This window comes from Coloeus monedula, assembly GCF_965178545.1.
Source record: "Coloeus monedula genome assembly, chromosome: 3".
NCBI lineage: Eukaryota > Metazoa > Chordata > Aves > Passeriformes > Corvidae > Coloeus > Coloeus monedula.
Genome location: NC_138783.1, coordinates 13384304 through 13961019, shown reverse-complemented (window position 1 = coordinate 13961019; position 576716 = coordinate 13384304). Strand labels below are relative to the sequence as shown.

Here is a 576716-nt window from a genome sequence, read left to right as displayed (position 1 = left end):
GGGTTCTGTTTTATATTCAACTTGATTTCATGCTCTAATAACATTGCTGATTTATTTCTTCCATTAAGTAATCCTTTTGACTCTCTATAATAATTAAATTGTAAGTTGTTTTCCAGAAGAGATGAAATTGAAGTTATGCTGCAGAAAGGAGTAGAAAAAACCCAGGTCGTTATACATGTATATCAAGACACTTTCTTTTACCACAGACACTTTCTTTTAAAGTGAAGAATTAAGACATTCAGCAGCTGTATTTGCAGAGATAAACAAATTTATCAGACATCAAGTCTCTATGCTAGCTTTATTTATAAGACATTAATAAATCTTCTTTTCATCCTCAGTCACATGCTTATCATCTGATGATGCTTCTTTGTGGTGCTCTACTGAGATATTTAAAAAAGATTCTCCCAAGAAGTTTTACAGCTTGCTCACCAAATGTACACATCTTCATACTTATATACCCTGATAACTTCGTAATTGATTTAATGACACATTGCAAAACAGCACTTCAGATTTGAGAATAAAAAGTAACTACATGGCCATTCAACAACACTCACTTTCTGTTTAAACATGGTGCAACTCTGAATTCTGATTCTATCTTAAGAGAATAGCACACATCCAAATTTCTTCCCTGCAAGTGGTTTGCCAGAAATTAAATATCTGTCTTCCTTTCCTGTCCTCCAGTTTCTGAATTGTATATATTTATGAAGTTTCACACATTCTAGTTTCTTAATCTGAGCAAATTTTCTGATGTTTCCAAGATGCACTGATTCCTGTGAAAACTTTCAAGTCTGTAACCAAGTTAGTGATAATCTTGAACTGGCTTCCCTCATGCCTTTCTGAAGTTAAATCCCTTACCACTGAAGAACTTGTCTCCTCTTGAACAGCTTTCCACCGAGATTTACAACAGCCATTCCTTTTACTGTCTAATAATGGTGACCTATGAAACATCCTAACTCAAGCTACTTTCATAGAGAAAAAGTTATCCCATGATTTCCTAAATGAAACCTGAAGGGAAACATAGAAAGATGTTGAAAATGACATTATTGTTAAAACTCCAGTTGCAGTTGAAGGCTCAGAAAAAGAATCAATACACAAAGACACAAGTGAGGACATTAAAAAAATTGTGTTCTCTCTCTCTCTAAAAAACTTCCTTGTATTTTTTACTCTTAACCCTAATATCAAATGCTATCCAATATCTCCATCTCTTCTTTCTTTCCTAGTGTAACACTGTCTACCCCAGGTAGTAGCAAACTAGCAAGAAAAAAATTAAATGAAACCAGAGGGATTTTTAGACTTATTGTACAACAATCATTCTGGAGATGGCAGGCTGTATTCCTCTGATCCTTATGGTTTCCAGACTAATGTAAATACAGAATATGAACAGGTATATGTATGCATAAGGCAGTGACAAGAAGTTCAAAATTAGCATTTGGATATTTATGCAAACCTAGTGTTTATCAGAATATATAAATTCTTTTGGCCCCGCTATGCACTGTGTGTCCTGTTTCCTAGAAAGGTGTCATATGTCCTACATGGAAAAGGCATATTCCCCAAATCAGGAGGATGCTTCTGAGCAATCTTAGACCAAGAAGTTCCTTTAAGAAAGCTGAAAGCAGGAGGGGGGACTGTGGGTAAAGATCCTGCAGCACATGCAGAGACCAGGAGCTGCTTCAGAAGTACAGGCAGCAGCATATAGAAAAGTCCCAATCACCATGACAAATAAAAGTATTTTTAGAGAATTTTATGGAATACATTTACAGCTGTAACAGCTGTGGAAAGTTTCTGTTTTAAGAGTAAGCATATTAAAATATCCACTGTACATAATGGGTAGGAGGTCAATTTTGTTATTAATCTATTTTAAACCTATTGCACTCATCAAATTTCAGAAGTTACTTTATTCCTTTGTTTTTCTTAAAAAATCTAGCTATCACTTTCAAAGTCCTCTAGAGTTCTAAGTTAAAGGAAGAGGTAGCAGCTGCACACCCCATTAGGCTCACAGTGGGAGGAGAATGAGACAGAACAGAATCATCCTCTTTTACACCTTTTCTTATCTTCTTAGCTTTTCTCTTTTATTCTTCTTATCTGTTGTCCTTTCCTTTTGAAAACAGAATTCAGTTCTCCTAGAGCTGGACCAGTCAGCCATTCACTTCAAATATAATATTCAGTGGAGGAGAAAAAGCATTTTGTCCTATTATGGTGGTAATGAACCCACCTTTTTTCCATTAATTATGTGGAAATGCACAAGCATGTCAAAATCCCAATGGTCTCTAGAAGCCAAAGGAAAAACACCCCACTACTTTCCCATATGCATTACTTTACATAACAGTGTTCTGCACAGTAGACATGAACTTAGATCTATACTCTTGCCTACATCCCTGCCCCAAATTGTGAAGGATCCCTCTAAATTTCTGTTTTTCAGCATGTCTCACTCTTAACCCTGTATCACTGAATGTTAATCTACAGTCAAGGACAAATTCTGCCTGACTGCAGAGTTTTCTTGCTTTTTTTATTCCTTTTTTTTTTTTTTTAATAATTATTTATACTCTCTTCTTCTCTCTCTTTTTGTTCTCTCTCTTTGGAATAAGAGATGCAGTGCTACTTGCAAGAAGACTTTAAACTTTCCATTGCCCTGACATGAGCATATTCTGGACAATTAACAATATCCCATCAAATCTGATGGTATCAGAAGCAATTTATATTTTAAACAAAATAAAAGAAAAATAAAATTTCTCATCCTGCTCAGTGTAGCAAGAGTTCAGCTGAGACTGAGGCCAGTAAGATGTAAGGAGCTATCAGTAACTGAGGACAAAGGCAAAAAATCCTGACAGTGCTAATACTGAAATCCATGGAGCATAGCATCCTATGTCATCAATATCACACACAGTTATGGTCCCCAAATTAAAAATGGGGAAAAAAGAGGTGGGAAAGAGCAACAAAATGGAGAGACAAATTTCCCCTCTTTCAAACTGAAGGAGGGGAAATTTAGGTTAGATATTAGGAAAAAATATTTCCTGTGAGGCACTGGAACAGATTTCTCCAAGAAACTGTGAATGTCTGTCTCGGGGTGATTTCTCACAATAGTGTATTCCCTGATCTCAGGCAGCTTTAGGCCCAGAAATGGTTGCTGTATCTTTGAGGTGGGTCCAGGGGAGGGGGTAGCCTTGGGCTCGTTGGCATGCTTTTCCAAAGCCTCACTGCCCAGGTGTCCAGGGTGCAGTGCGGTCTGGGTTTTGCTTGGCTAGTTTGGTTTTGTTAGCCCAGGCAAGAAGTCTTTCCCTTCCCTGGCCTAGGAGGAGCTGCAGCAGCAATCCTTCGCCAATTTTTCGAGGTGAACTGGACAGCTTATTTGGTCCCAGTGCAGAGAAAACCCCCTGTGGGAGAGGGGTCGGTCGGGACCAGCAGGAAAGGGGCCACTCTGTCTTGGCCCCAAACCTGGGGAAAGCCAAGCCTGGGAGAGAAAGCACACCAAGCCCACCTGCTTCATCTGCTGTGGAGAGGAGGACAATGCCAGAGTCACCAGGTTTTCATCTGTTTGCCTGAACTGCTGTGTGTGATATGCAGAAAAAACTCCATTACTGGAATAAGTAGTAAAGTAGGTATGTTCATTCCAGCGCTGGGACACATGGGGGATAGTTCCTCCAAAGCCATGCGTGCCGACAGCTGCATTCAGCTTGGTATGTATCAGGTTACAAGTTCCATATTCATTAAGTTTCCCAATATGCCTATATATATATTCATTACCTAGCCCCACCTCACCTCGTATTACAATGATCCCATGTTGGGGTTTTAGGAGTTTCCCTTCTGTTTTCTTTTTCTGTTAAAGAATTTTCCCCATACATGTTGCCAGGGGGACAAATTACTGCGTGCTTAAGAAAAACAAAAGACCTGGCCACAGAGGGAGGGGTCCATCTGGCTACTCTCTTTCACCTGGGCTTGTGAGCAGTTGAGTTACCGGTGTTTGGACAGAGAGAGAGGCTGGAAGGAATTCGTCAGCACTGCAGGCTTCTGCTTTTTTGGCTGCCTTCCATCTACCAGAGAAACCCCAGGATTCCCAAGCCTGTCTTCCCTCCGCCGCTGGGAGCCGGGCTGTGGCCGCCCTGCCCCCACCGTTGCTTCAAGCCTTCGCTACTCTGTAGCCCCGCACGCGCTGCTTGCCCAGACCTCCGGGGGTTCCCCCTGCAGCTCCGGAGTTCGATCCATCTCATCTGCCACCCAGGATTTGTGCTCATCCCTGCTGTTCCAGCCTGCTGTTCCTGAGGGTCCTGCCGGACACCAGGATCGGCTGCCCAGGGGTTTGTGAAGCCTTTGTTCCTTCCCTTCCCGGGATCCCAGGCCGCCAGTGCCGCGTGCTCCCCGAGCTCGCTCCGGAGCGCCCCCTGCAGCCGCGGGGGAACCATCGCACCTGCCCTGCTCACCGGGGGCCGCCAGCGCCCCTGCCGGCTGCGAGCGGAACTGCACCCGAGGGGAGAGGGCCCGACAGCCGAGAAGGCTGGGACTGGGTTTGTGGTTCTGTTTGCTGTTACTGCCATAGTTATTGTTGCTTGTTTGCCTTGTTATACACATATATATATAATAGTAAAGAACTGTTATTCCTATTCCTCATAACTTTGCCTGAAAGCCCCTTAATCTCAAAATTACAATAATTCGGAGGGAAGGGAGTTACAGTTTTTTTCTTCCATTTCAAGGGAGACTCCTGCCTTCCTTGGCAGACACCTATCTTTCAAACCAAGACAGCCCAAAAGTCATTTACATCCGCATTGCGCTTGCGCAGTGTTGTCTGGTGGTCATGGGCAGGGGTCACTGAGATAGGGTAAGGGTCTTCCTCAGATGAAGTAAAGGGTCTTCCTCATTCTGAACTTTTCACCTTGCCTCCCTGCACATGCTCTTTATGTCCCTGGCCCAAGTCCAAACTTCAAGGCTGGTTTAAGTTAATTTTAGGTTGAAAACAGGATCTTTGGTCAAGATTCCTTCCCTTTATCAATAGCCTTATATCTTCTCATCCTGCTTTGGTAGACACAATAAGTGTTGAGCAAGCTGTATGCATTGCTTTTAACAAACAACTTCTTGGGAAATGATTTAACCTCTGCTTCCCCATCCCCCTGATTCATGTGAAGCTCCTATTTGTTTGGGTTTTTTTGTTTTGTTTTTGTTTGGGTTTTTTTCCTGAGAGAAGACCCCGCTATCTTCTACCGTGTGGCGTGAGACGGTATTTTTGCCCTGGCATTTTAGGTTTTTGTTCCAGTGTGTGTGTGTGGGGGGTAGGGTCTGGCAGTTTAATATCTAGCATTTATTTACCTTTTTTTCCTGTGCCTTGCGGGCATTCTGTTAATAAACCGTTGGGTTTTTTCTTTTTACTTTCATCCATTAGTATTCAATTCGTATTGGTGGAAAGGGATTGTTGGAACCCTCTTAGAGGAGATGACTCATTCCAGAGTGCTTTCTCCTAAATTTGTCTCTAAACTGAGACAATGCCCCATCCCTGGAAATATTCAAGGCCAGTTTGGATGGAGCTCTGAGCAACCTGGTCTAGTGGAAGGTGTCCCTGTTGAGAGCAAAGATGTGTGCTAACGTCTTTACAAGCATTCAATGGGTGAAGGTATGGGTGTTACATCTTTGCAATGGGTCTTAATGTCTCTACTAACTTTGGGCAGCAGGTTGGGTGCAGAGCCCAGACAGCTTGGCTCTTGAAAGACACGTGCCTGAACTTCTGAACTTTGGGGTAAAATAACAGGTTCAAGGGGGGAATAGGTGGTTTGGGAAGGCTGTGCCTTCCCAGTACCTCAGCCAATGTGGAAAGGAAGAGGGCAACATGCAGCTGAGAGTTCAGGATAAAAGGAGGCTGTGCCCTCTGAAACCTTGAGAGAGAAAATCCTGCGGGCGTGTGCCCTGGTGGACTCTCTCCCTTTATCAGAATAAAGTTGAAGGAGTCCTCTGTCTCCTTTATGGACACTGGCTTTTCATAGTGTGATTTTCCATACGCTGTCCAGGGCAGGGGGTTGGAACTGGATAACCTTTAAGGTCCCTTCTAACTCAAACCATTCCATGATTGTAGGATTCTATAAATAATAGTTTCTCTATTCAGAAAGGACTAGACAAAATACATTCTATCAGCTTTAGAGGAAAAAAAAAGCAATTATGAAAAAAATTAACAGATGCCTACAGCATCATGACCAAAATACACAAATTTAAAGATGTTTATTCCTTGTTTTTCATAAGACAGAAAGGGAAAATCATGATACTACCACAGTCACAGTCAGCAATTCAAAGTCATAAGAAGGAATTACATTCTCCACATAAAATGTGATTAAATAGTGAAATTGACAAGAGACCAAAAGTATAAATGAATTCGCAAGAAGATAAGTTCATGCAAGAGATATCAATTCCCAGCCACTAAATACAGTGAATTGATGTAGTTGGTGGCTAATAAAGCCATTAGTCTGCCTGTGTCTGGAAGCTGAAGGGGGGAGGGCTTCTCTGCTTTACTCTATGCTTTGCCTAGAATCTGCTACTGGCTATTGCTGGGGACAAGCCATTTGGCTGGATGGACAGTGATATCCCTCACTGTGGAAATTCAAAGCTTAAAAGGAAAACTATACTTGCAGAAGTACTTCATTTTCAAAACCACTGTGGAATAATTTTACAACAAATTATTTGTAAAAATAAATAGGTATGATTGTTCATCTAAACAACAGTGTTTAGATGGTCAGTATAGTATATTTCAATATACTAAATGCAGAACAAACATATGTTGTACTCCACTATAACAGCCATACTAACAAAACAACAAATTTTAACCTTTTGGGAAACTACATTCTAATATATTGGTTTACAAATCAGATTACAAAACTGAAAATAATTTGACACCAAATGGTAATATCTTACACTAATCTTTAGCCCCAAAACTTCAAAATGATTATTCAAATGAAGAGAGACTATCATCAGTCCCACATCTTGGGCTGAGTTTGCCTGCTAAGATTTTGCTTATCTCCTTCAGCCAATGAGAATTCAATTTCTGAAAGTTAATAAATAAATAAATAAATATTAAAAATATACTTTGAGTGAATTAGGTTAGGGACTGGCAATTGCAGCATCCACCTACACCATTTCCTTTGCATTTCCACAATAGCCAACACTTGTGTTTTTCTGAAAACAATGTTGGAAAACGAACTGCAGAATTGGAATATCATAATTTGCTTCAATCCTTTAAGCTGGTTTTTTTGTAAATGTTACCTATCTCTAATGTTAATTTTCTTAGTACAGTGGATTGATTATTTTGATGACTAAAATGTAATGCAAAATGGTTTTGAACCTAAATATCAGTTTTTGCTCAAAGCAAATCTTACTTTGCCTAATAGCAACTGCTGAAGTTGTACATCAGACATCTTACTCATCTTACTAACTGGATGGGCAATGTCAGATTCATGTGATGTTCATCATCACAGCATATGACCTTTCCATCATTGGGGAAGACCATTATGAACATAATAAAGTCTGCACATGCACCTTTGGGAGAGCACAGAGGACTCTAAGAAGCTAAAAGACAGCTGACCCCACCTACTGAGATTCATGGGTGGAAAGGATGGGACGGAGGTCAAGGCTCCAATTCTCATTACCAAGACTTCAGTCACCCCTATTTATTTTCTTGCTTGTAATCCAGATATGACCTGCTGAAGACCCCAAGGTGCTCTGAGCTCCTAATCATTTCATCTGGCACACCGAGTAGTGCTCATGTACTGATAAAAGCCATGTTACCTCTGTATGCCTTGATGGTCCTTGTTGCCCGAACATAAGAAACATTGAGATTGCAAAATTCTAGGTTATTTCATAGGTCTGCCTGAAGAAAACATTTTTGGCTTGCTGCTGATAGTGCAAAGAAATCTATGCCCAAATAGGTAGAAGGTCATTCAAACTGGTGGAAAAACACATCAAACATCACAGTCTTCCTGGAAAATGAATGCTTTTTCTCTATTCACCTCTAGTCCTGGTGATATGTATCTTCACACATATACATACAATCAAGTGGTCATACCAGTCAATCAGCATCTGCCTTTAAAGTATCAAAATGCTCAAGCCATACAGGAAGGAAATATTGAATAATAATGGCTTATAAGTATTGCCAGAAATAATTCCTTGTTTGTGTCTTGTGCGTATGATGTTGTTACTTTCTTTGCTTTGCTTTCCTTCTTTTACAAATCGCTTTCACAGTGACATCCTTTTCTAGTCAAATTTCATCACACCATGTCATGTCAAATCAGGGACACAGAGGTTAACCATGAGCTACAGTAGTTCTGGGTGGTATTTATTATCTTCTTTCATAACTTACATTCAAGACACGTAGCAAAAGTCTGGGAATAGGGAAATATTTGGAAAAGTAAGGTCTTCTGCTTTTAAAGAAGCCAGAATTTCACTGTGTTTGGCAAGAAATAATTACTAGAACCATAAAATAGACTCTGATAAAGATAACTCAGTTGTTACATGGTAAGAGCGTAAATAATAGAAAGCAAATTTTAGCGGCAATAAATAGTATCTCATATCTTCTTGTCCTGCACCTTTCTCAGTTGCCTTCAAGTACTTCCAAATCCATAAACCAAGATAAATAATTAAATAAAGCTCCGAATTCATGTAAAGGAAGATGATGTGGATTTGCCTTAATGTGTAAACTACTCACCACCCACTACCTTGCAATGTAGCTCTACTAAAGTAAATTTTATCTGTTTTAGAATAAAAATCTGAATAAAGCCTGAGCACCATGGAAGTAAGAAAGTATGTCATGCTGTTATACTGTCTCCTAATCTTGAATGTCTTCTGATGTGTCTTCCTCTTTTAACTTTGTACTGAACCTAACTTTGCTTGTCACCTAGTTTAAGCCGTCTTGTCCACAGAAGAATATAACAGTTATAAAGCCTTCCTTCAGCAAGAGAGTCAATCAGCAGGAGGTTTTAAAGCTTTTTAACTAATAAAAAAAAAAATCACAGAGGTTTTTAAAAGAATAACTTAATAACAAATACGTAAATATGTCTCTATATATTTGAGATATCTGAAAGTGATTCTTCTGACTCAGTACTGAAATACAGCACAGAACAGTTTGAGGAAGGAGGGACAAAAATATTTTGCCTAAAAACATGTTTTGTAACACAAGCAGAAAGAGAGCAGAATAGTGCCTTTCTGAAATATAATGATTTGGGGAAAAAAATAGTGGTACTCTTAACACCGAATGAAAAATAACCTGACCTACAATCAAAGGACATCAGAGTGTGCAGCTTGTAGAATTACAAAAATAAGAGTGTTGAAAATAAAGACAGGGTATTACACAAAGGTTAAAAAGTAAAGTGCCAATTATATAGAATTATTTTTCCCTTTTTTGGTTTTTTTTAGGCTTTCTTGAGAACTAAAATGTACAGAAGAAACAGGATTTTTTACTTTAATCTGAAACAGAAAACCTAAAAGTATTTTGGTGTGCTTGGGCTCACATGGGCACACTACCACATACCAAAATATTAATAAGGCATCTAATGAGCAAGATTCCAGCTGCTACTCCCTTTTGGCACAGCTTGGCCAAGGCAGCATATAACTCACAGATATCTCTTTCCATTTAACCAGGCACGTTTGGAGCTGCCAGCGACATTTACAAAACATTCAGTGAACTAAAACTTACCAGGGACTGCAGGGGAATTTCTGCTCTGGCATCTGGAGCACCTGGAGGACCTTTTCTCCCTTCTTCTTCCCTGTTGTCTGCAGGACTGTTTCTTTCCCATATTCTCACTCCTCTCTCTGGTTGCTGTGCCAGCAGTTTTCCCTCCTTCTTAAATCTGTTATCCCAGAGGAGCTACCACCATTGCTGATGGGCTTGGCCTTAGCTTCTGTTGGCATTGGCTTTCCTTGACTCCCGTGGCATGTTTTGGTCACTTGGGATATGCATTTTAACAAATTATAATTTAATTAACATGAACTGTAGCAATAATACATGAGAACTTAATCTTGGAACTGTGTTCTGAAATAAATATTTTTCCCTTGAGGTTTATGATGGGAACAATATTTTCATTTACCTGAAGGGTGAGATGAAACATCCCAAACATTCTGTAAGAAAAGTGACTTTTCTTTCTCTTTCCTGAATACACAGGCTTTTTTCATCACCAGTACCTTAGAAACAGGGGAACAAGACATTGACCAAGATGCTCCATGAGAGGAGCAAACAAGTTAGTGACTTTTGCCCATTTTAGAAGTTTCATGAAAGAAGGATTAATTACAACAGTTCTGAAGAGTTATGTCTCACAGAACATAAAAGCTATCTTGAAATTATGCATATTAAAGATTCTAAGTACTTCTAATCATGTTCTAAAAAATAGCAGAATGAAAATAACGAAAGTGAGTAGATGTGCTCCTCACTGCATGAAAGTTCAGAGTAGCTATAATGGAATAAAAATCATTTAACTCCTGCTATATGAGTTTTATTGAGTACTGATGATTTTTCTCTCTTTTTCACTTGAAGATAATTCACTGCATCAACTTTTCAGATGAAAAAGAAAATGGAAATTAGCAATGGAAGATTTTCAGATCAGTATGAAAAAATATTTTTGCATATACCACCCCTTATTTCAAAGGAATTTCTCATTTTTTCCATCAGTAAATTGCAAACATCTTATGGAAATTTGCTGTCTTCAAAATTAAGTAAATAATCCTAAATTATTTTCTGAGCAAGCACTTACCAAACTTTAATATTTAGTTAGGCTGACAAGTACATACTCACCAGTTTGACTGTTTACTCACAGATTAGCAGGTGTGCGTGTAAAAGATATACAAGATGCTCAGAGTCTCTCCGATTAAAAACCAATATACAACACTGAAACAGAAAAAATAAACAGCAAGGAGAAACTAAAAGGACAGCTTTAGCCCCTTGCTGCTCCAAGTGAATAAACTAAACCTTTGCATACACTTTTCAGACATTTTTCCCTCAGATTTTACTGTAGTCTAGGTTCTATATAGTTATCTACTGTTCCAAATTAAAACAAAACAAAACAAACAAACAAAATACAGCCAAGTCATGCTCAAATTTCACACATTTTGCAGTTTAATCCCTATCTTAGGATTCTTACATACATAATTGTACAGATGTCACCTTCTGAATTCAGTAAGTGTCTTTCTTAGAGAGTATTGTTTTTCTAAACATGAGTTTGAGTCAAATGTCAAATGGTCAGGATTCAAGCAAAATTATTCCCAACAAATCACATGGCCATTGGTCCTGAACAAAACCCGACTTAAGAGACAGGATTAAAAAAAAAAAAAAAGCACACATCATATGCACATGTTCATCTTTTGAAGAATTGGTGGGTTTCTAACCTCCAAGTGGAACATTTCTCAGGATTTTTTTTTTTTTTTTCCCAGAAAGGCACAGTGTCATGTTAAGGAATAACTATGGTGATAGCTGTAGAAATAGAACACAAAAAATACAGTGATTTAAGCTCAGACTGTATTTAAGTGGCTAACTGAAATAAGAGAAGTTACCTGCTTCCAAGATCCTTGACGATATTTTTATATATAAGTGTTATTCCATGGGGGAAAAAAAAAAGTCTATGCAGATTTTCAAGTTGATCATGGTAGACTGAAAACATCGATGTTTTAAAAGCTGTTGTCAGCAGCTTTTGACACAGGTATGCACCTAATATCTGTACTTTGACCACTTAAATTTCTCAATAGGAATGCCATTTTTCTATGTGTTTTGAAAACTCACCATTATTAATCTTTTAATAAAAGCTTTTGGTAATAATTTTTAACATTTCACATTCATCTTAAAGTTCACCCAAGGCTGTGAAGAGGTGATGAACACAGCATAAGACAAATATTTCCCGTTTCAAACACTTTTTGGTGTGTCTTTCATTAACACTAAAAGAAAGATAATACTGGCATTATTGCAGAGTACTTTTTGCACATTCTTTAGCACTTATGTGCCATAATAAGTTTACTGGCTCATCCACCATAATTTCATATGACTGAGGATATTGTTCTATTTCCATGGATAACATAGCTCAGTGTATTTGTCACCTCACTTGAAATCGCTGCCTAAGGAAGCCGATGATCTCTTTGAAACCTCCGTTTTCAAGTTAACTCTGGTAATGGGGTTCATTACTCAACTGAATTGCTGCTGCTATGTGTGGAGGTTTCCTTTGATTCACACTCCTGTTTCCTGCTGGGATCTTTGCTGGACAGAATTCCTGGCAGTGCTCTCTCACTGGTGATGATAGTTCTCCAAGGCAGATACTTGAGAGCAACTTGGGCAAAACCATAGATATTGAGAAACAAAGAAAGGAAAGAGTATTTCTCCAACTATTTTTATATTTAGAATCCAAATCAGTGCCAGTCAAAGAATATTCACAGCACCGACTTATTTAAATAATATTATTGGATAAATTTTGGAAGCCTAAAAGCTGCAGGCACAATCAACAAAGTAGCAGCTGAAGGAAGTGAGAGAGTGAGGTATCATCTTGACATACTGAAAAAAACGCTGCAACAGGACATGCTTGAGCAGAGAAAGAGATCACTCTTCCAGTATTCATAAAAAGCTTACGAAAAGTTATATCTGGGGCCCCCAACATAAGAAGAATGTGGCCCTCTTGGGGTCCAGAGGAGAGCCATGAAGATGATCAGCGAGCTGGAGCACCTCTCTATGATGCCAGGCTGAGAGAGTTGGAGTTTTCTGCCTGGAGAAGAGAAAGCTCTGGGAAGACCTTACAGGAGCCTTCTAGTACCTAAATTAGCATTAGAAGAAAGTTGAAGAGAGACTTCTTACAAGGACATGTAGTGACAGGACAAGAGGAAATGGCTTTGAACTGAAAGAGGGTAGATTTAGATTATGTATCAGGAACACTATGAGAGTGGTGAGGCATTGGAACACATTTAATCCAACAGAGAACACTGTTAGTAGAGCCTGTTGGTTTCACCAAATAATTTTTGAAGCATACGAAAGTATAGTATGAACACATTCACTGTGATAGTTACATTTCCATTGCATTTATCTGCTGAAATCAGCCAAGTTGGAATCATCAGAAAAGGATGTGGGATTGCTGGTTGGCAGCCACCTGAACATGAGCCAGCATGTGTGCCCAGGTGGCCAAGAAGGCCAATAGCACCTGGCCTATGAGTGATGAGCTCATCATTATGAGTGATAGTGTGGCCAGCAGCACCAGGGCAGTGATTGTCCCTGTGTACTGGGGGAGGCCACAGCTCAAATCCTGTGTCCAGTTCTGGGCCCCTCAAGACAGTAAGGACATTGAGGTGCTGGAGCATGTCCACAGAAGTGCAACAGAGCTGGGGAAGGGTCTGGAGCACAAGTCTGATGAGGAGCAGCTGAGGGAGCTGGGGGTATTAAAGCCCTTTCCAGGGAGGCTCAGGGGAGACCTGTTCACTCTCTACAACTGCCCGAAAGGAGGGTGTAGCCAGGTGGGGAATGGTCTCTGATCCCAGGTAACAAGTATGCAGATGAGAGAAAACAGCCTAAAGTTGCACCAGGGGAGGTTCAGATGGGATATTTGGAAAAATTTCTTCACCAAAAGGGTTGCCAAGCTTTGGAACAGGCTACTCAGGGAAGTGGTTGCATCGCAATTTGTGGAGGTATTTAAAAGGCATGTAGATGTAGTGCTTAAGGACATGGTTTAGTGGTGGACTTGGCAATGATTGGGTTAATGGTTGGATTTGACGATCCTAGGGGTCTTTTCCAATCTAAATGATTCCATGTTTCTATGACCCTATGATTCTAAGGCAGAACCTTTGGAGGATTCAACACAATTTAAGATTAAAACAAAAGCCAACAAAATTCTGCTACATATTCTCCATCCTCTTTGCCTGAAAAAGTAACAGGTAACATCAGGTCCTTAAAACCTTACTCTGTAAGGTTTACAACCTTACTTCTCCCACAATTGCTTAAAGAGTTAGGCAACAAAATACCGCTGAGATTTTCTGCAAACAGGCACATCTTGTCTTTGTTTCTTGCTAAACCAAATTCATTTCTATCACTGCCTTCTTTCTTTTCCAATTCAGCACTTTGATAAGGAACCAGACCTGATATAGAACCTGCCTTTTGCAGAGTATCACTAAATTCAGCCCTTGGAGCACTTTCACAGTGCAGTTTCTAGCCAAGGTGCTGGTAAGGGAGAAGGGACAGTGTGGAGTGATTCCAGCCTGCTTAGCAGCTCACCCATTCCCAATTAGCTATGGACAGTGTAAGTACTACAAGGCTTCTCATCTGCCTTGTATTAGTTTTTCACAGGGAAAGAATTATTGCTGCTGCTATTGCAACTTTATAACCCTTGCAATTGCTACTATTATTTCTATGGAAGAAAATAACAAAACATTAGTTATTCCAGATAGAAAGGGAGTACACGCATTGAAGGTCAAGGGAAATCTAACTTTTATCACCATACAATAAAATTGCTTTTCCTTTTACTTTTTCAACTATCAGATTGAGAGAAGAAAAAAAAAAATTAAAACAAATAAAATTTTATTTACGTGTTCTGTACTTTTTTTAAAAACAAAGATTAGCTATATTGGGGGGGAGTTGTTTAGTTTTTATTTTATTTTAGACATTTCAGTTTGGAGAAAATATATCAAATGAAAAATAAGGTGATATTTCAGCATCAGCTGGGGAGGTAGACTATATTTGCTTTTATCTAGTAATGTGGGGCTTCTGGTGTTCATCCAGATTTAGAAGCTCAGATGTGTTATCTCCACTTTTGGACAAAATATGATACCACATATTTCTTGTTCTGGGGGTTCACCAAACCACAGGCTACAGGGGATTTCAGCATAAGCCTTGTGTAAATCATAGAATCATAGAATTGTCTGGGTTGGAAGGAACTTTAAAGACCACTCTGTTCCAACCCCCTGCTGTGGGGGGTTGGAACCTTCCACTAGCCCAGGTTGCTCAGAAATCCATCCAAACTGGCCTTGAACACTTCCAGGGATGGGGCAGCCACAGCTTCTCTGGACAACCTCATCCAGTGCCTGACCACCCTTACAGTAAAGAATTTCATCCTAACATCTAGCCTAAACCCACTGTCTTTCAGTTTGAAGCCATTCCCCCTTGTCCTGTCACTTCAGGCTCTTACAAATAGTCTCTCTCCATCTTTCCTGTGGACTCCCTTTAGGTACTGGAAGGCCACAATAACGTCACCCTGAAGCTTCTCTTCCTCGGGCTGAACAATTCCAATTCTCTCAGCCTTTCCTCATAGCAGAGGCACTCCATCCCTCTGATCAAATCTTGTTCAAACAAAGTTTTCAATATAACAATAAATGCAGCAGAGAGTCCTACCAGAGTAGGAACCTTCCTAGAACTTGTATAACACTGCTCACTTCACCCAGCAAAATTACTTTTTTAGTGCCCTCATTGCCAAAAGAGAATACAAGTCCATTATTGCTGACTAAAGGCAACAGACAGCAGTAGAAATTCTCAATGTGTCACTTTAATCCATTTTGAAGAGTAGGCCAGTGGGCTTCCACAAGTAACTTCCTAATGCAGGGTAAAATTTAGTCATCACAGTATGTGTTGTAAATCCAGCTGTATGTTGTCATGTAGATCCTCCATGTCCAAGGGTAAGCAGCAACCACAAGTAACTTGGGAAAATGCTCTGGTCAATGATAGAAAACACTAATGGCTTATTCAGAACAAAACCTGTAAATTCTCAGTCAGTTAAAACTTTCATTTTTCATCAGAGAAACTACTTGTCAGGATAAAATGCATTTGTTCTTATCCACATTTTTTTAGTTTATCTTTGACTGACAGCATCCTCAGAGATTTGTAGTTAGAAAACAGTTTGAATTTAAAAGGCAGTAAGTATTGCTTTTATATTTCTTGAAACTAGTAGATATTACAATGATTATTCAACAGTATAAAACACATTTGGTACAACATCCAGCAGTACAATATCATTTTAAGAACTGTTTCATGGGAAAAAAATTCCAAATTCCTCATCCTGAGCGACAGAACATGAAAAAATTGAAGATACACTTAAAAATCCATGGTAATTTAAATTGAAAAACTCTCAAATGACACTTTGCTTAAGCTTTAGTTCTCAAAATTGACTTTTTATGTGGGTCTATCGTTAACAGTAAACATTTCTCTTTGTGAAGACAACATTCATGTTCCTGGTTGAAGCATGGCAATACACCAAAACACTTTCTTGTTGCAGATGGAGTGACACACTTCACTTTTAAGAGAGAAGTAGCAATATGTTTATTGATATAAAATGGTAATTTAACAAAGTTGATAGTAAATGTGACAGTGGTTTAAGAAGATTCAAGGGCAAGGTACACTCAATTATTTACTGCATAGAGGATCTCAACTTTGTGTATAATTTAGGAAAAGGAAAAAAACCAAACCAGTACTTACCATGCATACAAGTCATCCTATCAAGCACTCATGTTAATTAGTTTATTTTCTGGTCCTATCACACTGATGTGGTGAAAAAATAGAGTCAAAGGCAAAATGTGGAACAGCGACTATGAAAGCTTATCAGGAACACTGGATAGTTTGAGCTTCATAGTCAGCTTCTCATACCATCCCTTCTGCCCCAGCAATATATTCTTTCCCAGTCTGCCTTCTAAAGAAGAAGAGACTAAGAGATGACTGCTGTGAGATTTCTCCTATTACGTTGTTAGGAAAAATTCCTTCTGGAATTCACAGGAAGTTATAATATACACAATTCCTCCAGCATCCAGCACTTTTCAGCATGAATCAAAATCTGTAAAGCAACATGCAGAAATGCTGGAACAGCTTTCATTACAGGTACTCCTGGATTGCAAAAGCAGTGTAGTGCCTTTGCTGCCCACCTCTGCTATACTTCTCATCTCACAGAAAAGTCAGTTGTGCACTTACATGCTATACAACCTTACATGCTCACTAGAAGATTTTGTGTGTATACACACAATTTTTACTGAATAGGACTTTTGCTGCTGTTACGAACTGGTTTAAACACCGAAGACCAAAGGAAACTAAGCCTCTGTTAGAGGCTATAGAACCAAAAAAATATACCCAAAAAATATGATTAAAACCAAAGGAAGTTAGATGTTGATGCCAAAACAACATGATGTATTTTATTTAATAGTAAAAGAGGCAAAGAGAAAGCGAGAAAGCGAGAAAGCAAGAAAGCAAGAAAGAAAAAAAGAAGGAAGTGTGCCCAAGGGGTGGGGGGATAGGGATAGAGTGACAGGGGTTAGGTAGAAATTTATCATCCTTCCAGGGGTCCCTACAACGTCTTGTTGCTTCCCTCCGTCTATCTTTTCTGGGTGGTGAGGGTCCCCCACCACCTGCCACCGCAGCAAAGTATCAAATCCAGAGGATTAATACATGTTTGGGCCATGCGGGAGCGCCCACATGCCTCTCTTGGGGAGGGCAAGTTTGACACTGTCCCCTGCAACACTGTGGATCTGCTGCATCGTGTTGCAGTGCTTGGGGGGGACTTTGATGGGCCATGACACACCCTCTGCTGTGGACAAGCTTTTCCCGGGGTGAAGGGCCCCACAGCTGGGCTCCTCTGCACAGTGGAGGATGGGCATTTATTGCCTCTGACCAGAGGTTTATTACCACACACCCAAAACCTCTCCTCCCCTCACCCTTTGGTGTGAGGGTCTGTTTGAGCCTGGCAGCTGACAGCCCCCGGGCTGCGGTCTCCACTCCGGAGGTGCTAAGCTTGATCCCTCTGTGAATGTATTCATCAACGAGTAGTGGAGGGCTGTTAGGGAGTGAAAGAGTTCATGCCTCAAACACTGATATAAAAGAGTTTTGCCCGTTGTAATGAAAACTGTATAAAGAAACTACAACCGAAGAAGCCTCCCTGAAGGTACCTGACTGGAACTTTGGACTGTAAATTAAGCTGCCTGGATAATGCTATTGTTCAATCATTCCAGCCTAGGGAAAAACAAACAAGGCTGAAAAAGAAGAATGCATCCACAAGAAAGCCAAAACCAGCAAAGATTCTTCCCTAGCTGAGTTTGGGGTGTCCCCCCAGAGTCATTTCTGAAGCCTTGCACCACAGGACTGTCTGTGATACAACAAATCAAGAGTCTGTTGCAAGAGACAATGGCAAACTCCCGCCTCCCAGGGAGGGGCCTGGGCTTTCCTACCTCACCTGAGTGTACATTAACCCATTGAATTCTATGCTTTCAGGGGGACCTTCTCCACCAAGAAGACCAGCTGGAGAAGATCAATGGAGCATCATTGGGATCCACAGAGTGGTGATAGTTTCCTTATTCTGTCCCTGTCACTCTCTTTCTTCCCCCCCCATCTTCTACTTCTTTCTTTATTCCTCTCTCTCTCTCTCTTATTTACAGCCAAATAAAACCCATACTATTGTCACTGGCATATGGTCTCATTTGCACCTTAATTCAGGCAGAGGCATTTCTAAGAACTTTAATAAGTGGATCATGACAAGGGCCCCATTCAGGGTTTTGGTGGTTTTCTCTGCAGCTTTTGTGCAGTTTTGCTATAACAGGCAAAGGTCCTTCATGAAAATGTTTAAACCACAAATTATAATATTCAGTCTCCGACAGCTGCCTTGAATGGCCTGCAAGTACATTCAGACACATGCTGCCTGTGGCTAATATGTAGAACTGGAGCATATTTCTAAAACTAAATCAGCATGGGAGGTTAGAGAGTTATTTATCTTAGTTTACTTCGTTCTTTTTTTTTTTCCTGGTAATAATAATGTTGATAATCAGAGAAAGCACTAGAACAGTTTTCAGCTGATAGATACAGTTCAAAGGTGAAATGTGCCAGTTTATTTGGGTGTGCTCAAAAAAAAAAAAAAAAAAAAAAAGCCCAGTTAACATAACACAAAGTGTAAGTGTTAACACCAGGAAAATATGACATGGACTACCACATCCAGATTTATTCTGAAATTCTTTAAATGTTTCAGACTTGGTTGCTTGGGGATTTTTGCTTTCTTTTACAACAACTTGTACAATTTTATCATTGCTATGATGAAAATCTTGTATTTGGATTTCACTATGATTTACTCCTATCTCATTTTTCTGCTCTTTACTTTTTGCACCCTTAGAAGAGGGTTTAGGTATTTCTCTTGAGTCATTACAAAAATTCTTGTTTTGCTGAAATCCTTAAAATGGGATTTTATTTAGTATAAAAGAAATACTGGTTTCTATTGATATTAACCAAAAGTTACTTTACAAAATCAAAATTATATCCATCTGGGTAGAACACTTTTTTCCCCTGAAAATACAGTTTTCAGTAAGAGGAAAAAAGACCCAAAATACTATTGGTGATACCATAGAATCCCATGTACTCAGAAATTCCTTTGCTTCTCCATTCCTGTTTAACCTGTCCCTCTCCCTACCAAACATGATAGTGCTTCTAAAACATAGATTAGATATTAAAAATTTTAATTTCAGGTTCATCCTGAAATCTCTATATGAAATATGGTGGATATATAGCTTTAGAACACAATGAAAATATATTTGAAATTCTTCCTTCTGAGTAACACTTTTTTATCAGTGTTCTGCATTCACCTTGTATCTCCTAAAATTGAGCTCAAGCATGAAAATTCAGACACAGAAGAATTTCATTAGAGCCTTGTTGAAAGAAATCTCCCCATTAATCACAGGATCATAAGACCATCATTTGTCAGTCAGTGACTCAAATCCATCTCAGAAGTTAATCTGAATCAATGCAAGCTTCTATTTTTCTGATCCAGGCACAAAAGGGTTGCTGCTCTCAGTCCAGATTTTAGTGGGCAGGTGTCCACACCACAGAATTTATATTTTATAAGTGAAACAGGTTATTGATGTATTCGGAAGTGTTTATGTCCCTTAATGACACACTGTAGGAAGCATTCTCAAGTGATGCTCATGTTGTACTCAGCTGATTATTTTAATAATGGCTCCTCATAGCAACAGCTGGAAAAAATGTAGAGGGAAGAGAGAGAAAGGGAAGATGGTAATTTCAGGTTTGAGAGCCTATCAATTATAGGACTTTTCATAAATACCTGAACTGGAAAAATCATCCATACCCATTTTGACTACTGGAATATTTATTATATATTCTTATAGACTGAGGCCACACAGCCCAATAAAAGGACTTTGACCTTCATATTTCTGAATAAGAAGTGCACTCTAGTCTGAAAGAGCAAGAAAGTTCAAGATCTCGTGCTGGGAGGATAGGAGCAGGTTGATGTTCCCATCCTTAAGTCCACCCCAAACACCATCTACTCTTCATCACTAAACCTGCGGTCAGTACCTGACAAAAGGAAAATGCAGACAGGTAGAGAAATGATGAACTTCAAATAAGAAAAAAAAGCAAAAAAGAAAATAATGCACTGATCAAGTCATAAGAGTGGCTGCTGACCTTCCTTCTCTTCTGTAAAATGGTTATTACTGAACAGATGGAGCAAAATAACCCACATGGGCATTATGGGGAGGTTACAGTCATTCTCCAGACCGCACAATTATTTGAAATAAAAATAGATAAAATTTTAAATGAGTTATTAGAGCAAAGACATGTGGAATTATAACCCAGATAATGAAAAGAATAAAATTTTTTTTAATTCAACATGCAAAAAAGACAAGCTAAATATTTAATACATAACTTGATGATTCATCAATTACAGAGAGCTTAGAATGAAACCCTGATGTTTATTTCCTTCCCCTCCCTCTTCTATTAAATAATTACTTTGCAAAATTATGGGAAGATACGAAAAGGCTGTATTATGGACACAATAACTATTTATTCCTGCAAATGTACCTCATTCAGTTACCAGTTGGTTGTAAGCAATATCCTTATTATTAGGAAAAAACCTTACCTTGGAGAAGATTTAGCCCTCTCTTTTTTAATCTTCAATAGCGTAAGACAATAAAACTCTGCGCTCCAGTAGCATGCGTGTACATAATGGAAATTCTCTGCTGGAAAAAAAACCAGGAACTTTTTCAGACCTCTCAGATGGTTTTCTTCCAGAGGGGAAATGAGCTGAAAACAAGACACTCCAATATCCGTAACAGAGGGATGCATCACAGAAGCGTTAAGACTGTAAATGTGGGTCTGGAAGGAGGGGCAGCAAGGGTTTAAATCTGACAAATTCTTACAAATCTAATAAATTCCAATAGAGAACACAAGACAGCATCTTGCTAAGAGCTTGACCCTCCAAGTCACACACTACTGTGCCTGCTGTAAATTTTAAATGTACATCATATTTTACAGTAAAAATACTGGAACTGCCACTCATGGAAATGAGATAATGATTTCTATTTCTCATTGTACCATTAAAATCCTCTTCTTTTTTGCTTTTCTGTCAATAATTTTTGCTTGTCAGTGTACTGATATCTGTAAAAATTGCCTTTTTTTTCCTGATTGTTCCCTTTAGCTCCCCTACAGAGATATCCACTTAAAAATCCTCACTATTCTAGGCACTGAGTCAAGTTTTCAATTTTTCATTAATCACAAGGGATATAGATATGACTTTCTTTGGTTCTATGCCATTTCAGTCTCCCACAACAGAAAAACTCCAGTAAAATATAGATTTCATCATTTTATACCTAAAAAACTTTCTCATTTGTCAGTCTCAAATCTCCCAGTTCACCTCTTCTCTTTCTTTTTTTCTTCTTCCAAAGCAATTGCATTTTGCTTCATTAGTTATAGCTGTCCAGAATTCTTTGCTAGCTACATTCTTTATTCATCAGCTTTACACATTTAAGTGTGGGATAACAAATAACTTTTTAGGTTCAGATACAAGAATTTGTTTTGAATTTTAAAGAGCTGTTAATTTTCTACTTCCAAATGAAAGCACATTCATTTCTTCAGAAAGGTTATTCTTCTTTCCCAATACAGCTAAGGAACGCCATTAACAAGACCACAAAACTTTACATTGAATAGAATTTTGATTTGTTTCATCACTCAGTCTTGCTCTTCGTTTTTGATGATGCCTGCTTTTGACTTCTTGACTGTATTTAATTCCTTCCCATTAATGACACACACTTGTCTCTTATGCCTCTTTGTAAAGATCAGTTATTGATCCACATTAATGTAACTGATGTATCTCTCCCCATCTATTAGCCATGCATTTTCAAGCATGTAATTTAACTGAATTCTTTCCTCCTGTTACAGTTTCTGTCATCCATTTCTGACAAGCACTCTACTTGTTTTTATTCCTTATCTTGTGCTTCATTTTATCAACCTTCCCCCCTCCCCAGCTCTGCACTCATTTTGTAGTAGTCATTGTTATTAGCTGTACTAAGAGGCACTCAGTGACCATAGGTGGTTCTTGTTTTGTTCTAAGAAAATCGCTCAAGAAATATATTAAACACTTACAAAAGTAACAAACTCGTGTGCTGGCACTGAACAGATCCAAAAATACTATAAAAATTGTAATTATACGTGAAGTTTCTACAGCTGTATACTTCACATGCAAGGTACCCATTATCACATCCTCCTGAAAAGCAAGCTGTACCATTTCTGATAGAATCAACTGCTCTGCTCCAAGGGCAGGACTATTTAACACCAATTGTGTACCCCTGAATCATGTGGGAACTGAACAAACCTTTGACTTGGCCAAGGTATACTAAAGACCAAGTCCCTGTTGTGAACACCAGCAGGTCTTTCATAATCTAGTCCATGACATGGAAGTCACTGCTCTGGCAGAACTGACAATAGTGATAGATAAATATACCAGTCACATGCTCTTTCTAGTTAAATTCTGTCACCAAAAATATGCCTCTTCACACCATATGGGCTATGAGAATTTACTTAAGCCAATTACAGAGGCATTGTAACCCACTGGCCGACTGAAATTTTTAATCTGACTTTTGTTTATCTTAGACATTTTAGGCAAAGGTAGACATCACTTACAGTTTATTCTCCAGAGCTAGCTCAATCTTAATCATTAAGTAGATATAAACCCCCTTCATATAATTTCAGTATCTGAAAAATCTGGTGATATTTCTAAGAAGAACAGAAACAAGAATATGGAAGATTCACAATGTCTCTGAGTAATCTGTTTCAGTGGTTGCTTGCCCTCATTGCCAGCAGTTTTCACTGTCTTTCCAGTTTGGAGTTTGGTAACTTAAACTTCCAGCTGTTGGATCTTGTTACGTCTTTGCTTGGCAGACTAGAAAGACCACTATTATCAAGTAAAAGCACCATGCCCTACGCAGTCAATTCCTCATTTGCAAGCAGTAATTCAACATCATTTTCATATGCAGATTAATAACTCTATGAGAAAGGCAGGTAGGAATACACTCAGAACATTCAAGTTGTGTCAATCTTTTTCACAATAATACTGAATTAATAGCTATGTTATTATTTAGGTTATTATTTCATAAATTGCAATCTATTCATATCCCACAGCTAAGCAGCATGTAAAAACACCAGGCGGCAAAAATCTGTATTTTTTCCAATTAAAATACATAAATATGCACAAAAGCTGTAAGAATACTAACATGCAGGGCTCTACTTTCAATGGCTCACTATTAGTCAAATTATTCTCAGGTACTTTTTTATCTCTCTAGGAATCCTCATTTTATACTTTCCAATGAGCAAATCTCAATTTTTACAGTACTGTTTTCCTGAATTAAGTCTTTTTTGTTTGGAAATTCTTCCTTTAGCAGTCAGCATAGGAAGGAAACCAGAACCCATTTACACAGTAAGGCAAGTTAAAATCCATCAGTAATTTTTTCTCTGTCCCATAAATTTTGGTCTGGCAAGATGAATGAGTAGGACCTGAACATATAGCCCTAGACATTTAAAATTAAAATGGAGTTACAAGTTGTAATGACCGTGTTCTCAATACATTTACTTAGACATAATAATAGAAGTTGCCAAATCTGGTGGGCTTCACTCTTACCACAGCTGGGCTGACTCCAGGCTACAGTGCTTCCAGGTTTCCAGATGGATCCCAAGCTCAACAATTGTTGGCATCTGGACATAAGTAAGGCCAGGTTGGATGGCGCTTGGACCAACCTGGTTTAGTGCAAGGTGCCCCTGCCCATGACAAAGAGATGATCTTTAACACCCCTTCCAACGCAGGCCATTCTATGATTCCATTCCATGAGCCCCAGAAGCTGCAGCCCTACACGCATTGCTGACAGAGACTCACCCACACACAGAGTTGGGCCAGGACTTTCCAGGTCCCAACAGCTAATCCTGTCCATGCTTTTGCCCCTAGAGGCACCCAGATGCTTTCACAGCCAGAGTCAGACCTAGAGACCTGCTCAACATCTTGCTCCTGGGTCATTTCTACTCACCAACTTACTTGCCTTGATTGTTACCCTTGCTCACACACATGCGCACAGACTTACACTCATTCCAGTCCCTGGCACTATGGACACATGGGCCCTCCACCCCATGCTCTGACTCTAGTTGCTGCACACAGATACCCCTGCACACCAAGAAGAGGGACCTTCTACCTGGGGAAAAAAATTTTTAAGGGGGACAGACAGGTGATCACATGCAGGACAAGGCCAGACAAGAGTACAGACCAAACTATTTACACGAGATGATCTCTTCTAATCCCTTAATCCCTCTTGTTTTCTCACTCCCGCTCCTCTCAAAATCACCCAAACACCTCCCTTTTCCTATCATTTATTCCTGCCCTAAACACCCTGTAAATCCTGTGTATTCTCAAACTGCTTTTCCCCTGCATCCTACAATGTGTCCCACCCCAGAGCAGCAACTCCTCTTAGCGTGAAAGACGATTTGCAAAACTGCTGCCTATGACACCCTGTGATGCGTTTCATGGCTGGACACTGAGGTTGATGGCTCAGCTGAGGCAGCACTCATACGGGTCTGGACAAGCTGGTTGTTCTTAGGAGTTGCAGGTTTGTGTTCCCATCTGTCCCTGTGAATTCCAGACAGGTCCTGATGGGCTGGTGGTCCCTGTAATGGCCTGGGTGCAGCCCAGCAGGCATTACTTGGCCTTCAGGTCTTCCTACTGTCTTTCCAAGCTCCTTTATGGGTGTAGAGATGCTCTTCAGTATATAATTGAACAGTAGCGTGACACATAATTTTTCAGCACAAAAGCTGTGGAGCAGCACCAGACAAGGACACAAAGAAAGAGGGGAGAAAAGAAAAGAGAATACTGGGAGAAGACCAGGAACAAATTTTTAAAAAGCAGAACTGCTTATGAAAGTGTTGGAAATCAAATGGAAGAACAAAAAGCCTTAGAAGTTATTCCAAGCAGTATCTTGAAAGACCAACAATGCTTCCAATACTAACCATAGATACAGAAGATGAGCCCTCATTTCCTGCTGGAATCTCGAGGATGTCAACAAGAAAGATTAACAGTAGGGTTTTGTTTCCCTTACTGCTCTGTATTCCCCCATTGTTGCTGCTCAAAGCCACCTCTGCAGCAATCACCACAGAGCCAGCAGAAAACAAACTTTGTACTCATCAGTGAGCTGATTTCTCACAGCAGCATCACTGAATTTCAAGAGTGCTGTATATGCCCACAACCAACAGTTAACTGCCAAGTTAATATTGTCCCAGCACCTGGCTATTGCTGGGTGACAACACTGTGGGCTTCTCTCTGCGTGTATGAGGAAGTCACTTAGGTTTGTAGAAAAAACCTTCTCCATCAACTGGCCACTTAAGCTTAAAAACCTTTGAATTTTTTCCAATGACACATCACAAAATTCAACCCTTAACCAAGAACAGTAACACCAACCCAGCCATGGAACAAGACCCCAGTGGAGAAGCAGATGCTGAAAAGACCAAACAAGTAATTTCCCCAACAGCTGACTGTGCTGAGACTGACTTGAACATGACATTTACAGGATAATGAAGCAAAAGTAATTTCCAGAATATTCACATCCCAGAACCTGTTTCACATGACAACTAGAGATGTCAGATAGACTTTACAAAAACCCCTCATCATCTATTCTAAAAGGAAGGATACTTTCTGATGGGTTAATTAATTAGTGGCAACAAGGAACCTTTCATGTAATCATGGAAACATTATTTAAAGTAATAAATTGCAGGTTCCCTGAAGCAACATAAAATCAATGACTTTACAAGAAATTGTTAAAACTATGGTGATGCTTTAAGAAAATATGACGGTTGCGATGTTAAAGCCATTGTATTTTCATACATTTTATGATTTAGAGATATTTTATGTTACTGGGTTAGATCTATTTTCTTAATAACCAGTGTCTGCATTACTGGATAATAGGGATAGAAATACACTTTTTGTGGATAAACCTCTGAATTAATTAGGAAACCTGATCAAGTGGCTAGTAGAAATTCAAAGTGTGATGGAATGAGAATTATTCCTCAGGATACTTATAGGCAACATCATCCACAATGCGTGCTTTTTTCAAAAGTGATGACAGTTTGTGTCCTCCTAGATTGAGATTTTCCTGTCCTCAGCATGGGATAAAGCCAGAGTTTGGAGTGTGGGTAGCAAAAGATCAGAGTCATGACTATTTTGCTTTACCTCCAAGACTGTCTGTCTTATACGCTGTGTATAGATTCTCAAGATTTATTTTTTATATTTTAATGAGATGTATGCAGTATCAGAAAGGGTTTTTTTTGCTAAGAATCTTACTGAGGGGTGGAGGGTGGAAGGAGTTTTACACAAATTGTAACATTTCTTAAGAGAAAAAGTTCCCCATAAACCATGTAGCGGGTTGAGTTCGAAACCGGGCAGAAACACCAATTAAATGTAGTGGTTTTGGTTCAAAATATTCATTACTTACTCATTTTCTTTCTGTGCGATAAGAATTAGGAGAAAAGCAAAGCAGGCACAAACCTTAAACAGTTGCAGTACAATGAAAGAGTTTTATTACTAATAGAATTAAAAGTAAAGAGACAATAACAAAACAAAATTAAAGCAAATCCCCCCCCCCCCCCCCAGCCAGCACTTCTCTCCTTTTATCTAGCTCACACAAGGGATAACAGAACATGGGATGTTAGTCAGTGTTCCAGTTCTTGAAAAGTCTCTCTCTTATGCTTAAGGGAAAAAAGGGTTTTTCCTTCAGTTGCACGTGGTTCCCAAACTGCCACCAACAGCAGATCCGCCCGGAAACAAACAATCTGCTGTGTGTAGAACATCTCTCCCATGAAAAATCTCACAGTTCCTTCACACTGCAAAACATGGGCCATCACATGGGGTTATTCATCTTTTTAAGGATAAGTTCTTTTGGCCTGCACACAAAGGCTCTTCTTCGCCACAAGTCTCTAGCAGCCTCTTACTACTATATAGCCTGGCATTGGCATTATTCACAATCTTCACAGGCACACGAAGATACTCCATCCCCCCATGTTCTTCAAATGGATTAAAGAGACAAACAGTTTGTGGTATTACAGTTTCTTACCACGGCATGCAAGAAGGTTTCTTTTAAGCTGCCCGCCAGAATCGCGGCACCGCCCTCTTTTCTCCCAGTCGCCATTTCCAGCTCCGTCCCATGTGACTCACTTCTCTTTCTCTCTGAGTCTGACACCGCCATGCTGAAGAGTGTTCTTGTTCGGCCTTTACGGTGGGGAAAAGCCTCGCTCCCTTTGTGCTGCTGGCTGCGTGGTGTCCTCTTCAGTTCAGCACGAAGTGTGCTGGCTGCAGACAGGAGGCTCTGCCGGCTCCCGTTGACTCCGCCGGCTCCGCATGGAGAGGAGAGGGACCCGCCGGTCCCCAGAAGCCGCGCTGGATGGGCTTAGCTGTGAGCAGTCCATGGCTGGGTTTAGCTGCCTGTGGCTCTGAGGCAGTCCCCCCCAGCCACCCAGGGTCCGTGCCACAGCGTTGGGAAAGGGGGAAAGGGGCAGCGGCCCCGGCCCGGCCCGGCGGGGCCGGGAGGCTCCGGAGCCCCCACCTCCCAGCAGGCGAGCTCCGACCAAAAGGGGAAGTCCCGCCTTTCTGTGCGGTTTAAATATGTAAATTGTGAGAAGCGCAATTGGTCTTAAAGACTGTCCATCAACTCAGGGTCAACCCAATACAAACCATAATCATAATCTTCTGGGAAAAAAACAGTCATACTGATCCTCCAAGCAAGGTGTACATCAAATTTAATGAATTTTCATATGAATTTCACTGATATATGAAAGCATTCCAAGAGTAACCACTGTCATGACAAATTTCACTTTGCTTATTGATCTTTCACTATGATCGAGTAGTTTTTTTCTCTCATCTATATGAACCTAGAGTAGGTTCCCACAGTCACCTAGAAAATACTTATCAAAACTAAGTCTCACTTCAGTATAAATTAACACTGACCTATATGAGATAACTATTTTTGCTACCCAGTTCACCAAGGATTTCACCGATTACTTTGAGTAAGGGAGAAATTTTACCTTCAGTTTCTGGGTTGATTTTTTCCCCACATTTTAAAAATTAAATTCCTTTGAAAATGTAGCCAGGTCACCACCTAAAGTTAACCCTTATTCTTTGTAGTTCCATCCACTGAAGGAGGGCAAATGTCATTAGCTCTGTTCTCCTGTTATTTCTCCCCACTAGCTTATAATTTATTCTCGATGGTAATTATGGATAAATAAAATCTACTGCTGATAATTAAACATATGCATCTCTTTAAAGACTGAGCCAGAGGTCACAACAATTGTCAATAGTTACACAAACATTATCAGTATTAATTTAGCCTTAAGTGCTAAAGCATCACTTAATATGTAAACTGAAGCAGTTTTTACACATAAATTAACCAGTAGGAGGTTTACCCTTTGGTGTTGCATAACTAGGAGGAGGAAATTCCTGCTGTGGCATCCTCTAGAAAACTATTATTTTCACAGAGAATTATTGATAGAGCAGCCAAAAAATTGTCTTTCATATTTAAGGATGATACAAATTGTAACAAATACACATGAATGACAAACAAAATGGAGTCAGCATGCTATCTAAAAATAAAAGTAAATGCCTAGGAAAAAACTGACCAAGTTTAAATTAATTATTGAAGTGCTTTAGACACTGTCCTGGAAAAGAAAACAATTATGCAGGACACCACGATACGTGGATACCATAATGTACCACCTTACAACAACCAGGTTAGGACACATTAAAAGGCTACACTCTGTCATTACTATGATCAATAAAAATACATTTCCCATGCTGACCATTAGGTTAAATAGGAGGTAGAGAAAATTCCATTAATTACTGCGGTGTTTTGGAATCTTATATGGCCAGGCAGATTTTAATCTATCCTAGAAAAAGTCAAATTTGCTTAAGAAGAAATTAATACACAAATTTAATCCTTTACTAGAGGCAAAAATAAACTTCTATAAAGCCAAAATTCATGACGCTTTTTTTTAGAATATCCCTGTCTTGGTAAAACAAAGTAGCTAACAAATAGTGTAGGATATTCTCTTGGGTAATGTTTTCCCAAAGCTTACTCCAAACATATCTTTTTCTCATTTACATAATTTATGTAGCTACACCAAGAAACACTTTATTAAAGCAAGCATTAATCTACCTCATTTCCACATTGAGCCACCTCAGAACTACCTTATCAAAATTCCTGTCGTGTAAAAAGCTCAACCAATATCTGATTAAATAGATTACATAGATCTGATCACACAACCCACACAAAGTCCAATTTGCCACTGTAACATTTTGCTTAACTTTGTAACCATCTACCCAATTAGCAAATACTTTGTTTTCTGAAGTATATCATACTACTCCCACAACTGTACCACTACCATTTTTTATTTCATCAACAAATAATTATTATAATATGCCTCTAAGAATTTTTTTGTTCTCAGAGATTACATTCCTTTGTACTTGCTCAACTCCAAGTGCTTAACATGGATTGTTAATCCTCAAAATCCTCATCTTGCAATAATAACTCAAGGTATAGTACCTGCCTGTTTTAGTTTGGGGTTTTGGTTTGGGCTTTTTTTTTTTTTGTACTGGCTGAAATGTACTGTTTGAACTGTACCTTGGTTTTACCACTTGTCCTAATTGGAGGATTTGTCCAAAAGCACAAGACAAAATCTCTCTAACATCTTGAATGCACTACATATTCCAGCACAAAGCAGTGACCTTGTCAAGGGGAGTCATGAAAGCTCTAACACAAACAGAACAGTATAAAGCAGTGGGACTGAGCGTACCCTCAGGATGCTTGCAGATGACACTGAGCTCTGTGACACAGCCACACTCTGGAGGGAAGGGATGGATCCAAAGGGACCTGGACAGGCTGGACCTGGACAGGCCTGTACAAAACTCATGAGGTCCAACAAGGCAAAGTGATGCACCCAGGTCAGGGCAATGCCAAGCACAAATACAGGCTGGATGGAGAAGGGATCGAGAACAGCCCTGAGCAGAAGGACTTGGCAGGGTTGGTGGATTGGAAGCTCAACATGACCCAACTATGCCCACTGCCAGCCCTGGAAAGTCAAACTTACCCCAGGCTGCATCCAAAGTCCCATGGGCAATAGTGGAGGGAGGGGATTCTGCCCCTTTACTCTACTCTAGTGAGACCCACTGTCATGGGTTAGCAACTATAGTCCCGGAAGTGATGTTCTTGCAAAGGGGTGCTTACAGCTTCCTCTGTGACCTGACAGAACCTATCAGCTGGCCAGTTTGAATATGGACAATTCTTTAAGCCACTTGAAATTATAACCGCCTCTGTGATACACACTTAAGAATAGGAAACACCGAGGCAGAGCCACTCTGTCTCATTTCCAGTGCTGGGACAGGTGGCTGTGGGCCCCGTGTGGGGGCCAGCGGGCCCAGCCCAGGCCCTGCTCGGGCTGGGCCAGGCCATGGCCATCCTGGAGCTGATGGGCCCTGTTCCACCTGCAGACCCCCCCCCCCCCAGCCCTGCTGTGGGCAGATGGCCGGCCCCCCCCCTCCACTGTGGCCAAGATTCAGCTAGAGCTGCACTGCTGTTCGGCAGAGGTCATGTGACCAACAGCGATAAGCCACATTCCAGCTAGGCCTAGGTGAGTGTTGGGGTGTTAAGAGATCTAGTATTTTTCTGTTAAAGGAATTTTCCCCCATTCTGTTACTAAGACGATAAATCGCTGGGTGCTTAAGAGAAGACAAAAGGGCCTGGCCACTCTTTTGTTTCACCTGGGTGTGGGTTCAGTTCGCTCTCAGCATCCGGAGAGAGAAGCTGGAGAGAAAGGACCTGCTGGTTCCTTTTTTCGGTCGTTTTTCTTTCTGCTGGAAACAACGCTGGGATCCCAAAGCCGCTTTTCCCTGCCCTGCTGGAGGCCGGGCTGTGGCCGCCCTGCCCCGCTGCTGCTTCGAGCTTTCGCTGCATTGTAGCCGTGCTCGCCCTGCCTGCCTGGACCTCCGGGGGGGTTCCCCTTTTGGATACATCTCGTCTGCCACTCGGGATTTGTGCTCGTCCCTGCCGCTCCAGCCTGCCGCTCCAGCCTGCCGTTCCAGCTTGCTGTTTCCGAGAGTCCGGGATCGGCTGCCCAGAGGTTTGTGAAGCCTTTGTCCCTTCCCTTCCCGGGATCCCAGGGCACCAGTGCCGCGTGCTCCCCGAGCTCGCTCCGGAGCGCCCCCTGCAGCCGCGGGGGAACCATCGCACCTGCCCTGCTCACCGGGAGCCGCCAGCGCCCCTGCCGGCTGCGAGCGGAACTGCACCCGAGGGGAAAGGGCCCGACAGCCGAGAAGGCTGGGACTGGGTTTGTGTGTGCTGTTACTGTCATAGTTGTTGTTGTTTTGTTTGACTGGTTATATGTTTATCTTTATATATATATATCTAGAGAGAGAGAGAGAGAGAGGGAGAGAGAGAGTAAAGAACTGTTATTCCTATTTCCCACATCTCTGCCTAAAGGCCCTTGATTTCAAAATTATAATAACTCAGAGGGAAAGGGGTTATATCTGCCACTTCAAGGGAGGCTTCTGCCTTCCTTAGCAGACACCTGTCTTTCAAAACCAAGACAGTGAGATTAACCCTTTTACTGCTATGAAGAGCTGAAAACCTGAGGGAAGAGAAAGAGGAGATGCTTAAAGCTGAAATTCTGTTGTAAAGCTATGATATATCAGAGTACCCGGTGTAATTTCATGAAGGCGGGGGGGTGGAGCATTCAACTTGTACTTGTGAGCAAAAGCACCTGCGCTGAGATAGGCAGATGCTGACGCAGCTGTAATTTCATGAGGAGTTTGAACAGGGAGAGATGGAAGCGATGAGGACTTTTGCTCCAAATGGGAAAGGAGAAAATCTCAGTTCCTAGAGATGCTCCCAGAGATAGTCCTAAAGATGAAGATGAGGAAGACCCTTTGCTCCCAGGGAAGGAGAAGGGCCTCTGTTCTTAGAGATGAAATGCGCCCAGAGATGGGTCAAGAGAACTTTTGTTTTTGAACGGCTCAACCTTAAAATTGTACCCCAAAAAACTTCAAGAGTGGACCCTCGAAAGCAGTTGTGGGAAAAGCTGCAAGTTGGGGGAAGGGACTTACATGCGAGCAGAGAGACTCCTCTTCCTAAATGAACTGAACAAAGTTATTTGGAAGTGGGCAGCTGTCTCATTGTGATAATGTGTTCATAGCATGGGCAAGAGAGACTCCTCTTCCTAAATGGACTGAACAAGGTTATTACGGAAGTGGTAAACAGACTGAACATCTCAAGGGTTGTCTTTTTACATTGTCACTTGGAGAAGGGAGGAAGGTGGGGGGAGTAGAAGAGTTCTGAACGTGTGGTATGATTTTTTTTTTTCCCTCTTTTAGGTCTGTTAATAAAACTCTTTATATTCTTTCAAGATTGGTGCCTGTTTTGTGTTTCTCCTAATTCTTATCTCACAGAAGGTAAACGGTAATGAGGATTTTGGGCCAAACCACTATACTAAATTGGTGTTTCTGCCCAGTTACAAACCCAACTCGCTACACCCACCTGGAGTACTTGTGCCAGTTCTGGGGTTCCCAACATAAAAAGGATGTGAACTTGTTGAGTAAGTCCAAAAGAGGGCACAAAAATGATCAGAGGACTGGAGCACCTCTCCTATGAGAACAGGCTGAGAGAGTTGGGACTGTTCAGCCTGGAGAAGGGAAGGCTCCACAGAGAGACATGAAAACACAGAATAATCCTGAGTTGGAAGGGACCCAAAGGAATCATTGAAATCCAACTCCTGGCCCTTCATAGGATACTCCAACAATCACACCATGTTCCTGAGAGAGTTGTCTAAAAACTTTGTGAGCTCTGGAAGATTTGAGGCTGGGACCATTTCCCTGGGGTGCCTGTTCCAGTGCCAAACCACCCTCTACGTGAAGAAACTTTTCCTGATATCCAACCTAAACCTCCCCTGATACAACTTCAGGCCATTCCATTGGGTCCTGTCACTGGCCACCACAGAGCAGAGATCAGCGTCTGCTCCTCCTCTTCCCCTCACAAGGAAGCTGTAACTGCAATGATGACTCCCCTTAGGCTCCTCTGCTCCAGGCTGAACAGAGCTGGATCCAACTAAATCCAGTTTATAATATTCAGATTATAGCCTAGAGGTTTACACAAGAGTAGAATCAAGCATAACGCCATCCTGGTGAAAGTTTTCACCCACAGGAGCTGGGAATTGTCAGTCATAGCTGCAATTTTGGGAGTGGGGGACAGGTGAGGTGCAGGCTCAAAGCGGACTTGGGCAGAAAGCACACGAACAGTGAAGTGGTTCCATTAAAGCACTATAATACACGTATACCAGCCATCGCTGTCGGTGTGCTGCCTCCCCTACACCAACATCTGTGTGTTATCTGTTTCCAACCCCTGGCTTCCCATTAACAACATATCTCCAAAGTACCTTGAAATTATGCACAGCAGCGGTTTTGCTATTGCTGGTCCAAGTGCAGGAATCATGTTAGCCAAATGCAGCTGTTTTTAAAATATGTTGAAAGATGCTAAACTCAAATATGCTCAAGAACAAGATCTTCTCTCCTTGCTTTTATTATTTTTATCATGTCCAAGTTCTTTATTATTATTGGCTAAACTGTGTCCTTCCAGAATTCATTTCATACATCTGGAAAACTTGTCTTTGAAGCAGGTGAAATTCATGACCTTTTTCTGGTGTCCAGCAGCAGTTCCTGTTTCACCATGGACCTATACCCCCTCAAATTCTTCTTGTCCTTCTTTAAGAGATGAAATATTGCTAACAAACAACAAAATCTTTCCTGTAAACAGCTTCTTTTAACTACTCAGTCCCATTTTGATGAAGTGTATTTTGTAACAGGTTTGGCTTTCCTGAAACTCTCTGTACAGACTCGGGTGGTTTTTAATCAAATTGGCATGGGATATGAAAACTCTTTTAAGACATTTATAAACTAATCAGTATGTAATAACCAAAGCCATATCAATTTATTAAAAAAAAACCCCCTGTATGTGAGCTAACATCTAACACCACAGTGCAACCGCAAAGGGGAGGAGTGGAAGTGTTCTCAGCCACATGAATACAAAAGTAAAATTCAATAAAAATAATTAGCTTTTCTTCCTTTTCCTAACTGGTTGCCAAAAAACTCATCCCATCTCTGCAGAGACCTTGGCATGGATCCTGTATAAAATCCAAGCATTCAATTTTCAGTTAGGTAGCTCAAAAAGCTTTTCTTTGTGTTGCATTATTCAGCAGGTAATTGATTTGAGCTTATTTACATTTTTTGTTCTGGAGTGCAACTGGTGAACTCTCTGTGTTAGTGTTTTCACAGATGAAAACTAAAGACAAATCTCCATTCATTTCTGAATTATCCTTGAACACATTTGAGCTTTAAAATTTGGTTTGATGTTCAAATCCATATGATGAAAGATCCAAGTAGCTAGATCTGTTAAAACAGAAAATGATGGAGAAGAAATTGTGTGTAACAAGACATGTATCACACCATTCAAAGCAAAGGCGGTGTTGAGGGGAGCCATTTAATTTCAGTGGCACAGAAAATGAAAATTGTTCCTGCATGTGACTTTTTAAGGTGGGTGGCAGACAACATTAGTGCCAGGCAGGGGAGGGCTTTAGAGTTTGAGCAAGCCAAAAAACTGCTCATGGAAAAGGTTCACCACATCCTGAACCTGTGAATCTCTGCTACAGCATCAGCACTTTAGCTAGTTTTCTACTATTCTGTGGTCACTTAAAGTTTTAAAGATAAGTTAAAAATATGCATATGGTCTCATCACAGAATACCCTGGTGACTGGGAGGTATGCTAATTATTCAGGGACAGAATAGTCTGCATCTATACCCACCCCACGAGGAGCGAAGTCCTTGTGCACAGCATGGGAATGAGAACATGTACATGAAGCAAAGAGTCTATGTGCATGACATACTGCCACATTGTAAGATAATACCACAAGCTAATGAGGTTCATCATGAAGTCATGCAAAACTACCAGAGGACTTACAGAAATAATTTTAGAGTAAATCTTGTGCAGAAGGGGAAGTAAACAGAAGAGAATATCCAAAATGTTGCATGTCATATTTTAAAATCAGTGCAGTAAGACGAGTACTCAGAAAGCGTTGATGTAGTTCTCCTTTCTAGCAACTCTTGGTACTCCATACCTCCATGTCACTTTTTATCTTATCACCTTTGAGTAACACATTTTTTCATCTTCTTCCTTCCTACAAGCATCCCACAATGCCACCACCACCTGTTCTGAGTATGCAAAATCTTTTATTCCTGACACCACTCTCTTCCTTTGAAGGCATCTGCTAGGAGAAGACAGCTCCTGCTTGGTAATACTTGTAGGAACAAAGACCAGTGATGTCTTTGCACAGTATTTCACTGAGTCTTTATATCCTTTTCTTACTGCATCACTAAATTATTCTCTTGTCTTTTTCCTTTGTCATACTCTTTTAACTAAACAACTTCTACATTCAGTAACACAGCTTAACATAAGCATGACTTTAAAATAGTCTTGAAAACACCATGACTGACCCAATCATTCAGATGCTTCTCCCAAAAATATTCCTAAAGAAAATTGTCTAGCAGTTGGTGGAAAAAATGTGTGAATGTATACATATATATGTATACATAAAGATACGTATATAAAAGCGACATCTTTAGAACAAGTATTTTTTACATTCTTATACACAAAATACCAAACATATAAAACAGCACAACATCAATTCAAATTCCCTGTTGTGTTGCTGGAGTTCCGACAAAGCAGTGTGATTGCACTGCAAGAAGCTGACACATCCTACTGTCAGATCTGAGCACTGGAGCATCCTTCCTTCCATCATTCAAAAAACAATGTTGCAAATCTTTCTTTTGGGGTGAGTTGGAGCACTAGACCCAGATATGGATGGAGTTTGCTTTTGTTTGTATTCACAAGGCTGACCAGTTATATCCTTTTGCTTCCTCTCCTCTCCCTTCCCTGCCCACCCCACAGCCCCTGCTCAATTAATAAGGAGTTTACGTTAGTTTCATGCTGAAAAATAAAGCTCTCTACTCACCCTTTCAACAAAACACAAATGCACCCCCCAGATCATATTTTTGGGGGAAATCCTCTTCCCCTGGGAAGGGGAAAAAAAATCCATGTATCTTCCTAGGACATTTAAAAAACGAGAAATAACAGGCAGAGGGTGGGGTGGAGGGAGCATGGAACATAGCTCCTAATGAATTAAACAGCAGATGATAGTATCCCACACTGAGTCATGATATATGCAGTAGTAGTCATCCCTGTAGTACAGAAATTCACTAGGAAAAATGTTGCAGTGGGGATACTGCAACATGCATATATCAAACCAGGAGTCCCGTGGAAAGGAAATATATATGGACAGACAGATTCTTGATAGATGTTTCAGAGATGTTTATTTCGCCAGCCGCATGGCCGGGGCTCTGCCCAGGAACTGTTCCAGTCACCGGACCAAGGGTCCTTCTGCCCGCGCAGGGAACACAAACCAACCAATGGGAACGAGGCTGAGCAGGGGCAGGGAAACCCCGTGTCCGTCCCCTCAGGGCCCCTCTCCCAGGGCTCCATGGCAGGGGAGGAGACCCCAATAGAAAAACATTTGGAAAGTGGAAAAAACAGTGGGAAATCAGGATGAAACAATAGGGATGCCAGTCTAGCACACCAAGTTTGGTATAACATTACTCACATGAATAACCTTTATTAAAGATGCAGATCATTCTGTTCACAATCTGTTCATGTAGACTAAGAAATAAATAAGCCTAGGTAAGTGTAATATTGTAATTACATATCTGTCAATCAAAGAGTAAACAAATACAGTGTCAATAGCATTTCTCTACCATTCTTTTATATTTTCTATTTTTTCTAAACATACTATTTTCGTTACAAAGAGATTAAAAGGGATTCCTCACACAAGGCACTCAAAGAAGATGGTAGGAGTTGCACTTTAACTCCAAATACCTATTGGCATAAGAAGAGAAAACCTATTAGAAGTTTATTACTATCAGAGATTTCTGATTTCCCCTAATAGCTGTGTCTAATAATGTTAACAACTACCTAGAAAGATGCATACACTATTTTATGTGGCATAGTTGCAATAATTAATCTGTAACAATTTATCTGTCCTTCTCATTGGATGGCATTCATAAATTCTATAGAGATTGCTAGAGGACCAGTACTGACTAAACAATAAAATTATCAACATGCCTCTCAGGAATATACCTGTCTTATTATTGCATTAGTAGCTTGATTTTTCCTGGAACTGAAACCTTTTCTGAGGCAAAACACAGCTCTAGTAGGAGGTACAGATGTGTAAAACCTTCATGAGGATGATCCAGCTACCTTAAACCTTGACAGGCTATCACTGTAATAGCCAAAACTAATGTGGAAGTCTTGAATATTACTTGCCAGCATGGATTTATGACTTAGGCTTTCACACTTCCTCAATCCCTCAATCCCTTTGCCTTAGAAGCCAGAGGGATATCATTGCTGTGTTGCACTAGTTTTTACACTACTGAATGTATGTCTTATGCAGAGACTAAACCAGCTTGTTCATCTCCTATTCCCAATTTTCCTTACAATGGACTGTACATAGGTTTAATCCTATGTTTCCTCTCTAAGCCACTCCACCACCAGAACGTCACAATAATGGCACATCTTTTTGGTTATGACCACAACACAAAGACAGGGTCAAAGTTCATGTATTCAGCCTTTGCAGATTTGGCATAAAACAACTTCACATTTCTTAAGTGCATCTCTGTACTGTCCAATTAATATTTTACAAAAAAAGGCAAAATCCAAAATAATTAATAATGTTGATCCTTAAAAAATGGTGTAGAAATGCAATCCTACATCTTAGGTGTTTACCCTTCAGCCAGTAAAAAATGGTGTTGAAGTACAATCCTACAGCTCAGGTGTTTACACTTCAAACAGTAATATTTAGTGCTTTTTCCTTTTAAGTGCATCTAAAATGAAAAAGATTGTATAATAGACTGTACTGCATAGTTTCATTTTATTTTCCATAAGAATAAATTACAATAGCTTAGCTATAGTAAAACACATAGTAGCTAGGGGATTTTTAAATTAGTTTCTTGTACTTGCATACTTATAGTTTCTCAATTTGTTTAGTTTAAATAATTTTAATGCTGTGCTCAGCACATACAGAAAGCTATTAACCATAGGAGTAAATATTTGGAAGCTGAGGTTTTAAAAATTGCATCAACATTATTATTCTACTTAATAATAGATTTTTCATTGTAATTTAAAAGGCAGTTTATCTTGCAGTTAAAGTGATAAAATGAAACCATATAAAATAAATAGCCTTTTTACAAACCACTGATTTAATACATTTAGAGATCATTGTGAACTAGCTTTATGATTCAATTTTTGTATTGTATTTTTTTTTTAATCTGAATGCCTATGTATACATAGGCATGCAGATTATAAATATGGATGCAGAGATATGTGTCGATAATTTATTTGGGTTGCATTGCCATGCTGTGTAGGTTGGTGTTTTCATCATGCTGTATTTTAACTACTAGGAATAGTTTGATAGGGTTACAGATTCCCAGATCTCTACAGATTAGGCAAAAGTAGTGCAGTTCTAGTAAAAGAGGAGAACCTAAGATTAAAAAAACTCACTTATAAAGTGAACTGATTTGCCAAATGATTTTCCAGACTTTCTTTCCTAAGCCAAAACTTTGCTTGAGTTTGCAAGATGGGGCATCTGCATATGCATGAGCTTTCTACCATTCTACTTCCAGCAGAGGGTCAAACACAGTGGGAGCCTCATGGCTGAAAACCAAAGTGTATATGTATATATAATTTATGCACATCCTTCATAGAGCTGGTTCTTCCGCTGTAAGGGCTGCAGGAAGAAAGGTGAGGAAAAAGAATGGGACGATCTCTTACCTTACCAAGCACACATTTGAAAATACAACAGATGAAAAGTAATTTCTACACTAGGATAGAAATCAGTGGGCTGGCCTAGTCTGAGGGCAAAGAGTCCTTGTTTGTTCTCTCTGCTGTTGACTGTTGTTTTCCATTCACCAAGGCTCCTTTAGCAGCTTTTGTCCCAACACACTGTTTTAAATCACTCTAACTACCCTGTTTTGTTTCAACAGATCATATCTAAAGAGGAGCTATCTTTATACATTCATCTCTACTGGCAGTAATAAGATTAATTTTATAGAGAATTTTTCAAACTTTTCAAAACTTAAATGATCACATGTATGAGCTAATTCCTCTGGGTTTCTTGAGACTGATTCTCTCCTCTGAGCCTTAAAATAGTCAAATGTTGCTTTCTTTTTGGTGGGAATAAAGTTTTGTATCTAATACTGTTTTATGAGAGTTCATATCATAAAAGTAACATCTCTCAGGATGAGATAAATTAACTGATGATATCCACTGAGATTAGCTCAGTTGGTCAGATCACAGTGCTAATAACACCAAGATTGAGGTTCAATCCCTGCATGGGCCATTTACTTAAGATTTGGACTTGATGATCCTTATGGGTCCTTTCCAACTCAGAATATTCCGTGAAATCTGTGAAATCAAGTATTGTCCCCATCAAAACCATGCCAAAGTGAATTCAAGGCCAGGTTGGATGGAGCTCTGAGCTACCTGATCTAGCGGAAGGGGTGTCCCTGCAATGTCAGGGCAGCTGGGACTAAATCATCTTTAAGGCCCCTTCCAACCCAGGACATTCTATGGTTCTATGATTCTATGCTGAACTCTTGAGCCTGAAGCAGTGATGGCCTACAAACCAACATATTTTTCGTTAGCTACAGAAACAGCCTGACACTCCACATCCACCACTTGTCCTTGTGCCCACTAGGAACCCCACACTCCTACAAGTGTGCCCATAGAATCGCTTCCAGATCAAATAAAACAAAAATTTTAAAAATGCATTTCACTACTTCAGGTTATTCTGCAGCCTTACAGGTATGTGTCTACAATGTATCAGCAACATGTCAGTAAAACGCTTCAAGGAAAGCACTGCAAAGCTGAACTGCAAGTCAAAGAACGTGTGCTATCTTAAACAGAGTTGGTTTCAGCAATGTCAAACCTCAAACTTCTGTTGAACATCGCACTGATTCCATTTATCCAGAAAAATTTGATTTCAGTTTATATCTTCCTTACCTCACTTGGCTGTCAAGAGTATATTTAATAACTTTAAATCCAATGGAAACTTGTATTTGGCAAAATTAAGAAACATCAATAAGTGTTGAAACGACAAAGCACTGGATCTTGTTGGCAAAAAGAAAAAAAATAAAGAAAATTAAATTTTAGTTGAAAGATTGTGTTAATATAACTATACAATTTACTCACCTTTGAGAAAATGCAGAAAGCTGGCGCTAATTCACCGAAGGTTCACTAAACACCATTATAAGGTGTTCAAAGATTTAATGAACAGGAGGAGTCTGGATGAAATCCACTGCAAAATGAGTGAAATAATACTGTTTGAGTAACTGGCATTGACCCTGAATTACCTTTAACTCACATTTTATTGTCAGTACAGCAGTTTATCCTGCAGACTAAGGAATACTGAAACATCCAAAATTTGAAAGCAGGTAACTTCTTTGTACTGAGCAAAAGAGAAATAAAGTCTCTGAGATGGATAAGAGCACTTTCCAGCAGACAACCAAAAGCACAGTCAGTCATTTTCCAGTCCTGTATTTCTATTCCAAAAACATGTAAAAACCTTTCACATCTAACTAACCGATGCCCCAGCACTGTTGCCTGCTATATTATATGAACACAGATCTTTTTTATACAGATTATCACCACAATTTGTCAGGCAGGCTGAGCCATTTTTGGAAGTTGTACTACACAGCTTAATACTACTATCCCCACTAGTGTTCCCATGTCTGGGTCTGAGACACTGTGTTTTGTAACCTTTTTTCACAAAGGGAAAAGCTGCATTTGCTGTTTTGAACTGTGGTACAAAAGTCATGTCTGCAAATAGAGAAGGGTTATCATTTTGCCAACACTTGCATCTGGCAAATTTCAGTGTTGTATGCAGCCCTTTTGTTTGGCTGACATAAAATCCCCAGAATTTAAGACATGTAAAACCAGACAGTGATGACCACTGGCTTAGAATCTTAAGACTGAATCCCATTGATCTTAATAAGACTTGCACAGTTTTGATAATTCAAGTGATAATTGACTTTTACATTGCTATTGAAGAAGTCAGTTTCATGAAAATATTCTTTTACCTGCTAAACCAGTAAAATGTATGGTAAGCATGGCATAATATAAGGAGTTGGTGTCCTTGAAAATATTTTGTGAGTTTCTGGAATCTGAATGGACTACTCCTTAAGAAAGGACCTATTTCCGTATATTTTACACTGCATTTGACTGAAACAGTAGCCATTTATTCAAAACCTATTTGTTTTTCTGGTTATTAATGCTCTTTATGGAGGAAACGTAGGCTACACAAGGCTTTTAATTTCTTAATCTGACTGTGAGTCTTAAATAAAGAAGCAATTAAGTCTGCAGCACAGACTGATGTATTTCCTCACAAAAAACAAACTCACCAAAAAACCCCAGCACCACCAGCAAAAAGCCTCCAAAAACCAAGAAAAAAACCCACCAAAAGCATTCTGAAAAAAAAAAAAAAGTGCTTCTAAAACACTGAAAAATCAAGACTTACACACTGAGATGAACTGAAGTTCCAAATTCATCTTCTGGGATCTCAACATTTGTTGTCCACCTGCAGACATAGTTTTGATAATTGTTTCCAGAAATAAATTACATAAGAATTTAAAATGTATAGAAAAAGCCCTGTGCCGCAAATAAAAGCTTTGATAGTAATATATGGTAAGATCATTCTCCAAAGCCCATTCTAGCATCTGTAGTTTACTTCATTTTGAGATGTATGCTTAGACAGCAAACAACCCTTCAGGCAGCTTCACATCCTTCTGTTTACATACTGAGTATTTACTGAGCTAAGGCTTGCACAGAGGAGTTGGGTGTGTAGCTTAAGAGAAAGAAAAAAACAGAGGATGGATTATTTTTCCGAGTCTGTCCTTGAAGATGACTTGCTCCAGTTACACCCTAGGTAAGCAATTTTATTAAAACTGTATTTTATTTTAAAAACGCTACTTTATTACATACAGTGAACAGGAACCATTTTAACTGGACACACCTGTCATCCTGCATTTGTATTTCAATAGGTTGAGTTAGTACTCAAAATTTTATGGAACTCTCTGGAAGCACTATTACTGCTAATCGCTCCTTTTTTTTCCTGCAATTTGTTAAGAGTTAAAGGATATGCAGATGTTAGAGGATTAAAAGTAATTGCCCAGCTTCTCCAATGTTGTACAGCATTCTTAAAAAGTGATTCAGGTGTAATATTGACGGAAGTTAATTTAAGACCATAATGTGCTGTGTTATATTCAAATGAGAGAATATATTTGGTGGTTTTTTTTAGTAATTTCACATGATTTTAACAGAGTAGGAGCTAGTTAATAATAACTATGTTAAGCTTTTTTAACACATTGTCGCCAATTTCTGTATTCAAGTTGTCATATAAACTTTTTAAAGTATAACCATATCTCATCATTGTAAAATGTGAACAGTGCAGAAACACTTTTTAAAATATTTAAGAGACTTCTTTCTTGCTAGCAAGGAGCATAGAGGAAAAATTGTTCTTCATTTTATAGAGACATTGAGTTGGAAAGGTTATCAGATAAAATATGCAAAACAATTAATGCAAAACTAATACTAATTCTGAATAAAGAAAAAAATTCTCAAGAGCCTGCAGTACATTGTGAAGTATGTAATATATTTTCTTCTTACAGAGTAAGATAAAGATTTCGAGAAAAAAGAAGGTGATAGGAAGGTGCATTTGCTTAATTGTGTCTTGCTTACATATGATAACCATCAACCTTCTGTAAGACTTGGTCAAAAATGGCTCAGAAACCCATTCAGAAAGATATTCCTGAAAGTAAATTCTGGAAAGTAACTAACTGGAAACTCTCTAGTGCCTGATGCAATAGAGAATTAAATCCGTCACAGTCCTCTGCAGTAACACATGCATTAAGAAAATTGTATTTAGTCTTCTTCTCTCCTACAAAATCTGAACAGTGATGTCCAAAAAAATTTTCAAATAATCATTCATATGACTGTATGTGAGGTGGAGAAACAAGACAGGCACCACTCAGAACTTGAGCATTCTAAAGAGATGCGTCAGCACAAGAAAATCTACCAAGAAGTCATGCAAGCTGTATGCTACACACAGGGCAAACTTAAAAGGCTTTGAAAACAAACTTTCTCACCATAAAGTATCTTTCCAACCTGTCTCCAAGATTCTCTCACCACTTAGGCATTAATTCAGAGCCATTGTCTTCCTTTATACTTTGGTAGGTGTATTGTTGCCTCTGATCCAATCCATGAATTCTGATATAGCAGAAATGAAAGACATTTTAGTTAAATAATTTCTTATGATTTTGACATGAAATGCAAAGTGTTTTAACTATGAAAAGGCAGCATATAGCACTCCACAAGGAGGAAATTCTTTGTTCATACTAATTTCAATACTGCCTATTTAGACTAATGAGTAACTCCCCTTTCAAGCTCTCTCAGGAGAAATGCTTTATTACAAAAAAGATAAAACTTCTTGGTCACACTGACTTCTATAGTTCACAGCCCCTTTGCCACAACAGACCACAGACTGCCACTTCAGTAAGAAAGAGACAGATCCTGAACTTTATCTTGCTTCTAATGTAAAAAAGGAGTGAGATCCCAGTACCTTCCTGTATAGGATTCATTTTTGTTCCAGCTCTTCCAGAACTGAAGATCACTTCTATCATTTGCACAGATTTCACAAAAAATCTCCAGCACTAACTTGAGTATCACATATTGCTCTGTTCTCTCTGCTCACTCAGGCTTAAGATACCCATTCTGCTGAAGCAGAATTCTTAAATATTCATCTCAGATGCTCCATTTAAAAAGAAAGTGGAGTTAAGTAAAGGAAAAAAAAAATAGGAAACATCTCACCTCATCCATTTTCTCCCTATCAAAAAGTCTGAGATCACTCCAGAGTACCGAAGTCTTCATTTTCTAACACTCCTGCTGTTATCACCCCATAAAATAAAGTGGCATTTGAAGTAACATCTAACGCCATCTACATGGCAACAGTAAAGAAGAATGGAGCACTTTTTCCCTCAGAAGTGTTCCAAGACCCCCATTACGGGTGCAGCCTTCCCTCATAAGATCCACTGAAACTGAGGATTCCTACACCCTGATTAACTAAAGCTGTTAAGCTCTCTTAATGCAAGATCTTACACTGAGGCAGGTGCAGCACATGCATTTCCCAGGCATTTTAGGACATGAAAAAGACAGATTTTTTCATCAAGTCAACCACACCAAGAGTAAATCTTTCATGTTTGAACAAGAAAACTGGAAGAGTGACTAGAAGACAAAGCCGGCGGCCGGCGGCAGAGTCGTGCAGGGGTGTGGGTTGCTGTCGGCTCCTCCGTCATCGAGGAACAGCTGGTGTGGCGACGGGCTGCTCACTGAAACGGGACAGACGGACAGGGAGGTGGGGGGTAGGCAGGGAACAGGTAGCTCTGCAGGGAGATGAACCCTCCAGGCGCTCCCTCCTCACCAAGAAACCAGAAACGGCGGAGGAAAACTATGGCGCAGTTGACTGCGTTTATGTGCTAAGACTCTTCCCATAACTCAGCTCTTTTAGGAAGACTGTTGGTCAGATGGGTGCAATTTTCCCGGGCTTGGGGGCCTGCCTGCCTCCAAGGGGGGTCGCTTGCAGCCGAGCTGGGGAAATTTCTTCCCTGACCGGCTGTGAGGTGAAGTCTCCCCGGGGACAGAGCCTCCGTTTTCTCTGAGCTGCCCCCGCACGTGGCACGTGTTAAAGCTCCCTGCACGTGTACAGCCCCAACAGTAATTTTTCACCCCATGTCAGAAAATGGATTTACAACTCATGTTGAAGCATAAATAAAAATTAAGTTGGCTTCTCACATACTACAAAAGGGCATGATCAAGTACTGAAAATAAAAACTGTCATAGGTTAGCAAGCATAGTCCCGTAAGGGACGTCCTTGCTAAGGGGTGCTTACAGTTTCCTCTGGGAACTGATAGAACCTATCAGCTGGCCAGTTTGAATATGGACAATTCTCTAAGCCACTTAAAGTTGTGAACACCTCTGTGATCCACATTTAAGAATAGGCAAACTCCCCCTCCAAGCTCTCTCTCGTTTCCGGCGCTGGGACAGGCGGCTGCGGGCCCCGTGTGGGGGCCAGCGGGCCCGGCCAGGCCCTGCTTGGGCCAGGCCGGGCCGGGCCACGGCCATCCTGGAGCCATGGACCTGTTCCAGCCATGGAACCCCCCCCACTGCCTTGCCGTGGGCAGCCGGAGCGGCTCGGCTCTCCCCCCTCTCCACTGCGATAAGGAAAATTCAACATTCCAGCTGCAAAGCTGCAAGGCCGAGGTGAGATTAACTCTTTTACTGCTGTGAAGAGCTGAAAACCTGAGGGAAGAGAGAGAGGAGATGCTTAAAGCTGAAATTCTGTTGTGAAGCTATGATATATCAGAGTATCCTGTTGTAATTTCATGAAGATATGGGGGGTGGAGTGTTCAACTCGTAAGCAAAAGCACCTGCGCCGAGATAGGCAGATGCTGACACAGCTGTAATTTCATGAGAAGTTTGGACAGGGAGAGATGAACCAGATGAGGACTTTTGCTCTAAACGGGAAAGGAGAAAACCTCAGTCCTTAGAGATGAACCAGATGAGGACTTTTGCTCCAAACGGGAAAGGAGAAAACCTCAGTACCTAGAGATGCTCCCAGAGATAGTCTTAACGATGAAGATGATGAAGACCCTTTGCTCCCAGGGAAGGAGAAGGGCCTCTGTTTTTGTTTCTGAATGGCTCAACCTTAAAATTATACCCCAAGAAACTTCAAGAGTGGACCCTCGAAAGCAGTTGCGGGAAAAGCTGCAAGTCGGGGGAAGGGACTCACACGCAGGCAGAGAGACTCCTCTTCCTAAATGGACTGAACAGTATTTGGAAGTGGGCGGCTGTCTCGTTGTGATAATGTTTTCATAGCATGAGCAAGAAGAGACTTCTCTTTCTAAATGGACTGAACAAGGTTATTATGGCAGTGGCAAACAGACTGAACATCTTAAGGGTTGTTTTTTCACATTGTCAGTGGGAGAAGGGAGGAAGGTGGGGGGAGAAGGAGAGTTCTGAAGGTGGTATAATTTTTTTTCTTCCCTCTTTTAGAGTTGTTAATAAACTTCTTTATATTCTTTCAAGTTTGGTGCCTGCTTTGCATTTCTCCTAATTCTTATCTCACAGCAGATAAACAGTAATGAGTATTTTGGACCAAACCACTACACTAAATTGGTGTTTCCGCCCGGTTGCAAACCGAACCCGCGACAAAACCTGAGTGCTAAGGGGAAGTCTGAAGACCTGACACCCAGGGTGCTGAGGAAAACTTAGCCCAGGAAAGGTCACATGCACTGTGACAGTCACTGAGTCATTAGGAACAAATCGGGTCTGAAGCCACAGGAATAACCTAAGTAACTCAAAAGCAGCAGGGAAAGGGAGACCAAACCTTCCAGGTTTGGCAGATAATAAAACGGGAGATCTAGATAAAACAGCTTTGAAATGGCAGCGAATGTGTTCACACTTTCAGAAAAGAAGGTGGAGTGCCTCTATGTCTCTGCAGAGGTTAAGTATCATACCACATTTATAGTAAAGATTTTGTATCACGGTTATTTGCTACCGGCACTCTGGCAACTGTACGGTAGGGAATAAACATTCTGTAAAGTGTCTTAAATTCTTTCCCAAACTCCACAAAATGTGCGTGGTACATACAGCACAGTACAGCACAAAAGTCTAAATGCATTTTCAATGTGCTGTCTATAAAATTAGTAATATTTTTTTTTTAAATAGTAGTAACAAGAGGAGCTTACCTACATTGCCACATGAAATAAACTTACACCATAAGAATATTTATCTTTCTAAATATTATTATGAAGGGAGGTAATAGACATTCCCGACTTAAGGACAGAAATGAAGACACAATATGCAGAAAAAATTCACTTACATTAAAATAATCTTCATTATATTCTATTTTGAAAATGAACGCTTATGCATTAATTAGCCTAATAATTAAACTATGATATCTGGATCACTTCCACCAGACTTTACATCATAATCTGAAGCACTGGAACAAAGTTGAGTAATAAATGCATTTTCAAAGTTACATCATTAAGAAACAATAATAATTGATTCTTTAGGAAAATAGAATATAATATTTGAAGAGCCCAAATATACATAAAAATCATTTTAATGTTGTTTAAACATTTAAATCCAATATAGCTAAGATAATCTAAATTGTACCAAAAATTGCATTTCAGAGATACTCAGAGCAGATTTCTTCTTATGACTGTGAAGAGTATTTTCTTAAACTTAATTTTTGAAAAAGTATTTTCAGATACCCAAAAGGACACCAATTTTTTTTTAATGTTTTCTTGCATCTAAGATGAGAAGCCAGCAAGTGGAGTATTGCTGCCAATACCCTGTTCTGAAAATCTTCACCAGTATGGAAGGTTCACTTCTCATGTGCAGACATTTAATCCAAGGACCCTTCTTTTCCGGTGAATGCATTTAAGTAAAAATACTATTGCCAGTCTTTGCTATCCTGAAGGGAATACAGATCAAGTTTTATTGGGATCATGAGTGACAATAAGATGATGATGAAGTTCACTTGTCTTATATTTTTTTAAGGGATGTATCAACTTCCTCCTAATATACTCCATAATGCTTGTCTTTAGACTTAACTGTCTGTATCAAAAGCAGTATTACCAAGGGAGATTATTACTTATTTCATGCTTGCTGACTGACAAACATCTGTTTTCTGGAGAAGCTAACATTGACTAAGGTTCATTTTGTTGTTCAATGTAAGTTACATGCTGCTTCTGTTCAAAAAAGCAAAATTCACGCATGCAAAAGTTTGCAGATGAGGTCCACCAGAAATACCCTTTTAGGCAAATAAGTGATAATTATTTGGGTATTCATAAACCCATATCACAAATCCAGATACTGCTTTAATGGCTGAAGAATTGAGGTCGCAGGAAAAAAAGTCAATAAAGCACTGATTTCACAATGAAGTCTTTCTCTCAATTTGTTGTCATTCTGAAGCCCAGAGTTTAAGCATACCTTCCTCATTTGAACATACACTTTACTATGAATTACACATGCACACAAAAGAAAAACTCTGTTCAGGAGCTACACCCTCTCCTTAAAAAGTGCAAGATTTCTGCCCATAAAAGTTTGTGGCCCACAATCAAGAAATTACCAACTGAATAGTCTGATGCACAACCAAAGTGACTATAAAAATTAATAAAAATAATTTTTTCTTAAAATTTCAAATAGTATTTCGGCAAAGCTTTTAACACAAATTAAAATGTTCCATATCCATAATGGTTTGAATGAATGTAAATAATTTATGTTTTTGTGGAGTTCAAAAAATTCTAGAAAGAAAAAAAAAATCATACCTTCCTTTCAGAGGATTTCCTTTAATGTGTGGGGTTTTTTTAGCTAATTTCTAGTTCCCAACAACCTGTAATGAAAAGTCCTACTTTTTTTTTCTATGACACTTCCATAAGTTACTTCTATAAGTTAAATCCCTGAAATGGGATGAGAGGAGAAAGAAAATGCAGTAAAATCGAAAATCATCAGACTGTCTACTGACTACTGCACATATCATGTCAACAGCATTATACTTAACTGTCCCTACCAGTAAAGAATATATTAAATAATCTTGGGAAATTAAAATCTGAGAATTTCTGAATTAATCTACTTGATGTTTTTGAATTGTAAATTTTACATGCAAAAATGTGGCCTTTCAAAAATAATTTTTAAATACATTAAAACATTTTAATGTTATCTTGCATTGGATTATGCTCAAAGATATTATAAGGATCAAATCAATATAGCTGAGAATTTTTCTTCTTTAAGTTCTCTCAGTTACCTTGAATACACTCCTTTAAAAGTGATATTTACTAACATTATTTTTTATCAGACTATTTATTTATAAGGGAAAATTGGTGTGCAAGAAGAAGATACAAAATTATCCAAAAGCATGCTTTGAGGAAAAAGCCCTGAACAGCCAGGACTGTGTCTGCCACAATGCTCTCTTCTCACTGCTGTAACTCTTATGAAAACATCTAGGTGAAAACACAAGCCCTGATTTTTTAATTTCATATATTGCACCCATCAGGTGGGATATCCCTGGGTGCTGTTTGCCTGGCCAGGGCTGACAGGGTCTCTCAGCCCCTTCCCCAGTGGTATTCTCAGGGCTGGAGCTCAGACATGCTGGACAGTGGGCCACGGGCCACCTGGAAAATCTGGCTTAGCCCCATTCAGGGCCAGAGCAGCCCAGACATGTCCTCGTCCCTAGCAGTGGCAAAAATCTAGGCCAGAACATAAAAGAGAAAAATGAGTAATGTAAGAATCATCAGCCAACTGAGAACATTTCATGTTAACATCACAATTATGAAGAACTTTCTGGGAGAACGAAACAAATGTCTTTTAGGTGTGTCAGCACCAATCCCAACTTGAACTATCCTAGAATACAGTTTAAATTTTGCAGTAATTATACCTGTATGGAGAAAGAAGTTATTTTGCCTTTGGAGCCCTTTTACACAACCTCCCCCTACTCTTTATAACTGCTGCATATTTGTTTGAACACCATCAGTGCTATTCATGCTTGGCATTTATATTATACTATGCTTGGTGTTTATTTTTTATTTTTTTTTCCACATAAAGTTCCCAAAGCTCTCGTTCATAAAGAGAACTTATAACCATTCCTCTCCCAGATGGATCTGATTTGTTACTGAAACATTTGGGTAGCAAATCACACACATCTGTGTGTACCTATACATTGACATATCATCATATATATATGATTATACATATGCGTATTTTATTCAGCTCCATCTATATGTGCAATTAGCTATGGTTAGGCAACACATACATACATTTCTCTGTGTGTGTTTGTGTATCTATATAGAAACACAAAAACATTGACATTTTCTTACCTTGTGAAGTCACAGTCTGAAACATTGATAAAAGGCAAATACACAGTTGTGGGCGTTGTCTACAAAAACTCCCTCTTTTTCAGGAAGTATTCAGGCAACAGGCTAGAGGTGTCTTCTCCCAGAGATAACTGTCTCGAAGCAATGTAATAGCAATGCAAACCAACTGTCAACCCAAAATGTCCTCTGCCCCAAGAAATCACTTGGAAAGAAACAAATGTAAAATTCCCTTCTCCAGATGAGATTCATCCAATTCTGAGGATTAAATACACTGTTTTACATTTCCTCTCAGGTCAGCAGAAAATCAAGGAATGGCTTAATTAAGCTGTGACACCAAACACTGAGAAAAAGTTGAGTTCACTTCAGTCACATACCAATAAATTCTGCACCTTTTTAGCCTGATGGCTGTCAGAGACTGAAATATTATATTTTATGACTTAAACATTTTCTTAAAGGACTTTTAAAACTGTATTACAAAAGCTGAAGAGAAGACTACCACACCCTGTATGGGGCCCTGACTGTGGCCTTACACCTCTCGCTGATGAAGATAAGATAAACTAACATCTCAGGGCTGGGGACATTCACTGAGCACAAGCTTAACACCTCCAAGATGAGGACCACAGCCCTAGGGCTATCAGCTGCCAGGCTCGAACAGACCCTCCCACCAAGAGGTGGAGGGAGGAGAGGCTTTGGGTATCTTGAAAAAGCCTCTGCAGTGACTGCCCATCCTCCAACTGTGCAGAGCCCAGCTGAGGGGTCCTCACCGGGAGGGGGAAGCTTATCCACAGCAGGAGGGGGTGACATGGCCCATCACAGGGGCCCCCCTCGAAGGGGTCCCCAGACCCTGCACCAGAGATGATGCAACAGACCCTCAGTGCTGCAAGGGACAGTGTGTCAAGCTGGCCCCTGCAAGACAGGCACGTGGGCGTTCCCACCTGGCCTGAAGTGTATATTAATCCACGGAATTCTGCACTCTTTGGCATGTGGCGGCATGTGGTGGCGTGTGGCAGCGTGTGGTGTGCAGCAGCATGTAGCAGCATGGCCATGGCGGCGACAGGGACCCTCACCACCAGCAGACCGGATGGAGGGGAGCAACAAGACATGGTTGGGACCCTCAGATGGGTGATTTGCTTCCACCTAACCCCTGTCACCTCTCCCTGTTCCCCAACCCCCCACGCACACTTCTTTTTCTTTCTCTCTTTCTTTTCTCTTCCCTTCTCTTTGCCTCTTTTACTATTAAATAAAATACATCCATTTTTTTGGCAACAACATCTAACCTCATTTGATTTTAATCTCATTTCTGGGGATATTTTGAACCTTCTAAGTTCTTTCTGGTTTATGCTCAGACACTTAGCTTGCTTTGCTTTTCTGGGTCTAAACTGGATCGTAACAATGGCATAGATTTCTGATGGACACCAAAAGTTTCAGGGTGTTTTTGAATTTTTATCACTTTATGAATTGAAGATGGGCATTGAACCAGACATGAGAACTTGTTTTGATGAAAACTCCTCAATAACTCCAGGAAGAAGAAAGGCTGAAACCATACAATTTCATGACCACTACTGCACCATTCACATGACCACTCATTAATGAGCCAAGTTAGTAGATTCTTGTACTCCTAATCTGAGAAACTCTTGCCACTGTCCAATTTTTAAACTTAGTACTTAAAACAGCTTGTCCTACAACACTTTGCATAATTAATTTTGTGACAATTACATACAGGAATCAAGGAAGTTAATGTTTTTTGATTACAGGATTTGATTAATGCTTACGCTATTTTATTTTAATAGCTATCAAACATTATTCTTCTTCAAAACTCAGAGAATTTAGGTACAGAGCTAAAGTTATAACAGAGAAAAAAACAACAATCCTTCATCCTCTCTGTCATACTTGTGATTGAATATCTTTTGTGCAAAGGCTCTCATTGCAAGTACAAATTGCTTGGGGTTGAAATCTGCCATGCAAGGCTGGTGGTCGAAATGAATCCTTAAGCATTCACAAGTAACAAGACCTTTGCTATCACCAAAGAAGTTGCAAGTGTTCAAACATGTATTTCCCTGAGCTGCTGAGAAACACAACCCTCTGAGAAGTTAAATGTTCTTAAGTCAGTGTCTTTGTCTTTCTGACAACATTAATAAATTAGTGTTGGCATTCGTGCTGTAGGACATAATCATCTTTGGCGTGATGACTGGTTGTTCTAGACCGCCATTTGTCAAAGAATTGCAAGAGCATCAAAATTCTCTCACCCCACCCAAGTACAATCATGCTCTTTCATTTGAGACAAGAATACAGCTTAATCCTAGATCTTGTATTTAACTAGGCTTCCCTTGTCTGACAGAAAGATGCTTAAGAAATGCCATCTCACACTTTTTTGCTACCAGGGCTTTTTCATTGTGTTTAGGATGTTGCTAGTGTCTTTTTGTTATTGTTGCTTTATACATGCATATGTAAAACAATCCAAAAATTTTGGCCAGTCAGACCCACATACTCTGGAGGTTTCTCACCAGTATTTCTTGGATTTCCAATACTAATATTTTCAGCCCAATTACAACCCTTACCACAGGTGTTTGGATGATGTTTTCCTGATAAAAAAATACAAGATAAAAGAGTATGGTATAAAAACACACAGAAATTTAATTCAGAAAGTAATAGCCCTTCTTAGAAATGGCTGTTCCCAGATCTTCCTTTGCCTCCTACCAACCAAGATTAGTCTTATTTTTTTTCCAGGTAAGAGTTTTAAGAGCAATTCTTGAATCCCTTCAGACAAACACTGCCCCTACCCCCTTCCCCCTTCCATCTGCCTGTGAGCAGCATGTAGGATGTGCCATGCTGGTCGTTATTCATGGCAGTGGAGGTGGGTGCTGGTCTCTGCTGTTGCATTCCCTGAATCTCCAACACATCACTGAGGCAGCTTAGTCTGCCCATGTCTCTCCTCCACATTTAGTAGGAAGGTGTTTGATCTCTGTATCACTGAGCTTAGGAAAACTAAGTTTTGTCACTGCACTGCTAAGCTTTCAGGCAGTTCTGGAGATATTTAAATTATGCCTGCCATTGTATCTCAGCAAGTAAAAGTACCAACAGATCCTCAACTAAAATATACTCTGCCTATTCACAAAAGGAAAATGCACTGGGGGAATATGGCATTTGGGAATAAGGCAACTGACAGAAGCAGCACCTCAGTTTATTGGTCTGCTTTTGTCTCAGGCAAGAAATAATTAGTCTCACTTAAATAAGGTTAATTTAACATTATCAGTCAAATCACATCAGCATTTTGAAGACCACAATCTGTGGTATCCTGAAAAGAGGAGAAAATAGTTTTTCTATTTATATATTCTAAATATCAACCCAATTGAATGCTGTCATTTTAGCAAGATGTCCTACTTATATTTTCTTCCTGAAATGAGGTTAGATCAAGGGAACTCCTCATCTTAGGGCAGCAATGAAGATAACAAGCCAAGAATGGAATACAATTTGAAAGCAGAAATTTCAGGCTTATGTCTTTGGGGACATAATTGATAAGGGAAATAAATTTAGATAGCTCTCAGTAACCATGTTATGCAGTCACAGTCTTTCACATATGTTAACTTATACACGAAGGTTTTCTAAACAGTTATTGCATAAGGAATCACACAAAGTTCTCAAGTCTTAATTTGAAACCATTTGTACTATGTGGGGACAAGATGAAATTTATAAACAAAAGATTTGACCCAGATATATAAACTCTCATTTCAACATTCACTAGACAAAAATTGATCTCTGAAGATACCATTTCTCCCTTTTTGTTTCTGTACATGTGAAATCTATTTGGCACAGACAGGACAATTACTGCACATTCATTTTCTTTTTCCTCTAAGTGGAGATACTGGAATTACTTTCACATTGAAGAGGAAAAACTCCTCTTTTACTGTCACTATGCTTCAAATTATTTTAATTGCTTTTGTTATTTGTTAGTTGTTTCAATCAAAACATCCAGCTTCACTTCTGTAAACTAAGAAGCTTGCAGTCATGTAACTTGGGTTAGTAACGTAAGTATAAATAAGTATATTCATCCATATTTGCATAAAATAGGTCTATAGGTCTTTTTTTTTTTACTATAATTACTTACTAGTTTAAACAGAATTTAAGATGCCCTGATTTCTTATATTTGTATGGTAATAACTGCTTTGATAATACCAAACAGATTATTTATAAGCCTAGTGAATCTGAATGTGAAAGCATTCATTTCTTCACAAGGCACAGTCATTATCGCTAATCAAAATTGGTACTGGAAATACTTCAAAATGCACAAAAATACTTTCCTGACATTTTAAGCCTATCAAAGGAACACCTTAGCTTCACAATTTGTAGATAAAACTTCCTTCCTGTGATTTTTATTTAGAAATTGTCTATTGAAGGATTGTATCAAATTGCTTCCCAAAAAAAGCAATTAATGTAGTATCAACTTTTTCTCCCTAATGTGAAATAAAACATGCAGCTTTAGAGAAAAAAAAAAATTCTAGCATTAATACTTCACTCACTTTTGAGTATTTCTCATAAGTTCCTTTGTGCTCAATTTTATATAGTAGATTCATACAATCACAGAATAATTTAGGTTGGAAAAGACCCTTAAAATCATTAAGTCCAACCATTAATGCAGCACAGCCATGTTCTCCACTAAAACATGTTCTTAAGTGCGACATCTACAGGTCTTTTAAATCCCTCCAGGAATGATGGCTCCACCACCTCCCTGAGCAGCTCCAGTGCATTATAACTTTCCAGTGAAGAAATGTTTTCTGATATCCCATCTAAACCTCCCCTGGGGCAAACTGAGGCTATTTTTTCTCATCTTAGTACTTGTACCCTGGGAGAGGAGACTGAACTCTCCCTGGCTACACCTTCCTTTCAGGGAGTTGTAGAGAGCAATAAGGTCCCTCCTGCATCTCCCTTTCTCCAGACTAAACACCCCCAGCTCCTCATCAGACTTGTGCTCGAGATCCTTCCCCAGCTCCACTGCCCTTCTATGGATGGGTTCCAGCACATCAATGTCTTTCTATCCTAAAACTTATCACAGGATTTGCGGTGCAGCCTCATGGTTGCCCAGTACAGGGTCTGGCAAGCCACAATGCAGGTGGCCGGCCTTCTTCGCCACTCGGGCACATTCTGACTCATGTGCAGCTGCTGACAACCATTACCCCCATGTCCTTTTTCCCAGGGCAGCTTTGCAGCCATTCTGTCCCCACCCCATAGCACTGCCTGGGGTTGTTGGCAGGTTGTTGTCCTGATCCAGGTGCAGGACCCGACCATTGGCCTTGTTGAACCTCAGACCACTGGCCTCAGACTATTGATCCAGCCTGTCCTGATCCCTGTGTAGAGCCTTCCTGCCCTCCAGCAGATCAACACTCCCACTCAACCTGGTGTCATCTACAACTGACTGAGGGTGCACTTGATCCCTTCATCCAAATCACTGATAAAGATATGAAACAGGCTTGTCCCCAGTATTGAGCACTGAAGACCCCACTTGTGACGGGCAGCCAACTGGAACTATCTCCCTTCACCACCACTCTCTGGGCACAGCCATCCAGACTGTTTTTAACTTAGTGAAGAGTACATCTGTCCAGGCCATGAGCAGCCAGTTTCTCCAGGAGAATGCTGTGGGAAATGGTGTCAAAGGCTTTATTACAGTACAGGTAAGACAACATCCTCATAATTTCCTTAATTTACTAAGCAGGTCGCCTTCTCATAGAAGGCCATTGGGTTGGTCAGGCAGGACCTGCCTTTCACAAGCAGTGCTGGCTGGGTCTGATCCTCTGGTTGTCCTGCACATACTTTCACTGAAGATGGTCTATCTGCCCCATGATCTTCCCCAGCACAGAGGTCAGGCTGACAACCCTGTAGTTCCCCAAAATTCTTTCCAGCTCTTCTTGTAGGTGGGCTTGCCATTTACTACCCTCCAGTCTTGTAGGACTTCCTGGTTAGCCAGGACTGCTGGTAGGTGATTGAAGGTGGCTCAGTGAGCTCTTCTGTCAGCTCCCTCAGAATCCTTGGTTGGATCCCACCCATTCCCTGGAGCTTGTGTGTCTCTAAGTGGTGTAGCAGGTCACTGACCTTTTTCCCTTTACAGGGCTTCATTCTGCTCCCCATCCCTGTCTGCTCCTGGGGCAGGATACTCAGGGAATAACCAGTTTTACTATTAAAGGCTGAGATAAAGGAGATGTTAAGAATCTCAGAACTTCTCCCATCCTTTTTCACTATGTTTCCCCCATGACCAATAAAAGATGGAAATCCTTAACCCTCCCTTTGTGGTTAATGCATTTTTTTATTGTATTTTATGGCAGTAGTCAAATTAAGTTCTACCTGAGCTTAGGGTCTTCAAATTGTGCTCTTTCCTGCATACTCTCCGATATCATTGCAGTCCTCTTGAGTTGCCTGCCCCTTATTCCAGAGGTCTTAACATTTTTTTTCTGTTGAGTTCCAGCTGTGAGAAATGAGACAACTCTTAAAAAGATTAATTTATTGAAAACAGAAAAATTGAAAAGTTACAGAAATCAGAAAAATATAAAAATTTGGGATCCTATGGCTCAGTAGATGGTATGCCCCAGGAGCGCAGGGATTTGAGATCTTCTGGCTGAGACAGCACTAGACCTCAAGTAGAGAAAAAGAACTTGCAGTGCTGGGCTGACTTTAAAAAAATTACTAAAAGCCCCTTAAAAGGGGTAAGGCTTTTAATGCCCAGCACCGATGTCTCCCACAGCTAGTCTGGAGAGAGCAAGAGGGGAAGAGAGACGAGAAGAGGGAGGGGAAGAGAAAAAAGAGCCCACCTCTCGGCTTCGTCCTTTTTATAGTTTTTGCTCTGCCCCCAGTCCGCCCACAGCCCGCCCCTTTGGTCCAAGGCGATTGGTGCTTTCCCTTTGATGGATCATCTCCGTCCACCAATGGCTCATCGTTGTCAAGGGGGGGGGGGTGGTATCAGTTAGAGATAAGGGAATACAATACTTTCATTAAAATTCAGGTGTTCAGGTTGCCATGGGACTTGCCTGCAGAGTAATGGCCGTGGCTAAAAACAGCTCCTGGCTATTAAGACTGGGTGGGGTTTTGGCCTTGGAATGCAAGTGAAACACCTACAAAAAGTATTAAAATACATCCAACACACCTCAAAACACTTGTAAAAGTATACAGTAAACACAGGAAAGGTAACTCTTATGGTGTACCAGTAGTTTGAAGCTTGAAAAGGGGCAAGTTTGTGATTTTTAACTGGGAAAATTTTAACTGGGAAGGGTGCAACTCTATTATAAACTTTAAACAAATGGAAACACTGATAATGGAACTGGATTTTTGTACCTGGGCTGATGGGTTAATTGTAACATTCAATTTAAAAATAATTAACTCAAAATTAATTACTTAAAGCACTTAATATGCAAAGACCAAGCACAAATAGGGATTTCATGTATGATACAGCCAAAGCTCTCTGTGCATCTGGCTCCCCTTTTGGCACATGGGAATTGCCATTTCCTGAGCCTATAAGATTTCCTTCCTGAAGAATGTAATAATACTCTTAATATCATAATGATTAGGAAGTGGTGGTAGGAGTAGAAAGAATTTTAAGAGACAGATACCATTACCTCTTATTTCAGATTTCTGTTTTTTGATTCTGAAGGCAAAATTAGGAAGTTATTTTAAAAACATGGATGTTTTACTTACCACTCTCTGTCTTCTAGTTGACTTCCTGTGCCAGATGAAGCATTATTAGTCAAATATTAAAGGATTGTATGTTGCACCTGAAGTTCATACATCTGAGTTATTAAATTAGAAGGAATAAAAACATTTAACAAGAGTTGAAAAAACAGATCTGTTAAGAATTCCTGCCTCCATTTGTGAAGTGGATAGGTCCTGGTTTTACTTGTTCAGTAAACTGGTATGTGAAGTAATTTTTACCTAAGCTTGTCATACCACCACAATAATCAATACTGCTCAATCACCAATACCACAAGTGAAATTGCAGTGTAAGCGCCAGCATCAAGGAACATGCACCAACCTCAGTCTGTGTGAATAGAGCAGATGCTCAGCAGTGCATATAAGAGTAACAAAAACCTCCCAACATCTGTGAAGCCCAGAAGCCTACATACTGCCTCTTAGTCTTTTCTTGGTTTTCAGAAAAATCTACATTACCATGCTTCTTCAGGTTAGAGTTGATTAGGGTTTGGGTTTTTTTTCTGGTAATTTTTTTTGCACTTTGAAATAATCCTTTAAGAGAACCATCTAGTTGACCACTAAAGATCACATACAGAAGACTTGCAAATAACATCAGTTTGAAAACTCATAACTGAAGTACATATGCTGAAAATTCCTTTTGTATGAGTATCTTGGTTTGAAAGACAGGTGTCTTCTAAGGAAGGCAGGGGCCTCCCGTGGCATGGCAGATGCGACCCCCCTTCCCTCTGAGTTATTATAATTTTGAAATCAAGGGGCTTTTAGGCAAAGATATGGGAAATACAAATAACAGTTCTTTACTATTATATATATGTGTGTGTATAACAAGTCAAACAAACAACAATAACTCTGGCAGTAACAGCAAACAATCACAAACCCAGTCCCAGCCTTCTTGGCTATCAGGCCCTTTCCCCTCGGGTGCAGTTCTACTTGCAGCCGGCAGGGGCGCTGGCGGCTCCCGGTGAGCAGGGCAGGTGCGATGGTTCCCCCGCGGCTGCAGGGGGCGCTCCGGAGCGAGCTCGGGGAGCACGCAGCACTGGTGGCCTGGGATCCCGGGAAGGGATGGGACAAAGGCTTCACAAACCCCTGGGCAGCTGATCCCAGTGTCCAGCCGGACCCTCAGGAACAGCAGGCTGGAACGGCAGGCTGGAATGGCAGGGACGAGCACAAAGCCCGGGTGGCAGACGAGATGTATCCAAAGGGGGTACCCCCCTGGAGGTCTGGGCAGGCAGGGTGAGCATGGCTACAACGTCACGAAGGCTCAAAGTAACGGCAGGGCAGGGCGCCCATGGCCCAGCTCCCAGTGGGGCAGGGAAGGCGGGCTTGGGATCCTGGGGTTTCTCTGGCAGAAGGAAAAGCAGCCGACGAAACAGCCTCCCTCTCCGTCCAAATGCCGGGGACTGACTGTCCACACACCCACGTGAAACAAAAGAGTAGCCAGATGCCCTCATCCCCATAGCCAGCTCTTTTGTTTTCCTTAAGCACTCAGTAATTTGCCCCCCTGGAAACACATACGGGGAAAATTCCTTTAACAGAAAAAAAACCCCAGAAGAATTCCTAAAACCCCAACAATGAGTAAGTGTAACACATGGATGTTTTCATACAAAATGAAAGGATCCCATCTCCTGTTACAGCAACTGCTGTAAGTCACTAAACCTCCATTTGTCTTCAAACGGACTCTGAAGTCACAGTATACCCTAAGTAGATTCCTTCAAAGGATTAAGTTCTTGGAATTTACTGAACAGGTTAACAGAATCATAGGATATAAACATATTCGCCAAAAAAATTCTATTTCTTTATCAGGTACAATGTGGCATATTTAAGTACTTGCTTGCATACAACCTAAAAGAGCAATTTTCAGCTACTATCTCGGGCCATAAGAGATAAACTACTTTTTGTGAAGTCTAGTGTGCGTGCTCAGAGATTGGAAAGAGCTGCAATAAGAGAGCTGCTACCTGTTTTAGGTAGTGTGGGAGACAGAGGAGTAGAAACTCCTGCAATTAAAGGAGGCTTTGATTTACAACCCTGGAAGAGACTAGGTCTGGCTTAATTGACAGAGATTTGTGGACTTTAAGCAAAAGGATTACAAACTTGTGTTCCTATCATTATAAGTAAAATAGTACACTGGGTGTTTTGGTGAAGGGTTTTAAAATATAATAGTGTGATTTTATATAGTTTAAGTTAAGAATGTAGATGGTATAAGAGAGACATCTGTGTGTACGTGACATGAGAAGTTATTGGTCAAGACATAGCTGCATTGCAGTGAGAAGTGCCACAGGTGATAGGTCATTAATCTAAAACAAAGTGTCGTTTTAAGTATCTATTGGATTAGAAAGTTATAAATTACGATGTAACCCTAAATCTTGTGACTAGTTGCCATTACTCAGAGGTGTTGTAACGCCTCGACTGATGCGTTTGTTATTTTAAACAATAAATTTGTGTAGTTGCATAGTCCCATCCCTTAAAGTTATTTTCCTCCAACACGTGAAGCGCGGAAAATGGACAAGGTAGAAAACCAAAATAATAGGGAGTCTTCTGTAGCTGATCAGTTCAGGAAAGAAAACCAGAAAATTTTGATTTGTATTATATTTTCAAAGGAAGTTGAAAGGAAATGACAATATTGCAATGTCATCATTGTTCTAGGAGGGAAAAACAAAAAACAACTCTTGAATCCAAGTAGAGTCTCTATTTTTTTCACTCACACAAATAAAAATGTGTGTTTCTACTAAACTAATAAAATAATAGTATAAAAATGTTTTTATTTACTGAAACTCATCAGTTTGCTATAAATGGTGTGAAGGTGTTTTATGATTTTTTTCTCTTTTTTTTAACAAATGTTTGCTTTCTTTAAGCATTAAGGGCTTCTGTGGTTTAGAATTCCACCCATGTTACTATCACTTGTATCAAGTCAGGATATATATATATAGCAAGCAATGCCTCATTATAACTCTGTTTCTGGATGATTTATTAATGGCTGCCATAAATGTGACAGAAATACATTAAGGATTTTTTTTTTTACTTGAATTTGAGAAGTAGAAATCAGAGACAAGCTTTAGAAACTGCTCACACTTTACAAATCTAAGTCTTTTTTGCAGACGGACTCATGTGTTCCTAAGGTACTGGTTTCAATGAAAGCTAAACCACTTTTCCCATTCAGAGTAAGTTTTAGAAACTGAAGGAAATCTACTGAGGCTTAAATATGAAAATTAAATCCAGGTTTTGTGGAGACATGTAATTATGCATCTATAGATTTCATGTTATTCCTTTATATAATTGTAAGTGCTTGCACATTTCAAGAGCTTTGAATTGATTAAAGTATATAACCCTAAGGACCTTAGCCAAAACTGAATATAAGAGATATATATGAATATAAGATATTTGTGATGTATGCAATATTTAACTTAGGATTTCATTTTGATATGTGTAATATTATATTGTATCATATGGAATTTCCCATACTGAAACCAGAAAGTTTTGATGAATTCCAAATTAGGCAGCTACATTCTATTGGTCATTATTACTTAAAAAAATCAAACAAAATCAAAGAAGCAAGGAAACACCACTTTCTTGCTGGTCAGACAACAGAATACTAGAAAAGAGCCATCCAAGAGCTGCAGTACTGGCAACTGGCTGCTGTCTTACACGCTGTGTATACACTTAACCACACAGTGTCTCCTAGACTGTCATTAGCACACACTCCTTGCAACATTAGGAATTAATTGGATGCTAAGCATTTTCATTATTAATAAATTCATAGTCCGTTACATCCATTAGGTTGTAGTAATACAATTTTTCCTAGCTTTTTTGTCTAGCTACTTGTACCTATCAAATATTCAAGTTAGGCATTTCAGCATAATGACTACCAGTCACATACGCCAGTTTAATTAGAACTCATTAAGCGATTGCTAACTAATTTCAAAACCAGTGACAGACAAGGATGGGGAGAAACAATACATTCAACCAGTTTCTGCAATTATTAGCAAGTAGAAATAATTTAAAGGAAGAAAAATACTCCTGCATATATGAAAATGACAATACTTTCCAGATTTAGGAGGTGTCCTCAAGTTCAAAACCAGAAAAGGGTATCCTCTCTTTAATGGTAAACCATGTTAAAGCATTTAAATGACATACAAAATGCATACGGAAATTCAGGTACCTAAAACGGATTGAGAACATTTCTTATCTTCAGTGTTTCCTTTTGTTTTCTTGGGTATCTATCCATCTATCCATCCTGATGGTGCAATTTGCCAGCACTTCTAATCCACTGTGTATGTAAAGCTGGAACCAGTAATCAATGTCTGTTCAAGATTCAGATGCATAAAGGGACCTTTAGGGAATGGAGAAGTGGTTGCTATATTTTATAAGGTGGCCACATTATTGTCACCTCTGACCTTTATATGAAATAGTCTGAAGAAGGAAAAAGCTACTTCCTATGTTTTCCTTTCACTGCAACCTCTCATTTTGACCTTTCAGCAGTCCTGTCATAGTAGGAGGATCCAGGGAAGACTAAGCTAAGGACATAACTGTTGGGGTTTTAGTTTAGTCTTAGGGTTTTTTTTCTGTTAAAGGAATTTTCTCCCATATGCATGTTGCTAGGGGACAAATAGCTGTACTTAAGAAAGACAAAAAGGGGGGTGGGGCGGGCCTGGCTACTCCTTTGTCTACACCTGGGTGTGGGGTCAGTTCGCTCTGAGCGTCCGGAGAGAGAAGCTGCAGAGAAAGGAGCTGCTGTTTCTTTCTTTTTGGCCGTTCTTTCTTCCTGCTGGAAACAACGCCGGGATCCCAAAGCCGCTTTCCCTGCTCTGCTGGAGGCCGAGCTGTGGCTGCCCTGCCCCACTGCTGCTGCTTCGAGCTTTCGCTACGCTGTAGCCCTGCTCGCCCTGCCTGCCTGGGCATCCGTGGGGTTGTCCCATCTGGATACATCTCGTCTGCCACCCGGGATTTGTGCTCGTCTCCGCCGCTCCAGCCTGCCACTCCAGCCTGCCGTTCCAGCCTGCTGTTCCTGAGAGTCCGGGATCGGTTGCCCAGCGGTTTGTGAAGCCTTTGTTCCTTCCCTTCCCGGGATCCCAGGGCACCAGGGCCGCGTGCTCCCCGAGCTCGCTCTGGAGCGCCCCCTGCAGCCGCGGGGGAACCATCGCACCTGCCCTGCTCACCGGGAGCCGCCAGCGCCCCTGCCGGCTGCGAGCGGAACTGCACCCGAGGGGAAAGGGCCTGATAGCCGAGAAGGCTGGGACTGGGTTTGTGTGTGCTGTTACTGTCATAGTTGTTGTTGTTTTGTTGGACTGGTTATATACATACATATATATATATATATATATATATAGTAAAGAACTGTTATTCCTATTTCTCACATCTTTGCCTAAAGGCCCTTGATTTCAAAATATAATAACTTGGAGGGAAAAGGGGTTATATCTGCCACTTCAAGGGGGGCTTCTGCCTTCCTTAGCAGACACCTGTCTTTCAAAACCAAGACAGTAACCTATACCATTTGTTTAAATAAGCAGCAAGAACAATCCATTAACAAAATTAGACAGCAAGCACAATAAAGGAGAGCACAGTATCACAGACCTGTAATAGATTTTGTTTCCTATTTGGCAGGATTATGTTCTGTCTTTGGCCCAAGGCTGCTGAGGCACATAGAATTACAGACACAGGAAGCAGAGGCCTACTCATCATGGGACTTCTTTCTTGATTTATCCTTTCTGAGGACCTCAGCTTCAATAGAGAAGCTAAATTATCATTTGTCAATTTCAATCAAGGCTGTAATTTAGAGCTTAGATTCAGGAGACGTGAAGTCCTAACTCTTAAACTCTTACTATAATGCACTTGCTATAAATTAAATACATGTAAGTCCTAAGCCTTATCACAGTGAGTTGTTTCTGGAGACACTGAAAAACAGGTATGTCCTCAGCAACCTGCTCTAGATGACCATGCTTGAAGAGCAGAGCTGGGCTAGACAATCTCCAGCTGTCCTGACAAAAATCAAACACTCTGAATTTACTTACTGCTTCTTAGAGCAAGGAAAAAGTTTCAGCAACCCCAATAAAATCAGTGCACAATCACCCATCCCTGCCCTTTCTACTTGAAACACAAAATGCAGGATGAGCTGAACCAGTGACTATTGCATGAATGAGAATTTGGCAAATTTCTCCTCCATTTTATGACTTGGTTTAGTTGACAAGGTGTTGTTTGGTCAGTGACTGGATTCAATGATTTTGCAGGTCTTTTCCAATCTTAATGATTCTATGATCCTGTGAATGTGAGGCATATTTCCCAAAGCATCTGAGCAATGGAAGCTCATAACTTCTTAGAGCAAGAACAGAGAGAAGGGAGAGAACTCCACTCTGCTACGAAATCAACCCTTCTTATTTATGCTGTTGTAATTACAGTGAGAATAGCAGTGCACTAACTTCCCTGTTACTGGGAATCTGTCCATTGCCTAACTGGTTGTTGGAGGTTGGGATTTTTCCTTTTTTTTCTCCTTTTCTTTCTCTCAGGGAGTTTTCTCCTATTTGTTGCCTAACAGATGGGAATGACTGATACTTAAGAGACAAAGGAGGTGGCTAGGAGGAGGAGGAGGAGGGGGAGGGGGAAGGGTGTAGTTGGCTACCCTCTTAGCTGGGGGCCTTTCTCTTGGGAGGTGAAGAGATATTGCGAGATTTTGGCTGGGGACGGTCACGTGGCCTGGGCTCAGCTCCTTGCTCTCTCTCATTCTTGGGACCAAAGGGGAACGGTCGAGTGGCTGCTACCGTGGGAAGAATTTGCTTCCACCATGGAGTCCAGCCCTTTACTGCTTCTCCTACCATGGGTGAGCCTTTGCTTGTAAGAGCAGCCATTGAACTGGGATGTTATTAACACCTAATCTCACTGGAAAGGACCCTTACCATCTACTCAGGTACCTCTGGGAAACCCCAATCCCCTCCCCCGCTCCGAGGGAGTGTGTCCTGGCTGTTTGAAGGAGCCTGGCTGCCGCTGCACAGCCCTACTGTTTATTCCGCTGCTGCGTAGGATTTTTTGCTACACTTTAACCCAGCACCCCGTCCCTGCCTGGACACCTCACAGCTCCTGCTACGGCTGCGGAGTTTCTGCTACATTTTCTTTGCCACCCCAGGTGTGCTCGCATCTGCTATTCCAGCCACTGCTGTGAGGTTCCCGCTACAGCCCATTTCGCCATCCAGAGGGGCACTGGGATCAGCTGCCCTGCGGGTTTGTAAAGGAAGCCCCTTCCGCCGGCTGTGCCGCCATTACCCCAGTGCAGAGAAACAGCCGAGCTCATGGCACAGCGCCCCCTGCAGGTGTGGGGGAACCATCGCACCCGCCCTGCCCGGCCAGGAGCCACCAGCGCCCCTGCCGGCTGTGAGCAGAACTGCACCGAGGGGGAAAGGGCCTGACAGCCGAGAGAGGCTGGCACTGGGTCTCTGGTTTTTGTTTGTTGCTGCTGCCGTTGTTTGTTTATCTCACTATACATATATGTATATATATATATATATATATATATATATATATACTAGTAAAGAACTGTTATTCCTTTTCCTGTATCTTTGCCTGAAAGCCCATAATTTCAAAGTTATAATAATTTGGAAGGAAGGTGATCACATTTTCCATTCCAAGGGAGGTTCCTGCCTTCCTTGGCAGACACCTGTCCTTTAAACCAGGACACTGGTATCTGTATTAAATACTACCTCAATTCATCAGATACACCACAGTGATTCTGGCAGAATCTAGAGCTAAGGCAAAGGAGAACCACTGGGTCTGGGTTTAGAATATAAAACCTCTGAGTGTTTCACACTTGGGTCAGATTTTACTTCTAATCCAGATTTCAAATGTGATATGAATGTTAATATTAGTGGGCAAAGCATATTTTTCTCTGATCCACATTTAATTGAATCATGTAAGCCATAAGCAAATGACAGGTGCTTTTATCACATTTTATAGAATCATAGAATGGCCTGGGTTGGAAAGTGCTTAAAGATCATCTAGTTCCAACCCCTGTGCAGTGGGCAGGGACACCTTCCACTAGACCAGGTTGCTCAGAGTTTCATCCAACCTGGCCTTGATCACTTCCAGGGATTGGGCATCCACAACTTCTCTGGGAAACCTGCGCCAGTGGCTTATCACCCTCACATCAAAGATTTTTCCTAATCTCTAATCTAAACCTATTCTTGATCAGTTTGAAGCCATTCCCCCTTGTCCTGTCACTGCAGGCGCTTGTAAATAGTCTCTCTCCATCTTTCTTTTAGGCTCCCTTCAGGTACTGGAAGGTCACAATTAGGTAACCCCGAAGCCTTCTCTTTTCCATGCTGAACAATTCGAGTTCTCTCAGCTTTTCTATTTTATTTTTTCCTCTCATTTGAGACCCACTCTCAGAAGATCAAACCTCACACCACTAACCTTCCTAGTTAGTAATCCTGGTAGCACAGAAGCATGAAAATAATCTGTGATTCTCAGGTCTGCAGGCAGTGAATATTTGTGAACACACGAAACCAGAACTCACCTTGTAGAGACCCCTGTATGACAAACTGCCTCAGATCAGAAGCAGGCTGTGCTAATTACTTTCTATGACCTCTGCACACTTTAGTTCTGACTAAGCCCCATTTTAAGGGTGCTGCTATGGAAAGACATGCCCATAGTATATTTTTAGTGCCATGTAACAAGTCTCATGTATTAAGAATTAAGAAAAGATCAGCTTTCTGCTTACAGTCTTCTTAGGATCAAAATGTACAAGTGTGATTCAGATTTTGTACATCATTAAAAATACCCAACTGTCTAGAATTCCTTTTAATAACAACTACAGCATAAAAGATAGTAGTCTAGTCTCCCAATATGATTTTTTAGCTTGTATTCCTCACCTGTATGTCTTTATGTACAAAACCCTTACATTTCTTTGACTGCTCTCCTTTCACTAAATTAGGATTCTTCGCAGAGGGTCTTGGGAAGAATAATATTCCTTGCTTAAATAATTCTAAGATTCATAAATAATTATTATAAAATCAGATTTGCACAATGAATACATTATAGACCAAAAATTATCATCATGCAATATATCAGCCTATGCATTTGGGAAGTTAGCATTGTACTCCATACAGTATAGAACAGATCATGATGTAAAAGTGAAATTATGGTATTGATGGGAGAAGTCTACAGACACTGGAAGAACTGTGACTTAACCCTGGAAATATTTTTTCTGATTATTTCTCAGAAAGGAGATTCCATTCACTCTAAAATTAAACATACATTTCAGTTGACTTCAGTGCTAAGAGTATCAAGTGCTAATAAACAAATGAATATATCACCTGTCTTTTTAGCTCAGAATCTTCTTTTTTCTTAGCTTTAGAAAAAAACTGATTGGATTTGAACACAGAAGCACAACTCACTGCAATGTATCATGTACCTTTTGTTGCACAGAAACAGCACCACACACTCAATTTCCCATTTTTATGAGATACAAGAACACACACATTGTTGAAAACAAAACATTCCTGTGCCAGATAATGTATGACACTATGAAACATACCTAAATTCAGCTACCCAAATAGGTTTTTTGAATGAGAGAGTCTGGATAGAGTTGGGCACCCAAAGCAGTTGAGACACAAGTGAATATAGGCTAAAATAACAGAATAAATTAGTCAGAATAAAGCACTGTAAAACTACTGATAGCAAAGAGAATATGAACACCAGATGTATCAAGGCTGAATTCCTGTGTGACTTGAATTGTCTTATGCTTAGCCATAAATTCTGAATGCCTTCCTGGCTCTTCACTAAACTGAATAGACTCAGATTTTGTTATCAATTCTTAATATAGAAATGACAAAGCTTTGTGATACCTGTTTTAAGAATTATTTAATCCATTAAATAAAACACCAAAAAGTTAGTAAAGTCTACTAGTCTGACTATGGAGTACATAAGTCTTTGAATGCCTTTCCAAATACAACTTTTAACAGGAGGCTTTATGGTTGATGTATGTTCCTGTTAGCACATAGTTTTGATATGTTCTACAGTAATATTCATGAAAATACTTAAGGATTTTTAAAATAGGAATAGGTCATTATTCTGGTTTGGAAAATCACCCATTTCATCTCTTCTTTATCACCTATTGTTTTTTTAAAATTGGTATCAAATACTCTGATTTCTGTTAAGATTCCAGATGCTTATAACTCATGAAGCTTGTGTAGTGCTAACATACTTTAATAACATGTTACATTAAAATGTGAAATCTAAACATTTTATGTGTCCATACATCAGTGTGATCACTATATAATAGCGCTTTATCAATGTACTATTGATTAACAGAAAGCAAGATAAGAAATGTGATGCTAATAATAAAGGATAGTTTATTTCTTTATGCAGCTTACAATGGAGCAGAAACTTGCTTTGATGATTTTAAGACAAGCTTGCCTCTCCAGGAGGACACAATGCAGTAGTATCAGTCCCACAAGTAACTCGAACTAAACCCCTGTCCTTCTTATTGTCCTGGTTGACATGTGAACACAACACCAGAATTCCAGCTTCATTTATAGTAAAGCATGCAAAGAATAGTAACAAAAGGTGTGCAACATGTTAAAAGTGACACGCAGAAGCACCAAGGTGAGTTGGAACACTCCCTGCATTAGGCAAAATCCAATAGAATGGCTTCATTAAATCCAAATAGACACATGGAAACACATGCACACACATGCAGGTACGGATGTCTGCATAAGCCCACCTTGGGCAGAAATCATTCTGATCAGTGAATCTCATCTTTCGTCACAGACAGTCATTTACTGTGACTAGACTGCAGTCTAAGAGGAACCTGTGTAATTTGTATTTTTGGTCTTCCCTACAGTCTCTTTCTTAGGATTATGTAGTATTTTCCTTAAGAAAGGACAGCAAGGTGGTTTCTGTCAGGTACTCATGCTTTGTGATTCATCATTCTTTTAAGGTGAGGTTAGTACAGAAACTCTGGCAGTTGTTAGTGAGAAGGGGGATTTGGGGCTTGTGATACAGATTGACCAGGTTCTCCATGTTACCTGTGAGACAGAAAGTATTCGGAGGAAAAAAAAAGAAACAAAACCATCCATACATTTTTCTTTATATAAATCTGCTTTGAACATCTGGAAATTTCACCTTTTAAGGACTTCAGGTCAGAGTAGTTCCTTGAGACCCTGTGTTCATCAGAAGTTTGCATGACAACTAAGGAAGATGGAAGTAGTGCAGAGAAAATGAGTCACTATTTTAGAACTGTTACATCTCTGGTACATTCTATAGCATACTGATAATTCACCAGTCAAAAGAAAGCTTCATCCTTGTTGAAAGTATCAAAATCTGTATCAGAGATACGTGTGGTGTAAGAAGGATTATGACTATTTATGATGAAATTCTTTGGTCCCTTATATTAAACTTGGTTTGGGCAAAACCCACTGGCTATCATTTTTCCTCCCATTAGCTTTCAGAACCATAGCCATATCCAACATTCAAACCCATGCATTTCCTATTAAGTGAATGAAGTGAAACTGGCATTATTAGTAGATGAGCAGCAATGTTTCCTAATTTGTTCACCCCTCCTAGCTAAGATGTGACATTGTCCTCACCCCACAACATGCATAAATCTGCTGCTCCAGAATATCCTCGTATGTGGATGCTGGAAACAATTGAAGTAATCTGAAAATAAGGAAAATCAAAGAGGGGAGGGCATGGGGGGAAGAGGGGGGGAATGGGGTATGTTTTATATGATTGAAAATATGATTCATGGGTAAACTCTGCAAATAAATTAAAACACATTTCATTCATTCATAAATCTCCCTGTTACAAAATACAATTATGACCCCATCTTGCCTCTTGAATCTACTGTTGTAATTCTTTGAAGTGTCTTTGTATAATGATGGGTTTTCAGTTTGGTGTGGTTGCAAACATGCTGAATTGAGTTTCTGTCAAGAGATCAAAAGAATGACTTCACTTTAGTACTGAGCTACCTGAGTATTGGTTTCAGAAGAAACACTGAAATGGGGGGGGGGAAGGGATAATTTTAGAAAGAATAAGAGAAACTAGGTTAAAAAAACCAGCCTGGTTACTCCTTGATATTTGGAAAAGCCAAAGTCTCTTCCTGACTTTTTAAGCATGCAGTTAGAAGAATAATGAAATTGATAATGCTACTTTTCTGTCCAATCAGAAACAAAATTAATTTTTGATTTTTTTTCCACTCTCCATATAACACTAGAAACTAATTCCATATAACATAAGAAATGAAGCTCATTTTTTCCTATCCAATGAACATGTAAAACATGAGGCTCAAGAATATCTAGGCTGACACATGCAGGTGTTCGTTAAAATTTCTCAGGTACTCAAAATCCCTTGTCTTCTCTGTTTTTGTCTTTATTCTACTCATTACCTACTGATTTTTCTTTTTTTTTTTTTTTTCTAAACACTTTTACACCAGTTTAAAAAGCACATAGCTGACCTGTTTCATATTTGCAACCACTATATTTCAAGAAATACACACAGGGTTAAAATAGTTTTACTTTTAATAATTCAGTCTTTCTAGATCTGTGTTCTCTCCATTTATCTGCAAGTTTTTGCAACAAAGTAGAATGAAAGTCTTCTAAAATGTTAAGCTTGCAACTGTTGTTAATCCTCCTGATTTTATTTTCATCCAGGCATACACTTTAAAACCAGCAGAACATGTACATGAAGAAGAAACTCCCACGTATTACTCAGTATTCACTGTTCAGGCTTCAGATTTGCACTCAGAACAAACCACAGTATGGTATCATGAAGTCAAATGTAACTACATGGATAAGAAAGTAAAATTGGATTTGTACCCTAACTGAAAGTCGGCATGGTACAACAAGAATATCATTCTGTATATTTGCCGAATTTGACAATTTAGAAAAAGTGTATTAATTTCAACATGTTCATGTGCATATATATTTTATATAAAAATACTTTAAAAATTATACAATTTGAAAAAAGATTGTTTTATTTCAGAAAATTCCCCAAGCCTGGTGATAATGCTTTTTACAGAAATGTTGCTGTTATTGTAGGGAGAGGAATACATTTCAAACTTTCTGAAATGGTGCAGAACACAGAAGTACTCCATTACCTTCCTGCAAGGTATTCCATGATCAGCTCTGGTCAGTGAGAGGCACTTCCCATAGTTCTGGCTTCTGGAGTATCGGCTTCCAAATTGGCTCATAAATCACCTCCTGAGGACACTCTTAGTATAGTTCAGACAAGGTGCTGGAGTGTGAGGCAGTCATTAAAATTGAATCTGTTTCCCAGAGAACTGGTATATAGAGCACCAGACACTATTCAGAGTTTTCTTTTATCATGAAATCACTCTACTTACATTAAAGTAAAAGCTCGAGGTTTTGTTTACAGTATCCAAAACCAGAAAACTGACATATGGTTATCTACACTGTAGCTGAAAAAGCAAAAAAGGCTGTGCTAGATTTACTCTACATTCAATGTGTAGTGTCTAAGCCTGCACTTACTTGACTTCCTGTAGAAGGCTTTCCTGACACACTGTTTGTCATAAACTGTTCTGCCAAAAAAATCCCATCCATTCATCATCAATAGCATTTACTTTGTGGATACACTAGCTTTTGCAGTTAACTTCCTTTTAGTATTTTGTATAGGGTTTAGACTGATTTAATCTTTCCCCCACTTCAAATAAAATAAATTGTAAAAAACCAAACTCACTGAGGAAATAATCTCATCTTTCTTGAACATATACATTAAACAAATTCCTTGGTGATGCAAATGTTTATCAGATCAAGTGTCATCTCCTGTACCCAACTGAACTCATGCAGCTGCTTTCAGCAGCACAATCACAAGTCTCTCATCATTCCCTATATAGAGGGTGAAGCAAACCTCCTGTGGGGGTGATATTTCACATTGCTCTGTATGTTAACAAATGTACTGGTAAAAAATTCTCCAAGGGTAAAAGGTATCTAGTTCAAACCCCTGAGAGGAAATTTTAACCACTTGAAAATGACAGCAGTTTGGGGATTGTCACAGAAATCCACTATCGAGAGGTACTGCAAGAGATGTTTTGAAGTCAATCACTTAAATATACTGAAGATTTCATAACAAAAGTAATTCAGATTACTAAGATGGGAAAACTTCTAAAAAAGGTCAATATTGTCCAGGTTTTGCCCTCCACAACCCAAGAAATTTGTTAAAAGAACATTTTTCTATTGTCCATCATTTTATTCTGATTTGCACTGATGGCAACATTCTTTCTGGAGGTGTGAAATATCTTTTTCTTTTCTGATATTGGAACTGTAGTGATAGGACAGGAAGTAATGAGTACAAATTGAAAGAGGGTAAATTTATATTAGATATTAGGAAGAATTTCTTTACTGTGAGGGTGGTGAGGCACTGGAACGGGTTGCTCAGAGAAGCTGTGGGTGCCCCATCCCTGGAGCTGTTCAAAGCCAGGTTGCATAAGGCCTTGAGCAACCTGATCTAGTGGAAAGTGTCCCTGCCCAACAAAACAAGCTGATCTTTAAGGTCCATTCCAGCCCTTTAACACTCTTTGCTTCTGTGATAACTTTCTGTATGAGAAGTATAGTTATATTCATATACATGCATATATACACATTTCTATCATGCAGATGGGGAAAAACAGAGTGAAAAAGTGGAGAAAATTCTGAGTTGCCATGGTTATATTTAGATCATATTCATCACAATTCATCACATCTAGGATCACAGAATCATAGAATGATTTATGTTGGAAGGGACCTCAAAGATCATCTCATTCCAACCCCCCTGCCATGGACAGGGACACCTTCCACCAGACCAGGCTGCTCGGAGTTTCATCCAACCTGGCCTTGATCACTTCCAGGGATGGGTCAGCCACAGCTTTTCTGGACAGCCTGTGCCAGGGCCTTATCACCCTCACAGAAAAGAATTTTTTCCTAACATCTAATCTAAACCTACTTTCTTTCAGTGTGAAGCCATTCCCCCTTGTCCTGTCACTGCATGCCCCTGTAAATAGTCTCTCTCCTTCTTTCCTGTTGGCTCCCTTCAGGTACTGAAAGGCCACAATTACATCACCCCAAAGCCTTCTCTTTTCCAGGCTGAACAATCTCAATTCTCTCAGCCTTTCCTCATGGCAGAGCTGCTCCATCCCTCTGATCACCTTGGTGGCCTCCTCTGGGCTGGCTCCAGCAGGTCCCTGTCCTTCCTGTGCTGGGACCCCAGAGCTGGATGCAGCACTGCAGGTGGGGTCTCAGCAGAGAGGGACAGAGGGGCAGAATCTACACCCTGGAAACCTTGGAAGAACCAAAGAAGTGACAGTTGTAATGAACAGACAATACCATGTATACTCTGTGGATGAGACATTAATCTTTCCAGAGATACTGTGTCTTACGGGTGCTTTGGACATTGTGCCATCAGTCTTTGCATGGCTTTGAGTTATGCTGATGCCACAGAAACAACAAACTTGGCGGGATTATTTCTGCTTACAAAAAAATGCTTAATTGCTCTTTCTGCAGATTTTCACTGCTGATGTATGCTTGAATTTTCAACACCAACACATAATCTCAAGTTAAAAAAAAAAAAAGTGTAGTTATGAGAACCTACATCACAGTAAAAGTTCTGTATAAAAACTGTTCTTTCATCCTAAAATGAACTATTCCTTCACCTATATGAAAGGAACACTACAACAATGGTACAAATAGCAAGAAATAAATATTTTTGTTCCCCAAACATAAAACTTTTTCTGTTTAGCAAACCTTGCAGGTTCATTCGTGTGCTGCTTGGTGGCTTTTGTCATCCAGTGGCCACCGTTGAAAACAAGGCTGGATTTTTATAAATTTCAACATGATTTGGGCACCTTGGGTACAATTTGCAACATTTTAATGCATGATGTGAATTATTTCTCTTTACATTTATTTATTGTCTGACATGGAAATTATGTTGCTATAAAACAAATACAAAAAAAGGCTTTTCAAAAATAATAGGTGCATGTGAACTCATTGAGAGGTCAAGGCTGTGTTTGTTATACATATGAAGTGTGGGAATGTCAATAGTTTTTCACATAACAATATCAGTATTACTACATGCATATAGTTCTGATTTTTTTTAAATTCTAGAACTCACAATTAAAAGTTACAGGTGAGTTTTCATCAGCTGCTGTGAAAATGTGTATGAATTACATCTTACCACAAGACTTTTAGAGTTTTATTCTAGCAAATAGTATTTCATAGTAGATTTTAATACATCTATGGAGGATTTATTTATGTTATTGATATATTATAAAACAAGTGTCAGAAAAAAGCCATCCTTTTTTAAGTAGTTATAATAGTACAAGATCCTATGGACTTGTAGGAACCAGAGCAGACAGTACCTGGGTTACCTACCTGACATTCTGCCTGCAGAAGACCCATCCTGCATAGGATGTAAAATGAGGTCAGAATTTAAATTAAAAGGCCCCCCCTCAAGAAAGCCATCCCATTCTGAAGTTGTGACATTTATGTGCTTAAAGTCTATAGTCCTGTCAGTGAAGGAAGCTACCTAAAGAAGAAAAGAACAGCATTATCATCAGAACTTATGATACTCATTAAGTCTTTTGATGAGCATAGGTGAATTTAATTGCTCTTCAGAGCCTGGAAGATAAATCGTAAAACCTGCATACAAAATTAACAAGATCACCTCAAGAAACTGGTGGCTCCTCATTGACATCCCTGACAATAAAATGGTCTTCATGCATCACCTGGGGATTCATCACTTTTGAGTAACACATTTACCATCTGTCCTCATCCTAAACTACTTCTGATTTCGTAAGCATTCTTGGGTAAATAACTCTCCTGTTTCCCGAGATAAGTGAACAGATTCACTGCACCATTTTTCTAACACAGAACTAGTAAAAGTAGTGTCTTGGGGTGATTTTGTGATAATACCGTATTCCCCTACTGTCTGCTTTATGCCCAGAAATGGGTCCCGTAGCTTTAAGCTGGGTCTGGGAGAGGGGGGAGAGAAGACAAGCAAAATTCCTCGGCTTGGTGTGAGCTCACTTCCCCTGTGTTGCTTAGCTCTGCTTGCAGCAGGTCAGAGTACATTCCTGCTTTTAGCTAGCTGCTTTTTTGTTAGCTGGGGAAAGAAGTTTCTCCGGGACTGCAGTAGCATTTCTCCAGTGACTTTTGTGGCTTCTTCTGAAGTGTTCAGCTTAGCTGTGATCCGAGAACCAGATCACTGGACACCACGGACTGGTGGGGACCCCGTATCCTGGCCTCGGATCTCGGGAGCCAGCTACAGACAGAACTCTAAATCCACCAGCTTTCTCTGCAGTGAGGAAGTTTAACAGTTATTCCTCTTTTCCCTGTGCCCTCCAGGCACTCAGTTTGTTAAATAAACAGGTTTTTTCACTTTCATCTAAGAAATTCCTTTCTTATTGGTGGGGGATGATGTCTTCCTTAGAGGAGCGTTTTCCTCCTAAACTTGTCTCAAAGTAAGACAAGTAGTCAGCTACAAATTGCTTAGATTCATAGACAAGTTCTTCAGTTTGCTGTATGAAATCAAATGAGATACCACTAGTTTCTTAATCTGCTTAGATAAAGTGTTATTCAGCTCTATCTCCAGTTTTCGTCCATTTCTGAGGTACTTATTCCTTGTCTGACATCCTCTCTTACAATCTTCAGCTCCAATCATCTGAATGGCTGAACACCTAACATCTCTAAGCAGAAAGCAATAGCCAGTGCAAAGGATGTGAGTTTAACTTAATAAGGAACCTCATGAAAACTTGGAATTTTTTAAATAAAACATTTTTTTTAAATAAATTTTTTTTTTAAAATAAAGGGAAGCTAGAGAAAAAAGCCCAAATGTTATAATGATTTGCCCTGTTTCTTCAACTTTCCGAGAAACCCAGGCTGAATGGAGCTCTGAGCAACCTGGTGTAGTGAAAGGTGTCCCTGTTTACAGCATGGGGGGACTCTAGATAATCTCCAAGATCCCTTCCAAAATAAATCATTATTTTATTCTATGATTCCTAGATTCTGAAGTTTTCACAGTATCTTGACAGAAGGTCAGAGCCCCTCCTTACTGCTCTTCAATTCTGATAAAGGCATCTTGCCTGAGAAACTTCACCGCTTAAATCTCTTGGTGGCCATTTACATCCTGCTTTTAATGCAAGGGTTTTCCATCATAAAAAGCTCCAGTGAAATTGCTGGCAAATAACATGACTGTCCTGCCAGCAAACCTCTCTGCCTCCCAAGGTGAAATTACTTAGATGAGATAGGAAGGACATAACCTGCTGGAGCAAGTCCAGAGGAGGCCACCAAACTTATCAGAGGGATGAAGCTCCTCTCCAATGAGGAAAGGCTGAGAGAATTGGGATTGTTCAGCCTGGAAAAGAGAAATTTTGCACTGACCTGTTTGGGGCCTTCCAGTTCCTGAAGGGGGACCACATGAAAGATGGAGGGAGACTATTTACAAGGGCCTGCAGTGACAGGACAAGGGGGAATGGCTTCACACTGAAAGAAAGTAGGTTTAGATTAAATGTTAGGAAAAAATTTTTTCCTGTGAGGGTGATAAGGCCCTGGCACAGGTTTCCCAGAAAAGCTGTGGCTGACCCGTCCCTGGAAGTGATCAAGGCCAGGTTGGATGAAACTCTGAGCAGCCTGGTCTAGTGGAAGGTATCCCTGTCCATGGCAGGTGATTGGAATGAGATGATCTTTAAGATCCCTTCCAACCCAGGCCATTCTTTGGTAACTTTTGATGGCTTTCAAAAAGATTCATTCATAAACCCAAGTGTGTTTCTAAGTGTTAAGTCACAACAACAAAACCTCTGCCCTGAAATACAGATTACAGATTGTTAAGAAAAGTGATTGAGGTGTTCAGTATTTCTGAAAGGAGATACAAAGGTGAGGTTTCAATGAAATATGAACAAAATGTTGGAAATTCCTTCTGTTTCAAACAACGTCTCTTGGAATGCCATGCACTGTTCTTTAACAAATACAAGGCCTACAGTTTCAACACAGGCAAAGTTACAATAGTGGGGTGCTGTATTGCAGAAAAAAATACTCTGGGATCTTTTCAGATGACAAAGGGAATTAGCCAAGCACTTACACATCACAACAGAGTACCCTGGAGAAAGACAAGAAAGAACTACTAAGTAAAGCTTAAAACAGGAAAGGAGTGCATTACCATTGTTGAATTCCCTCTCTTACAGAGTATAACTACAATCCATGTTTCTCCTCAGATGGAAGGAATTACACCCATTCAGAATAGAGGAAGTTATCTTGCACAAATAAGCCTATAGAAAAATAAATGTCATTGTGTTGCACTGTCAATACATAATGACATTGCCTTATCAGCTGTGGAGAAATCTATTTTAGAACCAGTATTTCACCAAAGCACAATATAAGTAGTAAACCCATCCAAGCAAGCTTTTAGTGGTTCTATATTTTGAAGAGAGAAATGTTCTTACTCTAAACTAGTTAGATCTGTAAACTGTGCACAGAATTAATTTTATGCCAGTAAATTACTGGTTTTAACAGGTTATACAAGGCACAGATCCATATAATTGCTCTTCACTTGAAATATGCTCTCATTCAATCTGAGGAAATGAAGTTAGCTGAAGGTGCAGCTGGGGGTGAGGAGGAGCACATCTTATCTGTGCAATGACTTGTTCTTTACAGGTGGTTGGTTCAAAAATTAGCAGATTTTTTTTCTGCAGTAATAAATTCTAATATTTGAAGAGAGCGAGAACAGATGGATTGCCAGTTCATTGCCACTTGCCACAGCACTATGAAGATTTAATCTTTATGATGAGCAATTTGCTCTTTACATAAGCACTATGCTAGCATTCCAGTATTATGTCTCATCAGCCCATTTTAAAGTAGACTGGTTTCCCAGACATTTTAATATAGAGTTGGGTTCTATTTTTCTTGATATTACATACAGATTGCTCTAAGACATTTTAGCCCTCCATAAACTATGTGTCACTCATTGAGTAAGTACTAAAATCCCAGAACAGCAATACTATTATTTGAAATGCATGTTTAGGTACAGAGATCTTATTCAAAGAGACTAAAAGCTCCCTATCTTTTAGGCACGATTTACTCATTTTTATTTTGCAGAAATAAAAAATATAATGATCTATCTTTAAAGCCGTAACTTCTGTTGGTTTAATGAGAAAGGTTTCATACTATAGCTCAAGGAGCTTCTCCTGCTAAAATCTACTGGTAGACAGGTGAACACATCTGTCTACAGCCAAAGTAATATTTTATCATTGCCTATAATATGTTCCAATGTATGGCCCCTTACCCTAAAAGGGCCAGAAACATGCAAAGGGGAAACTTCCATGGCTCAGGGGCATTGAAAACTCTGAATCTCATCCAGCTGCCTTCTGAATTCCTTAAATCTTTCTAGTCCGACTTTCTAAAATCTTTGCAGTCTGATTTTCTAAAAATCTTAACAGCAGTGCTTTTTTTTGTATGTGGATTTTTTTTTTCTCAGGGTCAATTGAGCAAACAATTTTCACTACAATTAGAGCTACAGTCTAAATATTGGTATTCCATTATCTGGCTTTTCATACACAGCAAAGGCTATGGGGATTTTCTCAGGTAAAAATTAAAAAAATATTTTCTTTTAAAATAGACGAAGTACAGAAGAACTCTGTTTTTTGCCTAAATAAATGCTGCCTTAACATTCTCAGGTAGGTGATTGGTAAAACTATACCTGCGAACAAGCTCCTCAAGGAGGCATGTTATGTCACCTGGATAGAGCTACACTTTAAAGCCACTGAAAAGGCACAGGGAGAGAACTGTGTGGTGATCTAATTTATAATTGAAATCTGGATAGAAAAAATCCCCTAACCCTACACTATTTTGTGTTCCTTTTCTTCTTATTTTCTTGCTCAAGGTTTCCTTCAGGAATGCATGATTAGTGTAAATAGTTACAAGCCCAGTAGAGGGTGCTGAAGAATATCCAGCATAGTTTTAGTTTTTGTGAGAGCAATAAAATGTAACCCTTGTTTTTGCATTGCAAATGGCAGCTTCTTTTTAGCCTGTACATCAATTCTTACAAATTCAACTCACGGACTAAACGCAAACAACCTATTTGCACACCTGTCTCCTTGCTCAGCTCTCATTTTTCACCTGCTCTTCTTATAAAGCCTTTCAAATGGTCACACCAAACTGTGAGTGCAAGGACCACCTCCTGGTGCACCCTAAGCATGTGAAACAAGCTGGAAAGAAGCACAAAGTGAAAATCTTTTCTATTTCTACAAGGTCAAACCATCCTCTGAGCATTTAGGAGGAAGAAAGAAGCACAGATTTGGGTAATTTTACAAATGTGCTTTTGGTTACTTTATGCCCGTATCAATCCATAGATAATAGAAGAATATGAGAAAATGAAATAATTTCTTGCTTAAATAAGTTCAAAGGGAACTAAAAGGACATAAACCATTTTCAAACTACTAAAATAAGCTATTTTTCAGTACAGTAAAATCTTTATATACTGAGGGTTTTGTCTGAAATCACAAATATTTTCAATGGAAAAACAGCTAATAGAAAGAATTGTCATAATGTTATTAGCTAGAACTGCCAAAAAAGCTGCAATATGTTGACTGTGCATAGAAAAATGGTGCTCATTGTAAGAAATAAATTTGATCTATTTTGATAACAGAGAAATTTTGTTTTCAGTGATTACTTCTGGTGTGGTCTTGAAAATTAATAGAGGAATATGATGTCTCTTGAATTCTCCTCAGCTTGTAAAAATACAGAAAATAAATCTGAGGCAAATCTGCTCTTCTAAGCACAAACTTACCAGGAAGACTTTTAGGGTATGCCATGTGTATTTTGCACACAAATTTAAAGTGTCATTCTGACTGAGTATCCTGGTATAAATCCAGGGCTCAGAACTGTCTTCGTCAAATGATCAGATTTTTGATGGCAAATCTTTGAAAAGTAAGAACTTGTTTGATTTTAGCCTGGTTTAGAAATACCAGCAACTAACGATGTTTAGGGAAAATATGTGCCTGTATCTCTACAAAAAAATGTCAGATTTTGCTGCTCAGTGACATTTTCCACTATGAATTTTTGCTATTATTGAGTGGCATGCAATATTCAGAAGTTCATTTGATTCCCATTTCAAAGGACTCTTTTCAAGCCCAGTTATGGAATTCTCTTTGATTTGGCAGCTCAGTAGCTGTTGAACTTTGACATTTGTACAAGCAGCATTCGGATGGAGGTAAAAATACCTTTTTCTCCCTTATAGAAAAGCAGATAAGAAAAAACGTGAACAACTTCAATGCCTCTTGCATATCAAGATAAACTATGCAAAATAGTAAACATAAACATTTTAAAAACCTGTGAAGAATGAAACAGGAAAGATGTGTCCGGAGTAGAACTAATCCCTTTTTCAAATATCCACAAGAGGATCTTCTAAAGAAAATATGGCCAATTACTTCAATTAACTCAGGTATTAAAATCTTAAAAAATTATCAGATTATCCAAATACTCAAGTCTTGGTGTGTTAACACAAGTTAAAACAATAACAACACTCTTGGCTTTTGCAGGGGCATTCTGTCAGATGGAAGATGACTGATGCAGGACTCAGATTTTGACCTTTCAGCTTTTAAGTAATTTTTTCTTGTAATCAATATATACAAGATTATGCCCCAAAATCTATGGACTATCAACAGTACAAAGGACAGAAAAGAGAGAAACTGCAAATTACAAATACACAGCTCTCAGAGAAACCCAAAATAGGCAAAAAGGTGAGAAAATGGTATCTGAAAAAGATCAAGGTATATAACAAACTCACTTTCTAATTCAACCTAATAATTATCCTCAGTAGGATATGATCATTGGCGCAATGCTTCAAGATCTGTATTGATCCTTATTACTGGAAATCTATCATTTTGCTAATGTCCACTTAGCATGTACCTATACCCAACTCATTTTATAGTTAATTTTTAAATGAAATCATAAAAGCTGGTGTGCTTGACAGTCAACAACATGATCTGTATCTGATCTGACATCAATACTATTACACTAATTTTTCTTTAATTCAGATTTATGAAAATGTTGGGGGATTTATACCCTGTCCTTTTGTACATAAAATTGTTCTTAAGTTCTTTATTCTTAGAACTTGTGAATAAATGACAAAAGAAAGTGTGTAGCACTGGGCATATCTTTTGAGTTTCCATCAACAGCTTAAATTTCTCTCATATTTGAAAGTAACTTGATACTTTGGAGTGAAGCTATGAAATCCCAGTACTTCTTATTAGAAAAATAAATTTCAGAAGATACATATCCACTATCGTGTATCTTGCATAAAGAGAAAATGCAATTAGCAAAGAACAGTCCTATGTAGACTCAGTTTTCATCTTAACAAAAAAACCATATGATATAAAATTATTTTTCTCTGAAAATCAAGGGTAAAGAAATGGGTAGGGGACAATTTTTCCTGATCTTTCACATTCTATTTTGACCAACTCTTAAGAGACATAATCTATATAATTTCTTTTTGTCATCAAAGAGAAATTTGACTTTTTTTCCTGGAAGATATCATGGTTGGAAGGAAAAGTGAATTGGGACAGTAAACCTATAGGTTGTCAGAAAAAATGATCTCAACAGACTCCTGCCACTGCAAAACTAATGACACCTAATTTTTTTTTTTTTTTTTTTTTTTCTGATTAGAACATGATTATTTGATTCAGGACCCACCCTTTACATTCATCTTTTGAAGAACTGAATTCCAGGGACCAACATTTCATGTAAGTTTTGTGCATGAAATATACTGGTTTTCAGACAAACAAAAGCAAAGTTGGTTACCAAAAATTTTTTTAAATATGTGAAACAACTCCACAAAAAACTTTATTCCCTAGAAAATATAAAATATAATCTAAGGTATTAGAAATATGAAAATTATGCAAAATAAGAAAAGTTTATTATGGTTCCAAATTTGTTAATCAAAAGTAAAATGTTCAGAATGCATATCTTTAACACTGCAGCTGTCTGTAAAACATCTGTCTTAGGTACATCAATTCTCCAACTTTGAATCCTCAAAATCCAGAAAAACAAAGTCTTAAAAATAAGTCGTATTATTTTAAAGTGCTATGTTTAAAATAGTATTTTGCCACCACACTTATTGTGCTGTGTTGGGATTTTTTGAGTATTTATTTGAAGCAGGAGGAGACTTTTACTTCATCATTCATTTGAGATATTGATTGAGAAATTCATCTCGATAGTAATGAAAATCATGAAGGATGATGCACCTGTCTGTATTTTGAAAAATAAAGTCCCATATCTGAGGTAGCTACTCTGCTTGTACAGGTTCTTATGCAAATAACAGAAAGAAATAGGCATTGTGAGTGTGCAAGACACTCGAACTATACCCTCAACCCACAAAATACCAATTTATTCTCATCAATGTAAAGGGGAAAAAATAGCAGCTCAGATATAAGTGTTGTAAGATAAATTAGCTGGATCTCAGTTCATGTCTCCATGTTATCACATATTCATGTGTTCATGTGTTATCACTCACTTTTCAGTTCTGTAAGGATGGGAAACTCCAGAGGAGTCTACAGTTCTCAGTCTCTATGTGGTTTTATTCTACTCAGTTCTGTACCATTCCTATAAGAACAATTTTTAATTTTTGTGGTAAGTAGTAATATTTTTTCCCCATCATCCCATCAGTCCACTGCATTCGAGATCTGTTAAAAACAGAAATCCAAGATACAGTAACTGCGTCTCAATGTAAAACAAATAGAAATTCATAGGAGCAACTAGGCTTTGTATATGTTTACAAATCAAAAATACACAAGGTGACAATCAGGAGGTATTGGAAGTTCCTGTGTTTTTCCAGAGCTGTAATGTTTCTGGGATTATTATGGAATTGTTCACAGGAATGGAGCACTGCAATAGATAGGCACCGACTTTCCAGGAAAGACAGAAAGGGGAGACCATAGTCAGCTACAGTAAAGAGGCAAAAGATTGGATGAAAGTTTAGGCTGAGGCTGGAAGGAAGGCCAAAAAAGAATGGATGTGCTGGTGGATGTCACCTATAGAAAACTTAGTCAGGAAGAGAAAGTGAAAAAACAAACTTCTTTAAAATATTGGAAGTCACTCTTACAGTCCTCAGTTCTCACAGGTGAAATTAACATCTCAGAATTTTCTGGAAGGAATTATAGCATAATACAAATAATTTTAATTTCTAGAGTGTTTTTAGGACAATTTCTTCCTGCAGCTACTAGAGGAGATGCTCTGCAGGACCTGCTATTCACAAATAATGAAGCAGTCAATAATCAATGGCAGGCTTGTCTGTTATGACCATGAGATGATAGAGTTTAAAAATACAGAAGTAAGACAAGTAGCAAAGTAAAGACCCTGGTTTTGCAGATGCTGGACTTTGGCTTGTTCAGTGATCTGATTCAGAAGGATAAAGAAATCAGCACAAAATTTGAGATCAAGTGTATCTGCTGCTGAATGAAGCAGGTAACAGACAGAGAAGATGGAAAAGGTTGAGACACTCAATACGTCAGTCATTTTCATCAGGGTCTGCTCTCAGGTCTCCCAGGTCCCTGGTATGGCATAACTTAAGGAAAAGAGGTACTACCCACTGCAGAAAAGAATCAAGGACTGCTGAAGTAAATTTTCATACACATATCTGGAGTTCCAGGAAGAATATATCTGAGAGTGCTGAGCTGTCACTGACTTTGAGGCAATTCTGTCATCTCTGACACACTCCAGTGACTGTTCATGATGATGATAACTAGAGAAAAGTTACACTCTGAGGAAGGATGTTCAAGAAAGCTACAGGCCAGGCCTCGTTCCTGGGAAGACTATGGAGCAGATCACCACGGAAGCCACCAGTGCCAGACATACAAGCAGAGAGAATGACTGATCAAAGTCACCATTTCTAAGGGCAACTAGCATTTTGAGCTTTAATCTCAATGCAAACCCACATTTGTCATGCAAGTTAACTAAGCCACTTTTCAGTTTCTCACTTTCTTTTTCTGTTTATCAGATTACTCAGGACCCATTGGTGTTTTAAACTGACCTGATTAGTGCTGATAATATGATCTGGCCCTTCAAGAAGGGATCTCAAAACTCTCTCCAGCTTCCTTATCTGAAGGTATATGTCCTTGAGGCACCTTCTGTCTCTTACATTAAATAATGACCTTTATAGAGTTCTGTAATTTGTGGACTTCATTGGTTTAGCACATCTCTTGCTAAAATGTCATTTTAAATTAGTATGTGCACTGTAAGAGCAGCCTCAAATCATTAAGAAATTAATATTCAAAATAATTTCAAAGTTGATAGGAGGTGGTACTCTTGGGTTATAATTTCCTACTCCAGCCAAATGTACGTTGGCATTATAAAAACAGACGGTTTCAAATTTCTGGGGGTCATTTCAGACGCAAGACCTTTCCCAAGCACCCAACAATTTTATACTGGGTAGTTGTTCAAGATCTGTCACTTGACTTTGAAGCACTGCAGTCATACACAAGTTTTCCCTTAGACACTTGAGAAGAGTGGGTAGTCATCAGAAAAATTTGGTCCATGTCTGCTTTCACCATGGGTAAGTTTAACATGTGTTTTTTCTGACAAGACTTATGTTGAGGTTCCTGTGAGATGCAATTGCACATCAGCTCCTCCCCTTAAAACAAAAAGGTTCTGCTTTTTCAAAACCAGGTGGGTTGAATCTTGACTGGTCCTGCCTAGAAAGAAACAGTACTGTAATCTCAGTTAAACATTGATTTCTTTCTTCCCAGGAGCACTGTGCTATCCACAACCTGCTATCGCTTTTCCCTCATGGTAAGGAAATTGTTTATGATACCAATTACATGACACAGATGACATATCAACATTCGTCTCATTTGTCTTCTGTTCCAGGTCAGCAAGAATTGCAACTTGAAAACAAAGACATAGCAACTTGAAAAGAGTTTAGGGAGATGTTTTGGTTTTTTTTTCAAAATGAAAATATCTCATAAAATTCAAGTCCAGTGAATCAGAAAGTGTTGTGATGAATGAGTTGACATGGGACATTCATGACTGCTATGCTGTATTTTTGTGGTGGGACTGCTCAAACAGTGCTGTGCAATGAAATGGAATTTACCCACTGCCTTCAGTACTTACAATTGCTAGACACAACAAAGTAAATAAGGAAGAGTGGCAGCTGTCAATTAATTCTGATTTATTTTCAATAATTTTTATTTTCATACTTAATTAGTTTTATAATTCCCTTAATATGCTTGAAAATTACATTTCTCTTTTCAGCCATGCTTAAATAAAATCTGAACCTTTTTTCTCTTGAAAGCTACACTCCCTTATTTCTAGTGGATGAGAAGCAAATTTGGCTTTTATGACACACTCCTCCACTTTCCTGAGCAATAAATCTACTTGTTTAGTCACACAACCAAGAACTTGTATTTCATTTTTGTAACATAGGTAGACAACTGAGCTAAATTTCTTGTTTTTCAAGTATGACTTTACCTTCTGCACATGAATTATTAGTTTCCAAACATATTTCATTTCTTAGTGTTCTCCTCCAAAGTCTGAATAATGCTGGATCATTCTCTTTAGCACCAACTGAATTTGTTGAGAAGAGATTAGTCAGTCATTAAGAGCCAATTGCAGAATAAATTTTGAGTTATTTTGTACTGGGTCTTATATATGTATTGCCTGGGGTGAAAAATTACTAATATATGAAAATAGAGATATAATTTAATACATATAAACATATACAAAGAATCCAGAGAAGGCCACCAAATTGATTAGAGGGATGAAGCTCCTGTCCTATGAGGAAAGGCTGAGAGAATTGGAATTGCTCAGCCTAGAAATGCAAAGACTCCAGGGTGACCTAATAGCTACCTTCTAGTACCTGAGGGGAGACCACAAGAAAGATGAAGAGAGACTTTACAAGGGCCTGGAGTGACAGGACAGGGGCAAATGAGTTCAAATTCAAAGTGAGTAGGTCCAGATATTAGGAAGAAATTCTTTACTTGTGAGGGTGGTGAGACACTGGAACAGATTTCCCAGAGAAGCTGTGGCTGCCCCATCCCTGGAAGTGTTCAAGGCCAGGCTGGATGGGGCTCTGAGCAACCTGGTCCAGTGGAAGGTGCCCCTGCCCATGGCAGGGGGTTGGAACGAGCTGATCTTTAAGATCCCTTCTGACCCAAACCATTCTATGATGTAGTTAAATAACAATGTGAGTTTAAATTTTGATTTAAACTAATGCCCTGTATTCATAATGCTGTAACCCTACAATCAGTTCAGGAGTTCTCCCATTACTTCTAACTTCAAGATTTACCTCTAGCATTGTTTACTGAGGCACAAAGAAGTGAAACATTAGTGACAGTCTTCAGAAAAAACGCTATGTATAGCCTGTCATCAGAATGTGCTGGAGATATGGACACATTCTACCCATTTCATCTTCACTGGGATAGACTAAAAGTAAAAAAAAAAAATTAACCTTGCTTGCTAGTTACAAACACACATGGAGAGCAGACGTTTCCTTTGTATTCCCTGTAGCAATTTTTCTAGGAGTGCAAAAATCCAAGTTGGTTAGTAACAGAGGAAACAAAAAATTCCACCAAGCTTTACCAGATTATAAAACATACAAAAAGATAGTGAAAATCATGGCAAAAATAGACAACCACAAGAAATACTAGTGAAGTGTAATACACTCATAATATGAGTGGAATTTAGGATACTTAGAAAATGTTCTTGTTGCAGTAACTACAATTAGAGCACTAAGGATTGGTAGGTTAGCCTGAAATTACTCTGTCTAAGCAGGGGAAGAAAATTTCTCTGCAAGAAGAATTAGAGATTTCTTAAACCACAATGATTCTTTAGATTTCAAATAGCTTCACAATTTTTTCTTAGCATGCTGAATCATCACATCTCATTAAATTTCAAGCAAATCTCAGTAACCTGCTAGCAACTCGTGAAAAGAACATACTCCCTCTGGCCATGCCCTGAACAGAATTCCAACAACTGTTGGACCAGTGGAAACACATTTTTGCTGTCTGTGAAGCAAAGCACAAATCACACTCACCACTAGTTCAGAGCCAGCATAAATACCTATCATATCCTGTTCTTTCTGCTACATGGTGATCAGAAAAACACATTCACTTCAGTCACTTTTGTAAGGTATTTGCAGTCACTGAACATCTTCCTGTACTGCCCCATACTTCCCTGGAAGAATAGTGAGGTGAGGATCAGAGATAGGTATATGAGTAGATTTCTTTACAGTTCAGTAACCAGAAACCACCAGAAGTGGTAGGATGGTCAGATAGACTGCACATATCTACTCATCACATTGGTTATTTATGGCTGGGAAACACCAGATCTTCATTCATTCATGCCCGATCTCCAGTGCTGAATAAAAAGCTGTTCAACTATGCTCTGTAGTCAGACTTCAGTTGATGATTCCATTCACTGCTTATCAAGGGAGAGTCCAGATCCTGCTGAGGAAACAGGCAAACTAAACCCATACATCACCTTTTGTTCTGAGCACAGGACAGCTGCTTCTTAGACATAGACAGAATTTACAGGTCAGTGGTACTGGGGTCGGTTCCTTTCTTACATTAATAGGAACTCTCTGAGCCTTATCTAGTCTAAGCAGTCCCAGATCTCTCAGCCTTTCCTCCTATGAGAGATGCTCCAGTCCCTTAATCTTCTTAGCCCCTTTCTGTATTCCGTCCAGCGCATCCATCTCTTCCTTGTAGTATGGAGCTCAGAACTGAACGTGGTATTTCAGGTGGGAACCACTATAAGCTTAAAAAAACCTTAGTGTTTTTTAATATTGGAAAGTTGGACATTTTAACCCAGTGAAGGATATTCTACACTTCATATTGCAATACTTGCTTCCAGCATCACTGCAAAACAAGAATTTTGAGACTTTTGTTCTTACACACAAACTAATTGGATTGAAACATACTGATTGAGACTTAGAGCAGTCAAAGAGAACACTGCCACTGACTTAGTTGGGAATGGGATACAGCTGACGAGGCAAATAAGAACAGTAAAAAGAAAGGAGGAAAATCAATCTGATTTGTACATCTTTATTATACTTACAAGAGATCACACATGTAAAACTTGAGAGGCCTTAAAGGTCATTCCTAGTTCTGACTTCCCAACCATGTTGTCCCCTACCATCCTCTCCACTGCTATCAACTGCTTTAGTACACACAGGCCACTCCCATCCTGTGCCTTTACACTGAACCAAATGGACTCCACTGACCCAAATATTGCCAGGTAACAATAGTTCTGGTAGCCATAATGCTTATTTAAATAATAACATTGACTCAGTTTGTGATTTAACTAATTTTCCATCTGAGGATGGAACAGAGATGCACCAGAGCGTATCTGATTACTCAAGTCAAACAGCGAGGCTAAAGAGGCAAAGCACAGCAGGACTGAATCTGCTGCTGTCAGAATTTGTTTACGCTGTCTGATGATTCAGTCAATGTGGCACTCACAGAGTTCAGGTCACAATTCAAATATATACAAGTAAAACAGTGTAGGTTTAATTCACTCAAGCACATCTGTCATACCATCACATTTCTGCTGCTCTTATGGCCTCCTTAGGCCAGTGTGAAACTTTTGAATGATTCTGTAAATAATTGCTTAGAACCTGAGCTAGACATTTTATTTGCTGGGTACTTTCAAACATAATTAGGGATCACAACTGGCTAGAGTTAGCCAAAAGCTCAAGCATATCCACAGAGGAAAAGGCAGATTTAATGACCCCTTAATGGTCTCCTTCACCAGCTATCTACATCACTATATCAAACTGTGACAAAAAAAAAATAGACAAATGAAGCCCCCATCCCTATTTAATCCACTAATATGTAAGCATTCCCATTCTTTAGAAGGGATTTTTGTGCTTGTATGACTTGGTGCACTGAAGAGGATGGTATTGAAAATTTCACTTCTGTTGTCATTTATTCCAATCACAGTAGGAATGGTGATGAAATTTCAAATTCAGTTCAGCATTGTGTGCCTGAATATTCACAGGAGACCTGATGTTTTAGAAATCTTAACTTTCTTTTTTCCAGTTATTTTTCTAGGGAAACAGGGTCATGAATTTGAAGCAACTATGATCCCCTCAGTCTGCAACAGTCACTCAAGTGTTCAGGGGCTTTAAAGCAGTAATAGAAACTGAAGGATATGAAGCAGGGAGCTGTCAACGATTTGATGATCATCGAGTTTTGTCCCTCCTTTACTTACAAAAATTACACATTTCTCTATATGGGTTTCATAATTAGGGATTTTGAAGACCCTGTATCAGTCATCATTTTTTATGTAGTCCAATTATCATATCATACACATTCCTTTACATTCAATTAATACCTTATGCACTGTTCAACAACCCCAGAAAGTAACAGATTTCCATGTTAAATAAACTGGCAAACTGACTCTGGAGTCTTGTAGACTCAGGAAACCCCCATCCATGGTAAACTCTTCCCATACCCCATGTTTACAACTTCACATGGTCCTGGAAAAGCATAAGCAAAAGAACTTACAGAGAGTACTCAGCCACCTCAGTAGTTCAGGCAGCAACACAGAGGCTAGATTTTTGGTTTTGATCCCTGAGGTAAGTACATGGTGTCTATGAAACTATGAACACATTTGAATGCCTGGATTTGCACCTCTATCATGGTGCAAAACAAGATCAAGATCACAAACATTGTGTTTTACGCTCAGTGACAAATCTCTTTCATCGAAGCTCTGGAACAAAATGAAAGCGCACAACACTTCTGGTAAGATTTGTGAGCAACAGAAAACAGCTGGTTTGTTTTCATAGACAAACTATTTGAAATAAAGTCTGCCTAAGCACAGCTAAGTTATGCTATGACAGAATATGAAGGAAAATATTCAATAATATTAAGAATATTAAGAATATTAAGAAATCCTGTCTCTGGAGGTCCAACTGGACATATAAGTCAGCAAGTTTATAGTGAGAAGCTGTGGTTAAAAAATGAAGATGGGAGTGCTTAGATGTACATTTAAGAATAATAAGAAAAATAAAGTGATTTAATCTCACAGGTGGGACACCATGAAGTTTATGATTTTAAGAATCAAACAGACAAAATGACAACACAGGCAACACAACACAACAACCTCTTCAGGAAGAAAGTGAACTTCAGACAACAGACTTCAGCTTTTACTGAGAACAAGAATGGATGGCCAGAAATGGTGATTAGGCAATATAAAATTCAGTCTTAATAATGCTGGGTATTTGATGTGGCAAGTCATCAGGAAGAGGTGGTCCTGCTCCTATGGATACTTTCAGATTAAGTCTGATACACTTTTATGAGCTCCTTACAGCACATTCCATTGAACTCTCCTGCTCCCAAGCATATAAAAGTTGTTCCATGCCTTTATACCAGCATTCCTTTATAGCTAAGATACAGAAAACAGTACAATAGCCTTTATCCAGATCGAAGAACAAATAGATGAGTCTCTGGCTGTCTGATTAAATCCTGATCTATCAAGCAAGGCTAGTTTGGTATTCATGAAGCACTTAGCACCTTGCATATTTGAAGTCTGGGAAAATATTCCACAACACTGAGTCATTAATTGTACACTGTGTTGGCTACAGAGGAAAATATTAAAAACAATATACTGTTTTCCCCTAGAAGAATTATATGTTACAGGAAATCCCTCCACTATATATACCTTCCCTCTTAAAATGGATTTTAGCTGTGGTTTGACTTGTTTATTCCAAAGGTTCAGTAATCATACATTTTGATTGCTATAATTTACATACATTTAAGCACTAGCTAACTCTCCAGGAGAAAAATTGCACCAACTCATCTTGAAGAAACTTTGTGTTTTTCTAAATCACAGATGTACCGGCATACAGAGCAACACCATAAAAAACACAGAAAAGAGCTCACTCCTCATCCACATTACAAAGCACAATAGGAAATGTATCCTTTTCTTTCCCCCCAGATAAAATATAAAACCACTTAAAAAAATTCAGAAATTACCAGGTTTATCCTGCACTTTCTTCCATTCCTTAAATGTATCTTTTTCCTATTTATTCTACTACTTTTGGATATATTTAGTCACCATTTAGCAAACCAGCCTAATGTCACCAAATCTGTAGCTCAGTCAGTGGCCTCAGCTGGTAAAGCACCTTCACAAAAAGCTGCTCTAAGATGTCAGACAGGCAGGTATCTTTTAATTTTAAAAAGGGGAACAACTCAATGAGGTGGAAACGAGTAAATTTTCATATCTAATAATTCCGTTACTCGCTGTAGGAAATCAGGGACCTGAGACACAAAATGAAGGAGGATTCCAACAGAATTGCAACCTTTGTCTATCTTGCAGGGATGGATAGATGAGAACACACTTAGGATACATGAGAAGAACAGCAAAGAAAACTAGATCTAAAACTGGGTGATGAAAGACACCCAGTTACAGGTAGAAGCAATATAAGCCACAAAATAAACCTACAGTATTTAAAAGGGAAAGAATGCAAAGGCATATCCTGGTCAACCACTACTGTAAAGAATGGTAAAAAATGACAGAAATTTAAGTTATATTTAAATTGAATGAGCTACAAGATGAGTAATTCATGTAATAATATTTGTAAACAAAAAGAGAGGGTCTTTTAGTAAAAATTTCAAAACACAAGTAGAACTCTCCACTTCTCTGCCTTAGTGGTGAACCAAAAAATATCCACATGACCTGTGTAGAAAGATAGAAACCCTGTTGAACAATGTACAACTGGGATAATTGTGGTGTAATTGAGTACTAAAGAGAAGGCTACTGGAAAAATAATACAACCTACAAGATAGGAGATGAACTGGAAAGAAATGTTGAGTACTTAGGTGAATAAACTTGAAGTGCTTATGGTACTATATTCATTCCTTCAGAATTTTGTGATTTTAGGGAAGAGAACACTTTTCAATTACTATCTATGTAACAAAAGCAATGACCAAAGCAAAGGAAAGAACTGGCTGACTGCAGTAAAGAGCTTGTATAGACTGAAATGTTTTTAAAGCTGGGATGTGATATTAATTCTGACCCATGTAAAGGGGCTGTTTGAAGGATTTTAGGCACCACAGTTTGACAAAATTTTAAGGGCTCTGGAAAGAAGTCCACTTGAAAAAAAGAGTAGGCATTTGAAGGCAAAGATAGTTTATGGCTGCAGGACCTGAAGCTTCATAATGGAAACACCCTTCCTAAATTCCAAGCAGAGACTAGACAAGGAGGGAGCAAATGCCTTTTGTACTGGAAGCCTGAGGAAACAGATCCCAGAAGACAACAGGGTGATGTGAGAAACAGGACATCCTTCTGAAATTGCCTCATCTATCCAAGTCCTGCAGCTCGCTATTCAACAAGGACCTGTGAGCAGAACTCTTCCAAGCAGAATCTAGTCAATTTGGTTTCATGGCTATGATGAATTCTCTGATCTTATAGAACTTTTGCACTTCACATGAATCAGTCTTAGTCCTTACAATAGAACCTTAGTGAACGATTGTTAAAGCTGTTATTGAAAAGAACTATTTCTAGGGTTCAGATCACCCTAAAAATCTTTTGGAGAGGATTTTTAGCTTATTTGTAATTATTACTACCCCTTATGCACAAGTGCATTAAATGTAAATGTCAGACAAAAAAACCCTAAATCTGAAGACAGTTAAAGGACTAGCATTCCTGCACCTGAAAGCTGAGTATGGGAAGATGATAAATATTTTAATTCTTGGTTGGTCTCTTTACTGAACTGATTCTACGTATTTCTCAACTGTGCTTGATTTTCTTTGAATTTTTGTGAGTCTTGTGTATGTCGTACTGACAGCATCTGAGCATTAACAGCACTAAAGAGAAACCTCAATATAGAAACCGATTGAGGAGGTCCTTATAAAAAAATATATATTTAAGACAATTTTTTTATTATATGCCCTAATTTGAAGCAACTGACATTGTCAGAAATAGAGCAAAATACAGGGAATACCGTAGCAATTTTAAAATTATCATCCAGATCTTGGAAAAACAGTCTTCATTGGCTTAACAAAGAGAACTGGTTACCCAGTAACCAGTAAGTGAGAAACTACAACGAGAAGAAATAGAAAAGTGTTTTAAGGTTCACAGGAAAATAGATCAAATTTTCTGGTTTATTTACTTTGCCTTTTTACTGAAGCTAGGCAGAATGCTTCACAGTAAAAAAAATAGGTTACTTCATTAGTCTACTAAAAATTCTGTGATAAAATAACACAAAAATATTTGCAACTCATTAATTCATGGAAGTGTTAATTACTGCTTTATTGAGCATAAATCTATTTAAATTGCTCTATTTCCTAAGAAACACATCTAGGCCAACACTTCCAAGTAAAATACTATCGAAGCAATGAAACATTGCTTAACTTTTGTTCTGTTTTTTCAATTTTACCCACACCTATAAAATTCAACACTCAAAATGCAACTAAGCAAAGAATAAAAGTCAGAGCTGAAAATATATTTTGAGAGCTATAACACAAACCTTTAAATATTTGCATAAAGGATTATGTATACAAGCTGTCCCTGGAGGGTATACTGTGAATTCAGAAATTACTTTCAATGTCTTCTGCATTCTGTAGGATATTAGATTTCACATAAAACAGCAGTTTTGCTAGGCTTGAAAACTTTACATTAACATTTCTTCATTTTTTATGTGTTTTATGAACGGCAGCAAAGAAAAAACAAACAGCAAAAACAACATAAAAAGTATTGAACAATCATTAAACAACTGAGAAAGATTGAGTGTAGACTATTTTCAAACAACGGTTTACTATTTCTCTTCTTAATATGTCTTGTTTTTACTTCAGGTTTAAGAATTAATAATGGGCTTAATCAAAATCTTCAACAATTCAACACAATTAGTGAGACCATACTATGAGAAAAATGAATTAGTTATAAAATTAGACTACGCAAAGGGTAAAAGTAAAACAAAATTGAAATTCACTTCTCTTTTAGGTGTTCTTAGAATGATGACAAAATTCTCCACTGTCACCACTCAACATTTATGGACTTTGTATGTTTAAATCAATTAAGAAAAATTTTCAACTCCTCACAGCTTGTTTCCCAGGCACTAAAACCACTACTCTTTACCTTTGACTACTTTTACTATTCAATAACCATGAACAATAATATTAATTAAAAATCATTCGAAGTCTGTAGGTTCTAATGTCACTTGTAGCAAGATTTTATCTGTATAGAAACCGAGCCGACTGTCATTTTCCAGGAGCAAGAACAATGCAATCCAAATATATAAAATGCACATTGAAAAAATTATTTGAAAAATCTAAGGTGAAATTTATATCCATGAATTTTATTCCATCTAATTGTTCATGATTTCCCTCCCCGCTTAATGTACACCAGTTTAAGACACAAACTTATTCCTGATGGATATTTTGGTATTCCGAAGAATTACCACATCATTAAAGAGCCAAACCTGAACACATGCAGGCTTTATTCTTTTACATATAAATCAGATTGGCAATACATGTATGAAGTTGGAATTCTGTGTATCAAGTTCAGCTCTGTCTCTTAATCCTTTAAGACAAAAAAGAAAGGCTATAAAAATTACTTGCTTCATTTAAATAGATGGAAGGCAAACGTGCATAAAGCAAAATACACTATTTAGAGGATCTAGAAAGCTTAGTATAAAAAGATCTCAGCAGTCATGGAAGACAAAGGTAAATCAAAAAGGAAAAAAAAAGGACAAGTATACAAGATCCTGAAAGGCAAAATATATCTAAATATAACAGTTTTAGTACAACATTCTACTTCTCAGTAAAGGAGAATGCAATATTCAGAGAACTCTTCCTTTGAAACCAATGTCAAAAAGAGCTAGATATGAAGTAAAGAAACTCCACTTTTTTTTCCTCCTGCGACACACCATAACAAACAGAATCCTCAGGACTCTAACAGTTAATAGGAATTGTTTGCCTTTCCAGGTCCTATTCTGAAAAGGTGACCAAACCCTCTGGGTTGTACTGGTTTATGTTATTCTTTGCCTCAGTGCTCCCCAGGACAAATCATTCTGTTTAGCCTTGATGTGCATACCTAGGTCCAATTAAGTTTTCTTACCTTATACACAGAGAACCTTGACTTGAACAACGTGGTTTTCACATGATTTTGTTCTCCCAGAACATCCTGCTACCTTTGGTAGCTGCATGATTAGGGATCATTGACCTTGAAATGCTCCTTGGCCTGCAGCTTGGTTCCTTTCAAGGATTTTAGCTGATTCCTGGTGCTCCATAAGGCCCCTCTTGTTCATGAAGTTAAATAGCTTTCAGAAGGTGGCCTGCTGGTTTTCCAGTACCTTAGAATCATAACTGATTTTTGCTTGAAGTTTTTTTCTTCAGTATCTCTGTGACCTATGAACATCACAGAAATGACATACCTATTTCAAAACTGAAATACAAGCACTCCAAAATCTCATCTTAACTTGAATTTTATACCTGTAAAACACAAATCAGTCTAAAACAAGTACAAAACATATTAAAAGATGAAATACAGTATTTTTAACAGATGGAAAATGATCTTTATGTATTTTCTTTAAGAAGTAACAGTTCTCTTGGGTTTTTTTCAGCTTAACACACCTTCAGAGCACTGCAGGGCTTTAGAAGAGGTTAGTATTTTCAAAATTTTCCTCCAGATAATGATCAATGCTTCATTAACTGAAAAGATTAAGCTACACATCCCATCAATGATTACTTATTTGACAATGACCAATTAATCAGGAATCAGCTCAATGCCATTAATTGACATTGGAAATTCTCTGCTTCTATAGCAATGTTAAACATCAATCTAATTAAAAACTAAAATGTGGGTATGTTTACAAAAGAATCCTCCCTATCCTCATTAGATACACCATTAGATACATCTAATCACACCATACTCTAGTTATACTAGTGGAATGCTAGAACTGAAAAATAGATTTGAAAAATATTCGAAGGCACACTAAATAATCTTTTTATTTAAGAGTGGAGGCATCAACTTCTTCTTCAAGATAACGTCTATGCAGTCCAGGGGACATGCCTCTGTGTTTCCCACTGATTCATGTTAACTAGATTGGAAAGCTGTGTCCCTTGCTCCCTTGTTCAAACTTCCGTTTCAACTAATACAGGGTCACAATGTCTATTAAGCGTATGGAAAATTCTCTCGACCATCTGAAATTATTCAGTGACCTCCATGACATTCAGCTAATCAACACGGCACTTTAATTTCTGTGTAATCTTCATTAATTACAGAGGTCAGTCTTTCTGCTGAAATGACCAAGGTACAGTTTCTTGTGTCTTCAAGAACAAATTCAATCAGAGACAACAGTGACAATACAGACTTCTATATGCAAATACTACAAAATCAAAAGAAACAAAAAACAATTAACAAACTTTCCTGTGTTTAGCTGACAGGGAAAGAAAAATGCAAGCTCTGTCTTTAAAAGTGTATTTTATTAGTGTGTTAGGTGCTTAGCATAAACTTCAGTTCTTTCTTTTTTGTTGTTTTGGGGGGGTGTATGTTTTTTTACGTATCTCATAGCATCGGTATAGTTGAAACAATCAAAGTCAAGGCAATACCTTCCTGCTTTGCACATTCCTGTACAGACTTTAATAAATGGTATGCATATCCCAGTGACACCCACAAGACAAGAAACTGAGAAGACATGCCCAAGAAGTGGAAAAAAAGGAAAAGACTGTGTTTCTGAGCAGTGGTGTTAGAACCACTTTCTCGAAATCCCTCAAGACCTGTGACTTCCACCCTACTAAAATATTTTCAGGTGATTAACCCACTTCTCTGTGTGGTCTCCTGCCCACTAATACTTTGCCAAGGAAAAATCTCATAATACTGAGGAAATGACAGAGACCTAAGAAACCAGTGATACTGGAGAAAGCAGCTGGAGAAAGCACAGCTTAGAAACCCTTCTGCAGACACAATTACTAAATACCATATATGTGGTTCCAACCTGCAAAACCCCCAATGCGTAGAAAAAATTTTCCCAGAAGTACAAAATGAATTTCTCCCAGTGGTGCAGCCAAGAGATACTGTACAGTTTGATTGACCATGTGCACAACACCACAGTTACCACAATGGGTAGAGGTTTGCAGTGTACTTCTGGGAATGTTAACATTGGAGGAATGTGGAGATGCTCCCGTCACGCAATACATGCTCATGCATCTGTTTCAATCTGTTGAAAACCACCACACATATCGCTTCTATGTAGAGTCACAGAATCATTTAGGTTAGAAAAGACTTCTAAGATCAAGTCCAATAGTTAACCCAGCGCTGACAAGTTTAAGGTCTTAATCCAATGATGTTTTGGTTAACAATCCCTAGTGCTCTACCTTTTCTCCCTCTGGGGAAATGCTAGGGATGCAGCCAGTTCTGCTTTTTTTCCCCTTCAGAGAATAGTTAGCAAAAAATTAAAACTCAAGGTATACTTCAGCCTTTTCTGCCCTTATATAGGGGAAAGTGTGTGCTTATAGCTGAAGAGGTAAACAAAAATATTAATCTGCTAACTTAAAAGAGACTTTATCTTCAGTATCAAAACCAAAATTCACATATGGGCTATAAAATTTGTAATAAAACTCCCAGCAGAATCAACATGCTCAAAGCAAATCAATTGTTTTTCGTTAGTGTAGCTACAGCTGTGAAATCAGGCCAAGACACAGAGGAAGGGATGAGATAAGAACACTTTTTGAGATGCTTTTTTAGATTATCCCTATATTTCTTTAGGATTCTCCTTAACTGCTGGAAGAGGATGCTCAGAGAAACCAGCATTGTCACATGATCTTGACTGCCCTCATCTTGATTTCAGCTCTTCCAAAACACTGTATAAATGCAGGAGAGGGAAGAGGACAGACAGGGTATTACTATGCCTTATTCTTGACTGGAACAATCTGTATAATGAATCTGCCCAAGCACCTGCTATGTGAAACAAGCATGTAAAAATCTTTCTTTCATGATTTATGGCATTTCAGCTGTCTGCTTTTTCACTTATCTTCAACAATCTGACACATTTGCTTGGAATTTATTATTTGTTTCCATTTTGCAATAGTTATTTAGTAGTCTACAGAATACAAATAAACCAGGGGAGATTTGAGGTTCACTGGTAAACAGGAAAGTATATGCATGAAGATGTTAAAATCAGCATGGACTGCACAATCACAAGAGACATTCACAGACTGACTGGCAGCCAGAAAGAATTGAAGCATTTTTTTCCAAATTTCTTATTAGGGTAACACTTTAAATTTTTGGTAATTGGAATCCAGGAATGTACAAAGAATAAACCAAACCCAAACTGCAGAGGTACAACCTGGGAAGTGCCATATCTAACTCTTGCAACACACAAAAAGAGTCAGTTCTTTCACTGAGTCAAAAAGTGCCTCTGCGTCCCCTTGGGGTGGATCCCACTCAGCCCGGTCAGCTCCGGACGCAGTCGGCTGCAGGGGCCAGCCTCCAGACTCCGGGAGACCAGAGGTCTGGCTCGTGGGTCCTTCCACAGGACCGCTGAGATGGAGGCAGTCTGGGTTAAATCTGGAAGTTTATAGAGCCCTTGGAGATGAGATCCCACCCCCCAGCAATGCCCAGCTCTGAGCGAGCTCAGAAGGCACTTGCAGGAGGTTTTATGGGAGAGTGGTAACAAGGGAGGGATCAAAGGAACAACCAATCATAGGAGGGAAGGGTATGGCGAACAGAATGGAAGGCGCATCAAGGGGACCAACCGTGGGAAAGGAAGGGAGGGACCTTTTTCCCTTGGCCAATCACACGATGCCTCTGCCAGAACTTTCTAGAAGCCTGGGAGGGGTACCAGCACAATTGGCAAGGGCCAGGGAGGAGACAAAGGAGGGAAATAGGGTAATTGACATAGAACTGGGAGGATACAAACTGGGTAAATGCAAAAGTACAAAACTCGAGGGGAGACCCGGACTGAACCAAACTATAACATACTCCCACAAAAAAGCAGGAATCTGCTGTCTACTTAAGTTGTTGGATATTTGTTTCCAAAGATTTATCCTTAAATCTTCTAGTATTTAAAAAAAAAAAAAAAGTTTGCAATTAAATAATACTTTCAGTGTCTTTTGTTCTTTAATTGTTGGTTAGAAAATGGTAAGTAATATTATTCGGGTCCATGCTACACTTCAATTTCATACTGTACATCACTATTCTCATAAATTATGATACCTTATAAGCAAATATTTTTAAGTGTCAGCTAGAACCTCATGTTGAGCTTTGAGCTGAGCTTTGAGCAAACTTCAAAACTGAAGCTGGACATGGAAATACAATCCTTGGAATTCCAAAGGCCTATAATTGTGTATTATGTTTATTCAAGCACTATACTATTTTTTATGAATTATAAAACCAAGAGGCAAGTTCCTTATATGTCACATTTCATTTGTAGAATTGTAGCTATTTATATGCTCATTTTCTTTTTTTATGTGTAGTTACTTGTATCTTACATGTTGAAAAATATACCTATTAGAGAAGAGGTTCATATTTGATTGATCAAAATGAATAGAAATAAAATACAGAAAAGGTCACCACATGTCATATTTGAATAGTCTGGGCAAACTGCACCTGTAATTGAACCAGAGAACCTCCCAGAAACCCAGTCATCCCATAACTTAAACTTAAGGCAGACACAGGCTGTTGGTGATCATGGAAGAGTGTTGCTAGGAATCTGAAACCTACAGAGTCTGGTTCATGTCACTGCTGTAACTATTCCCACCACACTAAGCTTCAAAACACATTTCATGTGCATTTGACATCATGACATTTCTAATTCCTCTCCTAAATATTTGGGCAATTTCAAAGTAACTTTGCGAATGATAACAGAGAAAAGCATCTAATTAAGAAAAACATGTACTCTGTAAACCAAATTGAGTTGACCCCGGAGGGCAGAACAAAACTTTGCTCCCAGTAGATTTTATTCAAATAATTTCATCCTTCTTGCATGCTTTGATCAGCAATATGATAAAAATAGTTATTAAATTATCATCAGTCACTGCATACCAAGCATTCATTTTACAAGCAATGGTGGAGAAGAATAGTAATTACAAAGCAAGCGTATCAGACCATCTGCAAAGTTGTGCAGATGGATTTCTTACAGTAGTAGAGAAAACATACTTATTTATACTTAGCTATTTTTAAGTACTCGAAAAGGAAAGGCACTCCATTAATACTTACCAGCATGAATGCTGACCCAAAAGGATTAATAAATATTAAGTTTTCCTTCTGGCACTTGTACAACCACACTGATTCCAAATATCATGTCCTAATCCACTAGCTTCACTGTTTCTGATCCTGTATAATGCTCTGTAGGCTTAACAACCTTTAACATTTCACAGTTAACATCTTGAAAATTAATGGGAAGAGCAGAGTGAAGCAGGATGCGAGCTAACATCAACAAAAGAATATTTAATTTGCAAATCAGAGCAAAGTGGCACTGCTCCATTTTCAAATATTTTTAGCCCTCAGTATTTAATATATTACAAAAGTGATTTACCCTATATTTTAAATACAGACTATCTTTAATAATATATACTTTTGTAGGACACTTTTATATAAATAGGATCACATGCAGCCTTACCTAATTCAGAATGAGAAATGAACAGTTATACTAAGTCATAAACTGGAATCAGACCAGCTTCTCTGTAATATTGCTATAAATAATACCATCAGGCCCAATATTTCTCTAGTTTTCAGCTGAAAAGCAGAACGGTGCAGGAAGAAATACAATATTCTTCAATATAAACATTCATGGTAATTTTTTTTTTCTTGACAGAAGTCAGAAACACCTGTTTGATACATTTGTAAAGACACAAAGAGTAAAGACATATTGTCATTTAAATCAACTATTAAAATTCTTGCACTGAGATAGCAACAAGGTACCTCATTGTATCACCCCTGCCCATATTTCTAGGGAATTTGACAGGAGTGGTTACTCAAGCCCATCATGCTCAGCAGAGGATGCAAGATCTGTTGTGACTTAGGATGTACAAACATAACGAATAACGAAAGAACATTTTGAGAAAAGCTGTGTGTTCTACCATTCTTATTTATGGTAGGCATTGCTTTATGTCTTGAGGGTTCAAAAGAAATTCCGAAGTATTATTTGTACTTAAAGCAGTATTCCAAACACACGCTGGCCCACAGCGCTCCAGGGTTTGACTGACAGGAAGTATAAAACTCTCAGCCCAGGATCAATGCAAGGATAAATGAACTCGCTGTACCAAATTTAATATTATGGAATGGGCCTGTGCCTGTGACCTTTCCTTCCTCAGAAGTTCCCACACAGTACAAGACTGTAGCTGAATACTCCTGAGTGCAGGGCACAGGGGAACACACACGAGCCGTATCTCAGCACCACAACTGCCACTTGCTACATTACCCCAGTTCCTGAAGCAGACAAAGCTTTTATTGCACTCGGGCTCCAGCTACTGAACCAAGAACAGCCAAAGCCTCCTTCCGTTCCTTTTACTTTCGGAAGAAAGACATTAGTAAATCAGTTTGTGTTCTCATTCCTCCATGCCAGAAGGGAATTCAGATACACTGTCTACACAGTAAGCAGCCTTCAGTGACCAGATAGCCTTGCTCTGGTGGAACCATGCCTGATTTATTTTCAAAGTTACGTATCAATTTAGTGATGGGGTCTTCTTATTTTAATGTTCTTTTTCAAGCAGGTTATTTCACATGTCTTCTCCAAAAGCAATTTATTTTACTCTTTCATCCCCAGTAAGCAAAAGGTCTTTATTTGAGGTTACCATGATTTTGTACTTATTACTAAACATACATTTGTGAGGTTTAGATGTATTGCCTGTAACAGCATCACAGTGTGATGTAAATTAAGTTCAAGAGTCTTCTTGTGAGAAAGAAATTGAAAATATACAGCAGCACTGTTGTCCCCCTCAGTATTATCTGAAACTGTGGTAAGTCACTCTACATCATCATCCAGATCACTAATAAACATAGGGCAAAACAGAACCAAAGAAAGGCCATCACAGAACTTTGCTTGATATACTCTTTCAGTCAGAGAGTACTCCAAATTAATTTTTTATGTAATATTTTTCTCATCTTTCATGAGTTTTAAAACAGAGTATTCATGCTGAACTCTGCATATGTAGCATGTATTGGGGATGGGGTTGTTTTGTTTTCAAAGCTTACAGATGGCCTGAAACACGACCTTCGTCAACAGATTCTATTTTCTGATGTTATTCTCACTATGTTTTTGGACTAAAGTTCAGTTTTGTGATTGTTTCTTCTGGTAATTTACTGGATATTTAAGAGAACAATTTATAACAACGTATTTTCTATCCTTTCTTTTCTATGTAGAAAAAGACTTCCCTTCCACCCGCCATTTGGTATTTTATTTATCCTTTGCAAAAAAGTCTTGAACACATTGCCAACACCTTTGAGATTTCACAAGTTTGTTAAATGTCTGGGAATGATATTCAACAGGCTCATCCAATTTACAAACCTCTAGCTCACCTAAGCATTTTCTAAATCCTTTTTATTTTTAGTTCAGCTTGGCTTATTGCCAGCATTTGTTCTAATAGGCACCAATAGTAACCTCATTAGTGAAGATCAGAGAAGAACAGCATTAAACACATCAGCCTTCCCCCTCCCATTATCCATGAGCAGAAGTCACATTCTGCACTCCCACACACTGGCAGTGCCTAATGCTTTGTGATTAATCATCTTACTACTGACGTGCTTTTGGAGCAAATGTGTTGTTTACTTGAGTATGGTTCCTAAATCCATTCTGTGATTTGATCTTCCAAATGTTGACCTTGAAATTACAGAAATCAGCAAAGGAGAAGAAAGGGATGACTCACTGTTCCTCATTTACCTTTCTCTTGATAACTTTCTTTCACATGTAAACAATGAATAGAATTTTAGCAGTGAGATCCCCAATCCTTTTGGCTTAGAGGGATATACTCACCTGCTGAAAACAGTTTTTATACCTTTGCTGTGCTGAAATACATCAATATTTGGTGGCCATTTATTTGTAGAGAGCAGTGACACTGTGGAACAGGGAAGTGGCAGATCCCTCATGAGTTAACACATCTCAAGGAATGCTGAACACTAAACTTGATCAGAGTCAACACTGACGAAGCAAATTTTTGAGGATACAAATTTAAATTAGCCTTTTTGGTGGAAAGAGAGGAATAGTTCTGAGTTTATATTATCAATTGCCTGCAGAGTCACTTCTGACACCCATTCTTTTACAGCATTTTTGTTGCTTTGGGCACAACCGTTGTGTCTAACGAATTATCACAATTCCCTTCACCCACTATTTATCACAGATCTCCTCTGCCTGAGCACTAGAATTAGGCCTCTACTGCCAATCTGACACAGTCTAGCAGTCATGCCAGATACTCTGATAACACATTTTGCACCTTCCTCATTTGCCTGCATTGGCCACAGAGGAGCGCTCTTCATAAAATCCTGGAACAGTCTGCTTGGGACTTATATGCATGGCACCACAGCTGGTTATTACCCTAATTATCTGCATGACCCTATGCTCGCTCACACTCCTCTAACTGTCCTTTCCAGAAACCTTTGGTCTGCAGACAGTCTATAAAGGTCTGTTCCTTTCATACCATTATTCCTCTCGAGCACCAGAAGCTACGTATGCCTCCTAAAAAGTACAGATTTTTATTCCAAACCTCCACGCTTGACTCTGTTTAGTCTCTTTATATACAAATCCTGGGAGGCTGAGCACAACACACAAACCATGGTGCAGTTTAGGTGGGAGTGCTGGATTGGAATTCTCTGCAACACAGGGTGAGACATGGAACCTTCTGCAACAGTGGCTGGAGGAGACAGAAAAACAGCCTGTTATGAACTTGTTCCCAGAATGGCTCAAATTAGTACAGTGCTAATGAGGTACCATCCCTGGGATACATTCCGAATAACACTCATGACAAATATGGGTAGATCAAGTACATTTATAATACAACAACTCATTTACAGCAGTACAGCTTTGCAGACTGCACAATGACTCTTAAGGTGTATTTGCTTGGAGGCAAAGACAAGGTTAGACTTTACCGTGAGCATTTTTTCTCTTAGTAAGTTATAACCCAAAGCTTTTCACAATTTTCCTGTATAGCTAGATCTGATTGTTAAAGCTTTAAATTTCAGAATATCTGGAAGAATTCATTAAAATGATTAATATTCGGAAACAATGGGATTGTTAATTCAACTGCTCTGTTGGAGGTCACAGTTACATACAATTTCTGTTTATATTAAGACAACCACCTACTATAACCTTATTGTTTCATTAACACTTAATGATTAATGACATTTTCTTACAGGAAAGACCAACCATTTAAAATGTATGTTGCCAATGTATTACTGTTTCTTGCTTACAGTGCTCCAGTATTCTAATTTAGAAACAAACCCCCATGAATTAAGCAAGCATTCACACAGCATTGACAGCAGAGTCAATCTCAAAACCTCATTTCCCTCCCCCCCAAATCTTCAATAAACTCTTGCAAAACATATATATAGATATATATATATATATATGTATGTATGTATTTGTGCATAGGTAGATGCTAGCATTTTGTTATGAAATAGGAAGGGGAAAACATACAAAAATTCTTTCAGATATTGTCCAGGTCTTTCAATCTTTTTAGTATCTGTATAATTGGTGGATTGTAGTATTAACTGTCCTTAACTCATCAACGTATCTGACTATTTACCTTGTTTTTGCAGTTGACCTAAAACCCTCCACCCCTCTCAGCCTCAAACTTAACATTTTTACTGAATTACCACTTTTTAGAGGAGTATGATGTGTGCAGTATACAAAGCTTTTTCAGAAAAGTTTTCTAAAGATATAACCATGACATGCATCAAAGGTTCAAACTGGCCATTGATGGGATGCTGCATACAACAATGTTGTTTTAAATCATCTTCTTCCATTTTGTCACTCTCAAATTTTTAAAAATTTCCAGACATTGAAAAGTATCCACTAAAAACTACCTAAAAATCAAAAATCTTGAATAGCATTAATTACATTAAATATCACATTTATTTCTTATGCACAGCGAGAATTGCAGAAAAGTCCTACTCCTGGTAATGGAGATACATTGCTGACTGGCTCAGACTCAACTACAAGAGTAGCAGATATTTGCAACATCAAACCCACACATTTCTCTTAGTCAGCAGACAGCTATTCTTTCAGATAATACTGGTACCAGCCTTTCTGAGTCATCTCAATGCTATTCACGTGCCATTTCCTTTGCCTAGAGCACAGTGTAGGAAAAATGCCAGTACGTAAGGAAACAAATCTGTCCATTACAAGGCTGAATCTCACAGAATGCTAAAGTGGCAACACTTTCCACTTGGTTTCAGTTTGGGAAAGATAAGGTAATATGGTGTCATTGTCAGAAAAAAAACCCCACCAATGGTTTGGCTTTGCTTATTTTCACATTTAATTTCGAGTTGTTAAAAAAGTAGAAATTAATCCCTTATTTTCTTGACAAGGTGTAATATCTCTTACAAAAATGTTTTTCTCTTCAGTATCATTATGTCTTATTGTAGAATCATCATCATTGAACTATAGAATGTCCTGGGTTGGAAGGGTCCTTAAAGACCATCTCGTTCCAACCGCCTGCAATGGACAGGGATACCTTTCACTAGACCAGGTTGCTCAGAGTCCCATCCACCCTGTCCTTGAACATTTCTAGGGATGGGGCATCCACAGCTTCTCTCGGAAGCCTGTGCCAGGGCCTGAATACTCTCACAGTAAAGAACTTTCCCATAATAGATAATCTAAACCAACTCTCTGTAAAGAAGATTTGTACCAGTTTGAAGCCATTCCCCCTTGTCCTTGTCATTTCAAGCCCTTGTAAACAGACTTCCTCCATCTTTCCTGTAGGCCCCCTTCAGGTACTGGAAGGCCCCAATTAGGTCACCCCAAAGGTTCCTTTTTCAAGGTGTAACAATCCCAGTTCTCTCAGCCTTTCCTAATAGGAGAGGTGCTCCATCCCTCTAATTAATTTGGTGGCTTTCTGTCTCCCCACTCCAAGAGTTCCATGTCCTTCCTGTGCTGGGACCCCAGAGCTTGACAGCATACTTTGTTGGAGTTCAGAAAACATGAAAAGAACTCTGTATTTATTATTTTTAACTCTAGTTAGAGGATACTGTCATCATGATAATACTGCCTGCAGTTTGAGCTATTGTACTTGCACCAGAATCTGCAGCCTTTAGCCTTTAATCCAGTTCCCATGTGTGGTACTCTACACTTCTGCATTATGCAAGGGAAATATCTAAGAGCCCTCTTTATACAGTAACTGCTCATGCACACTAAAAATGAGGCTCTACTAAAACAGCTCAACAATCAAAACTTTTACACACCTACTGTTTAATCAATACATCAGCATCAGAGAATGCTGATGCAGTGAACAAGCCATTTGCAATTTTATTAAGTGACAAGTGCCTTTGGCTACATGTTTGAAGGTATATTTTTCTGTCCATTTCACTTTTAAGTATTTGCTTAAATGATCTAAGGGAGGGCTTCTCTTCAAACATTTTTACAAGACTGAAATTATATACTAGGTTTTTGTAGATTAATAAAGTATAGCTTTATGAAAAATAAAATTTATTGCGTGCATGACAACAGCTACTCTTCAAGTTTTTATTATTCTAATATATCACCCATAAGATACACCTTGCTGGACAAAGGAATGTAACCATTAATGTTCACAGAAATTATGCAGAGCAGGTTTAATATTTTATATCCTAAGGATTTTACAATTTGATCATAAATGGAATTTGGAACATAGATATTATTTAGAAACTCAAGATTGGTTTGTGGTTTCTTTAAATATTTTCACCCAAGTACTCAATTTAAAATAAATTAAGCCATAAAACCACACAGAAGAATAGTGCAGTTTTGAATATCAGCAAATAAAAGTTGACTATGTTCTATAAAACAACAGTTGAACTCCTTGCTCTGGCTATATTCTTATTCAATAATTTTGTCATAAATCATCCCCTGCTACATGTGCTTGGCAAAAGGCATTACTTGGCTCTAGCAGCTGTATTTCTCATCCTTTTGAGTCATAGGAACTTCTGGAGTTTATTTCAACAAACTGTGATAATGCAAGCACATTTCATAGGTAAAATCTCTTCTGGAACAAACCAGTGGGAAAAGAAGATGACTCAGAGGGATGATATTTAATTAGTATTATCTATGGTAATAAGCCATTCCAGGACTAAGCTAGTCATGACAAAGAAAACAGCCTCTCAATCTTAACAAGACTTCAGAGTTTAGCTTTAAATAGTGATTTATCACTGCAAGTTTTGACAAATGCAAATGCAGTGCTGCAAGTATATCCTGAGCTGTCCATATAATTCACAGATTTAAATACAATGAATTATTTAATCCACTACTGCCTAGTAAATGGATAATATTATCTTATTACAATCTGCCTGTGCACTGTTTTATATCTACAAACTAGGGCAACTGCAATTACCTAGATAGTAGGTAGACACAGGATTATTTACTGCTGTTCTGAAAAAGGAATGGTTGGAACTACTTTTCTGTCAAATACATTTTTAGCATCTATATAGAGCAGTTTGCCATATTTAAAGTACACTGGAATCCATTAAGTCCATATCTGCTTTTAAGAGAGGAGGGGAGGAAAAAATTCCAGTCAAGATCAGCGCAGAAGTTTTACGTCACTTCATCACCAGGCCTGTAAGAAAGACCTAGTGACGGGAACTGTTTTCAATTGATATCTACAATCTAAACTATATGTCAGCTGCATGGCACTGGTAAAGTTTTAAGGTGAAGGTGGGGGATCAGGTCTTTTACTTTCTACTGTTCATATCAAGTCCACAGAATTACGTTCGTTTCATGATTATGACTGCACTATATAAACCACTTCCTTCTTTTACATTACTGAATGTAAGACGTAAAGAGTAATCAAAGCTTTCAAAGTTAGAAAACCAAAGTGTTTGCTAACTATCAAGTTCTTATCTCTAAAGGAAATTGTCATGAGAGAAGCACAGAATTGTCAGCTTTCTTTTCCCACTGCAGCTGTATCCAGCCAGGCTGATACTCCAGACTACTCGTACAGTCAAGGAATAGACACAACCTCATCTATTCCTCCAACTCAGAGAAAAAAGGAATGTCCAGACTGTGCAGCACTTACTGCCTGGATGTCTCAGGCTACCCAGGCCAAAAGAAACGCTTCCATCCCTTTAATGTAATGCCATGCTGAAGCATGCAAAAAACATGCAAAACCAGTATACAAAATCTACCCCAAATCCATTTGTGGAATTAAGTTTTCATTCCCAAGGGCTTTGACTGTAAATTGTTAGAAGTAAATAGAGCTAAAAGAATTTCTGAAAAGAACCAGTCAGAAGCATATTAAAACATTGCAGAATAATTTATGTGTAGCAACTGTAATGATGTGATATATCATTTGTGAATATAACAATTTTTTTTCATTAGCTTTTTAGAGTTAATTTCAGCAAATGAATTCATATTTAAAGCTCACTGTACTGTACAAAATTGAGCCCTACATCTATGAAGAATATTTGACAACAGTAAAAGAGTTTCTGGGTTTAGTTGACATTTTATGGCTTAAGGTGAAAGAATTAAACAAATGGGAGTTATGCTTGTTTGACATTTTAGATACCCTTCAGTTTATATGCTAAAGCTGTCCTAATTTTTCAGCAACAGAACTGTGCTAGTCTAAATGGTGCTCTCAGAACTGCCAGCCTCTGAGTGGCTTTAGAGCATAGCCACAGTTTTGAATTTTGGGTAGCTATGTTCTTGCTTACATTGTCTGATTTTAATTAGAAAACAGTAATGGGAATATTTTCAGCTGAATACAAACTTCATTGACAATTTTGCTGAAATTAAAGTAACTGATAGTTCCAAATGTGAAACAAAAATAAGGAACCTGGAGTGATTATCTTCTGAAGTAGCTCAATCTGCACAGCACATTTCGTTGAGCCTTTTGCCTGACAAGGCAAATACTTTCTAAAGAATACAAGAAATCACAGGAGCCTTTAGCAAAAACCAAAATTCAACTCAAAAGCATAAATATGTTTTACCTTTAATTTTCCAATAGATTTAAACTGTGTCCTTCTAGACTAGAAGAATACATGCTGATAGGATAAATTAATAGAAAGTAGCACAATAAATGCATTGAATTTGAAAATGTCTAGATTGAACCCTTGAATGTGACACACCTCTTGTGTTGCAACAATATGTAAACAAGCATGTATTAAATGGAGTTTAATTTAATTTCTCCAGGTGGCCATTTTCCAATAATAAAGCAGAAATAATTATTGTTCCTCTATTTTACCATGACTCATGGCATCGCATTAGAAAATAGTCGGAACAAAAGAGATTTTTGAGAATTTGGTAGTGAAATGGGTACTGCAATCTAGTGCAAATGATATACTGAAACACAGACTTAAAAGAAATATAAAGATTTTAGTTATACGCTAGCTGTGTTGAAATTAGTTAGAGTAGGAAGGAATTCAGGCCCAGCTAGAGTTAATTAAAATAGTTAAGAGAGCTGGACCCGAAACGGTTTTCAAGATGTTAGTAGTTGATTACTGAATAATTGATGATCTGTCATTTGTATGTTTGCTTAGCTGTGCCCAGAATGAGGAACAGAAACATTGATAAGTTGGTCTAGGGAACAAGGACAATTACCAATTTCCTCCCTTTATGGGAACTTGTTCAAAAGTCACACAAGAAGAAACTTAGAGGTCACTAAAGTAATTAGGATTGTTAAAGTTCGGAAAGGCGAAAAGGTCAAAATGAGGAAGATGAGTTACTTCATCTTTTTAAGACCACTGACCCAATTCAAGACCACCAATTCAATTCAGAACACACACTATGCATGCTTAATGACATTTAGGCTCATTTCCATACGAAGCGGAGAATGGGAGGTGTTAATGTTATGAATATGCATTTGTATTTTGGATAGTCATAATTTTTTGTAAATAAAAAGCTGTGTGTTTGCTTGGATCGGGGCCCTGCATCTTAGGGAGCTATCCAATGCAGTGCCTGGCACCAAATAAAACATACACTTTCTAAGTCTAAACTGTTAGAGAGTTTTTGTCTGTCTCAGTTGAATATCGATATTAGATCAATATTCATATTTTGGTGAATCAACACCACAAAAATCCTAAGAAGTCCAAATCTGTAGAAAGCAAACGCTAAGACAGCTTCCTGATTCTCTGAAACACTTTTCCTAAGATTTCCTGAACTAAAAACTCTAATCATACTTGAAGAATGTTCATGGTATAGGGATTTCAGTTACACACAGATGCGTCTGACTCAAACACAGCCAAATTCAAACCATTATGGAATAAATGCTTCAAATTATATATTTTATCATGATCATTTTTACTTAAATTACAGCCAAGAAGACTAATGAAAATCTTGATTCTGAAGGTTGCAATGGGAAAGCTCACCTCAGAGAAAAGAAAGAGCATACTGCTAATATAGCATGTAGTGCATCCTGAGCTATCCATTTTAAAACCCTGGAAGAATTATTGTGGCAAACATCTTACCTAAAGTGACAGGATGTTTTTTTTGATTGTTTTTCTGTGTGGATTTGTTGGCTTTTTTTTCATTCTTTTAAAGAGACATACTTTGGTGGAAAGAGACTCCTCAGTTAAACTGCAGTTGCCTACTCTAAATTTGTTGAGCTTAATGAGAGTAAACACAAAGTCTGTTCTACCCTTGGCACCATCAATCAAAGTGTTGGGTCATATCGCATCTAAAGCATCTTGATTGAGAATTCTTTTCCTGCTTACTTACTAAGATGTGCAATGCATGTTAATGCACCCGTGGATGAGGAAAAATAGTGTGATAAACTATGATTTATTTTTCCTGAGATCAACAAAATATCAAAAACTGTGACAAATAAGAGATCTAGTGGGACTAAGAAACATTTTATTAGAAAATCAAAGACCTGTTTACCCTGTCTTCTATAACTTATCACGCTTTTCTCTCTAGACTTCACATCTTTGCAAAGCAACTTCAGAGGTCTAAAAAATGTTTGTAAATTGGTCCATTGAAGCTGAAATTGCACTTACACCACATGTGAGGTTATTTCAGAATCAAGAGAAGTGAGTGCAAATGAAAAATTATTGAGTTGAAAAGCTTCTTTTTCCTTAGAGAAAATCAACTATCAGAAATACCTTTTACTTATATAGCACCTTTATGCGCAGCTATATAAGCAATAGGATTTTTTTATGTATCTTCAATAGTATTCTGGGGTGCATCAGGAATGGCATTGCCAGCAAGTAAGGGAGTGATCCTGCCCCTCTCTTCAGCCCCAGTGAGGCACATCTGGAGTGCTGTGTCCAGTTTTGGGCTCCTCAGGACAAGAGTAGCATGGAACTCTTGGAGCAGCTCCAGTGGAGGTTACAGAGATGATGAAAGGATGGAGCATCTCTCTTATGAGGAAAGGCTGAGGGAGCTGGGGCTGTTCAGCCTTGAGAAGAGATGACTGAGAGGGGACCTCATCCATGTCTGTCAGTGTCTGCAGGGAGGGGTCAGAGCATGGACCAGGTTCTGCTCAGTGCTGCCCAACAATGGCACAAGAGGCAATGGGAGAAACTGATGCACAGAAAATTCCACCTGAACATGAGGAAGAAAGAAATTCACTGTGCAGTGACCGAGCACTGGAACAGATCACCCAGAGAGGGTGTGCAGTCTCCCTCACTGGAGACATTCCGGAACTATCTGGACGCAATCCTGTGCCATGTGCTCTGGTATGACACTGCTTGAGCAGGGAGGTGGGACCAAGATGATCCACTGTGATCTCTTCCAACCTGACCCATTCAGGGATTCTGTGAATTTGGATTTTATTTATACAGCTATCATATCACTCAGTAGAGATATTTAATATTATGGAAACTGAAAAAGCATCAACATGATTCGGTGGACGTGAATGCAGTGTGAATGCAAGAGCTGAAGACATTCCCCAAAGAGGAAAATCTAGCAAGAATTCAATTATGATTATTAAACATAAGAACTTACTCAATGTACTGGATAGATTTTTTTCCCACTCTAGTAGAAAGCCACACATATTGAAAAATAGTAGTAAAAAAGATAGAATTCTCTGGCCCCCAAAATTTGGGCGATTATATTTTCTTTGTCAGAATGCTGACTGTACTAGACTGGACAACATGACACCATTACTTCCCTGACATGCAGATATTTGTTGTCGTAAGTAAAAGACAGTTATTTGGGATCTTGACTGAACTCCTGTGGAACTCACGTTACCTGTGTGTCTTTTAAAGATATAGTTGTGTGACAGAAAAAGTAAAAATCATAGACATTTTCCTTTTTCAAACTGCAATAAGGAAAGGCATAAAAATTAGCTGTCTCTATCTTAAATTACAAAACCATCAAGAGTGTTGTCTCCTACAAAAAGGCTTGAAATTATTACTGATATTCCCAAAATAATTTATTTTAATTGATGGGAAAAAAATGGCCGGACCCATAAAATATATTTTTTCTCTCAAAACAGCACAGTATTTGAGCAAGGAGAATGACTAATACTGTATTGTGAGGGTGCAGAATTATTCAAATTAAATGTACCATTTTTGAGCTATTAGCCTAGAAAATAAATCCAAGAAATAATCATGTGTAATTTCTGAAAAGACAGTGCAGAACTAATTAGCATGAAAAACTGTATGCAGGTTCTTCTCTCTCACTTTACTCCACAGATAACATTGATTTCTACAAAGCAACTTCTGAAATAATACTTTTTTTTTAAGACGTAAATGAACCTTCTCCTGAGAACATCGTATTATTATATGTTAAATTAGTTATGCATTTTGAATTTGTAAGATGTCAGAAACTACATCCACGTATTTTCAGTGATCAAGCTACCAAAATGAGTCTATTTAAATTGAGTTTTTCTTCAGACCACCTTGTTTTCCATACTGCTGTTACTTTCCACATTGCTGTATTATCAGACTGTAATTTTATAAGCATGGTCACACCCATTAATCGTGCACAGCTACAGAATTTTGAGTGGCCAGGTTAGGTTACAGGTATGCATCAGTGCCACAGGACATGCTCAGAAGCCTTGAAGCACAACAAAATATGTCTTTGCCCATGGTTTGAGCACAAATAAAAGTAATATGGACTACCACTGTAAAGTTCTGAGAAGCCTAATTGGAGACAGTTCAGTAGCTGTAAAAGTATTTACATCTATTCTTTTCAGAAATAAACTGGACATCACAGAATATCCTGATTTTTCATCTCTTATGTACTTATGGCCATGGCCAGATTTTTTTTTTAAAGTTTGTGAATAAAGCCCCTCTCCCCTTTACCAATCAATTAATATTCTGCACTGTTAGCATCTCATTTCTTAAATAATTCCATTTTTTCCTGCCCAAGTTCTGTTGATATAGAAACATAGACTCAAACACACTGTTTCCACTCAGCATAAATACAGCTATCCAGAAAATAGATAAAAACACATATCTTAATACAAATGAGAAACCAGCATACTGTGTATCTGCACTGGTTGACTGTAAAGTATTATGTAAAGGGAATATTCCTGCAGTATTACACAGCTAATATGTTTTAACTGTATTTCTAAACTGTGTTACGTCCCTATTTTTCTCCAAAGTCTTCTGGGGGAAGCATTAGCATTATTTTTCTAGCACGCTTTAAAGTTTCAGTTCCAGACAGTAAGACAAAACCAAAGACAAATTTATTATTTAAAAAATATTCATCCTAGACTACAACAGTAAAAGCCACACTTATATATCTGAAACAAACCATTTAGGACCTGAAAAGGAGTGCAAGCACACAAGAACACGAGTAGATTCTTCCCCAAAAACAGAGCAGAAAAAACATAATGCTCAGAACATAAGATTTTCTCCCATTAACTGAATGACTGAACATATTGTTGCAGAGGAAAATCTTCATTCTCTGCTAGGCTAAAAACCTGCAATACAAGATAATGCAGTTTCAAGATTCCGCCTAATGCCTATTAAAACCCATCGAAATGAGACACCTCTGTAGCTTTTAGCACAGCTGATAAAGTACATGACCTGTTTCAGGCCACACAACAGCCTGACAAAATGGGAGAGTTTGCCAGAGTTCTGCCTCCGTGCACTAACATATGAAGCGACCTATTAAAAGCTAATCATGAAGACTAAGGCCAATGAAATATTCATTATCACTTAAAAATACGCATTCAGTCATAAAAAATCATTATACTACAATTCATTGGTTTTTATATTTCAAAAACCGTACTTACAAGTTCTGCCATTGAAAACACAGAACCAACACAGCACTAATTACAAGCCTCAGAAATGCCCATGGGAAGCAATTTCAGATTTTCCCAAAGACAAAAGGATAAGAATATGCATCTCAGTAACATTATCCAAATTAATGTGGAAAGACTTCTACAATCTGACAGAAAAAAAATGAAAGAGCATTTTCAGAAATTTCAACTACAAGAGCCAAACAATTACTCTGCTATCTGGTTTATATCTCCCAAAGTAATTTTCTTTCAATTGACAGTAAAAGCAAACTTAATGCAAATGTATTTACATCCAGCTCTTAGCCATGTACGGAATCTGAAATTCAAATACAGTGCAAAGAATTTTTCTGCTGAAAAATACACAGAAAATAAATTAAGACACTTTTAGGTATGTGAATATATTTTACCATAATCATTGGTGTTGGTTTCTAAAACTAGCAGCATAGTTTTACCCCAGTAGGTTTGCTTTGCTTTGCTATCAATAATATACAGTACTCTAGCTTCTCCCTGAAAGATCTGCACTCATATCTCTATATTTTCACAATACTACAGAGTGAAGGATTTTTCTTGTTACTTACTATGTTAGAAAAGAAATTCAAGGTTCAACACCAGCTATGCTCAATAAAAGAGTCAGACTCCTTAACAAGCTGTTGGAACAGCAGTTTTATCTCATCAGCTTCTACTCAGAATTCCCAGAAGCTTAAGAGGAAATCTGAATTTCTCACATAGAGTCATAAAGTCAAAGGTTAGAAGTTATTAAATTTAATCTGGGTAGCACTCTAGTCTCTTACGAGAAGGAAAACGTGTGTGGTTCTAAAGTAGGACTATTCCATGGAAACCTTGCATTGGTTCACACATACCTTTGACATTGCTTTCTCTTTACAGGTTATTTTATTTGCTACATCAGTTCACCATCACTTTGTTTATTCTAAATTTTTCTTCTTGAAACTCTATTTAAGTTCATGTATTTAAAAATGAGGTGCAAGAGCTTTGGAAGAAAAGAAAAACCTTCCCAAAACACTCCTCATTTTAAAAGGTTATAATTTTCCATTCTTTTATCTCATTTTAGTTTCATGTGCATAAATGCAGCCTGTGAGTTGCTTAATAAAGGATCTTGTGAAGCTGGATTACAGTATGCTACACCTGCTTACAGCAGTTATACCAGACAAGAGTTGTAAGAGCAGAGTGTGCTCAGAATTAGAAGCATTTACTGTTGGAATATATGGAAAATAGCAAGTTATGCATGATGCCATTTGGGTCAGCTCATTTTCAGCAGAGCTCTTGCAAGTTACAGTAGAGTATGTTTGCATGCTTAACTAAGTGCATTAACATTTTGTGTTAGATTGGGAACACACATTTGAACCAAACATCTCTTATCACCTCTCACATGGCCTTGGTTTGCATTGCAGAATAGTCTCAGAGGACAAAATTGCATCCCTTTTGAATTAAGGTAAACTGACATTGTACTTCAGAAGGACTTAAATCTTCAGCTGCTGTTGACAGGACCAGGGCAGAGACAGGCTGAGGTAAATCCCTTGAAACATGCATAAATACATAAATATGCAAATTTTGGGTCTTTAACTCCTCCAGATGCAGCAGAAGGTCTGAGGACATTTCCACTTCTGATGCTGATGAAGGAACCTCAGGTTTGCAGTTACAGGAATCAGGTGATGAATGCTCTGCTCAGCAACAGAGGGGCTCTGTCCCCAGCCAGGCAGAGGAAAGGGAAAGCTAGGCTTACTGGACTGTATGGAACAGATTTCCTGGCACATCAGACCCATGGGAGAATAATGCTTTGGTGGACACTGGTGCACAGTGCTACTTAATGCTATCAGGGTCCATGGGAGCACAACCAGCTGGATTTCTGGAGTGACAGGGGATCCCAGCTGGTGAAGTGACCCTAACAGGGAACAAGGGGCAGAAGTCCCCTACTATGGACCAGCCCAGATTTTCTGGGTGTCCTTGTCAGAGACTACCTCAGAAGAGGACACCTCAAGGACCTAAAAATGTGCCAGGGGTATACTTTTGCTGTAGACATCATGAAGATTAGACAGCTGTTTACCTTTCCCAGCCTCTCAGATGATCTGTCTGTAGTGGGCTTGCTGCATGCCAAGGAACAGCAGGTGCCAGTTGCTACCATGATGGTGCACCAGTGGCAATGCTGCACAATCCAAGTGCCTCTGGTTCCCCTCCATGAGCTTATTCATCAATGGAGAATGAAGAAGTCATCACACTTTAACAGTCCCATACAGCCACTGCAAAAGTCTGATGGAGAGTGCAGACTTCCAGTAAACTATTGTAACCTGCACAAACCACTTTACACAGAGTGCAGCCATACTGGACATGTTAGAACTCAAGTACAAACTGGAGTTAAAGGCAGGTGAGTGATATGCCACACCTGGATGTGATCAGTGCTGCTTTCTCTATTTCTTTGGCAGACTGTGGGCCACAGTTTGCTTCCATGCAGAGGGTTGCCCATTACCTGGAATTGGTTGTCCCACAAGTGTAAGTACAGTCCTGCCATTTGCCATGGATTGATATAGACTTCAGTGGAAGAGGGTGAAGCTGCCCAACACTGATGAAAAAAATAATGTGGGACAACACAATGAAAGAAGTGTTTGAGAAAGGATTATTTGGACCCCACCTGCAGTGCTGCATCCAGCTCTGGGGTCCCAGCACAGGAAGGACATGGACCTGTTGGAGCCAGCTCAGAGGAGGCCACCAAGACGATAAGAGGGGTGGAGCAGCTCTGCTATGAGGAAAGCCTGAGAGAATTGAGATTGCTCAGCCAGGAAAAGCGAAAGCTTTGGGGTGACCTAATTGTGGCCTTCCAGTACCTGAAGGGAGCCAACAGGTAAAACACAGAGTGGTTCCGGTTGCCTCAGAAGTACTTATTACCAAAGTACAGCTCTTCTTGGCACCACAAATATCCCTGCTGTCCTGAATGATCAAATGAAGGATCCCTCTACACATCCTGCAGCTGACACTACATAGATCACAGTTGCATGAACATGCTGAAGCAAACATCACATGCGTTCTGTGATGGAGGTGGCTTCTGGATGTTCAGAAACCTACCCTGTAACCTGTATTGCCACCCAAAATAACCTGAACTTTGAAAAACAAGTTTTATGATGACAAAACACCCCAAAAAGAACTAGATTGGACAATATGAGCCAATTATGAAACTACTTTGTAGGCATCCAGGCCAAGAAACACATTCATTGACTGGGAATATCACATTCCCTGTCATGCACCAGCCACCAGGAAGACAGAACAAGGCAATGTATTATTAAAAATTATACTGTAAGCAATGAGTGCTGACACATTTAAGCACTGTGATGCACATTAACTAGAAGTCACATGTCTAGCAAACACTAGAGGATCTTCTTGCCCAAATGAAAACCCTGCATACTGTGGAAGGAACTACGGGTCCCATGGCACCTAAACGGAACTGGATCAGAAACTGTGGGTTATGCCTTCTTTGGGAAAAGGCAGAGACCTTCAAGGGATAGATTTTTTCCCAAGGACACAGGTGTATTTTCTGGTTAATTCAGGCAGATGTAGTAATCTAATGTGTACCTTCAGGATGCCTAACCTTAGAGGAAAAATAACCCCTGATTTGAGTTTCCATCATAGCTGTACTCCACTGGAAAGCACCACATCAAGAGCCAGTAAAAGCAAAACCAGTAAAAAGACAAGCCTTGTAAGGAACCAAACAGCACTGATCCAACCTGACTTGGCTTCTGCACCCAACAATTCAACACAACATCATGTCTCCTCTCTCAAATCACCACAACAGACAGACCCCACATCATAGATTACTTTCTTCCCCATCCCACTGGAGTTTTTGGGCAGTGGCAGCATGAACAAGAGACTGGTGACTGCTTCATTGCTGTCTCGTTCAACCCACAGTAGCTACTTGTTTGGTTTGTGGGGTTTTTTTCAAGACAGATTCCTGATATCTTCATTTAGAGTTTATCTTGACAGAGGATGCTGGAAGGATTTTTCTTTGTTCTGGAAATCATGATTTTGGCCAAAGGGAAAGTGGTACGTATTTAAATATGTGTTATTTTGTGCATTTACCCTTTAGTGCTAATTTACTTTCAAGTCTCACATATATTTACATCCATATATAATTTTCATGTAATCAAACAGGTTTTGGTTCTTATAGCTCACATCTTCCTTTCTGAATTTAACCAATGAGAATAAAAGTCAGATATAAAAGTCTGTATGCTACCAATACCACTGAAACCTAATTTAATCTTAAATTCCCCTGTAAACATCTGTTCCTAATAAAACATCCACCCTTTAAGCAATTGTAAGATTACCAGGGAGCAAATAAACATCTAAATAATCTTTATTTCATTTTGCCTCCCACTGGAGGTCTCTGGGACATATATTTCCTTCTCTCTTTCTCATTGTTTCTACCCCCTTCTTTCTCTTCCAAATTAGTTCTATCCTGAATGTATGCCTCAAAAAAATGAACTGCTTGCCTGAAAATATGCCCTAACTTCAAAAGTTGACCAAAGTTATAACAGTTTTTCCTGTAAGCCTGCATCAAGCAACCCTGTAATTAATCATCTCTTTCCTTGAGGGCTGCTGTCACTCAGGATAAATCAGAGAATATGTTTTCTTCTTGTTAAAGCAAACATTTAATTTTCTCCTTATGAAAAAACCTCTAACACTTGAGATTCCTTCTTTCTTATGAAAGGAAACATTTGGACTCTCCATTAGTTTGGGAGTCCAAATTAAGGACTCTGAAGGCACCATATTTTCACTTTCATAGCTGAACTTCCCTGAATAACTTTTGTTTTGCTAAATTGATATTTAAAAGTCTGGTTTTTAGTAAGTACGTATTCCTATGATAATACAGCTTTTTAGAAGACTAATTTTTGTAGGGGAAAATTGCCATGGGACAGGAAATATTTGGACATTCTTTTGCTTTTTCTCAGAACAAAAGTTGAAACATTTTTCCATGATGGAGAAGATTTTTCTCTCCCCACAAAGCTTTTGCCCTGGCTCTTGAAACCTGACCCATCTTCTGCAAGGATGAAAGCTTCCCTGGTTTTGAGGATAGTTAGCATTTGCTGGACCCCAAGCATTGAAAGGGCTACTGGATTTACCAGCATGTCTCCAAGCTAGTTGGGAGAATCTGACTGGGAGAAAATTAGTTTGGTTACCTATAAACAATTCTCTTTTCTTGAAGCAGTTTGAACCTTATTCTTTCAGGAGATCTGCTGACTTTTACTGTGTAATTGGTTCTGACTTGAACAGAGAACAGACATACGGACTAAACTTCAGCCAAATTAAAGTAGACTAATCCATTATCCTGGAGATGCAGCAGGAGTTGCAGATTCACGTGTGGTAAGATTTTTCCAATGGGGTTTTAAAAGAAGAATCAGGTAATGCAAAAAGTGTAACACATAAAATTCAAAAGAATTTTGTAAAACCACAACAAACTGATGCCAAGAGAAGCCTAAAAGAGCCTATGTCAAATAGAAATGATAACCCTATCACATTACCCCAGGGAAATGTCCTACATACTTAATCTGCTAGTCTTTGATAGCACACTGACACCCTATTCCAATACCAAGGAGAAATGAAATCACTTGCGAGTCTCACCCTAAACTTCAGTTTCCCACATCTTACATCCATCTCACAGTTGTCCTGGTGAGGACACACCTCAAAGCACAAGTTTGTCAAAGACTGAAATGTCACAAGTGCACTGACAGAAATATATGGAGAAATGAGCACACACCTATGATGGTTTTAGGCCAGAACTATAACACATAGGCCTGAGAAGCCTTATGTGCTCACTCAGCAGCACATCTGGAGAAAAGGAGGCTCAGGGGGGACCTTATCACTCTCTACAACTGCCTGAAGGGAGACTGTAGCCAGGTGGTTGTTGGTCTCTTCTCCCAGGCAACCAGCGACAGAACCAGAGGAAATGGCCTCAGGCTGCACCAGGGGACATTCAGGTTGGACATCAGGAAGAATTTCCTCCTGGTTGTCAAGCATTGGAATGGGTTGCCCAAGGAAGCAGTGGAGTCACCATCTCTGGTTCAAGAAATGACTGGACATGGTAATCAGTACTCTGGTCTGGTTGACAGGGTGGTGATCGGTCACAGGTTGGATTTGATGATCTTGGAAGTATTTTCTGAGATTCTTTCAGCGCAGCCTGGTGCTATCTATATTTACATAATTCTGTCTCAAAGAAGGAACTTCCTGCATTTATTAGAATTTTCACTCCTGAGAAGAACATACCCCTTAAGAAAAGACGTGTCAACACACTAGGAAGACAAAGCAGAGAAAACAGTGTGTTTTCTTTTCAGTACAGGATTTGGAGCTTCATGGATCAATGAAAGGGGCTGCATGGCACAGCAGCTACAACTGGAAGTAACCTGGAAAATCCCTTCCATGTCATCCCGGCCCAATTAGACTTCAAATTGGTAGGCAGCTCTCAGAGTAGACTTGTCAATAGGCAAAGAATAGTGGCGATACTAAATATCCAGTATTATCTCAAACTACAGATGTTTGGCTTCTGATATTGAACAAACAAGAAAAATAGGGAAAGTCTTGAACAAATAAATATCCCCAATTTTTACACTAATCTTTAGGAATGAATTCAGTAATACATATGATTTATATTCTGTCGTGGTTTAGCACAGCTTGGGTTTTAGTTAAGGAGGAATCCACCAGCCACAGAAGTGATTCTTTTGCAAGGGGATGCTTACAGCTTCATCCAGACCCAAGAGAACCAATCAACTGGCTAGTTTGAATATTGTAAACTCCGTCAAGCCACTTAAGAAGCTTGACACGCCTCTATGAATACCACATTTAAGTATGAACAAATGCCGGGAAAGCTCTCTTGCTTCCGGCCTTTGGACATGTAACTGGGCCCTGCCCACGCGGCCAGGCCAGCCCCCCCCAGTGCAGCTGAAATTAATCTGAGGCCACCACCTGGCAGATAAGTGAATTCTAGCTGCAAGGCCCAGGTGAGATTAACTCTTTTAGTGCTGTAAGATTCCTCGGAACAGATGAAGCCTGCAGACATTAAACCTGTCCCAACTAAGAGGAAAAGGAAAGGTGAAGGCATGTGAAGAAAATGCCATAGAGACACCAAAGTCAGTGAAGAAGGAAGAGCTGGAACCCCGAGAGAGGAGAAAGAGGAGACGCCTCAGAAGCTGAAATTCTTTTGTAAGGCTATGGTAACGGACTATGAGACCTCAGAGTAACCCCTTTGTAATTTAGTGAAAATCATGGGGAGATGGAGCCTTCAAATGGCAACCATGAGCAAAGGCACATGTGCTGAAACAAGCAAATGTTGAAGTAGCTGTGATCTGGTGAGAAGCTTGAACAGAGAGAGATGAAAGTGATGAAGACCCTTGCTCCCAAGGGAAGATGACGTTCCCAGAGATGAAGATGATCCTGGAGATAGATGAAGAGAACCTTTGCTTCTGAACAGCTCATCCTTAAAATGGCACCCCGTTAGCTAAAGATTGGACCCTTGAAAACAATTGTGGGGAAAGCTGTAAGTCGAGGGAAGGGACTTTCACATGTGAGCAGAGAACCATCCCGGGCAGCAGTCTTGCTGTAGCATTGAAGCTGCAAGAGAACTGTTTCTTGTGGAGATGTCTCCATGGTGTCAGCAAACAAGAATCCTCTCCCTAAGTGAACTGATGAAAGACTAGTATAGAGGTGATAAACTGACTGGAAAAATCCCAAGTTTTGTCTCTTTACGTTGTCAGTGGGAGAAGGGAGGAGAGGTGGGGGGAGGAGAAGTGTTCTGAAGGTTTATTTTAGTTTTTTTTTTCTTTTAGTTCAGTTAATAAACTTCTTTATATTCTTTAAAGTTTTGTGCCTGCTTTGCTTTCTCCTAATTCTTATCTCACAGAAGGAAAGTAAGTAATGGATTTCAAACTAAACCACTACACATTCCATAGTCCCTATTTATGTAACAAAGATTAGTCAGCAAGATCTGTTCACAATAAAGTGACTTGTTATTCTCTATTTCATGTTTATTTTGCCAGATGATCAGAAAACATTAAATGCAGGTAATTCAACTTTGGTTCCCAGAATTTTAAATTCTCACCATAGCCTTGATCAGCCCTCCTAAGTTATAAAAATCACATCTGTTTTCAATTTAGGATTTTGCAAGAAAAAACACAGTATGAAGCACAGAAATTTTCAGTCTAATAATTCACCCTTAAATTACCACATTTTACTAAACAAAGATCTATGTACAGTAATGTTCCATTTATTTGCTATAACCAAGAAAAAACAGATCATTAAACCAAGAATTCCTGGGGCAAGATACTAACAAAAGATTGTGTGGCTCTTTTGAAGAAATAGCTCTTCTTCTACAATCAACAGTTATATTAACATATGTTCAACTTCAATCCAAGTAATTGCAGCATAAGCAACAAAACTACTTCCATACTTAAATCAGACCTGCGTATGTAGTTATATATTCAGTTGTGTAAACATCTAAACCAGGACTCTGTTAAAATTCAATTTTCTATTTCTTAGTTTGAGTTACTTGGGGTTTATGTTTGTTTTTGCTGTGTTTTGATTTTTTTTTACAAGAGTTCTGCTTTTATTTTATCACTCAAAAGCACTTGGTTTCACCAGGGATTAGTTTTCCTCCCCAAACACCAGTCAGGAAAGACCCAAGCAACTGCACATACTTCTCCCCCTCTCTCCAGCACAGAGAAGCTCAGGGCACGGTTTGTGAAAAGCCCAGATCTTTCTACCTGTTGAAATGTTTTAGAGGAATTACCTGTTGGGGTGGCTCAGCCTGCTCTCGGGCTGAAACCACCAAATGTCAGTCAAACCAGGGCCACCCACTGGGTGGATTTCCCCACCCAGGACAGTGGATCGGAAGGCAGACCAGAAGAGATCACTGCGGTCTAGGTTACCTCCCCCTGGGTGGCTCCCAATCTTAAGTTACCTCCCCCTGTTCCAGAAAGTTCTCCCTTTTGTAGTTATTAATTGGTTCCCTGTTATGACTCCTGCCTCCCTGTTTTCCCCATCTGTTCTGAAAAATTGTATCCTCCCCTCTGCTTGTACCCCATTGGTTGTTTTCCCTTTCCCTGCCTTACTCCACCCCCCATAAAGGGGGCCAGCCCGCGTCTCCTCGGGGTTTTTGCTGGTCCCTGGTCCCTCCTGCAGATAAACCTGTTGGAACTCACACCAGAAGCCCCTCCCGCCTTCTTTGCCTCCGGGCTAACGCGAGCCTGATACCGGCTGCCCGACGTGCTTCCTCTGAGGAGGAGCCAGCGCACGCATCCATCCCACGCCGATTCCACTGAGCCGTCCAGCGAGGACGCTGTGGAGGCTAACGCTGCGTCCCCTCTGCCCGAGGGCACGCCGGGGCTTGTGATTACAAGCCCCCCGGTTGCGTTAATTACCCTCCTCAATCAGTTTAGTTGGACCTCAAATGTTGCACAGTAAAAAGCTGCTGCATGCTTAGCAGCTGAATGCATTTGAGTCACTGCGGAGAAAGACCACACAGATACTATGCTGAAAATAAAATGCACCTGTTCAGAGTGCTCCTACATGGTAACTTTGCTCTTATCCACAGAGGGAGTCATAGATTTCCTAAGAACCTGACAATTACACTGCCTGGACCAGCCACCAGTGGCATGTCAACAACAACAGTCCTACTGCAGCTATCAAGTGTCATGATAACAGCAAATTATGGTGAAGTGAGGAAAAACAGTAAGGGACTACTGCAGGCTGTAAAGGTTCTTAAAAGAAGTGCAAATATTATCAGTGATTAAAATTACTCTCAATTAAGGGAATATATTTTCTATACAACATGAATAACTATTCTACTATATTCTAATTATCACAGAATCATAGAATGGTGTGGGTTTGAAGGGACCTTAAAGATCAACTAGTTCCAAGTCCCTGCCATTGGATGAGGTTGTTCAGAGCTCGCTCCAACCTGGACTTGAACATTTCCAGGGATGGGGCAGCCACAATTTCTCTGGGCAACCTGTGCCAGGGCCTCAATACTCTCACAGGAAATAACTTTTTCCTGATACATAATCTAAGCTTTCTTTCTGTCAGTTTGAAGCCATTCCCCCTTGTCCTGTCACTGCAGGCCCTTGTAAATAATCTTGTTCCATCTTTCTTGTGAGCTCCCTTCAGGTACTGAAAGGCCACAATTACATCACCCCAAAGCCTTCCCTTCTCCAGGCTGAACAATCCCACTTTTCTCAGCCTTTCCTCATGCTCCATCCCTCTGATCACCTTGGTGGCCTCCTCTGGGCTGGCTCCAACAGGTCCCTGTCCTTCCTGTGCTGGGACCCCAGAGCTGGATGCAGCACTGCAGGTGGGGTCTCAGCAGAGCGGGGCAGAGGGGCAGAATCTCCTCCCTACCCTGCTGCCCATGGGGCTTTGGATGCAGCCCAGCATACAGGGAGAAAATTTAGGAGACCAATATGGCTAAAGCAGGAAATTCATAACAGACACGTGGCATAAAAAAATGCTATTATGCAGACGGAATTCAGGCTCCCAGTGTACATTCCTGGCTGATATCCAGCCTCTCATGAACAGGCTTTATATCAGAAATAATAAATTTTATACATCACAAAAGATCACTAGTAAATATGTATTATACATTTTCAGTAAATCAAAGCAACTATTTTGTTTTCAAATCTCTGACTGAGATGTGTTGGGAGAGTTTGCATGACTAGAAAGCTGTGATGGACAGACCTCAGCTCCACAGGAGAGAAGGGCTAGGGAGACCAGGGAAGGGAGTTACCGTCTGTGCACAAGAGCAGTATGGATTCAGGGAGCTTTTCAATAGGGTGGGACACAATCTTGTTGAAAGCTGATGGGTTAGGATCAGGTAAGTTATAGAGGGTGACATCCTGGTGAAAATCTGCCACAGACTCCCTGATCAAGGTGAGGTAGCAGGTAAAACCTGTAAAGAGCTTGAGGAAATCTCTGTGTCACAGACCCTTGTTCACACAAGAAGCTTTGACCTTCCTAATATTTGCTGGGAATGCCACATGACAGGACACAAGAAGTCATGAAGGAGGATGTCAGTGGGTAACTGTCACATCTCAGGGATACACGATCTGGATGAAAAAGCCAAAGAGGATACAAACCTCGATCTGCTACTCACTAAACAAGAAAGAAACAAGTAGGGCATGTGGCAATCAGTGGTAATCTTGGTAGTACCGTAGCAACCCGTGGCTAAAGGCACATAGCAGAACACAAAACCTTGACTTCAAGAGAACAGATATCACTTTACTGAGAGAGTGGGGAAATAGGATCCATGTGCAGCTTCAAACAGCAAAAGAACTCAAGAAAGCTGGCTAATCTTTGAAGACCTCCAAGCACAAGGGACAGTTCCTCCTCATGCTGGAGAAATCAAGGAGAAAATTTAGGACACCAATATGGCTAAAGCAGGAAATTCATGACAGACACGTGCCATAAAAAAATGCTATTATGCAGATGGAATTCAAGAATACCACTCAGACATTTAGTGAACCGGTTAGCAAAATTAAAACTCTTCTGGAGCTGAGATTCCCAATGCACATTAAGGGCCACAAGAAGTGCATCTACTGCTACAGAAGTATTAAAAGTCTGAGCAAGGAAAGTGTGAGCCCATTGCCATGTGGGGCAAATGATTTAGTACGAGACAGATTAAGGAATAGGGACTTTATGCATTTTTTGCCTCAGTCCTCAACAGTAAGGTCTCATAAGCCTCTATGTTTAGTGAAAGTTTAGGGAAGGAAAGTACCAGGAATGGATGGGAATTGACTCAGGGATCATTTGAGAAATCTTGGCCTGTAGCAACCCATGGATTCAGATGAGCCATGTTCAAGCATGTTGAAGATCACCGCTGCCCTCACGAAGTGACTCTATCTTCTTTCAAAGGCTGTGGACATTAGGGAAGACCCTGATCTAGTGATATAAAGCTAAGTGATAGTGATGCAAATAATTCTGCTTCCAAACTGTTCTATTTGGTGAAGTGAGGGCAAGGTCTCCATAATCACCTAAGGAAGTCTGGCCTTTTGCAGATGTTGGAACACAAGAACACATTAAGACTGACAAAACCAGTGAAATAACCATTATTGTAGGAATTGTATCTTCTGTTTACCGTAGTGGCAACTGAGAAAATCAGGACAATAAAACAAATGCTAATACAGTGTTTTAAAATTCCTATGGCATTTAATGAGGTTTTTTACAGTTGAAGCAAAAGCTCTTAGTCTTGAACTAGTCTTCCACATCTAATTCACTATTAATTTTCAATTTAAACATAAGCAGCTTGTGTATCAATAATGCAATGAAAAATGGAAGTGACAAGCTGCTATTAATGGAATTTACAGGCCTAAAAAAATAATGACAAATTAATCCGGTCTCTTCTACAGACCATACATTTCCAGATTCACAGCTGAAGAATCCCACTTGGTTTCCATAAATGAAATATTAATATTTAGAATAAGACTCTAAACTTAGATGTAAGTGTGCATTTAAGTTTACAGTATTCACATTTCAGAGATTGAACTAATAAATGCAGCTTTAAAGGAAAATTATTGATAGAAATACTTTCAGTGCTACCTTGCAAATGGAAGGTTTAAGGTAAATTTTATGGAACTGGAAAGAGGCAGAAGTTGACTGTAAAATATCTCACTGTAGGGTATTTAAACATTTCAAGAAAGAAAGTTTCTCTCTTTCCCAGAGCTAAATGTAGAAGGCTGACTTTTAGAAAGGTTAATAACACCCAATGGCATGCCTTTATCCTTATATATAAAATATGAGGATGACCAATTGTGATGGAAAGAACAAACATCGGCAGCCATCCTTTAAGGACACAGGCCCTTCAGGACTCTCCCACCACTGTGACGAGATCTGCTTTTAAATCTGTCTCAAAGGAAAACTGACAAGGTGCACACATGCCAATGTGTGTTACAAATACTGGCAAAGGCACTGAGTGTTAAGAGAAGCTGCTGACAAATTAATCTCATTTGATAACCGTAGGTTTTTTGAGGTGATGGAGCTGGTACTTTCCTGCACTAATCACCTTAAAGGTCTCAAGATACTTACTTATATCCTTAAGTTCATGTTCTCTCAAGAATTATTCTTCCACTAGCTGACATCCTTCTACCTCCTTTCTGAAACCTTTAAGTAAATGAGGTTTTATGGATTTCATATTACAGCATCACATTTTATCACAAATCACAGCCCACGGAAGTTCCACAGTATATAACAGTATAAAAGGCATCAGAGATTTCACCAAGTTTTCTTTTAACTTCACTCTTCTCATTTAGTCTTCTACTCTGCTAAACAAGGGAGTGGAGACACTTTGAGGTAACCAAATAGCGCAGAACTTAGCACTCTATTCATACACCATCTGTTTTAATCAATCTTAGAATGTAAAACACAGGCTAAATGACAGCCAAAAAAAAAAAAAAAATTAGATTAATTATTTGCTAGAGAGTTTCCACAAAACAGTCTTGTTATACTCTACTGTCGTAAATCAAAACACCTCCAGCTTATATCTGTTATATGTAAACAGCAACTGCAATACAAGTAGCAATAATTACTCCTACAACAGGATGGGTTTCTTTCCTCCTAAAAATTGCCTGGATTCTAGATTTAGTCAAAATGCTGCTCTAAAGCAAGGATAGTCCTGACCCAGCATTTCAAAATGACCCAGCATGTTCATATCATCAACAGGACATGCACCACATATTTCAGAGAACAGAAGGATGACAATATCTTTGAACTGATAACCAGGCTGAAGACTGGACATGCCTGGACCTCACACTGGTGACAGGTTTGTATGAAAGAATTTATAGCCAAAGGTGACAATGTACTCCACCCACAAGGAAAAAATAACAAAGAAATCCTTCTTAACTACTTCCAGTTTGTAGGCATTTAACTTGGCCTTGCCTTTTAAGGAAAAGGAGGTGTACTAAACAAAATTTAATACAAACAAGCTGAATTTATTTGGTTTATTTGTCCTCCTCTACTGGTGATATATGCAAGACCACAGGCTAGCTCAAAGTGCCCTAACTCTCATTATTATGTCCTTCTTTAAAACAGGGAACAGGGTCTCAGGGTCTCTCTCTCTCAATTTCAAAGATCAGCTGCTCACTAAACAGAAGTGCTTAGGTGCTTTGGCTCTCCCCCTTGACAAATTTTCTTTCCAAAAATCTGGAGCAGGACTATAAACTTAGAGCTGCTCTCACCCATGTTTTCTATAAAAAGATAAGCTGGAATAAAATGAAAGCTGGAAGTCTCATGTCTGTATCTGTCTAATTTGGTGTCATAATTCTTTCTACATGTATCTTTGCTGCTGCCACTTCCTGATGTGCACCCTTTACTTACTTTGGAAAACTGTCCCTCTATCACTATTGTCAATACTGAAGAAAACAAGATCACTGACAAACAAATAAAAAATTAACACCATGTCTCTGATTGCGTTGTGTTTTTAAGTTTTGTGATTAAAAGAACTATTTTACCACAGTCTTAAAACACTGTAGCATCTTGTTAAATACTTTGAAAAGAAAAAATGCTCTTCTATTTGTAGTACATATCAACCAATTAGAAAATCTATGTTCTTGGAGTGGATGTATTTTTTTTTTAATGTGATGTGATGTGATTTCAGGTTCCAATTTCTTAGGTGACATAATACTTCATAATCTCCAGAGATTATGAGCAGGCATGCTTTAAAAAGCAGAACTGTAGGTACAAAAATGCTGTTAGTGAGGATCTTCTTGTTATTTTTCTAAGCCTGTGAGAGACTTTTCTCTCTCACAGAAGAGGTAGCAGGGAATGTAAACAACCAAGCCACCTGCAACCTTGGAAAGTCTTGTTTATGGTATAGTAGAAAATATTTTGACAATGGATGTTTTAGGATTTTGGCCAATCACCCCCAAGGGGTGGCTGGTCCTTTGTCCAATTAGACTATGAAGAAAAAAGTCTATAAAAGAGTTTGTAAAATAATTAAATAAATCAATCTTGCTGCACAATTCCTGCCTGCTGGATCTTCTCCTCCTCCTCCTCCCTATGGCTGCGGGACACGGTGATATACCCTAGGGCCCAGGCCTGCGGTAATACAGAACCACTACAGATTTTTAATGACTATTTAGTTTTGAAAAGGTAGACTGGACCATAGCCATTATTGCTGGTTCTGCTATCAATGTGCTCTGACACACTCTTACACAATTTTTAAAGTCTTGTTTCCTCACTTTCCAATTTGCAAAAATTAGTCTTTTAGTATTTAGCTTCTTCATATGGTGGTATGAAAATTAATAAGTGTTTGACAAGCTATTGCTATTTTTGTTGTGCTCCTTTACAGCCTAGTGCCCACAAGAACTATCAGGAACATGTATTTGCTCACCATTGCTATTTACCATAGGGAAAATATATTATTGGCAAGCACAGATGTCACTCTGAGGCACAGGTGATACGAAAAATTTAGTGGCAGTCATTACAGCTGTCATAGGACACAAAATATCTTCCTATCAATTCATTAAATGACACAGGATTAGTCTGATATATTATTCACTTACCAAACAAATTTGATCGGTAAAATCTCAATTTCTCAATAATTTTTATGCAGACACGCCCTTGTGGTCATGTAGAATTTTCTGCAAGACAGCAGTGGAGGCAAGCATCCTTAAGTATACACAATTTCCTCATCTGAAGCTACATGCAAGAAATGCTTACATTTCTCACAGTATATCTGTGTATCTTGATTTTTCAGCTGAGAAATACAAGGTCTTAAGGAAGGAAATTTGTGGTTAGGATCTTGAGGTCTGAGCTGCTCCAGCAGTTCCCAAATATCAGTTCTCTTCACTGCAGAACTATAAACCCCTTTTTCCCCTGCAAAGGTTGAAGACAAGTAATTTTCAAAGTAGCCATATCATTTACTTTTTCTGCTTCAGTAGAAGTGCACTGCTACCTGGCGGGTTTGGGGATTTGTTTGCTTGTGTTTAACACTAAAATTGAATATATTTAAACTGAATCATTTATCCTTTTGTTTTTCTTCTATGACCAAAAATAGGAACTGCACATGCAGTGCAAGGGAAGCTCTGTTTCCAGTCTCATTTCTAACCTATGACATTTCCCCAATTACTGTTTCAATTAAATATGGTGTACTCAAGTTGGGCATTCAAATAAATGGAATATAATGAAATGCTGGGTTACTCATTATGTTAACCTCATTAGAATGAGGTTAATGTAGTGATAAATAGATTGAGCTGTCTTTAACTGATGACAAACTAAAAATGGAGCACTAAAGAACTCCCACCACTAATTTAAATAATAACCCAATTTCCATTTTCTAATGAATTTAATATGATATGAATGCTGTATCTTGCTTTCAGTTAACTGTATTTCTCTTAACTAATTTTAAATACAATTAGATGTTTTCTTATCATCAGGTGAATGCAGTTATGTTTACCTTTTATCTAATCATTTAACGTAATCATGTTCTGTATAAACTACACAGTGAGTCAATTCTCTAAAATAAGGAGGTTTATTATTCACAGCTTCACTCATAAACAGAAGAGAAACCTGTAATTCTGATCAACAAGGACTAGAAAAGGGAAAAGACTCTTGTCATCAAGAGACAATTGTGTTCATGATGAAATCCATGTATGTTCTTCTAAATCCAGTGATAAATACCTCAGTTCAATAATAAGATGCACTAAAACACTGCATGGCACTAACAAGAAAACAGATGGAGTTCTTCTATGGAGCCAGGGATGCAGACTGCTAGAGGCAGACCACTCTTTCCTTAAGGTAAATTCCCCAAGTAGATACCTTCTAGTATGGAATACATTTGACCATCAGTGTTCAGTGGATTACTCCCATTGCATTCTTCTTGCACAACATCAGTAGTTTTGGTCTTCGCTGTTTATTTATTAATTTTTATACATTTTCCTGCATCTAGTTCTATAAAGATCTGTTCCTGTTTATAGTGTGAGATGGTTAAGTGCGCCAAAGCAAATAAGGAAATAAACATCTATTGCATGTGATTAGAAAGCTTGTTTGGAAGATTTGTAGAAGATCAGAAGATTTGTGGAAGTGAGGTAACCCTTAGATATACGAATAAATAGTTACTAATCACCAACAAAGCTGCAATGTAAGGATATAAAGATGTTCTCTTTTCTCCTCAAACTTATGTAGATCAGCTTGGTGCTATGACAACTCCCCTGCTTGTGCAAGGCTTGTCTTCACATTTTGAGTTGGCCCCAAGATGCCACTTGCAGCACTCCAAGTGGCAAGGTCAGATGTCCTAATTATTAATTCCATTAAATCCTATCAAGTTCACTCGAGAGAACTGGATCCTTGCCAGTAATGCCATCTGCAACTTCAGCCCCATAAGTTCCCAAAGTAAAAGCAGACTTGGACTGAGTCTACATCATCAATCAAAAGGCATTATTTTTCATTTTGAAATCACTATAGCCCTTACATTTAAAGGCCAAATCTGAGACTGAGAACACTTGATTCTGCCACTTATGTGCATGAACAACAAAAATCCAAACTCCTTCATAGGTCTAAAGTTTTCTTTAAAGATTTCTGAAGTATGAATTGGGGAAAAGAAAAGGGATAACAACAACAAAAGAAAGCTACTATAATTAAATGTTTCTATTAAACACTATAAATGGCAAATTTAAAAACCATATAGCCACAGGTGTATCTATTTAACTGAAATGACAGAAATCCTCATTTTCAGAATTTTGCATACTAATCCCAGAGTTGAGATATCAAATTGCTACATAAAAAAAGACAGTCTTAAATTCACTGCAAAGACTAAATCATTTGATATCAATCTGCACAGAATTGGAACATTGGAAAATAATTAAATGGCTGACAATGTAAATTTAATCAGTGTCAGTTAAGCGGCCCCATGGCAAAGGAGTCTTCAAAATCCAATCGGATGTAGTGTCTGACCCACAAGGATTTAATTGATTAGTCATGGTTAAGACTGACTTGACAATTCTGAATATAGCCACAGATGATCATGTTTTTCTGTTTGGTAAATTTCAGAGAGATTAAGAGGTTTTATCAGGACCATAAAAACCAAACCCAAACCCAGACCAATCCACAAATTCTTCACCTGTGGTGCTGGTTGCAGAGGAAGTTACAGTTTTGAGACAAGTTTAGGGGGAGACGTCGTGTAATGAACGTCTCCTGGTAAGAAGGCAGGTTTCAGCACTCCCTCCCCCACCAATACAAAAGGAATTTCTTGGATGAAAGTGAAAAAACCTATTTCTTTAGCAAGCAGAGTGCCCGCAAGGCACAGGAAACAAATGAGTAATGTTAGATATTAAACCTCCTCGATGCAGAGAAAGGTGGTGGATTCAAAGTTCTTTTCTGTAGCTGGCTTGGCCCCTCCCGAGTTCCGAGGCCAGGATGCAGTGTCCCTGCAGCCTCCCTGCCAGTCCACAGGGTCCGATGATCTGGTTCTCGGATTGCAGCTAAGCTGAACAGTTCCAGAAGAAAAAGAAGAAGTTCCGGAGGATTTCAGTGTGCTAGTATGGGAACATTTCTTGCCTCAGCTAACAGGCTGGCTAAAAGCACGAAGGTGCTCCCTCAGTTCTGCAGCGGTGAGAACACGGGGGAGCGTGTGTGAGTCCTTGAATACAAACTGCACTGAAGAATTCACTCGGCTTCTCTCCCTCCTCTCCTGGACCCAGTTTAAAGCTGGGGGACCCATTTCTGGGCAATAAGCAGTCAATGGAAATACAGCATTATCATAAAATCACTCGAAGACAGTGGCTAAACAAGAATAAGGTTATCTTGTCTTATCAGAGGAAACAAAGGACTCCTGCTGGAGTCAGTGGGAAGAATTATACACTTGTTTTCCCCAATGATAAAAAACAGTGATAGTATTAGAGCTTGGTTAATAATTCTACTAGCCTTGCATTTGCTACATGTATATAACTCATGAAAATAAAGTCTGCATGGCTTCAAATGCCAGGAAAGTAATCATTTTCATAGTTGGACACATTTTTTTGATGTCTGAACATTTCCATGAAGCCTGTGCACCAAATCTGAACTGCTGAGTGCATGATGCACTTGCTCTTTTATGCCAGATCTGATTTTAAGCCTCCATAAAAGTGCTACCACATACTTCATGGAACAGCAAAATACATTAGCAACAGCAACTAAAAGGGCTAAGTGCTATTTATATCTGACTTCTGTTCCCGATCGATAAGATAGTTGCCAGAAAACAGCAAGAGTAGTCTAAATACAAGTGTTATAGCTGTATATATGTGTGGCACTTATAAAGGATTTTACTGTTATGATGTTTCTAAACCATAATAATAGTAACTGATGATTCCATATTACAGTGAAGGAGTTATTTTCCTGGCCTCAGGTAGTATATTATGTGTAGGAGTTGAAGTGTGCTGAAGAGGAGGAGGAAAAAAATACCTAGCTCTATATATCCATAAGGAAGAAGTTTTCCTATTTATCCACTGATAAAGAGTGACCACAAATTACAGCAGAAATTCTTCACTGATATACAAAACATGCTCTTAGCTGACACTGAGAAATTCTGCATGTAAATATAAGACCTGAAACTTTGTTGCTTTTAATTATCATTCTGTTTTCCTGTATTATTTTGGAGGACAGGAGTAGTTCTTGTGTTCGTTTTTTATGATAAAATGATCTTGATAATTCTGCATGACCATGGAATGCTCATATATTGACAAAGTAAAAATTCTCATCTAGCCTCTAATAATCTGACCACAGAGCTTCACAGAGATTAGAGTTTGGATGTTTTCTCCCTATCATTTCTTCAAGTTCCCATGTAAACCCCAAATTGTATCTTTCTCTGAATCCTTGTTTTCAATTATCGAAATTTTAATTAGCCAGACTGAATAATTCTAATTATAATGATTCATTGAAAATGAGTTATCAAATGGTCTTATGCCCCTGAAGGGCAAAACAGGATGTCACACTCAAGAGCCACAGAAATGAATACTGCAACTGTACTTCTCTGACTGCACCAATTGTAGTCAGAGAGGTAAGTTTTCAATTTTGGTTCAGTTATAGATTCATAAAGGCTGGAAAAGACCTCCAAGATCGAGTGCAATCATTGAACACCACCACTATGGCAACTAAACCATAGCACTAAGGGCCATGCCAAGTAATTTCTTGAGCCCTTCCAGGGGTGCCGAATCTGACACTTCCCTGGCCAGCCTGTTCCAGTGCTTAACCACCTTTTTCAGTGAAGGAATTCTTCCTAATATCCAATCTAAACCTCCCTGGCACAAGAGAATGTAGCAATAAACCACATTTATATAACAACAGATATAAGACTTGAAGAAGAACATAGAAGCACAAGAGCCCCTCTCCTACCAAATGCTATAGAATTTGGACTGCTGCCCCAAATTTTATTCATTTGTAAGTTCACCCCCTAACATAAAACAGGGTTTGTGTCTGGGCCTAAGGGAGTACTTACATACACAGGTAATGGTACATACCATCCTCAGCAAAAATTCCTAATTCCACTTGTCAGTAATAACTAACAGAACAAAATACTGGTCATTCCTTAAATTACTAACTGTAATTTAAGCAATAACACTATAATAAACACACTCATTAATATCTACCTGGCTTCCACAATTCTCATTCCAGCATCCTTACAAAACTGTTACTCAACTGAGGAACCTCAAAGTCACACAAAAAATTTCTGTAAAATCTACACATTCCTTTCTCAGAGATGTCATACTCTAACAAAGAAATTTAAACTCCTCTCTAATTTTTCCAACCCCATTATTAAAACCTGAAAGTCAATTAAATTAGAACTATTAAAAATTTCTCATTTAACGTTCCCCTTATTTGACTTTCTTTTCTCAAATTCTCTGTAACACCATTTTTATAGGATTCCTGCTATTCACAGAAATTTAAGTACCTGAAAGATACTCCTGCTTCATAACTTCACTTTACTCCTTTCCTACAATGCTTCTGAACAACCAAAGTAGTACATTTTGTAGTGATGAATCAGAATAAGAGTGACCTGTACAATGGCCTTGGTCTCATAGAATCTGTCCTCAGAGCCAGGTGACAGACTACCCTCCTGGGCACATGGAAACCTGAAGAGAAAGGCCACTACATAGAGAGTAGAAATTTGAAAAGAGAGTTAAAATAAATGTTGCTATGCTGGATTATATGGTCTTTACTCACATAATGGCTTTAAAAATCTAAATTCCAGTCTTTTTTAGAAGCTGGGATAAATATGGAACGTTTTTTTTAAGCACCTGATTCTACTTAGCACTGCATTAAAATCAAAATACAAAACCAGAATAGCCAGTCATTCTACACTAAAATGCACATATTTCATATTCATATTCTTCCTTGAATAGAGATAAAACAGTCTGGCAAATAACTAAGAGACATCAAATTTAATTACATCTGAATTATTTTGAAGTAAAATTTCTACACTTAATGGATTCATTTAGGCTAACCAAGGGGGGGGCGGATTTTCAGGGACTGCTGAAGAACTGGTTATGCTAGTTGGAACAAGCTTGTGTGACTTCAGAGATACAATCATTGTAGAAAGTGCATAACTTTGTGTAAACAGGATTGATAAAATCCCCTCAAGTAGCTGTAGACCAGTAATTTCCCCTTGGAAGACTTTACTCAAGGACAATACAATTATCAAAACTGCTTGCAGCTATGCACAGCCCCAGCCCAAACACTCTGAAAGAGAGGGTTTGGAAGAACCCAAGGTAATAGCATTGATATTTCACTTTTCCAGTGCTAGTACTTCGTGCACTTTTTGGGTCTTCCATTGATTTTCAGACTGTAAAGGAGGCACACCTCACTACAGGTGCAACTTATCCTTTCTGACCATCCCTCAGTTAGGAGGAAACCAGCACTTCACAGACCTTGCTGTCTGTACAGTGAACTGCCCAACACCATCTGCACCTTGGACAGCCAAGCGTTGACATTCCTGACACCTAATCTGGGCTGCTACGGTAAATAGTTGTCCATAGTCCTGTTATTAAAAATAGATATCCACTTAACTTTCTGCCATTTGGATAGCCAAATAAATTTTTCCACCTGGGGAAACAAATGTTCCAATATGAATTTGTCAGAGAATGATGGGTGGAAAATCCTCATGATACTATTTTCTGCTTCTGGAAACAGATCTTTAACACTATACTAATACACCATGTCATTTTTAGGAAAGAAGAAATGTTTGCAATTAATCACTGGTGATGAGACTATATGAATTATTATTTGGACAGACCTCATTAGGTAGGTACCACACAGAAATTGTACTACTTCTACATAAATATTTACATGAGTTTTTGCAACTCTTTCCTAATTCTGGCTGATGAGAAAGTTATGTTTATAGCCCTTCTGTTGTTTTCCTGCTTTCCAAACTGCATATTCCCTCTATCACAGCTATGGTATCTGTTTAGTCTTCAAATTGCATAGGGCTTTTTACATGCTCACTGATGAATATGGGCATGAATCACCAGATCTCAGCTTGTTAAGAACTTCCTACAAAAAGGTTGTAATTACTAAAACTAATGTTTTTGAAATTCTTGCTAGGTGAAACCAACATTAAAATACTGAACATTTTGGGGGACACAATTCTAACACTGTTTAGAACACTGATTGTCATTAAAAATCCCCAGCTGATAAACTGAAACTTCTCATCACCGTACCTTTCTGGATTCTCAGGAAAAAACATCTGTCATGTTCTTAATGCTGCTATTATCTCTAATGTGAAAGCAATTAATATTTGTATCTTTCTATCTTCATCCTCAGAGAACAGCCTAGTGAGGTGAAAGAACTGCACTGGCACCGATTTAGGAATATCTGCTCTATCTCCCAAATGTATCAATACATTTCTCCTTTCACACATTTCCTAAGAAAACAGTAGGTTCAGTTAAAAGCCCTCCAGGCTCTTCAGCCTTGTTTCTAGGTAACTCTTAAAAAAAGGAAAAGTACTGCAGTGTGACAGTTATGTCAATGAGAGTAAATTAATGCAATACAGCCGTATGAGTCAGGAGCAATTGCGTTGTTTGCAAAGGTTTGAGGGCACTGTTTGCCTCTATAACTCCAAATGTCAAAGAAAGAGTACACTGGGGCACAGAAGTACTGCAAGAATTAGTCATAATTAAAGAAATTTATTCAATTATCATTTGGAATCGCCCAAATAAGTCTTGATCCTCAGGTGTTATTTCAAATATTCGGTTTGTACTTGAAGTAGCTGTTCTTAAAGCCCATTCATTCCATCCCCTTACAACACAACTCCTTAATTAAAATTAGTTCAGGTTGTATACACTCTTACATTTATGCTGGAATTCTGAAACAACCATTAAAGAAAATGAATTCTGGTCCATTCTGCATCTGAAATAGCTTATATAAACACATACTAGCAAATTTGAGGAGTATTTTCAGATTGTTCTTAATCAAAAGCAGTAGCACACTTAACATGCCCATTCTCTATGCCAAGACAGTAATCAGGGGCTACCCCACCAGATTTACACCTGATGTGAAGGGTAGTTTTCCAGAAATTAGAAGAAAAAAAAAAAAATTAAAAAATTGAAAACATCCCTGCAGCTGTAAAAGAAGGGAAAGCAAATCCAGAGTTTTCCTTCTTTTTAGTTCTAGCCTAACCACACAGCTGCCAGAATCAATCTTTTGGAAGACTTGGTTCTAGAAAACCTGATTATGCACATTTCAAATAAAACAATGTATTTTACTCAAGCACTAGGGCTTCTGAGTACACACCACAATCGGAATGAAGATGCTGAAGAAGGTTGGTGGCTGAAGAAACAGAAGGATAAGCAGAGTGTTTTCCAGGTACTTATAGTCAGATGGTTCTGCTGGAAGTGACCAGAGGTGAATCATTTTCTTACCTGTATCTGGACATAGGTCAGTTAATAGTGTTTGGATCTGAACACGCAATTCTTGTTTTCAGTGGAGGACAGTGAACCAAGCCTTCCTGAAAGGGTGTTGTTTTGTTTTTTCATATATATGTATGTCTTAAAATTATAAGACTTGTAAAATCTAGCTACCTATCCTCACAAAGTTGTAACATCAACAAACAAATTTAACTTTTTTTTCTAAGTTTATTGCTCTCACTTTTTGGGATGCCAAATACTTTAGGAGTTCATAAAGATAAACTCATCACAGGGCCACTTCTTAAAGTGGATTTGTTCAATCAAACCTAATTTCAAAGACATCTTTTATTTTATTTTATTCATACTCTTGCATAACTTCTTGAAGAGGGCTAACTTTTACCATCTAATTTACTGAGTAATACTCAAGATGCTGCATTTAACCCTCCTCATATTTTAATATATTTTCATATCATTTATTCCTCAACATCAAAATCTTTGTCAGAAGATGAGAGAACAGTACGTTTTCTCTTTTCTTTTTAACATATTGAAACATGAAATTCTTGCAATAAAAATAACATTTTATATTGGCAGTGGTTTTCAGGGCATATATTCAGCACATTCTCTTTTTTTTTTCAATGTAAAGCCCATAATCATAAATCATCTACATTCCACACAGAGCAGATTTATCACTTTGATTCCAGGCTCAAAGAAAAAAACCAAAATAAAAGTGAGAGTATGGCTTTGATTGTCTCTTATAACTGATGATTTTTGTTTGTTTGTTTATTTCAATAAAATAGCACTCATTCACACATTTTTAAAATTCCAATTAATGTATATGACTCAGCTAAGAAACTTACAGACTGAATTACGCTTAACTTCATGATAATAACCCCAGATTACACAGCAATTCTTAACGATTGACAGGATACTGTCAAAAATGTAAATACAGAACTGAATTATCTGCCTGACCAAGTGACCCTCTGTGTTGGAGTGACTACATCAATAAGAGAAGAGGTACCGATGGCATGTATCTGGAATTCTGTAATGACTGTGAGATAGCTCCCACAACATTTTTACCTCTAAATTTGAGAAGTATGGGTTTGATGGGTGGAGTGATAGATGTGTAAGGAATTGACAGGATGAGCAAGTGCAGAGTGCATCAAGCCAATGGCTTGATGTCCCAGTGGAAACCATGAGCATTGTCCCTAAAGGGTCACTACTGGGGTTTTCCATTGTTATACAAGCCCTTGGTACTATCAAATTATGTATCTCTAGCCACCAAGTCACCATCGTGATTGCCAGTATTTAACTTTTGAGTCAGTAGCTGAATCCATCTGTGGGCTTTTGTACCACCTTTCTTGGATGGCCAAAGCCTCATCCTCCTACCTAAACCCATTAGGGTTTATATAATTTTTACCTGAGGGGCCTGAAGAAACTTTTCAGTTCTTTTTTATTTAAATACATCCAAAACTATGCTCCTGCATACTGAAAATTCTATTTTGCTTCATATTTTGGCTCTTGTTATCTTGGCCTTGAAGGATAGCACATTTAATAACTTTGAAGCAGCAGGATATCAGAAATACCAGCATTAGAAATATTTAAATTACACATTTGATATGCAATTCTTCACTTCCCATCAAATGTTTTCAAGCTTTTGTTGCCTACTTCAGCAAACAGGGTTATTCTAGTCACATTTTGAGGTGTTTTCTTTGATGTGCAAATAAATGAAAAAGTTCAGATAAGAAAATCCAATATATTTTGTGTACTTCATGTCAGCAAATCAAATAGATGAAGTGAGCTTATTTTGTACTGAAGGCAGAAAATGTCAGAAGGCATATTTAAAATTAAATGTAGTAATTGCAGGAAAATGTGTGTTAATACACTATTATAATAACAACAGGAGACCACAGATGAAAGGGTAGAAATAAATTTAAAATATTTCTGCTTGTTATAACCAAGCACAGCACAGCAAAGCAATATACTTTTTATAGGTGAAGAACTGCTAGCCATACTTTAAGCAATCTCATGTTTTTCTTGAGATTTTAGGTACTAAAAAAAATGGAGCAATTCTGTCTAACTCACAATGTCTGTAAAGATAATGATGTCCACTTACAATGATTAATTAGTAGAAGACTTGCACTTTATGCAGCCTAAATTAGCTTAAAAATAAAAATTTATGACCTATAAAAGTTACTTTTTTTGTCTACGGTTCATCTATTCAGTTGGGCTATATTTAAATTACAGAAACTCCTTACAGATATTCTTGGTTCCCAACAAGGTCACAAAATTGCTGTGGAGATGAAGAAGTGCCAAAAACCAGGTGGGTAAACCATAGAAACAGCATGCCAGAATCATGCGATCCTGCTTCTGAGATCCAGTAACTTCTGGAAAGTTACTCTGCTATTTGTTTAAGCAGGTTTGTGAAATGAGCAGTTTAAAAACAAAAGCCTCAGCACCACAGGTAATGTTTTCCCTTATAACCTTTTCAGGCTGCAGGATTGAGCTCAGCTTGGATCCTGTAGTATTCTTGAGAAGGCTGTACAATCTCTATAAAGCCATCCATCCAAATCCTGAGAAGAACTGGGAATCGTGTTCTGGTGTTTCTCCAATCCACCCTCTTAATAGTGTCAACATCATGCACCACTTTTTTTGTCCTTTTCCTTTTCACTTTTGAAGCTGATGATAGGAAGCAGCACAACTACACAGAAGGTTGAAGCACGCACATGTCCTGCAGCTGTGTGTGCCCACAGTCCCAGAAAAAGGTGCATGTTTGAAACCCACTCCACTTGGGGAAGGGGGTGCCTGGAAATGCAAGGATTAGTTGCAAAAGGATATTTTGAATATGTAAAAATTATTAATGGTTTAGAAGTCTTTAGTATTCTGTTTCATCTGTTGTATTAGTCATATTGATCCCAAATGTGTATTTCACTGATTGCTGACTAATTATGTATCATTAATAAATCACTAAATTAATTAAACTCCTTTGATCCTGATTTGGTTAAGCTATATTAGCCCATGACAGGTGCCAGCTCAGCAAATGTAGAAGCAATTCCTAGAAATCAGAATTCATGCCAGTAAATTTCATTTTCTCCTTGTGTTCATTTGTATGCAGTCAGAGCTTGAATGTGCAGCTGCCACAGGAGACCAACTACTTAATTTAGTGTCCTGGCCATTCTCCAGTTGTACAGAATTTCTAAAGGGAAAAAAGCTTTCCTTTCTGGTTCTTAAATATAAAAAGAATTAAAGATAACACAGTACAGCATAATTTTAAACAAAATAAGGTTAAATAAACCTTTTTTGCAACTGCTCCAAGACAGTTCCCTGAATTATAATTTGCCTGAATTTTCCAACAAGGTGAGACACAGACAAGTATTCTGCTATATTCTGAATATTAGGTGAAAGATATCACAGATCAGATAGTGTAAATTAGAAATCCTGACTACACCAAAAAACCCCCAGATAAATGTATTTCCACAAGTGTCTCACACAGGACTTCCATACAGCTACAGTGAAGCCGTACAGTTCTACTCCTGCATATGTGGAGGTTTCTCAGACTCCACTGCCTTGAGTCTTACTGTAATTAAACAGTTGCTGTTTAGAAAAATTATCTGGATTTTTCTCCTCACTGCTGAGATGAGAAAGTGATTAAAAAACTTGTATAAGGGGAAATTGACATTGATCCATTGGATTTATATTTTTGTAAAATTTCATACAAGCTCATAGCTCTTATTGTGATTCTACATAGATTTAAGTAGAATGTCTATTTGCAACATTTAGGAGCAGAAACAGAAACATCAATTTCCCAGAAAACATTAGGTCTCTATCTATATTCCTTCAGGCATAGAAGCAACTTGTCAAAGATGTAAAAATCAACATCTGTCTCACAAAGTTGCATGGAGGACCCTGAAGATAAAACGTCCTAAATAATGCTCAAGACAAATGATTTTTCACACGATTACTGATCTGAATTTCCTGTATTTACCCTTAGATGGCAGTTAATCAAAACTTTTATAGAAAGGGGGAAAAAAAAGCAGGAAGAAGAAAGCTAGAATCTAACTGCAAAAAATGTAGTTTAAGCTTTTTAAAACTAAACCCAAAATTGCTTCCCAAAATAAAGTATATTAAAAGCTGTCCATAAAAATCAGTCAAAATATGACAAAGATTTTATACCATCAGCTGGGTTGAATAACTTATCTTCTTTTCATCCCTTAGACTGAAATTGCATTTTCTGACTCTCCTAGATGTCCTGAGGGGTTGTTTTATCTAATGGGCCTTATAGTGCTCATTTAGTTCTTCCAGAGCTTCTGCTTTAGGAAAGAAAAATGCCAGAAAAAATGCCAGAGGCTTGCTAATTTTTCTCTAGACTGGAATCGGTGGTACTTCAAAGTCGCCAGGCATGTTTATATTGCTCTTGGCAAACAGCAGTGATCCAGAGTGTGGAGCAGCTTCCAGAGGTTCAATACTTATAGCTGTATATCTCTCTCCTGGCCTTACTCAGAGGGTCATAAAATACCTTCAGTTGGAAGGGCATTGAGAGCATTGTCCAAACCCTTCTTGAACTCTGTCAGGCTCAGTGCTGTGACCACTTCCCTGGGGAGTCTGTTCCACTGCCCAGCCATCCTCTGGGTGAAGAACCTTTTCCTGATATCCAGCCTAAATCTTCCCTGACACAGCTTCAGGCCATTCCCTCAAGACCTGTTGCTGTATTGAGATTAACATTTCCCCCCAAATTTTTGGTATGAAACAACATTAACTTAATCTACTGATAGACCAATTTTTAATGGGAACACAACAGTTAAAAGGAAGCTTTAAGATGTTTTAAATACTTCAAAATCAGAGAGATAGGATCTGTCAGGACTACATGTGACAAAAACATAGGAGGTACACTCAGAAATGTTAAGGACATAAGAGAAGTTGTCTTTACTCCAGTTCAAGATTCCCAATGCATTCATTGAGGAAGGCAGAGAAGAGGAACTAGATCAATTTCCAGTCCTTTCATAAGGAAAATAAATTCTTAAATCAAATGAATAAATTAGATGTGGAATAACAGCACTCACACAGGAGGTCTGAAGGAACTCACATGGCAGTTGTAAGAACACAGACTAAGGTGTGTAAGCTGTTGCTGTGCCAGGAGACCACCAGGCTTGCCAGGGTAACCTTTGGCAACCAAAAGAGATTTTCAGGGTATTCCAGGAACTACTGGCTGATGCGTCTGATTTGCATCTCAAGATGGATATCAAGACGGAGAGTCTACAGGAAAACATAGAGTCACTGAGCCTGAACATAAACAGACTGTTTGGAAGGATACAATCTGGCTTTCTGTGAAGAAAAATCCTGGCCCAGCAGCCTGACAGAGTTTTTGAAGGGGATTAATAACCATATCCAGCAGACATAACATATCTGAATTTTCAAGACACTTTTAACAAGGTTTCTCAACACAAATTGCTACAGAAATGGAACTGCCATATGAATGGGAACACTTTCATAAAATAAAAAGCTTATTAAGACAGAGAAAAAGAAAAGGAAGAGCTTAATGCTCCCTTCTCGGGACAAAGAAGAGCAAGTCCTGTGGCCCTCCAGGCATCAGAGCTGTGATGGACTCATTTTATTTACCTTTCATGACAGAAAAGGAAGTTCACTGTCAGATCTCCAAGTCTGCTGACAATAGTAAGCTTTTTTGAGTTAGACAGATGCCACAACAGTGGTGAGTACGTCACAGAGCTGAGTGTGTGAGCATCAGATGGCAGATGAGCTTCAGGGTAAACAGGTGTTTGTAAACAAAAGGCAAAAATGATCTGAAGCATCTGCAGACAGCTCTAGATCCTGGAGTCACCACCAGCAGTTCCCTGAAATCTTTCAGTCAGGGTATAGTGACAGGCAAAAAAGCCAACAACCCTTTGGGCATCACGAGAAAGGATACAGGGAAAACAAAACAGAAGGCCATATTGCAAGCAGTTCTGATATCCATGTCAAAATGCAGCTTGAGCAGCTACCTCATGAAGAAAAGCTAGAAAGGTCTGTAACCTTTCATTTCAAAGACCACAAAGATGAAGGGGATATGATCATTTCTCAAAATCATGAGCATGCTGTATAGTGCAAATGCAAAATTGTTACAACCAAGTCCTGCAAGACTGGAAGTAAAGAGTACTTAATACCAGATTTAAGAAGTATTACACAGCAGGCTTCGAACTTCTGGGAATTTCTTCTGTCAGGTTGCTAAATTAGCCTCTGACTGTGGGTTCAAAAGGAGTTTGGACAAATTCAAGGACCACAGATTCATTAATGGATATTAATGACAAGTTTCATCTAGAAGGCCTGGGTCTGCTGTTGTTAGATAGGGAACACTGATTTGAGTTATTGGTCTTGGCATTAAACATTAAGTTACTACTCAAAACCCAAAAAAGCATTTAAATTATTTAAATTCCTAGGTATAAGACCAAGTAGCTTGATGGCTAAAAATGCCTACTCAGCAGTCTTGGGCAAGTAAAAAAAACATCAAATGATTTATAGGATTCTTACCTTTAGGGACTGAATGGGAACTAAAAAACAGGAAAAAAACCCCAAACTACTTTATAACAAAACCAGGCCAATCCATGGAAGTGAATAAATATAGTTTGTTCAAAGAGTTTGTGGGCATGTGTCAAGCTGACAAAATTTTAACACATGCTCCTTTCAGCATGGTAAACACATCCCACTTCCTTACAAAAAGCTGGCAATTGTTGCATGGTTGTTTCTAGGGTTTTTTTGGTTTTTTTTAGAGTGGCAATACTTTTATAAATGTAATAGTTTATATTGCTCTCTTTCTCATGTGCTACCATTTTACTCAAGACATGTGTGCTTGATGTTCTCAGGCTTTTCCTATTTGCTTGCCAAAGACCCAGTAGTCTCCTTCTAAACCCAGGCTGTTGTTAGACCTCTGTTTTGTTCCTTCACTATGTGACATACCTAAAAATATTTTTCCCATAGGAATGAAAACAACAAAACCAAATGTAGTCTTAAAAGCAAGTCTGTATGTCAAGAAGTCAAAAAATAATCAGGCAGCTGATAGCTGGAGTAACTGTCACCACTCTTGACCACTTCCACCATCCTTAAACACCTTTCAATGATAAAAATTTTCAAATTCTCTTTGTATATTAAATTACCAAAGAAATCTTAAGTGACAATGATACTAGCAAAGATTCTTCAGAATGAAATTAGTTATTTAACTATAATCTAAATACTGATGTGGAATCTATATGAAGATTAATGTTTTTCTATCAAGTCATTCACCTGTGGCTTCCTCTCCTTTTGCACAGACATTTTATTTCTGAATTGCTAAGGCTAATCAACTTTCCTTTGATACTTTCAAGTTCTCAGAAGCTCTTCCTTTTTCCACTGACTGGAAAATGTATTAGCCATAATAAAGAAAGCCATTTTTTCCCTATCATTAGGAGGAGTGAAAAAACCAGTACACAACTGATTGTCTGTGGTCAGCATTAAATAAAAACTTGTGCCAGTGATGAAGATCACCAATACTCATTTATGGCTTGTAAATAATCAGCTCTCAAAAGCAAGCAAGTAAAACCAGCAAAGTTTCTTTAGGATGCAACATGCATCACACCTATAAAAGTTATATATATATATTACTCATATATATAATCTCATCTGCCTACTTTCATTGTTTTTCATCTCTTGTTTTTCTTTATGGGAATAAGTTCTTCAGAAAAGGTCAGATATGTAAAGCATGAGAAAAATACAGAGATCACCACCTAGGTGCTTTTGAAAATTCTTGCACATCCAGCAAAACAAGATGTCATTAAGTCAGTTGAACATCCTTAACTCTCCCAATCTCAGGGACAACTGCTGCAAAGTTGCAGAGAAGCATCTGCAACAACATTGTTCAGCAGATAAAACTCAGATGAACATAAAATGGCAACAGAACTGTCCAATACTTTTGTGAAATACTTTCTGACTCAACATCAGGGACAGGAAGACTAAGAACAGAGGTGAGTTACTAATTCTGTTACTGCTATGTATATAGTGTCTTTGCAGTGAAAAAATTGGTTTGAATAGTGCCTTGGAAACCAAGTAGGAATCTCTGAAACTATTGCCACAAGGTGTAGGATTTAGCCAAAATGCTAGTTAAAGCCCTTCAGGAAGCAGAAGGCTAACACATCTCTGGCCAGGTACATAAAGTGAATTTATTCACAGTGCTTTTTTCATAACTTTTCCATTTTCCATTCAGACATAAGGGAAAGAGAAGGCATAAGGGAAATGTTAATTAGCAGCCTGTAATGGCTTGTAAACCACAATAAATAAGGAGATTTAATTATAATTATTTTTAATATAACATTACTCTTATCTGCAAATATTTAAAAATGAAACCCTCAATGGGATGAAAGATTTGATAATGTTATATTTTTATATGAAATGTTTCTAGTATCTCCAGACCCATATTTTGCCATAGTCAGAGGCAAATATGCCACCATATAAGCATAGAATGAAGGGAACAGAAGGATGCAGCTTTTTTTGCCTTATGTGTGCCTGTCTCCATTTTTCCTCTCTGTTCCAGCATTAGGAAATGCTATAAATGAAGTCAAAACAATGTATGTCACAAGAGATGAGAGATTTAGCTGTCTCCAATGATGCATCTGACAGCTCTTATTACTGCAGAAAAGGACATGGAGCTAGGCAATGGAATCTCACAAGGGACTCCAACTGGTGAAGAAAACTTTTCACACTTTGAACTGTAGATCCACATGGGAAAACTTTAAAAGTTCAGGATGCAAGTTTTCTAAAACTTTCACTTCTTTTTAATGTTCCTCCATAATTAAAGATCATGTAAGGGAAATGAGTTTCGGTACCTGACTGAAAGTTTTGATGTAGAAATTACATAGATATCCTAAGACACATTTTTCGAAGACATATTTCTATTTAGACCTGTCACATTCTTTCCTGGTGCAAAGAAAACTAGCACACGGGTAACCAAAATTAGGCTTTCAGAAAAATTTGAGGCTGTTCCAGGGGAGGTTTAGGTTTCCTACCAGGAAAGGTTCTTCTCTCAGAGGGTGGTTGGGCACTGGAACAGGCTCCCCAGGGAAATGGTCACAGCCCCAAACCTGACAGAGCTCTAGAAGTGTTCGGACAATGTTTTCAGGCACAGGGTGGGATTCTTGGGGTGTTCTGTGAAGGGCCAGGAGCTGGACTTCTATGATTCTTGTGGGTCCCTTCCAACTCTTGATATCCTATGATTCTGAGATTTCAGAATAAGGAAATAAATTATGACCCAATAATGCATTAATAAGTAAATGCCTACCAAAATATTATTTGTGTATTGAAAAACCCTTTTGGCCTTCAGCCATTACAGACTATCAAACTGTGTGTGTATCCTCTGAAATGTGGACAAGCAAAAAAAAAATTAAATACACAAGTAAGACAAAAATGAAGATTTCATATAAAAGGAAAGGACTACAGTCTTATACTTTCAATTAACCTGTACCCTATTGAGCAAAAAGAATTTTTAAAATCAATCCAGGGACCTATTTCACCAGCTTGAGAGCATTAGAAAAGCTTTTTTTTTCAAAAGAAGGCATTGCAGAAGGTGTTCCCAACATCCATGGCAGTTCTTAACATCAAAAATCAACTTCAGGAACTCCTTAATCTTCAGAGGTCTGAATCCAAGCACTGGAGCAAGACTTCAAATTATCACCATCTGATTGGTGTTTAGTCACACACAGTTTGTAAAATGCTTTAGTGAAGTCTGATGAACATAAACCACAACAAGCAACTCATTAGCATTTCACTCTATATTCAAAACTTATTGTGTGCAGCCATGCAAGCACTTAAACAGGTTAGCTAAAAAATAAGTATACACTTAAGGTACACATAAAACAAATTTTAGTACATCCTCTCATAAATAAAAACTTGGAGATTATCTTATTTGTGGTCTTATTTATGGTGGTGTTGAAGTACACTGAAAGAAATTTTCTATTTTAGAAAATCCAAGCACAAGAAGCAGCTGCCTTTCCTTAAAAAAAAAACAAACAAACCCCACACAACAAACAAGAAAAACCTAAACACACTACTACAACAAAGACGACTTCTAGAAAAGATTAAATACAACACTTGGAAATCTCAGTGACTAAAACCTGGGAGCCCAGACTGTCACAGTCCAGTTGGTGCTGGTCTTGTTTTTAAGCACAATTCAACGAAGCAGCCACCACTTACAGTTTCAGTAGAAATGAGTTATTATGAATACACAGTTTAGCAGTAATTACTGAACTTGAAGTCAGACTCATCTCTAAGTTCCCACCTTCTGCTTTTACTCACGTACTTACCATTCCTTCCATGCTAAAGATCTCCATTCTATTCCACATCATTTCACCAGAAAGAAATCTTTTTGCTTTGCCAAGTTTTCTCTGTCCATGTGACTAAGTTCAACATCATTTTTTAGCAACTCTCATATGACAGGATACCAGGGCTTGTTTTTTTACGTCTTCATATGTAGATTTACATTTATACATGTAAAAGTATCTGATATATTACATAGTGCCCTTATTAAGAGTAGGATATAGGTGTTATCTTACTGTAGTAAGCAAATACATGGATTGTATGTTCCATATTAACAGACTGATGATGAAAGAACCTTTTCCTTCTGGTGCAGCTTCAACTAAAAACTTTATCTTTCACTATTTCCTAGTAACATTTTGGCAAGCTGAAACAAAACTCTCAATGCATTTGACTTCTCTTGATGAATGAAAATCTAAAGCCAACTACTATGTTGAAGCACAATTGCTCATAATAATTAAGAAACCCCTTTGGGAACAGAAAAAAAAAAAAAGAGAAAAGTAATTCTGATTTTTACCTGAAAGTGCACTTCACAATGAAGTCTGTCATGCTTCAAGTGTTGAGTTTTGGTGAGTTTTTTGACAGCACATTAGTGATGACACAATCTAACAAATATAGACTGTCCACTGCTGCTAGTAATTTTTAGCAGTCATCCTTTTATATAAAAAGTAGGTCAGACTGACCCATTAAATTCTGCTAGGAGGTTTTTGGAGGAAAGATGTAGAACACCAGTGCAAAATTGCACATTAATATATTCTATAGTTCAGTCATATTAGTTGTGTACAGGCAACAGAACAATCTTTGATGGAAAAAGTCTTAACTGTATTTAAAATACAGATGAAAGAAAAAAACCCTATGGAAGTTTGAGCCTGTTACCAATCTTTCTAGAAAATTTCACTGAATAGAAGACTAACCACAACTTGCAGAGTGACACATAGACTCACATACTGAATATAGATTAATCCTTAAAATATTTCTATCCTTGGAAAGCTTAACGACCAGTTTCAAACCAATTTAGTCAGAAAAGTGCCAGGTGAAAAGATAACATCATTTTGCTTTTAGCCTACAAAAACGACATGTATGCAACAGGTAGCATTATAGTTAACATTAGTGTTTACAATGACATACTGTTCTTTACAGATGTTTATAGTTACTTATTCCTGGTACATGTACGTTAAAAGAATGTGGTAGTCAAAGCATTATCCAGCATTTGAGGATAAAAACTAATCATAGAATCATAGAATGATTTGGACTGAAAGGAACCTTAAAGCTCATCCATTCCACACCCTCCTACCACAGGTAGGGACAGCTTCCACTAGACCAGGCTGCTCCAATTCCCATCCAACCTGGCCTTGAACACTTCCAGGGATGAGGCAGCCACAGCTTCTCTGGGCAACCTGTGCCAGTGCTGCACCACCCTCACAGTAAAGAATTTTTTCCTAATATCTGATCTAAACCTATTCTCAGTTTGAGACCATTCCCTCAACACTGCCATTTGGAGACAGAGAAAAGCAGACATATTAAATGTACATTTAATATGAAAACAAAATCCAAAACGAACCCAACAAAATAATTTTTCTGCTCTCTGAAGATTTCAAGGATCTATATGTACATGAAGAAATACAAGCTGCACAGTACATCATGCTATTTCAATATATATTGAGTATCTTATTTTCAGTGAAATTTAACCCATGCCTGTTTTCAAGGGCAAGCACTGGCATTTGCATGGCCATATTTCTTTACTTTAATACATAAATCTCATCAGAAAAGAGGTTTGGTTCTTTTTGGTATTAAGTACCAAAGTACCCTCAAAAAATGAGGTACCAATTTTCCAGATTTTTCTAATCCAAGTAAATGTATGGAAACAATTCCAATAAGGGTTTTAATAATTGTCTTGGCATAATTTCCTTGCTCTGAACCTTGGGAGTGTGTTCTGCTGCCGTATCCACCACCTACACAAATGTACTCTTCAGCTCTTTATCCACATTAACAATATTTTAAAGAAAATTGTGCTTACATAAGACTTCTGTATTTATTACATTAACCATGTGATACTTTTATTATCATTTGCAAGAAAGAATTCCATAAGCTCTTTCCCAGTTTTGAATATGCAACTTGTAATCACAAGGTGAAGTCTGTAGCTTCCATTTTAAAAGAAAATGGCTTTAGAAACAATGAGTACAGAACATATGTAACTACTTCTCTTCCTGCATTGATTATTTAGGGCAAAATTAATACAAAGAATAAATTAAATGCATATATATATATATAAAGCACATGGCACTGCCATGACTGGCTTTTATAATGTTAAATTTTATTATGTTTCAGTGATGAACATTTTGTTTCCTGGAACAGATTTTAGAAGTCTTCTTATCCTTACCAAAACATCTGTATGACATTCATTTTTCAAGACATACACTATGGTTCCAGTGTTTTGTGTTCAGTTGTAGGATGAAAGTCAGAAAATAGACTCTTTACGGCACATTCATCCCAAGTAATCTCTAGGATATAGATAATTATTGGAACTACATGAAAGTAATCAGTCTTCAAGTAATTATTTACACTTAAATTACATGTGACATTAAAACATTGGCAACACCAGATAGATTCTCTAAAACCTCATTTATCTCAATGCAGTTTGGTGTACTGTTTTGGTTTTTTCCCCAGTTCAATTGTTTGAACTAGTGGTTGGTTTTAAAAAGCAGAAAGCCTCCTTATTGAAAAAAGGAAGACCCTATTTTAAAAATTTGTTATAATTTACACATTTTTTTGAGGGTGAATACTCACAATTATGATTTTTCCTCTTTTTCAACTAATGATAAATCTTCCTGAAGAGTGATGAAAAATAAAATTTTGAAGTTTAGAATCCACGTAAGATATACTATCCCCCTACACAGAGTGTTTCTTTATGGTTTAACACTGTGTTTAATTCTTTAAAGGAGATTAATCTATGGTACAGGGTGGATTTTCTTTCACGTCATAAGGCGGGCACTATTTCACAGATATAAATGTTACCCATTATGCAATATTTAAGTAATATTTTTGCTGCCAGGTGCAAGATTCAGCTTTAAGACTTTTTTCTGCCATTCCAAATTTTTAGGGAGGGTGATTTCAGAACATTATACATCCAAAATATTTACTGCAAGGGCATATAATAGCAGAGGCTCTCCTTAGGAAACAAAGATCACATTGTGCTAAGTTAAACCCAATCTTATTAATCATAAATAAGAAAGCTAGAGGTGGCACCTGATCCACGAATGTTGCTAAAGAAACTTTAACTAACATTTACAGGGGTGGAAAGATTCCCATTGCACACTAGTCTGAGATTAAAAATGCATTAACTGAGTGCTTAGTTCTGGAGCAACAACACTGAATGTATCTGGGTATTTCCAGACTCGAGTCAGGCTTCCCAAAGACAGCTCACTTGGCCCTAAAATTCTGATGTAGAACACCCAGAAGAGAGCTACTGAGATTATAATATGAAATGTGATTCCTGTGAAACAGTTTCAGCCACTAAAAATGGCATCTTAAAAATTTAAAACCATTTTGCTTCCGTCAAAGCTTTTTTCTGTTATTGAAACAAAGGCATTCAACTATTTAACTGATATTAATTTCGCATTTCCTGCCCTATTGACTAATTGATCAACGACAAAGTGTTATCTTAGTAGCATTATGATGGGCTATGATTTAGGCCTGTTCTTCAGTCGATTATTCTGTTTTTCTAGGCTTTGAATTCATTTAAATACAGCTAAAATATTTAGGTTTTAAGAATTTGGAAACAAAGTTTTCTCAAATCTGTAACCAAGATCCCATTTTTCAGATGAAGCATTTATCATGACCAACCATCAGGTGATCAGGATTCAGCAATGTAATGTTAAGGTTGCCTAATGTAAATAAAGTATTTAGTTTAAGGTCGAAACAGATTTTCATCGGCCATGTGATTTAGCCAGCACTTAAAAGATCAATAAGAAGAGTAGGAACAAAGACCCTGCACTTGGTTCCATATCCCGAGTGAAAACTTCAATGAAAAAATAACCATTTTTGCAAATTCCTGAAAACATGACATTGTTTTTCAGTATAATGAACTCTGTTATATTCCAACAGGTTTTTTAGGTGCACAGACTTCCAACCATACAAGGGAAGGACGTAACAAAGGCAAAATCATATAGTGCACAAGTCAGTTCTAGTCCTAGATCTACACTACAAGTCTCTGAACAAAAATAACTGAAAACCACTCTATAAATATGCTGAGATATTATCAATATCAAAGAAAGAAAGAAAGAAAAAACAAGAAAAGAAAAATCAGATCCTAAAAGAAAAAAATCCCTGTTTGGTGTATGTCACCAGTCTCTATATGCCCCACCAGTTGAGGAATATATCAGTTATGTTCTACTTCCCAGACTGAGGGAAAAACATTGGTGTTCATTTTAGAAGGTATTTCATTGATTTAAAACCTTACTGGCAGAGCACCATGTAATAGTTAAATTCTTTTTACTGTAAGTCCAGATTGGTGAAATTTGTTCCAAGCAATTCTTATTCCCCTATCTAAGCACTTTCTGTAATAATACAAAGCAGCAGGGAACCTATGGAAAGGAAATAAATTCAACATCAACAGAAATACAGCCATGGGAATGTATTATGGAATCATCTTTGGGATATCAATAAAAAGTAAATGCTGTCATAACATCTGCTGCATGTTTTATGTCTCAGCCAGAAGTGGCCCCTCCAACCAAACAAGCAAGCTGAAACTAAGCATGTATTGTCTGTGCATCTTATTTTCCAACTGTCACCTGCTCTCTTGTTTAAATGGATGTTAACAGGGAAAAAATGCTTTGTATTGTCATTTGTTTGACTGAACAGTTTATTATGCCATGTTTTCACTGTACACTATCGATCAGACAGCTTCCTAGAATCAACAGATACAAACCCACAGAACATTTTAAAACTGGAAGGTGTCTCTGTAGATCACCTAGTCCAGTCCTCTGCTCAGAGAACATGGACATGGGGCAGGGTGCCCGGGACAAGGGCCAGGCAGATTATAAGCATGTCCATTGACAAAAATATCTCTTAGGGCAGCCTGTTCAACACCTTTTGTTACACAAGCACTCTCCCTCTTCCCCTCTTATAAGCCCTGAATACACCTCAGTTTGCTGAATGTAGGCTGGAAAATAGCAGAGTATGTGTAATCTTGTATTAAGCTTTTGAGAATTTAGGAGAAATTAATGAAGCAGATGTGCAATAAAATGCAGGAGGCCATATGAAATCCATCAGTGTTATGGATAATGGTGGGAAAATTGATGGTATACATCAAATTTGCAATGTCCTGCAAATGAGGAGCAACTTTAAACCAGTTTAACAAGCTGGCATTTTTGACATACTTCAGAATAGTATAGAGCAGCTGAAGTGCTTATATAGCTTTAAAGAAAAGCTTGAATGGATAAAGAAAAATTAATTTTGCTATCATTGCCTGCATCACTGCCTATATTAGCTGTCTGCTGCAGCTCCTGAAGAGCTGGTGTCAGTGTTGCTGCATTGAGTTTGCTGCAGCACAGCTGAAACACAGAATTGTTTTTTGTGTAAGAATGTGCCAGTTTGGTCCTGAGCACTCACAGAAACCCCCTGTAAAATACAGTATGTCCTCATGGTCCACAGGTTGCTTGGCCACCCCAGTGGATTGCTTGCATGCCTCCTGTTAGATGCCACATTGCTCGGTAATATTTATACCTTCTTTCTTAACTTTACTAGATCAGTACATTTTGAAAGCAATAACCAATCAATCAGTGCTACATAAAAAAAAAAGATTTTACCTCAAACCTGAGGTAAAATTTTATAATCCCTTGTTGTCTCATTATGCTTCGATAGCTGTTCCTCAGATTGTCTGCAATATTTGAATGACCAGTTGCAAGGGTTCAAAGGCTGATAACATGAATTTTTTCATTTACTTCATATTCATTATTTCAATGTCCTCCAGAGAACAAATGCTGAAAGAATTTTAGCAAACTTTAAATTATTGCTGTTAGCTACAAATGATCATCAGTGTGAAGGGCTGGTTTCTGAGAAGCAAGTCAAGGGATGGTCCAACTGTTGACTAACAGCTGTTACATGACTACATATATTCAACTACCTAATTTAAACTATATGAGTTAATAAAACCTAGTAGAATACTTACTGGAGATGCTTTTCTCATAGTAGCCAGTATATGGGCCTTTGATTATGTCGCGGGTTCGGTTTGCAACCGGGCAGAAACACCAATTTAGTGTAGTGGTTTGGTCCAAAATACTCATTACTGTTTATCTGCTGTGAGATAAGAATTAGGAGAAATGCAAAGCAGGCACCAAACTTGAAAGAATATAAAGAAGTTTATTAACAACTCTAAAAGAGGGAAGGAAAAAGAATTATTCTTCTGCTCTTTTCTGGAAAATGAGGGGACAGAAAGGCATGAAAATAAGGACAAAGTCAGAAATGTTCCATGGAAATCCGGAGTTTTAATAAATTGTTTATTTGAAACCCAAACCAACAATATATTTGACCTGTTATCTGCTCAATACAGCTATCTAGCAAATAAAAATGTGAGTTTATATTTTTAACTACTTGGAAAAGTCAGATTTCCATGAGGCTCTCTGTTTAACAACATGGTGGATTAATGTTAGTGCAAACAAAAGCATTCACTGGTGTGTAATTGAGCATGAGGTTTTCATGAAGATTTGCAGCCCAGAGAAACTCACTGTGGGATCCCAAACAGCATTTGAGTGGGATTGTAACAACTGTAAAGATTTTATCATAATAATTAAAGCAAGGTATAGGCAAGGTTGAACTCTGTTCAAGCGTGTACAGAAACTATTGTTCCTGTGGCTCAGATAAAATGTGCAATTTGACTTAGGTAATTGTTTACATGACTCAGAATAAAGCAAGCAGAATGCTGCAATAATACCTGCATTGATTATTGTTTTGGGAGTCCTGATCTGGGTAAGATAATACTTCTCTTATGCCCATGTTACCCAGAGGATGAAATACCCATATATGAATAAAAAGAAAGAAAGGCCTGATCAGTCTCTTACAGAAGCTGTTCTGTAACCTTATGCTGCAGTACCATATATCAGGTTTTATAAGGTTTTCTTTTCATGTGCTGTTCTTCCTCTACTGCATGCAGTATGTTAGCTCTGTCATGGATGAAACTTTGATAAATAATATTGTACTGAACTTACAGCACAAGTCAAAAAGTGTTCAGTAAACGGAGTTCTTCCTTCTTGCCTTGATGTTTTCCTAGTTATAAAGGTTTTGCTAGTTACTTTTATATTATTTTCCTTTACTTGTTACCTATGTTCAATAACACATTGTCATCAGCCAGATCAAGAGGTAACTCTGTAAAGGGTATGCCTGAAAACTGGTAGCTGCATAGCAGAATCTGAAATCCAGACAACAATCTCACATATATTAAGGAGCAGCTTTTTTTGCAAAAATGGGTAATTTTCAATGTGTTAGTCAGATTTTAGATGGCTTTCCAGGTAACTTTTGAGTTCTGGTGAAGTCTTGGAGACAGTTGTCTCCTTTCTGTGTGAGGGTAGTGTTTCTAGTCTCAGTGTGCTACTGCTTGTGGGTGTGGCAATTTCAGACTGGAAAAGAACCAGTGAACTGTAATTCTTTCTAACTCTTCACTTAGGAAAACCATTTCTCATTTGTTTATGCAACCTTGATGATACTGAATATTTTCATTGGATTCCTGTGACACCCTTGTACTTGGGAATATATTTTCAAACTATCAATAGATACTAACAAAACCTGACATCTTATACATCAATTTCAAAGTGGTTATATCGACCATTTCCTGGATGCTATTTTGGACATTTCATTCTTTCTACTTGGAAGCCTTTACACTGGAATACTGAAAGCACTTATATCTGAATCCCAAAGTTTTGCATGACTTACTGTCCCCTATAGTATCAAGTTATAGCCAAGCAGGATTTTTGTCAGTTCGTCCTGTTTTATTTCTAGCTTTCTTTACGACATTGTGTATTGTTTGAAATGCTGTGTGAGAAGTAACTTCCACAGGCATGTGTTTGGATACTCATTGGAAGCAGCAACATGGCTGAGTCCTGTAGATTAGAGTTCACAGAATGACAGAATGGCTGAGGTGGGAAGGGAGATTCATCTGGCAGCTCAATTAGGACCACCATGTCAAGGCCATGTCTAGATATCTTTTAAGTAACTCAAAAGTGAGAGACTCTGCAACCTCCCTGAGTGATTTGATCCAGGTTTCAGTCACCCTCGCAGTAAAAAAAAAAAAGCGTTTCTTTATGTTCAGGTGGAAGCTCCTTTCAGTTTGACCATTGCCTCTAGTCCTGTCACTGGGATCCACTGAGAAGAGACAGGGGCTCTTATTTTTTCCACCCTCCCTACAGATAATTGTGTCCACAGCATTTATTTCCCCAGGCTGAAAAGTTTCAGCCTTTCCCCACAGGAGAGATGTTCTAGTCCATTAGTCTTCTGAATGCTGGACTCTCTCCAGGTTGTCCATGTCTCCCTTGCAGTTGCGAGCCTAGAACTTGACCCAGCAGCCATGATGTGGCCTTGCCACCAGTGGTGAGTAGGGGAAGAATTACATCACCTGGTGTCCCCTTGACCTGCTGTCAACACTCCTCCTAATGCAGCCCAGGACATCGTTAACCTTGTTCGCTACATGGGCACGTTGCTGGTCAGTGCTCAGCTTGGTGCCCACCAGGACTCCCAAGGCAAAGCCACTTTCCAGCTGGGTTACCAATGTCTATACACTGGTGTCTGGGGTTGTTCTTCCCCAGAGGAAGGACTTTGCACTTGCCCTTTTCGAACTTCCTGAGTTTCCTGTTGGCCCATTTCTCCAGCCTGGCAAGGCCTCTGGAAGCCAGCACAACCATCTGGTGTATCAGCCATTCAAAGTGGGAATTGAGAAGATGGAAATAATTTTAGAACCTGAAGGGAAAACACAAAATATCATCCTATAAATCTGTTTGCTATCACAGCAGCTCATCTGAGTGCTTTGGATAGACCAAGCTCAGCAAGAAATGGGTCAACTCTTTTAAGTATAGGTATCCAAATCCTTTACTCCTAAATTAATCACTTATTTTCAAAAATTACAAAACACAGCTGAAATGATATCTGAAATTTGCTGGTTTAAAACAGCAGCGAAAGAACTGCTTTGACTTATGTATTTGTAAATAGTTTTAGGAAGTTTTGAAGCCCCAGAATGGAAGCAAAAAAAAAATCTGTCTGCTCATACTTAAGTCACAGAATTGTATTTGTGGGCAATTATTACAGATTGTAAACACAATTTGAACTCTGATTTTATTTTTTTTATTCTGATAATTATTTACATAGCACTGTAATATGTATGGATCTTTAAAATAATTTCAGTGGAGGAAGATAGGGAAGAAGTGGAAAGTTCTTCAACTTACAGGTAACCTCTAAAGCTCAAAGAATAGAAGTAAGTTCAATAAAGAACAGATGCAGGATGAATGTTAATACTGAAGTGTTTGTTGTAACAGATGGATTTTGAAGAGAGCAGGGAGTGTGGGGCTACTGGCACATATTCTTTGGCAGGCAATTTGGAATTAAGGCCTTTATGCTTTCTGGCCAGTACGAGATAGTCCAGGGACATTTACATGAATAAAAACATTGTTTTCTTTTCTGATTTATCCTAGTTTGTCAAGGGATAAAAAAAACCCCAAAAACATAATCCCTGTGATTTGAGGTCTGAGAACATAAATTACTTATAGAAGAGACAGGAAAGACAGCAAAATAGCCTGGCCATGTATTTACTCTTCAAGAACACAATTGCTGTATCAGTGAAGGAACTCTTGCTGATCATAAGAAACACTGGATTGAGTCAAATAACTGATGTGGTGCCCTGTATGTAAAATACTCATTTCCTGTTCAGATACAAGTACAAAGGATTGGTGGAAACAACTGTATATTGAAATTAAAAACTAAAGTTCTTTGAGCTCCCCCTAAGGATGATTTACAGGTTTGATCATGAGAGTAAAGAGTAACAAAATTTAACTTAATTAACTCTACAAATACACAGAAGTTGAAAAGACCAGGCTTTTTTATCTTGGATGCATTAGTCTGTTGGATATTTAATTAACAAGACTGTTCGGAGAGCAAGGTTTGATATACTTAGGAAAAGATTTTGACAGTGAGGTTTCATAAATTCAGGATTTTTTTCTGTTATTACAGATATTAAAAGTCTAATTTTTTAAAAACTTCATGCAGACCAATTTAAATATCTAGTTATGTAAAACTGACCCAGCCACTGTAAAAGTGCAGTAAGATATTTATTTCTTGTAAATAAGGAGCTTGTCTGCACAAAAGACTCTAAAGCTCACTATCTCTGAAACAAAGAGAAATTTTGTGCAATGTAAGAGTTAGAACGAAGTAAATGCAATTGAAATTCTGAGCTTACTGATCTAAAGGCAGTGAATACTAAATCTCTTTATGAATCATATTGTAATATAGTTTTGCCTCACTTCAAACAACCTTAGCTTTGTCCTTAGAGATATGCCATACACACTTTACTTTTTAGTATGACTACTACCCTGTTACTCATGGTAGTGCAGTATCTGACAATCTACTGCTGGGGTTGCTTCTTACCATTTGCAAAAATTGACTTTGTGTCTACAGCACTGACTTGTGCCGATTTCTCTCCTTTTCTTTGCTAATCAGAGAGTGAGCATGCAGTTAGAAATGGGAAAGATGGGACCTCAGGCGATACAGTCCTTTGAAATTTATCTTTTTTTTCAGGGAAAAGTACCTTCTTCCTCAGGCCTTTGTTGGAGGCATTGTCAGTCACTGTGAAAGCTTTCCTCTCGTATGCCTGGTCAGAATGAAGAGAAAGAGCTTATTGCTTGTTGCTCTTGTTCACCTAATCAGAATGCTGTAAGGAATTTTTACTCTGTCTCTTAGGGCTTCTGCTGTTTGCTCTAGGCAATCCCAGGCTCTGTGTGGGAATTGAGCAGCAGGTTTTTCCATTAGACTTTTGTGGTTACAGAATATTGCCAAAAATAGCAAGGCATGTGTGTTATGTACTCTCCTTGATGCACAGAAGGACGGTGATGCACTGAAATCCTTGCAGCTACGATTTGCCAGCTTTCTTTCTCCTATTAAACTGAGGAATCCTGGAAAGACTGATGACTTCTGTTTTCACTCAGTTGAACTCTGTGACACCTCGAAACTCTTTCTCTCCTGTGGTGTTCCAGCCAGGCTGGCATACAGCTGTCACCGTGTCCTAGGCAAGACAGAACACCGCTAGTTTTCTTTTTCATCGGCTACCTGCAGATGAATGGGTGTTTTCTTGGATTACCTGAGCTTTGGGAGCTCAGAATCAATATATTCTGCAAGAGCAACCACACTGTATCTTGATTTTTCTCATCAAGAAAGTTGAATGCAGGGCCAGAAAATCTATATTATGTCTAAAGTTCTGCACACTTTACAATGCAATATTGATATAAATGATGCATGGCAATAGATTTCCTGGGCAGACCTGCTAATGGTGGTGGACAAGACGTATAGATGACATTAAATGGGTAACAGAATTACAAAATGAACATAAATTATTGCATTCACTAAAGAAATCCAATTAAAATGCATCGTGCAATAACAGTCAGTTCTAATAGCTGGAATTATCTCCTGTTTGAAGAAAAACTTGCAATTTTGGTACTATATTATACATAAGTCCTACTCTGGATATTAACAGAATACTTTTTGTATTCTGAAAGGAAAATACACAATACTTTGATTAGTTGTCGGTGCAATGGTAGAAGAGTCTCTGATTAAGTATTTATTTTTTCTCTTAGAAGATCAACTTCTTAAGGGACCTGCAACTTCTTTCTAAAAATTATTTCTAACTGAAGTTTGATATGTAACCTAATAGACTAAGAGCATGTATAATACATTATGCTTCTATGAAAAAAATAGAAGAAAAAATAAGAGTATTTCTGCTTTATGTTCATCTTTGCCTTCAAGTAAATACCTTACAACATCAATTTAAAAATTGCTTTGTCTAATAGTTTTTAACAGTTTTGTTGCACATGGCAAATTTGGGGTTTATTTTTGAAGCGTGGAGAGGGAAGGCAATAATTTAACTGAGGAAATTCATAGTCACTTTTAAAATCATAATTCTCTGCAATTTATAAATGTGGCGTTTCCTGACAGAGTGTGAAAATACATTCTAACAGGGAGTCAAATAGCTCTGGTTAATAATTTATACACACAAATAATATTTTGTACATATTATATATGCTTTGCATATAGTTTGTATATAAATATATAGAGTTGAAATGATGAACGAACTGAAGGATTTCCGCATGTGTGTATAGAAGTATGTGTACACATATTGTAATATAAACATGTGCACACTTAAGCCAAGATATAGAAAAACGACATTTTTTAAAATGGATTTTGGTAGAAATTGGCTTGAAACAGTAGCATAGAAAATATTTCAGACACAGTGCTTGTCTGAGGATGTAAATATACGAGCATTCATTTTGTAAATGCTAGAGCTTTGTATTTCCATATGATGATTATTCTCATTGGAAGAGCATTCTAAATTGCTGTTCATAAAATGAATAGACAGTCCTGACTCAGCCCCTCTGCTGTATGTTTTGCTAGACAGTAGGTTGAATATAGCCTGTTTAACCCTCAACCAATTCACTTTGCTTACTACATTAAAAATGTTTTATTTCAGGATATTTTTTTGGTCATTTATTGCTTTGTCCTTTAGTGTTGTACATTGAATGAAAACAATTCTAATACTTGTACACAGTTGTCCTAATCACATAACTTAGTTATCGTGTGTGTGGATTTTGAAATATTTAATGGCCTTAAAATCTCTAGGATACAATATGGAGAGGAGCATCAGTTTGAAAGTAATTTAACTACTGACTCTGAAAGGGGTGATGGATTTGTTTTCTTTTCTGCTTGCAAAGCTGTGTTTTAAACCACCATGATGTCTTTTGAAGGAGGCAGCATAGTGGACCTTAAGCTATGAAGGAGGTTTCTGGAATGCATTGCTGGCACTGGTGTTGGAGAAGCCCATGAGGGAAGACGACCTGCTAGAGCTGGTATTAAAAACAGACTGCTTGAGGATGTGGGAGTTGGGAACACTCTTGGTCATGAGATGGTGGAATTCAGGATCTTGAAGAACAGTAGCAAGGGAAATCATGCCTGATGAACCCGAGAGGTTTCTGTGATGAGGTGACTGACTTGTGGATGAGGAGAGAACTGTGGATGTTGCTGATTTCAGCTGTCTCACATCACATCATATTTGAAAAACTGATGCAGAGTGGGCTTAATGGGCACTGAAGTGGAACTGAAATTTCTGGGCTGAAAGGATTGTGATCAGTGGCAAAGCCCAGTCCCTGGCAGTTCCCTTCAGGGTTCAGTGCTGGGCCTAATATTTCTTAATACACGCCATACTAAGCCATATGACAGGACAGAGTGCACCCTCAACAAGCTTTGTAGATAACCCCAACTGGGCTGACGGACCAAAGAGATGGTTGATGGGTGGAAGGGAATGTTGTGAAATTCAACAGGAAACATCGAGTCCTGCACTTGGGGAGGAATAACCGGGTGCACAAATACAGGCGGAGGATAGACAGGCTGGAAAGCAATTTGAATTAGAAGGTATGGGAGGGGCATGGGGTGATGGTGGTGACATCCTGGGTGAGGCCATGAGCAACCACTGCACCTGCATGGCAAAGAAGGCTATTGTCATTCTTGAAAATGCTCACAGATTTACTGGCTGTAGTCCTGGGCACCTTGCCTTGTCCACCAGCTCTCTGAGTCAAAGACTGGACTAGGCAAGCCCCAGAGATGCTCCTAACCCGAGCAATTTTGTGAAGCCTCTTAAATCTGCAGGCTATGAGCTCAATTTTGACACTAAGCACGTCCTTAAATGCTTTCTGATAACTAGAGCCTTGTTGCTGTGCTTTCTGTGTCAAGGATGGAACTATAATTTTTTTCTTTTTTTTGGAAGTTTCTTCGGAGGAAAGATACATTCACATCTATAAGTTTGCAGATGTTGTAGTAATGGTATCCCTCCAAGTACTTTAAATACAATGGGGATTTGTGTTCTATTTTCTAGAAAGTTTTGTCTTACTGCATCATGTCAACATAGATATCAAGTACTTGAAGGAACAATCTAGTGTGAATTATTACCATATGTAATTTGAAGATATCATAGTAATTATGTCATTGTTGTACTGTATTATTATTTTTGTCTTTGAGTATTTCAAAATAATTTAATCAATAACACTAATTATAAAGGTTCACTTCTATTTGTGTTGCAATTGTGCTTAATAATCTGTGGTATGCATTTCACTACTGTTTCTATGATGAATATTTTTTGTGTAATCAGGGGTAAACCATGTATTGCTGCTTTGTGTCAGTTAGCTTTCCCGTTACATTTTCTAGGAAGGGGAGTGCAAGTTTTTTTTCCTTTTGTTTATCAGAGCGAGAGATTAAGCAATTCTATGTTTCCTAGTTGAGCTCTGTGAAATAGCAAAACTCCCAGGGTGGAATATTGAAGCACAAGGTGCAGAATTACTGGAAAATGAGTTATCAAATGTGAACTTAGAGACGAAATGGTTGCTACATCTGTGTAAGTACATAGTAGTGGCATAGCTGCTGAAGGCATTAAAGTGCTCATTACTTTGGCCAAATATTTTTAAAGTGCTGTCATCCTGTACACAGAAGAACTGAGCCCCACTCAATGTGATAGTGCTCTGTATTTCTATTCATGGTCTTTCACAAAGGAATAATAGCCACAAAATGCAGGGGCAGGCAGTCTCTGGGAAAGGTAATAAGAGCTGCATGTTTTCCAGGCTCTGTGGAAGGAGATATTTTACGAGGAAATTCTCACTTGTTTTTTCCAGCTTTACATAATTTTTAATGTTCAAAGGGTAGTAGATGGAGGAGGAACAGAAAGATTCTCAGTGCTAAATCAGACAGCTGTAAAGCCTGTGTCTTCCAAAAAGTTGTATATAATTAGTACTTGTCATTCATTGTGAGGAACAGTAATTAGTTACTGTGTATAGAAGCACAAAGAAAAAACATGTGGTATACTTTTTAAATTTTAGAGCGAGAGAAACTTCGAGCACAATCTAAACTACCCCTTGATTAATGATAATAATGGTAGCCTGGAAGATATTTACACCTTTATTTTAGAGATCAGTGAGACAAAAACCTAATAGCAAATATTTCCCAGGTGCTTCACTAACATCACAACTTCGTTCAATTTATTTTGACTAAATTCCAGAAATCAGCAGCAGAAGTTTTCAGCTAACTAGTATATTTTCAAACAGAGGTTTGTTTCTTTAATTAAAGATAATAGGCAGATACATTCATCTTCTTTGTTATGTCCTAGTTGTTAAGGTCTTTATCTGTATATATGAATATTGCATGCATAAATGAACATTTTCAGTAGGTGTTCAGTAATAAGCATTTTAACTCTAAATTGAGATAACATACAAGCCTTCACAAAGTAATTTTAAATGGTCCTTTAAAGAATTAACTGAGTGATGGTCTTACTAATTAGTCACCAATAAAACCAGTGACTGTCTGCCTGTCAGTATTCCCTAATTAGTCTCCTTTGAAATACTAAATGTGAACTAAATAAAAATTCCCAGGCACTATAAAATATGTTTCAAGAAATACTTTATGTTCTAATCTCCTGTAAGTACTGAAAGAGAGATGGTTTTTGAAGACGGGTGGTTTGAGTTGTGTATGGACACACATGAATTTTGAAATTTTTGATAGGGTGTTGTACATGATATTGTAAAACTTCTGTTCCCTGTGGGCACTGTGTTCGGGGTAGGTTTAAGATGGAGGAGCTATAGTGAATGTAATCAAAGGTCTAGAAAATATGTTACCTTTGATGTTGATCAGAAATGTTAGTCTTGAGGAGAATAGATAGAACATCCCACAGCAAAGTCCAGAGCTGGGCTGACAGGACACAACCACATCACTTAGGAATTGAGAATCCAAGTGGGATGAGCAAATCAGATAGATAGAGGTGTGCTCTCTTTCCCAGTAAAGACTTCTGGTTTAGTTACAACCACCATTCAAGGAAAGAGAACATTTATTTGATCTCACCCTTATGAGCATCATCTTCTTATCATTACTTAGCCTTCCACAGACATATCTGTGTCTTACATATTATGGAATGCTCCATGGCTACATTTCTCTTATTTGATGATATAAAACCACTTTGAGTTACATAGATTAAGTTTTTGGGGATGCATGTGTGTAGTATAAATTGAAATTAATAGTCTTTAATTTTGAAAGACGTTTACAAACTTTTAGATTGTGTTGCAGCTTCAGATGTGTTCAAAAGAAAGAAAGAGACAAAGATTTAGAAATTGAAGGGAAGAAAATAAAAGAAAAAATAACATAAGCACTGCCATTTTGATCATATGCAACAATTTATGCTTTGGATTATAATTGTAACATATAACCTTAATTTGGAATAACACTGAAATAATGCAGAAAATATGCTGCCCCGTATTTCTCAAGGATTAGTGTGGATATCAACATTTCCTGCAGACAGCAGATAATTTAAAACTGTTGACAGCTAGAGGTAATATTGTGTAAGGTAGAAATGCAGTGGTATGAGGAATGGTGTTGCTACATAAAACCCATGTTTACTGTTTAAACTATTAGTGCTTTAACATGTCACTGAAAGGTCAGTCTTTAAGAGTAATGGAGAAGCTATTGGAATGAAGGCTGGGAAATAAATTGAAAAGGATGTACTGTGAGTTCATTCCAGCTCTACTTTTTTCATTGATGATGATAAAGTAGGGTTTTTTTATGTTATTTTCATTGTTTTGTTTTGTTTTGTTTCAGATTTCGGGGTGTAGGGGTGATTCGGAGGGGTGGGGCACGTGTACGGTTTTATTCATTTGGTTGGTTTGGGTTTTGTTTTTACTTTTTTATAATTGTCCTAGTTTTGGTGGCAGTACAATTAATTTTCCTCCTAGTAGTTGGCTGGCTTGGATTTAATATGAGAATGATGCACACTGATTATGTGATTGTTGACAAGTGGTGCTTACCTAAGTCAAGGACTTTTCAGTGTCTCACGCTCTGCCAGGGAGCAGGTGCACAAGGAGCTGGGAGAGAGCACAGCCAGGGCTGCTGACCCAAACTGGCCAAAGTGACATTCCATAACACAGAACACCATGCTCAGGATATAAACTGGGAGAAGCTATCCTGGAAGGTGCAGTCACTACCTAGGAATAGGATGGGTATTAGTCAGTGGATGGTGAGCAACTGTGTTGTGCATCACTTGTCTTTATTGGGTTTTATTCCTATTTATTATCTCTATTTTCATTGCTACTATTATTTTTATGACTATTACTATTATTACTATTGTTATTACTATTATTGCTACCATTACTGGTACTACTATTATTACAACAAAACCTAATAATAATATTAACAATAATTCAATTAAAACTGTTCTTTTCTCAAGCCACGGGTTTTGCCTTTACAGTTCTCCTCCCCATTCCATCAGGAAGGTGTTGGAAGCAAGTAACTGTGTAGTACTTAGTTGCTGGCTGGGCTTAAAACACAGCAATGGTAAGTATGAATTAAGCATTTTCTAGATGTGTAATAGTCTCCAAAACCACTGGTGAGTTTTGGGATTCTTATCTGTGCTTACACGATTTTAATCAACATTTTCCTGCATTTTATAATTTGATTCATTAAAGAAACCAAACTCACTGTAAGAACAGTTGTATTCTTCTTCAGCCAACAGGGAAGATCTCAGGTAACACCTGCTGAGTGGGTGTTCCCAGTGCACGTCAATACCAGGGTTAAGGAATCTGCCCTTGAACAGGTGCTCAGCATGAAGATGTGTTCTTCTACTTAAGATTTCTTTCCTAGTATATATTTATATACTGTTATCTCCCCTCCCCTTCCCCCCCACATGAGTAGTTCTGATCTACTCATTGATTTTTCTCCTGCTCATTAAGGTCAGTTATTTTTGACACTATTACATGAGTTTTCAGTTTTTCCACCAGATCTGTGTGTGCTTTTTATTGACCAAACAGAACCTACATCTTCATGGCTGTTGCTGATGTGGAGTGTCTGGCTTGTCAGCTTTAAGTAATTTGCATCAATGTCTCCAGAGATGTGTTATGGACACCTTTGCATGAAAGCTTGAAAACAGAATCACAGAATCACACAAAATAGTTAGGGTTGCAATGGAGCTTTGGAGATGATCCAGTCCAACACCCTGCCAAAGCAGGGTCACCTGGAGCAGGTGACACAGGAACACATCCAGGCCGGTTTGGAATATCTCCAGAGAGGGAGACTCTATGCCCACTCCAGGCAGCTGTTCCAGTGCTCTGCCACCCTCAGTGGAAAGCAGTTCTTCCTCATGTTCAGTGGAACTTCTTGTGTTTTACTTTTTGGTGTGCTTCTTACGAAAAGGTGCAAGAAGTACAAGTTTCCAAATTATTTATCAGTTTATAGTTTAGCAATTAAAAGAAGGCCATTATATCGGTAAGATGAATGTCATGGAATAGGTGGATCTAGTGTCTAGCTCTCCCAAATGGTGAAGCTAGGTTATCTGGAAGAAACAGAGCCTCTTATATTACCAGGAAACTGCAGTTTAAAATAGCATTTAGGGGGAGACAAGTCAATGAAATTTATCTTTTCTAAAGTTATCCAGGAAGTCTCCTCCTATCACAGCTACAAAAAATTGCACTTTTTTTCAGAATTCTCAAACTTCAGACCTCTCTGTTCTTCAGAAACTAACAACAACAAAAAAGCCTATTTACAATTAATCAAAAATTCTATAAGCAACAACTAACAAGTAATACATTAAAACAGTGAAATGTGTAATCTATGCAACAGATTCAGAATTTAAGTAACCAAGAAACTGCTCATCAGTAAAAAAACCCTCTATCATAAAATAATGTTTGAAAAGTTATATTCAAAAATTCACTTCTAAACATATATATTCATACAAAAAACCCTTACCTCCAACTACAGAGTGGAAACAAAAGCTCTTTGAGAACACAGAAAACAGGTCACTCCTACTATCACGCCTGCCATTACTTTTTTGACAGGTCATTGATGACTTTGTCAATATTACTTGTGACAAAACATTTATTTTTTAAATTTCAAATATTTAAGGATAGGACTATGTCTTCCAGAGTTGCAGCTTACCTGAACTGTGTCTATAAAGCAGGTTTGGTCTGTCAAGAGACTGTGATACTAATGCAATTCAAGTAGCCCTTCTTTTGCTATAAGTAAAAACAACTTATGTTCCCCAGGAGCCAATGGGACAGCCCAAAAAACCTGGAGACACTATGCACTGGGCTTGTTTCCTTCAAATTCCTTTTCTCTCCAACACTTCAAAACATTTGGAGGAAAACCACAAAACACAGTGCTCTTGGTGTAAGGCTGCAAAGGATGGTAGGAGAATTTTCACCTGTCCTCTTCTGATTGGAAAGTCTGAATAGTATCCCTACTTCAATGCAAGAGGGACTTGAATGCAAAATAATTGCTCCATTTTATAGCATTACAGGCATTTCCAGACTTAAAGAGGCAGTCGCTTCTACTCAGGACTGTAAAACTCATAGTCAGTATTATCACTGTGGCATCGCATACATGAGACAGGACTATCTCAGCTACTTTACTAAATCACAAGATCAAAACATTCCCGAAATGCATGCAAAAAACCCAGGTAAAGAACAAGTCTTAAAAGGAAAAGGGGAAACCATTGTGCAGTACAAAAATAAATGCATTTCTATTGATGCCTTTTCCTGGTCTTAAAATCAAGAGTCAAACACGGTTAGAAGGGGAAAAGGGATTTTACCTTGGTATTTATTTTAAGGATCCTTAGGTGCACTACGTCCAGGTTGAATGCACCTCAAGGCACACCGCAATGCACACCCCCAAAAGATCTGGTATAACACTATAGGTTTTACTAATCAGCATATCTATCAAAAATTCCCCAATGAGAGGCTCAACTGAGCCCCCCTCCCCAAGGAACCTTCCCCTGGATGGTTCTATCTTGGTTTACAGAATGTGTTCTGGAGAGGACCTTGGGGTCTGGGGCACACTGATCCCTATGAAGTGTCTAAAATGTTTAGTCTCTCAGCTTGACAAACAAGTCCAAGAATGTAGGCAAAAAGCACTAGGAATACAGAAGTTGTAAAAAGGTATAACAGGGGTGTAAAAGAAATGGCAAAAAATCTTCATGGCATCACTATAAAAAGAGGTCTCTAATCATTCCAGTGTCTGTGCCAGTGCAACGCGGTTATTTTTACTGCATATCTTAAGAAGCATAAATACAATAGGCCTGAAATTTACTCACCCTGGAGGCCACATCTGGAGTGCTGTGTCCATTCTGGGCTATTCAGGACAAGAGAGACATGGAGCTCCTGGGGTGGGTCCAGTGGGGGTTACAGAGATGATGAAGGGATGGAGCATCTCTTTTATGAGGAAAGGCTGAGGGAGTTGGGGCTGTTCAGCCTTGAGAAGAGATGACTGAGAGGGGACCTCATCCATGTCTGTCAGTGTCTGCAGGGAGCAGGGCAAAGGATGGACCAGGCTCTGCTCAGTGGTGCCCAGCAGTAGGACAAGGGGCAAGGGGCAGAAATGGATGCACAGGAAGTTTCTCCTGAACATGAGGAAGAACTTCCCTGTGCAGTGACCACTCACTGGAACAGACTACCCAGAGAGGGTGTGTAGTCTCCCTCACTGGAGTTGTTCCCGAACTATCTGGACACAATCCTGTGCCATGTGCTCTGCTTGAGCAGAGAGGTGGGACCAGATGATTCACTGTGGTCTCTTCCAACCATTCTGGGATTTTGTGACTCTGTTTATTTAAAATTCTAGCTCAGGCCTAGGTCATGAGATTTTTTTTTTTTTAAATTTCAAGCAAAAAGGCACCATTTCTGTTTTCCTGCAAATTTCCAACTCCAGTGGCATACTAAAGGTGTAAGATTAAAAAGTAGTCTTTATAAAGGGCCAAACAAAAATTACTAGCCATATATCTTGTTTGATCAATTCTACTATTTGGGCAGAATTCCTCTTACATAACTTGCCTATGTTTAAAAAACTATCTAAACCCAGAATGAATCACCTTCAGTTGAAGTTTTCTCTTACTCTCCACTGATCCCGCAGAGCCTCCAGATTAGTCAATCTGGAAACATATACTTGAAAATACATCATGTAACTGAAATGTATCATGCTCTTTTCTCCTCCCAGGAAGGCAGCTCAGAAATACATACTTCAAGCAAACTCACAACCTGCAAAGGACAATTTTACTGCAATATAAATAAAAAAAAATTTTGCTACCCTCAGTTTTTCTTGTGCTTATTAATTTTTAGTCAGTCTTTCAAAAGACATGGAAAAGTGTACAGGCATATACTTACATTTTATTTTTATAAAACATACACTGTCATTCTTCAGCTGCTGTAGCAAATACAGGGGAAGTGAAAACAGCTTATCTCAAATTAATAAAAAATCAACTTCTCTCTCTAAGACAATTCTTACCCCCTCAGTAAATATACTTGTGTAACTAAAAGCCACTTTCTTGTCACAGGACTGATTATGCCTCTGAAAATTCTGAAACATGTAGTAAGTTTCAGTCTGATGTAGGAGACCACTTAGCTTTAGGTATGTCTCCAAGACACACTGCTCTCAAGCACAGTAGCTGATATTTGGAATGCACTCCTTTACTGAAGAAAGGTTGCTGGAATTCATCCACTCAAACTAAACACTGACATGACCACATGCTTCTTACATGACCACTGAATACCACTGTTGATCAAAGACTGAGAATACATTAAAAACCAGTTCTGCTATGAAAATGTAGGTAGGTCAATGCCTCTCTAGAGAAATACTCAAGATCAATAAAAAGTTAAGTAGAGGAAGAATGAAGCAATAGATCTGTCTAATACGAAAAAAAAAAGTAAATGGTACCATGTATTAACACATTATCTTAGAAAAGTAGTGCTCAGTTTTGCTAATGTGTGTTTTTACTAATCCGAATTGCCAAGCAGAATTCCTGCCCAATCAGAATTCCTGCCCACTGATCACTTCTGCCATATAGTCAGAACAAAGATGTTATGTTCTGGAAAACAGATCTTCCCTGGCCTTTCAAATACTCGAATTTAGCAGTATGTTTGAAACAGTCTCCTCGGCTTTTCCCCATCCCCCCAAATAATATGAGCACTCATATGCATAACTCACTGGGAAATGTTTCTGATCTAACAGTGGATCTAAGGATGGGTATTTGGTATTTATGCTTTCTCTAATCAATGAAGATAATTAGGATGGGTTCTGGAATCCCACCCTACAAAAGGTTACCCTCATTCCCAAGGATCACTGAACTCAGCAGGGGCCGCTGAGACACAACTTCAGCACCATAAAACACTCTTAGTTCTTGAACATATTTAAAACAGACCCTGAAGCTTCTTACATATGGGTACGTTTGGTATGCTGCCCTAAAAGGCCAGCCACAACCTGAGGTATAAACAGTGTGAGATTCTTTCCCCATTTAAAAATTTACAAAATTTGCCTTTTATGTTAAAACCTGTCAGCAGTAAAGTTGCACGTCCTACTCAGATGAAAGAGCAGCATTTTTTCATTGCCACAACAGCTCCTCTTTGAACACTTCAAGACACATTAATAGAACAAGAAATTAGGTGACTGCTTAGCTACCAAATAGCTTTTTCAAACAGGAAGCTGAAGGTAAGAAACATCCTCCTTAGGAGGACAGGGGGGGCAGGGATGGGACCAGCAGTGAGGAAAAACAAAGTCTGGCTGAATCCTTCTGAGCTTTGTTAGTGGTCCAGGTGATGCTAATCTGCCTAAGTTTCCTCATTAGAAGAGCCAGGAAGCTCGAACACAACCTGCCTGTGGATCAGCACTTGGCATAAAAGCTGACAGGGATTAGATTGAAAAGCAATACTGAGAGCCCACAATTACATCACTATGAGCATATCTTAAAGTAAACGTGGCAACAACAGTCACAGGCAAGGCAGATTACATAAAAACCATGCTATTTTATAAAAATGTCTCAAATATTTTCATTTAAAGGTTATGTATGCCTCCAATGAAAGGTGATTCTACAACAGTCAGGAGGGTGCATTTCAATCACTTGTTAGTCAGACCACTTCTGTTGTTCAATAGTGCATCCCTTGACAGGCAGCTCCCCCAACTCTCTTACATAACAGCCACAGACACTCTCATCTAATCACTACCATAAAAGGGGAAAATGACAGGAGACTGAAAAAACCAGAATATTTTTGTTTTCTTCCATGTATATCAAAGGACTGAATAATTTAGTCCATTTCATGGTCATGTCCCATTCCTGCAAGATTTCTATAACCAGAAAGCTCAGGACATTCAGTGATTTCTTTTTAAAATTCTTTTCTACAGTTTCACTTTAACATGCTGTTGTACTTCTCTGAACATTGAGGGAGTAAGCATTTTAAGACTGACATTTATTTAAAGAGAACAAGCATCAAAATCTCTCAGAGCACAATGGTTTTAGTCCTCGCCAAATTAGGCAAGGGTGCTTACAAATGTATTTGTGGTGAGCATTTCCAGGATTGCTACACTTCCATCAGAAATTTTTGTGTGATTAGTTTTCATCAATCTCACAGAATCAAAGGTCAGGTTGGAAGAGACCACTGTGGATCATCTTGGTCCCACCTTCCTGCTCAAGCAGGGTCATCCCAGAGCACATGGTAACAGGCTTTTGTCCAGATGGTTCTGGAACGTCTCCAGTGAGTGAGACTGCACACCCTCTCTAGGCAATCTGTTCCAATGTGTATCACTGAACAGTAAAGAAGTTCTTTCTCATGTTTAGGTGGAACTTCCTGTGCATCCATTTCTGCCCAGGGCCTCTTGTCCCATTGTTGGGCATCACTGAGCAGAGCCTGGTCCATGCTCTGACCCCTCCCTGCAGACACTGACAGACATGGATGAGGTCCCCTCTCAGTTGTCTCTTCCTGAGGCTGAATAGGCCCAGCTCCCTCAGCCTTTCCTGAAAAGAGAGATGCTCCAGTCCCATCATCATTTCTGTAACCTCCACAGGACCTGCTCCAGAAGCTCCATGCCTCTCTTGTCCTGAGGAACCCAGACCTCAACAGGCTGCAATCTCTCTGCTGTCTTTGATTCCCAGTTGCCTTCCTAGACACAGACTCTCACCTGTCAAAGATGCACAATGTCTCCACAACCACACCATCTTCACTCCTTGGGCACATAACTGTCCAAAGATCTCTCTTCGAAACATTTTAGAGATAGGCATCAATAAAAGCAAATAAGCACAGAAATTGGCAGTAAATCCTAAAAAAACTTTACGTCAAAAGACCTGCAAAAATACAAATGTATTTCCCTGCCTCAGCTTACATACCAATTCTGATCATCCAGTGCAATTCATGTAAGTTGGAGCCTTGGACCCTGGGCAAAGGTCACTCTATAAAGCACTAGACCTCTTTTCTAATAAGAGAGTTTAGGTAGTCTTTATAGGCACAACAATGAAGAGAATTAAAAGGATACCAAAAGGATAGATTAGCACACAACTACATTGCCAATATCAAAAGAAGTGTCACAAGTCACAGTGCTCAGCAGCAGCTGTCCAGAGATTAAGCAATGTATTCTGACCACTAGCACCAGCTGAAATCTGTCAGTAATGCCCACTGTAACTGTTACCTACATTATGCAAAGTATGACAAAGATAGAATGCATATACACCTAACCACATCTTATTTTCCCTTTAAAAAATGGCCGTGAATCTTTCCAGCTGACCTGTCAAAATTCAGGAAAATATGTATACAGACATCACAGCTTCTTGCCTAGGGATACACTGCTTGATTTTCAAGTTCAGGCCTGAAATGTTACCTCTGCAGGAACTAGACCCATCTTTTTCTCCAAAGGATATTTCTTTTGAATAGACAGTTAAAATTAGACTATCCCCTATCGTTAGCTCTATGCCAGGTACAAGATTTTGTTCTGACACCTCCTGTAAGTTTAGCTCAGTATGAAAACAGAAGACAGACGTGGCAGAAAACAAACTGCAAAGTCAAAATGCAGTTTGCAGTCTGACACCCAGACACAGAACCCCTAACACCAGGAAAGATTCGGTACACAAACACTTTCCCCAGGCTGTTACAATAACACTACAAACCAAAAGGTTTATGCAATGCTTTCTTCAGCTGACATTTAAAGCACTGTCTCATTTAATTTATCCTGCCCCCTCTGTACTTATCCTCCTCAGAAGAATGTTTGGGTGGCTCAGAATTGTGAGGACTCAACAACCCTTGTACAGAGGCAGAACCATACAAAATTTTATTTCCAAGGTTTACTGTATATAATTAAGGCTTTAAAATATGTGGCCAGCACAAAAGCTAGGCAAGCAGCTGACTTTGACATACAGAGTAAGTGCTTAAATATGTAAAAGCACATTCTGCATATTCACACAATCTATAATATTTCAAGCCCTTATCCAATACTAACTAATTTTATCTATGTCACCAACACTGAATGTGAATCAGTAAGATAGGATATTTCCAAACATGCTTAACTATTCTGTGAAGGAATGCGAGGGCTAGGCTTGTATACCACCATTTCAAACTGTTAACAGAAGTAATCCCCCCTTCTCTGTACAAAATCTGAACCACATTCAGGCTCTCCTGTAGGTAGCAAGTCAAGTGCTAGTCAAACATTTCCTGCTCCAGTACTTGATTATAGACCTGAAGTGTGAAATACTGTAAACTTCCAGTAACTAGACTGAAATAAGAATGTTCCTCAAGGTACACTTTTATGTGCCACTTTTATGCTATCTTTGTTGGCAGTGGCCTAACTCCAGCAGACAGGATTTAAAAATCAAAATGCAGATTTCTCCTGATCTTGAACAGATGAACTTCTCAGTAACATCAATGGTGATAGTATCTGTACAGTCTTCAGCATCAAGCTCTTCAGCAGCAGCACATATAATTGCATATTTCCTGAGAAGTCAAACATTTTTCCTTCAACCTATCCCATGCTTGAACTTTTCTTTAGAATCCTTTTGACAATTACTGTGAAGATTCTAGAGTGTAGGGGGTAAGGGAGATGGGGTTTATGTATTTTATTATTTTTCCAACTGTCTTTTTCATAATTGCACATCATTGCTCATTTTATTTCAATAGCATTTGAAGAGTTTTAATTTCTTTTAAAATATACTAGATACTGAAAAATTATTTTTAGTGCTATGGGTTTACCTTCCAGCGCCTGTGCTATGATGAATTATACATACAACTAATCACAGTGTTCACAATACAACTAGTTTTCCAAACTGAGTACTGGGAGGGACTCATTTTATTGCCAAAATAAGATTATTTCTTCTTTATTCAAACTGCTGAAGTGCAATAAAAAATATGGAAATAAACCATAAAATGCAGTTTTCATTTTGTTAGGATTTATTTTTGCTGGAAGGTTGGGGGAATGGGGACACCCATGACTTTTTCCACAAATGTCAGTGTCAAATTGAAGCATTGTCACCAAAAATGACTCTGCTTTTAATTCTGTGCCACCAACCAAAGTGCTTTGACTTAATAAGTGTATTCTCTGCATTGCATTATGAATTGTGGTACTAGTCTCAGGAGCCCAAGGCAAACAACACAATGCACAATAGTTTTTTTTTACCTACTAAAAGCTGTTTTCAGCAGTATGGATATAATAGGTAATGTCAGTCTTCAGTAAGCAATACATTTTGGAAATGTATTTAGGTGGCATAAGTAAGTTCAGAGTGAAGGTAAACAACTGCAGATATCCCACATTGCTTTGTTATCCTAGAAACCTGGGAAAAATGCTTTATGATTTTGGTTGAGAGCACTGGTCTTGACAGCTCTGCATGTTTCTCCCCTAAAACACACATGATAAAAGTCACAAATAAATGCTTTCGCTTCAGCAGCTCCTGGATTTTTGTCATTTTCACAAGCATAATACTTATAACTGTCAAATTTTTACTCTTCATCTGGCTGAGCACTGAATTCAGTCCCAGAAATTAAGCAGATTCACCTGTATCAGAAATGTCTACAAGAGCAGCTTATCTTGCATAAAGACAGGCTGTCTAGAAGCTCCAAGAATCTCCTAAAAGAGGGATAACCCTGGGAACGATCATAAGTCCCTCTCACTTTCCTATAGATAGCAGTGACGACTGCTTAGGGTTGCTGCCTAAGGGCAAAATCTACACACAACCTAATTCAATCCTTGTAATTTACACTTTCAGTCCTTCATCAGTAAAAAGCTACCAGCAACTGTCTGATTTAAGTCATAGAGATACCACTGAAGTTCAAAGACACTCTGAGGGTTATGATTCAGCGTTTAATACAAACCTGACCTTGGAAGTAATGGTAAGAATTTCCATTAATATCTATGGGAGTTACATATGCATGCCATGGAGACCATGAGCCTCTAAATGCTTTTAATGCATGATTTAGAATCCCCTTAAACAAGTAACATGGTATTTTAGGGCCTAATTCCTCTCGCCTCATCCAGCCAAAACTCACATGAGGAAGAAAGGTCTGGATCCATAAAGCATACTGAATTAAAGCCTATAAAAGAAACCAATTGCTTACCAGAGGGATTAAATTCAGATATGGTTCCATAGGGAAAATAAAATGCTTCTTTGCAAAAATTCACTGCCAATAGGAGCTAAAATTCCCTTTAGAGATAGGCACACTTTGCTTGAAGTATTTCTAACAGACAGTGAGGGAGTCATGAAACTTAATGATTTCTTTCCTTTTCATATGTCAGCCTCTTCCCTCCTCCCCAGCTTTTCTCACTGTACTTTTTATTCTTTGAGACAGAGAACACAAACACACACAAAGTATTAGACAGGTCTATTCTTTGATTTTCATCCTTTTTATAATCTGCTCCTCTTCCCCACAAAAGTTCTTGTCAACAAACATGATTTTCTCTATAATACAGTTCTATTTTGCAGCCAAATGTTTGACAAAATGAGAGAAGCACCACCACTATGTTACATTTTCACTGTATTAGTATGTGATGGGCCAGTATCACATACTGCAACATACAGTTGTGAAGGTATCTGAAAGACTGCAATTTTTCCTCACAAAACAGAAAAATTATAAACACTTATATTTTGGTTTTAAAAGTAAAAAAAAAAAAAACAACCTCCAAAATTTATGAGAAAGCTTTAATTTTCCTGCAAATAATGTTCAACTATCATTTCAGGAGAAAAAGTTTTACTATCAAGTAAAGTTTTATAATTGGGCACTTTTATGTCAACCATTAGTATTTTACCTGTTGTCTCTCTTTTGTTCTTTTCAAACACACCTGAGTTAAAAGAAGACCTAATTCACTTTCTCTTAGAAGTGGTACATTTTCACCATCTTTCAACATGTTTTGGCCTTCAATACTACATTTGAAGGTCCTAGAAATATCTTTATCCTTTACAACATACCCTGAATGATTCATTTCCATAGAATCATATTGCCAACACCTATTTTTGTTATACATACAGCACAAGAAGCTCTTTTCATTACATGCCACCAATTAATGAAATTGATTCATTTTTAAATATATTCATCATTGCACCCATAATTAATGGAAGTCATGATGTTGGAATAAAAAAGAAAAAAGAAGCTTTTTTAAAGAGGTCCAATAGAAATATTCAAGACTAAGAAAATATTTCTATTCTTCTCATCCCCTCTTTAGGCAAAATGACACAGATGGCATAAACAATATTCAAATCATTATCTACAAAATAGATCCAGCTCTCTGCACTAGCAAAGATCAATAAAGCAAGAGGTTTGTATGCTACAAACTTAATCAAGACTTTTCCCATGGATTCATACTGGTGCTTCCCTCAGTCTTTCACAGCTCAGCCCTATGCCCTTCCATGCTGGGATAAATTTGGGCAATTGTGGGCAGGTACCTCATTGATATCTGTGTATTCTGATTTTTTGGTCAAACACCATGTTCCCATCAGCCAGCCACCATCTCCTAGGCAGGACTCAGCTGGAAATTGCTGTTCTGCAAGTTAAATCCTTATTTTCAATTCCCTCCAAGATTTTCTTAACTGTGTGGTTCTCAAGGCTTCTAGTAAATTTGGTTCAAACTGAACTGTGATTTCAAGAACAGTTGATGAGCAGAACACACAGTTGGGTGCATATATATATATATGTGTGTGTGTGTGTGTGTACATCTGTATTCATCTCATCTCTTAGCACACGGAAGTAGAACTTAAATTGACTGCAGAGTATTCATTAAAACTATGCTTAGGTAAATAAACTTGGTAATCTCTTTGGATAATATTTTCCTTAAGTCACATCTTCAAAACCCACACATGCACTCAGGTGTCAGTGTCTCAAAGTGTCTCCATGCAGCACTTCACGGAAGCAAAATATCCAAGAACAAAATAACTATTTCTACAGGGGGAAAAAAAAAAAAAAGAAAAAAAAGAAAAAAGTTCCCCGGATATTTTAAAATATTAACTTTTTTTCCTGAGAAAATTTACAAGCTGGTGATAACTATATCAAACCTCAAAAATATCAGAGAAGATAGCTGAGGCAGCACTAAAGTTGATTCTTTTTTTTTTCATGGGAACTGCATCTTCAGATACAATTTTCAACCACCACCCATGTGAGACAAGATAGCATTTGCACATATGCATAACTCATGATCATGGCAAAGAAAAGCAAATATCTGTAGCTTTGCTTCACCTAGTCAGCCCTGTGAATTACTCTTTATATCGTCCCCATTTTCCCCAGATGATCATTCCAAAGAGCCACTAAAATGCAAATTTTACTTGTCCTTTAGCTTTAACATCAGACAGAACAATGAAGTAATGAGTACATGCTATTTACTCTCAAATATAAGATATATTCCAACTGCATTTCTCATTATTTTCCAAACTGCAGTAATTCCTGAATGAATACAGCCCATACCATCTCTGGATAGACTCAAACGGATTCAAGAGGAAAGGGAAGCATTCTAGATGGCATATGATGTTCCATCCACTCAATGCCTAAAGGGTTGGCACCACCTATCCCTTTCTGTAAAGAAAGTCTTGGAAAACCTTACAGCGCTAATTAAGTCAGCATTATCCTCAGGATTTCCTCAGTGGGAAAAAGCATTTCCATCTCAAATTTCAGCTGCTTGGAACACCATTCTTTTAAACAACGTTCTATTCAAGTAGCTAATGCTTCTCCAGAAGCTGTGGATGCCTTATTCCTGGAAGTGTTCAAAGCCAGGCTGGATGGGGCTTGGGAGCAACCTGATCTAGTGAAACGTGTCTGCCAGTAATACTTAGAAGTCAACAAGCAGCACAAAAAATGGAAGAGGACAAAACCATATCAGTATTCAGGAAGAAAAAAGAAAGGTATGTTTTCATTACCCTTCCACACTGAAGGACTGATATACTCAGATTTTGCCCAACACCTACGCTCTAAGGAGCCACAGAAATTTATGAACCTGACAGAAATTATGTATCTCAAAATCCTTCAAAGCAACTAGTAAATACTAACTGGAGAATCTGATGATTCAAAGGCTGATGATCAGGATAAGAAAAACAAACAAAAAACCCCCAAACATTGCTGAGATCATACAGAGAAGCCAGAAAGTTCCAAATTGGAAACAATCTTCAAATGAACATGTTTCTTTATACAATGTTGCTAATATAAAAGCATGTTCCACATAAGCTTTCTGTGGTACATTTATCATTCCTTTAGAGGCACACCAAATTGGTAAGTGGCTGTTATACTCTTAGGAACAATAACCTGGAACAAAATTGCATATTTCATCCAGAAAAATGTCATTAATAACAAATGGAGGCTTATTGCAAAACGGTATTTAGCACTTTTTGTAACTGGGTCTTTTATTCGATCTATCACAGCAGAAGGTTGGCAGTGAATTGTCTGCAATCACTGTGAGCTCCCAACAAAGCCAAAACCCTGCAGCTGACTCTTTGAGCTACTTGATGTACAGGAGTTACCTTTCCAGAACTTAGAATGCTTACTTTGTGTATTAATTTGTAATCAGTGGACACTAAGACATAGCTATTGTCACTTTTCCTGAAGGCTCTACTAGGAGGAAAAAGCCTTTAGTGTCTCTGCTGCAGATCACTCTGTACAATTATTCCGTGGCAGCTGAAACTATTCCAGTAAATACAAACCACATCCCCATCCCTGCCAGCAGCACACACCTGTGGCGCTACATTAGCCAACTGCTAGTTCCACCAGTGTATCCAAGTCCTCCACAGGGCCATTATCAATCCATCATCTCCTACTCTGTGTACTGGGGATTGCCCATGTACAATTGCACTTGACCTTGTTGGAGCTCCTGAGGCTCACATGGGACCATTTCTCAAGCATGTTAAGATCCTGCTGGATGGAATCCCTTCCCTCCGGGGTAACCATCAAGCCACTTAACTTCATGTCATTTGAAAATTGGGTGAGTTTTCAACCTAATTGTCCATGTCCCCAAAAATGTTCACAAAAGTAGAGTCCCTTCAGACTAAGGGAATGATGTCTTTAGACATAAATGAAGAAATTTCTGGGGAGGGAAGAGCAGCAGGCCAGGAGAGAGAATGTCAGAATACGCTATAAAAACAAAAAATGGAATATGCAGTGAGCATGGCTGATCAGAAAATTAGGCTGTTGGGATTAATGGCTGAATTCCTAGGGCTGCTGGCCATCCTACTGCATCTTTCCTGGTAGTTGTGGGCTTGTCTCCAGGTTGTGATCATCCCTAACATTTGCTCCATGGAAAGAGGTAAAAGGCTCAAATCAGAGACATCTGCTGCAATCATTGAGTACTCTGTTTGCTAAATCCAACAAGAGGAAGAGCCTGTAATAGCTCAGCTGTTCTCTTTCTGTCATAATTAGGAAATAGAATTTGATTTCATGGAAGAAGAAAACAAGGGCAGTGTGAGACAACAAAATGTAAGGCTCCAATAAGAGCTAAGTTGAGGAAGTTTTGGTTTCTTTTTTCTACAGAACAGGTTACATGGTGGGAAACAAGCATGTCAACATGTCTGAATTTAATTTTTTGAGAAAAGGCAAATTTGAATTGGTGTGTTTACCTCTGACCTGAGAAGTTGATGGTACTTTTGGTTTTATTTTACCTAAATTCAGTTATCTATGAACCTCCTTCACTATGTGATTATGACAGAAAACAACCTACATCCTCCAATTTGGAACCAATATTTTTCCCCCCTTTCAGGTGTATTCTGTCATTCTAAAAATGAAAAAAAAAATGCTGAAACAGGTCTTCAGTGTAGTATCATATATAAAATAAAAAGAAATAAAGTATTCAGCCATGATAAAATTCCAAAACAAGTTTATGAAAGAAACTTGCAGACTTGAATTGTTTGAATGATATTTCTTTTATACCAAGAGCCTTATTGGTAGCATGCACAAATAGGATTTTACGAGGGTGTTCCTCCATCACTTTTCTTCAAAAGTTGAAAACATTTTCCTGTTCTTTTTGTCTGTTTGAATGTTTTTTCCTTCTGTGTCTTAACACTCATACAGAACTTTAAATAGAAACAGGTCTATTCTTCTAAATTTACCTAATGGGAAGCATGGTATTAATTAAAACACAGGAACAATCAGTTGTCAGGGGATGGGAGAGAACTCAAGCACACATATAAACACTTGAAACTCAGTTTTTCTGTTGGGAGCAAGATAAGAGTTCTCAACCTTAACCTGGGAGAAAGGACATGCTGTTCCTCCAGATGTTCAATTAAGCATCACACAATGAGGCAGGAAAATTAGATAGAAGGTGATCTCTCTCTAAGCGAATGAGAACAGATGATGAGACCTTTGCTTCTCTTGATAGAATGAAAGAAATCCTACGGGATGCTTTTAAAAAGTTTTTACGAATTTCCATGTGCTCCGGATTACAGAAGCAAAAATAAACATACAGTCAAGAAAAAAAAAAACACCACAGCTGACCTTTTAGTACAGAAAGGTCTTAACACGCCAGTTCCTTTCGGGGCTGAACTATTGAGTAGGTCATTAAAACATCTAGGTTAAAATAATTCCTATGACCAAAAGACACTGTTTCCCATGTTGGGGAGGAGGAAAAGTTGTAAAAGTATTGAAAACTCTCAAGCCCAGATGATTTCAGTGAGACTGGTCTCTGAAGAGCATCCACAGATACTTTAAGAATGCAAACAAAACCATATCCACTTTCGAAAACAACTGTGGTCTCATTATTAGAAAAAGAAAACACCCCAAATCCTACACCAAGACAAACAAAAAACCAAAAATCAACCCCCCCCAACTATACTAAACAAAATAAAACAAAAAATTTCATCATTATAGCCGTTAATGTCATTCTGAGAACAGAAAACAAGAGCAATAGATGCCAAAACCATGTGTCTTGTAATTGCATCTTAAGTTCCCTAGGAACTCCAAACGAACAACAAAACATCTATGGAAAATATTACTCTGGATTGTCGTGAACCGTCCACTGCAGCTTTGTGGCGCCGGAGCCCGAGGCGCTGCAACCTTCCTAAAAGTGTCTCCTTAGCAAAGCTGCTCGGCAGGACCACCACACACTCACACACGTGTACACGCACACACACGGATAGCTCCTTAAAATGGGTTGACGGCAAAGAGGCAGGAAGGGTCTCCATATGGGGTTCCACGGGAGGAGGTTTATTGCAACCACATCCATAAACGGTTCCAGGAACGAAGACAAAGAACAATGGCGGGTCCAGGCCCATATACAGGAGCAGAGGGAGCATCAGAGACCAATGATCTGAGAGCACGGGGGCGGTACAAAGGCGGGACTAGGGCATGGAAGCCAATAGGAAAACTCTGTGGGAGTGGCGATGGGACAAAGGCCAATGGGGAGAACGTGGAGTGGAGAACCTTCTAGGGCAGGAACATGTAAGGTAACAAGGGGCAGAGAGGCCAATGAGGCCAACCAGGAGAGCAAAACTGGGCTACATTAACATAGCAGGGCAAAGCATCCTGGGAGAAATCTCTTTTGCCACCCAAACCTGGGGAGGAATCTCTGATACTAGGGACTGTCTCTTTGTCCCTTTTTCTGTAGGCTTACTGGCCACTACACTGGATGGTAATTAGACACCTGACAGACTTCAGCTGAAACCTAGTCTTCTTCAGCAAATAAAAAAGAATCATTAAAAACTAAAAGATAAGACATCAGGAAATGGCACAACCTTCTCAGTTTTAATTTTTTAAAACTGAATTTGCAGGATTTCTCCTCACTTTCCCTGTGAACCAGGAATAAAGTGGTTTTTAGACACTATTGCAATAAATTAAATGTCCATTACCCACACCCACTGGGAGGGAATGTCACACTCAAAATCTCAATCTGGGTAAAAGTGAGCACACTACATATGTGGAGTCAAGAATTTATTATCGGCCTAGTTAATGTTTAGACTTTAAGTTGGGCCAAATAATCTAATACAGAAAATTTGCAATTATTAAAAATGTTATATGTATACTTATGTATGACTATATTTAAAAAGACATTCCTAGTCCTTTCTTCCTATGGCACACCCATGTTCCCAAAGCCTGTGTGGGTCCGATGGTGTTCCCCAAGCAGAGACCTGGGGACTGTCATGGGCACATTAACGTCCTCAGCTCTCTCTGGGACAGGTGGAATTCTGGTGGTGGCATCCTTCCCTTGCCAGAGACAGTTCAGATTTCTTTGCATATATGTTTGCATACTATGGCCTTTTCCCTTCTCCCAGGGAAGAGGTGAAAGCTTCCCCACAGCCACCAACATTGCTGGAGCTATCAGCCCATCCCTAGTGGCATTTGGAGAGCTGGACTAAGACAGTCTGGGTAATGGGAACCCAGTTCAGCCCCTCTCAGGGCAAGGTCAGCCCAATCACCCCTGGGACCCAGCACAGCCCAATTCCTGTCCCAACAGCATTTACATGTAAACACGATTTTGCTCTTTCTGGTTACACATAGCTACCTACTTTAGTAGATTTATTCTCCAGCTGTTCTCCAGCATCATTCATCTGCTAAAGAGATTGGCACCTTTTGGAATTTGTGCTTCTAGACATGGCTATCTGGGGAACTATAATTCATATTTCACTCCCTGAACTCATTTCAGTGCCTGCTTGCCAGACTTTTAAGGTTACTTAGGATTATCCATCTCTCACTTTCACCCAGTTCAGTAAGAGTCTTAATCGGGATAAGACTCATTTGCTTCAATAGGATTTAGTGCTTAAATTAGGCAGATGCTTAAGACTCTAATTCAGCAAGGTGTTAATCATTGCAGCCTGCCTGTCAAAACAGTAACCCCAATGGGAACAGTGATTTAACACTTATTTAAACTCTTAAATATATATTTAATTTAATTTTTTTTTATTTTAATACCGTGAAGAATATAAAGGAACATAAGAACATGCTTAAACTCACATACTGCATGCTTTGATGCATGGATTTCATATTCTTTGAAATACCACATTAACAAGTTAGGAGAAGGATTTACAAAGTCTTCTATGTTTTTTTTCCGGATAGTCTTACCAGGAAATCTATTATACATATATATAGAAGCTCCAGTTAAAGGGGAAAAAAACCCTAGATTTTTTATTAGTAATAGAAGAGTTATTTCATTAGCATTTTGGCATAGAATATGAGCCCTTTACGTTGTTATGAAGGTGTTCATAAAATAGGTGAAAATGAAAACTTGGAAAGGCTATAAAATGTTATTACCATGATGAACTTACTTGAATAGAGATGAAAGTCAGCTCAAAGTTATCAAAACTTTGAATAACTGCAGAACTATACAAATGCCTATCTTTAATTAAAGTGTCTATATGGGGAGAAAAGTTACTGTTCAATCAGTATTTATCAGCCCTCATGATTAAAGTTTTAAAATTTTTTCTTCCTTGAAATACTTTTCTTTTAGTGTTACTATGTGGGGAAAAGGACTGATCAACAGGCTTCTGGGCATCCATTCTTCCTTCTGCCTTGTTTGTTGGTATGAATGCTCAGCTCAATATCAGACCGAAACATATCACTGACACCACCGCATGTAAACTCCAGGTCCAGTAAGCTTGTTTATAAAATTTATTAATTATCTGTTTATGAGATAACATAGAATCATTCCAACATAGGAAAAGGGTACAGGAGTATTCTTACTCATGTTTTACATGCCTTTCTGAATAGTGACTTGAGCATTTTCCTAAATGGAGATAATCTCCCAAACTAGACGTGAGGCCAGAAGGACTTGCTTCAGTAAATGAGCCCTTGCAGTCTAACAAGCCTAACAAGGTAAGAGTCACTGAAAGTAACAATATAATGATTTGGAATCCAATAACCAGAGAGTTTCTTTACTTATTTAGAGATACTGCCACGTTGGGATCAAGGAGTACAAAGTAGCTACTTTTGAAGTAAACAAGATACAAGGCTGGAACAGTCTCTGGGGCACCTTAGTTAAGGAGTAAGTAAGATCTTTGTTCAGCGAAACTTTCTTTTATACTTTCTTTTTTTTTACCTAACTTTATTAAGAATGTTGAGCAGCACATGTTCTGCAGTAGCAAAGTTTGGGGTTTTTTTCCGTTCGCATCTTACAAAAAATATGACTGAAGATACAATGTGAAAATAAGGACTACTTTTCAAAGTAAACTAAGCAGGAATTTACACAAATTAGCTTTTTGACAAGAAAATGATCAGAAGTGAAACAACGAAGGTAAACTCTCTCCTTAATGCCAGGTCTGAAGATGTGTATTTACTGTAATAACACAAGTATATGTCAGAATACAGCATGACAGCAATAGTACCTATTACCTTGCACCGTGGAATTACCATGCTTTCCAATAAAATCCCTGCTGAGATGCCGTACCTCACGAGTATTTAGACTTGTATCAACTACTTTCTTAAGGACAAAAAAAGGCAGAGATTCCTTGCCTTGTAAAACCATGTGCAATTTAAAACTTAAAAAGTAGCCAGTTCACAGATTTTTTAACTTGAATCCCAAAGAATAAGAATGAATGGATGGAGACGTACAAAAAAAAGTGCAGAATTTCATCTTGTGAAAACTGAGCTCTTAATAAGCAGACTTTTTTTAATAGTCATTTTTTTGAGGCATGTGTAAGCAATATCGAGCACAATGGGGTGTGCAATACAGCTTCCCAAGCCTCCATGCACTAATAGAGCACAGGCAAATCACAATAAAGTTACTTGGTTTTGACTCCTTCAAAGACTTAAATTAAAGCAGCAAGTTTGAAACTACCACCTTAAACACAAGAGCTAAGGCAAGAATTCTTCCAAATTAATTTACTTCTCAGTTTTTATTGAAAAAGAATGCTGAATCCTGTCAGGAGAAGCCCAAATTTATTTTTGTTTATGCATCCCAATGAATACTGACAGGTATAATTCATAGTCAGTTTGTAATTTATGCCTCAACCTGTAGAGAGTGGTCAATTTAGAGTTTTAATATTAAGTCAGCAAAGCAGGAGATATAGTATATATTTTCAAGTATGTGCAGATGTTTTATTTATTTGATACTTAACCAATAAATTGCACAAGTAGCAAACACATGAATGGATGGAGACATACAGAAAAATACAGAATATCTTCTTGTGAAAACTGGGCTCTTAGTAAGCAGAGCTTTTTTAATCATTTTTTTTTGTGGCATGTGTAAGCAATATCTAACACAATTCATTCTTAGTCTTTGGGAATACACACATTTGCAACTCACCTCTGTCAAAATCAAAGTAGAGAGTGGAAGGACTAAAGGCATGATCAGTGGTTTTCTTCAGCGTTCCATTTTATCTGCAGATGCAGCACTGCAATAAATCATCCCATTTACAACCAAGATGATCCCAAAAACCTATGCCTGAATTATTCTGAGAAGTTAGCACTGTGGTGTCAATGGCCCAGAATAATTTGGAAGTAACTACTGTTCACTTTTCCTTTAGGTTAGTGCAATTTTATCTTATTTTCACTTAATTTTCTGAAAAATGTTAAAATAGCCCCATTAACATTAAATTTCTGAATTTTAAACAGCAAAGGTATAGAATTTTTTTCATGTTTATGTCATCTCTAATTTTGTTTTGAAACCACATGAAAATTTCTTGTACTTTGAACATTTTACATTGGCATCCTGTAATTTTACTGAAATAATATACCTCCTATTCAGGTACAAGCTTTTAGTCCATTTCCTTTAAGAATGATTAACAGAGGTCTGGGGTTCAGTCACTGCACACTTCCAGAAGAAATCTATTTCTCTCTGTCCTGCTTTGAGTCCAAACCTAGTTGTGCTGACTTATTTATTTTCAGCCTTGGTAGGTATTTAATTATCACTACTTTTAATTGAACAAACTATTGCTTATCAAAAAAGAGGTTGAGGGAAGAGGAAAGGAAGAGAGAAGAAGACATCTAAAATTTTATCTTCTCCACAGAGCCAAAATACATCATGCCCTCCTTTAAATGGGACTGTGGTAGCAAGCCTGTCTATGGTACATGACTTGTCTTCCTTAATCGGCATTCCTCAGTTTGACACTAATGTATCCTAACAAGGAGAGCCAGAAGTTGTGTAAAAATAAAGAGAGATTTGGCAAAGAGCTGAAGTTGTCAATAAAATCTCATAAGTAACTCAAGGCCACTGTGTCAAATAACTCACTTCAGCTTGTGTAGAACTGCAAATTGACATGGAGAAGACAAACTGTTTTTCAGAGCCCCATCTCTGTCTGCTGTAAGACAGATTCCAGGCAGTTTTCAAATTGGGTGTTTTGAAATCTAAACACCGAAGTATCACATTTCCATCACCTCTATCATTTCTGCCTGTGGGCAAAGTAAATTGAAGGCTTCCAAGAAATGCTTCATTCAAAGTTAACACGAGTATGTTTTGTGCCACATAAACAGGACTTGGAAAGGTGTATCTGCTACACCACTATGAAACATAAATGAGTGAGACAGATTAAAAATATAGAAAAGGGATACTGAATGTCAGGGAGAAAACAACATGAAAAACATACAAGTGGTAGAAATTTCAGTATTATATTACTTTCAATTACACAATAACAAAAGAGGCTCCGTCTGGAACTTGGCTATAGTTGTTCACAAGGTAGACTTGGATATAACATAATTTAGATTAGATTTAACATAAGAAAGAAACTGGTTACTTGAAATAAACTACAGATAGAGGAAAGAACGAGATAAGGTAAAAGCTGAAAAATAAAAACTTTAGCATAGAGTAACCCAGAAAACTTGTGTATAAACTGAGTAAAGCCGCTCAGTATATGAATTAATTATGTTAAAGTCAAAACTATTTACAAGGATACAGACTCTATAAAATTAGCATTATTAAGAGTAATTTCTAGAAGTCATTCTGGTCATTATGGCCATATGGAAAGTTTAGACCTTAAAAACAATCAGAGTGTTATTACTGCAGTGACATTCCTGTCCATACTTCTTTAGTCTAAACAACTGTATATGTGTGATATATATGTCATGATTTTTTAGATTGAATCTTTATATTTAAGCTATGGAAAGGTGCACAGCTCCTAAAAGGTGCTGGGTGAATGAGTAGGGAATGGGGGTTCACACCAATATACTGTTGATCTTCCCATTGAAAATTCTGCTGTATCTATTGACAACTTCAAACACAGAAAAAAACCTGAAAATACCTGAGGAAAAAAAAAGGAGAGTTTTGCATGATACACGTTAAAAGTGACAAGCCCAGGCTGTCACTAGTCCATTAAAAAGCAACATCATCCACATTTGACAGGAAAAAGTACTTTATCTCTGTGCCTTATATATGAAAACGTTACTGGATTCAGGTACTTGGGACCTCCTGAGGCATTTGGTGCAGTTAATAGCAGCTGTTTCATTGAAACAAGCATCTTGGAATTTAAAAAAAATCCCACCATATTATAACAAGTATTTGTAGCTATTTTGCAACATAATAAGAAATGGAGCAATAAAAACAAGGATGGTTTTAAATACAAAAATAATTTATAAAGACATATTTTAAATAATCTGTGTTATTTTTCTTTCTGAAAAGCTGTTATTTCTAATTACAGAAAGAAAAAACCCCAACAAAACCAATCTGCTCTCATCTTGGAAAAAGAAACCAAACCAAACCAAACACACAGCTAAAAAAGGCTATTCAAAGTAATTTTTTTGCTTATTATTTTACATATAGTTTTTTTTTATGTTTTCCAAAATGTCTAGTGGTTAAAAAAGAAAAAAAAATTATATTATAAGCGATCTTTAATTTTATGCTCTGTTTGTACTATTCAGCCCAGATCCTCTAATACGTGTAAGTTGTTGGGACATGCTTTATTACAGAGAAAGGTATATTAGCAAAACCTATTAACCTAATATTTTTGAACAATGAATAGATATTCTTTTATATTGTGCCCTTGATAAAGTCAAAAGACAAAAGGTAAAACACTCATCAAATAAATAATTAATTAGAAACTAGCCACCAAGTTCTTAGAGTAGAGGGCTGATATATGTATATTTATGGTGACTTTATAAGTGCATTGAAACTGAAAGCATCTCTGGAAACTCTTGAACTTAAAATATGAGTTTATGTATTTAACAAAGTGATGGAGAACTTTAAGACACATAGCTGGAGACACTTGGCTTAGAGTTATTTGCATATGTGTGTATTTTCCTTATAACATACTTTTCATTCTAGTATTTTTCTTTCTGGAAGACTAAATTAGCCTGTTAAAAAAAGGTGTAAAGCAAGTCATGGAAAACGTCTTTTCTGCATTATTTTATTTCAATGACATTTGAATATACCATTAGGAAAATGGAATAGAAAATCTAGACTGCAGACAGCATTTGCAGTGAATTTCAGACTATACATTAAATACCTAGAAAGATCTTAAACTAAACCCAGAGAGGAAAACTTTGCCATTAAACTGCTGTATAAACATAAATTTTCATTAAATCTTCCACATACTGCAGATTAAAATTTATAGAAGTTCATTAATAGCTTGTAAACACTTAGACTGTGCCAAAATGTTGCTCTGTGACCTCTGTGATGTGACTACTGATCAGGAGTTTTAAGTGAGAGCAAAGAGAAGAATCATATAATTGTATAAAGAGAGGACATGCTTGTGTTTATATATGCAATCAGAGTTTCTCAAGTCTTTCTTCCTGATGAACTGCTACTCAGCTGAGGGAAAAAAAATGTAGACCCAAAAGGAGGTTGTATAGACAGCATGGATTGCTTGCTGGAGCAAGTACACAGCAGGGCCAAATAATACTTGATAAGACAGAAATCCACAAAAAGTTTCAAACCAAAGAAAGGAAGTTACTGAGTTACATGAATAAAACTTAAACATAAGACAACTGCAAATTTTTTTTTTAAAGAGTCCACAACACAATTATGAAACCTAGAAATCTAATTGAGGATACAATCCTGTCAACATGCATTATGAATGAATATCAATACATGTTTTCTCTTCTTGTATTCTTGGAGGATTCATTTCTGTCCATAAGATCTAAACAATTTTGTTAAAAAACCCCATCTGCCTCCATATGTGCTAAAACACTGATTTCTCTTTATGGAACTCTCTGCCTAAAGAGAAAATAGTTTGATATTTCAGAATTCAAGTTGCATTCAAGAAAATTAACTGTATCTCAGCCCAAACTAGGGCAAGAGGGTCCAATTCAAAATCTTTTAAAAACTGCATGTATAAGACTTCAGAAGATATTAGTAAGATATCCGGTATTTCATATGTAGATGACAATAAAGCCCTGCTGTCTTAGAAAGATCATTGATCATTGATTGAGCAGCATAATAATAAAAAGTGTTTAGTTTTTGTACATTAACAGACACACACAAAAATTATCAATCTTAAATAAGAGCATACAACACAAACAAAACAGTTCTTGATTAAAAAAAAAGAAAAAAAAAGGACTAATTATAACTCTAAGAGTAATCACTCATTACTTTAGCACTACTAGGTTAGTCCTAAAAAGAACTACTATGATTTTATGGAGCTTCCATTTCCCTAAACTCTCCATTAAAAAAACAGTAACTTAGTAACCAGCTCAGCTCAGCACTTACTATCACACAATAATATGTGGGAATTTTACAACACTGAAGCTTTGGTTCAGCAGTCAACCTTGTTTCAGCAGAGAATACACACCTAGAGGTAATAAATGTAGTTGATTATTCTGAACTATCAAACAGTGTTTGATTTGTGTGCAGATTCAGAGATTAATATTAACCACTGCATCTTGAAAAATTCCTCTGAAAATCTCAGGGTTACACTGCTGATTCAATCACCTTTCAAAATGTCTTTATATTTCAGTTCACTATTTTGTTCTGAAAGCTTCCTAAGTCAGAAGCAGCCTGTGGGTGTGCCTGTTACAAAAATATTTTAGTAAACAGGAGGCAAGGGTCAGTCAATTAAATTTAAGAGCAGCAGGAATAAACAGCTGCTCATAAAAGCAGCTAGAGCATTCTTCGGCTCAAGCACTGGACTATCAGATCCAAAGAGGTAGTGGAGGGGCAAGCATAACACAAAAATAAGTTAGGTTATTTAACAGTTTTAATGGCATTATTATTAATGAAGAATTTCTGTACTAATTTGGGCTGTGTTCATATGCCTGGCCTAGTAACAATTGCCATATTGTGATTAGGTCTTATCATTTTTTGTTAGGTTAACAATAAAGTCTTGGTACTCCTTCTCCTGCATATGGTGTTCTCTTTCTTCTCTGTAATAACAACTTGAAACTTTGTACATCTCAGTTTATTTTATTGAACTATAGTCCAAAAGATCAAATAAACTGCATGTACAATTGTTTGAAGTTCTGTGCATAGACATCAGAAAAGCTGGCAAACCAAAGTTGCAGTCCTGTTAGATGTGATGACAGGCAAAAACATTATAAAAACAAACTGTGTCGTATCTAGTGAAGTGAGGAAAAAAAAAAAAAAAGACGAGATTAAATTATCTGCCTTGAAAGCATGTAATAAAATACAACTATAAGTTCCTAGTCCTTGTCCAGAGCTGTTGTTGCCTCCTAGTACTTTAAGATGATAGAGTCAAAATGTGACTTGTTTCTCACCTGTATCTTTTATCTTTTAATCCTTATTAAATATATTAACTGGCCTTTTTGGACACAAGGCCAGTTTAAGAAAGTTTTTGCTTCATTACCATTATACCTAGTTTGTCATATGTAACAGCCTGAAAGACCCCAATTATGTTTTCCACAATCAAAACCCAGAAGGACTAAGTTAGGTATGAAATTTGGGGCGCAAGGAGCACAAGGCCTTTATTAAGACTTGCAAAAGTGTAACCCTTTTGAGGCAGTCAGCTGGATCTAGTTTGGCTTTGGTAGGACTGTGTCAGCACACACCAGCAGCCTGATCATCAGCTTAGGGCACAAACCAGACCTCTTTACCCTGCATGTTTACATGTCTTTTCAAGGGCTGACATCAAAAATGAGGATGGAGGAAAGCCTTGCCTTCAAACAGGCTGAAAACAAGCACCTGGAACACTGATTTTGCAGGGCTCCAGCTTTAAATGTACCCAGTGTGAAGAGGAGCAATCATCCGAAATGCCCAACACATTGGGAAACAACCGTTTCAGTTCCAGCATGTGCTGTTCGGAGCAGTCACGTCAGAGGCCGGATCCTTCCTACTTACAGGATATGTGGAGCCATTAACAACCACCTTCCCTGCAATGTGAGCAAAGGCAAAGAACTTACCCAGGTACTCTCTAGAGTTCCTGCAGCAGCTGTGCTGAAGAAATGGGTTAGAAGAGAAGGAACTTCTGTTGATTAAGCTGTAGCTCAGAGAGAGTTGGAGGTGGACAATCCTGCTCCCAACTAAATCTAGAGTCATCTTATCCATACAAAGGGAGATCAATCTAATGGCTGCGGCATCTCATCATCCTCTCTTTGTTAACACATGAAATTACACTCCAAGTGAACAAGCACTAATTTGGATCACAGAAGAAGAGGTTATTTTCTAACTGGAAGAAGTGAGAAGAAAAATGAACCCACAACTTCCTGCTTAAGGGACACTCTCTTTCCAGCTGCTCACTGTCCAACTTTTCCTTCTGCCTCCCCGCTTCACTTTTTTCCTGCTTCATTTTCTTACATAAACACAGTATGCATGGAACAGAAATTCTTTTGTATCTCTGGCTAGCATTTTGTATACAATGAATTGCTATTTAAGCCATCAAGAATGTCATTAGGATAATAACTAACTAGGCGGTGAAAACTTTTCTTCTCCCTCTATTCAGCCTCCCCTCCCTCTCCCCATCCCATGCTGCTGCACAAGTGAAGGATGTTAATTATCTTCAACAAAAGGTAAAAATCCTTCTAGTGAATTTTAAAAAATCCTATATGCCTTTAAATTAGCATGCTATGTTAACTCTTGCATACTAGTAAATTAATTTTAGCTTAGCAAATGTAGCAGACCTAGCTCAAAATACGTGTACATAGAAGTCTTAGGCAAAACCTGCACTGAGAGACAGACCTATATATAAGCCATCAATTAATATAAAGCACCAGCTGTGGGTGCTCTTCATTTTCTGCACCAGCTTTGTTGCTCCAAGTGTGAGAGGAAGCTCAGACAGACTGCAGTATTTGGGAATGGGTTATACCTGTACAAACACAGGCCTACTGAAGTTAAGTGGAAGGTGTAAGAGAAAACCTGCACAGTGAATGAGTATTAACAGTGAAGATTGTCCATCATCCTATTACTGTGGACTAAAGCACAACAGAAAGCCTACTTCTAGACACCTTAAATGGGGACTGACTTGGGTTCCATCACAAAAACAAAGCTTTGGTAAAATTACCAGTGGAATCAATTTACTTTCCTTTGCTCTCTGTGGGTTCCACAGTATATCTGACATAGTCTTTCTACTTTTGGGTTTAACTGTAGGTGGTAAAATCTGTGATGGCTATTTAACCATACCAGGGACTGACTTAACTCAATTTACTTATATCATATTAGGTCTTTTAACAACCTATCTGGGATTTGTCATATTCCTATTTTCATTCCCATGCAACACTGAAAACCTTAGCACAGATGGTTCATCTTTATAATACTGTAATTTAATGTGTATTATCTCAGATGTTTTGGCAGTTCTGGATGGTCTGAGGAGGTTTTCTGGCAAAATAAGTCAAGTTGGTACAATATTGTGATGGAAAGGAAGAAAATATGATGTTTATTTCTGATATATTTTGTAGCAAGTGATGAATCAATCTTAATTCATGTGCAGGTATATATTTACCTCACTAAGAAAATTAAACTGCTAAGAAAAATAGCAAAGCAAACAATCCATATCTATCTGCCTGTATCTAACAAGCTGTAAACCTTTGCTTTGAGAAAATGCTACCACTTCATACTATGGCAGAGTAACACATAGTGGAGCACAAAAATGAGGAAGAGAAGCTGTGTGTACAGGCTGTGTGTAAGCCATCTACATCCATCCCAACTCAGATCTAATAAAACCTTAAATTATACTGCTATTATGTTTTGAGCCTAATAAAAATAACTGATGAAATCAAGATGTATAGTATATCTTTACAAGCTGAAATTTCTTTAAAAGTCAAGTATTATTCCTTGCAGTTCTAAATGCAGCACCATGTGATGGCATTTTGTGTACAGTGGCTCAAAGGGAGTAAGGAGAAGAGACTGAAGCTGTCATGGTGAATTTCTAGATTTTAACATATTTGTGGTTACAGATGCTAGCACCCAGACAAGAGACTGACAACCTCATGTTCACAGACTCCTTGTAAGAGGCAAATAAACAGTGACCAATTTGGCTATAAGGAAAACACAGGACAGAAATCAGCTTTAACATGAGTTGGAACTAATTTTTAGAATATCTTATATTACTAAATACAATGGATTTTTTTTGGCTGCAGGAAGGCTTCTAGAAAATCCCAGCCTGGTCTCAACTAATTTGAAGTGATATGAGTGAGACTTAACAAAAGGAAGTGTTCAAAGGTCCCCAAATTAGCCATTCATAAAATAGAGTCCTGGTTTTTTTTTATTGTAGTAAAGTTTTTTGAGATGCATGCATTATATGGTCATTCCACAAACACGTCTATTAAGAGCCGAATAAATGGAAATCAGTTTAAAAAGTAATCAACTGTATTCCAACAGATAAGTTTGTTCAAACATTCAAATTGAGTAACACTCTACAAAGCCTGCCAGTCCACCCAGTCCATTTCCAGTCGATCTGCCCAAGAGGGCACTTCTGGCTCAGGGATTAATTGCTAAGAAAAAGCCAAAATCTTCTAAAGATGGATATACTTGATTGTCCAGCATGTTGTTATCACCTGCCTGCTTGCTCCGCTAAATGAGTGAAGTAAACCACAAAAATTCTAACACAACCTGTCTGCCTGACACATTTTTGAAATTGAAGCAATGGAGTCATAACCACAAGTACAGGAAGAACAGGAGGTCATGCCATAGGCTCCTTGGTCAATAGATCCATAAGTGGTCCAAAGAAAAGGTCTGTTCACAGAGAAAGGAACAGGAAAACACAGTATGCTTCTCATGTTTGTCCTTTTTCATGATTCAAGCTTGACAGAGAAAAATTTACATAGTGGAATAAATGTTCAATTACATAAAATTGAGCTTAATCCATCCTTAAAGCTACTCTAAAAAAAAAAAATCCATAAAGAGAAAATATGCAGGGAATATAATTTGTCTGGACTATGCAAAAATTCCACCTCAGCAGAGCTTTGCAGCACACATAGGTGCTATGCAGTTGTCAGAAAAATTAGTGAAATAGAGCCTGAGAGGAAGGCAATGAATTGTTTGCAGAAAAGAAAAGTTTGGGGTTTGTGCTCAGCATTATAGGAATAGGTGCATGTTACGCAGGCCAGAATGCTGAAGGTGTTAACAACACCCGAACATACTTACTTACCTCTGGGAAAGCACAAAGCTGCAGGCACCAGCCAGCTGCAAAGTAGTCACACCACACCTGCATTTGTTTAACCCCTTGAGAGTTGTAGTGCTGCCCTCAAAAGGCCTAGTAAAGAAAAAAAGTCCTAGAAGAGGTCATTCTGCTGTTTCAGATAGCAAAGAATTTTAAGATAGGTTAGCTAGGATAAGTTAATGTTTCTTTTGTTGTCTGTTAAGCTACTCAAGCACCTCAGGGAAATTTGGTTGATGTGGTATAGGAAGATACTGTTTATATTCTCTGAACAATACATTAATTCATGGCTGCCCTTTTACATTGAAGTTGCTGCCAACTCTTCAGAGGAATATGTCTCAACAGGCAGCATAATGTGTTTATACAGCAGAGGTTTGGGAAGCTAAGCACAGGCATTCAGTTTCTCAATTTGATAAAGGATTCGTAATTCTTTTGGGTGAAGTTAACAACATCACAATTATTGACAATAGTTCTAATTTGTCTTGATTGCCACTTAAATATCTTACACAGGACATATTCTCTTCTCAGGATTTGGCTATTGCTCTCGTGCTCAGATGGTGGTACCGACTCAGGTGTTAAATGTGTGCTCAGTAACAGGTGTATTGCAAGAGCTGAATGCTCCAATATGTTCAAACACAAACACACTCACACTCCATGAATCAGCAGGAGAAGGATTTCTCACAAAACACAGCAAAACCCACTTTTAATCTAAGCTGTAAATCTGGCAAACAGTTTATGCTTGTTCTTATATTTATTGAGAATGGTCTTACTGAAATCAGTAAGATAAATGGATCCATAAATCTTTAGCACAAAATAGCCAAGGAGAGGAAAAGAAACATTACACTTTCCTGTCAATTGATTTGCTCAATCCAAGCAACTGTCACCCAAAATGGGAATCAGACCCTCCGATCCCTAATCCAGTGCTACAGCCTTTCTCATTGCTCTCTCACCTAAAACAAATTACAAACTACAAGGACCTTATTTCCCAAGAATCTCATATAAAATAAAACCAATCTGCAAAAAGTATGATCAGTCTACTTATGGCACTGTATTTTTCTCAGCTGAGAATCATGCTTAACCTGAAACACCAATCAATATCTTATTGCTTAACATGTTGGCAATGAGCACTTACCTAATTCCCCTCTCTAAAACCCCTTTTTTTTTTTTTGTTTCCTTCTAAACCTTTAACCTGATCTGAGAATAAATTACTTTATTTCTGAAATTTCTCTCTAAACCTCCAGGCTCTGGGAACTCTGACTGGACTTAGAACTCCCCCCACTTTATCCACAACCCAAAACTCATATCAACCTCCCAGCACCATTAAAGCCTGTTCCCACCACAGCTGCACTCACACACCAGGTGGATCCTGGCTTGATTTTGGCCTTGCATAACCTCTGTAGGATCACTGGGGCTGAGGCTGCCTCACCTACTCCTCCTCCTTGTCCTGGCTGTCTTGTTCCTGGGATAAGGAGGGTGGGAGACACCATAGCTGCCAAACCCTCCCAGACCCCACATGGGTCCCCCAACGCTCCAGTGTCAGGGAGTTGCCAGACATCATGGCACCTTGACACTGGTTATATTTCAACAACATCAGAGAAATCTAATACTAGCTTCTAGTTGCTTCATGGGTTTTATGGGTATTTTTAGTTAATGGAGTTAACAGCAAATCCATCAGTAATTGATGGAGTGGCTTTTATGCCTCTACATTACTGCTTCCTTCTTATGCCCATATCCAGCAGAGAGTGGTATCTTCAGAAGTCCTAGACTGATGCTGGAATCAAACTCTCAGAAATCAATCAAACACTTTCTTTGGTCAAATATGCATCATGTTTAGGTCCCCATCCATCAGCATAACACAAAAAATATGGATCCTGCAGTGTAAGACAAGACCATGGATCCTTCAGCTAGCAGAAAGATGTTTCAGCTTTGGGAGTTTATGTTGACCTGAAAAAAACAAGTGACCATTTGCATGGCAGTGATAATAATATCTGAGTATTATATCACCAGATTATATCACCAAAAACAAGTGGTTTTTGTCTGTTTTCCTGTATGCAAAATCATATTTCGATTTGAAACAAAAATCATATTTTGCAGAGTAAATGCCTTTAATTTTTCAAAAGATTCTACTTTCTACTGAGTATATACTTTACAGAAAGAAGGGTAGAAAAAAATGCTGCAGATGGGCATGGCATGAATTCCAAGAAGGGCAGAACCATTACTTCAGTGCAATAATTGACACATCCCATTATGGAATGGCCTCATTACAAAAGTTGTCTATAATTAAAAGCTTTGCATAGGAAACTTCTAAAATACTTCACCACTTTTATTCTGTGCTACTTATCACACAGTAGTTTGAATTTCAGTGCAAGTGCCTTGTCAATTACATTTGCAGTACACCGTGTGAAAGTGTCATTACTTTCTCCAAATTCTTTTTTTCTTAAAGATATCTGGGACTTATAAATCAATTTGAAACAATTCTTAAAAAAATCCTAATGTTTATTTCTGAAGGTTTTGGAAAATGTATAGCAGTACATGGTAACTTCTATTTCTTGTGATTAGAGATTATTTAGGCCTTTAAGTACAAGTTGATGATGAAGTTTTATTTCCATGATCTATGACAAAAATAAGTGTCAATGTAAAATTTATTCATCATGTTGTGGTCTATGACAATGAAACTCCTTTTTAGATTTTAAAGTAATAAGATTATCATTTCTCACTCCCTAGTTTAGTCTTAAAAGATGGCATTTGCTTAGAAAAAGCTTTTCTTTTTAATTCAAAAATTTTTTTTTTCTCCTTATCATCAGATTGCCTGAAAGAATTCTACAAATTTGTGCTTGACCTGATCACTCTCGGGCCAGATGTGATTCATTCTGCTTTCTCAGCAACACCACTGACATTGCTTTGTACTAGCACTGACTGTGGATGGGTTTCATTGCATTGTTTAACCAGACAAAGATAGTTTTATCTTTTTGCAACATAAAGGATTTTTACAGAAACTAAAGTCTGACACAGTTTAGAGGTTTAGGTTTTTCTAGAAAGTATTTAATAAATCAAAGAAGAAGTTTTGACCATATCCCCCCAAAAAAGCATTTTCCATATAGAAATGAGCTTACAAATACAGCTTGTTTTTCAGGATCTGCTAGGGCTCAAATGAGAAGTTTAGTCCTCTTTTGTCAAGAATCAAAGTGTCACACTTTTTTTCATTTTGTTTAGGTTTTCTTGGTGCAGTGCTATCTGTATCTAATTTAGGAATGACATGGATAAACAAATTGTCCTTATCAAGGTACCTGAATATAATTTTAAGTATTTTATCTTGTATTTGGAGTAATGTCTGAAACATGTGAAAGCATGATATATTTTGACAAGGTTAAATTTTAAAAATTTGCATCAGTTTCTGAAGATGTCATACATTAACTTTTTATTAGCAGCAATTTGCAATAATTGTATTAATACTCACCTGTAAATTAAAGGGGAAACCTCTCTTGTGGCCAGCACACTGAACCAATTGGCTCAAGAGATCTGAACTAAGTTTGTGCATCATTTGAGGACATCTGGGGGTTTTTATGACCAAGAAACATGATTTTATGAAAAACTTTTAGAGACAAGCTGCTGTTAACAGGACACTGAAGCAGTTCCCTCATGCTCAGTTTTTCAATAGAAAGAGACATTTTTGCTAATTGTTAATGCTGCCACTGACACTTAGGGAAGCACAGGCCTAAGACATCTGCAGTGGCAGAGCTTAAGGATCTGTGGAAGGAAGAAGATGCAGCTGAGAAGATTTTGTTGGGTGAAAAAACATATTTCTCCTATATACTGCCCCCCATTCTTAGGCTGATGTGGTTTTTTGGAGCTTAGGTTGCACTCAGAAAACTGATTCTTAGGCATGAACACAAAATCTAGAAAGTTTCTCCTGTGTTACTTCAATTTATTGGTGATAAAATGCATGCCACAGACATCCCTCTGCCATTTCAGGGAAGTGGCTGAGCTACATTCTCTGGGCTGTGCTTTGCCCATCTTCCATCTTAGTGGAATAAAAACCAGCACTGCAGTAAAAGCCCATTTCATTGCAGGCTACGACAAACCTGTTTTCACCAGCTCCGGGTGGTGCTGACACAGTTACAAGACTTTTGGAAGGTTCTAGGTTTGGCAAAATAAGGTGGCTTCTGTCAATAATATATTTTTCTCTGGCATAAACGAAATACCTCTAAAATGTCACACTTGCATTGTTTGCAAAAAAATATTATCTATCAGCACATTATCTATTGGGGATGATCATAATGGGCCTCAAGCTCAGCTGGAGACTCAGGATGCTAACAATAGATGTATTTTGACAGAAAAGAGAATAATAAATTGCAGGTCTGTGTGAGTACTTCTATAATGGGGGTAAAATAAAGGGTATGTTTCTTTTTGGAAATGAGACTCCTAATGAATCAGACATCTTGACAGAAAGACACTTAGCAAAAATAAATGTAACTACAACACTTCATTAAAGTAAAATTATCTTTACTATTAATATACAAATGGTGAAGAGTGACAAATAATTGATATACTTTAAGCCATACTTTCAATGTCTTTCATAAATACAAAACCAGCATCTGCGATATTACTTCTTTTTACAGTATAGAGATATATATATATACACAGCATTTCATAGGGACATAAGATTCTGAAACAATAAACAAACTAGCTCCAGTGGTAGCTAACTTATCAATATATAATTCAGGTGGCAGATATCTCAAGTGGGCTGTTGACAACGTGTGGAATAACAAAAACAATATATGGTATGCTTTAGCTCATACTGTACACAGCATACAAATACGTACCGAGTGCTCATTGTAGCAGGAAAGCTTTTTTCCCCCTCTCCTTTTAAAACCTTGTCTAAGTAGTTTGAAATTCTTAGTGACAACTCTACACCATGAGCAATAAAATTATCTTCTGGGGCTATCTGACTCCTTTATATATTTGTCACTGATCTGTAGAGACTCTGAGGGTTTGTCTTGCCTTCCTCCAACCCTACATTTTACATCTGAAAAACCACAGCCTAATTACATGGGAGAGTTAAAGGATGTGGCAGGGTTAATGTCCCCTCTCCTCTGGTTTTCAGAGCTCTCGTTACCCTGCCTTTTGTCAGTGCCCTTCAGCAGCCTCTCTGCTTCAGTTGCTGCCCATTTCCCTTGTCAATGCTAAGGAGAGATGCTCCCAGCCCTCTCCTGGCTCACTCTTTGGCACCTGTTCTTTCTGGCAGTTGCTTTCCTGAGCTCTGTCGGCACTGCATCTGGCCACCTCGCCCGCTCCCGATCTCACCTGTGACTTAAAAGCTGCCAATACAAATTTGGCAATAAATATTTATTTCATTTCTCTGGGCTAAAAATGGCCAATATTCAAGTTTGAAAGTCAAACATTATGAGGCTTTCAACGCCTCTTAAGAGAAAAGATAGACTGGTAAACTGAGAATTCTCAGAACCTGACCCAAAGCCAAATTTTTAAGGCTTATTTTGTCTCAAGTCCAAGTAAATTCATATAAGAACACATTTATATGTGCAGTGGAAATACTGAAGATCACTTAAAACTTACAGAACTGCTGTAAAGTGGACAGGGTACTTCAGGAACTCATACGAAAAAATCTGAAAAAGGGGTGAAAAGTTTTTAAAAATATTTATTTAATCATGGTAGCTTTTCACCTATCGGAAAGATTATCTGAAGCTAAACAAAGAGATTTAAGAAGGGGCATTATTTACTTAGAATGTTTTCATCTTCACCTAAAGAAGTATCACAATCACAATGACTTACTTTAAGAGATGTTTTATTTCTAGACATATAGTAATGTATGGGATAAGGCTGTATTCAGATATTCTATCACCATTTCCTGATCAGTGAAAACTCCTGATAGAAAAACCTCTTCTGTGCAAAATGTCAGCAGGAGTCTGGCAAGACATTTAAGTTCCACTTACACCTGGAAATCTGATTCACAGAAGCAACTCGATCAGCTGAGGACGTGCAGAGCCTCGCTGAGATGGATGGATAAAATCCAGGTCCTGCTGGAGTCAGTTTGTGTCTTAAAGACCGGTGAGGCCTGGATTCCACTGTGACTCTTTGTGCAGCACTCTCAGCCACCCTCCATAGATCAATTTGTAAGAGATCTTGAGCTTTCTCAGTAAATAGTCTTTTTGGAGGTCCTTTAATCAGGAGTGAATATCATCCAACAGACACAACTATTCTACAAAGATGGTGAGCCTGCAAATGACTGCAAAATGAACATTCACTCCAGTTTTACTCCAGAGGTAAAATGGTGGGAAGATGCTCCACATCATCTTTCAGATTTGAGGAAAGACTTTAATGTTTTAGGTCTAAGCACTTAAAAATAGAACTAAGGAGACTTTCTATCTGACTCTTCAACTTGAGAAATTGGTCAAAACACCCCTACATATCCACTACATGCTCCATCTATTTGAAACTTTTCAGCAGTAATACACCCACCATGACCCTCATTGCAATTGTGATCTCAATAGATTTTTGCAAATTTTGTGTTTCAAGTATTTATGTGACTTGAAAATAATATCTTCAGTTTAATTTAGATGCGTATTTGAGAATATTTGAGCAGAAAAGTATGTGACAGTAAAGCTTTCAATTATTTTAAACAGGCTTTGTGGACAAATTATTGAAGATTTTTCTTTAATAAAGCAGAGTGGCATGCTATCAAAAGGCACAAATACATTTCCATTATCTGGTCTAGGAAACAGAAAAAATGGCATGATGATTATACTACAGTTTGATGATTGGCACTTAAATAAATAATCAAACTAATTACCATCATAAAAAGAAAGCCACTTTTTTTTGGATGAACATCGATGCAGAGGCTGAAGACAGCAGCTGGAATTTACTACACCAGGGACTGATGTCAAACAGCCTTTTTAGATGACGGCCACGGTGTAGCTACGTTGTATATATCTATGAAGAGATAGAAAGTAGGCCCAATCCTGCAAGTTCTGTTATGAAAGTACATCCATCTTCCTGCTCACATCCACCCCACTAATGTCAGTGTGGAGCCATATAAGGGGTGGGTTCAACCACACAAAATTTCTTGCAAGATTGAGGCCTGAATAAATTAATTTTTGTCACATTAGGCATTAGCATCACCAGAATAGTAAATATTTCTGCAACCACAAAAAAATCTTAGAAGTCAAAAAAAGGCAAATAAACAAATAAAACCAGGAAAAACCTCTCCAGGGTACATCTGATTACTAAATTGCAAAATATTAATTCAAACTTTGTTATTATTGTGGTAAATCAGAACTCAGGTTTACTAAAATAAAAAAAAACCAAGCAAACAAGGAGCTTTAAGTAATTTTACTTAACTGTACTCCTTTTTTTTTGTTGTTGTTGAAAAATAGATTGTCACTGCCACATTTTGTATCAGTACTAATTTCCCTCCCACCTTGGTCCCTGGAGTATGTTAGCATAACAATTCAGATTACTTTTACAAATAGTTATATTTTGTCAACTCTTCTGACATTTCATACTAACACTTAAAATTACTTTTAGACAGTAAAAGTGACATTTATACAGGTATCTGTTGGTTTTTTTTGTGTGTTTTTTTTTTTTTAATCTAGAATAGGAAAAGAAAATAAACTAATGTTGTTATTCCAGTTCTACACATATCTTACAAATTACTATGCGCTGTCCTTCATTTGGAAATATTTGGAACTATTTTGAAATATCAGTGTTTTTCAGCATTCTTTCATAGTGGGAGTTTGGTTTTCTCCTGTACAGCACGGAGTCAAAGCACAAGAGACAACCTATTAAACCACAGACCAAAAAGGTGTGCTTGTACAGTCCATCAGAAATTTAGAGCTGTTTTATTCTCAGCCCTCACACAGCTCAACTGCCAAGAGACATAACAGCAAGAAGAAATTAAATACTCCTGGAAACAGCTTTTGATTTGCAATCCAGTATAGTGGGAAATGCTTTTGTATCCAATATTGAAATAATACTGCAATATATTTTGCTTATAAAAGAGTAGCACAGGTGTATTAGTAATGAATGTGCTAACAAGACCTCTTAAATCTTCTAATCCCTTCAAAGTGTAATTAGAGGCCGTATCAGGGGAAAAAAAAAGAAAAAAAATCTCACCAATATAGAGCTGTTAGGCCATCATTTTTTTTGTGTAAGTCCTACTAAGAAGTAGTAAAATTTGAAATGCATCTGCAATTGAGCCTAGACACTGTTAATTCTGCAACATTGTATAGGCACCTTCTTGCAGAAATGATCAAGCTGGCTTCAGAAAAAACACCATCTGCCTAGGGAAGACTGAATATGCATGGCACCACCCAAATTTGTGATTGCAGGTAGAGGAGGAAACAATGTCTACCACCTTCATCATCATCCCGGTAAAAATATTGTGTGAGAGGATGTTCAAGCCACACCAATCACATTATTCTCAACTGCTGGAGTTGTCCACATCCCTTCTTACATTTTGATAGAAGAAGAAAGTCCAGCTGCAAATACATACTTTGTAGAAAGAATATATATCCATATATATAAATGAGACAACTGTTGTCCTAATTATAGGTTAGGAGCAGTCCGTCCTGCTTGCTGTGTACATAGAAAGAATCAGGACAAAAATCTGATAGACAAGCAGCTATTTGGTATTACTGCCTGCTCAGTATGAGGGAGGAACATTGAAAGCTCATAAAGGAATGTCTTCATCTTCCCTTTACCCAGAATTAGTGCCTCACCATTTACAGAAACTTCTTTCCAGCAATTTTCAATTATTATCTTCCATGGTCTTTCATCCCACATCGCTATCCCCTCTTACCCATTTTTTTCATTTTGGTACCAGTTTTGTGGGAACTTGGCCTCCTATCCTAGCCACACCAGCATTATGCCTCTGTCCTCAACTCCTTGGTTCACTGTAGGTATTTCCCAAAGTGAGGAAAAGCCGTAAAAAACTCATAAAATAACTTGGTTTTGAAAAATAAGCTCAGCTCTTTCAAACGCATTTAAACATGGGTTAACAAGAAGGTTACTGTGACATTTTCCTCAAATTTAAGGAGACCCTTTTACATTTCACTTTCAGTTCTACTGAAAAAATGTCAACTAGTACAAAGACTTCAAATATTATCAAAATTCAGATATAGCAGGGAGAAAACACAATTTGTTGAGTAAAACTACACTTAAACCTCAGGCATGACTTAGATGTAGAAAATTCACAACATACTCTACCATTTACTCCCGACAAGTAGAATTTTCCAGTTTAGTTTTCTATATGGTTTATCTACTTCTTTCAAAGCAAGGCTTTGAAGAGTTTGATTGGTGTGGATACACTGTGCTGGAATGGAAACAAACTATATTGCTCCAGTTAGTGGCACCATTAAATCAACCATTCATTCATACGAATGAATTTCGGATCAAATAAATCCGTAAAATTTCCTGGCGGGTCATGTTGATCAGAATAGTAAAGAGGAATATCTTAAAGAAAGCTTGACATGAAAAAAAAAATCAGTTGAATATAAGGTTGCATTAGTTCATAATTTAAAATTGTTCCTAACTGCTTAGACAAAGTCCCCTTTCCATCTGTTCTTACACTGTACTTTTTACGACAAAAGGTATGAAATCACAAAGGAAAAAGTCCTGCTTCAAAAAGGCCAAGTTTAATATTTTATGTACTGATTTGGGGAGAAAATGTATTCACTAAACCACAGTTTTATCCCTTAGCTAAATCATTTGAACTTAGACAAAAATGAATACCCTGTATGTATAATATGTTGGGACAAATATTGTAAATTTTCATTTGAAGTGAAGATTATGATTTAAAAACAGTTTTCTTTTTACACCTTGGCTGCATTTTAGTTCACATGTAACCTCCAAAACTTTCATACAGAAAACCTGAAGCACTGAAAATCCCAAAGCCTTTCAGAGTCACACTCATGTGGTTAGGATGAGGCCAGTAGACTGTTGTGAAATATTTAGCCAATTTTATTTGAGTTTGTGTATGGTCATTACCAGCTATTTTTTTTATCGAAGAACCCAGGAGAAACTGCAGTGGGACATGGCTCTGTGTTGATGAGTATCTCTTTTTTTTTGTTCGCCTCAAGTGATAATCACAGCTGGAATGACTATTGAGTGTCAGCCAGAACTAAGGTCTTAAACATTATACTGAGAGTGGTTTAGTTGTTTTTTTTTAAAGGCAACCTAAAATTTCATTTTATAATAAATGGAAATAAATACATTATCATATGGCACTTTAGGCATGTAGCTTGCACTGTAAGATCTGGAGAGGCCTGATGTGTTGTTTGTGGTTAGGGGTGCTTTAGAATTTTTCTTCTAAATAGACACACTTTGTCATATAATAAATTACAGTTCTTATTCTGCAGATTTTTCAAATTTATACCATGGGACTTGGTGTCAGAAAAACTACATACTAAAGCCATTAACAACAAAAAATATATAGAAAAGAACTGTAGACAGGAACTGTTTCATCATATGTACACATGTACTAACTATTCCAAGCTTAAGTTTCCCAAGAAATTAAGGTCAGCTGTAAAGTTTTGGTCACGGGATTACTTCAATCCAAATGCATTATCCAGACAGCTGTAGTTTATCTTATTATGCTTTGCTATCATCTTCTTTTGACTGGATGATGTCATTAGCAACTTTGATTTCTATGGTTTCTGGATTTAAAGCTTCTTTGCCATTTTCCTCCTTTAGTGGCAGCTTCCTATGAGAAAAAAGAGGAATCATGGTAATACAAAAATCAAACAATCTGTAATTTCAGTCTATAACATATGTACATTTTATACAGGTCATAGTGTAAAATAATAATTTTTTGAAAATAATGTGTAATTACTTTATTATGAGCACTGAGGTTCTTTACTTTTAAAGCAATTCATATTAAGTCTTTCCATTTCTGTAAGGCCACAAAAATCACATGACAAGAACATTGGTGCTGCCTGAAATGCAGTTCTTCAATTAGACAAAAGAAAAAATTAAATGTCAAATTACTTGACCCAAGACAGTACAGAGGTATGTGTTGCCTAGGATATTGTGAAACTCTTACAGTCAAGCTTTTTGCTAAATCTCAATAAAACTCTTTATGTCTTTTCTAAATGTAAATTCAATCGTATACAAAAGAACACAGCTATTATTGGAGATTATGCCAAGACATAGGTAAAGAACCTCTTATAGTGCAAGGAGGTAATGGAAGTTATTATTTAAAAAGTTCTACAATTTAGTTTTCATGGATCACACAATGTAGTTTCATTAATAACTTACAGCTCTTCTAAGACTTTGTGAAAACTCCAGAGATTTGGCAAAAGAGTCCCCACCCTCTTGAATGTGATCTCATTGAAAAAGGTCTTGAAAATCATTGATTCCCTACTGCCAGTAATTAGCTGTCAAAAAATATAGCTGTCAAAAAGATGTATGGTTTACTGAGATGTTCCTGTAATAATGTCTCCTGGGCATAATAGCTCTTAATCGTGATTCCAGTTTGGGTTTGCTTTCTGGTTTTTAACTAGGGAATAGTATGCATATGCCTTTTTTATTCATAATAACTGTTAAATGTTTCAGTAAATTTCCGCTTTGATTGCTTTGATGTCCCAAAGAGCAATACAGAGCTCAAAACCTATCTGAGGAATCTCTTAGGAATGTCTTATTACAAGACAGTGTTTAATAACAGCAAATAAAACAAAACAGTACCTGATTTCCCCGTCTTATGAAATTTGTCTGAAATGAACTAAGAAAGATGCTGTTTATCCAGTGGTTAAACAATGAGCACAGCCTGTACCTGAGAGAAATCAAAGACTAACTTATTCTATTACAGTAAAATACATGGGATATATTATCAGATGTCTGGCTCTGAGCACAGAGGGAGGTCTCTACTAATTGTCTGTTTCTCATAACACATCCAAAGGAAACAGATTTCAGCCCACAGCAAGATGCCTGAAAGAATGGAAACGACAGAATCAACACACATCTATTTTTAATAGAAGGTAAAACACTGGGGCAGAGGAAGAGCAGCCCATGACATGCATTTCAGGTAAGCAGGCATGTGTGTCAAAGATCTGATTAGGCAAAGTACTTAAACAAGTACTAAGAAAAAAGTACCTAATGTAACTTAGTTTAAAGAAAAGCAGAGTAGTTTTTCAAAAGATGGTGCTGGAAAGAAGGAAATACTTAGTCAAAGTCAAAACTCAGGAATTGACAGACTATACTGTGTGGAAATTTAAAGAAATTGGTTTAAGTGGATTAAGACCATGTTACAAAATATTTGAAACAGGAAGATTTACTTGAACTCTGTTGAAGTATACTGGACATAATTGAAATCCATGTTGATGTAAACAGTGAGATAAAATTAGCCTTGCTTTGCATGCAAGCAAGGAAAAACAACTCAACAAAAGCTACACGCAAGTAAAATGTTTTACTCATCAAAACTTTCCCCATCACAAAGTCCATGCACTGTTCTTGAACCTTATTGTATTTAAAAACTTGTGGTTTTATTTTTTTTTTTAATAGGGTATGAGTTATGAGTGCAGTTATCACTAGCCTATTCTTTTTCACTATGACAACATTTTTGTTATTTTGGATTTTTTGTTTCCATTTGCTTTAAATACATATTTAATCTCTATTAATAGATTCAATCATTTTCCTCTCTCAATTAACTAATTCAAGTTTAGGTGTTCTAATTATACCAATTTTTCTATGCCAAACTTTTCTTTAGCTACATCTATAAGAAAGAATTTTTCATTTTTTAGCTGGGCAGACTAATCATTTCAAATGTTTATTCATTTTATAACAAAAAGTTTTTTTAAAAATTCCAACAAAAACCCAACAAAAAGTTCTTTCGCTTTAATCAGATATTGGCTGCTATCAATCATTAATAATATTGGCTCCTTTCAATCATTAATAATACTGACTTCCTCTAGCACAGCATGTGGCCTAACATCAACAGTCTGCTGATGTTACCCATACAAAACTTTAACTAAAATATTTACTTTCTTATGTTATAGGAAAATGACTCCTAGCTTTTTTGATACTGGAATTCACCCAACTGCATTAATAGTAAGAAAAACTTAACCAATACTAGAAACACATTAATGTCAGACTAGGATCATAATTACAGTACCACATTGCATGTGGTATTTTAATTACAAAAGTGTAATATGATATGCACAGCTTAAATTGATTTCCTGCCAGCATGATTAAAACTTGTTGATTTGCAGGTAGAAGTGCTTTGAGCTAATATGTCACACGTGGATTCCAAACATGTCTTTGACAAGGATCATCTGATATAAGGTAAAAAATAGTTTGCCAAATAATATACTGAGCAATATAATAAAGAATATTGTTGTAAGAGGAAGTAATCTCTTCACTAATTAGTTCCCACAACTTCTTAAATTGCATTTGAAGTTCTGAGTGTAATTTGCTATTATTCAAAATAATTCAATTAATTATTAAAAATATTTCATCTAATTTAACCTCAAGGCTTATCTTGTATACCTTTAAGACAGCCAGAATTAGTCATAATGAATCGCACCTTGTTTCATTGCCTTCCTGAAATGTCCTTGAAACTTTTCTTTCCTGCAAGCTAAGCTCTTCCCTCCAAGATCCCTGCTGGTCATCCTCACCCTGCCCAGCATGTGCCTTTCTGGCTGTTGTTGACGATATATTTTTGTGTTATTCCTACTGAGAGACTGACTTCTACTCTACGGCATCTTCCCTTTGTGCATCTCACTCATACTTTATATTGCTTCTCTGTTTCCTTGGCTATGACCTGTGTCTGAGTCAAAGGTCTTTCCATATTCCCCTGGTTCCAGTGGCCCTTCAGGTGTCCTGATTGCACCAACTCTTTTCATTTTTAGTTTTCCAAGTGACACTGTCCCAAATCCTTAGCTGACTTCTGTACAGCTGTGCCTTGGACTGCTGCTGCCTTTTATGGTTGTGAGGGAAGAAATTACCAAGAAGGAAACTGTCATCATTATTAATATCTCTTAGCAGTCCTATTTTTCCAAGGACATAATGCGCATCAAATCCTTACCAGCTGTTCCTATGAATTAGCTTTTTGGGGTTTTTTTGCTGGTGGTTTTCTTTTTTTCTCTCATGACAGTGGGGACTGATTCTTTCCCCTCCCCTAAGACAATAATATATTTTTTATTTTAACTTTCTCATATTTCACTCCTGTCAGCTGTTCTAATGATTGTGACAAGCAGAAAGAAGTGAACTGGATCTTTCCTGGTACCATGTTCCCTGCTAGATGCATCTCATTTGCAAGATCCAGTGCTACAAATAGTCTTAAATCTTGAACAAACATGGACCTGGTGCTTTACCCACTAAAATATCCAAGGCTTGCAGGACTTGTACAATATTTACAACTACATTCCCCTGACTCTTCAGATAACTGTGGGCTCTGCACTGTGCCCCTGATTATAAATTCTAATATGAAGAGCAAACATATCAGTAGTCACTCAACAGATTCCATAATTATTTAATTAACACAAGTTCAAACTCTTTGTGCACAGCTTCTTCAAAGAACTATACAACTTTATGTGCATCTACTTAACATGCTCCCTATTTACTACAAATATCAATGGCAGCCACTAGCAAATCTTTCTTTTAATTAAAGGTTCTGGCTTTTACAGTTTTACATAATGGCAAAAAAGGAAATTTCTTCGTATTTTCAGGAAAGAAAAAGGCTGTTTCACAAAAACACCCTCTCCTTTTAAAGAACAACTATGATTTAATCAAATTATCAACAGATGAATTTCTATATTTACTACATAATCGTCTTCATAGACTTAACAGCTTGAAGATGTCATGAGGTAGGAGATTTTCACAATACATGAAAAGTTCTGGGCTCAAAGCAAAGAAAACTTAGAGGTTTCTTTAGTAATTTCATCCCTGGGCACAAGGCTGGTCCCATTATTCAGAAGGCAGCCAGAGTCTGTGAGCATAGCTGAGAACTGCGGTGCTTTCTGTACTGAGACAAGGTTGCAGGGACAGGAAGTGGGCATGAGGAAACAGAGCAGAGGCTGACCTTCAGCATGATTAATCCAATTACACTATGTGGACTTAATACTGAGCTATGCTCTCAGTTAAATGTATGAAAGCAGGAAGAGGCCACTCCAGTGAGGAGCTGGGTTTCTGAAGCACAGGATTCTTGTGCCCCATCTTCAGGATGTGTGTGAGGATGAGTGCGATACTCAATCTAAGGTAATTCCTGAGAATTAGGAGATTGTCTCCAGAGAGTAATTAATAATTGCTGGGTAGGTGGTAAAGATCAGGGGCAACCAAATGAAAAAAATCCTTGTACTGCTGTGCTCAGCCAGTGTATGCGAAGTACCACAATTTAGATTGATTATTGTAGAAACCAAACCAATCAAACCAACCCTACACTCACACACTGCACTGCCACAGCAGACCACTCTGGTGATGCTGTGTATCTCCCCGCAGAGTGTGGGAAGTCCAGTCTGTCCACACAGCCAAGAGCAGCTTCTGTGAAATGCCAGAGAGTATCAGGCTACTTACTCTGGTTCTGTGAGGGGAGTTGTCTCATTTGGCTCATTTACTGGACTCCCATCTTCATGGTTGGTAATTCTTTCATCCTCTGTTCTCATTTCCACTATCGGCTCTTTTGATCCATCTTTCCTAAAAATTATAAAAGAGGTTTAGTCTCTTACCATCACATTAACTACATATATTACACATAACGAATTACTAAGATCCCTTCTCTCAAAAGTTGGCAAAGAAAAGGCAGAACTAATTATCAGTGACTAACACCACCAAGACACATTTAACAGCGTGTTCCCAATTCCTTGAAGTCTTCAAAGCATCCTGTATCCATGGTTACTTCCCTAACTCTGTAAACATGATGAATTAGCATCTCAAAAGAGCATTTTGTTTATGACTAATAATAAGACGACAGCTTCTTCATGGGGATAGATGTAAACTTCCCTAACCTAGTATAATAACAATAGGACTTGATGCCTAGTTGTACTTGAAGTTTTCTGGCAGCGTTAAAGAGCCATAATGTGAATATATACACCACAAAAGTGTGCTTTAATCTCCTGAGATTGTGACAACCCCAGCTGCCATTCATGAAAAAAGCCCTTGTGTGGTAAAATGCGAAACCCTTCTGCTTTTACAGGTAGAAAAAACTGTTCCTATGTCATATTTCCCCCATTTTAGGAACAACTGCTAGTCTCTCACAAGTAAGTAAATGAATAAACGTTGTGCTAATTAGACAATGAATTATAAGGGAGATGGAGCAGTGAGTATTGTCATTATGATTTTGTTGGTAACCACAGAATCATAGAATAGTTTTGGTTGGAAGGGACTTTTATAGGTCGTGTAGTTCAATGCCCCTGCAATTAGCAGGGACATCTTCAAGAAAATCAGGTTTATCAGAGCTTCATTCAACCTGACCTTGAGTGTTCCCAGTAATGGGATGTCTACTACCCCTCTGGGCAACCTGCTCCAGTGTTTCACCATTGTCACTGTAAAATAGATTTTCCTCATGTCCAGTCTAAATCTACCCTCTTTCAGTTCAAAACCATCACTCGTTGTCTTTGTAAAAAGTCTGTCCCCATCTTTTTCCTAAACTCCTTTTCCAAAGGATGCAGAAAAGTCTCCCTAGAGCCTTTGCTTCTCCAGGCTAAGCAGCCCAAATTATCTAAGCCTGACTTCACAGAGAGGTGCTCCATCCTTCTGATCATCTTTGTGTCCTCCTCTGGACTCGCTCCAACAAGTCCATGTCTTTACCAAGGACTGCTGAGCTGGATGCAGCACTCCAGGTGAGGTCTCACTGTAGTAGACGGGCAGAATCTCCTCTCCTGAGCTTCTGGTAATGCTGCTTTTGATGTAACCTGGGACACCTTTGGCTTTCTGGGATATGAGCACTCATTGTTGGCTCATGTCCAGCTTTTCATGAACCAAGTCCTTCTCTGCAGGGATGCTCTCAGGAATGGGGACATGATATGGAAATAACACAGAAGTATTAGCAATACATACTAATTAGCAATAGTTACTAAAAGTATGAATTAACTTGCATACAGCTTTACTCTCAAAAGGCAGATCAAAGGATACCCAAGATATATGTATGTATTTCCATAAAGAAAAACTCTTTTGATACAAATATTTTATTCCTATATCCTGGAACTGCATCAGCTGCATTTACAAACAAAGGGTAACTGAGTTACAGATAAACAATCACTTTTATATTTAAAAGATTTTTTTTTCTGAACTGGGATGTTGTAGGAAGCCACCAGACTGCTATGGGCCACATCAAAGACCTGGATAAATTCTTCTCTAATTCATATCTCACATTTTCATACTGTTTCTTCAAGATAATGGATAAAACAGGCTTTTGCAATAGGAAGTATCAGGAAAACTCTACTGTCCTCTGATAGGTATCCTTAATGAAAGTCTCTGTAGGTTAATAAGAATGTCACCCACATAGAAATTGTGTGGAGGAGAATTAATGGGTAAAAGTCTAAAAGACTTCTGTCTATTAAAAAAGCCCCAAGCTGCATGTGCTTATTTATCTCTGTGGGTGACATTTAAGATACACAAATGGATACAAAGCTCATTTTGGTAAATGATGCACTTAACTTTCATAGCTACCTTCTATCTGCGAAAAGATTAGGGATCTAAGTTGGACTGGTGGATGGGTTGGTAAGTTCTGCTTAGTTTGTTGATACATCTACAGTCTTACAAACAGTATTGCATGACAAAAAGCTTGAAAAAGATGTTATTTGTGACCAGCATTCATGCATATTTACATGTATAAGGTACAAACTGTGTAACATTTCAAATTCTAAAGAAGGGAAAGTGATTTGTAGGAAATCCATCGTGTCATGGGTGTCTGTGTGTATGTTACATGCATTGTATCATCAGCATTCATTACATATAAAACATCATTGTTTAATATATGCATTTATATCTTACAATCAAAATGTAACCAAGAACCATATCATAAACCACCCAAAAATCCAGAATGCAAACTGAAATATTTAAAACTGGGAAATGTCAGTGTATTTTTGGGAATATCAGTTAACATGATATAAATTTAAATTTGACTCTTCAAGTCTGTCCTAGAAGTTTAGTCTGACAGTTTATTAATGCAGAGAACAGGCTAAAATAAGAACTGCCCCAAATATTTTAAGGTCTGACTGACTGAAGACCACTCTGACAAGGAAAGAAATATGATTAAATAACATAGTTGTTCTTGCAAAGAAGTGCAGTAGAAGAATTAATATGAAGAGACCAGCTCAACGCTTTTTTGGGACAGCATGGAATAGCATTTGGTTATAAGATGTTGATAACAAGGTATAAATTGCTGTCAAGTGACATTTGCAACTTTATCTCCCTAAGGTCTTCCCATTCAGGAGGGTCTGTACACCAATTTATAGTTGGCCACTCCTTGAACAGGAAACTTAAAGCATAAACTGAAGTGCTGTGCTCAATAGGAAAGGACAGCTGAGTCAGAGTCAGAAGTTTCACATATTGATTCTATTGATCTGGACAGGCTGGCTTCACACGATGGAAAAAATACTGCTAGTCTTTCTCTCACTGTCAGGTGTGGAGAATTAGGAAACAGCTATTTTATGGCATTACTTCTATTTAGAAGCAGTATTTGATATAAATTCTCTGTGTTCTCTCACAACTGGTTTTGTTCTGTGGAGCTGTTTCTGAAAGGGAACCTCTTTTAGAAGAACCCAGCCCAACCCATGTAGTCAAGTTACATAAGACACAGCCTGAAACCAAATAGCCAGAGTTAAACCCCCAAGAGACACTTACACTGCAACTACTGGCAATGGAGACACCTGCTCAGCTATGAATAATGAGGGCTGCAAGATTTAGTGTGCTCTACATCCATCTGAAGATGGATGGGATCTAGGAAGCTGCAGAACAATGAACTGTAAGGCCTGACTGTTGGGAGAGGCGCATAGGAATTGGGCCAGTAAATGTTATTTAAACCACACACAGACAGCATTCTCACAAATATTACAATGTATGTGTAAGTTGGCTACCAGATGAACAGGATGAGGAAATTATGCCTTTTTTCTAGTAAAAAAAATGGAACTGTTTAAAATGAAAGATCATAAGTAATCTTTTCTCCAGTTTACCTACTGAAAACTCAGTAAATGTTAGGTCTCTAAAGTGTGATCATTTTATGTAATCAGTACTTGAACTGTTTTGCCAGAGATCTCACTATCCACTCTAATAATTTAAGAGACCATATTTTCACATCAATGATCAGCTCATTCAATTTGTGTGATGGAGTAGCCACTACAGAATATCTTTGTGAGAATCAGTATTGTTTATTTCCCACTCATGTTTAGCAATCATTGACTGTTGCTATGAAGAACAATCACACTCACCACCGTTTCACCCACAATCCAACTCAGCACTCCTATTAAAAAAAAAAAATCAACAAGACCTTTCATTCCTCATGTCTACAGACAAGAATCAAGATTTCCCATCAAGTGCTATACCTGAGAAGGAAAACTCTCTCACAGATTTTCTATAACACCGTGTCCTTCACTCCTAGATTTACTGGTACTGTCACAACCATAGGCTGAGTTTTTGGGTGTTAGCAGCTCAAAGAGGGATTTGCAGAAATGGATTTACAATGACCTTATACCTGTTTCTCATGAACCAAATATGTGTCTGTAACTATTTCTGAATTACAATTGATTTCCTTTGCATCAAGCTGGACAAAGAGGTCATCCTAAACTGAGCTACAGTGCATTCCTTTTTTGTGTCTCAATTTTTCTTTTAAAGGCAATAAACAACCTACACACTTCAGAGCAACACTTTTTCAAGTAGTAGAAGCATTTTATTAATTCCCTTTGCAACACCACAAAATGGCCATAAAGTTAATGTAAGTTGGACAGCCAACTTTTTCTTTTAAGGATGTTTCCAACACAGGTGATTAATACTCACAAGTAAGCAGCTTTTCCTTCTTCCAGTTCTTTACTTTTTCCACTTGAACCACTCTTTTTCCCGCAGATCCTCCTGGTGATGCACATGAGCAGTCCACATTGTCGTACAAAGAAGCAGCTAACATCAGTCACAACCAGGATTAACAAAAGGGCTGCCACTCCCAGGCCAATGACAGCACCAAGTCCAAGACCATTAAAAAGAGTGTCTTGAAGGAAAGAAAATTAACACTTATTAATAACATTAATCCTAAAATAGCATTTTCTAAGACGTTGGTCAGGAGACTTAAGAATGTTTAGGAATGAACCATTCAGAAATTACTGGAAATAACCAGTCCTGATGATTAAGCATATATAGTACCTCATTAAAATAATAATTAAAAAAATACATAATATTTTCCCATTGCCAAAATTCTAATAAGTCCACAGAACACAAATGGCATTATTTAATAAAAATAATATCACATTTTAACATTCCATGACTAAGAGTATCAATAAGCAGCATAAGGAAAACATTTAAAATGTTCAACATGAACATTGATATAAGTTGTCATTTTCTACATTTCAAATACAACTAATTAGTAGTGGTGCTAAGCAGAACTACTGAAAGGTTTAAGAGACTGTGAAAACAGTATTTATTCTTGTAATTTTCTGATGTAGAGTGAAAAACAATTCAATCTGTTTAATCTGCAAACAGTTGCACACACTTAGTCTTAAATAATTTAATATGTCTAGAACTCTAAAATGGAGAAGTAAATACTTTTTTGGAAAGAAGGGGAACATTTTACTTCTTAAGCAATTTAATATGGGGGAAAATATGCGTATCATCAAATGATTATAGGATTAGGACCTCATCTTGTTTAGTCTGGTACCTGAAAATGCAATCATACACTTCAAAATAAACCTATTCCACACCTGATTTTGCCTTCTGTGTTTGAATTATGAAAGCTGATGTTTAGCTAATTTTACTTCATTACAAATCTTGGGAAAAATATTTTAATGTTTTGCCTTGGTTGATATTCCCATGAGAGCAATGCTACAAACCCTTTTGGACAGTGTGATTCCCAGGAGTCCGTGAACTCAGATGACGCTAATACAGGAGAGGACTTGTATCTGATCAAGAACTAGGGGAATAAAGCCATCTCAGTAAAGGCCCATGCACCCAGCTAATTCAAGAAGATGCCAAACCAGCTCAGAAATTGGCCAGTGACAATTGCCTTGTATGAGACTGGGCTGAGCAAACCCCAGGGAGTGGAACTGGGCATGTTTGCCCATGGGTGTTGCACATCAGCATTGCTTCCCTGGCACTCCCATGCCCTGGAGTGATGCCTGAGTCAGCATCACTCACTGGGACATTTCCATCTGCAGCTCTGCCTGTTGCCAAAGTAAGAGTGAGATTATTCTGACCGGAGATTGCTTGAATCCTGTTGTAACAAACACCGAACCATTACATAATGTAAGATAATATAAATAATTTAATTGGGTTATGGATATCATCTTCCTCTTCTTTCTCTTCCGACCCCCCATAAACACCACAGATTGTTTTCAAATTAAGCATAGCATTTAAGCTTTCATATTTCTGCTTAACTAATTTTAATGATATCTTTACCATTTCAAATATAATTTGAAAGGTTTTCTAAATCAATAAATATATATTCTTAGTCTAGTCTTTGTTTAGAACTCCAAAATGGAAAAATAAAAACTTTTTTGAAAAGAAGGGGAACATTTTACTTCTTAAGCAATCGATTTCATTGTCTATTGTATGGGTCGTCTATTGTTATGGGTTGATAGAAATGTTCTTCAAAATGTTATTATGCAATAAGCTAGAATTCAATGTATATATTCACATGGATGGATAAGCAGAAAACCAGACATTATTTCAAAGTTATTTTCCTTTGTTCAAAAAGACTTAAAAATCACTACATAAATTATAAAAGCAATGGTGCAGCAATGAAATGATGTATCATTTATGCATTGCCCCATCAGCAATGTTGGCAGTTGATGTTTTAAATTAATTTCCTTTTTTAAACATTTCCTACTTAAATATTATAATTTCTGATACGTCTTCCAAAACTTTCTTTATTCCTATATCCACCCACCTATTTGGTGACTTCCTTCGTAACCTTCAGGGATTTTTTGTTTACCAGTCTGAACTGTCAGGAAGATGTAAGTAGATATTTAATTCCAGTTTGTTAAAAAGCTCATATATTTCAACTGATATAATACCAGTAAATTCTATAGTCAGTTTTAGAGACTTAGTACAGTGAATCTCTGTACTTTCTCAACCACCAAACAGAATGTGAAGGAGAAAAATTAGGGTAATTTAATCCATATTTTAAAAGCAATTCAGGGTTTTTTCTCAGGTTTAGTTTTAGGACTTTTTTCTTAATGCACTGTTAAGAAGTCTTTACTACGAAGAAATACATTTTTCACTGCTGTGAACAGCACTTTCAGTGTCCTTGGAACACTGTGAAGTGGCAAGGTTCCCATTCTAAGTGATTCAGTGACAGAAATGTCTACACAGTACTTTCACCTGCAAGTGAAGGAAATGTTTACAGTCACAATATTGCTCCTCTGTATAATATTTGCCATAGTTACAGGGGAGACTCTGTTTTTCAGTTTTAATCTTCTTGGTGTGGGTGAGACATCTGAGACATAAGTATTTGACTGTTGCATATTTCTTCATCTCTTCAGGTTGATGATTTCCTTTACATTCAGCATTCCCCATCCTTACTACTGCTCTCCCCGTCCCAAGTCATATTTTTCCTACTTGAAACCCTTTTGTTTCTGCAGGTTTCTGTTTCATAAGTCTGATTTCCTAAAATTGTCAACACTTTTCCAACGTTTCTCTCCTTTATCCCCCACACCCCAAAAACTGACAGGAGCGTGGCCAAATCCAGTGGTGGGGTGAGGAGCATGGTGGCGATCAGCCTTCTCATCTGCCTGAGGATCTTATGTACTTCTGAAAGCAGGTAGAAACTGGGCTGCCTTGTGTTTTAAATCTGTGTTATGGTTTATCTTTAATCTTAATGAAAACATATAAAATTATTTTTTAGAAGTTCATCTGTGGCTTAATTCTGTTCTTTCTTAGATTACTTTGATTTTGTACTTGACTATCTGCTCCCACAAAAGTCAGTTGTAAAACTAATCCCAACTACTGTTAAAGCAGATTAAGACCTCTCCTGACTGGTTTCATAAAACATATACTAATATATACAATTTCAAAACAATGGGAATTTTTTTCTTTATATGTTATGACATTAAAAAAAGTTCTAATTCTGTGACTGGATGAAATATTAATGTCATAGTACAAACAGCCTTCCCACCAACTTTGAAAAGCAATTTGTTATCAAAAAATTGTTGCATTAAATATTATTATTATCATTATTGTTATTGTTATTTTTATTGTTATATTACAGAAGCTATTTTAAATATTTGGGGTTTTTAGTTTCCCGGTATGTACCAAACAGACTCAAAATAGTAGTTCTACTTTGTGCTCAAAATAACGAAGTATTTATGCATTATACACCTTTTTATTTTCCTAGTTGAAAACAAACTTATTTTAAATCATAAAAATTCAATGTTAATGTGAGAGAATCGGTTCTTAGAAATTTTTTGAAAATGTTTATTGTATACCTGACTTAGTCATCTAACTACAGAGGGCCATTTAAAACTGCTTGATTAAAAAAAAAAAAGGAAATTGTAAATTCTATAGTTCTGAATGAGTTTTAATTAGAATTTGTCAAAAATATGCAAAATTTAAAATGATATGGTTTTGTTATACAGAATGTGGCATAAATAATGTAATACCTTGCCATGATGATGAAGGAAACTGACAACTTGAAAGACACTTTTTTCATCCGCTTCTTCAAATAAGTGCTCCTCAATGAATACTTACGGAAATTAAAAAACTTTCAGAAATGAAAAAAATTAGCTAAAAAAAAGCCCGAAGCAAGTTTCTACAAATGTCATTGAAAGTTTTGGCAATTTTCAAGTTCTCTCTTATTGAATAAGTTATGTTTCTAACAATTTCTAATAAGATAATTGAACATCTTTGGAGAAATCATTATTTGATAAGAAAGAGGAATGAAGAGCTTTGGGAAGTAAACCAGAATTTTCCAGTGCAAAGAATTAAATGAAAAGAGAAATTTTCTGGACTCTCAAATATAAGTTCAGACTAAATTCCTTTAAGGGTTCTGCACCAGATCCTCTAAGGGAAGCAGATCAAAAGGGAGAATCACCATCTATGCATGTATACAGAAACAGAGAATGGTTTGGGTTGGAAGGGACCTTAAAGCTCATCCAGTTCCAAATCCCCTGCCATGGGCAGGGACACCTTCCACTAGACCAGGTTGCTCAGAGCTTCATCCAACCTGGCCTTGAACACTTCCAGGGACAGGGCATCCAGAGCTTCCCTGGGCAACCTGTGCTATTGTACAGGTACACTTTATACATGGCAAACTAAAGCTTTTGTTTCTGCACAGGAACCAAACATGCAACATTGATATATTTGGACTGATGTTACATGAACGTATGTCCTTTGAGGTGACAGAATTTCTCTGTGCTCTTACAGAATCACATCACATATATTCAATTACTGGTACAATAAAATAGTAATTGCAAGCTTTATGACAAGTACTCTACGTGAGCTGGGGGGTTGGATAAGGTGATGTCCAGATGTCCCTTTCAGACCTTCAGTGATATTAAGTTTTGTTGGGACAAAAAAGCAAGTTATCACCTTCCTGTGCATTATTCCCTTCCCTCCTCCTTAGCAGGCATGGATTGAAGTTAAGATGAAAGACAGATAAATATCCAAAGCTACCTTTTACAGTAGCTTTGAGTTTTTAAGGAAAAAAAGCAATGGTATAAAATACTTTCCTAGCTTATAGGGTAACACCTGGCTGCTACATATGCATGGCACAGAGTTATGATACATATTTCTCCTTTCTTTCAAGTCAGTCAGAAGATAAAGTAAACTGCTCTCGAGCTAAAGTAAAAAAAGTGAAAATTATGAACTAGAGGGTGAAATTGAAAAAACCTGCACTGGGTCATGGCAGGAAAAAACCCATTCTTGTTTACCATGTTGAACTGCACTTTTGTATTGACCCTTAAAAGTGTGCCCAACCATGATGGTTATTTCTGCACTGCCTCTGAATATTGTCTTTGATTTTATATCTGATCTGGAACTTTTCCTAGACTCAAAGGCTTACAAAATGCATATACTTATACAATACCTCTAAAAAGACAGAAAATATAGGTCTTAAAATTATGTATCCATTGATGAGCACCAAATAAATCATAATGCAGTACCAAAAAATTAAACAGCTGTATGAGATTTTTACCAGTTAACAGTAAAACAGTTGCAGGCCATGACCATTGCTAGAACAAGTTCTACCAAGCTTAAGATCTGGAGAGAGAAAAAAACCCAAACATATTCATATCTGAAAAATAAGCATATCATGAGCAAAACTACAAAGGCAAATCCCAAAGAATTTACTAGAAGTATTACAGAATTCCAGACAAGAAACATATAACTACAGCACAAGGCCATCACAGATACAAAAATATATGAAATGTGTATAGAATACTTTAAGGTGAGTGTCACAGGCAGGGTATTGTGAATAACCAAAGGATGGTTTTTCATTATATCTGATATCTGTATTTCACTGTCCTTAAATGCTTTGCATTTCCTTCATTGAAAATGGATGCATCTAAATTGTGGGACTTGCACAACTTTGCCACTGCATGCTAAAGTATCTTCCTCTCTCATTTTCCAACAGGAAATGTCCAAGAGGGGTTTAAAAGAGCTGTTGTATGCTCCAGCTTCTTTGCTGTGACTGATCAGGATGCAAGGACTGTGGGACACCTGTCAAATGAAGAAGGAACTCTGTTTTGAGTAGCATGTTAAGGTAGCACATACTCAGCGTTTTTACAGAAATTAGAAGAGAAACTTTATCTTTGCTTTGCACAAGAGCTTGCCATTGCTGAACTCCTCTTCTTTACTGAGATAAAAATCATGGCAGGGAAAAAGAAGTGAGGAACCAATGATCCCTCCTCCCTACCCAAAGAAGCTCCAATACTTTGGCTGCCACATCCAGATCTGCATGACCTGTTTTTAGCAATTTACATCAATAAAACTTGGCTTGTGAGCCAGGTAAGTGCCCAGAAGCATCATGTCTTCCTTCAAATGAAATAAACAAATCACTACATTTGCACAATCAACTTGCAAGAAATCATTAGGATTCTATGCAACATTTAATGGGGGACTGTTTGATGCGAAAGGGAATGTGACAGTAAGGAGCATTCTTTTCTATCCCATTCCTTAATACAAAAAGATGCTAACAAAGCTATAATCGATATTAACTGTAATGCTTTTTCTTCCTCAGTGATTTTTCCTATAACTCTCTGCTAGGACAGATACTGCTGAAGGGCAGTGGACAAACACATGGATGTGTGCTCTGCGCTGCATGACTGAGTAATGTGTGACACTCAACTTTGAAAAATAAGGAGACAGTACTACTGGCTTCCTCTAACTTTCTTCCACTTGTAAGTGACAGATCTTCATTGTCTCCCATCTCAGATGAAATCTGAGCCAGAGTGAGTCAGGGGAGCCTGTGGTGCCATTGGGACTAACAGTTATACAGATTTAGCTACTGAAATAAGTGCATCTAAAATGTACTTTTCTGAGGCTTATCTAAGTGAAGGAGTTTTTCTTCATTATGGCTGAGATTGTCTTGCCAACAAGTTTTCTGAAATGGATTTTTTCCTTTAAATTTTACAGGAAAATGTCTTGTATTATGACCCTCTCAGGATACTGAGTAATTAGGCCTTGAGTTCTTATTTACTCTAATGGCCCTATACAACATTTTTCATAGGAGGGTGTCTCAATAGACATACATGCAATAGCTAAAGAAAAGAAATGTAATGTAAATAGCAGCTTGAGTGTTTCTGGCAACAGTGTCTTGTCTGTGGCCATTGAGGAATAACAAGGGGAAGGAAAGAAAAAAAAGCTTTCTTTACTAGATAAAGCATGCTGTGTTGTGGAAATGTTCTCTGGAGTTGTTATTTACTATATTTTTAAGCAAAGTTTTTTTAAAAAGATTCCTTGCATAATCAAACTATCCCTAAGCAGACTTTAGTAGCATTTCTAATACAACTAAAGAGTTATCAGGTTACAGCTACAGCCTCTTTTTTCATGTATTTACTCAGACACCATAGTAAAGGGTATTTTTTTAGCATTGCTTCCTTCTATGGGAAGCCCCAGAAAAATGCAGGCAGAGACACCCCAGTCCTCCTGTGCCTTGAGAGGGAAAGGCTGCACTGTGGCATTCATGGCATCAGCACTGTACCCAGGTTTTCAATAGACTTGGGGAAACAAGTTTCTTTGTCCTGGTTTCCTCCACTCAAACTGACAGCAGATTTACTGAACATGTCTCTTGGAGGAGTTTCTAAGAACCTCTGCAGATTAATTAAGATTGATGTGAGTATCGAGAACATACACTTATGTGTGGTTTCAGTACTACTATTGCATAAAAGGATAAATTATTTTAATTGCTTCATTTAGGAGAATTCAAAATCATGCTGTGCACATACAACAGAGACATGAGAAATTTTTGCATCTTTATAGTGGATGACAGCTCTAAGCAGAGTACTGTAGCCAGCAGATCTGAAAAAGAGTCAAACTATCCTGGAATTGTATTTAAATTGAGAAAGTATTTCAGGTTTGACTGCACTTTCTTTAAGACATGTAAATTTAAACACAAAAGTTTTGAGAACTAATACTTGGAAACATTTTAAATATATAATTATTTTATAGCATTAGCTACAAAAAGAGCAGTTTAATATTAGAAGTGCTGCCAGTGTATGGTGCATGTTTTTACTTGAAAATGTTAGACTGCTACAACTGCAACTTCCACCAGAGTCCTGCTTGGTAGGGTATATCTTTTCCCAGTATTAAAACATCTGCCTTTGGGGATACAACTTCCATCAGGCAGATTAAATCACAATGGATCAAGCTCAGGCTGCATATTTATACAGACATTGCATATACTTGCTCCATTAGTGCAGTAGCATGGCAGCCACCTAATATGAACCAAACTTAAAATTCAGGAATTCTAATTTCATTGACTTTGATGTTTGTGGTGGGGGGGTGGTTTGTGTGTTTTGTTTTTATTTTTGGTTTTGGTTTGTTTTTTTTTCTTTTTTTTAATATTCACTATTGGATAAAACACTGTAAAAAAAAATAGATACAATGCTAAAAAATCTCTTCAGATACAAAATACATCATGTAGATAGTACAAGTAAAAAAGAGCATTTATCAGCAATAAAGAAAATACAGATAGAATTGCTTTAAGTCAGTTTTCTTTATTACAAAAAATGAAGACAGAAGTTGCATGAGCAAAAATGAACTTTGAACAACAGATGAAAGACACACATAGTTACATACATTTCTTGACATTGTGTTTGGAAAGGCGCTGAGGGACATCACAGTTACACCATGCACACATTCTTCAGGGAAAAAGCAGAGATGACAACAAGTACTGCATGCATGAAAAAAATCAGAGGAGCAAAATGGTAGCGAATTATGAACAAGATAAAAATAAGCAATGTTTCACAAATTAAAATTAACTACTTTAAATCCAGATTTTTTTTTCTTGCCTTTCACACTGTTTTTGAAAACAGAAACTTACAGATGTTGCAGTGTATCCAATATTTTTCACAGAATTAGTTTTTAGTACATTGCATGTATTTTCATTTGTAATTCTGTTGGAAACATACATTGAGAAAGATTTACTTTGCTTCTATTACACTTATGTATTAATGCATTTAATACATGCATTAAAATTAAAATGTTATGTAAATAAAATATGCACTGGAAATTGCCTCTACAAAAATGTTAAACATGTAAAATAAATATACAGAACCGTTAATAAGAGTATTATACAACATAATGGCACTATGGTGGCAAGAACTACTACCATTTCTTGGAACTTCAGAACCTATAGTAAATGAACAAAAATGGATTTTCCTATCTCAGTTTCTTGCTCTAGTTGTAAAATATCTAAACTTAGCATAGCTCTCAAGTGTACAGCTTACGTGCAGCTACTGTTTCTAAGCAGGAAAAGTTGATTGATCTCTACACTTGATATTTGATGCCATCAGCTTTATATTAAGATGTCATTGACATTAAAGGGAAAAGGTGACTTTCCATCACTTTTACATTATGTCTGATAAATATGTAGCGATGGAAAACTGAACATTCCTTATATGCCTGAAGAAAACGTATGGATGAAGTAAATGTGATAAGCATAAATGAACCCTAAATGTAGCAAAGATTTCAGTGATGCTATTATAGACCTCAGAAGCTACATTTCTCTCTATAATATTCAACTTGCTTTCTAAAAGTAATATTTTCTTTCTCCTTTGCTCCTAAAATTCCTGAAAAAATTAACAATCAGAAATCATCAGCATACTGGACAATAGGTAGAGAACTGGCAACTACTAGCACAATCACAAATTGTATATGAACTTCCATTATGTCTTAAAAAAGCCCCACCCTGTTTTTTCAGGCTTAATTAGTTTAACTTCACGTTTGCATATACATTTGAGTGGTGCCTATGCAGGTTTCCATGATGGAAAGAGAGTACATGGTAATACCCTGAAAACTGACTGAGTATTGGTCATAAGGTTACGTGTGCAATTAAATCACCACATCTGTTTATCTTTTAAATAACTATTGTTCACATGCATATCATATTTTTTGCATCAGTGCTTGGCCTTATACTTTCACAAGAAAATTAAATGGAATGTATTTTTGTTATTTGGTAATAGTATGTTTTGTACACTTCATAAAACCACTCAGAAGTTATATTTTATTCACAATGTATACAATATACATGTCTATTTCTGGGCAGTATTTTTCCTATTTAGAGAGACAGCAATTTATATTCTAATAACCCTACAGCAGTAAATAAAGGATTGCATTTGAAGATGCATTATGTAAATACTTTGATTTGTGAACAATTTGTAAATGTTAGGAACTTCTCAAAACTCTGGAAAGAAGAAAAACAACATATAAAATCTGATTAGGAAAGAAGCCAGCCTTAGACTCTAAAGGTTGTAAATCAGAACATTTTAAAAATACTGTTCCTTAGAGATATACTGCTGTATCACAGAATAATCATTACCCTTTTTAAGTTTCTGTGCCACCAATTTGGATTTAAGGCATAAGTTCAGCACAGAATATTTTAGGACTTCATTCTTACAGACAGTTTAATATTAGCATTTCAAAATATGTGACAATGTTAAAAAAATGGTAACATTTTACACTGTCAGTCATAAGACCTAAAATCCCTTTTACAATTACAACATTTAAAGGAACAAATTTACTTATCTAACATTTAAATACTAATGTCAGCAGTATATTGAATTCAATTTGTGAAGACATATTTATCATTTTAATAGAGTTTAAATTACAATTTTAAGCTGTTCAGTCTATACCTATGAATTATAATTTAATTTGAAAATGTCTTTGTTCATTTTTTCCTCGTTGTCTGTAAGAAACTAAGATTTCAAAATCTTCTGTATATTCCCACAGATTGTCCAAAATACTGTAAAATAATCTAACACATTGTTTTTAAAGATACAATTAGAGAACACTCATAAAGAGAACTACAAACAAAGCTGTGTTAGTTATTCGTCTGAGGAGATATATGACAACCCAAGGACATTAATCTCTTCCACTTTTTCTTTCTCATTACAGAGGTTTTGGGTCACTGCCCAGAACTGCCTGGCTCTGCAGTCACATAATCCCTATAATATTGGCTTAACTCGTCCTCTTTGGAATTTGATGGGAAGAGGAGGGCCAAAAGAAAAGGATCACATTCAAAGTACTTGATAACCTCAAAATACAAAGCACAGAATAATTTAAATTGGAGCAGACCTAAAGTTTCTCTCAGTTAACAGAGGAAATTTATGTAGTTTCCAGCTGAAGCTACTATCAGTTGGAAAAAAAGATAAGTGATCCAAATTTGTCTCTTTATCCCACTGGCATTGTGACACAGGATAAAAGCCAACTTGCCATTTATAATGTATATTTAGCTTCTAAAATTTCTCAAGGCTTTTCATTATCTCCTTCACTGTATGTTTGGAGAATTCACAGTTGATCAGTCTCTGCGCCCTAATTCCTATCTTGTCTTCTTATATACTTATCTGCAGTGTTAGAATGACTTGATAAGATAATAAATTTTTAGCTCATAAAGAGCTCTTTAAATGTCTAACCAGAGCAGAAAAATTATATGGGAATTTTCATTTTTCTGCTTTAATGCATACCTGCAGTAGTGTCTTGTCTTGCTTTACTAAAAAAAGTAAGAAGAGTGACGAGTATATGGAAGGTGAAAATATGTTAGACAACATTTAGCAGAATACCATTAAGGTTTAAAATTTTAGAAAATTAGGAAAATGCTACAAAATAAGGAAATACTGGGATCAGACCATCTGTACAACCTTATAAGACCCTGTTCTATTTTTCAGTTTATGAGACAAGTTACTCAAGACTCTTTAATCGAAGGGCAGGTGCTCATTAGGTTTGATTGGATCTACAATTTGGTTTTCTTTACTGTTCTGAACAGCAACTGTGTGTCACAAGAGAAGATTCTGTTCCCTCATGTGCATGCAGTGCCTGTCTTACAATGGAACCAGAATGCAAAAGGGATGTGACTGCAAAGAGGAGCCCCTAGAAGGAATTTGCTACTGCCCTGGACCAAAAGGGAACCCCAGTGTTTGTGCACAACTGAGCTCCTGCAGACTGAGAAAGATCTCCCAGCAGCAGTTTGTAGTGTGCTTGTGCTGTGGGTTTCTTTCCCCCTTAGCATCTACTACAGCATCTACTTACTAAATATTAGCCAGACATCAGTTCTCTGATGGTAAGAAGAGATATCCTTGCAGTTCTTTCTGTTTTGTTACCACAGAAAGCAGTAGTGACAATAGTGACAACAACAAACATTTTCACTACCTGGATTTTCAAAATGGTCAGAGAAAAAAAATAAAATCTCTTGCAAAAGTTCCTGCCCAAGGTGATCCTTTCACTAAAAATACATTTAGCATTAGCAACAGCACTTGTCTGAGTTATACTCAATTGAAAATATGTTTTCAGATCTAAAAGGTTTTGGTTACTTACATGTAGCTGGTAATTCCAAACCCACTGTAACATAGTTAAAATTAAATTTTCATTGAAAATATTATCCAGCCTTCATTAGTTACTGCCTCTTGGTTCAATAAGCACTTAATAATTTAAAAAATAAATAGTTTATATTGGAAGAATAACACCTATACAACTACATTACAAAGTCAACACATATATTCACATTGTTTGTGCATGGGAAAATGGGCTTTCACCTGACTGACCTTAAATAGGAATCCAAAGTTTCAACTCCTATGAAATGAGAAGAGAAAATGTCTTTCTTTACCACACTATGCCAGGCACTTGTCAATGTAATTAATTTCAAAGTAATGTCATGGCATTAAGATAAAGTGACAGAACATAGTGGCAAGGGCCATGGAGGGAAGAGTGTCTCGACTTTACACAGTGAGAGATTTTCTGCAGATCACAATGAAACCAATGTTTTTTATATAGTAATCTTTTTCATTCCAGATACTTCATTACGCTAAATATGTGAATTATTTAAAAAAGTATTTCTGACCATAAATTAGTCTGTAGACTTGCACACATGCATTCTGAAGACAGCTTACTTGTGACATAGTCCAGTTTTCTAAAATGACTGTTATCTGGTTTAGATGAGGACAGGTTTTATTAATGATGTTCTAAAGTAAAGACTTCCAAAAATATTTTGAAACTGGGAAAAATCATCATAATCAATATTTCTTAGAAATAAGAAAGTGCTTTAACGGAGTGAAGATATACAGATACTTAAATTTGACCAATTAAATTCCAAGTTGTAAGATGATTTTTTTAAATGCCAAAAGGTATGAACTATAAGGAGGAAAAAAATCAACATGTACAGTTGATATAAATTTGTTATATTTAGTAACAATTTGAAGGGAATTGTCTTAAAATAAATATTTAATTCTACCTTAGCTTTAAAGTGCATTGCTTTCTTGGGTTATTGGGTATGCAACAGAGAAATGAACCATAATCTTAGAAAACTACATACATTTTAAAATCAAATATATGCAATAAAATATCTACATGAACTCTTACTAAATAATTTTTTTTTTTCTGAGGTTTTGTACATACTGCTGCAGAGCTCATAAGCCATGCTTTCAATGGGTAAAATAGGAAAAAATGCTTTTTCCATTTTTACTACAGGTCAAAATTGAACCCCTGGAGCTTCCAAGTCCAACAGATGCCAGGAAATGAAATGTGGCACCTTTGCAGTTACAAGAAGTGACTTTGGTGGGCAGGGACCTATTTTATGTCCTGAGGCATGGCAGTGGAGAGGCACAGAAAAAGTATTCGAAATGAAACACTACCAACTAAAACAATTAATAAATAATTAGCTAGGGAAGACATGCTTGTTAAAATCCATTAGAAAGTACAAAACATGTCTATATCACAGAAGCATAGAATGGCCTGGGTTGGAAGAGGCGTAAAAGATCATCCAACCCTCTGCTGTGGAGAGGGACACCTCCCACTAGACCAGGTTTCTCAGAGCTCCATCCAGCCTGGACTTGAACATTTTTTATTAAGCATAAAGTTTTAAGTACCTTGTGTCAGGAATCAGTGCAAGGAGAACCCTTTGGAAAGGATTAATACACAATGAAAATACTCTCCTGAAAGATGAATTGATATTTTCCAGGTATACCTGGAAAGTCATGTGACTGACAATGATAAGGTCTCTGCATGAATTTCTTATAATCGAAATCTAGTTGAGAAAATAGAATCAAATCACATCGATCAAATTCAGTAAGTCAGATTCTCCATGTTCTGCCAGACTGGATTGTCAAGCATCATCTGTTGAATTTGTCTCACCAGGTTTCCAAAAAGCCAGATGAAGAATTTTGCACACACAGACTGAAGTAATTATGCTATTTAGAATCTTGACTAGGAATGGAAACTTTGGAAGAACTATAGAAAAGTACAAATTTTTTACAGTCTGTGTTTATTTTGCTGCAAATAAAAAGTTAAGAGAGATAGGAAGAATACATTCTGCTTGCCTTATCAACAGTATAAAAACATGCACCAGAAACTTATGACTACAGTAAGAGAGAAAACAGCAGCACTCAGCTGCAGGGATTGGCCTCCATTTTCACGTCTAGTAGCTTCACAGCATCTATCTGTGTGGGTAAGAATTGTTATAGAAAATCAAGAGTGTGAAAAAGAAGTAAATTTTAGAAAAAAAAAAGTGGAAAAGTTGAGAAAACATGAAAAAGAAAGTATCGAAAGGAAAAAAAAGTGACAGTGGGAAAGAAAAAAAGAGAAAAAAAAGAAATTTACATTGTGCCAAAGACAGTCACTTGAAAGATATTACTCCAGCAGATACATCAAATTGTGATTAAAGCATAGATGGAATGGTAACCATTGAAGTACCCTGACCAAATCTATATGATATGGTACTCAAACTGTGGAAAGGGTGTACCTCCATAGCAGCAATGTGGTCTTCTACAGCAGTCAAAGTGGCAAACTGTTTGGGCTAATTTTAAAACAATTTCTTTAAGTGCTTAACCTGAAGCATGTTTCTTGCTTCCCCTTGAGACAATTCAGACAAGCCCATTATAAATACAATTTTTTTTGTGACTTTTGGTTGGAGGTACTTGGACTCACAAAACTGCCGTGCAACGCCTATCAGAAATAGTGACTGTTGACTAAAGCAAGGAGAAACAGCAGCCCATAGGCTGAAAGGAGAAACTAGAACTGTGTCAATAATTACACAAAAAGAAGGTTCCAATCATACACAAGAAGAGACAAGCTTGTTTATCTGTTTCTCTTTGCTAATGGCTTCATCTTGTTCCTGAATTATTGTAGGAGTTCACAATGGGCTGTGAAAACTGGCTTCAATAATATGGACACAGGTCCAATCAAAATATGAATGACCCATGCAATTAGCACATGCAGCTGGGTAATTAGATATTGACTTTAATACTGGTGTGGGAACAAAGTAGCTTCTTAGACATTCATGTCCTCACAGTATGTCTGGTTACAATTACAAAGTTTGAATATATTTTTTCCACAAATATTTATATTGAAGGTTCACTTTTTGGCAAATAATACAGTCAAGTTTATGCATTATGTAGTGTATTGACTAGATTTTTTTTCCAGCTACAGTGACACAAGAATTATATTTATAGTGACTAATATCAGTGTTTAATACTTTGAAAGAGACTTCAAAATAAATTAAAATGTAGAAAACCTTGTGCAGTATAAGCAATAACCTTGTTTAAATCTTTACTTTAAAACTGATTTAAGAAATTCTAATGGAAGCAGATGAAAACTATAAAGCTAAATACAGTCTTGTATGCATAATATTTAACCAATGCATTATCTTCTTATCACACAAATGACCCTGTTCTTGCCCAAATACACTTGTAATAACTATCACACGTAGATAACTATCAAGTAGAAAAGGCAGCAATATAAATAAACTAATAACAATTATGGACATTATTCCATTCTCGCCCATATTTCTACTGTGGTGTTTTCAATGATACATATTGTGTTCAAGCTGTTCAAAATTCACAACCAGTTCTTTTTCTTAGGAACTAATAATTTGGTCCATATACTCATAGAAAGAAACCCACAAACCCTGAGCACATTAAACTTCCACATTTACTTTAATAATTCAGCTTTTAAATATTTTTAGAGAATATATCTAAGCATTTCATCTTTTAATTGGCATTCAGGGTTGTTTTAATTATAAAGCATCACAATGCTAGCAGTTACCTACAACAAATAATAAGGATTAGAGTACTATACTTGTAAAGTGTGGCCTTGCACTTCAAAATTCAACATCTATAGTGATTTGCTTTTTTCCTCACAGCATTCAAAAAGATAAGCAAACTAAAATTCATATGATAAAAAAAATTTAATTCCTTTTGAAGCAGAAATTCTGAGAATAGAGAATAATTCCTTGGTTGCTGCTTTTCTGCTACGCAGTGGTAGTTACTGTCTGTGATAGCTGTACCGTAAGAATTAGATTTTATAAAAAATAGTGTACTTTTTTCCTATTAACATCTTTGATGGTACAGATAGAGCAAGCCTTTTTGCCTCTCTCTCTGCTTCATATCAAATAAGTTCTATCAATTTTAGTGAGAGATTTCTATCCCTTTTCATGTAATAACTTTGGTCTTGGCAGGGAATGGAGCAAAACGCTGGTTTTAGCCTAGAGCAAGAACACGCCCTATCTCTTTCAACGATGATCATCTCCGGGATTTGATGAGAAATAGCTCTTATTCAGCAAATTCTAGTATTGGTTTACAAAACAAAACCAAATAGGTTTTTTGTGGGGGCTGTTTTCTTTCTGAAGTTTTAGATATTAATCTGATTGGTGTGATTCCTACCAACTTCTGTTCTCAGAGCAGGAGATCTCAAAGATACATTTCATCTCTCTATTCTCTTCAGAAAATAACGTAACAAAATTATTCTTCCATCACAGCAATACCAGTTGAAGAATTTACACTTTTAGCTCAGGATTATGATCTGAACAAAAAGTCAGACAAAAGCCTTCATTTTCAAGTTCTGATTTTGGAATTATAATATCCTTCAGCCTATTAGAAAATGAGTTAGGTAACTTCACAAGGATAATGCTGCAGCTCTTCCTTGCCTTGGGAATATGATCAGAGCTCCAAGGAGACTGGCATCCCACAGGCTTTCCTTTTTGACTCCTGTATTTTGTTCTTCATTTTAGATTTAGCTAAAACCTTAACTAGTCAGATCTATAGAGACAGACTGAGAAATCCTGTAATGCACGAAGTCATACTGATGCCTTTTCCTGGTCTTAAAATCAAGAGTCATACACAGTGAGAAGGGGAAAAGGGATTTTACCTTGGTATTTACTTTAAGGATCCTTAGGTGCACACGTCCAGGTCATATGCATCAAGATGCACCCCACCCCAGTGTGTGCTTGTGTGTGTCTGTGTTCCCCCCAACCTCGGGTATAACACTATAGGTTTTACTAATCAGCATATCTATCAAAGATTCCCCAATGAGAGGCTCAAGTGAGCCCCCCTCCCCAAGGAACCTTCCCCTGGATGGTTCTATCTTGGTTTACAGAATGTGTTCTGGAGAGGACCTTGGGGTCTGGGGCACACTGATCCCTAACTATGAAGTGTCTAAAATGTTTAGTCTCTTAGCTTGACAAATGAGTCCAAGAATGTAGGCAAAAAGCACTAGGAATACAGAAGTTGTAAAAAGGTATAACAGGGGTGTAAAAGAAAAGGCAAAAATCTTCATGGCATCAATACAAGAGAGATACTAATTATTGACTTAAAATTTCAGATCTGTGGAATGGAAATTTTACCTGTGAAAATCTTTCAAACTTCTTCTGTGTTTTTCTTTTGTGGTTTAAATTTACTGCTGCTCTCCAGGCTGGTGTAAGGATCAAGGGTCACAAAGTTTCAACTACTCTTTTCCAAATCATTCCAGGATTTAGAAGTGTGTGAGGGTTTAATATAATATTTTGCCTACTGTGCTACAGATAATTTTACTTCTATTGTCAGGTAACACTTTATAAAAAATTACAGGAATGTTTTAATTTTGAAGCCTCCATTCTCTGACAAATTTAGTGAAATTGTCAACCATACTAAAAAGTTATTAGAAGCCACAAACTGATGGATGTCTGTGTATGCACACACACACACAGAGACACACACACACAGAGAAAGAGTGTAATCACAAACCACAGACTTAAAATCAGGACAAGCATGAAAAATTCTGCATTTTTTTTCATGGACATTTAAACAGGCAATTTGTAAGCCACAAGTAATGACATTTGGTTCTGGCTCAAGTACCTACTGGCAGCCTTTCTAGCTTTTTCTGTGGAAAGAGAATATAGAAGACTGAAAGTCCCCGCAATTCTCCTAATTTAACTTTTAATGAAACCCAAATATATATACACATACCTGAAGCAATGATAAGATCTACTTTTATTTTTCATTCACATCCAGACCACTGCAGATCCTGTTGTATTTTTGTAAAAAACTACTGATAAAAATCATGCTTGACATGGTGATTATCATCTTTTCTAGTGGTGGTGATGAGAGAAAATACTATGTATTATTGTGCCTCTTTTGCCTTCCACTATATGATTTAAAGTGTGGTGATACACATGCTTGGAAAAAAAAGATAAATGAGATGTTCAAGGGATTAAAACATTTCCAGGCATGGAAATAAAAAATTACTCTTACAGTTCATGCAGTATTGGAAACAAAAAAACCCCCTCAAACAACCAATATCACAAAGTGAGAAAAATGGATCTAAGAGGTTCTTGTTATCCCCGAATGTTTTTCCCATTTTCCCACTATTGCACCAAGTTATTAACTTCTAGTGAAGAAGAAAAAAAACTGTGATAAAACAGAAGTTGTAACCATTTTTAATATATCTACTGCCCTTTCTAAGTAACAACACTGCTGGATAAAAGCCTTTGGAAGATGGCACCTGCATAAATCTGCTGCTAATTTCTGAAAATATATTTAACACTTTCAGAAAGTATCTTTTTTAGCACCTTCATCCATCTTCTTTTAAGATTTAGTATCAACCTGTACGTGTGTTTTTAGGTTGCAACAGTAATGGTTCAGAATGACAACAGATTTGGACACTTTTTGTAGCAGCTGTGGGGTACAAAGACAGGATCCCTGTCTTCTCCCTGTAGAGAAAGAGTGAAAGGGCCCATACACATGGGTTGTAGAGTCAGCTCTGGGAGCTAATGGACTTGGCTGTTTGGGGTTTTTATGGTTGCAGAGGTTAGTCCATGCTCTCCTAACATGGATAAAGAGCTAAAGCATACAGTTCCTTTGAGAATCCCACAGGACTAGAAGCTTAAAAGTACAGAGAAGCCAGAAGAAAATTTTCTAAAATATTACAAATCAGCACTAAAAGTGTGATAAATACTTAACTCAGAGGCAAACACACTGAGGTTAGTATTGTACCTGCCTGCAAGTATTTCCAACTGACATCCCTAGTGAGATTTTGGAACACATAAACTACTACATTTAAGATTGTGTCACTTTTTCTTCAAGCATGATTCTAAAATACATGTTCATATGCCTAAGTGAAATGTGAAATACAAATATAGAATTGTGACCACAAAAAATAACTCCAAAAAGTAGGAAAGAAAATGGTGTGTGTTTATATATGTAGAGATATAATATCCACTAATATACATATATATATGTATATGCATACATGAATAAATTAATACATACAGTTATTTAAAGCAAAATGTTTTAAGAAGGTTTGCTGGGTATTTCTTGAAGTCAGTGCAAGTTTCCATTGATAAACCCTTCAGAAAACCAGGAAACTTTCATTAAAAGGATTACAAATTCTGAGGAACTAATCACAAATGTGGGTGACTCAGTGAATGGACACTGTGTTACAGGCCTAGGAGCAGACAATATGAAATAAAGTAGGTCTACAGTTGAAGGCTGCTGAGGCCAACCATGTGAAAATTTAAAGGAATGTCTGTCTCATTTATTCACTTCCCTGATGCCAGAGAGCAATTTGCAGTCTCAAGCTCTTTCCCAGACCTGAGTATTGTATTATCATGGACTATGACTTGCAGCCAGGAGATGGTACTTGCATGCCTTCCTAGGAAGCAGAAGCTGTGGATTCAGTGCCCACAGGAGTTGTGTATTCACACAAGTAGAGTTTTGGCTTCCAATTCCTGTCTCCAGGGATTACTACTTCTGCCTGATATTCAGTGGCTTTTGAAAGCACAAGCAAGCTCCTTCTGCAGCATTTAGAAGCAAAGTTTTATTTCTTGTGACAACTCCTATTTCCCTGCTAAGCACCCACTGAAGGACAACCAACATATCCTTGCCTCCATCTCCCTTCAGTTCTCTGATTTATTGCGCTAGCTTGCACACACGTCACCAGGATATTATATTATATGTAGCTAACCAACAAGATACTTAGGGAATTCCAAAATTCTCTTTGGAAAAGTAATATTTATGAGACTGCATACATAGGGTCTACAGATTTATTTCTGTTTAAATTTAGAGCCAGAGATAAACACTCAGTTCAGCTGAAGTGCCAGAGATTTAGGCAAACACAGATGAAAACTTTCAGGAGTCTTAGAGGCTTTTCTAATAATTACAATAATAATATGAAAGGAAACCTCAGTTACTGTAGCTACTACGTGAGCACAGGACAAATCATGCAGGTTTCATTCAAAAGTCTATCTAGTTTCATTCTTGTTGCCTATGGTCTTTTTCAAAGTCATCTGTAGATGCCTAGCTGTTAATACCAAAGCCTCAAACAAATAGTGCCTCATCAGAGTTAACTGACAGCAGAAATAATATTTCTGCTCAAACTTAAGCATTTTATACACAAGATCTATGAAGTTTTAATAGATTATATTCATATTTTTGCAGCATTATGTATATTTGTATATAATATTATATTGTGATAATAATATTATGCAATTTCAAAACAAGATAATCATGCTGACTCATGAATATGAACATTAGTGTTCCACTGATTCTAAGTGTCTTTTGACATACTTTTAAAAATTGCCTACAGAATGTCCTTATGATGGGAATTTCACACTCTTTTTCAGGCTTTGAAAAAACAGTTGTCAAGGAAACTAATTAGTTCCACAATCATAATTGCAGTAATGATTCATACAAAGAAGACTTGAAGCTAAATAATGTAACAGACTTCTTACAACTGCTTAGAGGTTACAGGAGAGCAGTGAAAGCAAAAAGCCCCTAAGTAACCATAAAACTGTTTTTAGAGAGAAAATGTTCTATCTTTCTTCTGAAATTAAATTAACTAGGCTACTTTTTACTTGAATGTCTAGACACCACCTATGTTATAGTTTACAGGGGAAAATTAAGTTTCTCTCTTACAGCAGGAGCGGCAATAAGATGGAAGAGTTTATATAATTATGACAGGCTAAAGTTAGATTGCATTGCAAAAGAAGTAAGATTGCTGTTTCAAATATACAAAATTGAAAAATGGCTTATCCCTTCCCTAAGTGAGTTTTTACTTCTTTTTCTACCAGACAAATATTTTCATTTCCTTGGGACAATAAGTTTCCCTACATTTCTTTTTCTCTTTTCTTTTCTTTTCAGTCATGGGAAATTTTATTTCTGAATGATGGCAATCACAAGGCCCTGCCTGTTTAAAAACAAGGACACAGAACCTATTGAGACCCTGAATTTCAATCAAGATGCAAATCAACTTTACTTCAATTCAAGTGCATAAAACAAATATTTGTACTAGAACTAGATCTGAGTCTGTGAATGAATTACAAATGTGTTTGCTATAAATAAAAAGTAGCGATATTCAATATTAAAAATACTGCTATGGAATACTGAAAAATGTTGCAAAGATCTTGAGATAACTTTCCTGAAAATATATTTGAAGAAAACTCACATTAGACAAGAAAAAAAATAGCCAGTTATTTCAAAATTTTTTGGCGGCACACTAGTCCATGACTCATTCCAGCTCATTGGCACTGTACCAATGCTAGATCGATGCTAGTCAGGTGTTCATACTGAAATACAGGTACTGATATGGTTTACATTTTAATATATTTGCCATTATATTTATTTGGCAAGTTTTTTGTTGATTCTAATACTCTAACAGTTTGAAAAATGGGAGTCAGAAAATACTATGTTAGAGGATTTAGAACCTGATTTTTCAAGTGGTAATGATGACACTGAACTAATTTGGAAATTAAAGATAGCAGCTCATAATTTCAATTAAAAGTTTGAAATCTCTTCCTCATACCATTTGCTTTATAAAAATTAAAATTACCCATAATACTTCAGAAATTACCTTATTTTAGGTTTATTGTTAACTAAGGAATATAACATTTTTCCATCAAAATAAAGCCTTATCTTAGGAAGCATTAAAACTCATACACTCACTCAACTAAAATGAAGCTTTTCTTACATGGAATTTCAAACCTTCCTATTTACACACTTAAAAATACGAACAAAGTTTCTATACGTTTCAAATTTTGTAAATCAACCTTACAGAAGACTGTTTGGTCACCATGTTAGAATGAATCATTCAGACGGTGTCTAAACAAGACTATTTGAAGACTTAACCTCATCAGACACTAAAATAAATGCCTTTATTACATGTGTAGCTCAAAGCCCATGTAGAGATGGGACTGAAATTAAGAATTCTAGCAAATAACTGGCTGAACCAGACAACAGGCAGTACAAGGCAACTTAAAAAGCAGGTGTATCTTAAATACTCTATTTCTTGTTAAGTGCCATCAACAGGGTTGAAGAACCAATGTTTCTTCTATACTTAAAAATTACTTTATTACTAAGAGAAAAGGGTCCCATTACAAGGAGACAGGGTCCCATTTAAGTTTCCTGAATCAAATTTTTTGCTGATAATAAAGTCTGGGGTCTCATGGTTTTTTCAGTTCAAGACTTCAGCTACCTTATGCTCAACTACACACAGTGTACTATGAGTTGGAAATAATTCATGGGGAGAAAACATGATGAAAATAACTTACCTGTAATAATGTTGGGCTTTGGTGGCATGCTGAATTCATACAATGTTGGTTCAGAATAACCCAGTCTGTTGGCAGCTGTGATTTGTACTTCATAACCCATGGTCCACTGAAGATGCTCTAAGATGATGTGGTCTCTACTACCCTGTACTTTTTTCTCTAGCCACTGGTCTTCCTTATCTTTCTGTAAAGATGAAAATATTTGTTTCAATTCTCCCAAACTCTTGTACTATATGTCTAAACGCTGTATCTACATGATGCACAAAAATATGGAGTTTCCTTTACCGAAGTTATAAATATTGAAATAATCTAATTTTGGAGTTCTGAGTACTCAGGTTTTTTACAGTTTTGACCACTCCTTATCATGTTTTTACAATGTGGATTTAGAGAATTTTGTGGTCAATCCTTTTAAACTTTCTGGCTTCAATTTATTCTTTGCTCGAATACTGATTTTTATCTTATAGAACAGCATTATATTTTATATTTACATTTTATTATATTTATATCATAAAACACTAAGAATAAATTATGTAAGAAATTTATTTTATACAGACATTTCAATTACATTTTGATCAGTGTTCATTCAAAGAAATTTGCCATTAAACCCAGTCTTAAATTGTTCATGAGTCCAGCTGTGCTTATATCATACATCAGTTATTTAATGAAAATATACACTAATTGTAGCAATATAGGAACATTTTGAAAACCTGGTTGTATGCAAGAATATAAACATCATTGAGAAAGTATGAAGTACTATGCCTACACCTGTGAGTGGATATATGCAAATCTTTAAGACAGCGTTCTAGACAAAAAATGATTCTCATAATTTCTCATAGTTCAGGTAATTAAGACATCTATACAAAAGGAACAAATGAGAACTTAGGTTGCAAACACAATTCTGGCATTTCATAAATCTGAAGTTCTTACCTTTGCAATTGCTCCTTTGAGTGCAAAATGCATTTAATTATTTTTTATATAAGTAGAAATGGCACAATTACTAATAGGTAGAAGGATAAAACAATATATACCGTCACACAACAAAGTCATCTTGATCAAAGGACAACCAATAACACCCAGTAAGAACCCATGCAGTCCTATTCTTACGAGACACTGAGGTACAATAACATGGTAAAAAATATGTCTTGAGAGACAAATCCTGGCCATCCAACCCATACAGCAACACAGACCCAATCAGTGGGTATAAATCATACAGGAGAATTTAAAGCCAAACAAATTTACACTACTTGGAAGTACAGCTGCAAACTACTCAGCAGCTTGTATTTAGGCTCTTTGCTGAAGCATCTTGTGCTTTGCTGATACAGGTCTCAGAGAAAATAGCGTCTAATTTAGAGAGTTCAGGGACCAATCATGCTCCTTATGACTTACTTCTTTTTTGTCCCCAGTCTTCAGAAAATAGAAGACAGACTAACCTCCCTGATGTGCACTGCTGCAGTAATTTATTTGTTATTAGCTCTGAGGATTGACGATTTTTCTGTACTGACTTCACCTTTTCATAAACTTTCCCGCTTTTTCTGCATTAGCATTCATATTGTCACATGATAGTTCTGAGAATGATTAAAATCCAACAAAACTTGTTTTCAGGAGCATTTGCATCCAGGTGAAAGTTCCTACTTGGTGCAGTGATAGACTAATGAAAAACATCAGAATGGTAGATCCATTACAAATCATGAAAAAAACTAAATGCACTGGAGTAAAAACAGTTTGTTCATCATACAGTGAAAATGGTATTTCCTGTAAAGGATATTTTCCCATATTGTGATGGATACTTTCTATTGCAATCACTGTCAGAGACTGAAATATTATAGTTTATGACTTAAACATTTTCTTAAAGGACTTTTAAAACTGTATTACAAAAGCAGCAAAGAAGACTACCAAACCCTGAATGGGGCCCTGAGTGAGGCCTTACACTGCTCACTGATGAAGATAAGATAAAGTAACAACTCAGGGATGGAGACATTCACTGAGCACAAGCTTAACACCTCCAAGGTGGAGACCACAGCCCCAGGGCTATCAGCTGCCAGGCTAAAACAGACCCTTGCACCAAAGGGTGAGGGGAGGAGAGGCTCTGGTCAGAGGCGCAGTGACTGCCCATCCTCCACTGTGCAGAGGAGCCCAGCTGAGGGGTCCTCACCAGGGGAGGGAAGCTTATCCACCGCAGAAGGGGGTGACATGGCCCATCACAGGGGCCCCCCTCAAAGGGGTCCTCACACCCTGAACCAGAGATAATGCAACAGATCCTCAGTGTTGCAAGGAACAGTGTCAAAGCCGGCCCCTGCAAGGGGAGACACGTGGGCGTTCCCACCTGGCCCGCAGCGTATATTAATCCACAAGATTCTGTACTCTGTGATGTGTGGCGGCGTGGCCACACCACCAGCAGACCAGATGGAGAGGAGCAACGAGACGTCGTTGGGACCCTCGGATGGGTGATTTGCTTCCACCTAACCTCTGTCACCTCTCCCTGTTCCCCCACACCCCCCCCACCCCCCCCCCACCCCCCCCACTTCTTTTTTCCATTTCTTTCTCTCTTTCTTTTCCCTTCTCTTTGCCTCCTTTACTGTTAAATAAAATACATCCATTTTTTGGAATCAACATCTAACCTTGTTTGGTTTTAATCTTGTTTCTGGGAATATTTTGAACCTTCTAACTTCCTTCCAGTTTATGCACAGAGACTTAGCTTGCTTTGCTTTTCTGAGTTTAAACCGGATCGTAACAATCACCTGACTTCGCCCTGAGTGAATCCACTTACATTGTCACTATACTACACTCCTTTTACAAATTATCTTTTTGCATAGCACTGCTGAAATAGAAGGAGCTAATACTGATTGCAACATGTATATGAAAATACTCGTTAGTGACATTAGGAATAGCAGTGATACATAGCACCGTATTTTAATTGCTGTTTAAATTGGTGAGGTATGGGAGGAGTTAGAAAAAATACAGATAGATTCCAAAGAATATCAACATGAGAGGAATCAGAAGTTCCCTACATGATCTCAGTATTGTGCACAGACACCATGTGAATATACTGGGGAATTCCAAAGGGCTTCAGAAATACAGAACGACAAAAAATATACTGAATTGGAAACTAAAGATTCAGACTAATACAGTTCCTGCAGGTGAAAAAGAAAGTATTGTAAACAGATATATGACTATATTTTTAAAACAAACTGCAAAAATCTATGTGATGAATAGAATGAGCTTAGGACTTGGAAGGAAAACTGTACATTTCTGTATGAGGCTGAACTTCTGCAGACAGAACAAGTGAAAAGGTGGATGTTCCATAATTTGGTCAGATGAAAAATAATGAATGAGCTGGAATTTAACAGGATGCCTGCATACTCTATGCCAGAGATACCATAATTTAGTTGAAACTGAAGCCAACTGTGTGAATTGAGCTAAATGAAATAAAGTCCAAGCATGAGTGCAAAGACAGAAAGCATTTTATGAAGAGTGACAAACACAAGTTAGGAGGAAGAGGAATAAAGTATCTGGAAAGCAAGGTGTGTTCTAAAGACAAACAGACGAAATCTTCCGAGTACTGTCTGCTTACGGCTTCTTATAGAAGGAAAAAAAAAAAAAAGAAAAAAAAAGAAAAAAAAAAGAACTTCAATGTCCTTCATCATAGCTGTTATTTCAGCTATATTCCATTTTCAAGTACTTTCTCCTACGCAGAGCTCAGTAATGTGTCCACATTTGGTTTACTGTAAGTGTAGAAATGGAAAAAGAGGGATGAGAAGACAAATCATGGGTCTGCCAGGTAAATCTTCCCACAAATCTCCCTGTTTAATATAAGACCCTTTAAATGGTAGCTTAAGGAGCAGAAGAGAGAACCATCATAGATCACTTTGTACCTTATTAGGTTCTTCTGTCATTAATACTTAAAATTTATAGAAAGCTCTCCATATGCAGAGCGTTCTACAACAAAAGGAATGAAGCTTCTAAATTACAAATGGTAGTTTAATTTGGAGGTGAGTTAATAGTAATACCGTCAGTAATCATTAGTATCAAGCAACAAATGCCCACTTACAGAAACTGTGATGGGATCTGCAACCTCAGAGATTAAACTGTTCCTTTATTTACATCTTCTTTTGTTTTATACTATGCAGAAATACTCCTTTACAATTCTGGGGATTTTACTGCCCACTTCCATTACTCTTAAGCCTTATATTAACACCAAAAAAAATCAACCACAAAATCCTCACATCATTATATCTTAAATGTGTATATATTGGCTTTATATAGTTTTGGCTTCATATTTTTTCATACTATAAGCATCAGCTAAATTTATTTAAGAAGAACCTAAGAGCTAGGTTTATAAAACAGCTGTAACTTAACTACCTAAATACCCTGACCAAAAAAATCCAAAACCACCCCCTCCACCCAAACAAACAAAACCACAAAAACAACCAAAAACTAAAAAGAGCAGTGTAAAACTCCAGTCCACCTTGACTTGGCTGCTTCTCAAAATTGAGGGCACACCTGACAACAGTGGAAGTAAAACCCATCCACTGTTTAGGCATCAGTTTACTAGTCTAGAAAATAACATGTTTCACTTTAATGGTTGGTCATCCTACATTGTATCCAAAATCACATTCTCTGGGATCTCATAAAAAGTGAGAAAAAGTGATTAACCCCTGTTGAGCTTTTGATGGGATACCCTCCCTTTTTTGGACTAGGGTGAAAGAGCAGAAGAGGCTGCTGTCCTGCTAAGTTCTTTATTTCATAGTCTCCCAGTTTTCTGAAGGCAGAGTTCAAAGGGGTTACATATTAAGGCCAAGCAGTAACAGCAGCAGCAGCAGCAGCAGCAGCAGCAGCAGCAGCAGGCAAACAGCTAGTAGAAAACAGCTTCTTCTTCTCTAAACTTATAGAAGTGTGGATTGTATTTGTTAATTGACCAATAAGATTAACACATGATTCTAGTTTTTCTTTTCTTAACCTATCCTGGTCTAATTCTAACAGTCGTAAGACTTACACAAGTGTTACATAGGTATTACACAGATTCGCATATATAGTTTCTATCAGCTCGTACTGTTTATGTGAACACTCTATCTGAAAAATGTGAACAGTATAGTTCTATCTATGTTTTATCTAAAGTAAAGAAATTCTGTGAAAAGGTAACACTGTAGCAGTAAAAACTGTGTTTAAGATTTCTTTGCTGAAGCTTTTCAATGTTTAAAGCACTTAGCATATATTTCTACTAAAAGTTAAAAATCTATATTTCTATTTACTTTGGTGTGACTTCATGTACCTCAGCTTACCCAAAGGTTTTAATTCAACCCCTGTGCTTTGGCTTTCCTCTGGGCCTGGGTCCAGAGGTGATCTCACTCCAACAAACCCCCTTCAACTCTTCCCTTATTCTCTATCCTCTCTAAATTGTTGAGCTTAAAGCTCAGCTCAAACAGACTTATTATGGTGGTCCCTGTGATAAAAAAACGGACAGGAGATACCACACTGCCTTGAAAGCTGGCAGGAAAAAATATCAAGAAATCCTCACAGAAGAAAATCTGATAGTTTAAAGCAGTGATTTCACAAGAATTAATTACACTAGGTTGCAGATTTCTAGGTCAGGTTAATATGGGTAATAAAGTTCAGGGGCAAATACTGAACCAAGCACACAACAGCTGATAATGTACATGGTTTTAAAAAGCACAGAAAGTCCAAGGATCTGGCAGGTAGACTGAAACCTATACGTGCAAAAGCATTTACCTGTTTCTTGGTAGATATTTGAGAGAGGGAGCAAATGAGAAATTATCTCCTTAAAAATATTCTATATTTATAAAGTTTGTTGTAGAACCCACCATAAAGCAACAAAATTAACATGTCCTCCATCAACACAGATGATGGAAGAGCGAATGTGCTTCAGAGCAAAACACATAAACTATCAAACTCTTGTCTGCCAAAATTCAGAGCAATAACAGTAACCCTGTCACAGGTCAAAAACAGGTGAGCAACTATCAGGTCTGTAAAAACCAGTCACTTTAGTCAATTTTTCTTGCTTCTACCAAAAGGTTTATAATCATAAAAGAGTGTTATTTTTATTATTCTGTTTTAATTCCAAATATTTACTAAAATTTTTCCTGCCAGGGAAAAACAAAAACAACCCTCCATTCCTCCACCACTCTCTTTTTTTTTCTAGCTTACTGTTGGTATTCTGTGACCTGGAAGTATAGAAATGCTAAGACACCTGTTCAGAACCTTCTTTTTAATCATTATGAAGTAAGTTTAAGCAGTGTCAAACCTTTCCAAAGGCTGCTTTGTAGCCTGCCTTTCTATTGTCTGTTTCTGCCTGGTCAGCTGCCTGCCCTGAGCTGCTGTGACAGCCTCTTCCCTGTATCCTAAATGCTCCTTCCTCCTGGTCCTCTCTATCTCCTCAACTCTCCCCTCCCAGTTTCAATTTATTACTCTGGTACTTGGCAAATACCCCATCAAATAACAGCCATTTGCAAATTCAGTACACATTTCCATAATTTACATGGATAAAAGCTTCACATCTGTTGTGAAACACCAGCACGTCATCATGTGTGCCCCAAACAACTCTGGAAGCACCAAAAGCGGGAAGAACAAAAGGGGGGCTTGAGTTGGCCCCCATCAAAAAAAATATACTTCCTATGAGAACTGTGGTCAGGTGGTCATCTCTGGCATCAGACAGGATGCTTCCCTAGAAAATTCCCATCACTGCTCTTTTCAGCTGGTTACTGGGGAACAATTTTCCCTTGTTTTACTCTCTCCCTTCCTATTCTTTCCTAAGGTAACTCTGAAGCCAACGTATATCATCAGCCTCAGACTCCATCAACAAAGCTTTGTCAGGCTGTCTCGACTTTCTTAGTGCAACAGCGTGAAAAAAAATTGAGGCTGCTACTCATAAAAATTGCACAGTACCTAATTCTCTGGAATACAAAAGAAAATGTCAAGCTGCTTATTATCTGATTGTAGCCAGTAATTCCTGCCCTTAATATGAAGAAACTGATGATAGGAAAGGAATATTCAACAGAATGAAATACATTATTTCCAGAAAAAATAACTTACCAATTGCCCTCAATCAGGCTGCAACATTGCTTTAATATCTTAAAGGCTGTCTTTCCCCCAGTTTTAAAAAATAAATCTGTATAAAACTTAAACATGGGCAAGTTGACTTTTTGAAAAAAAAGCCACTGATGTATTGGTTGTTGTCAAATATGCTCTTCAAAAATGCAAGCAAATACATTGGTCCAGGTGCTAATAATGAGGCTGGCAAGACTTACAGGAAAGCTAATTAACATGACCAGTGGGGAAGATAGAAGATAAGCAGTCAACAAATAATTATGAACTTTAAATAGCATTCATTCTTTCTGACTAAAACACCATAAAATTATTCTGCTTCTTTAGTTGTAGGAAGGCCTTTAATTTAGTCAAATTGCTTTTTCAGTTGAAAGATTATGGAGTTAAGGATTCAGGGTCCAAGTAAAAGCTATCTTCTTCAGCAACCTTTTAAGTTTCCAGTTCCTGCTTAAACTGCACACTTACCTTCCAACACCACACGCGAAAAGTCATCTTTTATGCTATAATATTGTACCTTAGTCAAAACCATAGATCAAAATCAGATTTCCAAAAATTTTTGGGATAGAACCAAAAAAATTCAGCTTATTTTAATCATAAAACCAGATAAAATTCCATATGCTGCATGAATGTATTATTTCTGAGCAGCTTATTTTGTACTCAGTGGTAAATACTTAGAGGCGTTGTAACCTAACTAGGAAGTTCAATCCTGCAAAACTGCATTTTTAACTTGTCTTGTGTATTTTACTACCCTTGTCTTCTTTGCAATTTTTTTTTTTTTTTACGTCAACTGTATTCACTAGACAGAAAGTCATTTAAGAAGGTCAGTTAAGATTTAGGGACCAGTGATAGCAGAATAACTTCTGGTCATTCCCTCAGACTACTCTTAAGAGTGCTACCAAATATTTCTCAATTACTTTGGAGCTACTAATCTTCTTTGGTTATATCTAGCACAGGAGAGTAATTTTACATACCAGGTTTAGCACACAGATAATCCCTGGACTATAGTCAAAAAGTTACATTATAGCAAACATCAGGAAATGTGACAAAAAACTATTACAAGGAACTGTCTTTTCCTCTTTGGTAACATTCCAACAGGTTCTACAGTTAATTTCTCAAAAATTGCTTTTTCTGTGAATAAATACTGTCCTCACTACCTTCCATTTAACATTCCTAGATATCCAATGTTACATTCCCGATTTTTGACACTCCTAATGGACATGAAATTCTTCTCTGGTAAGATGTCTTTTTTACTGGGTCTAGTCAGATAAAAGTTCTACAATTTTCCTGAAAGAACAGGAGGAAATTTTCTAAAAAAATGCACACTTTGGAATTAAACTCATCACTTTTGCCAGCTCTGCAGCTACTTCTTCAACCCAATGATTCCTAAACACAGTACATCAGGAAATGTATTTTAGCTACATTACTACTAATAATATATAAAAAAACCCCACACAACATTTCTTTTTTCAAAAAAATTATACATTGTAGAAAAGCCTGTTTTCTAAACTTGCCAGATTTGATGAGAGAACACCAAAACAGAGCTGTCTAGATGACAGAATGAGAAAAAACTCTGCCTGATGGCTGTCTAACAACAGATATATACTTTGAAACTCATGAAATTCCCAACAATGTGCTGATTATTTGGCTTTTGTAAGATGAGACTTGGAATTCAGGCAGATAGATGATATGAAACATGATCAGCTAATTAATGTCATTTACAATTAATATGGAGCACAGCACTATAGCTTTCTATCAATACAGGTGCATTTACAATAGATTACAAATTTGCTGTTTAAACAACCTTTAAGTATGTAACTTTAATGTTTGCTAATTTACTGTGTTTTTAAAAGCTGGACACAAATGTCCCACTTTTACTATGCAACAGACAAAAGAATATAGGTGTCTTGATAGGAGGAATTTTCAGTTATACCTTTAGGAATAGCAGAGTGCTTTTTTTTTTTTTTTCAATTTTTATTTTATAATCTGGCATCTACAACCTAGTCACAAAAGTAAACATACTATATATTTTTTAAAAAATTATTTTCTGGAACACAATCCACTTTGGTAAATTTCATATAATAGCAACAATTTTCTCTGCATTAAAATCAGATATTAACAAGCATAATTCACTTATTTCGATTAACTGAAATACTTACACTTCTGTATTTGACAATATATTCCAGTATGGGGGCCCCTCCATCATCTTGTTTAGTTATGCTAAGTTTAAAACTCTTGCCACTCTCTGGTTGTCCATGGATTGAAGGGGGGCTTGGCTCCCCTGGACAAGGAAAAACACAGTACATAATAATAATTCAGCAGTGAGATAAATCTTAAATTACAGCTGGGAACTTGTCCATAATCATTTTAATCAAAATCTTAAAATCAATATGATTCATCCAGGCACTACAAAACAGCCTTAATAAGAGTGTTAAATATTGTGCTTGAAATTGTTCTAATATAGATTCCTCATACAAGGAAACAAAATTATGTGAAGTATGAAAGAAATAATTCATTTCTTTGAGACCTTCTGACTTCTGACAGTTTAAAATGTAATTTCCTTCCAAAATAATTTAGTCATCAATTCAGCAAGGCTGGTAAACTGCTACTTACACTGAAATTTAAAAGACACTCTCTTACAGGTAAGCATCCATAACTTTAGCATAACTTTAATCCCATGTGAGATTTCTAAATTGCGAAACAGTTTTTAAAGTAAATTCACTCTCCAATAAATGTGCCACATCAAATTAAATAAAAATTGTCTAAGAATAACTTCGTCTTAGAGAAGTCAATATCAAGAGTAAATGTAGAGAATATTATTTCCAAAACTAAAACCAAGTGTCTTAGCTGTAATGAGAAGATAAAGGTAGTCTTAATCATACAACTAAAATATTAATAGCCACTTTAAGACCCTTTCGTAGTCAAAAATTCACAGATTATCTTTTCTATGTGAAATGCCTATTATATTTTTTTAAAAGAGATCCTAAATTAACATATACTGAAGTGCCTTATCTTCAAAATATCTGTAAATGTGCATTCACCCAGAGAGGTACAGTTCCTTTAAAAATAATTGTATTATTTGTGTTTATCACTTATAAAATAAGGATAAACTTACTTAGATCTCAACATAAAATTTATCTAGCTTTCTATCAGATAACATATAAGTATATATAATGTCTGTCAGTTTCTGATATTCTTCTATCAGGTATATGGATAGGAGTAATAAGAAATTTTTTTTATCTGTCCTGGAATGTATTTAGAATGTCTACATGCTCCAATGAAAAAGAAATGTGAAAGCTGCCAAGTTACTGTTTTGGGACAGAAGAAATGTATAGTGTAATACAATATAACATAACATCATATCATATCATATCATATCATATCATATCACAGAAATATTTTGTATTCTTTGTAGTTACATTACTTTTATTGTTCATTCCCTTAGGGCCAGTATTAGCTACACTGAGTAATGCCCTACTCAGGAAACAGTTCAGTTGCAACAGATTTATGACAGACTGGTCTGGCAGTAGCTGCTGATGTATTCCAATATGTCTGTTTGATTACTATACACTGCCATCTGGTAGGTTCTTTGATTTTATTCTCTCTTTGTATTTAATTTATTTATTATTGTTTCTATTTAAAGATAATTTGAAAAAAATATTTTTCATTTTCCCTTAATATTTAAATCTGAATCTCTGGCCTGGAGTTACTATAAATACAGAATTGTTTTCACAGAATTTCTCATTTGCATGTAGTTGTAGTTAGAACAATTTATTCTCATCATTTCTTCCACAGCTTAAGATTTCTGCTTGAGGCTTGATAATTAAAGAACAATAGCACCATAGTTTAGTGAAGAAATGTCTCCAGAAATGGCCAATTCACTTCTCTTAGACGTGGATAATATCTTGAGTGTTAATGAGAAAAATTCCTTATTTTAATATCTCTCATAGTTTGTGCTTTTTTATATTAAACAAAGACTTTTCTGAATCTCAAAACTGTAAGATAATGGGATAAATTCTCCAATTTAAGTTCATTCATACTTCTTGGGAGGGTGGAATAACAAAACATGATTTCTGAGAAACATGTAATACACTGGGGAGTAGATGATAAACTTCAAACATTTTCTACAGTGAATCATAATTCAAATCTAGAGATATTCTAACAGTAATAATTTTCATTTAATAGCACAAGTATTACTCACGGACAGGTAAGGTCTGAAAGATCTCAATTTTGCTATATTCTCCTTGCCCTTTTCCATTTACAGCAGCTACTTTTATCTCATATGTTGTATTTGGTTCCAAATTGCTCAGAACAACCATTGCTAAAGGAAAGAAAAAAATAAAAGGGAATAAAAATTGAGGAAGTAATAAATTTAAAAAAGGAAAGTAAGGCAATTTCATAATTTGCTTTCTTCACTCACAAACTAACAACTCTCATATTCTGACAGTACATTGGTTTCAAACTTAGCTTTTTTGTTGTGTGCTAGCAGTCCCTTTTTTCATCTGCATAGAACCATTGTTGTGACTGAGCAAGTTACACTTCTGAAGGAATAGTGAAGTCAGTGTTAGAGAAGCAATAAGCAACAGTTAAGGACCTTGACTGGGATTGATATTTTATGTTCAGACTCTGAGCACAGAGTATTGGGTTTGCACACCCAGGTTTTGGTAGTGAGGGTGCTACAGAGGTGGCTTCTGTGAGAAGGTTCCAGAAGCTTCTCCCATGTCTGACAGAGCCAATCCCAGCTGGCTCCAGGATGGACCCACTGCTGGCCAAGTCTGAACCCATCAGTAACATTAGCCCTCTGTGATAACATATTTAAGAAGGAAAAAAGTTATTGTGCAGATGTATTTGTGGCAAGAGAAGAGCAGGATGAGGATATGTGAAAGGAACCCAAGATACCCAAGTCAGTGCAGAAGGAGGGGCAGGAGGTGCTTCAGGAGCCAGAGCTGAGATTCCCCTGCAGCCTGTAGTGCAGCCCATGGAGATGCAGCTGTGCCCCTGCAGCCCGTGGGAGACCATGGGGATGCAGAGATCCACCTGCAACCCATGGAAGAGGCGTACACCAGAGCAGATGGATGCCGAGAAAAGGCTTTGGCCCTGTGGGAAGCCCATGCTGGAACAGGCTCCTGGCAGGGACATGAAGACCTATTCCAGGAGCCCATGCTGGAGCAGGTTTCCTGGTAGGACTTGTGACACTGTGTGGGAACCGTGCTGAAGCAGCCTGTGCCTGAAGGACTGACCCTGGGGAAGAGTGACCCATGCTGGAGAAGTTAATGGAGAACTGTTGCCAATGGGATGGACTCACATCAGTGTAGTTCATGGAGAACTGTCTCCCATGGGAGGGATCCTGAGCTGGAGCAGGAACAATGTGTGATGAACTGGCCATTACTCCCATTCCCCAACTCTATGTGGGAGAGGAGGCAAAGCTGGGAAGGAAGGAGAAGTGGTAGGAAGATGTTTTTAAGATTTCTGTTAGTTCTCATTATCCTGCTCTGATTTTGTCTGATAATATATTCAATAATTTCTCCAAGTTGAGTCTGTTTTGCCCATGATGATAGTTGATGCATGACCTCTCCCTGTCCTTATCTCAACTCATGAGCTTTTTGTTACATGTTCTCTCCCCTGTCCAGTTGCACAGGTGAGTGATAGAGTGGCTGTGGAGGTCAAGTGGTATCCAGCCAGGGTCAACCCATCACACATAGGAGACATGAAACTGGTAAAAAAATTATGGAATTTTCCATCCTCCTCACTGGCAACTGGCATATAATGCGTGTTCCAGCCACCTTCATACAGTTCATAACTAGCCATTTTTCCTTCATGGACAGCAGTATCAACTGTCCTCGATCTACACTCCAAAATGCAGCTACATGCACATTCATGGTGACTTTCTGGTGCTGTGGTCTACCAGCTCAACAGTGTGTTCAAGACCTAAAATGACAGGTGCCTATGATGATCAAAGGAAGAGATCTGAGTTATCTACTGAGGACCTGAAAGAGAATTAGACAGGTTTGTACGTATTTCAGAGGAGATGCATGGAAATACACAAATTAAACGTAATAATAATAAAAAAATTACAAAAACAAACAAACAAAAAAGACTTGGGAAGCAAAGGGGTGGGAATTTAGGACATGATTTCAGAAATCAAGAATGAATTTCTGACAGTGATCATTCGCACAACCTAGCTCTATGATTCTACCTCAAGATGCCATCTGAAGCAGAAAACAGGTAAATTTTGCCAAAAAGCACTAAGAATGCAACAGCAAATCTAGAAGTAAAATCCAGGAAAATAGTGTTGGACTCTGGCAACCTTTATGAGAATACATTATAAATAGTATCATAATACTGTATTTACTAAAAGCAATATTGACTCTGCACTTGGAAATGTTGATCCATGCAGAGCTCTTGGAGCATTACCCTGCCTTTAGAAGAAAGATTCCTTTTATTGTCTCTCCAGCAATTGCCTGCTTGCTTACTGCTGGCTCTGTGATGAGCTCTCCATCTGTCAGATTCATACTGGGGAATGGATGGAAATTAGATGGGCTTGACTAGGAGCACAACAGATTTGTCTTGCCTGGCAAAGCAGGGGCTGTAATGTCTTATAAGTGGATGTAGTAATGTAATACCTTAAAAAAGAGCCAGTAGTATCTCTCACAGTCCCTAGGGAGCCTAATTTTTTCATTAGAAAGGAGTACTTTTTTAGATGCTTTAGGCCTGCTTTTCAAGTTATATATTCCATGAAAGCATAATTATTTCTGTCCACGCTCTTTGTTATTCTTTTCAGTCCAGATTTATTAGAATTTCTATTTCTTTAGTTTCTACAGCAGTTCGACAGAGTTCCCATTAAATGTGAAGATAAAGGGATTTAATGAATTTGGAAAAGCAGTAACTTCTACATTTCACACTCTATTATGGACATTTTGCATGAATTTGCCATTGAAACATAACTGTTTTCTTGTAAATACAGCAGTAGAATTGTATGTCTTCCAGCACGTTTTAGCTTTATCGTTCCATGAGGTTTTAAAATATTGAACTCTAAAGTATAATCATCTTAGGAAAAAATAATGTATCATCATGAGGATAAGAATAGAATTTGGAGACGTAACATTATGTTCTGTTAACATGAAATTTAAAACTTAACTAAGCAGCAACAGTATTTGACTTGCCTTTCAGCCATGATTACTTTCCAAGGATGAATAATTTCAGTGAAAATAAACCTTAGGACATACCAAATATTAGTGCTATTGTAAATGTTTTTAAACTTTAAACAACATAAAAGCACGACTATGAGTCCACATTTAAGAAAATGCAAATGTGCTAACTACATGAAACCTAAGGATCTGATTTTCTAAACACTCCTGGGACCTATAGAAATGAATAAAGCTACTTATATATGCAGTATTTAAAGAATCAGTGTATACTTTAGAATCCCCCGCACAGCACTATGTATCTAGATACAATGACTTTTGCAATTGTATTTGTGGAATTAACTCAGCCATATCTGTTAGCATAATATGTCCTCGAAAACTGGACCTACTTGGTGTAATATGCATATATTATATATATAGGAAAAATTATAACTATGGTCTTCTGAAAAACAAAGAAAAGAACCATTCTGGATTAGAATACTTTAAATACTCCAGTTGTCAAAGAATACTTGGAGTAACTAAGTAAGACTAAGAAGTTGTCTCCCAGAGTGTAACAAAAGTGCAGGACTGAAGAGTAATCTAAGAGAACAGAAAATTTCACTGCTTGGTAGGAGTTTCACATGTTTTAGAATATGTTGAGATTGGAAGAAAATACTTCATAAACTAGTTAAATTTTTTGTCAGCGTGTGTATCTAAGTATAAAATCAGCTTATACATCTTTCCATATACAAATAAATTTTTCTGACAGGAAAATAACCCTGGCCACAATGGATATTTTGATTTCAGCTTGCAGTGATCACTGAAGTAATAGCTGAAAAATTTAAAATAATAATCTGAAAGTAATACAGTACTTTCAGCATATAAATGTGAAAAAACCAGTCCACTGTTTACTACGTGTGCATTATGCCATTGGCATATTTGTTGATGGATATCAAGTTCCAGATACACTGAAAGTGAAATCCCTTTCTTTCAGAGTATCATTTGAAAGTTTCCATTTTCTTCTAGTTGTAGATAGACGAATCAGTAGATATTGTCTTTCTAATCACAGTATCTGCAAGCTTCAGCTGAAGAATTCAATTTCGTAGGTTGATTTTACTGGGATTATTCAAGTAGTGACTAGTTAGATTGAGGAGTAGATTTGGAAGGAATACTCCAAAGAGTGAAAAGCAGAACATTCACTTGTGAACTCTGCAAATTAAATAAATTATCTCATTTAAGTTAGTTAATTAATAAATTAACATGATGCACAACAGCTCAGAGCTTAGTGTTATCCATTTATAAGTGACGCTTTCAGTCTCAAGGTACCCTTGGAGGACATAATGACACAAGAAGTTACCATGTATATTGGTTTTGGTTTAGTATAATATATTAAGACTTTAATTCAAAATTATAACAATTTTTTGACAAGGTATACCACGGATATTGTTGTTTGGTTGTTTTTTTTTTTTTTAATTTTGTCAACCAGAATTTAAAAAGAAACACAGCAACAGAAAATAATTAAGCCTTACTGAATAAAAAATTCAGTTTAACCTATTATGTGACCATAATCCCGAAGTTTAAGCAATATTAAATATAAAGTCCTTCTTTTTATTATTCAGATTCTTGTAATTCGCAAGCAAATCTAATACAGTATAAAAAAACCACAGTACACAACCCCCCCCCCCAGAAATAAATAAGATAGAAAAAAAAAAAAAGCAGAACTTCATATTATTTAAAATACAGTGTGCAAGCATTTCAGCCAGAAACGTTCCTTTTGTTGTCACAGAATTTTAGCTGCTGTCAAAATGAACCATGGGAAAGCAAGATCTAACACAAGATTTGCTGTGAAATAAATTGTACTATAAATCCAAGTCAGTAAAACCAAAACCAGATTCCCCAGCTGCTTCTCTGGTAGGTTGTTTATGTTACTTTATTACAGTGGAATGAGAGGGAAAAGGTCTGGCATATTAAATTGTCTTTTCACTGAAGTGATCTCCCTCAGAAACCTTCTAAGTATGTGATATATTACATAAACCACCACCAAGGAAAAGAAGGTCAGGGGAATTAACAGTACGGTTCCTCTACATTAATCCCAAAGTGGACCTTATATGAGGTTAATTAACAGAAATATCACATTGTCACATTGCTCTGATTGGAGAAGTATCTGCTGCATAGGACAATGTTATTCCAGTTCCAAATTCAATCCCTTGAGGATCTTAGATATAACTGAAGCAGGATATAAATTTACTTTGAAACAAAGTAGCTGAGACATATCATTGCTGAAATAACATCTTCACTCCTATATATCTGAGATTGAAGTGGCAGAGTGAAATTTCTGTCAGAGAAGCATTACAAATTTGAGGATGGTTTGGGTATTTTTTCTTACTTCTTTCCCTTTAATCTGAATCTACATTACTACAGAGGATGAATGCAACCTGAATACTGTGCATGTTAATAAGTGGAGTGTTTTGATTTAACAGCACTTTGCTGCACCTATTATTCATTATTTTACTACTCTCAAGGAAAAACTGACTCCCCTGGAAATACCTGATTCTCTTTCAAAGAAAAAAAATGAATAGTATTTTTATGAAGCTTAAACAGTTTTCTCTTTGTGATGATTACTCGTGTTCTTTTAAGGGCAGGAGAAAAAGTCATGGGAAGAAAACAATGAGAAATTTAAGGTAGTAAAGTATTAAGGTTCTGTACAAATGTCTGAGACTCTTGTAGATGTTACAGAACATAAGGAACTTTGCCCAAAATCTGTCTGCCTGGGATGAGCAACAACTGTTTTGTTTATTCTGTGTGTTTGCACAGTAGGAGGAAGAGTATAAAATCTCTTTTTTCTAGCTGAGCCTCTCAGTTAGCTCACAGAAATATTGACAGAATGAAGTAAGAAATTGCCATGGGGGAGAAATACAGGGGAAAAAAACAAACAAAAAAAAGATTTTGCTACACAATAGACAAAATGTTAATTCATATGCAGAAGCAGCCTGGCTGTCTCAGTTCCATCTGTCTGCCTTGCCCAAATAACAATTAATTTCATAAATACTGATTCAATCATCTGTCTATAAATGTCAGGATTCAGCTAACACAAATAAATGAACTTTAATAATGAAAATATTTCAAGCTGCACATTCTATGAAAAACATGATGATAGCAGATCCTACTGTAAGTGAAATCATTGGCATAAACTGGGGACTATCAAGCTTTAAGTAATTCCCTGAAATACCAGAAACAAATGTAACCATTTTAATAATCAGATAAAATGGTTCTGTTCCAGGAATTTTCATCATTCTTTGCACTAAAATGTATAATTGTTAAAATATTTTGTAATAAAAATTTTAGTGGTTTATTTAACTGTGAATATAAATAATAATCCATGAATAAAGACATACAGTGTAGTAGATCAGGTATAATCAATATAATCTAATTTTCACTAACATGACTAATTTCTTTAAAAAACACTTTTCAGTAGCTGACATTAAAAATGCATTTGTCAAAAATGGCTTTAATATTTTTATTAACATTAATATATAACACATTAAAACACAATTACATGTTAAGCTCCTTTCTTCCATGTATTTAATTTTTAATTTTATTGGGCTGCATTTTGAGATGTCACTATACAAACTGAACCAAAAGTAGCATCCCCATTCAGGGATTTTCTTTGATACCTATTTATATCGAAATAAATCTAATAAGAAAAGATTCAGGACAATTACAGTTACAAAATGCACAGTACTATAAATTAATGAAAATAAAGCAAGCAGGAGTTTACACTAATGTGGATACAAAAATTCTGCTAGCAAGGATTTTCTTGCTATTTTTGAAGTCCGTGAGAGACTTTTCTCTCTCACAGAAGAGGTAGCAGAGTTCTGTAAACAACCAAGCCACCTGCAGCCTTGAGAAGTCTCGTTTATACTATAGTAGAAAAATATTTTGACAATGGATGTTTTAGGATTTTGGGCAATCACCCCAAGGGGTGGCTGATCCTTTTTCCAATTAGACTATGAAGAAAAAAGTCTATAAAAGAGTTTGTAAAATAATTAAATTAATCAATCTTGCTGCAAAATTCCTGCCTGCTGGATCTTCTCTCCTCCTCCCTATGGCTGCAGGACACGGTAATATACCTTAGGGCATTTTTTAATACACTAAAGTGCCTAGAAGAGAGCAAATTTGTGGATTGACAACATAGTTTATAATATATTGGATCAGCATGAATCCAGAAGATGAGTTTTGTCATTTAACAAACTTCAGGTATAATAATGAATATATTTTCTTTAGAAGGTCATTTATTTTAAAAAACACCCTTTGTTCAACTTGTATTTAATCTGAATAATGGCAGAACACAGAGAAAAAAAAAAAAAAAGTCCTGAGGAAAACATTCCTGGAACAAAAGCAATCTATTGAGATAGACCACTGTATCAGTAAACTTTTCACCAATAAACTTTCCACAACTTTATTCAGAACAGAAACACAGTTGCATGAACTGCATATAAAATAAATAATCTATGTAGTGTTTTTTTAAAAAAAAGCATGTATTATTTTTAGGCTATAGGTTTACAAAAAATATTTGTACTCCCAATGATAGAATAGAGCATATTATCTTGATATCTTCTTCACACTTTTCTGTTATACTAATTTGACAATAAAATAGAATATTTCGTGAACAAATCCTACCACTTGTACTGATTAGCGTCCTATCAGCAATCCTGCACCACCAGGATCTAGCTTTGATAGATTTTGTTTCCCATCACCATTACAATGGAATTTATATTCCAGACACACACTCTCTTTACTATCCCTTTCTCCGAGATTTTAGTTAATTATTTCCTTGACATTTATGATGACCAAGCCAGCTGCTTATTAACAAATCTTTGAAAATGCAGTCAATTTCCATAAAAGGCACTTGTAGATATTAAAGGAAAGGTAAATGGAAGTCAAAGCATAGGAAAGGGATAAGAGAAAAGGAAATGGAAGAGGAAAAGGAGAGGAGAAAAAAAGAAAGAATGGATAATTAAAAACTTTTTAAGTACCACTAAATTTAAAGTTCAGGAGAGAGAGTCCTTGAAACAACCGATATTCCCTGTAAGAAGATCTTGTTAAACTAAACAAAGGCATCCTGAAAGAACCAATTCTTTACAGAATTGAATAGGTAAAAATGGAAATACATACTCAGCTTCAAAATCACAAAATTCAAATACATTTCAAAAACAAACTCTCTTTGAATTACCTAACATTTAAAGCGTCAGGTTCTCCTCCCAGTACTCATTAGCCCTTCATTTTATTTATTCAGTAAGTGTTTTAGAACAAGCTTTTAAGAAATACTTTTATAATTTTGTGCGTGTATGTGTGTGCATAGCATTTTCAGTGTTTTGAACTGTTGCAACTTATTGGATAATAACATTCAGCGATGGCTAACAGTTTCCTATTGTAACATTTAGAAGCATTATTTAGTCAATAAAAATTCTGGATCTCATGGAGACTGGTGAAACTTGGCACAGTCCTTAGAAGAAATGACCACACCATTTTTTTTTTTTTTTTTTGGCATGTTCAGACCAGGTATTAGAAATATTGATACACTGGGAGAGATGTGAAGCACTGAAACAGGTTAGACCAAGACAAGAGGGTGAGTAATCTCCATCCTTGAGACTGAGTTAGAAAAAAACCACACCTGACCTGATCAAGGACTGGCAGTAGTATTGATTAAAGCCAGAGGTTGGACCAGATAAATACCAGATATTCCTTCCAACCAAATTTTCTGATTCTATAAATTAAAGGGGAATACTATCTTGGTTCTTGGAACTCCATTTTGCCCTCTGCTATAAAACTATTGAACAATTCTTAATGCAAAGACTTTGCTTGGAGAAGCAGCCAGACACTTGAAAAGGACTACAGTAAAAAGTTTAATGAAACAATAAATGAATACAGTGAAATCAATGGGGATTTGGACTTCTACCAGATATTCCCCCCATAATGTGAAAAGAAAGTATTGTTCAAAATGCTTTCTAACATACAACTAATGTTCTCAGCAGGGTTCATTGTTAAATATTTACGTCACTATAATTGCTGCAATTTTAGTAGTACAAATTACACTGCTAGCTAAAAAATCTGATTAAGTTAAACCTTTCCATTAATCAAATATACTTTCTGTAGACATTAGTTTTAAAATTGTCCTGTAAGAAAAAATTCTAGGCCATTGAATACACTGGAACTTCCACTGGCAATATGAACACAGAAAGACAGCAGAATTAAGACTTCTGAGAAAGTAATAGTTTACTGAGTGAACACAGAATACAAAAAATGTAGTAAAGGAGTAACTTTTAATCTCAATGCAGAAGGCCAATCAATGCCCTTATTAAGATAATTTATACTGTGTCATTTATCCTATTGGTTTTTTCTCTTTTTGAACACTGCTTCAAGCCTAAAATTAGTGGTTACTGGAAGACAACCCAGGAAATAAAACAAGAATACTTATTAGGAGACTACAAAGAACACGCTCATTGTTAGCTTGCAGGCAATGCTACTATGTATTCCCTGTTTCATACCAAAGTTTGGAGTCTAACCTGGATTACTGAAGAAGGGAGTATACTTCGAGGGGGCAGGCTGGAGTTAGTTATGAATATATACCTTCCCTTCTTCTAGTCTTGCTGCAGCTATATCACTTTGTCTCATTCCTCAATTGTATAAATCAAACTGTATCCTATCCCAGTCTATTTCATATATGGCAGAAACTAGAACCTCTCACTCTCCCTTGCAGGGCAGAAAGCACGTCAGTTTTTCCTGCCCATTTTTTTTTTGCTGTTCCTACAATGGAGTTCCTTTTTTTTGACTTCCATTCTATTTGAAATTTGGAACACAAAGTTGGAGCTGAAAATGGTTGCCTACATTCAAAACTCTATCCATGAATTCTTTGTTACTGAAAGATCCTGAGCAAAAGGTGAGGTAGGCTTCACCTGAATTCACAGCAGACAACAGCTGTATCTTCTAAGCATGAGGCCCACACTAGTTCCCATGATGCACCTGGAATACATTCAGTTGAATGTATACAAATAGTTCATGGTGTAGTAAATCCACATAGTTTGCCATCTGAAGATCCTGCTTTTCATATATCAGGGGGAAAATCAGGTCTAAATTAGCAATTTATTCTAAACTAGTTAGTGATTATTGGGCCGAATACATTCTTTTTTATCACCAAAAAAAAAAAAAAAAAAAACCAAACCAAAAAACCCCCCAAAAAATCACAGTATCACTTTAGTTGGAAAAACCTCTGAGACTGAGTCCAAGCTCTGACTGATTACAACTTTGCCAGCTGTCACATCCAGTTGTTTCTTGAAAAACTCCAGGGATGATGACTCCACCACCACTCCCTGGGCAGTCCATTACAATGTTTAACAACCCTTTAAATAAAAAAAATTCTTCCTGATGTTCAGCCTGAACTTCCCCTGCTGCAGTTTAAGACTGTGTCTCCTTGTCCTGTCACTAATTGCCTGGGAGAAGAGACCAACCCCCACCTGGCACCAGCCTCCTTTCAGGGAGTTGCAGAGAGGGATAAATTCATCCCTAAGCCTCCTTTTCTCCAGATCAAACATCCCCAGCTCCCTCAGCTGCTCCTCATCAGACTTGTGCTCTGGATCCTTCCCCAGCTCTGTTCCCTTCTCTGGACACACTCCAGCCCCTCAATGTCCTTCTTGCAGTGAGGGGCCCAAAACTGGACACAGGACTCGAAGCAAGGACTTGACTCACCAGTGCCCACCCACCCACAATCGCTGCCCTGGTCCTGCTGCCACACTAATGCTCATACAGGCCACATAGCCTTGGCCTTCTTGGCCACCTGGGCACAGCTGTCTCACGTTCAGCCACTGCTGACCAGCACCCCCAGGTCCTTTTCCTCTCAGCAGCTTTCCAGCCACTGCCCCAGCCTGTAGCACGGCAGGGGGTTGTTGTGGCCAAAATGCCTTCAAAGTCTAAGAAAATAATGACTTAACAACTGTGCCTTCTTCCTATTGTCAGCAAAGTTCTGCAGAGCTACAATTTCTTTCTCCTATGAGGCTTTAAAACATATTTAAGATGTTTTGTGTAACAAAATGCAATTCACTAGTTTTCTTACGGTGTAACAAAACTGCACTGTGTTATTATATACAAATTAGATGCGACCTTTCTTAACCAGATGGACCTAAACTGCCCATTACTACAAATACATCAGTACTCTTACAGTAAAACAAAACAAATGTTGAGAATTCAGAAATTCTTAATGGTAAGCCAAAGGAATACCTGAGAGCACACAGGAATGAATGTGTTAAAGACTATGCCCAGAGACGCAGAGAATTTTTCATAGGTAAAGTCATATGTTAGCAAGACTTGTCTCTCAATTAAGACAGCTATTTAAAATTCCAACATTTTCAATTTCACTCTAATTCTGCTTTCTAACAGTAATAAACAGAATATATAAAATCTGTATGACTTTTCTCACGTAAGTTGCTGCAGCCTTGGAGCTGCCTCTGAAACAGGAGTTCTGTCTTTCACTCATCTAAGCCATGCAATTTTCAACTCTGGAGCATGCTAAGTGTGAGGAAAAGAAAGTCGACTTGCTCTGTTACCCAATTCAGGAGCTGGCAGAAACCACCACTTCAAATAAGAATGAAGCAGCTCCTGATTTGTGCTATCTCCACAGAGGCCATTTTCACAATCCCAGATGTGTCTTTCCTAATGTTCCCTACTGTGCAAATGGAAAGACCTCAAGGCTGACATGAATCATGATTTCCAGAACTGTTCTTTTGCTTCTCACATGCAAAGATAATTTTCCTTCATAACTATTTCTTCCTCATCCCTATCCTACTCCTGTATATTATAATATATTTCTTACCAATGAAGAAAGAAATGGGGAGACAGAAAAAGGGTCATAAAAAAGGAGATTAATATAAAGATATTGTGAAATGTAATACAGATCAGGCCATGCTATTGTTCTGTTGCTCATTCTTGTATGTAGCTGAAGGAAAGCTCTATTCATAACTATGTCATTCAATGACCTTGAAAATACTTAAAGAATACTCTGTCATCTGGAGCACTTTTCTGTTTTGTATTACAAAGTGCAGCAGAAGTTTATACACACATAAATATTCCATAAATGTACTTTATCTTTTTCTAAGTAGACAAGCAAGGTACAATAAATGTGGATGAATACGATACACACTTGAAAGGCAGAATTTGCAGCTGCACCATGTGTCTTATTTATCAGTTATTCATACCCAATACTGCACTGCATCACTCTTTACTTAACAAGATTTACCTTTACAAGCCACGTCAGCAAGACCTTCACATCAGATCAGCTGTTCACCGTAAATTTATTTGAGAGTGTGCAGTTATGAAAAGCCTTAAAGGTCTAAATAGGGAATAGACCAGAATTATCACAGTAGCACCAGGAGAAACACATTTGGAAAGACTGATTCTCCATTTAATTTCTTGTTAAAATATTTACTACATACTTCTTGCAATCAAAGTATCTTCCATTTGTTCCTACAGAATTTCAAGTCTGTGTCTTGAGAAGACCATAAATCACATTCTGCAATGAGCTTTGACTGGCTGACTAAACGCAATTACAAACACAGAATTACAAGGAAGAAAAGGTAAGCTCAGATAGTGGTTATATGTGCATAACACTCAGTTGCTTTTAGTTATGAACTCATGCTGTGCAGTAAATTGTCTGGATTCTCTTCACTTCTCATGACATTTTATTCACCTTTAAATGTGAAAAGTACATCTCATTCTCCTCATGTTTCAGGTCTGTATGAAAACCTGAAATATTTTAACATAGTTTTTTCCCTTTACATTTCTCACTTTCCAGCCTCTCTAATCCATCCATGTAATTTAGTTTAAGACATTTATTTACAGTTCAGCCTTTTCAACCACAAGAGACTTTCACAGCAAAGATTTGGATGGAGATCAGAATTTACACAGAGTCAGAATTAAAGGCTGAATAACTTTCTTATGTGACGCTATACACACAAAATAAATTGGATAAAATGGTCTTTGTCCTAACGTTTAATTGTAGCCTATAGTGGTTATAAAATTGCATCCATTCCTTCACTATTTTTTTACTGACAACTTGTCATAGAAAATTTTATTGGCAAATTGCATCATGACATTTTATCCCAAGAACTTAGATTTTTTAAAAATTAAGCACTTTTTATTCATATTATTTGTATCAGGTCTTACAACATTATAGCTTAATTATATACGTGTGTGTATATATATATATATATATATATATAATCCCTGAATTCTTGTAATTTCAAATCTGGTTTTAAGTTGAGAAAACTATTTTTGAATCAAGCCAAATACTCAGTTTCTTCTGAAAGAAAATGAGTCTAGGCTTAGCAATAGTATTGTCAGTATACTAAGTGATAAGAGGAACGATCCACAAATTTTTTTACAATATTACCAATTATTGCCTACCAAAAATGGACAATTTCTTGAATGAAACCACTAATTTTAGTCAATTTGACAATGTGACAATAAACATCACATAATAAAAAGTTGGATATAAAGCAACAACCTATCTTTGGGGTCTAGTTTTATAGGAATTTTTCATCCATGATTCTGCTTTCCTTAAACTGCCAAAAATTCTCATAATTGAAGAACCAGATTCTAAACCTCAATTCACGACACAGAATTGTTTTCTGAATGGCTTATGCCATCATTTAAGAGACACAAAAACCTCTGAGACTTCAGGTACTTCTAAATTTGTGGAGTACATACATAGTATTCCAGAAAGGCATAACCACTCCTCAGGAATAGTAACTGTTATCATAGAATTGAAGGTGATCACAATTCATGTCTTAGGGAGTCATATCTGACAGATCTGCCAAGGAATTACATGTCCCAAGATGCATTTTCCCCCTGGGAGAGGCTCATGAATGCATTTTTCCTTCTGCTTTTGCAGCTTGAAGTAGAAATAAATGAATTCTGCCTTGAAGATTTTCAATTCTTAAAGCAATTTTGAGCCCTGACTTAGCCTACCAAACGATTTGCAAGTTATTTCTGTTTGATTTACAAATTATACAGATATATTCTGTATATCAGTAAACTCAGTAAGAAAATTATTGAATTATATGGGATTCGTATCTCTCAGGAATCTCTTTGAAATTCTTCCGGGTTTAATGGTGAAGTATTGTTACACTGGGAAACTGTTTTAGTAATCAGTGGGGTACATACTTTCATGCTTCAGTATAAAAGAAGCAGTATATACAAAACCTACAACCTAAGAGGTAATTCATGAGAATTCTAACTAATCTATCTATTAGATTTCCTCTAAATTTCAATAATAAGAGACAGTAATTGCTTTGGTTTTTTTTATAATAAGAAAGAATATCTTTTTCCATAATGGCGTTTCTGAAATCTCAAGGGAAATCTATGCAGAAATTCTTCCCTGTGAGGGTGGTGAGTCGCTGGCACAAATTTGCTAGAGAATCTGTGGATGCCCCATCCCTGGAAGTGTTCAAGGACAGGCTGGATGGATTTCTGAGCAATCTGGTCTAGTGGAAGGTGTCCCTGCCCATAGCAGGGGTTTGGAATGGGAATGAACTTTAAGGTCCCTTCCAACCCAAAGAAGTTCATAATTCTATGATTCAATAAAATTTTGAAGTCTTCTGAAAGAATGTCTGTTCATATGATGTCAATCAAAATGTCTTGCTTGAGGACAGAAAATGAAGTTTAGTAGTTTTACCCAAAAACTGAACTGCACAGACAACAACAACAACAAAACCCACAAAAACCCCAACCCCCTGCTCCAAAAAAATAAAAAACAAACCAAAATGCACCCCACCATTTCAGGGGTTGGAATGTTATTTTTATATATATATATATATATATATATATATATAAAATAAAAAGAGAAAATGGAATGACCTTATTTTAAATGACCTTATTTTAAATGTACTGGTTTATATTTTGTTTTTACTACAAACTTTTATAGTAAGAGTTGCCTGCATCATGTATTCTCATCTGTGTAGCCAATTCAAAACTAAATAGCACAACACAGAGGTAGAAAACTTAGTTTTGATTACCTCATCAACACTGGCATGTACATAACTTCCTCTAACTTTAATTCAATTTTGTGTAGTAAAAGGAGCAGCAGTACCAGGCAGAACACACAGCACAGAAGATTTAAGAACATATCTTGGGTAACAGAAAACCCTTTATCTTCTATAATGTGACTTAAAACACAGCTAAAAGCATGTGAATAAAATAGTAGAGACAGGACGTGGTTTAAAAAAAATCCCTCATTTCACAAAAAACCTGCTAAATATGGAAATTCCATCCATAGAGACATTTAGAACTCAGGACAAAGCCCTAGCAAAACTTTGAATTTGGCCCTGCTGCAACCCGGGGGAGTTGGAGCTGGCAATGACAAGGTTCCTTTTGGAACCTTTAGGAATTTAGGGAGCTAAATTTTTCTAGAATTTCATGAAGTACATGAAACTCAGCGTACTTAGATGAAAAAGGAAATAAACAGAACCTGTTGAGATTTGAATGTGAAATTAGGAAGAATTACTTATTTCAGATTTGAGCTATAAGTTGTTAAAATACAGAGAGAAAAAAACTAAAGTTATATCGAAAGCAAATACTTACATTAGTGCTTAAAACTGGATAACTCCTTATTCGCTGAAACTGAAATATTACATTTATTGTTCTTCAATTTGTATAATTAAGATGCTGTAAAAGCTCAGAATTTTTCCTTATGCTTTTTTATTTTTCAGAAAAGTAATATAATTCAACTTGTTGTCCACCTGACAAGGGTTTTGGGTTTTTTTTCTTTTAGAAAGAAGAAAGATTTGAACATTTCTTAGACAGAAACATTTTTCATCCTTTCATTTTGCATTATAATGGAAAATTGTGAAAAATTTTGTATTTCACTTCTTCTTGCACATAGTCTGTTTATGCTATCACAAGGCTTTAAAATTATTGTCTCCTTTAATAAAATATTCAGTAAAGGAATATAAACATATGTAGAAAAATTATCTTTGGTGTATTTTTGATATCACTGCATGAAATATATTTACAAGTAACACTTTTATTATTGAATAATATTCTACTTGGCACATTATTTGTAAAACTTCTGTTTTCTGCCATTCTAAAAAGAATCTCTAATATCAAAAAGAGAAAACATTCTTGATCATTGAAATTCAAAACACATAAATAGATTCAAAAAAACATCTTGTATAACACATTGATTTTCTATACCTTTTTTTTCTACCCTACATTTTGGAAATGTGTGTATAACTTTAGATTATATAATTTGTCTCGTAGAAATTGTTTTATGTTAGTATCCTACAATAGCTAAATTATAATTCCTGGGTTAATTTCACTAAAAGAGATGAAACTCAACAGAATTATCTCCTGAAAAAACGCCAAGACCTAGAGATACCAATAAAGTCCAGAGACTTTGAGTTTGTGGGGTTTTCAGATTGGTTGATTTCATTTGGGTTTTTTTCTGTTGTTGTTTGGGTTTTCGTTTTTCAGAAAAATAAACGACAGGACACTATTCTGGGTTCTAGGATCCAGTCATTTCATGCTACACACTGTTACTGCTATAAGAAATTCTAAATTATCTAGGCATTAATACATTAGCACCTTCCCTAGCGACTCAGGAAACCTAGAATATTTCTCAAATGTCTCTCAACTCAATAAATGAGAAGACTTGCTTTAAGAAATCTTCCAAATTTATTGAGGTTTTATATAAAATATCAAGAATTGAATTTTTAGAATTAAAAATGCATTAATTTACAAATGTTTGCCTAAAAAATCACAAAAACCAACAGTTAAAATAGGAAAAAAATTGATCTAAAATCTGAGAATTTTCAAACTCAAGTAGTTTAGAGGAAGCAAAGGTGGTGTGTATGTGTGTGTGTGTGTATTGGCTACATAAATCCCCAAATGTGTATCTCTCTTCTCTAAGATTAGAGTGACAGCCATCCATATATCCCATAGGTGAATTTCCACAGTAATCTGAATATGGGACTGTGTTCATTGTATTCCTCATGTTGTTCTATCACCAACAAATTGAATAGCACTAGAAATGCAGAGACTGATTTTTCTTGGTATTTCCCTCACATAAATATTTAATGCTCTGAAAAAACAAGATCCAATGACATGTATCTGTCTACCTGTAAACTGAAGAATAAAGGAAATGAAGTGTTTTGGATTCCTGTTGAAGACATTCAAATGTTTTCAGAGAGCACACATTTTTCAGGTTTCAAGCACACTTCCACAGTGGTACAGATTTGTGTAAAAGCTAATTCTTTACAAATGCATTATTTGCTGCCTGTAAACCAGAATTACTAAGCCTATAATGCTATTAAGATAAAACAAAACCTTGATGGCTTCTCTATTAGAGTTACACCAGTGGTGTTTTCTGAAGGATTGAATGTGAAGAACTGAATTTCAGAGACTCTGTCTTTTTTCTTCCTTGAAAAAGTCAATATTGCTTGAAAGGGAAAAAAAAACAAAACCAGGCTTTTTCTTATGAAATGTTTGTTGATGACACAGAAGCAGATCAGTTAATGTCCTTTCTTTAAAAATATAATTGCACAGAGGATTGTGGTAAGGTAAGTCTTCCAGCATAGGTGTCTTACACCTTGTCACTGGTTTCTTTGTGCCTACAGAAGAAAGCCTGGCAAATACTTTTCACCCACAGTTATCCACTTGCCGATGGTGGATGGGCACCTTCCCACACTCAGGGATTTACCAGCTGTCTGGGTAAAAGAATGCAAACTCTCCTTGGAGAATTAATCTTGCCAATATTATCTGCATTTCTGTTAATTCAAGATTAGTGGGTTTCTTTTCACTTTTGACAGAATCATAAATGTCTGGGCCCTGAGGGGACTGTTCCCTGCACACCCACCTCCCCTTGGGACTGGTCCACAGAGAACCCCACTGTGAAGTTGGATTTGCTGGTAGCCTGCAACAAAACAACTTTCATATTCAGAGGAGCACCTAACAAGTGCAGAAAAATCTCACTGCCATTTCCTCCCTGATCTCTTGGTGAACTACGAGAGTGTTGATTATGATTTTAAATCCCTTAATAAACTGAAATTGGTGTATCAGAATGATTGCTTCACTTTCTGTGCTCTCCTTCAATAGCTGCAATCAGCACAGACTTTCCAACGAAATCTTCTTCATTATAAAAGACAAAGGGGAGAGAATAGGGAAACAGATATTCCTGGTTACAGCTCCAAGACTAGAATTTTCTCCTTATCTGAAAACAGCTCAAACTAGTAAAGTTTGAGACAAAAGTCACCTTTAGACCACTATTTGAAGAAAATGTCAAATGAAGAGAATTGCAGACTGGATTTGCATAGAATCCACTTCATACTGCTTAATTGTCCTGATTAAACGTATTTGTATTTACGGGATGATTGATTACAGAAGAATACCTAACAACTTTGATAAGCATCTATTGTGGTTTTCAGATAAATAAAACAATTATAATCTTACTTGTAAAAGGTTTTATACATAGGTATTAGATCATAACCAGATGAAAATTAATGACTTGCTAGCATTAGGATTCTCAACAAGTTTTTGAAACACTTATTAATCATTTATTAATGCTTTATTTATAACCTTGCTTCTGTAGCCACATTTCTGTGATGTTTCTTTCATGTAAAAAAGCATTTTTCATTAATTTTATCAGTTTATGGCTGTTCTTTGTTACTGTGTGAAGACAACAATGCTATTCCTTTAGGTCACAGTAGAGAGAGAGCAGAATACTCAGTTTATCTCTGAAAATCTCTGTATTGGAATTCTAAGAGTCTTCCAGGAACAACTTTCTTCTGCATGTAGTTGTTCTAGCTCTCCCTTGAAAGATGTTTTTGGAATTTGCTCATTTTGTACATTGTGGGAAGAAAGGTCTGCAGTTTTACCACTCCTGAGTTGAATCAGACAGATAAATAACTGCCCTGTAAAATTTCAGAATATTTTATCACTTACTGCTGGGAAAAATTCACGACCCATGCATTATGTATGCACCACCACTTGAGATGTGCAAGCAGTTATCGGTCCCCATGTAAACAGCATTTATATCTGAATCTTAGCCATAAACTGTCCCTAAAATGTGAACAGATGGAAAAAGTGGTTTTGTTTCCATTAAGGAACATTGACCGAGTGTGGAAATTATGATGATCCAACTACAAATCGTAACACGGGAAACTGACTGCATTCTAAACACCCTCCTCACTTAGCTGAGATGATGTTGAGGCATGGTAGGAAAGTGGTTCTTTGTTACTAAAGCACAATCAGAAACTGTCTCAAAAATATTTATTTGTTATTATAATTTAATAGACTTTAAAGTATCCTAAAGTGTCACAAAAAGCTGAAAGAAAAAAAAAGGCTTCACACTAATAAAAGCTTCTTTAAAAAATCCTTCAGGCAGTGAAAATAGGGATTTTGGAGAGGATATCTCAAGGTTATCTTAACATGACACTGTAAGTAAGATAAAATATAAATGGAGAGAAGTTTAAACATGTTTTAGAAAAAAATGCTAAAACCTTCTGAATGTTCAGGAAACATGCAAAGGCTGAATATTCCAGAAAGATTCCAATTACATTTAGCAGTATATCCTTTATAAAAAAACAACACTAATTTTGTTTTTTGACATCTCCACTTGCAAAAGCTTTTTCTGTTCTGCATTGTTATGTCTGTGTTTCAGTAACATGTTCGGGTTTTCTGGTTTGAGCCTATAGTACTTCACAAACAGAACAAGTTTTCAACTTAGAATAGAATACCTGAAAGGACTTATGATAAATGCTTTTTATCATAAAGGTCACTTTTGATTTCCCTTCAATAGCTTCAACAAGATTTACGAAAACAAGATGTCTTCTGTTTAGTAAATATTTGACAATCTGAAGTAGTTTTTGATTTCTAAATAGTTCAGAGAGAAATTCAGAGAAATATAGGATATACAGTCTCAATGTTTCTGTACAGGGGTATATCAGTAGAGATTTCAGAAAACATCATGAATTAATTATGAATGTAGTATTAATTTTTAATATTGCCCACTGTCCTTTCAATATTTATGTATTTACTACATGACTCTCTGTAGACCACGATGGCTTTTTAGGTTGTTTTCATATTTACTAGTTTTTGTCATCACTTGGAGTAATTTTTGATAATATATGCTATTGAAAGGTATCTTTAATATGTCCAAAATCATAAATGTGACCTATTTTGTTTTCTTAACAAAACCTTTCAACATACAGTTAGGAGACAATGAAATGAAGAGGAAAATGCATGTTTTCAAGATGCTACACCCCCTGAAATCTTCCATGTGAAAAAGGAGAGTAAACTGTACAAAGGAGGATGTGGGAAAATAATATGACAGTATGCAGGAAGTAATACAGCTTTCTGCCAAAGAAATATTTAATATTAGTAGGAATAGCAGCAGAGATCCTAAATACTCCCAATCTGCTTCATGGTGGTAACATCTGCATAAGGAGTGCAGGTATCTGTACTCGTCACTCTACACCAATTTTAGAATAGATTACCATAGAATTCAAACAAGTCTTAGACCAAAATGATTCCAAGATAAATTCATGTTATACAGAAATCTCCAAAATGAGCAACAACTTAAAAACACTCAATGCTGAAAGAATGTTTCAAAAGGAAAGTGCGAATTTTTGAAGAAGGAAGCTCCAGCCAACTTTAGTAACAAGGGTCTGTCAAATTACACATCTTTCCTACTGTAATCAATTAACATTTTAATAAAATTCACATCAACAGAAATAATAGGAAAGAAAGTTTTATGGGGAGTAAGGTGAATATGTTGTTTTGCAAAGTTAACACTGAGGACTTTTTTTTGTTCTGGCTTTACAATGAAACTAAGCATCTGTGAGACTGACTGATTGTACTCACTGGGTTTTTACTCATTTGAGTACCTTGCACCCTACTACACAGGCTGGTCATTTCAGGTTCTACTATTTGATATAGTTCATATCAGAAAAAATTATTGCAAATTCATTGAAGGAAGTAGTATGAGAATAAAAGTCTCAGACTTGATCTGCAACATTGCATGAAAAGAAAGGAAGAAGTACACCAATAGCCATTAATGTGCCTGCCCTGCAAATAGAGGAAACTCAATGTCTTCTTTAGATCTTCTAGTATTGAAAGAAATTCAACCTATATTGGAATAAAATGAATGTTACTATGATTTGCATTATTACATTTATACACACAGTTACTGTGTTTGGCTAAGAAAAACAAAAGATGAAGAATTATAAACCTGTTTTTTGAATACATGTTAACTACATGTTCACTATATGTTTCTCCGAAATAATTCTGTAATTTTGAACATGTTCAGTTTAGTGCAGAATTTTTATATGAATATAGGATGTGAGATGGAAAGAGATAACACACATTAGATTTGCTATATTTTTGTCTCCCGTGACTGCTGATAGCTGCAAAAGCATTCACCTCCTGAAGTATTAATCAGAAGACTGTTGGGGCTGCCTTAATTTGCACTAAGAATACCAAAATGTAAATTTGGATACAAGGGTTAACATTACTCTGTATAAACTCCCCAACTCATCAGGGCCTAAAGAACTCTTGCCTGTTTGGGGAGGCTTATGCTCTTTTCTGCCAAGAGACATGCAAGTAAGTACCCTCTTAGAGGGAATTTAATGCTTGTTGAACAAACATCACAGATATGCTTTTGAAACAGGTATCATGAGTATTAACAGGTATACAGAAAATTTACTAAGTAGCTCAAAATCAGTAATTAATGCCCAGGATTAAATATTACACAACAGCTTACTTAAAATTATTAATTCTGCTGCATACATAATGCACATTTTCAAACGCAACCTCATTTCTACTCTCTTTGAAATGTATAGCTTCAAAAGCTGGCTTTTAGTGGGACATGAAAAAGTGACAACAATTGTAAATGTTTTTAAAACTAAAAAGTAACAGTTGACTTTTACAAAGTTGCAGGAATATTTCTAACTGGTGTAGAGAGGTTTGCACTAATATAAAGATAGAGCTACTGCACTAAGACAAAGAAACAATTAAGATATACTTACAGTCTTTTCCTCGGACATTCTTCTCAGTTAAAATACTTCCATTTATTTTTTGTATACTTACTTTGAACTCCATGGGAGCGAACTATTTTCCAGGTTTCCGAGGCTACCTCTTTCACATCCACTTGGTAGTGGTGAATGGGCACACCTCCATGTGAATCTGGCTTATTGAACGAAACCTTGGCAGTGGTTTGTGACAGCTCTAAAACTCGTACTCCGTAAGGATTTGATGGCACATCTGAAAAAGTACAAATACAGTTTAAAAATCAGCAGCAACTAGATAGATCTAAGCAGCTGGTAATTTACCCACAAAAGTTTCCTTAGAGTCTTCAAGTGAGTAAAAAATAATATTGAATATTGTGCAATAATATTTGTGTTAGACAAACAAGCTTTCTACTATAGAGCTGTAAGAAAACCACATTCATTTTCTTGTATGTTAAATTACTGCAAAAATATTTTCCATTTTTGCCTTTCTTTTATAATATGATATTTTTAGTAGCTAATTTCATGATAGTCAAATGTAAAAGATCAGTTTGTTGACTGTATAACAATGTAAAAGAAAATAACGAACTTTAAATCAAATTTAACAAAAGAAACAGTTACAGCTAAATAGATCATTCAGACTCTAAATTCTTTGAAATGAGATTATAACAAAGAACCTTATAAATAATTTGGCCATTTTATGGAATTCTGAAACACAGCTGAAAACATGAATCTCTTTTTCTTTTGTTGGAAGACCAGATTTCAAGCTACAAAAAAGATATATTAATGGAATATTAAATTCTCAGTTTAAGAACTAATTCACAAAATAGGTTGAAAGAAACATTTTCTCTGAAATCAAAAGCAAGAGTATATCTTTCAAAGTAGGAAAGATCTATGAAAATAGAACAGGTGTTTGTAGGTGTTGAAATGCTACATATGAAACAAAAGCAAAAAATAACATTGGGGTCAGTACACCTTTAAAAATAGAAATATTACATTATTTTTACAATTTATAATCAAACACATAGAAGTCAAAACACTAGGTTTTCTAATTGTCCTACATTTTAAGGAGTTATAATCATAAAAAATTATATTGAAAATGCTAGGAAGAATTCTAATTCCATGGACAGAATACCAGAGTTTTGAAACACCATTAGAAATTTCTTTTCTGATACATCTGAAAATGATTTGCATACCTGCTTCCAGATTTGACATTGCTTTTGTCTCCATGCTATAGAGGATATTTTTGTAAGGACATGTCAGAATTTGAGCCAAAGTCTGTAATTTGGTGAGTGGGTAATGAACCATTTACATAAAATATTGTCTGTATTTGAAGCCTGTCAGACAGTTGTGAACAAAGAGAAATCAATCTGCGCTTCACCCAGCATTGGTACTTGAATGAAAATGAGAATAATCTATATCTATAAAATATTAAGGAACATATTTAACGATATATTCCGCCACAAATTCTCAGGAAAAGGACAGTGCCAAATCTGGCCTAAAGGGGCTAATTTGTACAACCTTTTAATTATCCAAAACTTAAGTTTGAGAAAAACATCTCTGTCAGTTGAAGACTTGAATGTCTTTATGTGAGTATCATAGCTCCTACAGCTGGCATTTCTGATTCTAGGTGTCCTGAAACCTCCAATACTTGGTGTTCATTGGTTAAAACCAGCATAGATTTATTTATATGGACGAAAAATTGTAATATCTTTTACTTAAAGACACAACTATGTGAATCCATGACATTATAGATTTTAGTAGAATTCAAGTCTCAGCTAGAGGGATTCAAACCCTTTTTTATTCCAGGAAACACTCATCAGGGTGACGATTTTGCAAGAAATTTTCACTTTTCTTAGAAAGGGATTGGAGATTTGTGATCAGATAGAACATGACCAAATGTAACCAATCTGCTATGAATACATGAGAACACAGACCTGGGTTTTGGATCTGTTTCTAAATTGATCAAAGAGTTGGGGGTTTTTAGAAAAAAGAAATTATGTTCAAAAAACGTACAGTATTTTTTTCTGTGACCACGTAGAAGAAGAATGAATTATATGAGTTGTGTGTTAAGTCAGCATTCACCCGAAAATCAAAAGAGGAAGAGGTTTAGAACCAATTTGTGACCGATCCCTTTCCTTCAGATTCTCTTTACAGCTGAGAGAAATACTTTTTTTCCCTCAATATAGTCATTAAGTACATAAGCACCATTCTGTGTACAGATGCCTTCTCTCCAGAGGTTAAATAGCAGTTCTGAGAGGAATGGGAAAAATACGGAGTAAGAATCCTAGCAAAGCAATCCAGGACAGCCACACCAAAGCAGAATGGCACTTTATGAGTCATGAGGATACCATAACTTGGGAAGATGATTATCAATATTCAGTAGTAAAGATGAATGCTCTTCGGATTTAATTGCAAGATAAAAGCTGCTGTGGATACCTACAGTATTAAAAATAGCTTCTAAACGTCTAAAAATTATTTTTCTCTTGTTAAAAGTGTTCATAACAAACGAAAACATTTAGGGGATGAATGAATATCTAATATCATTCATGCTATTTTTATGGTAGTTTTTGGATGATACTTTAGTAAGGCAAATCACCAGGGCTTCTGTCTGCATCAAAGCATTTGGTCAGTGGTATGAAACAAAAATGTGTTATTTATATATCCACTCTGTTCTTGACTTTCCAAATCTTTAGGAGACCTCTTCTCCTTGTGTGTTAATGCCTGTGTATGATTAACTATAATAAGCACGTGTGGCAGTTTAAACTTAGTTCTATGGACCAGTTGCTAAACCACTGCAAAAGCTGGTACCGCCTCTGCGATACATATTTAAAGCAAGAGCAAGCTCGAGAAGTTCCTTTTTTTCCCGCCTCCCGCCGAGGGGTGGCGAGAGAGGGGCTCCCCCCCCTGCCCCGGCCCCTGTCCTGGAGCGGGCCCCAGCTCCCCTCCGGCGTGGTGGTGGGGTAGGAGCCGCCAGGAAAGCCACCCTGGAGCCAGGAGCAGCCATGCGGCCGGAAAACCCCCAACTGAGCCGGGACCGCGCAGCCGAGATAGAGCGGAGGCCGCCGCAGCTCCGCGTGGAGCTGGCGGGGCCGGCGGGGCCTCCTCACAGGCGGCACGACTGGCGCCGAACCGAGAAAGACACCACGCAGCTGGCAATGAGAAACATGCCGAGTTTTTCCTGGCACAGAGCCCAGACAGGAGACAAGATAACTTCTTAGCCACAACTTAACAGGCACCAGTTTTCTTCCAGGCCATAGAGAAAGGAAAAGTGAGATTATGTGAGACGAAGCCAACATGGCAGCGCCAAGGTCAGTAAAGGAAGGGAAGGAGAGCATTCGCTCCTAGCGCCGGAGCATGACCTTGCATGCCATGGTGAGGACTGCAATACTACAGACTGTTTCTCTATAATTCATTGAAGTGCATGGGGGGATGCAAAGATCCATGCGCAGCCTGCAAAGAAAAAGTGCCCACGCCAGGTCGCATAAATGCTGTGAGAGGCTTTTAGAGTTTGAAGAAGACAGCCTTTGCTTCCAGGCTGGAATAGCTTATTCTTAAAAGACTAAAACCCCATGAACCATTATGGCCCATGCTAGCAGTCGTGTGAAGACTGCTAGACCCGTGGTAGAGATTTTTTTCACTGGAACAGCAGGCTGTTGTTTTGTGAAGAATCCCACAGCACAGCAGAAGAAACTCTTTCCTTAAACATAAAGAAAGACGGGAAAAGAAACACTGACCAAACTCCCATGTTTGTTTCCCTTGTGCAGCTCGGTAGAAAAAAGGATGTACTCGAAGAGAAAAGTGTTCTGAGATTGCACTTTAATTACTTTTAATTCTGTTAGTAATAAATCTTCTTTATACTGTAACTGTTCAAGTGTGGACCTGCTTTGCCTTGAAGTTTTTGTGTTTTCCTCAATAATCCTTATTTCACCTTATGAAAATGAAGTTTTAATTTCCCCTTCTCTGCTTAACTATAGTAGAGGCAAGTAAATAAATAGATTTCTTGGGGCTTGGCGCCTAACCAGCATCAAACCACGACAGCATGGCACAGGGAAGATGAAATCCTTCAGGAAGAACCTTATGTTCGCTACTGCAGATTCAAGTATCATTTCTGCCAGAGGAAGATATGATTCCAGTTGATAATAAGCATGAAATTAAGCTCCTTTGAAAACCCAGTATTATATTTTGCATAACTAGCACAATGCAATATGTTTAGAACTCACTGAAGTGTAAAATACATCCACAATACTATTTTAAATATGCATCTCACATTCCAAACCACCCACACATGCAGGTGAGTTTCATGCAGTTTTCAAAGTTGAACTATAGCACTACTAAGGAAGAGAGTGAATCACCTGAAGAAAATGTAGCAGGAGACACATTCCTGGTGAAAACCAAAACCAAATACTAGCAATGCCATCAGGATATAATAAATACCTACTAGGCAAATCTGTAACTTTTTTCCCCAAAGAAGATCAATAACAGCATAATGAACTGAATCTAATTCAGTAGTTCTCTAATGAGTATGAATTTGTTCGTGCAAGGTATACAGCCTTCTGGTCCTGATCCAGCTAAACATTCGCGCATTTGAGCTGTCTCCTGTCAGCTGCAATTACTTGGAGCATTGCCATGATTTTCATATTAGAATTGCAAGGCTTTTGGATCAATGTTTAGCAGGAGTGAAGAATAATTTGCAATGTTATGTACTCTGAAGTCTGTGCCTGGAGGGATAGAGCTGTGGATCTTGGTCTTTTTCCTTCTAAAACCAACCAGCATAATGAATCTTAGAGGAGTTTAGCTACTGGCAGTGATCACTAATTCATATACTATCATAGATATAAGTTGAAGGACTAAGTAGTAGAAAAAGGAAGGGATTTACTTTCTATGATTTAAAGATCACTTAGTGATAGCAAAGATTCCAGATTACTCCCTTAGAAGTTCCACTGCTATCTTTTTTTGGCATTATACTGCTGTCAAAACAAGAGATAATTCATCACCAGTTCAGCCTTTAAATTAAAGACATAAAAAGACCCAAAGAGTGTCAAGCATTTAGTCAACTTCATTTTCTTTACACAGTATCTATTTCTCTGTTCAATATGTGACTACATTCATGTATGACGTTAAAGAATCAAAATCTAAAAGTATCCCCAAACAATACGTGTAAAATTGCACCTTATGTATTTTGTACTCAGCACATAATGCTGGTTTGCACAAATGAACTTTGTGATATAATGGCCCAAGTTAAGCAGAATTAGTTTGGTTCCAAAAACAGTATCACAGCTGATAGAGAAGTACACACAGAATTATGAGTACGTATTTGTCTCCACTGATGTGTAAAGCTCCTACAGTTACGACCAAACTTGTTCAATAAATGACCACTTTTTATCACTGGAGATTTTCTTTTCAAGCTGTTTTTTGGATAGCTTTATGGAAGAAAATAACTCCCTCTCAGACTTTAGCAGTCCTGGTATAAACAGAGAAAAGGAAGTGATTCTGTGAGAGTGCATAGTGGGCTCAGAGATTGATCTTCCAGATAGCTCTTGTCTCCTATCTCCTGTCGGTATGCTCCTACTGCTGTTCTCCAGCTTTTCCTCTCTCTGTACATTTGGCATATATATTGACTGAAAATAACTGTGTCTAAATGCTGAACCTAAGTAGCACCAGGACATTGGCAAGGAAAGAGATGAAGCTGGGGACTAGACTTTTGGAGTCAAAAATCTCTATGGAATAGCTTGTGCTTTCTATTCTACATCCGTAGAATAGAAAAAAAAGCCCAAAACAATATTAGATCTATATAGATTTCTTCTGCCAAACTTCTGAGAGTTCTGGAAAAATAAGCATTCAGTTAGTAAATAAGACCACAGCTAGCAAATAAATACATAAATAATAAATTAAAATAAGACACATGCACACAAAGCAGAACACTGCTGCCATGTTGATATGCTGATTGAAAATATGTTGCTGTTTCGTTCATTTTTTAATAAAAATCCTTTAGCTGATGCTGCTAAGATGTGAATGGCAAGTTTTAGAACAGCAAGTTAGATTTTAGGTCTGCCCATATTTTGTGCAGACAAATGGGCTTTTGGCAGGATATGATTTTCTTTTTCATTATACTATTCTCCAGCGAAAATTAAGTCCTACTACTTTGATTTTCTTTTACCTGTGTGAAAATGCAAATATTTGGTGAAAAAAGGAACAACATCCATTAATCAGCAGCAAAGTTCCAGCATCAAAGCTACAGACTAGTAAATTTCTAAATTTGATTTTGTAGTCTTTATCAGTTATCAAACAGCCTTTTCATATTTTGAGTATGACTTTATTCCATAAAACAGGTTACAGGATGCATTTTCTGTGAAGCTCAATTATTGTCTTTCCCATGTCTTCATTTGCTTTTGTTGTCATTATTTCCCATCCTCACTGATTTTCTGTGTGCACAGGATGCCTAAAGAATACCTAATTCAATAAAGTGGTGTAGGAGTCCTCAGTATCTAATGACATCATTGACTGTTTGTTTTTTAATTCCCTGTAATATTCCTGTAGAAAGGAAAAAGATAAGTCATAGAGCTATTGCAGATGTAGCATCTCTCATTTGCTCAGAGAAGCTGTGGATGCCCCATCACTGGAAGTGCTCAAGGCCAGGTTGGGCAGGATGTTGAGCACCCCGGTCTAGTGAAAAGTGTTCCTGCCCACAGCAGGACTTTTAAACCTTATGCCATCCCAGAATACAAGAAAGAAGGGGAAAGGAAAGTCTAGGAAGAGTAAGGCTATGAGATCCTTAGAGATGACTCATAGTTTACTTTTTAGAGCTCTAGATTCAGCCCAGCTATACATCCAGCTATGTACAAAATCTATATTAATATTTATAAAAAGAGAAACCTTCAAAATTCTCATTTCGCTGTGTGTCACAACCTTAAAATTTACCATTTTAAGATATTAAATTACCCATTCCAATAACATAGTCCTAAATTACTGATGACCATGTGATTTTCTATTTACCTAAAAAAGCATTTAAAATAATGATATTGAGACCTCAACAAAGCAGAAGGATGCTTTTCTAGTTCATACTGGCTCCCTGCATAGTGGTATTTCACATGAACTATGGATAAACTAGATTTGGACAAATCTAGGAATATCTCTGCTCATCTCAGGCTCTGAGAGCCATTGGGACAACCTGTCAAGGTGTCCTGGGTTGCCAAAATTTAAGCCTGACTTAAGATTAAAACCAGAGTGTAAGTAAAGTTCTAAAATACAAGTTGTGTCTGTGACATTAACCAATTAATTTGCAGTGGCAAGAAGTGACTGTGGTTATTTTCACATTCTATATTTTACTCACATAACATTTTAAAAGCTCAGGTAATGAAAAAGGAGGTCACCCATGTGGTATTTTTAAGAGCTGATCACAAGTCAGGTCATGGGCATGTCTGATTAAGCTTTCAACATAACTCTGAAGTATCTAAACAGGCCAGCATCTTCCAGAATGAAACCTCAAATACTCTGCAGCTTTTCAGTTGTTTTCAAAGGTTTAAATGGAATTCAGGCTGATTTAGTAGCTCTGTATAATCTGAGTGAACAGTCACGGTTTTCCTGTCATACAAAAACAGCTGTAAATTGCATATCAATTCTGAAAGAAATCTTCCATTTTTTAACCGTCAATAAGTCTAATTTCTTAAGGAAGGCAACAGGAATAAAGATAATGGAACTGTGACAGTATGATTACTTTTTAAGTAGCAGTAAATTAATAAAAAAAGGTAGTTTGATTCTGCTGAAAAAGCAAAAGCAAAGCAGAAAATGGAACAAAACATGAAGGAACAAGTAATTCCTGCAGAATTTAAAGAGAAAACTATTCATAAGATGATCATCATTTGTGATCAAATTTACCCTAGCAGCATACTTTACTTAATACTGACTCCCAGCTAGGAATTGTATTTATTTTTCCCTGACAGAGCCTTTGTAAAAGTATTCTACGCCCCAGCATTTGTATTTACAATCAAAGCCAGAAGGCAATGCTGGCTGCATTGAAATGCATCAAAATTATTTTATAGGCTTTAATATGGAAAATATCAATCACTAGGCCTTCCTAATCAACCAGAGTGAAGCAACTGATGAAATAAAACTAGGGAGAAAGATGTATTTGACATCTTACACCTGTAATTATTATAATGGTTTTATCCTCCATCTCCTGATTATTTTCCATTTCTAGTGGATGCCAGTTAAAGTGCAAAACTTGTAGCAGTGAATTACACGTTTGGGGTTTTATTCCAAAAACAAAGTCTATTTAGAGGCAAATGCTAAAACTATCAATCTTTCAGGATACTGAATATTATGCATTATACTACAGAATATTATGCATTACATTACTGTATTATGCAAGTAGTGCATAGTAGTGAACAGTGACACCCCAAACCCAGCTTTTCCAGCCCTGCTCACTGTCACTACTAAAAAACCTGCTTTTGTTTTTTTCTATTTTCTGCATTTAACATCATGTAGAATATCTAAATATAGCTCAAGCTTTATATGATGTCTTCCCATCATTCCATTTATCCTGATTTACCTTTTTATGTTTATAACTACAATACATATTTTTTAAGTGTTCGTCAAGTTTTCTGAAGAATTGCCTGAAAAAAAAAATAAGTAAAACATTGCAGAAGTAAAGAATGTTCATCTGTTTGAAAAACTAGCATCAGTAACATTTCTGCTATAGTTGTATTAAAAAGCCAATGAAGAATTATAGCTTGCTATTTGTTTTCCCTTGCATTTCCAGGGGTGGTCATGTGTGAATTTCCTGAAATAAAATGACAAAACATCATGTTCTTTTTTCAATTAACATTTCAATGCTAATGTTTTCTATTAAAATTGATTAATTAATAAATTATAAAAGCAGGGGATATATACATAGCTAAAATAATCATCATGTAGTATCATGCATTGTGATGAGATGTTCTGTAAATCTAAGAGAAAAAAACAACATTCTGGAGAACATCTGGTGAAATGCTCTCCCAAGTGTATACATATTTATGAAAAAGCAGCCCACAGTGACAACCACAATATTTTCTCATCATTTTTTCTCCTGAGAGGTAAGACACCAGAGAGATGCAAGTGGGGATTTTCCTTCCTGTCCTATTATTTATGTTCATGGCTTCAAGAAAAGCTTTTTTTCTCGGTAGTCAAACGTAGCTGTCAAAGGAAGGGAAGATCACACCACAGCTAACACCCAAAAAAAGTAAATGAAGGGTAATGGATCTTTTAAATGATATAAAATTGTGGCTCATAGAAATTTGAACCCTACATTTTCCTATTTTAAGAAGCTCAGCACTTTTCAAAGTTCTTCAAAACCAAAAAAATATTATAGTAGGAATGTGTGCTAGTATCCCATAGAGATGATGGGAAAAACTTTCAAAACTATGTACAAATTCTAAGAAGACTATTAATAAATAATGGGGTTTTATAATTCCTGAGACACCAAAAGAAAATAATTGCCCTATGGAGCAAAACTACACAAATAATAGCAGCAGACCAGACTGGATGTGCATGCTTCAGCAATGCTCCCCCAAAAGTCCTCCTGGTAGGAATCTAAAGTGTCTATTTTCCTAATTAAAAAAAAAAGAAGAAGAATCTAGACCAAAACTTGCAACTAAAACATTCAGAATCACTTGGAATATGTGTGTCCTAATGAAAAAGAAATATATAGATATAGATATAATTATTTCTACCCGTCCCTTCAATGTGTTAGCCAGTCTGACAGTATGGGACCACCTGGAGGTTACACGATAAAAATGGTGCATAATGACACATCCCAAGGGGTGTATGGCTCTCAGTGTGGCTGTACCTTTAGTACTGTCAACTGCATTATAACTCCAGAAATTTCATTAAAGTTGGCACAGTTTGCACCATCTGAGTACAGAGGTCGAAATGTTTGGAGATCTCAAAACTGAGCAAGCGTTAGTCCATTCCACAAGAAAATATCATTGAAAGCACTGCTAAGAAACTCTCACTTGGTCTCAGTTAATAGTTATTTCTGCCAAAGAACAAACATACAGTCGGATTTTTCTATTTCCTTAAACTGCAATAGGACATAAAAATAGTCAGACATTCTGTAACAATATCGCAGAGCTTAAATTATTTCAATCTAGCACTCCAAGTCAAACTCTTTTTTTAAATAACTAAAAGTGCAAATAAAGATAGAAATTCTTTGCTGCAGTATTTCAGTCTTTTGTTATTATTAGTTTATCAAGAAAATACAAGGGAGAAAAAGGAAAAAAATAATTTCCAAATTCCTTCTTACTTTTACTGCCTGCAAACCATATGTCTCGGCTGAAGTAATAAAAATACATTGCTATAAATGTAGGATATAGTAAGAGCAAAGGAAAAAAGGTTAGACTAATTTTTTTCAAATTTCAGAAGGCCTTAAAATGAAATCAAAAGGAGATTCATATTCAGAGGGAATTGGTTTATTTTACTTTATATTGCAGCTCAGCTCTTAGACAAATTATCTGCAAAAAGTCCACGGAATAAAATAAACAGAGCATAATGTGTCTGAACTTAGTGTTGATTAAAGTAGGAAAAAATATTTAAAGAAAAAGAAACAAAATTTTAACTTACCAGCTTGACCAAGTGTATACTCCTGATATCTTGTTCCAATTCTGTTTGTGGCTGTACAATTATACCGCCCAAAATCACTGTCAGATGTGGGAGCAATCTTTAAAATGAATACACTTTGTAAATATTAGTTGCTAATTAAATATCATTTCTTTTTTTTTAAATCAGAAATTCAAGTATATTCTCCTTAACCAACATGCAGATGTGTTCTCACTTCAACATATCCAGTATAGTCTCCATATATAGACCTAAATACACCTTTTTTCATGTTTAACTCCCCCTTCTCAACTGCAAATGAGGAAATCTGATAATGGAAAAAAATTACATTGTTCATCTTTATAATTTCACCTTTAAACAATAAAAAAACCCCTAATAAACTGGCACTTACTGGGTAGTCACTTTAATTTTTAGTCTTAGCTTGATAGTTTAGTTTTATATCTATTTATGGATTTTTTTTCTTCCAAGAAATGCAAATTATATTTCTGTTGGGTGCAGTTGGAAAACTGAGCACAAGCCATTCAAATATGGATTATTTTCTAACTACTCATAAGAAATGTATAGATAAATCAATTCATATACAGTTGGTTGTTGTTTTTGTTCCTTTTTTAAGAGTGTTACATATTCAACTGTAGTCTTAGCCTTAAATACACTCTACAGTACTCACAGTGCTGCCAAACTGAGGACAAAATTATCTTCTGCCACCATGTTGATTGCCATTTTAAGCCTTACCTCTAGAATCAGCTTTCTGCCTGTACTGTAGGTCTTCAAATGAGTTGTATTTTTTACAGGTAAAACTGATTTTCCTCTTTTCCACTGAACTGAGGCAGATGGGTTTGCTAGCACTTCACAGCTTATATTGATGGGATTGCCTTCCCAAGAGTAATACATGGTTTGATTTGACACGAATGTTGGAGCATCTGTAAAAAGGAAGTAATGCACAAGTTTATTAACTGGTTTTTTAATAAAACAAGACATATACCCATGTCCAAACTTTCATGTTCACTGAGAAATTCCAGTTGATTGTTGTGTTAGTTTATTATGGAACACGGAAGTATTACATTCCACCTTAAGTTCATTGGGCTTTTATCTTGGTAAGTTTCTCCTCTCCTGAAATTGTTTCAGCTGAACTTCTCAGGAAAGAGAATACCTGTTAAATATATTTAACATTGGGCAATATCAGGCCCTTGAAAGACACTCAGAAATAAGGAAGAGCATTTCCTCTTGAGGATGACAAATTTTCAGCCAGACCCTGCTACAACAAAGTGAGGTGACCTAAACAACAGATATTGTCTGTTCATGTGCTGATTTTATAGTGTCTTCTTTTGCTATGGAGAAATTACATTCACTCAAATTTTCTTTTGCTATGGCTTCACCCATTTCTCACTGGAACTTTATTATCCTTTATGAAATCTTTCCAAAGAGAGATGCTTATTTGTGGAAGTATACCTTTAAAAAATAGTAAAAGAATACTAAAAATGATGCAACCACAGAAAATATATTGTGTGTACACTATTTAGGACAACCTTTATATCAGTTCCTTATGAAATTATCAAACTACAGCCACAGAAAAAGATGGTGTGTTTTTCTTACAAACCTGACTGTAAATGGCTGCATTAAACATATACCAAACACTGAGTCTGACACAGAGGAAATTGCTGGTTTGCCAACTAACTGTGATCTTCAGACCACAGTGCCACTAAGTGACAAGACCTGTCTCTTCTATTTACTATTTCTCTGGAGAGCAGGAAGTATAGTTTTCTCTATAAATGAGAGGGGGTAGCCTTTTCCCACCTCTTCTTATGTCTTGGGTGAACAGTGCTTTTTTTCTATCAAATATTGATTTGTATTTTTTTCCTAATTTCATTGTTATTATCTTTTAAGAGTATTTAAAAAAATATTCTTTATTCAAGGAAACTCCCTTAGTGCTTTAATTCCAAAAGGGAATTTATTAGTTACAGCTGTTGTAATGGAATATCTTTTTAATATCTAAGGTGTATACATATACATTTTTGTTTTGATAAATAGCTCCTAAATGTTTCCAGATGTGTCTCTGGAAAATCTATTCTAGTCCTCTCACATATAGCTTAATATTAGGCAACAAAATTGCTAATAGGTCTATCAGAGACCAGAACTGAGCATCTTTAAGTATGAAGTAAAATTTTGCTTCAGGAATGGTTAAAAACAGCTGGTTTTTTTTTTTTTTTCCTTTTTTTTTTTCCCCTGAAGTGCACATTTTCAACTTCTTTCTCTGTTTGCCTCTGTTGAAAAGCATAACTTTTTTGACGACATATGCTGCTGCTGCATGTAGGCATACAGGCTTTGAGCAAAAAGAACTGTTATCAATAGAAGTTTTAAAGCACAGATCAAAGCCGCTACATTGCTCAAGGCCAGCACTCTCTCCTTTAATAACTGTTCAGCCCTTATTTTTGTGGAAAAACAAGCATTTTCATCTAAATAAGTAAAGCTTGCCCGGCTGTGAATTTATTTCCAGACACAGGAGCTCATCTTTCTGCTCCAAATGTTTTAATAACTAATTCTAGTGATCTTGATTTTCACAGACCTTTAAATACCCCATATTTCATCAGCTAAACAGTTTAATGCAAAGAACAGACTATCAAAGAGTCTTCAGAGTGTGACATCTCACACTAGTGGAGAATATGAAGAAAAAAGCAAACTGCATAAGTGTGTTTCATGGTTTTCTGTGGTCAAGAATCTCAGAACGCCAAGGGTCAGAACCTTGACTTTTCCTCTAGAAATGAAGTTCATGGTGGAAATCACTTGTAGGAAAACTGTACGAACTTATTTCTGCATGTTCAATAGATGGATCAACAGCATGTTCAACAAACAGATTGGAAATCTCATCACAGTCTTCATGAGGTTCCAAATGTGGTTATTTCACAAATTTTATGTAAGCACTGTCTCCCAGTGTGCAATTTCCCACAGTAAGTTCACTCTATTTATGAACACTGGCATGAATGTTGAAGATTGAAAGATACTCTGAATCTGAGTAACCTTCCTTCCTGGATAACATTATGTGGTTTGATGCTCTCTGTTGATTTCAATACACATATGGCAAACTCATATCCTATTTTAACACTTACAAATGAAAAAGTAGTGTAAACTCTTACACTGCAGATAAAAGCATTTAAGAGAATAGGGACTTCCCATTCAGACTTCTCTCTCTTCTAAAGGTAGATTTTGGATGCCCATAGTATCTATTTGTTTATGTTTTAAAAGGATAGGTGAGTTATGGACTGCCATCTGTACAAAACTACAGGTATTAACAGTCATAAATACAATACAACACAAATAGGACTAAAAGTCTGTCAAATAAAGATATATCCCCAAATAAACAACTCACAATTGTAAAGTATTCACCTCAAAAAAGGGGAAATGGCTTTGCAGCCATTTCCCTAGCAGTCAAGTGCTCCAATATACGAAAAAAAAGAGGACTGTGCTAATGACTTGATTAACTGAAATTCACTGAATTTATCAGATGATTTTTGATTTCCTAGTTAGAAGCAGATTAAAATGCCTGTATTGATGTTTTACAAAAAGAATATAATTCTGAAATATTTTCCTTTTTACAGTACAAATAAAAGATAGTTTACATTTCTTATAAAACTAAAAAATTGAGTTGAAAGGGGAAAATTTGTTTATAAAGAGAACTTGTTTTTTCTTGTATGCGCTTCATGACTAACTGCAGTTTAGTATGCTTAAATGGTTACAGAATTAGTCTTTATCAAACATAAACACACATTATGTTTAATTTCAAACAAAGCATGAAAAATAACAAACCTTAAAGCCAAGGCTTTGAAAACATATGGCTGACTATTTTATATGTCTACAAAACCTGGTTCCATCAGTTTTATAAAATAACTGACAAACAAATTACATTAAAAACCAGAGTATTTATCAAACAGTTCTATAAATTGAAAATAAATGGAGACCAAGTAGAAATGAGAAGGTGGTCCTTCTCATAGGTTTACATATGTTAAGGATCTTTAACTGCAATATATGTACTGTTTAAAAAAATAAAAGATTCAGTAGAAATCAGTTAGAGAATTAGAACCATTAAAAATTAATAATGTGCTCTGCTTAGCTTCTATGTAATTGAGAATTAATTTACACCTGACAAAATTCAATGCAGGGTACAAATGAACTGTTCCTTTTAAGCATTTTTACATAAAGTACTACCAGTTAAGATGACATATTAGAGTTCTAAACAGATAAGTAGAAGTAGGAGCTTGAATACACTCCATTGGAAAAAAAAAAAATCAACCCTCAGGGTATTTCTTAAATCTGAACTTTTAGCACTTTACTGAAAACAAAACAAATAAAACCCCCCAAAACTGAAAAAAGATATAAAAGTTACCACTGATATTATTTTATTTATTTATTTTATTATTTAATAAATGCACACAATATCATAGAATAGCTCAGGTTGCAAAGGACCTTAAAGATCCCCCAGTTCCAATCCCCTGCCATGGGCAAGGACACCTCCCACTAGACCAGGCTGCTCAAAGCCCCATGCAACCTGGCCTTGAACACTTCCAGGGATGGGATATCCACAGCTTCTCTGGGAAACCTGTTCTAGTGCCTCACCACCCTCACACTAAAAAAAATTTCTTCCTAAAATCGAATTTCTAATAACTCTTTGTTTAAAACCACTGTCCTTGTGCTATCACTAAGGCTAAAAGTCTCTCTTTCTTATAAGCCCCCTTTGCACACTGAAAGGCTGCACTTCTCTTCGGAGCCTTCTCTTCTCCAGGCTTATCAACTTCAACTCTCTCAGGCTGTCTCCATAGCTGAGCTGCTCAGGACCTCTGATCACCTTTGTGGCCCTCACCTGAACCTGCTCCAGCAGGTCCATGTGTTTCTTGTATTTGGTGTCTCAGAGCTGGATGCAGCACTGCAGGTGGGGGTCTCACAAAAGGTGAGTAGAGGGGTAGAATCACTTCTCTCGACCTGCTGGCCACGGGGCTTTGGATGCAGCCCAGCATGTGATAAAGTTCATAAGGTTTTATGGTTTGGCTATGAAAGATTGAGTATTATTTTGGAGAGATGAGGCAATCCAAATGAAAAAGATGCCTTGAAGGAACAAAGACTTTATCACAAAGATACAAAACTAAACAAAACTATTCTATGAGTGTATGATTCTATAAGAAATTTTAAATTTAGAATGACGCTATGGCACCAGCATCAGCTAAACTCAAGCTGTTCATTTTCCCAAACAAGAAAGAAATTGACAGGTCAGCACTCCAATTAGAATGAGTTTTGGATAACCTGTGTAAGAAAATTATTGAAGAGAAGCAAATTCTGACCTGAAAGCTTTCTCTAGCATTTAGATATCCTTGTTAGTTATAATGTCCAGGAATAGTGATTCAAGAACAGACTAATACATCACCTGCCTTGTCCAGAAGGTAATTAAATTACTGACGACAAAGATCCAGCTCTGGTGTATGTTTGGTGCCCTACACAAAATTAGATATAGCAAATTACCTGATTCAGTACATGTGTCCAGACAACTATAATGGAAAACTGGTGTGCGGAATCAGATTTGCACTACATAATTTAAGAACATAGGTTTTAAAACTTTTGGCTATTTGTTCCCTGGGAACATATAATAAAAATATGTGACAGATTGTCAGGTCTAAGACACTGGGACATTTCCTGCCGTACATTATTGGAAGTCTCTCTCTAAGATGATTAATACTGGCATAAGTTTCCCATCATCAAGGACTTTAATAAACCGCATCCTCTGGCAAATCTAGTACTGTCCTTGCCATCGATCCTGTAAAAGTGCCTCAATTTTTTGTAACTCTGCCACAATTTAGTTAACAGCCATCTATCTTTCTCTTGTATTTTCTCCCTCATACCTTTTTCAATAGTTAATATTTTAAAATGAATAGCTCTTCCTTGGATATGAAGTAGAAGAACCTCCATAGACAAGTACAGTAACTGTGATATATTCATTTGGAAGAAGAAATAATATTAGAAAGACTTCAAAAATGTGGTTAGGTGACTATATTTTAATCTATAATCATCCTTAAAAGGAAAATAGGAATTGGATAACTTCAGGATTACTAACTTTCACTTTACTGCTACTATCGCAATCATGCAGCTTTAAGAAAAAATATCCAAGACCTGCATAGGAAGTTTCTACATAGAAAAGCAAATTAAATTCATCATATATTGGTTTTAAATTGCCATGATTATTAGCTAAAACCAGAGGGGTCCTTTTGTCTGGAATCCACCCCATGATTTCAAAAGTTTTGAGAGGTACATGTTTCTTTCACAGCAAGTGCAGAAAACACCACACTTCCTGTAAGATTTCCTTTCCCCTGCCCCATTCTCTTGCTTCCTCTCAAAATTCATTAGAATATGACTTTGATATTCAATAGTATGATGCACTATCAACTGATTCTACATTTTATGAAGAGTAAGAGCCCCCTCCTACTGGCAAGCAGTACTAGTTCCTGGAAACCTTGACTAGGATATTATTTTTAATATTGAAACAACATACCAATTGCTCCATTTCCCTAAGATACATTTTGCTAGATGCAAAGCATGTTGATAATTGCACATTGAATAATGGTGGGCAATGAATGCATGTATGGCTCAGGTGCTTGGTGCTGCCAGAGTTGCAGAAATTCAATGTACATATTTTTCTTTGAATTTCACTTGACATTAAGGAATTGTATTTAACTTTAAAAGCAAACACAAAAGCCAAACTAAAGCCCCAAGAAATTTTAATTTCATAGAAATGTCTGCTTTGAATTGATGTATCTCTCTAAAATTACCTAAACTAGTTTAAATTAGGAGAAGAAATTATAAAGAAAACATAGCTAAGTAAAATAAGCTAAGTCTGCCACTAGTGATGTATAAAGTAAACTGTTTGCAGATGTCTATCAATCATTTTGTATGCCTGTAAATCACCAGCACAGGAAGACTCCCCCTACAGATCTATCTCACTAGCAGCAATTTTCATTTTAGTAATAAAATCATCAAGTGCTGCCAAGTGTTAACACATTATTCTTAAATGGTACCAATTTGTACCAAATTTTCAACTGTTACATGTATTGCAAGACAGAATTACTGGAATAATTTGGTATGGCCTGACTTCTCCATCAAATATAAGATGACGTAATTCTCTTATAAGCAGAAGTGAAAAACTGCAGTGCTTTTGTCAAACCAAGATCCTAATCCCATCTTTCTTCTTGTCCTACATGTCACATTTTCAGAACAAAATCCAGTCTTTACCTTCCACATGTTACTACCTGTCACCCTTACCTCCACAACCTGCCTCCTTATTGATACCATCCCTCCATTCTCTAATGTCTCTGTCTCTCTCTCATACATTCGTAAATCCTAATAGCTGCTGTATGGAGCAAGAACTCTTAGCCTTTTCATCTCTTTACTTAATTTTTACATGCAGCGATATCCAGAAAGCAACAAATAAAATCTCTAGAAACTTGTTTTGTTCAAGTTTCAAATTTTCAGCATGACACTTATCATATCACCTGATTATTTTCTTCATTATACTCAGATGCCTTGATTCTGCTTTGATGGATCTATCTTGGAGGTACAGAAAGGGAAAAGGCCACTATGCCTTTTTTCATTCACAGGTCATCACTGTGTAATATAAACTACATTTTGTGTAGTATGTAAATACTTGTGAAACCATTTAAAGTTTATCACATTAATTATCAATGTAAATATTTAACATTATTAGCCTGTAAGACCAACTCACAAAGTAGAACCATCCTCAAGGAAGCATCAGAAAATTCTTCCTTGTTTTTTCCTTTTTTTTCTACCTTTACTTTTCACAATTGCATATGTGAAAATTTATGTCAGTAAGAAAAGATGTTGAGGCATATATACCTATTAATGACTGAATTATTAGAAGTGAAACAAAAAAAAAGGCAGATTATTTTATTTATTAAAAATTGTGTTCTTCTATTAAGAGAAAAGTAGCTAACATGTTATTAAAAATCTACTTTAAATTATATCAAGTTAATTGCAAGGTTAACCAGATCATGTAGTAGAGAGCTCTCTTCGGTAAAAATTTATGAGAAATTTCTAATATGAATATCATGTGTAACAAGTCATTAACATATATTTAAGTAAAATATTTTTAGGATGGAATTTTTGTTTCAAAGTATTTTTACAGGCTTTTGGGCTAAATAATAGGTAGATTTATTATATAGATGAATAATTTCTCCATTTTACCACACTGTTGTAACATCAGAAAAAGACAATGGATGCATTAATCTCTGCTTCACTATGGGAAATTTGGTGAGATGGTTTCGGAAAGTGACTTTATGTAATAAACCTCATCTTTTGCACAGAATTCAACTTTCTTATCCCCTTGAAGTCACTGCAATGACATATTAAACTTCCTTCTGTGCAAGTGCACAAGGTAGTCAAAGAAGGAAAATGGTAAATCTTACAACTGACATTCATAATGTGTCAAAATTACCACACTTATTTAGTGATGTTAAAGATTGACCTTTTCCATCTTTGCTTTCTCGTTTTAACCTATAAATTTGACAGGAAGAAATGTAACTAAAGCAAATAGTATTTTATTGGAAAAAATGGAATTTTTCTACAGTATTTCAATATTTTACTTCACTTGATTATTTTTCCTGTAATTTTTTTCTGTCCTAGGCCATATGTGTATTTATTAGTTTTGTGTTTTGGCTGTAATGACAAGATAGAACTGGGTCCTCATGACTAATGGATGAAGGAAAGGTGTAAAGAAGACAAAGCCAGCTTTTTTCAGTGGCGTCCAGTGACAGGAAAGAGGCAATGCCTTCCAGTTTCAACAATTCTGTGACTCTGTGAGTAGTGATGGGATGTTGCTGCACTGGTTTCTGTTAAAAGAAACAGAATCCAAACAAATCCAAAGTATGAACTGCTTGAATTTATTATGATTAATGATAGCAGTAGGCAGCTGAAACTTTTGTGACCTTTATCACAACATCGAGGTTTCCCAGAGAACCTGTGGATGACCCATCCATGGAAGAGTTCAAGGCTAGTTTGGAGGGGCTCTGAGCAACCTGGTCTACTGGAAGTCGTCCCTGCCCATGGCAGGGGATGTTGTAACTGGATGACCTTTAAGATCCCTTCCAAATCAAATCATTCTATGATAACATTTCTGACATCCTGTACACAGTAGTAGCATTTTTACCAATTGAAAACCTTTCTTCCTTGAAGGTAAATATAATTTGTAGCTCAATCTGTTGAACCCACTCTTAAGTAATTTTGTTATATATTTTTTTGCGAAGGTATAAAATTAAATTGCATGAATCGAAAGCATCGCCCTCAACTGCAGTGCAATACAGCTAACACACAACAAAGCAAAAGAATAATCAATTCAGGAAACCAAGTTCAATATGGCAACAGTAATGAGCTTGGTTTCAAATTGTGGCAGGGAATAAAAACAAACACAAAGGAAAAAAAGACTGTTATTGATGAGCAATACAATAGTATAATACTGCACAGTTTTTTTTACAGGTAAAGACATATATTGCACATGCCGCATGATTATTTTTATTTTTACCACTCAAAGTAGGTACTTAACTAGTAAGTAATAAAACTACAAAAAATCATGTTTGGATGAAAAGCAGTATTTAGAAAACTTCGTATTTCTGCAAGACACTATAAATTATTTAAATGCATTTTTTAGAAATTGCTTTCTAAGACATTTTATCAACTACTCACCATGTTATTCAATGCAATATATTTGTCATAGATGATTCTATCTCAAAACACTACTCTTTTGAGTACTGTGAGGAAATAGGCATTTTTGGACCATCCAGCATATCTAATAGCTGCAGTATCAGTATTGAAATTGAGAGTTTTAAGTAAAACAGTGATGTGAAAACTGGTAAATCCAGCTAAAAAGGTCTCTTAGTCAGGATGCTTCCTGGATAGCGTATGGGAAAACAGAGAATTTTCCAAAGGACATAGCTTAATGCCTTTTCTCCAATAAAAGGAGTACTGTCCACAGGAATTTGCACCTGGTGATACAGAGCAGTCAGAAACAGTAGCATCTTACATAACGTGTACACCTGGGAGGACAAAATTAAGTGAGGGCTGTGAAAACTTCCGACTGGTTAATGACAGTTTGAACACAACAAAGGGAAAACTGTAAGGCCACATAGACAGTCTTTCAAGGATCATAAATGTTGCTCATTACTGGCTTGTTTAAAGCTTTTCCAACTTAGTAATGATGTTAGGGCACCCTAACTAAGAATAACAATGTGATGAAAGATGATCCAGCACACTGAACATGTCAAAATTAAGATTTTTCTTTCTCCAGTGCTAATTATGCAATGAAAAATTTGTGAAACCCAAGAACTAATGTGTTCTCTCATCACAATTTTTCTTTTATTCAGGTCTGTGTTATGCTTTTAAAGACAAAAAATTACCATTTAGAAATGTAAACATCTGTATAGGAAAACTAACTTTGAGACACCTGATACTGTATGTAAAATCAAGTTCACTAGGGTTTATACATTTAGCTTCCTCAGGCTCTCTTGAAAATCTCATCTTAGTGTATGGCCTGCTTTATCTTTTTTATGGATTTCTCTAATGTTTTTTATTTAAAAGAATAGTTATTTCTCTGTCTATAATAAATATGTAGATAATAACTATAGGCACATCTTAATGTATTCCACCACAAAGGAACTTTTCAATTGATTACTTATTATTACTATCATCCAATACACACTAGGACTCATATTTAAAACCAAATTTTGCAGTTAATGAAATCCATTAATAAGTAATATTTGAAAATGGTATTTTATATTGATGTAATTTTGATTTATTTTTCATACTTTATATAAGGAAAATTAAACATAACATAACACAAAGATGACTTTGTAGGAAGAAATCCTTAAAAATGCCCCCGGGTTCCCTACAATTCATGTCTGCTCAGCATTTCCTTCAGGTAAAAGTCAAGGTTAACTGTGTCCAGTTCGTATTAAACCTGGTAATCTCTTCCTGTCCTGGAGAACTGCTCTTATCACCAGGAGCAACCCCAACAGAGAACAAGGATAAAGCATGGAAATTCTGTGCAATCCTACTGTCAGTTTAAATCTCTGATAGGGGTCAGTAAGTAAAAAGATGAGACAGGGGCAGAGAGCACTCTGTGCCTTCATTAGGCCTGTTTGACTGAGCTGGCATTTAAGGATGTGATGGAAACAGTTTCCTCTCCTGACTACACAAACTGTCAAATAAATAATAAAATATAAAGAAAAATGCTGTATTTTTGTTACTAGCTCACAGAAGGGCATAGCTGCATTGTTTATTTTCATCTAGAAACTGGAGAACAATATCAAGAATTAAGTCCTGCTTATTTATTAGTATTTTAATTTTGAAATAGTTATTAAAGGTTTATATGAGAATATTTTTAAAAATAATAAAAATGTCTGTTAAAATGGCTTAACTACAAAAGTGAGCCATACCTGAATAAATTCTCCTCAAAACTTGTTCGGAAGAGAACAAAACCAAAATAATGGAGGAGAAAAATGTAAAATTTTGAACGGTTTTATGCAATTTTGTAAATGAATATTTGGGAAAAAAAATCTAAAAGCCTTGATAGCAATGTCAGTAGCTGCAATTAATATGCTGAAGAAATGCCTCTTGGAAAATATTAGAAGGAAAATCAAATTTATTCAATACTGACTTAACAGAATCCCCCCATTTTTACTAGTTCACTACAAAAATACAAATTAGTTGTTTAGTTTTTGAACCTGAACCTTTTGCTGAAATTCCCCAGCCTGGAACTTCTGAAGTGCCATAACTGGAATGACAAATAACCATGACACTGCTTCATAAAGGAAGGTATTGGGGAACTGGGGAAAGGACTGTCAGCGCTTCGGACAACCCCATGGAAATGGGGGCAATGAGGTGCTGAAAGATTCTTTGAAGGGGCTGTTCTGTCACAGAAGTTTATGGCAGAGACCAGACTGATGGGAGATGAGGCTGGAAAGAGGCACTTCCTCCTGGGGACATTATTTTAAAGAACAGGAGAATTCTTCACCATTAAACATGTATTTTCTTTCCTGGGCAAGACAAATAAGTTATATTTGAAGCTCATACACCAGTGCAAAGTTATTTGCAAAGGAAAGCAAAAAATTTCTCACTCTCATTAATCAGAATATGAGACAAACCTATATTGTATCACCCCAGAAATACCTGCTTTGCATCATAAAACTAGGTGACTTAAAGGAATTGAGGAAAGTTGTATTTCTGTTATTCAAACAACACGTGTGCTGAAAAATAATTACATTTGGGTTAAACCTCACTATCAGTTAAGTATTTAAAACTTAAAACTCCAATTTTAGTAATATCATAATAAAAATCTTGTGTTATACATTAAAAATAATTGTTACAATGTGTGATTTCTCTGATGATAGAATAACATTTCTGTGTTCCTTATAAACTGTGTTTCCGCAGAGGATTTTAGAACGGTAGAAAATTTTGTGCTGTATCAAAAACTGTGTCTACCAAATCATAAATTCACATTTGATTGTTCCCACAGACATTCAAAATTAATTCTGCCATGCCATAATAATAAGACTATGTTCCTTTTAAATTCTTTTCACCTCTTCTAAAACTTTTACTCTGAAAGGAGTCTTAGGTTAAAATAATGTATTGTGTTTCATAACATGTGGTGCAACATACCTCTCTCTTCTGAATACAAAACATATTAATATTTAATGTTAAAGCATAGCACCAACACAACCATAATCAAACCATGTATTTCATATCATTATGTGTAGAGTCAGCAAGATTTTAAAGAAACTTCACTTAATTTGCATATTTATCTAGTTTTTTTTTCTTTTATATACATACAAAAAATTATCATTGCACTCATTAAAGAAAACAAATATAGCAAATTAAGATTTATTTCTTAGGTCTTCTGGGTTGGCAAATCTCTCCATTCCTAACACCTAAAAATTCTTTTGACCATTCCTCATTTTCCTTTCAGATTTATATTCTATGCCACAATGCATTGCTTCCCTGCCAAAAAAGAACACACAGCTGTATAGTGAAAGCACTTTCAGAACTCCTCAGGAAATCACTCTGTGGTCTGCAATCATTACTTTTATTTCTGTGCCACAGAATCCTATTCCAGCTTTTATCTTCCCACTGGAAAGAATTCTTCTATTCAAAGACTAAGTTCAAAGAGGCTCACACAAACTCTATTGGAGACATAAAAAAATTGTATCAGGAAAATTCCTAGATAAATGGAAAAACAATGAAATAAAAAAGAAGGATGTTTATTTGCTTGTTTTCATTTTTTGAAGACCTTGGCTCATGAATTTGAAGAACAGTTGAAGAAGCAATTACCTGATGAATTTTTTTTATATTTCAGATTTATATCCTCTGAATGGCTTCTCAAGCATCAGACTCTTCTAAGAAAAAATAGTCTCCTTTTCTCCTGGATAAAATGCAAGAGCTTGGAATAAAGACAATCTCTAAAAGAGACTGTTACAAACATGGTAACTCCAGGAGGGGTTATAATAGTTGCTAGAGACCTTTTAGGGATTAGTAAATGAGAGGACTCAGAAACAAAAAACAGTATTTGTTGAATCTTAGAAGGTTAAGCCCAAAGCTTAGCTGCTGCTCAAATCAGCCCTTACTTTATCCCGCTGAATACTTTTCATTCCCAGTGGTTTCAGCTAGCCCAGAGACTTAAAGTTATTAAGCTCAGCCTTAAGTTAATGGATAATACCACTGGAATATGATTTCAGAAGAAATCCTGTCCTACTTAAGTCACCAACACACCAACAAGGCTCTTGTTAATTTCAGAAAAGACAGGATTCTTCCACAGAATAATGAACTACAGGACATGCTTTCTTCATTTATACAAGTTTAATCATGAATTACTGCGAAAAAAACGACCTTCCATTAAGAATGTACTTTTTTTTTCTTTTAAAACAAATTTAAAAGAGAAAACAAAACATTAGAACTTACATTCAATATCAAGGTACATGCTCTTTTGGTGCCCACCAATTCTACTTGCCGCTTCACAGTCATATCTCCCTGAATCTGACAACTTCACATCTTTAATATGCAGTGACGATTTTCCATGCTGCCCTTTGACTTCTATACGGCCATCTGGGCTCTGTTTACATTGATTCAGGAAAAAAGAAGGTTTTATATATTTATATATGTATATCAGTGTAGAATTTATATATTAAACACTATTGATAAGAATGACTGAAAGCATCTCTTCACCTGTGGTGAAGTTATTACTGACAGCTAAGCAACTTCTCAATTTTCCAAATAAATGAAAAAAAAAAATGTAGAAAAACATGTTCTCCTTCTAGGCAGTATAATCAAAGGAGTAAGTACATGCTTAAAGGAACATTGTCAGGGGAAACCACAAAACGTATAAAATTATGACTGCAATAGTGAACTGCATACTCAAAACTTCTTTATGATCTCACTCACTGTGTTATGATGGTGTGGTCAAGAAAAATGCAGAGATACAACATTATATCTTAGATTACATACAGCATTATCTGTGGTCCTCACAACCGCAGCTCTGAAACTGAATGGAAGTAATGCCTCAGACAATGAGCAAATCCCAGAAGCTCACAACTGTTAAAAAAACTTGAACCATAAATGCAACTAGAATTTCTGGATTTCAGTTCCTTTTCATTCCATGGAAAAGGGCAAGGGAGAAAAATGAATGCTACCTTCCAATTTTCTAGAATATAAATTTTATAAAAATCCTTATCCATAATGACTCTCCTTCCCTCTTCACTGTCCCTCCCCACAAAATTATTTGAATTTAAAGGGTATACAAATATTAGGGAAAACTAAATAAAGTAATTTAAAGAAAAAGTCCTCTTTTGATGCTTTAATCTTCATGAAGTATTATGCCTGAGGAAAAATAAGTTATTTTCTTCTGCTCTTTACTTTTAGAATCATACAATACCTTGGGTTGGAAGGGGCCTTAAAGCCCATCTCATTCCAACCCCTCCTGCCTCGGCAGGGATATCTTCCACTAGACCAGGTTGCTCAGAGTCCCATCCAACCTGGCCTTCAACACTTGCAGGGATGGGACAGCCACAACCTCTCTGGGCAACCTTTGGGAAATTTGTTGTACTTTGTTGTCTCACTTTTTTTCTGTTTAAGGGAAAAAACTCCACAAGCGGTTAAAGATACAGATATTAACCTACCTTCATTATAGTAAGGTAGAAAAGGGACGAAAACCCAGTAACTGTATCACTGCATGACATTAGACTTGAAGCAGATTTTTATGTTCAGTCTATAGTACAAACACTCAAGTTTATTGCATTTTACACTAAATACTCACCAAGTGGCAGCTGATGTTTAAGTGGCTGAGCTTTTAGCTCAGTACAATTGTTCCTTAATATAGGAAGTGTGCACACAATTTAGATCTTAAAAATATTTGATGTAAAGCAGTCAAATGAAGCATGCTGTTTATCATGATTTCTACAGAAAGAAAAGTGCTCTGATCCTTTGTCAGAATCCAAATAGACTGAATTTTGTTTCCTGTGAAAATGACTCAGCACAGGTACATAAATGAAAGTTCTTGAATACTAACCAGGAGCCAACATATACCTCTTTGGACTAGTAAAAATCAGCAAATAAGTTATCATCTTTAATACTGAAAATTTTATTTCCAAATTATGCTTAAAAAAGGAAAATAAAAGTTATGATGTTTCTAGTAAATGTGTTACAGTAGTCAATGTCATGGCTTTTGGAAGGAATTCTTGGGATAATTAAAATGCAATTTCTTTAAAATAAAACAATAAGTTGTTTTCTAATGTCTGATATACAAAGAACTTGTTTACATATAAGTAAAACAAGTACTTTCTATGACATAGTTAATAACAGTTATAAGCATTTTCTTCCTTTTTTTTAAATATTAAGCATGTAATACCATGGTCAAACTACATTATTCCTACCTAAAGCAGCAATTTAATTTCTGATTTTACCTTGATGACAAATATTTCCTTAAGTTACATTTAAAATTGTAAAACAACCTGTGGCAATGAATCATAGGTACTATAGTAAATACTTCATGAGTGATTCATTAGTTCAATACCAATCCCAAATACTTTAATTCACTAATATATATTTCACTATAAGTAATTCCATATATCCCTAAGCACATACATGAGTACTAATAGATGTTATAAAACAAAGTAATAATAAAAAGAAGCACAAAGATCCTTAAATTAAATGGCTTTTAAAGTACTTTCTCAATCTCATTTTAGTTTATCTAATTATTTTCTAATACTGATGGAAAAAAATTAGTCTATACTCAGTATAATTTTCCTATGTTCTCACATTCTCTTAGTCGAATGCTGATGATGTAATATATCTTAGATTTATAGGTAGGACAAAACCCAAGCTAATTAATACTCTGAATGATAGGAGATTTTCACATATCATTTATTCTTATACTCAAATATATTGTAAGAAACATCGTAAGAGGGATTTACTAGGTTCAAAGTCCATAAATGAAACAACAATTGTAGGCAAGAAAATATCACTAGAATTATCATAAAAATATGCATTTACTAAAGATAATTTCTACTTTTTTAAAGTTCTTGTGTTAAAATTGCTTACTAAATCAAACAAAATTTTTAAAATGTGTTCTGTTTCATTGCTTATAATCCATATTATACTGTTACTTCTTAATAAACAGTTTAAAAAGTCCTGTTCCCCGAGTCTATTCTGCAGATGGATAGGTGTACAAATCCATCTTTTTTTTTTTTTTAAAACATGGTGCAACACCTGATTAAAGCTATACTGATAGGCTTGCATTCCTGAAGACAGAAACACATGAAAGAAAACAAGAGTGCAAATACAGACCAAGGAAATTCCATTAACAAAGAAACAATTAACTAAATACGTAAATGAAAGGAAACGTTTTGATGCAGGCATCTCCACCTGTGAGAGGAATCCTAGAATATGCTGGTGATTACCACATGAAATCAAAAACTCTAGTTAGTATGGGGAAGTTTCAAAAGGACTTCAAAAACACTGGTGTAGCTGTGTTATATTCCTTTATAGTATAAGTCAGATAAGAGAGATCTGGGTAAATAATTCAAGGACATGTTGTGATGACACAAAAAATTACAGTAACACTGCAGCACCAAAACATGAAGAGACACACATATAGGAGCACTACATCTGCCCAGTAATCCTCAGGAGAAATTCCCACCAGGAAAAAAGCTTTGGAGCTGCCAATGGGCCAAAACCAAAATAGAGACATAACCTCTATAAATTAACAGTGTCAGTAACTCTCAAGCTTTTCTGAAACAATAATGGACACATTATGAAACAATAATGGACACATTTGGATATTCTTTTTTTTTTCCCCTTTCAAATGTTATAGCATGAGAGATGTAGAACCTGTATTTTATTTTACTGCTTAATATTAATAAAGAGCATAAAAGGGACAGAACAAACCCCTAGACAATCAGAATAATCTCTGTGGCCCAATATTCATGATTTGTGCTCATTCACTGAATTAGTCAGTATCTCTTACTACCATGGAGCATGAACAATCATTGAGGTCTCAAAAGAATGAGGTTAAGACAGTTCCATACAGATTTACACATTCTTTAGAAAGAACAACTATGTTGACAGACACTTACACTCTTAGACATTGGAAGAAGGACAAAGCCTTCAGAAGTTACATTTTCACATCATTTTAGAAATCATAATAAAATCTTAAATAAAATATTTTTCATGGTTAATGTTAATTGGAGAATTTCATAGAAATCATAAATAGAAGTGGGGATTTTGAGGCTTCGGTGGTGGGGTTTTTTTCCCCCACAACTTCATCACCAGCATAAAGCTGAAATACAAGTGAAAAGTCTTCAGCAGAGACTTTGAAAAATGTTTTATTTAGGTAAAGTCATTTTGTGATTATATCCTCTTAAAAAGCATGTTCCCCAAATTAAGAAACAGAAAAGCCCTTTTATTTTGAATACTGAAAGCAATCTAGTTCTCTGTTGCTGGTAATGAAAACTTTTCTATAAAGGTCTCCAAGTAAAACTCCAAAATGACACCACATAAAAAGTAACTTCTGGGAAATAACAAAAAGGTGAAAATTTTCTGCACTTGAAATATTCTTACCTATGTAGTTAAACACAAATGACTCCTATGATAATCAAAAAATGAGAGATATTGCATAATTTGAGATTAGTGCTACAGGTTCTGTAAAAGTAAATATATATTTTTGGTTTTGATAAAATTCTTGTCATACCATACGTGTTATTCTACTCCTTGACTTCTTCTGTCATGCTTTTCCTTCCTGAATGTCTCAGATAATTTGTAGTTCCACATGTGAATATTCCCAAAGGCGTGACCAGCTGATGCTGACCTGACTAGTCTAAGCACAGCTTCAAAGTCAAGAACCAGAGCTCTCAAGGCAGTACCAGAACAATGATAACTGAATTTCAAGGGTTCCACATGCAGAGAGGATGGGGATGTGATGAGACAACATCCACAAGAAGACAAGGACAGCTTCTGGAACAGAATAAATTATTCAGGTACCATGGAGTGTTCAATCTGCAAAAGTCCACTGCCATTTTAGTAAAATCAGTGTAATTTTTCAGGAGGGGAGAGTTAGCTGATTACGATGCTCAGAAATTGTCGTTCACTTACTAACTGTAGAAAGCTGCGCTTGGGCAGAGGTGGATGGTGTGGTTAGTGGATGAGTTCGATTTATCAGCCAATGCTCCAGCTCCCACTGAGGAAATGTAGAACCAAATGAGATGAAGTTGTAGGGCTGCCAAAATTTGCATTTTGAGTTGGCTGAAAACAAGAATGGAAGGTAAGAACAGTTGCAGAAATTGGTGACTCATTTGTAGCTGGATTTTAGTAATATTGCTTGGATGGTTAGAGCAGCTGACTTCCCTCCTAGAGTTTACCATTTGGCTGTCAAAGTACTCCTTCAACCCCTGAAGTCCAAGTACAAGACTGCAAGCAAAAAAATCCCTTCGTTTAAAATCTAGACAAGTTGAAATACCTTTATTTGTTTTTCTTCTAATGTTGAGAACTTATTCTTGAGCAAAGTGCCATCACTGTCCATAGTTAAAATGCTACAGGTCAGTTTTGCCTGTCATATTTACCAAATATGTCTTCTGACACCTTGTGTACTTGAGTATCATTTTGGATGCGCACTGCATATATTAACCACAGAAAAGATGAAGAGGTAGTGGCTTAGAATTGAGACTCTTTTTTTCTTTTGCAAAACATGGAGCAACATAGTAAAGAACAGTCACTGTAAGAATGTGTAACTTGAGTAAAAGCTGCAGGTATTTAAAATTTCCTGCAAAGGATCTGTTTCAGATGCACATGGTTGAAGATCCTCATACGGCAGGGGAGAAGGATTGAAAAAAAAAAATCCTGGTTCTTCCTTCTTTGGATCAAATTGTTAAAAATTGCCAACTCATTATGTTGTCTTGGTCATGTTTCCAGTAACATCACTGAATTTTCAAGGAGAAAACAAACACTAATTAACAGAATCATCTTTGGAATTTCACAAGTAACAATTTTTTAGGAAGTTTTCTGATTTCATGTTGTGTTCGCATCCACATGAGATGTAACTTGAGGTCATATACTTCAAGCTGATGCTTCTTATATGTGAAATTTAAGCAGATCTTAATTGCCCATGAAAATGTTTCTTGAAGCAGCATGAAAGATAAGAACTTCTGCAACCTGACATGCTGATACTAAATGGTGATAAAATTCCAGAACTCTATTAAATGTACGTGACCAGCAATTCCTAGTCTGAAAATCTACCTTTGATGATGAGAGAAAGGGCTGTTAGTCACAACAGCCATCATCGTGTAGAAGCTGATGGAAGCTCCCTTCTGGATTATGGATGGTATATTCACAATATTTCCCATTCTCTTCAGGTAAATGTATTCTATCCATGCACCTGTTGGAGACAGCAGAAAATTCCAGAGTATTGCTATGTGCATATGCCTTAATGTCCAGTGAATCAGAATAATGCTACAGCAGTGTCTTGGACTTCAGTGACTTTTATAGGAGACCTTGTGATATTTTAAAACTTCAGCTTGTTAATTATATATGTCAGCATGCTGCAAATTCCTGAATTTCTAGGAATTTGTTTTTCCACAAAGATGAAATTATTGAAGCACCTATTGTTTGTAGATCTATAGTGTAGCACCAGGGAAGTCACGAGAAAACCTAATGTTGAAGAAAAAAATACTGTTGTTTTGAATTTCATTTCAGCTGCAGACACACCAGTTACTTTTATAGAATTCAGATTGTAAATGGCAGCAGGTTCTATGCAGATTGTTAGCAGCATGATCAGTCTCAGGAAAAAACGTGTTCTTGAATGCTTCGCACAACTTTTATAAATTATGAACTGATATTTCATTCATTCATGCTGGAATTTCTTTCAGACTTAAGTCATTATGCAAAGAGATGACACATGAAATCCTGACACCAAACACTTACTGAGACATGAAATGGAAAACTGAACTTCTTTCCTTAATTGGTTTTTACTCAAAAATGAATATGTAAGAAAAATATTTAAGAGAGAAAAAATGATGAGCAGCCATTCAAGATTAATTCTGCTAAAGATGCAAATCCTAGATGTAAATCACCAATCTTAATGATACAAATCACAAGATATAAATGGTTGATGAGTTTTAAGGGCAAAAATATTAGCATCATATCAAATAAACTTGTAGAGTAGAAAAAGCATTAGTGTTGGCCATGATAAATAACAATAGTAATCACAAATGAGTGTTTATAAGTACAGAAGAAATACTACAGTTCGAATAATTACATAAGCACTTTGTAATGAGAAATCCTGTTTCACTCATAAATACTGTATTTAATGGCTTTATTCCTAAGGATTTTGCTGATCTGAATCTACTCCAACACTGCTATAATGCCATTAAAATATGTGACTCAAATGGATTCAGGCCAGCAAAATTCTCAGGAATCTTTAAGTACAATGTTCTTATTCAATACAGACCTCACATAAAACAGACACTAAAAACAGTGATTTTACTATACAACTGCATCTTAGTTTAAAGAATCCAATTTTATTGTAACTTGGGACTAGAGGTGGTAGTTCTGTAACTTTAGTGACCAGCAAGTGAGAACATGGTGAAAAAAGTAAAAAGGAAAGAAACCAAAGAAACCTGTGGCAGGACATACATGAAGACAAAGCATGTAAACTTACTGCATTACAAAATGAACAAAAATAACTTGAAGCTGACCCAAGGCAGGGTGAGGGTGAATTGTTGATCCTTTTCTACTTTTTCTTTTTTTTTTTTTTTTTTTTTTTGGTAAAGAAAAGCAAGCACTGTCAGCTTGCCTCTGGTTTCTGGGTGATTATAAACAGGAAAGGAAAACTAAGAAGCTTTTGCATAACAATTTTAACTATAGTGTTATTTTTCCCCCTTTATTACTTAGATAATTAAATTATCTAAGTATATTAAATTAAATTAAATTAAATATTTAATTAAAATGTTCAAGTTATTATAACTGAACTAAGAATAATTGCTTGGTTTATTTTGTTTAAACTGATATTACTTGGACCAATAACAAATTCTTAAGATATATACAGATTATATACCCCTCCTACCCATGAAACTTTAAAATTACTACTACTGCAAGAATTTCAAACAGAGCTTAATTCATGTATATATACATTAATTTCATTTTCACAGAATTCATATTCAAACCTTGACACAGTCTAGCTTTAGTTGCAGGGGGAACTGATGTAGTGAGGTATGCAGAAAAAAAAGGAAGAAAAGAGAAAAAAAAAAAAAAGGTTGTTCAGTAACTGTATGCAACTTGAGATCCCTCACAGTTTACTGTAAAGTTGATGTATATTTTACTAAAATTATTATGGCTAGACAGCAAATAGGAAGTCTGTCTGGAAATTGGGATGAGGCAGAGACCTGCAGGGGTGTATGTAAGCAGCAAGGCTCCCTCAGGGGAAGGAAAGTCACAGAAGGCCAGAAAAAGACACAGCTTGAGTCACAAGGTGAAGGCAGCTGTCAGCAGGACAGATCCTGACCTCACAGATCACAAAGTCTTTGCTCACAAACCCTGATAATTCTGGAGGGCTTTTTGCAACTGAAAAAACAAAAGGAAAATGTAGTAGCAAGCAAAATGGAGAAAGTGAGGTAACCTGGACATAATTGAAAGGGCATTTGTTTTCAAGTAATTTTATTTAATTGATGTCCTGAATGCAGTTCTCAGTTTCTCTATTTACATTTCTATATTTATAAATATGGCTATACATAAAAGCTTATGCTGGATATATCAGCTAAATTGTATGTTTGCTATTATAGAAAAATGTCATGCTACTAGGGTTTAAAATAGGTTGGGAAGGAGATGTTGCAACATGGCAGCACAAATACCCATATGTCATTCTCCTGGGGAAAGTCCCATTGAGAAACAAAATCTTTAAGTCAATCTGTTGCTTATTTGCAATCAGCTGCCAGGAATCCTGACTCAGCTGTACACATTAGGAAACGGATTAATTATTATCAGAAGTTATGTACTAGTACATGGCTGAAGAAACAGATCTGTAGTAACACATTAACTGAAGAGACTATGTGGATAAATTAATGACAGCTGAAATATCAGTCGTAGCTCTAGAATTCTGGTATGCAGGTAAATTGGGAGGAACGACTGGAACCTGGAAGAAACATAATCATTTTCTGGGTGAGGAAGAAAAGGAAAAGGAGGAGTGAGTAAAAAAATGTGAGAAACAGCCTTTTAACCAACTAATATAACCCTGAGGACTTCAGTGTTATGTATAAGCTACCAATAGGACATACTAAAGCATGTTAGATGATCATCTTGCAGTAAAGATTTCCACACGCTACTAATTCATTGAATTTTTTCATAAATGTCACAACTTCATTTGCACAAGCAGGAATTTACAGAAAGACAAAAAATCATCATATTGCTAATAACATTATTTATGCAACACTTAGAAATTTTAATAGCACAGGTTGAGCCCATGCATAGATGGGAGTTCTTTTGACCATAAATCAAAACTCAGACCTATTGCCCATTTATGGGGTCCTAAGAAATACTGTTTGCTGAATTTTATAAGCTGTCAGTAAGGGATGGTGGAAAGAGTCTACACTTTTCCCAATGTACAGAAATAACACTTTAGATGAACTTTCACAGCCTCTTAACTAGCAAGACATTCACTGGTACATCATCATTGTCCTGTTAAAGTACCATAATTTCACTGTGTTTGAAATCTGAGAGCTGGTATTAGAAGCAAAAATAGTTTATGAGTAGATGCACATGGAGAGATTGCACAGTGAGAATGTGACAGAAAAATATGGGGTTTTTTATAAGCATACTAAGGACATTAATAAATTATCAAAAACTAATTCTTACACAGAGCTTAGATAAAAAAACAAACAAACAATGTATTGAAAAAGTTAAGTCAAAAGACTTAAATTCTCCTAATATATACAGGTACTCAAACTGCCTTTCAGGTTAGAAAAACTGCAGACAGATTTTAATAGCATAAACCACATTTTTGCCAGCATTGCACTTCTGATTGTGCCATTGATTGTGCTCGCTCCCAATGTAGGCAGTATGTAGAAAATGCAACGTTTCTTAAGTCTCTTGAGAAGGTCCTGCAGTACTTCAGTGAATAATGACTCCAGCTGACTCCAGTCTACAAACTGTGGATATATTACCTAGTGTAGCATCAGGTGCAGATTCTCTATTTCACCAGACAGGCTACAGCTATTTGGAAGTTCTTACACCACTAGCAAATAACACAACTGATACTTAGGCTGAAGCTCATGAAACAACCATTTGTGTTGTAGAAGAAATGAATGAATATTCCAGTCCAAGCTTCACTGGTATTGTAGGAAATGTTAGTCCATAAAATGCTCCCTGATAATTTCACTCTTCTTTAGTGTAACACACCTAATATCATCATTGATAACTAAATGGAAAAACCCCCTAATATTGGAAGGGAAATAAATACCATTTCCAAGCCCTTATGGCTTTATTTCAGCCAGCAAAAGCAACACTGCAATCCACAGAAAGTACCCCAAAAATATCTATTTGTTGCATAGGTAGTACATAAGCAAATGGATTAAATGGAAAAACATTTTTGAATTTTAAATATAAATTAGATGCAAAAAAGAGTATCCATTTACAGAAGAGATAACAATTTTGGACTTAATTTAAGGTATCCCATTAAAGAACTGCTTAAATTAGTCATGTTCTTAAATTAATATCTTTCCCTAGGTTGTTTAAGCTTTTAATACAGAAGTGGTATTAAATTTTACATTTTCTTGCCCTTTTGTCTCCTTTAAATAATCAAGAACTTTGTCTCTGCTCACTTAATTCCTTCCCAGTAGAAAGTGACCCTAAAGTTTTACTAAAAGGAAAAAGGTCCAGAAATTAGAGAATTCTGAGCTAGTGTAATACCAGTGCAGACAGCCATCCACACAACATGGATACATCTGTCTCTGTGTATGTACAGGCATTTGGGTCTACTCTGAGTAACAGATAATTTACCTTCTATCCCAGAAGAGGAATAAGTCTGAAGGGCCCTCTGGTCATGTGGCTAACATTTAGTATTGAGTTGTCAATACAGCCAATACCTCAAAATAATTACTAGCTTAATTTTTGGCTTCATTTACATGTCACTGCAGACATTGTTACCTAAAGGAGTGTGTGGAGCTCAGATGACTGATTGAGCTACCTGAGAATTTGGAAATATCCACACTGGCTCACAGCTTTCCTGCTTCCTCAGGTCACCCAGGAAAGCTGCTCTTTCTTTCTAACTGAACACAGTCCTACTCCTCCAAAATCAATCTTGCTCAAATACTGTCACCGCCCAAAACTGCACACTTTAGTTTTAGCTCCCTCTAGTTACTGAAGTGTTTGTCCCAACTCCATACTAGTTAGCTGAACATGCCGCAGAGACGATGAAGGAACACCAAAATGTATTCAGATTTCCATGAATCAGGTGGCTCATGAAATTCTATTATTCAGTGCTCATATGTGGCCCTTTATCTGCTTATGTCACAGGGTATAAACCTCTATATTCTCAACAGCACTACTTACCTAACATTTAAGTGACCCTGTTGGTCAAGTTCATTTATTTACCTTCTTCCAGTCACAATATTCTTGCTCTCTAACTTCATAGTCTTAATATGTGAAGCCAAATAAAATTCATTTGGGGCTTAAAATCAAAATAGAAGAGAACTTTGATGCCTGATTGAATTGTTTGCAGAGTGTTTCAATTGCATAATCAAACACAATTGTGGCTGGCTACATAAATTGTTCTGGCTTGCAGGCCTGTGCCAATATTGCAACAACAAAAGTATTCTATGATATTGTAAGTAGAAGCTTTTCACACAATATGTAGGTGAAACAGGTTATAACAATTTTCTCCACTTCAGCAGAGAGATTGGCCTTGTACATTTTCCAGCTATTCAAAGGAGAGCTATTTACAAAGAGCAGGATTTGTATAGCTCAGAAAAATAAAGATATCTCCTGGAATCAATAAAAATACCCTAGATACATTTGTGTTTTCTGTGATTAATTTCAAATAAAGACATGATCCTTGATGAGCAAGAATTTAACAGGGCTCACATTGCTATTTCAAAAGAAAGACAATATATTTCCTACACTGTAGGACTGCTTCTTTTTGTGCAGGGACAAACAACATAAACAAGAAGCAAAAAAAAAATCAGATTCTTTTTATTAACATTTGTAATAGCTGAAGTGAAGTTAATAGGCTTGAGAAAAAAATAGACTTCACCTTTCAAAGAAAAAGATTACCTTTGCCTATTTCCTGATCATGAAAACTATGAAAAACTCTACAAGCTCCAAATATTTATGATTTGCATGCCAATAGAAAGTGAATTCAAACTTGGAAAATAACTTAATTATTAGTCTCTGAATATTTGTTCTCGTAATACTGAACTCTGCAATATTTAGAAACAATGTAATAGGAAATTTCACAGGGAGCACCAGGTTATTATTGCAATGGGAGAAAGCAGAATTCAAACTGTTTCTGAAGTGTTCACTATAAAATTAAAAAATCACAGATTGGGTTTTCTTTGGGGGTATAAGGAGAATAGTATAAGGTGTTTAAGAGACATTCATTGAATCTGTATTAAACAGAGTACAAAGTACAGTAAAAAACAGAGGATAAAATCCTATCTTAAATCCAACACACAAGTTGCAACTGGAACATCTCTGTATTGCTTCCTTTCATTCATTTTATGCGTTTAGATTGTAAAATCCTCAGGGTATGCAGCATATGCCTCTTTGGACACATGCTGCATACCATGGAGCTGCTGTCTCGTATCAAGCCCCATCTGTTATTGTAATTTGTATTCTAAAACAGGGCTTGAAATGGTAATTACCAACAGTGTTGATCAGCATTCATATTTCTGCTAGAATTAGATACGATGAAAGCGGGGCATTAAACTCTGCCCTCACACTTCTGCAGTATACATAGGAACCAGTGACAATTTTGTATCAGCAACCAGGATGTGTTGTCCTTCAGGGATGTGTGTAGAGATGTATGTGCATGTCCAAAATCCATTTCATAACTGATTATGCCAAATCAAATCCAATCACTGTCTTTCCTTCTGTTCTAGAAAAAGCAACCCTTCTCCTGCCTCCTCTTTTTACTGGGAAAAGGGCCAGGCCTGCTGGATGCACAGGAGTCTGCAGGAATGTGCCATTTCAAATCCCAGCTGAAAGAGGCACAGCAAGGTTGGCACATCAGTGCAAGGACAGGCAGTGCTGGGGAGTCGGGGACTGGAAGGACAGAGGCAGAATACGTGAACCAAGCAGAGAGCTTTATCTTGACACTGAAACAGCAGAGGAAGCTGTGGCCTTGGATTAAGCCTCCATTTCCATTTTTAAACCTCTAGTGGTGAGACGGACACCTTCCAGCACACATTGCCATTCATTTACTCAGCCTTACCCACCCCCATGTATTTATGGGCTATACAGCCACAGAAGGATTACAGAGGTCATCTAATGTGACCTTCTGGAAAACTTTTCATTTAACTTTCAAGAGAAGTCAGAGGAAAGGGAAAGACCCCTTTATTTCAAATTCTCAATGAAAGAGAGACCACACACTGTGTGGTAGATTGTTCTAAGAGCTAAATGATAAAAGGAGAGAGGAAAAGGCTTCTTTGCTTCTGGTTTGAACTCACTTGGCTTCAGCTTTCAAATACACACATCTGAGGTACTGAAACTCCTTTATCAAAGCTGTATTTTCCAAAGAGATAATTATAGTGCTCATACTCATTAATATTATCCTCCTTAAGCCCAGCTGGGTTACTTCTTTGATCTATGACTTTGGTGCACATTTTCCATTCTTTTGGAGACAATAATTTCAAAACTCAGGAAAGCCTATGTCCCAGTTATAAGATCTATCATTGGAAAGAAAACATTTTGAATCCATGCAGGCTCAGAATGATCTCACATTCATCAGTCTTCCTTATTCACATGAGGTATGTTTACATTTTAGCAAAATAAGAACCATTTGATTGAGGAGCTACATGCTACAATTAATACAAGTCAAATTAAAAAAATAAGAACAGCACTTTCTGTGTTCTTTTGATGATCATCATGTTAATATTATCACTTGAGCAGTTCTTCCATCTTCTGTGGAAAAAAATAATCCCCTAAAGATACTCTTAATTCAACAGAAATGATGAACAAGGTGCAGTCTATATCAAAAAAACTGGCCCAAAAATTCTAAATATGAATTCCTTGAATAAAGATGATCATTTTTATGTTTATGCATAATTTATGTTGTTGCATGATGGAATGTTACTTTAAAAGTTGTCACATATAAGTAATATTTTCAATTTAAGACTATGTTCTATGTTGCTCCCCCTCAATTTTTTCAATTCACCTTTTCCTTCTCTTTCTGTGTGCAAAACACTGCTGTATTATTTAACAGTTAGTCAATAATTGTTAAAAACTGCCAGTTTTGTTCCCTATTCACCTAATTTGGTAGGAGAGCACAAGCCAAGCCTTTGGCAGCCCAGAGCAGGAGGACCATGGGGCAAATGTAGCAGCATATTTTATAGCTCAAGAACATATTCAGTATTTCAGAATATTTATTCAAGATTCAGCAAAAACTCTCCCATGAGCAACACACAGTTCTTTCTTTGGCAAGAACAAAGGAAACCGCATAACTGTATTTATTCTTTTTATCTTTCACACAGAGTCTGTCAGCACACCAGTAGGAAGCGAATATAGATTTTCGTTTGGTTGTCAGTATTACTGAGTTGAACCACAGTTCAGAGAGTACTCCAGCAACATGCCTGGACAGTTTAACCACCTGCAGCTGGAATTAAGAACATAAGACTGTCCTATATAAGCACTGGATAGATTTCAGGTTTCAACTGCACCAACATTTTTGAGCTTCTTTCTGCTCTTTTGTCTCATTTTCAATATCTCATCTAGAAAGTTATTTTGGGAACATTTCAAACATAAGTGAGTGGCTAACATTTGTAACCTTTGAACAAAGCGTAGTCTTTGCGAGTCAGAAAGATGACCTTTAACTTGAAATATTTAAGGAAGAGAGAACCTGCTTTGTCTTAATGCAAAACTATTAGAAAAAAAAATATATATATAAATACTGCTATATTGCTCCAAAGTGGAAATCACAGAACAGGAGAATGGTAGACAGAGCTTCACATAAACTGCCTCAGTTCCAGGAAAGGTCAAGTCAGAGACTAGGCCAGACCAGACATTCTCCTTTAAAACACAAATAGTGAAAGTACGTAATTCCTTAATATACAGCAATTCCCTATAAACTAAGTGATGTACTATGTATCTAATTCCCTTTGTGGCATGATTGCTATATAGGTTTTCTCCTGTGTGTGTTCTTTAAGCAACAACTATGAATATGCAAGAAGAAGGTATTTTGCTACATAATTATCTGGAATAAAAATTATGAATCAGTTATCAAGAAAGATAGTATCTCTTGCTTTAACCACTACAGAGAAATTCTGTAGTCTGTGTCAGGAAATTAAGAGGAAAACACTTGCTCAAATATTAAAATAATTATTAAAAAGGGGAGTAGAAGAACTCTGTAGAAACACAGCTTGCTACAAGCATAGTCAGGAATAACATTACACCATTCCCTTTTCATTTCACCATTCCACATAATTATAGCTCTTGTTCCCACAGTAACTGACTTTCTCCATTGTCATACTGCAATCTTTCTCTACTCAACTTACTTTTGAAATAAAATATGAAAATGGGGAAACAAAATGGAAAAATAGGCTCAGTTTGTCCTCTGTGAAAGGAAGAAATCTAAGGAGAGAAAAACAGGCAGAAAAAAGGAGAAGTGGGAAATAAAGAACTACAAAGTACTCAGATTTTTTTAATTTAAGCTATCTTTAAGCTCCACTTTATTTTGAGGATTACTGGACAGAATCCAAATTTACTGAAGAATGGCTATGTGTAGCCATAATGATCAAGATTAAATTGAAACCATTATTAGGGATTATGTATGAAAATTTAAGCTACAGCGATGAATTTCCTTTCAGCATTTAATTGCTTTTTTCTTTTCCTTTTTTTAATTTAAAATTTAGAATGTCCATGTCTCTCTTACTGCCTTAGAAAATAGCAATTCTTTCTAATTCCAGAGGAATCTAGAATTAATCTAGATTCTCTAAATTAATTTTCTGCTTATAAGAGAAGAAGATTAGGCAGACAATATATATTTAGATATTTTATATATTAGAGGTAGATTTACCTTGTCACCTTCAGAGAAAGTCATTCCATCAATGGCCCTTTTCCAAGTAATCTCTGGGACAGGTTCTCCTTCTGCTTCACAGATGAGGGTTGCTTTCCCATTCTCAAATGTGGTTTCATTTTTAAGTTGTATTATTTGAGGCTGCACTGTTAAGAATACAAATTGCATTACTGATCCTGCACAAAGAATGTCATATCACAATCTGTGTTTAAAACCGTCTTATTTTTGTCAAAGAACATTTCTTTCTTTCTTTCTTTTTTTTTTTTTTGTTTTTGTTTTTGTTTTTTAGGATTAACTAAAGTTTTAATGTTACTATCTATAAAAGCAATTAACTTTTCTGACCTCAAGTTGCACAGCAACCATTTCTGTATGCCCCATGACCTGGGCATCCTGCTCCCTTGCTGGGGTAGAGTGGAATGGGTCTTGGCTTATCTGGCTTGGTGGCTGGGTTTATTTCCCTTAGGAACAAGCTGCCCAGGAGACTGTGGAGTCTCCCTCCTTGGAGATAATCAAAACCCAGCTAGACTTCTCCTGAGATGCCTACTCTTGTTGACTCTGGACTAGATGGTCTCCAGAGGTGCTTTCCTATCTTAGGCATTCTTTGATTCTATAATAACCTGTGTTTGTCTTCAAATGCATATTATTCAGAAACAAAATTAGGAATTATTACAATTCTTTGACTTTGATCTTTAGCAATGCTTCACTGTCCTACATCAGTTACAGAATTTAACAAAATCCCCCAACAACATATTTCACTGGTATTAACACTATGGAGAACTGAAGAGTCCTCTGATATAAAGGTATTCATCCTTACTAACCAAGTAAACTGGTGGTAAGATACATTGTAAAAATTCCAGATATTGTTTGCATTCTTCAAATAATTCCACATTATAGCCTCAATTACATAACAGCTACATCTCTCTATCTATACTGTACCTTATATTACATGGGAACACTTTTACATGGAGGATTTATCTGTACAATATTATACAAGAACTCTGCATTAGTACTGTATTAGTGCATAGAATATTATTCTCTTCCATGACATTCAAGTATCTTCATTAAATTTTTTTTGGTTCTATATAGTACCTCATATATAATGATTAATAAGTTTCTCTGAACCTATTCCCTTTATACATTGAAGAAGACACATCCCCCTGGAAAACCTGACATGTAATCCTGTAATAAGAATATAATTCGATACGTTTACACCCAAAAGCAATGAATAAAATTTAATTAAGAGAATCAAAATTTGGCAGCTCTTAAGATTGACTTAACTTTAAGTATATTTGTTGAAAGCAGTGTATTTTCTAAGCAGTTTTTCTGAGCTTTGTTTTTGAGGAAGCATTACTATAGTGTACTCCTTATGAAACAGAAAATAAAAAGATGTAATTTGTTTTCCAACAGGGTTACTAAAATGTATGCTATGCAGAAGAGCAATATTGGCTTATGTTTATGGTTTAAAATGGGAGAGATAATCATTCAGGTTGGAATGGATGTCAGGAGGGCTTCTTGACCAACCTCCTCTTCAACACAGCATCAACAGACCCTGTTCAGGTCAGATTGCTCAGGGATTTGTCAAGCACTATCTTGTAAAATGTCAAGAACAGAGACTAGACAACCTCTCAGCAGCCTGTTGCACTGCCTGGCTGTCCTGGTGAAGAGTGTTTTCCTTATGTCCAGTCTCCTGTTTCATTTTATGACTCCTCCTTTATAAGCATCGTCTCCCAGATGCTACATTCAGCATCACCAAGAAGAATAATAAAAACAGGTCCAAACTTACTACCTGTAGGCACATCACCTATCTTTTATCCATTCCCTCCACACAATTCTTGGTCTCACTTCTCATTCCTTTTTTCCATATTCCTTCTCCTGCTTCTCTACTGTCTGTTTTACCCTTGACAATTATGAATAAACTGGTGTGTGTTTACTGCACAGAGATGAGAAACAAGTAGCATTTTACCTGAGAAAGCACTAAATTAATATCCTGCTTCATTAATATATAATCTACAGTGAGTGACATGTTGTGCAGAAAGAAAACACCCTGAGTGATCAGGAGTTCTTGAAATGTCAACTGGATCCAGAGTTATTGGATGCAGTAGAAGGTAGCGAGCAAATCATTACAGCAGGATATCAATTTGGCCAAGAAAATACAAAACTCCTCTGTGGTACAACAAGGAATGTCAGTGGAAAGACCTAAAAAACCCTCCAGAATCTGAGATAAAAGATAATTATGTCAAACTTCAAAATATCTTCAATTATTACTCTCACTTTCAGGACCATTCAAATGCCTATTAAATATTTCACCTTGGCACTCAGGCCCTCTATTTCTACAGCCATATCACCTGGCTACAACATAATGTGTTCTATCCTTTCATTCCTTTGATATATCATCATCCCCGGAAAAAAGGAAAGAGCTACAGCAGACATAAAACTTTTGTTTGTTTGTTTTAGAGGGATCATATATAGTATTTTATGCCAGAAATTATCAAAAATTATAATTATTTCCATCAAAATGAGTTCCCCATCTGGACAACATGACAAACAATATAATTTGCTCAAGATGATGCACGTTCCAAAACACAAAAGTAACTCTTAACCTTAGAGTTTTTCTGAATTCCTTTAAGACCTTCTTCTAATGGATCACTACAAGACAAAAAGTTTTAGCTTGACATTTTAGACAAGAGTACCTGACATTTAAAGGAATAAGCACTGATTAATCATCAAATACGTCTAGCTGACAGTTATTACTTGGAAGAAGAGAGCTCATATGGGGGATATTATTTAATTAATTCATTTTTGTAGGTCACAAGTCATAACTTACTATTGACTAAAAGTTTTTACACTGTTTGAATACTTTTCAATGACATTTTGGACATTGGAAAATATTAAAATACATTTGTGTACATGTAAATAAAACTATTTGAAAATGCCAAGACTAGTATTGACAGGAATATTGAAACAGTAATCTCTCCCACCCTCCCGCCTCCAATTTTTTGACTGTTCTTTCTAAATTGATAAGGTCATTCTCAAATGGAATTGGTATTTGCTCGTTGTATTCTAGAAAATGTGAAGAAAATAAAAATATAGGGCCTTGGAATGCAAATTCTGGAAGCCTTCAGGTTTTTGCTGATTTCTTCAGTTAAAAATATTGAAATATCGATGTTGTGATGTACTTTAAACATTTGTAAGCTAAATGACCTGGATGAAATAAAAGAATGCTTGAATCTAGAAAGGAGCTAAACTTCATAAAAATTATTTAAGCTAAGGAACTATTATTACTTGACATGCATTGTTAAATATGAACAGAGTGATGCTGCCAAATAAAGAAACAACATTTACTGGTTGAAAAGTTTGTTTTCTGAGCCAAGAAGGTTGTTCTTAATTTTTCTAACACTTCCTCAGTAAACAAGTTTCTCTCAGATTCCTTCCTCTGGATTTGTCTCATTGCTGTGCACGTACAGCCTCCCCATAAAGCTTACGAGGAACGTGGATGGCAATCTGAGGGTTTTGCTTACAATCAGTTTCTTGGAAAAGGTACAGAATTTAATGAATTCAGAGTGCATCAGACTTGGGAAGCAACACATTTATAAAGCTTGAGATAGTCCTGCTTATGTCTCATCAAAAGAATTACTTGAAACAGTTTGATATTGATACAAACATGTTTGTACTGGTGAGAGGCCTAATGTGTGTCTGTATGGTTGCCCTATTAATCTCTTGATTAATATATCCCAGAAGGAATCATACCTTCCTGCTCTCCTCCAGCACAGACACATTTGAATCAGGTGGCAAAACTGCAACCTCATCCTCCTGGAAACTCCTGGTACAATTTGAACTTAGAAAACAAGCATGGAAATATCTAAGAAAGAGATTCCAGGAATTTGATTCCTTACATGATAAGGATTCACACACATACCAGTATGAAATGCTGACTTAGTGCATCGTGAACCTGATCTCTTCAGATGGTATTACTGAAACATGTTAAAATGCTATTACTACTTCACACTCAGAGGGGTTCAAGACTTGTCTTCTTGATGTGTCATCAGCTGTCATCACTGTCTTTACTGATTGGATCTTTTTTATTTGAAAAATTAGAAGTATTCCAAAAAGTTAAGGAAGTAATAAGGAGGAAAAAGAATGCAGAAAACCTGTGAACTTTCAACATTACAGCTTTAACTGTTGACTTGTAATTTGTGAAGTTGTATTGGTGAACTTCATAATATCTGGGATGAGCAGGCACAGATAGCTCCATACACAGATCCATGGGATTCTCCTTGTAGAGACACCAGTGAATTTATGTGAAGAGCTTCCATATATGTATAGAATAGCATCTCAGGACAAACAAAATAAACCACAAAACACATCTAAATCTACTTAATAAGCTCAAAAGAAATTTAATTAGGTATGCTCCAGGCACTATAAATGTAAAAGGAATGCAGCATTAAGACTGAAAATAAGGGAAAAATTTAGACAACTTCTCACCCCAGTCTCAGAGACACAATACAGCCTTTTTGGTTCCAAGACAAATGGATTTTGAGGGTCTAAATTGATGTAAAAGTTTTGAATTTTAGCATTTGGAACAAACTCAAGAGGGGTAAGATAGGAGAGGTCCATTATATTTCCTCCTATCTGGTAGATGACAAAAAATGTATTAATAATAGCATACAGTTTCTCAATAATCAATAAAAATTACATTGAACACAGTTAAAAAAACTTTTCCACTATACAACATTCAGATTATACTTAAAAAGGCATCTAGAAAATAAAAATAATATGTGTTTAAACTATGCATTACTTACAAAGTGTCTTTTGTAATGCTTTTTGAGGTATTCCCTCATTTGATTTTTGTGAAGTCATTTGTCAGAACCCACTGAAATGCCAATGAAATACTTTTGTAATAAAATATTACTCAGACTGCCCTCTCACTGATTATGTAGGTAGAACACCTATATCATAGAGAACGTCAAATTAACTTATACTAGAGCGCCCTCTAAATTTTTTATCAATTCTGATTAAAGAAATAATATTTTTTATTTCTAAGAAAATAAATTATTAAACATAGCAATTTATCTTTCTGTGGCCCAAGTACAGAAAAGAGAATACTTGTTGAAAACCTCAACTCTAAGTATCATCACATTGTATAACCTAGCATTTGAGTGATAAAGTAGAAATAAGCAACTAAAGAGTAAACAAAATGAAAATCCTAGGAACATAAACACTATTCATATTAAGCATGAATATGTCTTTAATTAAAGCTAATTTTCTTTCATTTAGTCTGATTAGATTTTTTTATTCTAAATGAAGACTACTACCATCACCTCAGAGAAGGAATGATGAAGAAATGAATGTTTAGGTTGGAGAAAGTAAGAAGATGTAGGAAGCTTCAACATACAAAATTTATTGGCTGTTCTTAAATCAACTACTTGTTGATTATGTTATTTTTGTAAATTTTTTTGGGTTGTCCATAGATGTAAAAATGTGGTATTTCATAATTGAAAATGATAATTTAGATGTATCTAAACACACATATTTATAAATATGGCTAGTTACTACTGCAAAGAAAAACAAAGAAAAAATTAAATGGAACAGTATGGGTGAAAGTGATAGCTACCAAACAGAGATAAATACAAAGAATATTTTTAAAGAATTTAAGGATGAACACCTATGGTTTCAAGCTGTTCAGCAGGATTAAACATAAATGAATTTGAATTAAAAACCTTAGCACAAATTCTAAGCATTAATCTGGATGAGATATTTTAGGCAGCAATTGCTAATGATACAGAAAAAGTTATAGCAGATAAGAGGATGACAGAGAGAGATCTTCAAATCATATCAAGAAAGACTGAGGGAAACAGGGCTTTTCCTCTCTTTTTAGAACAAAGCACAGATACAGATCAACTGGGGAGGGCAGGGTATGTGCCTATAGGCTTCCATGCACGTGTTAGTGCTGCAGGAAAACTGGCAAGAGTAAGAATTTGGTATCAGAGCAAAAATTTTAGCACTGACACTGAAAAATCCTCCAAAGTTAAACTAATGAATCTAGGTCATAGGAAAATATGTAGCTATTACATGGCACTGAGATGAGTATATCTATTCAAAAGTCCTGCATTCTTGAAAGTTTAAGTGCTGATTTCTATAATGTTACTATTATTTTTATTGCATTATGGTTATATTACTGTTGTTACAAGTTTCAACACTGCCAGAGCCCTGTTGTAGAAACAGTAGTCTTTGCCCCAAAGATTCGCATTGTAAATTAAAATTAAAGATAGCAGGCATGTGAGACAAATAAGCTAATGAAGTGGGAAATAAAAATGCAATTTAATTGGTCAATTTAACATAAACTAGTTGTTTGTGTACCATTTAGCTATAATAACCAGCCATCTGCCTTGTCATTTTCAGACTGCAGATTTTTTTTTGACACATTTAATGGAAAAAGTATAAGTAGTTGTTGGCTGTATATATGTTTATAAACAGGCATTTAACCTGTGTGAAAGAGACAAAAGTAAAGTTTATTGTAGGAAAAATTAAAACCCTACTTCACTATAAATTAGCTATAACCACTCAGGACAGAGATGTGGAAGACACTCTGCAGAGTTCTGTGGAAACTTAAACATACGAAATAATTTTCCATGCCAGAATGAAAAGATGCAAGAAATTTAGGAGTTTAGGATGTCAAGGAAACATTAAGGATGTGTAGGTTCATAATGGATTAAACCAACTCATAGTATCTACTAAACGTTAAGATTTGGCTTTCCATGGAGTCCCCAGAAAAGTGGTTGTTAAAAGATGAAAGAATGTATATAGGAAATCCTCAGTCTTAGGAGACACCAGTGTCTCCTTTAACCTATCCCTTTCATTAAAAAGTTTCCTTGCTCTAGGCAAAAGCTAAGTAAATTTCCGTCACACTTAAAATTACTTGAGTAAAATACACACTTATTTCTGACTGAAACTTCCCTAAATTGGTATCAAAATTAGAAATTAATTTCTATTCCTTCAATTTTTTTTTTTTAAAGTTTGGAAATACAGTTGAATGAAATATCCCAGTTTTCCAAACCAAGATGCTGTACTTCTTGAGGCTGGGATGACATTTAAGATTTTATTCCATCTTCTTTCCTTTGAAAAGAAATTGAGAATAACTCTCAAGTACCTCAGAACAATAGCCCAATGGTTAGGCAATCCACCTGGAGTACAGAGCTGGAGACAACACAGCATAAAGTTTTTCGAAGAGGAGACAGTGGGATGCATGTGAACACAACCATGTTCACCTGACTCCATGGCTTCAGTCTCAGGCTCCCAGATCCCCAAAGCCAGCATTGTACAATCCAACACCTAACCTCTTCAATGTAAATTATCAGATTACTCTCTCCTGTTAGAACTCTTTCACTTTGTATTATTAGCTTTAGCTGGGAATTAATGTTAAACATTTAATATTTAATTTTTCTTTTTCCTTTTTTTAAACGTTAATTTCCCCTGACCTAAGTATGGCATTTAACTGTTTAAATAGATATTATCTTTCTCTTTACTACAAGCTACATTTAATGTAAAAAACCCCAACACATTCATTTTTTGTAGGTTTTTCATAAGTAAGTTACAGCCTTTTTCCTGCACAGTGATTGTGAGTGATGTTTTCTACATTCTCACAAATGCCTACTCTCACGAGGTTATATCTCAACAAAACTTCAAATAAATTATCAGTTCGATGTAAAGGAGGGAATCATTAACACAGACTGGGTGGTGGAGCATAGAAAGAAATAAGAGTTTGAGGTTATTACTTTTATCCTTTGAAGCTCAGGGCAGACAATTTTTTTGTGACTCCATCTGCAATCATGCACTTAAAAAATGTAAGTCAAGAAAGAAAAACAATATGAAAAAATCAGGAACATCTCTGCGTGGCATTGCCTTACTAAAAACATTCACTGCTTAGAAATTAAAATGACCTGGTTTTCCCCCTTTCAGAATTTTCCCCTTTCTCCTTTTGGTTTTCTTGCAAGTAGTCAACTTCTAAATGAAAACCAGAGTGAATTAACTATTTAACACTCCATTGTACTGTATGTGAATAGCAGACAGCAAATGCTGAGAACAGCCTTTTCAAAATGAAATTCAGATGTAAAGGTTTAAGTAGCCAATGGGGAGGAAAGAATTTGTAAAATTATACAGAAAGCACTTTGCTGCACCAGTAGGCACCTTGCAGAAACACTATGTTACTGAAGATTGTGAATTAATCCCTCATTTCCTTACTGTTCACATTTTAAAAGGAAAGATGAACTATATTATGCAGTACTTACCAAAAACTTGAAGGAATGTCTGTTTTTTGTCATTTCCTGCCTTGTTTTTAGCATTACAAATATAAGGACCCGCATCAATATTTTTTATATCTCTTATTGTTAGTTGTGTATTGCTTCCTCTCAGGACATATTTTTCATTTTCTTCAATAAGTTTACCATTCCTAAAAAAAAAAAAAAAAAAAAAAGGTATAAACCAAACACTAGGTTCCAGCAACAATGTGCTATGGAAGCATCAATATGCTGAAAATATTTAAGGGTCAGAGACTGTTACTACACCAGCCTCAAAAATCACAATTATAAAAAATATATATGCATTAAAAATACTACAATACTTTTATTCTTAAATATTCAATGTTGAACTAATGTTAGAAAAATGGTTGTGGATAGGATTTTTACATATGGTTTACGCTCAAGGAAGGGCATAAGGAAATCGGTTACATATTGTATGTGAGGAACTATTAAAAGCGTAATGAAACTGTAACTACTGCATTTCACAGTAGTAACAATGTAGCAACTTATATAAAAAAATTAAATTACATTCACATAGAGCCTACTGGCACATCAAGAACCCATCCAAATTATCTCCTCTCAGTTGTTGTTGGCTAGCCACAACTTAGCAAGCAGGCATGTCTCCAGATGTTAGAATGAGTTCTGACCAGATGGTACAGAAATAATAAAATCTGCAAGCAATTCTGTGGGCTGATTGAGGCTTGACTGGTCCATTTTGAGCACCTTGGCCTACACACAGGTGCTTTTTCAAGAGGGCATTACTCAAATATTCTATTCTATTCAATATGCCTGGTTTAGGACATCTAATTTTATTTCAAGATTTGAGCAACAATGATTTCCATTTTATTCTCATATAACGATAACTAAATATATTTCATATTCTCCTAAATCATATTTTCTCTAAAAGTGCAGATACTGCTTATTTCTTGGGAGAATTCATACCTGTTAGTAGGAGTCCCCTGATACCTATATAGTTTGCATTTTAGTAACACTTTTTTGTAAATAACTCTAGTCCACCTAGGTACCAATTTCAAGACATTATTATGATACTTGTTCATTTCCTTTCCAAAGCAAATCACAGAAATTGTTTTATAGAACAGGAAAGGCCTAATTTTCCATATTAGATAGTCTCACAGAAAACCAAACCAAACCAGAACAAACAAACAACCAACAAAAAACCCACTCAAACCCACTACACAACAACAAACAAAGAAACAAACAACAAAAAATCCCAACCAAAAACCCCCTAGTGATTTCTTTTAGGAGAAAAAAGTCTATGTTCAAGGTTAGAAGTAATTTCCAGGTACCTGTTTTCACAATCACTGATATCTATGGCAGTTCTTCAGCAGAAATGCGATTATGAGCATTTCCCTAGACCCTCTAGTGAACAGATTCATATTGATGCTGATATTGGATAACAGGAAAACATGGAAAACATATTTAAAGTAGATTATTTCCTTTGTAAGATCATTCTACGTCCTGGCAGCAAAGACCAGGAAACTGATCTGGCTAAACTTTACAGTGTAAATTATCTCCACAGCTATAAACAATGTTTTCAGTAGCACTATTCACACAAGTAAAGATTTCCAGTTCATGACCTGTAGCTACATTAGGATCTTTATCTTTCAGTCCTAGCTAATTTAATTCCATTAGTGTACTGCTTGGTCCACAAAATAGCAACAAATACATATATATATATATATATATATTAAATAGAGCAGCAACTAAACTTTGATGACCTTTCTTCTTGACAAGGTACTTCGAACTGACTGATTTTCATAAGTGAACTCAAGCATTTTTTGAGAAAAATTGACACAATAGTTTAGATGCATCCATTTTAAATTGATCAAATCTAAATGCAATCTTTGCTGTGACCAAAGATTATAATCCTTCCAAAATATTATTAAAACTTTATCAAATTCAAGACATAATTCCACTTGTTTATTAAAATAGAAACACAATAAAATTGATGTTAGTGCCAACTTTGTTTCAACATCAAAAAAGTACACTGAAGAGGACAAAATAGGCAATAATTGGCCATTAATTCTCATAAACGGATTCAGTTATCTTCACAGTGGATGACAAGCATATTAATATTAGATAAATCAGTTTAGATAAACTTCCCTAACATTCACTGACAATGTTTTCTAGATTTTTCTCAAAACAAAGAAAAATCTGGTTTTCCTATGCTCAGGCTAATTTCCAAAAAAACCCCATCTGAACTATTGTAGAAAACCAGTGTCTTTATCTTGACATACTTTTTAGATAAGACCAAGGACAGGTGAAGAGATCAGATGATTATGAATCCTTTTAATTGGCTAAATGAGTGAAAATGGACCTGAAAATTTCAGGACAGAGATTTAAGAAATTTGATGCAGAAATTTAGGACTGGAATACCATCTAGAATTGTTTGCTTCCTCTGAAAAAACAAGAATTTTTCTCCCCTCATCTTTTTTCCCTGCTTGCGTATCAATAATAATATCCTGTCACGGGGATAAATGTTCTTTTTGACCTATCTTTTTATAAAATCTCAGTGTCAGCAAATAAAAAACCAAGAATATTTTCTACTGACAAGAATTTACACCCTAATCAGACAAAATTAAAAGAGAATCAAAGGGGGGAAAAAACCAAAAGGGAAGGTAGGCACATTAGCCAATATTCCTCATTATGAGATAGTTCCTGAAGGAGGAACAGAAGTTTGCACATATATGATTCAATATCCAGTCCACAAGGCTGAAAAGCTGCTGTAAAATCAGTACAAAAGGTATTTAATGAATGGTTTTAAAAAGTCAGCTTTTCAAGGGCCGTCGAACCAAAGGGAAATCCTTCAGTGGGCTCTGATCAGTGGATAGAGACATAAGTGTCTCCCCAAGACACTTCGCCTGTGTATGCACTATATTTATAAAACACTGAAAAAATCCTACAACTGTTAATGGAGATATCCACAAATGGTGGAAATTTATGCATTCTTTCATAATATATACCATAATGCTTGCTGTCTTACACCGAAGCCATTTAGAATAGCAGATTTCAGGCAACCCTTAAGGATTTTGGTTAGATAGGAGAGATTTAAAAATTACTTCAAAGACATCAAATAAACATAATGTGATTTGAATTTAAATAGGTTCTTTTAATTTGGGCTATACATATTTTGGGGTTTTTTTCCTCATCTTCACTAAATTTTGAATTCTAAGCCACATTAAGTAATTAACTTTGCATTCTATTTATTTACATCTCCTGGGATTCAAATCACATAAGAGAAAAATTCAACTTCACAATTGACCTATGGCATAAGAAGATGAAGGTATCAGCCAAAGGAAGAGAACCTTAATCTAACATTGTTCAAAGGTTCCAAAGGAGATAAAGAATTCATGAAAATCGCTTCTATGCTCATTTCGAAAATGAAATGACCTTTTAATTCACTTGAAATAACATAAGTAGATGCAAATTATTCAGGTCTAAAATAGAAATGTGAACTGGTATGCGGTATTGAGATACTTGATATCCCAGGGCTGATGCATATCTTTGTTGAAATTGAAAGAACACAGAGTATATAGATATTTAAATTTTTACAAATGTTATATGGTAAGTGTTCCCAAACGACACAGCTGTACTATGCTCATGTCATTGATATAATGAAAAAAACACACATGAGATTTGAAAGCAATTCCTTTTCCAAAGTATTTTATACTTTTAAAATGACATTAAGCTACACTAAAACTTATTCAATGAAACATCCCTGGGTCCTACAAGTGTCTAAATTCATACCTCTTTCTGAATCGCATTGAAATAGAGAGTTAAAGTTAGAATCTATTTTTACAGATGTGGAAAGTGTTATCTTTCTTTTATTAGTACTGCTGACCTGTATTGGATACTTATTATCTGAGGCATTTATGTGCAAAAGTTGTTGTTAGGCTGTTCTTGTTTTTGAGATATGGACTTGTTCCTTTTCCACTCACATATGAAGAAATCATGACAATATGGTATTTTTTTTACTTTTTACATTTATCTCACTTGCTGGCAACCTGAGTGCAATGGAATTTGTGTGAGTCCATTCACTTATTAATGCTCAATCCAGCCTTAGCAGTTAGAATAGAAATGGACAAAAATTTCTCTTAAAATTCAGTAGAGAAATTAAGGTTGCACAGCTTAATGGACTGTGACAGAAAATCGGGACACATTAAAACAATGTGCCCTGATGTGTAGACCCTAACTGAACTTACCTGTACCAACTGATCTCTGGTGGAGGTGATCCAGTGGCTCTGCAGAACAAAGTTATGGCCTCTCCTCTATCTGCAGTGGCATTGAAGGATTTCTGTAGCAGAATGATTACAGGGGGAACTGAAAAATAAAACATTATGCCAAATGAATGAAAAAGAAAGTATTTTTGGTGTTTCTGGAGAAGTTTAAAATGCAGGCCAGGATCCTTTGCTAATTTGAGAATTTAGGGTTACAATTAGGGATCATGTTACAATGTGAATCATTGTTACTAGTATTTCTTTTCTTAAATAAAAGACTTAGTATCATCAGGACAGCTATGACTTTTTTTTTTAAAGAATAAATTTTTGAAAGTCTTTTTCAGCAGTTCTTCAATTTTCTTACAGAACATTCTACGATGACTGAAGTTATAACTAACATGTAAGACAATATACACATAAGACATAAAACTACGTACTGATATTAGACAATGTTTTTAAAAGAAGGATCAGTATGCAGGAGTCTTGATTATGTATATTTAATTCTTTTTACTGAACTCCTGCATACTTCCTGGGCAGGAATATCACTAGCTTCCAAAGGGCAAATGGATGCAATCTATTTGTATATCCAAGAATTTAATGTTGTTCTAATAGTGACAAATGTTTTCTTAATTCTTTAATTCATTAATTCTTAATGGGATGAAGTTATTACTAAAATCATAACAGCTTGCAAAGAACCTCTACCCGACAGAAAAAATAGCAATAATATTTGAGACAGAACAACTCACAGGCTGATAGTTAACATATCTGTTTACATGTCTGCTTCCATTAACTAACAAGCAAATAGGAAGTGTTAAAGGCCAGACTGGATAGAGATCTGAGCAACTGGGTCTTGTAGAAGGTGTCCCTGCCCATGGCAGGGGTTTGAAACTAGATGATCTTTAAGGTGCCTCCAATCCAAACTACTCTATGATGCTATGAAATATACAAATAAAAACAATCCAAGCAGATTGGACAGAAGTTGATAGGTAGAAAAGAAGGAATGCCACAGAGAGTGAGACGAAAGGGAAAAGATAAGAGCTTCACAAAATAGAGGTCAGCTAGCAAGAACATCCTGTGAAATGACAGTGACTCAGTTATCCTTTTTAGCTTTACTCTTCACTAGAGAAAAGATGAAACAGGCAACCCAAATGAACTTGCTTTTAGTTTTCCATTGCACTCCACCAAATTTTTCTCACCCACTCTTGAAAATAAACTTTTATGCCTTTGCACAAAATATTTCAGAAGCCTTTACACTTCTGAATATTAAATATATCAAATTAATATAAAATCATGTATCAGAATCATCAATGATAAGTAAATCTGTGTTGTTATGTACTTTTCACACTTTTTAATGGTGTGTTTTATACTGTTTCACAGATCACTTATTTCCTATCTGAAATTGCATGGGCCATTACTCAGCATACAAAACCCTTCTGCTCTGCAACAGCAATCTATCAATCTCCAACAAAAAAACCCCAAAATGCTACTTAGAAAGCCTTTAACGCATTTTGGCTATTTCGCAGTGCATTCTAATGTCTAGACCTCAAATTATAGTTGGGAACACGAAGAGGTAATTCTTTACTAGAAGTAGCAGGCTCTTCACTGTTCACCACTAAGAACTACAGGACTGTGACCTGGTTCAGCGCACTAAAGTGCTTCAATCTTCCAAGAAATACTGCAATGACAATGAAATGAAATATTATTTTCTGTTTTCAAAAGTCAAATTTTATTTTTCTCATCATTATTTCAAGGAATAGACCTGTTTTTATTCTTGTACGTATGTAGGTTGAAGCTAAAGTGTGAACCTACAAGAGGAAAAGAGAAATGAAGATACACTGGCAAGTCTCCCACATTCCATACTTAAAGCAGAGTGGCAAAATTTAGTCACATATAAGTGTAAACAATTCTCTTTGATTAATTTCAGTGAGCTCTGGATGACTATTTCATTTGTGGAACTTCCCAGATAGTAAAGAAATAAATCTAAGTAGTAAATTAGGGAAAAATAATTAATAAACAAGAGTAGGGAAAAATAAAGAGAGACAAAAGAACATGTAAAAAATGGAATTTTGTTTACAGGAGGACTTGAATTCTTTCCTTCTCTTCTATGTCAACCATTTGTAACCAAAGAAAAGCCTAACATTTAGACCTCACTGTAAATATGAGTAGAAAATAAATGCTATCAAAATTTCAGTGTTGCAGGTAGAAAAGAAACATAAACATTAGATTTCTAAGAGATAATCCAGCTGTCAATTTATTACCCATTAGAACCTCCCAAAGATTTCCATACATTAGAAACTACCCTGATAACAAAGTTTGTTCCATGATTTATTTTAATTATTTTTGAGTAAATCTGCAATCTCTTCATATACAAACTTTAATTAAAAAAAAAAAAATAAACCAAAACCTACTGTAATTAACATGCTGTGCCAGCTTTCATAAAGGATCCCTAAGTTCTTTTGTTACTGTTTAGCCTGCTTTGGAGACCTTACATACTTCTATCCTGGTTTAGTTGAAATCAGGACAGCTTTTTCATGTTGGACTCGATGATCCTTGTGGGTCCCTTCCAATTCACCTTATTCTGTGATTCCTGTTATGTGTTTGTACAGATCTTGCATATTTCTGTAGATTCTACAGTCACTGTTACAAGATGAGTAAATAAACAGTGAAGCTCTGAATTCGAATAACTTTTACATACAAATACTTTCATGATAACATTTTCTTTTTATAGCAAGCTTAGATTATCCTCCAAAGTAAGTATTATTTCTTATTTCTCTTTTGGAAAAGGAGATGCAGTGGAAATATAGCCATGTAGCTTTTGGTGGTCTATAGACTCATCCTCCTTTTCTTTATTTTTTTGTTTTTTTCCTTTCCTTTTTTGAATCCAATTCATTTATAGGCTTTCCTTTTCACTAAAAAACACTACAATTTTTCTTTTTTTCTGAATTTAATATTACTCTAAAAGCTATTTTGGACCAAGTTTTATCCATTCAACTTTATGTAGGCAAACCTATGTATTACTATAAATAAAACAGGAAATAGCTCTTAATTGATGTCACTCTACATGACCAACAATGTCATAATCACTTATTTGGCAGCTCCTTCTCCTCCCAAGACTGAAGTTTAGAGATGAGTGTTAACATTCTTGCCTAGAGTCATAATAAATGTATGAAGAACCAAATTTGTTTTTATAATTCATGAATAAATGATGTGAAGTCAGACCATGGTTTGCAACCTAATGTTTTAGGTTAAATACAGACTCTCTTGGCTCAACTGCATATAAATACCAAATAGAAGTGAAAGGTAATTAGAAGGTGGATTCATATCCCTATACATAAATAGCAGCAGAAGAAAAAATCATTTGGCTTTTTAAATACTACCAGATGCACTGTTGGAATTGTACATAAAAAGGAGTCATGGTAATGCAGCACCAGAATGTACCACCTACAACAATCTAGAGAATTCTGCTTCAGACATTGCTGCTTGACAACGTGGACTAAGAAATAACTGTGCCAGAATCTGCTCTTTCTGCTGGAACTAACTGTGGATTCACCTTACATAATGACTTATGTAAACCAGGGTTTGCTGAGAAGGACCAGTCAAGGGCAGAGCATTTAAAGCTCCAAACCTAAGATGCACTGTGGCAGAATTTCACTGAAAAGCTGACATTAAACAGACTGCAGAGATAAAAAGTGCCCTTTATGAACTGTGTCCTTTCCAGGCAATGTATGAAGAGATTGTTATCTTTCAACAGGTCAATGCTGAGTTTAAGAGAGGTTGAGTTAAATACTCCATCTTGTCTCAATTCATTAATTTTCCTTCTTAGAGGTTTATTATAAACTAATAAAATGTATAATGCAAATTTTCAGGTAACTCCTCATATTTTATTCGACAGAAATAAAATTTGAAAAAATCTGTAACTAAGACTGTTAATAAAATGTATCTGTGACTTTTGGGACAGCTCATAAGGTACATTAACACAGTGAAGGTGAATAATTATGAAAAAATAAAGTGCGTTTTTTTAAGAGTAAATGACAAAACTGAAAAATGGAGTGAACTGAACTACTATAATCTGAAGTTCAAGTCTTGAAATAATTCTTGTTCTGTAAATGATTAATAACAATTATCCATGCTTTACATATTTATATTTACTGATATTATGAAATGTAATGAATTCTATTTACACAGTATAGTAGGGTTTTTTTTAATATTAAGTAATTACATTTATAGGAAACCAATACTAAACAGACAACACAATTATACTAACCAGTTTAATAAGGGATTTTTAGAATATGTTAAAATTGGCCATAATAATCAAATAAAGCAAGAAGTCAATTCACCAACTTTACTCCTTACCATTCACAATAACAATTATGTCCCGAAAGTCAATTTCTCCTCTTGCTTCCACTCTTCCTTCACATCTGTATACTCCTTCATCACTTTTATTGATGTTAAGAATTTGGAGGTTATTGTTGGCTAATACTGCAAATCGATCTAGAAATGAAAATAAGAAATTGAGTGGCAAAAATCAAGTAAATCAAGACAACATGAGGAACACTAACTTAGATGAGTAATATTTATTTTTTTTCTCTGTACAATCTGAGGGCTCAATGACAAGACATTTGTACATTTAAAAGTAAAATGTTAGCTGAAAAATTTGGGGTTTCCTCATTTCAAAATGCATTGAATTTCCTAAAATTCAATCCTGGTATTCCACTCATAATTTGCTACTTACTCCAAGGAGCAATCAACTGTAAGTTAAATTACAATTTATTGCAAAATGATTGGAATACTCACAGGCATTTTCACAGAATAACAAAAAGATTAAATGAAAAAAAAAAACCCTCAAAAATTAAATTGAGCAATTTATTATAAAATAAGCAACAAAATGCTGTTTCCCTCTCTGTCTGGACTAATCAGCTGCCTTTGTGCCCATTCTACAGCCCAATGTTTAAGCTTGCTTGCCCTCCTTCCATCCTCCTCTTCCTTTCCTCATTCACTCTTAGTCAACGAAGTATTTCACTACCCTCTAACACTTCACAGAAATGGGTACAAAGACATCACCCAAAATCAACCCCAAACCACTCTATCTTCCTCAGGCCAGCATAAACTGAAATTCAATAGACATTTTGAGGTGCTGAAGGGCACTGCAAAATCAGGCTCTAAAAGCCATGCACACACTTTCCTGCACATGCAGCAGCAAAATTATAATCTGCAGAAGTAAACTGGACCTGAACTTAATTTTTCCTCTCCTTTTTCACTGAACTAGTGTATTAGGTTTACATGTTGATGTGTTGGCCTCATGAAAGAGCATGTGGGAGGAGATACCCCCTTTATAACCCATGGAAGACTCCATGCTGCAGCAAATTTATCCTGAACAACTGCAACCCACAGAAAGGATCCACAGTGGAACTGTTACAGACTGACCACAGGCCATTCCCCAATCTCCCTTCACCCCTTGCGGTGGGTGAGGTAGAAGAGTGAGCAATGAAAGAGTAGAGTCTGGAAAAAAGGAGAGGGGAGATTTTGCTTTAATTCTGTTTTTGTGTTTCACCATCCAACACTATTTGACTTGCAATAAATTCAATTAATTTTCCCCTCCATCAAATCCATTTTGCTAATGCTGATGAGCATTCTCCCTGTCTTAATCCCAACACACTTTTTGTCTCATTTTCTCCCACTATTTTGTTGTATTTAGTTTTTTTGGCAATATTTTGGTACTGGGGTGATGCAGAAGAGGCTTCTTTGAGAAGTTTCTAGAAGTTTCACCCATGTCCTAGAGAGCCATTGCCAGCAGGCTCTAAGAAGGACCTGCCACTGGCTAAGACCATCAGCAACAGTGGTAGCACCTCTGGGATAACAGATTAAACAAAGGGAAAAGTTACTGTGCAACAGCAACTGCAGCCAGGGGAGGAGTGAGAAGACATGAGCAGAATTGCCCTGCAGACACCCAGGGCAGTGAAGAGGGAGGAAGAGGTGTCAGAACATAGATTCCCTGGCAGCCCATGGTGCAAATCACAGCAAGGCAGCTGTGCCCCTGCAGCCCATGGAGGTCCACAGGGAAGCAGAGGTCCACCTGTAGCCCCTGGATGACCTGGTCGGACCAGGTGGATGCCTGAAGGAGGCTGTGGCCCTGTGGGAAACCCGTGCTGGAGCAAGCTCCTGTCAGGACTTGTGAACACATGGAGGGAAGAACCCATGCTAAAGCAAGTTTCCTGGCCGGACTGGGATGCCCCTGGGGAGCCCATGCTAGAGTGGCTCTTGAAGAACTGCAGTCTGTTGGAAGGATTGTTGAAGTTCATGCAGGTCTCCCCACTGGAGCAGAGAAAGAGTGTGAGGAGTCCTCCTCTGAGGAGGAAGGAGCAGCAGAGACAATGTTTGGAGTCATGTTAAGCCCGAGAAGAAAGGAGGTATGGGGGAAAGGTGCATTTTTAAGACTTTTATTTCTCACTATCCTACCCTGATTATATTGGTAGTTACATTTTCCCCAAGTCGAGTCTGTTTTGCCCATGATGACAACTGGCAAGTGATTTCTCCCTGTCCTTATCTCTATTTATGAGCCTTTCATTATATTTTTCCTCCCCTGTCCAATTGCAGAAGAGGTGATAGAACAGTTTTGGTGGCAGCTGCTATCCAGCCAAGGTCAACCTCTTGAGGAGGATAAGTGAGAGAGTGGCTGGCTGGGTGCCTGGAAGCTCACCAAGGTCAATCCAACAAAAATCGCCAATATTAATGGACTCTTCTGGGGAGAATGACTTCCTGCAATTCACTGAATTGAAGTGGGTTTTGCAGAACCTGAACCCTTGTTACTCAGCTGTTGTTCTCGTTCTGTTTGCACCTTTCAATACTGGAGGGTGATGAGATTTAGGAGCTTTCAGTTTTAACTAGCAACCAAGTGACTTCTCTTTCAGTCGCAATAATTCTACCATAAAATGAAGAGAGAAATGAATAAAAGAGAAAATTATGCCTCACCTGATAGAAGTTTACAGGACAATAACATCCTCAACACATTTACACTAATTATGTCTGGTTTGTTAAAGTCATACTTGAATATTAATGCCATTTAATACTCTACCACATACAAAATAGAACATCTTTTCCTGTCCTGCTCCTACACAATTCCCACAGAACTGTGCCTCCAAATGTTTTGAAAAGCTGAGATCGAGCCCCTCCTTAAGCCTTTAAACATCGGTAAATCTGGTTTTTTGCTTGTTTTTTTTTAACATAAACATGTAATGTGTGAGATGCATGAGAGGGCTGGAGATGATCTCCATTTCTATAAAACACTGAAAAGAAGAGGGTCCACTTAGTATCAGGAAAAGGAAAACTAAACACTGGCTGGATAACTTTTCAACTTTCATTGAAGAAATATGGATACAGAAGTAGACATTCCCATGAGTATACAAGAAATTCACTGTGCCATGGATATCTTGATAAAAATTGTGCCCTTTACTAAACAGATTCAAGTTGGTGAATCTGAACAGTAACTGGGCATTACACTCCTCCAGCTCATCACTGCATTGTCTGGACTCAACCCTCTCAACTTCAAATGCCTGATTTAGAACAGTCAGTCACATGACCTTCCCCTTCAGTCATATCCCATGTTAAGTGGTATGGCTGACAAGAAGGGTTGCCTATGTCTTTTCAGTGCCACTCAATCCAATCTAGAGGTATTTCTGGCTCATGATTTGAAAATTTTGCTGTGTATGTCCCAGGCTATGAGCCACAGTGTCCAACAAAATGCTGTACATTCTACCAGTAAGACATGACTAAAGAACTGTTGAATAAAATATCAAAACTTTTGGAAAAAGTTGAAGACCAAGATCTTTATTAAACCCGTTCCTCATACAAACAAACTTGTCATTCTTTCCAAGATGGACTGTAATATCTTCTGAACACAAAATAAACACAGCATGTTAACCATCTTAAAGCAAGCAATCACATTTGCATGTTGGTTAAAACAAATGTATTTAAATGGTCTACATGGGCTCTGCAGGGCAATGTCACCGCGCCTCCAGAACTGGAATTAGAACTTTACAAGCTACTGACTTTCAGTGGAAAAGAACTTTCAGAGACTATGCTACACCAAGGAAGCAGCAGGACTGGATTGCCACAGCCTGCCCAATATGATCTAGAGGGTTAGTCTGGCTCATTAAAAGTGTGCCTTAAATCATCTTTCAGAAGAGAGAATTTGATCATCCACAGTAGGTTTTGAAACTGAAATTATAATATAAAACAGAGTCATTTTTATTTCACAAGGCATGGAGAAAATTTCTTAGCTGTAAGACAGTGGGCATGCTGGTTTTCACCTGTATTATAAACCCATACAGATATAAACAAAACCCACAAAGCTTACAGTGTCCTATTTTTATGTGATTTAAAACTGCTTCTTCCCAAGCATGACTGGAATTGTGTTTGAATACTATTCTAGATCAGAACGTAAGGGAAGTATTCTACTACTTTAATTAAAACTGGTTTCTATCATTGTGCCTTTTAGCACTGTGAAAGAAAATGGTTAAAAAAGACAAGTTTAAGCATTAAAATTTTAAAACCTCAGTTTTCAAAGTGCATGATTTTGAAGAAAGGAAATGTTGCTTCATCTGCTTTACTAATCCTACAGATTGATTGGAAAACCAAAATGGCAATAAAATATTTGAGATATTTGAAGCAGTTCTACTTTTTCAAGCTCTGACTAACATCCTTGAAAGACTTCTTCCCAGACTGCCAATTCTTGTTTTATTTTCAGCATTCTTACTTTTGAAAATGTTCTGTGTCTCACCTACATTCACTCTTTAATTATATATATATATATTTCAACTGTTTTTTTCTAAGGGTTGAAGTTTGCTGTTTCCTTTTAGTCTCCATGTCTAGATGACAGAAGAAATAGGATATGCTAAATAAGAAAGAAGTTTAATCAAAACTTTTTTTCACAATGAAGAGGAACCTAAGACTGAGTCCAGAAATATCAACCAAGCTTTTTTTATCCCCTAACTGTTCCACATTTGCTTATTTGACTTCATAAAACACCCAAGCAGCTTTTCATTTTCATTTTGAAATAAAAATTACAATTAATTTTGAAAGAAGAATTTTAAGTGCATGCGCTTCCCTGAGTTTCATTACATGCAGAGGTAAAACTGATGGGAAGTTAGAAAAGCTGGTTAATTAACAATGCTAGTTCCATTTCCAGAAAATGTGCAAAGTCATGTTTTGGCAAAGATGACTATTGAGACAGCACTGAAAAAAACAATTTAAAGTTTTTGCAGGGGTAAGTCAAAGAAATTCTATTTGCCTAATTAGTTGCCTCTCCAGAGACTTAGAACTTGCATATGGGAAAGGTGAGGTTTATCTTAACCCAGGCTTTATCAGTCTGGCCTGAGCAGATTACTTATACCCCAGTTACCTGTAACTCACAGGGTAACTTACCCTCATACAAGCAAACTCTCACAATAATGCAAAATGCCTCCCCACCTGGAATTCTCTGAGCAACTGGGCAAGTATCTCAAAGTCAATGCTGTGTAAGGTCAGTATCACAGCTTGGTGTGCAGTGAAGTTCATCTCTGTGTGTTTTAAACGTGTTCAACTCCTACAGACAAGGCACGCCCGGAAGAATTCCTGTGAGGGAGCTGCCATCAATCTTCTGGGCATTTGGACACTCATGCTATGCCTAGACAAAATTCCCAATTGCAAGAAAAGACACTGTATACGGATTCTCTACAGAACACAGAACCTGGTTCAATTACATTTAAGCTGATGGGCTAATCAAAATCCCCCACTAAAATGTGATTAGTCTTCTTTTACAATGATGTTTTAGTATTAATTGGAATGTATAACTTAAAGAGTTACCAAAATACTAACTGTCAGCAATAGTTGTGACTTCCTCATTCCGATACAACCAGCTGACAATGGGAGCAGGTGAACTCGTAACACGGCAAACAACTTCTGCATCTTCTCCCTGCCTGAACTCTTGTGGAGATACTATGTCCCGAAAAGTGAGCTTTTCTGAAAAGGAAAAAAAAGAAAACAGAATGCAGTAAGAGTCTCACACTTAACTTAGCATTAAAATTACATGCAACACCAAATAAGATAAATATCACTGTTAAATTTTATCATTGTGATAATACAGAATTATTTCCACAATACTATTTTTCAACATAAGACTCAAATGGTCCTGGACTTATTCCCTGCCTGTAAAAATTGACTTTACTATGACTTTACTATCATTTTGTATTATGCAAAATTTTGTTTATTTATATATATTCTGCAGGTTTTATAAATGTATTTTCATTGTTTTCAATGTTCCAAAACACAGTTTCGAAACTCTAGGTCTTAGAAGTTTATATATTCATATTGATAGTTTATTCACTCGCTTGTGTGTTTTATTCCTCATTATTGTTATTGAATTAAAACCTCGTGTTTTTATTCTATCAAAATTTCCATGAAAATCTTTAAAATTTGGAAAATTCTCACTAGAAAAGTAAAATTTTTGCCTCACTGACTGAGAAAAACAGCAGCTGAGTAAATACCTAAAAAGCCAGTGAAAAACTATTAAGTCTGTTATGACTATTAGGTCATAAGAAATTGTAGCATTATTTTTAGGAATTAATGAGATTTTTTTAGGTTTACTGAAGCTTTTAATTTTTCCAAGCTCAAATAACCAAATGATATTTGATTTTCCACATGGGTTGAATAAATTCAATATTGTTAGAAGTCTGAGATGGCATTAATCCATGATCTTATATAAGATCCAATGCAGCTGACTGACACAAAAAAATAAAAATCTGGAAGAATTTCTTGCACACAGAATAAACAAACCAACCTATGTTCTTTCAGATCAAAGATGACCATTTCACTCATTTCAGTGTACTCATTTCAGAGTACTCATTTCAGAGTACACTTTGGGGACCTTAAGCCAGAGATGCAGCTTCACTTCCAATTTTTGTATTGATATGAGTATCAAATAATCCACACATGGCAGAGGGAGCACAGTTTTGTTGTTATACCTCTCATACATTTTTGTATGAAGTCAGAAAAAAACCTCTCACAGACATCCAAGAGTCCTGAACCAGGCCCTAAGACTACCAAGAAGTTATCCTGCTTTTTTCTTACATCACAAATATGAATAAAGAAATTTTACATGTCTGTTCCCACAAACCTTGACATTTCTTGTGTAGGTTTTCAGGTTTCTCTGACCTCAGAATTATTAAAATTAACACATGCAAATGCTTCTAAAGACTTCTACCTTGCTCGGCACTCTGCTAATGGAGAAACTGGCAGTTTTATGCATATAAATTAATTCCCAAAAAATTGAAATCCTTTGAACTGTGAGCTTTCAAGCTGCCATGTAATCACTTCTAACTGCTATCACCCTTTTACTGGTTGTTTTATCAGAAGATTTTTTTAAAATTGTATGTCTTTTGTTATCTGAGCTCTCTCTACCTCTCAGAAGCAGTGCTTTACCATTCTACTCTGTATTTTCTGTCTCATTGTAATTCCTTCACATTGAAAAAACTGTTTTCCAGTGAAATCCAATGAAATTAGATCCTAACTGACCTGAAGGGCTGCTGGCATATCCTTTCATCAGCAAAGACCCTGCCTTACATATTCACTGTGCTTGTTTAATGTACAGTTTTTAGGCATTTATATTTGATCTAAAGAATGCGATAAAATGTAGTTACTCAACACTGAGAGAAAAACTACTCAAATCTCTCAGAGAATCTCTCAGTACAATAGAATGTATTTCTTTTTCAAATATACTCAAGTAGTTGGTTGTAATTGAAATTCATTTTGGTTACTTTTCATGCTAAGCTTCAATGCTTTATGTCAAAACTCTTTCACAATGCCAAGAATAGCAAAAGACAGAGATTAAAGTAACTAATTCAGTAAAAACTCCACTTTTTATATGTCATCTATTGCACTTCCTGCACTTTTATTTATGCACATATTTGTAATATTGTGTAACTTCTAAATTGTACACACACTTGTTACATGAACTATGCTGATCTTTCTCCTCGTATTTTCTCATTTCTTTGTGGGGCATACTGCGCACCCTCATAAGATGACATTCTAACATACAGAGGAAAAGCAATCTACAATACTTGTAAGTGGCCCTCCATCTAATTTAAATCTTTGTCATAATGTCTCCTAACTAAGCTGCAGGAGATGCAATTATTTGGAAGATAAATTTCAGAGCTTGGGATGATATTTTGAGTGGCTTTACTTTCCCTATGTGTGGATACAAAAATGCTGCTAGCAAGGATTTTCTTGCTATTTTCTAAGTCCATGAGAGACTTTTCTCTCTCACAGAAGAGGTAGCAGAGTTCTGTAAACAACCAAACACCTGCAGCCTTGAAAAGTCTTGTTTATGGTACAGTAGAAAAATGTTTTGACAATGGATGTTTTAGGATTCTAGCCAATCACCCCAAGGGGTGGCTGATCCTTTTTCCAATTAGACTATGAAGAAAAAGTCTATAAAAGAGTTTGTAAAATAATTAAATAAATCAATCTTGCTGCACAGTTACTGCCTGCTGGATCTTCTCTCCTCCTCCTCCCTACGGCTGCGGGACACGGTGATATACCCTAGGACTGCGGTAATACCTATGCTAGGGGCTTTTAAAACATAAGCTTTTTTTTGTTAATTGATAGTATTTTACTTACGATAAATTTCCAAAACTACAGTAGCTTCTTGAGTTTGTCCTTTAGCGTCTGTTGCTTGGCACCGATATATACCAGCATCTTCTATGTTTGCGTTATAAATGGTTAGACGCGATCGAACGCCTTCTTTCTGAACAACCACTCTTTGACTAGAAACAATCTTCTCTCCTTGTGGGTTGTACCAATCTATGTTCTCAGGCTCACCAATGGCTACAAACAAAACCAAAACCAATCCAAATTTAGACATGTAGAAGGATATCATGCAACGCATATGCCTACCCAATGCACAGTCTATGCAGTGTCAGGAATTCATGCAAAATTCAGGAAGAATTTTTTCATGGAAAGTGTTGTCAAGCACTGTCTGCCCAGGGAGGTGATGAAATCACCCTGGAGGTGTTCAAAGGATAACTGGATATGACACTCAGTGCCATGGTCTAGTTGACAAGGTGGTGGTCCATCAAAATATGGGCTTGACAATCCTGGAGATCTTTTCCACCTAAGTGATTGTGTGATTCTATAATGTCAGCTAATTGCTAAATTACGAGACTTGTAAGAAAGTAAGAAAGTAAGAAAGCAGGACAAAACTGCAGGCAGATGTACAATTATTGAGACAGGGTAAATAGCAGCTCAAGGATCTCGAAAGGGGAAAAAAAACCCACAGAAAAGTACAAAGTCTTATAGGAAAGAAAAGGCTGTCCAGCAGTGACTGGATCAACAGGTCAAATCATCAGGCAATTGCACTGTCAGTGTAGTCAGGCCATGTGTCACTGTCAGTGGAAGATCTAAACTCAGCAAGGATCTATATAAATCAGCTGCAAATGCAAATTTGCAGGTGATTTATTTGCTCCTGATTACTGCCTCACCAGAAAAAATCTACTTGGTTGTCTCATTGGGTTGGAGAGGATTTAATTCCTTAGTTTAAATAAGTGAAAATATTTTAACTAAAAAAGCATCCTAACAGATATAAACTACCTGTACTGATATAGAAAATTCAAACTGATTCAGTGTGTGAAATAAAGAGATCCTAGACTGGAAATGTGAAGCCAGTGAAGTTTAAGTATTTACTACAGTTCTCACAAGTCAATGTGAATATACAACGATATGTTGATTTAATATTGTGTATCAACTAATTCAGTTACAAATAAATAGAAAGTTCAAAATTTAACAAAAATTGTATACCTACAAATAAAATTAACACATACCTGTGCATGTGAAGAACTTGGATTCACCCACACTGAGCTCAACTTTGCTAAGGGAAATTGTAACTTGAAGTAAAGCTGAAAAATATAAAGTAGGTTGTAAATTCATTTGGGCATTTTTCAGTTTAAATCTTATATTGTCAGGTTTTATATTGTTTTCATTCTATATGTAGAACCTGTTCAACAAGTACGAAATTTCAACTAAACATTGTTTTATTTTGAACTAAAGTACATACAGTGATAGAGAATACAACCTAAATAAGGATGTTACACAATGATAACAGATCTATCTCCCAAACCTGAGGAAAAAATTAAAGAAGAAAGGGAAAGAAAAAAAAAAGAAAATATGACAGAACTATACATGAACATAAAACTAGAAATTCAATGAGAAAAAGGTGATTTGTAACACACAGACTGACCAAGGGTAAATCACGCCTGACCAACTCCACCACCTTCTAGGATAAAGTTATTAGTTTTGTGCACAAAAGAAAAACAGTGGGTACCAACAAGCTTGATTTTATCAAGGCTTTTGACACTCCCCCCCACAATATTCTCATATTCAAGTGTATTGGATATAAAAAGCAAGGCTTTGGTAGTGGGGATGGTTACAGGCGAGGGAGGTCAGAAGTTGTACTGTAACAGATACAGCCAGTTCTAGCTGGGTCAGGATGGACTCCCTGCAGGACACAACTGAGAGGGCTGAAGGAGTTTGTAGCGCATCTTAAAATGCCAAAGAGAGAGACAAGAAGGCCAAAGTGATAAGAGCTGCTCCATGATACAGTTGGTAACACTCCAGGACTCTGGCCAATGCATGAGCCCATGAGAGAGCAAACACATCCCGAAAAGACTGTGGATAACCCACAACAGAACAGAGGAAATGAGTTAGGCAAAAGGAGCCATGGAAGAAAAGAGGGAAAAAGAAGGAATGGCAGAAAGAAACCACTGCGTCCTCACCCCAGCCTCCTGCATTATCCAGTACCTCATTGAATGGACTGTTACCAGCATGGGTGGTGATAATAAGGGGAGTGAAGGCCAGGACAGGGAGGAGAGGTATCTGGAGTCTGGGAAAGAGGCAGAAGGGTGTTTTCCCAAAGTCTCTAGCTTTTTTTTTTTTTGTTAAGTGACAGATTTTACCCATGAATATGACATAACTTCAAAACATGCTAAAACCCACAACTATTCAGTTCTGTTGATAGCAAAAATTCAAGAAAAGCTGAGCACAGAAAAACTATCAGCAAAGAACTATCCACAGATATTAACAAGAAAACTTTTCACAATTAAGAGAAAAGTGCAATTAAATAGATTTGCTATTAACTTTCATGTAATTAGCCTAGATAAGCAAGAATTAGACAAGATGTGAATTTTTGGTTCAATAGTCATATCAAAAGCTACACCAAAAAAAGGCAAAGAAAACCGAAGATTACTTCAGCATCAGTTTGCCAACCTAAATTTAACAGAACTGGCTATTTTCCACAAAAATTTCCAAGCAGCAAACAAAATTAAACATTAAATATCTGTACAGTACATAATATTTTTCATGAGATGTCCTGAATTGTCAACGCTCTTCCTGAGAAGATCACCTCAATTGAATTTTTTTTAGTGAGTATTGATATCTTATGCCCTGCCCCTGGAAGAAAATAGCTAAGAATAAAAACCACAAAAAGCCACAAGAATATATCCTGCCTTGGGCAAAGGTAAATATCTGTGCGTGCTCTGCTAAAATCAAAACTTCTCAGTCCATAAAGACAACCAGGAAGATGGCAGGACTGCTTAGAGTCCAGAAAGAAGCTGAAGCAGACCATAAAAATGTTGATTCTAGTACTAGGGAGCAGGGACTAGTGGCATTTCCAGTGCCACAGTGAGGAGCACAGTGAAGGCTCCTTTAGGACACAGAGAGCCCTGACAGAGTCTGCTTGTTCTCATCTATGGTCTTTACATTTATGGTACCAGAAGCAAAAGCCAAATTTACATGTAAGAAAGGAAATGTTTAGCACAAAGTTTTACTTTATGTTGTAATAAGAATCAAGGAGTAATAAATCATCCAGCAGGCTACTCCAAGCCTCATTTCTTTATTTACCTGTCAGGTAAAGCTTCACTATAGCCTCAAGACCTATGATGGCTGGTTGGAAACCAAGGTACTAATAAATACAGCCATGGGAGAACTTCAAGTGCTCAGACGTTTATTTCATATTGCAGACGCACTTTTTAGGTCCTATGATACCATTTTTCTGGTAGCATATTCTTTTAAAGAGCAGTCTTGTACATTTGCTTCAGAAATACATATGTTAGCATTTCAGCAGTATTGCTTCAAGGACAATTCCATTGCTTAATTCCAGTAACTGTAATAACTGATGTTGAACTATAGAAATACAATAGACATGTCAGGTAGAATGCAAGAGATGGCATGAGAGGCGAAAAAGCAAAAGAATATTTTTCCTTCATCAATTAAATAGATATTTCCAATTGTAACACAGCTTTGGCAAAGGGCTTAAATCCAATTAAATTTCTTAGCATAAGTGTAACCATAAACTCTGTGGAGATATGCTAGCTACATCTCTGAAACCAAAAGGGAATATTTTTTTCTACATATTATACTTGAATATTTACAAAATAGAAAAATATAAGACCATCTGTCCCATTTTCCCAGCCTCATCATTTTCCCAGCTCTGCTTCACGTAAATAGAAAAATATTGCTTAATGCAACCTAGAAGGAAAAATATTGCCCGAGTTATTAATCTAGAAATCTGTGCTTTTTAGTGGTCAGGAAAATATTCAAGTATGAAGCTAGGAGAAGACTCACTTGTCACTTACTGAAAGCAAAATATTGCAAAATGACAACACATTCAGAAAATTTTGCCTTACTTCCAAATCTGTCTCAAGAACTACAGATAGTATAAGCTCTGATGAAAATGGCAGCGATGTACTCACAACTCAAATTATTACTCTACACTCACTAATGGATTACTAAAAATATTGAGTTCTTTGCACCAGGCTGTTGTGAATCTCTTTAAATACACAGGTGAATGCTTATTTTATCAGATCAGTGAAGATAATGCAAAAATTTAGTAGAGGTGTTATCTGTGTTAAATTAAACCCAGAAATAAGTAGTACCTTCTTGTTAGATCTCAAAAAATACTTTCTCTTCCCATGTTTCCAAGAATATCACCTAACTACCTATTAAAAAAAAAAAAGGAAAAAGGCAAGATGTAAAAGATCTCTTCGAGTAGAAGTCTGGGGAGTGTAATGCTACTGTAGTACAGATGTTCTGGGAAAAAGTAAAGTCATTTGGGGCTTCCCTCAGTCTTTGGTACATGTCCAATTTCACAGCAAAATAAAAGAGCACTACTAGAACTAGGTGATACAACCAATCCCTTCCCTTTTGATCTGAGTCATTAAGAAGGAATTATTATCAGTTGTAATACACTAAGAGGATTCTGCTGAATTATTTCTTAATGGGTTTAAAAATCACTTAGGAATATAAGTAAGAACGGTAATGAGAGGTCCATTTGTACTGTTAAATACGGAGACAGATGACTGCATTCATAAGAACTAACATTTAGTAGACTAATTGATTTCAGCCCCATTAGCAGCAGTAGCCTTCAGATTTCAGAACTAACATCACAAATCTACCATAGGTGTTTGCACACATAATCACCTGATGCAACAGAAGTGAGGTGTCATCAGAGAGAGGTTAGAAAAATGGTAGCAGTAAGTCACTCACATGTACTTCTACTGTCCCTCAGCAATATATTAAAACACATTCAAACTGTATGCTATATAAATGTACATTTAAATATAAGGTACTAAAAAGGTAATGGGGATGATATTTTGATAAAATCTGAAAAAAATACTGAGTAAAGCTCTGCTTCAACTAATAAACCTATCCAGCATCTTCTTAATAATTCTGTTTCTTAAAAAAAAAAAAAAAAAAAAACACCCAAACACACATAAAACTTGAAAAAACTTCCTTTTGTCTGTATTGGAAAGACACCAATAAAAAAACCATATCATATTCTGTTCTAGTTTCCACAATATAAATTGGGTACAACATAGTTGAACAGTTTTATGCTACATCAATACATCTGAATAACTTTTGGAATTTACTTTTGAGCCATTAGACATCACTCATCTGTGGAGGGGTCTTGTCTTTCTAAATCTGTTGGACTGCAAATTCACTGAAGAGGAAAGGTTAATGGGAAGGCAGTAAAAAGGAAAGAACACAGCTCTGAAGCCAAAGCAAGGCCTAACTTGGGATCAACATGGAGCTAAGGGAAGCAATGACAGCTACAGACACTAATTTGGATAGCTTTGGCACGGGCTGCTAACAAAAACAAGTAGACTGCAAGACAGAGCTGAGAGGACTGTCTTCTTTGGGAAGGTCCTAATTCTGCTTAGCATAAGTTCTCTGATGATAACTATACCCTTGGCCATTGGTGTTCTTTGACTTCATTTAGTAAGCAAACCTACTTAGGTGATGTGATTTTGCTTTCAGTAAATGATTTAACTAGTATTTAATATATGCTTAGAAAACTAGGCTTCATTATCCTTGAGCACAAAGAAATTAGTATGTTTTTAGTAGGTATCAAATTCAATCCCAGAGCAACCACTCATCCAGTTAATCTTTCTACCCTCTATTATGCAGGATTCCAAGAATATTATGTTTAAGTCCACTGATGCCCAGATAAAAGTGAATGGGCTTTGAATGAAAATTACACTAACACAACCCTTCCAGAAATGGATTTTCTCTTAAAATTCTAGTAATTTCTAATTGAAATATACTTTGAAACACCATTGAAAAAACATTTGGTGGTTGTTTTTTTTTTTTAAATACTATATTTTAGAAACATTTGGACCTCTAAGCTGAAATGAGGAAACATAAATTAGTAAATATACAATGCACTTGTTAAGTATCACACAGTTCAAGGGTTTTTTATTTTAGGGCAAATGCTTGAGTTCTTTTTAAAAATCTGACTAGGTTAAACTTTCTCAACTAATAATTCAGCAAAATCAGAAATACAAAAACAAAAAAATCATTATGCAAGCCATAAAGTTACATTTCCATTATCAAAGGTCTGATCTAAGCCATTTCCATGAGTAATCAAAAAAGTTGGGAACAATACACCTCTGCCCTAAAGAACTCCCCTAAGAAACAATATAAAATAAGGCTGAATTAAAGTTTTTTGCACTTGAGAGGTGGAATGCTCCAATGGAAGCCATGTTTGGAGATATCTTAAGTCACCTAAGGTGGATTTTTTATTTTTTTTCCACATAAACAAAGAAGATTCCAACACTATAGACCTGTGAAGAGGGAATGGTATGCAGTCAGATGTTACGCAAGAGATGACCATTACAGATAATGACAGAGTTACTAAAATTATCACAATTAAACAGCAACCCCACAATGAAATGCTAGAAAAAACCCAAGGATTTTACCAAATACTGACACATCTGTCTTATAACCAAGTGAACTATCCATGGGGAAAACAATGCTATCATCCTATCCACTGAAAAGGAGATGATGTTCTTGTTGAGCTTGTAAAGTCTGTGAGACTTGTAGTGTTCAAAACCACCGAATACATTTGTAATCCTCTGAGAACAAAGAGAATGCTAAGAATAATCTTTTTTCTGTGTGTGAGAACCTACAGTGAAAAAATAATCCAAACAGACTATTTAAATGCAATCCATTTAATGTTTCATCATTTAAATGTACTTTTTGGCTTTTTCTCAATTTTTTAGGAGTTTAATAAACTACATAAAAATTCCTATTCATACAGTATTCTAATATCCTGTAAACAATGCAGCCTTATTTTTTTTTCTTATGACTAAAGATATATTAACTGGCCTAATGACATCCTGTCTTCTATTCCTTGAATGCTTGTCTCCAAGTTTTGTAAAAACATCTGCAAAGACAATAAACAAACATTTAAACCCAGAAGAGTTTGGTTATTTTCAATTTTCTAGTCATACTACTACTGATAAATCATAAAGCATCACTTCTCCATGGTATTACAGTATTGAGAGGTGTTAAATTTATAATTGCTTGTTAGAAAGTTTCCAAATTAATTAAGTAGTCCAGTATAACTCAACTTTCCATTTCATCACATTAGCCCTAATTTGGATTTGTCGGTAGAGATACAGTTCTGATTTAAAGTTCTAAGGTTTTATTTGAATTATTATGGATTCCTTGTCCAGTTTCTGTCTTATAGATTACAGAGTGTTTCATTTTTAGTTAGACAAAACAGTCTTTGTGTCATCATGAATTCATTTCCTACATCTGTTGAAGTGTCATTTTCCCTGATGAGAGGAGCTGGAAGTCACACAAAGTTCAAACTGCCTTCTGGGCCATAACAGATGTTATAGGGGTGAAATGCACAATGAAAGAGCACCAACACAATCCAGTTTTGTGCAACAAATACTGAAATATAATCAGAAAATCCTCCCTTAAACATTCATTTCTATGACACTTGCAGCAGAAACAGTAAAATAGATAAGCTATTAATATCTGAGCAGAGACAGTAAACAAGTATAAACCAGTCTGCTTGCTACAATTACATTCAAGAGACTTATCTCAAACAGAAGTTACTCACTCATGTTCCCTCAAAAGTCAAGCAAACTAAAGTTTAGAAATAAACACATAAATAATGTGAGTGTTACTGAGATTTTCAGGTAGGTTGCTAATGGAAGATCAGTTCTTCAAAACTAAAGAGATGGGATAATGGGTGAATTTTTACATATAGATTTACAAGTCCAAATTTTAAAGATATTTTAAAGAATACCTAAAGAATATTTATGAATATTTAATATTCATAGTCCCGGCTTAGAAGCTTATAAAAAAATCAAGATTAATAGATAGCCAAATGAAAAAAAAATCAATATGCCTTGATTTATTCATTTAAAATCTGTGTAAGTGGAAGGCACGATGAACACTGGGGGACTTTAATTATAAAGTGTCAGGCATGACATGATGCATATCTTTAATTCTATTTCAGTTATTCTAGCTAAATAGTAGTAGCTAAATAGTAGGCCTTCTTATTATGCATGGGAAGAACTGTGAAGTTTAAAATTAATTGATTACCAGAATATTAAGATATTTTAACTATAGGAGAATGTACTGGGGAACCTTTATCATATATTGGTCTCATGCACATATAGATACACATGTGGAGAAAAAAATAATATAGAATAAGATGATCAAAATACTACAAAATAGTACTTATCAAAGCTGAACATCACCTTAACAAAATCTGCTCAATCTGATTTTTTTTTGGCAGCAATAAACAGAAAGAAAAAGTATTTGATGAGCCCATGAATATTAAGGAACATGCTTCCCAAACTGAAAATTACTAAATGGGGGAATTTCTAATTTCACAGTATCTCCTACGCACATGGTAAATCTTCTCAAAACCAAGAAGTATCTCAATGAAGATAAACCTGAAAAATAAAGACCTTAAATCAGTTTTCAGTAACAGCAACCTAGAGGTGTAGCATAAGGGGGAGGCTGGGCATGAGCATTGTGGGTAGGATTAATTTTTTTTAATATTAAATTTCTTTACCCAAGAAAAAAGTGATAGGACAAGAGGCAATGGCCTCAGGTTGCACCATGGGAGGTTTTGATTAGACATTAACAAAAATTTCTTCACTGAAAGGGTTGTTGAGCATGGGAAAATGCTGCCCAGGGAAACAGTGGAGTAACCATTCCTGCAGGTATTTAAAAGATGTGGATATGCAGAGATTAGGGACATGGCTTTAGTGGTGGGCTTGGCAGTGCTGAGTTAAAATGGTTGGACTGGATGATCTTACAGGTCTTTTCCAACTTAAATGCTTCTATGGAGTTTTGGTTCGGGTGGGTTTTTTCTATGGGTTTTTTTGGTTATTGTCCTAGGTTACCATGTAACATGTAACCAAAAACATGTATTCTATTACCATCTTCACAAGCTGTTAAAGCAGGTGGGGCGGTGTTCATTATCTCCTACCAGGACTCATCCCTGATAACTCCCTCCGGGAACTATCTCTGTTTAATGGGCAATCAAGGACCCACAGCATGACCCATAGAATTGCATCATCCCATTGTGAGATGCTCTGCCCAGGGGGAGGAACCAAGCATTCCCACCTGGATATAATCTGGGGTTTGGAACAACACAAGCAGTCCTTACTTACTGGATTCACAGAGGACAAGAGCTACCACTGGACCTTCAGGTGAAGACCAAACCCTTCTACAGGATCACTGCTTCAACAGAACCACTTCATCTGGACTGCTACCACCACCCTGACCAGTAGGCTGTCAGGTTGTATCCTGACTCTGTCAGTGTTCTTGTAGTATTGCATTTATTTTAATTTTCCTATTAAACTATAATTCTGACTTGTGATCTCCCACTGGTTTGTTTTTAAACTAGCACAGTTATTTTTTTCTTTTTAAAACTAATTTAAAATTGTTTTAATGTAATTTCCAAAAGACAAGTGGCAATGTGCACTAAAACACAGGAATCTTTTTAAACATAGGAAAACACTTTTTTACTCAGTGGGTGGTCAAACGCTGGAACCAGTTGCCTGGAGAGGCTGTTGATTCTCCATCCTTGGAGATGTCAAATACTTGATTTGGCACAGCCCTGAGCAATCTGTTGCTGACCTTGTTCTGAGCGGGGGTTTGGAACAGGAGTTTTCTCCTGCCTTCCTGCCTCTGCTGGTCTGTGTGTGTCTATGTGATCTTTCTAACATGAAAATCTAACTTGTTTCTCCTTCCTCTACTGGGCAGCCTTTCATTATAGAACAGTAAATCAGACACACTACAGAGGAAAAAAAAATTACCTAAGGGTCACATCTGTCAAAACCTGCAAACTTGAAGTTAAAGTCACAAACATCAGAAATGTTTCTGAAAAGAAGCACTCATGGCAAGAATGCCTCATATTTCCTCATTATATTCCATTTTGGTTTTGCTGAGGAAGACACTTTTAAAAACAGCATTTCTTCATTGTTGATTGGTAGTCAGCACAAGTTGGTAACATGCCAAGACAGTAACTGAACATGGACACCATCATTGAAAGGTACATACAAGCTGCCTGGGGAACAGCAGCAGAAGACATGATACTGAGGGGAAGAAAAAAAAAAACAAAAACAGGTGAAATCACTGCTAAAATTCTTCCTTCAAAATCAGGTAACAGCCCCAGTGGTCCTTCAAACTGCAGAAGGGTATTGGATTGAGCCAGCATTCATCTAACTACTTGGCATTTATAATCTAAATCCAAAGAACATGTTTCTCAAACTTCAGGCCAAAAGTTGTATGCAAGATTTCTGTTGAATGCTAAACACATTGCCCTTCAAATACAACTAATACAACAATAACTAAGAGAACTAACACAACATAAACATGTCTCTTATTAGGAGCCAACAGTTTGCCCACTCTTAAACAATACATAACCCATTCTCACAAAAATGTCTCCTTCAAGCACATTCTACAAAGGAGATGTTCAGTGTTTGTTTCTAACGTGATGTACACATCAAGGGATTTCTCTGGAAAAAAAAAGAAAATGTAGTTGCTTAAAGATAGATAGTACTGTAATAAAGACAGGGCAAGAAATCAGATCACATAATTATGGAATCAACATATCCTGATTGAATTAAAAACAAGAGATCTTTGCAACAAAAGGTGTAATGCATTCCTTTCCCTCAGTTCTCACTAGAAAAATGCTACAATTAGCCTTAGAGTTGAGAAGTTATTAGGTGAGATGGAAAAAAACCCAAGAAGTTGGCTAGTTACAGCAGCCATTGCAATTGCACGGCAACTGTTGCTACAAATACAGTAGCTTCTATGAACTGTACATGTAGGCAACAAATAAGTTAACGCAGAACAATATGTAAGCTAAAGTCAGCAACAGAAGGAATGGCATTTAGGCCTTGGCATCTTGAATAAAACACACTAACTAGTCAATGTCTCTGTAGCTAAAAAGAGACGATTTTAACCCTGATTGAAAGAATCTCAAAACAACTGTATCGGCCTTCCATGCAGGTTTGTCTTTTTTCTTGATAAAAAGGTGGCATTTGCAAAAATTCTTTGTTTCAGAGAAAGGACTTTTCTAGTAAAAACGTTTTGTGCCTCAAAAAGTGGTTACAGTCTGTGTCAGGAGTTGTCTTTAATACAAGTGTAATAGTTCACTCCATTTCTTGGAAGTGCATAATGAAATCAGAATATCAAATTCAACTACACAAAACTTCACATTTTTATTTGTAGGAATTGACGAAGACATTGTGGAAATGTGACCCAAGAATGTCTGTTTGGCATCTCAAGAAAATGAACTAGTGGCTCAAAGAACTATGAATTGTCCCATTCACAGTCTGCTGTCCTGTTGAGGACAGATGTCATCAGGGCACAGAGAAACAGCTACAGGGACTTCCTGCTGCCAGACGTGTACATCTAGGCAGTGTCTAAATTCATATTTAAAAACTTGCGGAATTTCTTTTGGAAATAGCCACTTTGCCTACATGCTCCTTATACAAGGTAGATAGTTCTTGAGACACTCCAAACTGGCTGGAATATGAATTTATGGACTCATCTTTTCACTTGGTGAAGTTTACTTTAAGCCATGTTTTTCATTTCCTCTTCCTTCCATCACATTCTTGAAAAACTTGAAATGTTTTGAAACTTTTGAAATGAAAGGGTCCACAATCCAGTACTAAAGTTTTCTATTATTACTAATCCAAGACGTAAAAATATTATCAACTTGGGGTGATCCTAAAACCAGAAATGTTACCTGCATCAGCTACTTCTTTATAAAAGTTTTGTTTAGAAGGAGAGTGGTGAGCATAGAATTAGCCATTTTGATATTTGCTCTACCTAATTCCTTTCTTTTGCTTTACTTTCTGCTTCTGGAATTTACATATAAATCAATTTCAAAAGTTAGAGTGCAACACTTAAGGAGTACTTAGACAATCTCATTCAAAAACATCTTGATATAATTATTTGTATAAATATATTTTATCTTTCATCAAAAACTTTAAAAAATATTACTATATTTCTAAGCAACCCAAACCTAGAATTCTTGTTGCATGAACTTTTAATTTTTCATAGTTTAAAAATAGGATAACATTAAGTCAGTGATGTGTTTGTTCCTGTTATATTCCCTGCTGAAAACCCACTCAAACAAATTTGAAGAAGTCATAAATTACACAAACAATGCTAAAAATGCCCAAGGATAGGAAGATATTCAACATTCAATAAAAATGAAAATATTTTAGAAAAATATTCCTTCAGCACAAAGCATTACTCTGAATGGTCAAAACCTGAAGAAATATGAATTTTTGTTAAACAAATGTCCTTTCAAAAAAGGCTTAGACATTATTATTATAGAAGTGTGACTGTTGAGGATATCAGGGCTGTTGTGTGCAGAATGTGTTTGTGTTTATGGGTGCAAACATCACAGTCCATTGCAAAGATGACAGACTTTTATGCACACAACTTCAATAATTAGGAATGCTCCCAATCCACTTTAAGAAAGCAGCTTAGCATTGCACGAAGTATGTTTAATTTTTCAAGAACTTTTCTAGCTGCCTTAGTATATAGATCAATATATTAAAAGATATACTAAATTATGTTAAAGGAAGGATAATCTATTCTCAGAAATTATTCAATTAGCTTACAAGTTACTATTATTGTTCAGAATAAAGCTGTTCATTTACATCAACTCCCATGCTAAATTTGGGATAGGTTAATTGAGCTAAGAAATTTGATCTTTTCTTTATATCTCTGAAGAACTGACATAAAATCATAGAATTATTTAGGATGGAGGTGACCTCTACACGTTATATTACCCAACCTCCAGCTCACAGCAAGACTTACCTCCAAAATTAAATTAGGTACCTTGGTCAAACAAAAAAATATTTCTTTCACATCTGAGTTCATTTAGAAACTTATATTAGAAGTTAAAATGATCAGAGATGAAATTCTAAAGACTTAAAAACTTTCCCTCATTATGTCAATTGATTTAGAAGTTGCTGAAAGTATTTGATCATGAGTTAGAATACGATTCAATTTAGTTGTAAATTTATGGCATAAAAAGAAGTAATTTAGAAAAAAATATTAAATGATACAAAAAGATAATTTTCTAATTTATTTTAAATTATTTTAAAAGCAAAATAATTATTTGTGATGACATCTAGGCAGATACTTTGAATGAATTCTTCTCCAACCTTCCAGCCAATACTGAAGAAGGCATAACGTTTGGGTCCCTAATTCAAGAGGTGGAATTGGAAGAGTCCAGCAAATGGCTAGGATCTTAGACAAAATGTCTCATGAAACAATTATGGCAGAAAATGGCTTGTTTTTTGGGGGGCAATAGAAGGCAAAGTATCAAGTTATTAACTGACTACAATTTATTTAAACAGAGTTAAAAAGATGTCAGAGCCAAACTCTTCTCAGTATGAATGTCGGACAACTCAAGGCCATGATCCAGTGGAATGTTTGTGACAGTCTTACTGTAAAGAGGAGACTGGAAGAGATGAGCTCCAATGATGCTCTCAAATCAAGATTCTATAATCTTTTGGTTCTAAGTGGAAATATCATGACCATTACGGGACAGGAAAATAAATTAAATTACTTGGTTTTAGTAATTTAAGGAAGGAATCGGCACAAATAATCCAGTTAATAATCTGAAGAAACAATAGCTCAGAGAAAACCTCGCAGGAGAAATAGAAACAAGAAGAAACTGATTTAACAAGCTAATCAAATTGGAATTATCTCTGACAGAGTGGGAAGAGTCTATCACATCTGAATACACAAAAAAAGCTTATGTTAAGCCACAACTGTTGTGTACAGGCATTTTATAGCTCAGGAAAAAAGTGGTTTTATTTAACGCTGACAGTCTTTTTCCTCTTCCTGTAACAGAAAGTTAATGTTTGTAAAATACCATAAATAGAGGTAGTGTCTGTATAAGAAAGATCACCAAAAGAAACCAAGCCTGGAATCCTAATATCATGTAATTAAAACAACAGATGGAACCCTACTCATCAGAGAACCCTCACTGACTGACCTCAGGCAGCATAGTCCCACCCAAGAAGAACAAGGAGAGCATTTGAAGGATACTTTTCCTATAACTATCGTGAATAAGAGGCCACATCTTTAGCTGATACAAATAAATATTTTAACATCAATGAGAACCCTCCTTGGCAATTACATAATAAATATTTAAAATTCAAACGAGAAGATTGAATTTCTAATTATATTGTTTCCCTGTTGTCATAAAACTAAGCAGTTCAAGTGCAAACCACATGATAAAGCTTTTGATCTTTGGATAAATGTCACAAACATTTCTTGCACATAAAGTACTCCACTACAGCAAAGAAAAGTTTTATTTTACATATGAAATTTTCCTTCCATATATGTTATGGTCTTTCAAGACCTATGGAATCAAAAAGGAAACACCAGATTTAAGAGTATGATCTGACACTGAAACTTCATGTAGGAAAACACAAGTCCTACTTTAAGCATCCATTCCTGTAATATGCAAAGCCTAAAAATTAAATTATTTGGCAGTTAGTTTAAAATTACTTTAACTAAGGAAGTGGTCTTCATTATTCCTCATGCTCTTCTGGAAAATGAGATTCTAGATTTCTAAAAATTTTATTCAAGATAACTGTGTGTGTTTGGGTATGAAACATGTATGTTTTTTATACCAAATCACATTTGAATGTTTATTTAGAGATTCAGAATGTTTAAAATACAGGATACAGATTGATTAGATCTACTAGAAGATAGACCTTATTTGACTTTGGGAAGCAATGTAGATGCCTAATAAATTACTTCATCAACTTTTTTAGCTATTTAAGCATTACTACCATCTTTAAAATCAGCAATAAACTATGATAACACATTTAGGAAAACAGAACAGCTGGGAAACAGAAACCATGAAACATAAATGCAATTGGCTGCAACATTTTGCCACTGTTTAACTGAACCTTCAACAGATATTTCACTGAAAGTACTCAACATGAATTTTGTTTACTTGTCAATACTTGTCAATTTTTTCCCTACATCTTAAGCAAGGTTTCTGCTGATCTACTGATCTGCCTTTGATCCATGCAGCTAGGATACCACTAGATCAAGTGAGAAATGGTTAAAGAGCTGCTATAATATCACAGAATAACAGAATGGCCTGTGCTGGAAGGTGCCATAAAGATCACCTAGTTCCAACTCCCCTGCCATGGGCAGGGACACCTTCCACTAGATGAGGCTGCTCAGAGCCCCATCCAACCTGGCCTCAATGTATGTTCTGGAACCATCATCCTGGTTCTGGTCCTATGATTAAATGATTCCTGCTGGGTTTTAATTTTAACAGCATCAATTATATTATGTGGGAATACTCATACCAGTTTAGATATTGAATTGCACACAGATAACTGCCTATCAGAGAAAAGCCAATTGCCACTGTGTTTTAAGAAATGGCTGACTTGGGCCCACTTGTGAGGATGTTACCTGCAATTATTAAAATATAGTTTTCAATGTTCCCAGTACCTTTCATCAAAGGATCCAGAAGTTGTGCTAGAAATTACATGAACCATGGACATGATGGGCCTTGAAGAAGATGTAGAATCAAGACAATTTCAAGCTTCTCAACAACTACATTTTCAATTTAATTTTGGTTAAAAAGAGTAGCCCAATAGAAAACCTTTTAGCTTTTGTTTCAAATATCTTCATTGAAGCAATTTACTCGAGAAGAGATAAATGTTGTCAGAGTTTTATGTGACTTTTGGTTAAAGGACCTGAAACTTCAAAATTTAAATATTAAAAATAGACAAAGACTTGACAATATTATCACCAGGTATTGGATGCATTATGGATCATGAAAAATCACTTAGAAATCTAGTAATCTACCTGAAAGGAAGAACTGCCCATTGAGGTATTATAAAAAACTTAAAATATTGCTGTTAATACAGTTAAAGTATTCTCTTTGACTTGTGGAAAAATGTCAGAACAGCCTCGTGAGACCTGTCTGGATTATAAAAAAAAAAGTATCTGGCATAAATATTCTTTCTGTTTCAAAAAATTAGCAGTTCAAGGAAATGCTTATAAATAAGTGACACTGACAGAGATTATAGGAAATCAGACTGGCTTTTCAAGCTCTTTCTTTTAACCCTTAAGCTCTTTGATCTTTGAATGCTATTGTATGGGTACTAGCAAGTTCCCATCTTTAATTATCTTGATTTAGGAAACTAATTTTCTCTCAAAGGATTCCTTTGAAAAGCCTTCTAATTGAGAACCAACAGGGTTGCAATTAATGTGAAATTAGCCAGACAAATGTATAAGCAATCTAATGTACCAGACAATCATAAGTTTTTAAAAATCAATCCTTTCAGGACACTAAATACATATTTATTAAGGCTGCCATAATCCCTCTGATTAAATCTTTTACAGGTCAAGTTACCAGCTTAAAGATTATTAGGACTTTCTGTATGTAAGCGCAAGTAAACTCTCAATTTCAGACTAAAACCCATAAAACAGGTCAGGTCAGAAGTCTGACTAACCAGTGTTGCAGCAGTGAAAAACAAAAAGAATTCAAGGAAACTACACAGGTTTGTACTACTTTGTTGATTTTTTTCTTCCATTCCAAGTGCTGGCACTTTGGCACCCAAAGGTCTGTTTGAAGTATTTGGTTCTAACATCCCCTGTAACACAACAGAATCATGGAATGGTCTGTGTTGGAAGGGACCTCAAAGATCATCTCGGCCCAACCCTCTCCTGTGGGAAGAGGCACCTTCCAGTAGACCAGGTTGCTCCAAGCCCCATCCAACTTGGCCTTGAACACTTCCAGGGATGGGGCATCCACAGCTTCTCTGGGCAACCTGTGCCAGCGCCTCACCACCCTCACAGGGAGGAATTTCTTCCTAATACCCAACCTAAACCTCCTCTCTGTTAGTTTGAAATCACTCCAGGCCCTTGTAAATAGTCTCTCTCCATCTTTATTGTGGGCTCCCTTCAGGTACTTGAAGGCCACAATCAGGTAACCCCAAAGCCTTCTCTTTTCCGGGCTCAACAATCCCAGTTCTCCCAGCCTTTCCTCATTGACGAGGTGCTCCGTCACTCCAATCACCTCGGTGCCTCCTCTGGGCTGGCTCCAACAGGTCCCTGTCCTTCCTGTGCTGGGACCCCAGATCTGGATGCAGCACTGCAGGTGGGGTCTCAGCAGAGCGGGGCAGAGGGGCAGAATCCCCTCCCTGGAAACGTTGGCCACACTGCTTTGGAGCCCAGGACATGGTTACAGCATCTCCAGTATCATCTAAGTCTATAAGATTTCTAGCTTCGTCAACAGCTTCTGACAGTTAATTACATTATTTAATGGTATTTGTACAGAAAGGAAGTCTGGTTCTTTGGATGGTACCAATGATTCTTTCACTGTGCATTTCTTCCTTCTCCTATTCTAACTGTAACCACGTGTACACTGATTTCTTGTTTCCTTCCTCCATTATCTCCTGATTTTATAGAATTCTAAAATCAGTCTTTTCTCTAACTGCAGCACAATGCTCAGTCAAATCATTATAATTCATTAGGGCCTCCTAACTGACAAACCATCAGACAGAACTTTAGAAGGTCAAATTCCCAGGTATGCTTGATAACGACACTTTTAAAGATGGTATCTCATTGCTAACTGTGACTTTTTTCCCTACTTAGTGTCTCTTTGTAGTAGACAAGGAATAAACAAAATTTGTATTTGCTACAAAGAAACACATTTCCCTGTAATTAACTACAGAATTAATAGAATTGAATAGAAATAAGGATCCTATTTCTACTTCCACTAAAAAGTCTCCAAACTCAATCTGTATTGAATAATGCTGTGCTGATCACTGAACAGATTTGTGAAAAAGTATTAATTTAATTTCTCACATACTGTGGTGCAACATTAAAAAAAACCCAACAAAACAAACCTAAATCTTCAGCTCTAGACTTCTTGGAATTATATTTCCCCAAGGATAAACCTCATGTGTTCATACTCACACTACCCAATATTGTTAGTTTCTCAGAATTTTTTCCATGTTACTAGAAAACACAGTAAATTACAATATTTTAAACAGAAAACCCACTGGGAAATATGTTACCTATGAAATTCTGTTCCTTAAATTGCAAAACAACCAATGATTCACGGCAGTTTTGTTCCTAAGAGACACATCTTAATAGAAACCAAATAACAAATTAGAACAAATCATGTGATAATAACCACATGATAACATATGGAACTTTAAAATTTACATATATATGGATAACATTCTGTAGATTACATATGGCTTTATAATATAAATATCTATCTATATATATTTGTTGTTGTTGTTGTTCCAGCACTGACTTCAAACTGCTTCCTTTATCTGCAATTGCTCATGTAAATATTTCCAACTATACCTCTCAATAGTATTGTCCCTTCTCTTTCCCAAAACAGTGTACCCTACCTTATTTCAGTAAAAGGGACACCACAAAGCAGGACCAATGGTGTCAGTGGTGGTGATAGATAATGCTGAATTAAATAAATTATAAAACTTTTTCAGGTTACATATTACAAGTTGCTTCCATATGAATAGAAATTTGTCTTTGATTCAAGCCTTAATAGAACTTAATCTAACTTATACATTCCATCACAGTCAGTTCCACTTCTTCTTCCTATGACTCTGCTGAATTATTTTTTATCTAGAATAAATAGCCCTCTAAGGAAAACTCGGATAAAACTAGATATGAGATTTCTAAAGGATTTTCTATACCATCCAAAATTATGAATGTGAAGGACTCATTCCTGGGAAAGATAAATCAAATCAAAAGCTGGGCTAGTGACAAATCATAAGGCATAAGCTCATTTTTCACAGAAATTACCCACCAACTCCCCAGTACCTAAACCTCTAACATATTATCCCTATGCCTTTTTCACAACCCTTAACTAAACACCCTTTTTTTAGAGACGTAACTATCCTGCTGCATATTTCCAAGAAACCTAACTGTCCTCTCTCATTTTTTGTATGACCTGGACACAGGCTGAATAGGGCTCTGTGCACCCTGGTTTAGTGAAAGGTGTCCCTGCCAAGGGCAGGGGAGTTGGAATGAGATGCAACTGTTAGGTCCATTCCAACCCAGGCTATTTTATGATTCTGGTTTTAGTGTCAGGTCTGGCTGAAACTGGTCGTGTAATTCTATACTTATTAAGAAAGATAACAGAAAAAAGTAATTGCATAAGCCTCATTTTCTAGGTGTGCAATTTCATCCAGTTCAATTATATTTAAACAGTTTGTTCAGCCACTTAAAATATAAAGACATAATGGTGGCAAAGAAACCTCTCAAAATAATTGCTGTAGCAATACATTCAATATTATTATTATTATTATTCTCTATTCTGCCCTCATGAGACCCCACCTGGAGTACTGCATCCAGGTCTGGGGTCCTTAGCACAAGATAGATGTGGCATAGTAGGTATGGATAAGAAAACAAAAATAATTCCACATGTACTCAAGACTGAGAAGGAAGAAAGAATCATCTCCATGTTCCTCTTTGAAATACTAGGATGAACCCATACCCTTCAGGCAATGAATTTCTCCTGGCAAAGACCTGGAGATGCTGGTGACTTGCCATAGACAGTCTCACCTCCCCTTCCTGAGTACAGGATTTGTGAGCCTTAGGACCTAGGGAGAAAACTATTAAAAAGTGTCTAACACCAGGAAAGTTTTTCATATAACATTGAGGGCTTCCTTCAATTCATTAGTCCTAATAAGCAGTTTAAATTCAGCGGGACTAATAATAAATTCTTAGAGTCATTTATATGGTATGCTCCCTTTTGCCCATAACAAGATTTTGACTCTCAGCACTCCAAGGGATTTGAATTTGGACCACTCATTTTTAAAGATAGCATCTCTACCTGAAAGCTACAGGACATGGAATGCTCTCAGTCTCTCTCCTGAGGATATTTTCTTTGTGTAAATAACTAATCATATACTGAACAGGAACTAGAACCCAGGTGTTCTCTCTTTTACATCAGCATCTTTACACACTGAAGAGCTATTCTCAGCTTTGGGCTGAAATTTATAGGCAGAATTCACAGCAATTATCTCTACATATATGGTTACTTTGGTCAGATATGATATGACATCCCTTTTCAACTTTAGGAAAAACATACTGGTTTGTTTTTCACTCTGAATATTTTCATCTATTAAAGGGAAGAAATAAAACAAAAGGATTTTACAAAAATCTTCATTAAAATCAGTCGATCCTATAGCATACCTTTTATATAATTCTTGAGAAGGAAATAGGTGAGGCAAGATGCTTTATAGGGGAATGAATCATTCCTTTATGTAATAGAAATAGCAATAGCTTTGTTGTATGATTCAACAAAAGGGTTCAACCTTTCCATGATGCATCAAATTGAACATATTTCTTTCACTGATATAATTAGTATTTTGACTTACTTATTTTATGGAACTTTATTTTATGGGGCTAGTGGCCAGACACTTTATTGCTCCCTGATTAGCCCTGAGATCAATGTTAGGTATTTTCATAAAACAGCTCTTTCTGAGCACATCCCTCTGACAAGAGGAGGGGAAGAGATCCCCATTGCCTGCTGAGAGAAAAGTCAGTGAAACCAACTCTAGGAGCCAAGGGCTAGATAAGCCAACACAGCTTCCCAAAAATGCAGCAGAACTAGAGACCTGGTCTGAGAAAGAAAAAAAAAAAAAACACTTGGAATATTTGCAGACAAAATCTGACTTACTTTCTTCTTTTTACAAAATCTCTATCACCTAAGAGAGTAAAATAGATGAATTATAAAAAACTTAGTTTGAATTTTATAAAGTATTTGGCAGTTTTGGTTAACCAAAACAAAACCCGAAGATCACAATTATCTACTATATACATTATTGTAGTGCTCTAGAAACACTGTGGGTATCATCCACCACATTTAAATTACTTATTTTAGACAGTAACCCAGATGACATATTGTCCGCAGAGGAAATAAACACTTTTGGAGACAATGTATTGTATCCAAAACAGGTATCTAAAATGTACCAGCTGATTCACAACTTCCAAGTACCTTTTCCATTTAATTTTTTGGTTTTTTTTTTAATTAGTTGCAAAAGAACCTAACATAAATAGGCTAACACCTCCATAAACCATTATACCAAGACACTTGATCTATATTTGCAATGTCTATATGTCATGCATATATGTGTATGTGTGTGTATTTGACTTGATATATCAATTATATATTGATAATAGACATGTATTTGATATATATTTCTGAGGTAACTTGGAATGTTTGAATTTATGAAAGTACTGAATATCCAACATTTGGAAGTGGTTTTTCTGTATGTTTTGATGAAACATACAAAATCCTTGGCTGCATTAGAAAATGAAGTTCCATTCACTACTGAATATATTAGTAATTAAGTAATAGTTTTTATATCCACACATGTGCCCACATTCATGTCTGGATTTGGCATTTTAATTTCTCACACATTACATGTTGCCTGGCTACCTTCCTCACCATTTAATTAATACAGTCCTCTTTACTAAAATTACTTTGGCCTAATTCTTAGCTTTTGGCACATGTTCATGGGTAGGGACCAGCAAAATCTAGAATATTTCTGCTACTTACTAAGTTATACCTTTATATGTACCTCAGTACTGAATTCCTCACATCTCCATCTCCTCACATCAACAGCTTAAGCAACAGGGGCCAATACTTGGAATATTAAACCCCCCCATTCAATCCCCTCTAAGGAAAAAGACAGATTCTTGTTATATATAAAGCCAGAAACCCAGGAGTTCTTTTCTAATATGATACATAAAAATTACAACTTGAGATACCATAACATAAAACTGTTTTCTTAAGTATAAAGAAGATTCTCATAGATTTTTAAGTATACTTTATTTTTTAATGAATATTTATTTTGCCTACTGAACTAACATTAACAAATGATCTCTAGTTTTACTTAGCTAACCTAATCCATTATGATAAACCATGATTTTTTTCTTTCCAACTCATTCCCTGAGGAAGTACAAGAGAACTAAATGTTTCTTTCCACAATTTGGATACATTATGTATTAATTGTTGACATCAATTACCTGTCCATACGTGTGTGTGTATATATGTATTTTAAACAACTGTAGTTTCCATTAATAATGTGACATAGCAATGACTGGGAGTTAAGCTTCAACTTCACTGCTGACTTAATAGAAAACGGATTTAAGGGAGTAATAATGGAAAATAGTTTCAGAAATGGCTTACTGTTGGTTGCAGATGCTAAAACACAAACAATCGGAGTTAAGAGAGTAAGGGGAGGGAGACTTACGAGAAGGGAATACAGGGACATACAAAACCCTGAAGATGTTTCTGTGTCAAATATATGAATGGGCTTATATGTGAAACTGTCCCTGGAAAATACTTGTCAAGAAGAAATAAAGCTTATGAGTGAGAGGTAGAAAAAAAAATTCCTTGCCTAAATCAGAGGACACAGTTACCATTTAACACCCATAAGCTGCTCCTCCTGAGACTGGCTACCAACCCCTACAAGGAGTTTGAGTTTTGCATGAACAACTCAGTATTAACATGTCTAACATACATTACATGCTGCTCCTGCGAGTAGAAAATGCCTCTTCCACACTCTTCCCTACCCTACAGAGGTCATTCAAATGGAAAATCTCTTCAGTATTATCAAATCAGCTTGAAGAATCTATTCCACACCTCATGAAAAAATGGAATATTAATTGATCCACGATATAAATACAACTACTTTAATGTTCAATTATAAACCCATCTTGAAATTATTTGCTTGAATTAAGCATAACGAAAACAAAACCACATAAACATAAGTTAGTCCAAGCTAGTTTAATTAGAGGTATCACATGAGGGAAAGATGTCGTCTTTGATATCAAACAAGTTATTACTTCCAGATTATTGTGGTAAAATCTAGCAAAGAGTAAATTAATTTCCTTGAATCCTAATTTTATTCAAAAATAGTTTACTAAAATGACTGTGTTGTTTTATTTCATATTTAATCTTCTGAAGAAGTACATAAAATAAAACAGCTAATTTTCTGACTTCGCATAGTATCATCACTTGAACTAGTGTCAGGTGTACATTTTTAATTACATTGATTTGAATTAGTCACGTGTTAAGCAAGAACTAGTAAAATCTAAATAAGGGCTAAGCAGAAATAGTATCTTAACTAAATTCCTGAAAAAAACCAGATGTTTAACCAACCTTGGTCGTTTGCATAAAAAGGCTGTGACTGAACTGAAAAGTATTCATTTTCCATTCCATTTCCATTATATATTTATCATATCAAGAGAGAAACCCCTTATTTTCTCCATAAACTATATGCTTGGAGAAAATACAATATGTACATGTACTTCCCTGTTTATGACATTTTACTAGATCACCAGTACTTTACCAAAAATAGTATAAGTCAGAAGACTCATCTCATTAAGCCAATTCATTTTTTCTTTACAACATAAATGAAGATATTTAATCTGTATTTATGCAGACTAAATCAGGTTTGGAGACTGGAGGTTCAAAGAACTGAACCTGCTAATGCTGTTTAGATTTGCAAGCTAGCACTAGTATTAGAAAATGAAAAAGCCTAATCAGATTCTGAAAACTGATTATTATTTTTGACTTTTGTAGGAGTACATGCAATGCAATTTACTCAAAATATTTTTTCTAAAAAAAAAAAAAAAAACCCCAACAAAAAACCCCCAAAAACCACCATATAAAACCCAGAGAAGTACAATACTAAGTAAGCCCAATGTGCCAGTTAGTGTATAACAGCAAGCCCTATATAGCAGACAATTTCAAATTAGAAGATAACTTCTGTGTCCATATTAAAACATTCACTGCAGAATGCATCAATAACACTTGAAATCAAGAATGTTGCAAAGGGATGCTCAAAATAGTCTTTAGAGTGTCTCCTTTCTAGAAGAATGCTAAATAAAAAAATGCACACAGTTCTTGACAGAAAACTTCATATGAAACACCTGTTGCTCACTTAAAAGTTGGAAGAGGGTTGGATTCCTCTCTCCTTCATACTGGAAACCCTCTATACTTTGACTTCCTAGTGATAAACTTCAGTGATATCTTAGAAATTCCTGTCTTTCTGGATCTTAATTACCTACAGGTGAATCTAGATCACAATTACAAAAGCAGTGAAGGAGGAATAGTCAGATGGCTTGTTCTGGGTCTTCCTTGCCAAAGGGTGTAAGGAGGGACAACAAAAAGTTCCTGTATTGATTAACCTCTGCACGTTTAAAAACTCCATGAGATACCAAGTTTATGTGTGCATTTGCTGTGTGCATCATTGGGCACTGGAGTTGTTCTGTTGTTTTAATTACTTATGGTCAGCTCATGAAAATAGGACAGAATGAACTGAAAAAAAGCCCTCTGCCCACCTCATCAGCAGAATTCCACAAGTAGATGATCTTGGAAAGGCTTTGAGAAAGATGGGGTACAAAATGAAAAAGGGAGAAATGCAGTGATTGCACAACTTAAAGAATTCCAGCTGCAAGCAGAAAAGCATCTCTGTAGAATTCCAGTGATAGAACAAACATATATTTACACTGAAGGTCATCTCTTAATCTTTCAATGAAAGAAAAAAAAAAGAGAGAAAGAATACGCACCAGTTTCATTCCTGAATTGATCGAGGGTGACAAGGGATTTATGAGGTTGGTTGTGAAACACTCGGTGGCACCTTGACAGTTGTCACATGCATTTCTCAGTGGTACCTCCCATCTAGTCCAAACACTAGAGAAGTGTCTTCACTTCCACTATGAATTTGGAGATCTCACAACAAACATTATCCAATTAGAGTCTCAGCATAGAGATTACAGGAACTTCTTAGCCTTCAAGGGAACAGCCTTGGAAATATTTTTCAAAATTTCAAGAAGGCATGAGAGAAACAACTCAAAAAGCAATTCCCTAAATGACACTGAGAGGAGGAAGGATAAACTCAGTATGCATCAAGTTTAGAAAAAGGTGACAGATACATTAATTTTCTGGCTCAGCTAGAATTCTCAAATCACCTTAGGAGAGCTGTAAATAATTTCTACAGTGCACTTTATCCAGAAAGAACTTGGTATATGGGAAAATAACCAGCAAGTTTGACTTTTTCAAGCTTCTTATAGAAGTAGATGTCATCAAAAAGGGCATTTTCACTGACACAATTAACCACAACTAGACTATAACTGTAAGCAAATCAGTAGCAGTCAGAGTACCAGAGATACCAGGTTCACATTCTGTCCTGCACAGAATTTCAGCTCTTTCACTGGTAGAAGTGCTGTGACTAACAGTTCAAAAACTTGAAGGCAATCTTTTATTACAAAACCAGAGATATCTCAATAGGGCCAGTGATGGCTCTTTAACCAAACCAAAAGATAAATTAAATTTCTTTTGGTCCATGAAGTGAACAGGAAAGGTAGAAGATGTCTCTCATGGTGAGGTAGAGTTACAGGAACAGCAGGCCCTATTAAGACAAGAGAGATCCCCACAATTTCTATTTTAATGAAACCACTATTCAGGACCTGTCTCACAGGGGAAGATAGGAAGTGATTAAAGCAATCTAGCACTCAGGCCACAGGGCAGAGCACTGAGGAAATCCAGGTTAGAAATCTATCTCAGAAAATCTTTTTTTTGTGTCAGTGGAAGGAGCCAGATGGAGGAATCCAGCTTATCAAACTTCTAGTGCTCCCATGATATGGTTATATTTCTGAGACATCTCTTTTTTTCCCTGTTGGTCTCCTGGCTCTTTTGATAGGGGTGCTTGTATTATTTGAAACTTGTCACAGTATCTATCATGATAAAACTTTGAAAGAAAGGTACAGAACCCTATGTAAGTGCTGAACTCCCTCGGCAAAGAGTTGCAAAGGAATTAATCTCTTCTGCTTCAAAATTCACTTCCAGAAAACTGGCTGCTAATTACTCTGAAGAGGTCATTTATTTTAACAGCATGTCCCATAGCCTGATATTAAAAATAACTGACATTTCAAATTTCTCTCAGACAACTAGCTCAGGAAATAAGAAATCCTGGCAGATACTTGACTCAAACAGGCTCAGGCTCCAAATGTGAGGGACAAGGAACAAAAATAAATGTATGTTTTGATGGGCAAGAGCTATGTATATGCACAGCATGAATGCCTATGTGACTAATTTTTTTTTAATCTAAGTCTCTGAAATATGTATGAATTCATGTTCAGATGTGTGCATTTCAGAAGCATACATAATTATACTTCTGGACAAAGGTAAAGAATGGAATATTGTACAAGGTAACAATGTTTTTAGAGCTTGTTTTTAGTGAGCTGCTCTTTAAAAGATCGGCTTGTGCACAGGAGAGAGGAAGAAAGAAACTGTGTTATCAGAAGGTTGAGATTTGCTGGCATTATATTTTACTACCTTGGGAAAGACCATGCTAAAACCTTCTTTGACCTTTCTGAGGAAGCATGGATGCCTCCAGAAAACTGAATGGAATCAGACGCTTGCTGTCGGCATTGCCCTCATTTCAACTGACTCTCTAATTGATACTGCACTTCGCAGTACAAATGCAAAACCCCTAAAGGGGCTCTTCCTATGTGACATTGACTCAACTTTGGATGCAGAACCCAAGTTCTAACATGCTCGACATCCCAAACTGGGCTCTGCAATACCCCTCTCATAACGACAACAAGGCACAGCTCCAAGAGATTTAGGAAAAGAAAGGGCAGGATAAGAAACCGATTAGCCACACCTGTGCACATTTTGGGTTATCTGCAGCAGAGTACAGCCTTAGGTGACATTTACTTACAAATCTGAAAGTGCAAATAAACAACTCTGAAACAAAGAACAGCTAAATCTAAACGCTAAAGATAAGCAAACCCATTAAACAAGTTAATCTTTCTAATTTTGTATTACTGCTGCTCAGTGAAACCATTTATACTTTTTATAGATTTAATTTAGATCATATTCTTGAATCCATGATGAAAGCAAAATAGAAAATATTAAATTTTACTTGATAATTAAATATTTTTAATTTCATTTCCTAGAGTAAAATGAAAACACACTTACATCATACAATAATAAATGTTAAAATGATTGATGAACGCCCCTATAAATTGTGTCTATAGAAGCTAAAATTATATTGAGAAATACTTCTAAGGATTGTTTATTGAGTTTCTCTGATTTAACAGGCAAGTTGTATCAACTGCTTTTCAGTATGTTCTCTATATGCAAGCACCTCTTATATTTACTGCACTTTCAGCTGGTGAATCAACTGTATCTCCCTACAGAAATGAGACAGAGCCTGCTTCTGGCATTTATTCAGCCTGCATTTTTTTTTTCCTCTTAAATGAAAATCAATAAACAGGCTCTATATTATTAACAAAGATTCATTTGCCAGATTACTGCCAAACACATACCATTAATCCTGCCTTTGTCCTTAATATCTCAGTAAATGAAGTAGCAATATTAAATCCATTTTGATTCTGAAGACATAAAATTCTGCAAATGATTTCCAGAAATTACCGTTACACAAAAAATTCCACTACACCACTGAAAAAAAAGAAAATCTAAGAAACTTTCAAGGCATCATTGCTTAAGTCCTTCAAGACTTCTGTGTACTAGTCAGTATCCTTGCTTTGATATTGCGTTTTGGTTCAGATAAAAAAAAAAATAATGTGAAGAAAGCAGTTTCTAAAACCTGACAGGATTCTCTCTTGATTAGAAATTCTCTCTTCTCTCCCATTAGAGGCACGGGAGAAAGAAAATGAGAAACGATCATCAGCCATTTGATTTAGCCATCAAAAATTCTGTACAGTTACCTGTGGAGTGCTGTATTCTGTTTCCTTTGAAGTTTATCTGAATTTCCCTCCTTCTACTCAGGTCTAATCCCAACTAGATTTTCCTTACACCCATTTATGCCACCCATTTATTCTCCTCATGTCAGCATCCACCTCTTCCTCCACTCCTGAACTATGTTTAGACTGCTGCTCAGCTGCAAGTTCTTCCCCACATTCCTCCTGTTGGTGTAACAGCCAAAGCTCTTGCTGCCACTGATGTCCCTTTTCACTCTCAACCTAAATTGATCTTTAGCTTTCCTGATAGCATCACTGAATATTACAGGCCATGTTTTAATAGTCCTCTTTTGTAGCCTTTTCATTATGTTTTCTTTTTGTAACCAGTATTGCTGAAGCAATACAAATAAATTTCTACAACAGCAGGTTCTCCTAACTGTTCCCCAGTTTCTCCTCATAGATCTGAATTGCAACAGCTCACAAAATAATCAGGGATTTTTTTCGACTACAAAATATAACCATGTCAAGAACTCTCCTAGAACTATGTATTTCAGGGCCATGTGTCCCATGTATTCTGGTGCAATCTAGAAAGCCATTTCTAAATTAATTCTGCTTCTCACTGTTTTCCTCCAGACAGTGTATAGTGGTACTCTATGTTTCTAAGTAAGAAATGAAGACTCAGATGAAACATACACATACACAGATACTTATGTGAACCTTGTATGCTAAATGTTTTCAAAAAAAAGGCTATCCCAAAAAGGTTTTGGCACAATAACAAATCACAAAGGAAACCATCTGTCTGTTCTCATAGATAGTCATTATATTCCCAGGACGTGGTGAGAAATATCAATTTTCCTCTATATTATGTCATTTTTTGCTCATAAAAAATGGGAAATTCACAACATCTTTCAAAATTTCTCAGGCACAGCACAAAAGACAATTTGTTCACAGTGAGGCGGCCCAGGACTGGATACAGAATTTGAGGTGTGGCTTCACCAGTGCCAAGTACAGGGGGATGATCACTGCCCTGGTCCTGCTGGCCACACTGATGCTGATAAAAAATACACATGTTTTTATGTTAGTAGTTTGTATATGCATATTCTGATAAAAATCTATTAGTACTGAATATTGAGAAGGAAATTTTTAATAGTCTTTTCAGTATTTTAACTTGTCTTAGTGAATTCACTAGTACACAGACCTATGAAGTGGTGCAGTTGGTAGCAAACAACAGTAAAATAATGCAGTATTTATGTTTTTTCTGATGATACACTCAAACCATTAAAGCAGGGTAGAGATCTGTTCCTAAAACGACTGAATCAGCAAATAACTGTTACCACGACATTCACTATTTGTCCTTGGGATCCTCTTCCCACGTGTTTTATGTGTTTCGAAGTTCTATGTTGTGAAGGACTCATTCAAGTGTGGTAAGAAGACTTCCACAATCTCTTTCCTCATTTTACATTTAGGTCTGTACCACATGCACAGAACTGCAGTGTATTTCCCCCTTCCTAACCCAAGATATCTCTGTTTAATTTCTTAGCTTTGAAAGCTGATACCATAACTAGAATTTGTTATGAATAAGTGCCTTACTGACAGACTGTGTCTGAAGGAGTATTCAGGATTTTGGATTAATTAAGTACAGAAGATTATTTCATCAGCCTGACACTGCGCACATTAGTCCCACATCACCCACTGAGAAACAAATTAATGTCATGGACAAGTACCTCTCTACTTTTTTGCTGCAGTACTTCAAGATATTTGAGTTTATTGCAAACTCCCAAGAGATACAACTGAGTAACTAAAGTGGAGAAATTTGGAAAGCCTTGTTTGTTGCTTGCTCATGAACTTATCAAACTTTACTTTTCAGCACTACCACTGGTCTTATCAGGGTTTTCAGCACAGCAGTATCAGGCCTTTGATAAGTGAAGCAGCAACAGCTCCAAGGGTAATGGTTGACTCCTGCAATGCCACTCTTTTTTTATTCATGCCAGGAACATGCTAAAGCAGTCTCTCCCATCTTCACTTGATACAAAAAACAACTCAGCACCTCTACAGAGAAAGAAACTAGGAATTCATCACAAATATAATAAAGCTAAATTTAAATAAAAAAATAAAATTTAAGACTTGCACATTTATCACTTCTCTTATGGCCAGATTTCCCTTGTGTAGTCAAATGCTTTGTGTATTAATACATAACTGTTGAGAATTACAGGGGCTATGGAGCTATAAACATTTCAAGCAATGGATGCAATCCAGACCAGGTTAGGAACAAGTCCCATTTCCAAAGAACTGATTTTATGACAAAGCCAGATTTGGCAATAACTCTGTTTTTTCAGTCTCTTCAATATACTACAGTACACAATCTGTGCAGAGCCTTCACTGAATCTGACATAAATGAAAAAAAATTTTAAAACATGATGTCCTTTATTGACAGCAGGAGCTCAATAAAAGTTGTCTCAATTCATTGGCTACACTATAAAGAGGGTTTGCGCACAGGTATTAAGTGTATACAGGTGTTTAAATGTGTCTTTACACATATACATACATTTACATAATATATGCCTACAAACACATAGATATTTAGAATATTTGCCTTCTACTTGAAAATTTCATCAGTTTCCCCAGCATTCAACAACACTCAGAACTGTCTCCTGTGTTGGTAAAAACATTTTGCTTTGTGTAAAAAATAAAATCTTACTTTCAGAATAATGACTTCTGATACCTTTAGGAATTTTTTCTTTCCCCCCAAAAAACAGCAACATAGGAAACTTAGCCACTCCATCCACAGGTAAATTCTGGAATCACTGCAACCCTAGTCATTACTTCTATTTTGAAGGCTTCCAGAAGCATTACTCTGGAATTTGACTTAGGTGTGCTCCTTATGAACAGCCTCAGAGGAATGACCATACCAATGAACAGTAGTTTCTGTCACAGGAATGAGTTATAATATTATGTAACTTCAGATTTTGACCCTCATTTCTCAGTAACTAATTGTTATTGATGGCATTCTACCTTCACAAGAACAAAATAAGCTACTATTTTGGAAGAACAAAAACTAAAACTGCTAATTGAGCTGAGAAGACTTCATAGTTCTTTAACAGTTTAATTAGAGAAATTGCAACCTTTTTTTCTGAATTTCTGTACTCATGATGGAATAAATATTTGTTTTGTCTGTTCAACAATTGGGTTTTTTCCCACTCATATGAATTAGGGAACATACAGGGAACAGTGTATTACACACAGGAATAATAACCACTATTACACAGCTATTTCTCTTAGACGATTTTGTACAAACAGAACATACTGAGATTTTTTTGACCTTTAATTAAAAGATATATATTCTTTGGGCAATATAGGCACAAATTGAAAATCTCCCTGTAACAGCAACATGTTTCACTTACACTGAAGAAGCTACTCCTGAGCTACAGAAGTCAGGGAGCTACATATTGTAGGGCTTCAGAGCCCTGGTAAAAAAGGAATATTTCCTAGAGTTTGGTCCATTGGTGAACTTCAGCCCAAAGTGAGCATGTGTTGGTTTTAAAATGTGGCAGTAGAGACTAAAGAACAATTAGTTGCTCATTATTCTTTAGCACATAAATTTTCTCAACTCAATTATTCTGGAATGATTGCTTTTTAAAATTTTGCTTTTATTTCTTGCTTCTATCTGAATATAATTCTGAGCATTATTCCAAGTGTTCTGTCACTCCTGCCTGGCTGTTACCTTTTCACGTTCATTTCCTTCTACAGCTTCTTTTTTTACCGTTAATTCACTCTGGCACTTCCCTGTTTTGAACATTGCATTACAATGTTTCACTGATCACACTTTCACTTTGAAGCAACTTTTCCCTCTTACCTTCATTCCTTTAACATACAAAAGTGAAAGAAAGGGAATCAGAATAAAAGACTGTTGCTACTGGTGTTGTCTAAGTTGTTGGCTACACTGTACTAATACAGTGCTGCTCCCGTGACTAATATGGCATCTTTCAGGGCTATGTCAGATATGTTTTCACATTAACAACTATGATTCTCATAAACTGTTAAATGAGTTCTCATACACATAGAACATGAGCAATGCTCCCTCAGAAAATGAAGATGTACCACTGCACACACACACACACGATACCAGTGACCTACAATTAGCAGACGGTTATTACAGATAACCTGATTTTCCCCTGAAACATGGATGTGAACTGAAACAGGCATCAAGCCTACCAAACATGCAGAAAGTCTTATCCCTGCCAGTCACCAGAAACATGAGCTGGCTTAACCTGTTTTCACTAACTCCTGGCTCTCTGATCACTGCTTCATAGATTCCCCATGTAGGTCAAGAGCCGTCACCCCTACTCTACTCACAAGAACGTCCCCCTCTCATTCTTCATATAGGAAACAATTTATAAAACAAACCCATTGGTAGTGCTGGACCGAGAAAAAATGGGAGAACTTGAGTGAATGGAGTATGTAGATGTCTAGTGATGTTTAAGGATTCAAAGCAGTATCTCAGGGTTTGGAAATCACTACTCTAGTGATTTTCTCTCAAGTGAGAGACAAAGAAGATATGTCAAGCATAATATAAAATGTCTACAGCTCCCTGGTCCATGTGGGAAAGCTATTTGGGAGAAAAAGATACAGAGGAATGATGTAAGTTTCATATATATATGACTTTCCAGATATTAATCCTCAGCCTGTGTCAGATTTTAATATTTCTCTAGCATGGACATGGCATATTCAGTTGATTATAATATTTATTCTTGCTATATAGTTGGTGCATTTAATTCCCCTGTTCATTTTTATATATATATATATACATATATCTTATATATCTTGCATGCTGATTCCACATTTTCTAGTTACAGAAACACTTTTCTGATGAAGTATAAATCAAGTAGTTTAAGCACAAGATGGATAATTTCAAAACAGCCTTTTCAGTGCTTTGGGTAAATATGCATTATAACATACGTTTTACTCATTTTTATTAGTTTTCAGACCACAGAATATATATCTATGTTCATGGGTAAATTTTCAGAAATGCAATACCTTCAATAGATCATGTTCTGCTTATAAATGTTTTATAATATAATAAACAGACCTCTGCATCTGTGTCAGACAGCAAATTCTATTTCATAAACAATGTTTTATTTATTTATTTTTTCATTTTCTAAAAATGAAATTGTGACAGATGCTAATAGCAAACTTACAAGTGTAATTATGTTATTTTAACCTTCTGTTTAAATGGAAGTTCTGCTGAAAAAACAGTCTACAAACAACAGCAAGTGAACTACCAAACCAGGCTCATGACAGTAACAGAAGTAGAACATCATCCTTGGGTTTCCTGACTGCTTGGCTCATTATTTAATCTATTCATTATAACTCATTTCTTGTATTTAGAGAAGAGGAAAATTGAGAAGCTCAATCCGGTTGTGCTCAATTATCTTACAGATTAACCACATGAAAGGCTAAATTGGAGGCAAAAAAGATTATGTTGCTGTGCCTTACTGTTTGTCTGTCACAGTTCAAACAGCACCAGCTCTACATATCCACCTGTTTACATCCTCTGTGTTTGCAGCAAAGAAGAAACGGTAAATTGTGTCATGCATCAAGTGATATTAAAAAAGAAAAAAGGAACAGCAAGTGTCTTACATAACTTTGAACAAAGCATTCCAAAATGCTATTAAGCTTAACAGCTTCTCAGGATCAAATTGTCGGTGTGATGGGAAAACAAACTTGCTTTTAGTACAAGAACAGGATTATTTATGGCATACCAGCCCTCTGGTGCATTTCTATGCCTACCAAGAAGCTGTGCTTTTTTGTACCTGTTCTGGAAGTGGTTCCTAATCGAACCATGTACACAAAGAGAAGCACATCTCTATTTTGCTGTGCACACAATAAGCACATATGATTAAACACCTGAGGGTAGGTTTATACATGCAAAGCATTCTTGGAATGAAAATAGTGAACTTGATATGTCATTACCTACATAGTAAATAAAGGGATGATGTGTCATTCAATTTCTATAAAAAATGAAAGGTGGTAAAAATACACAATGTTGTCACAATTTAGAACACATTTTAGAGCACTCTAAAACAATTTTCGTCAACTCGCTTTGAAGATATTTTCAATAGAAGTTTAAGAACAGTATTATTATCACAGCAAAATATTTAAACATCACAGATGAGAAATATCTGTTTTAAGGATTCTCCTACAGTTGAAATTCAGAAAATGGCATTTAGGCTGGTGATTTACTATGAAAATGATAGTGTGACACTGACTGTGCTGTAATTATGCCTCTCCTGATGGGAGAGATCTTTTAAAGTCCTTGCCAGTTGTTCGAGAGACAAACGGGACTCTCAGGCTTCATTGCTTCCAGATAGTTGTTTATTAAGTCTTATGAGAGAGACAGAGTCACTAACGTGACCCAGACATAGCACAGAGCAGAGAATGCAGGAGAAAGCTGAATTATCAAGATTTACACAGTCTTTCAAAGGTAAATTAACCAATGGTTACTAAAAATGTACATTATTTTTACTTTTCTACCAATTATCTGGTAACACAGCGGAATTCGGAACTGCGGAATTCTTTGTCCAATCATCCCAAACTACTTTAAATGCAGAGCAGTAGAAGAAGAAGAAGGTGGTTTGGAGAACAACAACAATCCTCCATTTTGATGTTTTTTGCTTTTATCTATTTACTACATTGACAAACCCAAATCTTCTAAATTTTTCACCCTGTGACAATCTTACATGGTATTCTACCATCTAGTTTACCTCAGTGTAGATTCTAATTCTTCACAGATAGTAGGCAGTTTTTTCCAAGGACGAAGGTCAAAAACAGTGTTGTCCAGGGTGATAGAACCCTTCAAAACAGGCAGAGAAGTATTCTCTGCACTCTGAGTTCCTACAATAGTGGGTCAAACATCACATTTCTGTATATAACTAGTACATCATACTTACTGAAATCTTTCCCCTCCTCATCCCCCAAATTAGCTTTTTCAGAATACAGTATAGTAAAAGGGCATTAGAAAATGCAATAGTTCCATAAAAATTATATAGTACTAGCCTTTTACTCTTTGGGAGCAACTCATTAAAATCACAGTTGGTATTTAAACAATCACAAGTGACTATTTTTCATTTTTTGCTTATTTTAATCTAAAGGTTGTCTTGCTCTCTAGATCCTATACTGAAACAGCACAGGAAAAGAAACATGGCAGTCAACAGGAATTTTGGTTGAGTAAGGACACTGTGTCTTCACTGAAAGTTCAAACAGGCCAACTTCCTATAGCTGCAGGTGCTCAAACTAGAGCTATTTCAAATAACTATAAACATCTACAGCATTAAGTCATTACGATAGGGAAAGCTTTTCTTACAACCAAAGTGCAAAAAAAATCTAACTGTTTTCCATATTAACTTTCAAATTTTGTATACATCTCAAGAAATAATATTTTGATTTTAAATACAGAATTTTAGGATGATGGGGAGCAGAGAAAAAAGACTAAGATGCTTCCTTATACAAAATCTGTGGATTGTTAAGCAGTAGCTCTCAGTGAGGCATTTTTACAGGAAGTGGTAGAAAAGATAAAAAGAATTTTTTTTTTTTTTGATAACTTTCCCTTGGGCTGTATTCTTAAAAGAAGTTAGCATATTGCCTTTAAAATGAGGAAAGAATAACCAATCCACTTGAATAATTTGGTCTACATGAGTTATCCAAAAGCTTCATTAGACAAGGAGCCCATAAAGGCTGTCTTATTTTTTAAAAATGGAACAAGCGTCTTTCTAGATGAATTCTGTTCCAAATATCTCTTTTTCTACTGCTTTCTTGCTCTCTCCTCTTCCAAATTAATTTCTCCCTCCCACTAAAACAAAATTAATGTCTCATCCTCTCATATCTGGTGTCACCAAAGTATAAAAATTGCATGAAATGCTGCAATACACAGTAGACTCTATATTGCCTGAAATACAATACAAGGAATGAAAAATAACCCAGTGTGATGAAAAGAAACTAAAAAGATGGGTAAGGAATTGATATTTTTTCAGTAGCATGGAGACTATTAAGTCAAACTCTTCCAAAGACAAAGTCATACTCCTCTCTCCCCTCTGCAAGACAGACTTGAGAAAGACTAAATGAAACAGCACAGCTAATGTGGGAATAAAGATTATTTTTAAAAGCTGAAGCTGCCCCCAGATAGAAAGAATCAAAAAAACTTGCAAGGTCAAAAGTAACAATAGACCAAGAGCAGTTAGAAAAAAAAATTAAAAAAAAAAAAACAACAAAGAGTTTGTCTCAAATCAGAGCACCAATGAAAGGAGTTATGAACAAATCAACAGAGTGAGCAAGAAGGAAGCACCTAAACTGAGGACTACGCAGGAAAGGTCAGAAGAGACTCAGGATGAAACAGCTCAACTAATAACTGCTACTCGTAACCTCTTTCTCAGAATGCCTCTTTTTTGACACGCACAGACTGAAAAGTGGCACACATTATACACATCTTAAAAATTGGGTTCAGGAACACAAGGAAACTATAAAATTGTGACACACAACTTCTGCATTGGCCATATTAATGGCCATAATAATGTTCAAAAAAATATAGAATTAACATAATTGTAAATATTTGTTTTTACTTCATAGCAGCCTGGGCAGTGCTGTGCTTTGCACTTGTGGATAACTCATTAGCGCTTTGACAGTTGCTGAGAAATGCCTACACAGCCTCAGCGCTCTCCCTCTGTCCCCCAGCACTCCGGTTGGAGGTGGACAAAGGATTGGGAGGGGACACAGTAGGGACAGTGGACCTCAACTGATCACAGAAATATTCCACAGCCCACAATATCATGCTCAGCATGACAAGCTCAAGGCCAGGAAGAGGAAGGAGGGTTGCTGGCATCTCTCCTCCCAAGTAACCGTAACACGTGCTGAGGCCCTGCCTCCCTAGAAGGGGAAGCACCTGCCTGTTGGTGGGGAGCAGAAAATGAATGTCTTACCTTACTGTGCTTGCACAGCAAGCTTTTGCTTCACCTATTAAACTCTTTTTTACCAAAATTCATGAGCTTTCTCCTTTTTGCCCTCCCAATTCCCTCCCTCACTCTGCTGGGTAGGATAAGCAGCTCTGTGGGTCAAAGGTGTTTCTGGGGTTAAAACACATTACCATCAAAAATCTGAAATATATATGTAGTAAAAATAGTCAAAGGGATGTGACATATTTATATTTATACAAACAGAAGATAAAAGTACTAATATCAAAAAAGCCCTCAGAAGAAGCTCGGAGTAGGGATTAAAAAAAAAAATCATTTAAAAGCATGCAAGTTTCCAGTTACATTTACTGTTTCCCAACTTAGGCACCATCCTTGCATCATTACAATCAATTGAAGCTTTATTACTTGATTCCCGCAATGTGAGAGCTAGCAAAAAGCCCTGCAATCAGCAAAATGAAGGTTAACAGGACTTTCAGAAAACTGCTTAATGCAATTGCAATTCCTTAGTTGCTCAATATTCAACTGAATTTCAGATATGCTTTCCAAGAGCAGCAATCCTTAAGATTTCTCCTTTTTTTCCAGACAAAAGCCAGCAAGTAACAGGTTTCAGTCTATGCCAGTTTGAAAGAGAAAATTATTTATACAGAGGAGAAAGGAGAAGAAAGGAGAAAGAAAAATATTAGCTAAGGAAGTAATTAAGCAAGTCAGTGACTACACCTAGATTTAGTTTTTTTGAAATAGGCTCCAGTATGCTTTAAATTAATTCCATAATGATACCTAATGATCAGGCATTATTCCAATAATACAATGACATGATGACATTCTAATGACATAAATTCTTCATGATAGAACATCATAAAAAAAAATAGAAAGTAAATATTTCATTGTGTTCAAAAAGACAACCCAAAATTTCAGTCAGAGATGTGACCCCATAAGGATATTTTTTTTTAAGTTGAAATTCTTTTAATTGCATAAATTACCAGAATTTTCATCACTATATTAAAGTTTGGAAAGGATGCATATATGCCCACTTCTCATTTCAACTCTGTGGTGTTTACTAGTTTTGTAATTAAAAAAATGGAAGAATTTTTCTTCTGCAATGAAAACATCTACATGGCAAAGTCCTTGCCTACCACTGGTTCACAATTTTTTTACATGTGTGAATAACTAATTGCAAAATTCTGGAAATTATTCATGTTTCCAAGTTGAGAACTTTTGAAACACAGTTGCATAAAACAATAAAATGTGACTTCGTCTGAAATCCATACACAAGTCGCACAAACCAATCCTTGGGTCCTTTGTCCTAAAATTACAAGCTCCTTATATTTGAACTCTGAAAAGATTTGATTTTTCACTCAGATAGCTAGGCTCATTAGATCACAATTTCTTTTCCATTTATTTTCCTTTAATGTGTTAATGAATTATTTAAAGCCACAGATACTGTTATTATAAAACATTTTAATTGTTCTATATATTTTTCTAGACACTGCAGATTTTACGGTTTTTTACACTATGGTTTAATTACTTTTTTTCCCTTTTCAAGGAAAAGTGTGGAATTGGATCATTGGAGTTATACAGCAGATATGCTATGTGAATATTTTCTGAAAAGGTATTTCAATTTCTTAGCTTCTTACTGTAAATCATATTTGTACACATATCAGAATAATTTACATTCCAAGCTTCTAGATCCTTCTCTCTCTCGTTGATACCACATCTGTTCCCACACATTTTAATTCTACTGCCAGCTCCCATGTCCTTCACTTCTCATTTTAAATGGCAACTAATACCAAACTCATCTATTTTTAATTTTTATAATGATATTCTCCTTGAGTCGTAGGTTGTGTGGCTTTGGGTTTTTTTACTGGCTTGTATAATGTGTGATAGTGACATTCACAACCATAAACATCCTGTTCAAATAAGATAACCACATGATTTCATGATTTTAAAGCCTCAAAGTGACAGGCTGATCATCTATTTTTCTGTCTGAGTGCTGAGGGGTTGGAAGTGCTGAGTCTCAGTGTCGAGACTATTTCATGTACAATTACCAGTTATGCATGAACATGATTTTTAATTTTCCCTGCAAAAGCAAACAAGAGCAAATACCAGTACAATGTGACAAGCTGTAAGAATATGAAGGAGGAGAAAAAACTACTCTACTAGAAACTGCTGAAAATATAGCTTATTCTTAGTATTACGTACTAATATAAGCTAGAACAGTTTCAAATGGAAACCAAAGGAATTGACCAAGATATGGAAGAACCCCCACAGTCTGGTACACTCAGAACATCTTGAAAAAGTCTCTGATGGTGAGAGGGATATAACATCAGAGGTTCCACCACTCCTTCAATTCTGTGATGGCTATACTCTCTTCGCCCACCAACCAGCAAAAATGGCTGCTTAGTTGGTTTTTTGTTTGCGTGTTTGTTTTTAGACAAAAGGTTCCATGTTCTTTTAAAATGTGAAATTATGTTTGCAATATTGTTTCAACTATTTAATAATCTGCTACTTTGAATAGGTGAAATTAGAAGGCCATTATATGTTTCAGAATAATACTCACATATGCATGGATTTAATTACTGCTAAGCATTCTTTATCTAAAATATTTCTAACACTTAAATTGTGACTTCCTTTAGTCCTGGTTATGGTTTACAAAACTTTATGCAAACATACTGCCTCTTCACAGGTTAAAACAGAGCAGATATGACAGTCCATATTTCTAAAGACTTTATATCAAGTCACAAAAGCTCCCATTGCCACAGGTGTTTCACTTTTTCATTCTAATTCTTGGTGGTGGTTGGCCCAACCACCATGATAGGTAATTAATCCAAGACAGTGCCTTCACTAGAAAAACAAAACCAAACCCACACACGTTAAAGCCCTAAATGTACGCGAAGCTGTCATTATTATGCTCCTCTAGTGTTGTCATTTTAAAGATTGTTTTTCAGTGATTCCTGACGAACATGTAAAACTTCTCTGACTTAAAAGTCTTACAAGTCTTACAGTCTTAAAAGATAGATTTAAAGCTCTAGTTGAAATTGGCAGTTGGCAACTTTGGTCCTCTAGGTAATGAAAGTCCTGATAGCAAGATTACCAGGAGACTGTACACTAAGCAGACTTCATGGGCTTGGATCAAGACCAGAAAACAAGAGCTTCCTAAAAACCCTTTTCCTTAGTTTCCATTTATAGGTATACATCTCCGGGCTTGATTCTCCTAAAAATATATACACCAGAGTACATGTGTAGTGTGTCTGCATGTACATGAACTAGAAATAATGGAAAACAAAGGAACAAAACATCTCATCATAATTCTCTAGGGAGACAGCATGAAAACAAACTTGTTAAATGATAATGATAACACTTAATAGTGTTACCTTTCTGCAAGGCTGCCAGATTACATAGTATGAATGTATAACAAGAATTAGAAAAATATAATAAATGAGAATGTGAGATTATTGATCATACTTGTGTGACAGAAAGTCATTCAGTCACAAAAAACATATGGCATTTGGAGACATCAGAAATGTTTTGTTAGAAATTTAGAAAATATCACTGCTTATTTATAGTTATAAACTTTGCCACAAAGGACTCATTCTTTCTTATTGTCAAAGAGAAAATGGATCTCATTTTTCCTTAGCGTGGTTATTCTGAGTACACTCCCAAATTCCCTCAAAGCTCTTTAAAGGCAAACATCACTGAAATGTTAGAGACAGAATCACATTTTTGCCTGGTTTTGAACATTATTCACAGTTCCAGTTCACTGTACTTTTTTTTAATAATAAGGTCAGGAAGTTTGACCTGATCCATTCAGATATGTAGTTCACTAATCTGAGAAGCGCTATCCCCATGCATGTTATAGTCAGTTTTACATATTCAACATCATCAATAAAGAAATTCAGAATTTCTCTCCTTCCCTTTAAAATATATTACTTTCAGAAATGAAGTATTTTTATTGAGATTAAAATAAGAAATTACTGCAAGAAGTATTTTTGCTTAGCTGCATCATCTCATCTGCTTAGCTTCATTGTCTCAAATTTAAGACTAAAAGTGCTCAATTTTATGATGGTTTATAGCCCTGGATAAACTAGGGAAGTTTCCACAAAATTGTCTTTTAATGCAAGAAGTCAGAAACAACTTATTTTGAAACTTGCCATGGCACATGAACTCACAGTGGATTTGACCCAATAGGATTTTATTTAACAAAAAAACCCCAAAACCACATAATTAGAACATTAAGTACCTGATTCTTGCATACATTATGTGGCACTGATTAATTCTACTTTTGCTATAAAACTGGAAGAAAAATCTTTCCCCATTTTCTTTTCCCAATTTTTTCCATAGCATTCTGCCTTTGACTTTGAATGTCATGTTTTCAGCTCAGAAAATTCAATTGTACTCTAGTTCACAGTGGAAGTTGAAAATAAACTAGAGTACAACTAGGGCTATGTGAAACAGCTACTTGTACTTCCTGGCAATTTGCAAGTACGGGTTTTATAACTGTGGAGAGATGGGCAGAATTAACCTTAAAATTTATCTTTAAGAGCAATGTTTTTAAGTGATTATAGGAATTGCTGTCACAATAACAAATAATCTACAGGTCTTACTATTCCTTTTTTACTATTATCTTAATAGTGGCATCACTACCATTTTATATGTAGAGCTACTATTGTAGAATGCTACTGTAATGATAGGTCATGGTCAACAGTTCTAGTTCTCACCTTCTCAGCATCTGAATCACAATGAAAAAACCATGCCACCCTGACTTAAACAGATTTGTGATGCAGATCTCTCAATTTCTGTGATTATATTATCATAACCGATGCTCCATGGATGACATCTATGTAATGACACCGAGAAGAAAACACACAGCACTTACAAAGGCTTTAAAAGTAAATTTGTTAATCCAGAGGAAAAAAGTTTACTTGAGGTCGACATCAGCTCTTCTAAAAGAAAGAACAAATGTTGGAACTGAATGCCAAAAATCCCACTCTGCTGATGATAGTTAGGAAAGTTTTTGCTTCAAAGGCAGTGTTTCATTCAAAATTCAACTTTTCAACCAGTCTCCTTAAAATAGAAGAAGAGTCACTTATCAATCATCATTGTAATGCCTGCCAGTCAGTCATTGCACATCCTTGTAAAGCTGATACTTGCAAAGCTTCAACATACACAGCTTAAAAAGTGGGAGTACTTAAAAATCTATTCTCTTCATTCTGGATGCAAAACTTTTTTTAATGTAGTTTCAGTTGAACTTCACTTTAGCCATTATAAAATATCAAGTACTAGTGATCTATGTAGAAAAGCAGCAATTCATTAACTTCCTCTCCCGAGTAAATAGTTCATGTCAGTATTTCTCTCTGGTCTTGTCACTTGAGCTAGTCATGAATAGCTTAAGGAAGCCTGTGGCACTACAAACCAGTTTGTAGTGAGGAAAGAGTGCTTATCCAGTGATTAAGATCTCAAAGTAAGCGAAAACTTGTTCGAATACCAATCATGTGGATATTGGGTATTCTTTAAAAAAAAAAAATCACAAAAATCTACACTTATTTGAAAGTTCACTAATAACTCCATGTTCTATACACAAATAATAAACATGTATAGGGTGTCCTCAAAAAATCTAAGAGATAACTGTCCTCTAAAGTTGCATGTAATTAAGATATTTAAAAATAATACAAAAATTTTCTTAAATCACCAAAAAACCCACTGAAAATCTAAGTCATGGAACAGGTTACATTACTCATGTACAATCATAAAATGTAACTGAAAGTCCAGGAGTTATATTAAGGGACTCCAATTTTCTCTCTTTTTCCTTTCTGCCACTACTTTGAACTTTCTTTTGCAAAGGCAAAAACAACAGCAAAGAAGGCAAAATGTCCCAAAAGAGATATTTTAATGAATTTAGATCTATACAAAACAAAACCACTGAGGTATAGCAGATGTCAGTTTAAGAAATTAAACATATTTTCACGGTGAAGATGATTCTAGGACTAGAAAAAGTCATAGGTGAGTAACTGTGAAAATTTATGTGAAAGCTGCAGGTATGACAACCCAGAGAAATCTGAATAAAAACTGCAGTCATTGTGACATTTTGCTGGTATGAATTGAAAACTGTGGAATCCATAACGCTGACAGAAGGACAGTAGTACATTGCACAGCCAGGCTATTGAATATTTTCAAGTCCTGCAGAGTCAGTGGGGCTAGGTCTAGTTCATTCTCACAGTTAGAAGGTGAATAAAATAATACATATCCATTCAGTAAATCTTTAAAAACTCTTCTGCTGAGGAGCATAGCACAAGTGAAGTGTAGTAATAATGTCAAGACATTTTCAAGACAAATGAACTTGAAAATTTGGCAAAATTGTCTTTCAAAGTATTAGAACATAAGCCTCCTCCCTCTCCTTCACTTCATCCCCACCTAAATTCCTCATGCAACTGGAGAATGTAATTTAAACTTCCATTAAGTTGATGCAATATAGTATTACTTTTTTGGTTTTTATTAATATTTTGCTATATGCAGCTGGTGATTACTACAATATTACACATTTTTATATTACATATATAATATATATTGTATATATATGCATTGCATTTTTATTCACACAGAAGTTTGGATTTCCTGCACATTTGTGATCATAAATGTGCCCTATTTTTAGGATGGTATTAGGAGTCTTAGGACTGACAGTAACAGGAGGCACTACAAGGATCAAAGAGATAAAGTAGAACACATAATGAGAAAAAAAGAATGCTTTTCCTTATATGTAGTAAAAAGTTTCGGTTTTAAAACGCTCTCACAAATTCAAACTGTCACCCCACCACATATCCAGCAACTTGCAACAATGAGAACAACGTGGAGACTTGGGGGCAATCTTCAGTAGCTCTCATATATTCACCACTGCAGGAATTCACTTTAATTGTATGGCTGAGTTGAGAATAAGAAGAAATCTGACTGCCTGTTCTGTTGCCAAAAGCTATATATAGACTAGCAGGGAGAAAAGCAAGATAAGAAGGTATCCAAAATTGATTGTTTCTCAATTGCTCTGCAATTTAGGAAATCCTTGGGGCAGTTGCTGCCCCGCCAGTCTTTTAATAAAAAAGAAAATACAGTTTAATTACAGTTTCAATTAGATTACCAGGCACCAATATACACAAAATGTGTTATCGTTCTGGAAGCCTGACCAGCACTAAAAAACTTCAAATTTATTTACTTTTTGTAGCTAAACCCAAGCCAGCCTTCTTATTTCAAATGAGTAATGCATTTCCCCTCATAATATTAGGATAAAAATGAACATTATGTGTACCTTATAAAGATACAATTAACAACCTTAAGGATCACAAAACAAACACCCCTCCATGACAGACTATCTCAAGAATCATGCTAAAAAATGCCAGCATGACTTACTGACTGATTTTAAATTTATTTTCTGACACAGTCTTCTTTCCCTATCCTTCTCCCTTTCTCAATAATTTGTTTTTTTACATATGTGCTTGGCTTCAATCGCTACCAAGAGAATGATTCAAATCTCCACTGAAGATCTTCAATTAATTCAGACTATCTTTTAGACCACAGTTCTGGGATTTACTTACACCAAAAAGCTTCCAAAACCATCTCTATAAATTTCTTAGGGACTGCAGCTGTCCTATCAGTTGTAAGTAGCACAGTAAGACGTGGAAGAACTCTAAATCTTAGCCAGCTTTCCTACATGATCCTGAATTAATGAAAATAAGAACAGCTTGTAGTTTCTGAGACAAGTGTGCTTGAGCCATATACAGACGTTGACTCTACTACATTAATTTGGACACCAGGATTTGAACATTTAATTAAATAACACAAAAATAAATTTGGTGCTAGTCAAATAAGGGAAAAAAGAAATTTTCTATCTGGTTGAATTGCTCTTCGCTATTAATGAAACTAAAAAGAGAGTTTAGAGCTATGCACACCTACATGAGCACTTTTCCAGCCTCTTTGTATGGAAGATGATAGGAGAATCAAGTCTGATGTCACACATGCGTGTCAAATTTCAGCTCCCTGTATGAATTTATACATTCTTCTCACCTACATTTATTGCCTTGGACTTCAGATTAAGTAATTTCAGATAATATAATTCTTATTTGACATATGCAGTAGTGGATACACTTCCAATAGAAATAAATTTAAAAAAGAATTGAAATTATAACTACATGATTGCCTTATCCAATTACATTTAATCGACAAATTACAAATTCTTTAAAACTTCCACTTTTTCTCTAATAGAAAACAGAGACAGTATTTCTGGCCAAAATTACATGATGCAATACATCTACCAGCATCTGAGAGGTATGGCTATGTATAATTTGAGAAAGTCTCAAGATGATATATCACTGATAAATCGAAAGCCATATAAACTGGATTTTCAAAAGCAGCATAAATTATGTAACTTATTTTTTTCAAAAATTAATCAAATTAATACAAAAGACTGGCAATAAACTTTGCCTATGCTATGTGCAAGAAAATTACCCACTGGTCATCTATACTACTAACATTTTCAAGGGTGCACAATTCACTTGCCTGTTGGACAACAAAACAAAATGGCAGTGTTTTCCATTTCAGTGAAATCACAGAATCATTAAGGTTGGAACAGACCCCCAAGATCAAGTACAACTTTTGATTGATCAACACCTTGTCAACCAGACCATGGCACTGAGTGCCACATCCAGTCATTTCTTGAACACATTTGTCTGCTGACAATAGAGTCTTTCGTTTCACTGGAAGAAATACAGAAATACGCAAGAGACAATAAGCAGTGCATCTGTCTCAGTATAATTCCTAGCATTCTGCTTAGGGTTTTTTTGCAATGACCTTGTAGGGGTTTGGTCTAAAATACTCATTACTGTTTATCTGCTGTGAGATAAGAATTAGGAGAAATGCAAAGCAGGCACCAAACTTGAAAGAATATAAAGAAGTTTATTAACAGACCTAAAAGAGGGAAAAAAAAATTATACCACACCTTCAGAAATCTTCTCCTCCCCTCACCTTCCTCCCTTCTCCCACTGACAATGTAAAAAGACAATCCTTAAGATGTTCAGTCTGTTTACCACTGCCATAATAACCTTGTTTAGTCCATTTAGAAAGAGAAGTCTCTTCTTGCTCGTGCTATGAAAACATTATCACAACGAGACAGCCTCCCACTTCCAAATACTGTTCAGTCCATTTAGGAAGAGGAGTCTCTCTGCTCGTGATGTGAGTCCCTTCCTCTGACTTGCAGCTTTTCCCGCAACTGCTTTTGAGGGTCCACTCTTGAAGTTTTTTGGGGTACAATTTTAAGGTTGAGCCGTTCAGAAACACAAACAGAGGCCCTTCTCCTTCCCTGGGAGCAAAGGGTCTTCCTCATCTTCATCTTTAGGACTATCTCTGGGAGCATCTCTAGGAACTGAGGTTTTCTCCTTTCCCATTTGGAGCAAAAAAGTCCTCATCTGGTCCATCTCTCCCTGTCCAAACTTCTCATGAAATTACAGCTGCTTCAGCATCTGCCTATCTCGGCGCAGGTGCTTTTGCTTACGAGTTGAACACTCCACCCCCCGTATCTTCATGAAATTACAACAGGATACTCTGATATATCATAGCTTCACAACAGAATTTCAGCTTTAAGCATCTCCTCTCTCTCTTCCCTCAGGTTTTCAGCTCTTCACAGCAGTAAAAGGGTTAATCTCACCTCGGCCTTGCAGCTTTGCAGCTGGAATGTTGAATTTTTCTTATCGCAGTGGAGAGGGGGGAGAGCCGAGCTGCTCCGGCTGCCCACAGCAAGGCAGTGGGGGGGGTTCCATGGCTGGAACAGGTCCATGGCTCCAGGATGGCCGTGGCCCGGCCCGGCCTGGCCCAAGCAGGGCCTGGCCGGGCCCGCTGGCCCCCACACGGGGCCCGCAGCCACCTGTGCCAGCGCCGGAAACGAGAGAGAGCTTGGAGGGGGAGTTTGCCTATTCTTAAATGTGTATCACAGAGGTGTTCACAACTTTAAGTGGCTTAGAGAATTGTCCATATTCAAACTGGCCAGCTGATAGGTTCTATCAGTTCCCAGAGGAAACTGTAAGCACCCCTTAGCAAGGACGTCCCTTCCGGAACTATGCTTGCTAACCTATGACAGACCTAAAAGATTTTCCCCACAGGATCTGCTGTTAAATTATTCCATTACAATTACAATTGACCTACCAACCTCTAGTTGTCTTTTCTGAAATATTTAAAAATAAGGTATTTTTACATCCAGCTTAAAGTTTTGATATTTCTCTATTTCATTAGTCTATTTCTTGCAAAAAAAAAAAAAAAAAAAAAAAAAAAAAAAAAAAATTCAGTCACTCTTCCACGGTATCTATTCTGTGTAGGCTTGTTTCACATTTTAGAACTTACTGAGACTTTTTTCTCAGACCAACACAGACTTAAGTTTACATCTTGTTTTGATTATCTTACCTTTTGTTTGTTTTGTTTTAAAATGCCACAGGTTGTAAGCAATTCCTTTTTATTTCCTGTTATTCTCAATTCTTTTTCTACTTTGCTCAACGCTCATTTCCCTCCAGGCTTTAACAATTATCTAAATTTCTCTGGAGATCCACATTGCAATTACTACCTTTCTTCTTTCTTTAATACCGTTTCCCCTTAGCACTGACTATCTCAGAGATATTTTGAGTCAGCCACTGCTTCAGTTTTGGCAGGACAAAATTCCAGATAATTCTTAGGTAAAAGTTTTTGCAACATATGACTGTCTCAAAGGCAGAAAATTCTACCTCCTGCTATCTTTCCTCCTGTAGCTTAAGGAGCCTCACAGCTGACAAAACGAAGCACAACTGTGCATTTCAATTTTGACTGCATTGGAGGTGTTTACTAAGACAAATTAAAGGGGAACTTCCTTTAGAATTGTCATGTAATTACAAAGTCAACAACTTCTGCTTACCCACCAATTACAGAAAATTGTATTTGATAGCTGCATAATTTGATCATAATTGCAAATATTTGCTCGTCTTTAGTGCTGTTTGAAGAATATTTCAAAATGTCTCCTCAATTCTTTCGGATTTAAACACATGCATAGTGTAAATAAAACACACTATATGCCAATGGATTGCTTTTATGTATCTGCCAATTTAATTTCCATTACATTAATTCCTCTGTTGAACAGAGTTTCATCTTTTTCAGCAGATGCACATAATTTCTGTTTACAACAGTGTGGAACTGAGTGAGAAAACATTATACCACACCAAAAAGTTGAATAATCCTACACAGTTTAGTATATTTTGGCCTGCACTTAAATAGATTGGTTCAGATTGCATGTGTAACTCACACAGGCACAAATACAAACTGCAGTGCCTGAAAAGACACAGTTATATGTCTAGAGAGGAGGAGGAAAAGGTTTTCCCTAAGGAGAAAACCTAAAACACCCCTAGAGAATAGTATTTTGCAAAGTTGACATTAAATTAACTGAAGTTGAAACCATCTAGAGAGGAATCTAAATCTAAGCCACCACACTTGATTAAGTTGCATATAAGTAGGAAACCCCCACTGTTATTGGCTTTGAAAATTATTATTCTCCTTGAGACTCTCATGAATTCATTCCTAAGTAACTTAATTCCTAATCCTCATTTTTTATCCTTATTCTACATGACAAGAATTTATCTATTATAAATGTAGCCTAGACAGAAGAAGTGGGTCTAAAATTAACAGAGTTAAGTATTCTAAAAAGAAAACACATTTTATTTTAATTTATTATGGAACTCTGCTACACTATCATTTTAAAGTGTATAAGAACATCTCACTACAAATATTCAGCAGTTTTTCATACAAATCTTATCCTGGCTTTCAGGCAGTATGAACTTTTGCAAAATATTTTTTTTCTTATAGTGCATCTCTCCTAGAACACACATTTAAAATGGACTCAGCTGAGAATTCATCTGGACAATCAGATTATTAGAATTATCTTGGATGATGAAAAAATGAAGTTTACATGAAAGAACACATAGAGTAAATACTAAAGAAGACTACCAGGTAGGAAGAAACATTCCAAGCATTAATTTTGCTAGAGTGCAGAAAATCAGAGCTGATTCTATTTAAAATCCACCATTTAGAGAGAACCAACTCAGACATATTACAACACTAGCAGAAGTAGCAAAATATTAGTGTTCTGTGGTGAACAAGCACCAATAATTTCAAGTGAAATGTAACATTATATAATTCAGCTGCTCTCTGTCTTGAATTATGCCTGTTAATCTAAAGAAGAAGCAATCATACCAGGACCAATGGTTAATTCTACAACTGCATGTGTTGCCTGCTATCTTCATAGGTTAATGACCCAGAATTATGCGTTTATTTCACAAAATAATCTTTTCCTTGTTTGAACAAAGTAAACATCTTAATAAATTAAGCTGTATGACTATTATTGATCACATTTTCCAACTTAAAAAGTAAAGTCAAGGCAAGTAATTAATTTTGTCTAGTTTTTTTTGGGTTTTTTCCTCCATAGATCCTCCATCAGCAGAAATCTCTGTGGCCTTCTTAATTTAGACTGATAACTTAATCTACACAGACTGAGATATTCTCCAAACTGGATACAGAAAAACCTGTACAAGTGGTAAAATCTGTATGGTAAGAACAAAGGATATAGAGAGTAAGCAAGACTTTTTGTAATATGAAATAATCCTGCAGGGAAGGTGGGAAGGGTGCTGATACCGACAGAATAATCCCCCTGAACAAGCAGGAGATAATCTGATCGAACCACACTAATCCCACAGAATAATCAAGAAGAACGCCTGGCCCAAAAATATCAATGATGTCATGAATAGATGAGATTGTCTCCTTTTGGGGAGGGGAAAGGAACATAGGATGTCATTAACAGGAGAGGAATGATGGGAAGAAGATGGATCATGGTGGTTCTGGTTTCCCTTGCACCTGGTGATCTCTCGAGTCTGACCCCCTTGATTGGGTGACATCAAGAGACATGGCCATCAGCATGAAGTGCATGATAGCAGCTTCTATGGTAGGTTATAAAGGGCTTGACACAGCAGCCAAATGAGATTTATAACTACACTGTATGCCACAGGAAGTCAGTCCTGCAGCAGTTCCCAAAAATAAATAGCTTTTCTCTGGTTTGAGGGGCCAACATACACAGAGAATTTAACCTCCTCAATTTGCTCTGTTGTTGGAGTCCAAAAATATTCTGTTCCTAGCAGACCTCATCTTTTTTTCCTCTTGAAAGTTACTTCTTAAAGGAAGTTAATTCTGGGAATAGAGAATACAGGCTCTGTACAGAAATATAGATATATATTTCTGTGCACATACATAAGTATAAATAGCTATGCCACTATAAGCCCTGGTACTGCTATTATTGACTCAGTATCTCTACCAGGAGAAGAGATAGCAGATAAAGATGAACTGTTTTTACCTAAGCTATCAGCTGAGCTGCTCATTCAGATTTTCTAGGCTGCGTCCTGTTCCCTCCCTCCCTCAACCTTTATCCAAGTTTCATAAGTAGGATGCAAATAACAGGCACTCTAAAAGATTACAAGGACAGGAGACAGAGCGACTTCAGCTTTCAAAAACAGGTGATCTGCATTTAATGTCACAATGATGGATGAATGTTTCTGGGTTAGATGGGAAATTAAATTTCTAGAAGCAGAAAGGTATTTCTGTTCCACTCAGGTTATACTGTGTATGACATCAGAAACACCATGTTGCTAATGGAATTATTCCAAACTAAAAATAGCTATTCCAGAATAGGCTCTGATAACCTGTTTTAGTATTGTGTGTATAAATAAATTTGTGTTCTGAAAAACTGCCATATCACTGCCCCCACGGCATTCAGACCTAAAATGTGAAGCATTTCTTTTTCTTCTCATTGCCAAAAATTCCATGGTGAGTTCAAGAAGAACTTAAGTCACTGAAAATATGTAAACTGATCTTTTAAAAATAATATTTTTTAATCACAACCTCCCAAAAAACATATAAAAAAATGTTTGTTACTTTGATTTGAAAGCAAAACTGAACAATTGTAAAGCAGTTGTCCTTGAGATAGGCTGACACAGTTCTGGTAAGCAGGGCAAATGAACCCTTTACGTTTAAAAGCAAAGTCAAACATTTCCAGTTCAAATATTTAAAATCAAGTTCATTAAAGCCTACTTGGCATAGTCAGAAAAATGAAGCAAACATAAATCCCACTAAATTGTAAGACAATGAATCATGCAGAAATGAAATTTGAAAAAAAAATGGCAAAAATTACCCCATTTTCCATCTGCATATTTCAAGTCTCCCAAGTATGATGAACATGTAAAATAAATTACATCACATAAAAGAGAGGGAGGTTGTGCGTGGAGTTTTCTGATTTCACATTCAGACTTACTAGAGGAACAATCATACAGACATAACACTTATGATGGACAGTGCCAGGTATCAGCAATTGATTTCTCACACATAGACAAATTACTGGCCAAAAAAAGTGACAAGTCTCTTTTGTCTGCCTCACTAGGTTTCATAGGATTCTGAGAACCTGCGATTGAAAATGGATACTTCAGAATCCAATGAGACAAATCTTGAGAATACTTGAGATTGCAGGACTGTAGAAACAGATTTCCTACTGAGCAAGAACTGGCAAGAGGCGTTCTAAGGGAGAAGAAATTCAAGTCCTGTAAAAAATCTCAGCCTAAAGTGTACCAAATATAAAAAAAAAAAAAACAAAAAAAAACCAACAAACCAAAAAAGCCCACCCTTCAGTTGACATAATTCTTTTCCAAATGGAAATAATAGGCAGGGGTCAGTAATTTGAACGGGCTGTATCTTTTATTTTAAACAACTATAATGGGAACAACTATTCATCCCTACTAGCTCCATTATGACATACATTTGTTAAATCCCAGAAAGACTTCCTTCATCTTACTCACCACAACTAAAAACCAATGGCCACAGGCTATGACAAACAGCATTATTGTTGAAAGGGCAAACACTCTGTTAACAGGTAGTCTCCTGACATTCAAATTCTTCATTCCACAGAAGAGCCATTAGAAATGTCACACTAAGTACAGATGGCCACAATTCAGTTTCAAATACAACCCATCATTGTGCATCTTCTTGGAAAGAAGTAGGGCATCATTAAGTGGAAATCAAATTCTTATGTTGAACTAGTAGAGGCATATTTAAATTGCTACATTCTGAGTAACTACTTGAAAAACTAACTTCAAAACAGATGTCTGGAAAGTGGCATTTTACAGCACAATTATTGTCAAATCCACATATATAGGTAAGGGCTGTAGAAACTCCGAGATGCAGGATTTCACACAGAAATTCCTTACAGAGATCAGAGAAGGGGCTGAAAGTAGGAGTCACTGGTACAAAATTCAAGGCACATAACATAAATTTTCTATGGTTTTTAAATGTAACACTATGAGAGCAACTCTATTTGGCACTAAGAGTGAGAATTTAATGCCTTGTCCTTGTAATGACTAAACTCATCAGGACAAATCCCTTACATTCTAGGAAAAACAAGTACTTTAGGAACATAAATCAATGGGGTCTCTCAAAGTACCTCCCTTTACTGATGAGTTGTGATATAGATGCCTAAATCCAAGCAAATTAATCACACTATATATGCTTAAATATGTTCAAAGTCCTTGTATACTGCATCAAAACCAATAAAATATACCTTGTATAGAAACAATTTTCACTAGAAAAAGCAGTTGAGACCTGAGCTTTCATGCCACAATTTCCTTGGATTTAGACTTGTAAAGGTAACTGATAAATTAGCTGATAAGAAATTCAAAAGTGTCTTAATACTTTTGGCCTTCTTATGTGCTTTTTTCTGTTGTTCTGTGTTTGGGATTTTTGTTTTGTTGTCCTTGGGCTTTTTAGTTTGGGTGTTTTGTTGGGTTTTTTTGTTTGTTTTTTTTTACTGTGCATTGTGGGCTCTAATAAATTGGTAATCAAAAATATTGTTTCAAGCTTTGGACCTTGAATACTGAGTCACAGATTTGGAAAGCATTTTAAATGCTTGTTTCTTTCATCAGAATTCCACAAGCACAGTCCTTCAGAGGTAAAAATGATGATTTGACAGACAGCTACTGCATTATAAACACCATCATAATATATTTTGACAGGGAGTAATTCAGTAATTAAGAAAAATAAGCAAAAAAAAAGTAATATATTGTTGAATATGAATTTGGCATCATTTTACTTTGTAATAAATTGGAAAAACATTGTCTAATCAGAAATTAAGTTATTTGAAGATGATGCACTAAATCTTTAGTATTACAGGAATTCTGATACAGTGTTTAGTAGTCAAGTTCATCTCATTTATTGGAAACCTCTTCTAATCAATCAATTGTGTTTTGACCAACACAATAAGGAAAGAAAATGTAACTATTTTAAGGTTGCAGCTGTCAATAGCAGCAGTCATTTATAAACTCTTTCGCATTTCTTTTAAAAATATGGTGTTCAGTGGTATTTGTGAATTATATGGTGAATGCATTGGTGCCAAAACCCCAAAGCAGTCCAAATGCTCCTCTTACTTAAAAAAAGGAACAGCAGAAAAGCTGCTCTGAAAATTAATATGGACACTAAAGTAGATGAAATTATTTTATCAATTCTTAAAGTAGATCTGGAAGATTTTGTGTACTAATACTATGATGTTACCAAAAGTTCAATCAGCACATTATATCTGCAGTGAATTACAAAGGAACACAGAGGATAGAATGATGATGATGATGGTGATGACAATGATGATGGTAATAATAATAATAATCATAAAACCAAGCAGCTATTTTGTTATGACAATATAAAAAAAAAAGGTTTCAATCCAAACAGAAAGGATCATCCTGCTCTGTCTGGTGTGCTAGGAAGATACATAAACTTGTATTGAATTTCTGAATAGCAAATCAACATGCACTGTTTAGTAACCAGACCAAAAAAATCATGTTGAATTGGAAAATTATTAATTCCTCACATCCAGCAGCTTATCTATATTACAGAAGAGAAAAATAATTTTAATTATTTGCAGTAATCATTAGGACATTATTAACCATATTGAAATGCATTGAAAGACAAAGCAACCCAGTTAAATACAATGTAAAAAATAAAAAGAATATAAATGAAAAATTATTATTTATAGTAATCTCATTGTTAATTGCTTTTGGTGTCTATGAATAGCCAACTGCTTTATTTCTGAAGGAAATGTCTCCTACTTTAACACCCCTTAATCTTTAAAACTTTAATTTTTTCCTAATTTGCAAATACAGAATCAAAAATGTGACAAATAGTGACGTACACAGCAAGCATTCATATACTTACACTCCGCACAAGACTAACAACTTTTCTGTACCAAGTATTCCATGAAATAAATTTTAGTTTAAGTTACCAAGCAATTAAGACATTTCCAAATCCTTGCAACTATTCTTACAATATTTGCATTTTAAAAAATAAAACCACAACTCTTAGTATTTAAAAGCTCTAAAACACAAACTGCACCTTGAATGACGAAGGACAGTGAAGTCAACAAACAACACAGGATACAAGAGTATTTCCAGTGGAAAATATACTATTTTCAATAAACTTAGTTCCAACACTCACATTTTAGTTTTTAGTTCTTGTTCTATGCAGGAATACAAGGTATAGTCCAGAACTCAGGCTTCAAACCATACCAAAGCAGTTTGCTGGATTTTTTTTTTTCATTAATAATATTAGTTATGATTGGTCAAATAAGATTATTTATCTTTTTTTTTTCCAATTAATCATCCAACTCTTTAGTAACCTCAAAGGTAGATTAACAGAAACATAAACAGTTAAAAGGAGAAATGCATCTCAGGTTAAGGAATTCTTGATAGTCTTGGATCCCAAATTCACGGTCTCAAATTCATAAACCTATTTTATCTTTGCATCAAAACTTCACAGAATTACCCTTCCCAAGGTAATATTCAGCAAATAGTACTTTCATACATCACTAGTTCACCCAAATACAGTCTATCAGTCTATGTCACTACTCTTTTCTGTAGTTTTTACACTATGAATGAAGTATTATTTCAAAAACAAAGATCTGCAAAAAGCAATAAATCATAGAGGTGGATTAGGTGAGGAAATTCTGTGAGGAAATTCTCACAGAAGTATATTAGGTTTTTTTGTGTACTTCTGCTCCATCCTCAACCTTATAATAGGAAAAAAAAACAAGCAGAAAATTCAAGAACTATCAAGCAGGGAAAAGAACTCAAGAAGAGTTTACCTTGCTGTTAGCACTTGTTTAAAGTTTTTTAGCTTATCTAGCAGTTAAACATACATATACACTCATATACACCCCCCCTCCAGCGAAGTTTCTTAAAGCAATTTTGTGCTGCAGGCATGAAAAGACAGACATACACACCCCAAATTAGTCCCTTCTGCTTTCAGTAATGTTCTTGATGGTTTCATGGCCACTGGAGCAGGTATTGGTCTCACACAAACCCAGAGAAAGCATCAGACTCCTGCCTGGAACATTATGTTCACAAGATCCCTGAAAGTTAATGTACTGCCCACAGACACTGCACCCCTGACAGGCTAAGCGATGAATTTCTCCCAAACATTTCCTTAACAGATGTTTGCTACAGGCTATTGTTAAAAGTAAGTAATTTTATTTTACTACTGCATGAACTGTTGTCCTGCTTACCAAAGCCTTCCATCAGACTCTTTATCCAAATCTATTAATTTACATGTGAATCCTGATTTGCCTTTATGAAAATTTCCCTGATCTTCTGACAGGATTTCCTATGAATAATCTTAGCTCAAAATACATCCTTCTTTTATCACATATTATGCAACTTATAAATATTCTTTCACTATTTAGATTGAATACATCAATTCAGAGTAAGCAACTTTAGGAGTAACTATTTTAAAAGTAGTAACTTAACAGGAATTTATTAGACATTTATATACCTCAAACACCTATCTTGGTACAGATTTAAATATCCATGAAATCAAGTAGAGCACATGGGACTCCATTAAGGAAAGCAATATATTAATTATTTCTTTTCCTCCTTTAATTTTTTCCCCCTTCCTTCTTGGCAAACCTCATGCAAATGAGAGTATAGGTGATTTTATCTCTATTTATATACCTTTGGTATCTATTTAACCTATTTTATTTCACTTACAGCTTTTCCTATCTGAAGCAGAAACAAAAAATATTTGTATACATATTGTACTTAATTCCATCCTTAATGCTTGTAACACATAACCTGGACACTCTTATAACTAATAATACAAATCTTTTACTCTCCTGTGGACTAGGAATCATAGAATCATGGAGTTTGATTTGGAAGGGATATAATAAAGGTAATCCAGTCCAAACAATAGGAACATCTCCATTTTCCTTGCACTCTCTGATGAATCAATCCACTGTATTGGTTTCTAGATATAAATAGAAACAACTTTTCCACTTGATGCAAAATTTCACTTAAACTTTGTATTTACATCATATTCATTTCTTTCACTAAGTATCTTCTCTCTGTAATATCTTGATCTTGAAAGAACTTCATGTAGAAAAGCATTATGGGAGAAAGTATTGCTGTAGAAGTACAGAGATAACTATGCATAAATTGCATTTAGATTTGATCAGCATTTGATCATGCCAGGCAGATATATAAAAATGCCTGGAAGATATAGAAATAAATTTAATATTTATATTGAAATAAAGGAAAGATTGGCAATTTCTAGATTTGTTTTTGAAAATTTTTGCCCTTCCTAGATCACTTGCCATAAAAATACTTGTTTCTTTACATACTTTCCAGATCTTTTTATATCCCAAAGTTCAATAAGAGGACTTGCTGCCCAAATTTGCAACATTTTGTACATTGTAGCTATTCTAACCAATGATATATTTAAGACCCAATACTGATCTCTCAGAAAAGTCTAGAATATTTTAATAATGGCAACTTTCAGGGACAAAAGTTTTTCAGAAGAGCTACCAAGAATATGTTTCCTGTAGCCATTTAGATTTTGCACACCATAATCTAGAGAACAGAGTGAATATTCAACTCTCAAAATTCTCAGAAATGTCTCTTGAGGCTATTTGCTTAATTTGTAGTCTTCTAATATAAGTCACTCTTCCTCAGCTTTCAAAATCACAACCACAAGGGGAACATCAAGTATTTCTTCTATTTAATGAAGTTCATCAGCCTCTACACTGAGTGTTAAAAGAAAAAAACAGTCTGCTAATCGAGTTAATATGCATCATAACATGAATGAAAACATCATTCAAGGACACACTGGGCATGAAATGTACTGATTCATGTGTTTTTCAACGCACACTTAAATAGATTAACAGGTTTCCAGAATCTAAGTAGTTTATTGCCTAGGAAAAGGATGCCACTCCCCAAATGGATCCATATTTCAGGAAACAGGAAAAACATGGTATTAACTAACCAATAAATTATCTGTGGCACTAGGTGATGTCAACATTTTCGCATACCCACCAGTATTTAAAAAATCAGTAAGGTGCAAATGAGTGACTGAAAATATGTTTCCAGAAATTGTCAGTCCTTCCTGGCAGCACCAACCACTTTGGCACCTGCGATTGTGACACTGCAGCATTAAACATGAACCTTCTAACTATTCTTGAAGTGAAGTGACAGTCAATAGCCAATGGAAGAACTGTATCTTAAGAACCACACAAATTCTTACCCTTACTTCAGTAAACCGTTTTGAATGTAATAAAATATTTGATAGAATGTTACAAAATAAAGGCTTATGATGCAGCATTACTTGAACAATCATATTGATAACAAAGCCATTAATAAATTATGAATTTAAAAATTGTCTCTATTTATCAATCTTTGGTGGTAGTTGCCACAAAAGCGCATCTTCCTCTAGCAAAAGCAACTGTAGGATATGCTTGGTTCATTCTAGAGACTTAACATTTTCATACATTTCTGTGGTAGTATTTTCTCTACTTTCACTTAACTGTCTGCTTTCTCTGCTCCTACTGTGAAGCAACAGCTGGATCTTATCCAATTTAGAAATCTTTGCCGTTCTCTATGCTATCAATTTCCTTTCTCCCTTTGTTTTCTTTTATGATGGCTGTATACTGTTCTTCACTTATAGGCTTCACTTTCTGAACTCTTTGCCACTTAAGATTCAACTTGTCATTTTGAAGCGCAATACTGAAAAAATATGGTACTCCAAGTGTGACCTAGTCAGGAACAACTAGGAGAAAAAGTAATTATTTCTTTGGTGGACAACAGGAGTTTCCTAAATAGCATTTGAAATAACAGTGTCTTAAAAATATAGTTCTCATTTCATTTCATTGCACATAATAAACAGATAATTCTCTCAGAACTACTGTTTAAATATGGTCACCTCGTTATTTAATAATTTCTACATCTGTTTAATACATGAGACTCTAAACAGACAAACAAATTACTATAAAATTATATGGTAATGCAACAGATGAAGCAAAGTAACTATCTAAAACCAAGGAAGCACCAGCCACTTCCACGTACATCCCTTTAAGGTCTTGTCCATGTTCCAAATTTTTAGCCTAAATGAGTAACTATTCCTTTCAACGTCGTGTAATGAATGAACATGGCACTTAGGAGCATGGTTTGGTAGTGGAGCTGGTAGTGTTATGTTCACAGTTGGACCCAGTGATCTGAATGGTCTTTTCGAACCCAAATCATTCTATGTTTTGATGAAAATATTTCTCTTTCTTCAGTCAGGGAAGCAGACACCAAGGAAAAACAACTGTCCCTGTTCTTACTCAAATGATCATATGAGCTTTTTTTCACTTAAAAATGAAAGTGAATATAATCACCACTTGAAAAAAAGGCAGACTCCTCATTTAACTCTATTTTTCCACCTATTTCACTCTTGGCTATAACATGACAGTGCTTGCACTGTCTGAGAAGCCTCCTGGTGCCATTGTGCGTCTGGCTGTCTGGGTTCAAAGCAGTAACCAAGGAACAGAAGATACAAAATGAAATTTCTTCAAGTACTCACATTATCAAGATGTTTTTAAATAGGCCTTCTTCATAAATCTAAATGTTACTATAATATTTAAATAGGTAATACTCTCTGAAACATACACAATACTAAACTACTCTGGGCCCTATTGAATTTTTCTATTCTCATTATTCTTTTCTCATAAAATGTTACAAAAGAGAATCACAGGTTTAGAACACCAAGTCACTAACATTTTCAAGTGGCATTTTATTACTATTTTTGTCCCATTAATTGCGAACAAGTCCCTCCTCTCAGAATATTTTATATAGGCAGCTGCACATGAACAACATGTAACTAGAACAAGATTAAGGAAAGGTGAAATGGGGTAAGAGAATCTTGACTTTTACTTTGTAAAGTGAAGCGTAAAGAAGAAAAATATCTTGTCCAAAAGCTCAAATAGCTTTTTGATAAAACAAGGAGTAGAGCTTTAGTATCCTTAAAACACTATGACCGATAAGCATTTTGCCAGTAATTTATCCTGTATTCTCCTTTCCTCTCTCTTTCTTCTTAACAGGCTTTGGGCTTTAATTTTGTTTCAGAGACTTCTTAGGTAAGTCATCTTCTTAGATAATTAGGCAGAACTTATTTTTTGCAAGACTACACTGGCTCTTGCAGGGTTTTACAGAAGCTGTGGATTTTAGTAAGAACGTGGATGTGTGGGTGTCATCCCAGCTCCCCTTTATAGGATGTCTTTCATCATTTCTGTATGGGACCACTCGTCTTTAGGCTTCTTAAACTCACTGTCCTTCTCTCCCTCCTGCCTAACACAGCTGGAAAAATTGTAGTCACCCAGTACTTATCCCTAGGTACTGGAGATGGGGAAAGGACAGACACAGACAAAGCAGCTAACACTATTCCTTTCTGTAGAGACAAGTGTCTCTAAACATCAACATAAATAACCTGATTTTCAGGACTAACTGCTTCTCTAATTGAATAAGTATCTCCCAGCACTAACCATTGCCTCATAAACACCAAGGAAACAATCTTCATTTTCCTGGACCAGATGAAATGAAGATTCTAACCCACAATTGTCAACCCTTCTTTCACTAAAATCTACTGATTTAATTTAGAGGGAACTGCAGCTTTCTAAAATACAATTTGAAAGGCAAGATATGCATGGCTACTCCAAAGACTTCAGAAATAAAAAATAAAATAAAATAAAATAAAATAAATAGATAAATACAAAACCAGAAAAAAGCCTCCAAGTTGTTCAGGTATGCTACAGAAAACTGCAATTTTTCTGATAATCTGATCAGAAATGACGAAGACCAAAGGGTTTGCAACACTTCCAATATAGGATAATATCCGAAAAATTTTGATATAATCATACTTGTACTTTAGTATTAAAGCATAAGCCATTTAGCCAAAAGACTCTTCGAACTCACACATATAGAGTTTAGAAATAGATAAAATGCAACCTGGTACTTCCTTTAGATCCTGTGCTTTGCCAGATGTACAGTCAAACCTGTGTAACTCCCATCTTTTTTACCCAAACACCAATGAGCCCTTAACAGCTTGAAAAATGCTTATGAACTGCAGAAATTATTCTAGTTTTACTCCTTGAATGCTGGAATAACAGCACCTTTTTAATATATATCACCTTGTGTGATTTACTTGGCAAAATAATGTGCCTTTTCAATAAAAATTTTCTATCAATATATCAGTCCTCTGCTGGGTCCCAATGCTGAGGAAACAGTGGCATGCAGGGTTAGGCCTGGCTTGAAGAAGGTAGAAGGTAGGCTGGGAGGAAATGTAGAACTCTTGGTTATACTCACATTTTAGCATTTGTCTCATTTCTCAGACAGTGAAAGAGCTTCACTCTTAGCAGCTACACAGGCAAAAGACAAGACTAGTTTATTTTCACTGTAGATTTCTCCTATATCAAAGACATCTAGCATATCAAATACTTAAGACAATTTATTAAGTAAACTAGAATTTCACTGAGCTACAACCCTTGGCATTGCATTTTGTAAGCATTTCACATTGTGATAAATACACAAAAAAATTCATAAAATGCCCTACAGCTTTAATTTTCTCTTCATAGCTCTAATTCTAGTCAAAGTATTAATGGACAACTTAAAAATCCCCATCATATGACTGTCCTAAGTCAGCATATGACTGTCCTTATAATCCAACAGAAGGTTCCACAGCTGCTGGTAAAATACAATTTAAATGCTGTTAAGTGCATTCCAGGTAAACAGTCGCTGGCCACTGATCCTGGTTAAGCTGACAATCCTATTTTCTGAATTTGGATAAAGTAGTGCCAGCTCTAACACTCCTCCTTTGTACAAAACTGAATCCACTTTTGTGTTAGCAACCTGTTTTGCCTGATAGTAACTGCTTCCATTCTTAAATGGCTATCCCAAAAAAGCATAAAAGGAAGCTAATATTTGCTCACCTAAACCTTTACAAAAAAATTTTAAAAACCCAAACAATACTCCCACCTGAGAAAAGTCAGTCTTCAGCTCCTTTTCTAGAAACGTAATGTTCCTAGGACAAGATGTAAACTTGGTGATTAATCTCACCAAACAAAAAAAAAAAAACAAACAACTTGCAGTGTGTGTTTCCCCATGTATGAGTTTAATTTCCATTATGATTTTGCAAGAAGCAAAGCATATTAAATGAAGGACCTTTCTCTTCTAAAAGATCTTTTGTCTTTTATTTACTTTTTGGCAAGTTCAATATCCGTCTTTCACATGCACAAAAAGGATAAAATAGATAAAAGAAGTGAAAATTGTACAGTTATATAAAATCTTAGTTTCCTGTAAAATTCAATTTTGTATTTAGACACATCTATTCAAAACATTTTCTACATGCTGCTATTCCAAGTATAAATTTAACCTGGCTTTTAAAAACTCTTCAGCTTATTAACTGGATTAGTAAAAAACAGGAAGCTCATCTAAAAATGCACATCCTTATATGCATGCAGATCAAAAGGCAGAGAGAATGATACATATATGAAGGATAACACTTGGTACACTTCATAAATTGCCTTGAGCTGATTAGCAATTGTGTTTTACCTTCAGCATAAGAGATATTTTTAATCTTAATAAAACCCAACCAAACCCATTAAAAAATCCCCCAAAACCTCAAACTTGTGTCTTGTGTCTCTATGTATATCAAAACAACATCCAGAACTGCAAGTATTTTAAAGCTGTGCATTTATTTTTTACTACCTTAATTACAATAGATAGTGATTATTTTTTACAGCTAGATTGTCCCATGTAAAAAAACCCCCAAAAATCTACTTTTTATACATAAATAAAAAGTCTCAATTTGAATTTACTTGGTATCTTGTTATTTTGTAAGTAGTTTAGCCTGGAGAAAAAAAGGCTCAGGGGGACCTTATTGTTCTCTACAGCTACCTAAGAGGAGGGTGTAGCCAGGTGGGATCGGTGTCTTCTCCTAGGTAACAAGCAAGAGGACAAGAGGAAATGGCCTCCCTGTGTCACAGGAGGTTCAGGTTGGACATAATGAAGAATTTCATCTTGGGAAGGGTTGTTAAGTATGGAAATGGGCTTCCCCGAGTGGTGGTGGAGTCGCCATCCCTGGAGGTGTTCAAAAAACAGCTGGACATGGCACTCAGTGCCCTGGTGTTTTTGACAAGGTGGAAATCAGTCACAGGTTGGACTTGATGATCCAAGAGGTCTTTTCCAACCTTAACGACTCTGTGATTTAGAAATTAGGTACACATTTTTTCCTGCTTTTTAATTGAAAATGCAGTTTTTGTTAGATCTATCTACTAACACTTAGTCAAGATCTTCCAGCGGTAGCAGAACAAAATCCATGCCGTATCACCAGACTTGAAACATGCACATGGTGCATACAAATTATCTTGTCAATGTAGACATGGTTATCCTTGATGTATCTAAGGAGCCATTTGAGTTCTGCTGAGAGGGAGAAGATACCATTTCCATTTCTTCCAACTGATTTGAAACCACTGTCTTTATGTTTTTGGAAAGCATTCCAATCTCTAAGGTGTTATACAAAAGCGATGTACTAAAATATCTACTTTGACTTGTGCCGTAAAAAAAAAAAGACCACATTTTGGTTGTTTGTTGGCTGAGTGCTCCCAAGTGCTTCCCAAGGAAGCAGTCTGAACTAGTCTGGATGTGCACAAAACACTGTGTTGATTTAGTACGGCCTGTTTTTCTGGTAGGGGGGACGCCACAGAGATGGCTTCTGAGGGAAGCTGTTAGAAGCTTCCACCATGGCCAGCAGAGCCAGTCAGTCCCTGATGGCTCTGAAGACGGACATGCTGCTGGCCAAAACTGGGCCAGAGAGGTTGGTAACACCTATAACCTATTTAAGAAGAAAATCAATACAAAAGTACACACAGCTTTTCTTCTAGTCAGAGAAGAGGAGGAGGTGAGAACATGTGAGGGAAACAACATGGAGACACCAAAGGTCAGTGGAGAGGGAGGGGGATGAGGTGCTCCAGACACTGGAGCTGAGATTCCTCTGCAGGCCATGGTGAAGACCATGGTGAAGCAGCTGTGCCCCTGCAGCCCATGGGGATCCACAGGGAATGCAGAGATCCACCTGCAGCCTGTGGGGGTGGTGCCCATGCCAGAGAGGGTGGATGCCTGGAGGAGGCTGTGATCCAGTGGGAGACCCAGTGCAGAGAGGGGGCCCTTGCTTCCAGGCTGGAGCAGCCTGTCCTTGGAGGACTGCACCCCGTGGAAGAGTGACCCACACTGCAGCAGTTTTGGGAGGACTGCTGCTTGTGAGATTGGACCCATGGTGGGGAAGTTTACAGAGAAGTGTCTCCCCTGGGAGGGACCCCATGGCCTCACAGTGGAGGACTCCTCTCCCGGAGCAGCAGAAGGAAATCCTGGTTATGAACTGACCAAAACCCCATGTCGTGTCTCCTTGAGCTGTCGGTGGGAAGGAGGGAGGGGCTGGGGGAAGAAAAGGTGTTTTAAGGGCTTACTTTACTTCTCATTATCCTCCTCGAATTCCTTTAGCAATAAATTCATAACTTTAAGTTAGGCCTGTTTTGCCCTTGAGGTGTTTTCTCCTGGTCCTCACCTCAACTCATGAACCCTTCCTTAATTTTTTTTCTCTCCTCTGCCCAGCTGTGGCAGGGGAGAGTGAATGAGCAACTCTGATGGGTGCCTGGCACTGGGCCAGCATCAAATCATGACAAACACATAATATATGAAATTTTGAAGTCACAACGTTGCTAGTAGGCACATATGCACCTGCAGAACTGGTTGTAGCCACATACGCACCTGCAAAATTGGTTGTAGCAGGCTGACAGGTAAGTATAGACTCATCCCCTTTCCCTGCACAAGAGCTTGACCTCACTTGAAGCAGACTAACTGCAATCTAAACAGGCAGAGGAAGATGAATCTCCAACTAAAGAATGGCAAGTTTCAAAATAGACAAGGTAAACTTTAGGATAGTTTTTCGGGGATATTTACCTATCTCTGGGAGAAAGAAGGCACAGAATTTTCTCACGTGTACTAAGAACAAACTGGTTTATGTACTTACAGGAATTTTGCTTTGGCTTACGAGTTTTCAGTACCAGCTGCCCAAAAAACACCTAGAAATAACAGACTTTGAATCTTTATTTTCCTCTAATCATATTTATTCCAAAGACAAGAAGGTAACTATATATGAATGCCTGTGTATTTTACAAAACGTTTTGATTGTTAGTTTCCATTATAATGAGACTTAATTTTTAAAATTCAGATTTATTTGATGATTTTTTTGATACATGGTGGGATTTGCATGAGATGAAGAAACAACTGTTGGAGGAGCTTTTATGACAAAAATGTGATGTATCATTTATAGCTAAACACATTTTCTTATTTATTTCATTTCATCAAGGGTGTTATATTTGGATTTGTGCAAAACAATGGCACAGGCCAGAAAAAAGTTCTTCTAAAAACTACAGGAGTTTTTAAAGCTCTCTTCTCATAACTTCCTTCATGATATATAGATGTCATGGAACACCAAAAAGTACTCTGGATATCCCTGCAGATGTAATCAGGGATGCTGGACACATCAGAGCTCAGGAATTTCTTGAGAATCCTAGTACAGTCAATAATCAAACCTACAATCAGGCATTGGGCCATTTTGTCCTTGTCTTGGGGTGACTTTATGATGTGCATCCCTTATCGATGCTCTATGCCCAGAAATGAATCTTGTGCCTTTCTGTGCCTTTAAACTGAGCCTGAGAGGGGGGAGAGAAAAAAACAAGCAAACTTTTCAAAGCAGTTGTTTGAGGACACAGATACACACTCCTCTGTGTCCTGCTGCGGCAAGAAGAGCAGAACAAGCATCCTTCTTGCTTTTCAGTCAGCTTTTGGCTCTGTTTTCTCCAGAGACAGGGAGTTTAATAACTTTTTTTTTTCCTGGGACTTTGGTTTCTTCTTCTTCTCTTCTGGAACTGTTGAGAACACCAGAATTCACTGGGAGAGCTTTCCAATGAGGCCTGGAAGGGCCTACATTGAACCCAGCTCCAGAGAAGAGATAAAGAGATAAAAAGAAAGAGAGAGAGAGAGAGAGACAGAGAGAGAGAGAGACAGAGACCACACCCACAGTTTTCCACTAGTACTGAAAACAGAAAGGACTGAAATCTTTCCAGGTTTCTCTCCAGAGCAAGAGGTTTTACTACTTAGCATTATTATTCTTTTCCCATGTGTTTGTTAAATAAATAGGGGTTTTCTTCCCCTTTCACTTTCCTCCAAGGAAATTTTTTTTTCCCCCCAAACCTGGCAGGGGAGGGATGGTTGTAACCTGCCTTCTATTAGAGGATATTTTCCTCCAAATTTGTCTCAAACCGGCACAGTCCTTGACTTCCGCTGTGCACAGCAATTTAAGAAATACCAGGATGGTTAGGATAGACTAATTGGAAAGCAAAATGTTGAAGAGCAGCAGTAGAGCTGGTTCTGGGTCAGTAGTGTCATCTGCCTGTTTTCGTAGAGCTGCGTGTACCAGCAAATGAAAACAGAACAATTACCTAGGTAAATGGCAAGGTTTGAAAAACATATCCAAGAGAGAAATAAAATCCATGAATGACTCAGTATATTAACTTAAAAGCAAGCAAGAAAGCACATTCAGTAAAACAATCAGCTACATTTCAATCTATGTTAATTTTGTAACACCTGCAAATTGAACATAATGTGGTGATTCAAAAATTTTTTACCACCATTAAATTACAGAACTATTAAGGATAATAGTATTCAGTGCCACAAATGAAAGAAATTCAACGCTGCGATGACAAAAAACATTGTTTTAAACTTGACCAAAGTAAATAAGTGACCCATCCTTTGATTATTAAAGTATCTTCAGTGCCTTAGTTTAGGTTTTCCTCTGAATCTCCCTTTTTTCCTTTTTTCCTGTCAGTAATGAACAGTCTTTCAGAAGTGAAAAGTATTTCTCCTTCTCCTCTCTGGGAAATCCCACATACAGTAACTGCAGCAGAAAGATCAGGGACTAAGTTACCTCTTAAGTAGCTCCTAGCCCAGAGGTATTTCCTACATGAAGATGAATTTTGGTACAATTGCTAATAACCCACTGCAGCCAGAAACAGATTAAACACCAGTACCGCATTTGTTTTTATTCACAAAGGAAAAGTGAAATAAAATTTTCAAATCTCCAAATAAATCCAACTACATAGAAAGTCTAATTATTAATTTAATATTAGCATATTCTGGAACAACCTTTATAAATAAAACCTAACCTGCATTTTTTATTTTGTTGTTATATTAGTCAGAAACTTTGGACTACAAAATCTAACTTTGTTCTGTATTTGACTTTAACGCTTTACCTTCAAGACTGAGAGAAAATATGTTTTTTCCACTAGTTTATGCGTTGAACTTGCTCAATAGGCAAAAATGTCACAGAGAAAGCATGCCAAATTATTGCACTTTTGATTTTGTTTAGATTTCTGCACACTATTTTTTCTGGCAGGTCTTTAAAATGACAATAAAATCCAGCATGAAATTAAGGAATGCATCCACCCAGACAGTTCCTACCCGTCTAATTTTTCTTAGGTAACACACTACTTCAGTTTTCTTAGAAAAATACTACAAGCCATGTTCACCAAACCAGATTCAGGTTAAACCTCAACTAGGAAAGTACTACCCTGCAAATTAAATTTCATACAACTATCTTAGCACAGAACCATCAAGAGAAATGAACTAGAAAACATTCCAAGTTCAGCCCAGAACGGGAAGACTTTCTTCAATGTGGAAGTGGATCAAAATCCCTCTCAACTAAGGAGGCAGCGAACCACAGAAGTGAATTCTGAAGAACAGGTTATAAGCAATATAAATGTTTCCTGGCACAAAATGATAGCAATGACTAGGAGATTGAGCAGGTGACAGTACATTACAGCCATTTCTCATTATCAGGAAGTTCTTTTAGTTTTTTTTTTTAGGCGTAGACTACAGGATACATGTCCTTCATTCTTAGAAATTATCGACAGATACAGTATTTCTTACTGCACAGCCTTTCTTTCTTCGATACTTTGAGAATTACTTGCTGATGTGATCAGATAGCTGGAAAAAACAACTCCCAAGTTCTACAGCCTGCAGAACCACCATCATTAGAGGTCTTCCTGAACAGGTTAGACATGTTTGTGTTAACACAGGTGTGTTAGTGTGGGATGGTGCAACCTTGTGAGGAAGGAATATTGTTTGTGTTTCACATCTCAAGTAAGACAACTCGGTGAGGACAGCTGATAACTAACTGTAAAATGTAGTATGAAAAAAACTATCAACTGCAAATTAGAATGTATTGGCAAGTACGAGAGGACATAATATACTAACTTGTTTTTTTCCAAAACTTCCTTGACATATATGTTTCAGAATAGACTCAATTTAATGGCTGTTGTAAAACATGTACTTACAAAACTCTTTTTATGCACATGCAACACTACAATTTTAATGGCAGAAGACCTTAAAGCAAAACCACATCCAGTTTGTACTCTGTTAAGATTCCCATGTAAATCTGTTTTATGTAAAAATTAGTTGGTCTCATACTAAATGTCCTTAAACACATTTATGTGTCTCATGTTGCTACAGTCCTGTCACACTCTTTTCATGTTCAAAACTCTTCTCAAATTCATTTCAAAATGAAATGAGAAACAAGAACTGAACAGGAAAATGAGCAAAATCAGTGACAATTTTGAATGCTCTGCACTGGCACAATTATCTGAAGGAGGCATTTCTATTTCTTCTATTTTTGTCCTATTAATAGGAATAATCTACAGAGATTAACATCAAGAACAAACATGAAATCTTAAATGATCTACATCCAAACTTCTGAGAAAAATTTAATAGAACAGCACCTCTACTTAAAACGACAGAAATGGCCAAAGGTGGATTAACAATCAACTAATAAGCACACTTAACTCACGAAGATGTGCCCTGGACCACAGGGCATGTTTTGTTTATGACACTTCTGGAGCAGCCTAACTCCTCAACAACATTTTCAGGATTTCTTCTGGAACTGAGAGACAGACATCAAATTTGCTGCAATCTGTGCAAAACAGCTGTTCCTGAGTGTAACCCTGGATGCCTGATACACCCACCAGGGAAAACAATCAAGGGCTACCAGCCAAGGCCATGCTGTTTCAGTAGGACCTCCCCTATTATGGCTAAAATTTGTGGAAGCACCATCTGTTCCGACAACAAAGAGCACGACTTTTCTTTATTTGTTGTTTAATCCCCCAGCTCCCAGTCTAATATTTTCTTCACCTGTGACATTGCAACATGTCCCTGGCTTTGCAAAGTGTGCACCACATACAACAGGGAATGATCCTCTTCCAAGTTTTGCATTATCTAGCTCATAGTAGGGAGCAATACCAGAAGTTAAAACTCAGTCACACAGAAAGTTGTTTACAATGTAAAGCACAGGGAGTTTTCATTGTTCAAATGCCAATAATGAAATCCACACAAATAAGTCCTTGAGCTTTTTCCTCAAAAATTAATGCTAAAGCATTTATTCATAACTACATGTTCTTTTCAAAAGCCTAACAATTACCAGGCTTTAATGATATCTCTTTGGAGAATATGGATATATAATATGTATAAACCTAAAATAATTGTTTGGCTGGAAGGCTGGCTAAATCACAATTCTGAGAGTGAAAATCAATCTTTCAGATGAAAATTTTTTTCATAGTAGTGACATTCATTGTATGAGTCAAACTGTACTTTGAAGTCAGCAATTTGGACAAGCATTTTCCTTCTTCAGAAGTTAGATGAAAAGACAAAAAAAAAAGATTACTATTCAAAAGAGTTGACATCTTTCTTACAATGTTGGAAGAAAATTGGAAGAACCTGCATGGCAGCAAGAAAAAATGGCATGCTGTGGAACTGATGTTAACTGAAAAATTACAAAAAGAACTTTAACAGGTTCATGTGTAGAGTTAATAAATACCAAGAGAGGTACCCTGTTCTAAGAGCTAAGGTGTAAGAGCTGGGGGAGAGGGAGAGATAAAAAAAATAGGAGATGGAAAAGAAAAAAAAAAGAACAAGTGACTAAGGCATCAATCAGCTGGACAGATCACTGACAGAACAGATAACAAAAAATTTAAAATGGCTACAATATTTAATCATTAACACTCAACAAAACTCCTACTAAACCAAGGTGTTGTTTTGTTGGTCTTTTTCCCAGGAAGAATATTTTATTTTCCGCATAGCAGTGGTTTCAGTCACTCAAAGTTAATTGTTTCACCACACTAACAAGTAGATCTACAAATCAAAATCAAGCCCATGACCAGGGATTAAAAAAAAAAAAAAAAAAAAAAAAAAGCAGAAACTAAGTGAAACTCATTAGTTACTTTCCTTCATAGCTAAATATTTAATGAATAGTCATTTTAAGGCTGCTATTCTTACATAAGAATTCTGTAATTTTAATTTTTTGCAGGGGATTTCATAGCAGTACCACTTCCCCATCAAGGCATTATTATTTTCAAGTAGTATTTGGTGACACCTTCTCAAATAAAACTGCAGATTTGATAAATAGGCAAGATACACAAATAATACTAAATTTTATGAACTACATAATTTCTAATAAAATACTTCAAAGTATGCAAGTTATACTATAGGCACAGAAAAATCAGGATGTTTTAAAAGTAAGAGGCAATCTAAAATAGTCTAAAGAAATCAGGTAAATAAGAGAGAAAGGACCTCCAGTTGACAGATGAGGAAATAAGCCACAAAGAGTATTTTATACTGAGGTTTGCTTCCATACAGCTTACTTACTACCCAGGTTTACACTGTTCAGGAAAAAGTGTGTATTTTTTTAGACATAACATTATAAAATATTTATATGAACGCATTAAACACAGGTCTGCATTGGACTGGTTTTAACTCACTCTACCTTCTTAGCTGTTTTATTAGGAATTTATGTTGTGTTTCACTTACATAAAACGACCATGTTTTCCAGGTGAATGAATGCTGTTAATTTTCCAAGAGTTCTGTAAGGAACAGAGCTGTGACCTTACACTCAGTCCATTAATTTCAAAGAGTATGACGATTTCACGGAAGGTCTATACAAACTGAAATCTTTCTGCTTTGAAGAGGCTTTTTCAAATAAGTCCGGTCTCCAAAATTTCTTGACCTAATATGACATTTTCATAAACTCTCAGAAACTTCTTTTCAAAAAAAGTCTTATTATTTCAATTAACATAAAAAAGGGTAACCATTACAAATAAAAGCTAACTTTACTATGGAATAGATACTAACATAGTTTAGCATGTTTTTGAAAAGTGTTTTTCATGTGAGCAGATTCAAACAACACAGAATAATCGAAGAGTGATCTTGAACTATTGTATACATCTGTAAAAATCTGAATCAAAAAATCTCAAAATTACTGGGAAGCACACTGACTGTACTACTTTTTTTGAGTTTTAGCTGGTCTGATATCCACAAATGCCTCAAGATAAAAAGCTTATATTGGGTTTCTATTACTAGTAAGCCAATTTGAATTCTGCTTGTCAAACACAGTAGTACATCTGACCACGTGATCAAATTCTACCAACTTAATTTACTTTCTTCCATGAATAGACCAAAATAATTTAACTTTCCATCCAATTTGATGTGAACTGAAAATTATGGGTGGGTCTCAGAATTAAGGCAGAAGACTTTCCTGACAATCATACTGAAAGAAGCTGAATGAGTTACAATAGCAGCTGTCTCATCCAAATTGAGATAATTGATAATCCAAACACACAGGGAACAACTAATAAAAGGTCTATTTGGAAGTTTTGTAGAATTTTAAGCATTCTGTTTTTACCTTTGAGTTCAAGAGGTTACTGCAGGAAAGTCTCACAGATACACATTTGTTTTGCTTTTTCCCTGGTTTCAATGCCTCAGATACAAGTAACTAAAACTACATGATCTGAAGTGTAAGATATTTAAAAATGGATTCACTGTACTACTTACAGTACCATCAACATGCTGAAATGTAAGCATTTTTTTAGTGAGAGATTTTGCTTATTTTCCTGCACAGAACTATGCATTATCTGTTTCTATAATTTGTGTAACTATTCACATAAAATATTCTATAGGCAACCATGCTTCCTTTACATTGTCTTTACGTAGGTACATTAACCCAAGAAGGACTGATAATATACTGAATAGATTGAAATACTGAAAGGCTGAAGTTCTGACCTGTAAGAAAGACAGCATCACTTTCCATTTTAGTGGGAAAAATATCAGTGACTTGAGCTGTATGCTCCCTGTACGTGGGGAAAGGCCACTGAAAGACACAGAAATCTCTGGGTAAAGAAAATATCCTAACTTAAATCAAAAAATATTGATAAGTTGCATTGGCAGGCAGACGGAATAGTTTAGAAAATATTTAAAGACACACCATGGCTATAGATATATGCTGACAAATGGTAAATCCAGTTTTCTCTCCCTCTACATTAATATTGGCTGCTGTGGTTAAGTCATGTGACAACTGCAACTTTTCTGGGGCTTATGTCATCCCCAATCCTTCATAAAACAGGTATGTTTGACCTCATGTAAGACTGCAACTACAAGATATGATGCAGTTATCAGCATATATTTAAAACTAGCATAGTGTTTGAATTACAGAAGAATAATTTAGCTCTGTTATAGATTCATTCTCCATTTTAAAAACTCCTGCAAAAAAGATTTATATAACTAAAGTGGTAATTTCCTACCAGAAGTTACTTCTTATCAATTTATTCATCTGGGAGATACACACAGGAAATGCTGTCTGCACTTTTTCATACTGACATCCCCTCATTCCCTCTATAGGAAATCATCACTCTCATCTACACACCTAAAATAATTTTTAAATAATGCAAACTATTAGTATAACCTCTCATATGATTTGGGCCTGAGGCACAAAGCAACTACTTCCTGAAATTCTACTATTAATATAACTTCGAGATAAATTTCCGAAAACCCAAGGCACATTTCTGGTTGTAACTTTTATACGAGTAACCTCTTTTAGCATTAGTAGGAGAAAGTTTGCCTTATTCAACAAAATTAACCCCCAAATTCAATCCTAACTAGATCTTACATTTTTCTGCATTGGTTACTGAATGTATCTTCAGCACATTTAAGAGTAGGGAGATCCTAAGAACAACAGGTGCCACTAAAATGCACTACTGAACAAATAAATAATAGTAAATGAGCATTTACCCACTGAAAATTATGCAAACATATTTAAAAACATGTAAAAAAATTATTAAAAAAATTATTCTGCCTGAAGTTAGCATTATCCAGTATTTCAAAGCATGTGAATAAACTAAACTATGAATCAAATGGGAGTCTTTTCACCCATTTTTTTAGAATTTAATATGCTTTCCATAAACAACTGTACATATCTGCAGATGTGTATCTACTACATCCATATTTTAATTATAGATCTATAACCAAAAAGAATATTTTCAAAGCTATTCAATGGGCTAAAAGGATATGCATATGGAGTAAGAAAGTAGGACAAAGCCAGAAGCACCACAATAAATATAGACACTTTACACTACTGAAAAAAAAAGTCAAACCCTGACCATCTAAAAGGAAGTTTAGAATCCATTCTGCATTCGAGGTTTTACTTAACCACTCAGCTTGTTAAGAGATTGCTACTGTGAAAAAAGAACAGGAACTGTGAGTTTAAATCACTTTTTAATTGTTTTCACAGTTCATTCATTGGGCAACGACCAGGTAATGGTCAGGATAAATGCCAGTAATATTTCCCTTGTGGTTCCTAATTCTAACCCCCAGTCAGACAAATAGCTCTACCACATTTTTCTCTAACAGCTCAAATCAACCTCAGGAAAAAAAAAAAAAAAAAAAAAATTGGGACTGTTGAGAGACAAAACAGGGAATTGTTTTGAAAGTAGTCTATCTCAGAATTGTGTTTATATCTACGTTTTCTTTAGTAAAACCTATTCATGTTAGGTTAATTTTTCATATTCTGGGCATTAATTTTTCTGAATGGATGAACTATAGGAGAAGCCAATAACTTCTCTTAAGAAAAACCCCACACAAACATATTCTATTTTTGATTATTTCCATTCAGTCTCCTCTACATTTCCGGGGTTATCCTTCCCCTCCTCCTTGCTTCCTCATTCAGTCTAATTGTGAACACCATGTATTCGCTCCAGAAACAGAGAAGGAACAAATCGGATAGATGATTTTTAAGCAATGTCATGATACTACACCAATAATGGCCTCTCAGCCATCTGAGTACATGTGCTAGTAGTACCTGTGCTGCTGAACCAAATATCTTCTATGATTAAAGATAAACTCTTTCCACCTACAAGCAAGACCTGTTTTACAGAATAAATACTAAAGTACTTAATAAAAATATTTTTCCTGCCTGTTTCTTTCTCCACATTGGAAAAAAGCCCAGTTCTGGTTGGATATCAATAAAATCTGTTTTTTCCTTGATTAACATGGCATACTGAGTGGAATTCAGATTGTGTCTTTTCCCTTCACAGCCACTACAGAGCCCTTTAACTGCATGAATTTATCTTTTCATCTGTTTTTCACTGATTAAGCCATGGCCAGTTCAGAAGACTGATGTGTCTCATTTTTCATTTCAAGTATTTCTATGTTTATAGTATGTTTTCAGCCTTGTTATTCATAATTGAAGTGTCAAAAAAAAAAAAAATAGTTTTGCTTACTTTAACACCTTATAAGAAATATAAAGGGGATTAATGGAACTGCTAAGGAAACCACAACTGAACACCATCTGCCAGCATAATCAATAACTTGTTGCTTTTTCCTCTTGACTTTAAACTAGCATTGACCAAGTGAGCTCTAGAACCAGAATCAAAAAAAGTGTTCCTCAGAGGAACTTAGTTTTATTTCTGCTTCTGCCCCCCACCCCCCTCAAATATAAATATGTTATGTTGAACTGGAGTTGGCACCTCTGGAAAGCATCACACTGAAACCCTGTAGACAGGCCAGCATCCTGGTGCTAGCCTCGGCATCCCAAGTACACAGAATCATGAAAAACAAGTCCAAAAATTATCTCTATAATTTTTTAAATTATTGTTATTGAAACTTCAAACATAAAATTTCAAATTTGCCAGTTGGTGGCTGACACTCCTTAATCTCCCTACTCTGGTTTGAATGCTGACTAGAAAGTGCATACAACATACACTCAACTTTGCAGGTATTAGACACTTGTTCAGAAACGAATCTACATCAGCCCTGCACTGTGCACAGATAAATGCATGTCTCATCAGTCATTTCGTTTTTGCTTTTCTCCTTCTGAAGGTGAGGACATGTAAGTTACACCTAATAGTTTATAAATACATTCCCTCCACTGCTGGCAAACAAATGTACCTCAATTTGATTTGATGACAAAGTCAAATGATTTCAAACAACCCCATATATTTTAGTTATAATTCAATGGGTTTAAACATGCTTAAACTTTTGAATTTATTTGCATATACAGCAAGCGCAGTCACAATCTTTTCTTAATCATGTACAGTACATCGCTTCAGGAAAAAAGTCTCAAAGGTATGAAAATGGGGCAAAGAAAGGGCAAGAAACCTACACAGAAACAAATACGCAGAGGGAAGGTACAGAATTTTTATTACTCTATTGTTTCTTTATTATTTTTTGTCTCTATTGTTCCTGTATTACTTTGTTATTTCTGTTAAATTGCATTCTGCTTTCAGTGAAGCAGAAAAATTAAAATATTTGCAAAACTGCATTGCACGTGAATTCCATTAAGTTGAATACACTTAAGTGACTACATTAGGAAAAACTATAGAAAAAACCCCAGCATACAGTACTTTTTATCTAACAATATGTTACCACTATTCAATATTTCAATAGAATGTCATAAACTATGACAATATTATTTAACCACATGAATGTTTTCTACATTTAACCACTTGCACACCAAGCAAACCAAGTATGAGTTATTTTGAAAAGTGAACCTCGTTATGAGCTGTTAAAGAAGAAAATACTTTGAAAATAAAATTATCAAGTACATTAGAATGCCAAAGGTATAATACCGTAACGTCTTATCAAAATTTACCTGATTACATCTTAACGTCTTGTCTTTCAATAACTCTTGCAGAAAATCCATGGGAAAAAGATAATTTTTTTACTAGTATGCTACATGTGGATCTTTGCTTTCTTTCCATGTTATTATCAAACGCTGAAACTAAAATTTAGTAGTTCCTTATTTTAATATCTTTCATTAGTAAACATTTTTCCTCACAAACACATTTAATTCCTTAAAAACTTTTCTGCCAAGAAGAGACTGAAACAGGCTCTTCCTTTCATTTAAGAAAAAAATCACAAATATTTTAAAAAAGAAACCTCTTTAAGAATATTTTTTTCTCTCATTATTTCTTTGGTGGATTTTCAGGTGATCAGTTTTTGCTGCCTTTCACCACATTGGCTTAGAAAAGTCAAAATCTCTCCATGCTTAACACTACAAGTTAGAATAACTGAATTACTTGGCTAAGTGCAAGAGCACTTACAAAGATGCTATTTGCATTTTAACTTATATAAATCACAATATATAAATATAGTGATTAAGTTCCACTTAAAATCACCACATGCTACTAGAAGCTCAAGTACCTAGAAATTTAACAGCATTTAAGATTTTCAGCTGAATTGAAAAGCACTATGTAAAACCTCCAACCAGGAGGGTAACATTCACAGTTTATGCATTAAATGTAAAATCCTCATCTGCTTGTCAGCAACTTCCGAAGGCAATACAGAGCCTTCAGTGCTCTGCATTGTATAAAAAAATACAGTTATTATAGTAAGCATTGGAGAATCAAAATACAGAAAATATTTCAAACATTTTCTTCAGCTTAAACATTGACTTTAAAAGGAAATATTTTAAGTGGCCAGAATTTGGCCTTAGTGCAGTAGCAATTACCATGGCAGAAGAAATCAAACAAAAAACTTTCAGTGTTTTAAACTAGATGATCTTGCTTAGAAAAGAATCATGATTTTTTTATCACATGGAAGAGGTAAGATGCAAATGAATGTCTTAATACATATTTTTATAACATTTGAAATTTTACCTCCTGGGTTTTTTGAGATAATAGTACGTAATATTTTGATTCTTTCAGTACTGAAAGCTACTAAAGGAGCTTTAAAATGCTGTGATTTATGACCCAGAAATGTTTCGATAATTACTGTACATGCTTTAGCATTTCCTTGCAGAAAGGAAATATGCAGGAGTCCTGGCACAGAGATTAGAGTTCGTAGCAGCAGAGCACTAAGTGCCAAGCTGAAGAACATAACATCCAGAATTAAAAACTGAGATCTGATGTTAGTTCCATGAACCAGCCACAGGATCTTTCACATTTCATGGCTTGGTGGCTTCTGACAGTTCAGTAGCCACTTAGAAATATGACCCTGTGATTAAAGGAGCCATGCCATCACTCTCTAGACAAAAAACAGTGCTGCAGGCACTTCTGCATTAGGTTTACCAATATTTTTGAAGTTTTGTGCACACCAGGACATCCAGTTCAAAGAATAATTATAGACCCTGCCACCCCATCCCAGTCTACAGTGCATGCAAAGTCTCCCTTCATTTTAAACGTCACAATTTAGCTACTGCAAATTCTTAAAGGTGTGAGGATTACCCTGGCAAAGGCTTCTGACTTACCTGAAGGCTGCTGGTGAGCAGAGTTAAGGGACTTTAAACATTAAGAGGACTTTAACATACTAGCAGACAAAGAGTACAAGCCACTGGCTGTTTTATAAAATTAAATGTTTCAAACTAAGAGTAATTACGAGAAAACTGGAAAAAGAGAAAATTTTTTTTTTGCTAGTAGCAACTCCACACAAGCAACAAATTTTCAATGTTATAGCTACAGTCACAGCATTTGTATGTAGCTTGGGTTTACTGTCACTTTTCATCTCTTTGTTGCTGAGGTGTCAAATTGCATCAGCAGCAAAAGGGTTATGGTAGAGAATGGAAATAGAAAGATGAAACAACAGCACTGAAAGAATTAAAATGTAAAGGTATGGAGGCTTCTGGTCACATATCAAATATCACATTTTGTCAGGATACTGGTACTCTGAAAGCAGTGGTACATCCTCAGAACACAGATGTATGGTTCATCAATCCTTTATCCCACATACCAAAATGCTTCCTATTCCCAACAAGCTTAAAGATATAAAAGTAGTTTTGCAATACAAGGACTTCAATGGATCAATTTCATTTCACTAGAGGCGATTTCACAGTATCTGGGTGCTGTTTGGATAAATGCTAATACAAATGCCTACTGCAGTACTTAAAAAGCTGGGTAGAACTCTGATGTGTAACAAGTTAGACTTTTTCAGAAATTTCTGCCAGCTGACAGTCTTGGAAAAAATAGTCCTGTAACAAAATGAGAAAATGCTGAATGTTTTTTACCCCAAGAATATCCAACACTTTCCCAGCATCCACTGTCACCTCTTGCAGAGAGACTGTATTTCAAAAATCCAAGTGGGGAACAGGATAAATCACCTCTGCAATATAACAGATGAATTTATCTTCTTAGCACCTTCAAACAAACCTGCTTAAGTCGGCCAAAGAGCAAAGATGAAAACTGATGTCAGCCAGACAAAGCTACATCAAGTTGATTCATGCTGTTCCTGAATATTTTCAAGGCATTTAAAAGCTTTGGATCTCCGGAGACAAAAAAAGCTTTCTCATCCTGTACAAGGCTTAAAATTGTATTTCCCATTATGAAAATGAACTGGAGACAAAATTGGAGATGCTGAAAAGTCAACTGCAGTGAATACTTGGCAAAAGGTGCTGTAACAGTCCACTTATAATGAGCAAGACTGGGTTTTTCTTTGGTTTTGTTCTGGAGAAATCAGTAAGATATTCAAGAACATAGGAAAATTTGTGTCTCCAACAAGAAGCATGGAAAAGTTAATACAACCCCCAGTTTTCACTGTGGTATTTTCAGTGGATGTTCAGTTTCTGAAAATATGCCAACTGTGGTCATGGAATGTGCGTGTGGAGTCAAAGGCTTGGCAAGGTTTCATCATTTTATTATTAAGACCTACACAAATCTTGGTATTGGATTTGTCAGCTTTAAAAGGTATTGCAAGCTGAGAAACATCCATCTATGACAGTTAGCACAGAAATTATGGACTTGATTTGGCAGGTGATCAGATTACTGACAACTGAAGAGAGGAAGATGTGATCAGAGGCAAACTCTGTGATATAGCTATCTCTGATAAATCACACAAGATACTCAGCATAACTGGGGATGAAAACAGTAGGTTAAACCTAGATGGTTTCAAAAGAACCATGGCAGAGTTCACAGATAGCTGGGACAAAGGCAGAATGGGCCTGCGAGTGACTTAAAAGTTTGCAAGGCAATCTAAAATCATCGTCAGAGAATTCTTAAAGAACAATTATCTTAGGCTCCTGAATTAACTCATGTACATGCAAATTTACATCAGTTCAAGAAAGTAAAACAGCGCATGCAAATGTATGGAATTTATAACAGAAACAGTAATATTGACACTGAGGTGCTTAATAGCATACTCTACTGTCTGTAAATATTAATTAATAAATTAATTTTTGAACAACATAGCTGTTAGAAAATTTAATGGGAATTACAGCAATTTCAGTGGATTTAACAACTGATGAAACCCCAAATGAATTCCATTTTGACCACCAGTTTTTCCAATAGCCAGAGTTCACAAGTCATTCAGGCTTAAGGTGAACAAGATGGACTTGGAAAAATTAAACGTGCTCAAGCTCATCTCCAAAGAAAAAATTAATTTGTTAGTATCTTTTCCCAGAAACAATAGAAAAGCACTGCAATGGTAATCAAAATGAAAGAATACAAGGACATTGTATATTTTAATCTCAGAAAACAACACAGTACTGGAATACAGAATCTCTGTACAAGAAGGATTATAAATGTCTTCAGACAAAGTAAACAAGAGCCATTAGATCATCATCCTTACACCCATGATTTCTCAGGCTTTGTCTCTGCATAGATCAATAGCATATGCTTGCTCATTAAAATTCAGTCAATAATTAAAGTTAGACAGTATGTCAGGGAAGCATTAGAGCATCACTGATTGCTTAATGCTTGTTATTGTCAGTCCATTTATGTCATTATTGCAAAATTTTATGGTATCATTTTATGTCAGCTATTTCTTACACATGAGGTAAAGTACCAGCCCATTTCTGGAAGTTGAAATAGTAATCCTTTTGACCAGAAGTATCTAAAGAGGGAAATTATTACTAATTCCTAGAAAACCTTAAAGGTAGTATTTTACTCAGGGAGAGTAATAAAGATATAGGAGCTTTTCATGTGATACAGAATGAAAAAATTTCCACTGAGCCATGTGAATACAAAAATGCTGTTAGCAAGGAATTTCCAGGCTGTTTTCTAAGCTGTGGGATACTTTTCTCTCTCATGAAGAGATTAGCAGAAGTTTTATAAACCATGAACACCTGTGACCTTGTAGAACTTTGTTTATAGTACAGTAGGAAAATATTTTGATAATGAATGTTTTAGGATTCTAGCCAATCACCCCCAAGGGGTGGCTAATCCTTTGTCCAATTAGACTATGAAGAAAAAAGTCTATAAAAGAGTTTGTAAAATAATTAAATTATTCAATCTTGCTGCACAATTCCTGCCTGCTGGATCTTCTCTCCTCCTCCCTACGGCTGCAGAATATGGTGATATTTACTGTGCTAATATTGCCACATAAAAGTTTTTAGTCTGTTAAACAGAAAAACTCAATTACAAACTGGAGGTAGTTGCTAACATGGGATATATGAAGATTTATTGGAGGAAGTGACCTAAAATCTCCAGACTAATGGCTTGCACATCGTGTTCCAGACTTCCAAATGCCCTTCTCACAGCCACAGGTTTTACTGGCCAAAAAGAACTCTGAAAACTATTGTCAGAATAATAGAGTTGTCAGGTTGAAAACTCTTTTTCAAACTGATATTAACTTAAGTTTTTAACTGAAAGGCATTTCAGCATTGATTTATAAAAATGTGTTTGAGAACAGAAGAATTACCACATAGAAAACTTGTCAGGTAAAAATGAAAGAACATGTATATTGGAGAGGAGGAATAGTGAGGGGAGAAAGAAAAAGCAGCTTTCAATCCTGGAAAATTTCCATTCTGGCATAAAAAAGATGAAATAACAGTTCAGAAACTGAAAGCATTTCAAAGCAAATGAATCACAAGGGAAAGTTAGAAAATCTGTTTTCAGGAGGAATTTTAACAAATCTGCCACGGGTAAAGAAGCGGTGATCTTTTTTCCAAATATGTATTAAAAATATATAAAGAAATTTCATTCATTAATGTATCAGATATTAACAGAAATCATTGTAAATGCTAGAAAAATTACTCTGATCATTTTATTTTTAAAAGAGTAATTCTTAAAAAGAGGCTAATAAACCTCTGAATAAGAAGTTTAAAGTTGCTCTATGCAAGTGAACAAAAGGACTCTTTCCAAGGTACAAAATTTCAGGCTATTTAACTAATATTTAATTTTATTCTCTCAAGGGATGCATTCTGAAATTTTTCTGAACTTACACGAATAGATTTAGCAGCACAAGCCAATATACTAACACACTGATTATTTAGAATCTTGGGAGGTTTTCAGTGTTATTCAGAAAGAATTTAGAAAGGATATCTGTCAGTGTAAAACTATACTGGAGATCCAGAAAAAAACCCGAAACAACCTCTGTCATGGTCAACTGGAAAGAAAGGAAAGTCAACCAAAAAAGTAACAGAATTTCTATCTACACAAGTTTTCAAATGCATATAGGCTTGAGAAATACACTAGTTGTTTTTATTTTCTCCATTCTTGTTTTAAAGTTGAGAAGCTTAGTAAGAGAAGCTTTGAAATTCCTTCTTCATTTTCCTTCTCTGCATTCTCCGACAAGATATTTGTGACGCATGTCAATTTAAGTCAAGGACAAGTTTTCAAAGAGGAAAAAAGTGCTAGACATTTCTCCCATCTCTGCCAGCAATAAACAATCCCAGACTACTCCTCTACTATAGAAATACTCACTTCATACTGCTTAAACAATTAAAAAGACTCTGACTGGGAGATGGAAGAGAATATAGAGGATCATGACAAGTTAAATTACATTGTTTTTCTCTTCCTCAAAATAAATGCAATCATACAGTTTATGTTATTTGCAGTTTATTTTTCTCCCAAGATTACAAATGTAAACAGCTTATTAATTTTATTATGTTTTATTCACTCAATATATTTCCATACAACACAGTTTGACAACTAATCAGGGAGGATTTGGCAACAAAAAAAGATTAAAAGAGAAATACATGACAGTTAGAAGTAGAGAACTTTCTAACCTATTATCAAGAAATTTCCCACCTCGATGTGTTGTATAAGAGTAGTCCTGCACACTAGCTATGCTACCAGGTACTAGAAATAGCTACTAACAATAAGTAAAAACTGTTAGGATAGTGTTAAGAGACTACAAATCCATAATTTTCAAGGGAAATAAAAACCTGGCAAGTACACAATAAAAATGACAACTCTGCAAAGCAGAGAATCAATGTTGCACTCAATGCCAAGCATGATACACTAAAAGCGCACATTGAATGAGTCTAAATAACTGCAGTTCTCTTTAGTAATAACATCTTTAAAGCCTGTTTGATTAAGATATTTCAATAACTAAGATCTAGAGGCTCAAGAGACATTTACCTCATTTTTTAAAACTTGTCCTTAAAGACACTTAAATTTTGGTTTCTCTCTTCTCCTTTCCTCTGCTTTATTTCCTGACAAGAAGAAAGCATAATAAAAATTGCTTAGAGGTGACATTAAAAAGGCAAGAAAACCATCAGGCAGGAAGAAGTGGAAGAAAAAAATTAATGTTACTCTTTGGCTCTGTTAAATTTATGGAGATAGTCCTCCTTTTAAGTCTTTCTATCATTCTTGGAGACCTCACATAAATAATACCATCACATTTAACAATGTTATTCTGATAATTTCAGTAAATGTCAATCTATTATCATTTACAGACAGCTGAAATTCTTTCCAGAATTAAAGAAGTCATAAAAACGAATGGTATATCTATAAATTTGTAAAGGAGCCTTTCCAACAGAATCCTGGCATATATTGGTGTGATCCAAATTAAAAGCTAACTTAAAAACTGTACTGCTCTTGAAACTGAGACATTTTTTCTTTAACATCCCCCTTAATGCAACACTTAAGTAACATACTTACGAAGCTTGTTTCTTTTATATTCATCAACATACTACCATCACATATCTAGAATAAAAACTGGAATTTTCTTTTTACGTTTAAATATTACTGTAATACTACTGTCCTGTGGCAAAATATATTTGATCAGATTTTAATTATAGTTTCAATCATTCAGGTTTGCACGGTTATCAACAAATTTAATGCAGTAAACAAGTGCAAGTCTTGCTACAAACAACTGCCATACTCTACTTTCATTCAAACATTTATGAGATGTACATAGAAACTTTAGAAATTAAAATATTATTTTGATTCATTTTCATAATAATCAGTTGTAACTCAAAATCATACAGTGACTTGAAGACGAATTTTTATTAATATTTTCAGAATGCGTTTTCCACTTTTCAATTCAAGAATTGAATTTCAACAGGCAGGTGGTAAATTCCTGCCTTCACTTCTCAATCCTGCTTGCTCCTCTTTACCTTCCTATTCTTCACTTTCTGTAGAACTCAGACACACATTTCTTTCCTTCTCCTCCCCAGTGAATACATTTTGTTTGGCTGGTTTCATTGATGGTTTTCCTAAAGTCGCTTAGGATTGCATGAAGCAAAAGTATGGCTAAATTCTCTGCAGCCCTAAAATGCTTCTTACAGAACCACATCTGCTTTATTTCATTTGTCCCCTCCAACAGCACACAGCTATTTTTAGGGCTCTAAAGTTGTAGCATGATATACATATTCTTCATAATGCTGTGGAATATCCCATTCACCGGACATGGAAAAGGAAAAGGAAATAGTTAAAGCCACTCACCAGCCACTTGTTTTGGTCTTGGTGTTATACGGAAAACACAAAACCAATTCAAAATGCACCAACACAATACATGCTACGGATTCAAAAATAATGTGTAGGGGTTCTTTTCCATAGGATTTGCTCGTAGCACACATCCCAAATTCACTTTGAACTAGGAAATTCAACTCCTCTCTAAAACTGTATCTCAGTAATTGCTATTTCAGCCATGCATTTGCAATCATTACGCCCACAAACATAACGAGAAAATATTCTGGGGTACCCCAGAACATATCTGAAGATATCACATTATTTTTTTTCAGGTGTAAGGATTGTATTTCCTTTATTCTTTTGTCTTTATTCATGTAAGTAAGTAATAGTGCTGAAATTCATATGCTACGGTACATGTTAAAACCATTTGTGCCTACAAACACTCCCTTTGGCAAAACAGCTGTAGTACTACTATAGTTACTGTTCTAGTAGCGGGATTGTAACTCTGCAGACTTGTTACTCTTAAGGCATGAGTCACGTTAACTGTCTTCTGTGACTTAGTGTTCACTGAAGGTGGCTCTGCAGCCATACAAGGAAAATGCTGAATCAAAGAACCTTGTTAAAGAAAAAAGCAGATTAAGTCATATTCAGCAAACTTTCACTGCCTTCACAGCACCTGCTTTCAGAACACGTACCTGCCTCTGCAGAGCACTGCAGCGCTCGCTGTGGGCAGGTACCACTCACAGTACTAATCAGGTGTTAAAGAAAGATGACCACGTGACTTAAGCATGTTTGACTTGAATGTACTTAATCTCAAATGACTGCCAGAGAAAAACAAGCATGGAAAAAACCAAACTAAAAACGTGTTCATGTAAAATGAAATGTCCAACTGAGAAAGCCGCAGAAGCTGTCATGAAATTCTTGCCTTTGAGCTAGTTTGAGCTCCAATTTTATACTGGCTTTTTGGTACACAGTGACCATAACACATCTTGAAGTCAGCAGCCTACTTTCACTGCTGCTCACACCTGAAACTATTGCTTTACTACACAAATATTTTTCTGAAAATTTTATTTAGTAAGAAAGTACTTGGAAGCTTTTATTTCTCAATTAAATATTTCAGTCATGAAACTTTGTAACAAAACTCTCATTGCTGTTATGCATGTTTTTTTGTTAAACTAAGTAAAAGCAAAAATTAAACCCCGTTTCACGTTGGATGAAAACCAACATCCTGTTAAAATTTGGAATTAACATGAAAGTGTTACTGAAAATTTTCTCTGCTAGCTCTTTGTAATCTGAGTTCAGTTCATGACAAAAGAAGGACAAGTACATTCACTCCCTTTGATTTCTGAATAAGTTCAAGTATTAAATTTACTTAGGATTTTAATCATGTTTTCTCATTAAAAATACAGCTATGCTACAAAACAATTCTATTTCCTTTAGATAAACAAGAATTGTACTAGTGGAATGAAACAGAATTATGAATTAGGGGTTTTTTTCTAAAAATTGCACTGAATTTTAAATCAGTACAGCAGAAATATATATGAAACAAATTCTGTGGCATATGCTTGAAATTTTGCAGAACATTTGGAAGAGGCCTCATTTCAAAAAGGAAAATTTCATATTTGTGTCTCTGTACATTTGTTCATTCAAGTGATTTTGAGGTAGCTCTTCTTTTTATTCAACCTTTATGTGAAGGAGGACCTTTTGCCCACGTGTAATTTTAAACCACACACAAAATTCAACTTCTGTCTCAAAATGAAAGAACTATTCTGAGTTCCAGGTGGAAGATGATTACTGACAGTGATCAGTGAATAACAGAGTAGTCTAGGTTGAAAGGGACCTTAGGGTGTCTCTAGTCCAACTTCCTGATTCAAGGAGGATCAGCTATGACCACAAACCAGATTACTCAGGGTTTTATCCAGAAAAATCTTCAAAAACACTGAGGATGGAAATAGCACTGCTCGTCCCCCAGTTCTATTGTTGGCTATCCTCACAAGAAATAGTTCCCTTACATCCAGCCCATCCAGACAGCAGAGGTCTTTGGAAAGATCATTACAGCCCTGCAGCTGTTACTGAGCTCTGGTAGAGTAGACTCATTAGCCCTTACCTGTTTAATCTGATTTTCCCCTCTGATTTGTGTACTGTGGGATATGCCCAGCCACTGCCCTGGAGGGATGTCTGCTGAGATAAAAGATTTTGCAATCGCCCAGCAGGACTCCCTGGAAAGGACTTTTGGGTCATGGCAAGGAAAAGTAGACCCACAATCCTTTGGGAGATCCTATGCAGATCTTTCTGTAACCCATTGGTCTATCCCAGACCCTCTGTAATCCATTGGTCCCCTTGCTGATCCCCTGGATCCCTATAAAAGAAGACCAATTCGCCTCTGTAGGGAGAGAGCTCGTCCCTGGCTTCCCTTTGCCGGAGGAAGCCCACAATAAAGCTCCCTTCGTGCGGAACCAGCCATACGGGTCTTCTCGTCTCTCTCTCCTGTCTGGTTTGGCCTAGAGGCAGCCCTGCAGAGCTGAGCTGGAATCACGAGCTGATAATCACTAAAGAGCTGATAGCTTCTGCAAGGGCTCCTCTGCCAGCAGCTGAGAGGAAGACACCGGACCCTGAGCAGGCGATTCCTTTCGGGACCATCTCCCCGGACCGGTCATCTCTTCCTGGGTCGCAGCCACGGACCCCACCACCAGCTGTAATAGTGTACCATTACAGACCACGAAGTTGTAACTTGCATACAACTTCACAGCTGCACCATCAGCTTTCCACAAGTTTTCTAGTCATACATGAAAGAAGAGTTGGTGAGGAGAGGAATAAAAATAACCCTTTTTTTGGGGAGGTGGTGGGGGACAGGGGTGATGCCCTAGTCCTTTCCACATACATCTTGAATTCCATTCTGTGTAACACTAAAGATTCTCTTGGTCTAAGAACTGATATCAACTCCAATACTTGTAATGGTTCTCTTCCTTACCTTTCTCCATGATGGCAGCTAGGTACATCCTGATTTTAACTTCAAAATATTTGAAAGAAGAAAGGAAGAGTGAACAAAATAATTAAACAATCCCTGTGCAACAAGCAACAGAGAACTGGGAAAAACATCCTCATGTTTGTCATAAAGATATTCAAGGCCGTATGTGGACTGCTGAACTTTTGTTTTGGATAAAACAGAAGTTGAACTGAAATTCAATGGTCTTACTAAGTAAAATGATTTCATGAATCTATTTTAATTACTAGCATTAACCAATAATTATCACGAGTTGGCTTTAATATTGCTATAACCACCTCCTGGAGGTAGGGATAAATTTACCTTATTAAACTCTGTCAGGACACTGAAATTTGCAGGGCAGTGTTACCTTCTCTTGATTCATGTTACAAGCACATGCTAGTTTTAAACTAAAATAGGAGTAATTTGGATTTGATTTTAAGAAGTTCTTTCCTCAGACTATGGTGAGGCACTGGAACAGATTGCTCAGAGTTGTGGATTACCCATCCCTGGATGTGTTCCAGGCCATTTTATTTCAGTATCATTTACAAGTATCAAAACATGGCTATTTGTAAATATTTTTTAAATTTATTAAATGAGTATTGGACAAAGAGAGAACACAAACCAGTACAAAACTCCACAAGTGCACAGACATATGAAAAAATGAGCACCCAGATGGTTTATTTTCTGTGCTAATATAGTCATTTTTCAGACAGCTTCTATTAATTTTAAAGGATGGTTCTAGTATTCAGATGGAACTAGGTGATAAGTGTACTTGAAATCTTTTTATTCTATTGATTTATTTTATGAGGTCAAAGCTCTCAGTCCTGGGGTGCAGTTTATGCGGTTAAATATCCTAAAAGTTTTACATTAAAGACGGGCTCATTAGGCTGTTACACAGGAAGAGTGTATCAAAAAGGCGTCCCACATAAACACTATTCTTCTGCTAGAAAAAGATGACCCTTTAAAACGTTAGGAACAAATGGTCATGAATCCCTAAAAGCAACAGGGATGTACTAATTTTTAAAGACAACCATAAAGACCTGTCTGTTTGACAATAATAAAGAGATGATGACAGTTATCAGTCTTGTTTCTCACTTGTGGCCTAAGAAAACCCCTTAGTCAAATGATTTACTAATGTTAAAGAAAAAAAGCAGATTAAACACTAAGCCTTAAGAAGTTAGACAACCTGACAAGGTAATATTTTATGGAGAGAAATTTTGAACTAGGCCACAGTAAAAATGCCCTAAACCTCAACAATGTTCCCTTTCCACACAAAACACCAGCCAAAGCAGTCAAAGCGAAGCTGTTTAGTAAAGGCTCTCTCCATAAACTTAACTTCAGTTCAGGGAATGTGACATAACTGTAATTACTGACCTCCTATGTAGCAATTTAAGTTCATAGAGTTCTTCAGATTCTTCTATTTCCTCTCTTAATTGGACTTTACCATTCTCCCCTCTTAACAACTCTCTTCAAGCTTGGGTAGATCTGATTTTGCACTTGTTTGTCTACTGCTCCTCCCTGAACAGTAAGTGTTTTGTTCAAGCTCATCAAGTTTAATTTCAGTCCTGGTAACCAGAGCGTGGATAGCATCCTTCCCCTCTTATCCACTGCCCCACTTCTGCAATGACTTAGAGATAAAAACAAATATTCGAGTGCTACTTTTTGCACTTAGAACAAAATATAAGGCCCTGAGTCACTTCTTTAGAGCAGTGATATCCATTTCAAAAACAACTGCAAATCTTAACACATTCTTTTTGTCATGAAACACTCTTCTAGTTGCAAAACCTTCTTGGTCTGGATCTATCACTAGAATACAAGTCTGCAAAAGCTAGACTAAAAATAATGACTGCATCTCCTAGGCTAACACCAATGCAAAAAACCAGATTCACTTAAATGCATCATCCACTAAAATTTCAGGGAACATTGAGGTCTACTCTCATCTTACATAATTCACTTTCATGCCCTTTAGGTAATTTCAGGCTCAGACTGGAAATAAGAAAAAAAAGCTGCATACTGCTCACATTGGTTTTAGCACTAAAAACAGATAAGACCATAAAATGCTCTACATGCAGCTACTGGATATTCAAATGGATACTCTTAAAGGCATGCTCAGAAAAATACAAGCATGGAGTTATGGAAAAACAAGTCCTTTGAGACTGCTCACCTTAGATGACCAAAAGTGACTAAACTCAACCTTTAATAACCTACAATTGTGTTGTTTCTTATCCTCTTTTGAGGATAAGAAAATTAACAGGTTTTACTAAAGGAAATTTCATTATTTGCAAATTCATTATACAAATAAACCTTGTGAAATTTTATATATTACTTCTGAATTAGATGCAGTAATATCAACTCTTTAATAATGAACAAACATTCTTTCAAAGCTCTTTTGCAAAATCTGCAAAAATTATCTTTCAAAACACTTCAGAACATTCAAAGCATTCAGAAAACTTTTTCTACTTCACCAGTCTTTAAAAAAGTAAAGAAAGCAGTACCCTCACTTGTTTCTCTATGCCAACAGTGTTAGAAAAAAAATTTCTAAGGAGAAATTATAAAGTTAATGTTTCCTTAATGATACTTTCGTATTAAAATATTTTTTGCTGAATAAAGACCGATGTATAATCATAACTAGTCTACAAGTTATAAAGACCTGAAAAAAATTATTCCCCGTGAAAACATATATACACCAAAATCATAGTCTATAAGGTAGATGAAAGAAGATAATAATACTTACCACTTACTTCTAGTTCTCATTAAATATTGCTTTTTCCTGCTGGCAAGAATTTCTTGCTGACAGCAGAGTTTTACAGCATAATACCATTTTTCATGAAAAAAGTCACTAGAGTCTGATTTTAATAATTTACAATTTAATCACCAATTGTTCTATTTGAATGAACAGCTATGACTGCTTACTCATAAGTCTTCAGAGACCACAGTACTATATAAAGCAGCCTCTATAGAAATACTGTTCTGCAACATTCTTAAGACAGAGCCATATAAAAGTTATATATCTTTCTACCTTATATTCTTCTCTTCTGTACCTTCTACTTTTCATAAAAAAGATGAGATGTGTGCTCACTTTTTTGCTTTACCGATTTTCCAAAGCAAATCGGCAAATACCTCCCACTGTGTAAAAGAGCTTTTGAAAATATGTATTCCTAGAAAATTTTACATTCAATTCTTTTTTTTTTTTCGCAATTCAAATACTGCTTTTCATAGCCAACACCCTCAATACCCATATTTTGCTCCCTCATATGTCAAAGAAAATTATATGAAAGTCAGCTAATGTCACCTATATCCTTCCTGAAGTTCTGGAGATTAAGCACAGCTTGAAAAGGGAAGAAGTGAAAATAAAACGGTTAATCCTCTTAGGCTGCCTGTACAGACAGTACAGAAAGGCTTGCCTAAAGGGGAATCAAAACTATGAAACCAAATATTCCCATCTTTCATAACTGAGGATGTTCCCTAGTTTAACCTTGCAAGAATAAGGTCAAGTCTTTGTGCAACCCAGTGTCACCTTATTTCTTCTCCAACTGGATCCAAGGGGACGTACTAACAAACTAATGCAGTTAGTGCTGAACAAAAGAGAGGTAAATTTATTCTCTCAGTGGATGTCTTAAGGCTATAAAGCTAAAACTATTCTCTTATTATAAATTAAAGCTGAGTTGAACAGCAATTAACTAGGAGAAAAAAGAAATTAAAGGCACTACATTTGCAGCAAGAATGTTAACTTTGATGTTAACATCTTAAATGTAATTTATGAAAGCTTATGCTCATTTGTAAATTACTAGGACTCAATTTTCCTGAACACATTTCTTAAAGAAGTTTCACTGATGCCTGCTAAAATAATGAAAGAAATATATCCTCATTCTCATGAATGAGAATTTATGCAGTGAGTTGCCATCAGCGGTAATGGAAGCTGTATGCAGCAGTCCCAGTGGACAGTAATCCAGACACATTCCTAAATACACAAAGTGAAAAAGCCTAAGAAATTCAGACTTCAAAGAAATTCAGAAGACATTTTTTGTACATTCTGCAATAATTTAATGATCTAGAATGAAAACATTGCAATATTCAGGTGCCACATTCCCCCAAATCTGCTCTTAAAATGTAATCTGTGTCAGTCTGCTGTACAGAAATCTCTCTAGCCAGGAGCTACCAAAGCGGCAAAAAATTAACTTCTGTCTGCCCTCTCATTCACACAAGGCTGAGGTGGCAGGGCCAGAACAAGAAAACCTAAGTTGTTCACAAGGAAAGAGAGGTACTTTTGTTCTCACTCCCAAGGTCAGCCAATATACAAAAATATGACATGCTCTCAAGTTAGAACAAAAATATGAGGTACTCAGAAAGGAACATCCTCACACCTAATAAAATATTACAGATACATAATTATGAGATCAATATGCTACACTGCAACAAATGTACAGTTGGTGAAAAAGGGTCAACAAAATTTAACAAAGTATTTCTTTCAGGCTTGTTGGGATAGAATGTAGCAGTCAATGAAGGCCTAGAAACCTGGGAGCACACCTTTCAGAGAACACCAGTGAGCAAGAGTTCTCATAATTTCCTTAGAGAAGCGTACACATAGACTGGCCCCCCAAAAGCTTGCATTTTAAAATTATAAAAATCAAGACTATGGGATGAAGTCCAGAACAATATATTTTCTGGAAGATACCGTATCTTAGTTGGGAAAAACAACGAAAGCAAAGAGAAAAGACTTAATGGAAGAAGAGACAGAAGGGATTAAATCTTTTGATAATGGAACTAGAAGTAACAACAACAACAACAAAATTCCATAGCAGGGCAGAATAATAGGACTGGAGGTAAAAGCAATTTGCACTGAGCAAGCAAGAAGTATGTTTGAAAAAACAAATAATTATTTTTAATTCTTTGCGTTGATGTGTATGCCTTCTTTGTAAGTAAACAAGTAATGCTCTACAATAATCTTTTATCTCCTACAGCAGTATCATTTTGAAACTTCGTGATGTTATGATAATGATCTTGACTAAATGCCTCATATTTAGGTTTCTTCCTTGTGAAATATTGAACTGTATTACAAAGACATGTAAAAGGACAAAAAGAGTATTTTCAGAAGTTACTGGATTTTGAACAAAAGAAATGAGAGGACCATACTGCATTATCACAGAAAATTTCCTCATTAATGTAACTGCAACAATAAATTACCCAAGATCTATTCCCCCTCTCCATTCCCCAGCAATATGTTCACTGAAAGTCTATTTTAGATTCTGATGTGGTTACCAATTAGCATCCTCCCTTCCAATTTTCAGCCAAATTAATTCTTGGGAACTAGCAAACTTTTCATCAAATTTTGTCTTTCTTTCTGTAATAAGGAAGAATCATATTTAAACATAATATTCATCTTGCTGAGCTAAAACCACAAAATGATTATCTACCTGAGAAGGCTGTGCTAGCTGGGGGCCCCCCCACTATGTCAAGCTGGATGTGAACCAAATTGGGGGATCTAAAAGATGTAGGTAAATTGGATTTGAGTGTTCTGCCTGAGCTCATACATTGTCATGAAGTCACAAACTTAAACACACTCACACACACCACCTCAGACTCTTCTCATATGACATGTCCCCCTATTACTCTTTTTTTGTCTAGTGACTTTCCTCTTTTAAATCTGTTTTTAACTTATTAAACCTATCAGATATCTTTAACATGATAACTGGGTTTGAGGCCAAGGTTCCAGATGAAGTCTCATCAGTGCTAAGTTACAAAAAAAAGCCAATAAAAAATGTGGAATTACCATAAAAAAAATTTTAAAACCCTCATCACAGACCAAATCAGAGTGAGACCCTTCAAAGGCTTTCACTGAAGTATTGGGCACCAAAATACTTGATTATTTTAAGTAGTAAGATGGTAAAAATTAATTTTAGGGATTTTTGTCTCTCAAACCATCTGTTTCTAATAGATCTTTTCTATAAAGCACTGCAGCCACTAAGGAGAAAAATATCTCCTGCAATCTCATATTTTATTAATTAATTATTCACTATATTTGTTTCCTAGCCTCAGTCTTCCATAAGCAAGTTGAAAATACAATTATCTAGACAGATTTGCAGTTTCAAATAATAAAATTGTATCAAAATATAACCCAAAATCATACCAGAAGACTATAGATTTATGTAATGCTCATTTCCAAAAATATTTATTTTTCTATACTAATAATCAGCAATTATTTGTGTAGTGCTAGCATCAAAGATTTGAGGGTTTTTTTCCTTTCCTCTACTGAGCTACAGATGAATGGTAAGTAAACTGGAATGTATGGAAGTATTTTCACCCCTGGGTATAAAGAAGATTACTCTAGAGTGATGCACGAGTTGTCCATGAGCTATATGCATTTGTTCAGAACCAGTTACAGACATTTTTATCCAACTTACATCCAGCACTTTTTTCATTAGAAGTATTCCAGTAATACACCCAGTGTGAGTAAATGTCTTTATGTTCTGAAGACATATAGGAAAATGACTATGTGTCAAAGAGATGACTCCTCAGAACTCACCACCATGAATATACTTAGGAAAGAAAGAAAATATTAAGACATAATGATGCAAAGCAGGAAACTTTTGTCACACAGGAATAACTTTAGAAATTACCTTTAGCAATGTGGTAAAAAAACCACAGTGAAGTGCAGTGTGATTAATGACAGTAAATATGGATGCAGACAGAGGAGGTCATGCTTAAGTAACCTTCTGAAGTTCTTTGAAAACAATTTTTTAAATGAAAAGTAAAGAAAATGTAGTGAATATGGCGTGGTTAGATTTTCAAGGAGCATTTGACAACAGCTCTCATAAATAGATTCAGCACCAGACTAACAGCCACGTAACAGGAATGGGCTTCTAAGTAGGAAGTTGTGTGAGAAGTGAAAGGTGCATAGTTGCAATTAGATTTCCATAGAAGCTTTGAGAGTTTTCAAATCACCCTTGCTCAACAATATGCCAAGCTAATTAAGTCCTGATCTTCAAAAGATCCTGACTTAAAAAAAAAATCCATAATGAGTAGTATTAATAAGTATTAGGATTATATCTAATAATATTAGTGTGTATAATATCATTCCAGATCATTTCCTCTTTAGTTTTTAGAGCCTAAATGAAAACAGAATTCAGTAATAATGACATGAAATCAGAAGAATGTGTTTCTCATTAAACCTAGCAGCTGGGCAATACATTTAGTGATGTACTCCAGAGAAAATGTGGCAGCAGCTACCAGCTCCAAGTGACAGACACACTGTAACACGTTCAAAGAGAAACATTTGAGAAATCTGCACCAGGAAGCTGAAGGTGAGGTGGGGAATGTACTTTATGTACATCGCTGCCAGCTCTGACATTGCCAACTTCACATCATCCATTTTCCTTCTCTGCAAGATGGAAAGAACAAGCCAAATAGATCGATGAGATCAGTAAGCCTGGACATACACCTTCTCTTTGACTCACATCACAGAAAAGGATTGTTTTTCCTAATGCTGAAATTGTATCACGAATTTTGTGAAGGTTGGAGACACTATAAAACAAAACACTTAGAAAATATTTGGGTACTCACACAAGAAAAATTAAGGCAAAAAATTATTAGTCATACGGAATAAAATATTGAGTGAGGAGACAAAAAGTGAGTTTGAAAGTCTCACAGAAGTTTTAAATAAGGAAAAGGATTCCTAATACAAATACAGCAGAGGTATGTAGAATTAGGAGTAAATTCAGTTTACAAAATCAATGTTTTTCAGTTTCTCAAGCTACTTTTTTTGTTAATGTCTGAATCACTAAATAATCACAATAGAAAACACAGACTTTCAGTTTTGTGTTAGCATATCCCTTTTTCCTCCTTTGTGATCAGGACTGAGCTTTTAAAAAGAATGAAGCATCTTCTTAGCCTCCAGATTGAGAGCTTGAGACCTGGATGTATGAAAATGCTGCAGTGGAAAAAGGGAGGTTATATCCACCTCAGAAGCAGAACTAAAGCATGAACAGAAATGGGGAAAACAGAACACAAAACAAACCCAACCAGCAAGCAGGAAAAATGATCATAAGGAATGATTCAGTGCATGACCTTTTATTAGACTAAATGTCACAAATCTCTATCTGATGGTATTACAGAAGATTCTAATTTATAATAAACTCCTTGTAGCTGATTTGCTTTTTGTTTACAAATACTTGGGGTTTTCTTAAAAGGGACCACATTCTAGAATCTGACAGATTAGAACTCTCATAAAACAAGAAAGACCCTGCAAAAGATACCAAATGCTTTTGACCTCTCACAGATTAAAACATTATTTGAAACACTTAATGCTTGACCATACTGTAAGGTTTTATCATAGATACTGCTCCAGGGTAACTGCTGTGTTAAAAAATATTAATGAGTAAGTGTGCAAGTTCAAGTACTGACAAGATGCTTTTATCACCAAAAGGTAAGATAACATTCCCATGAAAGTAACTGAAGGGTGGCATCTTGTAGACTTACAAAGAGCACATAAACTTTTCTCTATGGTGAAATGAAAGGAGTAGGATTCACCCTTTCTCTGCTTTGTTACTTGAAGTCATGGTCCTTGTGTTAACATAGAACCTATATATATATTATATAAAATATAAAAATATATAAATTATATATATATATACATACTTACAAATACACATAAACTTTATATTCCCTTTGAGTTACATGTACTGGAATGACTGAACAGGCATCATTAAGCGCTATCAACAGAACACACATTTGATTAGAGAAGCAACTAGTAATGAGGGCACAGTAAAAAAAGTTCAAAACAGTGAGTTGGGGATATATCTCCCACTTCTTCCTCTTGCCAAATGTTCATTCGATGCAACTCCTACACATACGCAAGTGAACAGAAAAGTATTAAAAATAGATAAGAGTAAAGATTAGGTGTTTTAATATCTAATACAGCCATGTTACACAAAAATATAAAAAGTTAAGTGTACTTTAAATCTGCCTCAATGAAGACAGCAAAAGTTCCATTTACAATGAATGGGCCTTGACCCTTTTTATGGTCTTTCTTCACAATAAATTCCTGTAAAGCTGACTGCTATAACCAGTAATAGACAGCACTATATGGCGGGGGAAAAGGGAAAAAAACCAACACAAAACAACAAACAAAAAGCCCAAACAAACAAGCAACCACCCCCCCCCCCCCAACTAAAAACAACTAACCAAAAAACACCCAAACAAAACATAAAAAGCCTTAAACCCACAACTGCAGCAAGAACTGAGCATCACAAAGTTTGAGTGGAAATGTCACCCCTCACACTTTCTAACATTCTGCAGTTTTTCTGGGTTATTGAGCAAAGAATTATACAACTTCTCATATAGAATTTGGTCTTGGTAAACTACTTGCGGTGCACTAAAAGCACCAGAAAACTTGTCACAAAAGGAAAAAACCACAAAAAATGAAGCAAAAAAGATGGACTCATAAGAGCATATATTGATACAAACTTCGAGTGTGCATGTCAGGAAAATGGGGCTCATTGCCACCACTGGACCACAGGAGCATTTCACAGAACAGAATCAGAGGCCAGCTGAAAGAGGAAGGATCAGAGAGTCCAAACAGATGAGGGTAGGCAGAGCAGGTTGCTCAGAATCATGGCCAGTAAGATTTTTAATATCTCCAAAGATTGGGACCTAAGCCTCTCCGGGCAACCTCTTTTTCTGTTAAACAATGAAAAGCTTGTTTAGAAAAAGACAGGGAGATCACTCATTAATTAGTATCAAAAACAAAGCAGACTGAACTTGGGAAAAATTAATTTGACTTGCTGTCAGTCAAGATTAACTAAAAAAAAAAAAGGAAATAAGAAAAATCAAACCAAACCATTTTCCATTCAAGGAAATCATTTAGGTTGGAAAAGATCTCCAAGTCCAACCTTTGACTGATTTTCACCTTGTCACTAGACCAGAGCACTGAGTGCCATGTCCAGTCATTTCTTGAACACTTACAGGGATGGTGACTTCATTACCTCCCTGGGCAGCCCACTCCAATGCTTGACCAACCTTTCCACTAAGAAATTCTTCCTGATGTCCTACCTGGGCCTCCCCAGGAACAGTTTGATGCTGCATCCTCTCATCCTGTTGCTATTTACCTGGGAGAAGAGGCCAACCCCCACCCTGCTACTCCCTCCTTTTGGGCAGTTGCAAAGAGCTTGTCCCAGGCCGAACTTGACTCCTCCATTCCTGGCTTCTCCACCTCCCCTCCCACCCTGAGCAGTAGAGGGCTATGCAAAATGAGTGGTGGTTAGTCCATAAGTGGCTGAGGTTCCCTCCTCCTCCCGCTTTTCACTTGATCCAGAGTGTGTTTTTCCCAGAGCCTGCAGTCCTTTAGGACAAGGCTGCTCCAGCATGGGTCCTCTGCACAGGCAGCAGGTCCTTCAGAGTAAACACCTGCTCCAGAACAGGTACTCCGTGGTGCACAAAGCCTGTCAGGAGAACTTCCTGCAGCACAGATACTACATGAGATGAGGAAACTCTGTGAGTTTCTTCAGGGAATATCCACACTTTTCCCTCTCCTCACTGCTTTTGCAGTGTTTTCTCCTTTCTTACACACATTTTCATGGAAGCACCACCAACTTTTTTGATAGGAGCACTGTGTCCTGTCCATTCTTCTCTCTAAAGCCACCCCCACAGGGCCCCCTTCCATTATCAAAACTTTGCCACTTACACTAAACACATTCTTATGCCACGGCACACTACTTTTGATCTTCAGAAATCTTCTTGAAGTCTGTTTTTTGAAATCTTTCCTCTTTGAAATTGCCTTTGAAAAGGTTTTGAGCTAAACAAGAACTCTGCACACCCAGCTATTACTTCTTTTAAAGGATTTTTTTTTTTTCAAGATACCCCTTATAGACCAAAGCCTGTAACAGAAAAGTGCCAGCTAAAGACCTAGAAGAAAGCTCTACAAAGGAAAAAAGGATCTTAAAAATCTTCTCCCATTCACACTTAAAACAATAAACATTTACTTTTTTAACGTCTCCAAGCAGCAAAAAAAATTAAGGCATGAGATAATGCGGTTTAGAAGAGTGAATAATCGCACCATAGGATACATGACAGTACGCTCATACATAACTCCAAGTGCAGCTTTTCCATACTCTGGCTTATAGGCACCCAAACCAGAGGCCTTTAAGACTAATTAGAAACAAATAGCAATAATAATAAAATGCTCTGTCCTTCCCTACCCAGGTTTCCAATACGAATGTGGAAGAACTTTTAAGAAGATCGTAACCCTACGGTGCAATTTATACACACGTGAACACTTCTACTGTTGTTGGTTGGTAACTTTCACCCATCCTCTGTGTTTCACTGAAAAGTGAACTAAAAGAACTTAAAGGATCCATAAATGACATCTTCAGGAAGAGTAATCCTAAAGAAATATGAGCTCAGTCCATACTAGAGTAGTCTTAGGGTATAATTAAACACCAATAAATGTATCTCAATAAGGAAAAAGTAGCATGAAAAGCAGTGGGATTATTCCTAAATATCACTCATCATATGGATATTCTGTTTGGCCTTTCTCACAGCAAGCAGCAGAAGCTTAGCATTCTGAATAACCTAAAAAAATCCCAGATAATGCCAAAACCAAGTTTAACTAGATGAAAAATATTATTAAATAACATTTATTTTCTGTTCTCCCCCACGATCAGTTTTTCTGCAGAAAGCAGAAACCTAAAATGACCTTTGCCAGTCAGACTTCCAAACAGAAGGACACAATATACACTTGAAATAGGGTTTATTTGAGTGAGAATTTGAGTCTTAACTTGAAATATAGGAGTCTCTTTGAGTTAAGTTGTAGATTTAGTGTAGAGAGAAGCTGTTGCTTGGAAGATTGAAAAAAATAAAAATCAACTAAGGACAGCCATTCATAGCACAAAACTTCTGACACTACACTTTACTGTTTATATAGATAAATAGATTATGGATTAAGTATACTATATTTTGCAGTTTAAAAATGACAGATCACATTTTATGGTAACATTGGGTATCTAAAATTAATTCAGTGTAAAATCAGTGTTAATAGTAAAATTACTTATTTTGATATGTTCCAACATTAAAAAGAAAGAATCAACTTTTAAAATGCTTTTAAAGAGCAGTTTGCATATATGAACAATTTAACTGGTATAAAATAAACTGTAGGTCAAATACAAATGAAGGATTAATCCTGAAAAGCAACTGTAAAAATCTGTATGTTTTTCTCATGAACAATCAAATCATTAGATACTTTATCTAATAATTATAAAAAGAAAAGGTTTTATAATGTGTGTTACTCATTAATAGTCATGATATGCATGAATATGCATTGTAGCCTCATACCTAATCTTATTTTAATAGGTTTAATAGAAAATAGACCGATTTCTACGTAATTTTTATCTACCAGTAGGAATCAAATTAATCATTTTGTGCTGTGAATTTTCCTTTGTCTGGACTGAAACTATTTTATATGTATAAAGTTCCCTAATGTTGTGTACTATCTATCCAAAAACTAACTGATTCTGTTTATTGTTAGTAAAATGCATTTATTTTCCAATCAGCATCAATGCTCATTCCTTGAGTAGGAGGGCCGTGTTTTTCAGATTTGCCTTAAGTTTCCATCTGAATAAATATGGAAAACAGAAAAAGGCAAGGGCGACTGGAATCTGTCTTTAAAGGAAGTTTCATGAGACAACTAGGATCTGTTGAAAGTGTAAAGAAAAAAATAAATAAAATCTCCTAAAAATAAAGGAAGGTTTCTTCATCCTACATCCCCCTCACTCAGCATATCCTATAAGTTTTCACCATTAAAGGAGTTTACAGGATCTGAATTCCTTTAAATTAGAATATGAGGGCCTGCATCTCATTACTCATTGCAGGAACTTGATTCCTCCCTATTTCAGCATCATGAGACACAACACTATTTCTTCCATTCCTTATGCATTCTTCATGTCTTCCTGCTGCTCTCGTGCAGTGTTGAAATGAGATTAGATATTTAAAACTATTCTGGCACTATATTATTGTAAACCCTTGAAGAAAATAGTAATTTTATTGCATCCTTGTGAGTGAGGATGAAAATGAGCTGTACATAATATCATCTCCTCCTATGCCTTGCTACAAAAGTCTTTCAAAAAGGTCAAATCTTCAAACTGCAATTCACTACCTGCACAGCAATACAATCTATTATATGTTCTTGCCAATCAACCCATTGTAAATTAAGGTACATAAATATTATTATAAATATGTATTTGTTCAGCTAACAAGGACACCACTACTTTCAAAGCTAACACAAGCACACTTCATGTGCTTCCTGTTCAGTTAAACCATTTCATCACTGCATTTAGATATTTATAGGTGTCAGTTCAGTTTGGCTCTGTTGTTCTGTTACTTCTAGAAATTCAGTGTTACATTCCCTTTTTCCATTTCCACACCCATTCTAGTTGAGAGCAGACCTGCAGAGAAGGAGATGCTGGTGGGTGAGAGGCTGGACATGCCCCAGAGGTGTGCCCTGGGAGCACAGAAACATCCAATGTGCTAGGCTGCATCCAAAGCAGCTGAGAGTAGGATTAAATATTAGGAAGAAATTTTTTCCTATGATGATGGTGAGGCCCCGGCACAGGCTGCCCAGAGAGGCTGTGGCTGTCCCATGCCTAGAAGCGTTCAAGGTCAGGTCGGATGGGGCTCTGAGAAACCTGGTCTACTGGAAGGTGTTTCTGCCCATGGTAGAGGGTTGGGACTGGATGATCTGCAAGGTCCCCTCCAACCCAGGCAATTCTCTGATTCTAATAGTCATTTTTTACAATATATTAGAGAATTCTTTAGGGTGCATACATACATACATATATATGTAATATATGCACACACACACACACACCAGCCTCAGTGTGATTCTGCTGCTTAAACAGAGCAACTTAAATGACTTCAAATATCCCACCCTTGTAGTCTTATAAAGATGACTTACACCACAGAGGGTCCCAAAATACTATTTGGAGTTCTCCATTTAACCAAAATGATCCTATTTTTTCTGAAAGAGCAGTTGATAATCTATCTCACTGGTTTAATTAAGTTTTGTGCTTTCTGAACTCTCATCCAACTCTAACAGTTTAGATTATTATTTTGAGAGAGGTTTTTCAAAATCTACTGTCTAGAATACAAATGCCAAAATAAATAAACATATTTTTCAAAGGATTAGAATCAAGTCAGAGCAGTCAGAAACACTTTAGTGGATTCAGATAATCACCAAATAGCACGAAACCATACAAACACCAACTGCTTTTCATTGGGAAAAAAGTAATTCTTGTTATTCCAAATGAATATGAAATAACAGTGTGAGAAATGAGACAACTCTTAAAAAGATTAATTTATTGAAAACAGAAAAATTGAAAAATTACAGAAATTAGAAAAATATAAACATTTGGGATCCTATGGCTCGGTAGATGGTATGCCCCAGGAGCGCAGGGATTTGAGATCTCCTGGCTGAGACAGCACTAGACCTCAGGTAGAGAAAAAGAAAGACTTGCAGTGCTGGGCTGGCTTTTGGCTGGTCCAAAAGTAGAAAAATTACTAAAGGCTCCTTAAAAGGAATAAGGCTTTGAATGCCCAGCCCCAACCTCTACCACAGCAAAGCCACAGAGGAAAAGAGGAAAGAGACCCCGCCTCTCTGCCTCGTTGTTTTTATAGCCTTTGCTCTGCCCCCAGTCCACCCACAGCCCACCCACAGCCCGCACCCTTAAAGTGATTGGTGCTTTCCCTTTGACAGATCATCTCCGTCCACCAATGGCTCACTGTTGTCAGAGGGGTGGTATTAGTTGAGATAAGGGAGCTGAAATGCCTTCATTAAAATTCAGGTTGCCAAGGAGCTTGCCTGCAGGGTAACGACTGTGGGCTAAAACTAGTTGCTGGCTGTTAGAACTGGGGGGTTTTTTTGGCCTTGGAACCAAAGAGCAAGTAAAAACACCTAAAAAAAGTATTAAAAAACATCCAACACATCTCAAAACACTTGTAAAAGTATACAGTAAACACAGGAAAGGTAGCTCTTATGGTGTACCGGTGGTTTGAAGTTTGAAAAGGGGCAAGTTGGTGATTTTTAACTGGGGAATTTTTAACTGGGAAGGGTGCAACTCTCTTAATAAACTACTTTGAACAATTGAAAACACTGATAATGGAACTGGATTTTTGTACCTGGGCTGATGGGTCAATTTTAAGATTCAATTTAAAAATATTTAACTCAAAATTAATTAATTAAAGCACTTAATATGCAAAGACCAAACACAAATAGGGATTTCATGTATGACAAACAGCAACTGTAAAAGCTTTACCAAAAATTATCAAACTACTCCTCCCAACCATGAGGGGTTCTGATTACATAATAACTATTACTGACATTAGAAAGTACAGGTTATCCATCATTTTAAATAAACACTAATATGTTCACAAGCCCTTTGTTATCACTCTCAGCAAGAAGTGTATGTCTAAGAGTTGTTAGATAAAACATTCTTCTACATAAACCCTATACAAGGACATAAAAAAAAAAAAGACATCAGAAATTCAGAAAACTCCAAGAGCTTCCAAATACTGATAAAAGGATTACTCTCCTCCCCTCAAAACTACCTAAAACCTAGTAAGAGGTGTTGGTCAACAGGAGCTGAACATGAAGCCAGGTGGGCAAGGTGCCCAATGGCATTCTGGCTTTCATCAGCAATTGTGTGGCAGCTGGACCAGGGCAGCAACTATCTTCCTGTTCTGGGCACTGGTGAGGCCACACCTTGAATCCTGTGTCCAGTTTTGGGCTCTCATGGCAAGAAAGGCATCAAAGCATGTCCAGAGCTGGGGAGGGTCCAGAGTACAAGTCTGATGAGGAGCAGCTGAGGGAGCCAGGTGGGGTTCAGCCTGGAGCAAAGGAGGCTCAGGGGGGACCTTCTCACCCTCTACAACACCCTGAAAGGAGGATGCAGCCAGGTGGGGATCAGCCTCTTCTCTCAGCCAAGTAGTGACAGGACAAAAGGATATGGCCTCAAGATGCACCAGGGTAGAATCAGGTTGAACACCATGAAGAATTTATTCATGGAAAGGGTTGTCAAGTATTGGAACAGGCTTCTAGCAAGGTGGGCTCACCATCCCTGAAGGTGTTCAAGAAAAGACTGGATGTGGCACTTAGTGCTGTTTATTTGACAAGGTGGTGATCTATCAAATGTTGGACTCAATCTTTTAAGCCTTCTCCACCTAAATGATTCTGTGATTACACAGTGATGCAGATGCTGCAATGATATAAAAAAGTTAAATAGTCTAAATCTGACATTTTTCACCTATTTTCATTAGAAGCTTCATGGGTGAATAAATATGGCATCCCAAAAAAGAAGAAAGGGGAGAATTTATTTCAAGCTTTAAATACAAATGAATGCAACTATCAGCCAAGTGCCAGGGAACACGACTACCACGACAAGTCTTTCCAAAAACAGTTAAGTCTTTTTGAACACGTACTGTTCAAAAAGAGCAATGACAAAAACACATAATGAGTGAAAAATGGTACAACTATGAGGTGACACACGGTAACTGGATATGTTGCTTTAACTGATTTTTTTCTGCTTCCCCATGGTTTCCATGAAGCTCTGGACTAGAATGACTGAATCATAGGGAAAAGATTTACTGAAGCCAAGTAAGAATGCTTCAAAAAAACATCAGTTGTGTCCACATAAAAATAAAAGGGGAAGGATTAAAAAAAAAAAAAAAAAAGAGTGGGGGGAGAGGAAAAGGAAACAAAAAAGGGGAAAAGGAAAGCTTCCAGAAAGGTAAGCATGAAAGCACAAGAGACAAAAAGTTTAAATTATATACCTTTACATGAGAAGTCAAGACTACAGAGAGAATCTGAACACAGGATGACTATGGTAGAAAAGGAATATTCAGAAGAGACAAGGCTACAACATGCCATTGGATGCCTCTGAAATAAAAGTTTTAAAAGAAGCTATTGAAGAAATAAAACATTAAATTGTCCCAAAGAATTTGTCAGGACAAGACAGCATTCACTAGAGATTCCTGGGAGAATTCGCAAATGTCATGGTGTGATGAGATACAAAACAGTAATTCATTCTCCCTTGTAATGACCAATGTTATCTGTTGGCTTGTAGGACTCTGTGCCACTGTTTACTATATAGTTTAAATACACATATTGTGTTAAATGTCTGACCCTATCCCTACTTAATTAATTCAAAAAATACTTTCAAAATATTTAAAACTGTAATATTGCACAGCACTCTGACACAGCGCTGAATTTCAAACCTAATGTACTACATGAAGTAATAGCACAATATGTAGCAGAAGCAAAAGAGTATGTCCTTCCCAGCATCTTGGAAAAGGTCCTTGACAGCCAGCTTGGAAGCACAGTTCGTGATGATAAATGAGGTTTCACTAAACTACACTAATAACAACATAGTTACCACTCATAACAACCACTTTTACCTTACAGAGGGAGGAACTACTTAAATATTCCTCACCCTTTCTACTAGTATTTTTTGGTTATGTCTGAATGTACCAATTCTGGCTGAGATAGAATCAATTTTCTTCACATTGGCTTAGAGGGGGCTGTGTGTTGTATTTGTGCTGAGAACAGTGTTGATAACACAGGGATGTGTTACTGCCGAGCAGCACTTGCTCAGAGTCAGGATTAAACCATGAAACTCTAGTGTCAGTCATAGAAAATAGAGTATTCTTCAGTTTCATTCAATTTTATTCTGTCAAGAGTAATTTAATTAAAAATAATTAAATGATTCTCAAAATATCGAATGGTTTCTCACTGTCACAGAACTATCAATAATCACACAGAAGTTTTCATAAAATTATCATGGGAAAAAGTCAGAAGAGGTGGTGTAGTCAAACCCTAATAATCATAGTGGTAACATGTTTTTTAAAATATTGCTGTTTAGGAATTTGTTTTGTAGCAGCTGCTTTAAGGTATCACATAACTCACATTAAGGACATTTACAAAAAGTGGTTAAGGAGTTCTCCTTAGGGCTACTCTTACCTTTCAATACCTATTGGGATACTAGAGAGTTCCACAGGACTGCAGCACTCTAACATTTGAAAAGTATTTATAGACCCATCAATCAGATGATTCCAAAGCAATATACTCTACTCAGCAGATTACTGTCTAACTTTTACTAATGTCAGTCAGTGGATCTCATCTAAGCTCTTTTTTAGAGGATCTGAAAGTCTACATATGGTTAGAGAATTTTAAATGGATAAATAAATTTATTTAAACTTTAGTAGGATGCTTGCACAATAGTTTAAAATATTTTTAAGAGAGCAAGTAAAATAACTCTGAGTCAGTTTCTTTAAAAAATAAGCTGATAGACATTTTGTAATTTATTCCACTCAAACGGGAATTCTAAAGGGAAGCAGTCAATGCATGGGGGAGTTTCTTGAGTGGTCATTTGGATTACTTCTCCAAATTATAACTACTCTAAATCACTAACACTACCAAAAAAAAAAATCACTAAGACTTGAGGAAATGTTGAGCTTTTCAACAAATCTCTCTTCAGTTTTTCATCTTAAGATTTAAAAAGTTATTATGCAAGATGATGCAAAATTTCATTATGATGTAATATTTGGAAATAAACCCAGATTTTTATTGATTCTAAATTTTAGAATGAATAAAAAATTGTCAAATTAGCTTTTGATTTTTAATTTTTATATTTTGTTATTAATTTTGGCAGCCTATTCCACAAGGGCATCAAACCACTTATTTCCAGATTTATGACTCATTTTTATTTCATTACTCATATTACCAAATCTCACACAATTCTAAATTCACAATATTTACACAATATTTTGAAATCAAGTTTCATCTCCATAAATTTCAATGCACTTAGGGGGTTTTTCCACAAAATACTATGCCCAAGAATACTGTAATTATTAGTCATTCCTCAATTCACAGATTTAGTTTAATTCAATTTTTACCCTCTGTGCATGAAAATCTGTGAAAAACCTACCTTTCTTTTAGCCCTTATTTCTCAAACATGCTGCTGATCACAAGTGTATGCTTCCTTGGAATTTGATGCATGACGATTTATGATTTAGCTTGTGTTTTCTTTCAAATGGCATTGAGGATTTGTGAATACTACACTATTCACTAGGTTTGCTTACTTTGGGCTTACTGATTGTAAACAATTCAAAATGGAGGAAAATAAGGCAGATGATGAGAGCCTCTTTCCACCACTCTGGATCCACAACTATTTTTTTGTTCTGTAAAAAAATAAAGGTTATTTCTCAAATATGTTTCATTAGGGCACGCCAACACAATATGTATGCTTATATTGAGGCTCCTATTTCACTGAATGATACAACTAATACAATTTCTGCTGGCAAGAGAAATAGAGAAAGATTGTTTAGTGCAAGACTATATTCATACAGGAATTGCTGTTGGGTATGTTTAAGATGCCAACAGTGGTATAATTTAAGAAATTTTGGCTATGCAAATATATTGTACATGTTTTTTTATTATGCACATACTTCTACCTATAAATATTGATGCTATGCTAAGAGCCTAAAAAGATTAACAGAGATACTGTGGAAAGAATAAATATTTTAAATTCATTTTCTGATTAATGACTTAACTAACCGCTTATTATATACTATGTGCTGTGAGATTTTAAATTCTCTGTCAAAACAAAACCAGAGTGATGAAGTTCTCTTGAAGCCAGTCTCTCCTAAACAAGAAGCACCACTAATGTAAATAAACAAAGATGAATTTCAGAAACCTACTGGACACTTTTATAGTCAGGAAAATTGCAGACTTCAGGAACAAAACATACCGGTTGTGCCAAGTTTTCTGCCTACAGAACCTCTTGCTATATGGACAGAAATTGTATGGTACATCCTGACTTAAGTGAAGCAAACAGGAGTCAGTGCTAACTGAACAGCAGAGCAACAAAAACTGGGTATCAGCCTCACTTTCACCAAATCCCCCCCGCTGTTCTTTCTTTTCTATTTCTGACCTATGAAGTCTGCAGTTTCTATGAAGATGAAAAGAAAGAGCCATTAAGAGAATCTTCTGGTATTGTCAGATGCATCAAAAGCTGCCCTTCATCTTTTGCTTCTCCCCTTCTCACCTTTTGCAATTTCATCTGTAAAACAGAACAAAAGCAAGAGATCTTTTTCTTAACACCTTTATGTCCACCAATAACTAACAGCTTCCCAGCTGCACTTTTTGGCATTACATCAGGGTTTTATGCCTTTGTTAGTGTCCAAGGATGCAGTGCAGACCAAAGGCTTGAATACTTTCAAGACTTCAGGCATTGCACACATTACAATATTCAGCTTTATGAATGAAAGGTGCTATAACACAACCTAAATAAAGCCCGTAACTTGACCCTGCAATTATCTGTTCTGGTTTTAAATCTCTACAGTCTGAGAATACATGGGGTCAATCACATTCAACTCAGGACTGTGCAAGAAACTTGCACCTATTACAGTATTTGCTCAGGGAATTTGATACAAATGTTTTCTTTCATGAAAACTATTTTTTATTGCTAATGTTATTTTTGATAAAGGTTAGTGAGCTGAAGGGAAAATGGAAAATAACTTTTATGTCTTCCTATGCAGGCAGCCTGTGTACTTATTACGTACTTCTGGACTCAGTGATTAACAGTACAAATGAAAGCTTAAACAGCCAAGGGCCGTCCTGACACCTCCACTCTCTCCAACAATGTGTTATGATGTGCAAAACCATCTCCTCAAGACACCAGAAGGAGCTGCTAGGCAGAACTACAATATCATCTCAACATATTAACTTTAACACAGAAAGCTGACAAATGCATTAAAATGTGAGCATTCTCTGAAGAGAAAGTAGATTCCTTTGAAATGCACATTTTCTAATTATCATTATTTTAATTTTTAAAAGGTCTGGGGGGAGGGTATACCCTGTTATTAAAGACATTTTTCCTTACAAATCACAGCCTAGTATCAATTCGAAGTGACCTCCGGAGGTCATTTTATCCAGCCTCCGTGCTATAACAGGGCCACCTACAGCCAGTCACCCAGGAACTTAATGTATTTGCTTCTTTTTCTTTTGTTGAAATGAGGAGTTCTTACATAATAGCATGTATTTTTCCCCCATTATTGTCACAAGACAAGGAGCTGTACTACACCTCTTAGGAAGTTATCAACTGCCTGGCCTTAAAAATAAATATTAGTCTCCTAGGGTTGCATGGGAGACTGCAAAACTGACAGACCACAAACCCTCACCAATTAGTTTATTCCATCAAATTCAGTGACTACCATAATAACTAAATTCAAAGAATGTTCTTAGTAAAATCAATACTTACTTTCTGTAGCCTCCCTCTGCCAAAACCAAATCAAGAGTCAGTTTTTTACATTAGATTTGCCATGCTTCAAGCAACATACCTTAGTTGCACATTTCTAACTGTCTTGGCCAGTAAAACCACTGCCTAGGCAGGGATTCAGGTTAGGAAATTCTGTGTTTGTAATTAAAATCTAAAATCAGGTAATGCTCAGCTTGTCACTAAGCACTGAAGAAGTAAATTCATCTTTATCTCCACCAGAAAATTTCTTCAAGAACTCGAATAATATCATTTGGCATGCAAAGATAAAGTCTGGTTTCCTTCAAGAGACCAGAAAAGACAAAGGAATACAACACTAATATAACACAATAAGTTACAGTGATTCTATTTTGTACTCATCTCTCTGTTTAGATCATACCAAATGCTTAGGTATACTGAATCTTCTAGTTCATGTGTATTTCTAATAGATGTTTTGATAGACTTAAGATCAGTCATACATTATTTGTAATGACAGATACTTCAGTATGAACATATTTTCAGTTAAGTAAATTTATCATCTTCGTTACCCTGTGAGTTCTCACATGGATTTTCTATCCTTCAGGAAACTCCAGTCATGAGGTAACTCAAACTGAAATAATAGCATTCTGCTGCAAATTAGTCTAAATAGCAAAATTAAAATCCAAACCTGCTACAGTGTACATTAAAAAAAGAGTTAGATTTTCATATAAACACATATATATATTGAACTTTCCCCCACTTTCAGAAAAACACAAGAGGCAACTTATGAACAGGAAGTTCCACCTGAACACAGGAAAAACTTCTTTACTGTGCAGTGACCACACACTGGAAAAGATCACCTAGAAAGGGTGTGGAGTCTCCCTCACTGGAGATATTCCAGAACCATCTGGATACAATCCTGTGCCATGTGCTCTGGGATGACCCTGCTTGGGCAGGGAGGTGAGACCAGATGACCCACCGTGGTCCCTTCCAACCTGACCCAACCTGTGATTCTGTAATACCTTTCTCCAGTTTTTTCTAAGATTTCACATGCATTTTTTCACCACCAATTGGTATGGGGTAGTTTTTATTTTGTTCAGCTTGGTTTTCTTTTTTCATTAGAAGGGGATTACTTGGGGGAGTGTTGTTTGTTTTTTCATTGTTGGGTGTTTTGTTTTTTGTTTTTTTTTAATGGTAGACAGCTTTGCATTACTTCTATAAGAGAAGTTCCAAAATTGCTTCAACATTCTTCTTAGTTTTTAGAATAGCTACTCATACATGAAAATTCACTTCTGTGAAACATCCCTTGAAACAGGATTTTTGGCATTTAAAGAAGTTGCAAATCCTAACATGAACAAGTAATCCAAAATTTTCAAAATTCAGGTTGACATTTTTTCCTATTATTACACTTATACATTAAATGTGTAAACTTCTGAAAATGCCTGAAGTTATTTCAGTGATAAACCAGGACCATATCTTTCATACTAACTGTCAGCAAGCCTTTCAGATATAAAATGAAATAACTGCTGATCACTCCTTGGCCCTCCAGTCAAGGAATCAGCTGATGGGTGGGAATGAGGAAGTCTCAGTTGGTGTGATATTGCTGCTGGTGCATCATTGTGGTAGTGATCAACATAAGCTGTTCTTCAACTCTCAACAACCCCACAAGAGAAGGGTTCTCTGAGACACCAGGCAAGGTAGGCAGCTGCTTCATTTCCCCCATCTCCAAGGCAGCAAAAAAACCCCAACAATGCCTTTTTGGGACCTTGACACACCTTCTCCTGAGGTAGTCTCTGGCAAGGAGACACACTCTCTGGGCCAGTCACAATAGGATGTTTCAGCCATTCATTGATAGGCAGGCTGATTTTAATCTCCAACAGAGTCTGCTGCTGGGATCCCCATCACTCCAGAAATACAGTTGAGTTCTGCCCCTGCACTGCGTGATATCATTAGGGTTCACTGTGCACCAGTATTGACCAGAGCCTTATAATCCTGTGGGTCCAACATTCCAGGCCATGGGATCCACACAGTCCAGTAAATCTGGCTGTCCCTCTCCTCCACCAGGCAGGGCCCCTCTAATACTGATCTCACAGGACTCTCCACTTATTTCTTGTAAAAGTGGATTAAAACTTCTCTCCACAGAATCAGAAGTAACATCAGCCTTTCCACACTGCCTGAGAAACTGTCCACTGGAGCAGGAAATTTCCACAAAGATCCTCAACTTGCTTTTGTTCGTTGCTGTAATTCATGTACTTGTGTCTCTAGGGTTAAGGTAGGCTTTCCATCTCAATTCCTCACATCCTGTCAGTGGTCCCACAAGTAAAACCACAGGGTACCCTGTGGCAGTACCTTCTGTACCATCTTCTGAGCTGAAGGCCACCTGCAGTAACTCACTGAGGTACGAGCCCATACAGGTGGGGAGCTGGACATATTTCCTCTGAACTGCTGGAACTCACAGGACAGTTCATCACACAGTTTCTCCACAGTTGAGATGAGGGAGGAAGAAATACTGCCATACATTCATATTCCTCAAGGTGGTGAACAGCTTCATCCACTGTTGCTGCCGAACTGTCTTTCCAGACTAATGTAGCCAGTGGGTTGGTGTGTGACAATGGGGCACTCCATACAAATTTCTGTTACATGGATCAGACTTCGTCTGGATCTGTGGGTATGTGTTGTTCAGGCCGTAATAAGTCACCTCTCAAAGGGCTAATTCCCCTAGTTATTGGATACCTTTCTCTGTGCAGTCCATTTTCCTGGGCAACACATAATATCTTCCTTGGAGGAAAACCTTTCCCTCATGATTGATAGGATCACCTCCAGAGGTTAAGGACTTGAGTCACTTCTCCAATTACTTCATCAATGCCTGCTTCCCTAGAAAGTGATCCCAGCTGTTTGTCTTCTCTACCGTCTAATTCCAAACTGCTAGCCAAATATCCGAGCATCGGAGCAGCCAGGTGGTAACATGTTCACTGGGATGATAGCCAAAATCTTTTTGTATATCCCACAGCTCACCCAAGGACAGGGAGCGGTGTTTAGCCCTTGTTCTGTCTCTTCCTCCTGTTGCCCTCCCTGCTCCCTGTTACTAAACGAGATGATTTTTTTTGCATTTCCTGTTGTTTATAAGGACAATGACAGCAGAACATGCTGGTTCTGTGGCTCAGCTCCAGGGACTGTCATTGGGGTTGGAGTCGCTACAGGGCCTGCTGTCCTGTTACCAGCTTCAGAGACCTTCTCTTCCCTTGGAGGGTACTGAGTAGCATTGAGCAAGGTTCAGCAGGCCTGGGCCAGACCCCAGCACATTGCAGAGATTTGCGTGTGTATCTGAAATTGTCAGATTCACTTTTTCCAAATACGTTGCTAGTTATTCCAAATTCTGGACTTATTCAGGTGCAAAGACGGGGGGCACCCACTGTCCTAGGTAGTTCCCCACACTATCCCACAGACCCTGCTACCCATAAATATCCAGCCTGAGGGTAGATCTCTGGCTGATGTTCTTAATTAGTTCTTTAACCTTAGAAAAACCAGAACCACATACAGTAATGTGCTAGTTCCTAGCAAAAGGACCATGTTTGTTTCAAGGGTATTAAAAAAATCTTTAAAATTCTCAAAAGATACTTTAATCAGCCTGGAGGCAATAAGGGACATATCTCCCCCATAGGTTGACTCTCCAAGGAGAAAAGGCAAAGGTATTATTATTAATAGTTCCCAATAGGTGACTCCTGAGACACTGAATACATGTACCAGAGTAGTTTCATGCCCAGCAATGCTATCATATCATAAGCCCTTCACATCACTTTTTTCTACTGCAAAGTACAAAATGATAACCCTTAAGCTCAGGCCCCATGGAGGATAAACATCACCACAGGGAACACACAGAGCAAGTCTTAACCCTGAGAAGAAGCACAACTCTGATAGCAAATAAATCAACATTGTGACCAGAAACTACTAAATCTACACAAAGAATGCTTACAACAAATTTTTTCTAACATGCTCCAGTCAGATCTGTTGTTACCTCAACCCTTTGATCTCCACATATTGGGGGTCAAAAAGGATTGTCATGGTTTAACCCCAGGCAACAATCATATACCCTGCAGTCAACTCACTCACCTGCCCCTCCACCCCACCAGTGGAATGGGGTGGAGAACAAGGAAAACAAAACTAAAAGTCATGGGTTGATATAAAATCAGTTTAGTAATTGAAACAAAGTAAAATATCATCATAAAAATAATAGCAATAATGATGGTAATAAAAGGGAGAGAGACAGATAAAACCCAACAAGGACAAGCGATGCACAATACAATGGCTCACCACCCACTGACCCATGCCCAGCCTCTCCCCAGGTAACTCCCACGTTTGATATGTGAGTATGATATTCTGTGGGATGGAATATCCCTTTGGACAGTTCAGGTCAGGTGAACAGGCCATGTTCCCTCCAAGTTTTTTGTGCACTTCCTCACTAGCAGAGCATCCAAAATGGAAAATCCTTGATTTAGGGCAAGCACTATTTAGCAACAAACAAAACAATCAGCGTGTTATCAACCTCATTCTCACACTGAATCCAAAACACAGCATTGTACCAGCTACAAAGAAAAAATTAACTCTATTCCAACCAAAATCAGGACACTTCATAATGTTTATATTAATTTGTTCAATCTCAGTAATAAATATTTAATCAATCGTGTAATCTCCTTGTGACAAAAAAACACAGAATACATCAGACTGAGGCAGGCTGAAAAAATTTCAAAGATAAGGCTTGCATAGGTTTGGTTGCTTGACAGGTACAGGATCAGCCCTAACAACAGGAAAAGTCAGAACAAGTTCTGTTTGGAAGGCACTTGGACCAGCCAGACCTGAGCAATGAAGCAAATAGTGCCAAAAAAGCAGAACTGATGGGTCCCATGAGGGACAACTCCTGTGAGTGACAGTTACCCACATCCTGACCTGGCCCATGGACTTGCTTTCCCAGGATTAGTACCCTTGACATGGCAGAGATTGCTGAGGCTCATCTATTTCCAAGGCCAATTCTCTTTGATAATTATTCACATGGGGACCACTGACATCAGTAGGGGAGACCCTGAGGTGACTACAAGCTCTGAACACTTGAGTAAAGAACTTGGGCACCCTTACAGGGCTCCCATTCATCCCATGGTCAATATATCTTATAAGGTCAATATATCTTAGTAAGGAGCAAAAGTTTCCTAAAGATGAATGAACCTCAAGATCCAACTAAAGACAGGAAAATCCTCTATATGTGCAAACAGGTCTTCTTGTAATGTCAATCAACAAGGGTTTCAGCTCACCAGTAGGTAAGTTCCCTAGAAAACTGTCTAACTTTATTCAATATTTAAAATTTTCTAATCAACTTTACAGATGAATGGAGCTAAATACTAAAGACAGATTATATCATATTCAAAAAAATGACAGATTAAAATGCTTGACCAAGGGGAAAAGAGAGAAGGTGACAGTAGCTTGGAATTAGAATACAAATAGAATTAGGATATTCCATTTCAAACTGCTTTGCATGTTCTTATGCTCATTTCTAATCACGTCCTGCTTCTTTAATACTGCCGATTGTGCAAATTCACTTTGCACCATCTGCATTTTCTACTTTTATTTAGAAAAAAGCAATTCTTTTCATTTCATGATCCTTTTAAAGAGCTAATTATAAATATAAAAATTCAAATTCAATAGACAAAGTACAGATGGTTAATCTCAAGTTATAGAGAACTTAATTTCATTTTTTATAAAAAAGATATTGAAAACATTTTATAATACTGGGCATGCAGTAGTGCAATGATTTAGATGAAATCGAAGAAGTTTGTTATAATAAATTACATATAAGTCAAGTTATCAAAAGTAAAATTTTTTCTGCGTTAGACAAATTTAAAAAAATATACTTACTATTCAGTAAGTCCGCAAATCTGGTCCTGCTGAGATAATGCGCAAAGGTTAAAGTGACATTTTATTACCTAAGTCTTATATCCACATTTTGAGACAGCTCTCCACAGAAGAAAATAAAAGAGAAAAGCTTGTTATATACATTTTAAGATCACATTATTACAATTGATGTTCTACAGCAATGCAAAAAAAGAAAAAAGACTTATTAATGAATATACTTCTTCAATTTTATGTGTCAGCATTAGGGGGGGTGAGAATTTGTAACTCATCTTAAAGATTTATTCTGAAACTACTGTCAAAAGTGAAGTCTAGACCAAATGTAACTTTTATTTCTTTTGACATTTGCTTGATACACAAAATTACATTTCAGGAACAGTCAATCCAAAGACCGTATTTCTGTCACTGAAATCACATCTTTTGATGGAACTTCACTTTTTTGCTGAGAAAGTACCCAAGAAAAAAATAAATTATTTGCTATGGCTCTGAGAGTGCCACGCAAGTCTTCTGCTGATTTCATCACAAAGTTTTTAATTTGGAAAGAGCTAAACTAGAAGTTCAACATATCTGTAAATACATTGGTCCCACAAGAAAAAAAAAAAACAGCAACCAGAATCCTTAAGGGAGCATAGCATATTTCTTACATTTTAATCTCCACGGACTAACAGGATCCAAAAGAAAAGCTGTAACATTCCAATCATAAAAAGTGCTACAAAAGAGTGCATACATTTTAGAACTAAATACTTGCTCTGGACATATGGAAAAAACCTTATGGTGTGTAAATTATCTTGGGTATTAAAAATTTCCTAAGTTTATTTTCATTCATTGTCTCAGCTACAGTATGTAGTCCAGTATAAACCACTGTGATGTAGCTCTATTAACTAATTACACTAAAGAGACAATAAAACTAAAAGGTTTGGAGGCCTATGAATTTATAGAAGGAGAGTAAACTTGTACTTCCATATTTGGGTCTCCTACTGCTTTGAGACATGGAAAGTAAGGCTGTTTCTAGAGCAGCACTTTGAGCAGAACAGGCAGGGAACTCCTCTGACAGAATCTCTCCATCCCACCAAAGCAAAAAAAAAAAATAAATGCAAAGAAAAAGAAGCAAGTCTATTCTGGGTCATCCCCTCAGTGGGAAAAAAAAAAAAAATTGAGCAGTTGGAGATTTCCCAATAACACAGCCTTGAATTTCAGCAATGTAAGAAACTTTTCTTCTTCATGCTTGTATTGGGTTGACCCTGAGTTGATGGACAGTCTTTAAGACCAATTACGCTTCTCACAATTTACATATTTAAACCGCACAGAAAGGCGAGACTTCCCCTTTTTGTCGGAGCTCGCCTGCTGGAAGGTGGGTGGGGCTCCGAGCCTCCCGGCCCCGCTGGGCCGGGCCGGGGCCACTGCCCCTTTCCCCCTTTCCCAACGCTGTGGCACGGACCCTGGGTGGCTGGGGGGGACTGCCTCAGAGCCACAGGCAGCTAAAACCAGCCATGGACTGCTCACAGCTAAACCCATCCAGCGCGGCTTCTGGGGACCGGCGGGTCCCTCTCCTCTCCATGCGGAGCCGGCGGAGTCAGCGGAGTCAGCGGGAGCCGGCAGAGCCTCCTGTCTGCAGCCAGCACACTTCGTGCTGAAGAAGACACCACGCAGCCAGCAGCACAAAGGGAGCAAGGCTTTCCCCACCGTAAAGCCCGAACAAGAACACTCTTCAGCATGGCGGCGTCAGAGTCAGAGAGAAAGAGAAGTGAGTCCCGTGGGACGGAGCTGGAAATGGCGACGGGAGAAAAGAGGGCGGGGCCGCGATTCTGGCGCGCAGCTTAAAAGAAACCTTCTTGCATGCCGTGGTAAGAAGCTGTAATACCACAAACTGTTTGTCTCTTTAATCCATTTGAAGAACATGGGGGGATGGAGTATCTTCGTGTGCCTGTGAAGATTGTGAAGAATGCCGATGCCAGGCTATACAGTAGTAAGAGGCTGCTAGAGACTTGTGGCGAAGAAGAGCCTTTGTGTGCAGGCCAAAAGAACTTATCCTTAAAAAGATGAATAACCCCATGTGATGGCCCATGTTTTGCAGTGTGAAAGAACTGTGAGATTTTTCATGGGAGAGATGTTCTACACACAGCAGATTGTTTGTTTCCGGGCGGATCTGCTGTTGGTGGCAGTTTGGGAACCACGTGCAACTGAAGGAAAAACCCTTTTTTCCCTTAAGCATAAGAGAGAGACTTTTCAAGAACTGGAACACTGACTAACATCCCATGTTCTGTTATCCCTTGTGTGAGCTAGGTAAAAGGAGAGAAGTGCTGGGGGGGGATTTGCTTTAATTTTGTTTTGTTATTGTCTCTTTACTTTTAATTCTATTAGTAATAAAACTCTTTCATTGTACTGCAACTGTTTAAGGTTTGTGCCTGCTTTGCTTTTCTCCTAATTCTTATCTCACAGAAAGAAAATAAGTAAGTAATGAATATTTTGAACCAAAACCACTACATTTAATTGGTGTTTCTGCCCGGTTTCGAACTCAACCCGCTACAATGCTCTTTGCATTTACTTTTTTCATATTTTTATTAAACACTGTAAAAGCATAGCTAGAAGATACTCTAGAGTCCAAGATTTAAAGGAAAGGAATAAGGAACATTCTTATCCAAACCACTATTTTCAGTTTAAGGATTTAAGAGCTTCTAATAGTTTCTCATTAGACTGTTGTTCTGCTTAGTGTTCATTACTATAGTGATATAATAATATAAATAATATAAAGGCTCTCTCCTTTCCAGATCCTTCTCCAGCCACTGAAGAACAAAAATGTGTATATATATATATATATATATTTTTTTTTTTTTAAATCCTCAATTAAGCCTCATAAGTAGGTTGAGAAAGGGGATTCTGCCCCTCTGCCCCACTCTGCTGAGACCCCACCTGCAGTGCTGCATCCAGCTCTGGGGTCCCAGCACAGGAAGGACAGGGACCTGCTGGAGCCAGCCCAGAGGAGGCACCGAGGTGATCAGAGGGAAGGAGCAGCTCTGCCATGAGGAAAGGCTGAGAGAACTGGGATTGTTCAGCCTGGGAAAGAGAAGGCTTTGGGGTGACCTAATTGTGGCCTTTCAGTACCTGAAGGAAGCCCACAGGAAAGATGGAGACAATTTACAAAGGCCTGAAGTAACAGGCAGGACAAGGGGCAATGGCTTCAAATTGACAAGAAAATAGGTTTAGATCAGATATTAGGAAAAAATTCTTTCCTGTGAAGGTGATGAGGCCCTGGCACAGGTTGCCCAGAGAATCTGTGGCTGCCCCATCCCTAAAAGTGTTCAAAGCCAGGTTGGATGGGGCTCTGAGTAACCTGATCTAGTGGAAGGTGTCCCTGCCCATAGCAGGGGGGTTGGAATGAGATGGATCTTTAAGGTCCCTTCCAACCCAAACGATGCTGACACTTACAGGCAGTTCTTACAGACACTTCAGTCAAAGTGTTCCTAATACATGCTATTGCTCAACACTTAATTTACAGTAAGATTATGATCAATTAATATAATTTCCTAATAACACCTTCATTCAGCAGCTCTCTTTTCACACCAAAACTTCTAGATGTGTGTGCTCTTACACCTCTATTCCCTATTGACATTTATTTGATCTCAACTTCTTTATCAGCCAGATGAAATTTTAGAATTCACAGGCTGGATTTTCTATATCTGGAGGTCACACAGAACCAAACTTAATATTTGACAGTGTCCCTGAGGCTGGGGGAAAGAACGAATGTTTCTCTCTTTACCCTGAAATGATATTACTAACAAAATCACCAAATACAAGCTGCTGTTTAATTGTGGTCAGATTAGGTGAGAAATGGTAGAAGAATAACATGTAGGGAAGCTGTTCTCCTACCACTGAAGATGCTTCCTAGATAAGAAAACAAGGACCTTTCCAAGTTACTGAATTCTTGCAGGAAGTGGCTGATGTCTCACAGTTGTAAACAGAAGTTCAAACTTCTAAGAGAAGCATTTTCTTGACCCATATGAGGATGAGAAAGTAAAAATCTGTTTTCCTTCCTTGAGGAGATAAACTCTCTCATTAAACGGGTTGGCCTTAAAATGTATGTGTGGCTTGTTTGGTTTTCGGAATCCAGTCTGAAAATTGGAAATCTGAACTCTCAGGAATTGCTTTTATTTTGGGTACCATTACAGAGGTCACCTTAATAAATAAAAACACTTAAGAATTATGTAAATCTCTGTATGTATGGACATCCAAAAAATGCAAGCATGTTTTACAGTGAAACAGGCACTGTGTAAATGCAGTACAGTGATACACGTCTTTTTCTCAGTCCCTCTCTGGATTATTTCTGCTCAGACATACACATATCCAATTTTATATAATTGAAAATATGCTAACAAAGAATCATCACTGCAAGTCCTAAGGGTTCTATAGGGGCAACTAGTAGCATCCATATGTGGAATCTTGGAACTGAACATTTTAAAAGTTTATTATTACCACAGTTTATGATAAAAATCAGTGGTATGCTCCATGACGATAAGGAAAGATTCGTAAAAAAAAAACCAAAAAAAAAACAACCCCAAACTAAAACAAAAAAACAAAGAAAACACCCAACCTAAAACAGCACATTAACAACGGTCTCATTTTGAAAGAAAATTTATTTAACCCTGAGGATTTGAGTACATTTCAGGTAGAGATTTTTTTTTCCCCTCTCTATATACAGCTAAACATCATATTTGTAACACACTACAAAATTATTTTCTGTGCTGAAAAGGCTTCTGTTGAGTCTAGAAATGTCTTTTAGCTATATTCCCTAAAATCTATCCAGAGATATAAAAAACTAATACACTTTCTACTCTCAGACCTTTTTCCATTATTTCCTCTTTGACTATTTTTCCATTATTGTGACTGACGAAGATTAAAAAGTTTTGAGTAAATTAAAGAAAGATGTTATTCAAATATTGAACTGACCCCTGTTTATTTCCAAACTAGAAATGGGTATATGGATATTTTTCATCCTCAAACTGATCATGCAAACAGACTGGAAGTTTAATGACTTCCTGCTATTGGGAAAGATGAGAATTCTTCTTTCTCTGAATGCAGTGAAAATTTACAGAGAGCTGGAACTCAGAAATTTAGCTTTTTCACCAAGTGAACAAGAGTATAACTAGCTCAATTTGATCACAGATGTTTAAGTAGCATATGCTTTACTTACTGGGTGTAGGTGTGATCATACCATGAAAGAAATCCTTCTAAACATTACAGTATGTGCACATAATAATCCTCAGATGATCCCAGTATCACACTTTTGAATTACTCATGTTGGAATCAAAGATCCAAAAATCAAATTATTTCATTTCTAAAACTTTCATACCACTACATTGTAGAAGAACTGTATTTTATGTACCTTAAAAAACCCCCAAACAAAACCCCCCAAACCTACATCACATACCCCACAAGACTACATGGAGTTTCAGTTAGCGATAAAATGGTGCACACTGAGCTGTAACTTTAATTTTAAGCCATTCTTCATTTTACTGCATCACAAATGTGACTACAATTGGTACACAGAAGCAAAAGCAGAACAAAGTCAAACAGCAGCTTCACATATGTAAGCAACACAGAGAGGATTTCAAAATGAACATGGAACACATGTCTTAGGTATTCAGTGTAATCCCCAAAATATCCATATAAATTGAGAAGTTGCATGTCACTGACTTTTGTTTAAAAAGCAACAGTTCCTAACTTTTCCAGAAGTGCATAGTGGCTTTCACCAGTTGAAATTTCAGCCTTATTGCGGGTACACATTTACTTCTCTAAAACAGAGTAGCTGCTAAATTTCAACACTGGATATATTCTTAATGAAGTCTGACAAAAAAAAAAAAGTTTATACACTTTTTAAGAATATAAAATCAGGAACAAAACCTCCAGTGCTTCACAAGTGGTATTATTACAGGGAGTAAAGAAAACTTGGTTTCAACTCAAAGCATCCAAGTGTCAGCACTATATTGAGACACACCATGAAATACACTTGGATGAACTCCAAGATTGAGAACCACCAGAAAAGCAATTGAGTGTTTAAGAGTTCATCTGTCTTTCTGACATAGTATGGATTCAGTCCCCCTAGATGAAAATGTCGTGGCAACCTCAGCAATAAACCAGCAGTCCTAGTTTTACTCTGTCAGTAAATAAATGGAAATGTAAAATTTTACCTCATTGCCCTGTTTTGACTTAGAGGACAGAGAAATATATGAAAAATGCAATATCTTTTTAAATTGGTGCTATATAACCATAATTATCCCCAAAACATTACATTTATTCATAAAGACACTGCTGTCTAAAAAAATTATTAAATACTGGGATATGTACAAAGATTGCCAGACAGGACATGCCATGGTAAGAAATACAAAAGAAAAAAAGGGGATTTGGTTCCTGCACTTATATTTTGCACGTTTCCTTTATTAGCACCAGCCTATGAATCAGCCTTAATTACTGTATGAGTAGAATTAATTCCTTAAATATCAACAGGGATGTAGTGATATCTTATAACTGCTAAACCATATGATATACCACACTAACACATCTTGAACAAAATTTGATTATACAGCTCTTTTGGAAGTAGCAGCAAGTGTGTAGGTAAAGATGTATCACCTTATAAACACTCAGCTGTTTGGGTTTTTTTAATTTCTTCAATATCGAAATGAATAGCAATATGGAGAAAGAAAATTCCATGTCACATCATAGGAAATTTATTAAAGGTCATTCTAAGCAGACCTCTACAAAGAGTATCCATATGTTCACAGCCTACTCAGAGCATCTAAATAAACATTTTTAGGGCTTAAAGGTCAGTTTATAGAATAAATTCCATTACCAACTCAGTTGAATGCATATTCCCTGTACAGGAGAAGCAAGAACATGACTTCAAGCAATACTGTTGTTTGATTATATTTGTTGTTCTTACCCTAAAAAATTTCTTGCTTTCAGAGGCCTGCCCCTTTTTCACAGATTAGTTCAGATTAAAATAGTTGAAAGCAAAAATGAAAAATAATTTAAAAATAAGGTACTTCAAGAAAAAAATAAATCACCAAAAAAAGACTTTTCACAAGTCACTTTCACTCTAAACAGTAACAAAATTGCTAAGAAAAAAGCAGGGAATTCAGTGCAATTTATAGCAGATATTAAAGTCAAAAGAGAAAGAAGTGGCCAAACATATTAAAGAACACAGCTACTGAAGTATTACATAATGAGATTCCCAAGCCAGTACCAGAAGGGTTATTTTTTTTTTCTTTTCTTGTTTCATAAGTACTTCACAAGCTCTCAAATGCACACGATTTGAAGGGTTTGCCTCTATGGTAACGAAAGGAATTTAAATACTCTTTTATTCAACTATTTCAGATGCCATAACAACCGATAGAATGCACTTCTAGTCAATTTTTAAGAAGGGATAAGTTATAAGTTTTACTTAAGAATATGTATTTGTTTGCTACCATTTTTGTTTTCCAGTATTAACCTAATAATTGTTTGGCTTACATTAACAAAATTTTCAGATCTCTCACTGAGTCTATTATTGAGTCTACTTTGACAACTGTCCTTTCAAAATCTCCTTGGTTTTGTTTCCTCAACATAGCAAGCAGTAAAATTAAATCCAAAGAAGTCTTGGTATCTCTCAGTACTGTGAATTCAGACACACGCAAACACCCTACCAACCACTCCCGAAAACACCAACCAAAGAAAATCTGCACACCAAACAATGCAACACAACATTGCTTCTGCCAAAATAAACTCTACCATGCCATGAATGTGGTTTAAGATAAGGACCTGTGCAGAAGAAACTAGACAGCCACAGGCCTCCAATAAGAAATCACAGAATATGCTGAGTTGGAAGGGACCCCCGAGGATCACTGAGTACAACCCCTGGCCCTGCACAGGACACTCCAACAATCCCACCTTGTCCCTGAGAGCACTGTCCAAATGCTCCTTGAGTTCTGGAAGCCTTGGGGCTGTGACCACTCGCTGGGGAGCCTGTTCCAATGCCTGACCATCCTCTGGGGGAAGAACATGCTCCTATTACCCAAGTCCTCGCAGTTGCACATCTCCTGACAGCACAGGCCAAGGGCAGCTCCCACCACATACAGCCTTGTGCCCATCAGGCCAAGCTGCAAAGCCTGGCAGACACCAAAGCCCAGCCTAATCAATAGGGTGAGCTGCCCACTCGGAAATGGATGTTCTGGTTATCACATTGTCCTATTCCTCTAAAATACCTCAGGGATGTAACCCTCCCTTCAAGCTCATTTATTCAGGCCATCAAGGCCCGAACATTTTTGTCTCCCTAAAATCTGGACATCACCTACATCAGTTAAAACACCAAAACATTAGTGTTTGCTATACACATCAAAGGCACACAAAATTATCTAAACTGCACCCTTGTGTCTGGTTAAAGAAATGCCAATGGAGATAAAATTTCCAAGAGTGTCTAAACTGGCACAGATCTTATCAGAACAGGGGCTTCACATACTGTTTTCCCCAACAGGAAGTTCCCACTTCCCTAGTCCTGGGTTGTTATTCCTGCTCACACACAAGAGAGAAGGCACCTTTACTGAGCTATGTCCCTCCACCCCAAGGTGAGGGACAAGAGCAAAGAGCAATGGGAGAAGCTTTCTTGGCCTTCCCAGGACAACAAAAATCATAGAACCTACAAATGGTACCACCTTCTGAGAGAAAATCAGCAACTTGTGGTCTGAATCTCTGAAGCAGTAAGAAAACATCTTAGTACATGGTTTGAACACAAAATTACCAGCTAGAGTTCTGTAAGGCAAATCAGACCTTTCCCCAAACTTTCAATGTTTCTCATTTTATCAATACTGTAAGATTGAAAAAGCTAAAAGTAGTGATAGCTTTCTAAAATTAAAAAAAAAAAAAATTGCTATCAGTAAAGCAGGAGATTCTTCACTGCTTAAACTTCACTTTATTTAATGATAGATTTTTTAAATTAGTTACCCTGCAGCTTATACTACCTGGTCTCATCAGAATTGGTCAGCTCAACACCTGCAGGCTGAAATCTACTACAAAATAAACCAAGAAAGAAGATTAAATTAGCATCTAATCTCCTTTTTAGGTGAATTTCAGTTTTATAGCTCTTAAGTAAAAACTAGTAATTTGTTATTAAATTCAGAAATATATTTTCAGCCTTGAAACTGCTTGATGGATCAAAGAAAAACGGAATCCTCTTTCCACACAAAAGCTCAAGATACAAAGAAAAAAAAGCCCTAATAGAAACTTTGCCTCAGCCAATTTTATTAGATTAATGCAGTATGACAAATCAATGTAATATTCCCATATTTATGGCTTATAAGAGAGATTGGTTGTTCAGCTATGTAAATATAATTTGCTTGGTTGGGATTCTTTTCCCTTCCTTCCCTGAATTCACATTTTACACACCTCACACGACAGAAAAGCCAGGTGAGCACAACCTTTTTAAGACTTTTAAGACTCAATGGACAGAAGTGATGCATTAACTCCTTGTGTCCCTTGTTTTTTCTATTCAGTGCTTATAGGTAACAATTTCTGTGGCCCATTAATCCTAAGAGGACTTCAGCAAAGGTAAATTCTGTAGTTTTCACCTAGAAGGATTATACGAGCAGTACTTTCACTATACAAAAGACCCCACAAACATACAGACACACATCAAGAAAAGATCTGAGAACAGAGCATGAATTTTGCCACAAAGATACAAACTTCCTTTCATTTGGTGTCAACCTACCCTTTGCTTTTTAATTTTCTTCTTAGAAAACCCAGACAAAGAAAAAAAGCAACCAAAACAAAACCAGTTTTTAGCTTTTCCACAGGAGGTTCTCAAGCTTTAAGTTTTTTAGTTTTGTTTAAACCACTAAAGAGCTCATCATAAGCCAGCTATGTTGTAAATAGTTATATCAAAATAATTACACTGTTCAACAAAGTAGTATGTTAAACTCAGCTATAAAATGGCTAACTATTCATTTTCAAAGGCACCCAGAGGTCTATTAAAAAAAACCCCCAACATAAGTTTAAGAAATTGGGGTATTTGATTCAAAGTTTGTTAATGTAACAGATGTCAAGTGACACTACATATACCCAAATATATTTAGAAGCTTTAAATCAAAACCACATGATTTGTTACAAGTTGTCAGCTGTTAACTGGCTCTTACCAAACTGTTCTGACATTTTGACTTATTTTTTAGTTAGGGGGAAAAAAAAAAATCTAAGTAAATCTTTTTATGATCATTGTAGTTTCAGGCTATAGTAACTAAACCCATGTTTGCTATTTTTTTTTGCCCCAAATCTAAATATTTTCCACAGAAAAAAGACATAACCACTGCTTTAAAAATCTCCCCAGATGTTAAAGGCATCTTTCATACAAGATTTAAGCTGGTCAAAGCATTTTACACCATCCAGGCATGCTGTAGCTTCCTTACACTATAGAAATTTTTTGGAAATACACAATAATCTCTAATTTCCTTTCCAATTGAACCCTCAGAATCACCCTGGGTCACTCTTGAAATATAAGATGGAAATGTAGAAGTTTAACATTTAAGAGATGACCTTATCTGTAAAACAAAAAAGACCATTCAGTTGTGGATAAACAAGTAATTATGTTCTTCTGTAAAAATCTTGATCACACAGAGGATTTTTTTTTTTTTTTTTTAATCATATGGAATTGTTTGCACAGTGCTTCAAATATAAACCTTGTTTGGACAACTGTGATATTAAAATCTATTTTTAAGAATTTACCTCAAGACTTTTCATAAGATACTGCTGATACTGCGTTTATTGTTCTGAAAATGTTTCCTTTCTTCACTGAGGAAAACTGGCAAATCAGCACTTCAGCAAAGAGCATTTACTTGCAACAGACTACAAAAACATGCTCCAAGAAAACACATTATGGAAATACTGCACAGCCTAATCCATATTTTATAACTACAAGAATAAGCAGAATATATATGCTAAACACTCTGGAATGTTGGCTTCCCCCATCAAAATACCTGCATTGTTCTTCTTAAGGGAAGCAATGCAGACATTAATACAATTGTGCCAACAGAACTCATGGCAATCAACTTGCATTCTGAAGGCATGGGATACTTACCAGTTAGAGATCCAATTACATACAAGACACCCCATTCTGCTATAAAATATTTCATGCATATTTACAGGGTTTTTTAAGCAATAAATGACTCATCTGATTTAACTAGCTTTGATGTTATGTTTCTGTTAAATTAAAAAATGCTCCAGTTCTGCTTGTTACTCCCTTGCTAGCTATGACATGCTGCCACCAGGTGGAGATAATTTAATAAGAAACAGATTTATGTACAGAGACAGTGGGAGGAACTTCATAATATAAAATTGTTACTGTAAATTAACCAATGAATGAAAATAAAAGGAAATCTCTGAATTAACTACTTAACTTGGACATATACTTTGTATCTGCCACTAACATTAACATATAGAGATGACCAAAAATTGGTAAAAAATATTCTGAAAAATCCTCACAGATTTGATCTTAGAAATTCATAAATTCATACAGAAATTCATTACAAAGGCTCAGCAGCAGTCACTCAACCAGAGAACCAGTTCAAATACAAGCCTGCAGCATTACACTCTTTCACCAGCATGTGTATGTTAATAACTTCTTAACACAAACAAAAGACAAAGTAATTTAAGGCAGCTGCATCAGCAGATCAGTTACACAGAACTGCTGCTTCTTGAATATATCCAACTGATACCAGAAAAACCTAAGTTTTAAGTGATAGCAATAAAAAATGTGATTGTTGAAGACAATACATGGCTGCTCTCTTCACAGAGGCAGATTATGGGAACAGCACATTATTTCCTTTAGGGTCTGCCATGCCACTTGCACTGTGTTTCTTCACAATGCAATGTGTATTTTAAGGGAAATACAAACAGCTTTAGAAAACAGATATAAGCAAATACAACATTTGGACGATGTGGTAGAGTCATCCCACCCTTTCCATGTTCTACACTAACAGGGCAATCCACTCATAAGCACCTCCCTGCTTTAGATAACCAGAAGAACAAGCATTCTTTCACCTTTAAATCCTTGCTGGATGTAGATAATGGAGAAAAGAAGCTGAGAAACAAGGAAGGCACTGTTTAATCCATCACTTGACCCTCCAGCCATCTCCAGCCAAAGACACTGCAGTACTGTCATAGGTTAGCAAGCATAGTCCCGGAAGGGACGTCCTTGCTAAGGGGTGCTTACAGTTTCCTCTGGGAACTGATAGAACCTATCAGCTGGCCAGTTTGAATATGGACAATTCTCTAAGCCACTTAAAGTTGTGACCACCTCTGTGATCCACATTTAAGAATAGGCAAACTCCCCCTCCAAGCTCTCTCTCGTTTCCGGCGCTGGCACAGGTGGCTGCGGGCCCCGTGTGGGGGCCAGCGGGCCCAGCCAGGCCCTGCTTGGGCCAGGCCGGGCCGGGCCACGGCCATCCTGGAGCCATGGACCTGTTCCAGCCATGGAACCCCCCCCACTGCCTTGCCGTGGGCAGCCGGAGCGGCTCGGCTCTCCCCCCTCTCCACTGCGATAAGAAAAATTCAACATTCCAGCTGCAAAGCTGCAAGGCCGAGGTGAGATTAACTCTTTTACTGCTGTGAAGAGCTGAAAACCTGAGGGAAGAGAAAGAGGAGATGCTTAAAGCTGAAATTCTGTTGTGAAGCTATGATATATCAGAGTATCCTGTTGTAATTTCATGAAGATATGGGGGGTGGAGTGTTCAACTCGTAAGCAAAAGCACCTGCGCTGAGATATAGGCAGATGCTGACGCAGCTGTAATTTCATGAGAAGTTTGAACAGGGAGAGATGGACCAGATGAGGACTTTTGGCTCCAAAGGGGAAAGGAGAAAACCTCAGAACCTAGAGATGCTTCCAGAGATAGTCTTAACAATGAAGATGATGAAGACCCTTTGCTCCCAGGGAAGGAGAAGGGCCTCTGTTTTTGTTTCTGAACAGCTCAACCTTAAAATTGTACCCCAAGAAACTTCAAGAGTGGACCCTCGAAAGCAGTTGCGGGAAAAGCTGCAAGTCGGGGGAAAGGACTCACACGCAGGCAGAGAGACTCCTCTTCCTAAATGGACTGAACAGTATTTGGAAGTGGGCGGCTGTCTCGTTGTGATAATGTTTTCATAGCATGAGCAAGAAGAGACTTCTCTTTCTAAATGGACTAAACAAGGTTATTATGGAAGTGGTAAACAGACTGAACATCTTAAGGGTTGTCTTTTTACATTGTCAGTGGGAGAAGGGAGGAAGGTGGGAGGAGGAGGAGAGTTCTGAAGGTGGTATAATTTTTTTTCCTTCCCTCTTTTAGGTCTGTTAATAAACTTTATATTCTTTCAAGTTTGGTGCCTGCTTTGCATTTCTCCTAATTCTTATCTCACAGCAGATAAACAGTAATGAGTATTTTGGACCAAACCACTACACTAAATTGGTGTTTCCGCCCGGTTGCAAACCGAACCCGCGACAAGTACCTAAACCACGTCTTCTGTGTAAACATCACCCACTTCCAAGGGCAGAGACACCAGTAGACTCGCAATCAGGAAGATTATCTGGAGCTAGGTTGGTGGAGAAGTTCATAACCGGCTGCATATCAAAACAAAATTGCAAGCACCAAACCTCCAATTTAGCTTATTACAAATTGCATCACAAAGCGAAGATGGAGATGGTTTCCCCTGGGAAAAAGCCCTGTTAATTTTATGTGTCTGTCGATCTACATAATTTTTCAGATCTTTAATATTCACAAGAACTAAAAAGTAGGCATTCTTTTCTTCAGATCTAGAATGTCATTCCCTATTCTTCACTGCACTTTTGATTTGGCTTAGTCCTTCAGTACCTTAAAAAAATAATATCATCTCCATATGCAATTGCCTTAGAAACCCCCTGTTCAAAATTCTTTTAATTTTTCAGAGTATGTACTCGAGAGTATTCTTTTTGATTAAATTTGACATAGAATTTCCTCTCTAGTTAGAGAGAAAAGTATAAAATATATTGATATCATGAGAGATATGAAGTCTTTTTAATAATACTTTGTTACCTTTTTTTAAAACACAGAATTAAGACATTTCAAGCAAAGAAAAAACACACCGCATGTATTTTATGTTAATTCATTTATAGTCCTCTGACACAACATTTAATATGTCAAAAAATTAAGAATAAAGTAGCAAAGTGAAGATTGTTTTCAGAGGTGTTTTTAAAACCAACACTTTATTTCTAAATTACAGGTCTCTCACTCAATTGCACCTAGCCAAACCTGTTTAGGGAACACAGGTGGAAGCCCTGTGGTTAGTGTTTTGCAAAAAGCTAAAGATTGTGTTCTAATATGGAATCCTTGATGGGATGTATCAACTAAGGCCACACTAAATTGGAGTTGTTGTGCCATTTAATGATTTAATGTGAGCCTAGAAGGGCATTTGAACATGGACCAGAAATAGAAACCAAGCGTTTCCAAAAACTTGGTAACGTATATCAGGCTGTATTAGATACTAGAATAATATGCATAAAAAGAGCAGTTACACGGAAGCAGGAAGAAATTAGCATCTTCTAAACCTGTGTGAGCTCGTGTACATCACAAAGTGTTATCCATGTTTTCTGATGGAATACAAGGGTCCAAGGTTTATGATCAAACAAAACACATTCAAGCAATTGTTAGGTGGTAAACAGGATTTAACAGAATTGGGAATAAATGACTGGAAAACATTGTCTTCCACAAACCATAACTACAAAAAAATTATGTACTCTGACATATGCTTGGATATTTTGATATACTTCCAAATCACATGAACAAAACATTAGAGTATCATAAGTTTCTTTCCCCCATTGATTACACTGATATTCATCAGCTGTATCTGATTAGAAAAATGTGACCAATATGTATGATTTTTTTTTTTTGGTGGTAAATCTTATAACCTAAATTACAGAGCAATATAATTTTAAACAAACCCTAAACAAATTTGATTTACATAGCAGAGTACTTACAAATAAAAGAAAAAAACCTATTTGTTAAGTTAGAAAATTTGGAAGTATATCCTGCCAACGATACTGCTGTTTCATAAGAGAGGATATGAAACATTCCAGACTCTTTCCATTTGTCCTTTATTTTCAAGGAATGTGTGACATGTAGACTTTGACATGTTGAATGCAAGTTATTTGCTGGAACTATGATTTTCTTTTTTTTCTTAGGCAAAGTTGCTTCTACAGCATTAATTGAAACCATAAATAGAGCACATTTAGGAGAACATTTTCCTCTCTTATGGGTATCCAGCCTTCTTTGCTGACTGGAAAGGCCAGAAAAAACAGCTACATCGAAGAAATGAATGACACAATCACAGGAAAAAGGCAGAATTTTGTCTTATCATTAATTATTTAAAAACATATACAAAAGTCACAGGGAAAATTCTTCTCTTCAAGATCAGTTACTTTTTAAGGTCTCCTCTACAGAGAGTACAAATACCGATCATTTCATGTTTTCAGTTACAGTTTGGCAAAACTTACTTGGCTATGACTTCTCTAAATACCAGATTCTTCTTTAAATATACCCAGAAAGTTTTCATCAGTTCCACAAAAAAGTTAATGTTTCTGTTTTTCTAATGGCCATAATTTCTAGTTTTTCTACTGTTTGAGAATTGCTACTTATTTTGTGAAGTCAAAGAATCTAGAAATTATTTATTTTGGTGTACAAGAGTGGACTCTACAGTAATATTTCAAAGTATTTATGAATCGCTACCTATTTTTTAATCTCAAATTTTGTACTTAGTCATCACTAATCCATAATGAGAACATGAAATAAGTGAAAACTGAGATGATTCTCACTGCATGATAAATCATTGCATAGATTTTACACACCTGAAATTCTGGAAAATTCCTGAATATATGTTCATCATTATAATGGATTATTTTAAGTATTAAATAGTTCATTTCAATTTACTTTTTAATTTACCAAATACAGACTTGTAGAAGAAATTTCTGGGTTTAATTCCAATAATAACTTAATCAAAACCAGCACATTTGGGATAAAAGATTCTAGTGTCCTTCTGTAGGCACAGCATTACAACATCATCCTCAAATCCATTTACCCCCTTAAAATCACTTCATTTTATACATGTATTTTTTAAAGGCTGTTCCAATTTTCTTTGCTGTTATGGACAGAAGTAATCTTTACATTTTCACACTAAAGCTGTTTAGTCAGCTCAAATTCATTTGTTCCTTCACCATGTACATGCTTTAAAGAATAATTCTCTTTCCTTCCACTTGCCACTCTTGAATTGTTAAAGACTCCAAATACATCCCCTCTCCACTCTGGAGTAAACAAACCTATTTGCTCACATGTCCTGATACCCTTTCTCATCTTGCATGAACACTTATTCCTAAAAATGAACTGAACACAATATTAAAAAAGCAGATTTCACTGGAATATGGAAAAATGGTATAACTAAATAAAATTATTTATATTTTTCTGGTGTATGAGACTATAGGCTATATTTACACATACAGCCTTGTGCAAGAGCAGCAAACCTGTACTGGCCAGACATCTTTTTACCTTTTAAACAAAAATACAGAATTTGCCAGTGAATCCTCACTTTCATTTAAGATCATGGGATGGAAAACTTGCAATTCGGAAGCCTTCCTATCACTACCCCTTGCCATCAGTTTTCCTTTGCCCTTTTTAAAACCTCCTTCGCCTCCTTAAAAAATCTTGGCATTACAATAATGAATTGACAAGATCTTGGATTCAAGAATGCATAGGATCAACTCAGAATGTGTTCTACCATCAGCAGCAAGCTCTAGAAGAGTTACTAAAAGTAACAGCAGGAAATTATGGTGGGAGTGGTTGAGACTTCAGAAAGATCTGAGCTGTAAGTGTATAACTTGAGTTAAAGACAGTTTGCATATCAGATGGGAATTACTAGATTTTTTTATTTAGGTATCTGAAATTGGCTTTTTTTCTAAGGCTTACAGGTCTCCCACCAGAAGGGAGAGAAGAGAAAGGAGGGGGCGGAGGGAGAGAGCACCACTCCTGTTTTCTATCATGCAGATTAAGGATAGAAAAATCCTGCTAGTTAGTCACAACCACTGTTCTACAGATAATCATGCATCACAAAGATGTAACATTCTGACTCGTGCATAGGGGGAAGCGCTGCCTTAAGTCCTTTGGGATGAAACAGCACTCCTGTGTAAGAAGGAAACTATGGGAATGGGGGGGGGGGGGGGTAGGGGGCATGGAGCAGGAGGAGCAAGTGCTGGGGGTCTGGGATTCACAGTCCGTACATTATGTGTGAGTACTCCCCTCTGCGTAAGCTGTTGAGAGGTAACATTTAATTCCACAAATCTATACTGAAAGTCTAGAATTCCTAGCTGTGCAAAGACCTCTTCCCTCCCTACTTCACTCTCTTAACATACATAACTTATTTTACAGAAGTTAAGAAATGGTAGAGTCTCCCATAACTTTCCTTGCATTTAAGAATTCACCTAGCAGTCTAGCTTGCTCCAACAACTTACTCAAATCACCTGTTCAGTATGATCCCAATCTGTGTTTTCCAGAGAGTGTTTTTGTTTGGCTGGATTTTTATAGAGGTATAACAGCATAGATTTCCTCCTGTCGTTGCATGGCTTCCTCTGTCTCTGCTCTGCCCAACAGGACATCCAAACCTTTCACTTGCTGCAATCTAAAAATAACTGCTCAAATGAACTAGTAAAACAAAATAATTCTGCATCTCAGCAGAGCTTTATAGCTGTCACCACTGTAAGAAAAAAACTGAATCTGCCCTCTTATGCAAGAAATTGAATATGACACCTGTTACAACAACCGCTTTTGTCTTCACTTACTATCAGTATCTTCATGCTGAGCTCAAGACAGAAATAAAAAAAAATACTAAAATTAGAGCAGAAAATGTCAAACGTATACTAAAATTGCAGTTTGAATAGCAAAACGTTTCTGCTGGCGTAACTGATTTAAAATTTGGAAGAGGTCTACATGAATCTTAAAAAACTAATTAAATACACAGTGGATTTTAAATGTTCACAGCAAACCATTCAAATTTCACTTGCAGAGGAAAATTTACCAAAAACAATACAGGCAGAACATGAATATTACATAATTGTAACTTTGTGCAAAAAAGCTTGCAAACTTAAGAAATACTGAAGATTAATAATTAGAACATGCATGTCTGTGAGGAGGAAGAGTATTATTATCATCTCACTCCTCTAAACTGATTTTGCACTTAATTTTAGACAATCCCCACACTCTCAGGTTCTCCAAATAAGTTCTCTTTTTAAATTTTTTTTCTTTCTTGTGATACTTTTTTTCTTACCAGTACCTAAAATATTATTCTAACAGTTCAAGAGAGATTTCTTGTAGGATTTTTTTTGGGGGGGTGGGGGCAGAGGGAAGGAGGAAAAGGGGTGTTGGTGTTTTGCTTTACACACAAGTGAAACAGAAGCTCAGATATTGAATGATATAACCCTTTATTGAAAATTACCTGTAACTGACCATAATTTTGTCAGATAACTGGACGATGGAGTTATCTGGCATATTTTGACTTGAAGAATCAGCTAAGTATTTTTAACTGCCTAAAAATCTCTCCTAGAACTGATTTTTAATTTTCTTTTTTTTTTTTTTTTTTCAGTGGGTTTAAGAGACTGAGGATTTTAGATACAAAATGTACAGGACTTCCCTTTCATTTGAGGCTGTTCCTGCCTTTTAAACTAGTTGTTAACTAGTCAAGAAACAATGAACTGTATTTGTTACAGCTGACGCATTCAGAAGTTAATCGCTGACATAGATTTGGCAGCTATCCCAGTACAGGGAAAAAAGAATGTATGGATTCAAGCTACTTTGCATTCTGGTCAGAAACACACACCAGCAACATGACAACGAACTTTGCACTCAAAAAGGTCCGTCTTTCAGAAGGCTGAATTAAAGACTGGAGATTAAATAAAACATCTTGTGTCCCAAAGTGACAGATTTGGTCTGTAAAAATCAACAGTCAAGATTAAAAAATCAAGGTACATACTACATGCAACAAACTAACCTCTAATAAAACTAACTGTTCTTGTCAAGAAGCCTATTTAAACATGAGAAACCTCCCCCCCACCACATTTAAAGTAATAAAAGGGATACTATTTACTAAGATACCCACATCATTTTCAAGAAGTGTTTAAATGCTAATCAAAGATAAACTAAAATATATCTATAAAAGATCCAACCAAATAGAGAAATGAAAACTATTCTATACACACACAAAAAAGTCCTTGTATCTCTGAGCAAGCTGCACTGCCTTTCTGTATTGAGTTACTCCAGTGATACATGCTATCAATTTTAATCATAATTTATCTTGTTTGTGTTACTGTAAGTTATACTTTTATTCATCTGAGTAGTCCCTACAGAAAGAGAAAAATGTGGTCTTATTTTAACCCTGCAGAAGCTAGGAGGGGAGCAGTGCATCTCAGACCTCTGCAGAAGCAGTGCAGGGGCACCTGTGTGTGCCTCTCATGCCACCACCATGGCTGCAAGAAGGGAAGCTGCCCAAAACACTCCTTTCAGTAACTGAGCGTACACTGAACAGCATCCAAGCACCAGAATAGTTATATAGAAGTTATGTTACTGACTTTGAAGAAACAACTATATATATTCATTTCAAAGGCACATCACCATTTTTCCAAGTTGTCTGGGGAAGAAGTGTAAGGATGAATATTCATAGATCAGCAGAAGGAGGTCATGATTGATTTTATGAAATATGATTGGTTTAAGATATAAAATATGCATTTTCAACAGCCTTTACACACAGGTTTAAAGAAGCTTCTACTGGAATATTGAGTCCCCAGCTCTCTCCATTGCCAATGGTTAAAACACAAAGAAATTCTGCTCTATTGAAATAGGTCAATATATATGAGCTAAATCAGTTACTTGTACAAAAGTACAGCTGCATTCTCTGTATCTCTCTTCTCTTTACAATCCCCTTCTTGTTCTTCCACTGTTCTTTTCCAAGTCTTTTAGACCTGACTTTAATTAAATTATGCTAGTTTATACAGTTAATCCAATTTACAGCAAGAGATAACCTCTCGTGCGTACAAACAACAAAGAGGACACATAAATTTTGCCCCTCTAATTACCTTGTTCTCCAAGTTGTGCTAAGGGATCAGGGATTGTGCATTCCCGTCTACATTCCAGAGCCCTTCCCATTTCTACTCTGGTGATTAAAGAATCTACACAGGGTTGCACCAGCATTGGGTACCCTATAAACCCCTATAAACTGCTCGCTCAAAACACTTGCCTAAATGATAATACTGCCTTTTTAAAACATTACCACATGAGTGAATTAATAGAATTATTTAGCTATTTCTGTATTTGAAACTAATATTATCAGTAATTAATTTTGCATTAGTATTTCAGTGTGTTTGTGGATCATACAAAGACAGCTGTGTAACACCATGTCACCTGTGTTTAAATGGAAACAAAACAGGAAGACAAAAGTAGGTCCACCTACACTCCCAAAAGATACAAAACCTCAACTACAGATAACCAGTCTGGCAAATGGAGTTTGCAGAAAAGGAGAAAAAAGCTTGGTCAGGCTTTGAACATATTAATATTGGCAACATCTTTCTCACCCAATTTTATCCACCTGAAGTGTTACCAGTCCAGCACTCACAACCAGCTTAGAAACCAAAACAGCCTGGTTGGTCATGAAAGGAAAACAGTTTGGTTATTGAATTTAATGCTTCAGAGAGATACATGCTCTCAGCTCTTATTTCAAAACCATAAAGAAGTAATTTCTGATGCAGGGTCAGAATAGTGAGAGGGGAACATAAACATTTAAATACATGTTTTACAGGGTGTTTTCACCCTCAGTAGGGTGTTTTTTTGGCTTTGTGCTGTTTTTTTTTGTTGTTGTTGTTTTTATTCCTCTCCCTTCCCTTCCCCACCCCCCAATCTATTTCCCCACCAAAAAGAACATTTCTATTTTGATTCCTTGACTTCTTAAAAAGAACCACTGATCATTCCCCTTGCTACTCTGCGGATTTAAATACAGATTTCTGGGGGATACTCCTTAGGATTCTAAAGAAATGCCAAATCAAACCCATCAAACATTTCCAGCCTCAGCTTAGGCCCATTTAAGACAGAGCTCCTGGAATCAACATACACAGCCCCAAAAAACAAAAGTGAAACCAGTTTATCAGGGCAAATTTTCATGTCAGTTTTGACTCTATATCTCATCATAAAATAAAAGCAGGATGACTGTTAAAGCACTGAAATGAAATCAAAATAGCTGGTTCAATTCTGGATTCATGATGGACTCTGACATTTCTCAAGTTTCTTTTTGTTTCATTTCACAGCAATTAAGGAAGAAAATATCCATAGGGGCATGACTTCACTCATATTTTAATTCTTACAAGACAGTAGTAAAAGTATTTTTATAATGTAAAGGCAAAAACCAAAAAAAGCCCAAAAACCCACTCCAAAGCATCCCCAAAACCCCATCCCAACATAAAATCAAAACAAGCAAATATTTAGATAGGAATTAAGCCTTACACAAAGGTATTTCATGAACAATTAAACTCAGACTGATAATACAAGTTTTTTTTGTATAAAAGTATTTACTTTTGAAAAGCAGCTTTTGCTTCACTGTGCAGGTTTTTTCCCCTAACAGGTTCTTAGAAAAGCTTATATTCTCATTTCTGCTGGTTTAGTAATTCTTTGTCATAGACACGTGCAGCTATTTTTAGGACTGAATTTCAGAAAAACCTGAGGTAACTGAATTTTAAGCACAAGGACTGTCTCCCAGTCTTATGAGTGCTACATGAAACTTTGTGTGATGCTTTCATTAGGAGAAAAAAAAAAAAACATGGAAAGAGTTGTAAAGCACTGAAACAGACTTCCCAGGAAACGGGTGGAGTCACCATCTTTGGAAGCACTCAAAAAACATGTGGCTATGGCAGAGGACACAGTCTGGTGGTGAACATGGCAGTGATCCTGGGTCAATAGTTGGTAATCTTAAAAGGTCTTTGACAATCTTAACAATTCTATGATTCTATGAATACACCTCTGGACTATGAAAACAGAATGCTTTGTTTTAGCGGCCCTACCCCTTAAAAAAAAAAAACAAGACCACAAAAAAACAACAAAAACACACAATAAAAAACCACATCAAAAAAAACCCAAACAAAAAAACAAAACAACAACATCAACCACCAGAAAACCCCCACCAATGACCAAGAAACATCTCTTGTTGGAGGAAAACACAAACCTTCCAACAAGCACTCAGGGTTGCTCCTCCCTACTGCTTGAGTTTCCCATCTCCCCCCTGTTACAACACTGGTTTTCTTGATCAAACGTTCATAAATGTAATTAGATAATTCAGTCATTTTCATGGGTAAAACGAGACCATCACTGCAGAAACAGGATTTTCTACAGGCAGACAGATAGGGATGTTACTTACTTAATATCTGCAGGTCACAGGAAATAGAGTTGGTGTAGTCATGAACAGAAATGTTTTTTCTGCAGAGCTACCTTGCATTGACTTACATGCATAAAGACTAAGACTAAAAAACTTTTAGAACACTACTCAGTGACTTTCATAGTCTGGAAAATAGTCACAAACATAATTCAGGTGCAATAAAGCAATAGCAGCATTCACCAATCACACTAAAAAAAAGTAAGATTTCTTTAGAATAGCGTTTATAATATTTACATGATGATAAAGTCTCTCTTTTAATTTTCTGGTCCACTCACTGGCTACAGTTATCTGTCCTGTTTTAAAATGGGCACAGAAGAACAGAAATCAGAACTCCATCTAACAGCAGAAGGACTTTTCCCTTGAAAAGGACGATTTCTGGGTTTGCTTAGTTGTGCTCGTTTGGGTTGTTTCTAAATCAGATCATATGTAACTAAAAGTCAAAATACATGATTCATAGAGAAGTCCATTTCTTTTCATCACCATTTTTACTCTTTAATAGTTTCCCTAGCCAGTTCTGCTCTTTTATGCAGCAGATAAAGTGTTCATTCATGTACCTAGGACCACAAGAAAAAAATAAAAGGCTGTGAGTGCAACACAAAGGGCTTGCACAGAGTGAAACAGGTGATTCCTGAGATTTCAGAACACAGATAAGAATCTTTTGATTTAAACTAATGTTTGCAAATGATACAGAAATTTGAATGTAACATCAAAATTGTTTTTAAAATTAGCAGCATGTACAAAAATCATGCGCTCAGAACTGTACCATGCGCTCAGAACGGAAAATCACTATCATGACAGTATGCAGAATTCTGTAAATTTACTTCCAAGAATGGTAAAATCAGAGTAAGTCTACCATGAGTTTAGGAGAACTATATGGAAAACACCACCTCTGAGAGAGTTCTCAAACCCAGCAACATAAATTTGATACACACACAGGCTGTATAATCCAAAGACATTCACAGAAATGCAATGCACAGGTGTTGGAAAGGATTATTTTGACTAAATGCTAAAAGCTGTTGAACCCAATGTGTGGAATTGCCATAAACTGGCACAAATCCATGGAGCCTCTGATTGCTCAGACAGCAGCACTTACAGACCTGCAGGCACAACCTGAATACTGAACATCTGAAGACCAATTTTGACCAGTGCCACAAAGCCACAGACCAAAACAAACAAGTAAATCAAAACTTTCAAAAACTCAAACAAAACCAAGTGATGAATTTTCACATTGAATGGTAAACTTCCCAACACAGGTATAGCCTGGGCTGCCGCTCAGTGACTGTGATGATTAACTGCAATTTTTGCCTATGTTCCCAGAGGGAGAGAATGAAATCAGTAGTTTACAATATTTACAATGTGTCTTTGGATTTACTGTTAAAAACCACAGAGGAAAATATTCTTTTTTCCTCTTTCACTTCGTCTCTTGAATCAAACCTGGCACACCAGAACACCCTTTTAGCTTCCAGTTCTTCCATGCTCTTGGATTAGCCCCATGCTTTTTCAGCACTACTTATAAACATGCCCACTACTTAAATATACATGAAGTTAAAGCTTGATTTTTCTATTCTTCACTGAATCAAAATTCCCACATACTCACACAGGATTTATACAACTCCTGAAAGATTCAATCAGACCCTGAAAAGTGCAATCAGTACAATCCCTGGAAACACTCTCAACTTCAGTGGGAGTTACGTGGCTGCAGGGTATACAGTTCTGTTAGCAGAACTCATCTCACAAAACACCATTTTCTTAAAATAAAAGAAAATAAAAGTCTGGAGATGTAGCATTCATATTATACTACAGACAGTCTCTACTGGGAAAAGTCAGCATTAGTTTTTGCTTAACTCTGAAGTTGGATATTGTTCCCCAACAGAGAAAACACAGGAGTACATGAATTGCTGCATTATTTATTACAGACAGCAATGCCCAGCTGGATATAATTAATCTTAAATTTCAAGGTGAATAAGACAAAATTTACAAAATTAGAATTCAGGAACAGAAGACCAAAGAGAAAGCAACAAAACCAAAGATTCTATTGCAAAATACAGATGCCTCATACCAGATCATTCAGGTGGTTAGCAAAAACCACGTTTAAACGTTGTGCAATGTTGTCTTTGTAATTCTCTATTATTCCTAAATAATAATAATAATAATAATAATAATAATAATAATAAAAAGGCACATAATTTAAGGCTGCACTTTCTAAGAAGTGATGCAGCCTCATTTCAAGTGCTGTGTGTAGTTTTGGCTACCACAATATAGGAATTATATTAGAGAACATCCAAAAGAGGGCAATGAAGATGGTGAAGGGTCTGGAGGGGAAGGCATATGAGGAGCATCTGAAGTCACTTGGTCTGTTCAGCCTGGAGGAGACCTCACTGCAGTTAAAACTTCCTTATGAGGGAAAGAGGAGGGGCAGGCACTGATCTCTTCTCTGTGGTGACCAGTGACAGGGCCCAAGGGAATGGCCTGAAGCAGGGAAGGTTTGGGTTGGATGTAAGGAAAAGATTCTTCCCCCAGAGGGTGCTTGGGCACTGGAACAGGCTCCCCAGGGCAGCTGTCACAGCACCAGCCTGACAGAGTTCAAGAAGCATCTGGACAATGCTCTCAGGTACATGGTGGGATTCTTGGGGTCTCCTGCCTAGGGCCAGGAGTTAGATACCATGATCCTTGTGGGTCCCTTCCAACTCAGGACATTATGTCATTCTGTGATTCTGAACAATACTTCTTTCCCTCCTGTTCATATGATCCAGAGTCACTGCTTTTTTGGTGAGAAATTAATTTTCATCCTGAAGGGTTGGGTTTGTTTTTCTTAACCAATCTATATCCATTTACTCATATATCAAGCTTTCTTTTCAAGTACCTCTGCTCTTTCCATATGTTCCATCCCTGGGAATCATCTTTCTAGCAATCAAATCTCTCTCAGCATTTATTCCACCAGGGTTACTGCTCGACCAGTTTTAGCCCCCACCCCTTGTAAGGCAGGACTTGCAACACTGATCATAGTGCAAAAGAGATACTTATGAACAAGGAAGCTTTTTTACAATTGGCCTGATGCAAATCAGCTTAAAATTCAAGTACTTCACATTACCATTTGTTATGATAACTATTACCAAAGGGTAGGAAAATAAAATGCTTCAAAAAAAATTAAGGAACTGACAACTAAGCAAAAAAAAAGTTATTAATTCACTGGAAAGCCCATTAATATAATACAGAGTTCTGAATCCATCACATAAGAGATGGGCAGCTTCTCTGTTATGTGCCATTATGAATGCCATGGAAGAGTCGAGTAAGGAACTGGTATGACTCCATTACTTACGACAATTCAATTAAAGGACTGAGCATGATTTTTTCAGACTTCTTTTTCTCTTGTGTAAGTTGTTGACACAGTGTACCAAGCAGATCAAAGTACTGGCAGATTTAAGAACAAATTCACGCAACAAAGATCTGCCAAGACCATTAAGGAAGATCACACGGATATAACCTGACACATCCCTGAACATTGTAGCTGCACTGACAGAAGTATCAACACTCTTCTTGTTCTGTACTTACCTGTTTCTTTATGCCTCCTGTTTTTGAGTCTTTGTTGAGGTTACTGGAGTACATCAGTCGTTTTCCTGATCCAGTAATCACATTAGTTTATGAGTGTGGCATGTTCAAGAACTTTTTAAAAAAATGCCGTACTATGCTACTCCAGAAAACTGGTCTCCAGTACATTTAATATATTCTCCTTTGCTAGCCTCTTCCCCACAAATAAACTACCCTGGATCTGTAGCTTATTCTGCTTTGACTAACTAAAATAATAATGTCAAAATACTAACACAATACCATTGCACTTTGATTACATATTTCCTGTTACAATAAAAAAAAAAATCATTGTATCATCAGTTAAAAAAACTGTTCATAGTAAGAGGCAAGATTGCCTCTCCCCCCCTATTTATATCTATCTAAATCACATCTTTATGTGCCTCTGTTTTTAAATACTTTATTATTTTAACCATGGACCTGAGTTCATGCAAGACAAATTCATCTGCAGTACAAAGGTCTACAAAGTTAATGGGTTTGAAATTACTTGCAGCTTGACTGAATCTGGTGCAACATCTTTTAGTAGCAAGAAAATTGCTGGCAATGAGTGTTTTTAATCTGAATTCATACTATACTCCAAATGGCACCTCTTGGGCAAAGTGGTCAGAACAGTGACTTGTGTGATTTCCAAGTAGGAATTTTGGACCATAGCTGGTCAAACAACTTAGATTACGACTGAAATGCAAACAATCAGTTTAGTACTAGCTAATGGGAAACATCATCTTGAAAAGTTTCATTAGTATCCTTATGAGTTATTCAGATGCTACAGCTCTGACTATTGCTAAATTACGAGGTTATTCAGCAACCTTTGTCCACTGTTTAGCAATAATACTCAGGTAATTAGAACATTAAATAAAAACCAGTGCAGCCTCCTAAAGTCACAATATAAATTTTGGTAGGAGGAAAAATTTAACTCAGCAAAACAAAAATGAGCCACTTGTATTTCCCTCTCATTTTTTTTTTTTTTTTACTCAAAGACAGCCTCTACATCTTAAATGAACATAAATTAACATATCAAAGATCTATGCTTTCTATGGAAAGCTAGTTCTTGAAGGAACTTGTATAGTTAAGAGGGAATTTATTTCAGTAATGATATGCAGGACTACTGAAGAGGCTGACTAAACCTCCACAGTACTACATGCTGCTTCCCAATTTCATCTGGGTATTATCCATCCAGAAACTGGATATTTCAGACAAGATTATACTTGGACCATGGAAACTGGCAGCAAATTACACTCTTGGTTAGTAGATATCCATGCCTGCCAACATAGGTTTCTGAAAGACTTGTTCTCTTCATGCTATTTGCAATGATCTTTATGCATCATAATAAAGAATGGGTGAAACCAAAAAACTGCATTTTTTTTCTTTTCCACAAGAGGCAGGAAGCAGGTAAAATATTTAATCAGGTGTTTGGCTGCAATTTTTTAGCATTGTTCTTAAATATGCAGAAACCATGTAAGGAATTTTTAGTTCATAAACTTTACTGTCTCCTTCCTTCCCAAATTAACCTGCTTGAGACAGTAAAATAACTGCTTTTAAAGAACTGTTCTACTTGTCTTTCATGCAAACACAAACTTAAGTCAATGGAAATTCTCCTATGACTAGAATTAGTAGAGTTTGGCTACAATCATAGAATGACTCGGATTGGAAGGGACTTTAAAGACCATTTCATTCCAACCCCACTGCCATTGGGAGGGACACTTCCCACTAGACCAGGTGGCTCAGAGCTCCACCCAACCTGGCCTTGAACAATCCCAGGGACATCCACAACTTCTGCGTGAAACCTGTTCTAGTGCTTCCCAAATGACAATATTCACAGTTATCTCAATATCTAAGAACTACACTATAAATATCTCATTCTGCAGTAGATCATTAGACTTGTAGTTCAGGCTATTACTCCCATGAATTCATTAATGATCCAGTTGCTAATGCACAAAGAGAAATTTTCTGTTAATCATAATTTCCTAAATCATAGCAGCAGCATAAATGGACTGTATTGCCTATCTCATGCTATTTCAAAAATAAAAGCTGGTTACCTCCTGCCATTTCCAGAGACGCTTTCAATACTCCAGTGAACCCATTGAAATCAATGGATTCTTGCTAGAATGAGCCTCTGGGTTAGTGCAACCAACAGTGCTTCCATGGAGCTACTCAAACACAGGACACTCAAAGGCTTGGCAGTCTTCTGAACACAGGGATGTCTAACATTGTGGGTGCCTTTATTCTTTGTGTCCTTTCCACATAACTTTTATTAACACTTACATGGATTTTTTTTCCAGTACACGAAGATTTTAATATCGTAAGATGTCACCACAAATAGCTTTAACCAGATAAATGACTCTCCCTGTTTCTCTTCTTTCTAGTAAATAAATTAAAATTCTGCTCATCTACAGCAGAACAAATTGGAAAATGTCTTCTCCAATTAATGGTATCATCAGTCAAAAGATAACAAATAATGCAAAAATTCAGGCATGTAATGAAAATAAGAACCTTGGAACCCTGATTTTTGAAGACACCCCATTAAAGATGCTATGGCATAACACAAAGCATCTGAAGAGTATCTTGCTTTCTTAAGTTAATTCCTTGGTTTTCTGATATCCTTTAAAAATAGACAAATCCATTCAAACAGAGTTTTAAGAGAAACTGAGCTACAAAAGCAATAAAAATATTTTGTTAAAGAATGCAAAATTACATCACTGAAGCTGGACATCATCAAATTCTTGAATTAACAGCAAGTAGTGCTCTGAATGCCCTATTTAATATTTAAAATTATTCTCTGTTTTCAACTAGTTACGAAAAATTGAATATTCTAGTCAAATGCCTAAACTAAGAAGCAGTTAAATACACCAAGGTGGAAACCACGACACTAGGTCAGAATTAGGTCATGATTAATTGCTTAGGTGAAAATAAAAACTGGTGGTAAGATGCAAGTTACTAATAGGCCTGGATCTAGTCTATCCAACTCCAACAAGCCTCCAGATTTGAATATGTCAGGATACCAGTAAGTTTCTCCTCCAGCCTCTTCTATTTCTCAATTTCAACAGCCATTGAAAATTATATTCAAATGACCTGTAGAACTTCAGGATACACTTCATCAACTACACGGCCCTTATTTCATAAGGCAAATGTGTATGCTAAAAAAAACCCATATCAATAAAAACCCCCAAAAAACAAAACACCCCACAAAAAAAATCCCAAACAAACAAAACATCTGGCATAAATTAGTTTATATAAACTATTTAAAATATGAATGCCAGCCATTATCCAGATTCTTTACCTGGAAAAGTTCATATCCTACTCTTAGAAGAATAGATTTGCAACTCACAGACACGAATTACAGTGTAGTTAAAACATGCGTTTCCCAAAATGTCATTAACTTGACTCAATTGTACTGGAATCAAATGGCATGTGCTGAATGTAACTGGGGGATTACTGGAGCAAATTGAAAGAAAATCAGTAAGTAAACATGAACCACTTGGGAAAGGTGCCTCAAAGAAAAGGTCAGTGAAAGGGCAAACAAATACTGCATTTGTTGTCAAAATATTTGTTGAATAAGGTGGCCATGAAAAGCAAATCATACATAAATTCATCTTAACAATCCAGCAGCATTTCCATAGATAAAAACAATGACTTATCTAAATAAGTATGTGTTGTGCTGTAAGAGGAAAAGTCCAAATGATGCTATTCAACCTCTTATATAAGACTTTAAAGCTCTATGTCTATGACTTTATCATTCATATGTTTCATGATTTAGAGCTACTGCAAATGATAAAAGTATCTCTTAACTCCATTTTGTATGGGAGTGCATGAAACAAAGCTCTCTACATACTTCTCATCCATCTATTTTTAAGTCAATGTTTCAGAACTCCTCATCAGTTCAGGTTTATTTTCAGGCAGATATTTTGATTCTCATATTTACCTGAAGAGGAGAATGTAGCCTAAAATAGAAAAATGAAACATGATTTTGTCATATTTTTGTTTGTTTTTGAAGGGTGAAAAGGAGAAGGAAAGATAATAGCTGTATTTTAATCTTAATGCAGTTGCACAAATCAACTGGTAATAGGAAACAGCATCTGGTTGAAGTCTCAGGATCTGCTTCAGATTTCAGTGTAAAATCTGAGAAAAACGATAGTTCCACTTAATCCAGTAAGCAAAATCACTGATTTCAAAAATTCCAAATTTCATGGGTTCACTACACAAAAAGCAGAAAGAAGGATTCCAGACTGGTAGTGAGTAAGACACACATGCTGGCATCTCCCTGGGGGGATGTTCCTTACTAACAAGCAGCCCCTTATAAGCACTTGTAAAGAGAAACTCTGCAGGAAAAACAAGAAGACACTCCATATCAAAGCCGTGAAAAGAAGAAACTTGAAGCACAATGTACTCACTCATATGAATCTCCTGGATGAGCACAAAATAGAAACAAATTCTACAAGCAAAACATTTTCTACTGCAACTTCAAAAGGTTTGCTAAGCTAAACAAGTGTGTATTATGCAGAGGGGTAAAAGAAATAGGATTTTATAATTTGGGAAGACATTAATTTTATCCACTTCAAGTCAGTGTCTCTAGACATTGTTAAGAACCAAGGGAACTTTCTTTATCACTACATATCTTAAAAGGAAGATTTACAGAGTGCAGTATGCTCTTTTTTCGGTTGTGGTATGATGGGGAGTCTGTGTGTGCGTTTTGTTTCATTTTGTTTCAATTTTTATTAAAGCAAAGCTAATTCACGCTGGATAAATTGTCTGGACAGCTTTGAAAGGTTAAGAAAAAAATCCTTTTGTTTTAGCCTAATAACACTGCCAGTTAAACTCGTCCCTTGTGATGAAATTAGGAGAGAGAATATTTGGCCCTGGTAGATAATTATGACATTCATAAGCTCTTAACTTAAGGGGCTGGGGGAGGGGGTGGTTGTCTGCTCCTTGTTCTCAAACTGCTCTGATTTTCTGGAACAGAACAAATACAGCACAGTTCCCTCTCTCTAGCCTTAAACACCAGCACTTCTCAAAGGAAAAGCTTCAGCCATTCTTCATAAAATCTACTGCAGCTACATCCTTCAAAATATAAATCCTGAACCTAAGACTTCCAATATTTCCAAAGTAAATGATCCAAATCTAGTTACTGACTTTTCACAGCAATCCAAACTATCAAAAAATTCATAATCATTTAATATTCACTTAGTAATGCTTTTCTTAAAAACAAACAAAAAAAGTAACCCTCACAAGCACCACAATCTTCAGTTGATGATGTAAGTGCTCCCCACCACTGCATTCCCACAAAAAATCAAAACAAAACAACAACCAAGAGTTTTTGGAATAGCCTCTCAAATGATTTGATTCACTTCAAGAAATTCTCAAGATTACTTCAAGGTGGTGTTAAAAAATAAAAAATGTATAATAAACCCCTCACCTCAATAATGCTCATTAAAATTAAAAATAATGAACTCCCTCCCAAACACCACTGTAGAAAATGCCTCTTCCCTAGCAACCTAAATGGGTGTATTTTCCATATGCAGATCATCTACCATTTCCATTTACTATGCCCCGCTGTGGATTAAGGCAGCACATTTCTGCTATTTCTACACTCAGTTAAAAAATCATACACTTCCCCTGCCAATGCAATTCCCTTCCTTTATTAAAAAGAATATAACTAAGCTGTTTCTTTGAATTGAGGGAAATATTTTACAATCAATGTTAGGTTTATTCAGCTTTCCTCATCCTCTTTCCACCCCCCCCCCATATGTATCCTATAATTTTTAAAACTCAGCTTAATAGCATCTGTAATTTCACTCCATTATTTATCTCCTGACATTTGTGATAGTAAGATACCTAAACTATGCAATCCTCCTACACTGCAGAAATCACACTTCACAAAATCGCTTTCTACCCTTCCTCCGATTGAGGAGGCACATTCCACATCTCTACGCACATTACTACACCCAGGTAGATCAACGCAAAACCTGAAGGAAGCTTTCCTGTTCTCCTCCTCCTGTGCCATCCCAGTGCTGGCTGTACTGAAAAACCTCCAGACTGTTCCCGAATCGCTGCTTCTCGGGAGACCCCCCCAGCTCACCCCAGGGTGGCAAAAGCAGGGAAGCTTTTCTATGGAAACTGACAGCACCTGGCGGCTCTTTGCTAATTGTCGCCGAGCGGAAACGCCTGGATGGTGGGAGGTTTAGCCACAGATGCATGGAAGGAGACCTTCGCAGCTGCAGTCTTGGTACCTCAAGGCATCCTGCCCGCACCCCCCGTCCCTTCCTTAAGCGCAACAAATCTCGCTGCCCCCTTACAGGACACCGTGGGCGAGACATGCAGACCTTGCCAGCCCCGCACAGGACACCCTGGGTGAAACATCCAGCCCTTGCCAGCCCGGGAGCGCGGCGCGGGCGAAGCCGCCCCGTCCCGGGCACTGCCCGGCACCGCCGTGGAGCTCGGCCGCCCCCTGGTGCCCGGCGTTGGCAGCGCGGCCCGGGGCCGGCCCCCGCCGCTCCCGCTGACACCCCGCTGGGGCGTTCGGGCTGGGTGGGGTTTATTTCTCGCCTAAAGCCTCCTTAGGAAGTGGGGCCGCCGCCCACCCCTTCAGGTGCAGGGAACGCAGCCCCGCACAGGGCAGGGGGCAGCGGGAGCGGGGGCAGGGACAGCCCCGCGCGGCTCAGCGCCCCGGCCGGACGCCGGGAACTTGCCCGAACACTTTCCAAACACCGCCGTGGTTATCCCTCACCCAGCGGCTGTGCCCCTCCTAGCGGCCCTTTCGCCCCGTCTCTTCCAGGAGCACAAATCCTTAAGTAATCACGGAGGGGACATCCAAAAATAAACAAATAAATAGCTATATAGATAATTCAGTCCCAGGAAACAAACCAAACCCCGCGGCCACACCACAACCCCCGAGTCCGCGTTACTCGAAGCATTGTACGTATGTATATTTATAAATATATATATACATATATATGCAAAAGAGGAAGCGTGCCCGAGGGCGCCAGTCCAGCGCGCCCCGTCCCCGCACACACCTGTCCCCGCGGTGCTATTCCGTGCCACAAGGGCTCCGCACACAGCCCCGCGGCCCGGACAGCGCCCTCCCCTCCCCGCCACCCCTGAGCCGGGGGCTCGGTGTCCCAGCAGCGCGCGGGGAAGGGATTCCGGAGAGAAGAAACCCCGACAGGGAGACTTCAGGTCAGGTTTCTCACGGGCTCTACCGCTAGCACTTCTCCCTGCTCCTAAAAACGAAGCCCACACTGCCTTCCCCGCGGGCAGAAGCGGATTTTAAAGACCAGTGCCCGGCAGATACATTTTGTAATCGCTTCATCTCTCTCACATATTTATCGGGCGCAAAAAAAAAAAAAAAAAGGCAAAACCCTAGGCAAAGCACCTAACTGCACCTAGCACCGTCCAGCTTTTTTTTTTTCTCCTCATAAATGACACCTCTTGAAGACTGGAGGGGGGGAGGAAAAAAAGAAAAAAAAAAAAAAAAAAGGTGGGCGATGAAGCAAGTTTTAGGTCCTTCTTAATTTGGTTCCAGGATAATGCACTGCTTTATTTTTTTTCTCCGTTTCTTTTCCGTTAATCTGAGCGAGCGGACAGCATAGGTAAGAATAACAATTAAAGGGGAAAAAAAAAAAAAAAAAAGGAAAAAGGCGGCCCCGCTCCTACCTTGCCCGCTACTGAGGAGCAATCCGAGCAGGTAGAGAAGCAGGAGGCTCATGTTCAGGAGCTCGCACCGGTGGACAGTTCCAAGTTGGAGGATGCTCGGCCACCCCAGGCAAACCCTGCCGCTTCTGCCGCCGCCGCTCCTGCCCGCGCAGCCCCGCACCCGCGGAGCGCCGCTCGCCAAGTGACGGCCGCGCCTCCCCGCGCCGCGCTATATCGGCGGGGCCGCGCCGCCGCGCAGGGGGCGGGCGCACGGCGGGCCGGCCGATCCCTCCGCCGCACACGCAGCCCCGCCACGCCGCGAGCAGCAGAGCCCGCAGATTCCTCCGCCGCTCGGCGAGGTGGCAGCAGGATCGTAGCGTCCCTCCGTACATCCCCTCCTGGATCCCTTCCTTTATCCCCTCCGTGCGCCCCTCCCTGCATGCCCGCCTGTCGGCAGCCCCCCGGCAGGGTGAGGCAGCGTCCCACGCCTCACCGCCGCGGCCCCTCCGGAGCCCGCTCCCCCCGCCGCTGACTGAGGGGACACAGCCTAAAACGGAGAGGCGGCGGCTTGGCGGAGAATCCCGCTGGGAAGCCCCCAGGAACCCGGGAGAGCCCGGAAGCGGCGCTTCGGCTGCCCGCGGGCGGGGGACGCGCCCCGGGGCTGGAGTGGCCCTGGCCCCCTCTTTCCCCCCGGGAGCGGCCGGCGGGGGCTGTGCGGAGGCTGCGCGGGGCTCGGCGGCTCCCCCGCTCTGCCCGCGGGCCGGAACGCGCCGCTGCGCCCGCGGGAAGCGGGACCGCCGCGAGCCTGGCGTACGGGTGCGTCTGTAACTAATCCCGTCGGGCTTATGCCTGTTCATTCAGCTGTCTAGGAATTCACTTGGTTTGACTTCTGTTACTAGTACAGAGGGGAAACATACCTCTGCTATTCACGGCTGCGTGAAATAAAACCGATAAAAAATAAATTGCTTATCGTTTGGATGCTTTGGTGCTGTCTCGCTGAGGATCTTGCTTTGTAAGGAAAAAACCCGCAACGTGCATAAAGAGGTGGGGTTTTCTCCAGTTTGACTTTGAAGAGGTAATTCTTTTTGAGGGGGTTAATTAAGCTATAGGCTCCAAAGCATCTTCCATAAATTTGTTGTCTTACCACCTGTATGATATATGGAAGGAGATAGAACTAGATTTATATTAGTGTGAAGCAGTGATAGTAGATAATAAAGGATTAATCCAAATTAACACATCGCTAATATTTTTTCCCATCCCTTCCTTTGCCCTTTTCAAGAGGTTTTGGGGAGGAGGAGGGAGACAAGAAGTCCCTTTGCAGCAAACTAGTATGAACGACATGATCAGTATCTTCAGCTTGGTTCCTGCTGCACAGTAGTCTACAAAATTCAGAAATATAGGAAGAAGAAATATCTTTCTGGGAAGAAAAAGATAGGGGATAAAATCCAAACTCTTTCCCCAGAGGGTGGGTTTAGGACACTTGAGAATGTGAACAAATGTGAGTGCTTTGTGCCATTGGTTGGTTAATCTACACCATGTAAATCAGAACCATATTGTTCAGCTCCACACCTCATGGTCCTGCTCTTAAACTAAAGATTTTGTAATATAGTATAAAAGGAACAGATTAATGTATAATTAAGTGGGAATTTAGCTGATATTCCTCATACAGTTTTGGAAATCCAAAATATGGCAGCTTCAGCAAAGCTTTACAGGTGAGAACAGGATTTATATTTAGGACGTGCTCTGCTCTTGAATGTCATGAGAGATGCTTAATTGCAGGAACTTTTGGCAGGGGCCTTTAGTGTAGGTTCAGGAAAGCACAGTAGAGGAAAGTTTTGGTGGAATTTTCCCAGGTAAGAAGGTTCCATTAGCCCTAGTATCCAACAACAGAAACAGACATCATTAATAAATTTATAGAGAAAGGTGAGGAAAACAAATATTAGATAAAACCCTTAAAAATAAAAATAAACCTTGCTCAGCAAAAAGCAAGAAACCCTCACTATTAAGTGGGTAGGACGCCAGTTTTATCCAATTTATCTTTAATGTTTGGGAGCATTTCCACCCAGTAAAAGTGGAATAATTACACAGAATTAAAGTAGTGTTAATAAATAAAACCAAATAACTTGTACACATATCTTAACATTTATTGTAGTCTACTTTAGTTGAGAGTGAGGTTTGCACAGGTTCAAGGAATGAAATCCATGTACAGATGCCCTACCACAACACAGTACAGAAGCAAGTAGGAGGTTTCTTGCCCCACAAGAATGTTGCTATCCCAAGTTTGCTTATTTTAAGTTATAAATATGAGGAGAATTTCACCAGTGTCAGAGCTGAGTGTCTTTTTCTTGCTGCTTTGAAATCAGGTGAGAATGCTCTGCTTCCAAACAGGATTCCTTGTCCTGAGAACTCTGTCTAGTTACTTATCTGCAGCAGTCAGCAGAGCACACCATGTAGACTGTCCGCAACACATTGGTACAGCATTTGGAGAAATCTGTTTTCAGTCCAGCTTTTCAAGGAAAAGAGGAACATGCTTTTCACTGCTCTGAAGCAATGGAGTAAAACAACAAAAGATGAGTTTAAATCTCAAAGATAATCACATTCTTGTAGCACCACTGTGAAATAGAGCCCTCATTGAAGGAAGAGGCAGCAGCTGGTTTTCCCATCAGTAAGCATGTAGCTCAAAGTACTCTGTCACATAGAAGGTATTTTGGGTGTATTTTGGTCCCTCCTCCACAGTGGAGGGACAGAGAGAGGAGTGGAGGAGGGGACAAAGTACATAAGTGTGCGGGTTTCATTGTTTCTGTGGCTACTGGAACAACTCATTAGTTAGAAAAGAAAGATCTGTAAAAAAGTGTCTCATAGTGAACCACAACAGCAAATCATGCTGAGGTCATGCAAATGGGGATTAGAAAGATGCAGAAATAGGGCTCAAATTTTCTGCCATCCAAAACTATACGACTCTTGGTGCTCATGGCCATACATTAAATGAACCAAAAGATGAGAATTTCAAAGTGCTGTAAAACACCAATTGGTACAACGGACCTGTAGTATTTGCCATGCTTTGGCTTATAGTGTTATTCCTTAGAGTGTGCTGTTCACTGGGGGGAAGGCTGACATGGAGTTGAATAGCTGTGCTTAGATTAGGGAGTTGGAAAACATGATTTATGAATAATATTACATGTATAACAAATATGCTGGCAGAAAACAAACATATTTTCATGCTATGTGAGTTTTAAAATCAAGAGCAGAAACAAGCTACAGTGAGTATTATCCCATGTGAACTGCTAAGAGGAGCAACATCAAGAAGTATAATGGTCATTCTGCTGGGGCAGTTATTTCAAAGGTGAGGAAGGTTTGATAGGTTCTCAAAGCAATTAAAATGCAACTCCAGTGGCTGGAAAGTCTTGCCAGAAAAATCTCAAGGGAAAAGAAGAGAAAGTATTACCAAATGTTACATACGTGTTTGATTGGTACCTTAGCTCTTTTGGGATATCACGCTCAGAATCAAAGTGGATATATCTGTAAGTTCCCTGTCTTCCACACAGTAGCCTCCAGCTTTCACAACTGTGCTATCATGTGCAGCTTTTCTCCCACAAAGATTTACTAGCTGTGAAGTTAGCAAAAAGACAGCAAGAATTAATTTCCCCCCACGTTTCTTACTTGTTTTGCTCAGTGAGATTGTTTATCCAGGAGTCTATCCTCTCATATGAATAAAAGCGGCAGAATTAGGCTCTGGCAACAGAAACATTTCAAGCTCTCGTCACTGCACTTGAGTCAGTTTACAAGTACTGAGGATCTGTAAACTTGCTGTGACTGAACTTGTCAAGAAACATCTCCATGGTGTTTTTACAAGGATTATTTTATTTTTAAGTTGATTGATGAATGCATGTTCAGTGCAAGTGTAATTAAATATAGAAACTGAAATCTTGGTGATGATTTGATAATGGATATTTATACTGAAATACATGTTCCCCAATGGACACCCAAGTTTACAGGAGATCCAGCTGGATTTGCTTACATGTCTTCAAAACTGAAATGTTAAGGGAGCACCTTAAAATTAGCTGAGAATTTTAGGGGAACGTATGGCAATGGCACAGTTACAAAAAAAAAAAAAAGCACAGAGTTCATATATCTGAAAATAACTAGTGAGGAGTTGTAAGGAAATTGGCACATCTTACACATCTTAGAGCAATTGTCAAATGTTTTGGGGGACAGGAAAGGAGAGAAAAAAGGAAAAGAGAGAAGACAAAATACCCCTTCTTAGCAGCACAGTATGTTGCCCTTGCAGGAAAATGCCTTCTGCAGACAGGGTAATTTTCAGAGGTGCTCATGAACCAAATTGCTGATCATCTCCAAAGTGAGTAATTATCCCAAATAGGATGCTTTCCTATGAAAACTGCAAACGCAATTGAAGTGGCACTAAGATAAATTATACAACAGTAAACAGCAGCATTATTGTGGTGAGGAAATGGTGCACAATAAACAAAAGAGTTTCATAAATGTTTACACCACATTTATGTTTCAAGTTCTTATAATCTTATAGGGATTTTCATAAAGATACAACTTTCATAAAGATCTAAAATTACTATCATTTTGGATAAACATTTTATGAGAAAGAGACAAAACCATTGTTTCCACTCTGTTTCAAGTCACTTTTAAATAAAGAACTCTCCTTTCTGCTACAGAAACTTAATCCTGAAATTATTCAGATACTAAGAAGAGATTCACAGATTTTGTGTAGGGAGGATAATTCTCTACCATTTCTGGAACTGAATAATGACAAGGACAAATGTAAAATAATTTTGTCCAGGTAAAGATGACTGCTTAATTTTTGAAGATAGCAAGGTTTTTTGAAGTACAGTGTGCTAATTTGGTTACAATATAAAAACATTGTGCTGACAAAAGAAATCAATAAGCTGAATTTATAAGTCTGAAAGAAGCATCGTACACTTCTGTGTCTGGTGCAGCAAAAGTAGCATTTGAGAGATGAGACAAGTTAACTTCTGCAGATTCTAGAGGCAAGTTTCTGGATTTTCCATGTTCCTACATTTCTATATGTGTGACTTTATTCCTCTTCTCAGATCAGTCATTCAAAAGCCATGGATCACCAACAGTTATTATCCCATCACTCTCAGGTACAGATATTTGGGCAGGATTATGGACGTTTGTTGTTTTACCTGAGAATGAGACTGCCAGTGCTAAGATGCTCCAATTGGCTCTAATATAATTGCCTATGTATTCAGCAACATGGCAGTTGTGTACTTTTTCTCTTTTATGGGTACTTATGAACAGACTTTTTCATGGTAGTTCCCTTCTTTCCTATCAGTTAGCAGTGGTTTATGTCACGCAATTTCCAGAGCAAGATGCCCTCTTTTTAATTTTTTTTTTTCAACTTGGGAATATTATGGATGATACCAAACAATGTTTCATAAATTACCACACTTCCTTAACTCATTAGAACTTTCACCTTCATGCCTGACAAATGTCAACACCTGGTTTTGGTTACTGAAGTCCCACCAGCCATTTGTTACCATCTCTTCAATGAAAGCTATTCCTCCATGAACCATATTACCAGATCATGCAAGTAATAATATCTGGTTTAGTGCAATATCAGTTAATTTAATTGAAGGGACCTTGAAGAATATTTTATTACTGCAGCACTGAAGAAGAGACAACAAGATTTGTTTGTCTGAGTCAAGATGTGCAGAAGTTGTTTCAGCATGTGGAATAGCAAAGAATGGTTGCTACATGGCGAGAATTTGAAGAGCAGTTGTTTTTAAAGTAGTTGTGTGTGCAAAACACAAACCTTTCTCAGCTGCTGTTCTGTGACTGTGAAACTTGTTCTCTGCAGTGCTTTGAATCATGATGAATTTCAGAGACATGCAGAACAAAATTTAAATCACCCTTATTGAGCCATCCATGCTTTCATTAAGAGCAAAGACTAAAAACATACAAAACTGCAGACCAAAGGAAGGTGACCTATAGTACGTAAAATTAGACATAACGGGAAAAAGTTTGTGGATACCTTTGGGTTACAGTTCTGTATTGTGTTGCTGGTGGATTAGAAGCTGGACAGTGTTTGCAACCCAGAACCCACCATGTGCTGGGCTGCATCCAAAGCCCCGTGGGCAGCAGGGCAGGGAGGGGATTCTGCCCCTCTGCCCCGCTCTGCTGAGACCCCACCTGCAGTGCTGCATCCACCTCTGGGGTCCCAGCACAGGAAGGACAGGGACCTGCTGGAGCCAGCCCAGAGGAGGCCACCAAGGTGATCAGAGGGCTGGAGCAGCTCTGCCATGAGGAAAGGGTGGGAGAACTGGGATTGTTCATCCTGGAAAAGAGCAGGCTTTGGGGTGACCTAATTGTGACCTTCCAACAACTGAAGGGAGCCCCCAGGAAAGATGGAGAGAGATCATTTACAAGGGCCTGCAGTGACAGAGCCAGGGGGAATGGCTCCAAACTGAAAGAAAGCAGGTTTAGATCAGATATCAGGAAGAAATTCTTGACTGTGAGGGTGGTGAGGCATTGAAACAGGTAGTGGATGTCCTACTCCTGAAATGTTCAAGGTCAAGTGGGATGGGGCTCTGAGTAACCTGGTCTAGTGCAAGTGTCCCTACCCATGGCAGGGGAGTTGGGATGAGATGATCTTTAAGGTCCCTTCCAACCCAGGCCGTTCTGTGAATCTGTGATTCTATGAAATATGCTGTACATTTTAAGTGCTGCCCAGATTAGAATATCTGGGATTTGGAACTACCTGACTGCCTGACATCACTGTTCCCATTTTCATTGGAACTGGGTAATTATTGACTCAAATGTGATACAGGTAAGCAAGGACTGCCAACAGTAAGTAAAACCTTTATGGAGGAACTAGAAATACATCTTTATTTATATACATTAATATGACTGGGGGAAAGGGAACACATAATTTTGAGTTTATTCATTTGTCCAAGTGATAAAAGAACTGAACAATTGCCCACATCTCCAATTCTCAAAATGGGCATGATGAAAATGCTTAGCTGTGAGTTCAAGAAGAGATCAACCAATAAATAATGATAGAAAATTCACAAGAACATGGGCTTTAGCACAAGACTTTTATGAAAGCATGTGATCTAAACCCCATAATTTATACCCACACTTATCTTTTAATTCAATTTCAGACCTACAACTTCAGAAGCTCTTATTCATGAAGAGACATCTGCTACTTTAATGAGATATTCTGAGCTCTTGACATCTTCAAGCATATTGATACAGCAAGTGGTTTCAAAGGTTAACCGTGTTGGTTACACAACATTTTCTTTCATTAGTTTTACATCTTATGAGTTCTAAAAGATTATAGTGCTCAGTTTGGTTTCTCTACAGGCTGTATTTTAAGAATAAACATTCTCTTCTATCTTTTCTAAATGAAGTGATCCCAATTTACTAATCTCACCTGCTTTTCTTCCTGTCTTTCTATCATGTTTTTTCATTCTCCTTCTATATCTGTTATAAATCTTAGTAAGGTGAGGAATTAAGCACACATGAGAATGAACTCCTGATTTATAGTGAATTATTTTTACACCCATAGATAATGCTTTAACAACTGCCACAGTCACCTTTCAACTGACTTCAAAACCAGATTGCAATCCCACACCTAAGAAAAAATATAAATTGACTTTATGTAAAAATTTTAAACTTACAAGATCCTTAAGTAGAACAGAAAATTTCTTTTTCACTGCTTCTTTGTTCAGATTTTCAAAGTAAATAATGAATGTTTTCTAATAAATTTGAGTTGACAAATATCAGGGGCTTAAGAAATTTGTCTTAAAAAGGAGGGAAAAAATCTTGTATTTTTAAGCAAATCTATGTTATCTGAAGTACAGAGATGCATAAAATAGGATTTTTCTTGGGAGATACATAACTTTACAGAATTTTTCAGCCATTCAAGATTTAATTTTTTTATTACCCACATTAACAGTCTGGTATACCAAGAACAGTAGTTAAGGAGTAGTAAATCTTGTAGGGCACTAAAATTTTTTTGCTCAAGGAAAGGCCCACTTAAAAGATACCTAACTTAAAACAGGGAAGCAAACAACCAGCAGTACTTACATAGGTTGCTGAGAAATGTACTGAAATCACACTTATCTAAAATAATAATTGGTTGTGTTTGCAACACACTTGCTTATGCCTTTTTTATGTTAAATTTCTTCTGTGTAGATGTAGTTACAGTTAAATAACAAGGAGTGAAAAATAAACTTTGATAGAGAATTTTTACACCAACTTTAACAGAGGTAAAATTTGAACACATTTTTAAAATTGCAGTTTATTTAAAATGTTTGTTTGGGAGCAGTTGCATGTGTGAATTTTATCTCACAAAGAAACCTTTTCCATAGATCTACGTGTAACAAGCTGAAAACTTGGGAAAAATCGATCTGGAAAATAATCTTTTAAATATATGAAGGCCTAACGTTTCCTAACTCTTTTGTGGGAGCACACCTCAGTCTTCTCAGAGGCTGAGAAAGCATGAAGTTCTCTTTCTACTGAAGTAGTTGTAAATGATGTCCTCAAAGACAGATTTTGCAGGTGTTTCAGTTCCTATTCTCAGGCACACATGATGTCCATGCATGTATTCAGGCTCTTTAAACTTGGACAATTCCACAGTGGTAGTTATGCCCCAGAACAGCTGGAAGCACAGTAAATGAGATCAATTCTCAGAATTAATTTCAGGTCATCCTTCCAGCAATTTCTTTAGACCCAGTATTTAACAATATTTTCAAAATTATCTCTCTCATACAGGTTCATGAGTAAAAGCCTCTGAGTTCTAGATACATTCTTTGAAAACAAAAAGAACACTTAAAAATCTCACATTTGCCATGGACAAAGCACGATGCTGCAGAATATTTACATTACTGCAGAAGAAGCAAGATTATCAGGGAAAACAAGCTAAGAAATCCTTTTTCTGCAACAACTGTGCCAATAACACTGATGAAATCATCAGTTATGTTTTTGACAAGCAAGAGCTATCAGTGTACTTTATATAGTGCTGTGGTGACTTGTACTTCATAGAAAAAAGAAAGGGTGGAGAACTGGGAAAGATCAATATTTTTCAGGAGGAGAGTTAGAAAAGAAAATATTACATAAAGGATTAATAAAAATACTATTTTTATTTTTTTTCTTGAGGGTTTTCTGTTTGCTTCTTACATTTAGGAACTCAGCAGAACATAACCAAAACTGATTTAGGACTGGATTGCTCCCTCTGCTCACAGAATTATAGGGGATCAAGATGTATTGAGGAGGTTTGGAAATGCAGAGTAGAATCTCCGTGGCATCACCCACTTTGGACCCAGGGTACTTAAGGAAGTAAAAATTATTTTTGGCTTGGGAGTATCCATGCTGGTGGAAAAGATGGTAAATGAGACACTTTTGGAGCACTGGGTTCCCCAGTACAAAAGAAAGAGACAGGTACTGGAGTGAGTCCAGCACAGGGCCACAAGGGTAATTAAGGCCTTGGAGCATCTGATACACAAGGGGAGGCTGAGAAAACTGGGAGGATTCAGCCTGGAAAGAGAATGTTCAGGGGGGATTTTATCAGTGTGTAAAAGTCTGTGATGGAGGACAGGAAAGAAGATGAAGCCAGAATCTTCTCAGCACTGCCCAGTAACAGGGCAAGAGACAAAAAGAATTCTTTGTATCTTTCCATAGTATTTTCCTTTCTCTCAGCATCCTGGTTGCCTCAAGAACCTTTCCTCCTACTGTGTGACTTCCATGATGCCAGAGGTAGCAGCCAGAGAGGGCGTTAAGAGGTGTTCCTGGTTTTTCATTTACATTAATTGCCAACTATATTTCTACTTGAAAACCTTTAAGCAAGGGAAGCATGAAAGCATTTCTTCCCTTTTTTCTTCCTAATAGCATCCTTGTTGTGAAATTTCAAACAGTCATAAAATATGATCAGTATGAACACTTGAATTGCATTTTTTATGCGTGGTGAATTTAAATAATAATAGTAATTATTAATAAGCTCCAAGAAAACTTGCAATTATTAAAAAAAGAAAATGAAAAGGACTAGTAAAGAAGAACAAATGACTCTTTGATTTAGGCAAATCATATTATGTATTAGAAATGTCACTTAAAAGAGGTCACCCTCCCCTCAGGCTGTGTGTAGCTCCAGTAGTAAAATAAGTTTGTGAGAGCCTTGTGGAAAATTATGAGATGTTGTAACCTCTGTCCAGTAAATATTGTTTGCTCTTGTGAGATGTGTCTAACCAAAGTAGTGGTTCAGCTCACTTTTAGGGTAGGGTCATCAGCCTTATCTGTGTTATATATGCTACTGCACAAAAAAACTCTTTTCAGGGTGATTATTTGATAAGAGCTAATAGATGCTCTCTGGTTTGACCGTTGATATCCATATCATATTCTGTTTTCCTTAATTCTATGTGTTATGCTTCCATTTTCTCTTTTTTAAATTTTACTAAAATTTGCTAACTGTTCATTAACAAATAAAATAAATGAAATAAATATTTCAACTTTATTTGCCAAAATCTCATTAATATTGCATATGAGTTGAAGCCAAACTTTCTATTTCTCACATGCTATTTATTTATATTGTCTCAAAAATTACAAACCTGACAGTAAGATATGGTACAGTGACACTGACCCCCTGAATATTTTATTGTCCTTCCTTTCAGCATTTCTGCTTGGGAGTCCTAGAATCACAGAATCACAGAATGGCTGGAGTTGGAAGGGACATTAAAGATTATCTCATTCCCACACCCTTGTCGTGGACAAGAACACCACTCACTAGACCAGGTTGCTCCGAGCCCCATGCAACCTGTGCTTGGACACTTCCAAATTGCTGCATCTACAACTTCTCTGGAAAACCAGTTCCAGTGTCTCATCACCCTTACTGTAATTTTTGCTCTTTGAATGTCTAGTCTAAGCCTACTCTAATTAATTTTGAAGCTATTTCCCCTTGTTTTGTCACTACATGATGGAATTATTTTGGATCAGTGTTTTGATTGTTGTCTGAATGGGATTTGAAAATACAGGTCTGGATTTTTCTTTCTGTGAATAAATAAAACCTCCTGTGATTTCAAACATTTTTCCTATTCTCAGTGAATACAATTTGCACAGCTGAGAAGATGTCTTTTCCTAGATAACCTTTTCCCTGAGAGTTAACAGAGCAGTCATTCTATGAGGGCTCCTCAATTCTTAGGAACCTTTTGAAGACAGAGAGAAATCCAAGCAGATACTTTCCTTTTTTTGTCTTTTTACTTTAGTGTTGAAAATAATTTATGTAATCAGTTGAAGTGTGAAGTTGTACATCTATGATTTTATAGCTATACCACATTAAATACCAAAATGATAGAATATCAGCATTTAAAAAAAGAAAAGCTACTAATATAGAAAAGAGGCTATTTTCACAAAGATATGAAAGTAAAAAGAGAATCAAGGTCTTTAGCAAATTAAAGTTTTATATATGTTCAGAACAGCTACGATATTTACACTTAAGAGACTACAATTCAAGTAAAGCAACTATTTCACTTCCCTGTGTGTTCTACCAGTTATACGCTGAGAGGCCAATGACTCTTCAATGACTGAGTATAAATACTTGCTGTCTAGTGTTTGAAAAGCCTCTGCCAGCAGAGGAGATTCACCTCTCCTTGAAGACTAACAGATGGATGTGCACATTCATGTTAGGAAGGAGATATCCTTGAACATCTAACCAAGGAAATGGGTTTTGCATTTGATTCTAATTGTTGTTGACTGTTTTATGAGTTTTAGTCCTGGAATACAGAGTTCCATAGTCTAGATCTTGTTCATTAGATAATTCCCCTTAGTGTTTTTTTGATCGTTTCTAGCTTGGACAATGGCATTGGGATTTGCTTGAAAGGCAGTTGCATATCATGGAAGTCATAAACCAGGTAGGTTGCAAAGGACTTCGGGAGGTCATGTAGTCTTCTCTTTTCTACTTAAAAAGGGAAAATTTCAAAGTTAAATTAGATTACTCAGAGCTTTATGAGGGCTACAGAGGGCCTGCCATTTTCTTGAGTAACAAATAAAAGAGAGTGGTTCAATGAATTTTATTCAGTAGAGGATAAATAACAGCTTCTGTGCTCTGCATTAGGGGGAAGCATTTTGAAGGTTTTGTTGTTTTTTTCCTAATTCTTTTAAAATTAGTGAATTTAGAAACATCTAAAATATTGTTTGATGTAAGAACATCAGAATTATTATAGCAGAACAGCAAATTTATCACTTTAGTTCTCCTATTTACAAACCAATGCCCAACTTAATGGATGGCTCAAAAAACCCTCTAAACTAGCAGTAGATAGTCTGACATATGTCTAATATTAAAAAAAAAACCAAAACCAAAACTGAAAAAACCTCTGATTTTTTGCAGATATTTTTGTTTACAGGAAAGATATAGTCACTTAAAAAATCTTCTTAAATTTCCTTCTTTAGCAAAACTTTATGACAACTAGTTTAAGAAAATTGTGCAAGAAAGAATTATCTTCATTCATTATTCTACAACATACAAATGATATAATGGTGTCATTTATACTGCCTTCCTTCAAAAAGTGTGTATTAAGCAATATAAGGACAATATGCTTTCTATTGTCCAAAAGTATCTACAGCTGAAAACTGGTCTATGAAAAATTAAAGGTATGTTTAATGATAAAATAGTCCTATCCAAACCAAAGAGCATTATGTTAAGCAGTCATTACCTAATGAGTAAGTTATGATTACTTAGAGGTTACCTGGGGGAGCAACAGTTTAAAAACAGAATGACCAAGAACTCCAGAGTTCTGGTCAAAGACAAAATTTCATCCTCTTGTCTGTTTGAGTGCAAAAACAGAGCAGTGTCCTCATTTTCAAATATCATAAGGTGAAATAATCTGTTACAATCGGTTTCTGCTTTCATATACTGTGAAAGAAGGACACTGGACACTATTTCTGATGAAAAACAAAGAAAAAAAGAAATTCACAGGACATCAGTGCATTGACATCCACATTCATATTCACAAAGAGGAATTCTTGAGATCCAAAGATATCTTCACAGTAGCTTCAACTGGATCAAATTTTTGAGGTAATGGTATATTATCATCACTCTGTTTCTATTTATTCTTTTCTCATAATTTTGAGTCTTTCTGTCTTCATCTGTAAGTTTCTGATTCTTGCTGCCGTTCTAAAACTAATATTTTATTTGTGTCTCATGAAAGTATAGATACTTTCTTTTTATGATAAGTTTTTGGTACCTTTATGAATGAGTTCTTTAATGATATGAAGATCTACTATCAGAGCAAATTACTTTTTGAACTATAAAATAAGAGTCTGTTGCTTTTTTCAAGTTGCAGCTAAGTCTGAGGATATTTTTTAATACTTTAAAGGAGAAAAGCGTTTTTGGTAACTGACAAATTAAAGAGGGGGAAAGTGAAACTATAACAAACGTTTTACTTTGGATTAGCTTTGCCCAAAAAATTGACTTAAGAATGATGTTTCACTGTAAAAGACATAAAATTGAAATAACAACAGTTCATTCCAATTAACAATATCCATTAGAAGCCTTACACCTGTAAAAAAAATCTAATATACACACATTGGCCAAAAAAAATTTGTATTGGCCTATGAAAAAGCTGGAACCAACCTTAAATGCTTATGTCTGTCTTGTTAAATGGTCCATTAATCTACTGAGATTTGTGCAAATGGGTGCTTATCGAAGTTCACGGAATATTAATTAATATAAAGTAAAAAAAAGAAGGCTTGAATAATTAAAAAAAAAGACACATTTATGTGATGAACAGGTTTAGGAGAATTCTGTTTGCCTGTGGTGTGCTGTAATTCATCCCTTACTACCTTTCTGCTGAGGAATACTCCAATAAAAGTTGTTCTTTTTTGCTTCAACTTCCAGCCTAGAGATTGTGGTTAAATTTGCAATGATAGTTTTATTCTCTGAAGGGAAAGAAACAAGAAGAAAACATAAAATAGCCCATTAAAACCAAATTCTTCTGTTTGTGCCTGGCCTGCTCATCAGGAACTGCATGCCCTGTAATTGAAGTTAACTACCCATACCAGCACATATGTGAGTAACTCTACTGCTCTGCTATATTGCTCTAATCCAGGAGAGCAATGAAACATAAAGCAAGAAATTTAATAAAATCCCAGATTAGGGGGGGGTGAGAAAAAGAAACTGCTGCAAGATGTTTGGTATTAAACGCCTGACTAAGAGAGGAGGACCTGTGACTGCTGGGGTCATTTCCAGGAAGGCTCCCTGGTCATTCACTCCAATGTTGTTTTCCATCACACATTATTTTTGCACCCTGTTTTAAGGACACTTCGATTATCAGTTATAGGAATAATCTGTCGAATTCTCTGAACTATGTGCTGAATGTTTATTTCTTACAATTATCTTAGGCTTTAACACACAAACAAAGCAGGTGGTTGCCAAAGGCTTGAAAATATTAAAAGCAGCAAAATGTTCACTGACTGAAAGAGAAACTGCACTCTATGAAGATCCATGAAGTTTTTTTTTAATTTCCTTTTTGGCAGTAAGAAATCTGAATGGAAGTTGGTGTCAGAAAAGTGGATAGAGTAGTAGAGGGGAATAAAAGACAAGGCATTTAGATACTCTTTTGTGTCTATCTGTTACAGGACAGAATGATTAATTTTGAGTACATATTGTAATAGAAGGATTTCCTTCATACTGTCCTAATTCTCAAAAGGAAGAACATCAATCAAGCATTTTTACTAAGACTGGTGTACCCTCACTAAAAGGAAACGGAGTTTTCAGGAACAGTTAGTTTTGATCAAAGATGCACATAGAGAAGTTGAGGGATTAAACCCCCCCTTTTTTTTTTAATCAGAAAAGATAATCATAACAGGAGAGACACTGGTGCAAGCTAACTGGAAGAAAATGATAATAATGTGTCTGTACCTTTGAATCTACCAGACATGAAGATCCATCCTCAAAGAGATACAGTGAAAAAAACCTTTCCTAATTCAAGAATGGGAAAACCTCATAAAGATCAGTGGCCTTGGGGAATGCCCACCCTGGTCTGGCAGAGAATTTGATAACATGAGATTCTTGCTCAAGAAACTAACCCAGGCACAATAAGAGATCTTGAACTATTTTCTTCAACAAAAGTCACAATCAGATCTATGCTTAGTATAAACTCTACTCACACTAAAACGTAGCTATGGATTACATACCTTGCCTGGGTTTTGATTTGCCATGTTGTCCTTAGCAAAGTTGTTAATAGGTTTAGTGAACAAGGGGAAGACTCCAGCATCTCGAAGTATTGACTCTTTCAGAATGGACACAATCAAAGATTAGTAAGTTCTTTTATCTTTCGTAGTTCATATTTCTTTTTCTGTTCCATACGATCTCGTATTTTTCTTTGGTTTTATAGCAGATACTCTTTGTCACAATTTACCTTTCAAGTTTATCAGAATATAGCAAGCTAATATAGATGGGAATATGAGGACTAAGCCTTGCAACTTCTGTTTCTCCCCTTCTTTTTGCAGGCTTCACATTCATTTTTTAATGTATTCGCACATGTTTTAGCCTGCACTATATAAGCATACACCAATAAAATGTATTATCTGTGTGCAATTCACATCTTCTGTATACATCTACAGCTGGGGATACCATAATCCTGCGTTGAGGACCCCAGTTCCTATTACTTCAGCTGAATCTAGCTATTCAATTAGTAGTTAGAAATGACTATTCAACCAGATACACCACTAAAATTAGATATCTCTTCACAAGAGCATTTGCTTCTCCTTTCATTGTTGTCTTTTCAGAAGGTCTTTGTCTGGAAATGAAGGAGCTGAGTTACATTTTGCTGTTCTGATTCATCCTGAAGTAGAGTTATACTTATGTGGATTTTGATCAGACTCTTAATCCATAGAGATGACAAAATCAAGCCTCTATGATACTTGCTAGTCATAAACACCTTGTGTCAGGGGTTGTTATTTTGTTTGGTCTTGATGTGCCACAGTGAGGCTTTGGCCATGAGAACTCACACAAACATTAACATAACTTGTTTTTCTTGTCTTTCCTTCACACTTGCTTCTCTAAAGGACACATTTTAATAGAAACAATTTTGAGAGAGCAGTATTTGTTGCAAAAACTGAAGGGCATTTTTCTCATGCAAATAAAAACAAATAAACTATATTACTGAGAAGACCAGTCAAGATTTGTAAATGCAGAACTTCATATTTGCTCCTTGTGCTGTTTCTGACATGGAAACAGGCATTGACTCCATTACAGCAGGGAAGTATGGCTTTCCAAAGACATCACTGAATTGGCAGGAAATAGAATCATGTTTCATAATTTTGTAGAACTGGCATTTGTGAATGCATGCAGAGATCTGAAGGATCTTGGGAAAAAAGGTACATATTGGGTAAAATCTCCATTGGTCAATAAGTGACAATAAATAAAAAAAAAAGGATAGTGATTCAAATTTGCTGTAGATACCTAAAGGGAAATTTGCTATAAGACACCTTTGGACACAAAAGTCAGGTCAGGTCAGGTCAGGTCACTGCTGCACTTGCGCTGCTTCTTGTAAGACTTGTCTTCCACTTGTTCAGGCGATCTCTGCTCTAATAATTCCTATAACAAGCAAGTCAAACCATGGCTTACAACAATTTAAAGGTATCTCCATTACAATCTCCAGCCCTGGTTCTCTTGAGCTGGGTTATAACGTTTAGCGTTGCAATGGTCCCAGCCTGGCTAGAAACAATGGGTTCCTGCATAAGTGTAATTGCCAGAACATGCAACTCAAAACGTGGATTGCAACAATTTAAAGGCATTTTCCTTACCATCTCCACCCCGCCCCTTTGGACCAGACCATGGGGTTCAACACTGGAATGAACTCCTCCCTTTTACCCACTTCAGCTTCGATTTATCTGGAGACTGCAGTCCTTTAGGGGTGTGCTCACTCCAAGTGGAGCCTTATCTGTGAGCCACAGTCTCTCCAGGGCTGTGGCTGCTCTGCAGAGCTATAACTGGCACAGACACTTGGAGATACACCTGATTTATTGTGTTCTTATTCACAGCCACAGATGCTTCAGGGTGTCCTGCTCACCCACAGGTCACCGTGCTCTGGACTTCACGCTGGAGTTCCAGCCTGCCCAGTGCAGCAGCACAGAAGCAGTGGCAATGCCCTGGCCAAGTGCCAACCAGATGCATGGCCACTGCTACTACCAAAATGTTCCCAGAGTAAGATGAGAAGCGGTAGAACACCACAGCAAGCAGCAAAATAAGAGCAGAGCCACTAATGAGCACTAGACTGGAACACACAGCAAGGTGAGCAAGCCCCATGGCAGGCACAGGAGCCTGTCAATTAAAAGCTAAGCAGCAATGACAGCTCTGTATTTGATCTGGCACATTTCAATCTAATCTGTTGTTATCTTGAAATCTTTGAGCTCCATGTTACGTGCCAAAAAAGGACTGTCTTTAACCCCAGAGAGCAACTACACCCCACACAGTCACCTGTACACTTTCCCCCAGTGGAATGAGGGGGCAGAATCTGTAGAGCAAAAGTGAGAAAACTCGTGGGTTGAGAAAAAGGTGGTTTAATAGGAAAAGAAAAAGTTGTGCTTACAAATAAAACAAAACAAGGAATTCATTCCCCACTTCCCAGGGACAGGCAGGTGTTCAGTCATTCCCAGGAGAGCATACTCCCATCATACCTAATAGTGACTTGGGAAGACAAATGCCATCTCTCCAAATATTCCCCTCTTCCTCCATATTTCCCCAACTTTATACTCTGAGTGGGACACCATATGGTCTGGGATATCCCACTGGTCACTGGGTTCAGCTGTCCTAGTTGTGTCCCCTCTCAACTGTGCCCCCAGCCTTGACACTGTGCAAACATTTCTCATCAGTAGCTGAACAACCCTGTGCCAACAGTTTTGAGCAGAATCTAAATCATAAAAGCTAATTTTGAAAAAAAAAAAAAATCTCTAACCCCATCAAAACAAGCTCAAACACCTAGCATAAGCACAAAATCACATTACACAACACTGAACATAGCAACTGAAAAATTTGAAACCAAAAGACCTATATATTACTGCAAGGCTAAAATGTACATATTAGTGTAATGTTGACAGTAAGGTGGTCTCTACTCAGAAACTTTTATATTAGAGATATCATCAAAACAAGCGTTTTAAGGAGTAACTAGCAGAACGTCAATCTGATGGTGCTGCATATGCCTATGATACAGCCTTGAAATGTAATTGTCATCACAAAATTAAAAATTCCAATGTACCAAACATGCACAGAAGGCAATACTATATCAGTTATTATTTCTAGATTTTGAGTTTTTAATTTATGAAAAAATATGTAACACAATATATACCCAGAGGAGTGTCTTGTACTAGATGTGCTATTATACTGAATATGAGGAAGGCCACAATATAAAGAGCTTGAAAGAGCTTTTATGTATGTGTTCTCCTTCTTTTCTGATAGGTTTGTGAGGTTAAATGGCAAAATATGTATTAGTCATAGGAGCTACTATCAGTGAATGACGATGAAATAATAATTATATTCGAACCTTAGTTGTAGGAGAAGCATGTTGTGATAAGCAGACCAGTAAAAAAGCCCAAGAAATCAATCTCCCTAAAAAACCCCAGGGTGCAAAAGTACGTTTCTTATAGCTTGACTGAGACTTCATATTTATCTCCCGGAAGTGAGTTGGCTTGCTCCAGTGCCTCAGTTTCCTCTAACTAATATAGGCATTACAGGTATTACTTAGATACATTGAGAGCTGCTGTAGAAAAAGTTAATTGAAACTTAGAGCTAGCAGCTTAAAGATTAATAATAGCTAGGGCAGACAAAGCCAGCAGCTTAAACATCAATAGCTAGAGTAGGCAAAGCCTGTAGATTGTGGTATATGAACTGTAACAACAATATTCCAACATGCTGAATAACTAACTAGAGAAGCTGACCTGAGGGGATGTGATATTGTGTAGGGAGACATTCACTTAGCAACTCCTTAGTAACCAAATGGGAAATAAATCAAATAGATAAAAAACAAGGGGACCCTGGACCTTACTATTATTATTGGTTGAAAATTTGGGGTGGAGAACTCAGATTGTGAGGATATAATTACCCAGGGATTTTTTTCTATGGGGTCCCTCTTTGGAAGCACCCAGCTCGAGCTGTGGTGCTATTTATGAAAAGTACTTTCATAAAGGAATCTGTCTTTTGGCTTATGCAGAAATGTAGAGACAAACCCTCTTCCAGTAGCTGGCATATGCAATTTCCATAACAGAGCTGAACTCATTAGTTATTATAAAGCATATAGGTCTTCACATAAAAGGTATTACTGAAGTGCAAGGGTACCATTTTAATATAAAAAGAATAAAGTGTGAAACATAAAACACAAAACGCTTCAAGCACAGAAAAAGATGGGGAGTTTATAGAATAAGGCATGAATGGGGAGTTTATAGAGGCCAAAGGAATGAAAAAATAATTTTAGGGAAATGTGAAGCCAAGAATGAAGTACTATTACTGCAAAAATATTGGGGAGGAAGGGAGTCTCTTGTAGTGGATAACCCTTTAAGAGACATTAGGGATAATTTATTGGTAGAGGTGACTGTCACCACAGGCTATTTACATGAACTGTTCCTTGAGCATTCTCAAAGGAGGAAAAAAAGGCTGAAGACAGAGCAAACACCAGAGGAATACTTACACCGAATCAGAACAAGAGCAAAAGCCTGAAGGAACATAGCATTACATAAGGAAAAGAACATAACAATTTGAAAAAGGAAACATATCTACAAAAGACACTAAAACCAACAGGACCCAGTATAGAACAGCAGAAACCCAACGCACAAGGTGTGAGCCTTCTCAATATGAAGTGATCACTAAAAGAACCTCAAATAACACACATCCAAGTCTGGAATTATATAAAGAAAGCAAGAAAATGCTGAGTAAAGATAAAACACAGAAGAATGTACAACAACATTGTTTAAGGCTTATCAGGATGGTTTAATGAAATACCTTGGTGACAAATAGTTGTATATGAGCAAGTGATATGTAGGATTTGTCAGAGAAATTTTGGACAGAAAGTACAGCCTTCAGAGAAACATTTTACCATCTCATTACTTGACCACCCAAAGGTGACTTTTATCAAGGCCATCTGGTACTGCAGGAGATATATGCAGTTTGGGAGGATAAGGAGCTATCTTGAGGAGTAAAGAAAAATAGTGTGAGAAGAAACAAGCAAAAATGAGTGTATGTCTCACTTGTCGTCCTGCAAACACCAGTATAGGGTCCTGCTGTTTTCACTATGCTTGGCAAGAGAAGGATGTTTTATTTAGTCACAAAATATTAAAGGAAGCAAAATGAATAGTGGCGGAAGACAGGAATTAAAAAAGCTTGCAAAGCAGTTATACTTAAAATAGCCTGAGTAGTAAAACAACTTAAATGTTATTAAAATGCACTTTTTAAATCCCGGAGCTAGTCAGAAAATGCTATTAAAATATAGCTCACCAACAAATGTGTAAAAGTAAGTATCAAAATGAAACCTTAAATCCAAATTTTAAAAAAAATGATGTCATCTTCTTTGAGGTTTATGGTGGTTTGGGTATCATGCTTTTTTAGCAGTGAGGACAAAGTAATTTCATGCATGATCAAAAGATTAAATCAGAGTGTGTAAATAGTAAAAGAAATTATTATATAAAGATAATTTCTTTCAGGACAAGAAAAGTTCTCTAGTGGAAAATTGATGAGCAAATAATGTAACTTTTATAATAAAGACTGCATTTTGGTCCAAAACACTGTGGACATTTTGCTAATTCAAGACAATAAGTTGACAATTATTGCAGCTTCCTGATACTTTGCAAAGGTACAAAGTAAGCCTTCCCTTGATCTGTGATAACAAGTTATTATGGCAAAGTTATATTTAGTTTTATAGGTGGAATGAAAAAATTAAGAGCTTGAGAATATATTAATTTGAAAGTATTTTCCCCTTATCTTCAATAATGTGATTTTGTAGATTTTTCCCTAATTAGATTATTCGCATTTTGCAAATGTCGCTTAGGTGTAAAAGTGTGCTGCAGCATGTCATAAGGTTCAACCACAGTCATATGAAAGGGGAATAGCAAGCAGACCCCCTATTTTTTATTTTGTCTTTCTCCTCTAACTATTTTTGGAATCAGACATAATATTGGCAAGTTCAAACTGTTTAATAAAGGAATTGTTTTCTTCCAGAAATATTTTTAAGTTGGATATATATCCAGTTCTGTGGCACAGTTGGGAGTTAGTCCTGATTTTGTTTTACTTTAGTTTTTGTTTTAATTTCTGCTTTAATAAGAGACCCTCAGAATCCCTTTCTGTCATAACATCATTATAGAAAAAATAACCTCTTTCTGCTACTGCTTTTGAAATATTTCTAATAAAACATGTTAGTGGAGAACTAGAATGAAAATGGCAAGTAGTTGTGAAGCCACATTGCTGAAGCCTTATAAAAGTATGGCTAAGACTTAGAACCCAAGGTAGCTTGAACTAGTATGAAAAAGTAAATTACTGGTTGATTTTTGGTTCTGTGTCAGAGCTAACACCTGAAGTAGCTTTTTTTTACACCAGATCCAAGCAAACCATACATTAAACAAGTTCTTTAAAATGCTTTGTGTTTCTAACAGAGGGAGCCAGTTGCAACCCGACATGTTGGGGGACAGGTCTCAACCCAGCTCTGCCAGACGATGCATCCTGCAGGCTTGGGGCTGTGGGAATGTCTTGGATGGAGTGATGCACTTTACTGCTGAGAGACAAGGAGCAATATGTTTATTGATATAAAACAGAAATTTAACAAAGTTGATGGTAAATGTGACAGGGCTTTAACAAGTTCTGATGACAAGGTACACTTGATTATTTGCTGCAGAGATGACAGGATCAGACAAAACTGTCAAGGAGACCCTCCTTTTGAGTCACAAGGTTCAGAAAGGACCTCCTTGCATTCTAATCTCCTCAGAGAGGAGTTTAGTTGCAGCTGGATCCAGACACTCTGAGACTTGGTCAATGGTTTATGTCTAAAGGACTACATGTGCACAATCAAGCCCTTATATCACTTTGCAAAGATTTCAAAGCTTCAATGTGCTCATTCCCAATTCACTTACTGGGTGTCTGATTAGATAAGGAATCTTTAAACCTTGGGCAGCAACCTTTAGAGGTATCCCTACTCCAGAGTAGATCACGCCACGAATGATCTCAGCATGCCCTGGGCTCTCCACTGTTTATGGAGTGAGGAAATGGGCTCATGGTCATACCTGCACCCTTACTACAGCTCTCAGTGTCTCCCAAACATGACTTGAGTCAGACCTTCACCAGCACTGGGGTTAGGTGTGTGCACGGCTCAAATTAGCCCTTGGCTACTGTGTTGTTATCTGTCTCCCCTGAATCCATAGGTACAATGGCAAGAAAAGGACCTACAGCTGAATGGGGCCATCTCCTAGTGACAAAGGATATGGAGGTGGCTGTGCCACTCAATAATTTCTTCATGAATCCCAGGCCCTGAGACTCATGGGAAAGTCTGGAGCAAGGAGTGCTTACTGTCTGTGGAGGAGGATGAAATTAGGGACCATTTAAACTGACTGAACATAGCCAAGTCTCTCAAACCTATTGGGATGGACTCGCAAGTGCTGAGGGCAATGACACTGAGGCCACTCACAGTTATCTGCGGAAGACTACGGCAATCCAGGGAAGTTGATGAAGAGTGGAAGAAAGAGAATATCACCTCCATCTTCAAGGGCAGGGCCAGGGAGCTTCAGGCAAGTCAACCTCACCTCAGTCCTCCGGAAGGGGACATAGCAAATAATCCTGGTAACCATTTGTAAACACACAGAGGACAAAAAGGTGACTGGGAGTAGTCAGATTGGATTTATGAAGGGAGAATCATGCATGAAACACCTGATAGGTTTCTATAATGAGATGACTGGTTTGGTGCACGAGGGGGGAGAAGTCAATGTTATTTATCTTCACCTTGGTAAGGCTTTTGATATTGTCTTTCGTAATACCCTCACAGGCAAGCTGATGAAGCATGGGCTAGAGAAGTGGACAGCAAGGTGGACTGAAAATTGCCTGTGAAAACCAGCACAAAGAGAAGCTGGAAGGTGGTCCCTAGTAACATACCCCAGCGGTTAATACTGGGTTCAATCCTGTTTAACACCTTTGTTAACCAGGATGATGGGAAAGAGTCTTTACTCAGCAGGTTTTCAGATCATATAAAACTGGAAATAGTGGTTGAAACAACAAAAGATTGTGTGATAATTCAGAGGAATTTAGACAGGCTGGAGAAGTGGTCTAATGGGAGCCTTGTGATATTCAGCACAAAGTCCTGACTTGGGGAGGGAAAAAACAGTACAGGTTGACAACTCTCTAGCTAGACATTTTAAATTCCATGGAAATTTAAGAACAACTTTTACTGTGAGTGCGGTCCAACACTGTTGCTGGGTGTCCAGAATAATCCTTGGCTCTCTATCCCTAGGTATTTACAACCTGACTGGACACGATCCCAGGCAACCTGCTCTGGCTGACCCTGTCCTGAACACGGGGTTGAAGCTGCCTTCCTGCCTCACCATTCTGTGAATCTGTATTTAAAATGTTTAATACTGACAATCATTGTGAAGCCTTTGAAATTTTAAAATAATCAGATGTATGATATTCAATATCAAAAAGTGTGTTACTCTACACAAAGTTGGAGTGAATATAAATTTCCTTAAATTTATATTGTGAAATAAAATAATAAATTAACTCTTGAAGATAAATCTTATAGATTAAATTGGAAAGATTAAGAAATATTTAACATATTTATACAAAAATTATCATTTTGGATCACTTTAAAAAATAAAATTACCTTTAATCAACGTAAGTATCAAGAGAAGATGAACAATACATAAGCAAACAAACTAAAATATAAGCAATAAACTAATGCCCAAAATACAGTCAGCTTCAGGGCACTGACTTCCTACAAACCATCTGGATTTCAACTCTCATTGTATTTTAACCTAAAGTAGAGGTGTCTTGAAGGTAGTGTAAACGGTAAAGAAAATGGCATGGGCTTCTTAGAGCACCCCATTTATTCCCTGTCTCTTTCAACACTGAGAAGACTTTGGGAAGATATGAGCAGATACTTCTTTCTAAGGGGCTAAAGATAGGAATTTTCTTGGTAATAATGTCTATATAAATCCATCTCAGATAGACTTCATTTACAATTCTCTCTCTAGGAAGGAACTTTGCTTTCTATCTGGTTGTAATTCTCAGGGAAATTATCTGCTCAGTTCTGTAGATTATGATATACTGTGTTAGATTTTGAGATGCTGTGATGACATCTAACCTAAAATTGGGGTTTTTTTAAGGCATCAATAACTCTCCTATGAGCAAAACATTCCCAATCTTCAGAAACAGAAAAAAAAAAAGTGTTCTTCTTTTCAAAACCTGAAATTATCATGTTAATTTTGGTCTGATTTTAAGAAATGCTGATAAAATTGTTGAACAAAACATATAAGAGTAGATTTTACTTAGTTCATTTTCTATTATCAGTAGACATTTTAATTTACCAGAGAGTACTTATGTACTTTGAGAAGGGAATGTTTACAGGTTTAATTAATTTAAAATTATATAATTAGCCACATTATCGCAGTTAACCGAATCACAGATATTATGGAGGAAGAAAGCCTGTTAGACTATTTTCCTTGTCTCCCTGCCAAAGCAGGAGTGCTTCCTAGGCTATTGCTCACAACACTTGATTTTTAACGGAGTTTAAAATACATTGTAAAAGGTGAACATATTTCAACCTCTCAGGGAAATAATGAGTAGAGTTTCACAATCCTATATCTTCATGAACCTTTCAGATGTAAGGCCCTGACTTTGCAAATGTTATGCACTGAGTCAGTTTTTATGTACCAAATTATTCACTAATATCAGCTGATGGCAATCTGTGCACACTGGATTTAGTCCTGCACAAAGTACGTAGGAAACATTCTTCCCAGCTTTTCTGGGGAATCTCATTTACAGTTGAAACATTGAAAGTTCAAAATAAAAACGCAGTTTTGCTATGGTAAATGGTAATATATTCATGATCTGAGTTAGGACAGTGTTCAGTCTATCATGAGGGAAACAAGAAAGGAAAAGAAATAAGAAAGGAATGACTCAAATTCTGTAATGAAATTTCATTAAGTAAATGGTAGAGATGATGGACATCTAAGAAGGTAAGGAAATTTTTTGTCTTAGCTACATATGGGATTAAAATAGCCACCAGCTGCTTTAGCTGCTGTGTGTAGCCTCGTACTTGGAAATCATCACAATTCAGGAGTTGACTGGATATTCAGGGATCATAGCTGAGTCTGAGGAGAGGTGGTGGGTGTAAGTCATAAGCTGTGACTCTTGACTGACCTTCTAGAGGCAGCATAATGTGAAGTGGTAGTTCAAAGATAGATCATTCCAAACAAAGCTCAGGAAAAAAAATTATTTTGAACAAGGGATATGGTTCTCATGGCTACCTAAGAAAATTTGAACTTCTGTACGGTTGCATCATTAACTGTTAAATACAAATACAACACTAGGCCCAGGAAATTCAGTAAAAGTGACAGTTTTTCAACAAAAATTACTGTGGTATCAAATTCTACTTGTCAAAACTGTAGTTAGGAAATACAGATTTTAAGGGTAAGGAAGGTCTGAAAGAATTTGGGAATGAAGACAGTTTTTGGTTATTGGCATTCAAACTCACGTGACTTGCACTGAATAATTTTCTATTCATTGTAGAAAAGATCATGTGATGTTTGTCAACAGATTATTCTAGAAAAAAGAGTTGAACAGATTTCCTCAGTGTTTAGAATGATTCTGATTATCTTTTTCTTTTGAACATGTAATTGAAAAACTATCTCAGTAATATTAGTTTAGGCAAGATGCAAAAATAAGCAATCCTGTGTTTTTCCAAATATTCCATATTTTCCTTCAGAAGTGAAGACTATTATCTTTCATTCCAAGAAGAAAAAGTAGGCTGTTATCTTTGCAACAAGTAAGGTAACATGGAACACCTTTGCAGAGAAGGTTGAATTCAGAGATTTTCAGAGATGGTTCTTGAGAAGAGGTTGTGTATATGGTAGCTGATGACACCACTGACAGCTCAAACTTCTAAAAGTAATTTCCGTCACTTCCATTATCAAGCAGTGGAACTGGAAGAGATATCTCCTTTGAGTCTCATCTGAGTTTGTTCTTCATGGTGTGCTTAAATACATCTGCTAGAAATCACTGAACCAATTAGGTTGGAAAAGACCTCTGAGATCATTGAGCCCAACCTTTGACAGATCACCACCTTGCCAACAAGACCAGAGCACTGAGTGCCATATCCAGTAATTTCTTGAATACTTCCAGGGAGGGCGATTTCACCACCTCCCTGGGCTGTCTGCTCCAATGCCTAACTGCTTTTTCATTGGATAAATTCTTCATGACGTCCAATCTGAACCTCCCCTGGTGCATTGGAGGCCATTCCCTCTTGTCCTGTTGCTGGTTACCTGGGAGAAGAGACAGATGCCCACCTGGCACTACTCTCCTCTTGTCAGGGAGCTGTAGAGAGTTAGAAGGTCCCCCTGAGCCTCTTTTTCTCCAGGCTAAAGACCCCCTCAGCTGTTCCTCATCAGACTTGTGCTCCAGGCCCTTCCCCAGCTCTGTTGCCCTTCTCTGCACATGCTCCAGCACCTCAATGTCCTTCTTGCAGTGAGGGGCCCAGAAGTGGACACAGGATTTGAGCTGTGGCCTCAACAGTGCCCAGTACAGGAGGGCAATCACTGCCCTGGTCTTGATGGCCACACAACTGTGTACGTGTGGCCCCTACTAACCAAGAAGGTGCTATATAACATTGCAATGTTCCTTTGTTTCACTGATTCTTTCTTGCCAGCTGTTTCTATAGCAGCTGTTATGTGATGCTGAGACAGAGCTAAGTGCTCATCACATACAGGGACACCAGAGCACAAACCTCCCCTTTACCATCTGTTAAAATTATTTGCTGAATCCACCCATCACATCAACAGAGGTTCTGTGTTAACCAAAGGAAACAAAATGGTCATATATCAGTTCACTGCCAGAATTCACACAACATGCAGGACCTGAAATATCTTGTGATCTCACACCTATAAATAATACTGTATGTTTCAAAAATAATTTTCACAAATAGGAATATATTTGATTATTTTATATAACAACAAAGATATGAATATAAGCTAATATTCCAAGTGAAAGCATAACACAGAGCTAGCTACATAAATTTATAAAGTACTTTGGTGGAAGAAGCTGCTCCTCAATCCCCCATTCTAGCCAAGAAAATTGAGAGTCTATGGTACCTGCTGTTGTACAGAGAGTTGTTAAAACTTCTTACAAGATTAACACTCAATAAAAATAAGAGATGAATGAATAAGAAAAAAAAAGGCAAAAAACTACTGCATACCCTGGGAAAATAGGATTTAAAATAGTAAGAAGAAGGTGCATTTTATGCAGTGTAGAACATTAAATATCTTTATGAGTAGATCAGACTGTCCAAGAATATGAAAAAGAGAACTCTAGTATTTGGTTAACATTCAGATTTTGAAACAGAATGAAAGCACGCCAAGGAAATGAAATCTTGACACACTGACTAGATCCTTTACTTATTTAAATACGTATTTATGGATTTCTCCAGCCCTGCCCCCCTGTAAGTTGCTTGCTTAGGTTTACATAGGGAGTCCTGCTAGGGAACACCCAAAGGCATCATACAAAATCAATACAAGAGCAAATACGCTTAAATATTCATGAATACAAATGTATAATGCACATGGTCTCCATTTAGTCTGAAAAGCAGGCAGGGATTCCAAGGATTTATTCTTTTCATATTCAAGAAAGTACCAATTTTACAGTGAAGAGTTCATTAGAAATGCATTAGATTAGATGAATACAAAACTGTACAAACAACTATGTGTTCTGTAGAAACCTGGCACCATTGTCTCTATGGTGGCAGATGAGCAGGTAGAAAAGAAAGTGTACAGCTGATTCATAACCCTCACAGAAGCCTAATAGTTGCAGTGGCTATGAAACCTCATGACCTCAACTCACTTTCTGCGAGAAAGATGAGACTGTACCATCTTGTAACGTATACCCCTGCTACACAAATCATCTTATTATAAATGTATTTGTGTTACATAAATTTCTCTAGACCCCACTTATTTCAACAAGTCCCCAGTCTCCTTATGCCAGTCACCCAGCAGTGTGTTTTATCTGCAGTTATTCCAAGGAACACTATTTTAACAGGCATGAATTACAGGAGATGCAGATGATGGATATGGCTGGATAGTCCTGAGCACCGTGCTCTAGGGAACCTCCTTGAGCAGGGATGTTGGACTAGATGGCCTCCAGTGGTCTCTTCCAACCTTAAACATACTGTGATACTGTGATATGAAATCAGAGTTTCCATGGGGTACAGAACTGTCGAGCTCTCATTTCCACCAGATTCACATTTCTTAAACAATTAACTTTCTATCTGGGCAGTCTAACATTTTCTGCTGTTTCTGCATGTACTTTATAACCTCCCACGGAGTACTTTGGTGCCAAAATGAGTGCTATTTCCATTAGTAGCAGACTTCCTTTGATGTTATGCAAAAAATCTTGTTAGCATTTGGGCTATTAAAAGCTATTAACAGTGAACTTGTGACTCTTCAAGTTGTGTTTATCCTGCTGGCCCACTACCTATCTTTATGAAAGCTCACTAACATTAGATAGCTTATTAAAAATCTAAAAATCATTAGAAGAAGATAGAAAGACATATTTCTGAGTCTCCCCAATGCCTCACAATGTCATAAGGTGCCTTCATGGGTTATTGTAGTGGCCCTTTTTGAAAATCAGTCTTTTTAGAGGTGCTGTTACCACATGCAGCCATTTCTGGAGTAAGGACTTTGGAGAGGCCTATTCCATACACAAGGTCAGGGGAATATTCTGTGATAAAAGCTCAGCATCTCACTTCCTTACCCATTCTGAGCAAGACTTTGACTATCCAATCTCATGACTTGCTAGATCATGTAGTAACTTTTCTTATGACACCAACAGAAAGTGCTCCTTTGGTCAGACTGTCTATTTTTTATACATTTGATGATATTTGAAACGGTTTGCTCCAGAAAACTATATTTGAGGCTATTGAGCCAATATGTTCATAACTTGGTTTGAAGGGGAAACATGAGAGAAAGAGTTTTATCCTAAAGGACACATTTGTCTTCACAATCCAGCTGAAAACATTATGGCTTGCAGAGATTTTGTGCTGTGTTTGTCAGGTTACAGACTATGGTGTGATGTCCATCCAGTGCTTTTCCTAATGTCCAGTTGCTACAGTTACTTTTGTAGTTCTGATTTGGATTAAAAAATACATGAGACATGTATGTCTCATTAAAAATATAAATTAGTTATGCATATTTTAATACCCTATGCCCTGTGGATGTGTGGGTATGGATGAAAGAGGCTTGGCTTAACTTTCTGTGTCCAATGAAATTCCTTTTACATAGAATCATAGAAAAAAAATCCCAAACTTAGTTATTTTGAAGCCATATTGAAACAAAACATGGATTCTGGGGCAATGGGGCAGAGTTTTTTGGGAAATATTGAAGACTAATAAAAATATTTACTTTATTTCCTTCAGTATAATTTAAAGAAAACTATTTAATGATAGGTTCTGTAAACTGGAACTGAACAATTAGTACCCAATAAAAGAAAACCACTCTAACATATTTTCTAATGAAAGTTTGGAGATGAATTAAGTAGTAATATCACTTTATCTTCTCTGTGTAGCAAAACCCAGAAAAGGCTAAGAAAATTTGTCTTTAAAACCAACTAATCCTTATTCCTTAAATGACAATAAACCATTATTTACAGTAGAGTCAGTGAATTTATTTATTATATGATCTCTGATTTAAGAATCTGACCTGCTATCTAAAAATTAGTCTGTGACAAACTAATTCTAGGACTTTCTGAAAATTAAGAGATATATTTCCATAATTTGTCTAAATAAATGAATGCTTGAAATATAGCAGTGCACTCTTACAAGCTCACTGGATCACATTCTGAAATTTGACTATGAGTGAATTAAACTGCAGAGATAATTATTTTTAACTTGTGGGAAAGGAAAGCATCCCTGAAACTGAGTTGTATCAGTAAAACCACAACGAAAAGCTGCATTTAAAGTTGAAATTATCCTTTATTATTTTCTAAATAAATTGTTGCTTATATTTAAAGTTTCTGAGCATCTTTTCACAATGTAAAAACATACTCTTTTGGAAAACTACTTTAAATTATAAACATTAATCTGTCCATTGTTCATGTTTGAGGAGTCTTATCTTTTTCCTTGGGTTCTTGGTCTATACAGATCCTGGGAAAAGTGCATCACTTTAAATATCGAGAAGGCTTATTTTTAATTAGTCACGAAAACTTAAACCCAGACAGTCCTACCTAAGCCCTACTGGACTCCATAACCACAAGGGGGCAGAACAAACATTAATCACAGAAATCCAATTCTACTTTCTTTGAAGAAAATCATACCTTAAGCATAGCACCAGATTTCTCTTCCATCTGGACTAAAACACCTTTGCTTCACTAGAGACATTTTTCCAAGCAGTTTTTATGTCCTTATCTTTAATAATTACAATATTAAAAAAAGAAAAAAAGAAAAAAGAAAAAAGAAAAAATAGAAGTACTACATTATTTTATAGAAATCTTGAAAGCATCACTTAGGAACCAAGGGTGATTAAGGAAAAAGGATCATTTCTCTTGCCCTCTATTTTCTCAAATGGAAGCATTTTAGATTTTTGTTTTGTTATTAAAACAAAAATAAAACAAACCCCTCAAATTCTGAGAGTGCTCTCAATTTATGCCTGAGAGCTTTCTTTTAATTTTTGATTCAAAATAGGAATGTTAATATTTAATCCTGACAAGGCAAAGAAGACATTAGTATTATTATAACATGACTTATATTCAGGGCTCAAGAGTTAATGGTCTTTTCTCTGAATATAGAATGTGCATGTTAAAGGTAGTGAAATAGTTCATTTTGTTCATTTGTTCATTTTGTCAGTTCATTTTGTTTTGATGCATTCCTCCATTACTACCATAGACCTAAAGGCCAAGATACCTGGTGCAAATTTTATGTGTTAATAGTTTGTATTGTATAAGGAAAAACATATCACATACAGGATACACATACTGGCATTTAAATAATGTTGAAGTAGGTTGTGGATTTCAGCACTCACAGTTCTTTACCGATGAAATACAGCACAAATAGGAAGGGAGAGAGTGGATGTACTAGAAATAATCTGCATCCAAATAGTAGCAAGTCCTGTTTACAAACAGAATCTGTTTCAGAGCAGTTGGAGGTTATTTTCATAGAAATGTTAGCAGACCAATTTATGGCTTACATTCATATTTCTCTGCTTGCCAAATAATAAAGTGGTAGCCAGACTGAGTTGTGTGCCACCTTCATTCTGGTTTCCAGGAAAATGCTTTGCTGTGGGCTTCTATGGAGTTTTAATGAGCTGGAGAGGACTGGGAGCATCTGATGCATGGCAGGAGACCAATCTGTGTATTAATACAGTTGTATAAATATATTAAAACTCATAAAAAATCCATAATGCTCTAAACATACCTGTTCTGCTTCTGATGGAAATGAGGTGCCTACAGAACCACACATTCTTATGGTTCAACTAATGGCCAGATTGAGAATAATGCTGTGGTTGCTAGACAGACAGGCTGCAAATTGCTCTGCCTGAAGGCAAAGAATGAATTTCCTCATCTTCATATTATACAAACCATGGCCTCAATTTCAGGGTATTCTGTGGCATTTTGAGAGGATGCTGCTTTCCATACCAAGGTGGAATATACTTGATCTCAAGTTACCAACTCTTTTTTGGAGGAGCACAGACTACCACAAGTGTTGCACATTTTTGGGATTGAGATTGGAATTCCAGATGATTTTGGCAAACTGAAGAAGGGGTCTGTAAAGAAAATAAAGGGAAAGATAATGGAAATAAAATCAAAATTGTGTTCGGCTGAAAGAATATGGTACTTGAGAACAAGGTGTCAGCTCCCTGCTTTCTAGGAGAGGAGCTAAGTATTTATGGTGGCAATCAATCATCAGCAGTCTCAGGTTGCTTGGGAAAAGACAAGCTAGGGACGATAAAAAAGAGCACAGGCTATCAGATATGTAAATTTCTATTAATACTCCTTTATTTTGCATTGATAGGATCTCAGAGCATGAAGTAGAATTGGAGTAGATAAAAGCATTGTAGGGCTTTTGGACTCCAGAGGCTGAGAAAAAGTACACTCATTAGAATTTATTCAAAGGAAACCTACAAGGATATTATTAACAAATAATGCTTGAAAGGGGTTCTTTAGCTAACCAGATGGAGAGGAAAATGAAAGAAAAACTGTGTTTGTTTTCAAATCTGCAAAGGTTGCTTCCACAAGGAAGGGAGTAGTTGATTCTTCATATCCGTATTAAAAAAAATACTGCAAAAAAACCCTTCTAAAGCTCCCACACTGCTTTGGGCCAAGGCATCTTCAGCCAAATGGCAAAACCTATCAGCATGGCAGATAAAACACTGTTGTTTTTCTATGGTAACTTGGCACTTTCTGGCCACAATATCTTTGCCTTGATTGCAGTTCAGTTTAATACAGTTAGGTTGATCTGATAAAAATCGAGAGTGAATTTAGCTAACAGACCATTTTTCATACCACAAAAAGTGAGTCAGATATTGACTTAATGGATTTGGAGAAGGCTTGGATGAGTCATTCTTCTCCTGGTTAATTGATATTGCTAGGACATGCTAAATGTATCCCTAAATAGCGAAATAATTTATAGAATGTGCTTTTCTGGCTGTTAATTGTGCAGCTGGATAACTGCATTTAAAAGCTCATCCAATTCTCTTGAAATCACTAGAAGGTTTTTCACTGACTCAGAGGAAGCTGAAGTAGCTTTTCAGGGACCATTGTCAAAGGCAAGAGGTGATCTGACTGTATAAAAAACTTCAGGATCTTATTACTCTAAATGGGCTGTATCCTTAGAGTTGTTCCAAAGCTCCAAGGACAGAAGAAACCCTCCTTTATCATCCTTTTACTTTTCTAAGAAGGAGATAAATCTGATGTTTGGTTTGCATTTTCTTTCTTAAGGACTGTGACCTTTTCCAGTAGCCTTAAAACATTTCATGCATGCAAACTTCAGGCCACAAAGCAGTTGACAGTTTAACAGTTTGAATTAGAGCTCATTTGGGTCCCAAGACTTACATGGTATTATCTCCTCTTGATGTATGTCTTCTAAAGCACCTATGTTACAAATATTTACTATTAGCTTTGCTGAGATAGTATATATTTTTTTCTCTGATGTTTAAACCTCTTTGACTACTGAAGTTCTAGCAATACATGTTGTAAACTCAGAGTAAAAAATACAAATAAAATAGTCAAAATTCCCAGAAATAATGAAGTAACTTGGTCATTCATTAATTATTGACATGCAGTATTCACTAATCCAATCCCAGGGAAAGCAGGAGCACATCCTCTCTAGTGCTATTTAAGACAGACATTCTGACTTGCATTAATAATACTATATATAAAAATATACATGCTAATCTGGGAAAACAGGAGAATAAACACATTCAGCCACTGGAAAAAAATACAAAGCTGCTGGGAAAAAAAGTCAATTATCATTATCTTGTGTAGATAAGCTAAAATAGTTTGTGGTACCTTGTTCTGTGCAAACAGGTAAATTTTGAAGACATGCGAAAGATATAATCCAAAAGGAGGAGGCCCTTTGTATTTACATGAATGTCAGCTCTGGCCTTTTTTACAACAGTCAAGAATTGAGCAGAAAAACATCTGAAGAAAAAGCAGATATGTCTGCTTTCTTTTTAATATTTAACATCTGAATTTTTTTTTAATTTTTTTTAATCTGAAGGTCACAAGACTTGAGTTCTGATAAACTGCCAAAGGAGGCAGATTCCAGAGGCAGTCCTCAGAATGGCACACTCAAACTGAGACACAGAGCTGAGCTTTCTTTCAGCTTATCTCAGCTGCAGTAACAGGGCTGGGGTCTATCAAGTGCTATAAAGGTCATGAAAACACCTTGAATTGTAGAAGAATGACAACACGAAGATTTGCCTTGGGATAAAATATTTAATTGTCTGTGTAATGAGAAGCCATCCATCATTCCAGCTGTAATAGAGTTTATGGTGTGAATGTTAGGAAACAGCTGGTTGATTTTCAGCAGGAAAATGTTAGAAGACATGGTCACAGGGTCTGTTCCTAGTTGATGCGAAGTGATCGGGTTCCCAAGACAGTACAGCATCAGCAATGTTATATCCCATGGATCTCAGGAGGAGATAAACCACAAAGGCAAACAAAAGGGCAGGGTACTGGACTCCTTTGGCAGCTCCTTGTTCTCCTGCTTATGACAAAACTTGCCAGAACTGCTCATCCTATCAAAATCAGACCAAGGAAACAGACTCAGGCTTACTTGGATATCACCTTCATATAAGTCAACAAATACATCAAGTGACCTCTCCAACAACAGCTTCAAGAGGTAAGTTCGCTGACTTAAAAAATGGGAAACTGAAATGCAGGAGTTATGTAATTACTGAGCTCCCCAACTAGTCTCTTCTTCCCTACAGAAAGTAGTTAGGTTTTCTGTAAGGAGCCAAAATTTTAGTCTGTTATATTCAGGGATTTATCAACAACTCAGCATATCTATTCATATGAAAGAAATTCCATATGGAAGTCTATATCCAGTGTGAATTTGGGACAGTGAAAACTTAGATACATGTCGAGGCCAGGTTGGATGGAGCTCTGAGCAACTCAGTCTAGTGGAAGGTGTCCCTGCCCAGGGAAAGGGGTTAGAACAAGAGGAACTTTAAGGTCCCATCCAAACCAAACTCTGCTGTGATTCTCTGTGTATTTTTTTCCGTGATTTAGTTCTACTAAAACAGCACGAGCTCTTCACAGAAATCTCCAGCATCATTCAAGGTGAGTGACTCAGCTTTCTGTGACAAATTAATATCCACTTAAAATAACAGTAATAATAATAGTAGTAATAGAAGTAGAAAGTGCAATAAGTGCTTAATAGCACTGTTCTGCATCACTGAATGAATTTATACTTTTGAGTTTTAATCTGTTCATCTTTGGGGGATGGGTGTTACTATAGACAGTGCTAGTTCTGGCCAGTGCTTGGAGAATGATTTGAGCAATGAATTAGAGAAATAGAGGAAAATTATTCATCTGCATGTGAAATAGTCTGAGAAACCATTCTGCAAGCACAGCATGGACTAGAAGCCAGAGACACAGTAAAGACCATGAAAAATATTCTGTATAGAAGCTGTATTTGGCCCAGCTTTATCCAATTCTCTGTCATAGGAAAACAATGATCTGCAGCTTGTGACAATGTGCACAGAGAGTAAAAGGGACAAGCAAAACCATTACTATCCCTATTTGGAGTCCTTTCAGCATACCAAACCAAAGTACTTAACTTCTGCACTTCAATTATTCTACTGTATGTCTAAAGTACTTTGTACAGTGCCTTATCAACTAAACCAAGAAGGTGCCTTTAAAGACATACCAGATTGAAGATTTTTTATTCCTTCCCTTAACAAAATCTGGTATCTAGGCAGTTTTACATATTCTCATATCTGCATCTAATATTAATAGCTTATTCATTATGTCAGCCTCTGAGAAGTTAGGAATTATTACCTTCATTTTACAGATATAGTTAGGTAGGGGGGAGGCTCCGGGGAGCTGGGTGTACACAGCTTCCTGAGTCAATAGGAGCTGGTTTGCACAGCCCTTCTGAAGCTTGAGTCATAAACAATTTATCAGTGACAGAAGACAAATAAATTCCAAAATTTGAATTAGCAAGACTTAGGAAAAACAGAACACTGAAAATAAAACATCTTTGATAGCCACAAGGAAATTTGATTCATTTATTACTTATATTTCTTGCTATTTGAAAGCAGCTGAGTTAATGGATTAGTGCTTGCATAAGGCTTCAATAAAAAAGCCTGCTGTTAAGTAAAAATACCCATACTACCACATGAGACACACTGTCCCTTTGGCATTAAAAGCTCTTATCATGCACTAGTTGCAAACCTTCTTACCTCAATAATTTAGCAAGCAGAACAACGACATGAGGTTTAGGTGACTGGCAGTACATAATGATGTGCCAATAGCAAACCTTGAACAGCTGAATGACAGCTCATCACCTCCTCCCTCAGCTGCACTCCACTTAGGCTGACAGTTCTGAAATCATTACACTCTTTATAAATGGTTTGTGACTGCAAAGGCTGTTTACATTGCTACTAAATGGTCACTATGGCCAGTTCTACCAAATTACTGTTATCATCAGGTCATGGTACCTTCCACTAGGAGCTTAAAGTACTTTGAAGCTTATTGCAAAGGAGGAGTGAACGGTATTGATTGCATACTTGGTCATAAAACACAAGGTCTATTCTTAGCAAATGCCTTGTCCTTTAGCGCCAAACTTGATAAAACTTTCTGCAAATATTTTAAAATATTATATTTTCCCGAATATCTAATATTAATTTCCTATATTTTGTTAGCATTGAGAAGGTTTTCTTGATGTTTCAAGCCCAGTGTATCTGAAAAACTAAGCATATCTATTTTTATACAGGAACAAAGCAGTATAATAATATATTATTTGTTATTATTAATAAGGTTCTGAGCTGGAAAACCAATGTATTTCCTTTGTTATCTCTATTGTTAAAATTTCCTCACCACCCTCAAGTAAAACTTGTGATTCCAATGCTTTACTAAGTTCATTTCAGTGAGTATATTCCAGGTCCCTTGTGAAACCTCACCTCCCACTCAGATGCCAAAGAAGTGTAGACTTCTATGAAAACTCAGCCTTAAAAATGTCAAATATACAAATGTCCAATTATGCAAGGGAATGTTAATCCAGAATATAACTTAATGTGACAAACTGTACAGCCTGGTTTGATTTGCCAATTAAATCTACGTAAGATGTAGGACTTACTTATCTTTTACAGTTTCACTGTGAGGGTAATAAAATAACAGTAAATTAATTTGTTTTGAGGAGGACCATAACCTCAGTGATGAGGGATTTTTTGTTAAGTGGAAAATGCAATTCAGTCAGATTGTTTAAGTCGCTCATTCTGCCTTGGAATGGGAAACAGAACTGCTAGAATTTTTTCCAGTTGATAATTAGAAAAAAAAACAAAAAAAACCAAATCAACAAAACCAACCAACAATTACCTCCTGCCCCACAAAGATAGGAAAACCAAGAAAGCTTCCTCCTGAATTTCCAGCTGCAACTACATTCCCTCATGTAGTTATAACTTTTTAGAGCCTTCGATCTGCTTTCTTTGTCCTAGCTGCCAGTTAAATGAACAGAAATGATGATGAACCTCCTTCTCCTCCTCTCTGAAGATTCAATTCTACAGTCCACAGTTTATTACATTCTGGTTTGTTTTCAGTAGCACTCAAAAAGCGCCAACACAGACCTTGTGTGGGTGTTAAACCCATATAATAACCATGCGATAAATGCATATCCCAACATGACTTCAAGAAAAATTGCAGTTATACAACTCTATTTGACAGGATAGTGCAGCTGCTTAACATTGTCATTACCTGCATATCACCACTCTTTATCTGCAGCCTACAAATCATTGCTTTCCTCATGCATAACTATTTTCCAGCATGACAGGATCTTTAAAACAATAATTTTGTAGTCATCAAAGTTGTATGCAAAGCTCATGGCCCTGCAAAAAAAATGGTTGTGCAAGATTTTTGCACCAAAAAACCCCATTTCTTAAGAAATCTGTTACTAGACCTCCTCAGTCTTTGCAATGACAATTTACATTTGTCAGTGACACTACAAATCTTAACCCAAGATAGCAATTAATTTCTAAGAGGGAAGAAGGGAAATCAAAGATGAAGAAGGGATGATGTAATAATAGTATTTTATTTAGCAAATCAATCTATTTATTGAGTAGAACAATTTATAGAGCTCTGATATATTATCAGCATTTTGACTTCTTGGTTTTCTCTATTTATAGTACTGTCCTAGCTGTTGTAGTCACATTATAATATCTTTACTTATTCTATTTAATACTTATTAATGCTATTTTAACCCTACCATGGCAGTTCCTACTACTTCATTTTCATCAAAACCTATTACCTTCATAGAAAACTAAATTACTGCTAATTCATCACCAATATAATCCTTCTTTTTTTTGCCAGTTTCAGCATTCAGAATTTTATCAAATTATCTAAATTACAAAATTATCAGTTGAAGTCTGATTTCAGGCCTAAGAACCAGGAACCTTTCTTACTCTCCACTAGGAAGGACTACTAATTTAATCTTATCTTTTCGACAGAAAATCATAACATTCAAGAAGAAGGCCTCATAGCTACAGAAAAGAGAATGAAAATCTACTCTCCAGTGTTCAAAATTCATACCCACATCTGAAGTCATAAATTTTTCACCTGATAAATTCACTCTGTAGATTTTTCTGTGTATTTTCTCCCTTAGATTCTTCACTATTTTTACTCCTAAACTGCAGCGCATGGGCACACCTTCTGAGTCCAGGCACATATCAAAGTGTGTCCTTACTGTATCCTGCCAGAGGACCACACCCCATCCTCCTTTTTCTCCCCAGTTTTTATTTGAGTTGGAAACAAACTGCAGACTCCTGCAAGGATGGATTAGAGACCTCTGGAAGCAAGACTGCTGAGTGCATTTATTAGAGAGCACTCCTGCCTCACGTCTCTTTTGAGCTGGAAATCAGGTGTTGGTCCAGGTGAAGCTCGCTGCAAAATTCCTGTTAACCTCCGTGAGGATAGATAAGGCTTTTTTGAAAAACAAAATGTTCAGAATCCGCACTGGTGGACACTAACTTGAGAAAGTCTCCAGCTGCAGAGATCCCAGACAAAACTGGGAGAAACAAACCCAGTTTCTTTCCCTCGAAGAGAGAAAGCGGGGGGAAGGTAGATGAAGAGACAAGCAAACAACAACTGCCACAGCGGAAGAGAAAAATTTCAGACCCTGTGTCTCCCAAGGCACCTACCAGAAGCAGGAGTGATTTGCTTGGATCTGTGGCTGTTCCTGGAGATGATGATAACAGCTTCCCAGTGACACTGCAGTGGAACATCCATTTTCCCAGGCCTTACTGCCAGCACGATTAAAGGGACCTGTCTTCTGAGAAGAGGGAATGTCTCATGGGGCAGAGGGATTTTGCCATTCTTGCTTATTTTGAGGACAATTTTGGTGCTGCTCCAGCCATGGACTTATCAGATAAACAGCAAACACAGCTGCATCACTCCACTGAGAGCTGAGAAAAGTATTTCTCTGGATGCTTTGTTTTGCTTTCTAAAGAAGCAAAGAAAAATAAAGACATTTTCTCAAGATTCAGCAGGTGACTGTCCTCTGTTAAAAATAAAGCCATAATGTCAGCTTGCTCCTCACACTATTTGCCTTCTCTATATCCACCAGAACTTATATTCAGTTTTAGCTCCCTGGGTTTCTTCCAGGAGCCAATTTAGCTAAAATATCTGGACAGCTGGGACACAGCAGGGAAGAGAATGAGAGACACGACACGGCTGACCGTTACCAGTTGAGTTCTGTTCCCGCTCTTCAGACTGACTTGCACAATCTTGGGCATGTCATAACTTTTCTGTATCTTAGTTCATATGATTTCAGATAGGTACAATTATAAACCTCTCAGGGTTTTTCTGGTGGTGGATTTTACACTAAAACTCATGGCTGAGAGCAAGTCTAAGTGCGCAAATCACTATATAAACAAGTTATTCAGCATTAACAGCTCTCTCAAAAAAGAATTAGGAGTCTTTTTATATTATTAAATGTTAGACCAAGAAGTATTATCTTTTTCTAAGTATCACTGGAAGGTTAATGACTTCTCTTTTTGTTGAGTGCTGTGTGTCAGAATATTATTGTGTTTAATATAACCATTGTGTAAGGTACTGCTGTGCCTATGAACTTTGGGCACAGGTCCACAAAATGGCTATATTCTGCAGTGATAAAAACTAAAACAAATTCGTCATTGCAATGACAGCTTTCTAGCTAATATATTATACAAAACATGCCTTTCCTAAGGTGCACTGTAAAGACTGCATTTAGGGAATTAAATGCCGAACTCCTGCTATTTTTGGATTTTAGGAAAAAAAACCAAAAACAACCAACAAGCTGCAAACCTTAATTCAGGGAATACTGAAAATGTAGTTTGGCCTGTTTGTTTCCAGCCTGGGTTATTGAGACATAATGGGTAAGCACTGCTAACAGTCTCACTGTCATCAGAGAGCTACGTGAATTTAGGAGAAAAGATCCCACTGACTGGGATCTCTTCCTGTCTGGAAACAAGTCCTCTCCCCCTGCCCTTGCTTTCTCTTTTTCACTTCTCCTCTATTTTTCCTTTCTCTTCTCTCTTCTCACTCTGCTCTATAAGAAAGGAAAATAAAAATGAATAAAAACTCCCAGACCTTAAATCTAAAACTCAGGGCTGTCTTTGTTCTCATGTTTTGATTTTGGAAACTGATTACCAGTGTGTATGTCCTTTGTCTTTGCACAATTTCTTGGCTGGAAAGGCAAGAAATCATATACTGCCACAGACTGGTATCCAATACTCCTATTTTCTCCAGGGTTACAGTCCTGCTTATCGAATTGATGCACTTAAGGGCCCAATCTTCCCCAAAAGGGCAAAAATGCAGAAGAAAACACAAAATAAAGTATTTGAAACCAAAGACAGAGAGATATGAAGTTTATAGAGAGGTGAAAAAGTCACTGTGAGTAAATAGAAATTAGAAACACAACAGCAGGAAGATGGCTATATACAGTACATATTTTCCTTCTTAAATTAAATTTGGGATTTCAGATCATTTGAGTTAAAATATAAGCAAATAGATATGAAGAATTCAAAACTAAGCAAAGAAATGTAATCAATTTTGCCATCCATTTTTAAGTGGGTGTGCTGATCCCACACAAGGAACAATGCTCTGGCAGATAATTAGCTGTTCACAGGAGCAAAAAAGGTTTGCCAAGTTGCTACCTGTAAGGAGCCACTCTGCTTAAAGACAGTCAGCTCTTTGTCAGCCTGACACACACAGATGCCAAGATCAAAGGACCAAGCAGACATCTGCAATGTCCCACCCCTAATGAGGGGAGCACCCTAGATTTGTAGGTGCTTGCGGTCAAAAGGAATAACAAAAGTAGAGTGTCCTCAAAAGCTTACAAAGTGGAATGGAAATTGCAATCCTAGACCCTGACCACCCATATAAGCACAAGGTAGTGAGTTTTGGATAAAGGGTTGGGTGAGAGGGAAGCGGGAAAGAGAGAGATGACTTAAAGAGGGGGAGGGAGGAAGAAACAGACAAAGAAACAGAGGAAAAGAGATCACCAGTTCTGGCTCCAGTGTTGATCCAGCTGGGGTGTCCAGGGACCTGGGGTGCATGCACAGGGCAAGTGCACTGGACATGGTGGGATACCTTTTTATAGATAAGTTCTCCCCACTCCGGAGATAAGTTTCTCACTTTCAATGCAATTAGTTCTCGCACACAGTCCATTCTCCCAGAGGTTTCTGGAAATGGGTTGGAGGCTTCAGGGGTCTTTGGTGGTCTTGTTCACTCCTTACACTCCATGCACACCTCTCAACCTCATTCCTGAGCTGTGCTGTGTTGTGCTTATCTCCAGGAGCCAGAATAAGGATTTTTCCCAGAAAAGTGCTTCCCTACCTCCATATGGCTCCTGCTCCAGCCACAGCCTTTCTCACAGTGTGTTATTACCAACACTCCTTGGTTGGCTCCACAGCTATCTGGCTATCTGTGCCTGAGACATACACATTAGCCCCACGTCTTTTAGGCTTCTACCACATCAATATCTGAACTAATGACCTTAATGATGCCTTAACAAACAGTGGAGTAATGGAATCACTCTTAGAGCATGGTACAACATCTGTTGTGTCCCAGAAGTGCATGTTTATTTCATGGGCATAATAACACCAAGGGCAACTTGCTTCAGAGACAGATGTTTGTAATTTTTTTTAGGTCAGCTGGGTTGTGTGCCAATTAGGAAGCCACTGCAAAACACAGACAGACATTTCCAATGCACTTGGATCTTTCAATCCCTGTTGCAACCAGTGCTGCTGAGCTGTAAGTGGTATGCTACACATATGCAATGAGCTATGCTTTTTTAATTGTTCATTCCAATAGCTGTAAATTCAGACCTAACACAAGTCTTCCATGAAAAATGCTACACCCAAATACTGTACTAGTCACTGAAATGTTATTTAAATTGGTGAAATTATGTATTTATTAGTACATCTGTTTCCTGACCCAAGGTTTTGATTTTCTTGTTTTCTCATTAAATTTTGCTGTGTTTATTTGCCACATTCATATCTTCATTACAGGGCTGGTGATGAAAATACTTGGCACATGGAAAAATCCAGATATTGAGGAATTCAAACAAACTAGCTTAGTCATATAACTATGTAAGTGGTATTTGCCAGAATATACAAACACATGATCAGTTCTGTATATTGCCAGTAATAGAAAAAGTCTGAAACACTGGTAAACAGTTACAGCTGGTTCCATGGTCATTATTGGGATGCTTGGGTCTTTATTTAGGACCAACTGAAGTGGTCAGGTAGACTACAGCTGCTAAAGGAGGAATATTCTGGTGGAGAAAGTCAGAAGGTCTAAAACAGTGATAAAGAGAATCATAGTCTAACAGTCAATAACACTTTGAAAGGAGAGCATTCCTAAACATGACTTCCATGGGTGGAAGGTTGGCTCCTTTTGGCTCTTTCCAAGCTGTAAATTGCTTGATGCGAACAGAAGGAAGCTCCCTATGGCTCACATAGATACAGTATATTCTTATGATATATCATACCAAAGTCTGTTCAAATACCTAAACGGAAGTTGTTCTGCCATAACTGCAGATTTGGAAATTTCTGAGAAGGACTTTAGTGCCTGTCTCCATCACATGCTCCTGTAACCTTCATAAAAAATTGTATCTATAGGAGGGAACGTATCCCACCTTCAGATCAGATAGGGACAGTAAAATCCAGCAATGACTGAACTGCTCAGAGTAGCAAACAGACAAATGGCTGAGAGAATTGAGATTGTTCAGCCTGAAGAAAATTGCAGTCTTCCAGTACCTGAAGCGAGCCTAAAAGGAAGATGGGGAGAGATTATTGGCAAGGGCCTGAAGCGACAGGACAAGGGGGAATGGCTTCAAACTGACAGAGAGTAGGTTTAGATTAGATATTAGGAAGAAATTCTTTTCTCTGAGGTTGCTGAGGCCCTGGCACAGGTTATCCAGAGAAGCTGTGGTTACCCAATTCCTGGCAGTGTTCAAGGCCGGGTTTGATGGAGCTCTGAGCAACCTGGTCTAGCACAAAGTGTCCCTGCCCATGGCAGAAGGTTGGAATGAGATGATCTTTAAGGTCCCTTCCAAACCAGGCTGTTCTATGGTTCCATAAAAGCACAGATAGGCCTGACAGTGGTCAGCTCAATAGTGTCAAAGGCTCAAGTACAGCAATGCACTACTGAAAAAAATAAAATAAATAACAGAAGCTATTTTAAAAGGCATGTGTGTGACATGGCACCCCCTCTCTCCATGCTCCTTTTATTACACTTGTGTGCTCAAATGGCCATATACAGCTTAAAAACTCTAGAGGGGAGCCAGAAAACAGCAAATATTATGCACAGTAACCAGTTTTACAAGTTAGGCATGAAGTTTTAACAATGAGGTGATCTTTGATAAAGATACAAATGAATTTAAAATGTTCCATAGCAAGCAGTTCACACCCAAGGGATGTAAACAAGCTACTTCTGCAACAACAAAGCATTTGCCTTGAATCTAGAGCTTCTTAAGGGGAAAAGAAAGAGAAATCATAGATTTTATGAAATGCCTTATTAGAAGACATTCCCAGGGGGAGAAGGGGTGTGGAAATGCAGAAGCAGTGTCAAATGTAGTAAGTTAATAAAAAGCAAATAAAATCCATATGCTTTAAATAAAGCCTAATGCATTATTCATAAAGAAGATCTTTCTCTCACAAAGAAAGTTTAATTCATCATCCTGTTTACTATATTTTACAGCATCAATTAGAAAAGAGGGATTCTCTTCCTCTCCAAAGTTAGTAGTGCATCTTCACAATACGAGAAAATTTATTATGGCGTTTAATAGCTTGATGAGAGATGCATAAAAGTAAATCAGCAAGACTGAAAGAAAATCAGCATGTGGGAAAGGAAAAGCAGTTTCTTTATTGTGAAAATTCATTCAGTTTACAATGAGTAGGTGATGGCAAGCCTGTTCTTCTCTTTTGGACCGGTTCACCTGAGCTGTGACTGAGGGAACGAGCATTGGAGGAGGAGAATGTTGGTTCCTAACTACCCCCAGTCTTTTCCTTCTCCAGAAAAGGACCAGATAAACCGTGGACTCTGGGTGGGTGTGGGGAGACACAAGGAAAAGCAACAAAAATCATAATTAAGAAGCATGCATTTAAATTATTATTTCATTTCTTTTTGTAGTAGGTACTGCTTAGGATAATATTTACCTGGGCTCAAAGCCTGTGCTACACAGATCTAGCTGGGCTGTAACTGAATTTTAAGTGTTGTTAATATGAATTTTTAATCATTTTTAATCTAAGAAAAGGAAACAAGTTCCAAAGACATCCTTGCAGAAATATTTTACTGGGTTCACTATGGACATATTTTATGCTTACATATTTGTCTTGTACTTTTAAGATTGTCCTTTCTTTTTTTCTTTTTTCCAGCTGCTGTAGGCACCTAACAACACAACTATGTCAACACAACTCTGCCAGCAGGCAAAGGCAAAAATCATCATGGACCATTATTATCTGGAATTTGAATATTCACATGACATAATCAAATCTGTAAGGAGAATAGACTGGGTTTGAAAACAAAATATATATGGTGTGACAGTTTTGAACCTAATCTGTCCTTAAATGCTCTTATTCAGAAGTCTGCTCTTAAGATTGCACAGATTTGGGTAAATAGGTGACAACTTCAGCTTTTACACTGCAGCTGTTTGCAGACATTTCCCAAGTATCTATAAAAAATTTGTTTTGGAGGACTTTTCACAGTGAAAGAGCTTTTGTGACTTTCAAATTTGGGTTGCTTTTCTCTACATTACTTTTTTTTCCCCCTGATCTCACCATATCCATTTTGTTAATAAGTGTGCTGATAACTCCAAGTGAACAGAAATTAAAATGATAACTTTTCAGGAAAGTTCTTTGAGAAGATGCACTTCATCCAGTTGAAAACTCTAGTTGCATGCACCAGGATAATGGCACAAGATCAGACATGGGAAACACATTTGCATTTACATTTCAAATATACTTCACAGACTTTTATATTTGAAAGTCTTCATTTCCATCTTCAAACCTCAGTTCTTAATGCTCCCCAAGGGGCTAAAATCTACCAGGAAGATTTATAGGGAGCAAGCAAGGAATCCTCTTAAATACTGGTAGATATGCTTTCAGCAAGCAAAGATACACATATCTCATCAACTGCAGAATCCGCAGGGCATGTGTGAGGAGCTTCCACAACCGAGCCCTTTCAAAATGTTAAGAACAAACTTGTCATCTCTGCTCAGGTTTTCCCCTGGCCTATTAAAATCTTAATTACATTTATAGAGTCTTTCCTTCATTATTCGATTAGTGGTTAGGCTGGCTTCCACTGGGAAAACAAGGGAATGTGGGGCACATGGAGGAGGCCCAGAAGATGTTAGAGAGGTGACCCAGGCAGATGTGTAAGGTCAGGACTAATCCTCGATGGCAGATACAGAGATGCAAAGGTAACCAGTGCCCCACTTCCTGAAGTCCCTTTACAGCTCCATATCCTCGTATCATCCCAAAACATGCTAGTTCTGTAAAGGTTCTCTAATTTAAGGCTCCCAAAATAAAATTTCAGTATGTTATCACCACTGTGCAAAATAAAACATCAGTCAACCAAAAGCTCTTTTTTAAGTGTTAGCTAACAAATCTCTGGTAACAAAGTTACTCTTTCAAGATGGTCTCTTTTCCTTCTTCATTCTTGCTTTCCCAATGGTTACAAAGCCATCAAAGTCCCCGGCTTGTCCTGAATTCGTCTCTCTCTAGTTCAATTAATCATTTTTTTTTCTTAAACGTCCATGACCCAGAATGATAACTCCTACTTTGGTTTGGAAAATGAGTACAAATAGAACTTACAAATAGGCTGGGGAGTTGGGAGACATCATCTCCCTTCACTCCTACATCTCAACCTGTCCTCACCCCACGCTTGGGGTTGTTCAAATTTGCTACTGGTTATAGGTTCTGCTACATAAGGACCTTTGCTTGGGTCTTGAAAAATACTGAAGACGTTGTGGGTGCTATTAGACAGAAAGTACAAGGTAAGTAATATTTGATGTAATAATGATGAGAGTAAAATTGCATGCTTTTTAAAAAAAAATTTCTGATTCTTCTTGTCTTTTGTACTTCATTAACAGAAACATCAGTGCATGCAGTTAATTCATTTTGTTATGTGAACAGAAGAATCACAGAAGGTGTATAAACATTTGAGTGTATAAACTTTTAAAATACTTTTATCTCTCTATAGGAAAACACAAATGAAGTTATAGGGAAAAAAACAACTATTGAGCTAATAACCTCTGAAACAACTTAGTAAGGTAATAGATTGAAGATAAAAAATAAAAGCTGGAATTTAATTTAAAAGATAATTAATTGTGTTCCATCCTAATAATATTTGAATGAAATATTTCATAGTATTTAGTGTAAAACTTGAATATCAACTTAAAAATTTATTATAAATTTAATGCTTATTTTGCCAATAATGTAACCAAAGTGTAGCTTATAAGAAAGTTCCACGGTAAGGTTGACACTTAGAAGAAGACAAACTGAATCATGGGACTTTTAGTACAATAACACTGAAATTCTTTAATTAAATCAAATTTCATTTAAGCTGTAGCTTTCCTTTACTTACATTTTAATCTTTATATTTAATTACTAAATTGATAAATACTAATTTCCTATAAAATGCTAAACTTACTGAGTGAGAGTCTTCTGACTGATCTGGGGCTCCTGAAATTGGCTTTAGAGGTATTATTCCAATTGAAACCTTGGGATCTTATCTCAACATCGGCTGTGACTTAAGGGGATAACAAAATAATAAAGAGAAAGTATGGAGAAGTGTAATAGAGGTATCATTAATGAGAAAGTTCCATTAATGTATCATTAAAATCAAGGACATTATAGCACAGAGATAGCTATTTCATCAATGTGTGTCAAGGAGCTTAAAGGAGTTTTGTTCAAAGAAAAGAAGTCAGCTGGGAACTGTCCCCTAAGTTAATTTATGGGAGTGAGTAATAATTGGTCCAGCCAAAAAGAAAAATGAAATGGTGGTCACACATATTAATGATTCAAACTGTTTTCCCTGGTTGTCTACACTATAAACGTAAGTCTAATGAACAATTCACAGGAGCTGGTTTCCACACAGAGTTTCATGAGTCTGAAGATTTTTTACAGAAAAACCAGGAATTATCAACTCTCTAGGTCATTGTATTCATCTGACTCCACTCAATAAAAAATACTGTGGTTCTACCAACAGTGACCTAACAAGTCAGTTTTAAGTTTGTAATTTAAAATAGAAGTCCAAAGATGAGAAGAAAAATTGGAACAATGACAAATCCAAAGTATTTTGAAGATTCATTTTCCTTTGGCAGGATATCCTTAAATTTCAGAATAGAAAAATGTGTATATAAAAGAAATCACAAAGTCATTTTGTCCAGTATTAGCATAATACTTATCTTGATTGCTTTCATAGACAATGCACCCAAGTGTCTTCATTTGCTTTGGATTACAATATAGGAAAAGAAAGAGAAAATTCTAGCAAGTGATTTATTCAAGCATTAAGGTAATATCATTCTGGGCATATTATAAATACCTCTGTAGGTTATTACCACTACATCAAAAAGTGTCTTCTGCCAAAAAGGCTGAACTCCCTGAAAGCCATTTCTGATGAATCAGCAGGAGGTAACAGTAGAATTACATGAGACACACCATTCTTGGGGGATCTAAAATCAATACTTTCTGTGTGATTTCAGCCTCTGCTGGCTCCAAGTAAAATGCTGGAGTCTGTAGTTCTACACTAAAAATTAATTTGGCTCACTATGTCTGAGGCTTAAACTTCGGCCACACAGTTAATGATGCATGATATCACTAATCATTTCCTCTATGAAATAGCAAACTGTAGCTAAAAAATAAGACAGGAGATGACAATTGCTTATGAGGTTCAGAAGAAAAATGTTTTGAGACCTTGGCAATTTCCCAGTGATTACTCCTTTAAATAAATTTTGGAGGTCTCTCTGGGCATCGCAACTGGCAAATATTGTACTCAATTAATTTGACAGTAGCTGTTTTGGCAACATTCTCCCATCAAATAAGTGAAAAAACTCCTTCACATTTCAAAGGCCTGCAAAATGCAGCCTTGTGATAAGAATATTGCAGCACTTACTCTTCTATTCTACTTTGTCCCTATGGGACAAGTGCAGAACTCTGAAGAAATCTGCTTCTTTCTACAAGTGCTTCATTTTTTTTGCTTTCTATCACCACCTGGAGACAAGTGCTATTTTGATCCCCATTACCAACCAGCCTAAACAAGGCATAATTGACCTTTTTTAACCATTACCATTTTCGTGGGAAAAAATTCAGAATCATTTTCTCTGTAGTATGTATTTATTTAAGACAGTGTAGTGATACTAAAGTATTTCAGGAAAGTTTGGTATATTTTATTACTTAGAAATCACATTCAATGCAACATCATATAGCAACTTAAGGGCTTTATTCAAGCTTTAACTGAAAAATGCAAAACTCAGATGTTTGTTCAATTATAGAGGGAAGTATGACTTAAGAGTTCTTGGCTTGGTTCTCATGCACAATGACTTCATTTTTGTGCCTGTTAGTCAGTTTAAACCTGATGTCACAGGACGAAGGAGTTACCCACCATAGTGGTAGGCAGGGATCAAAGTTCCAGAGACAAAGATGCTACTTGTTACTTTTATCATCTGAGTATCAAATATTGGATTCAATAGAACAGAGACAGTAAAAAGAAAACTATTGTGTGCACGGTGGCAGGTTCAGACCTAAATATCTTCCTTATAGCTTCTTCCATGGAACATTTGCTGGAGCAGGACCAAGTACATGTGCTGACAGGGAGATACCTGGTCATCCCTCTTTACATCATCACAGCTGAGAAAAATCACTCCTCTGATAAGGCATAACAGTAGATAACCCACATGTTTACCAATAGGTAGTTTCCCCCCTGTTTTTAGACAAAATTGGAAACAAACCAAATGCAACAGTTGAAAGATCATTCATGACTGCGGGAACCTAGAATGCAGAGAATATTTCTCTGCCTGCTTTGAAAGGTTTTACCCCCCTGGACAGTACTATTTTTGACCTTTGTCCATGGGAAAATTTGCCTAGCCTCTGGGAAGAATTTGAATCTACAATGGTATGAATTAGGTGATAGGATATTATGTGATATTATCACAGGGTGAAAAATTTAGAGTTTTTAGGTCTTTTTGCATAGTAAAGAGAAGTAGAAAACCTCAAAATGGAGGATAAGTTGTAGTTAAAAGCTTCTTTCTCCTTCTTCACTAACTCCATATTTTGCAGCAATAGTGGTTTGGGATGATTGGATACAGAATTCTGCAGTTCCTGTCTATGCGATTTAGGAACTTGTTGGACATTGGTAAAAAAGTGAAAATATCTTGCATTTTAAGCTTTCATTGGGTAATTTACCTTTAAAAAGGCTGTGAGATCTTGATAAGTTGCCTTCTTGCTGCATTCTCTGCCCTGTGCTATGTCTAGGCCACACCAGTGGCTTGTACTCCTTAGATAAGAATTAATAAACACCTGTCTGGAGACTGAGAAGCATGAAGTCCCATTCACCTCCTTTTCTCTCCTGGCAAAAATCTGAACATCTCCCCCATCAGGGAAGACAACAATTAATGACACGGACAGCATTAATGACCATAGAAAAGACCATCAAAGACCATAAGAAATTTGACTGGTGCACAAGTAACCTTTATTAAACACAAATTCATTGTGGCAGATCTAAGCAATAGTCATTTTCTTAAAGGAAAAATATCTGTAGAGGAAGACACGGTACATTATTTTATTTAGACTACTGCATTATCTTCTGGGGGCAGAATCCTATTCTACCATTTTTATTCATGATATACTGATAACTCTGCTTTTAAGACTGGTCCCTTCTTTTCATTTTGAGAAAGCTTATTCTCTGCAGAATCTTTAATGAGAGAAAAGCTGATTGTTTGAAAACCCAGCCTGATACTTATCATGTTGACAGATGGTATTAATTTGTGGTGAAATTATACTGTACTCTTACTCATAATTGACCCTAGAACTGGAGCTGTTGGCTAGTGAAATGCATTAGGTATACCATAGATGCCAAGATTATGATCATTGAAATAAAGCTCACTTAGGGAAATATTTTAAATCAAATGTACTGCCTGAAAAATCGGGTTAGTAACTAGTCCTGCCAGTAGTCAGAATTACTGAATTTTACAGGTATAATTGCAAGAAAGAACAATAAACTTTTCAGATTGAATAATAATCTCTAACAGTTATTCAGCCAATGTATTTATATGGCAAAACAACAAAGATAATATGCTGTGGACAATTGATGTAAATGGCAAGTCAACAAATATCTTCAGCTTTCTATTTTTACGAAATAAATGTGGTAAAAATAACAACTGACCACTATGAAAATCATTGTTAGAGTTGGATTTTCATGTAATACCTTCTCACAAAAATCTGAATATTAATTCAGTGAGCAAGAATATACTATTATACAATTGGGTTTGAAGAATAAATGACACTTTAAAATACTGGAATGGCCTGAGAAATTTTTAATTAACTTAACCATATTACACACTATGAAGTTGTCCAAATGCATGGAGTTAATGAAGAGAGCTCAACTTAATTTAGTACTTTTCCACTCTGTTTTCTTGAGTACAGTTACATTTTTAAATTAAAGAGCTTTAGATTTAACTTTTTAAATTTTTCTATGCTTCCACTCCCTTTCCAGAAGTGAAAATCTGAATGAGCAATTCCATTATAGTCAGTGAAATTCACTGATAAGTCCCAGAGACGTCTCTGATATCACAGTGCTAATATGTTAATACTCAATCATTGCCACTCTGGACAATTTGTGGGGTTCTTTCTTTTCCCTCTGCAGTACACGCAAGATATGAAAGGCCTCAGTGCTAGTGCGTACTGTGACTAATAAGTCCTAATTTGATGAGAAAATGTCTCGGCTTTGAAACCCTTTTCCTTATAATTCCTGTGTAAAATATAAAAATTCTTAGACAAAAGCAGTTTTTCTGTGTTATGGTATTTTTTACTGTGTCATTGCCTAATCAAGAATTTCACCTCACTTACAAATAGATTTTACATTGTCATTTTTAATTTACCTGTTACATTTTTTAATGGTAAAAAAATAACAGATTTTCCTCTTTAATGTGTTGTCTACTGTGATCTGTGTTCAGCCTATAATGATGGCTTTAGGAAAGGTTCTTAAAAGTGTGTTTAAACCTCCTTGAGACCTGGGTCTTTTGATGGGAGAAATGAGGAAAAGATGATGCTACTTCTTGTAATTTGGAATGTTTTGGTTCCTTCCAGTGCAGAACTACACTGGTACAGAACAAGATAGTGTATCATGAATGGGGGAAAATAAAACCCCCACCAACACTCCAGGAAGGAAAAAAAAAAACCAGAGAGGAAAACCTTTAATTCAACCACTGCTAATCTACATCTCACAAGAAGGTAGAGACAGACAGAAAGACAAAAAATAGATAGGTAGATATATGAAGACACCAACTTTTCTCATTTCTGTTTCAATCAGCGGCTAAGCAATGATAATGAAAAGTAGAAAGGTGAGAATGTAAAAGTCAGATTAAGTGGGAAATACTGCAGGAATAAAGAAACACAGGTAAGAAAGAAAAGGGCTGGTTGCTGCAGTTAAAGATCTGTCAGAGGCTTTCCATTACAACAGCAGTACAACTGTAAAAGAATATAAGCAGGAAGCCATTTGGAAGACCCTAGACAGACTTGAGAAAGTGTGGCAAAAATGAAACAAACTGAAAATACAGATGAAAGAGACAGGAGATAGGAAAGTGAAGGACAGATACCACACGACTGAAGGATGAAGCGATAAATCTACATGAGTGAGAAACAGGATAGGAAAGAAATAAAATTAATGCTTGTATCTCATCTATTTCTTTAGCAGCTGAGCAATAAAGAAAAAAATGAACTAACATGAGAACACTTATTTGTTTACATATAGCTTTCTTTTATGCTTGCTTACTTGAAAACCCATTTAATTTAAAATATGTATGAAGAAAAGGCAAAAGCTGCTAGTCTATAGCCGTGCACAGCAAGGTTCAATTTGAAGCACGTTTTTTATGGCCAAGTTCCAAAGAACAGTCCAATGGGATTTACAATGCCAGTGTTGACAGGATCTTAAGCATACAGCATTAGATAGCTGCCACCATATCTTTTCAGGTAGAGATAGCTACAGTAAGTTGTAGGCTACAATTAAAGCTCATTTGTTGCTCCTTTCTTCTCAACATTGAAAAGGTCAAGGACATAGGGATCTCAAAGCCACTAAATTGTCTTTCTGGTTTAGACTATCCATAAATACTATGGAAAAGCCGAAGTATTTTTCTTTTTTTTTACTTTGAGGGGTGAATTTTTTCCATTAGAAAGTGGTGAAAGGACAGAAAAAAGGGAAACATTATGAAGTCCAATACAGTTGAGCTTTATTTAGCCAAAAGACCTTCTTTAGATCTTTCTCTTCCAGAAATCATTTTTATTTTCTCTTTTCTTTAAAAAGCCAAGCCCCTACAAAGTGTCTGGACTTTTTGTTGTTGTTGTTCTTGCTGCTACAAATTGTAAAGAAATCAGAAATACGTGCATATATTCTATTTAGAAATCTGAATTGACAAAAGGACAAGTAAGATGCTGGGCAATAATTTGCCCTGAATATTGCCAGATTCTGTCTGAGAAGTACCATTTCAGGCAGCTGATAGTCATAGACTCCTCAGAATCTGAATTCCCATCAGCTGACTTAGTAAGAATTTAATAATGCATAACGCATTATGCAACCTAAAAAAACATTAGCTGGGTAGTTCAAGGAGATAGAGTTATCCTGTTTTGTTGGATTCTGACAATGAATCATCACTTCCTTCGTATTATGTGTTGCTGGGTGCCTATCTGGTTGATAGTAATCTGAATCTGGAAGGAAAGTGCTTCAGGCCATTCTAACATAAGTCTTACAACATTAAAAGTAGGTCAGCTGTACATTTTCTATTATGGTTTTCATTTGGCAAGAGACACTATGACAATCTGAATACAGATTTTAAAATTTTATAAGCTTAATATTGTCAACTAAACGAATATTCTATTTTTGCACACCCAGTACTGAATTTTCACTTCAGACAGCGTAGTCCCAGGATAAAGCATTCCCAGCAAAAGCTACTCAGTGTCACATCTTCACTAAGATAACTCATTTGCACTGGGGCCCAGAGCAACCAGCAATGTTGCTGGCCTCAGGATACAATGTAAGAAACACATTTTGACATAGTTTTCCTGACATGGTTTGCCTGTATGTCATTAAATAAATATAAACAAGAATAATTTTCAGTCTGCTCAAAGGTAGGAACTAACAAAAAAAAATGGAAAATACAGCTGGTAATAGACTGAAAACATCCTAGTGAAAGGCAAGACACCAGTGGCACCGTAAATTCTCCAAGGGAATAAATGGGGATGGGGTAAAATCAGTTTATGGGCTCCCTCACACTGGCCATCTACTCTGGACTACTCTGAGGAAGGCTTCTTCAGTCCACCCTACTGTCCAGCCTCTTACAACTATTCTGATGTTATATTTTAATTGTTTTGTTCTTCTAGGAGCCTTTGAATAGGAGAGTTTTCTAGAAGCTGTTGTTATAGAAAGCTCAGTCTTCAGGCTTCCAATGTTCTGGTTTTTTAGATCAAGGCTTGAGCAATGCTGCTTTATCTCGCAGGGATGAGCAGCCACTGTTGAAGGAAATTCAGAAAAATAGGTTCTGTAAAATAAGTAATAAAAGAAGGTTAGGAACTGAGATTATTTAGGATTATATTTGGCTAGAAAAATAATAAAATAATGATCTATGAAATGTGAAATGACAAAGTAATGTCAAAGTACTTTAGAAAATACCAAGTTAGGATAAAAAATGACATATTAATTCTGCAAGACATCCCTTTCTCTCTTACAACACAGCTTCACATATGCTTGTTAGAAAAAGGACATTGTTTTTATCAAGAGATAATATTTCTAACAAAATTGTGTCCATCATTTTCCCTGAAAGGTAAGAATGTCTATTGGCACCAGGAACTGTAGAGAAGTCAAGGAAACACTGCGGTCTCTTCTTAGAGGAGCTGCCAGGTACTGCAACAGTAGCAATTTTTATGATAATTTAATATTGACTGTGTTCTTTGTATAAAGTACTTAATAATGACATATATGTGCATATTATCTCTGTGTAATTTATTTTGAACAGTTTTATACTCTGCTCATCAATTTTTTTTTCATTAATTTGAGGTCTGAAGAAAACACAGAAAGGAAATGCAGAAAAAAAAAAAAACCAACCAAAATTAATCTAGATCTAGAAACCAAACCAAACTAAATTTTCTCAGAACTGACAAATGTAAATGCTTTTACAGACAAATTTGTAACTCCATACAACAGTTTCAGTGATTCAGATGTTTTTGCATGGTTGTAGCACTTTATATGTGACTGCCTTAATGAAACCTCTCATCTTCAGGCAGAGAAGCTGAATGGTACTACCATGTCCATTTTATTGCCCTGCCTTGTAAATGTTATACACCTCGTTATTCAAGCTGCAGGTAGCAAACTACCTGTGAATTATCAGCTTTGCCAACAGGTAGAGCATAACAAGGATTTAATTGCTTTCGCCTTTGGCATCCTTCACCCTCAAGGGATGGCAACTGTTATTTCAATTGTAAGACAAAGCAGCTACTTAGTGGTCTTTCACCTGGAAAAGGATCAAGAATGTAACTGTTAATTAATCAAAATTTGAGTCTGTCAACTGCTTTTAACTTCTTCTCCAACCCTGGAAGATTAAAAGTTCTTCTGCAAGAGTCTTCAAGCCTTGGGGTCTGTAGCTGCCTTGTGGTTTTTGAAAATTCTGTCCAGGCCACTGGTAATTAAAAGGTGACTAGGCAAGGAAGGCATTAGAGGTGAGGAAAACATCATTGGCTTCTGCTGAACGTCTTTGAAGTTTCCTGAAAATCAGTTCTCACAGCACAGTATCCCTAGGCACATCCCTGTGTACTGGATGGGCTGTTATATGTCCTGAGCCCATCCTTGGTTGAGCAGTGATTTTTACTAGTACCACAGAAAACATTGCAGCAGACTGGCAGGGCAGTCCCCTCTCCAGGCAGTTAAGGCCCAGGCTTTCCTTCTCACAAAGGGTAGCAATCCTGCATACGGCATTGCCACTGCCATAAGCACTGTACTGAGTTTGGGAGGCCTCAGCAGTGAGGTTTGTCACTCCTGTTCACTCTGTGTGAACTTTTCTTGACCTGCCTGCAGTTTCATTTCACTTGCTTTTGCTGTGACAACAGTTTCCCAAACTGTCTAAGTGCCCATTACTAATTTGTCCTGCTTCTGCTTGTCTTGTGTGATACAAGTGCAGTTTTTATAACAAGTGCTTTGTGCAGAGTAAGGGATCTACAACTAACACGAAGACACAGTGCAGGGAAACACAGCGATGTTATGATAGTGAAGAAGCAGAAAGGTGTAAAATTGTTACAAAATCCATACAAAACAATCCAAAGTGAATTGTAAACCAATGAAGCAGCAACCGCCCACATCAGCATCATACTCCTGTCAGTAAAGAACTCCAGATACTGGGGACTCCCACAGCATATACCTCCCCTCTCAGCACCAGCATGAAAGACCTGTCCCCAGGAACCACAGGAACAGAGGGAGAGTGAACATTGCTCCAGGAGATGGGCCATGTATATGTAAAAATTTTGACTGGATTATTTTTCTTTCTGTAACATTTACATCTGGATTAGTAATAATTAAACTTAAGATTTCCCTGGTATTAACAATAAATTCTTGGTTTTACATAAATACATTTGTGCTGCATCTTTGCCCATAAAAAAGTTATAAGAGGATAAAATCCTGGCTTAATGGAAAAATATGTAGAAACTATTTCCTCTTACTTTATTTGATTCAGAAATTCAATGTATATTCCTGTGTATGGAGAATGTTGCATGAATTTTATTAGCTTTTAAAAGATTTAGATAATTTCACTGCTTTTACCAATCTAATCACTCTCAGACTTAAAAAGCAAGAATTTGTTAAACTTTTAAAAACTCTGCTCTCTAGAAACATTTTGACAATGGTGTCAGTCTTTTTTTCCATTGAAAACATATTAATTTCATCAAAACTTTTTAACTGGGATATGTCTCTTGACAAGGATGGAAGCTCTGATCTAAAAGAGCAAGGGGAAAACAAGAGAGGGAAGAAACTCAGAAACTACTGGCTAATTTGTTACTCTCTCATGGATTTTAATCTCTCTTGGGAGTTACTATTCAAAAGCAGAGATGGAGTCTATAGCAATCAAAGCCCTTCAGTTAAGACATGGAATATTCATGTTTGAATTTCTGTCCCCAAAACTGTACCACCGTGGGACTGGAAAAATGTTTGACATGCCTAGATTTCACAGGAAAAGCAAACTTGCAACTTGAGAAGAAAGCTAAAAATTAGTCCCATAATACACTACTTACAGCAGAAATACACTACTTGCAGCACCTTTTATTTTGAGCTGTCGCTACAGTGACATATAGACTGATCTTTATAAAAAGTTCAGCTCTTTTTCTTTTTTGGAAATAGTCTCCTATGTAATGATGAAAAGGTTCCTGTTATATCAATTAGACCAGTTTTAAAAGCAAAGTGAAAGAAGGGAGAAGTAAGTTTTCCTTTTAAAGCATACTTATTCCCATCCCAGAAATCTTAAAGATAACTCCACTATTTGGAATATATCTGAAAGGCTAAGAAATAATATCTCTTAAAAAAAAAAAATCATCAATTTTTAAAGTTAATTTCTGAAAAGTTAGAGAATGTCCACATCAAAACCACCCATGTGTTTGTTCTTCAAACTTTCTTGCACATTTACTTGAAAACAGGCTCTGATGTGGATAAAGAGAAGTTTAGAAATAGAGAAACACAGGTGAAACTTAAGTAAATACTAATACTACCCAGTATTTGCAGAAGTCATGGTGCATGAGAACATTTAGATACACCTCACACAGCTACACCCCAAGCACTGGTGGCATCAAGTTGCCAGGAGAGGTCTTTTACAAAGACCTCTCCTACCAAAATAAGGATGGGTGGTGCTCAATATATTTTATCTTGTAATTCAGAAGCAAAATTAAAAGTACTTTTACCACACAAATGATTTACTTTTTGCACTACTCTGTTACACAATGTATCTTTTTAGGAAAAATGCTTCAAAGTATAAAATGTCCTTGAATAACTATGGTAAAACAACTCTACAAACCCCATACAAAATCAAGCCCAAAGAAATTCTAACCTATGAAACTCTGAACAGCCTAAATCAAGTTCTGGCAGAAATCCAGTCTTACTGCTTCGTGCTGGTAGTCAATGTCAAATACAACACTTACATGTGTCTTTGCATGTCACCATCTGTGTCATTTTGCCCCCTCCATATTTAATGAAGGTTTAAGAATGAAAGCCTTGACAGAAAGCTCAGAAAAGAACAGATATGATAGAAGCAAAAATAATACCAACTTTCAGAATTAATATAACTTTGAAAATGCCACTGGAGAGGATGGGGTACTAATTTGATCTGCTTGTCTGTTCCTGGCTCCCTCAGAGTGGCTCACGTGGTGTGTGTCTTGCTGGTGCTCCTGAAATCTCTCCTGCCAAAAAGGCACCTAGAACCGTGATGCAATCGAAGTCTGTAGCCCCAGGGCTACAAATAACTAGCCTGTTAGAAAGGACAAAGGCTGCCTAGGCCACACACCTCAGGCACGTATTTCTTCCCTGGGGTATATGGCAGGATTTTCTATTTTGCTTAATTACAAATACTGCAGGCTATACTGTTCCAGAAGATGTAACTGAATAAAAGCAGCTTCAATCAAACTTTTACCATAACTCTTAAACCCAGAAAGGGATGAGCTGCACATACAGAGTCACACATGCTGCTTGTCTTCACTTTTTGTGGGATTGAAAACCCAGACTACTGAATGAAACATTAGATACTTACAGGTATAAAGAGTAGCAGTACAATTCTACTTGCTGTTCCCTTTTACGCATTCCTCCAGCAAAAAAAAAAAAAAAAAAAAAATCCACCTAATTAGAGTTTATGAGAGCTATGGAGAACTGCTCTGGATGTTTTATTTCAAAGGTCATTTATAGCGCAGACTTTTATTGCACCTTAGGAGAATGAAAAATGTAAAAAGAAAGTTTCTTTTGTCACTATCAGGGTGTGACATAAGTTTGCTTGAGAAAGTATTCGAGTGGCATGTAAAACACATACAGAAAAGCGTCTCACAGCATTGGACTGGATAACAAATAATGCCTTTATATAACTTTTTTCAGTTCCAGAAATTTGGTGTTTAAGAGTTTTGCAGATAAAGCTTTCTTCTGTGTTGTATGTAATTAAAATTCCGGAGAAGAAACAACAGGATTGGTAAAAAAAAAATTACCGTTGTTTTCTTTAGAGTCCAAAGAAATTGCTCCATTATTTCAATTTGTCACTTTATTTACTTATTTATTTATTTATTTTATGGGAGTGTTTTTATTGAAGCCTATTTTTATTTGCTGTATAACTTACAGAAATTACAGTGAGGGCATATCTTTCTATGGTTAATGCTTTTAACATTTCTTTTTACCATCAAAGTAATGTAAATACACAGCCTATTGACACACTAATGTTTTGTTCATCATGCTGGGTAGTAAATTTGATATTACAGATATTTACTGTCTTCCCACTTTTACTGGTGTGACCAATGTTTGTTATAATATAGAATTTAGATTAGATTTGTCTCTTCCAAAAATCAACAAGATTGATATATTCCTGACTGATTACTCAAAAAGGAGAGAAAAATATTCTTCCCTTTTGCGATTTCGGAGTTCAGAGAAAAAATATTTGGGTAATTCTGGGAATTGTTGAATGATGCAGTTAAAGTGATATTTTTATCACATAAGAGCTTTCCACATCTATGTTTTCTCTACAGAAGTATTTACAGCCATGATTTCCAGACGCGCTGGATCTTTTCAGTTCAGTTGAAGTCAGGAGGAGTTGGAGATTTTGTAAAACCAGGCTCAAGGCAAATATGCACTACATGCAGACATATGTGAAGACTGGCTGAGAGAATTGGGGTTGTTCAGCCTGGAGAAGAGAAGGCTCCAGGGAGATCTTAGATCAGCCTTGTATCAGCACCTAGTGGGACCCAGGAAAGAGGGTCTTTGCACAATGATACGTAGTGGCAGGACAAGGGGGAATAGCTTTAAACTGAAAGAGAGCAGATTTAGATCAGATATTAGGAAGAAATTCTTTCCTGTGAGGGTGGTGAGGCACTGGCACAGGTTGCCCAGAGAAGCTGTGGCTGCCCCATCCCTGGAAGTGTTCAAGGCCAGGTTGGACGGAGCTCTGAGCAGCCTGGTCTGGTGGAAGGTGTCACTGCCCGTGGCACTAAATTGGTAAGGAATATAAATAACTCTTTATTCTAACAAGTTCTGGCAACATACTCCTATATCAAACCCCTCTTCAGCAATATATTCCCATACCCTAGCTGGCACTACTGTTGATAAGAGTAACATTGTAGGTTATCATATCCAGCCTTTCATATTTTCTCCTAAACTTCTATAAAAGCTTATAGAAAAATTCATTTATGTAAATTTTCAGCTTTTCAGTCTATGTCTTCTCATTGAATAATCTCTACTTTAATTTTAGGTTTGGATTTGTTTTCTAAACAGGAATCCTTGGAAATATTTGAAAGACACCTACCACTCCTAGAGCAAGACTGCAAAAGGGATCAGTTGTTATGAACAAATACCAAGGAAAATGATGACGAACTGATCTTTCTTCTATTTGCAATGTACAGACTAATTAAAGAAAACTTTTTTCTACACACAATTCACCTAAAAAAGCAAATAGGTCCCTTTAAAAATTTTATGTATCACAGATATCTCTTGTAGAGGGAACACATATTCCATAATATTTGTGTTTATTAAGTTGAACAATAAAAAATATACCAATCACAAGACAGACACAGTTATGAATTTTTGGCTTTAGAATTCCCATCCAAGTTCTGCATGCAGAGGTTTTTTTGCCTTCCCTTGTGCTACAACAAGATATCATGTACTGGAATCTACTTCTGCAATGTTTAAAATGTTCAAATACAGCTGCCATTGTAAATCTTACTGGAACAACAAAATAAGCTTCTAAGTGAGTGCTAGAATAAAAGGATCATAATTCCTATTAAGTTATGTCTTTCTTTAAAATTGGTTTTAAGAACAGTCCAAGTTATCATCAGAGTTTATCCTGAATGAAGAGCCTTTCTAAGACTACTTGGAGCAGGTTAATTCCCTAGTAATCAACAAAGGATTCTGCCATGTTATGAAAGGGAAGAAAATACTGATTAACGACACTTTTCCTTCTATTTAAATGAAATTTGTGGATGATCAATCTTTGTGATACTTCTTTTTCTTTTGAGTTCACAAGCATTAAGGGAAGCAACTGACAAACACAGCTGCTGTGTTATATGACTCAAGTAAACCTAATGAAGTTCTTTCAAAGGCTAAGTAGAAGAAAGTATTTCACGGCCACCTTTTGACTTTGACAGATAAATACCAGTATATCCCAGTTCAAGTCCTTTTATTGCAGGCTTAAAAAAAGTAAATATACATAAGTATTTTCTCCCCCACCACCCTGCCAGCTTCATTTCCATACCTTTGGAAATGTGAAATGTTTATTACAGTTCTCTTGGCATGGTGAAACTCAATAACTTCAATAACTCTTGTTCACAACTTCTTTGCTAGGAAACTTCATCTTCCCAAGGATTCTTACATACTGGAATTAAGGCTGGAAGGGCCGTCAGGAGGTCCCTGGTCCAACCTGGGAGTAACGTACCCCTTGTTTTCTAAGATACGTCTTATTTTCATCCATAAGAAGGGAAAAAAATTCACTCCTAATCAAATAACTACAGGTTAAACAAGTTAATAAATACAAGTTATGTGCTCTCTAAATTTTAAGAGCAAATGAAGCAAGATTTTTGGCCTTAATACTCATAACAGTCTTAAGCATTCCCAATTTAGCTTCCAGTCACCTCATTTCTCAGAGAGAATTTGAACAGTCAGCAGGAAATATCCTAAAAAAAGCCAAGTCCAAACAAAAGATAAAAAGATAAAAGATGATAATGAAATAAACCACTCCTAATGGAGAATTAAATTGGCAAATCAGAAGTGCCAAGAGGAGGAAGGAATCGGTAATTCTTCTGTTCTCCCAGACATATGTAAAACTACAATTCAGATCCCAGACAGGTTTCTGCCCTTCAACACATACTACTATTTTTCCTTTCAGTTTTCATACCTGCCTTACACTTTTCTTTTAAAAATTTAGCTATACTGGAGGAATTGGTGGTGTCATCCATTTCCATGGTAATATATTGACTGACTACACGGAACTCAGAGCTAGGTACAGAGAATTTTGTTTTCATCTTCCCAAAATTTGTTGGGGATTTCCCCCTCAGGCATATTACAGGGAAGAAACAACATGCAGATGGCAGAATACTTTGAAAAAAACGCAATCATTCTTCATCGGCAATTTGATTTGTGAGTGGGCTCCATGCTTTTTTTGGTGCTTGAAGCAAAGATAAAGCATATACCTTGGTGCTTTGTATGAGATGGACAAAAACCAGGACGGAAGCTAATGTCATGTTATAGTACATCCTGCTCAACCCACCAGTGGCACGTAGGAAGCAGCAGAGAGGTGGAGGGTGCACATAGTATAATGTTAAAAACTATTTGAAAAAATATTAAAAACATTGTATTTTCAGTAGTAATGTATGGTAAATTCATTCCCACATAGACTTGATAATCTATGCAGATTAAGAAAACAAGAGAAGGAAGAGAAGGATGGAGTCATTGGCAGCTGTTACAAGAAAATAACAAATATGCCTGAGATTTTTAAAATCTTTATAAAGAAAATTAAAACAAAGTATGCCAGCACACATATTTGCATTAATTTCTTGTATATGCAGGTAATTACAATAATTCAAAATTCAAGACTGGTGACATGTCCCATTAGCACATCTATTTCACAAATAAAAGGAGAAAGGTCATACTACCAATGGCAAAATACTAGTTAAACTAAGCCACTAATCTTACTCATGTTTAACACATTAATACTAACACTGATTTCCCATTAAAAAAAAAACAAAACGGAAACCAAACCCTCATGTATTTTACTGTGCTTATTTTTTTTTTAAATAGAGACTTTTTACCCATTTCATAGTTATTTAAAAGTGCCTATTAAATTTTCATATATAGAGATAATAAAAAGGAGAAGAGAAGAAAAGAAAAACTGGCAATCGGAAAAAGGTAAAGGGCACCAGGAAAAAAGTAATAATTAACTGACATAGTAATCTGAATATGAATTTCAGATATACTTGTACTTCTCTGAATAGCTTCTGAGGCAATAATTCTTTTTTTCCAAAGCAGTTTCTTCACTACTTGTGATATTAATCAATTTCTTTCATTTTCCATGATATCAGAATTATTAACTTAACCACTATTAAACCATATTATAGTTTCTCTAGGAAATGTAGCTGAGTGTTATCTGAGAGCTGGGTTCTCCTTGTTATTGTCATCTCAGAGAGTTTTATACCATGAGAATTAACCTTAGAATGGGACAAGTGTTGGCAACTCTTGAAGCATTTATCCCTCTCCAATACAAATGACAAAATTTTGGCCCTAAAAATAATCGCCACAAGGTCCTCCAGGATGTAGAAATAAGCAATTAATATGGAAATACAGCCTCTCTTTCAGGTGCCTGTACTGATGTTAGTCCCTTCTGTGTTGCCGGAGGGAGAGACAGCTGGAGCAGAGAGGCGCTGCCTCCTTCCTTCTCCCAGGAGCACTTGCAATCTGGCCTCCAAAACATATTTTCAATATTCTCTGTCATTTTTAATTGCAATCCCATTTCTCTGACAAAAAGTATTTTTTCACTTAACTGCCCCCCTAACTTGGCACATCACCTCTACCCTTCACTTTTGATACAGGAAATCTCAATTGGAATAACAGCATTTAAGGCTATTAAAGCAACATGTTATTTACAGGTCAGTGCTATTATCACTTTTATGCCTTGCACGCTTATATAAATTGAATCATGGAATTTATATATACTCAGATATAAACTCAAGCTTGGGGAAAAAACAAAAAGAAAAGAGTTCTCTGGGGTGACCCAATAGCAAACACCATCTGCTGTTCTGAGCTGAGAATGATGAGACGAATTCCTGAAATTTCATGATTGTACAGTGTCCATGGATAATTATATAAAGAAAATTTCACATGACATATGACACATTATAAGAGTACTTGAAGTATATCACTAGTACCAAAGTGAAAAAAAATCTCAAGTATGCCAAATTTTCAGAACAAGATAATAACCTTATCCGAAATAACCCTACAGTACTGCTGTAGTATCTTTCTATTGGTCACCTTTTTTTCAAAACATTCTTTTTAAAAAGACACCACCACCACCCCACGTCTGTGTTCTTCTATATCCAGGTTCCCTGTCAGTACATTTGAGATCAATTTCCATGCAGGTACACTCTTGACATGATTTTGAATGCAAAGTTATACATTTTTACCTGCCTACAACTTCCAAAACCACTAATTTTCTAACATTTTTCTATGAACGTTCAAAACATATACCTATCATGCTTGTTTAAATTTTTATATTTTCTTGAATGATCTACTAAGAATGTTTTACCTAATCTGACCTCTGTCAAACTAAAAGCACTTTTAGAATGATTTTGGTTTTTTCTTTAAATCTGTGAGGGAAGGCTAGGAAGGAAAGAAGTATCAACTTCAAGAGAAGTTATTTTTACTTTTAAAAATAAAACATAAAGTATTTTTATTCAGAGATTTATTCAGTTGCATTACCATAACTTTGGTGCCTTACAGTCAATGGATCTACTTGACTATACCCTATAAGAACACATGGTAGGCTCACAGAATGGTTGAAGTTGGAAGGGACCTCTGAAAGTCACCTGGTCTATCCCCCTGCTCATGCAGGGTTATTTAGATCCCATTACTCAAGGCAGCATCCAGATAGCTTTAGAATATCACCAGGGATGGACACTCTGCAACCCCACTGGGCAACCTGCTCTAGTGCTTGGTCCTCCACACAGTGAAAAAGTGTTTCCATATGTTCAGAGGGAACCTTCCATGTTTCAGTTGGGACCTGTTGCCTCTTGTCCTGCCACTGGGCACGACTGAAAAGAGCCTGACTCCATCCTCTTGGCATCCTTTCTTTAAGAATTTATATACTTTATTGAGCCTTCACATCCCCAGGCTGAGCAGTCCCATCTCAGTCAGTCATTCCTTACGTGAGAGAAGCTGTAGCCCCTCCATCATCCTTGTGGATTTCCAGAATATCCATGAGGACCATCTAAGAGCCAAAGGAACTTCAGCCACCTCACCATGATCTCTCTGAGTCCCTGGCAAGCAGCAAACCTTCCTGAACAGAACGTTGCATCAGCAGACAGAGACCTCCATCCTTCTCAGGAAGGAGTCTCCCACTGCCATCCTTTAATCCTTCCCTATGGAGCAGCTGTGGGGCTCAGGCCTGAGCAATTCAGGCACTTTCTACACCTGAATCAAGCATGTAACAGGTGTGTGTTTCATATGAACTGACATTCTAGTCAAAAACCAACGATAAATCTCTGTCAGTTTATGGGGAAGGATGCATCCATGTGTCAAACCCTCAGGAAAGATAACTAAAACTCACGTGAACAATGCCTCCTAATGAATGCCAGTGTCTATAGGGCCCTTGGAGAGATGCCAGAAGAAATTGGTTGCACTTTGGAGTATTGAGCTGTATCCAGTTTCTGGACTTTAGGTTAAGATACACAGCATAAGGAAGAAAATCTTTTCTGCCTGTGTGGTTGCATCGAGTGTTTGCTGGATTGAGGTTCAATACCTTTGCAAAATATGTTCTGTATTAATTTAGAAACAATATATCAACATTGCAGGCAACTTTGCTGTTTAAAATCTTTTATCTTCATATTTTCTGTTAGATTTATTAATCTTCAACCCCAGATTACAGCTTGTTTCTAAACAGCAGTAGCTTCTAGAAAAATTCCAACACCAAATAGCCCATAATAACAGAGATAATACATACAATCAAAGAGGCAAAGTAGCACAATTACCCAGAAAGATCACTCTTGCCATTTGTACAAAGTCACAGTCAATGTAGTGTTATCTGTTCTATAAATTGTTTGGTGCACAGATACCTCATCTCTCACCTGAAATAGAAATTGTTAGGGTTAGGGTTGGGGTCATTCAACCAATGGCAAAGCATATACAAAAATAAATTTTATGGCCAGAAGTGAATGATGTGAGTTTTAAACAGGCCTCACATTTTCACTATGCTACTTAAAATAAGGGGTATGTTTAGGGTTAGGTTTTGGGTTAGGGTTTGCATTAGGTTTAGGGTTGTGGCTTTAGGCTTAGGGTCATTCAACCAATGACAAAGCATCCATGAAAATAAATTTTATGGCCAGAAGGTAATGATGTGAGTGTTAAATATGCCTCACATCCTTAATATGCTTCTTAAAAAAAAAATAGATCCAAGAAAATCCTGGGATTTTTTTCATACATTAGACTGGAAGCCTTTGGCTCTGCACACATTATGCCTTTCCTCTCAAAAGCCAAATAGAATTTACAGCATTGGGGACCTTGCATATCTTCCGTAGAGGGAGATCACTGACATTTTTGGGCTCTTTTGAACAACATCCATAATAGATTGGCTACATTACTATCACTTCCACAAAGAGCATTTATAGGCAGGATGGTTTTGTTCAAAGCAGTGGCATTCCCACTCCATACCTTGGTTCAACAGCCCTAAACAAATGAGTCTCTTGGCTTGTGGAAGCTGCTGCAGTCAAAGTGGTGAGAGCAACTCCTCTTTAAGTCCCACATTTCCTGTATGCTTTGGAAAGGAGGTGGCACTTGAGGGAAGCCTGCTTTTCACTCATGGAAGTCAAGGGGTAGATCTCGTGCAGATTCTGATGCATAAAAACTGACAAAAATTGCATAGATCAGGCAGGGAGTGACTCAACATCTTGTGATGATGTGCAGATTTATTGCCTGCTCAATATAAATCCTGTCTGTCTTGAACCACAATTCACAAGAATCTCAACATGCAACAGCATATGTGTATATTTTATCTGCCTCTGACTTAGGATGACAAAATTAAACCTATTATTGCAGAAAGCAGAAATCAACAAGAGCTTGCATTCAATTTTCATCTGAAGGTTAAGGATAGCACTTAGTAGCAGAAGCTATTTTTTCCTCAACTTGCATTATTTTATTGGTATGCCTGAAAATACTTAAAAAAATAAATAACACCTACCTTCGAACTGTAGCTCCACAAATGAAGCTATTGTTGTCTGCTACAGACACAATTAAATAAATTAAAAATCCAGCCCTTACTTCTGACTAGTAATCCTCCTCTTCCAAACCCAGAAAACTACTTTATCACAAAGAACTATAAAATGCCTGAGATAAGAGGTTTTATTAGAGTTCTGACTTAACAATCTGACAGTAAATGCTGCCATTAGTCTAAATGAATGATATAGTGGATATACTCTGTCATGTAATGATATAAAAATTGTTATCCTTTTAAAAAAAGTTAAATTTCTACATGCTATCTGTAAAACATTTCCTTAAAAAACAGAAAGCTGAAAGGTATGTGAAGTTAAAGTACTTCTGTGGCCTCCATTAATATAATGTCACCTTTCAGAGGGACTAAAGTCAATAAAGTGTACCTCTACCTTTGCTTGTTTCCTGTCAGCAGCTCCTGGTCCACTGGCAGTGTCACATTTCTCTCAGTTCTGTTTCCAGTTTCAATTCCTTATTATTCTTGTGGTTGTCAGCAATGAATAGGTAGCACAAACCATGGACTAGGCAACAGTGAAAGAGTGCACAGGGAGTTTTGCTGGATTCTTTGAGAGCTCTTTCTGGCTCAGTGACCACCTACCCTCCCAGATGGAACAATGGTGATGGGTTTGACCTCACTCCAGAGCAATATGAAGCCAAGCATGTATCCAACTATTACTACATGGACTGGATTTAAGCTCTCAACAAAGGGAAGAAGCCATGTGAATTGATCCCAGACATTACATGATCTAACTGGTAGAATTTTATGGAGTGAGACAAGGGCATAATCCTTTAGCTCCATATCCATATAGTGGAAATCACAGCTCTATTTATGGCACTCACCTTTGGCAATTAAATACACCTTATATACATTTCAGAGTGAAAGGTAGGGATTTTGCTATTAATATTACTTATTTTCCTAAGTAATCAATAGAGAAAAGTGGATGTCCTCAGATCCAAGGCACTAAACTGACCCTTTGAATCTAGATGATGATGGGAATATTGCCTAAAAGTGCTCTAGGAATTCCTGCCAGATGAGACTCCTAGGGAGGGAACACTGCATTTACTAATGCTAATGCTTTTAAAGAAAGGGACAAGGGGTAAATTGTATGGACTTGTGCACATTGTGAGTTATAAACAGGAAAAAAGAAGGGAGAAAACATGAAAACAGAAAGAATAGCAGAAAATATATACTAGTTATACATTTGTGTATAGGAAGGCAAACAAAATACAATTATATATATATTTATACATCTAATTGCATGCAACTGCAGTGCCATACCACAGATGATTTGCATTAATAATCTTTTAAAAGATAATAGAAACAATTGTGGAAGATTAATGACAAAAAGAAAAATAAATGAGGACAGCAAAAGAGGAATAAATGAGGAATAGAAAAAGAGTCTTTGCTTTTAAGTATTCAGAGGTGGTTTCAGGGTTGAATATTGCTATTAATAAAAAAATACATGTCCTATTCTATATTTAATTTATCAACATTTCCCTTAAACAGTCAAGGCAAGTCTTGGAAGGCCAGAGATGTTTAAGATCTTCTTTAGATAGAGATTTAACTTGTCATCAACTTTTGGGGGTTTTCTTCCAAATGATAATGCCCTGTGATCATACAGCACAATTGCTACTTTGAGTTAACTGGCCAGTTGGTGCAAATTCCCAAACGGGCCTTTAAAATGAGTTAAATGCTTTCTATTATTTCAGTATGAGTAAGGTTTATGAATAGCCTTTGTATTAGGTTGGCAGTCTTCCAGCTACTTTCCTTCATTGCCTATATTATTCCAACATTTTTTATTGTAAGTCTTCTGCTCTGGAATTGACTGGATAAAGCTGATTTTGGACCCCTTGCCTTTGCACTTTTCAAGAGATACATACTTAAAAATGTAACATGCACTGGGACTTCTCCCATGCTTGCAGAAAAACAGCCACTACAGTAGAAAAGACTAGGATAGCAAACATTAAAAAAAGTCCATTCTCTAAAGTGTATTCAGTGAGGCAAAGGCAAGAACCTCAGACAGACTTTGATCCTGTTTTCTTTTCCTCTTATTTTACTCGGACAGCACTCCAGATAGCTGCATTATAGGGAGGAGCTGGATACAGCATCCTTTTTCCAGAGACTGTCAGGGAACTTTTGGCAAGATAGCACCTGGAGTGCCTTAGGCAGTTCTTTCATTCAAAGAATGCTGCCTAGGGCAGCATCTATCGATGGGCAGCAGATAGCCAAGATAACTATAGCCCTGTCTGTAGAGGGACTCCTTGTGGAAGAGGGGCATATGATACCCCAGATTGGACAACCCAGGGTTGCTGAGGAAAAACCCCTGAACTGGCCCCTGGATGCAGGCAAGCCTGGATAACACCTGGCTGCAGACAGCCTTGAAAGTCCTTGGCAGAGTTATACACTGGTCCGCTCTCCCACGGATTCGGGGCTGTCTAGAGGGACGAGGGCGTGAATCTTTGCGAAGTAGATAAAAGCTTGTATAGGTAAACGATAAAGGGGAGAACGATGCTCAAATCGTATCAGTGTCTGTGTCATTTATCTGGCCAGCTCTCCACACTCGGGACCACCCCCCCCTCCCCCCGCAAAACCTGTCTTATGGGAAGGTCAGCTGGAAATTAGATTGTTTAATTGATATTTAACTACAGATAAAATTAAGGCATTGGTATGCTATATATACGTTGCTGTTATCCCCTGAGAACAGTGAAATCACAACACAAGTCCACGTTAAAAGATATGGCCGAAGCAGAGCTAAGACCATGTTTAATGGAAAGCTTGTCTGTATAGCGTGGTTCCCAATAAAGAAATTACATTATTGGCCTATTGACTCACCACCTCTCAAGGTGATAGGTTGAGCAGTAAGACACCCATTTCCAAATATTATTCTCACAAGACTGAAAACAATTCTACTGTTCTCACAACAACTTACAGGTGCAGAAATAGTTTACGTTCTCTCAACTGCATGTTGTCCATGCAGTTCGCATGAGAACAAAAGCTTTCACAGAGAAGCTGTGAGAAGCTGGATTTCTCTGTTTCTCAGCTAAAGCATGAGAAAGGAAAAACTTCACAAATGCTACAGAGCTGGAAAATTTCTCTGCTCCTGCCTTTTAGCATCCACATATATATGGTAGGGGTCATGTCTGGAGACTGACTTCAAACTCTGAATGCTTTGTCTATAAGCTGAGAATGACAATCATGCTAAAGGACGTCAGTCCTAACACAAAAAAGAGAACTCTGAGGTTCTGGCAGTTCTTTATGGTTCAGCAGGCCAGTGTGCACTCCCAATATATCAATTTCTGGCTCACTGTCATGGGCTGACTCTGAGTGCCCACCAGGAGCCCACCAAATGCTCTATCACTCTCCTTTACTCAGCAGGGCAGAGGAAGAAAATACAATGGAAGTGCTTGAAGGTTGAGGTAAGGACAGGGACATCACTTACCAATTACTGGCGTGGGCAAAACAGGTATAACTTAGGGGAAATTAATTTAACATTCTGCCAACTAATAAGAGTAGGACATTGAGAAATAAATACAAAGCTAAAATCACCTTCTCCCCAGCTCATTCTTCCCAGGATCAACTGCACTCCTGACTTTTCACCCTCCATCCTCACAAGTGACACAGGGAGGTGGAAAATGGGAGCTGTGATCATTTCATAACACTTCATCTTGTTGCTCTGATGCTCTTCCCCTGCTCCAACATGGCATCTTTAACATGACATCCAGCCCTTCAAAAAGTTTACCAGCGTGGGTCCTTTCCACAGACTACAGTTCTTTAAGAGATGTACCAGTAGAGGTGAATACTTCTGCTAGGGAATTTTATTGACATTGTGCAGTAACTTTTCCCCTCTTCTTAAATAATGTTGTTCCTGAGGCACTCTCACCACTGCTGTTGGGCTCAGCCTTAGGCAGAGGCTGGTCCCCCTTGCAGTCAGCTGGCAATGATTCTCTTGGACATGGGGGAAGCTTCTGGTACCTTCTCATGGAAGCCACCGCTGTAGCACCCCCGCTACCAAAACTTTGCCACACAAACCGAAAACATTTGATCCCCCATATCTGGGAATTATGTATTTAAGAATTATCTTTGAAATCCACAGTCCTCACATAATCTTCACAAGCTTCACTCACACATACAACAACAACAACAACAAAAATTGTGTGCTCCAAAATCATCATCATGACACCAAACAAAAGGGGACAATTTACACACAATCCAACACTCATACTTTTGTCCCAATTATGACAACTGAAAGTTCTCTAGGATCTTTTAGCTCTCTAATGTTGTTCAGTCCATGTTTTGCCCATTACCTCTCCCAATTACTATCTTCGTTTGAAATTTGTCATGTCGGATGTTGGATGCCACAAAAGGACCGTGAGGGACTGACCTTGCCTGGATGCCAGTTGCCCATCAAGATACTCTATGACTCCTTTCCTCAACAGGACAGGAGGAGAGAAAATAAGATGGAAAAAACCCACGGAATAAGACAAAGGCAATTTAACAAGACACAGAAAAGGATGCATGCAGAAGAAAAGGAACACAGAGATTTTATTCTCTAATTCCCATCAGCTGACAATATCCAGGTACTTCCCTGGAAGCAGGGCTTCAGCACAGATGGTGGTTCCTCTGGAAGACAAATATCATAATAATGTATGTCCTCTCTTTTTCTCCTCTCTCTTAGCCTTTATATCTGAGCAAATGCTGTATGGTATGGAATATCCCTTTGGTCAGTTTGGGTCATCTGTCCTGGCTGTGACCCTTCCCAAGATCTTACCCACTCCCACATTACTGGGTGAGGGCAGCCTTGCTGGTATATTGGAGAGATGACCGTGGCGCTGTGGGAGCACTGCCCAGCAAGACCAGAACATGGGTGTGTTCTTCAAACCTTTCTAGATACCAATGCAAAGCACAGACCTCTGAGGTCTCCTGTGGTCTCAGCCAGAGCCAATACACCATATAGACCAAATACACCCATTTGTTGCCAGCTACCTCTGGCCACTTTTCTTGAGAGCCAAAGCTGGGTTTGGATGATTACAACTCAGGAAAAATTCTCATGAAAAAATGAAAATAGAGCAACATAAAAGTTACTCGAGCTCTTGGTGTATTTTCAGAAATTCTAATTCTCGTTCTTGTCATTTCCTTGGTTCAGTGCTACTCTCACAAAAACACCAGTGCATCAAGGTTCTCAGATGCTTGCCTAATAATAATTTATAAAGATGAGCAGTTTCTAAAATACAGCACTGTCACTGCAGAACTTTTGTAGTCATAAAAAACCCCAAACTTCTGACACAGAACTGAGTGACATTTCACACCCTGTTATAATTCTTGGGATCTTGGAGATCCCATAGGCTTTCAGGGCATACCATGATAAGCTATACCATGACCTTGGTGCTACTTCTTGGTCCTCTGAATGGGTGAACAACCCCTTCCTTTCAGTTGCTTATACCACATCTCTGATAGAAGCGCTTCTCAATCCAGTGCAGGGGGAATACCAACCTATTAAACCTATCAAAGGTATTTTCTAACCTAAATGATTCTATGATTCTATTTCCTAATTGTATCCTGCTTTTCCTCATCTCACCATTTCTACCCGCAAACCAGGATTTCTGTCCACCCTTTGCTCTTACTGTATGAGTGACACACAAGCAGCTCCCAAATTTTATCCAAGACAGAAAAAAAAGACAAAACAAAAATTACTTGAAATAAGTGCCCAGAAAATTAGGCAGCAGATGACTTATCTTCTGGAAGATAATGAGAAGAGATTACAGAAGAAGTGAAATGTTTTATCAGTGTTCCCATGGAAACCAAAATGGGTGCAATAACAAGCCTTTAAATTTCATCAAGTTTCCTAAGAACATAAAGTTGGATCCTGCTAACAGCCAAGGCCGAAAGCCTCCTAGGTTAGAATAGTCTTCAGTCAGCCTCAGTGCTCAACCTCCCAGTCTACACCTAAGAAGGCGAAAGGAAGAGCCTTGTTGTGGGGAGACAGACAACTGATATGGGAGAAGGACAGGGAGTATGCATAAGCAAGCCCAAGACAATAATTTTGCTGCAGATTATACTAAAGAAATATTTTTACAAGCATCACAGCCACCACTATTGTCAGAACCAGGCGATATCCTTCATCCCACAGTGAACTCTGCTTTCTGAAAGCAAGAGCTCCCTCCACAGGCTTTTGACCAGAAGCCTGGTTCATAACCGGGAATGAGGCGAATGATGAGTTCTGAAACTCCCACCCTGTTCTTCAGACATGTCATTTCCACTAGGGAAGGAATAATTAGTGTAGGTGTAAGTCTTCAGCTTCCTGTTTTTCAACATGTAATCTTGCATGAGTGCCTCTCACTGCTATAAAATTTCAAAAGCCTTTTTTGTTTATAGTGTGTCAATCCAAAGTTTGGCTTGTTTTGACTTTTCTTCTTCCGACTGACAGTTTATGCATCTAATATCATTAATAGCCTCCACTGTTTTCTAAAACAGTAATTTTTGTAAGAGGAGAATGAAGTTTCATTAAAAAATTTTCACATGCTGTCATAGAGGATTAAAGAGAAAGTATTTGAAACTGTCTAGTGTTTTAAGAGGAAAGGTCTAACATGACAAGATACCTGCAGCTCATGTACAATACAATATTCCACACTGTAGGAAATACAGTAAGATCTAATGCTGCAAGGGAGATATAGCTCAGCATTTTCACAGCCATTATAGGTTTCCATTTCCCTCTCAGTCTTCCAAGTATTCTCTACTGTGGTTTTAGAGCCACTTTGGCTAGGGAAAAATAGGTCTTTTCTCTATCCAAATGTTCAGTAAAAGATTTCATTAAATTAGGATGCTGAGACAAACTAAATCGGACAAAAGAAAAGGACTGAGATAAGTTAACCTTGTATTCAGAAGTCACTCAGCCCTAAGTTTCAATTTTTCATTAGCAAAATCAGCTGCTATCTTCTGAGAACCTTCCACTTATGATTTTCCTCTAGGCCATGTTATATTAGTGTTAGTGAATCCGTGACAGTAGAGAATGCATAGTAATCAACATTGTGGTATGCTGAAGAAATAGGTTTCACAGAGGTACAAAGCTGGGGAATTGCCATACGAGTTCACTAACGTGTCCTTACCAAGGGCTATGATCTTGCAAAGGTATCAATAAGCACCAAATGAGATTATTTTCATTTTTGTGCTTTTGTTAGGTTCCTTAGATCTTGGTCTATTCCAAAATTTCAAGTACATATCAAAGACTCACCCCTTCTCCTCCCCCACTCCCACTGTTACACCATGAGAGAACACCATAAATACCTCCCTGAGCATTTCTGGCCATATGACCAAGTGCCTTCTTACTTCCAACACCAGCCCTTTCCCAAACATAAGTAGCTTGCAGTTTGTGATAGTCCCAAGATCTTTTTAGGTGGTGTTGCTTTCTGCATGATTGCACCTGTCTTCCCTATTCCCACTTGATTAATATAATGTAATTTACAGGTGATATGTCGTGTCAGGCTTCCCTGTAGAAATCAGTGGCCTTCCAGTATCTGAAGGGAGCCTACAGGAAAGATGGAGGGGACAACTTACAAGGGCCTGGAGTGACAGGACAAGGTGAAACGATTCAAACTGACAGAGAGTAGATTTAGATGAGATATTAGGAAGAAATTCTTTGCCGTGAGGGTGATGAGGCACTAGCACAGGTTGCTCACAGATGCTGTTGTTGCCCCGTCCCTGGAAGTGTTCAAGGCCAGGTTGGATGGGGGTCTGAACAACCTGGTCTAGAGGTGGGAACTCAAAGATCTTTAAGGTCTCTCACACCCACGCCATTCTATGATAAGTTATCTGCATACATTTTGCAGCTAGTCTGATTGAAACCCCCAGTGGAGACCTTGAAAATGTCCCGCGTTTGTCGGTGATAATCTGGATGATGGAGTAGAGACTCTACCTGTATTTTAGGTGATACCAGGCTGGGTGGAGTGCCTTCTGAAAAAATTTAAAAAGTTGTCCTGGGTTGCAGTGTATTCCATTACTATCCTCATGAGCTGCTGAAACCAGGTGGGGCAGTGTTTCTTTGCCTCCTCCCTCCGGACTATCTTGCTGTTAATGGCCCATCATTGTCCTGCCGCCTGACTCAGAGATAACTCCCTCTGGATCATCTTCTGTTAATGAGCCCATCAATGCCTTGCCTCATGACTCATCATCCCATTTCGAGATGCTCCACCCAGAGGGAGGAACCAAGCATTCCATCCTGGATGTAATCTGAGATTCTGAACACCAGAGACAACCTTTCCACTGGATTCCCAGAGGACAGGAGCTACACAGCCACCACTGGACCTTCTGAGGAAGAGCAGGCCCCTCTACAGGATCACTGCTTCAACAGAACCACATCCATCACTTCAGGAGGACTGCAGCCACCATCTTATCAGACTGCCACCACCACCCTGACTAACAGGGTGTCAGGTTGTATCCTGACTGTCAGTTTGAACCAGTGTTTTCTGCCTTTATTTTTTTTTTTTTTTTTAATTTCTCTATTAAATTGTTATTCTGACTTGGTGCCTCCCACTGGTTTGTTTTCAAACTAGTACAAAAGGAAAGCCCGTTTATCAGAGTGTGATAAAATTGCAAAATCTCTCATTGGGAGAAGTATTTCTCCAGAGATTTCTCAAACTTCAGCTGAAGACAAGTACAGAGGTGCCTGTGTTGACAGAAGAAAATAATTGTTGTACACATCTAGAAAACAACTGCAGAATCAAACAGCCTGGTAGCAGATGTTCCATCAATGTGTTGGAACAGCTCAATGGCAGTTTAAAAATATTGCTACATAAATAAATGAATGAAACAACAGAAAAAGAAAAAAAAAGGAAAAAAGAGAAAGATTTTAAGATTCTGAGATTAGATCCCAGCAGATGAAACATTTCAATCTTAACCAGTAGTATGCCTTGGAATGCAAATAATCCAATAGAAATCTAGCACATCAAGACAGTATGCTTTTCACAAGGAAGGAAAGAAGCACTAATTTACTAAAACTAGTGTTCAATAACTACTTGTAAAAAAGATTTTAGGTTGTGAAAACAATGTTAAATAAATACATGCAGTAAACACTGCTACATCTTTATAGAAATAATTATATACATGAAATTAATTACATATTCATATATTACATAGTTATACTATAACAACAAGGAAATTTAAAGGCCAACAGCTCACAGGATATTTGCCCAAGAACTTTCCTGTAAGCCTAGAAAAGCAAAATTTCTGATGAACTCTGATAAGCTACCACCAATAATAAGGCAGGTATAATGCTTGTGTTTTTTTCAGTTATCCTTTCAGGTATTATACTCATGAAATAAAAGCTTTGCTGAGTCTGCTGAGTTCAACACATATTGACCTAACTTTTTGATCCTGTCTGAAAGCACCTTCTAATTTCATTACAAGGCTGTAAAAATTTAATTCTGCTTGCTTGAACCTATACACCTCTGGTTCTGCATAAGCGTATGCTCATATTAGAATAGCTTTTACAGTAAATATAATTAACTAATTTCCCTTGAAAAATAAAGGAGTTTGATGCTTTTGATTTTTTATTGGGGGCTCTGAATGACTGAAGGTCTTTCAAATTTCAAAGTCATCCTCTACAAATGAAAGTATATCAAGAGTCAAAAGACTTTGCTTTCACATTTATAATGGTTGCACCTCACCTAGAAAGCATTCCTATAACATAATTTTTCCTCGTTACTTCAAAGTAGTGGAAGCTCAATCACATTCATTTAAATTAATTATTAATATTTATAGGTGAAAATCTGGAGAAATTGAAATGTATTTGATACAAATTGTCTGAGGCTATTTGGAGATATTGAATTCAAGCTATACATTAATTTCTGAAATACTACAGAGTAGATACAGTTTTAGGTAATCTCAACACACATTCTGCCAAATCCAAGATTTTTGCATGTCTAAGGTGTCTTAGCTCTATCCCATTTGTCCCAGTTAGTATGTCTTTAAGAATAAAGCTTAGCTTTCAATTATGTGCTAAAGAACTGACCTGAAAAACAGATTATTCTCATATGCATTGATGCAGTATCTGTGGCAGCATAAAGAAATCCAACAATATGCCTTTTAAATATCCTGAAGAGAGCAAACATCCCTTAAACTCTGTGAAGCACCAAAACCTTGCCACAGCCTCAACACACCTGCAAAGCAGTGCCTCCCATACCTACCTATAATGGTTTAAACTCAGCCAAGAGCTAAACCTCACACAGCTGTTCGCCTATTGCCCACTCTGGGATGGGGGAAAGAATCAGAAGCAAAAAAGGTAGAAAACTTGTGGGTTGAGATAAAGTTTAATAGGGAAAGCAAGAGCTGTGCAAATCAAAGTAAAACAAGGAATTCATTCACTGCTCCCCATGGGCAGGCAGGTGTTCATGATCCCCAGGGGAGCAGGGATCCATCACATGTAATGGTGTCTTGGGAAGACAAACACCATCACCCCGAGCACCCTCTTCATTCTTCTCCCCTCAGCCATAGATGCTGATCATGGTGCTTTATAGTACAGAATATCCCTTCGGTAGTTGGGGGTCAGCTGCCTTGGCTGTGCCCTCTTCCTTGTGCACCCCTAGCTACATTGCTGGTGGGGTGGTGTGAAAGTGATGCTCAGCATTACCTAAAATATCCCTGTGTTATCACCAGTGTTTCCAGCACAAATTCAAAACACAGCCCCATACTAGATACTGTGAAGATTAACTCTACCCTAGCCAAAAGCAGCACCAACGTATTCCCTCCAAACTGTCTTTTTACTCTTTGCTGTACGACACAAAACAAAGCTCTGAATATAAAACTGTATCTGTTTGCATAATCATTTTGCAAACTAATAATTTCACTGTGAATAACTCCTGATAAAGTTTATAGCATGCTTATACTTAATTAATCCATTATTACAAGTGAAAGCCAAACATGGGTTAAACACTTCCTAACACAGTGGAAAACAAATCTAGGATTATTTAAATAGTTGTAAGCTTTGGATACCAACATTTTCCTTCAACACAGATTGTTTATATATTATTAATGCAATAGACTTTGTGGATGAAAAGAGTAATGATCAAATACATTGCCTTCAGGTTAGCTGCGAGCCCAGACATAGGGAAATGAGATGGCAAAGAGGGAAGGAGAAAAAAAACAAAAGGCAGATTGAGTTGTGAGTTACGTACCTATTTTGCTGAGCTGTTAATGAACATTTCCTATCACAATTGTAGTTTATCTAACTACATGACAAACAGAGAAGGCTTACTTAACAAACAGTTTAAGATTATAGATCTTCTGTGGGGTTTTTTTGTCTCTACTAAAAAGAAAAAAAATTATTGTATAACCCATTTTCAAATAAACTGTTTTTCAGCAGTCAGTGAGGAAGCGTGTGCTAATTTGCCTGACCGATTATCTCTGGCATCTTTTTGTTTGTGGTCTTTGCTTTTAGAAGAATTGGCATTAATTATAAGTAGGAAAGTAATTTGAAATGTCAGTTCAGAATTTTACAGCTTGGAACAGCTCATCCTTCAATAATTAAGTCAATAAAATTAACTTAATTTAATTTAAACAGCAATGCTTCTTTTTAGACCTTACGGAGTGATTAAAATTAGTATTTCATAATTACTATTTTATTGATGTCCATACACTGGATTGCCAGGTGTCATCAAGACACACCGATGATTGGAAGTAATTTGATAAACACTCAGAAATGTTGCATTAATGGCATGCCTCCCAATTATGCATTGAGTTAATGAATGCATTTAAATGTTATGGAGATGAATTTAAAGGACAGCTCAGCCTTAATTACTATACCATTTCCTCCCTCTTCCCATTCTAATTATAACTTCAGTAGTTATCACCTTTTAGTATACAAATATCATATTCCTCTGTAAATGTAGAAATAGAATACTTAGGTTATTTTTATTTTTTTTTTAAAGGGTGCTAACAGTGCTAAAATAACAAGGGGTTGTTTCCCTGTAAAATAAAGACGTCTAGAAATTGAGAAATGGTCTTTTAGCAGTCCTCCCTCATTGACATTTAATTTTCTTAAAGACTAACAGGCAAAATAGGGCAGAGAGTAAGTGAAACCCTATCAACCAATATCTTAAATTTTTCCCCTATTCATTAAAGAATGCTGAGAAATAATGGAAGAGTTAGCATCACTGACCAGCAGGGTGTTTGAAAGTACGTACAGGCAGGTAGGGGAAATCTTACAGCTCTGTTGCAGCATAATTTAACATCAAGGAGATGACCCTGAATGCTTTGAAATCCATGGCTCCTGAAACCCATAATGGCTTTGCTCTCACATGGAAATGATTTGGCCCTAGAAACACTTGTCATTACTAGCGCTTCCTCAGAAGATTATGGCAAGGAAGACACTAGTCCTGAACTCAGTGAATCCCCTGGAAGTTTATTCTCTTGTGAGCACCGGCAAACCCAGCTTTTAAAGAAAATCGAAACAAAATTGCTATCTCTAAGGGACAGAGATGAATCATGAACTACCAGATGGCTAATTCGTGGCTCCAATTTCTTAACTCTGACATGTTTAAAGGGACAGCTGATGGAAATGGATACCAGGAAACATCCCTATAAAATTGTCTTTGCCGTTAGAAGATACTTTCCAAACCACAAAACCTACTCTAGCACAGAAAAGAGACTTAGGAAGAACATGAAGGGTTTGCTATCAGGCATTCTGGAGCTTTATAAGAGAGATACAGTTTGCACAAATCCCCTAACACATTATGAAACTGGAAGGGACAGAAGTGTGTGATGTCCAAGGGCACTATGACACTGCAACCTGCCAAAAATAGTCTGTTGTGCTTCTTGATGTCTTTACATTTCTTAGAGCTTTAAAGGTCCTGATAGTATACAGTGAGCACTATCTGCATGGAAATAGAGGAAAAGGAATATTAAATAACATGACTTGACTAGAACTTAAAATTTATTAATTGCTACCTAGTCCAATTCTCTAATTCCTCTCTCTCTCCTTCCTTAGTTTTCTATCTAGTCTCTCCCAAAGTTCTCATAGATTTTCAGAGAGTACTTTTGTTTGTTTGGGGCTTTTTTGACCAATGTTTTCAATGTATATTATTGACAGTGGAGAACAGGTAGTTTTGAGAAGAGAAAGATTGAGTTTGCTGCTTCACTCTAGAAAAAGAAATTATTGCTAAAGATACTGCGGAACCAAGACAGTGTCCCTAAATGAAGATTTAAATTCTACCTACTCCCACCATTGCACAGCTAAAGCAGTGCTGTCTGTGGTGAGAGACTCTTTCTTCTGTGCTGAAAAGGCAGCGTCTGGAAGAGAGCTGACTGCACAAGTGGTACCAAGAACAGGCTGAGGCAACACCAATTCAGCATTCTAGTTCATGTGTCTGCTCCTAAATTATATGTGTATCCACACTGAAGAAATAGGATGTGTCCAAAAGAGGGTGATCTGACAGGAAGATATATTTATTAGACTACATAGGCTTCTCACCGCATTTATGTAAATCCTTGTAAATCCTTTGTCCTTTGCACTTGTGCAATTTTTTGAAGTGCAGTGAAAAGGAGGGCAAGTATATTCAGCATTTATTATTTGCTATGACAAACATGGGAATTTCTTCTTGTTCAAACATGTTGGCATGTGAGTGAACTGTGAGCATGTGTGTTCAGGTCCCTTCCCACCGGTCACAAAAAGTCTTGGATGTGCACCACTCAGCAAAAATCAGGTGCATCATGGAAAACAAAGGCTATACTATTCCAGCTTGCCTAAATTTATTAAAAAGGCAGGATAGGAAAAGAGACCTTTCCTGCACACCTGTAATAGTGATTACAGTTATAGTTAAACAGCATTATGTTTCACTTCTATTCATGGACTAAGTCACAACTCTCAGTAATGGAACAAGAGGCTCAAAGTGATTCTTCTATAGCACTTAGAATCATCTCTGCTTTTCCCTCCTACATGAAAGTGCAATTTGTCTTTCAGCATTTGAGTTTCCCTTAAGAGCTTGTATTTTAGACCAAAAAAAGCCATTGCACTTTGCTAACTAGTGGTGTACTGAATGTGACAAAATCACAATCCAAGTACATTCTAAAGACTCTGAAACCAGACAATTAACAAAGTGACCCTTGTTTTTAAAAAGCAAATGCACCTTTAGAGACCTTACCTAAAATCTTTTGGACTTCTGAGTTGGGAAATAACTGATGCTACATAGGCCAGTGGTAAAAGTGTTCAGTACAAAACAAATTGCCTAGACTCAGCACATGTGTCCGATTAAAGTAGCGTAATGTCACTGGGTTTTAGGTCAGGATTTATTTTAGAAGGCATTCCTCCCAATTTTTATGAAATATGCATTAAAAACAATGCATGAGTAAATTACCGTAAGACTAGAATCCTACACACTGAACTATTTACTTGTTGCCTTAATCTAATCACAAATGAACCAAAAAACCTAAAGTACATTAAAAGTCATGTGTGATTATCTTACATTTTCTAAAATTTATGTATTTTCTCAAGGTCAATTGGCAAATATGCCTTTCTGGGGCATCAAGATACTAAAACTTTGGAATAGCAAAAAGTTAGTGCAGTGCCTTATAAAGGGGAAGGGTTTCTTGCATTTGCATCTTTAATCAAGATGTCATTTGCACTTACAAGCACCAATAAATGCACAGGAATTGTCTGGCCAGGTTCACACATATAATAAAGAAGGAAAAGAAAAAAAAGAGATAGCAGCTGTCAGGTTGTCACCACATGACGAGTTTCTCTTTACTGCTGACAAATCACCTACAGTGTGGTCCTATCAAAGTGCAGACTTTCATACCTTAATACAGACAACATTTCTCCATTTTACTGCAGTGAACACCATCCTGGAAGCTCTGTCCTGGAAATGGTGCTCTCCACCACCAACATAAGCCAGTCTTAACCCCTGTTAAACACATATTTGCACATTCCCTTCTGTATTGTGTTCATACCAAGTCTTCATATGTTTTTACAAAGCTCTAGAGAATTCATTAATTCAGAATGAAGGTTCTTGTTAAGAATCTCTTGTACTCCATTCTAGCACGGGGCCTTTAAATGATCTAATTTGAAGCTAATATTTCTGTTAGTTTCAAGTTCTATTAGTTTCAAATTCACCAATATTCAACAGTTTCACATTTATAGATGTAAGCCTATCTAAAAGAAAAAAACCCCCAACCCACAGAATTCAACTCCCCAGTTCGTTACAAGCTGTGATTTGTATCCAATTTCCATGAAACATTGTGCAAACAGTGAACCATTCCTGACTGTATTTTTTTTTCCCTTGTAAACCAGCCTGTGTTTTGGCTTTAATCCCCTGTATAAAATCAAAACGTAATAACAAGCTCTTTGAGCAAAATGTCATTCTGTCTAGCAACTGAAGCTGCAGCACCAAACTGTGCTAACTAGATCACTGACAGTTCAGCACTGTCAATAAATGACAGTATTGGTATGAGTAATGTGTATACTTAAGGCTACATGTAATGGGAATAAAGTGTTCTTCTATTGTCAAAAGTGTATCATTTCAGAATCTTCATAGCAGAAGCTTGCTCGATAGCTCAGCAGGCTGGCAGACAAGGGAGCCAGCAGATAAAGACCAGCCTAGTGACAGGTATAGCTGTTACATATTTCTGGAACATCATGATCTAACTGCAACCTTATTAGATAAATAGAGGTGAAAGGGAAAAAGAAAAAGAAAACAGACCTTTAAAAGGAATTGCCTCAAGCTTACAGCTGGCAGTACATGTACTGGAGACAGCATAGTTCTTAGCCCAATGACAGAGGGTTGACGACAATCATAATGAAGAAAGTCTAGTTTTGGTCTCATACCCGCAGCATTACATCCAAGTTAAAACCCAAACAAATGCTACCACCCTCTCAAAAACCCCCAGCCAGTTTTCATAATGTTATTTTAAAAATCATTTAGAGTACCATCACTATCTGTATTCGGTCAGTTGAGCGCTTCTGATGATATTCAAATATGAGGCCTGATAACCTGAAATAAAGCCCTGGAAGTCATTCTGTTTTCTTACACAAGCCCCTCTCTTCTTCCCCCCAGGCTGTTGAGGACATTTACAGCTACACAGGGAGGAACATAATACTGCTGCTATACTGTTTGTCCTTTATCCCAGGGGAAGGAGAGCTAAAAGAGACACATCTGGAAGGTGTGACTGACACATTAAGAAAAAAAGACTGTGAAAGTGCCTAGGGAAAAGTTTAATTTATTAGAACAGCTGTCCTAGTTATGCTTCTTTCATGGCTACTGACGTAGCCTTTATGTTGATCTCACTCAAGTTCATTGAGCAAAGTTTTCTCACTGGGGTGGGTTGACCTTGACTGGCTGTCAAACCCCACACAGCCACTCTCACAAATCCCCCTCCTCAACAGGGCAGGAGGGGAACTACGTAATCTGGAAGAGCTCATCGACCAAGACAAAGACAAGGAGCATTTATCAGTTACCGCCACAGGCAAAACAGGCTCAGCTTGGGGAAAACTAATGTAGCTAATCACCAGTTAAAATATATAGTTGAATAGCAAGAAACAAAGACAAAGTATCTTTTGCCCTCCTTCCCAGGCTCAACTTCACTTCTTCATCCCCAATTTTTCTGCTTACTGCTTGAGCACTGAAGGAGCCATGGGGAATAGAGGTTGTTCTCCATGGGGGTCAGCTGAGATGAAAGAGGTAGAAACTGAAGTTCCACCAGAACATGAGGAAGGACTTCTTTATTGGGCTGTGACTGAGCAGTGGAACAGGTCACCCAGAGAGGGTGTGGAGCCTCCATCACTGGAGATATTCCAGAACGATCTGGACACAATCCTGTGCCACATCCTCTGGGATGACCCTGCTTGAGCAGATGACCAATGTCCAATGTCCTTTCTAACCTGACCCATTCTGGGATTCTGTGTAATATGGGACACTGTGTCTCTTGTTAGTCTATGTATGACATTTGTCTCCCTTACTGCTGATGACAGGTTTTAGCAAGAAGATACTAAGTGTTATAATTAATAGCTTAAGACCTACACAAGTAGGTCACGTTCAAAACTTTCCATCTGTATGCTTTTCCCTCTGTTGTAAAGTCTTGGATATATGCAAATGGTACCAAAATAAGGCTCCTTATAATATCTTCCTCTAGAATTTCTAAGGCCTTAAACCATAATTTCTTTTCACTGGGGTGGGGGTGGGGAAGGGGAAGAAGAGTTTCTCTCTCTGATCAACAAAGTGACAAAGGAAAAATACAGGTTTGGGAGTTGAGCATTGAATATTCTCCTAAGGAATTTAAACTGAGAGATTTTTAATGTGATTTTACTGGTAACACAAAGGAAATGAAAGCAAAGCAAATTAAGCTAAATTTAGTCCACTGCAGAACAAACTGTTCAGGAATAAAAAACATTGGATATGAGGTACTCCTATGATGAATAGTATTTTTTGCTCTCTATTTAGCAACTACCATCCTAACTCCCTAAACCAAGAATCAACAGGAAAAATAATGAAAAAGGCTTTTTTTCCTCACCTTAGTGATTCCCTGTGCTTTTATTACTATCTTTAGTTAATCCAGAAGACAGCATTGGATACAGCACTTTAAAGTCATCACCCTCTAGGGATTGGAAATCCGTTGGAGAAACAGTAAGGATCTGCAGATACAGCTCATTCTACGGGAATGCCATGTTTACTTCTACACACTTGGTCTTCAGAAAGTAATTTGCTGGAATCTACTTTAAGTTTTAAACAAGTCTCATGACATTTCAAAGTGTCAACCATTCCCTTTATTAAAAGAAAACAAGACAACATGATACCAAAACCAGCCTAAGCCTTCTCTATCATTTGGTTGCTCTTGAGCTTTCTTGGATCAAAAGACCACATAGCTCTTATAGGACTGTAGTTTGATGCACCTCACAGAGCAATACCTAAATGTAAAAGACTTTTATAGGGTTCAAGCTCCTGTTTCCAGGGTGAAACCAGGGTAAAGGGAGAATAAAAATACATTTTTTCACCTAGTGTAATTGTGTCCATTTTGGGGTGGGGAGCTTCATCTGTGTTGTAAGGTTTTAGCTAAGTAAGTACAGTTTGATTTTGCCATTTATTTTAGAATAGATAGATTATTTGGGAAATGTAACTGTGTGTTTGGACAAGAGATGGGAAGAGCTCTTCACGGCTCTCAAGTAGCCCATGACACTGCTTGGAAAACAAAAAGACTAAAAAGCCACAAAACCAAAGCACAACATCCTCATACCCCTGAATCACACCTTATTTCCCAGTGTGAGAGGAAATCAGAACAAATAAAGAGCTGAACAACTCCAGAGAGATATGTGCATTTGGTTTACCTTTGATAAGTTCAGTCTGGCAGTCAGTTACCCAGGACTAACATCAAGATACAGGAGATCTAGGACTGAAGAAATGAGACAGAGGTCAGAATATAGCATTAAATTACTGACAGAGGTTCAGGGAGCAATACACATGTGGACATGAAATTTCCTACAACAGTTATTAAAGAAGAATCATGAACCTGAAACCTTACAATTTACAAGAACCTACACAGAAAAAAAAAATGATTAGGGAAGTAGAAGAAGAGTAGAGGGAAATAAGTTAAAAAAATAATCAGAAAGTGTTAACAGTATGAGTTTAAGGAATCTGCTATTTCTGCACAAGCAGAGAAAGTATGGCTAGAGTGTACCACAAATTTTGGAAAAGCTGTTCGTGTTTTGCAATGGCTATAAGAAGAGATATGTTGAATGAAAGCTGAAAAGAAGCTTCAGGCAAATGCTTTAAGCACTGAATTCAAAGGGCAAAAGAAAAGAAAAAGGAAGAGTTGATATTTTGCAGTAACAGATTATGATTTGAAGAAGGGAAACAAAGACAATGCTTGTCCAGTTTGTGAGGCAGTCTGAAATGATACTGAATCAACTGGATTTAAAGATGAGATTCCCAAACTAGATTTCATTACTTTTAATAGTTCTTCAACATTGATATAGGAAACATCAGAAATACAAGTATACTTGCTGGATAAGCCTGAATTGATGTGTTAAGGATTGATCTCTTTAGACACTTTTCTGTTTATACTCTTACATATAGCATTTCATCATATAATTTTAATGGTGGTAATAGTTCTACTCTACTTGTCTTTAATAGTCTTTCTAGAAAGAAGTTTATATTATGAAAGAAAAGTAAGGAACATGCTATTAAGGAACATGCTAGGAAAGAGATATATCCACAATGTAATTTTTAGATGCAAAAATTTTTCTCTCTGTCTTAAACATAAAAGGAATCACAATCCCTGTGTCTCATGAATCAAATAGAAGGAAAAAAAAATCTGGCTTGACACTTGTGTGGGACAGCTTTTTGCTCTACAAATACACCTGAACAATGAATTCAAACAGGGTTTTATCTTGTTTTAATCAGAAAGCTGATGTAGACAAAACGCTGCATTTAATAGCATTATGGCTCAGATATATGCTGACAAAACCCTGAAAATTCAAAAGCAAGAGCATCTTTTAAATTACTTATTTAAATTTGAAAGCTCTGGCTTTTGTGGTTTGCTTTGTTTGTATGCTTGGAGCATGGCTTTTCTCTTTTGTCCAGTTTTAATATATAAATTGTACTTTACAGTCTCCAAAGGTTGTGAAACCTTTCTAGCCTCCCTGGATGGCAGACAGATGAATGATTCATGATAGCTGAATTAATTCTGAGGATTTTTTAAAATGTTTACAATTTAAATGGTTAACCTCAGTTTTGCAACATATGATTTAAACAGTCTTCAGGGCTCTTAGGTATACATATTTTGATAAACTTAACAATAACATAAAATCATTTACTACTACAGACAATAGTAGCTTCTATCCTTTGTCTAAATTCTTTCATTTTGTGGATTATAAATCCTGAGACCAACTGTTCCAAAGGCAATATTAAAATCTTTTAATGCTAATTCAGTTACTAGGCACATGTCCTACACTGATGTGTCTAAAGATCATAATGAAATTTTAATTGCAAAGAAAAGAGCATTTCTAAAATGAAATAATGTTTTTCATTTCTACAACACCCAGGGGCAATAATTCACTTATAGACTAATGGCCTGTAAAATTCAGCTTGTTGACTGTGAACTGCAAAATTCGAGCAGTGTGCAAGAATGTGAAATGCTTCCTGTAGAATACTGGCTTTAGAATCATATAATGGCCTGGGGTGGAAGAGACCTTAGATTTAACCTGGTTCCAACATCCTGCCTTGCTCAGGGACATTTTCCACTAGACCAGGTTGCTCAGAGCCCCATCCAGCCTGGCCTTGAACACTTCCAGGGATGAGCCATCCCCAGCTTCTCTGGGCAACCTGTTTTGGTACCTCACCACCCTCATAGTAAAAAATTTCTTCCATATATGTCACCTAAATTCTCCCTCTTTCTGTTTGAGCCCATTATTCTTTGCTCTGTCACTACAGTCCCTGAGGAAGTTCCCTCTGGCTTCCTTGCAGGCTCCCTTCAGATACTGGAAGGTTACTGTGATGTCTTCACCCAAACTTCTCTAACGCTGGAGGCTGAAGTCAGTTTATTTAGTTCTTCATCCATAGTAGGCCAATATATGTTCCCCATCTTACTTCTTGGTTTTACCCTGACATTAATAGTAGCAGCAGATACTGAAACTTGCATTCAGCACCTCGCCTCACTGCCTACAGCAACCTGTAGACATCATCCTGGAGATCAACTTTGTGAATGTGTGCACTGCTTCAGGATTTGTGTGAACAGAAGAAAAGAAGATAAATTTTCTAGCTCTGAAAAATTCACAGTCTTGTTTGCAAAGATAGAAGGTGCATGCACATGTAGGGAATACCTATGAGATTTTAAGTGCATCATGTTCAGACAACTTGCTGGTATAGGAAAAGCTAAATACCCTCTCACCTCAGATTGTGTCCATATGCACTATTACAGTTATGCATGACGTATATACTCATCAGTTGATCTCCCTCTGTCTGTCATGTTCTTAAAAGTCATAAATGCAGGGAAATTTCTCCAAGGAAGGTGGGAAAAGCACAGCTTATGATAGGGAAAAATTTTTCATAAGTACTCACTCATTAAAGGACAGAATACCACTTGGGGATATGAGAAACATAGCACTGAGTCACTTTAGAATGAAAGTGCTAATAGACAAGTGGATTTCCCACACCACCACCACTACATTGGGGAATAACATATCAGGTGCAAGATCAAGGGTCAGCCTGGATACAGAATCTGCAGCTCCTAAAGTTCACAGAAGAATAAAAGCCTGGGAAAATAAGAACTCTGCTTTCAACTGGCCAGGGAAATCTGACCCTTACTTGAATAGAGCAACACAGTGGGTTAGAGACTGCATGCTAATAATTTGCCTTTCACATGTATTTGTACAGATATATTTTCTACACATGTAGTTTCACAAGTTCTTTAAACAAACTTTGAGTGTAAGTACTTATGTAAGGAGAATCTATCTTAAATACACATACATTTTTTTCTGATTAAAGAAAAATCCCTGGATATACAGCATAACAATGTCACACAAATTTTTAAAATACTTTTTTAGATTTAGAATTGCAAAGCATGAAACTAAACCATGGTGTCCTATTGGACATTTTGATTCTGTTAATCACCTTCAAATACCAACACTGTAAACTATGACTGCAAAGACAACTCATCTAATGAGTTCCAAAAGAACCAAAAAAAAAAAAAAAAAAAAAAGAAGAAACCCTCAACCTCCCTCCCTCTAAACCACAAACAAGAAACTTATTACTAAAACACAGAAACTAAACTGAGAAAGCCTGATTTCCCATGTTGAAAGTGCAGGAAATAAGGCTTTCTAATAATTGGGCTATTAAATTATTGGTTAAATCTATAGCCAGGATCCTCTCACGTGAATATATATCTAAAAACATAGATCTTGTTTTTCTGGGTGGAAAGTTTGCTTTTGTAGGGCATGACTAGCAGGTTAAATTAAAGGTAGAGATTCTTTAATTCAAATACTTTGGAACTATCCCTCGTGGGTTGTTTTCCATTTTGGAACATATTATGGGAAAAAAAAAGGCTAGTTTAATAGTTCTCCTTTCTTAGTTCCACTACTTGTGCCTGCACAATCCTTTTGAAACTTGACCTGTCTACATGCCCATCAAATATCATGAGACTGACCTGATGTTATGGAAATTTTACATGCCAGCCACCATAACAAGATTACATTCTAGGATCCCGCTGAGTTAGGAAGCCAAGAAGAGACTTTCTTATAAAGTTCACTTTATTAATAGTGCTATAGCTTGAGCTGCATGCCTCCAAAGAGGGAACCTGAACAAAGAAATCCCTGCGTAGTTGTGCTGCTACAATTCAAGTTTCCTGCCCCTAAAGCAATAGTTTGGACCTGGGGTCTTACACCTTATTGGTTTGTTTGTTGTTTCATGGGGGAAGATATATTTTTCTGCAAGATAAAGTGTTTCTCTCTCCTGTTTTGCCCCCTCTTAGGCTGGTTTGAATGGGTTCTGTGGTTGTTTTCTCAGCAGCTGCAGTACAGTTGTTATAGTTCATGTATCACAATCTATAGGCTTTGCCTGCTCATGCAAACTACTATTGCTAATTATTCTTAATTATATAATGGTCCTCTCCAGAACAGTCCTGCCATTTTTTTTATTAACATTCAGGTTATTTATTATATGGGAGCAGAATATTTGTAGCCTCCAAGATGTAAGCACTATTGACTACAGCAAGTGTTACAATGTTAAACACAAACAGTATGACAAAGATTATTATAAAAATCAATAACCCATAAAGAATTCATTTTGCCCAGGCTCTTAAATCTGATATCCAGGAGATGAGCCAAGACCATACTTCTTGTAAGCCTGTTGAAGTATTATCCAACAGCATTTTATGCATTAATTTTACTTGCTACCAAAACTTCCAGACATAAGCTGAAATCCTCCCACTCTGGTCAACAAACATTCAGTGACTGGTATTAATGATTGTACACACTCCCCCACGTGAGGCTAAGAAAGTGTCTACTGACATTCTATTTTTCAGTGAAATTTCAGAGAGTTATGAAACTTTTTTTTGGAATGTCACAATTGCATCAGCAGTATTATTGCATAGAGTTTCTATTGACACTGAAATGTTAACTAAGGCCTTTTCTAATTCACTCACTTCCAATCAGATAAGAAAGCATAAGGAGTGGAATGCAGTTGGACTTCCTACTAATGAATTACTACATTTGGTCCTATGAACAAATGTTTGTACCATGATCCTGATATCACAGCTAAATTTGAGAACAAAAATATTAGGAGTTGAGGCTCCTAAGACACAAATTCCTGACCAATCTCCTGGTAATTTTTTGTGAGCTCTCTTACTACATATCCCAGATCACCCTTTGCCTTCAGGTACAGGCCAAGGTACCTGGAAAAGTCCCCAGCTATTCCTGTCATTTATATGCCTGTTGTTTGGTTACAACCACCAAGGTTGCTCACAGGAGTAGTATTACTACAGTAGCATAAGTTGAGTGGGGCAGGTGCAACGTTTTACTTGCTCCATATTTGTTCTTTGCTTCTGGGACTGCCACCTCCCACTGTTGTGAGTGTGTGTAGTCTTGGTGGGAAGTAAAATCTGAACACAGCATAGTCCATGAGACATTATTTGGTACAGGGATCCCTAATAGAGGAGTGCTTGAAGCTGAGCGGCTTGGAAGGAAAGTACGTATCCAATAGTGAGTTTTATTAGTAATTTGGATGATGGTTTTTGACCCATTGAAATAAAAATTTTCCCTCCTTGTAACAAGGCTGCATAAATTTAGGTACTATCTCATGTAAAAAAGCATGGCAATGATTACCAATTTTATAAGTAAGATTTACATAATTTCCTCAGGCACTTGGAAACCTCACACCCAAGTAGGTCTGGAAAAAAAATAAAACCTATTTCAGTTTTTAAAACAATGACCACGGTGGATTCTTCCTGCACTTGTTGCTGTTCATCCACTGAAGGACCCTTTGACAACCACTTAATATGCAAGTGATGGATCCAAGCTTCCTGTCCTCTAACTTTTACAGCAAAGTAAGAATTTAATAAGACTGTCTTCAGCCACTCCCACATTCCAATTTAGATTTATGGGAAAACACTTTTAATAAAATTTTATCTCCAGGCTGCAAATCATGTGCCTGTATCTCCAGAGATGTGGGTTAGTACCACTAATCATGATCCCTTTTAATTTTGAAACTTTCCTGTAAGTTTAAGACATAGTGTGTCAAATGCTCATCTGCGTTCAAGAAGCTGTTTTGGGCTGGGATATAAGTTCCCAGTATAGACAAGTGTCTCCCAAAAAGAACTTCATCAAACAATAGTCCACAGCATTGTCTTGGGGCATTTCAAATGTCCCATAAGGTTAAGTTTAATGCTTCAGGCCATTTTAACCCTGTATATGTGCAAATTTTAGCTGTTCTCTCCTTAATAGTGAAGTTATCCTTTCTACCTGTCCAGATGTTTGAGGGTGATAAGGGTCTGCAATCTTTTTAATTCCTAAACTTTTATAAAATCAATTTATTGTTTCTGCTGTGAAATGTCACCTTCTTCTGATTCAGATACTTGTATTCTATACCTAGGAATAATTTCTTTAAGGAGACCTTTTATTGCTCTTCTAGTGTCTGCTTTTCTTACTGGGAAAGTCTCCACCCATACTGATAATTGGTGTCCTATAACTAGCAAATATTTATATCCACATATTGTGGGCATAACAGCATTGCTTACATGAAGTCTTCAGAACGGGGAAAAAAGTTGATTTCCATAGGCTTTATATTTCACAACTTCTTACAGGTAGGACAGGCATTAATAATTATTTTAGTGGCTGCATAGACCCTCAGTGCCACCCATACTTGTAGCACTCAATTAGCTGCTGCTTCCAGTACTCTGTGAGCTTTACTATGGAACCATTTGGTCACAGTAATTTTTTGAATAAGACAGGTTTTCCCTCCCATTTTCCATATTGTCTTCATCTTCTACTGTTTCCCATTTTCTCCAATGTTCTTTGCTGGTCCTGTTTGATTGATATATAGTTTTCTTGGATGGTCAAAATTGGACCTCAAGTTCTTGTCTAAAGCAATTGCCATGATCTTTACCACAAGTTGGCAAGACACAGGTTTTGCTGCTATATCAACTAGGGCATTCCCTTTCCTAATTACAGCACCCCTTGTACAGGCTGGCCAGTAAACTACAGCAATCTCTTTGAGGCATTGAAAACGGTTTCATCATTTCACAATAAATTGCTGGGAGCTACTGATCTCAAAGGAGTGACTGGATTGGGTCTTACTACTCAATCTGTGTTGAGAAATTCCTCAAACTTTACAAAGATTTTTTGCCTCTCCCATTACTAAATGGTATGTATTACAGCGCCCTGTACATCTGAGCTCCTGCAAGATAGACCTGATAGCTGCAGTCTCCATAATGAGACTTAAGTCCATTTTTTGTGGCTACAGCATAAGACAAATGCATTTCTAATCTGTTACTTGTTTGAACCATCCAAATAGTTTACCAGCTGCAAGTGCTGACATTTCCTTAGGGGGTAATTATTTAAGAATTAGTACTTTCAGTATTCATCCAACTTTACTGTCCACTACCAGTCTGCATTCTCTTAGAGCACATTTTTCACCACTTGCCTCCTTTTAGTTTACATTTAAGTACCTTGGCTTGTATTTCTGTTTGCTTCTTTGTTATCTTCTCAGTTGGCACTACCAACTCTTCTCAATTTATGACAAGCTGTGAATGTCATTAACACTATATCCCCCTCCCACTTCCACAGCAATAATGATGATGATATGCAAATGACTAGTTCTAGCCTATTGAAGTAAATAAGTCTTAACTCTGATTTACATAACTTGGAAAAAAGCCCCTGAAGAACACTTGTCAAGTTTTTCCACTTTGATAGAGGTACTTGAACTCGCTATTTACTTTTTCAGAAGTTCTAATACAGATCACCATTCCAGAATAACAAGTGTTAAAGCTTAAGAGAATGAAACCCCCAGTCTCCCAAATGGATTAATTAAAAAATTAAAACAAAATGGAAGCATATTTCTTCTAGATATTCAAACATTGTGCTGATACTTATGGCAGTTTCATTTACAAATGCAAGTGTTTATTGTACATGTGCACATCAATGGTGTTAGATGTTAAGGATACTTTAACTCCATCAACAAAACTTTGAAAATATGGTTTAT

At 37.0% G+C, this 576716-nt stretch overlaps 1 protein-coding gene across 3 annotated transcripts; it reads right to left on the bottom strand.

The window, feature by feature from the left end:
• Positions 1 to 205842: 205842 nt before the first annotated feature.
• Positions 205843 to 483821, bottom strand: NCAM2 (neural cell adhesion molecule 2; the record flags this gene model as incomplete). 3 transcript variants are annotated; one of them, XM_082278750.1, is made up of 18 exons in its annotated part: positions 205843 to 205999; positions 210760 to 210879; positions 215179 to 215383; positions 237827 to 238007; positions 247039 to 247160; positions 249081 to 249200; positions 271135 to 271308; positions 281652 to 281748; positions 282378 to 282565; positions 295641 to 295791; positions 311446 to 311591; positions 319731 to 319891; positions 323963 to 324080; positions 328331 to 328468; positions 333830 to 333973; positions 336629 to 336835; positions 337828 to 337902; positions 483770 to 483821. In XM_082278750.1, the coding sequence occupies 18 exons, from the start codon at positions 483819 to 483821 to the stop codon at positions 205843 to 205845; spliced, it is 2556 nt and encodes an 851-aa protein (XP_082134876.1). The 3 variants fall into 3 exon arrangements, with proteins under 3 accessions (XP_082134876.1, XP_082134877.1, XP_082134878.1); XM_082278751.1 differs by having other exon boundaries at positions 205843 to 205954; XM_082278752.1 differs by lacking the exons at positions 333830 to 333973; positions 336629 to 336835; positions 337828 to 337902 and having other exon boundaries at positions 205843 to 205954.
• Between the last annotated feature and the right edge of the window lie 92895 nt (positions 483822 to 576716).